The 482,947-nt window shown below is 50.2% G+C and overlaps 7 protein-coding genes across 22 annotated transcripts; 3 read left to right on the top strand and 4 right to left on the bottom strand.

The window, feature by feature from the left end:
- The first annotated feature begins 19,866 nt into the window (after window positions 1-19,866).
- CPAMD8 (C3 and PZP like alpha-2-macroglobulin domain containing 8) lies at window positions 19,867-158,113 on the top strand. Of its 6 annotated transcripts, none has more exons than XM_054539883.2 (42): window positions 19,867-20,120; window positions 24,494-24,645; window positions 26,312-26,334; window positions 34,934-35,099; window positions 35,175-35,227; window positions 37,346-37,363; window positions 38,119-38,173; window positions 42,171-42,284; window positions 44,197-44,281; window positions 46,336-46,444; window positions 49,512-49,739; window positions 53,244-53,414; window positions 57,095-57,223; window positions 68,143-68,332; window positions 71,249-71,421; window positions 72,664-72,813; window positions 73,557-73,718; window positions 77,848-77,990; window positions 90,942-91,004; window positions 97,146-97,377; window positions 102,049-102,202; window positions 103,809-103,939; window positions 110,968-111,019; window positions 120,093-120,391; window positions 121,100-121,325; window positions 124,307-124,483; window positions 127,954-128,035; window positions 136,192-136,348; window positions 136,507-136,581; window positions 143,855-144,020; window positions 146,415-146,501; window positions 146,605-146,741; window positions 147,104-147,259; window positions 147,338-147,400; window positions 148,099-148,313; window positions 149,630-149,717; window positions 151,390-151,464; window positions 152,999-153,104; window positions 153,192-153,302; window positions 154,345-154,554; window positions 154,683-154,833; window positions 156,626-158,113. In XM_054539883.2, exons 1-42 carry the CDS (start codon window positions 19,894-19,896, stop codon window positions 156,645-156,647), a joined length of 5,583 nt encoding a protein of 1,860 aa, XP_054395858.2. In that variant the 5' UTR covers window positions 19,867-19,893; the 3' UTR covers window positions 156,648-158,113. The 6 variants fall into 6 exon arrangements, with proteins under 6 accessions (XP_054395858.2, XP_054395859.2, XP_054395861.2 ...); XM_054539884.2 differs by lacking the exon at window positions 156,626-158,113 and adding an exon at window positions 155,462-156,606; XM_054539886.2 differs by lacking the exon at window positions 57,095-57,223 and having other exon boundaries at window positions 19,977-20,120.
- A 908-nt stretch (window positions 158,114-159,021) lies between these two features.
- Window positions 159,022-161,844, bottom strand: F2RL3 (F2R like thrombin or trypsin receptor 3). The gene is made up of 2 exons (XM_003779089.4): window positions 161,736-161,844; window positions 159,022-161,461 (listed from the first exon to the last, which is right to left on the bottom strand). The coding sequence occupies exons 1-2, from the start codon at window positions 161,842-161,844 to the stop codon at window positions 160,413-160,415; spliced, it is 1,158 nt and encodes a 385-aa protein (XP_003779137.3). The 3' UTR covers window positions 159,022-160,412.
- A 12,738-nt stretch (window positions 161,845-174,582) lies between these two features.
- SIN3B (SIN3 transcription regulator family member B) lies at window positions 174,583-224,938 on the bottom strand. 4 transcript variants are annotated; one of them, XM_024237229.3, is made up of 20 exons: window positions 224,788-224,938; window positions 224,424-224,530; window positions 222,670-222,823; window positions 212,380-212,580; window positions 207,238-207,381; window positions 202,824-202,946; window positions 201,208-201,297; window positions 200,180-200,298; window positions 191,988-192,195; window positions 191,568-191,663; window positions 190,751-190,867; window positions 188,887-189,125; window positions 187,966-188,149; window positions 184,162-184,777; window positions 182,838-183,007; window positions 178,715-178,888; window positions 178,365-178,457; window positions 177,304-177,398; window positions 176,549-176,756; window positions 174,583-176,442 (listed from the first exon to the last, which is right to left on the bottom strand). In XM_024237229.3, the coding sequence occupies exons 1-20, from the start codon at window positions 224,896-224,898 to the stop codon at window positions 176,212-176,214; spliced, it is 3,480 nt and encodes a 1,159-aa protein (XP_024092997.1). In that variant the 5' UTR covers window positions 224,899-224,938; the 3' UTR covers window positions 174,583-176,211. The 4 variants fall into 4 exon arrangements, with proteins under 4 accessions (XP_024092997.1, XP_024092995.1, XP_024092996.1 ...); XM_024237227.3 differs by lacking the exon at window positions 191,568-191,663; XM_024237228.3 differs by lacking the exon at window positions 191,568-191,663 and having other exon boundaries at window positions 184,162-184,570.
- An 11,663-nt stretch (window positions 224,939-236,601) lies between these two features.
- On the bottom strand, window positions 236,602-305,052 carry NWD1 (NACHT and WD repeat domain containing 1). The gene is made up of 15 exons (XM_024237410.3): window positions 303,780-305,052; window positions 294,449-294,652; window positions 291,679-291,838; window positions 289,791-289,908; window positions 288,483-288,641; window positions 280,372-280,569; window positions 274,420-274,542; window positions 265,261-265,469; window positions 262,852-263,124; window positions 259,942-260,032; window positions 256,590-256,744; window positions 254,324-254,600; window positions 246,418-246,968; window positions 241,726-241,831; window positions 236,602-239,534 (listed from the first exon to the last, which is right to left on the bottom strand). The coding sequence occupies exons 1-15, from the start codon at window positions 304,928-304,930 to the stop codon at window positions 239,233-239,235; spliced, it is 4,077 nt and encodes a 1,358-aa protein (XP_024093178.3). The 5' UTR covers window positions 304,931-305,052; the 3' UTR covers window positions 236,602-239,232.
- A 63,907-nt stretch (window positions 305,053-368,959) lies between these two features.
- Window positions 368,960-397,528, bottom strand: TMEM38A (transmembrane protein 38A). Of its 2 annotated transcripts, XM_024238416.3 has the most exons (7): window positions 397,137-397,528; window positions 383,432-383,524; window positions 378,819-378,975; window positions 378,378-378,562; window positions 376,467-376,554; window positions 372,578-372,695; window positions 368,960-370,826 (listed from the first exon to the last, which is right to left on the bottom strand). In XM_024238416.3, exons 1-7 carry the CDS (start codon window positions 397,258-397,260, stop codon window positions 370,599-370,601), a joined length of 993 nt encoding a protein of 330 aa, XP_024094184.1. In that variant the 5' UTR covers window positions 397,261-397,528; the 3' UTR covers window positions 368,960-370,598. The 2 variants fall into 2 exon arrangements, with proteins under 2 accessions (XP_024094184.1, XP_024094185.1); XM_024238417.3 differs by lacking the exon at window positions 383,432-383,524 and having other exon boundaries at window positions 397,137-397,349.
- SMIM7 (small integral membrane protein 7) lies at window positions 397,400-424,961 on the top strand. Of its 4 annotated transcripts, none has more exons than XR_008516431.2 (6): window positions 398,293-398,393; window positions 398,478-398,519; window positions 399,054-399,106; window positions 404,357-404,447; window positions 410,041-410,182; window positions 423,995-424,961. XR_008516431.2 is itself a non-coding variant. In XM_002828866.6 (5 exons), the coding sequence occupies exons 1-5, from the start codon at window positions 398,368-398,370 to the stop codon at window positions 410,054-410,056; spliced, it is 228 nt and encodes a 75-aa protein (XP_002828912.1). In that variant the 5' UTR covers window positions 397,400-398,367; the 3' UTR covers window positions 410,057-411,157. The 4 variants fall into 4 exon arrangements, 2 of the variants coding, with proteins under 2 accessions (XP_002828912.1, XP_009251205.1); XR_008516432.2 differs by lacking the exon at window positions 423,995-424,961 and adding an exon at window positions 410,503-411,157; XM_002828866.6 differs by lacking the exon at window positions 423,995-424,961 and having other exon boundaries at window positions 397,400-398,393; window positions 410,041-411,157.
- A 2,375-nt stretch (window positions 424,962-427,336) lies between these two features.
- On the top strand, window positions 427,337-482,397 carry MED26 (mediator complex subunit 26). 4 transcript variants are annotated; one of them, XM_054539880.2, is made up of 4 exons: window positions 427,337-427,852; window positions 470,499-470,604; window positions 477,336-477,410; window positions 478,070-482,397. In XM_054539880.2, exons 3-4 carry the CDS (start codon window positions 477,345-477,347, stop codon window positions 479,723-479,725), a joined length of 1,722 nt encoding a protein of 573 aa, XP_054395855.1. In that variant the 5' UTR covers window positions 427,337-427,852; window positions 470,499-470,604; window positions 477,336-477,344; the 3' UTR covers window positions 479,726-482,397. The 4 variants fall into 4 exon arrangements, with proteins under 4 accessions (XP_054395855.1, XP_024093366.1, XP_024093368.1 ...); XM_024237598.3 differs by lacking the exon at window positions 470,499-470,604; XM_024237600.3 differs by lacking the exons at window positions 427,337-427,852; window positions 470,499-470,604 and adding an exon at window positions 448,603-448,867.
- Window positions 482,398-482,947: the final 550 nt, after the last annotated feature.

Raw genomic sequence — 482,947 nt, 5'->3', positions numbered from 1 at the left:
GTCAGTGGGGTCTGTCTGTTCAGTGGGGCTTTGGGCTGTGGGATCCAGATCCAGGGACACCAGCCTTGGTGGTTAATTTGATGTTCTGCTCATAGACATGTGATTATTTAAAAGCCACATTTCAGTAAGGCAGAGGAGGACAAATATTGCTTGATTGCACTTATAGGAGCCACAGGGAATAGCCAAATTCCTAGAGACAGACAGTAGAAGCGAGACTCCCAGGGGCTGGGGTAGAGGATTGGAGACTGTTTCAAGGGCTGGAGTGATAAAAAAAAATTTGGATGTAGATAGTGGTGATGGTTGCACACGTTAGGAATGCATTTAATGTCAATGAATTGTACCTTCCAAGTGGTTAACATGATCAATATCATGTATATTTTACTACAATGGCAAGAAAAAGACTGACTAAGTTTGCAATCAGCATTTAACCATTTAAGGAAATTGGTTCATTAATGTATAGTTGGATTTATTAGTTGCATAACAATGTTTAAATATTTGGGGAAATGTACTTCCTAGATGGAAATGCTTAATAAATTGAACATTAAAAATTTTGGGGGGAGGCTGAGGTGGGAGGATTTCTTCTTTTTTTTTTCTTTTTTTTTTTTTGAAATGGAATCTCGCTCTGTCGCCCAGGCTGGAGTGCAATGGCGCGATCTCGGCTCACTGCAACTCCCGCCTCCCTGGTTCAAGCAATTCTCCTGCCTCAGCCTCCTGAGTAGCTGGGATTACAGGCACGTGCCACCACATCCAGCTAATTTTTGTATTTTTAGTAGAGACAGGGTTTCACCATGTTGGTCAGGATGGTCTCGAACTTCTGACCTCAAGTGATTCACCCGTCTCAGCCTTCCAAAGTGTTGGGATTACAGGTGTGGGCCACCATGCCCGGCCATGTGCTTACCTTTTTAAAGAATGGAGTGTTACGTCTTACACAGACTCCCAATAGTGGCAGGTAGCACCTAAAGGAGGGGCGTGTCCCCAGATCTGAGACCCTGGGTGGGGACTGCATCAACATCATCCCGGGGTGGGTGTGAGTCTGAACCCCTTGCTGGTGCCCCTTAGCTCAGCCCTCTAACCATCACCTGGCCTGGTAGGGTCAGTCCCCCTAGACGGTCCCTGTGCTAGGAATTACAGGTGTAAACCACCACGCTCTGCCCATTTTCCTGAATATTTAAACACTGACATGCAACTAATAAATCAAGCTACACATTTCATGAACCAATTTCCTTAAATGGTTAAATGCTAATTTCAAACTTAAAGTCTTTATTTGACATTGTAGTAAACTCTACATGGGCCAGGCGCAGTGGCTCATGCCTGTGTTCCCAGCACTTTGGGAGGCCGAAGCGGATGGATCACCAGAGGTCAGGAGTTCGAGACCAGCCAGGCCAACATGGTGAAACCCTGTCTCCACTGAAAATACAAAAATTAGCCGAGTGTGGTGGTGTGCACCTGTAGTCCCAGCTACTCAGGAGGCTGAGGCAGGAGAATCACTTGAACCCGGGAAGCGGAGGTTACAGCGAGCTGAGATCGTGCCACTGCACTCCAGCCTGGGGGACAGAGCGAGACTCTGCCTCAAAAAAAAAAAAAAACAAAAAAACAACTCTACATGATAATGATCGTGTTAACCACTTGCAAGGTACAATTCAGTGACATTAAATGCATTCTCAATATGTGCAACCATCACCACTATCTACACCCCAAATTTTTTATCACTCCAGGCCCTTAAACCAGTCTCCAGTCCTCTACCCCAGCCCCTGGGAATCTCGCTTCTACTGTCTGTCTCTAGGAATTTGGCTATTCCCTGTGGCTCCTATAAGTGCAATCATGCAATATTTGTCCTTCTCTGTCTGACTTACTGAAATGTGGCTTTTAAATCATCATGCGTCTATGAGCAGAACATCAAATTAACCACCAACACTGATGTCCCTGGATCCCACAGCCGAAAGACCCGCTGAACAGACAGACCCCACTGACCCGAGCCTGGGGGTTTCCTCCCTCCCTGCCCTGGACAAGGCTGGGGTCTGGGGCTTGTTTCCCACAAGTGAGACATCCCTGGGCCACCCTGGTCTCCTGCCGAGACCTCCAAGCCCTGCTGGGGTCCCAGCCCACATTCCTGCCTTTTTGGCTAATTGGACTTGATTGGGTTCCAGGGAGTTCTGGAAGCCCCCCTCAGTGATGGCAGAGACCCCTGATGTGCTCAGGAGGATTAGCTCAGCGACCTACTGACCCCAGGCAATTAGGAGCATTGGCTGGGACTATGAGCTTTCCCTAGGAGTACCTCATAATCATCCCGGGTGCCCCCGCCGCAGACCCACGTGGGATTTGGCTGTGCCTGGCGTGTCCTGGCATCCAGCTGGTTCCCAGCACCAGGGACCCGGGCCAGCACTCCTCTCTCCTCATCCTCTGTGGTTCTTTTTCCTCCTCTGTGTGCTAATGTGGAAGGTTCTGGTTCACATTTGTGTGAAAGACCCATTTAGTTTTCCTTTGGCTTTTATTTTTCCATTTTTGATTAATTTTGAGACAGGGTCTCACTCTGTTGCTCAGGCCAGAGTGCAATGATGCAATCCTAGCTTACTTCAGCCTTGAGCTCCCGGGCTGAAGTGATCCTCCTGTTTCAGCCTCCTGAGTAGCGGGGACTACAGGTGTGCACCACCACACTCAGCTAATCTTAAAAATATTTTTTAGTGATTGGGTCTCCCTCTATTGTTCACAGTGGTCTCAAACTCTTGGCCCCAAATGATCCTCCTGATTCGGCTTCCCAAAGCATTGGGATTACAGGCGTGAGCCACTGCCTGGTCTTCTTGCTTTTTTACCTGTGAGCAAAAGATTGTTCAAGCGGGCTGCTTTCTTCCCCCCAGGAATTTCCCTATAACCTTTGCAGATGCCTCTTTTTTTTTTTTTTTTTTTGAGACAGAATTTTGCTCTTGTTGCCCAGGCTGGAGTGCAATGGTGTAACCTTGGCTCACTGCAACTTCTGCCTCCCAGGTTCAAACGATTCTCCTGCCTCAGCCTCCTGAGTAGCTAGGATTACAGGCGCCCACTACCATGCCTGGCTAATTTTTTGTACTTTTAGTAGAGACAAGGTTTCACCATGTTGGCCAGGCTGGTCTAGAACTCCTGAATTCAGGTGATCCTCTTGCCTTGGCCTCCCAAAGTGTTGGATTACAGGCGTGAGCCACCACGCCTGGCCTGCAGATGCTTTCTGATAAATCTGTGCAAGGTGTGGTGGTCTGAGTTGCAGTGGGTGAGAAATAGAAACATTTAATTCACAACAGAAGCCTGGTGCCTAGCTTTCTTGTTTCCGTTCTTTCCCTCCCTCCATTTGTCTCTCTCTCTCTTTCTTGTTCGACAGGGTCTCACTCTGTCACCCAGGCTAGAGTGCAGTGGTACAATCGTAGCTTGGTGCAGCCTCAAACTCCTGGGCTCAAGCTATCCTCCCACCTTAGCCTCCCAAGTAGCTGGGACTACAGGTGCAAACCACCATGGCCAGCTAATTTTTTAATTTTTATTTTTCGTAGAGATGAGGTCTCACTATGTTGCCCAGGCTGGTCTCGAATTCCTGTCCTCAAAGTGATCCTCCCACCTCAGCCTCCCACAGTGCTGGGGTTCCAGGCGTGAGCCACTGCACCCGGCCTCTTGTGACTTTTGAAAGCATTTCATCACAGCATGGTATGGGAGTGTTCATTAAATGCATTTTGTCTCTTTTCCTCTTTTTGATTGATTAAAAATGACTCATGTGTGTTCCTGCTGAAAAGGACCCTGGAGGTGATCCAAACACCCCCCACACCCCCGCTCCATGCACACAGGCAGCTCTGGCCAAGTTGCAGCCTCCAGAACCCCCTCCACCCCTGCACTGTGTTTCCTCAACAACCAACCCTGGGAACATTCCCAAAAGGGTCCAGGAAGCAGCTCACTCAGCAGATGTTTGGTGATTTCAGAAAACAAAAGGGTTGGCAGGTCACGTCCATCAGCTCCCTGAAGAGTACTCCAGGATCGCACCTGCTGCGTGGCTTGGCACAGCCCGCATCACGACAACACGGACTTTCCATCTTTACTGTCCTTTTAATCACTTCTGCAGGGGGATAGCTCAACTTACAAACCACGTAAATATTTTCCTTTCGGCACCAAACTTTCCCCTGGGGAGCTGGAAGCCCAGCTGGGGTCTTTTTGTCTCTGGCCTCCGGGTCCAGGGCTGACCTGGGATAGGAGCATTTGTACCAGCCTCCCAGAGTTGCAGTGAGAGGTACTGGCAGGTTTCAGGGACAGGAGGCTGTTAGGACTGTCACCCTCCACATCTGGTGTGAGGGACCACAGGATAGGAGAAGGCAGATACGCGGAGTTCCGAGGCAGGTTATGTGGGCCCTTGGAGTTGCTGAACCAAAGTACACCTGCAATCATAAAGCCAATTAAGATGTTTGTTAAAGAGGCTGGGCATGGGGCCGGGCGCGGTGACTTACGCCTATAATCCCAGCACTTTAGGAGGCTGAGGTAGGTGGATCACGAGGTCAGGAGATGGAGACCATCCTGGCTAACACGGTGAAACCCCGTCTCTACTAAAAAAATACAACAAAAATTAGCCGGTCGTGGTGGCGGGCGGCTGTAGTCCCAGCTACTCAGGAGGGTGAGGCAGGAGAATGGCGTGAACCCCGGGAGGTGGAGCTTGCAGTGAGCCGAGATTGCGCCACTGACTCCGCCTCCAAAAAAAAAAAAAAAAAAAAAAAAGAAAGAGACTGGGCATGGTGGCTCACACCTGTAATCCCAGCACTTTGGGAGGCCGAGGCAGGTGGATCACTTGAGGCCAGGAGTTCAAGACCAGCCTGGCCAGCATGGTGAAGCTCTGTCTCCAGTAAAATACAAAAATTAACTGGTGTGGTGGTGCATGCCTGTGATCCCATCTACTCAGGAGGCTGAGGCATGAGAATCGCTTGGACCTGGGAGGCAGAGGTTGCAGTGAGTCAAGATTGCACCACTGCACTTCAGCCTGGGAAAGACAGTGAGATTCCGTCTCCAAGAAAGAAAAGAAAAGAAAAGAAAGAAAAAGAGCTGTGTCCAATGCTTCTTGTAAATCAAATAAAACAAGCACACAAATAGAACATTCAATTAAGGAAGTTGTCTATCATTGGTAACATTGATGAAATCAGTTTCAGGGGAGTGACAGGAGGGAGAGAAACAGCTTGATTGGAAAGAAATGAAGGGGGAACAGGAGGAGACAAATTGGAGAACTTAAGACCAATACCAGAAAAATAAAGCAGACCCATACAAAAACCAAATAAGGCTGGGTGCAGTGGCTCATGCCTGTAATCCTGGTACTTGGGGAGGCTCAGGAGGGAGGATCGCTTGAGCCCTGGAGTTTGAGGCTAGCCTGGGCAACATAGCTAGACCCTGTCTTTACAAAAAATATAAAAATTAGCTGGGTGGGCCGGGTGTGGTGGCTCACGTCTGTAATCCCAGCACTTTGGGAGGCCGAGATGGGCGGATCACAAGGTCAGGAGATCGAGACCATCCTGGCTAACATGGTGAAACCCAGTCTCTACTAAAAATACAAAAACAAAATTAGCCAGGCATGGTGGTGGGCACCTGTAGTCCCAGCTACTTGGGAGGCGGAGGCAGGAGAATGGTGTGAACCTGGGAGGCGGAGCTTGCAGTGAGCTGAGATTGTGCCACTGCACTCCAGTCTGGGCGACAGAGCAAGACTCCGTCTCAAAAAAAAAAAAAAAAAAAGTTAGCTGGGTGTGGTGGTGCTCACCTGTAGTCCCAGCTACTTGGGAGGCTGCGGCAGGAGGATTGCTTGAGCCCAGGAGATGAAGGCTGCAGTGAGCTATGATCATGCCACTGCACTCCAGCCTGGGCGACGGTGAGATCCTGTCTGAAAAACAAAACAAAACAAAACCCCCAAAATCACGATGCTGAGTGAAAGAAGCTAGTCACAAAACACCACATAGTGTGAGGTTCCATTGATATGAAATGCCCAGAACAGGCAAATCCATAGACACAGGAAGCAATGAGTGGCTGCCAGGGGCTGGGGGAGGGGAATGGGGAGTGGCTGCTAATGGGGACGGGGTCTCCTTTTGGGAGGATGAAATGTTCTAGAATGAGATAGAAGTGACGACGGTTGCACAACTGTAAGTATACTAAAATCTATTGATTAAATAGATTTTAATCAATAGTAAATCTATTGAACCAGACACTTTCACTGGGTGAACTTTGTGGTATGTAAATTATGCCCCAATTATACTCCCAAAAAAAGATGGCTGGAGGACGGGCAGTGTGGGTGCCCTCCAGAGCCAAAGCTTATTGGAGCCCTGGCAGGTGAGGGGCTGCTGGCTGGGAAGCGGGAATGAGCCAGCCGGGCTCACAGGGCAATGAGAGTCCAAGTCCCGGGGTGGGGCAGGGATGGCAGAGGCTGTGGGCTGGATGGGGGCTTGGGGAGCTGAATGGCGAGGGAGCCTCAGAAGATTTGCATGAACAAGTGATGAAACAAACGTCTCCTCTTGCAACACCTGCCCCCCTAACCCCCGCCCCGGCCCCGCCACCACGACCCAGTAGGAGCCAACTCCTCCCTCCCACTCCTGGGCTGCCTGGCCCCAGTGTCCCTAGGCTGCCGTTTATGGAACATTGACTAGGTCCAGGCTCAGGGCTGGCCTTACATTCCTGGGTTCCCGTCCTCACCGGTGCCCTGTGGGGTGAGCCCTGCTGTCAGAGTTTCTAGAATGCACCTGTTTGGAACTGATCTGCCAAAATATTGGGAGCCACTGAGGGCTGGGCCAGCCTCCAGCACCTGGTATGCTGGCCTGGGTGGGGGCGGTGTCTGTAGACACTTGGTGATGGGAGGAAAGAAGGGAAGGAAGTGGTCACCTCACCTGGGGGCTATGTCCCTGTCTACCTCACCTGGGGGATTTCTATACCTGTCCACCTCACCTCGGGGATTTCTATGCCTGTCCATCTCACCTGGGGGATTTCTACAACTGTCCACCTCACCTGGGGGATTTCTACAACTGTCCACCTCACCTGGGGGATTTCTACACATGTCTGCCTCACCTATGGGATTTCTACACCTGTCAGCCTCAGCTGGGGGATTTCTACACCTGTCAGCCTCAGCTGGGGGATTTCTACACCTGTCCACCTCAGCTGTGGGCTTTCTAAGCCTGCCCACCTCACCTATGGGCTTTCTACGTCTGTCCACCTCACCTGGGGGATTTCTATGTCCGTCCATCTCACCTGGGGGATTTCTACAGCTGTCCACCTCACCTGTGGGCTTTCTACACCTGTCCGCCTCACCTGGGGGCTTTCTATGCCTGCCCACCTCACCTGTGGGTTTTCTACGTCTGTCCATCTCACCTGGGGGATTTCTATGTCTGTCCATCTCACCTGGGGAATTTCTACACGTGTCCATCTCACCTGTGGGCTTTCTACACCTGTCCACCTCACCTGGGAGATTTCTACGCCTGTCCACCTCACCTGGGGGATTTCTACACCTGTCCACCTCACCTGGGAGATTTCTAAGTCTGTCCATCTCACCTGGAGAACTTCTACACGTGTCCACCTCACCTGTGGGCTTTCTACACCTGTCCACCTCACCCGGGAGATTTCTACGCCTGTCCACCTCACCTGGGGGATTTCTACACCTGTCCGCCTCACCAGGGGGCTTTCTACACCTGCCCGCCTCACCTGGGATCTTTCTACACCTGTCCACCTCACCTGGGAAATTTCTACGCCTGCCCGCCCCACCTGGGGGATTTCTATGCCTGCCCGCCCCACCTGGGGGTTTTCTACGCCTGCCCGCCTCACCTGGGGGTTTTCTACGCCTGCCTGCCTCACCTGGGAGATTTCTACGCCTGTCTGCCTCACCTGGGAGCTTTCTACGCCTGTCCACCTCACCTGGGGGCTTTCTACGCCTGCCCGCCTCACCTGTGAGCTTTCTACGCCTGTCCACCTCACCTGGGGGATTTCTATGCCTGTCCACTTCACCTGGGGGCTATTTATGCCTGTCCCCGTCACCTGGGGGCTGTCTACCACCTATCTCGTCTAGGGGACCATGCACCTACCCGTCTTATCTGGAGGTCCATGCCCCTGTCTACCAGGGGCTGTCTACACCTGTTCACTTCATCTTGGGGGTTGTCTACTTCATTTGGGGGTTACCTATACCTGCCTACCTCACCTCGGCAGGCCATGTACCCACTCAGCTCACCTGGGGGGCCATGTGCCTGCTTGCCTCACTCAGGGGCTGTCTACACCTGGGTTGGACAGGCCATTAGCTGGAGTGGCCATCTCCAGGCTTAGCTCCAGTAGACAGAGGCCTCCTGCGGGGCTGGACGAGGCCACCCCCAGGGAGTTAGAGGGTGGCGAGCCCCCTCCGCAGCCCCCAGCATGTGCTTGGAGCTGCTGGCAGCCTGGTGGCTCCTCAGCTTCTGCCCAGTCCAGGTTGTGTCCGGAACATTTCTGGTACTGAGCTGGCGTCTTCTCCAGGACAGATGCTGCTGGCGGAGCTGAGGCGGGCCAGGGCGTTCACTGTGGTGCTTTTATTTCCAGCCTGCTTGCCCAGAGGGCAGAGCTTGCCAGGGTGCCTACCGGGGCTGAATCGTGTCTGGGCCTCAGTTTTCTTTTCTTTTCTTTCTTTCTTTTTTTTTTTGAGACCAAGTCTCACTCTGTCTCTCAGGCTGGAGTGCAGTGGCACAATCTCGGCTCACTGCAACCTCCACCTCCTGGGTTCAAGCGATTCTCATGCCTCAGCCTCCTGAGTAGCTGGGATTACAGGCGCCCACAATCACACCCAGCTAATTTTTGTATTTTTAGTAGAGACAGGGTTTTGCCATGTTGGCCAGGCTGGTCTTGAATTCCCAACCTCAAGTGATCCTCCCTCCTCGGCCTCTCAAAGTGCTGGGATTACAGGTGTGAGCCACCGCGCCTGGCCAGGGCCTCGGTTTTCTCATCCCAGTGCTGTCCCAGGCCCCATTCCTGCTCTCATGTCACAGGAGCCTCTAAGAAGGAATGGTTGGGCAGAGATGCTACCTAAGAGACAGGAGATGGTGCCGGCCACCAGACCCTGAGGCCTGGGAGTGTCTGACGCAGAGCTGCACTGAGGGCTCAGGTGCAGGTAAAAAGGGCTGCAGGCAGCATCTCCACCCTTCTCCCCGGAGAGACGCACACACCCCTGCCCTGCTCCCTGACACCCCTGCCCCGCTCCCTGCCCTCCGCCTGTGCTCACCCTGTAGGGACACAGTGAGGTGAGCGAGTGTAGCTAGCTCCCAGGTGAGGTGGGTGGGCACATGGCCCCCAGGTGGGTGTGGGTAAATCCTAGGTGAGGTGGATGGGTGCATAGTCCTTAGTTGGGATGGGGAGGTGTACATAGCCCCCAGGCAACATGGACCAGTGTAGACAGCCTCCAAATGAGGTGGGCAGAGACATGGCCCTCCAGGTGAGGTGGGTGGGTACATGGACCTAGGTGAGGTGGGCGGGAGTAGACAGTCCCTAGGTGAGGGGGCGGGTGTAGACAGTCCCTAGGTGAGGTGGGCGGGTGTAGACAGTCCCTAGGTGAGGTGGGTGGGTGTAGACAGTCCCTAGGTGAGGTGGGCGGGTGTAGACAGTCCCTAGGTGAGGTGGGTGAGTACATGGACCCTAGGTGAGGTGGGCGGGTGTGGCCATCCCCCAGGTAAGATGGGCAGGTAGGGACCCAGTCCCCAGGTGAGATGGGTAAGTGTGGACAGCCCCCAGGTGAGATGGGCAGGTGTGGACACAGCCCTCAGGTGAGATGGGCAGGTATGAACAGCCCCCAGGTGAGGTGGGCAGGTGTGGACAGCCCCCAGGTGAGATAGGCAGGTATGGACACAGCCCCCAGGTGAGGTGGGCAGGTATGGACAGCCCCCAGGTGAGATGGACAAGTATGGACAGCTCCCAGGTGAGGTGGGCAGTTGTGGACAGCCCCCAGATGAAGTGCTCAGGTAGAGACAGCCTCCAGGTAAGGTGGACAGAGACATGGCTCCCCAGGTGATCTGGGCAGGTGCAGACTTCACAAGCATGCATTTGGAGGCACAGTCACCCAGCTGAAGGAGCACCCCAGAAGGGGCTTCACCATGGTGAAACTGCCAGAAGGAGCCAGAAAGATGGGAAGAAGCCCTCTTGGCGCAGAGGGCGGATCACTGACTGGCCTCTGAGGGCGGCCTTCAGGGGACGTCTAGGACATGCCCCAGGAACAGTGGGGCTGCGGTGGTGCCTCAAGGCTGTCTGGGGCCAGATGATCACAGGGCATTATCTTTGCTCAGACTCAGGATCCAGGCAGGACAAAGCCACTCAAGACGGTTGAAGCAAAAACTCGGCAAACTCGGGTTTTAGGAAAGTGATTCTGAAGTTGTGAGGCTGAAGTTCTTCCCGGAAGTGCAGTCAGAGCTTCAACCAGCTGTGAGTTCATCTTCTCCAAGGAGTTGCACATCCCCAAGGCCACCCTGAGGCTGACCCTAAAGCCTACACTCTGGTCCCCACCAGCCGGGGACCATCTGCCCTGTGCTGTCCCCCAACGGCCTGCGTGCACTCCCCGCCCTGAGGACACAGGGCAGGATTCACGGGGCAAGAATGGGAACCTGGCTTGATCTCTGGTACCTACACCCAGAGAGGGCCTGTGGCAGCCCGAGTCTCCTTTGCCTTCCTCCACGCTTGGTGCTACTTGGAGTGGGCACGAGCTCCTTCCTGCCACAGGGCTGTGTGGCACATTGCTTGTGCTTGGAGTGGTGTTTGGGGCAGCTGGCATCTCCAAACCCCAGAGAGGGCTGAGTCCAAGAGGTTAAGCCCAAGGGCGCTTCAGGTCGCCTTGTCCCAGACATAGACCTTTCCAAGGCCTCTTCCTCCATGGAAAGTCCCAGGCCTGCATCCTGTTATCCTGCCCCATCCCTTTTTTTTTTTTTTTTTTTTTTTTTCCTGAGACCGAGTTTTGCTCTTGTTGCCCAGGCTGGAGTGATCTTGGCGCTGGTTGCCCAGTGGCGCGATCTTGGCTCATCGCAACCTCCGCCTCCCAGGTCCAAGCGATTCTCCTGCCTCAGCCTTCCTGAGTAGCTGGGATTATAGGTATGCGTCACCACCATGCCTGGCTAATTTTGTATTTTCAGTAGAGACGGGGTTTCTCCATGTTGGTCAAGCTGGTCTCGAACTCCCGACCTCAGATGATCTGCCTGCCTCGGCCTCCCAAAGTGCTGGGATTACAGGTGTGAGCCATGGCGCCCAGCTTTTTTTTTTTTTTTTTTTTTTTCTTCAGACAGAGTCTTGCTCTGTCATCCAGGCTGGAGTGTAGTGGTGCAATCAGAGCTCACTGCAGCTTCAAACTCCTAGGCTCAAGCAATCCTCCTGCCTCAGCCTCTTGAATATCTGGGACTTGCTGGGGCAGATCCCAGATGTCCCCCTAAAAGCCACCTTTGGAGGCCACTCAGCCATCACACACAGCTAATTTTTCTTTTCTTTTTCTTTTTCTTTTTTTTTTCCGAGATGGAGTCTCTCACCCAGGCTGGAGTGCAGTGGCGCGATCTCGACTCACTGCAACCCCACCTCCTGGGTTCAAGAGATTCTCCTGCCTCAGCCTCCCAAGTAGCTGAGATTACAGGCTCCTGCCACCACACCCGGGTAATTTTTGTATTTTTGGTAGAGATGGGATTTTGCCAAGCTGGCTAGGCTGATCTCAAACTTCTGACCTCAAGTGATCTGCCTGTCTTGGCCTCCCAAAGTGCTAGGATTACAGGGGTGAGCCACCGCATCTGGCCAAATTTTTAAATTTTTTGTAGAGATGAAGTCTCACTATAATGCCCAGGCTGGTCTTGAACTCCTGACCTCAAGTGATCCTCCCACTTCGACCTCCCAAGGTGCTGAGATTATAGGTGTGAGCCACCTTGCCTGGCCCAATTTTTGTGCTTCAGTGTACATTTTTGTTTTTCTAAACAGATGTATAGTTGGCCCTGAAGAACGATGGGGTTAGGGGTGCTTCCTGGGGTTTCAACTGCCTCCTGGCAGTTGAAAATCTGTGCATAACTTTTGACTCCCCCAAAACTTAACTGTTAATAGCCTACTGTTGACCAGAAGTCAACAGATAACATAAACGATCAATTAACGCATATTTTGTATGTTCTATGTAATATATATCGTATTCTGACAATAAAACAAGGTAGAGAAAAGAATAATAAACATGTTATGAAGAAAATCATTCCTGCCTCACTCCTGGTAGGTGTCATTGCATATTTTGGCTGGGCGCAGAGGCTCATGCCTGTAATCCCAGCACTTTGGGAGGCCGAGGTGAGTGGATCACCTGAGGTCAGGAGTTCAAGACCAGCCTGGGCATTACGGTGAAACCCTCTCTCTACTAAAAATACAAAAAATTAGCTGGACATGGTGGTGCGTGCCTGTAGTCCCAGCTACTTGGGAGGCTGAGGCAGGAGAATCGCTTGAACCCGGGAGACAGAGGTTGCAGTGAGCCGAGATTGCGCCACTGGACTCCAACCTGGGCAACAGAGCAAGACTCCATTTTAAAAAAACAAACAAACAAAAAATGATGCTGAGTGAGAGAAGGCAGACACAAAAGCACACATAGTGTATGATTCCATTTATACAAAATGTCCTGGACAGGCACGGCCTGATCTCCCTCTGGCCCTAGGAACCCTGTCAGGGGCACTGCGCTAGAAGACCCAGATCACTGCAGACCATCAGGCTGTCTGTCTGTCTTCAGTCCTGACATCCAATCTCCTGGGCACCTGGCAGGCACAGGCGCATGCTGGCTAAGTGGGAGAAAAACGCCCATTGGCCAGGCGCGGTGGCTCATGCTTGTAATCCCAGCACATTGGGAGGCCGAGGTGGGCAGATCACTTGAGGTCAGTAGTTCAAGAACAGCCTGGCCAACATGGTGAAACCCCATCTCTACTAAAAAAACCAAAAAAATTAGCTGGATTAGCTGGGCATGGTGGCATGTGCCTGTAATCCCAGCTACTTGGGAGGCTGAGGCACAAGAATCACTTGAACCCGGGTGGCGGATGTTGGCAGTGAGCCGAGATCGTGCCACTGCACTCCAGCTTGGGCAACAGGGTGAGACTCCATCTCAATAAAAAAAAAAAAAAAAAGAAAAGAAAAAAAAAGAAAAACGCCCATTGACAACAGGACAGTCTTTGCGGTCTTCCTCGTCCCCCATCCAAACTGCAAAGCTGCTCATCCTAGGCATGTTTGGAGATGTTTAACAACCACTTACCATGGGGCTAAAGCAGCCGGGTCTACCCTCACACAACAGGGGCATTCCTAAAAATGATCTCACACTGCAAATTCACACAATCAAACCACAGGGCTCATGGGAAAATGGGTCAGGGCACAACCATCCAAATGTCATCAATGACACCTAAAAAAATAGGCATCTACTAAAAATGGTAGTGCCATTGTACAAATGTCAGATGGTTAAGAATTTCAAGAATATGGCCAGGCGCGATGCCTCACGCTTGTATAACCCCAGCACTTTGGGAGGCCAAGGCAGGTGGATCGCTTGAGTCCAGAAGTTGGAGACTAGCCTGGGTGAGATGGCAAAACCCTGTCTCTACTAAAAATACAAAAAAATTAGCCGGGCATGGTGGTACATGACTGTGGTCTCAGCTACTCGGGAGGCTGAGGCAGGAGGATCACTTGAGCCCAGGAGGTTGAAGCAGCAGTGAGCCCTGATGGTGCCATTACACTCCAGCTTGGACAACAGAGCGAGAACCCATCTCAAAAAAAAAAAAAAAAAAGAAAAAAGGGAAAAAAAATACACAAATACGGTATCAGCCTTGGAAAGACCAAAGGCTCGCTTGTGGACCTGGGCATGGGGAGGTGGCAGCCTGCGAGTTACCATGAAGGGGTGAGACGAGAGCATCTGAGATCAGGCGGGATATTGTAACCTCAGACAGGACAGGGTTGGCTCCTGGCACACAGCAAGGCACTGAAGGAGCACAGAGATGCTGGAGAGGGTGCAGGTGTGGCTTTGTGTATTCCCACGTGGCTGGGGTCAGCCAGGTGCAGTTTTCTGCATTCATACCCAATGTTTCTTGCAGACAAAAATCTTACATAAGTGAACACAACATTTGATTTCATGCTCAAATCATTCCTAATGCATCCATCATGTCGGAATACATTTGTGCTTTCAAAACAAGTGATAAAGTGGAATTGACTGTACTCCGCCCATGGGTAATTTCAACCTACTGGCATGAAGTGACTGAACACAGTTAGGAAGAGATGTGTGTTATTATGGAGTATTTTCACCACGCATAACCTCAAGAGTACAGAGAATTGTAAAATGTAGTAAAATGAAGAAGAAGTGATGAATTTTGAGTGCTTCCAGCGCCTTTGCTATTTATTTATTTATTTTTATTTGAGACAGTCTCACTCTGTCGCCCGGATTGGAGTGCTGTGGCGTGATCTTAGTTCACTGCAACCTCTGCCTCATGGGTTCAAGTGATTCCCTTGCCTCAATTTCCCAAGTAGTTGAGATTACAAGCATGCACCACCACCCCTGGCTAATTTTTTGTAGTTTTAGGAGAGATGGGGTTTCACCATGTTGGTCAGACTGGTCTCGAACTCCTGGTCTCAAGTGATCTGCCCTCTTTGGCCTCCCCAAGTGCCGGGATTACAGGCGTAAGCCACCTCGCCCAGCCATATTTTTAATACACGTTGAGCATCTCTAATCTGAAAATCCAAATTCCACAAATGCTCCAAAATTTAAAAATTTTCAGCACCAACATGATGCTCAAAGGAAACACTCATCAAAACATTTCAGATTTCAGATCTTCAGATTAAAGATACTCTGAGGACGATGGCTCATGCCTGTAATCCCAGCACTTTGGGAGGCTGAGGCAGGTGGATCACTTCAGCTAAGAAGTTTGAGACCAGCTGGGCAACACGGTGAAACCCTGTCTCCACAAAAATACAAAAATTAGCCTGATGTGGTGGCATGTGCCTGTAGTCCCAGCTACTCGGGAGGCTGAGGTGGGAGGATTGCTCGAACCCAGGAGGTGAAGGTTGCAGTGAGCCAAGATCGCACCACTGCACTCCAGCCCAGGCAACAGAGCCAGACTCTGTCTCACACACACACACACACACACACACACACACACACACACACACGATACTCTACCAGTAAGTATAATGCAAATATCCCCAAATCTGAAAAATTAAAAATCTGGAACATTTCTTGCACTGACCATTTTGGAAAGTGCATTTTAGATTAGGCATTTTTTTTTCTTTTTGAGACAGGGTCTGGCTCTGTTGCCCAAGCTGGAGTGCAGTGGCCCATTCTTGGCTCACTGCAACCTTCACCTTCCAGGTTCAAGTGATTCTCATGCTTCAGCCTCCCAAGCAGCTGGGATTACAGGTGCCTGCCATGACACCCAGCTAATTTTTGTATTTTGTAGAGATGGGGTTTCACCTGTTAGGCTGATCTCGAACTCCTGACCTCAAGTGATTCACCCACCTTGGCCTTCCAAAGTGCTGGGATTACAGGCGTGAGCCACTGCACCCGGCCAATAATGCATTTTGGCTACTCAACCTGTATAATGTGTTTCATTGCAAATCGGTATAATTTAGTTTTAGTCATGGCTTTGTTAACTCAGGCTTATATAATTCATGGAATAGTATCAACTGACTCTTCTAAGCAGCGAGCCTTCTCCCGTGTGCTGATGAGGCAGTAATCTGTGTGAAGAGTGCCCACTTTGAGCCAGGGGCTGGGGCCAGCAGCAAACGGGGGGCTCACATCCCAAAGAAGACAGACAGGAAGCAGATGTGTATGGAATAATAAGACCATGCTCTGTATTTTGTGTACCACGCATTCAAACTGGATGACCGGGCCATGCTAGTTAGTGTCCTCATTGGCTCCTATTCACCCATGATCTAAATCAAGGGTCCCCAACCCCTGGACCACAGACTGACACTGGTCTGGTATTGGATGAGTAAGCAAAGCTTCATCTGTATTTACAGCCTCTCCCCATCTCTCACATTATCGCCCGAGCTCCACCTCCTGTCAGATCAGCGGCAGCATTAGATTCTCAGAGAAGCCCAAACCCTATTACAAACTGCGCATGCGAGCAATCTATGTTGCACGCTCCTTTTGAGAATCTAATGCCTGATAATCTTCCACTGTCTCCCATCACTCCCAGGTAGGATCTCTGGCTGCAGGAAAACAAGAGCTCAGGGCTTCCACTGATTCTCCGCGATGGTGAGTTGTATCATTATTTCATTATATTACAATGTAACAATAATAGAAATAAAGTGCACAATAAATGTCACGCACTTGATCATCCTAAAACCATCACTGTCCCTCCCACCACCTTACCCCTTGTCCATGGAAAAAATGTCTTCAATGAAACCCGTCCCTTGTGCCAAAAAGGGTGGGGACTGCTGCTCTAAATAGTATGAGATGGGCTGGGTGCAGTGGCTCATGCCTGTGATCCCAGGACTTTGGGAGGCTGAGGCGGGTGGATCACATGAGGTCAGGAGTTTGAGACCAGCCTGGTCAACATGGTGAAACCCCGTCTCTACTAAAAATACAAAAATTAGCCGGGCGTGGTGGCAGGCGCTTGTAGTCCCAGCTACTCGGGAGGCTGAGGCAGGAGAATCGCTTGAACCCGGGAGGCAGAGGTTGCAGTGAGCTGAGATCACGCCATTGCACTCCAGCCTGTGTGACAGAGTGAGACTCCATTAAAAAGAAAAAAAATAGGCCAGGCGCGGTGGCTCACGCCTGTAATACCAGCACTTTGGGAGGCCCAGGAGGGCGGATCACAAGGTCAGGAGATCGAGACCATCCTGGCTAACATGGTGAAGCCACGTCTCTACTAAAAATACAAAAAATTATCTGGGCTTGGTGGCGGGCGCCTGTAGTCCCAGCTACTTGAGAGGCTGAGGCAGGAGAAAGGCATGAACCCAGGAGGCGGAGCTTGCAGTGAGCTGAGATCGCGCCACTGCACTCCAGCCTGGGAGACAGAGCAAGACTCCATCTCAAAAAAAAAAAAAAAAAAAAAAAGAGTATGAGATGGCTGAACATACAACATGTGACATTGGGTGGGTGAGATCTACAGTTTAGTGCTCACTTATTCTCACACAATGACGGGAGGAGGACCCTGTACACCGTGTGAGGCCACACAGGGGTTATACTCGGGAGCACAATGAACAAGCAGGGGCTGTGGGAAGCAGGCTTTGTAGTAACAAGAGGGTGAGGCAGCCCATGGTTCTCCTGGGAGGATGTGATTGGCTCGTTTCTTTATTTCTTTTCTTTTTTTTTTTTTTTGAGATGGAGTCTTGCTCTGTCACCCAGGCTGGAGTGCAGCAGTGGCACAATCTCGACTCACTGCAAACTCCACCTCCCGGGTTCAAGTGATTCTCCTGCCTCAGCCTCCTGAGTAGCTGGGATTACAGGTGTGCACCACCACACCTGGCTAGTTTTTGTATTTTTAGTAGAGATGAGGTTTCACCATGTTGGCCAGGCCGTTCTTGAACTCCTGGCCTCAGGTGATCCACCCGCCTCGGCCTCCCAAAGTGCTGGGATTACAGGCATGAGCCACCGCACCTGGGCATGGCTTGTTTCAATAACTTCTCAGCAGCTAGGGAAGTGAAGTCTGTGGCTGATGGGTGGGGAGCAGCTGGTCTGGTTGCTTGGTGAGACAGCCAGGTGGAGAGCAGCTTCTCTTGCCAGGCAGGGGGCATATTTGGCGAGAGTAGCTGAACAGTCAGTCGGTCAGGACATCGTGGTCCTGTGTGGCTCAACCATGCTAAGGCAGTACTGACATTTTAGACCTTACAACACGGGCAGGCAGGGAAGGCACCTCGGGGCTAACCCTGAAGGTGGAGGAGAGCAGCCGGTCTTGTGATGCCACGGGGAGTGCATCCCAGGCAGAGGGGACAGCTGGCACCTTGGCCTGAGATGGTGGTGGTGGCTGGGGGTCTGATGTATCTCAGAAGCCAGTGTGGCCAGAGCCCAATAGTCAAGGGGGAAGCGGAGGGGTCAAAGGCTGGCCTGGAGGCTGAGGAGTAGAGGTTGGCTTGGGTAGGAGTCAGAGTTGGCCTGGAGGGGTGGCATGGGGCAAACTCCGATGATGAGGGTGAGATCAGACGCTGCTTCTTGGTGCTACATTTTTGCACTTCCATGAGAGTTTAGCAGCCTGTTTGGGGTTGGCCTGGTCTGAGCTTGGAGGCAGGCAGCTCCTCCTCTTCTCCAGGCAGGAGAGACGGCTACTCAATCCACTCCAGCCCCTGCGCGCGTGCACGCGCGCACACATACACACACACACCCCAACACACCATCATCAGTTACGTCTCCTCTGGGTTGTGTGCTCAATGGCAGCAGGTCCTGTATGTCCCGGGGTCCTCACTGCCCAGCCCAGGGCTTGGTGCTGCCTGGGTGATCAGTGTTGGGTCCAAAGGCTGTGGACAGGGCTGAGAAGCCCCCAGAGGACCCACATCCCTAGGGGCAGGGAGGGGGCAAGAGAAGCTTCCCTTGAGTTTCCTGGAAGGATCAGGAGTTGGACTGGCGAAGGAGGCAGGTAGAGGAAGACAGAGATTAGGCAGAAGCAGGCAGTGGAGTGAGAACAGGGTGTTGGAGGAACTAGGCTGAGGTCTCTGCCATCAAAGCCAGAGTTTAGATTTGGTCTCAATAAATGGGAAGCCCTGGCTGGCTGTGGTGGCTCACACCTGTAATCCCAGCACTTTGGGAGGCTGAGGAGGAAGGATCATTTGAGCCCAGAGTTCCAAGACCAGCCTGGGCAACACAGTGCGACTCCGTTTCTAAAAAAATATATATATAAAAATTAGCTGGGTGTGGGCTTGCACCTGTAGTCCCAGCTACTCTCCAGGAGTTTGAGGCTGCAGTGAGCTGTGACTGCACCACTAAATTCCTGCCTGGGCCACAGAGCAAAACTCTGGTCTCAAAACATAAAAATAAAACGTAAAATAAACAGGGAGCCCCGAGGATTCCGGGCAGGAGGGGGTGTGGTCAGCACTGGAATTTTAGAAGGAGGGCAGCTGGTAGCTGGGGGAAGGGGGTTCCACACTGGAGGGAGGGGATCCAGGACTTGGACATGGTATAGGATGTGCCGCCTGCCAGTGGGACCTAGGACAGCAGGACCATCGCTGAGATGGCCACACGGGGAGGGGCAGGAGGGGACACCCTGCTCTTGGAGAGAAAGGGGGTGCCCATCCACCCCTGCTGTATGGGAGGGAAAGGGGGACTCTGAGGCCCAGAGAGAGAGGGGACGGGCCCAAGGGATCTGTGGACAGTGGGGGTAGGGGAGAGGGGAGAAGAGAGCACAGATAGGGGCCTGGGGCAGATGTGGGTCTGGAAGGTTCGACCCCTGGTTAGACTGTTTCCCCAAAGGGTCCTCTGCTCCTCGGGCTGTACGCACTGCACTGGGCACCAGATACAGACCAGGGCTTGGGGCACGGCGGCCCCTGTGGGATCGGGGTTGCAGGCGGCGTCCAGACCCAGCGGCCCCTGGGGAGGGGCGGGCCCGGGGAGGGGGCCATAAGGGGGTGGCTGGGGACGGAGGGAGGGAGAGGTCAGGGAAGGGGCAGGTTCCGAGTGGACGCTGGGTGGAGAGGAGAGGGAGAGTGGGGGCGGTGGGGGGTCGGGTCCGAGGCGGGGCTGGTGGGGAGGGGGGAATCCGGGGTCTAATCCGGGTAGGGGGCGAGGAGGCGGGTTCGGGAGGAATCGGGCAGGGCCCGGGTGGGTCCGGGGAGTAAGTGAGGGGACGATCCCCGGAAGGGATCGGGGCGGGTCGGGGTCCCGAGATGGGCGGAGCAGGCGTCCCGGGAGGGTGCGCCCAGGAGCGGGGCGAGCGGGGCGAGCGGGGCGGGCCCGGAGACGAGGCGGGTCCGGGGAGGGGGCTGGCCCGGGGCTGCCCCAGCTTGGCCGGGCGCGGAGCGGGGCGCATGGCGCCGGGCGCACTGCGCGGGGGCTGCGAACAAAGGGCCCCCGGCGGCGGCGCGAGGACGGCCGCGCTCGGACCCTGGCCCTGGCCCAGCCCTGGCCCGGCCCCCTCCCCAGGCGCAGCGCCCCCCAGGAGCCGAAAAATGAGCGGCGCCCTGCTCTGGCCGTTGCTCCCGCTACTGCTGCTGTCGGCGCGGGACGGCGTGCGCGCCGCGCAGCCTCAGGCCCCGTGAGTATCATCCGGCGACAGAGGAGGTCGGTCGCCTTCTGGGGTGGGGGTCGCGGGGACCGGCTCAGAGGGTTGCAGAGACCTGCCCAAGGCCACACAGCCTCCGCGCTGGGCTGGACCTGGCCTCTTGTTCCCGAATCGTCTTGAGGAGGGGGCGCCCTAAAGTTTCTGAAGTGGCTCTGTGGAGGTACAGGGACTCCCAAAAGCTAAAGGTGCTGAGGTCAGCTCCCCCCGCCCCACCTCGCCCCCTTCGTGTGACCCGGGCTGTCATCTTGGGTGGCGATTTCCAGTTGTCCAAGGCATGAAGGTAAGAGGCGCGTCTCGGCTGAGAAGTGGGAGGAGAGTGCGAAGGGGCAGTTTCCCGTGGGTGGGCGTGGTGAGGGGGGAGGAAGTGTTTGTTTTGCTTCTGCATTTTTCTAGAGGTTTGCTTGCAGGCTTCTGGTGGGTTGACAGCGGGGAGAAGGCGAATTAACTAGCTGCTGGGGAGAACTCCTAAGTTGGCTTCACAGAGAATATTTCTAAACCTGGCAAGTTCGGGTGAGCTCTGCAGGGCTGCGGGTTCAGGGGGGCTGCCCTGGTCTGCACAAGACCAGCCTTTTAGTCCAGCTGGGCGTTTAGGAGGCGGCTTGTTCAAGCAGCCCTTGTTTAGGAGTTTCCAGAAAACTGGTAAGCAGTGAGACTAGGTGGGTGTCGTTATTTGCAGTGAGTACTTGGTCCTTGCTGGTCACAGTTTTAAAAGCAAGACAGTCTACTGCGCTCTGAGCATCCAGACTTTCCTCTCCTAGGCTTCGTGAAATCGGAACCCTGCAAATTTTCATCCTGATGCTTCTTTCAAAGCTGGCATCCCTTAGAATAGTGGTTCTCAGCCCTGGGTGGGGCGGGGCGGGGGGGGATTTTTGTCTCCCTGAGGCCATTGGGAAATGTCTGGAGGTATTTTTGTTGGTCACAAATAGGGGGAGGCATTTGGTGTTGGCATTAAGTGGGTGCAGGCCAGGAATGCTGGTAAACAGCTTTCGATGCGTAGGTCAGCTTCCACTGCAAGTAATGACGCATCCCCACATGATAGACCTTGGCTCCAATGAGAGACCCTGCCTTATACAGAGGTTTTTGTTTGTTTGTTTGTTGGGTTTGTTTTTGTTTTTGTTTTGAGATGGAGTTTTACTCTTGTTGCCCAGGCTGGAGTGCAATGGCATGATCTTGGCTTACTGCAACCTCTGCCTCCCAGGTTCAAACGACTCTCCTGCCTCAGCCTCCCGAGTAGCTGGGATTACAGGCGTGTGCCACCACACCTGGCTAATTTTTTGTATTTTTAATAGAGATGGGGTTTCTCCATGTTAGTCAGGCTGTTCTGGAACTCCTGACCTCAGGTGATCCACCCACCTCAGCCTCCCAAAGTGCTGGGATTACAGGCGTGAGTCACCGTGCCTGGCCTGTTGGAGAGTTTTAAACAGTTCTCCAGGGCGTTTTCCTCTGACTAAAGTCACCCTGTGATCTTACCATCTGTTAAGTGACATGGAATCCCTGTGCTGAGAGACACACTGGGGAAGAGACGTCCCCAAATGACCGACCTGGGATTCCAGATTAGCTGGCCTCTAAGCCAGGGGCATGGTTCACCCAGCCCAAAGGATCTTGTTTTAGGAATAGCTCTGGATGCCCGCTTCTGTGACCTGAGAGATTTTTGTGTGAGGAATCTCTGATCCCAGAAAGCAGCATAGCTTTGTAGTTGTAAGAGCAGTACTGTCTACACTGACCCGGACATCACTTTCCCCAATCTGGGACCTTCTGAGACCAGCAGGATGAGAAGCCAGTGTTGGCCCAGATGCTAGGGGTGGGTCAGGTGTGATAGTGAATGGCTGGCAAGCATCCCAACAGCTGGAAACAGCTGCAACTTCTGAATGGCAGGGAAACTTAATTTGGTGATGTCAGGTTCTCTGGGCAGTTGGATGAAGGACTTGAACCCGTATTGTCAGGAGTTTCAAAGGTGACCAAGCAAAATGAACACGTATTCCTCACCCTCTCTTCTACACTCACCACGTACTATATGTGAGGCCCGTCTAAGCTCTAGGGATCAGCTGGGAGCCAGACAGAAAGAGTATGCCCCTTTTAAAGGATGCCACATTTCTGTGCTGGAGCTGGACAGGACACCTGAACAGAGTAATTACATGTCTTGGTCAGTGCTGGAGTTATGTAATACACAGCACATACCTAGGGTCTTGCAAACTCCAGTTGGTGCTAGAGTTGGACAGCACATGGGTGATCCCAGGGGACTGAACTCTGGTAATTATTCAAGGCAGATGGAGCACACTATGATTGCAGGGTCAGTGGACACTGTGGCCAGGGCTGCAGTAAACAACCCAAACCCATTGTTTATGTGCATGAAACAACACAAACCCACTGCGTCTTTTGAGATTCAAAATTTGTAATGATGTTTTCATGAAGTTTGGTTTATCAGTGAGTTATTTTATGGATCTTACTTTTGGTATCTCACTCAAGAAATCTTTGCCTAATCTAAGCACGCAATGACTTTCTCCTTTGTTTTCTTCTAGTGCTTCTACAAATTTTACTTCTTCAATTTAGATCTGTTACTAAGATTAACTTTGAGTTAATCTAATTGCATGGTGTGAGGTAATGATCTCAATTCATCTTTTTGCATGTGGATGTTGGGTTGTTCTAGAGACACTATTGAGGCCAGGTGCAGTGGGCCTGTAATCCCAGCACTTTGGGAGGCCAAGGCGGGCGGATCACTTGAGGTCAGGAGTTCAAGACCAGCCTGGCCAACATGGTGGAACCCAGTCTGTACCAAAAATGCAAAAATTAGCCGGGTGTGGTGGTGCATGCTTGTAGTCCCAGCTACTCTGGAGTCTGAGGCAGGAGAATCCCTTGAACCCAGGAGGTGGAGGGTATAGTGAGCTGAGATCACACCACTGCACTCCAGCCTGGACAACAGAGCAAGACTCAGTCTCAATTAAAAATAAATAAATAAATAAATAAATAAAAGAAAATATTGAAATGAAAATGTCTCCTAATCTCATTGCGTGGTCCAGTTTCCCCCTTTACCCTCTTTTCTTCTGATTTCCATCATTCTACATGGTTGCAACTGTGGTGCCTTTGCTATAATGCTCTTGGTGATCGTGGGGACACTGTAAGCATTTCATGAGGTTACAGGGCCTTTGTCATTTTCCATGGAAGGCTGCAGATACTGGGAGACAGGAGCTCAGGTGGGGAGGACCTGGGCCCTTAGGTCAGGTCCCCTAAGGACACCCCAGCCCCCTCTTCTGCCCGGCTGTGTGATCTGGTGCATGTTCCTATTCTTCTGAAGCATCAACTTCCCGTTGGGAAACGGGGGGTAATGCTTCCCTTCCAGAGATGACTTCATAGTCAATCAGAAGATTTTAGGAAAGAGAGGCCTGCTTCGATTCCATTGTTTTCAGAGCTCTTTTTGTTTGAGGTCCTATGGTTTGTTTTCAGTTTTTGTTCTTAAAATGAATGTTGCAAAGAAGCCCTTTGCTTCTTTTTATCGAGTTCTGGAGTCTGGCTGCCTGAGTTAGAATCCTGGTCTGTCACTGTTGGGGCTCGTGACTTGACTTCTCTGGGGTTTCCTTTCCGACTTTCTAAATGAGGCTGATGTCAGCACTTCTCACGGTGGTGGGGGAGGGGGTGCACCGTGAGGACGAAGTGGGATCCTGCCGGTTACCTGGCTTGTGGAGGAGAGTATTTCAGACAGTGGGCATGACATGTGCAAAGGTCCTGGGCCAGAAGGGCCGGGCATGGTGGATCACACCTCTAATCCCAGAACTTTGGGAGGCTGAGGAGGGTGGATCATTTGAGGTCAGGAGTTTGAGATCATCCTGGCCAACATGGCAAAACCCTGCCTCTACTAAAAAGACAAAAATTAGCCGGCCATGGTGGCAGGCACCTATAATCCCAGCTACTTGGGAGGCTGAGGCACGAGAATCCCTTGAACCCGGGAGGTGGACGTTGTAGTGAGCCGAGATCATGCCACTGCACTCCAGCCTGGGGGACAGAGCAACACTCTGTCTCCAGGGGAAAAAAAAAAAAAAGGTCCTGGGGCAGAAGGAAGTAGCTGAGTCAACAGGCTGGAGGCCGGAATAGAGAGAGTAAGGGCGTGTGCGATGCTGAAAAATCCAGTGAGGCCAGATTCTTACCCAGCATGGGGACTTCAGAGGTGAATGAGCCAATCCATGGACTCAAGAACTGATTGGGGGGCACAGACTCCTAGAGCATCAGTGCCAGCCAGGTGTGGTCAGCAAAAGGCAGGAGTCTGCTGCAGGGAGAGCCCTGACCTAGCTGTGGTGGCAGCGAGGCCAGGGGGCTGGGGGTGAGAACTTCACCTCGAATCTCCTTTCCTGCAGGGGTTACTTGATCGCAGCTCCCTCTGTTTTTCGCGCGGGCGTGGAGGAAGTCATCAGCGTGACCATCTTTAACTCCCCAAGGGAAGTCATGGTCCAGGCTCAGCTGGTGGCCCAGGGTGAGCCGGTGGTGCAGAGCCAGGGAGCCATCCTGGGTAGGTCCCTTGGGTGCCAGACCAGGACTTCCCCTTCTTTTGCAAAGTGGAGCCACTTGCTGGCCTTCAGGGCTGGGGCAGTGTGGGTGTTGCTTTGCTTCCCTTCTGCCCTAAATCCCCAGGGGCATGAGAGGGAGGGAGGGAGGACAGGTTTCATTCTCCTCATTCTACAGATGGAGAGAGTAAAGCCCAGGATGGGCAGTTCAGCTCATGGGTCCTCAGCAGCCCTGGTTCTGTGGGTGCAGATCTGGGCAAAGCGGGGGCACCCACGTGTGTCAGATTTGACCAGAGGTGGGACAGGGGACCTGGAGGAGATCACATGACCCCCCTCCGACCTTTTGTTGGGTTTCCAGCACACCTGAACCATTAGACTCAGACCTGGGCTCACAGGCCTGTTACTAAGTGCAGCTCAGGCCCTCAGCCAGTCTGTCCCCCTCACTCCTTGGTCAAATGCAGACAGCAACAGCCGCAGCTTCCCGGTCAAGATAGTGAATGCAGATCCCTGGCTCAGAAAGCTGTAATCTCCTAGGGGAGGTAGACTCATTCCTCATGCTGAGAATGATGTAGCCACAGACAAGGCCAGGGGCTCCAAGGCCCGTGAAACAGCACTTGTCTCTTAGGGAGGTGTGGCCAGAGAAGGTGGAAATGTGGAAGCTTCTAGAACCTTCTAGAAGCCCTTCTAGTCCTGGAAGAACCAGGTACTCCTGACTTGGGTGGCTAGCCAACTGAAACCCAACTCCAGTTGGCTTCTGCAACAGTTTGTGGTCTCTCATACCTAGAAAGAAAGTCCACTGGTATTGCTGGCCAGCTTCTTGCCCTACCTCCTGATGCAACCAGGTCTCTCCTTAAGATCAGGGGAAGCACCAGTTTCCCAAGATAGCTGGATAAAGTCCCAGGATTCCCTCTGATTGGCCTATCTTGGTTCGTGTGCTCAACCCTGAGCCAATCACTATGACCAGAGGGGAAGGCCTATGCTGATTGGTTCATTTTGGGTCATGTGCTCAGCCCTGAACCAATCACTGTGACCAGGGGGAAGGCCTATGCAGATTGGCTCAGAGTCCCAGGAAGGTGGATGGAGAGCTTAGGAGCCACATGGATTGTGTGCTGGGCAGATAGCTTGTCCAAGGAAATTGAAGATCTGTTAGCAGGAAATGGGATAATCGTTGCTGGGAGGCAAAAATAATAGATACCTAAGTGAGTCCTGGAGGCCAGAAACCTAGTACAGTAGCACAAATGATTTAGTGTGGGTAGCAGAGTGAGGTGATGGGAGAACAGTCAGGTCCACTGGGGACCTCAGTCCCCTGTTCTTTCTCTCCACCGTTCTCCTTGTTCCTCTCCCCTGGTGTTTTCCCATTACTCGCCTCACAGCTTACTTTGGACAGGAGGCAGGGGTGAAGTAAATCAAGTACTTAGGCAGGCCAGCTTTCCCCTGAATAGCTCAGCTTTGTCCATTCCCTCTGGTCTTCAGCTTGTGCCAGCTTGGAGGAAACCTCTGGCTTCTGCCAGTCCCAGCCTGGCCCAGGCCAGGCCAGCATGACCCAGGGTGTGTTTGTCCACATGAAACCCCTTTGGGTTAAGAAAGTTTGTGGTTTGTGAGGCTGCAGCTCAGGGAGGCAGGGCAACACAGCTCTTGATTTAACTTTTTTCATTTTATTTTCATTTTTAGATAAAGGGACAATCAAACTCAAGGTAAGCTGTTAATTTTTAAAATCATAAACCTGACCTTGGAAATAAAGAATTGAATTGGGCCGGCCGTTGTGGCTCACGCATGTAATCCCAGCACTTTGGGAGGCCGAGGTGGGTGGATCACCTGAGGTCAGGAGTTCGAGATAAGCCTGGGCAACACGGTGAAACCCCGTCTCTACTAAAAATACAAAATTAGCCGGGCGTGGTGGCACATGCCTGTAATCCCAGCTACGCGGGAGGCTGAGGCAGGAGAATCGCTTGAACCTGGGAGGCGGAGGATGCTGTGAACCGAGATTGCACCATTGCACTCCAGCCTGGGCAACAAGAGTAAATCTCCGTCTCACCAAAAAAAAAAAAAAAGAAAGAAAAGGAAATAAAAAAAAAAAAGAATTGAATTGTGATGGAATAAGAGAAATTGCATGTGTTGCAAGAAAAATCATTTTTAAAAAAGAGATGTAAAAAATGAATAATGATTCTGGGTGCCATGCTCACACCTGTAATCCCAGCACTTTGGGAGGCTGAGGTGCGTGGATCTCTGGAGCCCAGGAATTCAAGGCGCGCCTGGAAAACATGGTAAAATCCTGTCTCTACAAAAAAAAAATACGAAAATTATCCATTAGCTAGGCATGGTGGTGCACACCTGTTCTCACAGCCACTTGGGAGGCTGAGGTAGGAGGATCGCTTGAGACTGGGAGGTTGAGGCTGCAGTGAACTATGATCGCACCACTGCACCCCAGCCTGGGCAACAGAGTGAGACCTTATTTTAAAAAAAAAAAAAAAAGAAGAATGAAATTTAGAAAAGGAGAAATCCACTGATAATCCAGTTTTCATACTTTTCACTTTCTCGTGTTTTCCACACATTCTTGTTCATGCACATACATTTTCTTTTCATAGTTTCAGTTAAAGGACACACACCATTGGCCAGGCGCAGTGGCTCGTACCTGTAATCCTAGCACTCTGGGAGGCTGAGGCAGGTGGATCACCTGAGGTCAGGGGTTCGAGACCATCCTGGTCAACATGGCAAAACCCCATCTCTACTAAAAATACAAAAGTTAGCTGGGCATGGTGGTGCACACCTGTAATCCCAGCTACTCGGGGGGCTGAGGCAGGAGAGTTGCCTCAACCTGGGGGATGGAGGTTGCAGTGAGCCAAGATCTCACCACTTCACTCCAGCCTGGGCGACAGAGTGAAACTCCATCTCAAAAAACAAAACAAAACAAAAAAACACCGTGGTGTTTCCTATTCCCTCTTATCATACTGTTGTAAGCAACTTACATGTTTCCAAGTCTCTGTAATTGGAATTTCCATTTTATTGTAAGCAACATCCTATTGCACCCCTCTTAAATATCAATTTGCTAAGCCCCCAGCTTGTACAGGTTAGATTTTTTTTTTAGATTGTTTCCGTTTTTTTTTTTCTTTTTTTTTTTTTGAGATGAAGTCTCACTCTGTCATCCAGGCTGGAGTGCAATGGTACAATCTCAGCTCACTGCAACCTCTGCCCTCCGGTTTCAAGCGATTCTCATGCCTCATCCTCCCGAGTAGCTGGGACCTCAAGCACGCACCATCACGACTGGCTAATTTTTTTTTTTTTTTTTTTTTTTTGTATTTTTAGTAGAGATGGGGTTTTACCATGTTGGCCAGACTGGTCTGAAACTCCTGACCTTAAGTGATCCACCCACCTTGGCCTCCCAAAGTGCTGAGATTACAGGCATGAGCCACTCGCCTGGGCTGTTTTCAGTGTTTTGATACTGTAATCCGTAAGTCGCCAGAATGTTTTTATGTAAAGCTGTATTGGCATTCTGGATGCCTTCTTTAGGCTAAACAGCCAAATTGAAAAATTACCAGCAGGACCCAAGCCTCTCACTGGGTCTTGCTGTGTGCTGGAATACACAGCAGTACTCGTTCACGGAACCACCTGCAGTACATTAGGGATCAAATTTCTCCACTGCCTCTCAGACATTGAATATCGTTATTTTTAAATTATTATATGTACCAAACTGTGTAAATAATTTTATGACATGGGTTTTCAAACTGGAGTCCTTGGATTTCAGATATTATGTAAGCCCTGAAATTGTGGCATTTGGGGGGTTAGCTATTCCTTAACTTTTACCACATGCTCAAAGGAGTCTATGAATGAATGGGCTAAATTGAGAATTATTTTAAATTATAATGCACCCATCTCCATTGATCAGAATGGAGGCTGAGGTAGTTCCTTTTGTATGAGGTATACCACTAGTGCCTAATTGCTGCGGGGCAGTGGTCTTCCTGCCTTACTTTTTTTTTTTTAAGCAGTCTTGCTTTTTCTCCCAGGCTGGAGTGCAGTGATGCAATCTTGGCTCACTGCAACCTCTGCTTCCCGGGTTCAAGTGATTCTCCTGCCTCAGCCTCCCCAGTAGCTGGGATTACAGGTGTGCACCACCAAGCCCAGCTAATTTTTTTGTATTTTTAATAGAGATGGGGTTTCATCACGTTGGCCAGGCTGATCTCGAACTCCTGACCTCAGGTGATCTGCCCACCTCAGCCCTCCCAAAGTGTTGGGATTACAGTTGTGAGCCACAGCACCTGGCTTCTCTGTTACGTTTGATGATAGAACCCTTTCTCTAAGGCAGCAGTTCTCACTCAGGGGTGCTTTTGCCCTACAGGGAACATTTTGTAAAGTCTGGAGATATTTTTGGGTGTCACAGCTGGGGTGGGGGCTGGGCAGTGCCAGGTGCTACTAGCATCTGGTGGGTGGAGGCCACAGCTGCAACTCAACATCTTACAATGTGCAGGATCCCTTACAGCAAAGAAGGATGTGGCCCCAGAAGTCCACATTCAGGAAACCCTGAACCAAAACCCTAGAGCAGCAGTCCCCAACCTTTTTGGCACCAGAGACCAGTTTCATGGAAGACAGTTTTTTCCACGGACCAGGGAGCAGAAGAAATGGTTTCAGGATGATTCAAGGGCATTCCATTTATTGCGTGCTTTATTTCTATTATTATTACATTGTAATATGTAATGAAATAATGATATAACTCACCATAACTGAAGAATCAGTACAAGCCCTGAGCTTGTTTTCCTTCAACTAGATGGTCCCATCTGGGGGTGATGTGAGACAGTAGCAGATCATCAGGCATTAGATTGTCATAAAGAACACTCAATCTAGACCCCTCCCATGCACAGTTCACAATAGGGTTCACACTCCTATGAGAATCTAATGCTGCCGCTGATCTGATGGGAGGCAGAGCTTAGGCAGTAATGTGAGCGTTGGGGAGCGGCTGTAAATACAGATGAAGGTTCATTTGCTCACCCACTGCTCACCTCCTGCTATGTAGCCCCGTTCCTAACAGGCCACCGACTGCTACCAGTCTGTGGCCCAGGGGTTGAGTGTCCCTGCCCTAGGGCTTCAATACCTACAGAAGCATAAGGAAAAAGGAGAAAAAAAAAAGACCCTAGAGCTCCCTTTCCTGGCTTCCTGTGATTAGATATCTTTCCCTCCCTCCCTCCCTCCCTCCCTTCCTTCCTCTCTCTCTCTCCTGCCTTTCCTGACTTTGTGTGATTAGATTTCTCTCTCTCTTTCTCTCTTTTTGGAGACAGAGTCTTGCTCTGTCACCCAGGCTGGAGTGCAGTGGCACGATCTCAGCTCACTGCAACCTCTGCCTCCTGGGTTCAAGTGATTTTCCTGCCTCAGCCTCCTGAGTAGCTGGGACTACAGACGCCCCCCACCATGCCCAGCTAATTTTTGTATTTTCAGTAGAGATAGAGTTTCATCATGTTGGCTACTGTGGTCTCAAACTCCTGACCTCAAGTGATCCACCTGCCTCAGCCTCCCAAAGTGCTGGCATTACAGGTGTGAGCCACTGCACCCAGCCTAGATCTGCTTTCTTATGAGTCAGGAAGCCATTTCCCTGGAGCAGGTGTTAAGATGATGTGCAGTCCCTGGCCACCACACGTTAGAAGACACTCTTCACAGCACAGATGCTGGGAATTTGTAAGAGAGACTAACAAAGGGTTGTATAATTCTGGGAGGGGGCCAAGGGCTCTTAAGACTAGACTTGAGATTCCCAAGAAAGATGCTTAAGATCCTTAGCATTTGGCCAGGCACAGTGACTCGTGCCTATAATCCTAGCTACTTGGGAGGCTGAAACTGGAGGATTGCTTGAGGCCAGGAGTTGGAGACCAGCCTGGGCAACATAGTTGAGAGCCTGTCCCCTGTCTCTACAAACTACAAATAAAAAATTATCTGGGCATAGTGGCCCGCACCTGTAGTCCCAGCTACTCTGTAGGCCGAAGTAGGAGGATTGCTTGAGTCCAGGAGATCGAGATTGCAGTGAGACGTGATCGCACCATAGCACTCTAGTCTGGGCAACAGAGCAAGATCCTGTCTCTAAAAAGGAAAGAAGGCCGGAGGTCCTTCTTGCCTTCTCTCCCTGTGGGAGGCATCCTCTTCCCTGGGAAGGGGTGAAGCTCTAGGGGCTGCCGTCTGGGGTCGGCCCCCTTTATGTGCTCAGCACAGCCTCTTGCCCCCCAGCCTCCCTGTCCCTCCAGCATACGGTCCTCAGCCCCTCCAGTATCTCCCTCCTGCCCATCCTTGCCCTGTTCTTGGGTGGCCGGGACCTTTCCTCCCTCTTCAGCCTTTGGCCAATGCTGAGATATTTCCAGAAACAGGGCCGGGTGAGGATTTTGGGATTGGAGTAGTGGGTGAGGTTTATCGCTTTAGTTGGTCTTGACAGGGAAGCTGCAGTCAGAAGAGACCTCACGGGTCCAGAAGGCTGGTCCTGCGGGTAGCAGGTAGGAGAGGTCCCTCTGAGGCCGTTCAGAGCAGACAGGAGGTGGGTGGCTGGAGAGAGGGCTGGGACGGACCCTGTGTGGCTGCAGAGAGCGGGGGTCCTAGTGCACCCCGACCTCACCCACACAATGGTCATGACAGTGCAGAACTGTGATGATCAGTCAGATAATCTGGTAGATTGCTCCCCGTGATGGTCACCAGGGTCCATCCACCCTTTAAGGGACCACATGAGTAGATGCTGACATAGGGGTCCTCAGAAGAGGAACACCCCACAGTTGGATGGTTTTATTTTTTAATTTTTTTATTTTTTATTTTTTGAGATGGAGTCTCGCTCTGTCACCTAAGCTGGAGTGCAGCTGTACCATCTCAGCTCACTGCAACCTCTGCCTTCTGGGTTCAAGCGATTCTGCTGCCTCAGCCTCCCGAGTCGCTGGGACTATAGGCGCCCGCCATCACACCTGGCTAATTTTTGTATTTTCAGTAGAGACAGGGCTTCGCCATGTTGGCCTGGCTGGTCCTGATCTCCTGACCTCAGGTGATCTGCCCACCTCAGCCTCCCAAAGTGCTGGGATGACAGGCTTGAGCCACTGTGCCCAGCCATTTGGGTGGTTTTAGGAACAGGGGGGTGCATATAGCTCCCCAGGTAATCTGCTGGGAGGTAATGTCCACCTGCTGGGTGCCCAGGGATGGCTGAGAGGGTAGCTATCATCAAACACCGGTCATATAGAGGGAGGTAATATGGTTTGGCTGTGTCCCCACCTAAATCTCATCTTGAATTGTAGCTCCCATAATTTCCACATGTTGTGGGAGGGACCCAGAGGGAGATAATTGAATCATGGGGTGGTTTCCCCCATACTGTTCTCATGGTAGTAGTGAATAAGTCTCACAAGAGCTGATGATTTTATAAGGGGAAACCCCTTTTTGCTTGGCTCTCATTCTCTCTCACCTGCCACCATGTAAGACGTGCCTTTCACCTTTCGCCATGATTGTGAGACCTCCCCAGCCACATGAAACTGTGAGTCCGTTAAACCTTTTTCTTTATAAATTACCCAGTCTCGGGTATGTCTTTATCACCAGTGTGAAAACGGACTAATACAGGAGGCATTACTTTTGTTTGTTTTAAGCATGAAAGGAGCTTTTATGGTGCATGACTCACATGCCAGGGCGTTCTGCCCATCTGCTTAAAAAAAAATAAGAGGACAGCCAGGTGCCATGGCTCACACCTGTAATCCCAGCACTTTGGGAGGCTGAGTCGGGAGGATCACATGAGCCCAGGAGTTTGAGCCCAGCCTGGGCAACATAGTGAGACCCCATCTCTACCAAAAAATAAAATAAAATAAATTAGCTGGGCATGGTGGTGCATGCCTGCAGTCCTGGCTTCTCAGTAGGCTGAGGCAAGAGGATCGCTTGAGCCCAGGAGTTCGAGGCTGTAGTGAGCTCTGATCGCACCACTGGACTCCAGTCTGGCGACAGAGCAAGATATTGTCTCTAAAAACAAAAGCAAGAGAAAGAAGGAAAGAAGGAAGGAAGGAAGAAAGAAAGAAGGAAAGAAGGAAGGAAGGGAGGGAGGGAAGGAATGTGTAGTGTAGGAAGGATGGAAGGAAGGAAGAAAGAAAGGAAGGGAGGGAGAGAGGGAGGGAGGGAATGTGTAGTGAAGGAAGGAAGGAAGGAAGGAATTGTGTAGTGTGGGCTCCATCCTGAAGACTGAAGTGGGTTTTTTTTTCTCCCATCTGTGTGGCAAAAAAACAAACCAAACCAACAAAAAAGCCATCTAACCATTCTAAAACATATAATTCCGTGGCATTGACTACATTCACAGGGTTGTGCAATGTCCCCCCATCTAGTTCCAGAACATTTTCATCCTCCGCAAAAGAAGACCCTGTCCCCATCAGTAGTCACTCCCCACTCCCTTCTCCCAGCCCCTAGCAACCACCCATCTGATCCCTGTCTCTGTGGATTGCCTTTTCTGGACAATTCAGATCAATGGATTCATGCACTGTATATGTGTTGTGATTTTTATTTTATTTTATTTTATCTTATTTTATTTTATTTTATTTTTTGAGGCGGAGTCTCGCTCTGTCACCCAGGCTGGAGTTCAGTGGTGTGATCTAAGCTCACTGCAACCTCTGCCTCCCAGGTTCAAGTGATTTGAGTGCCTCAGCCTCCAGAGTAGCTGGAACTACAGGCGCCTGCCACACAACTGGCTAATTTTTTTTGTATTTTTTGTAGAGACGGGGTTTCACCATGTTGGCTGGGCTGGTCTTGAACTTCTGGCCTCAAGCCATCCGCCCGCCTCGGCCTCCCGAAGTGCTGGGATTACAGGTGTGAACCATCGCACCTGGCTTGTGCTGTGACTTTATTTGTATTATTTGTTTATTTATTTTTTTTGGAGACAGAGTTTCACTCTTGTTGCCCAGGCTGGAGTGCAATGTTGCGATCTGGGCTCAATGCAACCTCTGCCTCGTGGGTTCAAGCGATTCTCCTGCCTCGGCCTCCCAAGTAGATGGGATTATAGGCACATGTCACCAGGCCTGGCTAATTTTTTGTATTTTTAGTAGTGATGGGGTTTCACTATGTTGGTCAGGCTGGTCTCGAACTCCTGACCTCAGGTGATCTGCCCACCCCAACCTCCCAAAGTGCTGGGATTACAGGTGTGAGCCATTGCGCTTGGCCTGTGCTGCGATTTTAGAGTGAGGCAAACACAGACACATATACATGATAGATATATCTGGACATGTACATATGTATATCAAGGGATCCAGGTCTCCTTCTACCGCTCACAGGCTGTGAATTCACTTGGCAAGAGGGGAGACAGTTCTTGTAACTCTCCAGTGGTGATGAGAGAAAACAGCTTTGCAACTCTGTTGAGTCAGAAGAGAAGGCTCCATAGCTAGACCAGTGTTTCTCAGCCTCAGCATGGCTGAAAGCTGGGGCAGGCTTGGCACAGTGGCTCACGTCTGTGATCTGAGGCTGAGGTGGGAGGATCGCTTGAGCCCAGGAGTTTGAGACCAGCCTGGGCAATAGAGTGAGACCTTGTCTCTACCAAAAATAAACAAAATAAGCCTGGCTTGGTGGTGCATGCCTGTAGTCCCAGCTCTTTGGGAGGCTGAGATGGGACGATTGCTTGCGCCTAGGAGGCCGAGGCTGCAGTGAGCCATAATTGCACCAGTGCACTCCAGCCTGGGCGACAGAGATAAACCCTGTCTCCAAAAAAAAAAAAAAAAAAAGAAAGAAAAAAGAAAGAAAGAAAGAAAAAAGATATGGCCAGGTGCAGTGGCTCACACCTATAATCCTAGCACTTTGGGAGGCCAAGGCAGATGGATTGCTTGAGCCCAGAAGTTCAAGACCAGCCTGGCCAAGATGGTGAAACCCCGTTTCTACTAAAAACACAAAAATTAGCCGGGCATGGTGACGCACACCTGTAATCCCGTCTACTCAGGAGGCTGAGGTGGGAGAATCACTTGAGCCAGGAGACAGAGGTTGCAATGAGCTGAGATAGTGCCACTACACTCCAGCCTGGGCGACAGAGTGAGACCTTGTCTCAAAAAAAAAAAAAAGAAAAAGATATTTGGAGCAGTTTGCCAAGGGCGTGGGTGTCCTGTGCTCTGTAAGATGTTGAGCAGCCTCTCTATTCCCCTCTCAAGTGACAGTAGCAATCCCCACCCCCAAAGCTATGACACCACAAAACATCTCCAGAAACTGCCAAGTGTCCCCCTGGGGCACAGTCACTCCTGGGGTGAGTTCCCCCTGTTCTAGACCTCCAAACTCCTTTCCCGGTATCTCGGCCCATTCCAGGGTGAATTCTTGTCCCAAAGCTCCTTCCTCTGCCTGCAGGTGCCCGCTGGCCTCCGGGGCCAGGCGCTTCTGAAAGTGTGGGGCCGCTGCCGGCAGGCGGAGGAGGGGCCCGTCTTTCACAACCAGACCTCGGTGACCGTGGACGGCTGGGGCGCTTCTGTATTCATCCAGACGGACAAGCCTGTGTACAGACCACAGCACCGAGGTGAGTGGCTGGCACGGACACAGGGAGGGCCGGTCATGGTCTGGAGATGTCACACGCCTCTCTTCTTTCTTCTAGTGCTCATAAGCATCTTCACCGTCTCTCCAGATCTGAGGCCTGTCAACGAGAAGGTGAGATCAGCTTCTAAAACCGCGGGCCCAGAGCGCACCCACTTGGGACTACCTGGCCAGGGCCACCATCGGAAACGGGTCTTTCTCTCCAGACCTCTTTTCTATTTTCTTTCATGGTTCCATGCCCCCTAAAGAACCCCAGGGAGTTCTTTGTGACAGAGGAAGGCTAGTGGGCATACCTGGCCCACTGCCCCTCAACAAGGAATGCCTTTGAGGGCTTTAGGTAGCCCTGGACTGTCGCTTAATTTTTTTTTCCAAGACCGAGTCTCTCGCTGTATTGCCCAGGCTGGAGTGCAGTGGCACGATCTCGGCTCACTACAACCTCTGCCTCCTGAGTTGAAGTGATTCTCTTGCCTAAGCCTCCCTAGTAGCTGGGATTATAGGTGCCCACCACCACGCCTGGGTAATTGTTTTTTCTGTTTTTTTTTTTTTTTTTTTTTTTTTTGAGACAAAGTCTCGCTCTGTCGCCCAAGCTGGAGTGCGGTAGTGCGATCTTGGCTCACTGCAACCTCTGCCTCCCGGGTTCAAGCAATTCTCCTGCCTTAGCCTCCTGAGTAGCTGGGATTACAGGTGTGCGCCACCATGCCGGGCTGATTTTTGTATTTTTAGTAGAGATGGGGTTTCACCATGTTGGCCAGGCTGGTTTCAAACTCCTGACCTCAGGTGATCCACCCACCTTAGCCTCCTAAAGTGCTGAGATTACAGGTGTGAGCCACTGCACCTGGCCATATTTATGTGCTTTCTGTCTAGCGCTCTCTCTCTGTCTGTATATGCATATATACTTACAAAATTATTTTAATGATAAATAATTTGAGAATAACTTACAGATACTGTGCCTCTCTGGCCCTGAACACTTGTCCTGTATCCTTTAAGAGCAAGGACGTTCTCTTATACAACTCAAGGAGGATCATCACATTTAAAAATTTTGAGGCTGGGCACAGTGTCTCACATCTGTAACCCCAGCACTTTGGGAGGCTGAGGCGGGAAGATCGCCGTGGCCAGGAGTCCGAGACCGTTCTGGGCAACATAGCAAAACTGTCTTGACAAAAAATTAAAATAATAAAAATTATCTGAGCATGGTGGCATGCGCCAGTAGTCCCAGCTACTTGGGAAGCTGAGTCAGGAGGATCTCTTGAGCCCAGGAGTTCGAGGCTGCAATGAGCTGTGATTGTGCCACTTGAACTCCAGCCCGGGCAGCAAAGCACAACCCTGTCTCTACAAAAAACACAAAACCAAAAAAAAATCCATGTTGTTCCAATAGTAACCTTTATAGCATGTTTCTTTGCTGGTCCAGGATCTGATCCTGGGTCATTTGTTGCATTTGATCATCATGTCTCTTGGTCTGCTTTAATTTGAATTAGTTCCTCACTGCCTTTCTGTGTCTTCCACGACATTGACATTTTTGGCAAGTCCAGGCAGTTGTTTTGCAGAACGCCCTTTGGTAGGATGGTCTTCTGGTTCCTTGTGACCAAGTTCAGTCTGTGTATCTCAGGCAGGATCCACAGAAGCAATACTGGATCCTCCCCGGTGCCTTGTATCGGGAGGCACCCAGCATGGGTTTGTCGTGTTGCTGGGGACATTAACAGGGTCCAGTGGTTCAAGCAGTGCCTGCCTGGTTTCCCCATTTTTTTTTTTTTTTTTGAGACGGAGTCTCGCTCTGTCACCCAGGCTGGAGTGCAGTGGCACGTTCTCGGCTCACTGCAAGCTCTGCCTCCCGGGTTCACGCCATTCTCCTGCCTCAGCCTCCCAAGTAGCTGGGACTACAGGCGCCCGCCACCATGCCCGGCTAACTTTTTCTATTTTTTAGTAGAGACGGGGTTTCACGGTGTTAGCCAGGATGGTCTCAATCTCCTGACCTCGTGATCTGCCCGCCTCGGCCTCCCAAAGTGCTGGGATTATAGGCATGAGCCACCGTGCCTGGCCCTGGTTTCCCCTTTTGAGGGTCCCTTTCTAAAGACCCTACTTGGGGTTAGGATTCAACAGATGTAATTTAGGGGGACACTGTTTAACCCATAACAGCGACTGCCTGTCCCGGGGACCGAGGCCATGCATGAGCATGTTGGAAGGGTTTGGGGTTTGCTGAAAGATTTGCTCACTGCATCTGTGTCTTCATTACAGCTGGAAGCCTACATCCTGGTGAGTGGCCTCTGTCCTTCCTTGGCTTGGACTTGGGGCCCGGGTAGCCCACCTTCTGCAAGATCTGGTCTGTCTTCGCTCACTGTCTGCCTTCTGGGTTGAGCCGCTGTGCCTTACAAGGCTGGGACCTGGCCTCTTCTATCCTGGTCCCTGGGTCCACCCTGGGATGGGCCGTGTGTGTGTCTGTCCGTTTCCTTTTTTTTTTTTTTTTTTTTGAGATGGAGTCTCGCTCTGTCACCCAGGCTGGATTGCAGTGGTGCTGATCTTGGCTCAATGCAACCTCTGCCTCCCGGGTTCAAACGATTCTCCTTCCTCAGCCTCCCGAGTAGCTGGGACTACAGGCATGTGGCACCACGCCCAGCTAATTTTTTTTGTATCTTTTTTAGTAGAAATGGGGGTTTCACCATGTTGGCCAGGCTGGTCTCAAACTCCTGACTTCAGGTGATCGGCCCACCTCGGCCTCCCAAACTGCTGGGATTACAGGTGTGAGCCACCGCACCCAGCCACGTCCATTTCTAGGTTTGTACACGGCTCCCTAAATGAAGAGGTAGGCCCAGCCCGTCCCCTTCTGCTTTTCAAATCCTTCTCTATCCAGAGCTTTTTATTTTTTTGCCCTGGGGTTAATGATTAATCTTGGGACCTTCGCTGCACGGTTGACATGCCCAAGAGAGAGGACTGGGAAAATCCTTACATTGGGCACACGCTGGGCTAGCCTGAGTTCACTCCGTGTGTCTGTCCCCCTCCACCACCAACAGGACCCCCGAGGCTCTCGGATGATAGAGTGGAGACACTTGAAGCCATTCTGCTGCGGTAAGTTTCTTCCTCTGCAGCTTGGGGGCTGCAGATGTGATAAACCTTCCAGGAAAACAGAATATGCTCTGTCTGGGGCCCCCCGCTAATGTACCCCCACTGCTGCTCCAGCTGGAGGGGACCAAGGAGGAGCGGAGGGCAGATGCCCACCTGGGAGGTGACGATGCTATGGGTTTGGATCTGGGAGCCTCAGCCCGGCCCACAGCTCCTTCCCTGTGGATTTGGACCCTCTGCCCACGTTTTTCTGTGCCCAGGACTCAGGCGGGGCTCCTGCTTAGAACTCAAGACCTTTGTGGAATACTGGGGTACCTGCTCCCACCTTCTTTTTTATTTTTTGAGACAGAGTCTCTCTCTGTCACCCAGGCTGGAGTGCAGTGGCACAATCTCAGCTCACTGCAACCTCTGCCTCCCGGGTTCAAGAGCGTCTCCTGCTTCAGCCTCCCGAGTAGCTGGGATTACAGGTGCATGGCACCACGCCCGGCTTATTTTTGTACTTTTAGTAGAGACGAGGTTTCACCATGTTGGCCAGGCTGGTCTCCAACTCCTGACCTCTCAGGTGATCACCCGCCTTGTCCTCCCAAAGTGTTGGGATTACAGGCGTGAGCCACCGCGCCTGGCCTGCTCCCAGCTTCTTCCTGCTATAGGTTGCAGATTTTGTCATCCCCATTGCATGAGGTATTTCTTTTCCAGCTAGAAGTCAGAAAGGACTTTGCTTTTTTCTTTTCTTTTCCTATGACTAGGAGGACTGTGTAATTGACGTACCCCACTTTGCTTTGGCTGTGAGGGGTGCAATGCCCCAGGAGAGGGCAGGGGATAGGTAGGGTGTGGGGAGTCTGGGGACGGCCATGCACACACCCAGGCTGTCCAGAAATGGGGTAACAGTAGAGCCACAGGCAGGATCACGGGGGTCTCTTAGTGACACTTCCTCCTTCTGTCTCCTGTCTTGGGTCTCAGCCTCTTTTCTTCTTCTTCGTCTTCCTTCTTTCTTCTTCTCCTTCTCTTCTTCTTATTCTTCCTCCTCCTCCTTCTTCGTCCATCTTCCTTCTTCTTTCCTCCTCCTCCTCCCCCCTCCTCCTCCTCCTTCTTCCTTCTTTCTTCTTCTTTCTTCTTCTTCCTCCTTCTCCTTTTTCTTTTCTTTCTTCTTCTTTTTTTTTAGACAGAGTCTTGCTCTTGTCACCCAGACTGGAGTGCAGTGGCATGATCTCGGCTCACTGCAACCTCCGCCTCCCGGGTTCAAGCCATTCTCCTGCCTCAGCCTCCCAAGTAGCTGGGATTACAGGCACGTGCCACCAGGCCTGGCTAATTTTTGTATTTTTAGTAGACACAGGATTTCACCATGTTGGCCAGGCTGGTCTTGAACTCCCAAACGCAGGTGATCCGCCCACCTCAGCCTCGAAAAAGTGCTGGGATTACAGGCATGAGCCACCGTGCCTGGCCTCAGCCTCTTTTCTTCTGTTCCATGTTCACTGTCTGCCTTCTTTACTCCCTCTCATTCGCTTGATTGCTCTCTCTGTATCAGCAGCTATTTGTTGGGCACCACATAGATACTGCCATGGGGTGAGCTTTCAACCCAATGGAGGAAGCAAACATGAACTAAACAGCCTGGATAATGTCAGTTGTGATGAGTGCTAGGAAGAAGTTCAAAACTCAGAGAGGGCAAACGAGGCTCTATCCCAGCCCAGGGTGGCAGAGGCAATCCTGGAAGGCTGCCTGGAGGAGGATCCTTTTCAGCAACAAAGAAGGAACGGGGGACAGCCAGGCAAAGCAAGGGGGCCAGGAAGCATCTCCCAGGCAGGGAGTCAACTTGTGGGAAGGGCTGTGGATGTCTAGGGGAGCGAGGTTGGAGATGGGGGACAGGACAGAGGTGTCGAGTGCTGAGAGCAGGGGTGACATTGGCAAAAGCCAGGGGAAGAGAATGGACTTGATCTTTTTTAAAAACTTTTTTTTTTCTAAAGAGGCAGGTTCTCTCTCATTCTGTCACCCAGGCTGGAGTGCAGTGGCGCGATCATAGCTCACTGCAGCCTCTACCTCTTGGGTTCAAGTGATCCTCCCACCTCAGCCTCCCAAGTAGCTGGGACCACAGGCGCGTGCCACCAAGCTCAGCTAATTTTTTAAATTTTTGGTAGAGACAGGGTCTCAAGATGTTGCCTAGGCTGACTTGATCTTAAGAGCACAGAGTTGGGGAAGAGGTCAACCTCCTGTTTAAAAAAAACCCTTTGAGGCCTGGCTTGGTGGCTCACACCTGTAATGCCAGCACTTTGGGAGGCTGAGGTGGGCAGATCACCTGAGGTCAGGAGTTCAAGACCAGCCTGGCCAACATGGGGAAACCCCGTCTCTACTAAAAATACAAAATTAGCTGGGCATGGCGGCGGGCGCCTATAGTCCCAGCTACTCAGGAGGCTGAGGCACAAGAATGTCTTGAACCCAGGAGTTGAAGGTTGCATGAGCTGAGATCATGCCACTGCACTCCAGCCTGGGCAAAAGAGCAAGACTGTCTCAAAAAAATAAAAAATAAACCCTTTGGGATGTGTGTAGACCCACGATTCTCAACCAGGGTGACTGTGTCCCTCTCTCAGGGAGCATTTGGCAAAGTTGGCCACAGACCCCTTACAAAACACGTGCTCAGGACACACATCCCCGAACGTCCTGTAACCGTCAAAGGCCCACTTTGTCTGAATATGCGGGGGAAAAAACCGTTTCAGCCGTCACATCTTGCGACTCCAATGTGATTGAGAGAAGCCGTGGGCGCCGCTATGGGTTTTGGGTTCTGTCGTGAGACCCAGGGGAACCACTCTCCCTGTCCCTTCCCTGTATGGCCCTCCCCATATGATCACTGGGGACGAGTGGAGCATGTCACACTCAGGAGTGGAAGATCCCCTGGCACTGCCTAGAGTCAATGTGTCCTTTCCAACTCCTCCACAGCTCCCAGTGAAAACAGAGCTGCAGACGGGGCTCAGAGGCACAGGCACAAAGCAAATGACAGCTCCCATGTCGGCAGCTGATGGTGTTTCTGGGGGGAATGTTTGGGGAGAGAGTGCTCTGTTCTAACGTGTGTGCGTGCTCTAGTTCAGTTGAGGGGTGGTTCTCATGGATGGGTGGGGGGGTCAGGCGGGAGATTCTGCCCCCAGGGGACATTGGCAATGTCTGGGGACATTTTGGCTTGTCAGGACTTTTGTGGAGGACAAGGGGTGCAACTGGCATCTGGTGAGTGGAGGCAGGGATGATGCTCGGCACCCCTCAGTGCACAGGATGCCCCCACACCACAATGAATGATCTGGCCCTAAGTGTCAGTAGTGCTGAGGCTGAGAAACCCTATCCTGGCAGGAGACCCTGTCTGTCTTGTCTGTTTCTCTCTCTCTCTCTCTGTCTCTGTCTCTCTCTCTCACTCGCTGTCTCTCTCTCTCTCTGTCTCTCTCTGGGATTTCCACCCAGGGGTGATTTTGCCCCCTAGGGGCGATATTGGCAATGTCTGGGGGACTTTTTTAGGTCATTATATTGTGGGGGGCATTGGTACTACCGGCATCTGGTGGGTGGAGGCCAGGGATGCTGCTCAGCATCCTACAGCACACAGGACGCCTCCACCCCAGAGAGCCACGTGGCCCCAGGTGTCAGTAGTGCCCAGGCTGGAAATGACTCGGGTGGCGGGGGATGGAGTGAATGAGCCGGGCTGGCTCATTTCCCTCGTTTGTCCAGCTCACTGCCTGCCCCTGGCCCCTGGCCGTGGCTGCAAGGCTGTCCCAGGAACCCCAGGTCCAGTCTCTTCCTGCATCCCTTTGAAGCCCACCGGGGTCTCAAACCTGCTCCGCTGGCCTGATCCTGCAGGGTCCTGCTCTGCACAGAGCCCGCCACCTTCTCTGTGGTCTCCAGTTCTCCTGGGGGGCTGTCCAGGGAAGGAGAAACAGCAGGGTCCTGGCTCCCTCTTCTCGTACCTCACCATGTCTGTGGCTCTCTGAAAAAGCCCTTGCCCAGTCATGAAGGGGTGTCTCTCTTCACACAGGCATCACCAACATGAGCTTCCCCTTGTCCGACCAGCCTGTGTTGGGAGAATGGTTCATTTTTGTTGAAATGCAAGGTCACGCGTACAACAAGTCTTTTGAAGTTCAGAAGTATGGTAAGTTGGAGAATCTCAGGGTCTTGGGATTTCAGATCTGGGAGAAACCTTAGAAACTGGTGAAGAAGGCCGGGTGCAGGGGCTCTCGCCTGTAATCCCAGCACTTTCGGAGGCCCAGGTGGGTGGATCACTTGAGGTCAGGAGTTTGAGACCAGCCTGGCCAACATGGCAAAACCTCGTGTCTACTAAAAATACAAAAATTAGCCGGGCATGGTGGCGCGCGCCTGTGGTCCCAGCCACTTGGGAGGCTGAGGCAGGAGAATCACTTGAACCGGGAGGCAGAGGTTGCAGTGAGCCAAGATCGCACCACTGCGCTCCAGCCTGGGCGACAGGGCGTGACTCTGTCTCAAAAAAAAAAAAAAAAAAAAAAGAAACTGGTGAAGATGGCAGTGAAGAGGTGGAGGATGGCATGAGTCCTGTCTACTGAGGGCTCGTGATGGCTGGGTATAGTTTCAGGGGATGGTCCTACACTCTTGCTTTTTTTTTTTTTTTTTTTTTTTTTTTGAGGCAGAGTTTCTCGCCCATCACCCAGGCTGGAGTGCAGTGGTGCGATCTTGGCTCACTGAAGCCTTGACTTCCCAAGTTCAAGTTTTCCTCCCTCCTCAGCCTCCTGAGTTGCTGGGACTACAAGTGTGAGCCACCACACCCAGTTAATTGTTGTATTAGTAGAGATAGAGTTTCGCCATGTTGCCCAGGCTGGTCTCGAACTCCTGGCCTCAAGCAATCCTTCCACCTCAGCCTCCCAAAGTGCACTCTTGCCTTTTATAGAAAAAAAGTATTGTAGGCCAGGCATGGTGGTGGCTCACACCTGTAATCCCAACACTTTGGGAGGCGAGGCGGGAGGATCACTTGAGGCCAGGAGTTTGAGACCTGCCTGGACAACATAGTTCCTGTCTGTACAAAACTTTAAAACAATTATCTGGACATGGTGGCACGTGCCTGCAGTCCCCACTACTCAGGAAGCTGAGGCGGGAGGATTGCTTGAGCCCAGGAGATCAAGGCTGCAGTGAACAGTGATTGCACCACTGTTTTCCAGTTTGGGTGACAAAGTGAGACCCTGTCTCAGAAAAAAAAAAGGTGGCCAGGCATGGCAGCTAACGTCTGTAATCCCAGCACTTTGGGAGGCTGAGGTGGGTAGATCACTAGAGGTCAGGAGTTCAAGACCAGGCTGGCCAGCATGGTGAAACCCCGTCTCTACTAAAAATACAAAAATTAGCCAGGCGTGGTGGCATGTGCCTGTAGTCCCAGCTACTTGGGAGGCTGAGGCAGGAGAATTGCTTGAACCAGGAGGAGGAGGTTGCAGCCAAGATCGTGCCACTGCACACCAACCTGGGAAACACAGTGACACTCTGTCTCAAAAAAAAGAAGAGAAAAGAAAGAAAAGATTCTTAGGCTCCTAGAAGAGTTCTCTCAGGGCCCGATTCTTTCTGGTTTTCCGGCTGCTCCAGGGTGTCGCCTCCGCCCCTTGTGACAAGATGGCTTGACACTCCCAGGGCTGAGTCCAGAAGCAAATGTAGAAATCAGCTCTCCGCTGCAGTCACCCTGGGGATGCCCCTTGTTGGCTCCCAGGGCCACCTCTATCCCATGCACAGACACAGGGGCTGGGAGGAGCCTCCTGGCCTCCTGTCCACCCTGGGATAGGCTGGAATCCTCCAGACTCTAAGCATGTGGTCTAAAAGTGACAGGAGGAGGCCCCTTGAGGAAAATGGGGTCCTAGTCCCCCAAAGATGAGAAATAGATACAGCCCGCAAAATCCCCAGGGCTGCTCAGCAGAGCAGTGTGGATGGGTACAGTGTCAACCTCGGCAGTGGCCGGGTGCTGTGGTCCTGCAGACACCTTGCACCCATGTCAGGGCTCCTGAGGCCACCTTAGGGACAGAAGCCAGCCCCTCCTCTCTGCTTGCTTTCTTCAGTGTTGCCCAAGTTCGAGCTCCTGATTGACCCGCCCCCTTATATCCGAGACCTGGACACCTGTGAGACAGGCACTGTGCGGGCCAGGTGAGAAAGAGGGACCCCTGGGGCACACTGGGGGGGCCCTTCCCCTTCCCCAACCATCACGCTGCTCCCTCAAGGTCGTTCCCCTCCTCTGCTGCCTGCCTCCCTCCCACATGGGAGTGCCCCTCCCTTCCTGGTTCCCTCCTCCCCCGGGTGTACCCCTCCCCTAGAGCGTCTCCCTTTCCTGTGACTCTCCCCTGTGGGTGCCCCCTCCCCAGGATGTGCCCCTCCCCCTAGAGTATCTCCCTCCCCTCCAAGCTCCTCCCCTGTGGGTTCCCCCTCCCCAGGATGTGCCCCTCCCCCTAGAGTATCTCCCTCCCCTCCAAGCTCCTCCCCTGTGTGTGCCCACTCCCCAGGATGTGCCCCTCCCCCTAGAGTATCTCCCTTCCCTCCAAGCTCCTCCCTTGCGGGTGCCTCCTCCCCAGGATGTGCCCCTCCCCCTAGAGTATCTCCCTCCCCTCCAAGCTCCTCCCCTGTGGGTGCCCCCTCCCCAGGATGTGTCCCTCCCCCTAGAGTATCTCCCTCCCCTCCAAGCTCCTCCCTTGTGGGCGCCTCCTCCCTGGGGTGTCCCCCTCTCCCTAAAGTATCTCCCTCCCTGCTGGGCTCCTCCCCTGTGGGTGCCCCCTCCCGAGGTTGTGCCCACCCCCTAGAGCATCACCCTTTCCCGTGCTCCTCCCCTGGGGGCACCCCCTCCCTGGAGCGTACCCCTCTCCCTAGAGAATCTCCCTCCCCCCTGGACCCCTCCTCTGCCCTCCCCTTCCATCTCCCCCCACAACTGGGCTTCCTTCTCCTCCTACAGGCAGACACTCATACCATGGCCTCCCTGCTCCCCCAAGGGTGCCCTGTGCCCCGCTCCCTCCCTCCCTCGTACTCGGTGTCTCCCTGCCACATGAGTCTCTTGCACTCTACCCACTGCCTGTCTTTGTTTCCATGCTGGTGTCCCCACCCCATGAGCACAGCCCTGTCTCTCCAAAGCATGCCCCTCTCCCACTGTGTATTCCTTCCTCAAGTCCTGCCCTTCCCCTCTAAGATCTTCCCTCCTCAAGGGTCTCCCCTCCCCAAGGAATGCCCTACCCCCCAGGGTGTGCCCCTCCTGCACTAGCATCTCCCTTCCCCAGGGCGTCCCTTCCCAACCCCACCATGTTCCCCCATCCCCCAAGGCTGCTCCCCACCCTCTGCAGGCCTCCCTGGCATCAAACAGCACCCCCGCCAGTGTGCTGACCCGAGAGGGGTTGATCCTTGTTTTTAAACGGAGTCTTGCTCTGTCACTCAGGCTGGAGTGCAGTGACACAGTCTCAGCTCTCTGCAACCTTTGCCTCCTGGGCTCAATCGATTCTCCTGCCTCAGCCTCCCTAGTAGCTGGGATCACAAGCATGTACCACCACACCCAGCTAATTTTTGTATTTTTAGTAGAGACAGAGTTTCACCATGTTGGCCAGGCTGGTCTCGAACTCCTGACCTCAAGTGATCTGCCTACCTTGGCCTCCCAAAGTGCTGGGATTACAGGCGTGAGCCACCATGCCCAGCCTGCACTCTCTCATTTTGCTCCTGTTCCTCATCCACCAGCATTCCCGCTGCATCAGGATTGACAAACAGACATTTAAGTTTCACTATCACCCCTGAGAGGGTAGTCTGAGTCCCATTCTCTTGGTGAGGAAACTGAGGCTCAGAGAAGTTCGGTCCTTGGTTCAAAGTTGAGCTTAATAGGGCGTTTAGGCTCAGGCGCCTCTCAGGGGCCCACAGTCACTCATGCCTCTGCACTACTCTGCTCCAGAGGTGGCACCAACCTAGCCTTCTCAGTTCCAGAGTTCCTCTCTGACCCTCAGTCTCTTTTTCTGTCCATCTGGAGGCTTGGTGCAGAGGATCGGAGGGCCTTGGCATCTTCTGTCCCGATTCCAGGCTGCAGGGAGGGCTGTCAAGACAGGATGCAGGATGTGGAGGGAGCTGCATCCGTCACTGTGCTAGTGGCCACACTATGCCAACCTGACCTTCCTGAGGCTGGGCCCTCCCTGCCATCTTGGCTGTGAAGTTGAGCATGCTTTATCCTTTTGTTCCAGGTATACCTTTGGGAAACCTGTGGCTGGTGCCTTAACGATCAACATGACTGTTAATGGTGTGGGATACTACAGCCACGAGGTGGGACGCCCCGTCCTCAGAACAACCAAGGTGAGAAACAGGGACCCCTTCTACCCCCTGACCCAACCCCCAGGTTCACCTCCACCATCACGCATTTTATTTTGCTTTCTTTTATTGTTAGTATTTTATTTACTGCCTTAAAAATTTTTTTGAACAGAGACAGGATCTCACTATGTTGCCCAGGCTGGTCTTGAACTCCTGGGCTCAAGCGATCCTCTTGCCTTTGCCCCCAAAAGTGCTGGGATGACAGGTGTGAGCCACCGCTGTTTTACTTTTTAAAACAGTTATATGGCAGGGATTTTTCTGATGATAAAATTCCTGCAGGCTGAATATAGAGACTTTAGAAAATATAAAAAGGAAGAAAATAAAGATAACTTGTTCTCCAATAGGTGGACATGACCACTATCGATATTTTGATGTGTTTCCTCACAGGTTATTGTAAGTAAAGTTAAAAAAAACACCAATTTGGCTGGGCATGGTGGCTCACGCCTGTAATCCCAGCACTTTGGGAGGCCGAGGCAGGCGGATCACTTGAGGCCATGAATTTGAGACCAGCCTGGCCAACATGGCCTGGGCGACAGAGTGAGACTCCATCTCAAAAAACAAACAAAAAACAAAAAACAAAAAAACACTAATAAACACTAATTTTATTGCCTGGAGTCCCAGCTCTTAATATTTGGAAGGTAGAGGCAGGAAGATCTCTTGAACTCAGGAGTTCAAGGCCAACCTGGGCAACATAGTGAGATCCCATCTCTAAAATAAAATAAAAACATAAACAATTTTATTGAGATATCATTCACATAGCATACAATTCACCAATGTAGAGTGTACAACTTGATGGTTTTCTTTTTTTTTTTTTTTGAGATGGAGTCTTGCTCTGTTGCCCAGGGTGGAGTGCAATGGCGCGATCTCAGCTCCCTGCAAGCTCCGCCTCCTGAGTTCACGCTTTTCTCCTGCCTCAGCCTCCCCAGTAGCTGGGTCTACAGGTGCCCGCCACAATGCCCGGCTAATTTTTTTTTTGTATTTTTAGTAGAGACGGGGTTTCACCATGTTAGCCAGGATGGTCTCGATCTCCTAATGTCGTGATCCGCCCGCCTTGGCCTCCCAAAGTGCTGGGATTACAGGCGTGAGCCACCGCGCCCGGCCACAACTTGATGATTTTCATATAGTTGCAGAGTTGTGCAACCATGGCTGTTATCCAATTTTAGAATTGTTCCACCATCCTTCCGTACATCCTTCATGTCCTTTTGCAGAGAATCCTCATTTCCCTCCTCCAGTCCCTGGCAACTACTAATCTGTTTTCTGTCTCTGTGGATTTGCCTGTTCTGGACATTTCTGTGAATGAATCATACACTGTATGTCCTTTTGTGTCTGGCTTCTCTCACTCAGCATCATGTTTTTGATGTTCGTCTACATCGTAGCATGATCAACGCTTCTTTCCTTTTTTATGGCTGCATCATATTTCCTGGTACAGATGGACCACAATGTGTTTATCCCTTCATCCACTGGTGGACATTTGGGTTGTTTCTGCTTTTTGGCTATTATGTCTCATGCTACTATGAACATCCCTGTGCAAGTTTTTCTGTGGACCTACATTTTTGTTTCTCTTGGGTTCGTTCCTAGGAGCGGAATTGCTAGGTCAGAGGGTAATACTATGTGTAACCTTTTGAGGAACTGCCGAATGGTCAATGTGGCTGCACTATTTTACATTCCCACATGTTTAAAGTTTTGTAACCTCTTTTGGTCTTTCAGCATAATGTTACATCGTGAGTGGGCTACAGTACAACAGACACCCACCTTCCTGGAGATTCCCATCCCTCTGTAGGTGCCCTGACATTAACCCTTTCAGCACCTCCCCACCTCCCACCCAAAGCTCCTTCTCAGTCCCTTTCCCACCTGGACACATCTGCTCCAATGGGCTCCCCTCTCTTATGTCTGAGATATCTTTAATTTAATTTAATTTAATTTAATTTAATTTATTTATTGAGATGGAGTCTCTCTCTGTCTCCCAGGCTGGAGGACAGTGGCACCATCTTGGATCACTGCAGCCTCTGCTTCCTGGGTTCAGGCAATTCTCTTGCCTCAGCCTCCCAAGTAGCTGGGATTACAGGCATGTGCCACCATGTCGGGATAATTTTTGTATTTTTAATAGAGACAGGGTTTTACCATGTTGGCCAGGCTGGTCTTGAACTCCTGACCGCCTCTGGCCTCCCAAAGTGCTGGGATTACGGGTGTGCACCACCATGCCCAGCCCATCTCTCTGCTCTCTGAGGCTTCTCTCCCATGGATTGGAAACCATAACCCCCCACCTCTCCCATTCCTGACACTGGCACCTTGGAGAATCCCAGCCATTCTCCTGGGAGGCTACCCGCTGATGGTCTTTGTCTTAGTTCTCTCATTTACAGAGTAATTTACTCCACAGCTCTTTCTGAGTGAGGATTATTTGCCAAGTCCCAGGGTGGGATCCCGAGATAGGAATTGAATGAGGGAGTTCTGGTGCCCCAGAGTGGGGCTGAATAGGTTCAGCTGCCCACTCTGTTGCCTGGGCTGTGGGAGATTGTGTCAGCATGGGAATCTCTTTCCTTTTTTTTTTTTTTTTTTCTTAACCCAGGCTAGAGTGCAGTGGCACAATTCAGGCTCACCTCAACCTCTGCCTCCTGGGTTCAAGCAATTCTCATGCCTCAGCCTCCCGAGTATCTGGGATTACAGGTGCCCACCACCACGCCCAGCTAATTTTTTGTATTTTTAGTAGAGATGGGGTTTCGCCATGTTGGCTAGACTGATATTGAACTTCTGACCTCAAGTGATCCGCCCGCCACAGCCTCCCAAAGTGCTGGGATTACAGGCATGAGCCACCATACCCGGCCTCTTTCCTCTTCTGCCCAATGGAGCCAACGTCCATCTTCCCTGGGATGTTGTCCAGATCCAGTGAGGGACCCTCTGCATGGTCCCGTAGTGTAGATTGGGTATGCCACCAAGTGACCCCTGGCCTTCCAAGCAGCTGAAGAGTCTTGCACCTTAGGTGTGTGTTTCAGGGACATACCTCAAAGACACTCCAACCCCGAGCAAGCACAGGCTGCGTTTTTCCTCCCTCCAGATCCTCGGCTCCCAGGACTTCGACATCTGCGTGAGGGACATGATCCCAGCGGATGTCCCCGAGCACTTCCGGGGCAGGGTCAGCATCTGGACCATGGTGACCAGTGTGGACGGGAGCCAGCAGGTCGCGTTCGATGACTCCACCCCTGTGCAGAGGCAACTGGTGGACATCCGGTACTCCAAGGACACGAGGAAGCAGTTCAAGCCGGGCCTGGCCTATGTGGGGAAGGTAACTTGGGGGTGACTGTGCTGCATCCCACCCGAGGACCACCGTGAAACCACCACCACTAGCCACTAGCTCCGCAGTGGTGACTCAGCTGAAAACGGATCCCCTGACATAACCATTGTGGAGAGTAGAAAGGGCTGGTGTTCTAGGTGAGGGGCAGGGGACATTTTCCTCCACGGGAAAGGACAATCTACTCTATTCCACTTGGAAAGACATTTGAGTAGCCATTTATTAAAGCAACTCCTCTAAGGCAGTCTTGTTTCTTCAATGGTTTCATTTTTTTTTTTTTTTGAGAGAGAGCCACACTCCATCGCCCAGGCTGGAGTGCAGTGGCTCCATCTCGGCTCACTGCAACCTCCATCTCCCAGGTTCAAGTGATTCTCCTGCCTCAGCCTCCCGAGTAGCTGGGATTACAGGCACATATCACTAAGCCCAGTTAATTTTTGTATTTTTAGTAGAGACGGGGTTTCGCCATGTTGGCCAGGCTGGTCTCGAACTCCTGGCCTCAAGTGAACTTCCCGCCTTGGCCTCCCAAAGTGCTGGGGTTACAGGCGTGAGCCATCACTCCTGGCCCTTCACTGGGTTGATTTTATCCCTTGAGGACCTAAGTTGAGAGCCCTGCAGAGGTAGACCTCCTGTTCCTGAGACTGACAGGTGCAGACCCGTGTGACATTTTGAACAAGCCTCTGCCTCCCACCCACCACTCAAGTCTTATGCACAGTAAATTTTGAGGTGTCCAGATGTCATGATCCTTATATATGTTTTCTTCTTAGAGACAGGGTTTTATTCTGTCGCCCAGGCAGGAGTGCAGTGGTGAGATCATAGCTCACTGCAGCCTCGACATCCTAGACTCAAGCAATCCGCCTGCCTCAGCATCCTGGGTAGCTGGGACTGCAGGCGTGAGCCACCATGCCCAGCAAAATTTTATTTTTATTTATTTATTTATTTATTTATTTATTTAGAGACAGAGTCTCGCTCTGTCACCCAGGCTGGAGTGCAGTGGTGCAATCTCAGCTAATTGCAACCTCTGCCTCCTGGGTTCAAGTGATTCTCCTGGCTCAGCCTCCTGAGTAGCTGGGATTACAGGCATGCCCCACCACACCCCACTAATTTTTGTATCTTTAGTAGAGACGGGGTTCCACCATGTTGGCCAGGCTGGTCTCAAACATCTGATCTCAGGTGATCCACCTGCCTCAGCCTCTCAGAATGCTGAGATTGCAAGCATGAGCCACTGCGCCTGGCCAATTTTTTAATTTTTTGTAGAGATGGGATCTTGCTGCGTTGGCCAGACTGGTCTTGAACTCCTGGGCTCAAGCAGTTCTCCTACCTCAGACCCCCAAAGTGCTGGGATTGCGGGTGTGAGCCACTGCACCCAGTCATTATTCTTATTTTAACTGTTAAACCGGTGTAGGCTGGGTGCGGTGGCTCATGACTATAATCCCAGCACTTTGGGAGGCCCAGGTGGGCAGATGACCTGAGGTCAGGACTTCAAGACCAACCTGGCCAACATGGTGAAATACTGTCTCTACTGAAAATACAAAAACTAGCCAGACATGGTGGTGGACACCTGTATGCCAGTGACTCAGGAGGCTGAGGCATGACAATTGCTTGAACGTGGAGGCGGAGGTTGCAGTGAGCCAAGATCACACCACTGCACTCCAGCCTGGGAGACAGTGAGACTCCGTCTCAAATAAAAAATCAAAAAACAAAAAAACAAAAACAAACCTGGGGCATCTTCACCCCAATTGCAGCAGCAGGAGTGGGGCAAGGCCAACAGAGCCCAGTGTCATGCAAGGGGAAAGTGGGCCACATCCCTGGCCCTGTGTCTGCCTGCACCCAGTTCCCTTTTGCTGTCCATGAGTGATGCTGGCTGGCTGTCCTCACACTGAGTTCTGACCCTCTTGTTCTGCTTTGGAACCTCCTTTCTCTTCTCCATGCCAGTGTTAGAGCCACCGCTATCCCATGCACAGACACATCTCCTGTGTCCCTGGCTTTGAGGGCCCCAGCTTGAGTAGAAACTAAAGTACCTTGTGCGGGGTCAGAATGTGTATGAAGAAGAGGTTTAAGGCTACAAATTTGGTAAAGAGCATTTCACATATGACAGAAAATACCTACCATCTGCATTCAAGAAAGGAGTGGTTAGGCTGGGCATGGTGGCTCATGCCTGTAGTCCCAGTGCTTTGGGAGGCCGAGGCAAGAGGACCACTCGAGGCCAAGGCAAGAGGACCACTTGAGGACAAAAGTCTGAGACCAGCCTGGGCAACATAGTGAGATCCAGTCTCTACAAAAAATAAAAAGAAATAGGCCAGGCGTTGGTGGCTCACACTTTGGGAGACCAAGGTGGGAGGATTGCTTGAGACTGGGAGTTTGAGACCAGCCTGGGCAATAGAGCAAGACCGCAGCTCTACGAATTTTTTTAAAAATTAGACAGGCGTGGTATTGTACACCTGTGGTCCCAGCTATCAGGAGGATGAGGCAGGAGGATTGCCTGAGCCCAGGAGGTAGAGGCAGCAGTGAGCTATGATCGGGCCACTTCACTCCAGCCTGGGCAACAGAGCAAGACTCTGTCTCTCAAAAAAAAAAAAAAAAAAAGGGAGTGGTTAATGAGGATCATGTGGGCTGAATCCTGGTTCACTCCAACACCAGATACCTGCACAGCTGAGGGCTGTTTTAGGGTTCTTCAGAGGCTACAGTCTATGCTCCTTTTAAAACATCCATTTCTGCCTCATTCTACTGGCTCTCCAACCAGTCTGAATGGGTGAGGTTTAAGTGTCACACTGAACTGTCCATACCCTGGTATGGCATCAGACTAATGACCAGCACATGTAATTTGTACTTCATGACCTCTTTGCCAAATCCAAGGGCATGAAGGTCTACCCTTATGTTTCTTCTAAGAATGTTATAGCTTTAGCTGTTACATTTAGGTCTGTGATCCATTTGAGTTTATTTGTGTATATGATGTGAGGTAGGGATGCAACTTCATTTAAAACTTTTTTTTTCTTAAGAGACAGGGTCTCATTCAGTCACTCAGGCTGGAGTGCAGTGGCACCATCATAGCTCTCTGCAGCATTGAAGTCCCAGACTCAAGTGATCCTCCCACCTCAGCCTCCTGAATAGTTGGGGCTATAGGTGCATGCCACCACACCTGAAATTTTTAAGTTTTTTGTAGTGAGGTCTCACTATGTTACCCAGGCTGGTCTGGAACTCCTGGCCTCATGTGGGATTATAGGTGTGAGCCACTGCACCCACCTTCCATGTCTGCCTTGGAAGCCTCTTGAGTAGCTGGGACCACAGGCACACGCCACCACTCCTGGACCTGTGAGTTCCCTTTAAGGATTGTTTTTGCGATTTGGAACTCATTTCGATGTCCTGTGAATTTCAGGAGCAGTTTGTCAATTTCTACAAAGAAGCCCCCTGGGATTCCAGTGGGGATTGCGTTGATTCTGCAGATCAGTTTGGGGAGCATGGCCATCTTAACTCTCTTGTGTCTTGGGTGACCTTTTCCAGGTGGAGCTATCCTACCCTGATGGCAGCCCAGCTGAGGGGGTGACGGTCCAGATTAAGGCAGAGCTGACACCGAAGGATAACATCTACACCAGTGAAGTTGTGTCCCAGGGTGGACTGGTGGGGTTTGAAATCCCCTCCATCCCCACGTCAGCCCAGCACGTGTGGCTGGAGGTGGGTGAGTCCCGCAGACCCTTGTTATTCAGCCAGCAGGTATGGACTTGGGGCCTCCCCGAGGCTGGGTGCAGGCACCTTATCAGTGGGCCTGGAGCCCATCCCAGCCCTGCAGGAGTACACATTCCACCAGACAGTGGGATGGACAATACAGCCATCCTGGGATTGGGTGGCAGGTCAAAGAGAGATAAGGGTGCCTAGACCAGTTGTGCCAAAGGAGTCTTGTCCGAGGGGATCTCTCCAAATGGACTCCTGACCATGGGGAAGTCAGCCAGGCTGCTTCTGGGCGGGTGGAACAGCGTGGGTGGAGGTTCAGAGGCAGACCATGCTTATACTGTAATCAAAGTCTCACAAGTGCTCAACCATATTGAGCCATTTTGGAAAGAGATTGGGGAGAGAGCCAATGGTGGTTTCCGCCACCTCACAGGGGTGCTGTGGAAAGCAGTGTCAGGCGAAAGAGTGATCTGATTTTTTTTTTTTTTTTAAGAGACAGGGTCTTGCTCTGTTGCCCAGGCTGCAGTGCAGTGGCACCATCATAGCTCACTGCAGCCTCCAACTGCTGGGCTAAAGCGATCCTCCTGAGTCAGCCTCCCAAGTACCTGAGATTACAGGTGCATGCCTGTAATTAGCACCACACCCAGCTAATTTTTAAATTTTTCTGTAGAGGCTGGGTGCAGTGGCTCATGCTTGTAATCCCAGCATGTTGGGAGGCTGAAGCAGGTGGATCACCTGAGGTCAGGAGTTTGAGACCAGCCTGGCCAACGTGGCAAAACCCTGTCTCTACTAAAAATACAAAAATTAGCCAGGTGTTGTGGCAGGTGCCTGTAATCTCAGCCACTCGGGAGACTGAGGCAGGAGAATTGCTTGAACTTGGGAGGCAGAAGTTGCAGTGAGCCGAGATCACGCCACTGCACCTCAGCCTAGGCAACAGAGTGAGACTCCATCTCAAAAACAAACAAACAAGCAAATAAATAAATAATAAATTTTTCTGTAGAGATGGGGTCTTGCTATGTTGCCCTGGCTGGTCTCAAACTCCTGGCCTGAAGCCATCCTTCCACCTCAGCCTCCCAAAGCACAGGGATTATAGGCCATGAGCTGCCATGTCTGGCCTGATCTGATTTTTGATACCCAGTGATCACTCCAGAGTCTTCAGTGGGGGGTGGTTCAGGTCGGACCCAGGCAGGCAGAAAGGAGGTGAGGACAGAGAGGTCCCCAAACTGGAGCTCTTGAGGAAGTAGATCCGGAAGGCCTTAGTGTCCCGTCATCAGAGAAGGGAAGAACAGGAGGGACTGGAGAGGATGTTCCAGCCCTTGGCTTTGGGAACTGAGAGTGGACCTGGCGGCCCTTCAGAGAGTAAATACGTAGATGGGAACTGAGGACACTGTGGTCACTTTGTCCTCTGTGGGCACCATGTCCTAAAGGTTTTAACCACCAAAGCCACTGCCTTTGCCACTCGACATTCACAGCCAGATGTGTTCACACTTTCTTGTGTCGGACCTGCTGCTCAACACACAGCACAGCTGTTTGGTCACCTGGGCCACTGTTCTGTTTTTTTTTTTTTTAATTCTGATAACAGAGTCTTGCTCTGTCGCCCAAGCTGGAGTGCAGTGGTGCAATCTCGGCTCACTGCAACCTCGGCCTCCCAGGTTCAAGCGATTATCCTGCCTCAGCCTCCCGAGTAGCTGGGATTACAGGCACCCCCCACCACGCCCAGCTAATTTTTGTATTTCTAGTAGAGATGGGGTTTCACTATATTGGTCAAGCTGGTCTTGAACTCTTGACCTCAGGCAGTCCACCTGCCTTGGCCTCCCAAAGTGCTGGGATTACAAATGTGAGCCACTGTACCCAGCCCACTGTCCTGTTTTAAGAGAGTGACCATAGCCTGGCATCTCTCAGACTCCTTGAGGAACCAGAGATCTGCCCTGCCCATCCCCTACCAGGTGGGAGATTGCAGTGACTTCTGACACCAGCTACCTGGAGCTGGGCCACACTTCACAGGTGGTGGGCACGGCCCTCTCCACAAGACTACCCTAAATTCTGACACCAGCTGCAAGTCCAGGGGTCCCCTGGCCACCTGTGCTTCCCACCCACTGGCTGCAAATTCCACTACACCACCACCTTTTAATTACAGCTTTACCATAGCAAAATGACACAAATTAGAACCAACCAAAGAGAGAGATGCATAGGGCGAGGTCTGGACAATTCCCAGATTGGAAGCTTTGTGTGTTCTCTGCACAGAACCAGGATATATCATCCCCACAAGCTGAGCATTGCTAAGCAGGAAAGCTCACCTGAGCTTTGGTGTCCAGAGTTTTTTGTGGGGGCCTCATTTCATCTGCATGATTGATTAAATCATTGGCCATGGGACTGATCCCAATCTCCTGCTCTCTCCCTTTCCTGGAGATGGGCTGATATCCTGTGGCTCAAAGCCCAGCCATCTAACCACACAACTGGCCTTTCTGGTGTGGCCCATTTATACCCTATTCAGAGTCTACCTACTTCCCAGGAGCCAGAGACAGAGGCAGGCCAACTTGTTTTTTTTTTTTTTTTTTGAGACGGAGTTTTGCTCTTGTTGCCCAGGCTGGAATGCAATGGCATGATTCCGGCTCACTGCAACCTCTGCCTCCCAGGTTCAACTGATTCCCCTGCCTCAGCCTCCCAAGTAGCTGGGACTACAGTTGCCCACCACCATGCCCGGCTAATTTTTTGTATTTTAGTAGAGACAGGGTTTCACCATGTTGGCCAGGATGGTCTCGATCTCCTGATCTCGTGATCTGCCCACCTTGGCCTCCCAAAGTGCTGGGATTACAGGCATGAGCCACCACGCCCAGCCCAACTTCTTTTTAAAATTATTTCAGAGACATGGTCTAGCTCTGTTGTCCAGGCTGGAGTGCAATGGTGCGATCATAGCTAATTGCAGCTTTGAACTCCTGGACTCAAGTGATCCTCCTGCTGCAGCCTCCCCTAGTAGCTGAGTCTTCAGGCATGTGCCACCACGCCCCAGTAATTTTCAAAACATTTTTTGTAGAGACTGGATCTTGCTATGTTGCCCAGGCTGGTCTTGAACTCCTGGGCCCAAGTGATCCTCCCGCCTCTGCCTCCCAAAATGCTGAGATTATAGGTATGAACCCACTGTGCCGGGCCCCCAGTACCCTTTGACCAATCTTGGACACTCGCTTCTTTTTTTTTTTTTTTTTGAGACGGAGTCTTGCTCTGTTGCTCAGGCTGGAGTGCAGTGGTGTGATCTCGGCTCACTGCATCCTCTGCCTCCTGGGTTCAAGCAATTCTTGTGCCTCAGCCTCCTGAGTAGCTGGGATTACAGGCGTGCGCCACTACTCCTGGCTAATTTTTGTATTTTTTTTAGTAAAGATGGGGTTTCTCCATGTTAGCCAGGCTGGTCTCGAACTCCTGGCCTCAGGTGATCCACCTGCCTCGGCCTCCTGAAGTGCTGTGATTACAGATGTGAGTCACCGTGCCCAGCTGGACACTTGCTTCTTGGTGCTAGGAAGAATGGGCTGGACAACTGGCTACTACTCCCTGAGGAATGGGGACAGGGTTCCCCAAAGGGATATTGGAGCATGAGAGGGTGTTTCTTCTGGGCAGAGCAGGCAGAAGCATCCCCAAAACCCCCTTTCTGCTCTCGGCACTCGGGTGTTGACCCAAGCGTCTTCTCTTCTCAGACCAAGGTGATAGCACTGAACGGGAAGCCCGTGGGGGCTCAGTACCTGCCCAGCTACCTCTCCCTCGGCAGCTGGTACTCCCCCAGCCAGTGCTACCTGCAGCTGCAGCCACTGTCCCACCCACTGCAGGTAAGATTTTCAGGTGCTGCCCTTCCTGGGCCATGTGGGATCCAAAAGCAGCATGAGCCGGGTGCTGTGGCTCATGCCTGTAATCCCAGCACTTTGGGAGGCCGAGGCGGGCGGATCACTGGAGGTTAGGATTTCGAGACCAGCCTGGCCAGCATGGTGAAACTCCATCTCTACTAAAAATACAAAAATAGCTGAGCGTGGTAGTGTGTGCCTGTAATCCCAGCTACTTGGGAGGCTGAGGCAGGAGAATTGCTTGAACCAGGGAGGCAGAGGTTGCAGTGAGCCGAGATCACACCACTGCACTTCAGCCTGGGCGACAAAGCAAGACTCCTTCTCAAAAAAGATGCAGCATGAGTGAGCCTCTAAGGCAGCAGTAGCCAGCCTTTTTGGCACCAAGGATTGGTTTTGTGGAAGACAATTTTTCCACAGACTGGGGCACGAGTGCAGGGGAGGGTTTCAGGATGATTCAAGGACATTATGTTTATTTTGCACTTTATTTCTATTATTATGACATTGCAATATATAATGAAACAATGATACAACTCACCATCATGTAGAATCAGTGGGAGCCCTGAGCTTGTTTTCCTGCAACTAGACAGTCCCATGTGGGGGTGGTGGGAGACAGTGACAGATCATCAGGCATTAGATTCTCATTAGGGGCATGCAGCCTAGATCCCGTGCAAGCACAATTCACAATAGGGTTCACACTCCTGAGAGAATCTAATGCTGCCACTGCTGATGTGACAGGAGGTGGAGCTCACATGGTAATATGAGTGATGGCGAGCGGCTGTAAATACAGATGAAGTTTCGATTGCCGGCCTACTACTCACCTCCTGCTGTGTGACCTGGTTCCTAACAGGCCATGAATCAGTACTGGTCCATGGCCCTGGGGGTTGGGGACCCCTGCTCTAAGGGACCTAATACTACAGCTGACACAGGGATCCCTTATCTCCCCAGCAAGGGCAGAATTCTGCAGAATGCATGCATGCATTACTATTTGTTTCTTTTCTTTCTTTTTTTTTTTTGTTTTGTTTTGTTTTTGAGATGGAGTCTCACTCTGTCACCCAGGCTGGAGTGCAGTGGTGCGATCTCAGCTCACTGCAACTTCCGTCTCCAGGGTTCAGGTGATTTTCATGCCTCAGCCTCTGGAGTAGCTGGGATTACAGGTGCCCACCACAATGCCTGGCCAATCTTTGTATTCTAGAAGAGATGGGGTTTCACCATGTTGGCCAGGCTGGTCTTGAACTTCTGACCTCAAGTCATCCGCCCACCTCGGCCTCCCAAAATGCTGGGATTACAGGCGTGAGCCACCACGCCTGGCACGTTGCTATTTATTTGTTAGGGACATTTAGGCTGTGGCCCAGGGCTGACAATGATGATCACCACTCTGCCCCAGGGCACCACTGCACCCAGACCTGACATAGAGCTGCTGCTATGGGGCTGGATTCCCCACTACCGTGAGCCTTCCCTTAGTGCAGAGGCCCTGGGAGTTTCTCCACACAGACACACTGAGTGCAAAGACAAGGTAAACTTAGAGCCGTGTCTGCCATTCATTTTTCCTGGGTCTATTATTTTGCAATTCTGATTATATAAGATGTATGTGTGTGTATTTTTCTTTTAATTAATAGACTTAATTTTTTAAGAGCAGTTGTAAGTTTATAAAAACCTTGAACAAAAAGTAGAGTTCCCGACCGGGTGTGGTGGCTTACACCTCTAATCTCGGCACTTTGGGAGGCTGAGGCGGGAGGATTGCTTGAGCCCAGGAGTTTCAGACCAGCCTGGGCAACATGGTGAAATCCCATCCCTATCAAAACAAAAACAAAAACAAAAAAACCGCAGCCGGATGTGGTGGTGCATGCCTGTAGTCCCAATTACTCAAGAGGCTGAGGCAGGAGGATCACTTGAGCCCGGGAGATTGGGACTGCAGTGAACCATGATCCTGCCACTGTACTCCAGCCTGGGTGACAGGGCGAGACCCTGTCTCAAAACTAAACTTAGCTAAACTTTATCTATAGCTTACTATTGACCAGAGTCAATCAACACAGATTTTGTACTTTCTATGTATGATATACTGTATTCTTACAATAATGCAAGCTAGAGGAAGGAAAATATTATTCAGAAAATCATAAGGTAACTGGCAGGCGCAGGTAAAAAAAATCATAAAGAAGAGAAAATATCTTGATTGTTTATGAAGTGGGAATGGATCATTGTAAAGGTCTTCTTCCTTGTCGTCTTCATGTTCAGTAGGCTGAGGAGGAGGAGGAAGAGGAGGGTGGTCCTGCTGTCTTGCTTGGGCAGAGGTGGAAGAAAATCCACACATCAGTGACGTGGGCAGTTCAAACCTGTATTTCTCAAGGGTCAACTGTATATATGTGCATATATATGTATATGCTGTGTACATGTGTGTTCATCGACATCTAGATACCCACATATACATATATATATATATATATTTTTTTTTTTTTTTTTTTGACAGAGTCTCTGTCTCCCAGGCTGGAGTGCAGTGGCACAATCTCAGCTCACTGCAACCTCCATCTCCTGGGTTCAAGCACTTCTCCTGCCTCAGCCTGCTGAGTAGCTGGGATTACAGGCATCTGCCACCATGCTCGGCTAATTATTTTTGTATTTTTAGTAGAGACAGGGTTTCACCATGTTGACCAGGGTGGTCTCGAACTCCTGGCCTCAGGTGATCCACCCTCTTCGGCCTCCCAAAGTGTTGGGATTACAGGCGTGAGCCACCGCGCCTGGCCATACACATCTATATTTAAGATACATCACCCCTCTGTGAACTCTGTGGACTGGTGGCAGGCTCACTGGCTGGGCCGTTTGCATCCTAGCCGCAATCCCAGCAGAGCCTCTGGCTCAAGCTATAGCCCCAGCCTTGACAGAAATGTCACCCCTAATGGAAACCAGTTGCCATCACAGCGCCCAGGGCCCTACCAGCCCATAAACCTCTCACACTCCTTTTCTGATCACATCAAGGCCCCTGGGGTTCAGCTTGGAGGAATCGTGGCGCCAAGGCTGCCTGTTTCCTGGGATTAACAGCCCTTTGCAGAGGTTGTAAGAATGAGAAGTCAGACAGGATCATGCCCAGCTTGGCTGAACACACTGTTCTTGTTGTAATTCTATTAAACCAGTGGTGCAGGGCGGGGACGCTGGCGCTGGCCTCCTCCTCAGGGGGCAGGAAGGAACCTTGTGTTCTCAGCTGGCCAGACTGTTGTTCTGATTAGGGGGAGACCTGGCTCTGTCACTCAGATTTTGCTCCCCGGGTGACATCTCAATCTTTTTGAGGTGGCTCAGCAAACCCCAGCTCCTCCTACCCACCAAACTGCCATGAGGGGCCTGGGCACAACCTCAGGGCATGGAGGGAAGATGGGTTCATGCTGGGGCCAGGCTGGGCATGGCGCAGGGACTTCTTTCTTTTCTTTTAGCTCCAGGGCCCGGCAGGGGGGAGCTGGGGGGCTCCACTCCCCACATCTCGGCACCCACCCTTCTGAACCTGTTTTGCTTGGTGAATGGGGGCTGTCACTCCAATCTTTTAAGGTTGTTTTGATGCCATAAATTTAGTAAAGAAGAGGAGAAAGGTTTGTGCTCTCCTTTTCCCCCACAAGATCTCAAGCAGAAGGGGACTTTTGTTTGGGTGTCTTTTTATAAGGGGGACATTAATAAATTTAGAGTGAAATTGAAAAATGTTAATATAATAGACAACCATGAGACTTTCACCTAGATTTATAAATTAATGCTTTGCCTATATCCTTTCATTCATCCCTCCATCCACCCTCCATCCCTCTCTCCATCCCTCCATCTGTCCCTCTCTTCATCCCTCCATCCATCCGTCCTCTCTCCCTCCATTCATTCACCCTTCCTCCCTCTCTTTTTCTTTCCTCCCTCCCTCCACCCATCCATCCACCTACTACCCTTTATCCACTCATCTTCCCTCCATCCATCCACCCTTCATCCATCCATCCATCCTCCATCTATCTATTCATCCATCCATCCACCCTCCCTCTGCGCCTCCCTTCATCCATCCATCATCCATCCATCCATTTACTCTCCCTCCCTCCTTTCTTCCTTCCCTTCTTTCCTTTCTCCACCCATGTATCCGCCCACTACCCCTATCCATATATCATCCATCCATCCATCCATCCATCCTTCCATCTGCCCTTCATCCACCCTTCATCCATCCATCCATCCATCCATCCATCCACCCTGTCTCCCTCCTTCTTTTCCTCCTTTTCCTTCCTCCACCCATCCATCCACCCACTACACTTACCTATTTATCTACCCTCCATCCATCCATCCATCCATCCATCCATTCATCCATCCATCCTTCATCCATTCATCCACCGTTCATCCATCCATCCATACATGAACCCTTCATCCATCCATTCATCCACTCTTCCTCCATCCATTCTCCCTCTGTCCCTCCCTTCATCCATCCATCCATCTACCAATTCACCCATCCACCTATTTCTCTACACATTTTTTGGCCGCAGCATTTGAAAGCAAGTTACAGACATGATAGTGTTTCACTCTTAAATATTTGACCATAATGTATACTTAAAAAAAGGCATTATTTTACCTGACCTCAAGGCCATTTTCTTAGGTCACACCTAAGAAAATTACATTCACTGAATTATATTGTCTAATTCATAGGCAATATTCAGATTTTCAATGGGTACCCTAAAAATGTAATTCACATTTAGTGTTTGTTTGCATGCATGTGTGACTGCACGATTGTATCAGACATGTGTGACTACACATGAGTGTGCATGTGCATTTGTGTGTGTGTTCACACTCACCTGTGTGTATGTACTTGGTTTTTAGGGGTTTCACTGTGTTGCTCAGGCTGGTCTTGAACTCCTGGCCTCAAGTGATCCTCTCTGCCTCAGCCTCCCAAAGTGTTGAGATGACAGACGTAACCACCACACCCAGCCCCACTACTGTTAATAATTGGGTTGTTTATCTTTGTTGAGTCGTGAAAGTTCTTTCTAAATTCTGGATACTAGCCCTCATCAGATGTGTAATTTGCAGACATTTTCTCCTATACTATGGGTTATCTTTACTCACGTCTGTAATCCCAGTACTTTGGGAGGCCAAGGCAAGCGGATCACCTAAGGTCAGGAGTTCAACACCAGCCTCCCCAACATAGTGAAAGCCCATCTCTACAAAAATACAAAAATTAGCAAGGCACATAACCCGTTAGTTATGGATTACTAATGGACAGTGTCCATTAGTGCAACAAAAAATTTTAATTTTGGTGAAATCCAATTTCTCTTTTTCTTTTGCTGCTTGCACTTCTAATGCCACATCTCAAAGAAACCATTGCCAAATCCAAGGTCATGATTTATCTCTGTGTTTTCTTTTAAGATTTTTATAGTTTCAGCTCTTACATTTAGGTCTTTCATCTGTTTTGAGTCCATTTTTTTATATGGTGTGAGGTAGGGATCCAAATTAATTCTCTCTCTCTCTCTCTCTTTTTTTTTTTTTTTTTTTTGAGATAGGACCTTGCTCTGTCACCCAGCCTGAAGTGCAGTAGTGTGATCATAGCTCACTGCAGCTCAACCTCCTGGGCTCAAGTGATCCTCCCACCTCAGCTTCCTAAAGTGTTGAGATTGCAGGTGTGAGCCACCACCCACAGACCAACTTCATTCATTTGCATGCATCTATTCAGTTGTCTCAGCACTGTTTGTTAAAAAGACTATTCTTTCCCCATTGAATGGTCTTGGTACCCTTATTTCAAATCAGTTGCCCTTAGCTGTCTGGATTCATTTCAGGGCTCTCACTTCTATCCCATTGGTTTCTATGTCTCTCCTTATGCTGGTACTACACTGTCTTGATTACTGTAGCTTTGTAGTAAGTTTTGAAATTAGGAAGTGGGAGTCCTCCAACATTATTCTTCTTTTTCAAGATTCCTGAGTCCTTTGTGTTTTCATATAAATTTTAAGATCAGTTCCATTTCTGCAAAAAAGGCCATTGAGATTTTGATAGGCTTCCCCTAATGCTAACATCTTACAAGACTATGACCCATTTGTCATAACTAAGAATCAACACTGGACATCAGTGTTAACCAGACTTCAGATTTTATTTGGATTTCCCCAAATTTTCCCACTCATGGCCTTGTTTTCTGGTCTGGGATCACCTTTAGGGTCCCACATCACATTTAGTCATCACGTCTCCTTGGTCTCCTCCAATCTGAAAATTTTATTCTTTCCTTGTCTTTCACGACCTTGACATTCTTCTTTTTCCTTTCTTTGTTTTTAATTTATTTATTCATTTTTGAGGCAGGGTCTTGCTCTGTCACTCAGTATATTAGTCCGTTTTCATGCTGCTGATAAAGACATACCCAAGACTGGGTAATTTATAAAGAAAAATAGGTTTATTGTTATTTATTTATTTATTTATTTTGAGATGGAGTCTCGCTCTGTCACCCAGGCTGGAGTGCAATGGCACAGTCTCAGCTCACTAGAACCTCTGCCTCCTGGGTTCAAGCAATTCTCCTGCCTCAGCCTCCTGGGCTGGGATTACAGGCACCTGCCATCGTGCCTTGCTAATTTTTGTATTTTTGTAGAGATGGGCTTTCACCATGTTGGGGAGGCTGGTGTTGAACTCCTGACCTTAGGTGATCTGCTTGCCTTGGCCTCCCGAAGTACTGGGATTACAGATGTGAGCCACCATGCCCAGCCAGAAAAAGAGGTTTAATGGACTCACAGTTGCATGTGGCTGGGGAGGCCTTACAATCATGGCAGAAGGTGAAAGGTACGTCTTACATGGTGGCAGATAAGAGAGAATGGGAACCAAGTGAAAAAGGAAACCCCTTATAAAATTATCAGATCTCACGAGACTCATTCTCTACCATGAGAACTGTATTGGGGAAACTGTCCCCATGATTCAGTTATCTCCCACTGGGTTCCTCCCACAACACATGGGAATTATGGGAGCTACAATTCAAGATGAGATTTGGGTGGGGACACAGCCAAACCATAGCACCCGAGGCTGGAGGGTGGTGGCACAGTCATGGCTTACTGCAGCCTTGACTTCCTGTGCTCAAGTGATCCTCCTGCCTCAGCCCCTCTAGATAGCTGGGACTATAGGCTTTTGTCACCACACCCAGCTATTTTTTTGTTATTTTTTGTAGAGACGGAGTTTCGCCATGTTGTTCAGGCTGGTCTTGAACTCCTGAACTCAAGCAATCTGCCTGCCTCAGCCTCCCAAAGTGTTAGGATTACAGGTATGAGCCACCACACTCAGCTGACATTCTTCTTTTTGCTGCTCAAATTTTCCAAATTTGGCTGTGGGAGTCCCTTAGGCCTGGCTTCTTAAACAGGCAGATTCTTCCTTTAGGGGGAGGTAGAATGACATTTATTTTTCTTACTATTTATTTATTTTTTTAATTAAAAAATATTGATTGATTGATTGAGACAGGATCTCACTCTGTTGCCCAAGCTAGAGTGCAGTGGCATGATCGTGGCTCACCACACATCAACCTCCTTGGCTCAAGTGATCCTTCCACCGTAGCTTCCCGAGTAGCTGAGACCACAGGCACCCACCACCACATCCACCTAATTTTTGTATTTTGTAGAGATGTATATTTTGTAGAGATGTTGCTGTAGTGGGTCTTGAACTCCTAGACTCAAGCGATCCTCTCGCCTCGGCCTCTCAATGTGCTGAGATTACAAGGTGTGAGCCACTGCGCCTGGCCAGAGTTTTTTGATTTTTTGTAGAGATGGGATCTCACTCTGTTGCCCAGGCTGGTCTCAAGCTCCCGGGCTCAAGTGATCCACCCACCTCAGCCTACCAAAGTACTGGGATTACAGGTGTGAGCCACGGCCCCTGGCCAGAATGACACTTATTAGCCACCTACAGTGTGCATTGTACGATGTTGAGCATGACGCACACATCATCTCGTTGGAGCCTCAGGACCCTCTGTCCAGGAGATAACAGCCTTATTTTACAGATGGGGAAACTGAGGCTCAGAGAGGTGAAATGTTTACCCAAGCTTCCACAGCAAGAATGTCACTCTTCCTGAAGGGATGGGTTGCCCCTCCACGCCTGTGGGTGTTTCTTGTTAGGTGGAACGAGAGACTTGGAAAAGAAAAAGACACCGAGACAAAGTATAGAGAAAGAAATAAGGGGGCCCAGGGGACCAGCGTTCAGCATACGGAGGATCCCGCCAGCCTCTGAGTTCCCTTAGTATTTATTGATCATTCTTGGGTGTTTCTCGGAGAGGGGGATGTGGCAGGGTCATAGGATAATAGTGGAGAGAAGGTCAGCAGACAAACACGTGAACAAAGGTCTCTGCATCATAGACAAGGTAAAGAATTAATTAAGTGCTGTGCTTTAGATAAGCATACACATAAACATCTCAATGCCTTACAGAGCAGTATTGTTGCCCGCATGTCCCACCTCCAGCCCTAAGGCGGTTTTCCCCTATCTCAGTAGATGGAACATACAATCGGGTTTTATACCGAGACATTCCATTGCCCAGGGACAGGCAGGAGACAGATGCCTTCCTCTTGTCTCAACTGCAAAGAGGCATGCCTTCCTCTTATACTAATCCTCCTTCCGCAGTGTTTTGTGTCCCTGGGCACTTGAGATTAGGGAGTGGTGATGACTCGCTGGGCACTTGAGATTAGGGAGTGGTGATGACTCGCTGGGCACTTGAGATTAGGGAGTAGTGATGACTCTTGAGGAGCATGCTGCCTTCAAGCATCTGTTTAACAAAGCACATCTTGCACAGCCCTTAATCCATTTAACCCTGAGTTGACACAGCACATGTTTCAGAGGGCACGGGGTTGGGGGTAAGGTTATAGATTAACAGAACAAAATAGAGTCTCCTATGTCTACTTCTTTCTACACAGACACAGTAACAATCTGATCTCTCTTTTCCCCACACTTCCCCTGCTCCAGATATCCCTCTTCTGGGCTTTCAGGGTGATCCCAACGTTTGGGGACAGTCACAGATTGCAAAACATGAAACAGAGGAGGGGATTCCTAGGGCAAAGTGTTGGACATGGCCACACGTCAACCCCCTAGGGAGATCTTAGGACCTGGGAGGCCTTAGCTTTCCTCGTATCAGAATAATGGCAGCTTCAGGGTTCATTGTGGGGCCTTAGCATCAGCTCCCCTGAGTTTGAATCCTGCCCTACACTCATTGACATTGGGCGAAGAACCAAGGCCTCAGTTTCCAGTTTTCTCCTCTGGGAACTTGGGAACTATGGTAGGACCCAACTCATTGAGTTCATATCCTAAGAGAAGGCCCAGCCCATTGGTGGCATTAGCACGTTCAAAGTTAGGAAACAGTATTTTATTTTTATTTTTTTTTGGAGACAGGGTCTCACTCTGTTACCCAGGCTGGAGTGCAGTGGTGCGATCATGGCTCACTGCAGCCTTGACTTCCTAGGCTCAAGTGACCCTCCCACCTCAGCCCCCTGAGTAGCTGGAACTACAGGCATGTGCCACCACACCCTGCCAATTTTTTTTGTGTGTGCTTTTTGTAGAGATGGGGGTCTCACTATGTTTCCCAGGCTGCTCTCTAACTTCTGGACTTGAGCGATCTGTACGCCTCAGCCCCCCAAAGTGCTGGGATTACAGGCGTGAGCCACTGCGCCTGGCCATAAACAGTTCTTAAGACAACTCTTTCTTCTGACACCAGTTGCAGAGTTTGGGGGTCCTCACACTACTGCAGTTTCTTTAATTCTTTAGAAGAATTAACAGAACTCACTAAAAGCTGTTATACTTATGGTTATAATTTATTACACTAAACAATACACATGAAAATCAGCGAAGACAAGAGGCCGATGATGCGGAGTCCGGAAGAATTCTTAACATGAACTTACTTGTTCTGTCTGCATAGAGTCAGGGACAGTGTTATTTTCCCACCAGAGATGTGGGACAGCATGCATGGTGTACTGCCAACTAGAGAAGCTCCCTGGAACCTTGGTGTCCAGAGTTACGTTTCTTGCTTTCTTTTTTTTTTCTTAAATAGAGATGGGATCTTGTGATGTTGCCCAGTCTGGTCTCAAACCCCTGGCCTCAAGTGATCCTCCTGCCTCGGCCTCCCATAGCACTGGGATTACAAGCATGAGCCGCCACACCCAGCCTGGTGTCCAGAGTTTTCACTGGGGCTCAGTCACATAGACATAGATGACCACCTGCCTCCGTGACTAATCTCATTCCCCAGGTTGATCTGATGCTGCATGGCCCAAGGCCTCCTCCAGAAATCATATTTATTACTACCTGGTGTGACCCAAGACCCCAAGTAGAAAAAGATGCTCTTATCAGGCAGGACATTTGAAGAGCTTAAATCACCTCCCAGGAGCTATGGGCAAAGGCCAGCCCTCTCTTTGGCCCAGGTTCAATTCTTTACTGCATGACTGACACCTTACTGAGGGCTTTCACACCGTCATCACGTTTCATGTGTACAATTCTGCAAGGCGGTGAGCCTCAGGCCGCATACAGAACTAGGGGCCACTGGCCAGGTACAGTGGCTCACGCCTGTAATCCCAGCACTTTGGGAGGCTGAGGTGGTTGGATCACGAGGTCAGGAGTTCGAGACCAGCCTGGCCAACATGGTGAAACTCCGTTTCTACTAAAAATACAAAAATTATACAGGCATGGTGGCAGGCGCCTGTAATAGCTACCCAGGAGGCTGAGGCAGGAGAATCACTTGAACCCAGGAGGCAGAGGTTGCAGCGAGCTGAGATCTCACCATTGCATGCCAGCCTGGGTGACAAGAGTGAAACACTGTCTTAAAAAAGAAAACAAAAAACAAAAAAACTAGGGGCCAGGACTGGATGCTGGGCACTCCGCTCCCTCAGCCTTCCCAACCTCCCTCTGGCCCCAGAGTGGCCGTCTTCCTGTGGTGGGTTGCAACGTTGGTGCAAGGCAGAGCCCCCCATGCTGCGTGTCTTCCATAGGTTGGGGAAGAAGCCTATTTTTCTGTGAAGTCCACATGTCCCTGCAACTTTACCCTGTACTACGAGGTGGCTGCACGGGGCAATATTGTGCTGTCGGGCCAGCAGCCTGCCCACATCACTCTGCAGCGAAGCAAGCGGGCGGCCCCTGCCCTGGAGAAACCGATTCGTTTAACACACCTTTCTGAGACAGGTGAGCCGGGTGGCGGGGAGAAGGTTCCTGTTCTTCCTTCTGAACCATTGAGACTGAGATGGGTGTTCCTGCAAGGAGGGACAAGGCAAGACCCAGCAGAGAGGGGAGCATGCCTTGGGGCAGAGGGGACAGATCCTTAATAATACCAGACTGGGTCCAGGAAGTCAGTGATCAGCTGCTGGAAGTGGAGAGGTTCAGGCCCCAGGCTCTTCTCACTCTGTGTCTGCAGGGGACAGGGACAAGCCAGCCACAGACTAGGCTCTTGCACTGGCCCACATTGTGCTGTTGCCTCTTTGCCCAGGCGGTTCTGCCTATGAGTCCTCTTCCTCTTCTCTTTTTGACACCATGTGCTCCTCATAAGGCCTTCCTCCCAGGGGACTTCCTTAGTCCCCTCCTCTTCAAAGCTCTTCTTCCCAATACAGGGTCCCCAACTTGAGCACTGTAGACATATATAAGGGGGTGGATCACTCCAGAGTGGGGGGCGTCCTGTGCACTGTAGGGTGCTGAGCCTGGTCTCTCCCACCCAGATGCCAGTAGTACCAACTTTCCACAGTATGATGACCTAAAGAGTCTCCGAATATTGCCACTATCCCCAGGGGGCAGAGTCACTTCCAGGTGAGAATCACTGAGATAGGTAGGTAGATAGATAGAATGATGGGTGGATAGATAGATAGACAGGCAGGTTCTCTCAGGCTAAGGCAAGGTTTCTCAACCTTGGCACTATCAACATTTGGGCAAGCTCATTCTCTGTGGTGGGGGCACTGTAGGATATTGAGCAGCATCCCTGGCCTCCACCCCATAGATGCCAATAGCCCTATAGATGATGGAGGGATGGATCAATGGATGGATGGACAGATAGAAAGATGGATGGATGGATGGATGGATGGATGGATGGATGGACTGATAGAACAGTGGATGGATGGAAGGATGGATGGATGGATGGATAGGTGGATGGATGGATGAATGGACAGAGAGATGGATGGATGGATGGATGGATGGATGGATGATAGATAAATGGGTGGATTAATGGACAGATGGATGGATGGATGGACCAAAAGATGGATGGATGGATGGATGGACGGATGGATGGTCAGATGGATGGAAGGACAGATGGATGAATGGACAGATGGATGGTTGAATGAATAGATGGATGGATGAATAGACGGACGGATGGACAGAAGGATGGATGGATGGATGGATGGATAATGGGTGGGTGGATGATGATTAGATGAATAGATGGACGGATGGATGGATAGTGAGTGGGTGGATGATGACTGGATGAATAGATGAATGGATGGATGGATAGTGGGTGGATGGGTGGATGATGGATGGATGAATAGATGGATGGTTGGATGGATAGATGGATAGATGGATGGATGGGGGATGATGGAAGAATAGATAGATGGATGGATAGTGGGGTGGGTGGATGATGGATGGATGAACAGATGGATAGATGATTGGATGGTGGACAGATGGGTGGATGATGGATGGATAAACGGATGGATAGTGGGTGGGTGGGTGGATGATGGATGATGAATAGAGGGATGGTTGGATGGGTGGATGGTTGGATGGGTGGATGATGGATGGTTGATGAATAGAGGGAAGGATGGATGGTGGGTGAGTGGATGGATGGGTAGATGGTGGATGGATGAAGGGATGGATGGATGGATAGATAGAAAGATGAGTGGATAGATGGATGGATGGATAGATAGATACACGGACAGAGAAGATCCCTCTTTCTTAGGCAGGCTTTCTCACCCTCTGCACTGTCAGCATTTGGGACCATCCCATGCACTGTAGGATGCTGACTAGCATCTCTGGCTTCTACTCACCAGAAGCCAGTAGCATCCCCTCCAGCAGTGATGACCAAAAAATGTCTGCAGACATTGCCAGCATCCCCTGGGTAGCAGAATTGCCTTGGTTGAGAACTGCTGGCCAGAGTCGTGCTTTGGGAATGGTGCACCTTCATCCTCTTGGTCTTCTCTTCTCTTCTGGGTGAAATAACAGGGGCTTTATGTCTCCCTGGAATCCTTGTCCAGGGCCAGCCCTGGGCTTGGAACTCCCCACAATCTGTCCCCGTTTAACGCCTCCGCAGCCTGGGATGGTGGTGGTTCCACTGTGTCCATCTGCAGATGAATGGGCTGTGACTTGGGGGTGGGGATTTCAGGGACTTTCCCATTGCCTAGTAGGGGCCAGAGCCAGGATTTGAACCCCAAAGCCGATTGGGTACCCACTTCGTTCTGTTGGCCATGAGTTTCCTTGTGTCCCCACTTTCCCCTACCATCCCTGTCCACTGGCTGCTCTGAGCTCTGCACAGAACCAGCTGACAGGTGTCCCATTCTGGAACTGGGAGCCTTTCTACCCTCATTCTCTTGCCATAGAGTATTTGGGAGTGCCTGGACAGGCTTCTAAGATCCTCTATCTTTTAAGGATCATTTACCCACAGGGAAGGCAGTATGAACTCTGTTTAAGTCAGCAAATAATGGCTGCCCAGGTCTGCTGGCCCCAGGCCCTAGCAAGACAGAGCCAATCAGAGGGAGGGACTGGAGGTCAGGGGCATGCTGGGGAGCTGGAGTGGTGCTGCCTGGACAAGCCAAGGTGGTTTTGCTGTCCACGGAGGAAGCAGAGGGTTGGTCAGGGAGCAGGGACCATGTTCCCCGGCAGAGAGGATGATTCTAGGCAAATTCCAGCCTGCTCTGTAGGAGCCCATGGCGACCCTAGAGCTGAGTCAATAGGAAGAGTCAGCATTGACCGAGGATGTAGCCTGGGAAGGGCATTTCAAAACCAAAGATGCAGACTGTCTCAATGCGTAGACAGGCGTATAGCGCAGGGCAAATTGGGGCAGAGCCTGAATGGCTGAGGTTGCATGTCGGATGTGGAGAATTCAGCACCTTTCTCTACTTTTGCTCACCTCAGAGCCCCCACCAGCCCCAGCAGCTGAGGTCGACGTGTGTGTGACCTCTCTTCATCTGGCCGTGACCCCCAGCATGGTCCCCCTTGGTCGCCTGCTGGTCTTCTACGTCAGGGAGAATGGAGAAGGGGTCGCCGACAGCCTTCAGTTTGCAGTAGAGACCTTCTTCGAAAACCAGGTAGAGCATCGTGCACTGAACCTGGGACACAGCCAGGGGCCATTGGGGCTTCTCCAAGGTGCTGGCCAGGGGGTCTGTTCATACCTGAGACTCATGTTGTGTCGCAGAGTGATGTAAGGAATTATGGGAACATGAGTTGCATCTTTACTGAAGCATCTCCAAAAGTCACCCAAAAGGAGATTGCATTCACAACACATAGGGAAAGCCATCAATTGTTCTCTGCCTTTGTTGAATTCGGGATTTAAGGGACAGCATGTGTTTCCTTCGGCACCCTCAGCCTCCTCTCCCCCTCCCTGCAACAACTTTTATTATTATTATTATTGTTATTATTATTATTATTATTATTACTTTGAGACGGAGTCAAGCTCTGTTGCCCAGGCTGGAGTGCAGTGGCACGATCTTGGCTCACTGCAGCCTCTGCCTCCCGGGTTCAAGCAATTCTCCTGCCTCAGCCTCCTGAATAGCTGAGACTACAGGCGAGTGCCACCACGTCTGGCTAATTTTTGTATTTTTAGTAGAGATGGGGTTTCACCATGTTGGCCAGGCTGGTCTTGAACTCCTGGCTTCAAGTGATCCACCCGCTTCAGCCTCCCGAAGTGCTGGGATTACAGGTGTGAGCCACTGCGCCTGGCTCCTCCCTGCAACTTCTAAACAAACTGCCACATGCTCTCCGCCAGCACCTGCCTTCCCATCTCTCCCTGTCCCTCTGTGTTCCCGTCTTTGTGTCCGCCGCACAATGACCAGCTCCCCTTCACAGTGTGGGACCAGTTCCACCCAGGTAGCGAGGCCAGGTTCCCAGCTGAGCTGGCAAAGACCCACTCTCCTTGGTGGGCAGGGGGTGCATGGGTGGGGCAGAAGAGATGCCTCTGGACTAGACCAAACCTGGATTGAACCAAGTTTCTTTTTTTTCATTGTTTGAAATGGAGTTTCACTCTTGTTGCCCTGGCTGGGGTGCGACGACACTCTCTCAGCTCACTGCAACCTCTGTCTCTGGGCTTCAAGCGATTCTCCTGCCTCAGCCTCCTAAGTAGCTTGGATTACAGGCACCTGCCACCATGCCCAGCTAAATTTTGTATTTTTAGTAGAGACGGGAATTCACCATGTTGGCCAGGCTGGTCTCGTACTCTTGACCTCAGGTGATCTACCCGCCTCGGCCTCCCAAAGTGTTGGGATTACAGGCATGAGCCACCACTCCCAGCCAACTGAACCAAGTTTCTTATCCCTTGCTGCATTTGCGCCAAGGTTTCAGTGACGTATTCAGCAAATGAGACCCAACCTGGGGAGGTTGTCGACCTGCGGATCAGGGCTGCAAGGGGCAGCTGTGTGTGCGTCGCCGCAGTTGATAAGAGTGTCTACCTGCTCAGGTCTGGGTTCCGGCTGACTCCTGCCCAGGTGAGCAGACCCCTCGGGCTTGGGTTCTAGACCTCCACGGGGCCTTACCTTCTCTTGCTCTCCCTTTCCCATCTCTCATTCCAATAAATGAAGAGTGGCATTTGAATCCAGATTCGCTTTCTCCGTCGGGTTCATTTTTCAGGGAACCTAATGGGTGTCTGATAAATCCTTCCTGCTGCTTTAGCGCAGTTGCAAGATCAGGGAGTCAAGGTCATCAGATTTTTGCAACATGACATTGGGCCAGGTCTCATCTCTCTGGCTCCAATTTGCCCATCTTATTTTATATTCTTTTTAGGGTTGGGATCTTGCTCTGTTGCCTGGGCTGGAGTGCAGTGGCGTGATCATAGCTCACTGTAGTGAACACCTCCTGGGCTTAAGCGATCCTCCCACCTCAGTCTCCAGAGTAGCTGGGGCTACAGGCATGCACCACCACGCCTGGCTAATTTTTTCTATCTTTTGTAGGGGTGGGATCTTGCTGTGTTGCCCAGGCTGATCTCAAACTCCTTTGCTCAAGCCAGCCTCCTGTTTCAGCCTCCCCAGTGACTGGGATTAGAGGCGTGTGCCACTGTGCGTGGCTTCTGTTTGCCCATCTTCAAATGGGCTGATGCTACCAGTGCCCATCTCCTGGAGGTTGTCATGATGTGATAAAGAGGTTGGGATGGGAACATGCCACACCCACGGGAGCCAGTTTGGGTTGTAAAGAAAACTTCAGCTGACCAGTCTCTGTCCCCCTTTGCCTGCAGGTTTTCCAGGAACTGGAAGATTATGATGTTTCTGATTCCTTTGGCGTGTCCAGGGACGATGGTCCTTTTTGGTGGGCTGGGCTGACGGCCCAACGACGCCGGCGCTCCTCCGTCTTCCCGTGGCCTTGGGGCATCACCAAGGATTCTGGGTTTGCCTTCACCGTAAGGAGAGGTGGTCTCAGATCCCTCTGCCCCCTTCTAAGGTCCTCTTGCCTAGAAATAAGAGTCTTGGAGATCCAGAAATGGGTTGGAAACAGAATTGGAAGCTTTTCTTTCTTTCTTTTGAGATGGGGTCTTGCTCTGTGGCCCAGGCTGGAGTGCAGTGGTGCGATCATAGCTCACTGCAGCCTCAAACACCTGTGCTCAAGTGATCCTCCCACCTCAGTCTCCCAAGTAGCTGGAACTATAGGTGCATGCCACCACACCTGGCTAATTTTATTTTACTTTATTTCTTTGTAGAGATGGGGTCTTGCTGTGTGGCCCTGGCTAGCGTCAAACTCCTGGCCTTGAGCAATCCTCCTGCCTCAACTTCCCAAAGTGTTAGGATTACAAGCATGAGCCATTGCACCCAGCCTTCCAAACTTTTCTTTTTCATTTCTCCCCAATGAAAGCTCACAAGGAGATCCTTCCAATTTGCAAAGCCATGGAGAGCAGAATGTTATGCATGTCAATGGTCAGGTTCAAATAGGTAACTTGAACTCGTGATGGGATGTGTTATGACATTGACATGGTTTGCTGCGAGGAAAACCTTCTCATTGGGAGCTGTGGGTGCCAGTAGCTCTTAGCTCTGCCTCGGCTTTGGTTAACTTGGTTGTGTGTCTGGCAGCTTTCAAGCAGAAGGAGGTGGCTGTGTTCCCAGGTGGCAGGGGGTCTGAACTGCATAGGTGATCCTCCTGCCTCAGCCTCCCCAGTTGCTGGGATTAGAGGCATGAGCCACTGTGCCCAGCTCCAGTTTACCCATCTTAAAAAGTGCTAATGGGGCGCCTGTGGTCCCAGCTACTCGGGAGGCTGAGGCAGGAGAATGGCGTGAACCTGGGGGACGGAGCTTGCAGTGAGCCAAGATTGCGCCACTGCACTCCAGCCTGGGCGACAGAGCGAGACTCCGTCTCAAAAAAAAAAAAAAAAAGGGCTAATGGTGGCTGGGCGTGGTGGCTCACGCCTGTAATCCCAGCACTTTGGGAGGCTGAGGTGGGCGGATCACAAGGTCAAAAGATCGAGACCATCCTGGCCAACATGGTGAAACCCCCTCTCTACTAAAAACACAATAATTAGCTGGGCATTGTGGTGCATGCCTGTAGTCCCAGCTACTTGGGAGGCTGAGACAGGAGAATCACTTGAACCTGGGAGGTGGAGGTTGCAGTGAGCAGAGATCACATCACTGCACTCCAGCCTGGGGACAGAGCGAGACTCCGTCTCAAAAAAAAAAAAAAAAAAAAAGGGCTAATGTTATCAGGTGCCCATCTCTGGATGTTGTCATGATGTGATATAGATAGAAAGGGATTGGGATGGGAGCATGCTTTGCCCTTCAGGGTCACACGGGGTCACACCTTAGGGTGCTGGTGGTCTCCACTCAAATGCATGTCCTGTTGGAGGGTGCCTTTCATTTCAGTTTTAAAAAATATTTCTGGCCAGGTGTGGTGTCTCAAGCCTGTAATCCCAGCACTTTGGGAGGCCAAGACAGGTGGATCACCTGAAGTCAGGAGTTCAAGACCAGCCTGGCCAACATGGTGAAACCCCATCTCTACTAAAAATACAAAAATTAGCCGGGTGTGGTGGTGGGCGCCTGTAATCCCAGCTACTCGGGAAGCTAAAGCAGGAGAAGCTCTGGAACTGGGAGGCAGAGGTTACAGTGATCACACCACTGCACTCCAGCCTGGGTGGTAGAGCGAGACTCTGTCTCAAAAAATAAAATAAATAAATAAATAAATAAATAAATAAATAATATTTCAAAGGCATCCTTCCCTCCCTGACCTGTGTTGCTTTTATTATGAAATTTTCCAAACATGCAGAAAGGTTGAGCGAATTAGACAACAAACACCCACATGCCCGCCACCTAGTTCCCACAGTTCTATTTGCTAAAAAAAAACCCCAAAACAAAACAAAACAAAACAAAACAAAAAAACAAAAACAAAAAAAAAATTTTTCTTTTTTTGAGACAAGATCTCATTTTGTCACCCAGGCTGGTATGCAGTGGCGTGATCTCAGCTCACTGCAGTCTTGACCTGGGCTCAAGCGATCCTCCTGCCTCAGCCTCCTGAGTAGCTGGGACCATAGAACACACCATCATGCCTTGCTAATTTTTTTGTATTTATAGAGATGGGGTTTCACCATATCACCCAGGCTGGTCTTGAACTCCTGGGCTCAATGGCTCCACCCACCTTAGCCTCCCGAAGTGCTGGGATTACAGACATACACCACTGCACCTGGCAAAATAAACCTTTTTTTTTTTTTTTTTTGAAAAATAACATTTCAGTTATGAGTATGTGAACTGCCTGGCAGTTTGAACTCCAGGTCCCTTCTGGAAGTCAGAGGTGATGCCTTTGAGTCAAAGGAACTGGGTTTAAATTTCTTATTCACAGGCCGGGTGCGGTGGCTCACGCCTGTAATCCCAGCACTTTGGGAGGCTGAGACGGGAGGATCACGAGGTCAGGAGATTGAGACCATTCTGGCTAACACAGTGAAACCCCGTCTCTACTAAAAATACAAAAAATTAGCCGGGCGTGGTGGCGGGCGCCAGTAGTCCCAGCTACTCGGGAGGCTGCGGCGGGAGAGAATGGGAGGTAGAACTTACAGTGAGCCGAGATTGTGCCACTGCCCTCCAGCCTGGGCGACAGAGCGAGACTCCGTCTAAAAAAAAAAAAATTCTTGTTCACAAATCCAAGTCAGCCCAGGCTAGAGTGAGTCTTCTTTCAAATCCAGTTGCTCCCAGTAATTAGTACAATGATGAGGACATAATAAAAAGACCTAATTGCATAGCCGGGCGTGGTGGTGCACTCCTCTAGTCCCAGCTACTCAGGAGGCTGAGGTGCGAGGATCGCCTGAGCCTGGGAGTTTGAGGCTGCAGTGAGCTATGATTGCAGCACTGCACCCCAGCCTGAACCACAGAGCGAGGCCGTCTCTAATAATACTAATACTAATAAAAGAGATCGTTGCATCCCACCGTTGGTCCTTGGTTGGGGTCAGGTACTGCGCCAACTGATTTCGTCCCCTGCTCTCCCCTCACTTCCCCTCCCCTTCCCTTTCCTTCTTTTCCTTTCTTTTCTTTTTCTTTTGAGACAGAGTCTTGCTCTATTGCCCAGGCTGGAGTGCAGTGGTGTGATCTTGGCTCACTGCAACCTCCGCCTCCTGGGTTCCAGTGATTCTCCTGCCTCAGCCTCCCAAGTAACTGGGATTACAGGTGCCCACCACCACGCCTGGCTAATTCTTGTATTTTTAGTAGAGATGGGGTTTCACCATGTTGGCCAGTCTGGTCTTGAACTCCTGATCTCAAGTGATCCGCCCACCTTGGCCTCCCAAAATGCTGGGATTACAGGCATGTGCCACCACGCCTGGCCATGATTTTTCTAATTGAGATGAAATTCATATAACATAAAACTCACCATTTAAAATTCAGTGGCATTTATTATATTCACAGTGCCATGCAACCACCACCCCTACCTAATTCCAGAACATTTTCATCCACCAAAAGGAAACCCCGTCCCCAGTAGCAATCACTCCCCATTTCCCCTCCCTCAGCCCCTGGCAGTCACCAGTCGATCTGCCTTCCGTCTCTGTGGATTTTCCTGTTCTGGGCGTTTCATCTTAACGGAATCATACAACACGTGGCCTTTTGTGTTTGGACCATCTAATTTGGTTCCACAGTTCAAATGTGCTGTTCTCTCTTCTTCTCCACCCTGGATGGTCACTGGGTCCCATGTTCTCCACAGCCTGTGCCACCAAACCCAGAGTAAAAGAATGACGCCCCCATGGTGGTGGGTGCCTATGGTCCCAGCTACTCAGGAGGCTGAGGCAGGAGAATGGCGTGAACCTGGGAGGTGGAGCTTGCAGTGAGCCGAGATCGCACCACTGCACTCCAGCCTGGGCGACAGAGCGAGACTCCGTCTCAAAAAAAAAAAAAACAAAACAAAACACAACAAAACAAACCCCAAAAAGCAAAAAAAGAATGATGCCCCCAAGGTTGCCACAAACTGATATTGGGACAATAGCCACAGGGTGATTCATTCCCTTATGCTTCTGGGGGCTGTCAGCATCCACTTCCCCACCAATGGTTTGGGTGTTGTCTATTGCCTAGGAAACGGGACTGGTGGTGATGACCGACCGAGTGAGCCTGAACCACCGGCAGGACGGTGGCCTCTACACCGATGAGGCTGTCCCCGCTTTCCAGCCCCACACAGGGAGCCTGGTGGCAGCGGCTCCTTCCAGGCACCCCCCCAGGTAACAGTTTATACGTTGAGCATGGTTTTCTAACCCTGATGCTATTGACGTTTAGGGCTTGTCTTAGTCCTTCCTGGCTGCTGTAACAGAAGACCATAGACCGAGTGGCTTATAAACAACTGAAATTTATTTCACATGGTTCTTGGGACTGGGAAGTCCAAGAACAGGGTACCAGCAGATTGGGTGTCTGGTGAGGGCTCACTTCCTGCTTCATTGATGGTGCCTTCTGCCTTCTTGCTGTATCTTCATATGGCAGAAGGAGTGAGGGAGCTCTCTGTAGCCTTTTTTTTTCTTTTTTTTTTTTTTGAGATGGAGTCTCACTCACTCTGTCCCCCAGGCTGGAAATGCAGTAGTGTGATCTCAGCTCCCTGCAACCTCCACCTCCCAGGTTCAAGTGATTCTCCTGCCTCAGCCTCCTGAGTAGCTGGGATTACAGGCATGCCACCATGCCTGGCTAATTTTTGTATTTTTAGTAGAGACAGGGTTTCACCATGTTGGCCAGGCTGGTCATGAACTGGCCTCAAGTGATTCGCCTGCCACAGCTTCCCAAAGTGCTGGGATTACAGGTGTGAGCCACTGTACCTGGCCCGGAAGAAAATTTTAACTAAATAACAGGTGTTTTTCTTTCTTTCTTTCTTTTTTTGTTTTTGAGACAGAATCTTGCTCTGTCGCCCAGGCTGGAGTGCAGTGGCGCGATCTCAGCTCACTGCAAGCTCCACCTCCCAGGTTCACGCCATTCTCCTGCCTCAGCCTCCTGAGTAGCTGGGACTATAGGCGCCCGCCACCACACCCAGCTAACTTTTTTTTTTGTATTTTTAGTAGAGACGGGGTTTCACTGTGTTAGCCAGGATGGTCTCGATCTCCTGACCTTGTGATCCGCCCTCCTCGGCCTCTCAAAGTGCTGGGATTACAGGCGTGAGCCACCGCGCCCAGCAATAACAGATGTTTTTAAAGTATAGTATTAACAACTGCTATTACTAAGGTTTTGTTTTGTTTTTTTTTGAGATGGAGCCTGGCTCTGTTGCCCAGGCTGGAGTGCAGTGGTGCGAGCTTGGCTCACTGCAGCCTCCACCTCCCAGATTCAAGTGATTCTCCTGCCTCAATCTCCTGAGTAGCTGGGATTACATGCATGCCACCATGCCCAGCTAATTTTTGTATTTTTAGTAGAGACAGGATTTCACCATGTTAGGCACGCTGGTCTCAAACTCCTGGCCTCGAGTGATTTGCCTGCTGTGGCCTCCCAAAGTGCTGGGATTACAGGCGTGAGCCTCTGCACCCGGCCTAGAGTCCCTTTTGTAAGGACCCTAATCCCATTCATGAGCACTCCACTTTCATAACCTAATCATCTCTTAGAAGCTTCACCTCAACACCATCACCTTGGAGGTTAAGATTTGAACATATGAATTTTCAGGGGGATGCAAACATTGAGTCCATTGCAGGGTAGGATTATTCTCTGCACTGTGAGGGGTGTTGAGCACTGTAGAGTGTTGAGCAGCATCCCTGACCTCCACCCACTAGATGTCAGTCACACTCCTTCCCAGTTGTAACAACCAAAAATATCTCCAGACATTGCCCAGTGTTCCCTGGGGGCCATTGGCATAGCAGGCTAGGACACTGAATGCTTCATATACCTCCTCCCTACCCAATTCTTGGCCCTGCCCCAGTGCACAAGATTAGGGATATGGAAGAGAGAAGAAAATGAATCAGGAGAGCTGACCTGTCTGAGGACAGAGGGATCTGGGCAGGGTGAGAACCTGGGGCTTGATCTCCCAACTCTCAGAGACTCTGTTTAGAGAGTTCTTTATTTTGTCCTTTCTCCTTCCTCCCATCCTTCCCTCCTCTTCCTTCTACTCTGTTTCTCCTTCTTCTCCAATTCTACCTTCATGAGGTAGACACAAAGTAATTACTTTTCAGTCTTTCTCATCTTAAATATAAACACTTGGCTGGGCACAGTGGCTCATGCCTGTAACCCCAGCACTTTGGAAGGCCAAGGCAGGCAGATCACTTGAGCCTAGGAGTTTGAGACCAGCCTGGGCACATGGCAAAACCTTATCTCTATACAAATACAAAAATTAACCATGTGTGGTGGCTCATGCCTGTAGTCCCAGCTACTTGGGAGGCTGAGACTGGAGGATTGCTTGAGCCTGGGAAGGTTGAGGCTGCAGTGAGCTGTGATTGTGCTACTGCACTCCAGCCTGAGTGACACAGTGAGACTGTCTCTAATTAAAAAATAAATAAATAAATAAATAAATAAATAAAAACACTTAAGCCATTAGAGGATTATGAATTTTCCTCTGAGTACTGCTTTGGCTGCAGTCACATTGTGCTATGAAGTATTTCCAGTATTGCTCACTGTCAAATAGGTTCTAACTTTTGGAATGATTCCCTTTTTGAGGTATGACCTGTCCAGGAAACCTCTTGATTTGGTGGCCAGCCCTGGTGAGCCTGTCCATAGAAGGGTTCTCCATCTTTCAAGCCCTCTCTATATAAAACAAGAACCTTCTTGTGCCCCTCCATCCCCTCCCCAGTGGTTCCTGGATGCTTCAGTCCCCCAGGCTCTTCCTGCTGGGGCCACACGTTTAGCAGGCCTACAGGGTTCCTAGTTTCCCAACTCCTAATCAGGGAATTGGCAGATTAGGCTTCATACTGTAGTTTGGATACACATGGAAGCATTTTCAAGATGTGATTGGATGAGGAAGATTGGAATGCTGGCCCCAGGGCCTCTGTCAGCTGGCAGCCACCCCAGAGGCCCTGACCCACTCCCATGCATGACCCCTGAGAGCTTGTCCTGAAGCTGGTACAGAAGCAGCAGCTTTGTAAAACTCAAAACCATGAAGGCAATTGTAAATCACAGTGGAGAAAGGCATAAGAAATGCCTTCAAAATCAAGTGCCCATGCCTTTTTGTAATTGGAAAAAACACATCCTTATTCTGAGAGCAACATGTATATATATGTGTATATATATACACATATATATACACATATATGTGTATATATATAATATGTGTATATATATACACATATTATATATATTTTTTTGGTGAGATGGAGCCTCACTCTGTTGCCCAGGCTGGAGTGTAGTGGCGCCATCTTGGCTTACTACAAGCTCTACCTCCCAGGTTCATGCCATTCTCCTGTCTCAGCCTCCCAAGTAGCTGGGACTACAGGCGCCCACCACCATGCCTGGCTAATTTTTGTTGTATTTTTTAGTAGAGACGGGGTTTCACCATGTTAGCCAGGATGGTCTCCATCTCCTGACCTCATGATCTGCCTGCCTTGGCCTCCCAAAGTGCTGGGATTACAGGCATGAGCCACTGCACCCGGCCATATATTTTTAATTATATATGTATTTTCTTTTTTAAAAAAATTATACTTTCAGTTCTAGGGTACATGTGCACAATGTGCAAGTTTGATACATAGGTATACATGTGCCGTGTTGGTTTGCTGCACCCATTAACTCATCATTTACATTAGGTATTACTCCTAATGCTATCCCTCCCCCAGCCCCCCACCCCCCGACAGGCCCCAGAGTGTGATGTTCCCCGCCCTGTGTCCAGGTGTGCTCATTGTTCAGTTCCCACCTATGAGTGAGAACATGTGGTATTTGGTTTTCTGTCTTTGTGATAGTTTGCTGAGAATGACGGTTTCCAGCTTCATCCGCGTCCCTGCAAAGGACATGAACTCATCCTTTTTTATGGCTGCACAGTATTCCATGGTGTATATGTGCCACATTTTCTTAATCCAGTCTATCACTGATGGACATTTGGGTTGGTTCCAAGTCTTTGCTATTGTGAATAGTGCCGCAATAAACATACGTGTGCATGTGTCTTTATAGTAGCATAATTTATAATCCTTTGGGTATATATCCAGTAACGGGATTGCTGGGTGAAATGGTATTTCTAGTTCTAGATCCTTGAGGAATCGCCACACTGTCTTCCACAATGGTTGAACTAATTTACACTCCCACCAACAGCGTAAAAGCATTCTTATTTCTCCACATCCTTTCCTGCATCTGTTGTTTCCTGACTTTTTAATGATCACCATTCTAATTGGCGTGAGATGGTATCTCATTGTAGTTTTGATTTGCATTTCTCTGATGGCCAGTGATGATGAGCATTTTTTCATGTGTTGGATGCATAAATGTCTTCTTTTGAGAAGTGTCTGTTCATATCCTTTGCCCACTTTTTGATGGGGTTGTTTTTTTCTTGTAAATTTGTTTGAGTTCTTTGTAGATTTTGGATATTAGCCCTTTGTCTGATGGGTAGATTGCAAAAATTTTCTCCCATTCTGTAGGTTGCCTGTTCACTCTGATGGTAGTTTCTTTTGCCATGCGGAAGCTCTTTAGTTTAATTAGATCCCATTTGTCAATTCTGGCTTTTGTTGCCATTGCTTTTGGTGTTTTAGTAATGAAGTCCTTGCCCATGCCTATGTCCTGAATGGTATTGCCTACGTTTTCTTCTACGGTTTTTATGGTTTTAGGTCTAACATTTAAGTCTTTAATCCATCTTGAATTAATTTTTGTATAAGGTGTAAGGAAGGGATCCAGTTTCAGCTTTCTACATATGGCTAGCCAGTTTTCCCAGCACCATTTATTAAATAGCAAATCCTTTCCCCATTTCTTGTTTTTGTCAGGTTTGTCAAAGATCAGATGATTGTAGATGTGTGGTGTTATTTCTGAGGCCTCTGTTCTGTTCCATTGGTCTATATATCTGTTTTGGTACCAGTACCATGCTGTTTTGGTTACTGTAGCCTTGTAGTATAGTTTGAACTCAGCATGATGCCTCCCGCTTTGTTCTTTTTGCTTAGGATTGTCTTGGCAATGTGGGCTCTTTTTGGTTCCATATGAACTTTAAAGTAGTTTTTTCCAATTCTGTGAAGAAAGTCATTGGTAGCTTGATGGGGATGGCATTGAATCTATAAATTACCTTGGGCAGTATGGCCATTTTAACTATATTGATTCTTCCTATCCATTAGCATGGAATGTTCTTCCATTTGTTTGTGTCCTCTTTTATTTCGTTGAGCAGTGGTTTGTAGTTCTCATTCAAGAGGTCCTTCACATCCCTTGTAAGTTGGATTCCTAGGTATTCTATTCTCTTTATAGCAATTGTGAATGCGATTTCACTTATGATTTGGCTCTCTGTTTGTCTGTTAATTGGTGTATAGGATTTTTGTGATTTTTGCACATTGATTTTGTATCCCGAGACTTTGCTGAAGTTGCATATCAGCTTAAGGAGGTTTTGGGCTGAGATGATGGGGTTTTCTAAATATACAATCATGTCATCTGCAAACAGGGACAATTTGACTTCCTCTTTTCCTGATTGAATACCCTTTATTTCTTTCTCTTGCTGATTGCCCTGGCCAGAACTTCCAACACTATGTTGAATAGGAGTGGTGAGAGAGGGCATCCTTGTCTTCTGCCAGTTTTCAAAGGGAATGCTTCCAGTTTTTGCCCGTTCAGTATGATATTGGCTGTGGGTTTGTCATAAATAGCCCTTATTATTTTGAGATATATTCCATCAATACCTAGTTTATTGAGAGTTTTTAGCATGAAGGGCTGTTGAATTTTGTCAAAGACCTTTTTTTTTTTTTTTTTGAGATGGAGTGCAGTGCTGGAGTGCAGTGGTGCAATCTCGGCTCACTGCAAGCTCTGCCTCCCAGGTTCACGCCACTCTCCTGCCTCAGCCTCCCGAGTAGCTGGGACTACAGGCGCCCGCCACTACGCCCGGCTAATTTTTTGTATTTTTAGTAGAGACAGGGTTTCACTGTGTTAGCCAGGATGGTCTCGATTTCCTCACCTTGTGATCTGCCTGCCTCAGCCTCCCAAAATGCTAGGATTACAGGCGTGAGCCACCACACCCAGCCCGAAGACCTTTTTTGCATCTATTGAGATGATCATGTGCTTTTTGTCATGGTTCTGTTTATGTGATGGATTTCGTTTATTGATTTGTGTACGTTGAACCAGCCTTGCATCCCAGAGATGACGCCGACTTGATCGTGGTGGATAAGAAGCTTTTTGATGTGCTGCTGGATTTTGTTTGCCAGTACTTTATTGAGGATTTTTGCATCGATGTTCATCAAGGATATTGGTCTAAAATTCTCTTTTTTTTGTTGTGTCTCTGCCAGGCTTTGGTATCAGGATGATGCTGGCCTCATAAAATGAGTTAGGGAGGATTCTTTCTTTTTCTATTGATTAGAATAGTTTCAGAAGGAATGGTATCAGCTCCTCTTTGTACTTCTGGTGGAATTCAGCTGTGAATCCTTCTGGTCCTGGACTTTTTTTGGTTGGTAGGCTATTAATTATTGCCTCAATTTCAGAGCCTGTTATTGGTCTAGTCAGAGATTCACCTTCTTCCTGGTTTAGTCTTGGGAGGGTGTATGTGTCCAGGAATTTATTCATTTCTTCTAGATTTTCTGGTTTATTTGCATAGAGGTGTTTATAGTATTCTCTGATGGTAGTTTGTATTTCTGTGGGATCAGTGGTGATATCCTCTTTATCATTTTTTATTGCATCTATTTGATTCTTCTCTCTTTTCTTCTTTATTAGTCTTGCTAGTGGTCTATCAATTTTGTTGATCTTTTCAAAAAACCAGCTCCTGGATTCATTGATTTTTTGAAGGGTTTTTGTGTCTCTGTCTCTTTCAGTTCTGCTCTGAACTTAGTTATTTCTTGCCTTCTGCTAGCTTTTGAATTTGCTCTTGCTTCTCTAGTTCTTTTAATTGTGATGTTAGGGTGTCGATTTTAGATCTTTCCTGCTTTCTGTTGTGGGCATTTAGTGCTATAAATTTCCCTCTACACACTGCTTTAAATGTGTCCCAGAGATTCTGGTATGTTGTGTCTTTGTTCTCATTGGTTTCAAAGAACATCTTTATTTCTGCCTTCATTCCGTTATTTACCCAGTAGTCATTCAGGAGCAGGTTGTTCAGTTTCCATGTGGTTGTGCGGTTTTGAGTGAGTTTCTTAATCCCGAGTTCTAATTTGATTGTGCTGTGGTCTGACAGTTTGTTGTGATTTCTGTTCTTTTACATTTGCTGAGGAGTGCTTTACTTCCAATTATGTGGTCAATTTTAGAATAAGTGTGATGTGGTGCTGAGAAGAATGTATATTCTGTTGTTTTAGGGTGGAGAGTTCTGTAGATGTCTATTAGGTCTGCTTGGTGCAGAGCTGAGTTCAAGTCCTGGATATCCTTGTTAACCTTCTGTCTCATTGATCTGTTTAATATTGATAGTGGGGTGTTAAAGTCTCCCATTATTATTGTGTGGGAGTCTAAGTCTCTTTGTAGGTCTCTAAGGACTTGCTTTATGAATCTGGGTGCTCCTGTATTGCATGCATATATATGTAGGATACTTAGCTCTTCTTGTTGAATTGATTCCTTTACCATTATGTAATGGCCTTCTTTGTCTCTTTTGATCTTTTTTGGTTTAAAGTCTGTTTTATCAGAGACCAGGATTGCAACCCCCGCCTTTTTTTGCTTTCCATTTGCTTGGTAGATCTTCCTCCATCCTTTTATTTTGAGACTGTGTGTGTCTCTGCACATGAGATGGGTCTCCCGAATACAGCACAATGATGGGTCTTGACTCTTTATCCAATTTGCCAGTCTGTGTCTTTTAATTGGGGCATTTAGCCCATTTACATTTAAGGTTAATATTGTTATGTGTGAATTTGATCCTGTCATTATGATGTTAGCTGGTTATTTTGCCCATTAATTGATGCAGTTTCTTCATAGCATCGATGGTCTTTACAATCTGGCATATTTTTGCAGTGGCTGGTGCTGGTTGTTCCTTTCTATGTTTAGTGCTTCCTTCAGGAGCTCTTGAAAGGCAGGCCTGGTGGTGACAAAATCTCTCAGCATTTGCTTGTCTGTAAAGGATTTTATTTCTCCTTCACTTATGAAGCTTAGTTTGGCTGGATATGAAATTCTGGATTGAGAATTCTTTTCTTTAAGAATGTTGAATATTGGCCCCCACTCTCTTCTGGCTTGTAGGGTTTCTGCCAAGAGATCTGCTGTTAGTCTGCTGGGCTTCCCTTTGTGGTTAACCGGACCTTTCTCTCTGGCTGCTCTTAACATTTTTTCCTTCATTTCAACTTTGGTGAATCTGACAATTATGTGTCTTGGGGTTGCTCTTCTCGAGGAATATCTTTGTGGTATTCTCTTTATTTCCTGAATTTGAATGTTGGCCTGCCTTGCTAGGTTGGGGAAGTTGTCCTGGATAACATCCTGAAGCGTGTTTTCCAACTTGGTTCCATTCTCCCCATCACTTTCAGGTACACCTATCAAACATAGATTTGGTCTTTTCACATAGTCCCATATTTCTTGGAGGCTTTGTTCATTTCTTTTTACTCTTTTTTCTCTAACCTTGTCTTTTTGCTTTATTTCATTAATTTGATCTTCAATCACTGATACCCTTTCTTCCACTTGATCGAATCGGCTATTGAAGCTTGTGTCTGCGTCACAAAGTTCTCGTGCCATGGTTTTCAGCTCCATCAGGTCATTTAAGGTCTTCTCTATGCTGTTTATTCTAGTTAGCCATTCGTCTAACCTTTATTCAAGGTTTTTAGCTTCCTTGCGATGGGTTTGAATATGCTCCTTTAGCTCAGAGAAGTTTGTTATTACCGACCTTCTGAAGCCTACTTCTGTCAATTTGTCAAAGTCATTCTCCGTCCAGCTTTGTTCTGTTGCTGGCAAGGAGCTACTATCCTTTGGAGGAGAAGAGGCGCTCAGGTTTTTAGAATTATCTGCTTTTCTGCTCTGGTTTCTCCCCATCTTTGTGGTTTTATCTACCTTTGGTCTTTGATGTTGGTGACCTACAGATGGGGCTTTGGTGTAGATGTCCTTTTGGTTGATGTTGATGCTATTCCTTTCTGTTTGTTAGTTTTCCTTCTAACAGTCAGGTCTCTCAGCTGCAGGTCTGTTGGAGTTTGGTGGAGGTCCACTCCAGACCCTGTTTGTCTGCATATCACCAGTGGAGGCTGCAGAACAGCAAATATTGCAGAACAGCAATTATTGCTGCCTGATCCTTCCTCTGGAAGCTTCGTCCCAGAGGGGCACCCGCCTATATGAGGTGTCTGTCGTGCCCTACTGGGAGGTGTCACCCAGTTAGGCTACATGGGGGTCAGGGACCCACTTGAGGAGGCAGTCTGTCCATTCTCAGAGCTCAAACGCCGCGCTGGGAGAACCACTGCTCTCTTCAGAGCTGTCAGACACGGACGTTTAAGTATGCAGAAACTGTCTGCTGCCTTTTGTTCAGCTATGCCCTGCTCACAGAGGTGGAGTCTATAGAGGCAGTAGGCCTTGCTGAGCTGCAGTGGGCTCCGCCCAGTTCAAGCTTCCCAGCCACTTTGTTTACTTACTCAAGCCTCAGCAATGGTGGACGCCCCTCCCCCAGCCCAGCTGCCACTTCGCAGTTCCATCTCAGACTGCTGCGCTAGCAGTGAGCAAGGCTTCATGGGTGTGGGACCCGCCCAGCCAGGCACGGGAGAGAATCTCCTGGTCTGCTGGTTGCTGAGACCATGGGAAAAGCTCAGTATTTGGGCGAGAATGTCCTGTTTTTCCAGGTACAGTCTGTCCCGGCTTCCCTTGGCTAGGAAAGGGAAATCCCCTGACCCCTTGTGCTTCCCAGGTAAGGTGACACACTGCCATACCTCGCCATACTTCAGCTCATCCTTCATGGGCTGTACCCACTGTCCAACCAGTCCCAACAAGATGAACCAGGTACCTCAGTTGGAAATGCAGAAATCACCCGTCTTCTGTGTCAATCACACTGGGAGCTACAGACTGGAGCTGTTCCTATTTGGCCATCTTGGAACGGCCCCAACATATTTTTTTAACCATGTAAATGTGGTTAACATTTTTTTCAAGCAGTAGAAGAGGATATTTAATGAAATTTAAGTCTCCTTCCCACCCTCAGACCCTCCATTCCCTTCTTCAGAAGCAACCATGCTGAATAATTTTTTTTTTTGAGGAGGAGGAGTCTCACTCTGTTGCCCAGGCTGGAGTGCGGTGATGGGATCTCAGCTCACTGCCTTCCATGTTCAAGTGATACTCCTGTCTCAGCCTGCTGAGTAGCTGGGATTACAGGCCTGCACCACCAACCCCGGCTAATTTTTGTATTTTTAGTAGAGAGGGGGTTTCACCATGTTGGCCAGGCTGGTCATGAACTCCTGACTTCCAGTGATCCACCCACCTCAGTCTCCTGAAGTGCTGGGATTACAGGTGTGAGCCACTGTGCCCAGTCTGAATAATTTCTTAGATATTCTTCTGTGCATATGTAGGATTAAAAAAAAATGAATAGAAGAATACCATAATGTCATTTTGTACATTTCTTTTGAAAGTTAACAAGTCTTGGAAATCATTCCATATCAGTAAATGCATGTTTACCTCACTCTTTTTTTTTTTTTTTTTTTTACAAATATATAATAGTCCACCAATGAATATACTATCATTTGATTTGCCAGTCCTCCTAATGATGGAGATTTGGGCTATTTGCTAATTTTCATAGTGCCACGATGAACCACTCCATCTCTCTGTGTTTGCACACGTCTGTGGGTGTTTCCAGGGTCTGCTTCTAGGAGAGGTGTTGATGGTTGAAAGGATAGGAGCATTTTTATTTTTGCCAAATTTTGAGAAAGACTTTTTTTTTTTTTTTGAGAAAGGAGAAGGAGCAGCCTTTGAGGAGGGTGAACTGTGAGGCTTCTGAGGCTCAAACAAGAATGCATGAAGGCACTCCTTAGGAAACAGAGGATGGGTGAGCAGGAGGTGGAGAGTTCAGTGTGATGATGAAGATGAACGTGGTAAAACCCAGGGAGGGAAATTAGCAAAGGGAGAGGCATAGGGTGGCCCCTGCAGGCCTTTATCCCTTCTGCATCCAGGAGAGGAAGCACGACTGTTTAAAGATGGACTCTGCCAAGCCTTTGATACCTTGCTTCTACTATTCTTAAGTAGAATGATAACCCTGCCAGGTAAAAGAATTAACAAGTTACATCCTTGAACAGACACTTTTCAAAGAAGATATACATGCAGGCTGGGCGTGGTGGCTCACGCCTGTAATACCAGCACTTTGGGAGGCTGAGGTGGGTGGATCACAAGGTCAGGAGTTCGAGACCTGCCTGGCCAATAAGGTGAAATCTCGTCTCTACTAAAAATACAAAAATTAGCCGGACATGGTGGTGGATACCTGTAATCCCAGCTACTCGGGAGGCTGAGGCAGAAGAATCGCTTGAACCTGGCAGGCAGAGGCTGCAGTGAACCGAGATTGTGCCATTGCACTCCAGTCTGGGCAACAGAGAGAGACTCCCATCTCAAGAAAAAAAAGAAAATATACATGCAGCCAACAAGCATATGAAAAAAAGCTCAATGTCACTGAACTAGACAAATGCAAATCAGGCCAGGCACGGTGGCCCACGCCTGTAATCCCAGCACTTTGGGAGGCCAAGGTGGGTGGATCACCTGATGTCGCGAGTTTGACACCAGCCTGGTCAACATGACGAAACCCCATCTCTACTAAAAATACAAAAATTAGCTGGGCGTGGTGGCACACCTGCAATTCCGGGTGTAATTCAAGAGGCTGCGACACGAGAATCACTTGAACCTGGGAGGTGGAGGTTGCAGTGAGCAGAGATTGCACCACTGCACTCCAGCCTGGGTGACAGAGTGAGATGCTGTCTCAAAAAAAAAAAAAAAAAAAAAAAAGGGAAATGCAAATCAAAACCACAATGAGATGCCATCTCATGCCAGTCAGAATGGCCATTATCAAAAAGTCAACAAATAAGGTGGGCACGGTGGCTCATGCCTGTAATTCCAGAACTTTGGGAGGCCGAGACAGGTGGATCACCTGAGGTCAGGAGTTCGAGACCAGCCTGACCAACATGGTGAAACCCCCATCTCTACTAAAAATACTAAATTAGCTGGGTGTAGTGGCAGGTGCCTGTAATCCTAGCTACTCGGGAGGCTGAGGCTGGAGAATCGTTTGAACCTGGGAGGCAGATGTTGCAGTGAGCTGAGATTGTGCCATTGCACTCCAGCCTGGGCGACAAGAAGGAAACTCCATCTCAAAAAAAAAAGAAAAGAAAAAAAAAGTAAAAAAATAACAGATGTTGGTGAGGTAGTGGAGAAAAGGGGATGCTATGCACAGTTGATGGGAGTGTAAATTAGTTCAACCATTGTGGAAAGCAGTGTGGTGATTCCTCAAAGAGCTAAAAACAGAACTACCATTCGACCCAGCAATCCCATTACTGAGTATGTACTCAAAGCAATATAAATCATTCTACCATAAAGACACATGCACACAAATGTTCACTGCAGCACTATTTACAATAGCAAAGACCTGGAATCAACCTAAATGCTCATCAATGACAGATTGGATAAATAAAATGTGGTACAGAAATACCATGGAATAATATGCAGCCATAAAAAAGAACAAAATCATGTCTTTTGTGGAAACATGGATGGAGCTGGAGGCCATTATCCTTAGCAAACTAATGCAGGAACAGAAAACCAGATACTGCACATTCTCACTTATAAGTGGAAGCTAAATGATGAGAACACATGGACACAAAAGGGGGAACAGACACAGGTCTACTTGAGGGTGGGGGATGGGAAGACAGAAAGGATCAGAAATAATAACTATTGGGCACTAGGCTTAGTATCTGGGTGATGAAATAATCTGTACAACAAACCCCCATGACACACGTTTACCTATGTAACAGACCTGCACATGTACTTCTGAACCTAAAATAAAGTTTTTAAAAAACAAGTTATGTCCTAATCAAGTAGACTGTTAACCCTGCCAGGTAAGAGAGTTAACATGTTATATCCCAGTGAAGTACAATGTTAACCCTTCCAGGTAAAAGAAATTAATGCATTATATCTGATCAAATAGAATGCGAAGCTGCTAGGTTCACATAAGATTTGTTATGTTCATGAAACCTTAATCATTTCTTTTTTTCTTTTCATAGAACAGAGAAGAGAAAAAGGACTTTCTTCCCTGAAACATGGATTTGGCATTGTCTCAACATCAGGTACATTAAGATTTCTTTTCTGTGCTGACTTTGCCGGTTGACTGAAAGGCACTCATGCGGGTCCAGAGAGCCCCCGGTGGGACGGGCAAGCCTGATACCAACATCTGAGTAAGACACTGTGCATCTTTTTCTAACACATAAAACTTCAAGCCATGAAGCCATCCTTGAGTCCTGCTGCACATTTGGACGTTTGCCTGTGAAATATGAAATGCAAGGGCTTTGTGCCTCTTACAACTCCCTCTTGGGGTTACTCTATCTGCTCTGTTTTTATAACCAGCTCATTAAAATGATTACAGTTCCCTGGAACATGAACTTGACTCCACCTACCCCCAGTCCTTGCTCCTTGGGGGACTACAGCTCTTGCTCGAAAAACAGGATGCCTTTCTCCACACATTTCCTTTCTGCATTTTTTACCCCCTGTTTAGTTCTCTTTGAAGCAGGAGTGCAGGCACCCCTTTTCTGCTGAATGCAATGGACTTTTTTTCTTGCAATGCTCAGCGTTAGAGCACCAATAACACTAGTAGAAAGTGGCAGTGGCTTGCCCCGGCAAACCAGTTTGGCACGAAAACTGACTCTTGGTCCAGCCCGGGCCAGCAGGTGGGCTGACTGCTGGAGCCGTGCCCTTCTTCCAGGCACAAGGTGCTGTGGCAAGTGCTTGGCAGAGACAGGCACGCACCTGGGGGCCCCTCAGGCTGCTTTGGGGGATGTGTATGTCCTCATCGTGGGAAGGTTTGACTGCTGATCAGAACACATCCAGGTCACTGTGTTTTGCTCTGGGGGCCCACCTGTAAGACAGGCTATCTGTCCATCATCATTCAAATGTATCTAACTTTCTGGAAGTCTGGTGAGCTTTTTTTTATTGTTAAAAAGTTTTTCAATTTATTTTTATTAGGGCTGGGCACGGTGGCTCACACCTGTAATCCCAGCACTTTGGGAGGCCGAGGTGGGTGGATCACGAGATCAGGAGATTGAGACCATCCTGGCTAACACGGTGAAACCCTGTCTCTACTAAAAATGCAAAAAATAGCCGGGCATGGTGGTGGGCGCCTGTAGTCCCAGCTACTCGGGAGGCTGAAGTAAGAGAGTGGCGTGAACCCGGGGGGCGGAGGTTGCAGTGAGCCGAGATGGTGCCACTGCACTCTAGCCTGGGCGAGAGAGCAAGACTCCGTCTCAAAAAAAAAATTATTTTTATTTTATTTTACTTTATTTATTAGAGTTGGGATCTCGCTCTGTCACCCAGGCATCATAGCTCACTGCAGCCTCAGACTCCTGGGCTCAAGCGATCCTCCCACCTCAGCCTCCTGAGTTGCTGGGACTACAGGCATGCACCAACACACCTGGCTAATTTTCATTTAAAAAAATTATTTTGGCCGGGCATGGTGGCTCACGCCTGTAATCCCAGCACTTTGGGAGGCCAAGGCGGGCAGATCTTGAGGTCAGGAGATCTAGACCATTCTGGCCAACACGATGAAAGCCCGTCTCTACTAAAAATACAAAAAATTAGCCAGGCGTGGTGGCAGGTGCCTGTAGTCCCAGCTACTTGGGAGGCTGAGGCAGGAGAATGGTGTGAACTCAGGAGGCAGAGCTTGCAGTGATCCGAGATTGCACCACTGCACTCCAGCCTGGGTGACAGAGCGAGACTCTGTCTCAAAAAAAAAAAAAAATTATTTCATACAGATGGGGTCTCTGTATGTTGCCCAGGCTGGTCTGAAACTTCTGGCCTCAAGTGATCTTCCTGTCTTGGCCTCTCAACATGCTAGAATTACAGGCGTGAGCCACTGCTCCTGGCCCGGATGTTTTTGATGTTAAGGATGGTCCCTTTAATAAGGCAGACAGAGTCCCAGCACTCATAACATTTTCATTGTAGCTAGAGTAGACAGGTGCCCACAGAGCTATCATGGTGCAGTGGGGTTAGTCTTCTCCTGGAAGGCTGGGCATGGAGCTTGGGAGGCAGAGAAAGATGGTGGAATCCTTTGGAAAAGCCAGAGAGGTTCCTCAATGTAGGGCCCAAGCTGAGTCCCACCATATGAATAAGCAAGAAAGGGAAGGGTGTCCAGGAAGAAGGACCAGCATGAGCAAGTGCTGCAAAGTAGGAGAGGCTGGTGGATTTCCACGTGGTTGAAATGAGATGGAAGGAGCTGAGGAGGATGCAGGGAGTATGAGACCATGTGGGCTGTGGGGGTGGGGTTGGGGTGCAGGTGTGGAGAGCCAGGGATTTGAGATTTAGGATTTGGAATGTTCTCTCTCCTCTCTTGTTGGCTGGAGCAAGGATGAATCAGAGGGGACAGATCTGAGACCAGGGAGGAGGTTCCTGCTGGACCCGAAAGAGGACTGGTCAACTCTCTTTTAAACCACACCCATTTAAAGGCAGGGTGTGGTGGCTTATGCCTGTAATCCCAGCACTTTGGGAGGCCGAGGCAGGAGGATTGCTTGAGCCCAGGAGGTCAAGACCAGCCTGGGCAACATAGCAAGGCCTCATCTCTAAAAAAAATTTTTAAATTAGCCAGGTGTGGTGGCACATGCCTGTGGTCCCAGCTACTTGGGAAGCTGAAGTGGGAGGATCGCTTGGGCCCAGGAGGTTGAGGCTGCAGTGACACGAAATTGTACCACTGCACTCCAGCCTGGGCTACAGAGTGAGACCCTGTCTCAAAAAGGGAAAATGATTCAAAAATGAATTGGTTTAAAAAATTATGGTGAAATACTCAACATAAAATTTACGATCTTAACCATTTTTAAGTATATAGTTCAGTGGTATTAAGGACACTCATGTTATTGTGCAAACATCACCATCACCCATTTCTGTGACTCCTTTCATCTTACAAAACTGACACTCTGTCCCATTAAACACTCACTCCTCTCTCCTCCCTTCCCCCAGCGCTTGGCAACAACCCTTTTTGTCTCTGAGTTTGACTATTCTAGGGACCGCCTGTAAGTGGAATCATGTAGTATTTGTCATTTTGTGACTGGCTTATTTCAATGAGCATAATGTCCCCAAGGCTCATCTGTGTTGGAGAATCCATGTCAGAATTTTCCTTCCCTTTTTTTTTGAAACAGAGTCTCGCTCTGTCATCAGGCTGGAGTGCAGTGGCACAATCTCGGCTCACTGCAACCTCTGCCTCCAGGGTTCAAGTGATTCCCCTGCCTCAGCCTTCCAAATAGCTGGGACTATAGGCACGCACCACCATGCCCAGCTATTTTTGTGTGTGTGTGTGTGAGACGGCATCTTGCTCTGTTGCCCAGGCTGGAGTGTGGTGGTGCGATCTCAGCTCGCTGCAAGCTCTGCCTCCCGGGTTCACGCCATTCTCCTGCCTCAGCCTCCTGAGTAGCTGGGACTACAGCCCCCCACCACCACGCCCTGCTAATTTTTTGTATTTTTAGTAGAGACGGGGTTTCACCGTGTTAGCCAGGATGGTCTCGATCTCCTGACCTCGTGATCTGCCCGCCTCGGCCTCCCAAAGTGCTGGGATTACAGGCGTGAGCCACTGTGCCCAGCCAATGCCTGGCTAATTTTTTGTATTTTAGTAGAGACGGGGTTTCACCATGTTGACCAGGATGGTCTCAATCTCCTGACCTTGTGATCCACCCCCCACTCGGCCTCCCAAAGTGCTGGGATTACAGGTGTAAGCCACCATACCCGGCTTCCTTCCCTTTTAAGATTGAATAATATCCCATTGCATGGATTCTCTCATTTTGTTTATCCATTTATTTTTTGTCGATGGACACTTGAGTTGCTTCCACCTTTTGGCTATTGTGAATAATGCTGTGAACACGGGTACACAAATATCCCTTTGAGACCGTGCTTCCCATTCTTTTGGGTATATACCCAGAAGTAGAATTGCTGAATCATGTAGTAATTCTATGTTTAATTTTTTAAGGAACCTCCAGACTAATTTCCACAGCAGCTGCAGCGTTTTACATTTCTACTAACAGTGTAACAGGGTTCCAATCTTACCACATCCTCACAAACACTTACTATTTTCTCTTTCTTTCTTTCTTTTTTTTTTTTTTTCTGAAATAGAGTCTCGCTCTGTTACCCAGGCTGGAGTGCAATGGTGCAATCTCAGCTCACTGCACCCTCCGCCTCCCAGGTTCACACAATTCTCCTGCCTCAGCCTCCCAAATAGCTGGAACTACAGACACACGCCACCACACCTGGCTAATTTTCGTATTTTTAGTAGAGATGGGGTTTCACCCACTACTTCTGGGTATATACCCAAAAGAATGGGAAGCAGAGTCTCAAAGGGATATTTGTATACCCATGTTCACAGCATCATTCACAATGGCCAGACTCCTGACCTCAAGTGATCCACCCACCTCGGCCTCCCAAAGTGTTGGGATTATAGGCGTGAGCCACTGTGCCCAGCCTTTTTTCTTTCCCTTTCTTTTTTAATATCCTAATTAAATACATGAAGTGGTATCTCATTGTAGTTTTTATTTGCATTTCCCTAATGATTAGTGATGTTGAGCATCTTTCATGTATTTATCAGTCATTTGTCTATCTTCTTTGGAGAAATGTCTATATTCAAGTAATTTGCCCATTTTTGAATCGTGTTGCTGTTTTTGTTATTGAGTTTCAGGAGTTCTCTGTATATTCTGGATATTATTTCCTTATCAGATATATGACTTCCAAATATTTTCTCCCACTGAGTTGACTTTTTACTCTGTTGATAGCGTGTTTTTTTTTTTTTTTTTTTTTTGACAGGGTCTCACTCTGTCACCCAGGTGTTCAAGTGATCCTCCAATCTCAGCCTCCCAAGTAGCTGGGTCTACAGGTGCACACCACCACTCCTGGCTAAATTTTTAAATTTTTTGTAGAGATAGGGTCTTGCTGTGTTGCCCAGGCTGGTCTCAAACTCCTGGGTTCAAGTGGTCCTCCTTCCTCGGCCTCCTAAAGTGCTGGGATTACAGGGGTAAGCTACCATGCCAGCCCTTGAATAGTGTCTTTTGATGCTTAAAATTTTGCAGTATTCATTAAGTCCAACTTGTCTACTCTTTTTTTTTTTGCCTGTACCTTTGTTTTCATATCCGTGAAATCATTGTCAGACCCAACGTCATGAAGCTTTTGCCCTGTTTTCTTCTAATAGTTTTATAGTTTTGGTTTTTACTTTTAGGTCATGGATTCATTTTTGAGTTAACTTTTGTATATAGTGTTAGGTAAGGTCCAAATTCATTCTTTTGCATATGGATGTTTGCTTTTTCTAGCAGTATTTGTTGAAAAGATTGTCTTTTCCGTAAAGTATCTTGAAGCCCTTGTCGAAAATCATTTGACTATGTTGTCAAGGTTTATTCCTGGGCTCTCTGTTTGATTCCATTGGTCTGTATGTCTGTCTTTATGCCAGTAACACATTGATTTGATTATGGTAGCTTTGTGGTAAGTTTTGAAGTGTGAGCTCTCCAGCTTTATTCTTCTGGTTTCTTTCTTTGGCCACCAGAGTCCCTTGAGATCCATGCAAAATCTCAAGGTGGAGTTTTCTATTTCTGCAAAATAAAATAAAATAAAAAGTCATTGGGCTTTATGATAGAGGTTCCATTGAATCTATAGATCACTTTGGGTAGTTTTGACATTTTAACAAGTCTTCTGATCCATGAACATGGGATATGTTTTCATTTATTTATGTCTTTTTTTGTCTTTTTTAGTTTCTTTCAATAATCTTTGTGTGTGTGAGTGACAGGGATCTCACTCTGTTGCCGAGGCTGGACTGCAGTGGCAGGATCACAGCTCACTGCACCCTCGACCACCTGGGCTCAAGTGAATCCCCCACTTCAGCCTCCTGAGTGGCTGGGCCTACAGGCATGTGTCACTATACCCACCTAATTTTTAAATTTTTTGTAGCGACAAGGTCTCATTATCTTGCCCAGGGTGGTCTGGAACTCCTGGGCTCAGACAGTCTCCCACCTCGGCCTCCCAGAGTGCTGGGATTACAGGCATGAGCCACTGTGCCCAGCCCATGTTTTCTATTAGAGTCAGGGCTGAGGAACAGTTTTTTCCTTTTGCCGCTTTTGTGATGCCTTCAATGCTTGTTTCTAAGCTCCTAGGGTGCCTCTCTGAGCCATCCAGTGTGGGTCATCCATGCCCACTTGCCCCCCCGAGGCATGGCCCTGGAGAAGGGCCCCCCATTATGGCTGTCTGTCTCTCTGCAGTGACCCATCTGGTGAGGAGACACTCAGTGTGAAGGTCCCGGACTCCATCACCAGCTGGGTGGGTGAGGCCGTGGCCCTGTCCTCCTCTCAGGGCTTAGGCATCGCCGAGCCCTCCCTGCTGAAGACCTTCAAGCCCTTCTTCGTGGACTTCACGCTCCCCCCTCTCATCATCCGTGGGGAGCAGGTCAAGATCCCACTCAATGTCTACAACTACATGGGCACTTGTGCCGAGGTACTCAGCCCCCCAAATACATAGCCTTCTTCCATTCAGTGGGGAGTTGGGACTGCACTGGTGCTATAAGGGAGGCAGGGGTGGGACAGTGTCGGCTTGGGGGATTTAGGAGGGCGAGATCCTCTATGATGTTGGGGAGGAAGGGATGGGTGGGCTCAGCCTGGGGGGCTTTGGGGAGGATGCGTCATCTGTGCTATCAGGGAGGCAGGAGTGGGATGAGATCAGCCTCTGATTCACCAACCGTCAAAGCCGGGTGAGGAGGAGGTGGGGAAGCATGTGTGTGAGTGAGAGGGACTTCGTGTAAGTGGAGCCGTCGTCCCTGACTCCCTGGCCTAGCAAGGGCGTGCCTGGACTGGTATCATATATGATAGCATGGAGCTTTCTCTGTAAAGGGCCAGATAGGAAATATTTCCGTCTTTGCCGGCCGTACAATCCCTGTGGCAGCAACTCAACTCAGCCCTTATAGCATAAAAGCAACCTAGATGATCTCTTACCTGAACAGATGTGGCTGTGTTCCAATAAAACTTGATTTCTAGACACCAAAATCCAAACTCCATAGAATTTTCACCTGTCGCAAAATAATCATTCTTTTAATTTTTTTCCCCTCCTAACCATTTGAAAAAGATGAAAACCATCTTTAGCTTGTGGGCCCCACAGAGACAGGTGGTGGATCTGGTTTGGCCTGTGGGTCTTAATTCGCAGACACCCCGCAAAGTACCAGGAAATCCTGGTGGTGAACAGAGAGAGTGCTTGGAATCCCGGTTGATACTCGTAGAGCTGCTGATCTTGGGCACGTTATTCAATCTGTTGGTGTGTCGGAGCCTCGCTGGGGGTTAAAGGGTTAAATGAGTTAGTCTCAGTAGACACTGAGAACATGAAGCAGGGCTGTTTTTCGATGATATTATTGGGGTTCCAGTGTCTGCCAGAGGTGTGCAGTGAAGGCCAAAGTTCTCTCTTGGAGGCGGCAGGAAAGGCTGCTGTCTTAGTCTCCTTGGGCTAGTAAGGTAGCCCAAACCAGGTGGCTTAAAACAACAGAAATGTATTGTCCCACAGTTCACGAGAAGAAGTGTGAAGGCAAGGTATCATCAGGGCTGGTCCCTTTTGGAGGCCTTGAGGGAGAATCTGTCTATGCCTTTCTTTCTCTTTTTTTTTTTTTTTTTTTTTTTTGAGACAGGGTCTTACTCTATTACCCAGGCTGGAGTGCACTGGTACAATCACAGCTCACTGCAGCCTTGACCTCCTAGGCTCAAGCAACTCCCATCCTCAGCCTCTCAAGTAGCTGGGACTACAGGTGTGCACCACTGCACCCAGCTAATTATTTTGTTTCATTTTCGTAGAGATGGCATGTTGCTTAGGCTGGTCTCGAACTCCTGGCCTCAAGTGACCCTCCCACCTCGGCCTGCCAGAGTGCTGGGATTACAGGCATGAGTCACTGCACTCGGCCCCTCTCTACCTCTCTCTTGGCTTCTAGTGGCTTGTGCCAGTATCAGAAGACCCCGTCACCCAGGATGTGAGATCCAAGCTCAACCTTGGAGCGAAGTGGTTTGTGTTTAGATCCCACTCACTCAGTTTTGGTGGGGCATGTAATTCTGCAGCTGGTGCTGGGCTGACAATTTTACTTGCATTTTTTTTTTTTTTTTTTTTGAGACAGGGTCTCGCTCTGTTGCCCAGGCTGGAGTGCAGTGGCATGATCTTGGCTCACTGCAACCTCCGCCTCCCGGGTTCAAGCGATTCTCCTGCCTCAGCCTCCCGAGTAGCTGGGATTACAGGTGCCCGCCACCATGCCTAGCTAATTTTTATATTTTTAGTAGAGACGGGGTTTCACTATGTTGGCCAGGCTGGTCTCGAACTCCTGACCTTAAGCCATCTGCCTGCCTTGGCCTCCCAAAATGCTGGGATTACAGGCATGAGCCACCACACCCGGCCACCTTCATCATCTTATCAAGTTCCTGTGTGGGCCGAGGAAGAAGGGTCTCTGATGGAATCGTTCACCATTAGGAAGCTCAAAGGAGCATTGTCATGGGTTCAGGGGCCTCCAGGGAGTGAGTGGCGGAGCTGTGTGTTAGAATCAATGTCTACGGGTGCTGGGACAGCCCAGAAAAGGGGAAGTCCCCCTGAACCTGAGAGTCTGCAGGTGATGTTTGAGTCAGGCATCGGGGCGGGAAGGGCATTTGCAAAGAGGGAATAGCATGTACAAGCAACAGAAGCAGGAGGCAGCTTGACCTTTCCTGGGTCCTGCCTCAGACACAGTTTGGCTTGGCTTTGGGGTCTGGTCAGGGAAGATGGAAAAGCAGGTGAGGAGGAAGAGGACGAGGAGGTCAGAGGCTCCTGCCATTGTCTGGGCAAGAGGCAAGGAGGCAGGAAGCAACCAAGGCAACGGTCACAGGGTGGCTTTGGTGAGGGATAAATGGGAGGTGTTAGACTCAGAATGGCCAGGGAGTGGTGCCCAGAATCCTAGCTTCAGTCCTAACCTTTACAATCCATCCTTTACCATTCTTTTTATATGGATTATGGTTGGGAGGAATAGGATCTCGGTTTCCAAAAGAAAGAATACACACAGACTATGCCCCGACCTGTAGGGTGGCCCCTAAAGGGAGGCTTCCCTCTGAAACCTGTGAGCAGAATCCCCAGGTGTCCAGATTGGCTCTGAGCACATGCTGGTGTCTAGCTTTTCCAGTAGGAAGAAGGAAGTCCTGCTAGGCAGTGTATGTGCTTAAGGACCACCCCAGCTCGTATGACCGTCCCCAGGACAGAGAAAACAGACCCATTCAGACCCTCCAGTGGGGAGCGCTGGTCATTTCACTCAGAACCTGGAAAATGGCTCATTGACACTGTTGAGTTTCTTTCTTTCTCCTTCCTTCCTCCCTCCCTCCCTCCCTCTCTCCCTTCCTTCCTTCCTTTCTCTCCTTCCTTCCTTCCTTTCTTTCTTTCTTTCTTTCTTTCTTCTTTCTTTCTTCTTTTTCTCTCTCTCTTTCTTTCTCTTTCTTTCTTTCTCCCTTCCCTCCCCCTCCCCTCCCCCTCCCCTCCCCTCCCCTTCCCTTCCTTTCCCTTCTCCTCCCTTCCCTTCCCTTCTCTTCTCTTCTCTTCTCTTCTCTTCTCTTCCCTTCCCTTCCCTTCCCTTCCCCTCCCTTCCCCTCCTTTCCCTTCCTTTCCCTTCCTTTCCCCTTCTTTCCTTTTCTTCTTCTTTTGATGGAGTCTCGCTCTGTTGCCCAGGCTGGAGTGCAGTGGTGTGATCTCAGCTTACTGCAACCTCCACCTCCTAGGTTCAAGGATTCCTTTGCCTCAGCCTCCTGAGTAGCTGGGATTACAGGTGCCCGCCACTACGCCCAGTCTTTAGTACAGACGGGGTTTCCCCATGTTGGCCAAGCTGGTGTCAAACTCCTGACCTCAGGTGATCTGCCTGCCTCGGCCTCCCACAGTGCTGGGATTACAGGTGTGAGCCACCGCACCCGGCCTCTTTCTTTCTTCCTAGGAAAATGCTACCTCGAGGGGGATGTGGGGATTCCTGATGTGCACCCTGCAGCAGCCATTGGCTCTCAGATCTAGCTGGGCCTTTCCTTTGGCAGGATTCAGGACTCTGTCACGGGTGCCACTTCACATTTTCCCCGCATCCTTCCCTCCATGTCACACCTGCAGCCTCTGTGCCAGCCCTTGGGTGGGACAACATTCTGAGGCTCAGCAATCACTCATGTCTTGATCAGCCGTTTCTTTAGTTCCTAGTGGGGCACCCAGTAGGTGCTCCATATATGCTGGTTGAAGAAATGGATGTGGAGCAAAGATTTCCTCTTAGATGGAGGGGTTGCAAATGTGCTTGCATATGCACCCACAGTGCACACGCACACACCCCTCAAAATGCATACACATGCACACAGAGACCAGTATGTGTGAGCATGCACATGATGCACCCACACATGTTGTCATGGCATACATATGCACATGTACATGATACATGTATACACATGCCATACTTGCACATCTATACACAGACATGCACATGGAGACCCATGCATGCATCCATAGCACCTCTGTACCCATATAGGCACACACATGCATGCAGAAACCAGCATGCTCATACACACACACACAATGCATGTCCACATGCCTTCACCCGGTAGATGCACATGTGTGTACATGCATGTACGCACGTGTGTGTGCAATCTGTGCTTGCATCCATGCACACAAGTGTGCACCCAGGGACACGTGCATTCACAGCACACACATGCACATGAATACACACACATGTGCGCACACAGAGCTGTACTCTGACATCATGGAGTTGCATGGCTGGCGAGAGGGTCAGGAGAGGCACTCTGTGGACCTGCTGTGGGAGAGGTTGCATCCATCTGGAGTTCTGGAGTGGATGGACATGGAGGAGCGGCAGCCCTGGCTGGAACTGGCAGCTTCAGTCCATGGGAGATCTGGACCTGTGGGGATACGGAGGGCTGTGGGGAGGAGAGGGCTCACAGCAAGACAGATGGACATGGGAGGGCCAAGTGGGGCACCAGACAGCAGAGGGTAGTTTGTTCTGATCGGAAATAGAAAGGGGACCTTCCGGGGGGAGCATGGCTCTTTGAGAGGCTGACAAGTCTGGTACGTGCAGTGTGTTGGTCCTCGAGGCACTGGGAGGGGGCCTGGATTCCAGGCACCATGAGCCAATGCCACTCTCTGCAGGTGTACATGAAGCTCTCGGTTCCCAAGGGCATCCAGTTTGTTGGGCATCCTGGCAAACGCCATCTGACCAAGAAGATGTGTGTGGCCCCCGGGGAGGCTGAGCCCATCTGGGTTGTTCTGTCCTTCAGCGACCTGGGGCTCAACAACATCACAGGTGAGGACCCCACAGTTCTTGGGGTGTCCCCCCCTCCAGGCCACAAAAGTGTCCTGGCATTGACCCCAGTTGGGGATGAGGGGTGGATGGGGCAGCAGGTAAGGTCAGGACTGTCCCAAGGAAAATGGGACAGCAACTGGGGCAAGCAGGATAGAAGGAATATGCCCAGGAAGACTGGGGAGGCAGGCCCTGGGGTCTCACCTGTTGGGGGAGCTGGGCTCTTAAGGTGCCAACCCAGTGTGGCACACACACATGCAGACATGCATACACACACATGCATACACACAAATCCACACACACGCACGTTCACATGTGTAGACATGCATATACACACACAAATCCACCCCCCCACATGTGTAGACATGCATACACACACACAAATCCACACACACACGTCCACATGTGTAGACATGCCTACACACACAAATCCACACACATGCCCACATATGTAGACATGCATTTACACACACAAATCCTCACACGTGCCCACATGTGTAGACATGCATATACACACACACAAATCCACACACACGCCATGTGTAGACATGCCTACACACAAATCCACACACACACATCCACATGTGTAGACATGCACACACACAAATCCACACACACGCCCACATGTGTAGACATGCATATACACACACACAAATCCACACACACACACGCCCACATGTGTAGACATGCATATAAACACACAAATCCACACACCCCCCCACATGTGTAGACATGCATATACACACACACAAATCCACACACGCACATGCCTGCATGTGTAGACATGCATACACACACACAAATCCACACACACACATGCCCACATGTGTAGACATGCACACACACACAAATCCACACACACACCCACATGTGTAGACATGCATACACACACACACAAATCCACACACACATGTCCACATGTGTAGACATGCATATACACACGCACAAATCCACACACACACGCCCACATGTGTAGACATGCATACACACACACAAATCCACACACACATGCCCACATGTGTAGACATGCATATACACACACACAAATCCACACACGCACATGCCCGCATGTGTAGACATGCATCACACACACAAGTCCACACACACAGACACATGCCTGCACATGCAAACATGCATACACACACACAAATCCATACACACACACATGCCCACATGTGCAGATATGTATTGCACACGCAAACTTGTACAAACACATGCACACACATGCACACATGCATATACACATACAAACTTGTACACACAAACATGGACAAATGCACACACATGCATATACACACAAACACATGTACAGATACACACATGCATATGCACACACAAATTTGTACACACACACAAATGCACACACAAACTCGTGCACACAAACACATGTAGAAGTGCATGCATATGCGCATGAGCCTGTACATTCAAACACGTGCATATATGTGCAGACATACACACGTGCATGTGTGCACACATCTGCGTATACACACCCACATGCACACACACACATATGCATGCATGCACACACATCTGGGATAAGGATAGGGATGGGACAGCCCCCATCTTGGGTGGAGACATGTTCTGAGACCAAGACATCAAATTTCTGCAGCCAAAGCCCTTGCTTACGGAGACACAAATTGCTGCCGGGATGGGAGGTCCAGCAAACACCCTGAGGAGAATCACGGCGACAGGAGGGTCTCCATCGGGGTGGATCACGTCAGGCGCAATGTGATGGTTGAGGTAAGGCCGTGTCCTCATCTCTGGTGCTTAGCCAGGGCTTCATTCCTTCAGTCATGAAGCTGGGGCCAGCTGGAGTGTGTGGTCTGAGGCTGAGCCAGGGCCTGGGCAGCCTTCACAGGTTGTGCTTGAGAGCTCAGGGTGCTTGGATTTTGGCGTACTTCCTTGTTGGAGGATCACGGTGGTCCGGTCCCTCCCTAAAGTGCAGAGTGGGCTTTGGCAAAGCAGCCTTGGACTCTTGAGGGGCTGCAGCAAGGGCCCCCTGACCCCTGGGTGAACTATTTAGGAAGACCATGTCCCTCATCTCACGCTTGTGATAGGCATTTGTGGGGACCATGACTCAGCATTTGGGGCATTGTCATTGGATGGCCTGTGTAGGAAGGACACAGAGCTGCAGGGGGCAGGGGCAGGCACCAGGATCTCACAGACCCCCGGCTATGAATCCAGGATTGGCCACTTACCCATGGTCTCGGGAAGCATCCTGGCTTTCCAGCCCCGCTCCGTAAGACGAGGGGCTCACCTTCATAAGATGGGGTAGGAAGCGAGAGATGACACACAGATGTCTCAGGGCTGAGCGTGCAGTAGCCACCATGCCTCATCTTTTCTTGGCTGCTTGGACACATCAGAGCCCTACTGAGGCTCCATTTGGTGCTGCACCAACAGGAGCCCCTAACAGCAGCCCCAAGGGTCTCACATTCCCCAGAGGCCCAGCTGCAAACAGCTGCTCTCCCTCCCTGCTGGGATCCTGCTGGCCCTGAACACAAGTGGCTTCTGTCAGCACCAAGAGTCACGTGCCCACTGGGCAGAGTCAACTCCGGAGTGGTGACAGTGGACAGATCGCCACTGTAGTGTCATTGATGCAATGTGATGGACTTCTCGGGGACAAGAGTGCTGTCAGGTGGGGACCAAGATCTCTGTGAGCCAGCAGGATGGGATGGTCCCGATGGGGTAACGCAGAGACCCCCAGTCACCCTTTGCCCAGCCAGGGCATCCTCCCTGGGCCACAGCCTTCCCTCCTAAGGCCCAAGAAGGAGGCAGTGAGCCCCTCCGAGCTGCAGAACCTGGACGCCTGGCGTTCTTGCCTCCTCCCTTTACAGAAGGGATTTCTCAATCCACACAGAGGAACTCTTGAGGGTCTCCTTCCCCGGAGCCTTTCCTCTCATCCATGCCACAGAACTGTCTCTGCACCTGCAGTATCCACTTGTCCAGCTTCCTGCGGGCAGCTCTGGGGAAAGATATAGGCGTCAGAAGACTTGAAATGTTGATGCAAAAGATGAAGCTACAATTAGAAAAGCAATTTATGAAACAAGAGGCACCAGGATGTGCGGCTTGATAAAGCAGCAAAGTGTTCCTCCTGCCTCTTCCCACCAGAGGGCTGTAGGTGCCACCTGCTGAGCTGGACTTAGGAGCAAGAAGCTGAATAGGATGCATGGGCCAGTGGGGAAGCATCACCTGTGCATGGCCCATCATGGGCGCTGTACCAGGGTGGGGATGGCTTGGCAGGTGCAAGGAGTACGGACACCGCTCTGCCTTGCTCCCCTGCTGGTCTGCAAGGGGACTACGATCCTCTATGTCTGCTGGGAGGCTGAGAGTTTTCAATCATCTCCACGTGAATTTCACTTCAGTGAAATTCCAAGGAGCAAAGAGGAGGCAGAAATAATTCAGGCCTCACTGGAGTGATAGGAGGGCTGGCCAGCCAGGGAGTGGGCTCTGGAGTGAGAGCCCCAGATTTGGATGGAACCGCTGGATGGTTAAATGAGAGTGTCGGTGGAAAGCCTCTCATGGTGTCTGGCCTGTCTACTAAAGACCCATGTGCTGTTGTCACACAGGCATTTATAACAGTCAACTGGGGAATCCCAGACCAAAGTCAGGAATACACTTTCTATTTTAGGAAATGTCCATCAGCTGATGAATTAGAGAAATGAATGTGGGTCAATGAAATGCAGTTCCTCAATGCAATGGAATATTATTCAGCTGTGAAATGGAGTGAAGGGCCGGGTGCAGTGGCTCACACCTGTAATCCTCGTGCTTTGGGAGGCTGAGGCAGGAGGATGGCTTGAGGCCAGAAGTTGGAGGCTGCAGTGAGCTATGATTATGCCACTATACTCCAGCCTGGAAAACAGAGCCAGACCCTGTCTAAATGAATGAATAAATAAGTAAATAAAGCACTGATCCATGCTACAACGTGGATAAACCTAGAAAACGTGATACGAGTGAAAGAAGACAGACACAGGCCGGGCACGGTGGCTCACGCCTGTAGTCCCAGCACTTTGGGAGGCCAAGGTGGGCAGATCACCTGAAGTCAGGAGTTCGAGACCAGCCTGGGCAACATGGCAAAACCCTGTCCCTACTAAAAATACAAAAATTAGCTGGGCATGGTGGCACACACCTGTCGTCCCAGCTCCTCAGGAGGCTGAGGAGGGAAGCTTGCTTGAGTCCGGGGGTGGGAGTTACAGTGAGCAACAGAGGGACTCTTGTGACATTGCACTCTAGCCTGGGCGACAGAGCCAGGCCCTGTCTCAAAAAGAAAAAAAAAAAAAGTCAAACACAAAAGGCCACATGGTGTATGATTCAATTTATATGAAATGCCCAGAACAGGCAAATCCAGAGAGGCCGAAAGGAATGAAGCACAGATCTGTACTACAAGGTTGTAGAAACGCCCAGCCAGAGCTAGTATTCGTGGCATCATGCAGGCTGCATGTTCTGAGATCTGGCCCTGAGCCGGAAAGGGCACAGAGACAAAGGAGGTTGGAACCAGGATGGACAAGTGCAGCCCGAGATGGGCTAACACTCAAGGAGCAAACCCAAGCCACGGCAGAGGGGCAGAGTGGAAGAGATGGGCATCATTGAGGAAGCCGGCTGTGGGGTCCTCTGTGAGCTGAGTCAGCAGAGGTTTCTTGGGACCCAGAAACCATGAGGGGCCCCTGGATTTGTGCCCAGGGCCCCAGCCAATGGTCAGCCAGAGGCACAGTGCATCCTTGTTATGTTAGTTCATTCTTACATTGCTATAAAGAAATACCTGAGACTGGGTTATTTATTTATTAATTTATTTATATTATTACTAGTTTTCGAGATGGAGTCTCACTCTGTCGCCCAGGCTGGAGTGTAGTGGTACAATCTCAGCTCACTGCACCCTCCACCTCCCAGGTTCAAGTGATTCTTCTTTCTCAGCCTCCTGAGTAGCGGGGACTACAAGCGTGCACCACCACACCCGGCTAATTTTTGTATTTTTAGTAGAGACGGGGTTTCACCATGTTGGCCAGGTTGGTCTTGAACTCCTGACCTTAGGTGATCCGCCTGCCTCGGTCTCCCAAAGTGCTGGGATTACAAGCATGAGCAACCATGCCCAGTCATGACTGGATAATTAGTAAAGAAAAGAGGTTTAATTGGCTCACAGTTCGGTAGGCTGTACAGGAAGCATGGCTGGAGAGGCCTCAGGAAACTTACAATCATGGCAGGAGGTGAAGGAGAAGCAGGCGTGTCTTACATGGCTGGAGCAGGAGGAGGAGGGAAGGGGGAGGTGCTTCACAGTTTTGTTGTTGTTGTTGTTGTTTTCAGATGGAGTCTCGCTCTGTCACCAGGCTGGAGTGCAGTGGCGTGATCTCAGCTCATTGCAACCTCCACCCCCCTGGTTCAAGCGAGTCTCCTGCCTCAGCCTCCCGAATAGCTGGGATTACAGGCACCCGCCACCACGCCCGGATAATTTTTATATTTTTAGTAGAGATGGGGTTTCACCATGTTGGCCAGGATGGTCTCTATCTCTTGACCTCATGATTCGCTCACCTCGGCCTCCCAAAGTGCTGGGATTACAGGCGTGAGCCACCGTGCCCAGCTGCTTCACAGTTTTAAACAACCAGATCTCATGAGAACTCACTCATTATCACAAGAACAGCAAGGGGGAAATCTGCCCCCATGATCCAATCGCCTTCCGCCAGGCCCCTCTTCCAACATTGAGGGATACAATTCAACATGAGATTTGGGCGGGGACACAAATCCAAACCATATCACTCGCCACCAGCAGAATGGATCTGGTTCTGTCTCTATGGATTTGTCCACTGGACATTTTGTATCAATGGAATCATACAACATGTGGCCTTTTGAGTCTGGCTTCTCTCACTCAGCACAATATGTTCAGGGTTCATCCACGGTGCAGCATGGATCCGTGCTTGCTTCTATGGCCCAATCGTATTCCATTGGATGGATGGACCACATTTTCCTTATCCGTTCACCTATGGTGGACATTTGGGTTATGCACAATTTTTAGGATTATGCAGCTGTTAAAAAGCTACCATGAGGCCAGGCACCGTGGCTCATGCCTGTAATCCCAGCACTTTGGGAGGCCGAGGCAGGTGGATCACCTGAGGCCAGGAGTTCGAGACCAGCCTGGCCAACATGGTGAAACCCCGTCTCTACTAAACTATACAAAAAATTAGCCAGGCGTGGTGGCAGGCACTTGTAATCCCAGCTACTCAGGAGGCTGAGACAGGAGAATTGCTTGAACCTGGGAGGCAGAGGTTGCAGTGAGCCGAGACTGTGCCACTGGACTCCAGCCTGGGCGACAGAGCGAGACTCCATCTCAAAAACAAAAAACAAAAAACCACCGTGGGTTACAATGGCCTAGCCCTGCCCATTGCTCCAAATCCTTTTCCCAACAAGGTGCCAGGCTGGTAGACAGGGGGTTACTGAGGCCTAAGCAATGCTTCTGGGGCCTTCCCTGGTGCCCCCTAGCTTAGCAAATGACCCGTGGGCTCCACATCGGGCCTGGCAGGTGTGAGATGAAATCCTGGCAGGTGGACGGCTCGGTGTAGCCTGAGATGGTGTCCTCGGCCTCTCAGCACCAACCCTGGGAAGTTTACTAGGAAGTGGATGTGAGTGGGGACAAGCATCTCCTGGACTCATCAGTATAGACAAATGACAATTTCAAGGAGAGCTTTGGAATGAAAGTAGGTAAGGATGAGAAAATATAACAAGAACTGACTGTCAGTAGCACTGAGAAGACTCCAGACCCCTTCTGAAGCATGATAACCCCGTCACAAGGTGAGGTTAGTGGTCTTTATCCCCATCTTAGAGATGCTGAAATGGGGGTCCAGAGAGGTTGAGTGAGTGGCCCTAAGCCAGTCAGCAGGAATGGTTGTATTAGGATTCACAAGAGAAACAGAAATCCCCCCAACACACATACATAGAATGAGATTTGTTATATACACACACTCCCACACATACATCTGTAGGATAGGTCTATCATAAGGTGCTGGCTCATGTGCTTATAGAAGCCGAGAAGTTTACAAGCTGCCCTCTGCCAGATAGAGGAGACCCAGGAGGCCGGGCGTGGTGGCCCACTCCTGTAATCCTAGCACTTTGGGAGGCTGAGGCAGGCAGATCACCTGAGGTCAGGAGTTCGAGACTAGCCTGGCCAGCATAGTGAAACCCTGTCTCTACTAAAAATACAAAAATTAGCTGGACCTGGTGGTGGGTGCCTGTAATCCCCGCTACTCGGGAGGCTGAGGCAGGAGGATCACTTGAACTCAGGAGGCAGAGGTTGCAGTGAACTGAGATCACACCATTGCACTCCAGCCTGGGCAACAGAGTGATACTCCATCTAAAAAACAAAAAACAAAAAACAAAACAAAACAACAACAACAAAACAAGCTAGAGACCCAGGAAAGCCAGTGGTATAGCTGGAAGGCCTGAGAGCTGGAGAACCAATGGTGTAGATTCCAGCCCAGGTCTGAAGGCCTGGGAACCAGGAGCAGGAGAAGATCGATGTCCCAGCTCAAGAAGTTGGGCAGAGAGTGGAACCAATCTTCCTCTGTCTTGTTCTATCAGGAGATGTTTAACAGCTTGGATGGTGCCCACTCACATTGGAGAGGGCCGTGTGCCCTACTCAGTCCTCCAACACCAATGCTGATCTCTTGTGGAAGCACTTCCTGGACACGCCCAAATAGAGTGTTTAACCAGCTACCTGGGCATCCCGGAGCCCAGTCCAGTTGACACCTAAAATTGACCATCCTAGGCTGGGTGCGGTGGCTCATGCCTGTAATCCCAGCATTTTGGGAGGCCAAGGCAGGCGGATCGCTTGAGGTCAGGAGTTTGAGACTAGCCTGGCCAACATGGCAAAATCCCATCTCCACTAAAAATATAAAAAATTAGCCTGGCGTGGTGGCATGTGCCTGTAGTCCCAGCTACTTGGGAGGCTGAGGCGTGAGAATTGCTTAAACCCAGGAGGCAGAGGTTTCAATGAGCTGAGATCACACCACTGCACTCCAGCCTGGGCGACAGAGTGAGGCTCTGTCTCTAGATAGATAAATAGATAAATAAATAAATAAATAAAATTGACCATCTTAATGGGGAAAGGCGTTGCCAGGCCTCCTGTCTGCAGTTGCCCCATGTTAACCCTTTGAGGTCTGATCCGAGGGCCCCCACAGGGGCCATGTTGGTCAGACCAAGCTCCGCAAGGTGTAGGGGGTTAAATTCTGGGCATCCCTTTTTAAGAGACTGAGACAGCTGCCTTCCGGTATTTGGGGTCATCCATAGAAGAAGCAGAAATGAGAACCCAGATGGAAGAGACAGGAGACAAGAGATGTGGTGAACAGACAGTGGGACGGAGACCCGTCCTTGGCAGATGCAGGAGCCCCTCTCACAGTGCTGACAGATGTCAAATGAGGCCTCAGAACCTGGCTCATTTGTCCTCATGATGTCCCCTGCCCAGAGGGAGATGGGAGGAAGGGGTTGGCTGGGAGGGTAGGGTAGGGGTGTCGGCCCCATGACAAGTTTAGAAGCAGTTGGTGGGTTTCGTTTGGCCAGCAAGGGGGAGCAGCCTCAGTTTCCCCATTGGATCCTGGGAAGTGGGTGGCCCTGTCCCGCTCCATGCACCTGTGATCTTGGTGTGACCGTGCTGATACCACGTAAACCCTGGAAGCACAGTTATGTGGTCTGGACTTGAAGTCATTGCTGTGGGAGAGCCAGCTGCTCCGCTGAGCTGACCATCCCCCTCACCGCCCCAGCACTCAGTTCTCCTTGTTTCTTTGTTTCAGGCTGAAGGAGTACCCCGGGCGTACACCTACAGTGCGTTCTTCTGTCCCAGTGGTGAGTCCCCCGTGCCCATCCTGCTAAGGTGTGGCAACCTGGCTGGGTCAGGACTTTGGCCTTCCCCCTTTCCCACACTGTGGGGGCTGTCCCACTGTAAAGTGAGCACCTGACCTTCCCGGGGGAAGGGGACACTGTGGTTTAGGAAAAGCAATGTCCCAGCTGGGGACAGGCAGAGTCAGTGAGGGTGGGGCATCCACCACGCAGGGAATGAATACACAGGAATGTGCACTGCAGGCACCAAGCAAGAAGGTTAGGCTGGCCGGGCACCGTGGCTCACGCCTATAATCCCAGCACTTTGGGAGCCTGAGCAAGGTGGATCATTTGAAGTCAGGAGTTTGAGACCAGCCTGGCCAACATGGTGAAACTTATCAATACTAAAAGTACAAAGTTGGCCGGGCGTGGTGGCTCACGCCTGTAACCCCAGCACTTTGGGAGGCCAAGGCGGGTGGATCACAAGGTCAGGAGTTCGAGACCAAGCCTGACCAACATGGTGAAACCCCGTCTCTACTAAAAATACAAAAAATTAGCTGGGCCTGGTGGCGCGCACCTGTAATCCCAGCTGCTCAGGAGGCTGAGGCAGGAGAATCACTTGAACCCGGGAGGCAGAGGTTGCAGTGAGCCGAGATCACGCCATTGCCCTCCAGCCTGGGTGACAGAGCGAGACTCCAACTCAAAAAAAAAAAAAAAAAAAAGTAGTTAGCCAGGTGTGGTTGTGTGTGGCTGTAATCCCAGCTACTTGGGAGGTTGAGGCAGGAGAATCTCTTGAACCCAAGAGGTGGAGGTTGCAGTGAGCCGAGATTGCATCACAGCACTCCGGCCTGGGTGACAGAGTGAGACTCCGTCTCAAAACAACAACAACACATGAGGCTGGACCTAAAGATCACACCTTACACAAGAATGAACCCAAAATGGATCACGGACTTACATGTAAAACCATAGTGCTTTTAGAAAAAAGCGTAGGACAGCCTGGGCAACATGGTGAAATCCCATCTCTACAAAAAATTAAACAAACAAAAACTTAGCCAGACGTGGTGGTGCACGCCTGTAGTCCCAGCTACTTGGGAGGTGGAGGTGGGAGGATTGCTTGAGCCCAGGAGGTGGAGGTTGCAGTGAGCCTTTATTGTACCACTACACTCCAGCCTAGTTGACAGAGAGAAAAGCTGTCTCAAAAAAATGAAGTAAGGAAGGGAGGGAGGGACGGACGGAGGGAAGGAAGAAAGGAAGGAAGGAGGAAGGAAGGAAGGAAGGAAGGAAGGCAGGAAGGGAGAAAGGAAAGAGGAAGGGAAGGAAAGGAAGGAAAAAAAGGAAGGAAGGAGAAAGAAAAGAGGGAAAAAAAGATCTGCTACCTAGAACCAAGCATATAGTTTTTAGATTTGAAAAGTACAATCTATAAAAGGAAACATTAATAAATAAACCTCATCAAACTTTAAAAGTTTTTTTCTCCACAATAAACCCTGTTAAGGGAGGAACTGTAGTCTACAGACTGGGAGAAAACACATTTGCAAACCTTATCAAATTACTAGCTTTTAGAATATATAAAGAAGTCTCCAATTCAGTAGTGAATAAAACAAACCATCTAATTAAAAGTGGGCAAGGCCGACTGTGGTGGCTTACACCTGTAATCCCAGCACTTTGGGAGGCTGAGGCAGGTGGATCACTTGAGGTCAAGAGTTCGAGACCAGCCTGGCCAGCATGGTGAAACTCCATCTCTACAAAAAATACAAAAAAAAAAAAAAAAAAAAATTAGCCAGGCATGGTGGCAGGTGCCTGTGGTCCCAGCTACTTGGGAGGCTGAGGCATGAGAACAGCTTGAACCTGGGAGGCAGAGGTTGCAGTGAGCCGAGATTGCGCCACTGCACTCCAGCCTGGGTGACAGAATGAGACTCCATCTCAACAACAACAACAAACAAACAAAAAAGTGGGCAAAAGAAATAACCATACGTTTCACCTGAGGAGACATACAGATGGCAAATTGCACATAAAAAGATGTTCAACATCATTTATCATTAGGGAAATGCAAATTACAGCATAATGACATACCCCTACACACCACCTATAAGAATGGCTAAGATTAAAAATAGAGCTGGGCACAGTGGCTCATGCCTGTAATCCCAGCACTTTGAGAGGCCAAGGTGGGTGGAGAGCTTGAGTCCAGAAGTTCAAGACCAGCCTGGGCAACATGATGAGACCCTGTTTCTACAAAATACAAAATATTAGCTGGGCATGGTGGCTTGTGCCTGTAGTCCTAGCTACTTGGAGGCTGAGGTGGGAGGATTGCTTGACCCTGAGAGGCTGAGGTGGCAGTGAACTGTGATGGCACCACCACACTCCAGCCTAGGCGACAGAGTGAGATGCTATCTCAAAAAAAAAAAAAAAAAAAAAAAAGTGAACACTAAATGATGGCAAAGATGTGGAGAAAGTGGACCACCCAAACATTGCTGGTGGAAATGTAAAATGGTACAGCCACCTTTGGTAGTTTTTAAAAACAGTTTGGTGGTTTCTTAAAAAACTGAGCATGCAACTACCCCACCACTCAGCAGTTGTACTCCTGAGTATTGATCTCAGAGAAACAAAGACTTATGTTCACACAAAAACTTGTACACAGATGTTCATATTAGCTTTATTTGTAGTAGCCCCAAACTGGAAACAGCCCGGATGTCCTTCAGCAGGTGAATGACTTAACAAGCTGTGCATTCAAGCCTTGGAATACTACTCATTAATAAAAAGGACAAACTATTGATACATAAAACAACTTGGATGAATCTTGAATGAAGGGAATTGAGTGGGAAGAAAATCCCAAAAGATACATGAATTATTCCATTTATATTTTTGAAATAACAAAATTTTATAAATGGAGGTCATATTAGTGGTTGCCAGGGGTTAGGGAGAGGGAGGAGGAAGTAGGGGATGGATATGGTTATAAATGGGCAACGGTGAGAATCTCTGTGGTGTTGGGAATGTTTAGTACCTTGACTGTGGTGGTGGATTCGTGTACCTACGTATGTGATAAAATTACATGGCACTCACATACAAAGTACAAATAGAATTGGAGAAAGCTGAATAAGATTGATGGATTGTATCAATGTCAATATTCCTGATTGTGATTTTGCCAGATGTTACCATGGGGAGGGGGGGAAACGGGTACAGAGAGCTCTCTGAATTATTTATAACAATTGCATGTGATTATCTTAGCAAAACTTTAAGTTAAAAACATTTTTAAAAGCAATACATATGTACAAATACCATATGATTCCACTTATATGAGGCACTTAGAGTAGTCAAAATCATAGAGAAAGAAAGTAGAATGGTGTTTGCAAGAGGCTGGGGAGAGGAGGGAATAGGGAGCAAGTGTTTAATGTAATGGGTGCAAAGTTACAGTTTTACAAGATGAAAAGAGTTCTTGAAATGGGTGATGGTGGTGGTGGTTGCACAACACTGTGAGAGTACTTAATGCCATTGAACTCTACCCTGAAAAATGGTTAAGATGATAAATTTTATATTATATATATTTTACCACAATTAAAACATTGTAAAGTGAGAAGCAATACATGTGTATTGCAGAAATTTGGGAAGGTAGAAGGAAAAGCATCTCCTCTGGTTCACACCCAAAGAAGACTTCCTTTGACATTTTGTTGTATTTGCTTTCATAGGGTTGATTATTGTTGGTTTTAACATAGTTGTTACTTCATGCACTATATAATTATATATGCTGCATTTTTCACTTAACACATTCTGAGCACTTTTTCTGGTTATTAAGTCTTTATGAACAGCATTTCAAGACAGCCTCAGAATGTTTCATAATAACTGTTCCATAATTTAACCATTATGGAGCATTTTAGAACATGTTGTGGAACATTTTGGAACATATTACTGGACTTTCTTATAGTACTTCTACTTTTTAATATTGTAATTAACACTTTTATGAACATATTTATATGAATAGTAAAGCCAATAACATTTTAAATATGTTTATTGAGGCATAATTTACATACAATAAATTGCACACATTTGAATGTACAATTTGGTGAGTTTTAACATATATGTACGTCTGTGAAACCATTGTCACAACTAAGATAACAAACATTTCCTTCACCTTCACCCCTGTTTACTCCATCACTAGGGACCACTGAGCTGCTTTCTGTCTCTGTAGATTAGTTTGTACTTTCTAGAATTTTATATAAATGGAATCATGTAGTATGTATTCTTTTTGTCTGGTTTCTTTCAGGATAATAATTTTGAGATTCATCCATGGTGCATGTGTCAATAATTCAATCATTTTAAGGCTGAGTAGGATTCCATTGAATGGATATATCACAATGTATTTATCCATTCATCTGTTGATGAACTTTCAAGCTGTTTCGAGTTTGGGAGTATCTCAGATAAAGCTACTATTATCATTTGTGTCTTTTCTGGGTAACATGCTTTCCTTTCTCTTGGGTCAATAGCTAGGAATGAAAGAACAGAATCATATGGTTCGTGTATGTTCAACTTTTTAAGAAACTGCCAACCTATTTTCTAAAGTGCTCAGGCCATTTTGTATTCCCACCTGCAGTATGTGAGAGTTCCATTTCCTCCCCATCCTCACCCACACTTAGTATTGTTAGTCTTTTAAATTTTAGCCATTCTAATAGATACCCAGTGACATCTCCCTGTGGTTTCAGCTTGCATTTCCATCATGACTAATGATGTTAAGCATATTTTCATTTGCCTGTTTGCTATGAGTATGTCTTTTTTTTTTTTTTGGAAAAATGTCTGTTCCAATCTTTTAACCTGTTCAAAATTGAGTTGTACCTTTTTTATTGCATTTTGAGATTTGAAAATATATTCTGGATACAAGTTCTTTATCAGATAAATGCTTTGCAAAAATATTTCTCCCAGACCGTGGCTTATCTTTTCATTCATTCTCTTAATTATATCTTTTGAGAAGCAGAAGTTTTTTTATATTAATTAAGTGCAATTTATTATTTTTTCTTTTTATTCATTAATGCGTTTGCTATATTTAAGAAATCTTTGCTAAACCCTGTTTTTTTCCTCAAAATTTTGTAGTTTTAAGTTTTACACTTACAAAGTGGCCATGATTCATTTTGAGTTAATTTTGGATTACCATGCAAGGTATGCATCAAAGTTTATGTTTCTGCATTTGGATAGCCAACTGTTCCAGCGCCATTTATTGAAAAGATTATGTTGCCCAAGCTGGTCTTGAACTCCTGGCCTCAAGTGATCTTCCTGCCTCAGCCTCCCAAAGTGTTGGGATTACAGGTGTGAGCCACCATGCCAAGCCCTTTCTTGCTGTCTTTAAAACTATCTTTTTGTCCAACCACACTGGAAAAAAGGGAAAAGAAAAAGTAAAAGAAAAAAATGATATTTTTGTCTTTTGACAGTTTGACCATAATGTGCTGTGGAGAAGACCTTTTTGAATTATACCCATTTGGAGGTGTCTGAGCTTCCTGTATCTGGATGCCTAAATCTCTTGTTAGACTTGGGAAGTTTTCAGCTATTATTTTGTTAAATAGGTTTTCTACCCTTTTTGTTTTTTCTTCACTTTCTGGGACACCAAAATTTTGAGTATTTGGTTACTTTATAGTGTCCCATTTGTCATGTTGGCTTTGTTCTTTCTTTTGTCTTTATTTTTGTCTGATTGGGTTATTTTAAAAGATCTGTCTTCAAGTTCTGAAATTCTTTCTTCTACTTCATCTAGTTTATTATTGAAGCTTCCTATTGTATTTTGTATTTCATTTAACGAATTCATTTAATGAATTCTTCAGTTTCAGAATTTGTTTGGTTCCTTTTTGAATTGTTTTTCTGACTTCTTTGTATGGTTCTTATGTATTCTCTTTTGTCTCACTGAGCTTCTTTTATATCATTACCATTATTATTTCTTGAGACAGGATCTCACTCTGTTGCCCAGGCTGGAGTGCAGTGGCACAATCATGGCTCACTGCAGCCTTGACCTCTTGGGCCCAGGTGATCCTTCCACCTCGGCCCCCCAGGAAGCTAGGACGACAGGCACATGCCACCACGCCTGGCTAATTTTTTGCATTTTTGTTAGAGATGGGGTTTCGCCATGTTGCCCAGGCTGGTCTTGAATGCCTGGCCTCAAGCAATTCACCTGCCTTGACCCTCAAAGTATTGGAATTAGAGGTGTGAGCCACCACACTCAGCTAATGTCATTATTTTGAATTATTTTTCCAAGATTACATACTTTTTTTTTTTTTTTACTGGAATCTGTTGCTCAAGAATTATTGTGTTTCTTTGGTGATGTCACATTTCCTTGCTTTTTCATGTTTCTTGTGTTCTCACAGTGATGTCTATACGTTTGGTGTTTGGTGTAACAGTCACTTCTTCCAATCTTTTGAATTTGCTTTCATAGAGGAAGACTTTTTCCTGAAGATGTGTCTGTGGTGTTGGTTGGGTACAGCGTTTAGGTTGATTCTGAAAGTGTATAGTAGTGTAGTCTCCATATGATTTCTTTAGCTATAAACAGCATCAGTGGTGTCTGTGATTTCCTCAGTGGCTTAGGGTGCAGTTATTAGTGGAGGCTGTGATGAAGTTTTGCTGGGGATGGGGAAGCCAGATGGACCTGTCCTCAGGTCCCAGTGTTGGCAGCAGTGGGCAAAGCATGCCTTCCTTGAGCACCAGGGCATTCTACACTGGTACCAGTGTTAGTGGATCCAGGTGGGCCAACTTTTGGACTTCCAGGAAGCTTGCTTGAATGCCAGTAGTGGCAGCGGTGGGCCAGGAAGATGGATAGGTTCTTGAGCCCCTGGGCAGTGGGCATCGCACGGGCACCGGCGGTAGCAGTGGTGGGATGACCCTCCGGCTCCCAAGCGGTCTGTTCTGGTGTTGGTGGTGGCTGTGACAGGCTGGGTAGGCCAACCTCCTTGCCCACAGGTGGCATAGGGGAGGTGTGTGCCAGCTGTGGTGATAGTGGCACACATTAGGTTGGGTGAGCCTGACCTTAGGTGCCTAGGAGGAGCGCTCAGGTGCCTGCTGTGGTGAACTAGGCTGGGCAGTCTCAAGGCCCTTGGATGGCACCCTCAGGCACTTGCGGGGACAGAGCTGGGCTGGGCCAACCTATGTCAGGCTCCCTGGTGGTGTGTGCAGTTGCTGGCTATGGTAGGCAGGGGTGGGGTGATTCTCAGGGTTCTGGTGGAATGCTTGGGTTCAGCCTTGCTACTGGGGAGGGTGCAGTTGCTTCCAGTGACGGCAGCCATATGCAGGTGGCTGGGGAGCATGAGCTTTGCTCATGCTTTGGCCCCTGGCTGCAGCATCCCATAGTGGCAGTTGCTGCAGGTTGGGGAGTTAGCCCTCGGGGCACATGAAAGTGTGCGGCAGCTTCACTGCTGGGGGCAGTGAGGTCATTGCCAATGGCTTGGGCTTCAGTCCTGGTGGCAGCAGCCAGCCTTGGTGGTGGCTGTGAGCAGGGAATGTAAGTGGGGCTCCAGAGATATGAAGATGCAGGAGCTGTTTGGCCCCCAGGGAGAATGCAGCCTGGCAGTGGCTGGGATCTCGATACGGTGCCCTGCTGTAGCTGCTTAGAGCTCAGGGGTGTGTGAGACCCAGCCTTAGCCCCCTCTCTGGAACAGTATCTTTGCACAATCTCTGGGTATCTCCCTAGGCTAGTCTGCGGCCCACGAGGATCTAGGGGCTCTCCCATGGCTAGAGCTGCTAGAGTCCACAGTGGGAATGAGGACCACTGGGGTTCACTCACTTACCCTTTCCTCGCACTGGGGAGCTACTCCAGGCTCCCAGCCGATTCCCACCAAGCACCGTGCGTTATTTCCATTTCCTTCTTCACTTTAGGTGTTTCTTGTCACTTCTCTGTTGAATTCCAGTGTTCTTAGATGGATTAGTCAAAGTGTGATGATCTACTTGTTATTTTTGTTCTTTGTCAAGGAGGCAAGTACCAGATGCCTCTAAGAAGCCCCTCTCCCCACATAATAATTGATGCATTTATGTTTCCTGATACTCATATCACATTGTGGTGATTCCTGTCACTATGGTAAGTCTCAGTGTCAGAAAGTGTGAGTTTTCCAGTTGTGTTCTTTTTTTTTTTTTTTGAGATGGAGTTTCACTCTTGTCGCCGATGCCGGAGTGCAGTGGCACAATCTCAGCTCACTGCAAGCTCCACTTCCTGGTGATTCTCCTGCCTCAGCCTCCTGAGTAGCTGGGATTACAGGCACCTACCACCATGCCCGACTAATTTTTGTCTTTTTAGTAGAGACGGAGTTTCACCATGTGGGTCAAGCTGGTCTCAAACTCCTGATCTCAGGTGGTCCACCTGCCTCAGCCTCCCAAAGTGCTGGGTTCTTTACCAAAGTTGAGCTCTCCTAGGTCCTTTGCATGTCTGTATAAATTTTGGAATCCATTTAGCAATTTCTCCAAAAGAGCCTCCTGGGATTTTGATTGGGATTGCTTTGAATCTGTAGAACCATCTGGGGAAGAACTCACATGTTCATGATAGTCCATGAACATGGTCTAGCTTTTGTTGATTTGGGTTTTCTTTTGTTTCTCTCTTCAGCCTTTTGCAATTTTCAGCACCTTGCTCATCTTTGGTCAGATTTATCCCTGAGCATCTTATCTTTTTGTTTTTTTAGAAAGAGAGTCTTGCTTGTTTTTTAGAGAGAGAGTCACCCAGGCTGGAATGCAATGGTGCAATCATGGCTCGCTGCAGCCTTGAACTCCTGGGCTCAAGCGATCCTCCTGCCTTGGCCTCCCAAGTAGCTGGGGCAACAGATGCATGCCACTGTTAATTTAAAAACATTTTTATAGAGATAAGAGTCTTGCTATGTTGCCCAGGCTGGTGTTGAACTCCTGGCCTCAAGCAGTCTTCCTGCCTCAGCCTCCTAAACTGCTGGGATTACAGGTGTCAGCCACTCTGCCGAGTCCCATTTTATCTTTTGTGTGCCATTGCCAGTGCCATTGTTAGGCCAACACCGTTCCACCATGTGTGCCGAGTCACAGTGAGTCCCACTCCTTCTGGTCCTGGTGCTCACCTCCAGGTACCATCAGGGAAAGTGGGATGCCTCCAGGTGCCCTCTCAACTCCCCATCTCCTTTCCTCCATCCAGAGAGAGTCCACATCTCCACCCCCAACAAGTATGAGTTCCAGTATGTGCAGCGGCCACTGCGCCTCACCCGCTTTGATGTGGCCGTGCGAGCTCACAATGATGCCCGTGTGGCCTTGTCTTCTGGGCCCCAGGACACAGCAGGCATGATTGAGATCGTCCTGGGGGGGCATCAGAACACCAGGTCGTGGATCTCCACCAGCAAGATGGGAGAGCCCGTGGCCAGTGCACACACGGCCAAGATCCTCTCCTGGGATGAATTCAGAACATTCTGGATCAGCTGGCGTGGTGGCCTTATCCAGGTATACAGCAGAACTGCCTGGGGCTTGTGGAGAAACCTCATGTTCCTCCAATATTAGCTGCTTCCTGTTTGGTGCCAGGCTCAGATCCGGGGTCGGGAGGAGCAAGGGAAACATGGGGCACCACCTCAAGTTGTTCTTAGTCTAGAGTCGCATACCAAAAAAAAAAAAAAAAACATGTAGCAAGAGCTGTGGCAGAGGAAGCACCCAGGGATCAGGGAGCAGAGAGAGGAGGTAGGGGAGAAAAGAAGAATGGACATGAGCAAGTGAAATGGGAGTTGGGGGTGTTTTCTGGGCCAAGGAAAAGAGAATATAGAAGCTAACACAGCTTCCCAACACAGGAAACTAATACTGCTTCCTAGAGGAAGAACATAAAACCAAAGTAGGTTTTGAAGTATGAATAGGAGTTCGCTAGGCAAAATGGGAGCAGAGTATGTTCTCCAGGCAGAGCAGTAGCATGTGCAAAGGTCCAGAGGTTCCAAGGAGCCCAGTGACTTTGGAACCTGCAGGTGCCATGCCTTATGTTTCTGTCAGCTGTTTAATGGATGGGGTAACCTCGTTTCTCTCACCTCTGACTCCCCGAAGACCCTTCCTTGCGCTGTGAGCATGGCTGAGGCCTCTGACCCTGGCCACAAAGCTGGTATCACTGCCACCTGAGTGCCTACTGCCTGCTTCCTGCCAGCGTCCAGCAGCCTTGGTTTCTTTTTCCAGGTTGGCCATGGTCCAGAGCCGTCCAATGAGTCTGTCATTGTGGCCTGGACCCTCCCGAGGCCACCAGAGGTCCAGTTCATTGGCTTTTCCACCGGCTGGGGCTCCATGGGTGAATTCCGAATCTGGAGGAAGATGGAGGTGGACGAGAGCTACAGCGAGGCCTTCACCTTGGGGGTCCCACACGGCGCCATCCCTGGGTCTGAGCGGGCCACCGCCTCCATCATTGGTGCGTCTGTCCCACAGCCTGGCTTGGAGAGGTCAGGGGGCAAGAACCGAGGTTGAGACTCCAGGCTTAGTCTCAAGCTGGGCTTTGATGGGGACCTGTGTCTTGGGGTGTCCACCCATACACCCACTCACCTGACAGGCAGCTTCCAGTGCCTTCTCTATGCCCATCCATGTGCTGGGTATTGAGGCAGCCCAAGAGCTGACCCCAACCCCACCATTGAGGGACTCCTAGTCCAGGTGAGATGGCAGATCCAGAGCCCCCCAAGTCTAAGCCTTATGCAGAGGTCAGGGTGGGGTGACCCCTAAGAACCTGCAGTGAACCCTGTGAGGGCAGTGGGCCAAGGACAAGATCCAAGAAAACACAAATGCCTGAATAAGTCAGCCAGATATGCGGTGCAGGATGGAGGCCTTGGGAGTCTTGGTGATGGGGCAGGCGTCTGGAGCAGTTGCTGAGTAGGGGTGAGAGGCTCTGACTAGGGACACTGGAAGCAGCTTTAGGGGGTCTGTAGGGTTGGGATGTGTATTAGTCTGTTTTCATGCTGCTGATAAAGACATACCCAAGACTGGGTAATTTATGAAGAAAAAAGAGGTTTAATTGACTCACAGTTTCACGTGGCTGGGAAGGCCTCACGATCATGGCAGAAGGTGAAAGGCACATCTTACATGGCCAGAGTGAGGATGAGAGAATGAGCCAAGTGAAAGGGGTTTCCCCTTATAAAACCATCAGATCTCGTGAGCCTTATTCACTACCGCGAGAACAGTATGGGGAAACTGCCCCCATAATTCAATTATCTCCCACCGAGTCCTTCCCACAACATGTGGGAATTATGGGAGCTACCATTCAAGACAAGATTTGGTTGGGGACACAGCCAAACCATATCAGGATGCCTCTAGTAGCCCAGGTGCTGGAGGGGAAAGTGGGGACTGTGATTGATCCAGTGCTAGGAGTCGGGCAGAAGGGTGGTGAGAGTCTGGGATGGGCCTGAGCCTGGGAGGAGAGGGTGAGAGGCCAGAAGGAGATGGACGGACCCAAATGAAGGTGTCAAGGCTCTCTCCGACATCAGAGGGTGGAGGCCCTGGGACCCAGGCAGGTAGGTGGTTGTGGCCAGATCAGAGGAATTTCAAGTTTACAATTCCTGAGGCACGAGAGCAAGTCAGAGTGGATGTGGGGCTGAGTGACTAAGACGGAACTGAAAGAGATAGGAAAAGAAGCAAAGAGGCAGGAATGGAGAGGAGGTGACGGCTGGGATCCGTGCGCCAGTGCCTTCAGTGACAGCGGGTGGAGAAGAAGCTGGGGAGCGTAGAGCATGGTGATGAGAAAGTAGCCAGGCTATTTGTGCAACAAGAGCTGTAGGGGCAATGGCAGCCTCAGTGAGACATGCAGAGAGGCTAAAGAAGGAAAGATGGGGCCAGGTGCGGTGGCTCACGCTTGTAATCCCAGCACTTTGGGAGGCCGAGGCAGGTGGATAACGAGATCAAGAGATGAAGACCATCCTGGCCAACATGGTGAAACCCCATCTTTGCTAAAAATACAAAAATTAGCTGGGCGTGGTGGCACAAGCCTGTAATCCCAGCTACTTGGGAGGCTGAGGCAGGAGAATCACTTGAACCTGGGAGACGGAGGTTGCAGTGAGCCGAGATCACGCCACTGCAGTCCAGCCTGGTGACAGAGCGAGATTCCATCTAAAAATAAATAAAATAAAATAAAGAAGGAAAGCAGGTGTGTTCAGGGGTCATTGGGGGTCCCAGGAGGGTCCATCAGCAATCTTTGAGACAAGGAAGCCAAGAAGAGGAATATGGAATGTCAAGGGGATGGGAGAACCAGAATTTTTTTTTAAAGAGAGAAAACTTTGAAAAATGCACCTCCAACTCCATACATATAGAAACTTTTTTTTAAAAATCGAAATGCTCTTGGTTAAAGAGAAAATCTGAATATTTTAGAAAGAATATTTTAGGGCCAGGTGCAGTGGATCATACCTGTTATTCCAGCACTTTGGGAGGCAGAGGCAGGTGGATCACCTGAGGTCAGGAGTTCAAGACCAGCCTGGACAACATGATGAAACCCTGTCTCTACTAAAAAATAAGAATAAAAAATTAGTCAGGTGTGGTGGCACACGCCTGTGGTCCCAGCTACTCAGGAGGCTGAGGCAGGAGAGTTGCTTGAACCTGGGAGGCAGAGGTTGCAGTGAACTGAGATTGTGCCACTGTACTCCAGCCTGGGTGATGGAGTGAGACTCCATCTCAAAAAAAAAAAAAAAAAAAAAGGCGGGGGAGCTCAGTGGCGTGGTGGCTCATGCCTGTAATCCCAGCACTTTGGGAGGCCAAGGAGGGCGGATCAGCTGAGGTCAGGAGTTCGAGACCATCCTGGCTAACATGGTGAAATCCCGTCTCTACTAAAAATACAAAAAAATTAGCTGGGCATGGTGGTGGGTGCCTGTAGTCCCAGCTACTTGGGAGGCTGAGGCAGGAGAATGGTGTGAACCTGGGAGGCGGAGCTTGCAGTGAGCTGAGATCGCACCACTGCACTCCAGCCTGGGCGACAGAGCGAGACTCCACCTCAAAAAAAAAAAAAAAAAAAAAAAAGAAAAGAAAAAGGAATATTTTAGAAAGACTAGAATGGAATGAGAATGATTGTATAGACATACCAATATTTGTAGGATGCAACCAAAGTTGTACTTAAGAGGCCAATGTATAGCCTTCAATGCACCTATTTTAAAAGCCAGGGAGGGAAAAAGCATTGAACAGAATGAAAAGCTAGAGAAAGAAAACCTGAGTTAAAACTAAAGAACACAGAAGGAGGTGTGTAAAATTGTCACCAAAGCCAGGACACCAGCTGGTCTGAGCAGGCAGAGGGTGCCAGTCCAAAGGGCAGTTGGGTGGCTGACTGGGTGACACACAGTCTCCCATCCCTGGGTAAAGCTGTCCCTGTTCTCTACTGAACTGGGACAGCCCCCAACTCAACTCTCTTCTCCTTCCCACCAGGGGATGTCATGGGGCCAACCCTGAACCACCTCAACAACCTCCTGCGGCTGCCCTTTGGCTGTGGAGAGCAGAACATGATCCACTTTGCTCCCAACGTCTTTGTCTTGAAGTATCTTCAGAAAACCCAGCAGCTCAGCCCTGAGATGGAGAGAGAGACCACCGACTACCTAGTACAAGGTATTGGGGAAAAAGTGCCTGGGTTGAGGTGGGAGCAAGGGAGGCAGGTTCAGCCTTCAGTGGAGAAGACCACGCTGGAGGTGGCCCACACACCAGGCACAGCAAATGGGAGGAAGTGGGCAAAAGAGGCCATTCAGGGTGGCCCCGATCTGGTCACTGTCAGCAGGAGCCTGATGTCTGTGGCTGTTAGGATGAGATGGTGCTGTTCAGATACGGGGAGAGGAAAAGCATCTTTTTAAAGTGTGGGTTTTTTTTTTTTACAACAATAATAATATAACAGCATTATTAAAAATAACATTTAGAAAATAAAAGAGAAGGCCAGGCACAGTGGCTGATGCCTGTAATCCCAACACTTTGGGAGACCGAGGCAGGAGGATCACTTGAGCCCAGGAGTTTGAGACAAGCCTGGGCAACAAAGCAAGACCCCGGTCTCTACAAAAAATAAAAAAATATTAGCCAGACATGGTGGCATGCACCTGTAGTCCTGGCTGCTTGGGAGGCTGAGGCAGGAGGATCGCTTGAGCCCAGGAGTTGGAGGCTGCAGTGAACTGTGATTGTGCCACTGCACTCCAGCCAGGGTGACAGAGTGAGACCCCGACTGTAAAAAATAAAAAAGAAGAAAGAAGAAGAAACAGTCAGGGGTTGCTCTAGGCTGAAAGTCTGGCATCTTGAAGGCTGATCGTGGACAGCTAGGAAGGCCAAGTCCACTGAGGCCAGGTCCTGGAGGCTCAGATTAGCACTTGTGAGGGTCTGGGAGGTAGGTGGACACCAGCTGCCCCAGGGCCAGGCACACCGTGATGGATCCATCCAGGCTCAGGTTCTTAAACACCACCCAGAGTTGAATGAGCCCTCCTCGTGAATAACAGCCTGTACCTCCAGGGGACAGCCGGACCCTGTGTGCATCCAGCTAACTCGCAGTTCAGACTCGACAAACCCCAAATCAACCCCCGCCATCTTCCCCCCAAACCCACTTGTGTTCATTTCCTAAAACTGCCACAAGAAAATGCCACAAACTGAGTGGCTTAGAATCACAGAAATGTGTCATCTCCTTATAGTTCTGGAGACCAAAAATAAAGGTGTCCGCAGAGCTGGTTCCTTCTGGTGGCTCTGAGGGAGACTGTCCCAGGCCTCTCTCCTGGCGTCTGCTGGCTCCAGGTGTTCCTTGGCTTATAGACTGATCAGCCTGCTCTGTGCCTTCACAGTCACATGGCTGTCACCTCTGTGACTAATTCTCTTTCTTTTCTTTTCTTCTTTTTTTTTTAAGAGCCAGGGTCTCGCTCTGTCATCCAGGCTGGAGTGCAATGGTGCGATCATAGCTCACTGCAGACTTGAACTCCTGGGCTCAAGTGAGCCTCCCACCTCAGCCTCCTGAGTAGCTGGGACTACAGGTGTGCACCACCATGCCCAGCCAATTCTTTGTAAAGATGGGGTTCCGCTATATTGTCCAGGCTGGTCTTGAACTCTCGGCCTCAAGTGATCCTCTCACCTCGGCCTCCCAAAATTCTGGGATTCCAGGTGCAAGCCACGGTGCCTGGCCTCTCTTTTCTCTCACAAGGACGCCTGTCATTGGATTTAGGGCCCACCCTAAATAAATCCAAGATGCTCTCATCTGGAGATCCTAACCTTAATAACATCTGTAAAGATCTTTATTTCCAGCAAGGCCCCATTTTTGGGTTCCAAGTGGATGTGAATTTGGGAGGACCCACCCAGTACAGAATTTCTTTTGTCACCTGTCCTGTCTCTGTGGACACAGCCCTGTCCTTCCTGAGGCTCAGGCCACGCACCGTGGTGCCCTCAGATTCGTCCTTCTTTCCCTCACAGCCTGTGTCTGGCTGAGTAGCTCTGCCTTCACCCCAGGAAGGCTCCCCACCTCTGTCGCTGCCACTGGGTCCAAACTCATCATCGCACACTGGGAGGGTCCCCCGTCCCCAGCTTTCTGTCCAGACCCTACGGTCCACTGGCTCTATATGTCTCCTCACACTCTTCTCCTACTCACGTGCCACCCGTGGCTCCCTATGGCCTTGCGGGAAAACCACATTCCCAGCCCAGCCTTGGAGGCCCCTATGGCCCACCGGCCTCTCACCACACCCCCTCGTTCCCTGCTCGGTTCCCTGTCCCCGGCACCTCCAGTTCTCTGAGCTTCCCAAGCTCTCGCCCCAGCAGTTGGAGCAGCCCCCACACCTGGGGACAGAGGGCGCTGCCCCAAGATGGTGGTTTTGCTGACCTCCTGGGAGTGACTGAAGGCCAGTGTGTGACCAGTAGTCACAAAGGGGCAATGTCAGTAAACAAGATGAATGAGTTGGAGGTTACAGCCACCCTAGATGTAGTGTGGGGCAGTTTCAAGGACCTCAGATGTGGTGTGGGGTAGTTCCAGGGATCCCCAATGTGATGTGGAGCAGTTTCAGGGACCCCCAATGTGGTATAGGGTAGTTTCAAGGACCCTAGATGTGGTGTGGAGCAGTTTCAGGAACTCCAGATGCGGTGTGGGGCAGTTTCAAGAACCCCAGATGTGGTGTAGGGCAGTTTCAAGAACCCTGGATGTGGTGTGGAGCAGTTTCAGGGATCCTAGATGTGGTGTGGGGCAGTTTCAGGAACCCCAGATGTGGTGTGGAGCAGGTTCAAGCACCCCAGATGTGGTATGGGGCAGTTTCAAGAACCCCAGATGTGGTGTGGAGTAGTTTCAGGGACCCCCAGATGTGGTGTGGGGCAGTTTCAAGAACCCCAGATGTGTGGAGCAGTTTCAGAGACCCCAGATGTGGTGTGGGGCAGTTTCAGGGACCTCAGATGTAGTGTGGAGCAGTTCCACGGACTCCAGATGTGGTATGAGGCAGTTTCAAGAACCCTAGATGTGATGTGGAGCAGTTTCAGGGACCCCAGATGTGCTGTGGGTGTGGGGCAGTTTCAAGAACCCCAGATGTGGTGTGGAGCAGTTTCAGGGACCCCAGATGTAGTGTGGGGCAGTTTCAGGGACCCCAGGTGTGGTGTGGAGCAGTTCCAGGGACTCTGGATGTGGTATGAGACAGTTTCAAGAACCCTAGATGTGATGTGGGGCAGTTTCAGGGACCCCAGATGTGGTGGGCTGCAGTTCCAGGGACTCCAGATGTAGTATGAGGCAGTTTCAAGAACCCCAGATGTGGTGTGGGGCAGTTTCGGGGACCCCAGATATGACACAGGGCGGTTTCAGTGAGCCCAGATGTGGTGTGGAGCAGTTTTAGGGACTCCAAATGTGGTATAAAGCAGTTTCAAGAACCCCACATGTGGTATGGGGCAGTTTCAGGGACCCCAGATGTGGGTGTATGGCAGTTTCAAGGACTCCAGATGTGATTCAAGGCAATTCCAGGGACCCCACATGTGGTGTGGCTTTGGAGATCCGGGGTGGGGGACGGCAGAGTGGTGTAGGTCCCCCGGGGTGGGCCTGGGCCAGGGCCAGGCCACTCAACAGGACAGGGTCCTCTCTGCTTGCCCCACAGGCTACCAGCGCCAGCTGACCTACAAGCGCCAGGATGGCTCCTACAGCGCATTTGGGGAGCGGGACGCATCGGGGAGCATGTGGTGAGTCTCCACCGACCCGGGCACGGCCTCTGGGGCTCCCCGCCCGACGCCACGGCCTCACATCCAATGCAGTGTGGCCAGATCACTTGGCGCCTGATCCCCGGATGACAGGGAACACAGCTAGGAAGTAAAGACTGTGGTGGTCCCAGCTCCAGGGATGGAGGCTGGGGCTTGGGGCCAGTGCAGAGCTGGTAATCGTAACTGTTCCTCTTTTTGCTGTTGTTACCACGGTGAGCAGCACCCCATGCCCTGCTCTCTGCTCCCTTGGGAGTGAGCCCTGGATGCCCTGGGCTTCCTCAGGCTCCCAGGACCCAGGAATAGCGGTGACTGGAGCAGGAGGAGATGGCAGGGCAGAGGGGTCAGAGGCCAGACCAGCACCTCGAGGCTGGGGTGTGCTGTCTGCAGGAGCAGCCTGGGATCTTGTTTCTGTGGTAACTGCAGGGAGGTGACCAGGGCAGGGAGGGCCCCTGGGAGGCCGGGCACACCTGGGTCTTGTTTTCCTGGGATCCTCAGGCTACTGCAGTTCTTGGCATCATCATGGGGTTCACCTGAGACTGTGAGTCACTTTCCAACTTCTGTGCCCATCGCCGGACTCCTTCTTGGAGACTGCCACCCTGGTAGTGCTGACAGCAGCTGTGAGTGTGGAAACTGCCCTGTCTTTAGTCCAACAGAGTGTCCACTGCACAGTTGCAGTGCCAGGATCCCAGGGAATGGGGACATGTGGCTGAGTACTTCCTGCCATGGGCAGCATCACTTACCTAGCTCCAGAGGGGCCCAGGATTGGCGACTCACCCAGCATCCCCCAGCCCCAGGAGCTCATCCACACTGTCCCAGCTCTAGTCCCAGGGCCCTGCCTTGCTGACAGCTGATAACGCAAGGCCTTAGCTAGCAGAGGCCCCGCCCACCCCAGGGACAGCTAAAGCCACTGAGTCACTCTCCAAAAGCTGGCTGAGCCCTAGCAGCCCCTAGGAGGCCTCCACCAGCCAGGATTAGCAAGTTGTGACGGATTGGACATTCTTTTTTTTTTTTTTTTGAGATGGAGTCTAACTCTGTTCCCCAGGCTGGAGTGTGGTGGCGCAATCTTGGCTCACTGCAACCTCCGTCTCCGGGGTTCAAACAACTCTCCTGCCTCAGCCTCCTGAGTAGCTGGGATTACAGGCGCGCACCACCATGCCCAGCTAATTTTTGTATTTTTGGTAGAGACAGGGTTTCACCATGTTGCCCAGGCTGGTCTCAAACTGCTGACCTCAGGTGATCCGCCTGCCTCGGCCTCCTAAAGTGCTGGGATTACAGGTGTGAGTCACGTGCCCGGCCTAGACACTCAGTGTGCACACACCTCCTCAGCATCTTCCGGGGATTAAACTCTAAGCATGAGCAAGAAAAATCAAATTTCCTTTTTTTTTTTGAGACGGGATCTCACTCTGTCGCCCAGGCTGGAGTGCGGTGGTGCCATCTCGGCTCACTGCAAGCTCCACCCCCTGGGTTCACACCATTCTCCTGCCTCAGCCTCCCGAGTAGCTGGGACTACAGGTGCCCCGCCACCACGCCCGGCTAATTTTTTTGTATTTTTAGTAGAGACGGGATTTCACCCTGTTAGCCAGGATGGTCTCGATCTCCTGACCTTGTGATCTGCCTGCCTCGGCCTCCCAAAGTGCTGGGATTACAGGTGTGAGCCACTGCGCCCAGCTGAAAAATCAAATTTCACTGTTTGCATGGAAATAGAGTAGTCAGCAGCTTCCAGGTCCCCTCTCACCTCCTGAAACATTCCTGTTGGTCTCCAAACATGGACGTTTTCCTGGGGACCTTGTAGGACAAGGAGGCAGTAAGTACAGGGCAGTGGCAGCAGCACCCACCCTGAAGCTGGACAAACCTTGGCTCTGTCTCATGTGAGCTGTGTGGCCTTAGACCCGAAGATCAACCTCTCTGAGCCTGTTTCCTTACCACACATCCCTCTCAGAACCTGGATCCATGGGATAAGCATGTGGTACACTGAGTGCAGTGCTGTCCTGTTAACGCCTCCCCTAACTACTTACCAGAGGAGTCCAAGATCCTGCCAGGGAGCCTGAAAACTTGGGATCTGCTCTAGATGGGTTCCCTTATACTCAATGCACATTCATTCATTTATTCATTCAGTGAGGTAGGCTCTGGTCTTCATCCTGGGGGAGCAAGGAACACATGGTTCCTACCTCTAGGTCCTCGCTGCCCAGTGCAGGAGAAAGACCTTGTGAGAGATGCAATAGTTATCCACTGCTGTGTAACAAGTGACCCCAAATATAGCCATTTAAAACAACAAACATGTATTATCTCTATTTATTATGTATTAATTCTTATGGATCAGGAATTCAGGAACAGCTTAGCTGGGTGTTTCTGCCTGGGTATCTTTGCTGAGGTTGCAGTCAAGGTGTTGGCTGTTGCTGTCTTCATCTGAAGGCTCAACTGGGGCTGGAAGATTTGTTTCCAAATTGGCTCCCTCACATGGCTGTTGGCTTGAGGCCTCAGTTGCTCACCACATGGACTTCTCCATAGGGGCTACTTGAGTGTTCTTAAAACATGGCGGCTGGCTTCCTCTCACAGTGAGCAATTCAAGAGAGAAAGCAGGAAGGATGCCACAGCGCCTTTTGTTACTTGGTCTTACAAGTCAGGCTGTTACTTCTGCCTCATTCTATTCTATTCCTTTTTTTTTTTTTTCTTTTTTTGAGATGGAGTCTCACCCTATCACCGAAGCTGGAGTTCAGTGGTATAATCTCGGCTCACTGCAACCTCCACCTCCTGGGTTCAAGCAATTCTCCTGCCTCAGCCTCCTGAGTAGCTGGGACTATAGGCACCCGCCACCATGCCTGGCTAATTTTTGTATTTTTAATAGAGACAGGATTTCACCATGTTGCCCAGGCTGGTCTCAAACTCCTGACCTCAGGTGATCTGCCCACCTCAGCCTCCCAAAGTGCTGGGATTACAAGTGTGAGCCACCATGCCTGGCCCACATTCTATTCTTTAGTAGTGAGTTGCTAAGTACACCCCATCTACACATGAAGGGAATCAGGCCTCCATCTCTTGAAAGGAGGATTATTAAGGCATTTGTGGATATACATTAAAATGACTATAATAGGTGTATAATTTTGTATCTACAAAACAAAGAAGTAGTGATGGAGCAGGGTAGTTTTATGGGATGGTCAGGAAAGGTCTCCTGGAGGATATGAGGGAGGAGCCATGAAAATCCAAGGGAACAGCATTCCAGGCAGAGGGAACAGCCATTGCAAAGGCCCTGAGGCAGGACCCAGCTTGACGAGGGCCACAGAAGGGAGGCTGGTGTGGCTGGAGCAGCACAGAGCCAGGAGGTTGGTGGCCCGGCATGAGGGAAGAGGGAGGGGCAGGGCCAGGTTGATCAGAGCAGGAGTCTGGATTTAGTGCTGTGTGGAAGAGGATGCCGTTAGAGGGCCGGGAGCAGAGCAGGACCAAGATCTGTGTCTCCTGGTGGGCCGTGTGTACGCACACATGTGTTGAATCACAGGTGTGATTCAACATTTGGGACGGGTTGAACATCCCAAATCGGAAAATCCAAAATTTGAACTGCTCCAACATCGAAAACATTATTATTATTATTATTGTTATTTTCATTAGAGACAGAGTCTTGCCCTGTTGCCCAGGCTGGATTGTCGTGGCTCAATCTTGGCTCACTGCAACCTCCGCCTCCTGGGTCCAAGAAATTCTTCCACCTCAGCCTCCCGAGTAGCTGAGATTACAGGCGCCCATCACCACACCCAGCAAATTTTTGTATTTTTAGTAGAGACAAGGTTTTGCCATGTTGGCTAGGCTGTTCTTGAACTCCTGACCTCCAGTGATCTGTCCGCCTTGGCCTCCCAAAGTGCTGGGATAACAGGCGTGAGCCACCGTGCCTGGGCTCCAAGATGCTTTTAGTACCAACCTGATGCTCAAGGGAAACGTTCATTGGAGCATTTCAGATTTTTTGGATTTGGGATACCCAAGTATACAGGTAGCACTCCATATCTGTGAGTTCCACAGAATTCAATCAACTACAGATCGAAACTATTCAGAAAAAAAAAAAAAAAAAAGAGTCTGGGTGTGATGGCACGTGCCTGTCATCCCAGCACTTTGGGGAAGCTGAAGCGGGAAGATTGTTTGAGGCCAGGAGTCGGCGACCAGCCTGAGAAACATGGCAAGACCTCATCTCGGCAAAAGTGTTAAAAATAAGCTGGGCGTGGTGGTACATGCCTTAGTCCCAACTACTGGGGAGGCTGAGGTGGGAGGATCGCTTGAGCCCAGAAGTTCAAGGCTGCAGTGAGCTATGATTGTGCCACTGCACTCCAGCCTGGGTGACAGAGCAAAACTCCATCTCTTAAAAAAAAAAAAGTTTTAAAAATTCCACAAAGTTCCAAAAATGAAAAGTTGAATTTGCTGCATGCTGAGTACAGTATTGAATTCATGCAAATGAAGTGACATGTGGGCATTGTATTAGGTGTTCTAAGTAACCAAGACATGCTTTAAAGTACACAGGAGGGGCCAGGCGCTGTGGCTCACGCCTGGAATGCCAGCACTTTGGGAGGCCAAGGTAGGTGGATCACCTGAGGTCAGAAGTTCGAGACCAGCCTGGCCAACATGGCGAAACCCCGTCTCTACTCAAAATACTAAAATTAGCTGGGCATGGTGGTGGACGTCTGTAGTCCCAGCTACTCGGGAGGCTGAGGCAGGAGAATTGCTTGAACCCGGAGGCAGAGATTGCAGTGAGCCAAGATTGCGCCACTGCACTCCAGCCTGGGCGACAGGGTGAGACTACGTCTCAAAAATAAAAATAAAAAATAAAGTTCACGGGAGGATGTGTGTCGGTTATATGCAACTACTACACCCTCGTATATCAGGGACTTGAGCATCAGTGGATTTCGGTATCCTTGGGGGTCCTGGAACCAGTCCCCCACAGATACCAAGGGATTCCTGTAAATGCAAATATTCCAAAATCCAAATTCAAAATCTGAAACACTTCTGGTTCCAAGCATTTCAGATAACAGATAGCCATTAGACTTTACTTTTTATTATTTGTTTTAATTAACTAATTTTTTTTTTTTTTGAGACAAGATCTCGCTCTGTTTCCTAGGCTAGAGTGCGGTGGCACTATCAGGGCTCACAGCAGCCTTGACTTCCTGGGCTCAAGCAATCCTTCCGCCTCAGCCCCGCAAGCAGCTGGGACTACAGGCGTGCACCACCATGCCCAGCTAATTTTTCTGAATTTCAGTAGAGACCAGGTCTTGCTGTGTTGCCCAAGCTGGTCTCAAGCTCCTGGCCTCAGCCGATTCTCCACCTCTGCCTCCCAAACACTGCTGGCATGAGCCATCTCGCCTGGCCATAGATCTTACTTTTTAGAAGAGTTTTAGGTTTCCAGAAAAATTGAGTAAATGGAACAGAGTTCCCATACACCTCGACCACCCATACACAGCTTCCCCTGTGATAGGCATCTTGTATTAGTGTGCTGTATTTGTTACAATTGATGGACCAGCATTAAAACGTTATGAACGAAGGCTCATAATCTACATTAGCGTTCACTCACACACTCATTTTTTATTTATTTGTTTGTTTGTTTGTTTATGAATAACAGGGTCTCGTTATGTTGCCCAGGCTGGTTTCAAACTCCTGGCCTCAACTGATCCTCCTGCCTCAGCCTCCCAAGGTGTTAGGATTACAAGTATGAGCCACCGAATCTGGCTGAGAGCTCATTTCTTTTTATCACTTGATAATATTTATCCTGTTTGCGTTTTACAGTGGAAAAGTAGAGAGCACAGTATGCTAGACTATGGGAATTCCACAGTTCCCAGCACACAGCTGGCTTGGTTCTGTCCTTGCCTCCTTTCCCTGCCGTGCCAAAAATGCATGGAGTTTCCCCCTGGTTGCAGTGTGCATAGCTGGTGATGGGGTGGGGATGAGCCTGGGAGCCATGGGGTCTCCTGGCTGATCCAGGGAACATGGGAATAGAAAGAAGAGGATGCATTTGAGGTACCTGAGAGGGAGAGTGGCCTGGACGAGCTTTGGGTATATTTCATTTTATTTTATCTATTTATTTATTTATTCTTTTTTTGTCTGAGACAGGTCTCACTCTGACACCCAGGCTAGAGTGCAGTGGTGTGATCTCAGGTCACTGCGACCTCCGCCTCCTGAGGTCAAGCAATTCTCTTGCCTCAGCCTCCCGAGTAGCTGGGATTACAGGTGCCCGCCACCATGCCTGGCTAATTTTTTTTTAATTTTTAGTGGAGATGGGGTTTCGCCATGTCAGTCAGGCTGGTCTTGAACTCCTGAATCCCAGCACTTTGGGAAGCCAAGATGGGAGGATCACTTGAGGTCAGGAGTTTGAGATCAGTCTGGCCAGCATGGTGAAACCCCATCTCTACTAAAAATACAAAAGTATTAGCTGGGCATGGTGGCAATCCCAGCTACTCAGGAGGCTGTAATCCCAGCTACTCAGGAGGCTGTAATCCCAGCTACTCAGGAGGCTGTAATCCCAGCTACTCAGGAGGCTGTAATCCCAGCTACTCAGGAGGCTGTAATCCCAGCTACTCAGGAGGCTGTAATCCCAGCTACTCAGGAGGCTGTAATCCCAGCTACTCAGGAGGCTGAGGTACGAGAATTGCTTGAACCTGAGAGGCAGAGGCTGCAGTGAGCACGGTGGCTTATGCCTGTAATCCCACCACTTTGGGAGGCCATGGGGGGAGGATCGCTGGAGGCCAGGAGTTCAAGACCTGCCTGGGCAACATAGTAAGACCTCATCCCTATAAAAAATTTTAAAAATCGCTGGATGTTGTGGCGCATGCTTGTAGTCCCAGCTACTTGGGAGGCTGAAGTGGGAGGATCACTTGAGCTGGGAGTTGTAGGCTACAGTGAGTTAGGACTGCACCACTGCACTCCAGCCTGGGTGACAGAGCAAGACCCTGTCTTGAAAAGCAAGAAAGCAAGAGAGAGAGAGAGAGAGGAAGGGAGGGAGGGAGAGAGAGAGAAGAAAGAAAATCAAGAAAGAAAACTAGGAAAGAAAAGAAACAGAGAGAGAAAAAAAGGAAGGAGAGAGAGAAAGAGAAAGAAAAAGAAAGAAAGAAAAGAGAGAAAGAGAAAGAAGAAAGAAAGAGGGAGGGAGGAAAGGAAGGAAGGCAGGCAGGCAGGCAGGCAGGCTAATGCGTCCCATTTTTGTGATTCATATAAACAGAGCCTAGAGCCACTTGATTTTGAAGACAGCTTATTCATTGATCCTGAATTTGCGAAGTTTCCTCTCCTGCCAATTCTGGTTTTCATCCCTCGTGGCCTCCTGGCTTCCATCCTGTGCTTCTCTCCTTCATTTGTTCATGCATTCATTCCCTGGCCTTGCCAGCTCTTACTCAGGGTGGCACCTGCAAAAGCAGGGCAAGGGAGATGGGGTGGATGAGGGACAGGCCACAGAGCAGAGATGTTTTTGGCTGAAAACAACAGAAAACGGGCTGGAGAGCAATTCTGAACATCAGCTCACACTGCAGGGCTGGGGAGGTGCTATGGTTGGCTAATTCAGCAGCCCCGTAGTGCACTGGGGCTCGTTTTTTTTCCTTCCATCCCTGGGTATTCCCTCCCTCAGCACATGGCTGCGCCCCTCATGGTGGCAAAATGGCTGCAGCTGCTCCCAGCATTGCATCACATGCCCATTCCAAAGGCATTCCCAGGCCCAGTAACTGGAATGCCCATGACTGGCTGGCTGGGACCACAGAGAAGCACAGATCTCCAAGGCACATGGCTGCTGGCCCCTGAATGAGATCAGGGGCCTTTTGGCAAGGACCAAGCAAGAAATGGCTGGGAGGTTGGCAACCAGAAAGGTCTTCCTCACATGGCAGGACAGTCAGGGCTAGACCAGCTCACAGAAGGGCCTTGAGTGCCGAGCAAGGAGCAGACCTGAATGTCACTAGGGTAGAGGTCCAGGTAGGAAGGAGAGAGCTCCGTCTTCAGGCCCCACTGGGTGCTGGGCAATGTGCCCCCTCCTCCACTCTGACAGCCCTGTGGAGACAGACGGGACCCCTCCCATCTTATAGATGAGGAAATGGAGGCCAGGGGTGGTGCCAGGAGCTTGCTGCAATCCCTCAGCCAGCATGTGGGGGCTGACCATTCTGCAACCCCTCAGCTGACACCCTGTCCTCTTTCAGGCTCACGGCTTTTGTCCTGAAGTCCTTCACACAGGCTCGCAGCTTTATCTTCGTGGACCCCCGGGAGCTGGCTGCCACCAAGAGCTGGATCATCCAGCAGCAGCAGGCTGATGGCTCCTTCCCAGCCGTGGGCAGGGTCCTGAACAAGGACATCCAGGTGAGTGGCCCCTTGAGCCTCCTTCCCGGGCCCCTCACCTCCTCCTGGAGCCCCAGCCCTGACCTGCCTGTTCCTACTCCCTGGAGCTGCCTGGGGGAAGTGGGGGGAAGTGGACTGTCTCCTTTGGCTTAGGGTGAGGCCTGTGAGTCCCCTTGCAGGGTGGGATCCACGGCACTGTCCCGCTGACAGCCTATGTGGTGGCTGCTCTCCTGGAAACAGGCACAGCCTCAGAGGTGAGTACAGAAGGGGTTTGGGGAGACTCGGGGCTGGGCACTGGAGGAGCAAATGGAAGGTTCCCTCCTTTATGCCAGGGTTGATTTCTTCCTCCCTGCTCTCCTTCTGCTCATTATCGAGGCTTTTTCATGCTTTTCATCAACAATGGTCACATTACATCCAGTTTCTTGTAATCTGAGCAGAGGAGAGAGAGATTCCCATGCTACTGGGGGAAATTGGGCACATGTTGGGGGCTGGGGAGGTGCCCTGAGTACAGGGCCTCCCATGACTGTCCACAACCCCCAGACTTCCTTCAGAGAATCATTTCAGGCTAGTTCAGGTTCCTGGCCAGTGACCCAAGGGTTGGCTTCAGGGAACCCTACAAAATGTTGGGCTCATGCATGTTTTTGCAGGGAAAGAGGTTAGGATATTCAGAGACAGTTGGTACTGGATGGGGCTTAGATGGCCCAAGACGCTTGAGGGCCATAGTCTCTTCTATGAGGCTTTCCTGGGGTGGGGGATGGCACAGTCTCTGCAGAGAAGGCTTCCACGATGGATCTCAGGCTTAGATGAGAAGAATCTGCCCTCCCTAATACCTACATCAATTCTATAATCTCTGATGATAAATTATGAGTTTGGGCACTTCTCAGGATTCTTGGTCTCACAATCCAGACAACTAATGGGTCTAGGGTTTGCTGCGACCTAAGACCCCTGCCATGCACAATGTCCAGAGGACTCCTTGCCCTGTGTTGTGGGCTGAATTGGTTCTCCCATGACCAAATTCTTATGCTGAATTCCTAACCCCCTGTCTTAGCTTGGGCTGCAGAAACAAAATACTGTGGAGTAAGTGGCTTCAACAATAGGCATTTATTTTGCACAGTTCTAGAGGATGGGAAGTCCAAGACCAAGGCGCAGGCAGATTTGGTTCTTGGTGAAGGCTCTCTCCCTGATTTGTTGACTGCCACCTTCTCACTGTATGTTCACATGGTGTTTCCCTAGTGTGTGCATGTGGAGAGAGAGCTCTAGTGCTCTTCCTCTTCATATAAGGAAACTAATCCTATTATTATGGAGGCCCCATCCTCATGACCTCAGTCTAAACCTAATTATCTCTCAAAGGTCCCCAGCTCCTAATACCATCATATTAGGAGTTAGAGCTTCAACATATGAATTCTGAGGAAGATCACAGGTATTCCATGACACCCTCCCATGCCTCAGAAGTCCTCCTCCACATCTCCCATGGAAGTGGTCAAATATGTCACCTCCCAAATGCATTTTTCTGGAAACTTCCCTGCCAGAGCCCTTGGCCCCCATTCTAGTTGGAATGGACAGCACCCAGGATGCTGCACAATTGCTACCCTCCTTTACTGAGAAAGGGTTTTGGGAGGCACATTTTTTGAGACATTGCATGTCTGCAAATATTCTTATTCTGGCCCTGTATGATAGCTGGGCTGGGTATAGAATTCCAGGTTGGAAATTGTTTTCCTGTAGAATAATTGATGATGTTCTGTCATCTTCTAGTTTTCAGTGTTCCACTGAGAAGTTGGATGTCATTCTGAGTACTATCCTTTGTATCTGGTTTGTTCCCTCCTCTGGAAGCTTTCCAATCTTCTCATTGTCCATATCACTATGGACAACAAGATATGTACACTTTTATGACACATATCTTGAGGTGAGGCTTTTTTTTTTTTTTCAGCTCACTGCAACCTCTGCCTCCCGGGTTCAAGTGATTCTCTTTGGCTTGGGGTGAGGCCTGTGAGTCCCCTTGCAGGATGGGATCCATGGCATGGCAGCTTCAGACTCCCGAGTAGCTGGGACTACAGGCATGTGCCACTGCATCTGGCTAATTTTCGTATTTTTAGTAGAGAACATGTTCCACCATGTTGGCCAGGCTGGTCTCAAACTCCTGACCTCAGGTGATCCTCCTGCCTTGGCCTCCCAAAGTACTGGGATTACAGGCATAAGCCACCATGCCTGGCCCTCCCTTATGTCTTCAATGAACACTCAACAGGCCCTCCACCTCCTTCCTATCCCTTGAGGTCACTTCACTTCTCCCAAGAATCTTTTTCTGCCTTCTCCATATCCTTCCGACCTATTTCTCTTCTGAACTTGAAGGCCTGCCCCGCAGGGCAGCAGTTGATTCTCCCTGGTCTTCTGAGTTCTCATCTCTTAGATCAGCAGTATCCAACCTCTTTGGCACAAGGGACCAGTTTTGTGGAAGACAATTGTTCCATGGACTGGGGAAGAGGGGGTAGTTTTGGGAGATTCAAGAGCATTACAATTATTGTGCACTTTATTTCTATTATTATTACATTATAATATATAATGAAATAATTATACAACTCACCATAATATAGAATCAGTGGGAGCCCTGAGCTTGTTTTCCTGCAACTAGACTGTCCCTTCTGGGAGTGATGGGAGACAGTGACAGATCATCAGGCATTAGATTCTCATAAGGAGTGTGCAACCAGCTGGGTGCAGTGGTTCACACCTGTAATCTCAGCACTTTGGGAGGCCAAGGCAGGCAGATCACTTGAAGTCAGGAGTTTGAGACCAGCCTGGCCAACATGATGAAACCCTGTCTCTACCAAAAATACAAAAATTAGCCGGGTGTGGTGGCATACGCCTGAAGTCCCAGCTACTTGGGAGACTGAGGCAGGAGAATCGCTTGAAGCTGGGAGGCGGAGGTTGCAGTGAGCCAAGCTCGTGCCACTGCACTCCAGCCTGGGCAACAAAGCCAGACTCTGTCTCAAAAAAAAAAAAAAGGAGTCTGCAACCTAGATCCCTCACATGCTCAACAGTTCACAATAGGGTTCATGCTCCCACGAGAATCTAATGCTGCTGATGATCTGATGGGAGGTGGAGCTCAGGTGGTAATACAAGTGATAAGGAGTGGCTGTAAATACAGATGAAGCTTCGCTGGCTCACCTGTCACTCACCTCCTGCTGTGCAGCCCCTTCCTAACAGGCCACCAACCGGTACCAGTCTGTGACCCAGAGGTTGGGGACCTGTCTTAGATCATTCCCCAAAGGAGGCAAAACCTGCTGTCTTCATTTCCTGTGGCTGCCATAACAAATTGCCACAAACTGGGTGGCTTAAAACAACAGAAATACATTCTCATTGCTTTGGAGACCAGAAGTGCAAAATCAAGGCATTGGCAGGCCCTTGCTCCCTCTGCAGGCTCTAAGGGAAGAGCTTTCTTTGCCACCTCCAGCTTCCAGGGGCTCCAGGCATTCTTTGGCTTGTGGCTGCGTCACTCTAGCTCCTGCCTCTGTCTGCATGTGACCTTCTCCTCTGTCTTCTCCCCTTCTCGTCTCTTAAACAACACTTGTTGCCAGGTGCAGTGGGGCATTCCTGTAGTCCCAGCTACTCGGGAGGCTGAGGCAGGAGGATCGCTTGACCCAGGAGTTCTGGACTATAGCGCACTGCGCCGATCAAGTGTCTGCACTAAGTTTAGCATCAATATGGTGACCTCTTGAGAGCAGGATGACCAAGTTGCCTAAAGAGGGGTGAACTGGCCCAGGTCAGAAGTGGAGCAGGTCAAAACTCCTGTGCTGATCAGCAGTGAGATTGTGCGTATGAATAGCCACTGCACTCCAGCCTGGGCAACATAGTGAGACCTGTCTCTAATTTAAAAAAAAAAAAAAGCCGGGCCCAGTGGCTCATGCCTGTAATCCCAGCTCTTTGGGAGGCTGAGGCGGGGGTATCACCTGAGGTTGGGAGTTCGAGACCAGCCTGACCAACACGGAGAAACCCCGTCTCTACTAAAAATACAAAAATTAGCCGGCATGATGGTGCATGCCTATAATCCCAGCTACTTGGGAGGCTGAGGCAGGAGAATAGCTTGAACCTGGGAGGCGGAGATTGCGGTGAGCTGAGATCACGCCATTGCACTCCAGCTTGGGCAACAAGAGTGAAACTCCATCTCAAAAAAAAAAAAAAAAAGTTAAAGGTGCTTGTCATTGGAGGCCAAGCACAGTGGCTCACGCCTATAATCCCAGCACTTTGGGAGGCTGAGGCAGGTGGATCACATGGGTCCAGGAGTTCGAGAGCAGCCTGGCCAATATGGCAAAACCTTATCTCTACTAAAAATACAAAAATCAGCCAGGCATCATGGCACGTACCTGTAATCCCAGCTACTCGGGAGGCTGAGGCAGGAGAATCGCTTGAACTTGGAAGGTGGAGGTTGCAGTGAGTTAAGATTGCACCACTGCACTCCAGCCTGGGTGACAGTATGAGACTGTTTTAAAAACAAACAAACAAAAACTCCCGTGCTGATCAGCAGTGGGATTGTGCCTATGAATAGCCACTACACTCCAGCCTGAGTAACACAGTGAAAACTCTGTCTCTAATACAAATTTTTTTTTTTTTTTTGAGACGAAGTTTCACTCTTATCGCCTAGGCTGGAGTGCAATGGAGCGATCTCAGCTCACTGCAACCTCTGCCTCCCGGGTTCAAGGATTCTCCTGCCTCAGCCTCCCAAGTAGCTGGGATTACAGGCTTGGGCCACCATGCCTGGCTATTTTTGTGTTTTTAGTAGAGATGGGTTTTTTTTTCCTTTTTGAGACGGAGTCTCGCTCTGTTGCCCAGGCTGGAGTACAGTGGCGCGATCTCAGCTCATTGCAAGCTCCGCCTCCCAGGTTCACGCCATTCTTCCACCTCAGCCTCCTGAGTAGCTGGGACTACAGGCGCCCGCCACCACGCCCGGCTAATTTTTTGTATTTTTAGTAGAGATGGGGTTTCACCGTGTTAGCCAGGATGGTCTCGATCTCCTGACCTCATGATCCGCCTGCCTTGGCCTCACAAAGTGCTGGGATTACAGGCATGAGCCACCATGCCCAGCCAAAAAAATTTTTTAAAGATATTTGTCGGCCGGGCGTGGTGGCTCACGCCTGTAATCCCAGCACTTTGAGAGGCCAAGGAGGGTGGATCACCTGAAGTCAGGAGTTCGAGACCAGATTGACCAATATGATGAAACCCCGTCTGTACTAAAAATACAAAAATTAGCCAGGCATGGTGGCGGGCACCTGTAATCCCAGCTACTCGGGAGGCTAAGGCAGGAGAATTGCTTGAACCCGGGAGGCGGAGGTTGCAGTGAGCCGAGATCGTGTCATTGCACTCCAGCCTGGGCAACAAGAGCAAAAACTCCATCTCAAAAAAAAAAAAAAAGATATTTGTCATTGGATTTGAGGCCACCCCAATCCAAGGTAATCTCATCTCAAGACTCTTAATTACATCTGCAAAGACCCATTTCCTAAATAAGTCAGCATTTATAGGTTCCAGGGAATATATCTTTTTGGTGGGCCACCGTTCAACCTGCTACAGCTGTGCTGGAATCAGATGAGCTGGGGGGCAACCAGCAAATAACCTTGACCCCTTGGAGTTCCGTTGTATCTGCTTGTCTGTAAACGGGAGGATCTGCATAGCTGGGGCCGGGCTGGGTCCATCCCTGCTTGGTGTGGTCTCCGCAGCGTCCTTGAGACCCGTCCTGGCCCACGTGGCCTGGGGTAACTCCCATGTCACTGTTCCTGCCCCTGGGATGGGGATGTTCAGCCTTCCCCCACCCCCAGGCAATGGACTTGTGAGGACCAGTCCTAGGGTCTGGCTAGTCAGCCCGGTTCATCCTTGGCACATGCCCCCCGAAGTGCATCTCAATGTCACACCTTAGGGACAGTTCCCACGTTTGTCCTGGTCTAAGGTTGGAAAGCTTTGGAAACATTCTTTCTATGACCAGGACAGTTCTGAAAGCAGAGTTAGCTCAACTCCATACCTCTATCAGGCCACCAGAACACTTTGGCTCCATTGCTAAATTTGTTAATGCTTCTGGTCACTCACTTCTTCCACATAATATTATTGGGCAGCTTCTCTGAACCAAAACCATCAGTAGATTCTGGACTTGGTCCCTGTCTTCCAACAGATCACATTCTAGGGAGGGCATGAGCAGGGCTGGTGGGCTTCTCTAAGGAGGTGACCAGGCCTGGAGGCTGGAGAGGGCCTGGGCTGTGGAGGTCTTAGGAACCAGCTTTTTATTTCTATTATTATTATTTTTTTAGATGAGGTCTCACTCTGCTACCAGGCTGGAGTGCGGTGGTGCAATCTCGGCTCACTGCAACCTCTGCCTCTCGGGTTCAAGGGATTCTTGTGCCTGCCTCAGCCTCCTGAATAGCTGGGATTATAGGCGCCCACCACCACGCCTGGCTAATTTTTGTACTTTTAATTGAGATGGAGTTTCACCATGTTGGCCAGGCTGGTCTTGAACTCCTGACCTCAAGTGATCTGCCCACCTCAGTCTCCCGAGGGGATTACAGTGCTGGGATTACAGGCGCGAGCCACTGTTCCTGGACTTAGCTAGCTGTCTTAACAAAGACCTGGCCATGGGGCTGGATGAGACAGGGTGGCCAGGGCTGTGCCTGCTTCCCCTAGAGTATCACTGTGCTCATTTGCCATGTACTTGGGCATCCTGGCCAGACCTCATTTGGAAAAAGGAGTGCCAACTTACAAGAATGGTAATGGGAGCCAGGGACAGTGGCTCACTCCTGTAATCCCAGCGCCTTGGGAAGCCAACATGGGAGGCTCGCTTGAGCCCAAGAATTTGAGAACAACCTGGGCAACATAGTGAGACTCCATCTCTACAAAAAATAAAATGTTAGCTGGGCGTGCTGGTGTGCACCTGTAGTCCCAGTTACTGGGGAGGTCAAGGCGGGAGGATCGCTTAAGCCCAGGAGGTGAAGGTTTCACTGAGCTATGATCGTGCCACTGCACTCCAGCCTGGGCAACAGAGTAAGATGCTGTCTGTGTTTTTGTTTTCTTTTTTATGAGGTGAAGTCTCATTCTGTTGCCAGGCTGGAGTGCAGTGGCACGATATTGGCTCACTGAAACCTCCAACTCCTTGGTTCAAGCAGTTCTCCTACCTCAGCCTCCCAAGTAGCTGGGATTAAAGGCATGCGCCACCATGCCCAGCTAATTTTTGTATTTTTAGTAGAGATGGGGTTTCACCATGTTGGCCAGGGTGGTCTCAAACTCCTGACCTCAGGTGATCCACCCATCTTGGCCTCCCAAAGTGCTGGGATTACACCGCGCCCAGCCTATTAAAAAAAAAAAAAAAAAGCAAGAAAGAAAAGAAAGGAGATGGGGTTTGAAAATTGGGTCTGCAGGCAGTGAGAGCCACAGAAGGGTGCAAAGCAAGGGGCTATGAGTCACCCAGAGCTCTCCTCAGGGATGCCTCAGAAGCCAGTGGGTGGGTGGGATGGGGGCAGAGCAGCCTCCCAGGTTTCACCTTCCCACCCCACCCTGCAGGAGGAGAGAGGCTCCATTGACAAAGCGAGGCACTTCCTGGAGTCTGCTGTGCCCCTGGCCACGGACCCCTACAGCTGTGCCCTGACTACCTACGTGCTGACCCTGCTCCGCAGCCCGGCAGCCCCTGAGGCACTACGCAAGCTCCGTAGCCTGGCCATCATGCGAGGTAGGTGTCCCTGGCCCTCCCCAGAGGCCACAGCGTCGGGAAGCCCACTGTGGAGCCCGGTAAACAACTCATGAACGTATTTATCAAAACTGACGAGTCATGTAGTCCCAGCTACTCAGGAGGCTGAGGCAGGAGAATTGCTTGAACCCGGGAGGCGGAGGTTGCAGTGAGCTGAGATCGCGCCATTGCACTCCAGCCTGGGTATCAGAGCAAGACTCCGTCTCAAAAACAAAACAAAACAAAACAAAAAACTGATGAGTCGGCCAGGCGCGGTGGCTCACGCCTGTAATTCCAGCACTTTGGGCAGATCACTTGAGGCCAGGAGTTCGAGACCAGCCGGGCCAACATGGTGAAACTCCGTCTCTCCTAAAAATACAAAAATTAGCTGGGTGTGGTGTCAGGTGCCTATAACCCCAGCTACTCGGGAGGCTGAGGCACAAGAATCGCTTGAACCCAGGAGGCAGAAGTTGCAGTGAGCTGAGATAGTGCCATTAGAAAGAAAGAGAAAGAAAAGAAGGAAAGAAAGAAAGAAAAGAAAGAAAGAAAGAAAGGAAGAAAGAAAGAGAAAGAAAAGAAAGAAAGAAAGAAAGGAAGAAAGAAAGAGAAAGAAAGAAGGAAAAGAAAGAAAGAAAAGGAAAGAAGGAAGGAAGGAAGAGAAGAGAGAGGGAGGGAGGGGAAGGAAGGAAGGAAGGAGAAAGGGGAACTGACGAGACTCCTTTTGCTCCTTTGTCAATTGCTTTGTTGATTATAGTATTCATTCATTATCGCATCTGCTAGTGACTTTATTTGAGGAAGTGGCTTGTCCAAGTCACACCAGCCCCAAGCATCACTTTCCTTGCCTGTGAAATCTGGGATGCCAACCCCTTGGGAAGGGGAGTTCTCAGGGAGGGATCCCCAGCAGAGAATGCATCCCCCGCCTCCGGCCAGGCTTCCTGGGAATCATCCCAGGACAGGGGTGCTGGGAGACAGGGGAGGGTTGGGTCTGGCTTCCACCCTTCCCTCCACTTGCTGTGTGAGCCCTGGAAAACTTTTTTGAGCTGTCAGTCTCCCCACCTACAAAATCATCACCCACTGGGACTCCAATCCCTGAGCTTTGACTTTCTCAGAATGCCCCCAAACTTAGTCTCCTCCCACTTCACCCAGACCTCCCCACTCCACCCCTACCCCCAGCAGCTGCACTGGGGCCCAGACAGGTTTCTCTGCTTAAGTCATTAAGATGCCACCTGAAGAATTGTTTTCATTGCTTCAGAAAGAAAAAAGTTTAAAGAGGATCCAGGGATGGAGTGGGAGGTGGTGATGGTGGGCTGGTTTCTCTCTGGATTTGAGAGTCTTTACACCTCATGTGAGCTCAGAATCCTTGGAGCCTTTTTCTTTTCTTTTTCCTTTTTTTTTTTTTTTTTTTTTTTTTTGAGACGGAGTTTTGGTCTTGTTGCCCAGGCTGGAGTGCAATGGAGTGATCTCCTAACTCACTCTCCCAAGTAGCCAGGATTACAGGCATACACCACCATGCCTGGCTAATTTTTTGTATTTTTTAGTAGAGATGAGTTTCTCCATGTTGGTCAGGCTGGTCTTGAACTCCTGACCTCAGGTGATCTGCCTGCCTCAGCCTCCCAAAGTGCTGGGATTACAGGTGTGAGCCACCGTGCCTTGCCATTCTTTTTAAATTATTATTATTTTTTTATTTATGTATGTATTTATTTATTGAGACAGTCTCACTCTGTCACCCAGGCTGGAGTGTGGAGTGCGGTGGCTCGGTATTGGCTCACTGCAACCTCTGCCTCCTGGGTTCAAGCGATTCTCCTGCCTCAGCCTCCCGAGTAGCTAGGATTACAGGTGTGCACCACCACACACAGCTAATTTTTGCATTTTTAGTAGAGATGGTATTTCACCATGTTGGCCAGGCTGGTCTTGAACTCCTGACCTCAAGTGATCCACCCACCTTGGCCTCCCAAAGTGCTGGGATTACAGGCATGAGCCACTGAGCCTGGCCAGAATCTTTGAGCCTTTGCAAGTCGAGTGTGGCTGCTTGGGCACTAAGTGGGAACGTCAGGGGATGGATCAGTACCTGGTCAGGAGGGAGGCTATTGACTAGTGATGTCTGTGCCAGGAAGGGGAGGGGTGGCCATTGATTAGTGTGTATGCCGGGGTAGGGTTGGGTGGCCATTGATTCACGATGTCTGCCAGGGGCACAGGCAGGGCTGGGGCTGCCATAGGTTTGCAGATCTGAGATGGAGCCCCGAGGCCCTTCCTGTCCCAGCTGTCTTCCCCTGATACTCTTCTCCCCCTGGGGTCCCACAATACCTTTTCTTTAGACCCCATGCTTGGATGCGCTCCATGGGATGCCAGGCTACACACTGGGTGGGTTGTAGCTCTTGACCACTCCTTTCCTTGCAGATGGGTTCACCCACTGGAGCCTGACAAATTCCTGGGACGTGGACAAGGGCACATTCTTGAGCTTCAGTGACAGGGTCTCTCAGTCAGGTACTGGCCACCCCAGCTCCCGGGTGCCTGCCTTGGCCATACCTCCATGCACTGGGCCCATGTCCCCGTGTCAAAAGTCCCCAGTGGGCCTCTTCCATTGCAGTGGTCTCGGCTGAGGTGGAAATGACAGCCTACGCCCTTCTGACCTACACTCTGCTGGGTGACGTGGCCGCCGCCCTGCCTGTGGTGAAGTGGCTGTCCCAGCAGCGAAATGCACTTGGGGGTTTCTCCTCCACTCAGGCGAGCCGGGCAGGGCCAGAGGGAGGGGCTCAGGGCTGGATGGGTGGGGTCCCTGCAGTCCTTGTTTTGAGCTCTGAGGTGGCCAGGCAGTCTGGCCCCTTCTCACCTTATGGAGCCCCAAAGAGGGCAGGGGTTGGGGGTGAGGGACAGATGCCCCTGGATCCTCCGTGGGAGCCCAGCCTCTGCCTCTGGGGACACGCCAACCTGGCTGTCCTGAGGCCCCCAGTGCCATGGGTGTCTGCACTGGGTCCAGTCTCTATTCCAGCCCCGTTGGTGCCTGTTTCAGGCTAGGCTTCCAAGACAGGAGTCAGGGGACCACTGGCCAACTCAGGGTTGATGGCCGTCTCCTCGTCCATCCCCAGGACACCTGTGTGGCTCTGCAGGCCTTGGCTGAATATGCCATCTTGTCCTATGCTGGAGGCATCAACCTCACTCTCTCCCTGGCCTCCACTAACCTGGACTACCAGGAAACCTTCGAGCTGCACAGGACCAACCAGAAGGTTCTGCAGACGGCAGCGGTGTGTGTTCCTGGGACGAGGGTTTGGGGGTTGTTGGAGGAGGGGTCAGCAGGGCCTCACGGTGACTTCTGTCTCCAGATCCCCAGCCTCCCCACGGGGCTGTTTGTGAGTGCCAAGGGGGACGGCTGCTGCCTGATGCAGGTGAGGTTATGGGGAGCATTAGGTGATCTTGGGCTTGTCCTCCTGTGCCCCATTCCCTCCAATCACACAGTGGAACCCCGGGGACCCCCAGAGGGTTCTGAACTCAGCAGCATGCCAGACTGCAGGACAGGCTTTCAGCCTTCTAATACTGCCCAAGGCAGGTGGCCATGGGTCCTCTCAGGTGTGCCGCCCCCACCCCTGAGAGGGTCCATTTGACCCTCAGTCCAGGGATCTCTGACCCAGTGACTCAAGTAGATTTGCCTAAGGGCTCGAGGTCATTCCCCCTGCTGTAGCCTGGATTTAGCCCCAGACCAGGCTGGGGCAGGTGCATGTCACGGGTTCTGACTGGCAGTCAGAGGGCAAGTTTCCCGCGATGACTCTCGCTAGCCTCCATTTTCTGATCTCTAAAATGGGAGCCCAGATAACACCGTGGATGAGAGGGAGACCCCTAGACTCAGACATAGCTGAGCACAGCTCTGTACCCCAGATCCACAAAACTGGTCTGATGATTGTGCCTACACCCGCTTCGGTGATTTCAAGGCTAAAAGGAATAATGGTAGTCTCTGAAACTGTCATGGATGTCATTGTCCTCATAATTCTGGCTGTTCCCACCTCCCCACTGCCCTTTCTCCTCCCCTACCCTGCACCTGTTGTGGAGGGCCCAGGTCCCTAAGGCTTCATCCTCCAACACCCCCCAGATTGATGTCACCTACAATGTGCCTGACCCGGTAGCCAAGCCGGCTTTCCAGCTGCTCGTAAGCCTCCAGGAGCCCGAGGCCCAGGGACGCCCACCCCCCATGCCTGCCTCCTCAGCTGAGGGTTCCCGAGGAGACCGGCCCCCAGCTGATGATGATGACCCAGCGGCCGATCAGCATCACCAGGAATACAAGGTGATGCTGGAGGTGTGCACCAGGTAAGGCCACCTGCCCTGCTGGCGTGGGCATCCCAGGAGGGTGCAATGTGCGGAGCGGATGGCCTTCTGGGACCAGGAGGAGCTTCCGGCTCCAGGCACTCAGTGGTGGTTTTTGTTTTGTTTTGTTTTTTTGAGACAGAGTCTCGCCCTGTCGCCCAGGCTGGAGTGCAATGGTGCAATCTCGGCTCACTGCAACCTCCGCCTCCTGGGTTCAAATGGTTCTCCTATCTCAGCCTCCCGAGTAGCTGGGATTATAGGTGCCCGCCATCACGCCCAACTAACTTTTTTGTCTTTTTAGTAGATACAGGGTTTCACCATGTTGGCCAGGCTGGTCTCGAACTCCTGACCTCGTGATCTGCCCGCCTTGGCCCCCAAAGTGCTGGGATTACAGGCGTGAGCCACCTCGCCCAGCCAGTTTTTGAAATGAATGAAAGAAAAGTGAATGGACACAGAAGACTCCAGTATGGTTGGGGCGGGTGGGCCGGATGGGGACAGCGATGTGTGGCTGGGACACTGGTCCCTGCCCGATAACACCAGCACCAGGCCTGGTTTCCAAGAGTGAGCCTGGGACCCGGCCACAGTGGGTCCTCACCCTAAGAAGATGTTTGTTGCCATGGTGATGGATGCTTGTCACCATGGTGATGATTGGTGGGTGAGTGGTTGCCATGACACTTGCAGCCCATCAGAGCCGCTACCCTGGTAACGGCTGCCCTGACCTTGACTCTCAGCCCGAATGTGTCCAAGTTCCCCATCTCAGAAAGTTCTGGAAATCAGAGTCCAGCTTGGTGCACTCCCTGCAGCTGCAAGCTCCACTCTGAATGTCAGCTTCCTCTTCCTTGTCCCCAACGCCCTATAGGAAGCGCCTGGCATATTGCAGGCTCCAGAGAGAACCCAGTTACCTCCCTCCCCACCCCACCATGTTACAGAAGGAGAAACTGAGGCCAGAGCTGGGGGTTGGTTTCCCAGAGTCTCCTGCAGGGCGGCAGTGTTGAGCAGCCATGTCCAGAGTGGGGTCGCCAGCTGCTTCCCAGGCTGGGGACACAGAGTGAAGTCCAGGACAAAACACAGTGCCTAGTCAAGAGACCTGGTCAAGCCTAGAGCCCTTGGCAAGGCCCTTTCCTTCTGGCCTCAGTGTCCTTGCTGTAAAATGGGTTGACTGAGTTGACCGAGCCAAGGATGTGTGTGTCAATGGCCAGCCGGCCAGGCCCCAGGGCAGGTGGGACATCAGCTGTGTGGGCTCCAGGGGGAGAGGGAACCTTGAATTCCACCTCTGGGCTTGAGCTCTAGGGCCTCTCTCTCTCCCCTGTTGTTGGAAGGTGGCTGCATGCAGGGTCTTCCAATATGGCTGTCCTCGAGGTGCCCCTGCTGTCAGGCTTCCGGGCAGACATCGAGAGCCTGGAGCAGGTGAGGCAACGCCGGTGAGCAAAGGTGGGCAGGGATCTCTGAACAATAGGTAGGGCTTAGGCACCCAGGGTCAGGCTGGCTGGCAGTCCAGACCTTTGTAAAATGCTATGGGTATTCTTTTCTTCCCTCTCCCCCTCCCCCTCCCCCTTCCTGTCCCCCTCCTCCTCCCCTCTACCCTGTTTCTCTCTTTCTTTTTTTGACATAGTCTTGCTCTGTTGCCCAGGCTACAGTGTAATTATCCGATCTTGGCTCAGATTCCCAGTGGAGCCTTGAACTTCCAGGCTCAAGTAATCCTCCCACCTCAGCCTCCTGAGTAGCTGGGACTACAAGCATGTGCCACCATGCCCTGCTAATTTTTGTATTTGTGGCAGAGGCAGGGTTTCACCATGTTGCCCAGGCTGGTCTCAAACTCCTGGGCTCAAGCAATCCTCCCGCCTCAGCCTCACAAAGTGCTGGGGTTACAGATATGAGCCACCATGCCCGGCCCCTTTTCTCCTCCCCTTTCTGGGCAAAAATGGGCCATCTGTCTACTGAGGAGTAGGTGGGGTGGGGTGGGGGCTGCTCCAACAAGTAGATCTCCCATGGGGCCACTGTCACTATTATTATTATTGTTATTATTATTATTATTTGAGATGGAGTTTTGCTCTTGTTGCCCAGGCTGTGCAATGGCACAATCTCAGCTCACTGCAACCTCCACCTCCCCGGTTCAAGCGATTCTCCTGCCTCAGTCTCCTAAGTAGCTGGGATTACAGGCATGCACCACCACGCCCAGCTAATTTTTTGTATTTAGTAGAGATGGAGTTTCTCCATGTTGGTCAGGCTGGTCTCAAACTCCTGACCTTGGGTGATCCGCCCACCTCAGCCTTCCAAAGTGCTGGGATTACAGGTGTGAGCCACAGCACCCGGCCCACTGTCACTATTATAAATGCCACCTAGAACTTCAGCAAAGTTCCATGTGCTTTGGCCCTGGGTGGGGAGCCATGGGGTATTCTCAATCCACATTCTGCCAAGACCAGCTGTCACCCTCACAACCCTAAGAGAGACCAGTGCCACATCCCCATTTTGTACCGGAAGGAAGAGGGACATGGGGGTGGGGATTGCTGCCCAGCTCTGGCTGGGGGAGAAAGAGGACCAAGAAGCAAGAGGTCCAGGGGCCAAAGGAGGTCTGCAGTGTGGGGAGGATGGAACAGGAAAGCTGGGCCTATTGTCACCTCCCCTCCAAGGAGGCTTCACGGAGCACCAGGGGATGAGGATGTGGTCAATTCAGAGGACTTGGAGTGGGTGTGGGTTTTTTTAAAATCAAAAACTGGAAAAAAAAAAAATTCCAGGCTGGGAGGGGAACTTGAACAGTGCAGCTGAGACACCAGCAGGTGGCAGGGCTCAGCCGGGCGCCTCTTTGGCCACGGAGGAGCCTGACCTGGGCTTGGGGCTGGGTAGAGGGAATGTATAGGGAGGGGAGGCTTGTGCTCCGGGCAGGGATAGCCATCCTTGAGCGTCCTCTCCTGGGTGCTGAGAGGCTGGCAGGGCCTGGGGAGCACTGACCAGCACCCAGACACCAGCCCATGGTTAACTTGTGGGCAAGTCCAAGCATCCCACTGACCACTGCCCCCAGTGGATGGGAGAGGAAGCAAGTAGAGAGTCTGAGGACCCTGACTTCTGGCTTCCTCTGCAGCTGCTCCTTGACAAGCACATGGGGATGAAGAGGTATGAAGTGGCTGGACGCCGAGTGCTCTTCTACTTTGATGAGGTACCACCAGCCGGGGTTGGTGGAGGAGGCTTCCCTGGTGTGCATGTTGGTGTGGGTGCACCAGTCACTGCCTGGTGTGGCTCCCTGCAAGTATCTTGTACCATAAAAAAGATATTGGGGCCGGGCATGGTGGCTCATGCCTGTAATCCCAGCACTTTGGGAAGCCGAGGTGGGAGGATCACTTGAGCTCAGGGGTTTGAGACCAGCCTGGGCAACATGGCAAAACCCCATCTTTACAAAAAATATTAAAAAGTGGCCAGGCCCTTTGGCTTACGCCTGCAATCCCATCACTTTGGGAGGCTGAGGCAGGCGGATCACCTGAGATCAGGAGTTCAAGACCAGCCTGGCCAACATGGCAGAACGCTGTCTCTAGTAAAAATACAAAAATTAGCCAGGTGTGATGGCACGCTACTGTAATCCCAGCTATTTGGGAGGCTGAGGCAGGAGAGTCGCTTGAACCTGGGAGGCGGAGGTTGCGGTGAGCTGAGATTGTGCCACTGCACTCCAGCTTGGGCGACAGAGCAAGACCTGCAAGACCTTGTCTAAAAAAAAACAAAAAACGACACTGGGAGAATAAATTCCAGGCAGAGCTGGCCATGCTGACAGCTCTGTGCCCTCGGCTGATGGCAGTTGGTAGAAAAAGCAGGGAGGGGCCAAAGTGGATATTATCCATTTGTAGGAAGGAGTGAAGCATTGATCCATGCTACAGCATGGATGAACCTCAGAAACATGATGCTGAGTGAAAGAAGCCAGACACAAAAGGCCACAGAGTACATGATTCCATTGATATGAAATGCCCAGAACAGGCAAATCCGTAGAGTTGGAAAGATTTGTGGTTGCCAGGGGCTGGGGGAGTGGGGAGTGAGTGCTGATGGGGATGGGGTTTCTTTGGGGGAGAAAGAAACTGTTCTGTAACTAGACAGAGGTGATGATTACACAGTATTGTGAATGTGCTAAATCCCACCCACACATGCTCAGCCATGCGTGCACACACACAAAAAGGAGTGGTGTTTGAGAGGCCACCTGAGATGTTTTCCCAGTGGGATGGAAGGACCCAAAGAATAAAAAATGGGACCAAGGCTGGGCGCGGTGGCTCACGCCTGTAATCCCAACACTTTGGGAGGCCGAGGCAGGCGGATCACTTGAGGGCAGGAGTTGGAGACCAGCCTGGCCAACATGGTGAAACCTGGTCTTGATCAAAAATACAAAAAATTAGCAGGGTGCGGTGGTGGGCGCCTGTAATCCCAGCTACTTGGGAGGCTGAGGCAGGAGAATCATTTGAACCCAGGAGGCCGAGGTTGCAGTGAGCCGAGATCACGCCACTGCACTCCAGCCTGGGCAACAGAGCGAGACTCTGTCTCAGGAAAAAAAAAAAAGAAAGAAAGAAAAGTAAAAGAAAAAAAGAAAATGGGATCACGTTTCTTCTGTGTTTCACGCGTCCTGGGTATCCCTGAAATCAGCCAGTTCTGGGCCTGAGCTCAGCGCCCCGGGCCTCCTGGCCCGGGTCGAGCCTGCGCCCGCCGCTACCCCGCAGATCCCCAGCCGGTGCCTGACGTGTGTGCGGTTCCGTGCTCTCCGGGAGTGCGTGGTGGGCAGGACGTCGGCGCTGCCAGTCTCCGTGTACGACTACTACGAGCCCGGTAGGCCTGCGCGCCCGCACCCCCGGCCCGGCCTGGTCCCTAACGCGTCGCGCCTGCACTCGGTCACCCGCCACTCTCGTCCCGTAGCCTTCGAGGCCACTCGCTTCTACAACGTCAGCGCGCACAGCCCACTCGCCCGGGAACTGTGCGCCGGACCCGTGTGCAATGAGGTGGAGAGCGCCCCTGCCCGGGGCCCGGGTGAGTGCGCGGAGCCACTGCCGCCCCCCACCGCGGCCTGCCATACCCCGACTCCCACCCGCGGGCGCCGGGGAGGGCTCCCCTGGGGGCTTGGCAGAGGAGGGGCCAACATAAAGTCAGGAGGACGCAGCGCAGAGGTGGGCGGGCGTTCTGCCTGTACGGGGGAGGCGGGGCTGGAAGAGCGGTCAGTGGGGAGGGGCGTGGCTGGGGGAGCGGTAAGTGCGGAAGGGAAGTGGCTGGGGAATGGTCAGTATACTGGGGGCAGGGCCGAGCCAGTGAGGGTGTGGTCACTGTGGTGGGGATTGGGCCCAGTGAGTTGAGGGTGGTCAGTGTGGTGAGGGCGGGGCCGAGCGGCGAGTGGGGGGTGAGTGCGGAGCGTGCGGGGTTGAGGGCGGATGTGTTCAGTACGGGGGGCGGGGCCGAACGGGGTGGGTGTGGTCAGTGCGGAGGGGGCGGGGTTGAGGGTGGATGTGGTTAGTGCTGAGGGGATGAGGTTGCGGTGGGTGTGGTCAGTGCGGGGGGCGGGGTTGAGGGTGGGTGCGGTCAGTGCTGAGGGGCGGGATCTGTGGTGGGTGTGGTCAGTGCGGAGGGGGCGGGGTTACGAGTGGTCAGGACGGAGGGGGCGGGGTTGAGGGTAGGTGTGGTCACCGCGGAGGGGGCGGGGTTGAGGGTAGGAGCGGTCAGTGCGGAGGGGGTGGGGTTGGGGTGGGTGTGGTCAGTGCGGAGGAGGCGCGAGAGGGGCACGGGCTGTTGTTGCAGGGCGGCAGGGCGGCCCAGACAGGACGCCTTGCCTCCTTTCTCTCCTACAACCGCTTTTTAAAAATCTGTTTCTGTTTTTGTGAGTATTAGGCAAATACCTGCGTGAAATTCCATGAGGCCAGGGCTCAGGACCTCCCATTAACTGTCGCTCCCCAAGACCCACCGAGGGGGTAGTGGGCCCGGGCCCCAGGGACATCTTCCCCACCCCCAGGCTCTGTGGGGGCGCGGGCAAGGTGCAGGGTGGGGGTCCCCCGTGCCCTGTCGAGCCTGCCTCGTCCCCCAGGCTGGTTCCCCGGCGAGTCGGGCCCTGCCGTGGCCCCTGAGAAGGGGGCGGCGATAGCGCGATGTGGCTGTGACCGCGACTGCGGCGTCCAGGGGGACCCGGTGTGCGGCTCCGACGGGGTGGTCTACGCCAGCGCCTGCCGCCTGCGGGAGGCCGCCTGCCGCCGGGCCGCGCCCCTGGAGCCCGCGCCTCCCAGCTGCTGCGCCCTCGGTGAGGACCCTACCCCCCGCCTAGCCTCGGGGACCCCATCGCTGCTGCTCTGGGCCACGGATCTCCTCCCCTCGGCCCTTGGGTCCCCTCCCTCCACGCCCTCCCGACCGAGGCCCCCTTCCTTCCAGAGCAGCCGCTGCGGGCCTCGGCGTCCTCCACCTACGGGGATGACCTGGCTTCTGTGGCCCCGAGGCATTTACAGCAGGACGTGAAGCTGAATGGAGCCGGCCTTGAGGTGGTGGACTCAGACCCTGAGCCTGAAGGGGAGGCGGAGGACAGGTAGCAGCTGGGCCCAACCCAGAAAACAGAGACATAGGCTCAATATCTCCCCACCTCCCTCCCCTACCAACCTCCCCCGACGACCTGCCTCGACCCCCGACCCCCGCGCCCCGACCCCCCACAGGTAGTGGGAGTGACTCAGGGTCAGAGGCTCAGAGTTCCTGGGGACAAAGTGGGACATTCATCCTCTCACCACCCTGGCCCACGCAACGCCCACCAGCGCACGCGCGTGTGTGTGTGCGCGCGCGCGTGTGTGTGTGTGTGCGCGCGTGTGTGTATGTGTGTGCGCGTGCGTGTGTGTATGTGTGTGTGTGCGCGCGCGTGTGTGTGTATGTGTGTGTGCGCGCGCGCGCGCGCATACGGTTCAAGGATCCCTTATCGGAAATGCCTGGGACCAGCAGTGTTTCGGATTTCAGATTTTTTCAGATTTCAGAATGCTTGCATTATATAGTTAGCTAAGGTTCAGCATCCCTAATCTAAAAATCTGAAATGCCCCAATGAGCATTGCCTTTGAGCACGTCAAGTCGCTGCTCAAAAAGATTTGGATTTTGGAACATTTCAGATTTAGGATTTTTGGACTAGGGAAGTTTTGCCTGTAGTTAGCAGTGTGCGGTTTCCTCGTGGGCAGATTTGTGTAATCTCAACCATAGTCAACAAACAGCCCATCTGCACAGGATCCTTCCAGCTGCTCTTCCATAACTCATCTCTCCTCTCAACACCTGCAACCACGAAGCCATTTTTCCCCCTACCCGTCTGTAATTTTGTCATTTCGAGAATGCCAGGTAAATGGAATCAGAGTGGATAATCTTTGGAGCATGATTCCCTTGCATTCACCTGTGATGTTTCATGTATCCATAGTTTATTCTTTTTTTTAATCTGGGCTCACTGCAATCTCCGCCTCCCGGGTTCAAGCAATTCTCCTGTCTCAGCCTCCCCAGCAGCTGGGATTACAGGGGCCCGCCACCACGCCCGGCTAAATTTTTTTGTATTTTTAGTAGAGGCGGGGTTTCACCATGTTGGCCAGGCTGGTCTTGAACTCTTGACGTCAGATGATCCACCCGCGTTGGCCTCCCAAAGCGCTGGTATTGCAGGCATGAGCCACCGTGCCCTGCCTATTCTTTTATTTTTGAAACGAGATCTCACTGTATGGCCCAGGCTGGAGCGTAGCGGTGTGGTCATGGCTCACTGCAGCCTCGACCTCCTGAGCTCAAGTGATCCTCTTGCCTCAGCCTCCTGAGTAGATGGGATCACAGGCACACACTACCACCACGCCCAGCTAGTGTGTGTGTGTGTGTGTGTGTGTGTGTTAGAGATGGGGTCTCTGTATGTTACCCAAGCTGGAGTGCCATAGCTGTTCATAGACGTGATCATTGTGCACTGCAGCCTCAAACTCCTGGGCTCAAGCGATCCTCCCATCTCAGCCTCCCAAAGCTTTGGGATTACAGGCATCAGCCACTGTGCCCGGCCTGGAGTTTGTTCTTTTGTATTGCTGGGTAGTGTTCTATGGGTAGCTTTTCTATTTGGTTGGTGGTCTGACACAAGCCACTCCCCTCTTACCGCACGTGGACACCCAGAGCCCATCACTGTGGTCCACTGGAAGGGGAAAGGAGACAGAGTTGTGCAGTGCCAGGCCTGGGCCATGTGTCCCCCTCCCAGTTGGGGTTCTGCCATCTACATGAGGAGGTGGCAGCTGGCCTGAGCCCCGTGGAGGTGGGTTCAGGAAAGGGGTGTGGGGTCCCATCCCGAAGTCCTGGCAGCCCCATAGGAATCTTTCTCCTTCTCTCCTGGCCAGTCAGAGCGGCTTCTCTTCCTAACGGCTGCCCTGCTGAGAGCAGGACGACACCATCCGGCTGCATCCTGTCCCTATCAGCCTGTGACTCTGCCTGGTGCGTGGGCAGACCTCAGCCCAGGTGACACCTGCCTCTAAATGAACCCAAGGAACAGAATGGCAGAGATCTGCCCGTCCCTAGGATGAGACTCTTGGGAGCCAGGTGTGGGCTCAGCAGTCACCGGTGTGGTGCAGGGGGTCCAGCTGGAGGTCCCTTGGGAGATCCCCCACCTTCCCAGCTACAGCTGGAGCTCCAAGCACCCCAACCCCCCAGCCTTGGAGTTGGACATCATTTTCCTGGGGCCACGGCGGCTCCCACAGCCTGACATTCTGTTCCCGGGAGAAGAAACGTTCCCAGAAAGCACTCATGTGGCCAAAAGCCTCTTTCTGAGCAAACAGGATGTGGACTAAATTAGCAAAACATCCAGCCCGTGGGCAACTTCAAAACGGAACAGGCTGCCTTTCTCTGAAACACAAAGCCCTGGCCTCCCTTTGGGGCACCCAGGACCCCGAATTGCCCTAAGACTGTCCCAGCTCTCGAACCCTCTGCCTTCGCCCCCGGGGACCTCGGGCTCACATCACAAGGCCCTGCGGGGAAGCAGATGGCTCTCAGCAAATGCACTTTCAGCTTCTGGCTGCCTGGGCTGGGTGACCCCGGTGCTTCCTTACCGTGAGTTCCTGATGTCCTCGTGCCCAGAGGACCAGCCCATTCCCAGGGCCCCCAGCCCGAGAACCTGCCTGCCTTGGGGGGCCCTGCCAGCTGCCTGCCACCAGCACCAGCAGACTTTGATTCCCTTTTGTGACCCCTGGCACCTGCTTATGTCTGCATTTGCCCATCTTCTCCGGGGTGGTATTTATTTCAGCCAACACCGTTCAGCCCTGATCCCTGCCAGCACAGAGGCCCCTCGCTGCCTGTGAGGTCAAGGTCTGAGGCCACCCTGGCCGGTGGGTTCCCCACCCCTGGCCCCCATCACCCTACAAGCGACAGGCCCTGTGGCTCCTTCCTCAGCCCAAGGCCCGGTGCCCAATTGCTGTAGAGGAAGTTGTAAGATAAAACCTCATCTCCAGGGTCACGGCCGGGCCTCAGCCTCCTGCGGGCAGCGGGAACCTGGAAAGCAGCACCCAGAGTGCCAGCCCGTTCCACAGATGGGGCCAGACTCCGGCCCCTCGGAGACATAGGGGCAGGATGGTGGGGGCGCATGGGCCAGGGCTTCTGAGCCCCGTCTTCATCTACAGCCCAGCCTTTCAGAGTGGTGGGAGGAGGGTTTATGGATGTCAAACACCTGCACCCTGAGATAATCCTACAACCACATGCAGTTGTGGGACCACAGTTTGGTCCTGGGGACTATTCATACACACACCCAGCTTGTGCCTGTGGTTAACATCTCAGAAAACGCTAGTAAATGATCACTCCAGGATATTGACACAAATACATGTTACTGATCTTACTCACATGTTCTGGGTTGCACATGAACTTTGTGTGTGCGTATGTGTGTGTGCATGTGTGTGTCCCGGGCACCTGACACCCTCAGCCCAGGGCTGCCCAAAGTTGAGCTGATCAGACACATAGACCCAGTGAGGAGCCCAACAGTGGCCCCCCACCCCTCTGCCTTGCCCCCATAGTTCATGCCCCAGTGGTCTTTGAAACTGCCCTGTGCCACTCCCTGGAGTGAGCAGTGGTGTCTGTGTGTGTGTGTCTGTGTGTGTGTGTTTGTGCACCAGGTGCTGAGGCTTCTCCCCTTCCCCACACACCAGCTGTGTCCTCCGCAGACACTGGCATGGCCCCTTGTGGCCTGTCCCGTGCAAGGCTTACAACTGGCTGCCGACATCCTGGCAGAAGGAAGTTCCAGGTCTGCAGCACCTGAACCCCCCAGCACACACTGTCCACCCCCACCCCCCATTGTCCCACCTTGTCCCTGGTGACATTGACAGAAAGTGAAAAGAAGGATCAGCCTGCAGGTGAGAGGAGGGAAGGCGAGGGTCCCCAGCAGTCGGGACAGCAGGAGGCTGAGCCATGCTAGTGATGGGTTTTGGGGAGCAGAGTTGGGGGTGCTATTCTGGTTGCTCAAGAGACATCCCAAAGCCAGAAGCTGGTGGGCATGAGAATGGCCAACCAGGATCTGAGCCTGGTGGGGCCCCAGCATTGGGTACTGGGGATGGGGTGCCCTGAGCCTCCTGGGCAGGAACTTGCAGTGAGTCTCCGGGGAAGGCAGCCCCAGCCCCAGCCCCATCTCAGTGCGTCGTGGGCTGCATCCAGCCCAGAAAGCCGAGCCAGAGAGGCTGGCAGGCCCAGGAAGCAGCGTTTGATCCTGTTTCAGATTCCTGGGCTGCCCTGACAAAGTGCCACACGCCAGGCAGCCTAAAACAATGAGAGTTTATTGTCTCACAGTTCTGCAGGCCAGAAGCCCAAGGTCAAGGTGATGGCAGGGCTGGTTCCCTCTGGGGGCTATGAGGGAGAGCCCGTCCCAGGCCTCTCTCCTGGCTGCTGGTGGCTGCTGGCTGTGCTTGGCGTCTTGGCATCCCTTAGTTTGCGTCCGTCCGCATCACTCCCATCTCTGCCTCTGCCGCCACATGGCTTTCTTCTCTGTGTGTCTCTGTGTCCTCTCCTCTTATTTTTTTTTGGAGACAGAGTCACTCTTTCGCCCAGGCTAGAGTGCAGTGGCACCATCTCAGCTGACCGCAACCTCCGCCTCCCAGGTTCAAGCAATTCTCCTGACTCAGCCTCCCCAGTAGCTGGGACTACAGGTGCCCACCACCACGCCTGGCTAATTTTTGTATTTTTGGTAGAGATGGGATTTCACCATGTTGGCCAGGCTGGTCTTGAACTCCTGGCCTCAGGTGATCTGCCCACCTCGGCCTTCCAAAGTGCTGGGATTGCAGGTGTGAGCCACCGCACCCACTATCTCTCGTCGTCTTTTTTTAATTTTAGTTTGTTTATTTTTGAGACAAGGTCTTGCTCTGTTGCCCAGGCCGGAGTACAGTGGTACAATCATAGCTCACTGCAACCACAACCTCCCAGGCTCAAGTGATCCTCCCGCCTGTGCCTCTTGAGTGGCTGGGACTGTAGGCACGTGCCACAATGCCTGGTTCATTAAAAAAACTTTTTCGTGTGGAGATGGGATCCCCCTATGTTGCCCAGGCTGGTCCCAAACTCCTGGCTTCAAGCAATCCTCCCATCTTGGCCTCCCAGAGTGCTGAGATTACAGGCGTGAGCCACTGCACCTGGCCTTCACTTTTCGTCTTTTTAAAATTTAATTAAATTAATTAATTAATTAATTAATTTAGAGACAGGCGCTCACTCTGTCACGCAGGCTGGAGTCCAGCGGCGCAATCTCGGCTCACCGCAACCTCTGCCTCCCAGGTTCAAGTGATCCTTCTGCCTCACCCTCCTGAGTAGCTGGGATTACAGGCGCCCGCCACCAAACCCAGCTAATTTGTGTATTTTTGGTAGAGACGGGGTTTTACCATGTCGCTCAGGCTGGTGTTGAACTCCTGGGCTCAAGTGATCCATCTGCCTTGGCCTCTCAAAGTGCTGGGATTACAGGCGTGAGCCACCAGGCCTGGCCTCTCCTTATCTTATGAGGACACCACCCACACTGGATGTAAGGCCCGCCCTTCTCCAAAGTGACCTCCACTAGTGACAGTTGTAACAACCCTATTTCCAAATAAGGTCACATTCTGCGGTCCCGGGAAGGACGTAAAGTCGGGGAAGGGACCCTGTTCGACCCAGTACGACCTTCCCCACTTTTTGTCACTGGAGCAAAGAGGAGTGGGTGCCCATGCCCCGGCTGCCGCCTTCCGCAGAGGCCTTGGAGGCCACGGTGTCCCCCGGCGACCGTCGGAAGAGTCCTGCCCGCACCTTGTCCCTGAACTCGGCTGACACGTAGTAGTAGACGAAGGGATCCACGCAGCTGTTGAGGGTGCTCAGCGCCAGGCTAGGCACGTAGGCACCATAGAGGTTGCCCCAGGCACTGGGGCTCGGGTCCGAGTAATGCAGCAGCAGCAGCAGGTTGCTGGGCACGAAGAAGGCCACGGCGGAGGCCAGCACCACTGCGGTCAGCCTCAGCGCGTGGCCGTAGCGCCGGCCGCTGGCCGCCAGCGTGTGCAAGGTGGCCCCGTAGCACAGCAGCATGGCCAGCAGGGGCAGGAAACAGCCCAACAGCGCCAGGCAGGTGAAGGCCGGTTGCCAGTGGGAGGCCTGTGCGTCCAGGGGCAGTGCGTCATGGCAGAGCACGCGATCGGAGCGCGCCAGCCGGAAGGTCTGCCGCTGCAGTGTCAGGGGCAGTGCCAGGGTGGCCGCCATGAGCCAGGCAACCACGCAGAGTCCAAGGGCCAGGCGCCGGCCACGCAGGGCACGGGCCCGCAGCGGGTGCACCAGGGCCAGGTAGCGGTCCAGGCTGACGGCGGCCAGCAGCAGCACTGAGCCATACATGTGACCGTAGAGTGCGGCCGTGGCCAGGCGGCAGGCGGCCTCCCCGAAGGGCCAGCGCTGGCCACGCAGGTGGTAGGCGACCCGCGGGGGCAGCGCCAGGGCCAGTAGGAGGTCAGCAGCCGCCAGGTTCATCAGCAGCACGGTGGAGGGCAGCCGAGGTGCCCGCGTGGCCAGCACCCACAGCGCCAGCCCGTTGGCCGGCAGCCCCACCGCCAGGACCAGCCCATAGAGGGCAGGCACCAGCCTGGTGGGGACCCAGCCCAGAAGCAGTGCCCGTGAGCTGTCCGGGAGCTCCAGGGTGTCACTGTCATTGGCACAGACTTGGCCTGGGTAGCCGCGGGGGGCAGGCAGGATTGAGGGCGTGCTGTCTGAGAGAGAGAGGGGACATCAGTCAGCCCCTGCCTCGGCAGGTGACAAGAAGCAGCAGGGAGGGAGGTGCTCAGAGCCTGGAGTCTGCCCTGGTGGGAAACAGCTGGACATGACACTCAAGGGAATAGCCCAGCCCTATGGGGTCAGAGACGGGATGCAGAGTGGGCTGGGCTGAAGCCCACAACTTCCCAGCTTCCCCCTCCCTAGCTCCGGACTCCCAGCTCCATCTCTGATGTAACCCCATCTCTGCACCCCAAAGCCAGGACCACTCACCATCACCACCTCCGGTGCTCCCGCTCTCGTCGTAGACGCTGGGGGTCTGGGTGCCGCCAGACAGGCTGAACCCCAGCATCAGGGGCCACAGGAGCAGTCGCCCCCACATGACTGTACTCAGGCTGCTCTGGGCTGTGGCCTCAGGCTTCCTGCCTCGCCGGACCCTGAGCCCCAGCTTCTGGAGCCTGGGCGGATGAGCAGATCGAGCCGGTGGAGATAAACCAGGAAGGCTGCCCCTGCCCCCGCAGACCCACCAGGGCCGCTTGCCAGCCAGCCCGTGGGAGGACTGGAGTGTGGGTTTTGGAGACCGGGCTGCCCCACGTGGCTATATCCAGTGTGGCGCCTCCCTGGGACCCAGGTGCCAGGCCAGCAAGATGCAGGGCGGGGGGTCCCAGCTGCAGCCAGCAGCCCCAGTCCCTGGCCAGCCCAGGAAGCATCTGCGGTTCAAGTGGCCACTTCCTACCAGCCGGTCACATCTGCAGCCACTGTTCTCATGACAGCCCTGTACTCACCCCAATCCCCACGCCCATCATGGGCTCTGGGCCTTTCCTGAAGTCACCCCCCCCCCCACTTCCTATCTCTGGTGAGCAGGATAAGAAGAGCCCTGCTAGGCCGGGCACGGTGGCTCACGGCTGTAATCCCAGCATTTTGGGAGGCCAAGGCAGGCAAATCACCTGAGGTTGGGAGTTTGAGACCGGCCTGACCAACATGGAGAAACCCCATCTCTAATAAAAATACAAAAATTAGCTGGGCTTGGTGGCAGTCGCCTGTAGTCCCAGCTACTCAGGAGGCTGAGGTGGGAGAATTGCTTGAACCCAGGAGGTGGAGGTTGCAGTGAGCTGAGATTTTGCCACTGCACTCCAGCCTGGGCAACAGAGCGAGACTCGGGAAAAGAAAAAAAAAAAAAAAAAAAAAAACAACCAAGGATGGGCGCCTCCCAGAGGGCAATATCAAGAGTCCCTTCAGACCCCCAGAGCAGCATGAGCCCAGCGTCAGGGACTCTGGCTGAACCTCGAGAGCCCCTCAGCATCCTCGGCTGACCCCATACTCACAAGGCACCCCTGTATGAGTGCCTCGCTTCACTCTTGCCCAGGGGACACACGGGCAGCTGTAGGGGAGACAGCGATGCCAGGGACAGCACCTGCCGAGGACCGGGGGGACTTCGGGGTGTGTGGCTCGCCTGCTCTGACCTCTGATCCTGAGTGAGGTGGCCAGGTTGAAGGGTCCCCAAGCCAGCCTCCAGGGGGCCTCCCTCCTCTAGCCCCAGCACATCCCCACTCCTGGGCACTATCGGATGGGGGCTCATCGGGCAGATGAAGAAACTGAAGCTCGGGGGGTACCCCTTCCCTCTCCTGCACAAGGCCCCTCAGTGTTGTCCCTCCCTGCCTCAGAGAGGCCTCAACCTGTCGTGCCCTGGGGGAGTCTGGTATGGGTGGTTCTGGCCCCAGTGTGCTCAGCACTGGGCTACAGGGGATGGGGGACAGGGGTTGGGGGGGTCTGGGAGCAGGAGGGCCTAGTTGGGGGCCATGAGGATTGGGGAAGATAAAATGAACTAGGGATGGGGGAGGGAGGGGTCCAATGTGGCCGTTTCCTGCCTGGGGGAGCCCTAATCTCATCACACACTTGAGCACTCGGGGATCAGCCAGGAAGTGACTGAGCAGAGTCTTGGACAGAGTCAACGCCCAGCTCCAGGAGGAGACACTGAAGCCTGGAGAGAGTCTAGCCAGGGCAGGGTCTCAGAGGCCCTGCTCCCATTTCTGGGCAGTTTCCATGGCCACCAATGAGAAAATCAGCTTCACGTCAATGACTTGGGGAAAAAGGTGGCTGAGGACACACCCTCAGCACACGGAAAACCCACGCCTGGGCTCCCCCCTCCACCGTCTTCCCTGTGAGCAGAGTGGGAAGCTGTGCAGGGGAGGCTGGGCACACCGGCAGTCCGGTGATGCTGGGGCAGGGTGGTTTGAAGATGATGCATCAAAATAGTGATGCACGACCGGGCGTGGTGGCTCACGCCTGTAATCCCAGCACTTTGGGAGGCCAGGTGGGTGGATCACGAGGTCAAGAGATCGAGACCATCCTGGCCAACATGGTGAAAACCCGTCTCTACTAAAAATACAAAAATTAGCCAGGCATGGTGGCGCATGTCTGTAGTCCTAGCTCCTCAGGAGGCTGAGCAGGAAAATTGCTTGAACCCAGGACGCAGAGGTTGCAGTGAGCTGAGATCACACCACTGCACTCCAGCCTGGGCAACGGAGCGAGACTCCGACTCAAAAAAAAAAAAAAAAGCCAGGCACAGTGGCTCACACCTGTAATCCTAGCACTTTGGGAGGCAGAGGCGGGTGGATCACCTGAGGTCGGGAGTTTGAGACCAGCCTGACTAACATGGAGAAACCCATCTCTAGTAAAAATACAAAATTAGCCAGGTGTGGTGGCATATGCCTGTAATCCCAGCTACTCGGGAGGCTGAGGCAGGAGAATCACTTGAACATGGAAGGCAAAGGTTGCGGTGAGCCGAGATTGTGTCATTGCACTCCAGCCTCACTCCAGCCTGGGCAACAAGAGTGAAACTCTGTCTCAAAAAAAAAAAAAATAGTGACGCACATGCCCTTATACTCAAGGGTTCCATGTCTAGGAATTTCTGCCAGACACACTCACAGGAAGACGTCCTTGGGAGGATATCCACACAGCAGCACAGAGCAGGGAGGTGCCCACCAACAGCCCCTCCCCGGGAACAACACGGCAGCACGGGCTGTCAGGGGAACCCCAGCAAGCGGAGGTGACGATGACATTGCCCCTGTCAGGCACAAGCTGTACCCAGGCGAAACTGCCCAGGTACTTCCCAGAGGATGCCGGGCGCGACAGCTTTGGAGGAGAGGAAACCATGTGTCTGTCTTGTACTGTTGGAGTTTTCTGTACACTGTGTTACTTTCCATAAAAACTTTTTTTTTTTTTTTAAGACGGAGTCTCGATGTCGCCCAGGCTGGAGTGCAATGACGCAATCTCAGCTCACTGCAACCTCTGCTTCCTGGATTCAAGCAATTCTCCTGCCTCAGCCTCCCCAGCAGCAGGGATTACAGGCGCCCGCCACTATGCCCAGCTAATTTTTTGTATTTTTAGTAGAGGCGGAGTTTCGTCATGTTGGCCAGGCTGGTCTAAAACTCCTGACCTCAGGTGATCCACCTGCCTCAGCCTCCCAAAGCGCTAGGATTATAGGCATGAGCCACTGTATCTGGCCAAAATATTTATTTATTTAGAGATGGAGGTTCACTCTTGTTGCCCAGGCTGAAGGTGCAATGGTGCCATTTCGGCTCACTGCAACCTCTGCTTCCTGGATTCAAGCGATTCTCCTGCTTCAGCCTCCTGAGCAGCTGGGATTATAGGTGCCTGCCACCATGCCTGGCTAATTTTTGTATTTTTGGTAGAAACGAGGTTTCATCATGTTGGCCAGGCAGGTCTCGAACTCCTGACCTCAGGTGATCCACCCGCCTCAGCCTCCCGAAGTGCTGGGATTACAGGCGTGAGCCACCACGCCTGGCCAAAAACTTATTTTCTTAAAAAGGGCAGACAGCCGGGCCAGGCTGTTTCAGAGTGGTGGCTTGTGCCTGTAATCCCAGTGCTTTGGGAGGCCGAGGTAGAAGGATCGCTTGGGCTCAGGAGTTCAAGACCAGCCTGGGCAACATAGTGAAACCTTGGATCTACAAAAAATCAAAAAATGAGGTGGGAAGATCGCTTGAGCCCAGGCGGTCGAGGCTGCAGTGAGCTGTGATTGCGCCACTGCACTCCCACCCGGGTGACAGAGTGAAACACTGCCAAAACAAAAAACAAAAAAAAGGCAGCCTTAAAAAGTAAGGGAATTCTGACATATGCTACATTGTGGATGAACCTTGAGGACATTATGCTGAGTGAAATAAGCCGGTCACAGAAAGACAAATCCTGAGTCATTCCACTCATGGGAGGTCCCTGGAGTGATCACCTCCATAGAAACAGCAAGTAGAATGGGTTGGGGGAGTGCCAGGGGCTGGGGGAGGGGCGATTGGGGAGTGAGTGCTTAAGGCCACAGCGTTTCAGTTTTGCAAGATGAAAGAGTTCTGGGCTGGGTGAGGTGGCTCACACCTGTAATCCCTGCACTTTGGGAGGCCAAGGCAGGTGGATCACTTGAGGTCAGGGGTTCGAGACCAGCCTGGGCAACAAAGTGAGACACCCCCCACCCCCATCTCTACAAAAAAAATACAAAAATTAGCCAAGTGTGGTGGTGTACACCTGTGGTCCCTGCTACTCGAGAGGCTGAGGTGGGAGGATCACTTGAGCCTGGGAGGCAGAGGTTGCAGTGAGCAGAGATTGCGCCACTGCCCTCTAGCCTCAGTGACAGAGCGAGACTCTTGTCTCCAAAAAAAAAAGTTCTGGAGATGGATGGTGACAATATGAATGTACTTACTGCCACTGAGCTGAACACTTAAAAATCATTAAGATAAACTTGGTATTATGTGTATTTGACCACAATTCAAATAACTTTTTTTTTTTTTTTTTTTTTTTTGGAGACAGAGTCTCGCTCTGTTGCTCAGGCTGGAGTGCAGTGACACAGTCTCAGCTCACTGCAACCTCCACCTCCAGGGTTCAAGCGATTCTCCTGCCTCAGCCTCCCGAGTAGCTAGGATTACAGGTGTGTGCCACTACACCCGGCTAATTTTTGTATTTTTAGTAGAGGTGGAGTTTCACCACCTCGAACTTCCGGCCTCAGGTGAGCCGCCTGCCTCAGCCTCCCAAAGTGCTGGGATTACAGGTGTAAGCCACTGCACCTGGCCCTTTAAATAACTTTTTTTTTTTTTTTTTTTTTTTAATTTCTGAAGTATTTATTGATCATTCTTGGGTGTTTCTCGGAGAGGGGGATATGGCAGGGTCATAGGATAATAGTGGAGAGAAGGTCAGGAGATAAACACATGAACAAAGGTCTCTGGTTTTCCTAGGCAGAGGACCCTGCGGCCTTCTGCAGTGTTTGTGCCCCTGAGTACTTGAGATTAGGGAGTGGTGATGACTCTTAAAGAGCATGCTGCCTTCAAGCATCTGTTTAACAAAGCACATCTTGCACCACCCTTAATCCATTTAACCCTGAGTTGACACAGCACATGTTTCAGAGAGCAGGGGGCTGGGGGAAAGGCCATACATAGATCAACAGCATCCCAAGGCAGAAGAATTTCTCCTAGTCAGAACAAAATGGAGTCTCCTATGCCCACCCCTTTCTACACAGACACAGCAACAATCTGATCTCTCCTTCCTTTCCCCACACTTCCTCCCCTTCTCTTCAACAAAACCGCCATCGTCCTCATGGCCGGCTCCCGATGGTCGCTGTCTCTTCGGAGCTGTTGGGTACACCTCCCAGACCGGGCAGCCGGGCAGAGGCGCTCCTCACCTCCCAGACAGGGCGGCTGGGCAGAGGCGCCCCTCGCTTCCCAGACGGGGCCGCCCGGGCAGAGGCGCTCCTCTCCTCCCAGACGGGGCGGCCGGGCAGAGGCGCTCCTCACTTCCCCGACGGGGCCGCCCGGGCAGAGGCGCTCCTCGCTTCCCAGACGGGGCCACCCGGGCAGAGGCGCTCCTCAGTTCCTCCCAGACTGGGTGGCAGCCGGGCAGAGGCGCTCCTCCCTTCCCCGACGGGGCGGCCGAGCAGAGGCGCTCCTCACTTCCCAGAGGGGGCGGCCGAGCAGAGGCGCTCCTCACTTCCCAGAGGGGGCGGCCGGGCAGAGGCGCTCCTCACTTCCCAGACGGGGCGGCCGGGCAGAGACGCTCCTCACTTCCTCCCAGATGGGGTGGCGGCCAGGCAGAGGCGCTCCTCACCTCCCAGACAGGGCGGCCGGGCAGAGGCGCTCCTCACCTCCTAGACGGGGCGACCAGGCAGAGGCGCTCCTCACTTCCCAGACGGTGTGGCGGCCGGGCAGAGGTGCTCCTCCCTTCCCAGATGGGGCAGCCAGGCAGAGGCGCTCCTCACTTCCCAGACGGTGTGGCGGCCGGGCAGAGGTGCTCCTCCCTTCCCAGATGGGGCAGCCAGGCAGAGGCGCTCCTCACTTCCCAGACGGTGTGGCGGCCGGGCAGAGGTGCTCCTCCCTTCCCAGATGGGGCAGCCAGGCAGAGGCGCTCCTCACTTCCTCCCAGACGGGGTGGCGGCCAGGCAGAGGCGCTCCTCACTTCCCAGAGGGGGCGGCTGGGCAGAGGTGCTCCTCACTTCCTCCCAGACGGGGTGGCAGCCGGGCAGAGGCACTCCTCACCTCCCAGACGGGGCGGCCGGGCAGAGGTGCTCCTCATCTCCCAGACGGGGCGGCCGGGCAGAGGTGCTCCTCATCTCCCAGACGGGGCAGCCGGGCAGAGGTGCTCCTCACTTCCTCCCAGACGGGGTGACGGCCGGGCAGAGGCACTCCTCACCTCCCAGACGGGGCGGCCGGGCAGAGGCGCTCCTCACCTCCCAGACGGAGTGGTCAGGCAGAGGCGCTCCTCACTTCCCATATGGGGTGGCGGCCGGGCAGAGGCGCTCCTCACTTCCCAGATGGGGCAGCCGGGCAGAGGTGCTCCTCACTTCCTCCCAGACGGGGTGGCAGCCGGGCAGAGGCGCTCCTCACCTCCCAGACGGGGTGGCCGGGCAGAGGCGCTCCTCCCTTCCCAGACGGAGTGGCCAGGCAGAGGCGCTCCTCACCTCCCAGACGGGGCGGCCGGGCAGAGGCACTCCTCACCTCCCAGAGTGGGCGGCCGGGCAGAGGCGCTCCTCACTTCCCAGAGTGGGCGGCCGGGCAGAGGCGCTCCTCACTTCCCAGAGTGGGCGGCCGGGCAGAGGCGCTCCTCACTTCCCATAGGGGGTGGCAGCCGGGCAGAGGCGCTCCTCACTTCCCAGATGGTGCAGCTGGGCAGAGGTGCTCCTCACTTCCTCCCAGACGGGGTGGCGGCCAGGCAGAGGCGCTCCTCACTTCCTCCCAGACGGGGTGGCGGCCAGGCAGAGGCGCTCCTCACCTCCCAGACGGGGCGGCCGGGCAGAGGCACTCCTCACCTCCCAGAGTGGGCGGCCGGGCAGAGGCGCTCCTCACTTCCCAGAGTGGGCGGCCGGGCAGAGGCGCTCCTCACTTCCCAGAGTGGGCGGCCGGGCAGAGGCGCTCCTCACTTCCCATAGGGGGTGGCAGCCGGGCAGAGGCGCTCCTCACTTCCCAGATGGGGCAGCTGGGCAGAGGTGCTCCTCACTTCCTCCCAGACGGGGTGGCGGCCAGGCAGAGGCGCTCCTCACCTCCCAGACGGGGCGGCCGGGCAGAGGCACTCCTCACCTCCCAGACGGGGCGGCTGGGCAGAGGCGCTCCTCACCTCCCAGAAGGGGCGGCTGGGCAGAGGCGCTCCTCACTTCCCATATGGGGTGGCAGCCGGGCAGAGGCGCTCCTCACTTCCCAGACGGGGTGGCGGCCAGGCAGAGGCGCTCCTCACTTCCCAGATAGGGCAACAGGGCAGAGGCGCTCCTCACTTCCTCCCAGACGGGGCGGCCGGGCAGAGGTGCTCCTCATCTCCCAGACGGGGCAGCCGGGCAGAGGCGCTCCTCACTTCCTCCCAGACGGGGTGGCAGCCGGGCAGAGGCGCTCCTCACCTCCCAGATAGGGCGGCCGGGCAGAGGGGCTCCTCACATCCCAGACGATGGGCGGCCAGGCAGAGACGCTCCTCACTTCCTAGACGGGGTGGCGGTGGGGCAGAGGCTGTAATCTTAGCACTTTAAGAGGCCAAGGCAGGAGGCTGGTAGGTGGAGGTTGCAGAGAGCCGAGATCACACCACTGCACTCCAGCCTGAGCACCATTGAGCATTGAGTTAGCGAGAGTCCGTCTGCAATCCCAGCACCTCGGGAGGCCGCGGCAGGCAGATCACTCGAGGCCAGGAGCTGGAGACCAGCCCGGTCAACACGGCGAAACCCCGTCTCCACCAAAAATACAAAAACCATTCAGGCGTGGCGGCGCGCGCCTGCAATCCCAGGCACTCGGCAGGCCAAGGCAGGAGAGTCACAGGAGCCCGAGGCAGGGAGGTTGCAGCAAGCCGAGATCCCGGCAGTACAGTCCAGCTTCGGCAACAGAGGGAGACCGAAAAAAGAAGGAGAGGGAGACCGAAAAAAGGGAGAGGGAGAGGGAGAGGGAGAGGGAGAGGGAGAGGGAGAGGGAGAGGGAGAGGGAGAGGGAGAGGGAGAGGGAGAGGGAGAGGGAGAGGGAGAGGGAGAGGGAGAGGGAGAGGGAGAGGGAGAGGGAGAGGGAGAGGGAGAGGGAGAGGGAGAGGGAGAGGGAGAGGGAGAGGGAGAGGGAGAGGGAGAGGGAGAGGGAGAGGGAGAGGGAGAGGGAGAGGGAGAGGGAGAGGGAGAGGGAGAGGGAGAGGGAGAGGGAGAGGGAGAGGGAGAGGGAGAGGGAGAGGGAGAGGGAGAGGGAGAGGGAGAGGGAGAGGGAGAGGGAGAGGGAGAGGGAGAGGGAGAGGGAGAGGGAGAGGGAGAGGGAGAGGGAGAGGGAGAGGGAGAGGGAGAGGGAGAGGGAGAGGGAGAGGGAGAGGGAGAGGGAGAGGGAGAGGGAGAGGGAGAGGGAGAGGGAGAGGGAGAGGGAGAGGGAGAGGGAGAGGGAGAGGGAGAGGGAGAGGGAGAGAACTTTTTTAAATGGGGAAAAATTGGCAGACAGGCGCAAGTCAGTGGCGTGTCCTGGATTTCACTGTCCTCCAACCCCTCAAGTCCCTGGAAGCTCCTGGATGTGGTCTCCACTCTCTCCTGCCTTCACTGCCTCCAGCTAAAGGTCAGGGTCAGGGAACAAGTTAGAAGCCACATGGGCAGGCTGGGTGCGGTGGCTCATGCCTGTAATCCCAGCACTTTGGGAGGCCGAGGCAGGCAGATCGCCTGTGGTCGGGAGTTCAAGACCAGCTTGACCAATTTGATGAAACCCCGTCTCTACTAAAAATACAAAAATTAGCTGGGCGTGGTGGTGCGTGCCAGTAAGAGACACTGGAGAGGCTGAGACAGGAGAATCGCTTGAACCCGGGAGGTGGAGGTTGCAGTGAGCCGAGATCCCGCCATTACACTCCAGCCTGGGAAACAAGAGCAAAACTCTGTCTCAAAAAAAAAAAAAAAAAAAAAAGCCACATGGGCACCAGCAAACATGGCACCACCTCCTCTCATTCCCTGGCTGGGCAGGGACATTAACCCAGTTGAATGGCCATGAGAGGCAGGTGCCATGACCCTGTCTCACCAGGACTGACAGTCACTCCCAGGGTCGCACGGACAGCCATGGTGGAAGCAGGGCTTGGGGTCCAGCCTGTCCAACCCCTGGATTCCCAGCGCTTCCTCTCTGGGGCCCCAAATCAGAGTTTGTTTGCTCCACTGTACCAAGGGCTGAGGCTCCACTCCCAGAACCACAGAGAGAAGGGACTGGCCAACCTCAGGGTGGGACAGAGTCTGAAACCTAGGCGGGACCCAGAAGCCAGCCCAGATTGCAAAGGTCTCCAGAAGGGAAGAAAAGAAGGGAAACCACAGAGGTGCAGACACATTCCTGATACCTCAGGCTGCCTGCACCCGTCCCTGCAAGTTCCTGCCCTGGCCTGTTCTGTCCCCCACCCCCTGGCCTCCTGAGACTGACTTTGGGTCAAATTGCTTTTTTTAAAAAAACTATTTTTTAGAGCAGTTTTAGGTTCACAGTGAAATTCAGCGGAAGGTACAGAGTCCCCACATAACCCCACCCCACACATGCAAGCCTCCGCCGCTATCTATGTCCTTTACCAAAAGCGGTGCCTTTGTTGCAATGGACAAAGCTGCGTGGACACGGCTCTGTCTTCTGGAACCCCGCGTTTCCATGGGGGTTCACTTTTGGCACTGTACCTTCCATGGGTTTGGACATATGTGTCATATGTCCACCATTGACCATAGTGTCGCACAGTCGTGTCACTGCCCTAAAAATCCTCCCACCTCCACCTATGGATTCCTTCCTCCCATCTGCCCCCTGGCAACCACTGATCTTTTCACTGCCTCTATACTTTTGCCTTTTCCAGAGTGTTCTATAGTTGGAATCATGCAGTGTGCAGCCTTTCCAGGCTGGCTTCTTTCACTTAGTTAGATGCATCTGAGGCCCCTTTATGTCTTTTATTTTTTGAGACAGACTCTCGCTCTGTCACCCAGGCCGGAGTGCAGTAGCGTGATCTCAGCTCACTGCAACCTCTGCCTCCCAGATTCAAGCAATTCTCCTGCCTCAGCCTCTGGAATAGCTGGGATTACAGGTGTGTGCCACCACGCCTGGCTAATTTTTGTACTTTCAGTACAGACAGGGTTTCACCATGTTGGCCAGCTGGTCTCGAACTCCTGACCTCAGGTGATCCTCCTGCCTCAGCCTCCCAAGGTGCTGGAATTATAGGTGTGAGCCACCATGCCTGGCCCCTTGTCTTCACAGCTTCATGGCTCATTTCCTCTTATATCCTTTTGTCTGGAGGTGACATGGTTTATCCATTTGCCCACTGAAGGACGTCTTGGTTGTGTCTGAGATTGGGCACTGGTGAACAAGGCTGCATATATCTGCGTGCAGGTTTTTGTGTGGACCCAAGTTTTCAGTTCCCTTGGGCAAATACAAAGGAACGTGATTGCTGGATGGTATTCAGTTTGCTGTTTGGAGTAGTTAGCCTCATTCTCAGCAAGTGAGGACATCAGGTGGGAAGCACTGGTTATATGTTGTAAAAGCCAGTGAGACAAACACCTCAGTAGCAGCAGAATAAATGTTCGTGGGGCCTCACTGGAAGCCCCTGTCCCAGCACCCTCTGTCAGCATCACATGTATTGTTGCAGAAACAGGAGGAAAAGAGAGACCTTGGGGTATATATAGGAGGATCTTTATTGAGTGCACTCAGACCCACCGGACTCAACATCTAAAAACTGGGCCTAGAATAAAGACAGCACTTGACTTTTAAACACACTTTAAAAAAGGGGTGGGTTGGCTTGAAGCAGGCTTACAGTGGCGTGAAAGCAGGGATACAGAGGCAGGACAAAGACAGTTAATCAAATTATAACAGGCTCATAACTCAGGATTAGACATGACCGTTGCTATGCAACTCAGATGGTCATTATCTAGGTTTGCCCTAGTGCCTAGCATGGCTTATTTCACAGCCATCACTATAGCACCCAGGTGGCTCTATCTCAGGCCTGCTCAGACGGTTTATGACCTTCACTCCACTGCTTAGATAAAACAGAATACTTGAAGTCACTAGGTGCAGAGAACAGAAATCTATAAACTCATACCATAAAACAAAGGAAAATTTGTTTTTCTTCTCCCTATGTTGAGGGAGTGCTGGGAAGAGGCTCCAGAGCACATTCCTTTGTGTCTTGGCTTCTTAGTATTACTAAGACTTTTCCTGGGTCTGGGCTGTACCCGTTGCTGCCTCTGAGACAAGTCAGCCTAATCCAGAAAAGCTTAATTCTCTTTTTTTCTTTCTTTCATTTCCCCCCTCAGTAGGGGTTCCTGAGACCCTCAGCCACCTCCCTGTACTTGACGGAGGTGGAAGGGGAGGTGCTGGACATGCAGCGGCTTTATTAACGCTGCTGTATCTATCTCTGGATAATGAATGTGACAGCCACATGCCTCTATGACCTCGCGTTTCTGTGGGTCAGGGGTCCGGCCTGGCAGGCTGGGTCTTTAGTTCAGGGTCAAATGAGGCTGAGATCAAGGTGTCAGCTGGGCTGTGTCCTTATCTGCTGCTCGGGGGCCTTTTCTGGGCTCAGGTGGACTTGGGCAGAATTTGGTTCCCGGTGGTAGTGGTGGCTCTGAGGTCCCACTTGGCTCTTGGAGGCCACTCTCTGTCCCTTGCCACAGGGTCCCCTCCCCAGCACAGCGGAGACATCTTCAGGGCCAGTGAGGAACCTCTCTCATCTCATGTCATACCACCTCATCAAGGCCATGGGCCCTGCCTACTTGAGGGCAGGGGACTCCTGAGGGCGGGGCCACCTCGGGGATCTGCTCTTTGCTTTCCCGGGACCAGCATGGCCTTTCCCAGCCCCTGCAGCACTTCTGACCAAGGAAAGCCAGTCTGGGGACCCACAGAGGACCCTGGGCATCCCCAGCTATGGGATCAAGGCAGAAGGAAACAGGGCAGCCTCTGGTCTGGCTTGCCACACTCCCTGGGAGCCCTGACCCTTTGGTGGGGGTGCGGTCAGAACTGCCAGGGAAGCTCGGGTGTGCAGGGAGCACATGGGTCATTGGGAGGAAGCTATGGCCCCTCGGGGAGGTTGGGGACAGCCGCTACAGAGGATGGAGGAGCCCATACTGAGGGGGAGGGGCTGGCCACTTCTGCCTCGGAACCCTCTAGGCATGTCAGCCACGGGACACAGCGGAGCTGGGGCTTCTGCTACCAGGAAGCAGGTGTGGGGCTTGGGACATGGACAGGGGTCAGGAGATGAGGAGAAAATGATGGTGAAAGCCAGGAGGTGGCGGGGGGGGGGCCCGGGGAGTACAGAGGGTGGTCGCGTGGGGCGGCTGAGCAGGCGCGGGCCTGGACGGATAGGTTGGGCATGGGAAGCTTAGAGCAAACACCTTAGAGCAAACACCATGATCTTTTAAGTTGGCTTCTGCATGAGAGATACTTGGGCGAAGGAGACGCTTCTAATTCCCACTAAATGTGCAAATGGAGTGGGGAAAGAATATTCTAGAAGACACTCCCATGTCGTGGCATGGCAGGTGCAGGGTGTGAGATGATCTTGGTTCGACAGGGGGCTTCGACTCCCCTGCTCCCAGGTGGGCACACCCGGCCACCCCTTGCTCCCATGGGTCCAGCCCACTGACCTGGTGGCAGGAAGTCGGCAAGGCTCTCGCAGGAAGAGACCGACACACCCTCATGGCTTGATGTCAATATTCAATTATTAACTTTAATGTGCAAATAAATAGAAAAGGAAAACTACATTCAAAACAGCTGCAAAGGAAGGACAAGCCCCAGAACAGAAATTCCTTAAGAACGGAAAAGAGGCGCTCTCTAGAAGCATGCGGGGATGGGAATACCGGGAGGAGGGGCTCGGCGGGGTCTCCGGCTGCACCCGGGGCCCACGTGGCTCTGCCTGAGACGGCCGTGAGCCTGGTGCAGGAATCCTGATAGCAAGTTCCCTTCTTAGAAAACCGGGATGCGTACAAAGTGCCTGCGTGACACTTGGGGAGCGGAGGTGGGGATCCCAGGAGGACAGGTTAGCATCGGAATCACCCAGCCTGGAGTCAAAGGCGTCAGGAGCCTCCAGGTTCCACAGGAAACTTCTAGAAACGCATCTCCACTTCCTGGAAACTTGAGTCCAGCTATTGCAGGACGGCAAGGGTGGCGGTTATTCTGGGCACACTGGTGTGCAGGGGCCAGGACCAGGGGCTCTCACGGTGCGGGAGAGAGGCCTGGTGAACTGGTCCCCAGCCCCAGTCACTTGGGATTCTTGGCACAGAAAGCCTTGGATGCCTCCATGGGACAGTAGCCTCAGCCCCTCACAAAAGGACAACAATGATCCCTGGAGTGGCCGCGTGGGTCCCAGGGTGGGCGGGTGGATGGGGCTCCTTGGGTGGCGGCTGGGACTGTCAGGGCGGCTCTCGGAGTTCCACAAAGGGAGATCTCAGCCCCAGGGAGCCACAGGATTTGGCTGCTGCAGAAATAACAACCACTAAGAGCGAAAGGAATAAATATCTGTGCGTGTATACACATACGCCTAGGGTGCCCACTGCAGGAACACGACTGGGCCCGCCGCCCCACAGCGGGGTCGTGCCAGCTCTGAGGGAACACTGGCTGGGGTCCCTCCCCTTGTGGGCCCAGAGTCCAGCTGCTGGAGTTGGGGTTGGGTGTCTTTTATCCAGAGCGGGGTCTCCCAGGCACTGCCCGCTTGCTCCAGCTCCTGACTTCAAAGTGGGATCCCAAAGGTTTGGCTGAAGGGTTCTTCTCACTTCCAAAGTGACTGAGGGCCTGAACACCAGCCAGGCAGAGCTGATGCCCAAACTCTCAGATGACGTTTCTGGCAGCTCTGAGAATATTCTGGAAGGACTCACTTTTCAAGCAAGCCTCCCCAGGGCTCAACTCCTTCCTTGTCAGGGTCTCTTGGACATGGACCCCCTCCAAAGTGTGGGCCTCAGGAGGGCTGTCACCTGTGACTTTTCCAAGACACGGTAAGAATATGGGGCAGGAGCCATCTGCCTGCCAGGGATTTGGCACATGTGACGGATGGGGACGCAAACATGATTGCTTGTTCCTCAGCCAGAACGTCCACCCACCCCTGTGGTGGGGCTGAGCCCCAGGGCTCGGGTGCAGGTAGCTCAGGTTTGGCACGCAGCAGGCCCACAGGAGGCCGGGAGCCACGGGGGCAGCGTCCTGCCCTGGAGTGCGCTGTCCGGCAGCAGAGGGGCTGGGAGATGCCTCTCAGGTCGTTCAAGAAAACGGCCCCGACACGACCAAGGCCAAGGGCACGTCTGTGCTCTGTGAGGCGCCTGCCCGGTGCCCATGAGGGCGGGTCACGGCGAGGCCGGGCGGCGGCTGTACTGCACGCGGTAGCGGGTCACGGGCAGGCCATGCACGTGCACCGTCTCACACAGCGTCTTGCAGGGTACCATGTCCTCGTCCTCCTCACCCATCAGCCAGTCCTGCACCAGGCTGGCCGCCTCCACCGTCACATTGTCCTCCAGCCAGCGGCTATGCCACTCCTCAAAGTGCTGGTGGTGGCGGAGCAGGACCAGGGGCTGCACCTGTTGAAGAGGCTGGGTGTCAGGGCGGCTGAGGGCTGGATCCCCAGGGCCCCAGGACTTGGGGTGAGGAGGGGGATGTCGGGGCAGCCCAGGCCTCCCCTGGCACCTGCTTGGCCCGGCAGAGGGTCCCGCGACGGTACATGTAGTCCTCGGAGTTCACAATGAACACCATCTTGTGAGTGCTGAGCTTGAAGCGGCAGTCCACGTCGCAGGCGCTCTCCACGCCCACCAGCCGCTTCCAGGAGCTCCTGGCCTCACCGCGCAGGGCCCGCGCCTGCTCGCTCTGCCACCGGCGGCGGAACTTCTTGAGGTTCCTGGGGGGGAAAGGAGGTGGAATGGACTCTGGCTCTCGCCATTGTGGAAGGAGGATTTGCAGGCTGGGAAGCCCCCAGGCCTGGGACCATCAGAAGATGTGCTACCTCCCAGGGGTCCACAGAAAACAAATGGAAGCAACAAGAAATGCCCTCAGATCTGAACACCCACCAGCGGCCCCCACTGGTCCCACAGGCACCATCCTAGCCCGACCTGAGGTGGTCCAGGGTCCTGCCACAGCCACCCGCCTCTGGCCTGGCCCCACCAGCTCTGGCAGCATCTCCCTCCAGGCCGGGCATTCACTCTTCACCCACTGACGCATCGTGGGGTTGGCCCCACCCCTCGTACCCCTCACCGTCCTGGGGTTACTAATCCCTCCACTGCAAACCACAAGCCTCAAAAGGGCAGGGCCCACCTCAGCACACAGCAGGCATCTACTAAGTGCTCCCAGACAGAGAGTGTGCCATGGTTCAGCCCCCGTCATGACAAAGGGGACACTCCCTGGGCCCAGGAAGGAAGGAACGGAGCACGCATCTCAGGGCCTCTCACCTCTGCAGGAACACAGGTTTCAGGAGGAAGCCCTCGGTGGGCGAGCTGGACGCGCCCTCGGTCCCCACATATTGCTCCACATACCGAGCCAGGTGCTGGGGACAGGGAGAGACACAGCCCATGATGCCTCTACAGCAGGGCCATGGCCACTCTCACTCTGGACCCTGAGTTCAGGAGCTCACAGGGGTTCTGTGCCCCCCACTCCCAGAGCATGAGGAGAGCCGCTGCAGAGGACTCCGATCCCTTACGGAGACCCCCCAAACTATAGCTCTCGACAGAGGACCCAGCGACAGTGGGACTCACACAAACCAGGCCACAGCTGAGGAGCGCCAGAAGCCCCCAGAAGCTGGAAGAGCAGGAAGGATCCGCCCCAGAGCCTTTGGCAGGAGCACGGCCCGGCCCACACTGTGGTTGTGGCCTGCTGACCCCCAGGACGTTGAGGGAATAGACTTCTGTTGTTTGAAGCCACGTGGTTTGTGGTCATTGTGGTGGTAGGCCCAGGAGATGAATGGAGTTGGCCTAGCTGAGTCATGTGCACACACACTGGACCTGCTGGCAGGTGCCAGGAGCTGCAGGCCCCAGTGACCACCCTGGGGACACACACAGGTCAATGCCTCACTGTCACTAGGATGCGGGAGGTGAGCAGGAAACATCTGTCCCTGCAAAAATTTTGACTGGGAGCTGGGGCCAGGTGGTCCTCTGCTGGGGATTAGGAACAGGATGCAGCCCTGACACGAGAGGTGCAGAGGTCACAGCCACGGGGATGCCCTGAGTGGCAGTCGGGGGCCAGGGAGAGGCGGCTTGGTTCCCCTCCTGCCCTGGGACACAACCACTGGCTCAGGAGGAGTGGTCTGCTCTTTGGAGAGGGGGCCCAGAAGAGAGCCTGGTGGGGGAGCAGGGAGGGAGGCAACCCCACCCACCGGGCCTCAAGGAGAGCCTGCGGCCTGCAGAGGGAGGGTCTCTGGATGCTGCGTGTCCTGCACTTGGCTGCTGGGAGCCCCATGCTGCTGCCCTCAGGCACTCCCTGGTGTGCGTGGCACGAACTGGGGCCAGGGCCTCACCTGGACCTCCACAGGGTCCTCCGTCTGGGCCTCCTCAGTGTCCAGGAGCTCGATGGTCATGATCACCTGCCCTTTGCGCTGCAGGAACATCACCTGCGGAGCAAGGACGCCAACAGCCTCAACTGCCGGGACAGCCCAGCCGGCACAGCGCAGGCTCGCAAGGCCACCCGCCACCCGCCTTTGCCACCCTCCCAAAGCCCTGATGCTTCCTGCAGGTCAAAGGTACCTCACGGGCTCTGTAGCAGGGCCGGTGTCCCAGCCGCCGAACCAGGGTCCACCCAGGACTGAGTCCAGAGCGGAGTGAGCGGCCGGGCCTCCCGGCTTGTTCCCAGCCCCAGGCCTCCTCTCACCTTGAAGCAGTTCTCGTCGGCCATGCAGCGCTCGGCCTTCCACTGGTAGCTGGTCTCCCTGGCAGCGCGGACGCAGCGGGAGGACAGGTTCCCACCAGCGGCGCCCCGCTTCTTCTCGTTCAGGTAGAGCTCCACCACCTTCAGGCAGACGTCGTCGCTCACGAGGTGGTGCAGCTGGCGGGAGGAAAGCAGGTGGTGCGGCCACCCCGCCTCCTGTGGGAGCCCCCGCCTCACCCACAGAGGAATTCGGCAAAGGCCAGAAACACATCAGGATGGAGACTGCATGACACAGGGATGAAGACCAGGATCCTGACAGGCTGTGGGCAGACCAGACCAAACAGACCAGACCAAACCAGACCCAAATCAGACCAAAACCAGACCAGACCAAGCCAGACCAGACCAAACCAAAACCAAACCAAACCAAACCAGACCAGATCAGATCAGACCAAACCAAACCAGACCAAATCAAAAACCAAACCAAACCAGACCAAAACCAGACCACACCAGACCAAACCAGATCAAACCAAAACCTAACCAAACCAAACCAAGCCAGACCAAATCAAATCAGACCAGATCAAAAACCAGACCAGATCAGATCAGATCAGACCAAACCACACCAAATCAGACCAAACTAAAACCAACCAAACCAGACCAGATTAGACCAGACCAAAACCAGACCAGACCAGACCAAAACCAGACCAGACCAGACCAAAACCAGATTAGACCAGACTAAAACCAAACCAAACCAGACCAAACAGACCAGATCAGACCAAACCAAAACCAAACCAAACCAGGCCAGATCAGACCAGACCAGACCAAAACCAGACCAGATCAGACCAAACCAAAACCAAACCAAACCAGACCAGATCAAATCAGACGAAATCAAAACCAGACCAGACCAGACCAGACCAGATCAGACCAGACCAAATCAGACCAAATCAAAACCAAACCAGACCAGATGAGACCAGACCAAAACCAGACCAGACCAAATCAGACCAAACCAAAACCAAACCAAATCAGACCAAAGCCAGACCAGACCAGACCAAACCAGACCAAACCAAAACCAAACCAAATCAGACCAAAGCCAGACCAGACCAGACCAAACCAGACCAAACCAAAACCAAACCAGACCAGACCACAACAGATCAGAGCAGACCAGACCAGACCAGGCCAGACCAAAACTAGACCAGACCAGACCAGACCAGGCCAGACCAGACCAAAACTAGACCAGACCAGACCTGAACAAAACAGACCAGGCCAGACCAGCAAACCCTGCCTGGGTGTGAGAAACACATAGAAAAGACACGGAAAAAAATGTTCCAAAGCAAACCCAGGAATGAGCTGAAGGTGGCGTGAGTGCAGGCTGTTCCTTTCCCCTAAATGCTTGGCTGTAAATACACTGCTACTCCTTTTACCTTTGCACTGAAGAAGGAAGGAATGGAAACAGCAGGTGTCGTGGGGCAGACAGGGCTGTGTGAATCACCCACCTGCACAGCCCAGGCCCTGGTCAGGGGACCACACTCCCTGGGGGTTCCATGTGCAGCTTTGTTGAATGGATACAATAACACCTGGACACGCACAGGTTTCAGACAGTACCTGGCACACAGCAAGTGCCCACTGAATGCCGACTGCTACTGCTAAAAAACAGCAACGCTAATTTTTAAGAAAAAGGGAGGCAGAGTCCAGACATGGCCTGGAGGCAGTTTACAAACAGCATGGAGGGGCCTGCAGTGAGCACCTGGCCCAGGGAGATGCAGCTGGGGTGTGGTGCGGCCACAGCCAGGACAGCAGGGCAGCACGAGGCTCTCACTACAGCTCCAACCAGACAGCCCCATTTTCATTGCTTTAACAGGTTCTAGAGAAGTTGTTTATGGAAGGGGGGTTTTTTTTAAAGCATTAATCAATGCTTTCCATAAACCATCTGGTCCAATCTCCTGGTGTCACAAGCAAGGCTGCTGTCCCCAAAGCCATGGCCCATGAGGGGTGCCCAGCCTGGGGGGGGCAGACTGCCAGCCTCCTGGCGTCCCCTGCGTCACTGCCCCAACACCGTGTGCTGGGCCCTGGGTGTCCTCTCTCCAGGCTGCCCCGTGTGTGTCTCCCTCCCCCGGAGAGTGGCCACTGCTGTGGATGGTGATGGGCAGGGACCCATTTCGGGCACACAGAGGAAAGTGGAGGGGGCTGAAGTGAAGGTGTCAGAACGCAGCTATGGGTTTCACTAAGTCCTTGTGGCCAGACACAGACATCCTCCCAGTCACCAACAAGGCAGACGCGATGGAAACAGGCGCAAACACCGTGGATAGCTTTCCATGAGAAAAGATGTCCCAACGGCCATGAAAGGACAAGGCCCCAACCACATGAGCCATCAGGGAAATGCAACGTGAGCCCATCGAGATTCGAACTACTCCCAGCTGATGGAGAGACGCCCCTGAGCCCCAGGGAGGACAGAGAATGCGGCCTCGCACAGCACTGGTACGAGTGACCCCGGAAACAGAAAGTTGCCATCAGCGGGACACACCTCTCTTTGCCTTACCCCAAGGGCAGCAGCAGAAATGTACATGGACGGCCACCACAGACACACCCACAGGGTACCGCCCATGCCTGTCCTCAGGAGACAGGTGGACGGAGTGGGGGTCGTTCCTGGGAATCCTTGGCCGGTTCATCTCAACACAGGAATCTCACAGAATGACACTCCCAGGATGCAGCTGGGCACTGTGTGCTTCTGTTAACACACGGCAAGACCAGGGATCTACCTCTCTGTAGAAATCAGGGTTGTGATGCCGGGCACGGTGGCTCACGCCTGTAATCCCAGCACTTTAGGAGGCCGAGGCAGGCGGATCACCTGAGGTCAGGAGTTCGAGATCAGCCTGCCCAACATGGCGAAACCCCCTCTCTACTAAAAATACAAAAATTAGCCAGGCGTGGTGGTGTGCACCTGTAATCCCAGCTACTTAGGAGGCTGAGGCAGGAGAATTGCTTGAAACCAGGAGGCAGAGGTTGCTGTGAGCAGAGACTGTGCCGTTGTACTCCAGCCCCGGGAGACAAGAGCAAGACTCTGTCTCAAAAAAAAAAAGAAGAAGAAGAAGAAAAAGAAATCAGGGTTGTGGGTGTCCATGGGTGGCAGGTGGCTGGGTGGGAACACAGGGGCAGGGGTTCTGTTGATGAAAAGCCCATCCATCTGCCCCTTTCAAATTTGGGGACTTTTCTGCTTGTGTATTTTAGTTCCATTAAGCAGTCTTTAAAACCTGGAAGGAAACATCCTGTCTGAAATGCTTCTCGTGACTGTGTCTGGGTGGGAGAGTAATGGCCTTATTTTTTTTCCAGCCTTTTTTCCACTTTATGATGAACAGCCTTACTTGGTGACCAGGAAATGGAGGTCACCACGAACAATGATTCTGGCAGAAACCAAGCAGGACCCATGTCCTGGAACCACACCCAGCTCGTCTGGGACGTCTGCTGTTTATATTTATGTGACCAGTTTCCTTGTGTTGACATTCAGTGGGGGCTGGGTTTTTGCTACTACTAAAACCAACGCAGATGAACATCACTATTCCCACCCTCCCTCAGGATAAGTGGGTTAAGGTTTTTTCCATGTTGTCAATTTAACCTCAAGAAAGGTTTGTCAACAGGGACACGGAACAAAAACTTGTACACAAATGTTCAGAGCAGCATTGCTCACGATCTCTGTAAGGCAGCCACAGCCCAGATGTCCACCAAGAGATAGAAACAAAACGTAGCTACCCACGCAACGGAGTATTACAGAGCCATAAAAAGGAATGAAGCACGAGGGAAATCCAGAGGCAGAAAGCAGTTGACTGGATGTCAGGGGCCCGGAGTGGGGGAATGGGGAGTGGCTGCTGATGGTGATGGGGTCTCCTTTTGGAAAGATGAAATGTTCTGGAACTAGACAGAGGTGGTGGTTGCACAATATTGTGAATGTACTAAATGTTACCAAACTGTACACTTCAAAATGGTTAATTTTATGTTATGCGAATTTTGTCTCAATTAAGAAAAAACAGGATAGGTTTGCTGTGCTGACCACGGGCCCCCTCCCGAGGGGGGAGTGAAATGACGGTAGAGCCATTTCCGCTGTCCTCACGGCTGGCCCTGCCCCGGCCCGGCTCACCTGCCGCGCAATGTTCTGCACCAGCTTGTCCATGGTGAAGCCCACGTAGGCATGGATGGTGAACATCTCGCGTAGGGTGTCCTCGTACTGCGTGGGGTCGATGCTGCCCTCCAGCAGGCTCCGCACCATGTCCAGGAAGGCCGGGTAGTACTCCTCCAGCTCCACTTCACCTGTGGAGACACACGGCTTCATCCATATGCCTCCTGGAGGGCGCAAAGTCATGCAGGCCAAGCTCTGGCACGACAGAGCCCCAACAAATGCTCCCATGGGACCCAACAGCCCTCACCTGCCAACCCTGGGGCAAATGTGGGAATCACCAGGAAACCCGAGTAGCTGGTATTCACTGCCACCCTCCCTGAGGCTGTCTAATCTGGCCAGCAACCCAGGGATGGCAGCGAGAATGCTGTGGAGGCCGGGCATGGTGGCCCATGCCTGTAATCCCAGCACTTTGGGAGGCTGAGGCAGGCGGATCACCTGAGTTCAGGAGTTTGAGACCAGGTTGGCCAACATGGTGAAATCCTGTCTCTATTAAAAATACAAAAAATTGGGCTGGGCACGGTGGCTCACGCCTGTAATCCCATCACTTTGGAAGCCCGAGGCAGGTGGATCACAAGGTCAGGAGTTTAAGACCAGCCTGGTCAAGATGGTGAAACCTCGCCTCCACTAAAAATACAAAAAAAAATTAGCTGGACATGGTGGTGGGTGCCTGTAATCCCAGCTACTCAGAGGCTGAGGCAGAGAATTGCTTGAACCTGGGAGGCGGAGGTTGCAGTGAGCCGAGATCATGCCACTGCACTCCAGCCTGGGCAACAGAGCAAGACTCCATTTCAAAAAAGAAATACAAAAAATTAGCCAGGCATGGTGGCGAGCGCCTGTAATCCCAGCTACTTGGGAGGCTAAGGCAGGAGAATCACTTGAACCTGGGAAGTGGAGGTTGCAGTGGGCCGAGATCCTGCCACTATACTCCAGCCTGTGCAACAGCGCCAAGACCCCATCTCAAAAAAAAAAAAAAGAAATAAAAAGGGCACGGTGGAGCTGGTCCATGATGGCTCCACGAGAAAGCCCATGAGAAACAAATGTTCCCCAGTCAGGAGAGGGTGCTACACCCAGGACAGGTGCCACGGCCAGGGGAGCCTGGGCGAGGGGTACGTGAGACCTCTGTCTTATGCTGGCAACTTCCTGTTTGCAATTTCCCATTTGAAATCACAGAATTCTTTTAAAATGAAAAGCCAGAAAGAAAAGTAACAGGACGTGTCAGATCATGAGCTGCGACCCCTAATCCCAGGCACCTCCCGGGGCCTCCCGTCAGGCTTCGGAGCCTTACTGGGCTGCTTCAGCCGCAGCTCCATGGCGGGGTCGCTGCCCTTCTCCCTGCGGCCCTCACACAGCAGCTTCTCCCGCTCCTTCTCGGTCCGATACTCCAGAAGCTGCTTCTGCGCCTGGCGGTAGATCTTCAGCAGCCTGGAGCACAGGGTCTGGTGCAGGCGCAGGAAGAAGTACCAGTTGTTGTTGGCAAAAAATAGGCTGTAGACATCGTCCAGGGGCTTGTGCGGGGGTGGGGGTGGCGGGGGTGGCTGCTCGGTGGCCGGGGCATCCCCGAAGGCCCCCTTCTCCTCTGGGGGGCTACTGTGGGGTCCTGGCGCCAGCTTCTTCCGCTCACTGGGGTCTGTGCTCTGCCCCTGGGGGCTGTCCCGGTCCTCGTCAGCTGACTCCTCGGAGGCGCCCAGGTCCAGCTGCTGAGAGAAGAAGAGGCTGGGCACGAACTGGTGCAGCAGCTGGTGGATGGTGCCCTGGTCCTCCTTCTGGATGGCCGGCTGCCGCTTCACGTAGTAGCTGATGAGCGCTGCTGCGTCCTCCAGGATCTGCCGGTCCTCATACACAAAGATGAGGTGCGGCTCGCTAGAGGGGGCACTGCGGCCCTCCGAGTGCTGCTCCTGGTGCTGTGGGGGGAAGGGCGGCCATTAGGCGGAAAGCCACCCAGCACCCAGAGGACCCCCAATGCCCGTTCACGAGTCGCTGTTAACTGGGACCACCAAGGTGGATGAGCGCTGCCCAGAGCAGGATGGGTGGCGAACATCGATGCGGCAGCAGGGCCTGGGGGGCAGGTCGCTTGCCTCAACCTCTTGTGCAGCCCCATGTGCTCCTGGTCCCCTATCCGAAAGCGAGGCAGACCCAAGTCATCCCGGGACCCCAGACGAAGGAGCCAAGAGGATTCTGAGATGTGGGGCGGGGTTCACAGGGGGTCTGACAGCGTCAAGCCTGGGTCTGTCGCTCAGCCCAGCTCCAGGACAGAACGGGGCCCCATGGCTCAGCATGGAGAAGCCTCTGAGGCTGACCTCCTCCTACTGACAGCAACGGTGGCGCCTGATTCTAGCTCGACCGGGGCTGCCCACACCACGCTATCGATGAAGTCAAGGAGGCAAAGGATGAGCCACGACCTCTCTGCCTCTGCCATCTACTACCTGGGAGGCCTGCAACTGCTCACATCTGAAGCCCTGCACGCCCATCGTCACTAAGCCCCCGCCTCCGCTGCTGTCACTCGCCAGCCCCTGCATGTGCTTGCTACCACCATCATGTCACCAGCTCTCCCACCAGCTCCCACCAGCTCCCACCAGCTCCCACCAGCCCTCCCACTAGCTCCCACCAGCTCCCACCAGCTCCCACCAGCCGGCTCCAACCGTTCTCTTCACTGGGTCCAGGGCGACTTGGCCCACAGGAGCATGGTCACTCCAACTAATGCCCTTCAGGCTTTCCCAGGCTGCTCAGAAGACGCCGGCCCCTGGCGTGCCCCTCCACAGCTCCTCCAGCCTCACCGCACCGAGCTGCCTCCTGCGTGTGCAGGGCCTTTGCACATGCCCATCTGCTCTCACTCCCTGGAAAACCCTGTCCCAGGCTCACCCCTCCCCTTGGTCTTTATCTAGATCACGACTTTCATTCCCTCACACCGTTAGACAATCACCCCTTCCTCCAGCCTCCCACACCACTGTCCTGGCACCCAGGGCCTCTGCTGGGCAGCCCCAAGCCCTCAGCCCAAGGCAGGGAGGCAGACGCAGCAGGGCTCTTGGGGAAAGTGAGCGTGGACGCCATCTCTGCAGGCTCCCGAGGGAAGGACCGGGTCTCCCAGCAGCCTGAGGTCTCCCTTCCTCCTCCCCTGTAGGGCGGCTTAGAGGCTGGCAGGGCCAAGCACACTGACCTGGCTCCTAGGAGTCTGCGTGCTCAGCCCCGCTCCGGGCTCTTCAGTGTGACCATCGCCCTCTGACTGCTTCCTAAGTCCCCCAGGTCTCATTTATGCCATAAACACTCTGAAAATTCCTTTACAGTCCCCTCTGAAGCAGGGTCCCCATGTCCATGATCCGTAACCATGCTTTGTAAATCATGTGATGGAATGGGGTTCTGACTTTGGAATTCATCAGGGACCGCGTGTGCAGAGATCTGCATATGAACCTCGGTGCTCCTCCCTTCGTCAGCCCCAGCCCCAGGGAGGGATCCAGGAACTCGGGGTCGCATTGGTGGATTTCCAGGGCTACTTCATCATCTGCACTTTGCAGACACCACAGACCCACAGAACCTATGCGGGGTCTTGGGCTTGAGGATAGCCGAGGACTAGAGTGAGGAAGCCAGAGTGGCTGTGGGTGGGCCTGGGGCGAGGGTGGCTCACGGGGAGGGAGGTGGGAGGGAAGGGGGTCCCCACAGTCCCACAGGCTCTGGGAGAGGCCTTGGGCCAGCAGCCCGGCTCCTGTGGATTCTGTTTCTGTGTTGTAAAAGAAGGAGCGACCGCTCACTGTGCAATGACAGGAGCAAGAAACCAAATCAGGTGAGGCAACGCCCCCTGCCCAGGTGGGCACCAGGCTGATAATGCAGCCCGTGCCGTGATCTGGGCACTGCCTGGGGAGCAGTGTGCCCCCCCCAGCCACCTTCTCAGAGTGTCCAAGGACCTTCCCAACAGCTGGCTATCACCATGCCCGGCACCCTGCCAAGCTTCCCACCTCAGGATCCTGCAAGCAGGCACTCCCTACGCACAGCTACTAACAGGCCCAGCTCCTGGCAACCTGAGGGCCCCGCTGACCTTGGTTCTATGACTCAGACCTTGTGAGCCTGCAGCGAGGACATGCAGCCGAAAGCCTCGAACCCAACGACTCAGAGCCCTAGCCCCCTGCGACTAGCCCAGGCAAATGCAACCTCTTGTGCCTCAGTTTCCCCACTGGTAAAATCAGAATAATGCCGCAGCAGAGTCAGGTTCAGGAGTGAGGTCAGATGATGTATTACTCTTTCTGTGTTGCTAACACCGGTGCCCGGCACAGTCGGCAAGAAAGAAATGAAGGCTGCTGCCACCCGCTACCTAAGCCAAAGTCCATCACTGCCCCACGGGAGGGACGGAGACTTCTCTAGACAATGGCAGAGTCGGCCAGGAGCGGTGGCTTACGCATGTAATCCCAGCACTTTGGGAGGCTGAGGTGGGTGGATCACGAGGTCAGGAGTTCAAGACCAGCCTGGCCAACATGGTGAAAACCAGTCTCTACTAAAAATACAAAAATTAGCTGGGCGTGGCGGTGTGTGCCTGTAGTCCCAGCTACTCAGGAGGCTGAGGCAGGAGAATCACTTGAACCCAGGAGGCGGAGGTTACACTGAGCTGAGATCACACCACTGCATTCCAGCCTGTGTAACAGAGCGAGACTCTGTCTCCAAACAAACAGATAGACAATGGCAGAGTTGCTGGTTCTCTTAGGGCAGGCCACAGGCTGGGGATAGACAATGGCAGAGTTGCTGGTTCTCTTAGGGCAGGCCACAGGCTGGGGATAGACAATGGCAGAGTTGCTGGTTCTCTTAGGGCAGGCCACAGGCTGGGGATAGACAATGGCAGAGTTGCTGGTTCTCTTAGGGCAGGCCACAGGCTGGGGATAGACAATGGCAGAGTTGCTGGTTCTCTTAGGGCAGGCCACAGGCTGGGGATAGACAATGGCAGAGTTGCTGGTTCTCTTAGGGCAGGCCACAGGCTGGGCATCACAAAGACATGAATCTTCGCCTCGACACAGCCCTGAAAGGGCAATGCCACTACCCTGCCTAACCACCAGGGAAACAGAGGCACAGACCCAGCGGTCGGGAGAGCCAGGGCTAGGGAAGGCTTTACCTCGTCGTAGACGCTCTCGATCTCGTTGAGCAAGCTCTTGGAACGCAGGGCCTTGGTGTCATTCTGCTTGAAGTTCACAGCCTGGTGGTCAAGGGACTTGAGGTACGCCTTCTCATACTGCTCCCGCCAGATCTTGTTGAAGCCCTGCTGGGCCTCCCGCCACTCCTCTTCCTTGGCCTTCAGCCTGCGGGGGGAAGAGAGGTCAGCACCAGGGACAAGCCAGCATCCTCTCTGAGGCATCCCAGGGCTGGCCTGTCTTCCTCTGGGACTTGACTGGGGGTCCAGGACCCAGGCCCAGCCAGCTCCCAGCCTAGTCTGTGCAGTGGGCTCTGTGCAGGTCAGAGGGAGGGCGTGATGGCCTTACAGAGCCAATGTAGCCGGCTTCCCGGTTCCTCCACCTCCTCCCTGGCACCCAGCACTCTCCGTGTGGCTGTTGGCTCAACCACTCAGGTCCCTTGCTCAGTTGTGAGTCCCAAGAGAGGGACTGGGTCTGCCTCGCTCAGCTGCATAATCCCAGGGCCAAGCATTGCACCTGCCTTAAAGTGGCCACTTGATAAATACCTGTTAACTAGCACCGGATGGTATCCGAAATGCAGCATTAAATAAAATGCAAGCCACAGTGTAGTGGTCGCATCTGACTCTTAAAGCAGTTATTTAGATGTCTAGATGTGATTATGTGCAAGGTGGAAAGTCCTAGAAGGTCACAGTGCTCTCCTCTCAGGAGTGGGAGACTGGGAAATACAGGAAGGCACCCTTAGGCCTCAGAGACCACCCCTGGAGATGACACCTGTTGACAAACAGCACTAATGAGCTCTCCAGGGGCTCCCTGCGGCGGGGAGGGGAGGGGAGAGGAGGGGAGAGGAGAGGAGGGGAGGGGAGGGGAAGGGGAAGGGGAAGGGAAGGCGGGACGCCACAGGGCACCTTTTCAGGACAACGGGGACAGCGGTGACAGGGTTCTTCTTGAGGCTCTCGATGATCTCCGGGGCCTTGTCGCCATAGATGCGATAAATGGCACGGCGCTGGATCACCTCCGACGTGCCTCCCAGGGAGTCGTCCAGCCGGAACTTCTCCTGGTCTTCCGGCGCCATCCGAGACAGCTTCTTCTGCACGCTTTCCAATACGCGGATTGTGGCCAGGTTCGTCTCCAGGACAACGTCTAACTATGGAAAGGAAGGCAGGAAGGGGTCAGCCACTGGGGAACTCAAGAGGCCTCAGGGAGGGGCCTGGGACCTCAAAGACCAGAGGATTTTTGGGGTGTGTGTGTGTGTGCATTTAAGAGATAGCGTCTTGCTCTGTCACCCAGACTGGAGTGCTGTGGCACAATCAAAGCTCACTGCAGCCTCAACCTCCTGGGCTCAAACAATCCTCCCACCTTAGCCTCCCACGTAGCTAGGAATACAGGTGTGCACCACCATGCCTGGCTAATTAAAAAAATTTATGGCCGGGCATGGTGGCTCACGCCTGTAATCCCGGCACTTTGGGAGGCTGAGATGGGCGGATCACAAGGTCAGGAGTTCGAGACCAGCCCGACCAACATGGTGAAACCCCGTCTCTACTAAAAATAAAAAAATTAGCCAGGAATGGTGGTGTGCCTTTAATCCCAGCTACTCAGGAGGCTGAGGCAGGAGAATCGCTTGAACTCAGGAGGCGGAGGTTGCAGTGAGCCAAGATCATGCCACTGGACTCCAGCCTGGGTGACAGAGTGAAACTCTGTCTCAAAAAAAAAAAAAAAATTTTTTTTTTTGTATAGATGGGCTCTTGCTTTGTTGCCCAGGTTGGTCTTGAACTCCTGGCCTCAAGCAGTCCTCCCACCTCAGCCTCCCAAAGTGCAGGGATTACAGGCGTGGGCCATCGTGCCCAGCCAATAAACATTTTAATTACAAAAATTAATTTAGCCTGGGCAATACAGACCCTGTCTCTAAAAAAAGGAAAACAAATTAGCCAGGTGTGGTGGCTCATTCCTTTAATCTCAGCACTTTGGGAGGCCAAGGTGGGAGGATTGCTTGAGGCCAGGAGTGCGAGAACAGCCTCGGGAACATAGTGAGGCCTCATCTCTACAAAAAAAGTAAAAAAAAAAGCAACAACTTGGGCATGGTAGTATGCACTTGTGGTTCCAGTTACTCAGGAGGCTGAGATGGGAGGATCATTTGAGCCTAGGAGGTCAAGGCTGCAGTGATCCATGATCGCGCCACTGCACTTCCAGCCTGGGAAACAGAGCAAGCAAAATAAATAAATAAATAAAATAAAAATAAATCTAATTTTTACATTAAGGAAACTTTTTTTTTTAGGAGACAGGGTCTCATTCTGTAGCCCAGGGTGGAGTGCAGTGGTGTGATCTCGGCTCACTGCAGCCTCGGCCTCTCTGGCTCAAGCAATTCTCCTGCCTCTGCCTCTCGAGTAGCTGGGATTACAGGCGCCCGCCACCACGCCCGGCTAATTCTTGTATTTTTGGTAGAGATGGGGTTTCACCATGTTGCCCAGGCTGGTCTCAAACTCCTGAGCTTAAATGATCCACCTGCCTTGGCCTCCCAAAGTGTTGGGATTACAGGTATGTGCCACTACGCCCAGCCCAAACAAAATTTTTAAACAGAAAGAAAAGTGCCATCTGGTAGCCAGCCCAAAGGCCAGCAAGACCCGGCAGGAAGCTTCCAGGAGCTGTTGGAATATGCTGCAATCCCTGCTCCTCCAAACGAGACTGGGGCAGTGGAGGAGGATCAGGACGCATGTCCCGTGGAGAAGGGGGACAGGCACGTGCCGGGGGACCCGGCCACAGCAGCACACACACCTCGAAGCGCTCGTCCTCACAGCGGTGAAGCTGCTCCTCGTATGGTGTCTTCTTGGAGCTGACGAAGGTGGAGTCCTCAGACCAGGAGGGGAAGGAGACCCAGGTGTCGTTCAGTACCTGCACCAAGAGGAAACGCCGTGAATGGTGCTGCATACCCCAGGAGCCAAGATTTATTGTTAGCCAGTGTAGAAAGTACCAAGACACATAATACCATCCTGATACATAATACCAACTGCCTTACACAAATGGGAAGGTGCACAAAGTTTTTAAGGAAAAACATGACTTTGGTCAAGTGGACACTCCCTTGGTATCCTGGGAGACTGGTTCCAGAACCACCCCTGAAGACCCAAATCCACAGATACTCAAGTCCCTGATGTCCAGTGGAATCCTATTGGCATATATCCTATGCAAAATCATCTCTAGAATACTTATACCTAATGCAATGTAAATGCTGTGTAGATCATTGTTACACCGCGTTCTTAAAATGTGGATTACGCTTTATTGCTGTATTGTCACTTTTTGGTTTCTCTTTCCCCACATATTTTCAATCCATGGTTAGTTGAAACCACAGACGAGGAACTTGCAGATACAGAGGGCTGATTTCATTTCAGACATTGGTAAATTCTCTCTGCAAAGGGTCAGACAGCAACTATCTCAGATTTTGCAGGCCATCCCAGATGAATACTCAACTCTGCCTTTGTGGTGAGAAAAGCAGCCACAGGCAATATGTAAATGAATGGTTGTGTCTGTGTGCCAGTAAAACTTTATTTACAAACACAGGCAGCGGGCCAGGGCCCGTGGGCCAGAGTTTGCTGACCCCTGCACTATATCCTGGAATCCAGCAGGTATTCTTGAACTTGGACATGCAGTAATCGTCTGTCCACGAACCCTGGAGAAGTGTCCAATGGTCAAGCTAAACAGAAACACACTGAGGTCAGAGAGCCCGGGACAGAGCAGAATCATGGCAGCAATAAACCTAAGTCAAATAACAGATGAATAAGCCGAACTCCACGTTATCCCTGGCACTCTGTGTTTTGCCAAAACTACCAGCAGGGTACAACACCGTTGTCTCTGCTCAGGTGGTTTTGCCGGGCCACATCCCAGCACCATCCATAACCCAACATTCAGGAGGGCTGAGCACACAGCATTTCATTCATAACGGGGGTATCGGGTGTTTGGTGGGGAGGGGTGGGGGATACACCATGTCAACGAACATTTGAGCCCCAGGGAGCGCTACCTCCTTGCAGATGGCTGTCCTGCCGCTGCACTTGGGCTGCTGGTAGGTTTTGGGGAGTGCCCGGTAGCTGGATCCTATGCGCTTGCAGGACGCATAGTCGATTTCCCGGCTTATCCCGTCCCCGGATCTGTCGCTCATGGGTGGTGCGAAGGACAGCTCTTTCACCCCCAGGAAGGACTTGAACTGTGCAAAGAGTTCTGGAAATTTCCTTCAAAGATAAAGACACGTGGTAACTGGTCATCCCCAGGGCCTTCTGAGAGGGATCTGGAGATTTTAGAATGGCTTTATGTGGACATTACAAGTTAAACAGAGTCAGAATTCAACATCATGGATGCGAATGAGAGGCGGAAGAATCCAATACACAGGAAGTCACTGCAAGTCCTGGGGTGTGTTCCCTGACTGGAAGAGGCCAGGCTTCAGGCCAGGGAGCGGCAAGCCACAGCCAGTCTGCCCACTGCCTGTGTTCTGTTTGGTTTGGTATTTTTTTTTTTTTTTAGAGACAGTGTCTTACTCTGTTGCCCAGACTCAAGGGCAGTGGCATGATCTCAGCTCACTGCAACCTCAAACTCGTGGGCTCAACAGATCCTCCCACGGCAGCCTCCTCAGTAGCTGGGACCACAGGCATGTGCCACCACGCCCGGCTAATTTAATTTTTTTTTTTTTTTTTTTGAGACAGAGTTTCACTCTTGTCGCCCAGGCTGGGGTGCAATGGCACAATCTCGGCTCACTTCAACCTCCACCTCCTGGGTTCAAGCGATTCTCCTGTCTCAGCCTTCTGAGTAGCTGGGACTACAGGCATGCGCCACCACGCCCGGCTAATTTTTGTATGTTTAGTAGAGACGGGGTTTCCGCGTGTTGGCCAGGCTGGTCTCAAACTCCTGACCTCCAGTGATTCACCCGCCTCGGCCTCCCAAAGTGCTGGGATTACAAGTGTGAGCCACCATGCAGGGCCAATTTAAAAAATTTTTTGTAGAGATGGGGTCTTGCTATGTTGCCCAAGCTGGTCTTGAACTCCTGGCCTCAAGCGATCCTTTCACCTCAACCTCCCAAAGTACTGGGGTGACAGGCGTGAGCCACCATGCCTAGCCATCCCATTGTAAATAAAGTTTCACTGGCCCACAGTCACATCCACTTGTGTACGCACTGCCTGTGGCTGCCTGCACAAGAGGGGTTTGAGTCATTTCCACGAAGCCCATCTGGCCCCTCGGAGATCAAGTTTGTCTATCTCTGATCCACAGTCTTCCTCCCTCATGAGGGAGACTTCTCTCTGTGAATCCCTCTCTGGACATAAGCTGGAAAGTCATAACATCATGGCTGTGGTCGACAACAGGAAGGCTTTAATGCAAATGACCCTACAATGCCACCTGGATTTCTGTTTAAAATAGTATCAGACCTGGTGGTGTGTACCTGGAATCCCAGCTACTCAGGAGGCCAAGGCGGGAAGATCACTTCAGCTCAAAAGTTTGACACCAGCCTGGGCAACAGAGCAGGACCCCGTCTCTAAGCAGTAACATTAGATCCCACCAAAAAAGTTGCAGTTATGGCCAGGCACGGTGGCTCATGCTTGTAATCCCAGAACTTTGGGAGGCCGAGGCGGGCGGATCACGAGGTCAGGAGATCGAGACCACAGTGATCTCCTGTCTCTACTAAAAATACAAAAAAAAAATTAGCCGGGCATGGCGGCGGGTGCCTGTAGTCCCAGCTACTGGGAGAGGCTGAGGCAGGAGAATGGCGTGAACCCAGGAGGCAGAGGTTGCAGTGAGCCGAGATCGCACCACTGCACTCCAGCCTGGGCGACAGAGCGAGACTCCGTCTCAAAAAAAAAAAAAAAGTTGCAGTTACTTTGACTGCTGGTGCCACAATCCTGCTGTGACCTAGCCACCCAGCCCACCCTCGCGTAACGATGTCCCCCTCATTGATGTGGGCTCTGTCGTTCCCCATATTTAAGAACCCTATGCCAACTCTGCTCACAAGGAAAACCCACAAGCCGATGGAAACGTAGGAAGGAGAGAGACCAACAAAAAAGCTGCAGAGATGCCTGAGGCTACTGCTGGGATAAACGCAAATCGTGACTGCTCTGAAGGGAATGCTTAACCCGATCCACCCTGGCTGCCATGCGGCCGCCAGCTGCGAGGGGCAGTTCCCTGGGCCGTGTTCAGCTGCCCAGCCCAGCTGAGCACTTGACCACAGGTTGAACACGCAGAGGAACGCCACGTGGTGGTGAATGCTCCTAACCCAACCAGGCCTCATGTCAAGCACATGCAGAGGCCCACTTCAATTCTGGACCTTGCTCCATACAGACCCTTCCCCAAGCGCCCTTCCCCATACAGACCCTTCCCCAAACGCCCTTCCCCATATGAGTCTCTACCGCCGAAACATGGAAACAAGAACGTCTGACTGTGCTCCAGCACTGCCCATCTGTTCAGCACCTTGTATTTCAGATTCTCGCCTTTCAGGTTCCTTTTATCTTCCCCCTCTAACCTCCTGACAAACACAGGAGGGAGGTATGGCCATTTTACAAAGATGCTGAGGCTTGCTTGGCTAGTAGGAAGCAGAGTCCCAACTCCAACCCAGAGTGGTCACTTGCCTGCTGGGCCCAGGTGCCAACACCAGCTCCACACACAGCCCCCTGGGGGCCCCTTGTCCCAGGTGGGACCCAGGTTCAGAGAGTGCTGGATTCTGAGCCCAGTGGAGGCAACTCAAGGTGAATGTGCATTCCACGCCCACACAAAAAGCCCACCACCACATCACAGACAGACCCCAGGAGTCCCTGTTTTGGCTGAGACTAGAGTAACACCATCCTGCTCTGGGCTGTTCTTCAGGGCGTTTACAGACCTTCAGCAGCCCGAGAAAGAAAACCCACTGAAAAGATCACCCCAACACATGCATGCCTGAGACCACCAGGGAAAGGCCTTCTGATGGGCTCAGCTTGACCCGCGAGGGTCGCAGCCTCAGGAGCATTTGATGTCAACACCTCTTACAGGGAGGACTAGAGACAAACGTCCATCGTTAGAGACCCTGGTAAGGGAAGGCAAAGCCGTGCAGTTGCTTAAAAATGAGGACATGGGTTCACATCTGATGCTGAAACACTCCCAAGAAATGCTGAGTTAAAAAAAAAAAACAACACACACCGAAGCCCAGCAGCCACTGTGCCCAGAAGGCAGAGAACATGCAAAGGGCTGGCTTTGGGGCTGGAGCACCCTGGCTGCCACCTAACAGCACGCTAAGCTCACCCATGAGTGCTTGTCCTAGGGTAAGTCAGAGGGGTTCGATCTAAGCCTCAGCTTCCTTATGTTTTTTTGAGACAGGTTCTCACTCTGTTACCCAGGCTGAGTGCAGTGGTGAGATCAGGGCTCACTGCAACCTCTGCCTCCAAAACTTAAGCGATCCAGCCACCTCAACCTCCTAAGTAGCTACAGGTACACGCCACCACTTCCGGCTAGTTTCTGACGAGGTCTCACTATGTTGCCCAGGCTGGTCGTTTTTTTTGTTTTTGTTCTTTTGAGACAGCTTGCTCTGTTGCCCAGGCTAGAGTGCAGTGGTACAATCTTGGCTCATTGCAACCTCTGCTTCCTGGGTTCAATCAGTTCTCCTGTCTCAGCCTCCCGAGTAGCTGGGACTACAGGCACAGGCCACCACGTCTGGCTAATTTTTTTATTTTTAGTAGAGATGGCGTTTCACCATATTGGTTATGCTGGTCTTGAACTCCTGACCTCAGGTGATCCACCCGCCTCGGCCTCCCACAGTGCTAGGATTACAGGCCGTGAGCCACCACGCCCAGCCTTGGTCTTAAACTCCTGGATGCAAGTGATCCTTCCCCCTCGGCCTCCCAAAGTACTGGGATTATAGGCATGAGCCACCACGCCTGGCCCCTCACCTTTAAAAGGACTAGAAACTGTATTGAAACGCATCAAATATGTTTTAAGTCCATGAATTCATTAAGATGCTAAAAAAAACAAAAGGAAATGACCTAACTGGTCCCCTTGGGAAGATGATATGAAAGCAGTTCATCGCTCTGGGGCCATGACTAGGGAGGAATCAAGGCTGTAATCAAGCAACTATCCTGGGCCACTTTTTATAAAAGGTGAGAAATGCTGTGGTGATCCTCCTGTGTAATCCCAAAGCAATGAGCAAACCTGGGAGGCTAATATCACAGAAATAACAGGCACAGGGACGGGCAGAGGGGCATCAGGACAGAAATAGTAAGGACTAGAATCGGAGGGAATCAGAGGTGAAAGGAAACTTACGAGTTGTATTAGAAAACAAAACCCAGGGCCTGGGCACCATGGCTCACACTTGCAATTCCAGCATTTTGAGAGGCTGAGGCAGTCGGAACACTTGAGGCCAGGAGTTTGAGACCAGACTGACCAACATGGCTAAACTCCGTCTCTACTCAAAATACAAAAATTAGCTGGGTGTAGTCACAGGCACCTGTAGTCCCACCTACTCAAGAGGCTGAGGCAGGAGAATCACTTGAACCCAGGAGGCAGAGGTTGCAGTGAGCTGAGATCGCACCATTGCACTCCAGCCTGGGCGACAGAGTTAGACTCCGTCTCAAAAAAAGAAAAGAAAAGAGAAAAGAAGCAAAGCAAAGCAAACCCAACCCAGATGGGGGTGAGACTGAGTCATGCATTTGGCGATGCCCACCTGGGTGGCTGTGCCATCATTAGTGCAGGTGGCGGTCACTCCTGAAGTCAGGACACTCTCACAGTGAGGGGCAGGGACTGGAATGGTATGCGGGGGGCTCCTGGAGTCTATTTTTGATGTGGGTGGTGGGCACACGGGTGACTGCTCAATAAAGATTCAAGCCATTTGCTGGCCATGTGGTTTCTTGGATCTGTGCTTTATCTTACATTAGAAAAATGTTTATGTATATATATATATCTACACATACACACACACACATATTTTTTTTAAGTTAATGCAAAAGGGCTCACACAGCACCTGTCCCCAGGGTTGATTTAACTTTTTCCCACTTAGAAAAAAAAAAAAGTCCAACTTGCTGCCAGCGCTCATTTAATTTTACATAAACACACTCTTTGAAGCTGAAGCAAATCTGACTGATTTTCAATGTGAAAGTAAAATATAAAAACTGTTCTGGGAGTTATTTCTAAACAGAACATCAGAATCGTCTGAATCACCAGAATCGCCTATTTTGGAATAGTCAGACTCATCAAATGAATCTTTGGCCAACAACTGTTTGAGAACAATGTTAACATCAAGCGTAGGAATGCTACATTTTTCAAGATTTGACATTTTCAGTGATCAAGAATTACTATATTTTGTAACTGGAAATATCACTACTAAAAACAGGATGCTATACATAAAATGATGTCTTTTATTTCCAAAGTTGATATATGACAGCAATGCAAAAATAATAATAAAAATGAGATGCTTCATGGCAAAGTTATCTTGGGGTAAACGCTACAGCCACAAGTGCTGTCAACTACTATCCCTGGGGCAAATGGGAAAAGGGTTAAGGACTGAATGGACTGATCATATAACATGTGCACCCACCATATGTGAGAACCATTAAAAAAAAGAATCATGGCCAGGCATGGTGGCTCACACCCATAATCTCAGCACTTTGGGAGACTGAGGCAGGCAGACTGCTTGAGGTCAGGAGTTCGAGACCAGCCTGGCCAACATGGCAAAACCCCATCTCTACTAAAAATACAAAAATTAGCCAAGTATGGTGGCACACATCTGTAATCCCAGCTACTCGGGAGGATAAGGCAGGAGAGTCACTTGAACCTGGGAGGTGGAGGTTGCAGTGAGCCGAGATCACGCCACTGCACTCCAGCCTGGGCAACAGAGCAAGACTCTGTCTTGAAAAAAAAAATCTTCACGTGTATTTTTCTCCATGCTCTTCAATTCTTTAGGAAAGATCCAAGTTTGTGACTTACATCATTTCCTTCTGTAGAAAAAAATCCTCTTTTCCTTTTATTTGTGAGATTCTATTGCATTTGAAGGGCCCTGCAGGTAGCACCCACCTGCAGCTCTCGGGAACCCCACACAGGTTGGTACATTTACTATCCCCATTTTACAGCATGGAAACAGAGGCTCAGACTGCCCAAGTGACTCACCCTAGTCACAGGGCTGATGTGCAGGAAGCACCACTGGCCCCAGCTGGCTCCCAGGTCTCAGCACTCACAGGCCCGCCTACTCCTACTGTGCACACTCCTGTGAGCCCGAGAATGGACACGAGTGTGCACAGTTGTTTCCAGGCCCCTCCACCCAGTCCCAGCCCCTTCCTGAGGCTAACCTGGCCACCAGAGGTTAGAAGCTACTCTTAGACCTGACCTGCTAATGAGGCTTCTCTTTGTGCAGCAGAGGTATAATATATATACATATATTTTTTGGATACAGGGTCTCACTCTGTCACCCAGGCTAGAGGACAATGGCGTGATCACAGCTCACTGCAGCCTTGACCTCCCTGGCTCAAGCTATCCTTCCAGCTCAGCCTCCTAAGTAGCTGGGACAACAGGCGTGTGCCACCACCCCAGGCGAATTTTTATATTTTTTGGTAGAGACAGGGATTGGCCATGTTGCCCAGACTGGTCTCTAATTCCTGACATCAAGTAATCCACCCACCTCAAGCCTCCCAAAGTGTTGGGATTACAGGTGTGAGCCACTGCACCTAACCCAAGCCAGACCCAAGTGTTAGAATTATTTTTTTGTTTTGTTTTGTTTTTGAGACGAAGTCTTGCTCTTGTCGTCACCCAGGCTGGAGTACAATGGCGTGATCTCAGCTCACTGCAACCTCCACCTCCCGGGTTCAAGTGATTCTCCTGCCTCAGCCTCCCAAGTAGCTGGGATTACAGGCGCCTGCCACCACGCCCGTATTTGTAAAAATACAAATTTGTATTTGTAAAAATACAAACTAATTTTTGTATTTTTAGTAGAGATGGAGTTCCACCATGTTGGCCAGGCTTGTCTCGAACTCCTGACCTCAGGCGATCTGCCCACCTCGGCCTCCCTAAGTGCTGGGATTACACACGAGCCACCGTGCCCGGCCCAAGTGTTAAAAGTATTTATCAGGTGAATCTCCAGGGAATTATGCCGGGGGGGGGGGGGGGGGAAGGTTTCTCCCAGAGGGTTCCTCCTGTACAGTTCCATTACTGTAACATTGTCTAGAGAACAGATAAGTAGTTGCCAGGGGTTTGAAACAGACTCCGGCTGAGGCAGGGTTTTGGGATGGAGATAAAAGGTCAAGGCCAGAACCTGACAGTCCTGGAGCTGTTCAGTATCTTCACTGTGGCGGATGCATGACCCTCCACAGTGAGAAAGTTGTATAAAAACACACACACCAGACGTGTATGAGTAACACGGAGAGTCTGGAAAGAAGGGGGGGGGTTGTGTGAGAATCAACACAGTAAGTCCTCACTCAACATCATCAACAGGTGTTAGAAAGCTGCGACTTTAAGTGAAAAGATGTGTAACAAAACCAATTTTGCCACAAGCTAATTGACACATAAACAAGAATGACGTTCCTACAGCATATTTCTGGTCACAAAACCATCACCAAATTTCTAAAGAGAGACCAAAACACTTCTAATATTAAACACTGAAATAAACGCAAGCCACACATACAGATAAGAAAGATGAGTAAAAACAAGTAAAATAACAATTTACCCAATTATTCCAGTTCAGGGTCTTGGGTGGCCGGACCCTATTCCAGAAGCTCAGAGCACCAGGGGGGCACCCACCCTGGACAGGACGCCACCCCACTGCAGGGCGCTCACCCCCCCACACTCACTCAGGCTGGGACCACGGAGACTCACCACTTAACCTACACTTAACCTAACATGCATATCTTTGGGATGCGGGAGAAAATCCACGCAGACATGGGGAGAACGTGCAAACTCCACTCAGACCAGAAATGAATGTTTTTTTTTCTCATCGGTGTTAAAACAGTGTTAAATGAAAAGGCATTATTCGAGGACCCACTGTATTCTGGTGAGGATACTGACTACAGATGTTACTGGTAAGGGAACCAGCTGGAGGGTACCCAGGTGGTGTATTGCTCGTTACAAATGCATGGGAATCAATAATTATCTCAATCACGTCAATTAATAAACAGGATTTTAGAAAAGCACAATCATTGCTTAAAAACAGTAACTAAAAACCAAGTAGATGGAGTTGACAGGAACAGAACCCCCCTTGGGAGCCCTGGGAAGTCAGCTGCTCACCCCAGAAATGGGCTGACGAGCTGCAGGAGCTCAGAGCCAGACACGAGCTCCTGGTTGAAGAGTGCGATGCAGCGGAGGAAGTTTTCATACACCTCCTGGCTCTTCAGCACCCGGCGGACCTGCAGAGAGAGCAGTCAGGGACCACTGTGAACCCCTGCTCCTCAGCCTCTGGGCCTGGCTCACTTGTAGGTCAGCCACATGGGTGTGCAATATGGGAACCAGCTGGGTCTATAAGTAAATGAGATCTGTGCTGCAATTCACACAGCCCATGCACGCAATCCATGCACCAATTCACGGCCTGTGCACGTGATCCATGCGGCAATTCACAGCCCGTGAACATAATCTGTGTAGCAATTCACACAGCATGGGCACACGATCCATGCAGCAATTCACAGCCCATGCACGCCATCTGTGCGGCAATTCACACAGTCCCTGCACGCATCCATGCAGCAGTTCACACAGTTTGTGCATGCGATCCGTGCAGCAATTCACAGCCCATGCACGCCATCTGTGCAGCAATTCACACAGTCCATGCACACGTCCATTCAGTAATTCACACAGTCCATGCACATGTCCATGCAGCAATTCACACAGCCCATGCACGCGATCCGTGCAGCAATTCACAGTCTGTGCATGCAATCCATGCAGCAATTCACAGCCCATGCACACGGCCACCTTGTCTGCTCTGCCCACAGACCCTGGGCAGGAATCCTACAATTATCCCTGATATAAGAAAAAGCCACACAGCTGCAGGGTGGCAGACGTGTATGTCTTCATACTCTGCTTGGACTCTCAGCACCCACTGGGACTCCCACCCACACTACATGCCTGGGCTCTAAGGTGGCCCACACTCCCTTCTGCAGTGAAAGCTGGGGGCCAGCCCCATCCTCCCAGCCTTGCCTGCTCCATCCTCAGACTGCACCCACCCTACCTGCACCCCTCCCCTAATCCTGGGGCAGGCCCAGGGAGCATCGGCCCAGCCAGCTGGACATGGCATCCCCAAGATGGAAGCCAGGGCCCACCCTCACCTTGTCAAAGAAAGAAAATTCCTGCAGAGTCCCATACTTCCCCACCGCAGCGATGGACAGGTCTTTGGTACCACGAAGTTTCATTTTTTTCTGTGGGGAGAGATTCCGTGCAGTTAACACTGTGCCTCCCACCGGTGGCCTCTGTCCATCGCTGTCACAGAGTCACAAGAAGGCTAAGACCATGCTCTCCTTTGGGAACTGCCGTGAGGTGCTCAGTGAGGGACAGGCAGGAGCCGCTTGGTTACCCAGGACCCCTGAGATGACACCTCTGGGGCTACCTGCCATTGCCAAATCTGGGCTCTCCATCTCAGCAGGGTAGGGCTTTGGGTAACAGGCAAGAGTGCCACAGCGTCGGAAAGGCAAGGGGGATGTGCCCCTGGCTACAACAACCTCAGAATCCTCTCCCTGTTTTGTCCTGAGAGCCAAGACAGCAACAAGAAGCAGACAGGAAGAGGGTGGCACTGGGAAGTCCCTGGAGAAGCCAAATGTTGAGTCTCTGCAGGCTTTTGTCTCTAAGCTGGACTTGGACCCGAACTTGGACGCACGATCATGGCAAGGAGGACAACACTTTCCATCCAGAACTACCTCCAAAGTGCCTGAAGAATGAGGATGAGCTGGGTGCAGGGGCTCACGCCTGTAATCCCAACACTTTGGGAGGCTGAGGCAGGAGGATTGTTTGAGCCCAGGAGTTAGAGACCAGCCTGGACAACATGATGAAACCTCATCTCTACAAAAAGGTGTGGTGGTGCACACCTGTGGTCCCAGGTACTTGGAAGGCTGAGGTGAGAGGACAGCTAGAGCCCAGAGGTCAAGGCTGACTGTGCCACTGCACTCTAGCCTGGGTGGCAGAGTGAAACCCCATTCCCCCACAGAAGATGAGGACATGCCAAAAGGACACAGGAAGGCTGCGGCAGGAGAATGGCGTGAACCCGGGAGGCGGAGCTTGCAGTGAGCCAAGATCACGCCACTGCACTCCAGCCTGGGTGACAGAGCAAGACTCTGTCTCAAAGAAAAAAAAAAAAGGACACAAGAGCCAAAGGAACCCCGCTGGCCCAATCTGAAACAGTATGGACATCAACACTAGAACGGATTATAACCCACAGTCCATATCTAATATACATAACTAAATAAATGGGAGGACGACAAAGTTCCCACCAATAGTAGAAAGCCAAGTAGTAACTGCACAAGGAATAATGGAATCGGAAAACCACCATTGCAGGTGAAAGGCGTGACAGGAGCTGGATCCCAGCCCCTCTCTGCCCTCAGCTGTGCAGTGACCAACCCGAACAAATGTACACGGCGGCCTTGCCTGTGAGAGAGTCCTGAGGGTGAAAAGGAGACTGGGTGGTACACCCTGTTTCTTGGGACCTAGGGCAGGGTTAACACTCCTTCCTCCTCCTCCTTTTCACAACAATCTCACAGGACAGGGAGAACGGATGAACAGCCACCTTAGAGGAGAGGTGACTTCCAAAGGTCCCACCGCTGGTGAACCTCACACAGCCCCAGGTCCAGCCCCGAACCCCTGCTGGGGCCTCTGTTCCCTGGTCACATGCTGGGAAGGCCCGATTTGCTGGGGCCCCCGCGTGCAGGCATGGCTGTGCGAGGCTGACAGGTACCTTGGCGGGTGCAGACACGGGGCGGAGGAGCGAGGGCCGGGAGCGCTTCCTGCTGTGCTCCGGGGTCTTGTCGTGCTCGTTCTTCTGCACACTGTGCATCTCGCACGGCCCGTTTCCTGTGAACTGAGGACACACGTGGGAGGTGGTCAGCACCGAAGACATGGCTGGACCCATGCACCTGAGCATGCAGAGCTGCTTCCAGCTCAGCCCACAGCCCGGTGGGCAACGGTGGCCACAGGCTCCAGGCCAGATGCTCCGTCCATGCGTGAGGTGACTCCAGCAAGATGCTCACATTCCAAGGTAACCGAATCATCACAGACTAACACTGCCAGGCTGGAAGAAGGCTCCTGTGAGGCCTTTATGGATGAGGGAGGGAGAAGAGCTGGGGGTTTCAGGAGGGAGACAGCTGAGTTGGGTCTTCCCATGCAGGGGCTCATGTGGCGGCCCACTGGTGTGGCATCTCGCCGTGTGCATGCCAGCACCACAGAAACACAAGGTGCAGTGGACAGAGAAACAGGCAGCAAGGGGAAGTGGCTGATGTTCGCCAGGGCACTGGTGGGGGCCTTGGGGCCAAGTTTTGAAGTCTTTTCTATGAATGACAAAACGTTTCTGGGGGATGATGCCGTCACTTGCTGGGAGCAGAGTGGGGCTCGTGGCTGGTTTGGGGCCTGCCTCCCAGGCTCCAGCCATTGGCTAACAGGTCGAGGATGCTTGTCCCGAGCAGGGTGCCTACAGGGTGCCAATGACATTTACAAAGAACTGTTCTGCAACAGTCTATTATGAACATACTGGAAGGCTGGACGGGCAGGGGACGATGGACAGACCGCAGCTTTTCTGCAGGACATGGGCAGAACTGGAGAGGCCCTACAAGGTTCTGTGCCACTGCAGTCACCTTCATCATACTCCCCTTTCCCCTGCCACCACAGGACCTGGACGCAAAGACCTAAAGTGTGGGTGAGGTGGACAAGTCATGGTGCATCTGAACAAATCAGCCCACAGCGATCAGACACTATGAGCTGGCTCTGGGCTGCTGTTAGGGACAGGCATACCTGAAATAAAACAAACAAACAAAAAAAACAAGGAAAAAACCCAAAAACCCAAGGGGCAGAACAAACAGGATGCCGTGTGTCACTTTGTAAAAAGTATTTGTTACACATGCAGAGGAAATTTCTGGAAAGATATACAAGACACTTAGAAGTGCTAACCTCTGAGCAGAATGACTAAGAACTGAGTCGAGAGAGGAAGTCTGCATTTAAAATTTGATACTCTTGCTAATACTTTTTTTATTAGTGTATACCATTTTTACCATAATAATAATAAAGACATTATTTAGCCACAATACTACTACTACTAATAAAGACTTATTATTTAGCCACAGCCAAGACTTAGAAGAATAATTTGGGGGGAATAATTACCCAAAACTCAAGGCTATTTGAGTTTTGGGGGGAATTATTTGGGGGGAATAATTACCCAAAACTCAAGGTTATTTCAAGAGCTGTAAGTGGAGAAATTGGCATCTACACAACAATTCTCCACTGATACATCTTTTTTTTTTTTTTTTTTTTTTTTTTTTGAGACAGAGTCTCGCTCTGTCACCCAGGCTGGAGCACAATGGCGCGATCTCAGCTCACTGCAACCTCCGTCTCCTGGGTTCAAGTGATTCTCTTGCCTCAGCCTTCCATGTAGCTGGGATTACAGGCATGAGCCACCACGCTTGGCTATTTTTTGTATGTGCTGGAACAGGTGCAAACTGATTCCCAAAAGATGCAGCTGGGCGACCATATGACAAATGCTGAACAAGAACAGAGGACCTGGAGGGGAAACCCGCCATACGTCCAGCCAAGCTCACCAAGCAGGTATAGCAGATCTTCCCCAACGGTTCACATGGTTCTTGCTTTTCAGTTAATCTCCCAATTATGTGAACATCTGAGCTAGATGGACCCCCAAAGACCACCTAGGCTAGGGAATGGCAAATTAACACAGGGCCCGTTGTTTTCATAAATAAAATTTTATCAGCACCTAGCCACACCCATTCCTTTTGTAAAGAGTTATTGGTACCCACTCATGCCCATTCATTTTGTAAATAAAGTTTTGTTGGTACCCGGCCACACCCATTCATTTTGCAAATAAAGTTTTATTGGCACACAGCCCTGCCCAGTCATTGACATATATATTCCATGACTGCTTTCAAGCCACTATTGCAGAGGTGAGTCTTTACACAGAGATCAACTGGCCTGCAAAGCCTGTGATATTTACTATCTGGCCCTTTGTAGAAAAGCTTTGCCAACCTCTGATGCAGGCCAGTCAAATTTAATTAGGGCAATGCCAAATTTCATCTTGGTTTCTTTTTCCTACAGTTGTAATATATGTCCAAAAGTTAACATAAAGATTATACTTCACACAACAGATGCTGCAGTGCTTTTAATAATTTTAAACAGTTGATCCAATCTTTCTAAATATACAAGATGGCTCTAATAAACCAATACACACTAAAAATCTTAGCTAAATTGGTAACAAATGTTATTTGAGAGTCTCATGCTCTACTGACTGAGCTAGCCAGGTACCCTGCATAAATGCCACTTAAAGAAACCATGGACTGGGCACAATGGCACATGCCTGTAATCCTAACACTTTGGGAGGCCAAGGTGGGAGGATCGCTTGAGGCCAGGAGTCTGAGACCAACCTGGACAACACTGTGAGACCCTGTCTCTACAATTAAAAAATAAAAGCAGGCCGGGCGCAGTGGCTCACGCCTGTAATCCCAGCACTTTGGGAGACTGAGGCAGGTGGATCGCTTGAGGCCAGGAGCTCAAGACCAGCCTGGGCAACATGGCAAAGCCCTGTCTCTACAAAAAATACAAAAATTGGCCTGGCATCATGATGGTGCCTGTAGTCCCAGCTACTCAGGAGGCTGAGGTGGGAGGATCACCTGAGCCTGGGAGATGGAGGTTGCAGTGAACAGGGATCAATTATGCCACTGCACTCCAGCCTAGGTTACAGAGAGAGAGCTTGTCTCAAAAAATAAAAACAAACAAACCTTAATGCAATAAAACTTCACACACCGATGGCTACTAAAAACAAAAGGCAAAAAAAAAAACCTGGAAAAGAACAAATGTTGGCCAAGATGTGGAGACACAGAAACTGCAGTCCATTGCTGAAGAGAATGTAAAATGGTGCGGTCACTATAGAAAACAGTTTAGAGGCTCTTCAAAAAGTCAAACACAGAATTACCACGTGACCCAGCAATTCCACTCCTAGGTGTCTACCCAAAAGAACTGAAAACAGGTGTTCAAACAAATCCTTGTAATGAATGTTGACGGTGGCACTGTTCACAACAGCGAAAAGGCAGAAACAACCCAAATGTTCATCAACAGAATATGGATAAACAGAATGTGGCTCATCCATCTAACAGAATATGATTCAGCCAGGAAAAGGAATGAGCACTGATCCACGGTACTACATGGATGAACCTTGAAAACATGATGCTGAGTGAGAGAAGCCAGACACAAAGGCCACATATGGTGACATTCCACCCATCTGAAACGTCCAGAATGGGCAAATCAAATCCACAGAGACAGGAAGCACATGGGCAGTTGCCAGGAGCTGGGGTTGGGGAATGGGGTGGCTGCTGATGGGGACCGGGTCTCCTTTCAGAGGGATGAAAATGTTCTGGAACTAGGTAGTGGTGAAGGTTGTACAACGCTGAGGATGTACCACATGCCACGGAATTGTTCACTTTCAATGGTGAATTCGATGTTACATAAATTCCACTTCAATTTTTTAAAAAGTCTTATGTTCTTAGTGGGGAAAAAAGGAGGAACTGGAACAGGCGGCCCTGGCAGTTTCAGGCCACAGGCAGGGGAGAAAGGCTGACTGTGCAGGGTGAGCCCTGAGCCTCCCTGTCTAAGGCCCCTCCTCGCCCATCTCTGCTCTCTACCACCATGGTCAGGGCCAGACCACAGGCCAACCCCGCTACTGGCTCCTCCAGATCCAACCTGCTGGAGCCCCAGATCAGTCTCATCTAACAGGGGAAACGATGGTGGTGGACCCAGCCCTCCTGCACCTTCCCACAGGGCTGGGGTCCCAGGCAGGGTGGGGCTCTGCAGAGCAGGCACAGGAGGTGGAACCCCTGGGCCCATCGTCTCCACTGGAAGATGCTCTCTGCTTCCCAAACCACCCCAAGATCCAGGTACTGTCTGTACAGAGAAGCACCTTGGCGAATCGTTTATGAGCTTGCTGTGCAGGTGGAGCCTACAGTGAGGAACCCCTGGGTATCTGCAACCTGCGTAGCTTCTGGGGGACCCTAGTGTGGCCTGGAGGGTAAATGGGCCTGGCCTGGCCCTGGGTCAAGCTGTCTGGGGCCCTCCCTCCTTGCTGAGGCCCCCAAGGCTGGGCAGGGGCTCTCTGCACTCACCAGAGACCGCTTGGCTTCGGGCAGGAACTGTCCAAACTCCGAGAGCAGGTCTTCCTGGCCCCGGAAGAGGTTGGCCACCTCGGTGAACACCTCCTCTTCGGACATGCCTCGGAATGGCCGGCCCCTCGTGTTCAGCTGCTCCTTCTGCCAGTTTTCAGGAAAGGGAAAATAAGTTGTTAGCCAAGGAGTGCTGTGCCCTGGGCCAGGACACTCAGGCAGCCCTCCGTGAAGGGGACGGGATGACTCTCAGGAAGGAGCACCTGCCGGCAGGGTCCTGTCTGCTCACGTGTGGATCTTGCTGCCCAGCATGGCCTGAACCCCGGCCACAGGCAGGTCCCATCCAGGAGTATGGTGGGGACTCGAGGAGGGACACCCAGCAGTGTCCACGAACAGAGGGGGCAGGGAGGTGACAGGCTGGCTGTAATCAGGGGTGGGCCGGGGAAGTACAAGGTCAGGGGCAAACCCCAGCCCTTCCCAAGGGAAATGGGGAGTGTAGCACTGGGGAGTGTAGCACTGGGGAGTGCTGAGCCACGAAGGGAAGGGACTTCCAGGCCGAGGCACCTATTGGCCCGGAGTCACTGAGACCCAAGGAAAATGGCCTGATCCAGGCCTTAAAGCAACAAGAGGACCAAAGGGAACCCAGGTTGGAAGGCAGGAACGGGCCAGCAAAACCACGGTGGCTGTTAGAAATACGTCCTTATCAATTTTACACCCAAGAGTGTCACAGAACAAGAGGCAATGGCGCCGGAGCCTCCCGGATAATATGGCGTGGCTTCCAGAGTCCCACTGCACGGCTGCAAAGCAGGAGGAGTCCCTGTGCTGGCGCCTCCCGCCCCTCTGCGCCCGCTGCAGCCTGTGGGAAGGGAAGCAAGTTTTAAATCTTGGCACCGGTGGCACCTACACCGCAGGGGAAAAAAACACCACCCTTCCAAAAAGTCATCAAAAGACACTAAAAAGCAAAACTTAAAAACAAGCAAAGGCCACTCAGTTCAGATAATAAACAGAAATGATCTATCTGCATACGGACAGAACAACGACCACACTGAGTGAAGTTTAAAGAAACAATTTAGGCTGGGCATGATGGCTCATGCCTGTAATCCCAGCACTTTGGGAGGCTGAGGCAGGAGACTGGCTTCAGTCCAAGAGTTCAAGACCAGCCTGGGCAATACAGTGAGACCCTATCTCCACAAAAAATTTTACACTTGATCTTAGCCAAAACGCTGAGAAATCATAAAAACAAAAAATTTAAACATTATGCAGGCATGGTGACACACTCCTGTGGTCCTAGTTACTTGGAAGGCTGAGGCAAGAGGATTGCTTGAGCCCAGGAGCTCAAGGTTGCAGTGAGCTACGATCATGATAGTGCATACTCCAGCCCAGGCAACAGAGCAAGATCCTATCTAAAATAAATAAAGAAGAAAAGAAACAATGACCAAACTGACTGATGTTTAAAGAAACAATTTAAAACAGTGCCACAGCCATCTCTGCTCATCTGACTACGCAGACAGAAGAGGCTGGGATTTCCGATGAGGGTGCGGGGAGCAGGTGCTCTCAAACACAGAAGGCAAGGCCAGGCGCGGTAGCTCACGCCTGTAATCCCAGCACTTTGGGAGGCCGAGGTAGGCGGATCACCTGAGGTCAGGAGTTCAAGACCAGCCTGGCCAACATGGTGAAACCCTATCTCTACTAAAAACACACCGGGTGTGGGGGCGCGTGCCTGTAGTCCCAGCCACTCGGGAGGCTGAAGCAGGAGAATCACTTGAGCCCGGGAAGTGGAGGCTGCAGTGAGCCGAGACTGCGCCACTGCACTCCAGCCTGGGTGAAAGAGACTCCGTCTCAAAAAACAAACAAACAATCAAACACGGAAGGCAGAAAGACAAATGGGTACCACCTTTTAGAAGGAAACTGAGTGATCTCTATGAATGCATAGTACGCCTCAACTTAGGGAAGCTGCTTCTGGAAATTCATGCTGCAGACAGTTCTGCTAGAATGCTTATTTTGAACAAGATGTCTGTCTAAATGAGATACAGGTACTGGGAATAATTTGAGCATGAGATGAATTTTGTGTTTGTTTCTCTTCTATTTTGTGCAGGAGAAACACCAGGTGAATGCAGAAACTGCTCCCGGCTGACCAGAACCCCGTGGGAGTATGCAAAAGCACGCCAGCACCCCCTCCCATGTCCATGCACTCTCTCAGTGTTCCCCTGTGCTAGGGGCCAGCCCTGTCCCCATCTGAGGCCACAATGACCTGTCTGATTTCAGATGACGTCCTCCCAGCCTTCACATAATTCACAGGCTGCCACCAGATCCACAAACCAACCTCAGGTCTCTTCCAAGGTCAGTACATTACTTGCTGTAGTATTCATGTAATTCTCAGCCACTTAATATGCATGTAACGGCACTGCTGTTTAGAGTCGGTGCCTATCTTTTTTTTAGGTGTCCCTGAGGAAGTTTTTGAATGTCATACCCTGAGTCTGTTTTCCCATGAACCTGCAGTTCCCATGACACTTTGCAACTCTGCAGAGTGAGCTCATTTTTAGGGACCCACTTATGTTAGGGTAGGACTAACTATTCATCCCAGCACATGCAGGACATGCATACGTGGCTGTATAATGGGTGACAGTTACCCAGGGGTGACCTGAGGCAGGCTTGTGCCTGAACTGGTTGCTCAGTTAACCTCACTGAACCCAGGCTCGTTGGCACCACCAGTTTTGTGGCCATTTCATGGATAAGAATCCCGAGGGAGAAGGTGGCAGAGAGAAAGTCTGAAGGAATGCCTCACGAAGATGGAGAAACAGTAACACATGGCCAGATGGACCCTGGAGCTGCCTGGTTTGGCTCTAACAGTATCCCTGAAATATCTGAACCAACATTCTAAAACCAGGATAATCTACACAACAGTTCAAACTTACATTTGAAAAAACTAAACAACCTGAGGCTGGAGTCACCAGGGGCCTTGTTTAAAATGCAGATGCCATCCAGCTGGGTACGGTGGCCCACGCCTGTAATCCCAGGACTTTGGGGGGCTGAGGTGGGTGGATCACTTGAGGCCACGGGTTCAAGACCCACCTGGGCAACATGGTGAAACCCCGTCTCCTCAGAAAATACAAAAATTAGCTGGGCGTCAGGGTGAGCGCCTGTAGTCCCAGTCATTCAGGAGGCTGAGGTGGGAGGACTGCTTGAACCCAGAGAAGTAAAGGCTGCAGTGAGCTGTGATGATGCCGCTGCACTCCAGCCTGGGCAACAGTGAGACCCAGTCTCAAAAAATAAAAACAGCAAAGAAACCGTGCCGATGCCAGGCGGGCCCTGATGGATGGGAATCCTGCATGGTGGCCCAGGTGTCTGCATTCTCAACCAACTCTCAGCAGCCTGGTTTGGGTTGGGCGATACTGCGTTGTCCCTTCCCATGGCACTCTCTCTGAAGGAGTCTGTGGCAACCCCTCACTGTGACCTTGTCTAAATTCATCTCTAGTGTCTCTAACCTGCCCCTTCCCGTGCCACAGAACAGAGCCACTGCACAGACTGCTCTGATGCGCCTTCCTAAATGTGATGACCCCATGAAGCCTGGGAGGGGCCCATAGATTCTACGATCACAAGCACATCCCTCCACACAGACCAGATGCTCACAGCAGCCACTGGCAACCACTCATCCATGACAAGCAAGCGTTCTTAGGGCTGTACCAGCCTCTCACAGATGCTAAGGCCCAAGATGACGCCAGCATGGTGGACAACAAATGCCATGGAGTTCCCAGGGCACAAATTCTATCCATCCGATCTGAAACGCTTATGCTGAAAAGAATCCCACTTCTTGACTCGACATGTCAAGGCTGCAGGGATTTCATTTTAACAAATGGGTTCTGCTAATTAGCCGGGCGTGGTGGCCCATGCCTGTAGTCCCAGCTGCTCAGGAGGATTGTTTGAAGCCGGGAGGCCGAGGCTGCAGTGAGCTGAGATGGAGCCACGGCACTCCAGCCTGGGTGACAGAGCAAGATTCTGTTTCAAAAAAAGAAAAAAAATGGGTTCTGCTGCTAAAAAAAATTATAAGTGTTAGAGACTCCACGTCTGGGTGAAGAGGACGTCTAAACCCCACTCACGACACAGATGTCCCTCACCACCAGCGCACCTGCATTGCCCGAGTCCCCTGCAGACGCCCTGATGCCGCTGTCTGCTCTGGTCTCTGGACCTTTGCACGGGCCATTCCTGGCACCAAGAACGTCCACCCTTCCTCCAGGCTAACCTGCCTACTGGTTCCGACTGATATGTCAAGATTCAACCTGACCGTCCCCTCCCTGGCCCCGGACGGGTTGGGAACTGGGCTGGGAACCATGTTAACCCTGACTCACCTCTCCTGCCCACATCCTTTCTTTTCCACCCCAATCCACCTCTGAGTTTCTTCCCACCACTGCAATGAACAGCTAAGCAGGAGCAGCCATTTGTCTCTGTAGCCCCAGCTCCTGGTGCTGGGCCCAGTTGTAATCAGCAAAGTAAAGGATGGCTGTATTGCCTGAGCAATAACAAAGTCATCTGATAAAAAGACTGTCTTGGCCAGGTGTGGTGACACACACCCGTACTCCCAGCTACTTGGAGGGCTAAGGCAGGAGGATTGCTTGAGCCCAGGAGGTCAAGGCTGCAGTGAGCTATTATCACACCACTGCACTCCAGCCTAGGTGACAGAGCAAGACCCTGTCTCAAAAAAAAAAAAAAAGGTGGCTGGGCACGGTGGCTCACACCTGTAATCCCAGAACTTTGGGAGGCTGAGGTGGATGGGTAGTTTGAACTCAGGAGTTCAAGACCAGCCTGGGCAACACGGCAAAACCCTGTCTGTACAAAAATTACAAAAATTAGCTAGGTGTGGTGATGTGTGCCCATGTTCTAGCCCCACGTAGCCTCCGCTACTTGGGAGGCTGAAGTTGGAGGATGGCTTGAGCCCAGGAGGTGGAGGTTGCAATGAGCCAAGTCCGTGCCACCGCACTCCAGCCTGGGCAACAGAGCCAGACTCTAAGAAAAAACAAACAAAAAACCCCACAACTAATTAGAATTTTACAGGATTTTATGAATTCCGACAAGAAAATCCGAATATCTGCAGGGCCCCAAACTGGATGAAATCCAAAACCCACAAGGAATTGTAATCTGAGTTCTTACCTGGTACGTGTGCAGGATCTCCAGGAATGACCTGTAGATTTCTGGGTGGTCTAGGAAGCGGGTCTTAATCTTATTCACATAGCTGATGGCGTTGTTGAATTCCACGGAATCGGACTCCAGGGGCACCTGGGGTTTGTCCTCTTTATACGGCACCTGCTGCTTGAAGTCCTCCGCACCATCCCCGTGGTTGTGCGAATTCTCCTGACAAGGCGACAATGAGTTACTGCCAGGCCCGACACCGGAAACAGATTGTGAAAAACGCCAGGCCCAGCCACTGTCTGCACAGGAACAGAAAAAACTCAGCACAGAGCCAAGTTGTATTAGAGACAGGGAAAGGTTACTTCTGAGAGCCTGGAGGCAAGCAGGGCGGGGTGCACAGGTGAGTCTTCCCAGCTCACCTCCACCCGATCCTTACCAATCTACTCAAGGAACACAAGTTCAACGAGCACCTTCCATTTGGAAAACTTCACATTCAGGAGAAATGTATAAAGTGGATGTTTAAGCCTCTGTGGCACCAAGTGCTGGGCTGTGTATAACAGAGAAGTCTCCCACGCCTTCTGCAATCTGTTTCAGCAAGATTGCTTTCACGTGGAAAGGCAACTGCTGCCAGCAGTGATGCCAAGGTAGGATATATAAGATGGGGACCCCGGAGGTTAGAGGCGACCCACTGTCCAAGTTGTTGGGGACTTCAAGGGACATGACATTTTTGGTGGTAAGCCCCAGGCCAATTGCAACAAGGTGCATCGGTAGCTTGGGAGAAAAGACAGGCCCTGAACACCCACCAAGAATGCCCTCTACGCGTGTACTTTTCAGCCGATATGAGCAAAAATAGAAACAAGCTTGCCTCCCTCCCATGTTGTGGTGGGACAGGACCACTCCCCCGAAGGAGGAGCTGTTGTTTCTAAACCAGAATTATGCTGCACCATCCCCAGCACACAAGGGCTGGGTCTCCAGCCAGTCAGGATTCCTCCAGCCTGGCTGAGGTTTTTGCTTGGATAACCCCTGCTTGGTGAGTCCTAGAGAACGTTCTTTCACCGAAGTAAAATGATGTCACCTCCCAGCACTCCTGCATTTTTCTCCGCGGCCCGTCACCACCTTATGGATCATGTATTTTACTCATTGCACTGTCTGCCAGTCCCTGACTAGATGGCGAACTCCACGAGGGTGGGGGTTTTGATCAGGGCTGTATCCCCAGTGCCTGGAACAGTGTGAGAAACAGAGTGGGCTTCACCCACTGTTGGGGATGATCAGGTGAACGGATGAAGGGACACACAGACTTCACTGTTTCTGCTGCCCTGCAGTGCCCAACACTGCAGGTGACCCAAACCCTGACCCTGAAAATCTACTGCGACAGGCAAGGCTAGGCACACCACTGCCGTCTTGTACTGAAACAGGTACCTCTGCTGGGCACAGGCACCACCAGTGGGTTGAGTGCATCCATCAGCTCAGGCTGCCACAACGAGGTACCCCAGACTGGCTGAAACAACAGAAGTTAGTAGTTCTCAGTTCTGGAGGCGAGGAGGCCGAGGTCAAGGTGCCAGGAGGTTTGGTTTTCTCTGAGGCCTCTCTCCTTGGCTTGTGGATGGCCACTGTCTGTGTCCTCATGTGGTCTTCTCTCTGTGCACTCATGTCCCTGATGTGTGTCCCAATCTCCTCTTCTTATAACGACACCAATCAGACTGGATTAGGGCCCACCCTAATGGCCTCATTTAAATAACCTCTTCAAAGGCTCCATCTCCAAATACAGTCACGTTCTGAGGCACTGGGGCTAGGGCTAAAATACATGAATTTGGGGTGGAATGTGGGGTGGGGGGATGACACAATTCTGTCCATAACAATGGGTACACAGACAATTCTAGAAAGCCTCAGCTGAGAAAAGTGGAAATACAAGACACAGAGCAGCCACCATTCTAAAACAATTTCTCCTCGGTGGCGGGATTTGTTCTTTTTGTTTTGAGATGGAGTCTTGCCCTGTCTCCCAGGCTGGAGTGCAGTGGTACGATCCCGGCTCACTGCAACCTTTGCCTCCCGGGTTCAAGTGATTCTCCTGAGTAGCTGGGATCACAGGTGCCGTGCAACCACGCCGGCTAATTTTTGTATTTTTAGTAGAGATGGAGTTTCACCATATTGGCCAGGCTGGTCTTGCCTGACCTCAAGTGATCTGCCCACCTTGGCCTCCCAAAGTGCTGAGATTACAGGCATAAACCACTGCGCCCGGTCAGTGACAGGGTTTGTTGTAAGATTCTCTGGGGATGTCCGGGATGTTCCTCTGCTCAGGCTCACAGGGGGCTGCGTCTGTTTCTCCATAGTGCACAGGTTTGATGGCAGAAGGGGTTGGAACGAGCAGGGTGTGGGTATGTAGGGAAGCAGCATGGAGCCAAGGTCTGTTTCAGAGGCAGCTGTAGGCTCACTGCAAGCCCCCCACCACTCCAAGGAGGCATTTCCAAGCTCCGCATACATCCTCTGATCCCCTAAAGTGAGCCACTGTGACAAAATGGGGAACCACGCTCTAGACCAGGGCTTGGCAAAAAGAGCCAGATGGGATGGTACAGCCACTGCGAGGGACAGTGTGGCAGTTACCTCAACAGGTTGGCCACGGAATTATTACTACCATATGACCTGGTAATCCCACTCCCAGGTCTATACCCAAGAGAACTGAAAACAGGTGCTCAGGCCAGGCACAGTGGCTCAGGCCAGGCGCAGTGGCTCACACCTGTAATTCTAGCACTTTGGGAGGTTGAGGTGGACAGATCACTTGAAGTCAGGAGTTTGAGACCAGCCTGGCCAACATTGCAAAATCCCGTCTCCACTAAAAATACAAAAATTAGCCAGGTGTGGTGGTGTGCACCTGTAGTCCCAGCTACTTGGGAGGCTGAGGAGGAAGGATTGCTTGAACCCAGGAGGCGGGGGTTGCAGTGAGCCGAGAATGCACCACTGCACTCCAGCCTGGGAAACAAGAGCAAAACCACATCTCAAAAAAAAAAAAAAAAAAAAAAGCCAGGCGCGGTGGCTCACGCCTGTAATCCCAGCACTTTGGGAGGCCAAGGCTGGCGGATCACAAGGCCAGGAGTTCAAGACTAGCCTGGCCAACATGGTGAAACCCTATCTCTCCTAAAAATACAAAAAAATTAGTGGTGGGAGATTGTAATCCCGGCTACTTGGGAGGCTGAAGCAGGAGAATTGCTTGAACCTGGGAAGCAGAGGTTTTAGTGAGCTGAGACCCCGCCACTGCGCTCCAGCCTGGGCGACAGAGCGAGACTCTGCCTCGAAAATAAAAAAAAAAAAAAAAAAAGAAAACAGGTGTTCCAACACATCCTCTCACATGAATGTTCGTTGCAGCACTATGCACAACAGCCAAAAGGTGGAAACAGGCCAAACATCCATCAACAGAAGAGTGGGCACACGAAATGTGGTCCCGCCATACAGTGGAGAATGATTCAGTCTTGAGGAAGGAAGCACTGATACCGGCTCCGATGTGAATGACCCCGGAAAACACGATGCTGAGTGAGAAGCCAGACACCAACAGCCACACGGGGTATGACCCCACTGATATGAAATGTCCATACGGGCAAATCCATAAAGACAGGAAGCAGACTCATGGTTGCCAGGCGCTTGGGGAGAGGAGAATTAGGAGGTTCAGGGTTTGATCTTGGGGTGATATTAATGTTCTGGAATTAGTGGTGATGGTTGTACAGTATTGTGAATATACTAACACTTTAAAATGATGATGATTTTATGTTATGTGAACAGTATCACAATATGAAACATTTTTAAAAATTTAATCCTTTGAAAATGTAAAAATCACAACCAATCACACCGAGCCAGGCTGGCTTTGGCCTCCAAGCTGCCATTTGCTGACTGTGCTGCTCTAAACCACCTAGCACAAGCCCAGTTTTCTCTTTCTCTTTTGGCACCTCCTCTCTCCCCGTGCCCTGGGTGGCCTCGTCAGGCAGAGTTCGAACTGCCTCCCACACCATGACAACCATCCTGCATGGCCAACACGTCCATCTGAGCATCCACACACAGCCCCGCCTGGGTACTGATTAAGAGCCTCAAATGGCAGGCACCTCACAGACACAGAGCAGCCCCTCAACTGCCCTGGCCTTATGCACCTCAGCAGGGGCCCACACTTTTACCCAGAGAATCAGGCATCCTGAGATCAGCCCAGACTTCTCACTCTCACTGACACCCCCGCTCCTGATCTACATCATCATCCACTCTGCCCCCATCACATGGGAACCCCCTCTGGTCCTTGCCACCAGTCACTCTGTCCCCATCACTCAGGGCACTTCTCTGGTCCTTATCACTGTCCACTCCGTCCCCACCACTCAGGGGATCCCTCTCCAGTCCTTGTTACCATCCACTCTGTCCTCATCACTGTCTACTCAGTCCCCATCACTTGGGGACTGTCTCTGGTCCTTGTCACCATCCACTCTGTCCCCATTGCTGTCCACCTCTGTCCCCATCACTCAGAGGCCTTCTCTACTCCTTGTTACCATCCATTCTGTCCTCATCACTTGGGGATTGTCTCTGGTCCCTGTCACCATCCTCTCTGTCCCCATCACTTGGGACCCTGTCTGGTCCTTGTCACTATCCACTCTGTTTCCATCACTGTCTACCCCACCTCCATCACTTGGGGCCCCTCCCTGGTCTCCCAGGGGCCTCCTGACCCCTCATTCTCAGCACAGCAGCAGAACCGCCTCCCAGAACCATCCAGTGGTTCTCACGCTCCTGGCTCCCTCTCCCCCTTCTCTCCTTCAGCTCCTGACCCTGCCGTTCTCCTTGGCTGCTCCTCAAGCACACCCACTCACTCTCACCTCAGGCCATCACTCCCCACCAGGAACAGTCCCTCATGAAACAGGTCCTGCCCACAGCACCTCCTCCCACCCTTCCCTCGCCTGCTCCATCCTCTTTCTGCCCCTCCCGTGCACCGCCCGCATCTGCCCATCTGTTTCTCATCGGACCCCCCACCTTGACCGTGCGAGAACCCTGAGAGCAGGGCCTCTGAATAAACCCCAGGGCCTGGCTCGGAGAAGGGGCCACCGCCTGCTCCATGAGCCAAGAAGATACAAACACAAGAACTGACTTGTTGTCAACTAGCGGGACTTCCCCCAGAGAGTAGCCAGGGGGCTCCCTTTGAATGTCAAGGGGCTGCTTATGTTAGGAGCTGTACATTAAGGGGTTATCTCTGTCTCTGTCCAAGCCTGTTGTCATCTTCCATGAGGCAGGGTCTGCCTTGAAGAGGACCCGCTAGCTGAGAGTGACCACGTTCCCACCAGCGTCCAGTTTCTCATTCCTGCACCATGCACTGCTCCCTGGCAATGTTCCAGAAGGTGGATACGGTCATGAACAAGACAGTGGAGGGCCCACCTCATCTTAAGGACTCACCGTCAACCAAGGAAGGAAAACCAACAAGAAACAATGCATTCTGAACTTCTCTTCCTAGCCATTTTGAAATATATAACCCAGGGTGGCGTAAGAATGACACAGGGTAGGGACTGGGGGGGCTCTCTGTGGAGGTGACATTACAACCAAGGCCTGAATTACAAGACAGGAAATGATGCTGACTCAGGAGGCTGAGGCGAGGCTCCAGTAAGAAGCTGTTCCTTCCTCCAAGTTCCCCAGGTCGTCACTGGCCACACACCACGGCCTGTGTCTGTCTTCCCCTTTAGACTCGTGTTCTCAACCTGAGCAACTCTGCCACCCAGGGGACACTCGGCAACACGGGAGACACTTTAGGTTATCACATCTAGAAGCATCTGGTGGGTGGAGGCCAGGGAGGCTGCTCAAACACCCTTCAGTGTGCAGGACAGCACCTCGCCATAAAGAACAGTCTGGCCCCCAAAGCTGAAGACACCCTGCGCTAAAGGCTGCCCGAGGCTGGGACTCTCTTATTCACCTTCCTTAGCACCTATGGGCCACTCCCTACTTGTCAGTAGCTGGCAGGCTTTGTGATAAAATTGAGGGGGAAAAAAGATACTTCAAAACAGTCAAACTAGTAAAACTAAGAGACAGAGAATACTGGCCAGGTGTGGTGGGTCACACCTGTAATCCCAAAACTTTGGGAGGCCAAGGCAGGAGGATCACTTGAGTCCAGCCTGGACAACATGGTGAAACCCTGTCTCTATTTTAAAAATGTAAAAAAGGCCAGGCACAGTGGCTAACGCCTGTAATCCCAACACTTTGGGAGGTTAAGGTGGGGGATCACTTGAGGTACTTGAGGTCAGGCGTTTGAGACCAGCCTGGCCAACATGGTGAAAACCTGTCTCTATTAAAAATACAAAAATTAGCTGGGTGTGGTGGCGCATGCCTGTAATTGCAGCTACTTGGGAGGCTGAGGCAGGAGAATGACTTAAACCTCAGAGGCGGAGGTTGCAGTGAGCTGAGATCGCACCATTGTACTCTAGCCTGGGTGACACTGAAACGGTGTCTCAAAAAAAAAAAAAAAAAAAAGAACTTTGGGAGGCCAAGGTGGGTGGATGACAAGGTCAGGGGATTTCAAAACCAGCCTGACCAACATGGTGAAATCCCATCTCTACTAAAAATACAAAAATTAGCTGATAGTGGTAGCAGGCACCTGTAATCCCAGCTACTCAGGAGGCTGAGGCAGGAGAATCACTTGAACCCGGCAGGCAGAGGATGCAGTGAGCCAAGATCGTGCCATTGCACTCCAGCCTGGGTAACACAATGAGACTCCGTCTCCAAAAAAAAAAAAAAAAAAAAAAAGATGGCCAGGTGCAGTGGCTCATGCCTGTAATCCCAGCACTTTGGTAGGCCAAGGCGGGCAGATCACGTGAGGTCGGGAGTTCAAGACCAGCCTGACCAACGTGGAGAAACCCCGTCTCTACTAAAAATACAAAATTAGTCAGGTGCAGTGGCGCATGCCTGTAATCCCAGTTACTCAGGAGGCTGAGGCAGGAGAATCGCTTGAACTGGGGAGGCAGAGGATGCGGTGAGTCGAGATTGTGTCATTGCAATCCGGCGTGGGTAAAGAGCAAAACTCTGTCACAAAAAAAAAAAAAGAAAGAAAAAAGAATATCACCAGGGCCTCTGTGTGTGGGAAATCCTGTGAGGCTTTCAGACGATGGCCTCTCAAAGGACTCCAGGGAGCCGAAAGCTCAAAGGACTCCTGAAGCCACGCGAGTCATGGCCTGGACCTGGGACATCTCTCATGTGTCTGTCCTGAAGCCACGCAAACAACAGCCCAGACTGCTGGGAAGTAGGGCTGGAAACCTGACAGCACCTGTATCAATATCAACTGGAAGCCAGTGGGCTCCCAGGGGCCCCGAAGAGAACAAACCTCTATACCTAAGCCTGGAAATGACTATTCCCAGGCTGCAGCAAGATGACCAAGGCCCTGCTGAGTAGCTACTAAGTGAAAGTTCTTTTCAAGCCTTTCCCCAAGTCGATGGGTCTGCACCGTCATCACTGTCACCTAGGCCACCTACAGGGAGCCAAGACTGCCAGCCCTCCACTGTTGGAGACCCACGGCTACTTAAAGGAAGAGCCAACTCCAAATACAACCACAGTGTGGCGCCTGTCAAGATCTAGCCCTGAAAGCTGAGTTACTCCACGGACAGGGACTCTGCTGAAAGGCAATTTCCACATGCAGGATGCACAGTTCACATCTTTTCACTCTGGCTCTTTCTGAGTGAGTGACAGGAATGAGACCCAGAGTTTCCACAGCGTTCAGGCTCTGCAAAGTGCTCTGGTGGACCCTGCTATTGCAAATGAGCTTGGCTTTCTCCCGCAGTCATGACTGTTCTGGAGATCAATCTTGCTAAGGCTTTCATGGTCTGAGACACAAGCATCTGGATCCTGGTGCTTCATTTGCAAACAGGAAATGGAAGGCTCTTCGGAGTTCAGTGGCCACACGCTTCCAAGTTCCCCTTTAAAGCTGAGACTCAGCCGGGTGTGGTGGCTCACACCTGTAATCCCAGCACTTTGGGAGGCAGAGGCGGGCGAATCACGGGGTCAGGAGTTCGAGACCGGCCTGACCAACATGGTGAAACCTCCGTCTCCACTAAAAATACAAAAAAATTAGCCAGGCATGATGAAGCGCACCTGTAATCCCAGCTACTCAGGATGCTGAGGCAGGAGAATCTCTTGAACCCAGGAGGTGGAGGTTGCAGGAAGCCGAGATTGTGCCACTGAACTCCAGCCTGGGTGACAGAGCGAGACTCTATCTCAAAAAAGGAAAAAAAAAACCTGAGACTCACTCCTTGGCTTTCAGGAGACAACAGGCTGATGGCAGAGAGGGTCTTGCACAGAGAAGCAGAATTTTTTTTTTTTTTTTTGAGACGGAGTCTTGCTCTGTCACCCAGGCTACAGTGCAGTGGCACAATCTCTGCTCACTGCAACCTCCGCCTCCCAGGTTCAAGCAATTCTCATGCCTCACCCTCCCAAGTAGCTGGGATTACAGGCATGCTCCACTGCGCCTGGCTAATTTTTGTACTTTTAGTAGAGACAGGGTTTCACCATGATGGCCAGGCTGGTCTCGAACTCCTGACCTTGTAATCTACCCATCTCGGCCCCCTAAAGTGCTGGGATTACAGGCGTGAGCCACTGCGCCTGGCCAAGAAGCAGCAGAATTGACATACACCTTGCACACGGAATTAATACAAAAGCACTGCCACATTACCCTTCGCTGTTCTCTTTCCAACTGACTGCAGAGTGTCAGATCCCTAATTGACTGGATGCTCTACCATCTCTTCCATCAAAGAAGACCTACCAAGTGCTTCCAGCAGTAGATTCTGACACTCCCTGCTAAAACTCTTGGGGCGAGGACTGGAGGAGGTTGGGAGAGCTGGTCTACTTACACTGGTGGTTCTCAACAGGGGCACTTTTGCCCCCCAGGGAGACACCTGGCAATGTCTGGAGACATTTCTGGCTGTCAGAACTCAGTGAAGGTCTGGTGGGTGCACGCTATGGATCCTGCTAAACATCCCACAATGCACTGGGAAGCCCCCAACAGCAAAGAATTATGCCTTAAACGGCAATAGTGTTGAGGTGGAAAAAATGACAATGGTCATCTTATAAAAGGAAATCTTAAGTAGGCTTTCTTTTTCTCAGAGGTGCTGGTAAGCTCAAGCATGAAGAGACTGCAGAGATAGAAGGGGCAGTGAGCCAGGCACAGTGGCTCACTCCTGTAATCCCAGCACTGTGGGAGGCCAAGGTGGGCACATCGCTTGAGGCCAGGAGATCGAGACCAGCCTAGGCAACATAGTGAGACCGTCACTACAAAAAAATAAATAATAAATTAGCTGGCCATGGTGGTGCATGCCTGTAGTCCTAGCTACTTAGGAGGCTGAGACGGGAGGATCACTTGAGCCCAGGAGGTTGAGGCTGCAGTGAGCTATGATGGCACCACTGCACTCCAGCCTAGGCAACAGAGTGAGACCCTGTCTTAAAAAAAAAAAAAAAAAGGAGGCTGGGCATGGTGGCTCACGCCTGTAATCCTAGCACTTTGGGAGGCTGAAGCAGGCAGATCACTTGAGGTCAGGAGTTCAAGAACAGCATGGCCAACATGAAGAAACCCCATCTCTACTAAAAATACAAAAATTAGCTGAGCATGGTGGTGCACATCCGTAATCCCAGCTACTCGGGAGGCTGAGGCAGGAGAATCGCTTGAACCTGGGAGGCGGAGGTTGCACTGAGCTGAGATTGCGCCACTGCACTCCAGCCTGGGTGACAGAGCCAGACTCCGTTTCAAACAAAAAAAAAAAAAAAAAAAGAAGGAGGGGCAGCACCTATCACCCAAGAAACCCAAGAAAAAAGGGACCAAAGCAAAGCCAGGAGTCCCAACTGAGCTAATGATCCTATCAACAATTAAATGAAACACAGCCAACATAAACGTGGCTACTCACACACCATCTCGACCACTTTATTTTGTAAGTGGTACTGAGAGTGATCAGAGGCAGACGAGGACATGCTCAAATACAAGGGCAAGCCTGCCTGGTACGCTCGCTGGGAAAGCCTCAAGCCAAGACCTCAGCAACTGCTGAGGTGGTTATTTAGACTTCACACAAAATTCTGCGTTAGGAGGATACCTCCCTGACATCCACTCTTGATTTAAATCTTCCAAACAGATCAATTTGGGAGGCAGAGGCTGCTTGTGTAGGTGTTTCCATATCTATTTTGATTTGTGCTAGAAGCAATGAGCACGTCTAGAAAAAGAACAGATCTTAAGTGGCTTTCTAGCAATGATACAGGAGAGACACGTGGCCCAACCTGAGTAGCAAGACATACTCAGTGAAGGCTGAGATCACCCGAACCACTGTAGTGGCATACCTGGCTTGTCAGAGGCGACTGTATGTTTAACTTGCCGTTCTTGGGAATGTCTATTCTATATCCGAGGGGAAGAAAAGCGTTGAATCCAACAATGAGGTCAGGGTGCTCGTGGAAGAGCTGCGAGACACGTCTGATGACTCCAGGAGTATCGATGCTAGAAGAAACAATGGAAGTGGGCAAAAGGGTCTTGGAAAGTAAATGAAAAATGTAATCTATTCCCCACTCCCTTGATACTACCACATAAAAACCTTCTCAACAGACAACAAAGGAACCTAAAATGTGACCCACCAGGCACAGTGGCTCATGCCTGTCTGTAATCCCAGCACTTTAGGAGGCCGAGGCAGGCAGATCACCTGAGGTCAGGAGTTCGAGACCAGCCTGGTCAACATGGTAAAACCCTGTCTGTACTAAAAATACAAAAATGAGCTTGGCGTGGTGGTGCGTGCCTGCAGTCCCAGCTACTCAGGAGGCAGAGGCACAAGAATCACTTGCACCCAGGAGGCAGAGGCTACAGTGAGCCCAGATCACACCACTGCACTCCAGCCTGGGCGACAGCGCGAGAATCCATCTCAAAAAAAAAAAAAAAGTACCCCCATGTGATAGCATCTGTACACCATGATCTATCTCCTGACTGGCTAGGCCTGAGCTCCCTGTTCCCTCCTGGTGAGAACCAGAGAATACTGACATCGCTCAGCTCCCCAAAAACACTCCAAGAATGGGTACTCAGTTCTGAAAATGTCAGGAGAGCCAACCGCAAGGCCTGGACTCCAAGAAATGGCAGGAGGCCAAAGTCCTCTAAGCAATGTGAAAAATTCCCTCATTTTGTATCAGATAGAGATGACTATGACACAGGTTTCCATCTGAGCAAACAATTGCAATGCATAAATACCAATGGTACTGCCAAGAATGGGAAACGTGTAAGAAAAATAGGAGGGGAGAGATGGGGTCTCCCTTCTGGCTGCATCGCAGCCCAGCCCTTAGCACTGGGCTCCTGGAAGGAAACCAGGCCAGCCCCACCATGTTTCCTAAGCGGGGGCAGCAGTATGGTAAGGATGTGACCTCCAAGAATCTGAGTCAGAAGGTCTGAGTTCTAGTGACACCTCTGCCACTTAGGTAGGTCCCTTACCCACTCCAAACCTCAGTGAGCCTCCTATGAAAACAAGGGCATGATCCCAGGGTTTCCCATCTATCTGTAATCCTCCTTGATTCTGGGCCTGCAAAATCAGCTCATGTGTTTTAAACGTTTTCTGTGTGCCAGCTCCCTTACTAAGCATTTTATGTGTCTTACTTCCAAGCAGGCCTGGGACCACAGTCAGCCCAGAGAAGCATCTTGAGGACAAGATTAAAGGGGAAGAGGGTGCCAAAAATTTCAATCATCAAGACAAATAACATTTTACAGTGCTTGAAAATAAAAATCAAAATGGGTCCCACCAAATCTTCCATGAACAAAACTAATTTAGAAATCAACATATTAAATCAAGGCAGGATTTCACTCTATGAGTGTGCACGGCCTCGCCCTCCCTGCCTCCCCCCAGATCCCTGTCCTGCTTCCAGGAATCCCCACAAAGCTCCACAAGGTGGGTACTACCCATTTCCATTTTTGTTACGAGAAGGAGCTAGGGCTCTGAGAGATTCGACAACCTGCGCAAGGTCACCCGGCTAAGGGGGCAGCCGGGAGAGGGGAGGTCTCACCCCGCTAGGCCCGATTCCGGCCCAGGGGGGTCCCCCGAGGTGGAGAGGGGCCCCACTGGTACCTCTGGCTTTTGAACTCCTTCATGATCTCCAGGAAGCCGTTGTAGGTGGCAGGGTCGCTGCCAAAGCGGATCTTCACCTGGTCCAGATAAGTGAGGGCGTCTTCTACCTGCAGAGAGGGGGAGGGTCCCGGTGGGCCCGGGCCGCGGGAGGAGGGGACGAGGGGCCGGGGTCCCTGAGGGGAAGGGGATGGGCTGGGCCTTCGGAGGGCCGAGGTGAGAGGTGAGGGGTGAGGGGTGAGGGGTCCGGGGCAGTGCAGAGGGGAGGCCGAGGCGGGGCTGGGGCCGGGCGGGGCCTGGGTGAGGGGCGCCCGCCCGCGGGGTCCAGAGGATGGGCTCCCCGAGGGAGGGCGGGGACGCCACTCACGTGCACCGGCAGCTTCTCGTGGCCCGCGGAGCCCGAGCGACCCCAGCGGGCGCCGCTCAGCCCCCGGCCCGCGGGGCCGCCGCCACCGCTGCCACCGCCAGCGTGCGCCATGTCCGAAGTCGGAGCTGCGCCCCGCCCCGCCCCCGCCCGAGGGCCTGCCGCGCATGCGCAGCCTCCGCCTTTGGAGGCGGGGTTTGATGACGTTGAGGGGCGGTGCTCTTTGAGGGACTCTTCTGAAGATCTTCTCGTTAAGATTGGTATCATAATTAATGATTTATATAGCAGGGGTAGGCGAGCCAAGACCCGCCGCCTACTTTGTCCGGCCCCGCAAGCTCAGAATTATTTTTACATGTTTACATAGCTGGGGGAAAAATCCAAAGGAGAAGAATAGTCTATGACCTGTGAAAACTTTGCGAAATTCACATTTGAGGGTTCCTGAATAAAGTTTTATTGGCACACAGACACGCCCACGCGTTAACCTAGCTTCTCTGCCTGCTTTTGCCTTACAACAGAATAGGTAAGTGCTAAAGATCCTACAGATCTGCAGAACCTGAAGTATTTACGATCTGGCCTTTTATGGAAAAAGTTTGTTGGTCCCTGCTTTATAGAGTTGACGGGACAATGAGGTATGAGCACCCAGCGCCCTAATATAGGGCCCTGCGTGGTGAATTTTTGCTAAATGGCCTTTAAGTTAGTCCTACTCCTCCCATCTTCACTTCCCTATCCTTGGCCCCGTCACTTCCCGTCTGGACCAGTTTAGGAGCCTCCTAACTCTGGTACTTTCTTTTTTTTTTTTTTTTTTTTTTTTTTTTGAGACAGAGTCTCGCGCTGTCGCCCAGGCTGGAGTGCAGTGGCGCAATCTCCGCTCACTGCAAGCTCCGCCTCCCGAGTTCACGCCATTCTCCTGCCTCAGCCTCCTGAGTAGCTGGGACTACAGGCGCCCGCCACCATGCCCGGCTAATTTTTTGTACTTTTAGTGCCGCCGCACCCGGCCCTAACTCTGGTACTTTCTCAGCCCTGATACTATCAAGAACTCTAGGCTGGGGATGGTGGCTCACGCTTGTAATCCCAGCACTTTGGGAGGCCGAGGCGGACGGATCACGAGGTCACGAGAGAGAGACCATCCTGGCTAACACGGTGCAAGCCCGTCTCTACTAAAAATACAAAAAATTAGCCGGGCCTTGAAAAAAAGAAAAAGAAAATGAAAAAATTGGCTGGGCGCGGTGGCTCACGCCTGTAATCCCAGCACTTTGGGACGCCGAGGCGGGCAGATCACCTGAGGTCTGGAGTTGGAGACTAGCCTAACCAACATGGCGAAGCCCCGTCTCTACTAAAAATACAAAATTAGCCGGGCTTTGTGGAGCATGCTTGTAATCCCAGCTACTCGGGAGGCTGAGGCAAGAGAATTGCTTGAACCCGGGAGGCGGGAGGTTGCAGTGAGCTGAGATGGCGCCGTTGCACTCCAGCCTGGGCAACAAGAGCAAAAACTCTGTCTCAAAAAATTAATTAATTAATTAATTAATTAAATGAAAAACTAGCTGGGCGTGGTGGTGCACACGTTTAGTCCCAGCTACTCGGGAGGCTGAGGCAGGAGGATTGCTTATGCCCAAGAGTTCAAGGCTACAGTGAGCCATGATCTTGCCACTGCACTCCAGCCTGGGAAGCATAGCAGTGCTTTTTTTTTTTTTTTTTAAAGAGCATCTCGTCTCTTAAAAAAAAACAGAAAAACAAAAAACTCCACTCTTTCCACCACTGCTTCCAAACCTCCAAGGTCTTCCTATTTCTAATGAGATGAAATCTAAGCACCTACATTGCAAGCTGTCAGAATTGGTCCTTAGGAACCTTTTCCTGCAGGATTTTCCAAGCAAACTGCCTGCCTCTGTGCAGAACTTCACACCATTGCCTGACCAACCTGGCAGCTTCCTGGCCCCAAGCATTGGCACTCACCATTTCCTTTGCCAGAAGTACTGTCATGCCTCTTTGTTATTCAGAAAACACCTATACATCCTTCTAAACGCAGCCCAAATATCCCTTTCCCTCAGGAAGCTTTCCCAGTCCCCTTCTATGTCTCCCCTCGGTCCCTTGTATTTCATATTTGTTTTGTGTCCATCTCTAATACAAATCCCTGACACAGTCTCTCAGTCAGCATTCATCAAATAAATGAACGTTCAATTAATGACCAAGTGCTTTCTCTTTTTATAAGTGAAGGGGCGCAGGAAAGTTGAGAGTAAATTGGCATCGAGTGCATCATTTACCAGGCACCTTGCTAAGTGTCAGGAATAAAATGGTAAAAAGGAACGCAAATTTGTCCGTTAAGAGCTTTTAGTCTTTCAGGATAGACAGGAATCTAGTAATCACACAAATGTAAAGTTTCACATGTAACAAATACTTTAAAGAGAAGGTATACATGTAACAGTTCCTAAATTTCTGTTGCTGTGGCTGTGTAACAAATGAGCCCTTGACAATCCCAGCACTTTGGGAGGCCAAGGTGGGGGAATGCATTGAGGCCAGGAGTTTGAGACCAGCCCAGGCAACATAGCAAGATCCCATCTCTACAAAAACATTAAAAAGAAAGAAAAATGGAGGGAAAAAATAAAAACATTGTAAGGTCTGGGCTTTCTGTAAAAGAAAATAAAAAGCAGCTTAAGACTTAGAAGCTTCAAATGACAACAACATTCACGGGGCAAGTGGCTCACGGCTATAATCCCAGCACTTTGGGAGGCAGAGGTGGGTGGATCACATGAGGCCAGGAGTTCAAGACCAGCCTGGACAAGATGGTGAAACCCCATCTCTACTAAAAATACAATAATTAGCCAGGTGTGGTGGCACACACCTGTAATCCCAGCTACTTGGGAGGTTGAGGCATGAGTATCGCTTGAACCCAGAAGGCTGAGGTTGCAATGAGCTGAGATTGCGCCACTGCACTCCAGCCTGGGGAACAGAGCAAGACCCTGTCTTGAAAAAAAAAAAAAAAGAAGACATTCATTTTACTCTTCAATCTGCAATTTGGGCAGGCTTGGGAGGAATAACTCAACCTTGGCATCAGCTGGGTGGCTCAAAGTCTGGGGGCTGGAATCACCTGAATGTTTGCTCACACATATATGTGTCAGTTGCTACAGGCTACAGGCTGAGACCCTCGCTGGGGCCGTTGCTTGGAACACCTACATGTGGTCTCCTTGCAGCCTGAGCTTCTCCACAACTATCGTTCTAAGAACAAGTGAGCGTGTGAGCCAGGTGGGAATCATATCATCTTTTCTTTTTCTTCTTCCTCTTCCTCTTCTTCTTCCTCTTCTCCTTCTCCTTCTCCTTCTTCTTCTTCCGGAGATGGCAGGGGTTGGGGTGGGACTCAGGGTCTCAGGCTGGCCCAGGCTGGCCTCAAACTCCTGGACTCAAAGGATCCTCCCACGTCAATCTGTTGAGTAGCTGGGACTACAGGCATGCATCACTGCAGCCAGCTCCCATATTACCTTTTCTCACCCAGACTCAGAAGTCACGCAGAATCATTTCCATTGCATTCTTTCCACAGAGGCTGTTACAAAGTTTTTCCTAAATTCAAGAGGAGGGCAAATGGCCAAGAGTATCATGTGGGACAGGAAATATGCTGTGGCTATTTTTGGAAAATACCACCTGTTACCTAGGGAAACTTAACCCAGTCTTGCAGGGGATGAGGGAGGCTTCCCAGAGGAGGTGGCATTCTAGCTGAGATCTGAAGAATGCGTAGGCATTCATCATGAGAAAAATCACGAACAGCTGTGATTTTTGAGGTGGGAGACAGCATGGTACATTTCAAGAGTTCTTTTTTTTTTTTCTTAAAGACGAGTTTCCCAGGCTGCAGAGAGGGAGGGGAAGAAAGAGAGTACAAGATAATCCCGGAGCAGCCAGAGGAGCGGAACACACAGCACCTTATGCACTGAGTTCAGGCTTTAGCATTCATGCTGGTGGAAACCATCCAAGGGCTTTGAGCAGAGGAGCTGCAAGTTCAGGTTTGCATTTGAAAGTGATCACTCTGGCTGCTCTGCAGGAAAGTGATTGGAGCGGAGCCAGGGAGGGTGGAGGGAGGCTGTTTCATCATTTAGGCAAAGGACGATGGTGGCTTAGACCAGGATGGGAGCAGTGGAAGTAGAGAGCAGTGGGTGGAAGGGAGTGGTATTTAGAAAGTAAAGCATGGAAGATTCGTGGGTCCCAGCCAGGGAGAGCAGCGAAGGCAGACTGAACACTTTGTGGCCACCAGATGTCTGGACAGTCCGTTTCTTACCAAAGCCTCCCAGTGTTACAGGAAATGGGTCCTGATCCAGACCCCCCAGAGAGGGTTTTTGGATTTCAGAAGCAAGAAAGAATTCAGGGCGAGTCTGTAAAGTGAAAGCAAGTTTATAAGGAAAATAAAGGAATAAAGAATGGCTACTCTGTAGACAGAGCAGCCCCGAGGGCCGCTTATTCCCCATTTTTATGATTTATTTCTTGATGATATGCTAAACAAGGGGTGGATTATTCATGCCTCCTCTTTTTAGACCATAGAGGGTAACTTCCTGACGTTGCCATGGCATTTCTAAACTGTCATGGTGCTGGTGGGAGTGTAGCAGTGAGGACCACCAGAGGTCACTCTCCTGGCCATTTTGATTTTGGTAGATTTTGGCTGGCTTCTCTACTGCAACCTGTTTTATCAGCAAGGTCTTTATGACCCGTATCTTGTGCTGACCTCCTATCTCATGCTGTGACTAAGAATGCTTTAACCATCTGGGAATGCAGCGCAGTAGGTCTTAGCCTTGTTTTACCCAGCCCCTATTCAAGTCGGGGTTCCTCTGGTTCAAACACCTCCGACACTGTTACGGGAAAGGGGTCCCGATCCAGACCCCAAGAGAGGGTTCTTGGATCTCACACAAGAAAGAATTCAGGGCCAGTCCATAGAGTAAACTGAAAGCAAGTTTATTAGGAAAGTAAAGGACTAAAGAATGGCTACTCCATAGACAGAGCACCCCCGAGGGCTGCTGGTTGCCCTTTTTTTTTAGACAGAGTCTCGCTCTGTCGCCCAGGCTGGAGTGCAATGGCGTCATCTTGGCTCACTGCAAGCTCTGCCTCCCAGGTTCACGCCATTCTCCTGCCTCAGCCTCCTGAGTAGCTGGGACTACAGGTGCCTGCCACCACGCCCGGCTAATTTTTTTGTATGTTTAGTAGAGACGGGGTTTCACCATGTTAGCCAGGATGGTCTCGATCTCCTGACCTCGTGATCCACCCACCTTGGCCTCCCAAAGTGCTGGGATTACAGGTGTGAGCCACGGTGCCTGGCCGCCCATTTTAATGGTTATTTCCTTTTGAGACGAAGTCTTACTCTGTCGCCCAGGCTGGAGTGCAGTGGTACGATTGCAGCTCACTGCAACCTCCACCTTCCAGGTTCAAGCAATTCTCCTACCTCAGCCTCCCAAGTAGCTGGGATTACAGGTGTGTGCCACCACGCCTGGCTAATTTTTGTATTTTTAGTAGTAGAGACGGGGGTCTCATCATGTTGGCCAGGCTGGTCTCAAACTCCTGACCTCAAATGATCTATCCACCAAAGCCTCCCAAAGTCTTGGGATTACAGGCATGAGCCACCGCACCTGGCCAGTTATTTCTTGATGATATGCTAATCAAGGGGTGGATTATTTATGCCTCCCCTCTTTAGACCATATAGGGTAACTTCCAGATGTTGCCACGGCATTTGTAAACTGTCATGGCGCCGATTGGAGTACAGCAATGAGGACAACCAAAGGCCACTCTCATCTCCATCTTGGTTTTGGCTGGCTTCTTTACTGCAGGCTATTTTATCAGCAAGGTTTTTTTTGTTTGTTTGTTTGTTTTAGACGAAGTTTCACTCTTGTTACTCAGGCTGGAGTGCAATGGTGCGATCTCAGCTCGCTGCAACCTCCACCTCCCAGTTCAAGCTATTCTCCTGCCTCAGCCTCCTGAATAGCTGGGATTACAGGTGTGCACCACCACGCCCGGCTAATTTTGCATTTTTAGTAGAGACGGGGTTTCTCCATGTTGGTCAGGCTGGTTTCAAACTCCCGACCTCAGGTGATCCACCCACCTCAGCCTCCCAAAGTGCTGGGATTACAGGCGTGAGCCACTGTGCCAGGCCAGCAAGGTCTTTATGACCCATATCTTGTGCTGACCTCCTAACTCATCCTGTGATTTAGAATGACCTAACCATCTGGGAATGCAGCCCAGTAGGTCTCAGCCTTATTTCACCCAGCCCCTATTCAAGATGTTGTTGCTCTGGTTCAAATGCCTCTGACACCAGCAACCTATTAGTCATCGTCCTTGAGGGCCAACAGAGTTGTCCCACAGTGCGCCCCTCCCCCCAAGGAGTGTGGCTTCTACTCAAATTTGTTTTCTCTCAAATGATCAGCAAAGGCCCTCTTTCATTTGGGGAAGAGGAAACTGTAACCGAAAAGGGGTCCTCATCCAGACCCCAAGAGAGAGTTCTTGGATCTCGTGCAAGAAGGAATTCTGGACAGGTACATAAAGTGAAAGCAAGTTTAAGAAAGTAAAGGCGGCCAGGTGGCTCACGCCTGTAATCCCAGCACTTTGGGAGACGAAGGCAGACGGATCGCTTTTTCTCTACAAAAAACGAAGAAACAAAACAAAACAAAACAAAAATTAGCCTGGCGTGGTGATGCACGTCTGCAGTCCCAGCTACTTGGGAGGCTGAGGCAGGAGAATTGCTTGAGTCCAGGAAGTCGAGGCTGCAGTGAGCCATGGTCGTGTCACTGTACTCCAGCCTGGGAAACAGAGCAAGATCCTGTCTCAAAAAAAAGAAAAAAGGCTAGGCGCAGTGGCTCATGCCTGTAATCCCAACACTTTGGGAGACCGAGGCAGGCAGATCACCTGAGTTCAGGAGTTCGAGACCAGTCTGGTCAAGATGGTGAAACCCTGTCTCAACTAAAAATACAAAAATTAGCTGGGCGTGGTGGCAGACACCTGTAATCCCAGCTACTCGGGAGGCTGAGGCAGGAGAATCACTTGAACCTGGGAGGCAGAGGTTGCAGTGAGCCGAGATCGCACCATTGCACTCTAGCCTGGGTGACCAGAGCAAAACTGCATCTCAAAAAATAAAAATAAATTTTAAAAATGAAGAAAAAGAAAGTAAAGGAATAAAAGAATGGCTACTTCACAGGCAGAGCAGTGATATGGGCTGCTCGATTGCATATATTACAGTTATTTCTTGATTATAGGTTAAACAAGGGATGGATTATTCATGAGTTTTCTGAGAAAAGGGGCGAAGATTTCCCAGAACTGAGGGGTCCCTACCCTTTTAGACCCTATAGGGTAACTTCTGGAAGTTGCCATGGCATTTGTAATTGTCATGGCGCTGGTGGGAGTGTCTCTTAGCATGCTAATGTGTTATAATTAGTGTATAATGAGCAGTGAGGACAACCAGAGGTCACTTTCACGCCATGCTGATAAAACCCTGCATCCTGGCCGGGCACGGTGGCTCACGCCTGTAATCCCAGCACTTTAGGAGGCCAAGGCGGGCAGATCACCTGAGGTCAGGAGTTCGAGACCAGCCTGGCCAACATGGCAAAACCCCTGTCTTTACTCAAAAAAAAAAAAAAAAAAAAGAAAAGAAAATTAGCCAGGGGTGGTGGCGGGTGCCTGTAATCCCAGCTGCTCAGGAGGCTGAGGCAGGAGAATCGCTTGAACCCAGCAGGTGGAGGTTTCAGTGAGCCAAGACCATGCCACTGCACTCCAGCCTGGGTGACAGAGCAAGACTCTGTCTCAAAAAAAAAAAAAAAAAAAGCACAACAAAAACCCTGCATAGGCCGGGCGCAGTGGCTCACGCCTGTAATCCCAGCACTTTGGGAGGCCGAGGTGGGCGGATGGATCACCCGAGGTCAGGAGTTTGAGACCAGCCTGATAAATATGATGAAACCCCGTCTCTACTAAAAATACAAAAATTAGCCAGACGTGGTAGCATGCACCTATAATACCAGCTACTCGGGAGGCTGAGACAGGGGAATCTCTTGAACCCAGGAGGCAGAGTTTGCAGTGAGCCAAGATTGCGCCATTCATTGCACTCTAGCCTGGGCAACAAGAGCGACACTCTGTCTCAAACAAAAACAAAAACAAACAAACAAACAATGTCCCCCTCCCCCGCCCCAGCATCCTGTTTTATCAGCAGGGTCTTTGTGACCTGGGTCTTGTGTCCACCTCCTACCTCACCCTTTGGCTTAGAATGCCTAACCTCCTGGGAATGCAGCCCTGCAGGTCTCAGCCTCATTTTACCCAGCCCCTATTCGAGATGGAGTAAGCTTGTTTCAAACGCCTCTGACAAAACCACAAGCCAATTCCATCTGGGGCATGTGTGTACATGTATGTGTGTGCACACGTGTATATTTATCATGAGGACAATAGTACAAAGACATCTTTTAATTTTATTTCTATTTATTTATTTTCTGAAACAGGAACTCGCTCTGTCGCCCAGGCTGGAGTGCAGTGGTGCGATCACAGCTCACTGCAGCCTTCACCTCCTGAGTAGCCACGACTACAGGCACGTGCCACCATGCCTGGCTAATTTTTTATTTTTATTTTTTTTACAGACAGGGTCTCACTAAGTTGCCTAGGCTGGATATTCTTATTTTTATCAAACATAAAAAGGCGCTACTGGGCCAGGTGCAGTGGCTCAAACCTGTAATCCCAGCACTTTGGGAGGCAGGCGGATCACCTGAGGCCAGGAGTTTGAGACCAGCCTGGGCAACACGGCAAGACCTCCTCTAAAAAAAAATTTTTTTTTTTTGAAACAGAGTCTTGCTCTGTCACCAGGCTAGAGTGCAGTGGAGTGATGTTGGCTCACAGTAACCTCCACCTCCTGGGTTCAACTGATTCTCCTGCTTCAGCCTCCCGAGTAGCTGAGACTATAGGTGTGCACCACCATGCCCAGCTAATTTTTTGTATCTTTAGTAGAGACAGGGTTTCACCATGTTGGCCAGGATGGTCTCTATCTCTTGACCTCATGATCTGCCAGCCTGGGCCTCCCAAAGTGCTGGGATTACAGGTGTGAACCACTGTGCCTGGCCAAAAAAAAATTGTTTTTAAAGACAGTCTGAGTCTGAGTCTGAGTCTGAGGTCAGAGATGAAGCATCAGAGAAATACAATGCTGCTGGCCTTGAAGAAGGAAGCAGCTGTTTTGCAAACTGCCTATGGAGAGGGGCAGCTGAGGTCTCCACTCCTATGGCTTTGAAGGGCTTAATTCTGCCAAGAATCTGAAGGAGCTTGGATGAAGACCCTGAGGCCCTCAGTGAGAACCCAGTCCGGCTAACACCTTGTGAGATCCTGAACAAAGAATCCAGTCATGCCATGCCCAGACTCCTGACTTGCAGAAATTATAAGATAAGAAGTGGATGTTATTTTAAGCTTCTAACTTTGCAATAATTTACTAAGTAGTGATAGAGAATGAACACACCTATGAAGTATACTTGTCAAAAATGTCTATCCTGGGCCAGGTGCAGTGGCTTACGCCTGTCATCCCAGTACTTTGGGAGGCCGAGGCGGGCAGATCACTTGAGGCCAGGAGTTTCAGACCAGCCTGGCCAATATGGCGAAACCCTGTCTCTACTGAAAATACAAAAATTAGCCGAGTGCCTGTAATCCCAGCTGCTCGGGAGGCAGAGGCAGGAGAATTGCTTGAACCCAGGAGGCGGAGGGTGCAGTGAGCTGAGATTGTGCCACTGCACTCCAGCCTGGGCGACAGAGTGAGATTCTGTCTCAAAAATAAATAAATAAATAAAAATAAAAATAAAATTAAAAATTAGGCTGGGTGCGGTGGCTCACAGCCTGGAAGGCTGAGGCAAGTGGATCACCTGAGGTCAGGAATTCAGGACCAGCCTGGCCAACACGGTGAAACCCCGGCTCTTCTAAAAATACCAAAAATTAGCTGGGTGTAGTGGTTGGTACCTGTAGTCTGTGGTCTGTAGTCCCAGCTACTCAGGAGGCTGAGACAGGAGAATCGCTTGAACCCGGGAGGCAGAGTTTGCAGTGAGCCGAGGTCGCACCATTGCACTCCAGCCTGGGCAACAAGAGCAAAACTCCGTCTCAAAAAAAAAAAAAAGAAAGAAAAATTGTCTCTCCTGTGATACGGATGTGTCAATGCGAGTTCATCCATTGTAACAAATGCACCGCTCTGCGTTTGTTAGAGTGAGGGATGTTGATGGAGGAGGCGGTGCATGAGGGGGGCATGGGGTAGATGGGAAATCTCTGCACCTTCCACTTAATTTTGCTGTGAACCTAAAACTACTCTAAAAAAAGAAAGCCTGTATAAAAAATGTTTACCCTAAATTTAATCAAGCTTTAAGACCAAGGGTAGGCATATATACATAAGTATATATGTCGTGTATATATATATACACACATATACATATGTGTGCGTATATGTATGTATATATGTGTATATATATACACGTGTGTGTGTATGTGTATATATATGTGTGTGTATATATGTGTGTGTATATATATACACACACATATATATGTATATATACACACGTATATATTTGGTAAATATATATATTTTTTGGTAAAGGGCCAGATTAGAAATATTTCTGATGGCCAGGGGCCATGTAATCCCAGCACACTGCGGGGATCGCTTGAGCCCAAGAGCTGGAGACCAGCCTGGGCAATATAGTGAGACCCCCTCTCTACAATAAATTTAAAAATTAACCAGGTGTGGTGGTGCACACCTGTAGTTTCAGCTACTTGGGAGGCTGAGGCAGGAGGATCACTTGAGCTCATAAGTTCAAGGCTGCAGTGACCCGTGATCATACCACTGCACTCCAGCCTGGGCGACAGAGATCCTGTCTGAAAAATAAAAAAGATATTGACTAACAATTAGTAATTATCATAGGTGTGTGTGCTTATATAGGAATATGACCTTCCTAAGACACTTGTCTGATGTATGTAGGGGTGAGGTGTCTTGATGTCCCCAGGGCCAGGAAGAGGGTGAGGTCAGTTCCTGCAAATGCAGGGTCAGATCCCAATTTTATATAAAATGTTGATGTTTTGTTCATTATTCATTTTTAAATTCATTTTGATTTTTAAAAATACGATAATAGGCCAGGCGCGGTGGCTCATGCCTGTAATCCCAGCACTTTGGGAGGCCAAGGGAGCGCAGATCACTTGAGGTCAGGAGCTCAAGACCAGCCTGGCCAACATGGCAAAACCTCGTTTCTACAAAAAATACAAAAATTAGCTGGGCATGGTGACCTGTAGTCCCAGCTACTCAGGAGGCGGAGTCAGGAGAATCGCTTGAACCTGGGAGTCAGAGATTGCAATGAGCTGAGATCGCACCATTGCACTCTAGTCCGGCAACAGAGCAAGACCTTGACAAAAAAAAAAAAAAAGATAACAAAATACTATTTGTCTTCCAAAAGAAAAGAACAAGAAAAAAAAAGAGAGAAAACATTATTCATCGTGATTGCTGAGCTTTTTGGCATCTCTTAATTTTTTTTTTTTTTTTTTGAGACACAGTCTCACTCTCTTGCCCAGGCTAGAGTGCAGTGGTGCAATCATAGCTCACTACAGCCTTGATCTCCTGGGCTCAAGTGATCCTCCCACCTTGGCCTCCTGAGTAGCTAGGACTGCAGGTGTGCACCACCATGCCCAGCTAATTTAAAAAATTTTCTTTTTTTTTGGGAGAGACGGGGTCTCAAACTCTTGGGCTCAAGTGATCCTCCTGCCTTGGCCTTTCGAAGTGCTGGGATTACAAGCATTGACCAGCCAACTGTCAAACTTTCTTAGCAACCAAACTCTTTTTCGAATGAATAAACACTGCAAAAACTCCCAATATAAGCAATAATTTGTTGTAGCATTTTATTAGTAAAAAGGTATTTCCAATGTTTAAATTGGGATTTATCTACAAAACAATCAATTTTCACTGAGGCTGTTGAGATGGACACAGGCATTTAAAATCAGAATTTGTAGATGAAATCTTAATTGGTCTCAACATCTACTTTATTTCTGCACTGGGTAAGCGCTTGATTCACAGAGAAGCAGTGGCAAAGAGTAGCTAATTTTTTCAGGGGCTCCCTTCACAATTTAAGTGGGCTCTTCAGTTAAATCAGTTAAATGAAAATGGCAGAAGAATCCTAAATTATTAGGTTGATGCAAAATTAATTGTGGTTTTCGCCATTACTTTTTTTTTTTTTGGTGGGGGAGACAGAGTCTCTGTCACTCATGCTGGAGTGCAGTGGTGCAATCTCAGCTCACTGTAACCTTCGCCTCCCGGGTTCAAGCCGTTCTCCTGCCTCAGCCTCCCAAGTAGCTGGAATTACAGGTGTAGGCCACCACATCAGGCTAATTTTTGTATTTTTACTAGAGACAGGGTTTCACCATGTTGACCAGGCTGCTCTTGAACACCTGGCCTCAAGTGATCCGCCCGCCTCAGCCTCCCAAAGTGCTGGGATTGCAGGTGTGAGCCACTGAGGCTTTTGCCATTATTATTATTATTATGAGATGGAGTCTTGCTCTGTCACCCAGGCTGGAGTGCAGTGGCACAATCTCAGCTCACTGCAATCTCCACTTCCCGGGTTCAAGTGATTCTCCTGACTCAGCCTCCTGAGTAACTGAGATTACAGGCACTCACCACCATGCCTGGCTAATTTTTGCATTTTTAGTAGAGAAGGGTTTCACCATGTTGTCCAGGCTGGTCTCAAACTCCTGACCTCAGGTGATCCGCCTGCCTCAGCCTTCCAAAGTGCTAGGACCACAGGTGTGAGCCACTGTGCCCGGCCGGTTTTTGCCATTATTTTTATTATTTTTAATGGCAAAAACCACAGTTACTTTTTGCACCAACCTTAGTAATCTTCAACACCTTAAAAGCTGCTGCCCAATACATCCAAGCATACATCTTAAAATTACAGTTTAAAGTATTTTTAAATGAAATTTGACACTAACATTTGCAGAACTGCCAAAACCTGCCTTGGAAAACTGGTTTGGAAAATGGATGAATAAGACAGCAGTAGGGTCTTGTTCAGCTCAAAAGCCTCTGTTTCTAAAGTTGCTTTTATTGAGACTCTGTCAGGAATTCCACAGAGGGGAGAAGGGATAGCCACCTTGAAGATTTAGACTCTCCTAGCATTAAAGTAAAAGCCTGAGAAAACTGAGAAGGGCTTTTAGAAGGCTGTGGGCAAAGAAGAAAGATCCACTTAAGTGGAATGAAAACAGTTTGACTGTTGAACTTGCACAAGGCAGGTGGTTCAAAAGCAAAGCAGGGAGAGATCAGCAGCTCTTTCTACTTCCAAGAGCCTCCAATTTTTAAGATTAAAAACCCACATCTTTATCCCAAAAGTTTGGGAGCCAGGGAATAGAGAAGGATGAACTATAACATGTTGATTGTTTTACTGCCAGCGTGAGTCCTGAAGTCAGCTCATTAACCAAAGACGCACATGCCAAATGTGCTATAGATACAAATTCAACCAATCGCCAACTTTAAAAGTCAGAACATTTTTGCATAAAAGTCTGGATTTCTGGCTTTGCTTATTACAACTGGAAGCACTGACAGCAGTGGGCTGGTTTGGCCATGGTGATTCTGGGCTAGAGTCAGGCTGCTCATACCCACCCTAGACACAATCTTTGCCTTCCACATGTCTAGTCTCCGTCTCTCCCTGCTGCTCACCCAGGTGCATGGAAGTATCTAGATTAGTCACTAGCTCCTGTAAGCATTTGAGTGTGGTGCCTGTGGAAGAGATGGTTGTGCTCTGGAGACCGAAATTGGAGTGAGGTCTAACAGGAATGGGACAGAAGGCTCACTCTCAGAGCCCTTGCATCTTGGACTTGTGACCTAAATCAAATCATAACTACTTCCGCAAGGCTCAGTTTCCTTATCTGTAAAATAGATGCAGAAACTCCCGCCCTCCCTAAAGTATGAGTTGTGATGAGGATCAGATGACAGCATCTACAGGTTTATAAACTGTGAAGTTCTGTGGTCCACATCAGTGATTTGCTGTATCTCACATTCATCCATTCCCCCTTCATCTGGTACCAGAACTCCAGTTTGCATCTCAGGAATAATCTCTTCTATTCTCAGTCCCAGTGGTGGGCATTGGGTCAGTCTAGCCGATTAGAGCTCTGCATTCTCCCAGATATAATAATTGGTTTAGGGCTAGGCATATGAGCCAATTGGGACCAACAGAGTTGAGGCTAGGACTGTTCGGAAAGAGAAGCTCTCTTTTCTATTGAAATTGGAGACAGCAGCATATTGGCCACCATGTTGCTAACCTGGGGGTGGCAAGTCTGAGAATGAAAATGAAAAAGAGGAAAGAATAATGGAAAGATGAGAAGAGACAAGGTCTGGGTCACATAATCTGAAGCCATGGGTCCAGGTATACACCAGCAAACATATTCTTTTTGCTTTAACCAGATTAAATGGGGCTAACTCATTGGAGCCCCATACCCCCACAGGGTTGTTTTTTTTTTTTTTTACACTATCAGGCAGACTTGTGAGCATTTGTTTGATTTGGATTCATTTCCCTGGGCACTCTCTGACTCCAAGTCCTGGGAAGCTCCTGCAGCTGCAACTAGCTCCTCTCTCTGCCTGGATTTGACCATCCACACTGCCTTCTTGAAGTTCTTAAGAGGGTCCTGCGGTGAGGCTCTTGCTGAAAGGCACTGGAAACGCTCTCGGATCAGATAACCATGCCTGGTGGGGGCAATGAAGCCACTGGTGGTTGGGATGATTCTGTTTACCACAGCATGGACAAACTGGACTGTTAGCAGGGTGCCTGTAAAGGTGAAGAGAAGGACACAAATGAGAAAAATGGGGTGTAGAGGTCCAATCCTACACATTCTAGAGTTGGCTGCTTGGAATAAAATTCTGCTATGCCCTCTACTAACTTTGGCATGACATTTATTATGCCAAAGAGTCCCTCTTCCTTTATTGCACAATGGGAAAGATAACAGAACCTACACCTGCTCAGGGCGATTTTTAAGATTGAAAGGCAACATGCAGGTCATGTGCTTAGTGTAGGTTTTTGGCCCAGAGTGAGCTCAGTAAATATTATTGTTGAAGGAGGAGAAGGAAGAGAGGTTGTGAACTGGCCCAGGATGGGCTTTTAAGGCCACAATCCTCAATCTTCATCTTCTGAGCCATCTGTAACTTTACACCAGTTATATATATCTTTGCTACAGCATATTATACTACAATGTATTATAGTGTTATAGTTTACTATGTATCAGATTACAGTGTATTCAACTACAATGTAGTAGGCTCCACCTGATATTTATTCAGCCACTTACTTGTATTGTGACCTTGGGCAAGTCTCCTAACCTCTCTGATCCTCAGCTTCTTCATTGTCAAACAAGGATAGCAATGATACTTATCTCCTACCAGTGTCATAAGGGTTCAAAGAGATAATACACAATGAGCGCCTTTTCTACAGGAGACAGTGTAAGAAAGTGACAAAGGCGTACTGAAATCAGGAAGGTCAGCTTCAAACCTAAGCCCACTAGTTACTCACTGTGTGACTTAGGCAAGTCTGCCAGCCTCTCAGAGCCTCAGTTTTTGCTCTGTAAATGGGAGTAAGTGTTGGGAGAGTTACATGACTTAAGGACAGTACCCAGTATACAATAAATGTTAACTCATTTTTTTTGACACGGTCTCACTCTGTTGCCCAGGCTGGAGTTGCTCACTCTGGTGCTATCATGGCTCACTGCAGCCTCAATCTCCCACACCTCGACCTCCCATGATCACTTTATCCTCCTGAGTAGCTGGGACTACAAGCATGTACCACCATGCCTGGATAATTTTTATTATTTTTTTTTTTTTTGTAGAGACAGAGTCTCACTATGTTGTCCAGACTAGTCTTGAACTCCTGGCCTCAAGCAATCCTCCTACATCAGCCTCCCAAAGTGCTGGGATTGCAGGCTTGAGCCACTGCACCCAGCCAATGTTAACTCTTGCTAAGACCTTAGATAATACTGAACAGACTAAGAGACATGGTGTTTTCAAAGTGGTTGGCTGCTTCTGGCCAGGCATGGTGGCTCACACCTCTAATCCCAGCACTTTGGAAGGCCAAGGTGGGTGGATCACCCAAGGTCAGGAGTTCAAGACCAGCCTGGCCAACATGGTGAAACCCCCACCTCTACTCAAAATACAAAAATTAGCTGGGTGTGGTGGTGGGCGCCTGTAATCCCAGCTACTCAGGAGGCTGAGGCAGGAGAATCACTTGAACCTGGGAGGCAGAGACTGCAGTGAGCTGAGATTGCACCATTGCACTCCAGCCTGGGTGACAGAGCTAGACTCCATCTCAAAAAAAAAAAAAAAAAAAAAAAAACAGAAACAGGCTGCTTCTAACATCTATAAGGCCTGGGGGCAAAGAATGAAATAAGACCCACATCCGAGAAGACACAATATATAAACATTGCAATTCTAGGGAATAAACTATTAAATACAATATGCTGTGTCCTCTTATATTGATGAAGGAACCTTCACAAACACCTGGAAGGCTGGGAACAGATTGAGAATTCTTGGGCTCCTCAGGGTTCTATGCTGGAATATAGTGATGTAACCAGTCCCCCACTACTAGTGACTTGACCCTCTTCTCTTCTCACTCTTCTCAGTTCCATCTCACAACCAGCTCGGACACTCAAACTCCATCCATACCACCCCATGGCTACTCCTGAGCCCAGAAGTGCACACACCAGGAGCACAGTCTATCCTCGGAAGGATGGCTGTATGCAGGAAGCCTGTACATGCCCTAATGAAAACACAAGGGAGGGAGTTCTTGAACTCCAGAGCATGGGTCTAGAAGAGGGATTGTGGGCCCTTTGCCTTTGCCTGCAGATACCTTCCTAAAAGCTAAGGGATGCAGCTAGAGGTGGCCAGAGCAGGGCCCTCTAATACCCAGGACCCAGGTCAGAGCCTTTTCTCTCCAGATCGAAGCTCAATCCTGCCCTAAAAGCAAAATGACTCACCATCCAGAACACTCCAAACAAGTATAGAGCGATCCTTTAAGCCCACGTACACATACTTGTCATCCTTGGAGAAGCAAGCACATTGGACCCCTCTGCAGTAAGAACTCTGTTGAAAACAGACAATATGATCTCTCTTTTTCTTGGGTTTTTTTGTTTGTTTGTTTGTTTCTTTGTTTGTTTTTGAGATGGAGTTTCACTCTTGTTGCCCAGGCTGGAGTGCAGTGGTGTGATCTCAGCTCACTGCAACCTCTGCCTCCCAGGTTCAAGCAATTCTCCTGCCTCAGCCTCCCGAGTAGCTAGGATTACAGGCATGAGCCACCATACCTGGCTAATTTTTGTATTTTGAGTAGAGATGGGGTTTCACCATGTTGGCCAGGCTGGTCTTCAACTCCTCCCCTCAGGTGATCCACTAGCCTTGGTCTCGCAAAGTGCTAGGATTACAGATGTGAGCCAACGTTCCCGACCCAGACAATATGATCTTGATTCCAAACTGAAAGACACCCAGGAAACCAGCCCCAAGGAACCAGGACTTTTTTTTTTTGTTTTTTTAACAGGTCTGACCCAGGCTGGAGTGCAGCGATGCCATCTCGGCTTGACTGCAACCTCCACCTCCTGGGTTCAAGCTATCCTCCTGCCTCAACCTCTCGAGTAGCAGGGATTACAAGTGTGTGCCACCATACCCAGCTAATTTTTCTATTTTTAGTAGAGACAGGGTTTCACCATGTTGCCCAGGCTGGTCTTGAACTGACGTCAAGTGATCTGCCCACCTCGGCTTCCCAAAGTGCTGAGATTATAGGCATGAGCCACTATGCCTGTTTTTTGTTTTTGTTTTTGATGGAATCTCACTCTGTTCCTGAGGCTGAGGTGCAGTAGCCTAATCTTGGCTCACTGCAACCTCCGTCTCCTGGGTTTAAACGATTCCTCTGCCTCAGCCTCCCAAGTAGCTGGGACTACAGGCTCCTGCCAGTATGCCCAGCTAATTTTTGTATTTTTAGTAGAGATGGGGTTTCATCATGTTGGCCAGGCTGGTCCCAAACTCCTGACCTCAGAACCAGGCTTTGAAGCACCCCACAGGGGGATGGATCCAATGAAAACCTGGAGAGATGAGCAGCACAGATGTTACCCCAACCCAGGCACACCTCCATAGAGATTGGATAGAAAGGTTTAGAGACATTTTGCATTGAAAGGAACAATTGTAGGACTCAATTTCTTTTTTCTTTCCTTTTCTTTTTTTTTTTTTTCTTTTTCTGAGACAGAGTCTCACTCTTGTTGCCCTGGCTGGAATGCAATATCACAATCTTGGCTCACTGCAACCTCCAGCTCCTGGGTTCAAGCGATTCTCTTGCTTCAACCTCCCAAGTAGCTGGGATTACAGGCATGTGCCACCATGCCTGGCTAATTTTCGTATTTTTATGATAGATGAGGTTTCACCATGTTGGTCAGGCTGGTCTCGAACTCCTGACCTCAAGTGATCCACCCACCTCAGCCTCCCAAAGTGCTGGGATTACAGGCATGAGCCACTGTGCCTGGCCATAGGATTCAATTTCTTTTTTTTGATGGGGATTCAATTTCTTAAATTACTTTGGTTATACGGATGTTAGCTATGATTGTATTTAATTAAAAGCTATGTGCTAATCTCACATGGAATCCTGGATTGGATTCTAGAATGGAAAAAAGGAATGAATTGAAAAGCTCGTAAGATTCCAATAAAGGCTGGACGTGATAGCTCACACCTGTAATCCCAGCACTTTGGGAAGACAAGGTGGATGGGTGAAACCCTGTCTCTACAAAAAATTAAAAAATTAGCCAGGTACAGTGGCGCATGCCTGTAGTCCCAGCTACTTAGGAGGCTGAGGTGGAAGAATCACCTGAACCCAGGAGGCGGAGGCTGCAGTGAACTATGATTGCACCACTGCATTACAGCCTGGGTGACAGAGTAAGACCCTGCCTCAAAAATAAATAAATAAATAAAAATAAAAAATTCCATAAGGTCAACAGTTTAATTAATAGTACTGTTCACACGTTAATTTCTTCGTTTTTGTTTATTAGTTAGTTTTGCTTGAGAGGCAGAATCTTGTATTGTCATCCAGGCTGGAGTGCAGTGGCGAGATCATAGCTCACTACAGCCTCGAACTCCAGGACTCAATCGATCCTCCTGCCTCAGCCTCCTAACTAGCTGGGACTCCAGGCACACACCTCCACACCTGGCTAATTTTTTTTTCTAGAGATGGGATCTTGCTGTGTTGCTGAGGCTGGTCTTGAAATCCTGATCTCAAGCAATCCCCCTGCCTCGGCCTCCCAAAGTGCTGGGATTACAGGCGTGAGTTGCTGTGCCTAATCTAGACTTACAAGGCCTTCTTTTTCTTTCTTTTTTTTTGAGATGGAGTCTCACTCTGTCGCCCAGGCTGGAGTGCAGTGGTGTGTTCTCGGCTCACTGCAGCCTCTGCCTTCCAGGTTCCAGTGATTCTCCTGCCTCGGCCTCCCGGGTAGCCGGGATTACAGGCACATGCCACCATGCAGGGCTAATTTTTGTATTTTTAGTAGAGACAGGGTTTCACCATGTTGGCTAGGCTGGTCTCGAACCCCTAACCTCAGGTGATCTACCCGCCTCAGCCTCCCAAAGTGCTGGGATTACAGGTGTGAGCCATGGTGCCCAGCCTTACATGGCTTTCTTAAGCAGCAGCCCTTGCCATTTATTGAGCATCAAGGAAATGTCAGGAGCTCTCCTAGGAACAAGGGAAACTTCAGTGAGCAAAACACACACACAAAAAATCCTTTTGCCCAGACAGAGCTCACTGTGTCTTCCCAACTAGAAAGTGGCTCCAAGACATGGGATAGTGTCTCCCTGTGACCAGGGAGATAGAAAGGGGTGATAGAAAAGCAACCCTTGGTGATAGAAAGGGGGCCTGGCAGAGGTTTTTCAATAAGTGTCAGTTGGATAAAGAAATAGCACGGAGCAGCCAGGCACGGTGGCTCACGCCTGTAATCCCAGCACTTTGTGAGGCCGAGGTGGGCAGATCACGAGGTCAGGAGATTGAGACCGTCCTGGCTAACATGGTGAAACCCCATCTCTACCAAAAAAATACAAACAAATTAGCCAGGCATGGTGGCGGGCGCCTGTAGTCCCAGCTACTCGGGAGGCTGAGGCAGGAGAATGGCATAAACCCGGGAGGCAGAGCTTGTAGTGAGCCGAGATCGCACCACTGCACTCCAGCCTGGGCGACAGAGCGAGACTCCGTCTCAAAAAAAAAAAAAAGAAATAGCACAGAGCCAGGATTAGGGTGAAGAGAGTGAAGCAGCACTAAGCCAGTGCAGGATTTGATCCAGTTTTTACCTATAATGTTGAGATTTTGTTCTTCATGGAACTTTAGTATTCATTTTAGATTTTTTTAAATATTGCATTAAAATATTACTTCTTGGCCAGGTGCAGTGGCTCAAACCTGTAATCCCAGCACTTTGGGAGGCCAAGGCGGGTCACTTGAGGCCAGGAGTTCAGCCTGGACAACATGGCAAAACCCCTTCTCTACTAAAAACACCAAAATTAGCTGGGCATGGTGGTGCTTATCTGTAATCCCAGCTACTTGGGAGGCTGAGGCAGGAGAGTCGCTTGAACCCGGGAGGCTGCAGTGAGCTGAGATTGCGCCACTGCATTCCAGCCTGGGTGACAGAGCAAGGCTCCATCTCAAAAAAAAAATTATTTATCTTCATTGCTGAGTTTTTGTTTTTTGTTTTCTTGAGACAGGCCTTGCTCTATCACCCAGGCTACAGAGCAGTGGCATTCGGGCTCAATCAATCCTTCCGCCTCAGCCCTCCAAGTAGCTGTATCACAGGTGCGCACCACCATGCCCAGCTAATTTTTGTATTTGTTTGTAGAGATAAGGTCTCCCTGTGTTGCCCAGGCTGGTCTCCAGCTCCTGGCCTCAAGTGATCCTCCTGCCTGGGCCTCCCAAAGTCCTCCTTCCTGGGCCTCCCAAAGTGCTGGGTGAGCCACTGCACCTGGCCTACCATTGCTGAGCTTTTTGGTACTCCTTTGAACTTTGTAGCCAGGTCCGGTGGGTCATGCCTGAAATCCCAGTGCTTTGGGAGGCCGAGGCAGGAGGATCACTTGAGCCCAGGAGATTGAGTGAGGCTGCAATGAGCTATGATTGTGCCACTGTACTACAGCCTCGTGACAGTGGGGTCCCTCTCTCTTTAAAAAAAACAACGAAAACAAAAAAAACTTTGCTTCTGAGACAAATGCCTCACTTTTCTTTTCTTTTCTTTTCTTTTCTTTTCTTTTTTTTTTAGACGGAGTGTCTGTAGTCAGGCTGGAGTGCAGTGGCATGATCTTGGCTCACTGCAACCTCTGCCTCCCAATTTCAAGCAATTCTTCTGCCCCAGCCCCCCAAGTAGCTGGGATTACAAGCATGCAACACCACGCCTGGCTAATTTTTGTATTTTTAGTAGAGACGGGGTTTCACCATGTTGGCCAGGCTGGTCTCGAACTCCCGATCTCAGGTGATCCGCCCACCTCAGCCTCCGAAAGTACTGGGATTACAGGCGTGAGCCACTGCGCCTGACCAAGTGCTTCATTTTCTTCACCCTAGTCCCATCCTTTTCGATGGCCCATGGTGTGTGCTTAGTAAATGATGGCTATCTATTGGTTTTCTAATGCCTGGGTCTAGCATGAACATGGGGAGGCAGGCCACGCACCGTGTAGCTCATCTCGAATTTCCACTTGCGTGTCTGCAGGTCCCAGAGACACAGCAGGGCATCCTCAGACCCACTGACCACCAGCTGCTCCTTGTGGCTGACCTCTACACAGGCAACTCGGCTCCTGTGGGCCTCTAAGGGAAACGCTTTGGAATTTGCACACTCGTAAAGAAAGAGGTCCCCGTTTGTCACGCTGTAGACCATGCGGTAGTCCGTCAGAATGGCCACGCTGGAGAGGGTCTCGGGCAGCTGAGTATAAAAGGTGTATCTTGGCCCATCGATGACTGGGCAGGGGTCCCCAGGGGTGATGTCCAGCACCAGGACGATGTTGTCATAGGCGATGGCCAGGCGGTCCTCGCACTTGCTCAGGGACATGCAGTTGATTGCTTTCCGGGCCTCGGGAGGGGGAATGCATATCACGTCCTGCCTGGAATTCAGGGGGAACACAAGGACGACCCCTGACACGAGGCCTGTAAATAGGAGCTTGTGCTGCTCAGCAACCTCCAGACACCTGACCTCACTGGAGGTGTCCAGGGAATCTTGTTCCTCGCCTGCCAAGGAAGAAAAATGAGAATGACTTACAGTGAGAGTGAATCACAGCAGCCCTGCTTCCCTGGTGGTTTTTTTTTTGTTTTGTTTTTGAGATGGAGTCTCACTCTGTTGCCCAGGCTGTAGTGCAATAGCACCATCTCGGGTCACTGTAACCTCCGCCTCCTGGATTCAAGCAATCCTCCTGCCTCAGCCTCCCGAGTAGCTGGGATTACAAGTATGTGCCACCACGCCCAGCAAATTTTGTATTTTTAGTAGAGATGGGGTTTCTCCATATTGGCCAGGCTGGTCGTGAACCCCCAACCTCAGGTGATCCACCCACCTTGGCCTCCCAAAGTGCTGGGATTACAGGCATGAGCCACCACACCCGGCCTTGTGTTCATATTTTTTTTCTTTCTTTTTTTTGAGTCAGTATTCTGGAGTGCAGTGGCGAGACTGAAGCTCACTGCAGCCTCCAACTCCTGGACTCAAGCGATTCTCCTGCCTCAGCCTCCTGAGTAGCTGGGACTACAGGCGCCTGCCACTGTGCCCTACTAATTTTTTTATTTTTTTGTTTTTTTTAGATGGAGTCTGGCTTTGTTGTCCAGGCTGGAGTGCAGTGGCACAATCTCGGCTCACTGTAACCTCTGCCTCCCAGATTCCAGCAATTCTCTCACCTCAGCCTCCCGGGTAGCTGGGACTAGAGGTGCGCACCAATTTTTTTGTATTTTTAGTAGAGACGGGGTTTCGCTATATTGGCCAGGCTGGTCTTGAACTCCTGACCTCAAGTGATCCACTCGCCTCGGCCTCCCAAAGTGCTGGGATTACAGGCATGAGCCATTTATATATTTATTTATTAAGAGACGGAGTCTCGCTCTATTGCCCGGGCTGGAGTGCAGTGGCGCGATCATGGCTCACTGCAGCCTCAATCTCCTGGGCTCAAGTGATTTTCCCAACTCAGGCCCCCGAGTAACTGGGACTACAGGCTCGGGGCACCACGCCCAGCTAATTTTTGTAGAGACGGGATTTCACCATGTTGCCCAGGCTATTCTTGAACTCCAGGGCTCAAGTGATCCTCGCACCTCGGCTTCCCAAAGTACTGGGATTACAGGCATGAGCCACCATGAATTGTCCCATCTTGAAGCAAGAGGGCCAGACTTTTGTATTCCCACATCAGGCAGTCATTGACTGGGGCCATTTCAGGGGAGGTGGCCACATCCCCCTGCCATTTCCAGATGAGAGGCTTCTTTCATCAGTGGGCAATTCCCAGGAGTAAAATGAAGGTGGGGGCACCCATGGGTCTGCGAGAATTGGACAGTGAGGGATTTCTGAGTTTCTCACCAACAGTACTTGGCACAGTCCTGCTGGGAGGATAGAGGTATAGAAACTCCTATTAATGGCGGGGCATGGTGACTCACATCTGTAATCCAAGCACTTTGGGAGGCCGAGGTGGATGGATCACCTGAGGTCAGGAGTTTGAGACCAGCCTGGCCAACATGGCAAAACCCTGTCTCTACCAAAAATACAAAAAGTAACCAGGCGTGGTGGCAGGCACCTGTAATCCCAGCTACTTGGAAGGGAGGCTGAGGCAGGAGAATTGCTTGAACCCAGGAGGTGGAGGTTGCAGTGTGTCAAGATTACGCCACTGCACTCCAGCCTGGGCAACAGATGGAGACTCCCTCTCAAAAAAAAAAAGAGAAAAAGAAAAAGAAAAAAGAAACTCCTTGTTAATGATGAAATAACAGGAGAAAGGAGACCTGATTTTCAAGCTGATTCTCAACTTCATTCAGTGGTTAATTTGGCAAACATTTTTAGAGTAACAGCCCACTAGGCAAAGCTCTGGGGGTAGGCAAGGAGTAAGTCAAGTGAGGTTACAATTATCGAGGTGCTTGTTTGCTAGTTGCAGGGTGAACCAGGGCCCAAGGAAATAGAGAGATGCCAGGTGCAGTGGCTCATGCCTGTAATCCCATCTATTCAGGAGGCTGAAGTGAGAGGATGGCTTGAGACCAAGAGTTCAAGACCATTCTGGGCAAAAGAGTGAGACCCCTGCCTCTGCAAAAACATTAAAAAATTAACCAGGTGTGGTGGTGTGCGCCTCTAATCCCAGCACTTTGGGAGGCTGAAGCAGGCAGATTGCTTGAGCCCAGGAGGTCAAGACCACCCTGGGCGACATAGAGAGTCCCTATCTCTATAAAACACACAAAATTTGGCTGGGCGCAGTGGCTCACGCCTGTAGTCTCAGTACTTTGGGAGGCCAAGGCGGGCGGATCACTTGAGGTCAGGAGCTCGAGACCAGCCTGACCAACATGGTGAAACCCCATCTCTACTAAAAATACAAAAATTAGCCAGGCGTGGTGTTGTGCACCTGTAATCTCAGCTACTCGGAAGGCTGAGGCAGGAGAATTGCTTGAACCGGGAGGCGGAGATTGCAGTGAACTGAGATCACGCCACTGCACTCCAGCCTGGGTGACAGAGCGAGACTCCATCTCAAACAAAACAACAACAACAACAAAAACAAAAATAAAAATAAATAGATAAATATTTTTAAAAATTTAAAAGTCTCCAGGAGACAGTCATGGTGGTGCGCCTGTGGTTCCAGCTACTCAGGAGGCTGAGGCGGGAAGATCACTTGAGCCCAGGAGTTCCAGGCTGCACTGAGCCGTCATTGCACCTCTTCACTCCAGCCTAGACAGTAGAGTGAGCCCTGCCTCTTAAATAAGACAGAACAACAAAAAAAGAGGCCCCAGGGAGCTTCTTTGCCCCTTTCTACCATGTAAGGACAAAGAAAATCTGGCCATCCATGACCCAGAAAAAGGACACTCACCAGATACCAAATTAAAAAAAAAAATTAATTTAACCCAAGACACCAAAGTTGCTGGCACCTTGATCTTGGACTCCCCAGCCTCCTCCAGAAATATGATAAATTTATATTTTTTCTTTAAATTAAAAAAAAAAAAAAACAGAGAGACAGGGTCTCTGTTGCCCAGGCTGGAGTGCAGTAGCATTATCATAGCTCACTGCAGCCTGGAACTCCACGGCTCAAGCAATCCTCCTGCCTCAGACTCTGGAGTAACTAGGACTACAGGCATGTACCACCAAGCCTGATACCTTTTAAATTTTTTTGTAGAGGTGGGGTCTCACTATGTTGCCCAGGCTGGTCTCAAACTGCTGGTCTCGAACTTCTGGCCTCAAGTGATCCTCTCACCTCAGCCTCCCAAAGTGCTGGGATTAAAGCCATGTGCCACCACGCCTGGCCCCATTTGCTGTTCTTTCTAAGCCACCCAATCCATGGCATTCTGTTATAGCGGCCAGAATTGACTAAGATTGGTGCTGTGCCTCTTCCAGGGCTCCCCATGGAATGAGGCTGAGGGGGACTTTAGCTGAGCCTGCATTCTTGCCCAACCCTTTCCCCTGCCAGCCCCGTTTTCTCATCCCCCTCTGGGGTTCTCCTGGAAACACCCCTCAATACATCACTTGTGCAAATATTCGATCACAGACCCAGCTTCTAGGTAACCTGAATTAAAACAGGCCAAACGGAAACGACCAGATTGCCAACTACCTCATGCAGAAAATGTATAAAATGAAATCCTGTTTTTGACCAGCTACTTTCTTTCTTTTTTTTTTTCAGGGGGTGGAGTCTCACTCTGTTGCCAAGGCTGGAGTGCAGTGGCATGGTCTTGGCTCACTGCAGCCTCCACCTCCCAGGTTCAAGCAATTATCCTGCCTCAGCCTCCCCAGTAGCTGGGATTACAGGCAAGCACCACCAGCCCAGATAATTTTTTTTTTTTTTTTTTTAGTAGAGATGGGGTTTCGCCATGTTGGCCAGGCTGGTCTCCAACTCCTGACCTCAAATGATCCCCCCACCTCAGCCTCCCAAAGTGCTTGGGATTACAGGTGTGAGCCACCACGCCCAGCCATGACTAGCTAGTTTCCACCTAATTGAAGTTATAGCCATGTTATGGACTGAAGATTTGTGTCTCCCACAAATTCCTATGTTAAAATCATCACCCTCCATGGGATGGTATTAGGAGCTGGGGCCTGTCTTAGTTCACTGGTGTTGCTAATGAAAGCCTGTTTTTGACTAGCTACTTTCTACCTGATTGAAGTTATAGGAATGTTATGGCTGAAGATTTGTGTTTCCCCCCCCGCCACCAAATTCCTATGTCAAAATCCTCACTCCCCATAGGATGGTATTAGGAGCTGGGGCCTGTCTAAGTCTGTTGGTGTTGCTATGAAGGACTATCTGGGGCTGCGTAACTGACACGGTTTGGCTGTGTCCCCACCCAAATCTCATTTTGAGTCGTAATAATTCCCACAGGTCAAGGCCGAGGCCAGGTGGAGATAATTGAATCATGGAGGCAGTCTCCCCCATACTGTTCTTGTGGTAGCGAATAACTCTCATGAGATCTGATGGTTTTGTAAAGGGCAATTCCCCTGCACACACTCTCTTGCCCACTGCCATGTAAGACGTGACTTTGCTCCTCATTTGCCTTCTGCCATGATTGTGAGGCCTTCCCAGCCATGTGCAACTGTGAGTCCATTAAACCTCTTTCCTTTACAAATTACCCAGTCTCAGGTATGTCTTTTTTTTTGAGACAGAGTCTGACTCTTGCCCATGCTGGAGTGCAGTAGCAAGATCTTGCTCACTGCAATTGCCACCTCCTGGGTTCAAGCGATTTCCGGCTAAGTTTTGGAATTTTAGTAGAGACAGGGTTTCACCATGTTGGCCAGGCTAGTCTCGAACTCCTGACCTCAAATGATCCGCCTGCCTTGGCCTCCCAAAATGCTGGGATTACAGGCGTGAGCCACCATGCCCGGCCTCACGTATGTCTTTATTAGCAGTGTGAGAACAGAATAATACAGTAATGCACAATTATGAATAAGAGGTTTATGTGGCTCATTGTTCTGCAGGCTGTACAGAAAGCATGGTACCAGCCTCTGCTTCTGGTGAGGGCCCCAGGCTGCTGCTTCTTAATACAAAAGGTGAAGGGTATTGGGGTGTGCAGAGGTCATACGGCCAGAGGAAGCAAGAGAGAGGGAAGTGCCAGCTTCCTTTTTTTAAAAAATTGAGATAGGGTCTTGCTCTGTCACCTAGGCTGGAGTGCAGTGGTGCAATCACAGTTCACTGCAGCCTCAAATTCCTGGGCTCAAGCGATCCTCCTGCCTCCGTCTCTCAAGTAGCTGAGACTACAGGTGAATATCACCACGCCCAGCTAATTATTTTTATTTTTTTTTATTTATTTATTTTTGAGACAGAGTCTTGCTCTGTCGCCCAGGCTGGAGTGCAATGGTGCTCACTGCAACCTCTGCCTGCTGGGCTCAAGCGATTCTCCTGCCTCAGCCTCCTGAACAGCTGGGATTACAGGTGCCCGGCTAATTTTTGTATTTTTAGTAGAGATGGGGTTTCACCATGTTGGCCAGGCTAGTCTTGAACTCCTGACCTCGTGATCCACCCACCTCAGCCTCCCAAAGTGCTGGGACTACAGGCGTGAGCCACCACGGCCGGCCATTATTTTTATTTTTATTGTGAAAGGGTCCATGTTGCCCAGGCTGTTCTCCAACTTCCTGCCTCAAGCAATCTTCCTGTTTCTGCCTCCTGAGTAGCTGGGGTCAGGTTCTTTTTAACAACCTCACAAGAACTAACAGAGTAGAGAGAAGAACTTACTCACCACCACCACTGCCTCGCCAGGAGAGGGCATTAATCTATCCACGAGGGATGTATCCTTATGACTCAAACACCTCCCATGAGGCCGCCCTCTAACACTGCGGATTAAATTTCTTTTTTTGTTGTTGTTTTGTTTTGAAACAGGGTCTTGTTCTGTCGTCCAGGCTGGAGTGCAGTGGCACAATCTCAGCTCACTGCAACTTCTGCCTCCTGGGCTCAAGTGATCCTACCACCACAGCCTCCCGAGTAGCTTGGACTACAGACATGAGCCACTACACTGAGTTAATTTTTGTCTTTTATGTAGAAATGTCTGGTCTCAAACTCCTGAGCTCAAGTGACCTGCCCACCTTAGCCACCCAAAGTGCTGGGATCACAGGTGTGAGCCAACACGCCTGGCTTTTTTGTTTTTGTTTTTAGAGACAGGGTCTCGCTCTGTCACCCAGGCTGGAGTGCAGTAGTGCGATCATGACTCACTGTAGCCTCAACTTCCCAGGCTCAAGCGATCCTCTCACCTCCGCCCCCCAAATAGCTAGAACAACAAGCACACGCCACCACATCCAGCTAATTTTTTTTTTTTTTTTTTTTTTTGAGACAGAGTTTTGCTCTTGTTGCCCAGGCTTGAGTGCAATGGCACGATCTTGGCTCATTGCAACCTCCACCTCCCGGGTTCAAGCGATTCTCCTGCCTCAGCCTCCCGAGTAACTGGGATTACAGGCATGCACCACCACGCCCAGCTAATTTTGTATTGTTTTAGTGGAGGCGGGGTTTTTCCATGTTGGTCAGGCTGGTCTCGAACTCCCGACCTCAAATGATCTGCCTGCCTTGGCCTCCCAAAGTGCTAGTATTAGAGGCGTGAACCACCATGACTGGCCACATCCAGCTATTTTTTAAATTTTTAGTAGAAATGGCATCCTCTCATCTTGCCCAGGTGTTCTTGAACCCCGAGCTCAAACAATCCTACTGCCTCGGCCTCCCAAAGTGCTGTGATTATAGGTTTAAGCCACCATGGTCAGCCGGATATTAAATGCCAACATCTGGTTTGTAGGGCCAAACCTCCAAACTGTAGCAGAGTGACAGGGAAGTGATTAGATCATGAATGTGGGGTGTTCATGAATAGGATTAGTGCTCTTATAGGAAGAGACACGAGAGATTTCTCTCTCTCTCTGGGGACACATCAAGAAGATAGCCATCTGTGAACCAGGAAACGGGTCCTCACCAGACACGAGATCTGCTCGCACTTTGATCTGGAACTTCCCAGCCTCCAGAATGTTGAGGAATAATGTTTCTTGCTTATGCCGCCCAGTCTATGGGGATAATTTATTTTATTTTATTTTTCTGGGACAAAGTCTCACTCTGTCGCCCAGGCCGGAGTGCAGAGGCAGGATCCTGGCTCACTGCAGTTCTTCGCCTCCCAGGTTCAAACAATTCTTCTGCCTCAGCCTCGCAAGTAGCTGGGGATACAGGCATGTGCCACCATGCCCGGCTAACTTTTGTATTTTTAGCAGAGACAGGGTTTTGCCATGTTGGCCAGGCTGGTCTCGAACTCCTGACCTCAGGTGATCCACCCGCCTAGGCCTCCCAAAGTCCTGGGATTACAGGCATGAGCCATGGGGCCCAGGCTGTGGGGATGATTTGTTACAGCAGCCTAAACTAAGTAAGACAGATGGCTCCAAGCCTTACCCACAAAAATGACCATACTTATACCTTACCAACCTTCTGCCAAGTCCCAAATAGTGACTTTGTTTTTGTCCCCAGTTTTGGGGAAGTAGACGTAGCTTCCATTGTGGGACACTGCAGTGAGGCCAGTGCGGTCCAGAAATGGTGCAGGCGCCCGGGACCTATGAGCATCGCTGAGATCCCAGACCTTGAAAGATGAGGACTGCGGGGAAGCAGATGCCACCAAAGTCCCGCCGCAGGCCAGCAGGCTCACGGGGGCCCCGACGCCTTCCAGGATGTCCAGCAGGGTCCCCTGTTTTGACAGACTCCACACCTGAGGAAGCAGAACAGGAGGGTAGATCTGACATCTTCTGTGGACAACCGTAGTTCAGAAATATGCTTCAGCCCATTGGGCCGGGCGAGGTGGCTCACGCCTGTAATCCCAACACTTTGGGAGGCTGAGGCGGGTGGATCACCTGAGATCAGGAGTTCGAGACCAGCCTGACCATCATGGAGAAACCCTCTCTCTACTAAAAATACAAAAAATTAGCCAGGCATGGTGGTGCATGCCTGTAATCCCAGCTACTCAGGAGGCTGAGGCAGGAAAATCGCTTGAATCCGGGAGGTGGAGGTTGCAATGAACCAAGATCGTGCCATTGTACGCAAGCCTGGGCAACAAGAGCAAAACTCCATCTGAAAAAATAAATAAATAAAAATAAAAATAAAAATAAATAAATAGGCCAGGTGCGGTGGCTCACTCCTGTAATCCCAGCACTTTGGGAGGCCAAGGGGGGCGGATCGCAAGGTCAGGAGATTGAGACCATCCTGGCCAACATGGTGAAACCCCATCTCTACTAAAAATACAAAAATCAGCCAAGCATGGTGGTGCACACCTGTAATCCCAGCTACTTGGGAGGCTGAGGCAGAAGACTCGCTTGAATCTGGGAGGCAGAGATTGCAGTGAGCTGAGATTGCACCACTGCACTTCAGCCTGGCGACAGAGTGAGACTCCGTCAAAATAAAAATAAAAATAAATAAATAAGAAAATAAGAAATACACTTCAGCTCATTCATATACCTAAGGTGAATTTTCAGCCTGTAAGTTCAAGGGCCTTCACGTCTTCCCATTCCTTTGACTTCGTCAGGCTTGAACCCATCAGCTTCTAGAGTAGTTCCCAAAGTGTGTTCCAGGGAACCCCTGGAGGGTGCCCTGTAAACCTTTTTTAGAGGGTCTGGAAGCTCAAAACTTTTAATGTTTTCTTTTTTTTTTAATTATTTTATTCTAGCCAGACATGGTGGTTCACGCCTGTAATCCCAGCACTTTCAGAGGCCAAGGCGGCTGATCACCTGAGGTCAGGAGTTTGAGACCAGCCTGGCCAACATGGTGAAACCCTGTCTCTACTAAAAATACAAAAATTAACCAGGCATGGTGGTGGGTGCCTGAAATCCCAGCTACTCGCGAGGCTGAGGCAGGAGAACTGCTTGAACCCAGGAGGTGGAGGTTGCAGTGAGCTGAGATCGTGCCACACTGCCCTCCAGCCTGGGCAACTGAGTAAGACTTGGTCTCAAAAAATAAAAAGAAAATTATTCTTATTTTTTTGGAGATAGGTTCTTGTTTTGTCACCCAGGCTGAAGTGCAGTGGCGTAATCACAGCTCACTGCAGCCTCTACCTCCCAGGCTCATGTGATCCTCCCACCTCAGCCTCCTGAGTAGCTAGGACTACAGGCACGTGCCACCACGCCTGGCTAATTTTTGTGTTTTTTTGTAGACACGGGGTCTCACTATGTTGCCTAGGCTGGTCTCGAACTCCTGGGCCCAAGTGTTCCACCTGCCTCAGCCTTCCAAAGTGCTGGGATTACAGGCATGAGCGACTGTGCACAGTCTATTTATCAATTTCTTTAAAACTGGAAAAAATAGCTCATAAGGAGGGGAAAAACAAAAGAACTTCAAGGGGCCCGAGACTAAAACACTGAAGATCTGTTATTTCACCATCTACTTTTCTCTCCAGCTTGGACAACTTTGAACTTAAATTGAGAATTTTCCTCCCCCACAACCCTGCTCCACTCGGAAGGCACAAATCTGCCCCCAAGGTTTGAGGATCAGTTTGGGAATTCTACCTCCTTTGTTGAACATTTCAGTAATTCTCACCCAGGTCTGCCACTGGGGCGGAGGATACGCCCCCATATCCTCCCAATGAACTCACCTATTTTGCCTGTGCTCATTTTTGTGGGTGTCTGTATTTTGCAGCCAAAAATCCCCAAAGAATCACAGTGTCTGTTCCCGAGGCGGAGGTGAGGATGAAGGGTCCCAGATCTCCCCTCACCTGAATGAGCGCATCAAGAGACCCCGTGATGATCAGGTTGTTCTCAGTACCAAAAACAGCCGTCTCCACCATGTCTTCATGTTCCAGATCCGTGGCCATGAATCGGCGAAAGCCCCTTGAGTCTGCCAAGAATATCCGCACCGATCTTCCGAAGCCTGAAACGGCAGGAACTGGGGTTACACCTCTCATGCCCAGAGGGGGTTGAGGGTCATTCCTTCCATCAACAGAGGTGTTTTGGAGGCCGGATATGGTGGTTCATGCCTGTAATCCCAGCACTCTGGGACGCCAAGGCAGGCAGATCACTTGGGGTCAGGAGTTCGAGATCAGCCTGGCCAACATGGTGAACCCCAATGTTTCATGTATTTTATTCTCTACTAAAAATACAAAAATTAGCCAGGTGTGGTGGCACATGCCTGTAATCCCAGCTACTCAGGAGGCCGAGGCAGGAGAATTGCTTGAGCCCAGGAGGCAGAGGCTGCAGTGAACTGAGATTGCACCACTGCACCACTGCCCTCCAGCCTGGGCAACAGAGCTAGACTCTGTCTCAAAAAAAAAAAAGATGTTTTGGAGCTCCTGCTAGGTGCCAGGAGAAGGGGTCCAGGATGGGGAAGGTGGATTCAGTCCTGTCCCCATCTGCACATAGCCCAGAGCTGGTTGGGGGTGGGCCTGACTTCTGTAATCACTCATCTTTTTTTTTTTTTTTTTTTTTTGAGATGGAGTCTCGCTCTGTCACTGAGGCTGGAGTGCAGTGGCGTGATCTTGGCTCACTGCAACCTCTGCCTCCTGGGTTCAAGTGATTCTCCTGCCTCAGTTTCCTCAGTAGGTGGGATTATAGGTGCTGACCACCATGCCTGGCTAAATTTTGTAATTTTTAGTAGATACCGGATTTTACCATGTTGGCCAAGCTGGTCTCAAACTCCTGACCTCAAGTGATCTGCCCACCTCGGACTCCCAATGTGCTGGGATTACAGGCGTGAGCCACCGTACCCAGCCAGTAATCACTCATCTTAAGGAAACTTGTAAGGTTATTATAATGAAACTGTAAGTTCCTGGAGGGCAGGGACTGCCTGTTTGGCTCATCATGGTATCTCAGAAACTAGCACAAAGCTGGGCACACAGCAGGCCTTTGATAACTATGATGGAAGGAAGGGAGGAAGGAGAGAGGAGAGTCAGGGAGGTAGAGAGGAAGAAAAAAAGTAAAGTGGAAGGGAGGAAGGAAAGAAATGAGAAGGGGAAGAAGGAAGGAAGAAGAGGAAAGAAAGTAAGAAGGGAGAAAGGAAGGGATAGTGACAGGAGGCAGGCAAATGCCTAGGCAGATAGGAATGGGTCCCTGGTGAAACTGTACCTTTGAACCAAAAACAGCCTGGGTTGCTGGTTCCAAATGAAATTCACAACCCAGAGTGAGAACTCCTGTTCCTGTTTGCCCACGCTTTCCTGATAGATTCTTTCTGAATAAGACTTTTGTGGCAGTGGCATGATCTTGGCTCACCGCAATCTTCACCTCCTGGGTTTAAGCAATTCTCCTGCCTCATCCTCCTGAGTAGCTGGGATTACAGGCACCTGCCACCATGCCCAGCTAATTTTTGTATTTTTAGTAGTGACAGGGTTTCACCATGTTGGCCAGACTGGTCTGAACTTCTGATCTCAGGTGATGGCCCACCTTGGCTTCCCAAAGTGCTGGAATTACAGGCGTGAGCCACTGCACCTGGCCTGAATAATGCTTTTTAACCAATTGAATGTTACCTTTTCCAGTACTACCTACCGCCTGCCCCTCCCCCATCCTGTGCCTATAAAAACCCCCAGACTCAGCCACACTGAGAGAGATGACCTGACCTTCACATCCCCTCTCCCCTGAGAGCTGTTTTGTTGCTCAATAAAATTCTCTGTCCTTATCACTTTTCAATTGTCAGCACGACCTCATTCTTCTTGGACATGGGACAAGAGCTTAGGATTCACTGGATGCGGGTACCCAGGAAGGCTGTAACACTGTGGCCCTCTGTCCTTGCTGGCAGAGGGCAGCTGCTCCATGCAATAGAAGCAGTGGTGGGGCCAAGCCAGTCCCAGAGCTGCAGGCCAGGATGGGGAAAGGGGCTGACTGAGCTGCTAACATGCCACCATCCACCGGGATGCAGATGGTGGAACTAAAAGAGCAAATTAGGCTGGGTGTGGTGGCTCATATATGTAATTCCTGCAATTTGGGAGGCTGAGGCAGGCAGATAACCTGAAGTCAGGAGTTCAAGAACAGCCTGGCCAACATGATGAAACCCCATCTCTACTAAAAATACAAAAATCTCAGCGGGATGTGGTAGCAGGTGCCTGTAATCCCAGATACTTGGGAGAATGAGGCAGGAGAATCACTTGAACCCGGGAGGTGAAGGTTGCAGTGAGCTGAGATCATACCACTGCACTCCAGCCTGGGCAACAGCGCGAGACTTGGTCTCAAAAAAAAAAAAAATGCTAATTAGCACACTGTAACACCCCCTCTGGGGCTTCAGGGTCATGGACCCCTTGTGTTTCCTTTGGGGTGACACATGGCCCGGTTTGGCCATGGGCCCTGCATGGAGCCTGGCCCTGTGTCAGTGCTTGGAGCAGCTGGCTGGACCCTACATTCACTTGCTAACATGCTCCCTCCTGCTAGGGGCTGAGTGCTCAGTCGTGGCAGTGGCCATGGGAGCCGTAGGCTGGGCCACAAGCCAGATGTGGCCCCGTAGGCTGAGTAAATGGGGCGCCCCCTGCTCCCAGCTTGGCAAAGGGGCCAAGAAAAATCCTGCATCAAAAGGAAGGAAAGGGCTGGGCGCAATGGCTCAGGCCCGTGTAATCCCAGCACTTTGGGAGGCTAAGGTGGGTGAATCACCTGAGGTCAGGAATTCGAGACCAGCCTGGCCAACATGGTGAAACTCCATCTCTACTAAAAATACAACAATTAGCTGAGTGTGGTGGTGCGTGCCTGTAATCCCAGCCATTCAGGAAGCTGAGGTGGGAGGATTGTTTGAGCCCAGAAATTCAAGGCTGCAATGAATTATGATTGAGCCACTCCACTCCAGCCTGGGTGACACAGCAAGACCCTATCTCAAAAAAAAAAAAAAAAAAAGAAAAGAAAAGAAAAAAGAAAAAGGAAAATAATAGAAAAATAGTGTCTATGCTAGTTTTTGTGCCACAACTGCAGAGTTGAGTCTTTGCAACTGAGGATGTCTCATCTGGACTGCAAAAAATGTTTACTATGAGGCCATTTGGCAGAAAAAGTTTGCTAACCTCTGGCCCTAGGACTTCTCTCTGTTCCCAAGCCCCACCCCCTTCTCCAACCTGATCCTGATTAGCTTCCTCACTACTCCAAATGAGAGCTAAACACTACCTGCGGCGAGGAGGGACTCATCTTCAGAGACCACCAGGAACCTCACAGCATCTGGAAGCTTCTCCAGCAATCTGTCCCCTTTGGAGGAAACCTGTGCAGAACCAAGGATGCCTGTCAGGCACTTCCACGGGTTAAGGGTTGCAAGTTTGGAATTTTTTTCTTTTTTTATTTTATTTTATTTTATTTTTTTGAGATGGAGTCTTGTTCTCTCTCCCAGGCAGGAGTGCAGTGGTGTGATCTTGGCTCACTGCAAACTCTGCCTCCCGTGTTCAAGCAATTCTCCTGTCTCAGCTTCCCAAGTAGCTGGGATTACAGGCACCTGCCACCATGCCTGGCTAATTTTTGTATTTTTAGTAGAGATGGGGTTTCACCATGTGGGCCAAGCTGGTCTCTAACTCTTCATCTCATGTGATCCGCCCACCTTGGCCTCCCAAAGTGCTGGGATTACAGGCATGAGCCACCATGCCTGGCTGACCCCATCTCTTAATAAAAATTTTAGCTGGGCATGGTGGTACACCCCTGTGGTCCCAGCTACTCAGGAGGCTAAAGCAGGAGGATCACTTGCACCCCTAGGAGTTTGAGGCTGCAGTGAGCTATGACCGTGCCACTGCATTGCAGCCAGGGTGACAGACTGAGACTCTGTCTCTAAAAAATTTTTTAAATTAAAAACATAAAAGTTGGCCAGGTATGGTGGCTCACGCTTGTAATCCCAGCACTTTGGGAGACCGAAGTGGGTGGATCACTGGAGGTCAGGAGTTTGAGACCATCCTGGCCAACATGGTGAAACCCCATCTCTACTAAAAATACAAAAAATTAGCTGGGCGTGGTGGCGCATGCCTGTAGTCCCAGCTACTGGGGAGGTGGAGGTTTCAGTGAGCCGAGATTGCACCATTGCATTCCAGTCTGGGCGACAGAGCAAGACTCAGTCTCAAAAACAAAAAACAAAAAACAAAAAACAAAAAAAACAGTTAAAAAAAAAAAGGTAAAAAACAAATTCTGGCCAGGCACAGTGGGTCACACCTGTAATCCCAGCACTTTGGAAGGCTGAATGAGCCCATAAATTTGAAACCAGCCTGGGCAACATAGTGAGACCCCCACCTCTACAAAATAATAATAATAATAATTAACCAGGCATGGGGGCATGCGCCTGTAGTCCCAGCTACTCAGGAGGCTGAGGCAAGAGGACGTCTTGAGCCTGGGAGGTCGAGGCTGCAGGGAGCCATGATCATGCCACCGCACTCCCGCCTGAGAGATAAAGTAAGACCCTGTCTCAAAAAACAAAACAAAATATCTGCAAAGAGGCTTGAGAAAAAGAAAAACAACCCCAAGAATTTGGGAGTATCTTTTGTTGTTGTATTTGGTAACTTGAGAACTCATGAAGACCACAAGGTCATGAGGTTCAGAAACGTGGAGCTTTGGGAGTTGGGATGATTCTTCTTCTTTTCTTTTTTTTTTTTTTCTTTTTAAATTTTTTTGAGACAGGGCCTGGCTCTGTCACTCAGGCTGGAGTGCAGTGGTGCAATCTTGGCTCACTGCAGCCTCCACTTCCTAAGCTCAAGTGATCCTCCCACATCAGCCTCTCAAGTAGCTGGGAGTACAGGTATGCACCACCATGATTCCTTTTCTTTTTTTTTTGAGATGCAGTCTTGATCTGTCACCCAGGCTGGAGGGCAATGGCATGATCTTGGCTCACTGCAACCTCCACCTCCCGGGTTCAAGTGATTCTCCTGCCTCAGCCTCCCTAGTAGCTGGGATCACAGGCACATGCCACCATACCTGGCTAATTTTTGGGTTTTTGTTTTTGTTGCCTTTGTTTTTTGTTTTGTTTTGTTTTGTTTTTTTGAGATGGAGTTTTGCTCTTATTGCCCAGGCTGGAGTACAGTGGTGCAATCTTGGCTCACTGCATCCTCCACCTCCTAGGTTCAAACAATTCTCCTGCCTCAGCCTCCCAAGTAGTTGGGATTACAGGCGCTCACCACCACGCCCAGCTAATTTTTTGTATTTTTTTTAGTAGAGACGAGGTTTCTTCCTGTTGGCCAGGCTGGTCTCGAACTCCCGACCTCAGGTGATCCACCTGCCCTGGCCTCCCAAAGTGCTGGCATTACAGGTGTGAGCCACTGTGCCTGGTCAATTTTTGTACTTTTAGTAAAGACGGGGTTTTGCCATGTTGGCCAGGCTGGTCTCGAACTCCTGACCTCAAATGATCCACCCACCTCAGCCTCCCAAAGTGCTGGGATTACAGGAGTGAGACACAGCGCCCAGCCAGTCTATATGTTAATGTCCATGAAAGCAGCCGTCCATCAACCACCAATAGGGCAAGTGGATAGAGCCCAACTCCTAGTCCCTCTGTGGCGCAACTCTCAACCTTGTTCCATATCATGTCTTAGAGCTCCCCTGAAGGACTGAGCTTCAACAATTGCCTAGATTGGTCAGTTCCCAAGAGACGCCAACAGATGTTTCCTGAACTGTGCTGAACTGCAAATCCCTACGATTAAGAAGCCAAGCGTGCGGCCGGGCGCGGTGGCTCGTGCCTGTAATCCCAGCACTCTGGGAGGCTGAGGTGGGCACATCATCTGAGATTGGGAGTTCGAGACCAGCCTGACCAACATGGAGAAACCCCGTCTCTACTAAAAATACAAAATTAGCCAGGCGTGGTGGCACTTGCCTGTAATCCCAGCTACTCGGGAGGCTGAGGCAGTGAGAATCACTTGAACCCGAGAGGTGGAGGTTGCAGTGAGCTGAGATTATGCCATTGCACTCCAGCCTGGGCAACAAAAGTGAAACTTCATCTCAAAAACAAAACAAAACAAAACAAAGATACAAGGCAAGATTATTTTTCCCAATTTCTAGCACATCTGAGCACTTTCAAGCTGAGTTAATGCTCACATCATAGTCAGTAAAGGTGCTTACCAAAGAGATGGAGCCATTGCTAAACCCGGTAACAAGCTTTCCTTGCTTCTGGACTGAGACGGCACAGGTAGGTGTTTCTTCTTTGATGCTGGACATATGTTGCTTCCCCTGAAGTTTTCCCATAGCGGAGCTCCACAGACTGACCACACCATCCCTGGACACTGTCAGCAGCATGGCCTGGGAGGCCAGCACGGCCATGCACATCCAAGGATCAGAGGCATCTCCCAGGATATGGAAAACTGGCTCTGCAGTTTCCAGATTCCAAGCATTGATCTAATAGAATAATGAAGAGGAAGCAGCATCTTGGCAGGAGACCTAGACTGTAAGTTTCCCGGAGTCAAATGCAAGATGCCTTCTCTTGTATACTTTATGCATTTTCTTTTCTTTTGGAGACAGAGCCTCTGTTTTTCACCCAGGCTGGAGTGCAGTGGTGCAATCATGGCTCACTGCAGCATCGACCTCCTGGGCTCAAGCAATCCTCCTGCCTCAGCCTCCCAAGTAGCTGGGACCACAGACACGCACCACCATGCCTGGCTATTTTTAAATTTGTTTTTGTAGAGACAAGGTCTGACTATGTTGTGCAGGCTGCTCCTGAGCTCCTGGGCTCAAACTATCCTCCCTGCTCGGCCTCTCAAAGTGCTGGCATTATGAGTGTGAGTCACTGCACCCGGCCTATGCATTTTATTTTTAACACTCCCAATTCAGAGAAAAAAAGGAGAGGTGGGCCAGGCCTCACGTGTGATTTTAAATTCATTAGCTACCTTACAAAAGGTACAAAGAAACAAGTGAAATCAATTTTAGTATTATATTTTATTTAACCTAATATGTCCAAGTGGTATCACTTCAACATGTAATCAATACAAAAATTATTATAGAGATAGTTTATATTATTTTTACTATACTAGGTCTTTGAATTTCAGCATGTTGGAACAGTCACATTTCAAGTGTTTTTATTTATTTATTTTTTAATGTTACTTTCAGTTTTGGGATACATGTGCAGAACGTGCAGGTTTGTTATACAGGTATACATGTGCCATGGTGGTTTGTTGCAACTGTCAACCCATCATCTAGGTTTTAAGCCCCGCATGCATTAGGTATTTGTCCTAATGCTCTCCCTCCCCTTACCCCCTACCCTCCGAATTTCAAGTGTTTAATAGGTACATCTGGTTGGTGACTCCTATTTTGGGCAGCATGATTTATATGCACCGATATTACTGTCAACAACCACCAATTACTCATGTAACATAATAATAAATAGATATCAATTATTTGGTGCTTACAGTATGCTAAGCGCTATGCCAGGATATGTCTCATGATCTTATGAGGAAGAGGCAGCAATGAGACTCAGAATGGTGAATGACACGACCAAGGTCACTCAGTTCCCAAGAAACTCAACTGGTAGTTAAATAAAGATTTTTTTCCTCCTGGCATCAATTACTAGGCTATTACCCACGATGTTATTGTGTGTCTCCATTTATAAAACTATGAAATCACAGGGTTATGATTGATGCAATGGAATAACACAGTGGAATAGACATTGTTTTCAGAAGCCTACGGATCATTTAGAGAGACTATAAAACAGGCTGGGCATGATGGCTCAGGTCTGTAATCCCAGCACTTTGGGAGGCCGAGGCAGGTGGATCACCTGAGGTCAAGAGTTTGAGACCAGCCTGGCCAACATGGCGAAACCCTGTCTCTACTAAAAATACAAAAATTAGCTGGGCGTGGTGGCGTGCGCCTGTAGTCCCAGCTATTCAGGAGCCTGAGGCAGGAGAATCACTTCAACCTGGGAGATGGAAGTTGCAGTGAGCTGAGATTTTACCACTGTACTCCAGCCTGGGCGACACAGCAGGACTCCACCTCAAAAAAAAAAAAAAAAAAAGAGAGAGAGAGGAGAGAGAGAGACTATGAAAGAAGTCTCAGTGAATTTGAAAGGTTTTACATCATCAAAATGGAATTTAATTAGAAAAAAATAAAGAACAGGACCCTATCCAGAAATCCCTCAGATATCTGGAAACTAATAGCATACTTTTAAATAGCCCATGGATCAAAGAAGAAATAAAAAGTGAAATCTGAAAGTATTTTAAACTGAATATAAATGAAAACACATGTCAAAATTTACAGGATGTAGGTAAAGCAGTACTTTGAGGGAAATTTATAGCCCTAAAATGCTGATATTCAAAAAACATGAAAGGTTTCAAATCTTGGGGTCAGAAAGAATTATCAGGATTGTCTAATCCAACTATGAAGTCTGAAACCTCTTATAGCACCCTCTCAAGTGGTTGTGTACTCCATTTACACCCCCACCCCATCAATGTATCAAGGAGCCCTCCTTATTGAAATGGCCTATTCTGTCTTTGAATGCTCTGGTCTCAGCTTTCCTTTACAAACAGGGCATGTGTTTGTTACCTTTGAGCCAGATGCTGAATACACAACTTTGTGTGCCTCATCCACATGAAGGTTCCAGATCTGAGGTTCAGTGGGATTTTTTGAGCCTCCATCCCAAATGGTAAATTTCTCCTGGCCAGAGAGTAAGTTCCACAAGCGCAGTGTGTAATCCTTTGAAGCAGAGATGGCGAGGGTCCCTTTGGCAAATATTTTCACGCACCTCACCTCTCCTGCAGCAAGCCAGGGTAGGGGAGAGTATATTAGCTGGGAACATTTTGACCTTGCAACTATCAAAATGCTTGTCAGCTTGGAAATACCCTCGTTTACCAAAGAAAAGATGGATGGAATTGAATTGTGAAAGTCATCAGAATAAAAATGGAGTCAATAACATTAAGAAAACCCTGGCAAACAGGCTATAAAGGAAGGCTATGAAGAAAGAGTTCTCACACTTGTATGCCTAATAACAGAAAAAACTACAAAAATCACAACCTTGCACAAACGCTATTGCAACCTTACAGAAAAAATACATCTGCAAGGCAATCTGCCCAGCAACTTCCCGTCCAGCCACACCCTTATTATTGATTTTTGTAACCAAAGATAATTATTTCAAAACAATTATGTAACCCTCCTTTTTTTTTTTTGACGGAATCTCTCTGTCACCCAGGCTGGAATGCAGTGGCTCAATCTTGGTTCACTGCAACCTCTGCCTCCTGGGTTCAAGCGATTCTCATGCCTCAGCCTCCCAAGTAGCTGGGATTACAGGCACCTGCTGCCATGCCTGGCTAATTTTTTGTATTTTTAGTGGAGACGGGTTTGACTATGTTGGTGAGGCTGGCCTTGAACTCCTGGCCTCAAGTGATCCACCCACCTGAGCCTCCCAAGTGCTGGGATTACAGGCATGAGCCGCCATGCCTGGCCTTTTGTTGTTGTTGTTATTATTATTATTATTATTATTATTATTTTGAGATGAAGTTTTGCTCTTGTTGCCCAGGCTGGAGTGCAGTGGCGTGACCCTGGCTTACTGCAACCTCCACTTCCCGGGTTCAAGCAATTCTCTTGCTTCAGCCTCTCGAGTAGCTGGGATTACAGGTGCCCACCACCACACTTGGCAAATTTTTTGTATTTTTAGTAGAGACAGGGTTTCATCATGTTGGCCAGGCTGGTCTCGAACTCCTGACCTCAGGTGATCTACCCACCTCAGCCTCCCAAAGTGCTGGGATTACAGGAGTGAGCCGCCGCGCCTGGCCTATGATGATGATGATGATGATTATTATTATTATTATTTTGAGATGGAGTCTTGCTCTGTCACCCAGGCTGGAGTTCAGTGGCAAAATCTTGGCTCACTGCAACCTCTGTCTCATCGGTTCAAGCAATTCTCATTCCTCAGCCTCCTGAGTAGCTGGGATTACAGGCATGTGCCACAGCGCCTGGCTAATTTTTGTATTTTTAGTAGAGATGGGGTTTCACCACATTGGCCAGGCTGGTCTCGAACTCCTGACCTCAGGTGATCCACCTGCCTCAGCCTTCCAAAGTGCTGGGATTACAAGCGTGAGCCACTGTGCCCAGCCTCTTTTTTGTTTTGTTTTGTTTTGTTTTGAGCGTCTCTCTCTGTTGGTTAAATTGATAGAACCTGTCCAAATGGAAAATAATGAAATGTGGCAAAGCAGAATTCAGAGGGCCACAACTGGTTGGGAGTCAATCAGTTGCCCCAGGTGTTGAATACTAAACAGATAATTGAGTTTTATAAAGATTCAGCATCTAGGAGTGTCTAAAATTAATAACCACGTAATAAAGGTGAAACTTCTAGAAAAATTATAGGATTTCTCTCATCATTTTTATAATCTTGTAAAAAAATAATTAGCCAGGTGGGGTGGCATGCACCTGTGGTCCCAGCTACTCGGGAGGCTGAGGTGGGAGGAACATTTGAGTGCAGGAGGTTGAGACTGGAGTGAGCTATGATCACTCCTCTGCACTCCAGCCTCAGCAACACAGCAAGACCTTGTCTCAAAATAAATAAATAAATAAATATAATAATCTTAGAGAGCTATTTGCTAAGCAAAACATACAATTTGGAAGGCATAAAGGGGAAAAATTGACCAACTGGATTATGTAGAAATGTAAAACTTCAGGAGGATAAACTGCAGTTGAAAGGCACATAATGAGAGATGTGGAGGAAATATTTGCAACATATAACAGACAAATGGAGATTCTGCTTAATAAACAAAAAGTTCATCAGGCTGTGATTAGGTTATGAGGATGGCGCCCTGGGGAATGGGATTACTGTCCTTATAAAAGTAGTCCCAGGCTGGGCAGGGTGGCTCATGCCTGTAATCCCAGCACGTTGGGAGGCTGAGGTGGGCAGATCGCCTGAGCTCAGGAGTTCAAATCAAGACCAGCCTGGCCAACAAGGCAAAACCCCATCTCTACTAAAAATACAAAAATTAGCTGGGTGCGGTGGTGTGCGCCTGTAATCCCAACTCCTCGGGAAGCTGAGGCAGGAAACTCGCTTGAACCTGGGAGGCAGAGGTTGCAGTGAGCCAAGACTGGACCACTACACTCCAGCCTGGGCAACAGATTGAGACTCTGTCTCAAAAAAAAAAAAAAAGTGTCCCCAACATATGGGACAACAGATGGGAACAACAGATACTGGGGACTACTGGAATGGGGAAGGAGGAAGACGGTCAAGGGCTAAAAAAATTCCTCTTGGGTACCATGCTCACTACCTGGGTGATGGGGTCATTCGTGCCCCAAACCTCAGCATCACTCAATATACCCATGCAGCAGACATGCACATGTACCCTGTGAAATTAATGGTGGAAATTATAAATGAAATAAAATACAATAACAGAACAAGGATATGACTGGGCCAGGTGGCTCACACCTGTAATCCCAGCACTTTGGGAGGCTGAAGTGGGAAGGTCACTTAAGCCCAGGAGTCCGAGACCAGCCGGGCAACATAGCGAGACCCTGTCTCTAAAAAACAGTAAAAATAATAAAAATAGACTGGCATGGTGGCTCACGCCTGTAATCCCAACACCTTTGGAAGGCCAAGGTGGGTGAATCAGTTGAGGTCAGGGGTTCGAGACTAGCCTGGCCAACATGGCAAAACCTTGTCTCTACTAAAAATACAAAAATTAGCCAGGCCTGGTGGCAGGTGCCTGTAATCTCAGCCACTTGGGAGGCTGAGGCAGGAAGATTGCTTGAACCTGGGAGGCAGAGATTGCAGGGAGCCAAGATCATGCCATTGCACTCCAGCCTGGACAACAGAGTGAGACTCTATCTCAAAAAAAAAAATTTAAAAAAAAGAGTCAATGGACACAAAAGAATGTTTATGGCAAAACATTGATAAAAAAAATATATAGTACATATTTATATATTTATGTATATATTTGTTTTTGTGTATATGTATATATCTATACTTTTATTTATGTATATATTTATGTTTTATACACACATATATTATGTTTTACATACATAAAGCATAAATATACACATACACAAAAATTTAGATAAACATATGTGTATATATGTGTGTGTGTGTGTATATATATATAAAAACATGGTACATACTTCAATTGAAATGATAAAATATCCTTAACATCTTTATGGACAGACAATTTACAACCACAAAATGTGCCCATTCAATCTAGAATTATACAATTCAGTGGTTTTTAGTGTGTTCACAGAGCTGTGTAACCATTGCCCCAGACTAAGGTCAGAACATTTTCATAATCTCAAAAAACAGTCATCCCCTTTTTTTCTTTATCACATTAATTTTTTTAAATTTTGTTTGTTTGTTTGTTTGTTTATTGAGACAGAGTCTCACTCTGTCTCCCAGGCTGGAGTGCAGTGACGCAATCTCAGCTCACTGCAAGCTCCCACTTCAGGGTTCAAGCGATTCTCCTGCCTCAGCCTCCTGAGTAGCTGGGATTACAGACATGCGCCACCGTGCCCAATTAATTTTGTATGTTTAGTAGAGATGGGGTTTCACCACGTTGTCCAGGCTGGTCTCGAACTTCTGACCTCAAATGATGCGCCCACCTCAACCTCCCAAACTGCTGGGATTACATGCGTGAGCCACCGTGCCTGGCCTATCACATTAATAATTTTAAAGCAAACAATCCAGTGGCATTTAGCACATTCACAGTGTTGTGCAAACATCACTCTATCTAGTTCCAGAACATTCGCAACCCCCCAGAAGGAGACCCTGTCCCCATCAGCAGTCACTCCCCACTCCCCTCCCCTAACCCCTGGCCACCGCTAATCTGCCTCTTTTCTCTCCTGTTTCTGTGGATTAGTCTGTTCTGGACATTTCATATCCATCAGAGTCACACGCCATGTGGCCCCTGGTGACTGCTGTTTTTGTTGTTGTGTTTTTTTTTTTTTTTTTTTTTTGGAGACGGAGTCTCACTCTGTCGTCGCCCAGGCTGGAGTGCAGTGGCGCAATCTCAGCTCACTGCAACCTCCACCCTCCGGGTTCAAGCGATTCTCTTGCCTCAGCCTCCTGAGTAGCTGGGACTACAGGTGCATGCCATCACACCTGGCTAATTTTTGTATTTTTAGTAGAGACAGGGTTTCACCATGTTGGCCAGGATGGTCTCGATCTCTTGACCTCGTGATCTGCCCACCTTGGCCTCCCAAAGTGTTGGGATTACAGGCGTGAGCCACCGCGCCCAGCCGACTGCTCCTTTTTATTTGACACAGTCTCTGGAGCTCCAGCCTCATGATTTCCTTGCTGTTCTGTAGACCCGCCGACCTCATTCCCCTCTCAGGGCCTTTGCACTTGCTGCTCGCTGTACCTGGGAGGCTCTTTCCTCTCCACTGCCCTTCCTTCACCCCTGCGGATACCAAAATCCACAGATGCTCCAGTGCCTTATATGAAATAGTGTAGTATTTGCATATAGCCTATACATATCCTCCTGTATACTTTATTATTATTGTTACCATTATTATTATTTTTAGAGATAGGGGGCTGGCTGTGTTACCCTGGCTGGAGCATAGTAATGCAATCACAGCCCACTGTCGCCTCGATCTCCCAGGCTCAAGCGATCCTCCTGCCTCAGCCTCAGCCTGGGACTACGGGTGCTCCCATATACTTTTTCTTTTTTTTCTTTTTCTTTTTGAGACAGAGTCTCACTGTCACCAAGGCTGCAGTGCAGTGGCGTGATCTTGGCTCACAGCAACCTCCGCCTCCCAGGTTCAAGCAATCTTCCTGCCTCAGTCTCCAGAGTAGCTAGGACTACAGGTGCGCACCACCATGCCCAGCTAATTTTTGTACTTTTAGTAGAGACGGGGTTTCGCCATGTTGGCCAGGCTGGTCTCGAACTCCTGACCTCAGGTGATCCGCCCACCTCGGCCTCCCAAAGTATTGGGATTACAGGCATGACCCACCATGCTGGGCCACTCCTGTATATTTTAAATCATCTCTAGGTTACTTACAATACTTAATATGTCATACATGCTATATAAATAGTTGTCATACTGCATTGTTTGGGGGACAATGACAATAAAGGTCTGTGCATCTTTCGTCCAGATGCAGTTAACTATTTTTTTCCCAAATATTTTCCTTTGTAAAAATGTTATTTATTTGTTTATATATTTTAAGAGACAGGCTCTTAAAATTTATTTTTATTTATTTTTTATTTTATTATTTTATTTTTATTTTATTTATTGTTTTATTATTTTTTATTTTTTGAGATGGAGTTTTGCTCTTTTTGCCCAGGCTGGAGTGCAGTGGCATGATCTCGGCTCACTGCAACCTCCACCTCCTGGGTTCAAGTGATTCTCCTGCCTCAGCCTCCTGAGTAGCTGGGATTACAGGTGTATATCACCACGCCCAGCTAATTTTGTATTTTTAGTAGAGACAGGGTTTCACCATGTTAGCCAGGCTGGTCTCAAACTCCTGATCTCAGGTGATCCGCCCACCTCGGCCTCCCAAAGTGCTAGGATTACAGGCATGAGCCACCGTGCCCAGCCTTAAAATTTATTTTTAAGGGACAGGTACAGTGATTTATGCCTGTAATCCCAGCACTTCAGGAGGCTTAGGCGGGAGGATGGCTTGATGCCAGGAATTCAAGACCAGCCTGAGAAACATGGTGAGACCCAGTCTCTACAAAAAATGTTTTAAAAATTAGTTGGGCGTGGTGGCATGCACCTGTAATCCCAGCTACTCAGGAGGCTGAGGTGGGAGGATTGCTTGAGCCTGGGATGTCAAGACTGTAGTGAACCATCCTGGCTCAGCCTCTCATGTAGCTGGGACTTCAGGTGCACACCACCACGCCTGGCTAATTCAAAGCACTTTTTTTTTTTTTTTTTTAGAGATGAAGTCTTGCTATGTTGCACAGGCTGGTCTTGAATTCTGGGCCTCAAGTGATCTTCCCATCTTCCAAAGTGCTGGGATTACAGGTGTGAGTCTTGCTTTCTTAATTAAATAAAATGCCCAACCTGTTTTCTTAAGTAGGTAAAAGGGTTAGATTCGATTTTTTTTGTCTTTTTTTTTTTTTTTTTTTTTTGAAAGGGAGTCTCGCTCTGTCGCCCAGGCTGGAGTGCAGTGGCGCGATCTCGGCTCACTGCAAGCTCCTCCTCCCGGGTTCATGCCATTCTCCTGCCTCAGCCTCCCACGTAGCTGGGACTACAGGTGCCCACCACCAGGCCCAGCTAAATTTTTTTGTATTTTTAGTAGAGATGGGGTTTCACCATGTTAGCCAGGAATGGTCTCAATCTCCTGACCTTGTGATCCACCTGCCTAGGCCTCCCAAAGTGTTGAGATTACAGGCGTGAGCCACCGCACCCAGCCTAGATTAGATTCTTTCTAAAGCTAATTTTCTATGGCTTGATTCTGTTAAATGTAGTTTTTAAACATATGGGATATTTTAACTTATGTATTCAACAAATAAGCATGGAGTATGTTGAATAAAACATAACCCTTGCCCTCAAACAACAGTAATAAGATCTCAGGTCAGCAAATAAATGTAGTCTTCCTTTTTTTTTTTTTTTTTTTTTTGAGATAGGGTCTCACTGTGTTGCACAGGCCGGAGTACAGTGGTGTAATCACAGCTCACTGTAGCCCCAACCTCCTGGGCTCAAGCGATTCTCATGCCCCAGCCTCCTAAGTAGCTGGGACTACTGGTATGCACCACCATGCCTGGCTAATTTTTGCATTTTTTGTAGAGATGTGGGTTCACCATGTTGCCCAAGCTGGTCTCAAAATCCTGAGCTTAAATGATCTGCCTGCCTCAGCCTCCTAAAGTGCTGGGATAAGCCACCACACTTAGCCAATGTGGTCTTATGTATATCAAGCTGCAGGAAAGCACGAAGGAGCTAGTTATGAACTCTACTGTGGGAATCATCTCTCCCAAAGGGAGGACCCTCGAGATTAATCTTCAAGAATGAATAGTTTTCCATCCTAGTCCTGATCCTCGTCTATCTCTCTTCAGCATCTAGAACACGGCCTGGTACACAGCAGGTACTCAACAATTGATTATAGAAATAAGCCATATCTGTTAAGAGACTATGTAGAAATAAACAACTTTACTTAGGATCTGAGGTCGACAAATGCAGAAAGGACCACAATTCTTTACCCTTACTGATCCATATCCTTGGCAATGTGACTTTGCAGCTCCTCCCATCAAAAAATGAAGCCTAGGCTGGGTGTGGTGGCTCACACCTGTAATCTCAGCACTTTGGGAGGACAAGGCGAGAGGATTGCTTGAGCTCAGGAGCTTGAGACCAGCCTGAGCAACATAGTGAGACCCTGTCTCTACCAAAAATACAAAAATTAGCCAGGTATGGTGGTGTGTGTCTGTAGTCCTGACTACTCAAGAGGCTGAGGTGGGAGGATTGCTTGAGTCCAGGAGGCTGAGGGTGCAGTGAGCTGAGATTGTGCCACTGCACTCCAGCTTGGGCAACAGAGCAAGACCTTGTCAGAAAAAAGAAAGAAAAAAAGAAAAGGAAAAGAAAAAAGAAAAGAGAAGAGAAGAGAAAAGAAGAGGAAAGGAAAGGAAAGGAAAGGAAAGAAAAGAGAAAAGAAAAGAAAAGAAGGCAGAAAGCCTATTTAGCCTATTTCTCTACTGGACTGCTCTTGTGAATTCCTTTGGTCAAAAGAATGTGAATGTGACCAGGTGCCAACTCCAAGTCCAGGCTTAAGAGATTCTGTGAGTGCCTGCTTGTTTTCTTGAAACCCTGCCTTTGGCTGGGCATGGTGGCTCACGCCTGTAATCCCAGCACTTTGGGAGGACGAGGTGGGTGGATCACAAGGTCAGGAGATCGAGATCATCCTGGCTAACACAGTGAAACCCCGTCTCTACTAAAAAATACAAAAAATTAGCCAGGTGTGGTGGTGGGCGCCTGTAGTCCCAGCTACTCGGGAGGCTGAGGCAGGAGAATGGCGTGAACCTGGGAGGTGGAGCTTGCAGTGAGCCGAGATCGCACCACTGCACTCTAGCCTGGGCGACAGAGCGAGACTCCAACTCAAAAAAAAAAAAAAAGAAACCCTGCCTTTGCTGGGGATGAGAGACGTGAAGGATGCTGAATGATGAGAGACCACATGGAGCAAAGTTGAGTTGCCTGATTTGAAAACATTCAGATTCAGCCAGCTCCTAGATGATCCACTGACTGACTGCAGATACATGAGCAAGCCTAGCTGAGAGCAGAAAACCACCCAGCTGAGTCCAGCCTGCATTGCCAATGCACAGGAAGTGAGCTAAAGAAATAGTTTGTTTGTGGCTCAAATTTGTAATCCCAGCTACTTGGCAGGCTAAGGAGGGAGGATCACTTGAGCCCAAGAGTTTCAGACCAGGCTGGGCAACATAGCAAGACCCCATTTCTAAAAACATTAAAAAATTAGCTGGGTATAGTGGTATGTGCTTGTAGTCCCAGCTACTCAGGAGGCTGAGGCAGGAGGATCACTTGGGCCCAGGAGTTTGAGGCTGCAGTGAGTTATAAACACACCACTGCACTCCAGCCTGGGCAATACAGTGAGATCCCATATTTAAAAAGAAAAAGAAATGGCTTGTTTGAAACTACTGTGTTTGGGGATGGTTCATTATGCAACTATAGCTAAGTGGTGCAGGAACAAAGGCCAGGGTTTCAATACAGAGAAGTGAATCTGTGGGGAAGGGGCTCTGAGAACTGACTGTTCACTACGGAAGCTGACCACAAACCCCACTTCCCAAGTCTCACCTGTGTGTCCAGTTAGCATGTGGATCACATGCTGCTCTTCCATGTCCCACACAGCCATGATGCCATCTTGGGTGCCAATCACCAGCAGCTTCTCCTCCACACCCCATGCCATGGCGGTGATGCCTGCAGCCACACAGAGGCAACAGCAATGATCTCAGTTCCTGTGTCCAAGTATTCAGCTATGGGGTCCTCTAATGAGCCCCCCACTTCACAGATAAGACACTGAGGCACAGAGAGATTTGGTCCCTTGCCCAAAGCTACACAGCAAGGATTAGATTCACAGACTCAAATGCACAGATTCACACTCTGGCCTGTGACATTCACTTCGCTCTTAGGTAGGGAAGGGGACTGCATCACAGTGTGGTCATAAGTGTCTGTCTAGTCCAGCAGTGCTCACCCAGCGGACACATATCGGTTTCTGGAGACATCTTGAGGTGCCACAATGGGGACAAGGATGCTCAAGGACACTACTGCCATCTGGTGGGTGCAGGCCAGGGATGCTGCTCAACACCCAACAATGCATAACAACCCCATCCCAGAGAAAGATTCAGCCCCAGAAGTCAACAATGCCATGGCTGAGAAACCCTGCCTTAGTTGAAGAAAACTCAGAAACAAAATTACATTGGCCATGACCGGGCATGGCGGCTCATGCCTATAATCCCAACAGTTTGGGAGGTTGAGGTGGGCAGATCACTTGAGGTCAGGAGTTCAAGACCAGCCTGTCCAACATGGAGAAACCCAGTCTCTACTAAAAATATAAAAATTAGCCAGGCATAGTGAAGCACACCTGTAATCCCAGCTACTCGGGTGGCTGAGGCAAGAGAATGACTTGAACCCAGGAGGTGGAGGTTGCAGTGAGCTGAGATCACACCATTGCACTCCAACCTGGGTGAGAGAGGGAGATTCTGTCTCAACAACAACAACAACAAAAAAAAAAAAAAAGAAGAAGAAGAAGAAAGAAAAGAAAAGAAAGAAAGAAATTATATTGGCTGAGAATGAGGATTATGTTTTTGACATCTCTGAGTTCAACCTAAGGGCTGATGTCCTAAAGAAAAAAAATATATATTTGCCAATGAATTGGGCAAACACACCCCAAGGCTCTCTGCCTGGTGGAGTTTGATTAAAATATCACTGCAGAGAGAGAAGGGCCAAGATATATTGGAGAAAACGTGGGCCTAGACATTAAGAAACTGAACTTTCTGAATGTCCTGGAGTAAAGAAAGGAAGTCCTTTTCCTTCTCTGTGCCTCTCCCACATGTGTAAAATGGGTGGTGCTGAAACAGAGTCAGTCAAGCTCTGAGAATACAGAATTTTGTTTCCACCTCATTGGGACAGAGAGTGAGGAGATGGGATTTGTTTTCTTTTCCTTTCTTCTCCTCCCCTTCCCTCCCTTTCCCTTCCCTCCCCTTCCTTCCCTTTCCCTTCCCTCCCCCTTCCTCCCCTTCCTTCCCTTTCCCTTCCCTCCCCTTCCCTTCCTTCCCCTCCCCTTTTTCTTTCCTTCCCCTTTCCTCTCCCCTCCCTTCCCCCCCTTCTCTTCCCTTTCCCCTCCCCTTCCTTCCCCTCCCCTTCTCTCCCTCTTCCTCCCCTCCCCTTCCCTTCCCTTTCCTCCCCTTTCCCTTTCCCTCCCCTCCCCTCCACTTCCCTTCCCTCCCCTTTCCCTTCCCCTTCCCTCCTCTTCCCTCCCTTCTCCTTCCCTTCCCTCCCCTCTCCTTCCTTTCCCTCCCATCCCCTTCCCTTCCCTTCTCTTCCCTTCCCTTCCCTTCCCTTCCCTCCCCTTTCTCCTTCCCTCCTCTTTCCCCTGCTCTCCCCTTTCCCTTCCCCTTCCCTCCCCTTTCCCCTCCACTCCCCTCCCCTTTCCCCTCCCCTCCCCTTTCCCCTCCCCTCCTTCCCCTCCCCTTCTCTCCGTCTTCACTCCCGTCCCTTTCTCACCCCTCCCCTCCCCTTCCCTTTCCTCCCCTTTCCCTTCCCCTTCCCTCCTCTTCCCTCCCCTCCCATTCCCTCCCCTTTCCTTCCCTTCCTTCCCCTTTCCCTTCCCCTTCCCTCCCTTTCCCTCTCCTTCCCTCCCCTCCCCTTCTCTCCTCTTTCCCCTCCCCTTCTCTTCCCTCCTCTTTCCCCTCCCCTTTCCTCCTCTTCTCTTCCCTCCCTTTCCCTCCCCTCCCCTTCCCTCCCTTTTCCCTTCCCCTTCCCTCCCCTTCCCTTCCCTTTCCCCTCCCCTTCCCTGTCCTTTCCCCTCCCCTTCCCTCCCCTTCCCTTCCCTCTTCCCTCCCCTTTTCCTTCCCTCCTGTTCCTTCCCTCTTCTCTCTCCTTTCCCTCCCTTCCCCTCCCCACTCTCCTTCCCTTCCTTTTCTTCTTTTTTTTTTTTTTTTTCAGATAGGGTCTCACTCTATCACCCAGGCTGGAGTGCAGTGCCACAATCACAGCTCACTGCAGCCTCGAACTCTTGGGCTCAAGCTATTCTCCCATCTTAGCCTCCTGAGTAGCTGAGACTATAGGCACATGCCACCATGACCAGCTTTTTTTTTTTTTTTTCTTTTTTTTTTTTAACTTTTTGTAGAGACAGGGTCTTCTTATGTTGCCCAGGCTGGTCTTGAACATCTGAGCCCAAGAGATCCTCTTGCCTTGGCCTCCCAAAGAGCTGGGATTATAGGCATAAATCACTGTGCTCAGCCCCTTTTACTTTTTTTCTTATGCACTCATTGTGTGACCTTGGAAATATTAACTCATACTTTTCTTTTTTTATTTTTTTTGAGACAGAGTTTTACTCTTTCGCCCAGGCTGGAGTGCAGTGGCATGATCTCCGCTCACTGCAACCTCCACCTTCCAGTTTCAAGCAATTCCCCTGCCTCAGCCTCCAGAGTAGCTGGGATTACAGGTGCCCGCTACAACGCCCAGCTAATTTTTGTATTTTTAGTACAGACAGGGTTTCACCGTGTAGGCCAGGCTGGTCTTGAACTCCTGACCTCATGATCCACCTGCCTCAACCTCCCAAAGCGCTGGCATTACAGGCGTGAGACACCATGCCTGGCCATACTTTTCATTTTAAAAATGAACAAACTGAAGCCCACATGGGTAAGAACTTTCTCAACTTTAACAGAACTAGAGGATGTACAATGGGGCACAGTGGACCTGAAACACAGAACATTTCCCTGCCAGAGATGACAAAAATGTCACGCTAAGCTGTAACTTCCTATGCCTGTGCCATGACAGACCTCGTTAATCAATCACAGCACTATGTGCGATTTGTGCCCCCATAGTCATTCTATCATCTCACCTTTAGTAATAAAACCCAAAAGCCCATAGGTTTTAGCTGATTACATGGTTATCCGCACAAAGACCATATTTCCCTGGCTGAGCACAGTGGCTCACCCCTGTAATCCTAGCACTTTGGGAGGCTAAGGTAGGCGATCACCTGAGGTCAGGAGTTTGAGACCAGCCTGGCCAACATGGTGAAACCCCGTCTCTACCAAAAATACAAAAATTAGCCAGGCATGGTGGCATGTGCCTGTAATCCCAGCTACTTGGGAGGCTGAGGCAGGAAAATGGCTTGAACCCGGGAAGCAGAGGTGCAGTGAGCCGAGATTGCACCACTGCACTCCAGCCTGGGCGACAAGAGCAAAACTCCATATAAAAAGTAAAAATAAAAATAAAAATATAAAAACATATTTCCCAGGCTTCCTTACAGTTGGAGATATCCAAGTTCTTGTCAATGAGACAGGAGTGAAAATATTTAGTTCTGCTTCTAGGTCGTGCCCTTAAAATGAAGAGGCCTACCATCTGCTTCTCCTATTCCCCACTGGCTGGAATGTCATCTTGATGGTAGGAGTTGGAGCAGCTATGTTGGGCCAATGAGGACAGCCCTACACTGAAAATGGCAGAGCAGCCAGATTGAAAGAGTATGGGTCCCAGATACCCTAAAGACTCCCTTTTGCCTCTGCTTTTGCTAGAACTATTTCATAAGAGAGAATTAAACTCCTGTCTTATTTAAGCCACTGATATTTTGGCTATTTTTTTTTTTTACAACATCTGAGCTTGTATCCTAACAAATACACACTCTTTCCCACTAAGCTAGCTTCAGTCTCAGAATCCTCAACACAGCATTCTAGTGGCTGCCCCTAAATCAACTCCTCCATGCATTGTACTTAGTGTCTCTTAGCATTTCTATTTTGAAAGTAATGTGCCTGGGGAGTGCAGCTCTCACTGCCAGGTCATGTGGCACAGTGAGGAGCTCTGACATTTGAACCACAGGTGAACTCAGTGGTCTCACAATCAATGTGAGAGATTGTGGGTGGGCAGATAAATAGATGGGTGAATGGAAGTAAATGTGTGGGTAGACAGGTGGCTAGTTGGATGAGTGAGTGGGTGAGTGGATGGGCAGGTAGATGGGTAGATGGAGGAATCAGTTTCTAGGTGAAATTGAAGTGAGAAAGTTGACGAATGGCTAAGTGTGTGGATGGGTGGAGGGGTAAGTGAATGAATGGAAGATTATCAGATGAAGAAAATGGAAGGATCAGTGGGTAGAGGGGTGAATGATTGATGGGTGGATAGATGAGAGGAAGGAAGAAAGAAAGAAAGGGTTGAAGGATGAATGAATGGATGAATGGATGGGTGAGTGGATGGATGGAAGGAAAGGTGTGTAGGTGGGTGGATGGATGGATGAAAGGATGGGAAGGTGGTTTGATGAATGGATGGATGGATAGATTAATGAAAGGGTGAGTAAATGATTGGATGAATGGATGAATAACGGATGGGTGGATGGATGAATGGGGCTAGATAAATGAAACAGTGGTAGGGTAGATGGATAGATGGATGGGTGGGTGGACGGGTGGATGGATGGAACAGTGGAACAGTAGATGAATGAAAGAGTGGGAGGGTAGATGGATTTATAGATGGGGGACAGATGGATGGAAAGGTAGCAGGGTGGGTAGATGGATGGGTGGATGGGTGGGAGGATGGATGGATGGATGGATGGAGAGGAAAGTGGTTTGATAAATGAATTGATGGATAAATGGAAGGGTGGGTATATGATTGGATGAATGGACAAGTGATGTATGAATGGGTGGGTGGATGAGTGAATGGATGGATAGATGGACGGAAGGATGGGAGGATAGATGGATGGGAGAGTGGGAAGGTGGATGAATGGGTGGATGGATGGGGCAGTAGATGGATGGAAGGGTGGCAGAGAAGATGGGTGGATGAATGGATGGGTGGGTGGGAGGATGGTGGATGGATGGATGGATAGATGAATGGAAGGGTGGGAGTGTAGATGGATGAATAGATGGGAGGGTAATTGGATGGAAGAGTAGGAAGGTGAATTAATGGATGGATGGATGGATGGTAGATGGATGGATGAATGGATGGGTGGGTGGGATGGTGGTGGATGGATGGATAGATGAATGGAAGGGTGGGAGGTAGACAGATAGATGAATGAATGGATGGGACGGTAATTGGATGGAAGAGTAGGAAGGTGAATGAAAGGATGGATGCATAGATGGATGGATGAATGGAAGGAAGAAAAAAATGAATGACAAATGGATGGCAAAACCTAAATCCTCTCCTCTCCCTTACATTCTGGGATTCCAAGGGCTGCTTACAGTTCCTTCAGCTTCTCAGGGCCCTGTCAGGCATCAGTTCCTAGCTTTCAGAATTACTAGCATGAACTTGTAAACAGCTGAAACTGTCAGATGGGCACCAATCCCTTGGAGATGGGAAGCTTGGAGGCATCCCCTAGCATTGGGCTCATTAGAAGAATTTATATGAGACATCTACAGTCTCTTGAGGTGGGGCAGAGAGAGCTGATTCAGCATGAGACAGCAGAGGCAGGCTCTGATGGCAAGCTTGGGGCCTCCCAACTAGCACAGGGGAGTCCCAGAGGACAACCTCAAACACCTGGCCTTCACTGCCCGCAGGCAAGCAGGTGCCTGCTGGGATTTTTGCTATGCTGGGGAGACTCACCTTTGTGACAACCGCTGAGGGTTGCCCGGAGGGGTCCTCCCGGGGGCTGGAGGAATCCTCTGAGGGGCACCAGCACAGGGTGTGTGCACAACCGGAACCAGCTCTGGGCCTGTTGACATAGCTGTCCCACCAGTGCTGGATGTGAGGTGGCGAAGAAATGGAGTCTGGCCAGCAGTTCTGTGTACAGGAGGCTCCTCTCTGCAACAAAGGGATGTAGACTAAGTTGCCTGGATTGAGCCCCCTGTACCCTCCCTGCCAATTGAGTCTCTGCTCACTGCAGGGGCTCCAGGACAAAAGAAGACACAATACCTCAGCTACTGGCCTCTGCTGTCCGCTCCTGTCTCCTTCTCTGCTCTCCAGACACACTTACCCTTGCTTCAGATGCACCCAGCTGTTTCCAGTCTCCAGCCTTTGCCCATGTTGCCTAGAATGCTTCCCTTTCCTTCCTCCCTCCCTTCTTCTCTCCCTTGCTCCCTTCCTTTCTTCCTTCCTCTTTTATCACACTCTGTTGTCCTGGCTGGAGTGCAGTGGCATGATCAAAGCTAACTGCAGCCTCAAACTTCTGGGCTCAAGCAATCCTCCCATCTCAGCCTCCCAAATACTAGGGACTACAGGCATGTGCCACCACGCTCAGCTAATTTATTTGTTTGTTTTATTTTATTTTATTTATTTATTTTTGAGATGGAGTTTCAGCCTGTCACCTAGGTTGGAGTGCAATGGCGCGATCTTGGCTCACTGCAACCTGCACTTCCCAGGTTCAAGCAATTCTCCTGCCCCAGCCTCCCTAATAGCTGGGACTACAGGTGCCCGCCACCACGCCCAACTAATTTTTGTGTGTCTAGTGGAAACGGGGTTTCACCGTGTTGGCTGGGCTGACCTCAAGTGATCCACCTGCCTCGGCCTCCTAAAGTGCTGGGATTACAGGTGTGAGCCACCGTGCCTGGCTATTTATTTTTTTAGAGACAGGGTCTCACTCTGTCACCCAGGCTGGAGTGCAATGGCACGATCGCAACTCACTGCAGCCTCGAACTCCTGGGCTCAAGCGATCTTCCGGCCACAGCCTCTATAGTAGCTGGGACTGCAGACGCACGTCACCACGCCTCATTAGTTTTTTATTTTTTGTAGAGACGGGGTCTCGTTATGTTGCCCAGGCTGGTCTCAAACTCCTGGGCTCAAGATATCCTCCTTCTTCAACCCCTCAAAGCTCTGGAATTATAGGCGTGAGCCACTGTGCTCAGACTCAACCTTTTCAATAAAAGTAGGATCAGAGGAGGGATATATTGGAAATCTTTGTACCTTTCACTCAATTTTGCTGTGAACCTAAAACCGTTCTATAAAAAATAGGCTGTTAAGAAAAATTAGCCGAGCATGGTGGCGCGCGGGCCTGTAATCCCAGCTACTCGGGAGGCTGAGACAGGAGAATCGCTGGAACCCGGGAGGCAGAAGTTGGGTGACAGAGCGAGACTCCTTCTCAAAAAAAAAAAAAAAAAAAAAGGACTTGTGATCGCGTTGGATCATTTAGGATGTTATGTTAAATAGTCCCCATTTGCCAGCTTGCTTGGATGTACGGAGAGCACATGGTTGTCCAGCAGCGCCCTCTGGTGATAACATTTGTTCCTACACCTCCTCCTTGTGCTGGGGGTGCCACAGGTTGTCAATCAAGGGGCTTTGCAGGGAACGTGCCGAGAGATCCGGGCTTTTAAATCTTCCTTAAACTGGGAAGTCATGCCCAAGGCTGTTTTCCTGGGAAGTTGCTCCATCAAGGTTTACAACTCCTGGCGAGCGCCTCTCGCGTTATTTTTCTTTCCAGTTGCCTTAAATTCCAGTTGTTTGGTATGCTGTTCCATCTCCTTCTCTTTATTTATTTGTGTATTTTGAGACAGAGTCTTGCTCTGTCGTGCAAGTTGGAGTGCAGTCGGCTCACCGCAACATCTGCCTCCCGGGTTCAAGCAATTCTTGTGCCTCAGCCTCCCAAGAAGCTGGGATTACAGGCATGCACCACCACACCCGGCTAATTTTTGTATTTTTAGTAGAGATGGGGTTTCACTGTCACCGAGGCTGGTCTCAAACTGGCCTCAAGCAATCTGCCTGCCTCGGCTTCTCAAAGTATTGGGGTTACAGGCGTGAGCCACTGTGCCCAGCCATCTATCTATTTTTAACTAATTAATTTTTTTATAGAGATAGAGTCTCGCTATGTTGCCCAGGATGGTCTTGAACTCCTGCCCTCTAGCAATCCTTCTGTCTGGGCCTCCCAAAGTGCTGGGATTAGAAGCGTGAACCCCCACAGTCGGCCCCATCTCCCTCTCTTAAAGGCTGAGACAAACATTAACTATATTTAGGTCCCCATGGGAGCTGGGGCTATGGCAGGTAATCAGTAGGGGTTGTGTGAATGCATAAAAAAGGCATAAATGATTGCAGGCACCAGCATCTTCACATTGGGTGGAGTTCTGGACACATTTTAGTTCAATTGCACATTTTGCAGATGACAAAAATAGGGTTTCAGGGCAGAAATAGCTTATCCTAGGCTGTTCATGTCAACGATGCTATCATATGACAGTAACAGGACCCTCGATGGCAACACGGGTGGAGGTTCTGTGTGAATTGATGCACATACTCTTCCCAGCAGCCTTAGGTGGGATGGTCACTCAGCATCCCTATTTTGCAGATAGGAAAACTGAGGGCTGTGGGGCAGGGGGAGGGATGGTAAAGGGTTTGCAAGGTCACACTGCCAAGAAGTGGCAGCGCCAAGATTTCAATCGACACAGTGGGGCTCAAAATTTGTGGTCTGTGTGTGTATTAGTCCGTTCTCATGCTGCTAATAAAGACATACCTGAAACTGGGTAATTTATAAAGGAAAGAGGTTTAATTGACCTACAGTTCCACAGGGCTGAGGAGGCCTCAGGAAACTTACAACCACGGTGGAAGGGGAAGCAAACACGCCCTTCTTCACAAGGCGGGAGGAGAGAGAAGAATGAGAGGCAAGCAAAGGGGGAAGCCCCTTATTTAAAAAAGCCCCATCAGATCTCTTGAGAGCTTACTCACTATCAGGAGAACAGCATGGAGGAAAACACCTCCATGATTCGATTATCTCCACCTGGTCCCTCCCTCAATGCGTGGGGATTATGGGAAATACAATTCAAGATGATATTTGGGTGGGGACACAGCTGAACCATATCAATGTGTTAAAGGTAAAAATTTGGCAGGGAGAAAACAGATGATGCCATTGGCCTTATGGAGCTCAGAGTCTGATGTGGCAGATAGATGATGCGAAAGAAAACCAAGAGAAATCATAATTAAAGGCAAAGACAAGCCAGGGGTGGTGGTATGCACCTGTGTTCCCAGCAACTTGGGAGGCTGAGGTGAGAGGACTGCTGGAGCCCAGGAGTTTGGAGCTGCTGTGAGCTATGATCATGCCATTGCACTCCAGCCTGGACAACAGGGCAAGACCTTGTCTCTAAAAAAAGAAAAAAGAAAAAAAAAAGAGCCAAGACAGATGGAAAACAGGGTGCAGTGATAGAAAATTCAGAGGCAAGGATTGGGGAGACAGAGAGAAGTTAAGCTTCAGTGGTGGCCAGACAAGGCTTCTCTGAGGAACAGCATTTAGCTGAGCTCCAAAGGTGCCACAGAAGGGCTGGGGGAGGCGAGTCCCAGCCCAGGGCCCCCGGCACACAAGCTTGGATGTTTCCATCACTGTCTGGGGCAGTAAGGATGGAGACAAGCATCTCCCAGGAGAGTGAGTCATACACAGCCATGTAGGCTACAGTACTGGAAAGGTCATTATCCCAAGGACAATGGGAGAATCATCTAGAAGATTCAACAGAGAGATACTTAGTGAGATTTGGGCTTTTTTTTTTTTAATGGAATTTTGCTCTGTCGCCAAGGCTGGAGTGCAGTGGTGTGATCCCGGCTCACTGCAACCTCTGCCTGCTGGGTTTAAGCAATTCTCCTGCCTCAGCCTCCCGAGTAACTGGGATTACAGGTGCGTGCTACCGTGCCTGGCTAATTTTTGCATTTTTAGTAGAGATGGGGTTTCACCCTGTTGGCCAGGCTGGTCTCAAACTCCTGACCTCAAGTGATCCACCTGCCTCAGCCTCCTGAAGTGCTGGGATTATAGGCATGAGCCACCACACCTGGCCATCTGATGGTTTTATAAGGCAATTTTCCCTGCTTTTGTTCCCTCTCTCTTGAACTTCTGGCATCAAGTGATCCACCTGCCTCAGCCTCCCTAAGTGCTGAGATTACAGGCTTGAGCCACCCCAGCCGATTTGGGCTTTCAAGATTCTTCTGGGTGCTGTATGGAAAATAAACCAAAGGGTAAGAATTAATCCAAAGTAGGCAGACCTCTGAGGATGCTGTCTGGAGGAGAAACAGCAGGACTGGCCCTGGGCTGATGGCCAGGAGAATAAAGAGAAGCAGACAATTCAAGGATGCTTTGCAGAGCCAGGATTAGAAGCTCTGCATGGGAATCACAGGCCACTGGTCATCCTTTTTAACATGCTATTCACATCCATGGGGAAGCACTTTGGATACAGAGACTTAAGCATCTTGAATATTCCCCCTTCCTTTGTGAACTCACCTCACAATTTATTGCTCTTTGTTAACATGGTATTTAAGGCCCCAGGTCTAAACATTCCTTTGAGTTTTCACTTTTCTGTGAAACTTCTGTGCATATAAAATTAAAATGTGTGAGCCCTTTCTTCTGTTAAGCTGTCTTTTGTTAGTTTAATTCACAGGCCCCTAGCACTGAACATAAAAGGGTAGAGAAAAAGATTTTATTTACTGTCTCCCATAGTTTGATTGTAAAATGGTGTAGCTTTTGTGGAAAATGAAGTGGTGGTTCCTCAAAAAGTTAAACACAAAATTGCCATGTGATCTAGTGATTCCTTTTCACAATAGCCTAAAGGTGGAAACACACAAATGTCCACAGACAGATGAATGGATAAACAAAATGTGGCATATTCATGAAATGCAATATTATTAAGCCTTAAAAAGGAAGGAAATTTTTAGCCTTAAAAAGGAAGGAAATTCTTAGCTGGGCATGGTAGCTCATGCCTGTAATCCCAGCACTTTGGGAGGCCAAGGTGGGCAGATCACGTGAGGTCAGGAGTTCGAGACCAGCCTGGCTAACATAGCAAAACCCCATCTCTACTAAAAAATACAAAAATTAGCTGCGTGTGCTGGCACATGCCTGTAATCCCAGCTACTCTGGAGGCTGAGGCAGGACAATTGCTTGAACAACCCAGGAGGTGGAGGTTGCAGTGAGCTGAGATCGTGCCACTGCACTCCAGCCTGGGTGACAGAGCGAGACTCTGTCATGCAAAAAAAAAAAAAAAAAGGAAGGAAATTCTGACATATGCTAGAATGTGGATGAAACTTGAGGATGTTCTGCTCAGTAAGAGAAGTCAGAGAATAAAAGACAAATACTGTAAAATACCACTTATATGAGATACCTAAAGCAGTCAAATTTATAGAGATAGAAAATAGAATGGTGGTTGCCAGGGACTGGGGTGAAGGGAGAATGGGGAGTGATATGGGTTGGCTCTGTGTCCCTACCCAAATCTCATCTTGAATTGTAATCCCCATAATCCCCACGTGTTGAGGGAGGGATCAGGAGGGAGGTGATTGGATCATGGGGGTGGTTCCCCCATGCTGTTCTCATGACAGTGCGTTTTCACGAGATCTGATGGTTTTTTGGGTTTCATTGGAGACAGAGTCTCACTCTGTCACCCAGGCTGGAGTGCAGTGGTGGGATCTCCACTCACTGCAACCTCTGCCTCCCGTGTTCAAGCAATTTTCCCACCTCAGCCTCTCAAGTAGCTGAAACTACAGGCATGTGCCACCACACCTAACAAATTTTTGTATTTTTAGTAGAGCTGGGGTTTCACCATGTTGGTCAGGCTGGTCTCAAACTCCTGACCTCAAGTGATCTGCCTGCCTCAGCCTCCCAAAGTGCTGGGATTACAGGCATGAGCCATCACACCTGGCCATCCAATGGTTTTATAAGGAAGTTGCTCCCTCTCTCTCGCCTGCTGCCATGTGTGAACCCAGGAGGCGGAGCTTGCAGTGAGCCGAGATCACGCCACTGCACTCCAGCCTGGGCGACAGAGCAAGACTCCATCTCACAAAAAAAAAAAAAAAAAGACACACCTCTTTCCCTTCTGCCATGATTGTAAGTTTCCTGAGGCCTTCCCAGCCATGCGGAACTATAAGTCAATTAAACCTCTTTCCTTTGTAAATTACCCAGTCTTGGGTGTTTCTTTACAGCAGTGTGAAAACAGACTAGTACAGGGAGTGAATGTTTAATGAAGTTAGAGTTTCACTTTAGGAAGATTAACAAGTTCTGGAGATGAATGGTGGTGATAGCTGCACATTATTAATATATTTAATCACTGAACTGCACACATAAAAATGGTTAAGATGGGGGTCAGGCACAGTGATTCATGCCTGTCATCCCAGCACTTTGGGAGGCTGAGGCAGGAGGATTGCTTGAGTCCAGGAGTTCAAGACCTACCTGTGAAACATGGCAAAATCACGTCTCTACAAAATATACAAAAATTAGCTGGGCATGATGGTGCATGTCAGTAGTCCCAGCTACTCGGGAGGCTGAGGTAGGAGGATCGCTTGAGCCTGATAGGCGGAGGTTGCAGTGAGCTGAGATCATGCCACTGTACTCTAGCCTGGGCAACAAAGTGAGATCCTGTCTCAAAAAAAAAAATGGTTAAGACATGTATTTTGCTATAATTAAAACAAAACCAAACAGAATATCCTCATGGCCAGAGCGTCTGAAGACTTGGAGAGATTCTTCAAGCTCTACGGCAGGGAGTAGCAAATTGCAGTCTGAGGGCCAGACCCAGCCCAAGTCATCTGGGAGCTAGAAATAGGTTTTTTTTGTTTGTTTGTTTGTTTTGAGACAGGGTCTCGCTCTGTCACCCAGGCTGGAATGCAGCAGAGCAATCAGAGTTTACTGCAGCCTCGACCTCCCAGGCCCAATTGATCTTCCCACCTCACCTTCCCAAGTAGCTGGGACTACAGGTGTAAGCCATCGTGCTCAGCCTGAGAATAATTTTTACAGCCTTGTGTTTGCAATGGACCAGATAATAGTGAAAACCAACTTTGAACCCTAAGTTTTGTACTCAGTTATTATTATATTTTGAATTTCATCAATAAAAAATATGTGGGAACTTTGTTTTCTCTCTTATCATATATGTACCTACATAATTTCCTTGAGTTTTCTCGAAATAGTTCCTATCTGGTGCTTTCTTTTCTTTCTTTTTCTTTTTTTTTTTTTTTGAGACGGAGTCTCACTCTGTCGCCCAGGCTGGAGTGCAGTGGCGCAATCTCACCTCACTGCAAGCTCTGCCTCCCAGGTTCCAGCAATTCTGCCTCAGCCTCCCGAGTAGCTGGGACTACAGGTGCCCACCACCACACCCTGCTAATTTTTGTATTTTTAGTAGAGACAGGGTTTCACCATATTGAGCAGGCTGGTCTCAAACTCCTGACCTTGTGATCTGCCTGCCTCGGCTTCCCAAAGTGCTGGGATTACAGGTGTGAGCCACTGCGCCCAGCCCTACCTGGCACTTTCTAAAGAAAAGTCCAGGGTGACAGGATGGGCCCTGCTTTGGTAGTATTCAGTCCAAAGCTCTCCCAGGCTCAATTTAAAATTCTAGGCCAGGCTCCATAGCTCATGTCTATCTATAATCCTAGCACTCTGGGAGGCTGAGGCAAGAAGATCACTTGAGCCCAGGAGTTTGAGACTAGCCTGGGCAACACGGTGAGACCCTGTCTCTACAAAAAATAGAAAAATTAGCAAGGCACAGTGGTGCATACCTGTGGTCCTAGCTACTCAGGAGGCTGAGGTGGGAGGAGCATTTGAACCCAGGAGTTTGAGGCTACAGTGAGCTACGATTGCACCACTGAACTCCAGCCTGGGTGACACAGCGATACCACATGTCAAAAAAAATTCTAGAAGCAGTGCTGGGGAAAAATTCACATGTTTAGACAAGAAAGGTATGAGAGTTGATGAAAATCCAGCTCATGACTCAATGAGGAGAGCATGTTTCTAGAAGTCAATGCCCGTCCTGGTCACTCCTGTCCAGGCCATCTGGACTCACCCATGCCTCGGAGCTCCACAGCAGGGCGGCAGAGCTGGAGGGCTTCACGGACCAGGCCAACCTCAGGAGAGTCCAGGTGAGGGGCACACAGGTCAAAGTCATCCAGCAGGTCTTCAATGCCCCCAGAGATGCCCCGGCAGGAAATCCAGCTCATGCTGCCTGAGGGAGAGAAGGGGGGAGGATGTGGGAAGTGCCTACCTCCCATAAGTTCATCCTGGGAGGTGGAGAATCATCTCTCTATTTCCTCCAGGGCATCTCAGGCTCAGCAGTAGTGACATTGGGGCAGGATCATTCTCTGTGGTAAGGGGCTGAACTATGTATTGTGGGATGTAAAGCAGCATCCCTGGCCTCCACCCACCAGATACCAGTAGCACTCCCACCCCAAGTGTGACAATCAAACATGTCTGCAGACATTGTCAAGTGTCCCCTGGGAGGGCAGAATCTCTTCTGGTTAAGAATCACAGGGATGGGTGAATGGATGGATGGATAGATAGATAGATAGATAGAGAGAGAGAGAGAGAGAGATAAATAGATAGATAGAATGTTGGGTGGATTGGTGCATGGATGGACAAACAGAAAGATAGGTGGGTGGATTGATAGAATAATGGGTGGATGGATGGATGGATGACCAGAAAGGTAGATGAATGAATAGATAATGGACATATAATGGGTGGATGGATAGATAGATAGGATGATGGATGGATGGAAGGACAGACAGAAGGATGAGTGGATGGATGGATGGATGGATGGATGGATGGATGGATGGATGGTTAGAACCAGCTCATGGCTCAATAAGGAGATCATAGATGGATGGGTGGATAAATGGATAGTTAGATGGATAGATGGATGGATGAGTGCATGGATGGATGGATGGATGGATGGACAGACAGAAGACGGGTGGATGGATGGATGGATGGATAGGTGGATGAGCAGACTGACAAATAGACAGACAGACAGACAGATAGGGTCTCTCATGATATGGCAGGGGTTTTAACCCTATGCGCTAACATTTGGAGCTAGATTATTCTCTGTGGTGGGGGTGTCCTGTGCACTGTAGGGTATTGAGCAGCATCCCTGGCCTTCACCCACCAGATTCAAGTAGTGCCTTCTCCCCTAGCTGTGACAACCAAAACTGTCTGCGGACACTGTGAGGCATCCCCTGGGTGCAGAATTGCCCCTTGTGAGAACCTCTGCCTTAGGAGGAACGAAGGATTTCCATGTTTGCCCTTCACCCTCCCCAGGCTCCAGAAGGCTGGAGTGCGGTGCAGTCACCAGGCTCAGTCCCCTGAGATGGGGGGCAGCCCTTACCCAGAACCTCCTGTTTCAGCTCCTCCAGGCGGCCCGAGTGAAGCAGGTGGTAGGGCAACTCCTTCAGCTTCCGCAGGTTTGCAACTGTGTCTGAGAACCACAGAGGCTGAGGGGCCACCTGGCAGAGGAGAAGGGAGACTGCAGCTTGGACACAAGCCCGTTCATTCACTCCACACACAAGCCCATTCATTCACCTCATGTTCCAGACAGTGCTGGAGTGGAAGAGGATGCAATGGGAGAGAGACATACCCCCATGTGCCCATTGGTCAGGGCTGGGGCAGAGGACGACATCAGGGACACAGAGAATCGAAGCCAGAGGTCATGGGACTTTCTGGGAGGAATAGGGGATGTTTCCTGAAGGCAGAGGCATTGGAACTGAGCCTCAGAATTAAGTGGGCATCTATGTGGCAAAATGTGTCAGAAAACAATGGCATTCCAGGGCAAGGGAACAGCATGGGCAAAGGCCTGGAGGTGTGAAAGAGCAGGCTGAGTTTGGGAGGACTGAATTATACAAGGCAGGTTAGGGGATGCTGGTGGGGAATGAGAGTAGGGAGCTTGTAAGCAGCAGATCACGAAGGCACTGAATATCAGGCTGGGTAGGTCAGGCTCAAGACTGAGGGCACTGGGGAGCTATGGAAGGTTTTAGACAAGAGGCATAATCAGATTGGATGGTCAGAAGCATCCTTGGGAGGATGCACTAGGGCAAGAGACTGAGAGGCTACGTGAATGAAAGGGGCTCAGACCATGTCCTGGAGAGGCAGGATGAGGCTGAGCCTGCAGGGGCTCTGGGCACACAGGAAAGGATTTGTGAATGGGTCTCTGGGGGAGAAGAGAAGGGTCAGCACCAGGCTAGGTGTGGTAATCCCACCTGTAATTACACGCCTGTAATCTCAGTGCTTTGGGAGGGCAAGGCAGATCACTTGAGATCAGGAGTTTGAGACCAGCCTGGCCAACATGGCAAAACCCTGTCTCTAATAAAAATACAAAAATTAGCCAGGTGCAGTGGCACACACCTGTAGTCCCAGCTACTAGGGAGGCTGAGGCGGGAGAATCGCTTGAACCTGGGAGGCAGAGGCTGTAGTGACCTGAGATCATGCCAGCGCACTCCAGCCTGGGTGACAGAGCAAGACTCTGTCAGAAAGGAAGGAAGGAAGTAGGGAAGGAAGGAAGGAAGGAAGGAAGGGAGGGAGGGAGGGAGGGAGGGAGGGAGGGAGGGAAAAAGAAAAGTCAGCACCAAAAAAAGAATAGAGCCTGGTCCTGCCTCCAGCCTCCCCAGTCCAGCAGGGGAGACAGAGAAAAAGAAGCATCAAGCTATAACCAAAGAATTAAAAGTGTAATTTCCTAGTCGTAATCATTATACAACAGTTATATAAGATTTTAACATCAGGGACAAGAGTACACAATAACTCTGTACTTTTTCTGTTTGTTTGTTTTTGAGACAGAGTTTCTTTCTGTTGCCCAGGCAGGAGTTTGAGACCAGTCTGGCCAACGTGGTGCAACCCCGTCTCTACTAAAAATACAAAAATTAGCCAGGCGTGGTGGCAGGCGCCTATAATCCCAGCTACTCGGGAGGCTGAGACAGGAAAATTGCTTGAACCTGAGAGGCAGAAGTTGCAGTGAGCTGAGATCACACCATTGCACTCCAGCCTGGGCGACAGAGCAAGACTCTGCCTCAAAAATAAATAAATAAATAAATAAATAAATAAATAAATAAATAAATAAATAAGAAGGAGAGGTCGGGGAGCGTAGAAGGGACATCTTGCCCTCTGTGGGAAAGGAGAAGTAGGTCGGGAGGACATTTTGAGTGCAAAAAGGGGAACGAAGGAGGTGAGCAACGCCGGGCAGGGTGGAGGTTGCAGGTGGGGAATGTGGGTCCCAGGTACCTCACCTTTCGGTCCAAGTTCAGTGGTTTCCCCACAAGTGGCAGAGTGATGAGCTTCTTGGTACTCTGGCTCCAGGTCCCTGAGAAGAAGTCGGCCAGGATGCCATGCCTCTTGGCTCTCTCGGATCCTGACAGGTAGCGCTCACGGACTACCTCGACCAGCTGTCTACAGAGAGGGTATACAGACTGATAGACCTGGGCGACCCATCAAGCTCAAAGGTGGCTGCCTGTCTTCCTGGAGGCAGTTCCCAAATCCCAAGCCATCCTAAACCACTCTGTTGACCCCTGTGCTATTTGATACATCACATCTATCTCTAAATTGGTCCATGTTTTCTTTTTCCTTACATAAATTTACTTTCCTTACATAAATTTCAAAGAGCAACCTTTGGGCTCCTCCAAAATTTACACATAAAATAACTTACCACCTGACCCAGCAAATCCACTCCTGGGTATATACCCAGAAGAATTAAGAAGCAGGTGTTCAGGCTGGGCGCAGTGGCTCATGCCTGTGATCCCAGCACTTTGGGAGGCCAAGGCGGGCGGATCACCTGAGGTCAAGAGTTCAAGACCAGCCTGGCCAACATGGTGAAACCCTGTCTGTACTAAAAAAAAAGAATACAAAAATTAGCCAGGCGTGGTGGTGCGCTCTTGGGAGGCTGAGGCAGGAGAATCACTCCTCCCAGGCGGAGGTTGCAGTGAGCTGAGATGGTGCCACTGCACTCCAGCCTGGGCAACAGAGAGAGACTCCAAAAAGAAAAAAGGAAAAAAAGAAAGAAAGAAAAAGAGACAGAGAGAGAGAGACAAAGAAAGAAAGGGAACAGGTGTTCAAACAAAACCTTACACATGCATGTTCACAACAGCAAAAACATGGAAACAATGCAAGTGTCCATCCATAGATGAAGATAAACAAAACGTGGTCCATCCATACAAAGAAATATTATGTAGCTATGAAAAGGAAGGAAGCACTGATCCCTGCTACAATGTGGATGAGCCCTGAAAACATGATGCTGAGTGAAAGAAGCCAGACACAAAAGGCCACATAGTGTGAGATTTCATTGATCTGAAATGCCCAGAACAGGCAAATCCATAGAGACAGGAAGCAGGTGAGTGGCTGCGAGGGGCTGGGGGAGGGGAATGAGGAGTGACGGCTGACGGGGACGGGGTCTCCTTTTGGGGGGATGAAAACGTTCTGGAACTAGACAGAGGTGAGGGGTGCAACATTATGAGTGTACTAAAATACCACTTAATTGTCCACTTTAAAATGGTGAATTCTGACCGGGCACAGTGGCTCACGCCTGTAATCCCAGCACTTTGGGAGGCCAAGGCGGGCAGATCACCTGAGGTCAGGAGTTTAAGACCAGCCTGGCCAACATGGTGAAACCCGTCTCTACTAAAAATACAAAAATTAGCCGGGTGTGGTGGCTCATGCTTGTAAACCTAGCTACTCAGGAGGATGAGGCAGGAGAACCACTGAAACCTGGGAGGCAGAGGTTGCAGTGAGCCAAGATTGTGCCGCTGCACTCTAGCCTGGGCAACAGAGCAAGACTCTGTCTCAAAAAATAATAAAATAATAAAATACAATTAAATAAATAAAATAAAATGTGGTGAATTGGCCAGGCATGGTGGCTCACACCTGTAATCCCAGCACTTTGGGAGGCTGAGGTGGGTGTGTCTCTTGAGCCCAGGAGTTCGAGACCAGCCTGGGCAATGTGGTGAGACCCCGTCTCTACAAAAAAAATTTAAAAATTAGCCAGGCATGGTGGTGCATGCCTGTAGTTCCATCTGCTCCGGAGGCTGAGGTGGGAGGGTTGCTTGAGTCCAGAACTTTGAGGCTGCAGTGAGCCGTGATGACAACCACTGTACTCCAGCCTGGGCGAGACCCTGTCTCAAAATACATAAAGTAAAATAAAATAAAATAAAATGGTGAATTTTATGTTACATGAACTTCACCTAGCTTAGTTTAGTTTAGTTTAGATTAGGTTAGTTCAGTTTAGTTTAGTTTAGTTTAGTTTAGTTTAGTTTAGTTTAGTTTGAAACAGGATCTCACTCTGTCACCCAGACTGGAGTGCAGTGGTGCAGTCACGGCTCAGTGTAGCCTCAAACTCCTGGGCTCAGGTGATCCTCCCACCTCAGCCTCCCAAATAGCTGGGACCACAAGTGTGTACCATCACACCTAGCTAATTTTCTTTTTCTTTTTCTTTTTCTTTTTTTGAGATGGCGTCTCGTTCTGTTGCCAGGCTGGAGTACAGTGGCGCGATCTTGGCTCACGGCCACCTCTGCCTCCCAGGTTCAAGTGATTCTCCAGCCTTAGCCTCCAGAGTAACTGGGATTACAGGCACGTGCCACCACGTCGGCTAATTTTTGTATTTTTCATAGAGACAGGGTTTCACCATGTTGGCCAGACTGGTCTCGAACTCCTGACCTCAGGTGATCTGCCCGCCTCAGCCTTCCAAAGTGCTGACACACCTAGCTAATTTTCTTATATTTTTTTGTAGAGATGGGGCCTCGCTACATTGCCCAGGCTGATCTCCAACTCCTGGCCTCCAGCAATCCTCCCGCCCTGGCCCCACAAAGTGCTGGGATTATATGCATGAGCCACTGCGTCCAGCCTCAACTCAATTTTTAAAATAAGTGAATTGTGTCAGAGTTCTAACTGGACTTGATTCCCTGGCAATGGGGAGTGAAGGATCTGGTACTGAGAAGACCCCCAGCCAGTGAGTCCTCATTCTTGGGGTCCCACCAAGACAGTGTCGTTGCCACTGCTGCCTGGACCTACCTGTGGGCAATGGCCAGGAGGGTGAAGCCGTCCACGGGCCGCCGGGCCAAGTAGTATCCCAGATCCCGACGAAGCCGCACCCACAGCAGGGGCGGGAAGCGCAGCAGCTCCTTGCTAGGTGGGGTCCAGTCCCGGTACACATCCTGCAGGACCTCGTCATCCAAGGACAAAACATCCTTCAGCTCTGCCTCCGAGAGACCGTGTCTGAAGGGAGGACCAGTGAGGCTTTGAGGCACATCTCATGTCTTCTGCATTTGGAGGATGCAGAATCCAAGAGAGGGAGAGATACAACCACCCGAGTTGTGTCCAGCACATCACCTGGGATCAGCATTTGGACAGCGCCCACAAGGTACCAAGCATGGTTAGGGCAATACCCACAAAGGAGGACCTTTTCCGATTTTTTTTTTTTTTTTTTTTTGAGGCAGAGTCTCACTCTGTCGCCCAGGTTGGAGTGCAGTGGTGCAATCTCGGCTCACTGCAACCTCCGCCTCCCGGGTTCAAGCGATTCTCCTGCCTCAGTCTCCTGAGTAGCTGGGACTACAGGTGCCACCACGCCTGGCTAATTTTTGTATTTTTAGTAGAGATGGGGTTTCACCATGTTGGTCAAACTGGTCTCCAACTCCTGACCTCGTGATCCACCTGCCTCGGTCTCCCAAAGTGCCAATCTTTTCCTCTACATGCACACCTACAGAACCATAAATGGCCCGCTCCTCAACCTCAAAGGGGTCTGAGACAGACACTATAGGGAGGGAAGGACATGGTAACTCAAGGAAAATAATGCAGAAACCAACTGCACCCACCCCACTCCACCCTGGCCCACCAAGGCGTGTCTTTAAATTAGGATAATTGGGCTGGGTGTGGTGGCTCACGCCTGCAATCCCTGCACTTTGGGAGGCTGAGGCAGGAGGACTGCTTGAGGCCAGAGCTCAAGACCAGCCTAGGCAACACAGGGAGACCCCACCTCTACAAAAAAATTTAAAAATTAGCTGGGCATGGGGGCGCACACCTGTAGTCCCTGCTACTCTAGAGGCTGAGGTGGGAGGATCACCTGAGCCCAGGAGGTTGAGGTTGCAGTGAGCTGTGATTACATCACTGCACTCCAGCCTGGGCAAAAGAGTGAGACCCTGTCTCTAAAATAAATACATTAAAAAATGAACAAATAAATACAAATAAAGTTAAACTGGTTAAAAATTAATAAAATTCAAAATTCAGTTTCTTGGTTGCATGAATCATCTTTCAAAGTTTTAAATTCAGTTTCTGAGTTGTGTGAAGCGCCTTTCAAGTGTTCCATAGTTTTTGTGGCTTGTAGTTACCATATTGGTAATAATGTCATACCCAACACTGTCCTCTTTGCAAACTTTTTTTTTTTTTTGAGACGGAGTCTCACTCTGTTGCCTAGGTTGAAGTTCAGTGGCACCATCTCAGCTCACTGCAATCTCTGCCTCCTGGCTTCAAGCGATTCTCCTGCCTCAGCCTCCCATGTAGCTGGGACTACAGGTGTGCACCACCACGCCCGGCTAATTTTTGTATTTTTAGTAGAGACAGGGTTTCACTATGTTGGCCAGGCTGCTCTTCAACTCCTGATCTCAGGTGATCTGCCTGCCTCAGCCTCCCAAAGTGTTGGGATTAGGCGTGAGCCACTGCAACTGGCCTACAAAAGTTCTATGATATGGTATCAGAGAGAGCCTAGGAGATGTGCCCATGGTCATGGGTGAACCACTAGGTTGACAGCTCATCTTCATCCCTGAAGACATCCCCTAAGCAATGCGAACCCCAGAGCAGGCACCTCACTTGGCACTCCCAGAGGACCCACCTAGCCTGAATTGCAAAACAGGGCTGTGCATGGTCACCAGGTTTGCGTTTGATCCTAGCTGAGAGACCTTGGCGAGGAATGTACCTTATCTTTGCCTCAGTTTCCTCATCTGCCAAAAGCAAAACTGTTGAGGGCTAAGAAGAAAATGCACTAGTTCCCCTTATTCTGAACTCTTATTCTGGCGAGTATGATCTCATTGGTCCTTCCAGTAGCCTTGGAGGATGGATGCTCTCCCAACCAGCCCCTCTATGCAGAGGAGGAAGTGAGGCTCCCAGAGGGCACAGGGCATGCTGAGTGCAGCGTTTCTTGGGCTCGCACGGTTGATGTTTGGGGTCAGATCATTTTTCAGGGTAGGGACCGTCCTGTGTGTTGTAAGGCAGCAGTCCCCAGTCTTTTTGGCACCAGGGACCGGTTTCTTGGAAGACAATTTTTTTTCCACGGACCAGGGTGGGGGTGATGGTTTTGGGATGATCAAGTGCATTACGTTTGTACACTTTATTTCTATTATTATTACATTGCAATATATAACGAAATAATTCTACAACTCCCCATAATGTAGAATCAGTGGGAGCCCTGAGCTTGTTTTCCTGAAACTAGACAGTCCCATCTGGGGGTAATGGGAGACAGTGACAGGTCATCAGGCATTAGATTCTCATAAGGTTCAAGCAACCTAGATCCCTTGTATGTGCAGTTCCCAACAGGGTTTGTGTTTTTATGAGAATCTAATGATGCTGCTGACCTGACAAGAGGGGGAGCTCAGGTGGTAATGGGAGTGACGAGGAGCAGCAAGAAGTGGCTGTAGATACAGATGAAGCTTCACTTGTTCGCCCACTGCTCACCTCCTCCTGTGCAGCTGGTTCCTAACAGGCCACGGAGCAGTACCGGTACTGGGAGATGGGGACCCCTGTTGTAGGATGTGTAGCAGCCTCCACCCAAGCCTCCACCCACTAGATGCTGGTAGCATGATAGATAGACAGACAGATGTATAGATAGGCATATAGATTATAGATAGACAGATTATAGAGAGATATAAATAAGAGATAGAGCAATAGATACAGAGATCGATAAACATAAAGATAAATAGATGATAGATAAATAGATATAGATAGGCAGATAGACATATAGTTGACCCTTGAAGAACACAGGTTTGAACTGCATGAGTCCGCTTATATGTGGATTTTCTTCCGCCTGTGCTGTCTCTGAGACAGCAAGACCAAGTCCCCTTCTCCTCCTCTCCTCCTCCTCCTCTTCCTCTGCCTACTCAATGTGAAGATGACAAGGATGAAGACCTTTGTGATGATCCACTTCCACTTCATGAATAGTACATGTATTTTTCTTCCTTATTATTTTCTCTTTTTTTAAGACAGAGTCTTGCTCTGTCACCCAGGCTCAAGTGCAATGGTGCAATCTAGGCTCACTGCAACCTCCGCCTCCCAGGTTCAAGCAATTCTCGTACTCAGCCTCCCAAGTAGCTGGAATTATAAGCATGCGCCACCATGCCCAGCCCCCCTTATGATTTTCTTACTATCATTTTCTTTTCTCTACCTTGTTTTGTTGTAGGAATACAGTCTGTAATACATAGAACATGTGAAATACATGTTCGTCGACCATTTATATTACTGGTAAGGCTTCTGGTCAACAGTAGTCTATTAGTATTTAAGTTTTAGGGGAGTCAAAAGTTATACATTAATTTTGAGGTACGTTGGGAGACAGTTGGTTCCCCTAACTCCCAGGTTGTTCAAGAGCCAACTGTATATACAGAGATAGATTATAGGCCAGGTACGGTGGCTCACGCCTGTAATCCTAGCACTTTGGGAGGCCAAGGTGGGAGGATTGCTTGAGCCCAGGAGTTTGAAAGCAGCCTGGGCAACATAGTAAGACCCTGTCTCTACTAAATAAATAAATATATATATATATATATATAAGGCTGGATGTGGTGGCTCATTCCTGTAATCCTAGCACTTTGGGAGGCCAAGGTGGCAGATTATTAGAGGCCAGGAGTTTGAGACCAGCCTGGCCAATATGGCAAAATCCTGCCTCTATTAAAGATACAAAAATTAGCCAGGCATGGTGATGCATGCCTGTAATCCCAGCTACTTGAGAGGCTGAGACATGAGAATCATTTGAACCTAGGAGGCAGAGGTTGCAGTGAGCCGAGATTGCACCACTGCATTCCAGCCTAAGCAACAGAGTGAGACTCTGTCTCAAAGAAAAAAAAAAGAAGAAATAAATAACTGGGTGTGGTGGCGTGCACCTGTAGTCTCAGCTACTCAGAGGAGGCTGAGATGGGAGGACCGCTTGAGCCCAAGAAGTCAAGACTGCAGTGAGCTGTGATCGCTTCACTGCACTCCAGCCTGGGTCACAGAGAGTGAGACCCTGTCCCCCACAAAAAAAGAGAGAGAGATATATTAATGATAGGATCGATATAGATGAGCAATAGAGAGATAGATATAGAGATTTATTGATTGACTATAAATGAATTGATGGATAGAAATAGAGATGATAGATAAATAGATCATTTAAATAGGTGGATAGATTAAAATGATGTATTTGTAGATGTGGGATAGTATAGAGTTAGATAGGTATAGACAGATGGTAGAGAGATACAAGGATAGATTACTAGAAGTGATAGAGATAGATGGAAACTACATATTTATCGATGGGACATAGAGAAATATATAGATATATAGAGAGAGACATAGATAGATATGATGGACGGGTGGATGAATGGATGGATGGATGGAAGATAGAGATGATGGATGCAGGGATGGTAGAGATGATGGGTGGATGGATGGATGGATGAATGGATGGATGATAGAGATGACAGGTGGGTGGGTGGATGGATGGATGGATGCTAGAGATGATGAGTGGGTGGATGGATGGATAGATGGGTGGATGGATGGATGGATGGATGGATGATAGAGATGATGGGTGGGTGGATGGATGGATGGATGGATATAGAGATGATGGATGGAAGGAAGATAGAGATGATGGATGGATGGGTGGATGGATGGCTATAGAGTTGATGGATGGATGGAAGATAGAGATGATGGGTGGAAGGAAGAATAGAGTGGATGAATGGATGGATGGATGGAAGATAGAGATGATGGATAAAAGGAAGACAGAGATGATGGATGGAAGGATAGATGGAATTTAAAGAGAATGGGTGGAAGGATGGAAGATCGAGATGATGGATAGATGAATGGAAGATAGAGATGATGGATGGATGGATGGATGGATGGATGGATGGATGGATGGATGGATAGATGATAGAGATGATGGAAGGAAGATCGAGATGATGGGTGGATACATGGATGGATAGATGGATGAAAGATAGAGATGATGGGTGGATGGATGACAGAGATGATGGATGGAAGGAAGATCGAGATAATGGGTGGATGGATGGATGGATGGAAGATAGAGATGATGGGTGGATGGATGGATGGAAGATAGAGATGATGGATAGATGGATGAAAGATGGAGATGATGGATGGATGGATAGATGGATTTAGAGAGAATGGATGGAAGGATGGAAGATCGAGATGATGGACAGATGGATGGAAGATAGAGATGATGGATGGATGGATGAAAGGTCGAGATGATGGATAGATAGATGAATAGATGGATGGATGATAGAGGCGATGGATGGAAGGAAGATCGAGATGATGGGTGGATGGATGGATGGATGGATGGATGGATGATAGAGATGATGGATAAAAGGAAGATAGAGATGATGGATGGAAGGATAGATGGAATTTAGAAAGAATGGATGGAAGGATGGAGGATTGAGATGATGGATAGATGGATGGAAGATAGAGACGATGGATGGATGGATGAAAGGTCGAGATGATGAATGGATGGATGGGTGGATGGATGATAGAGATGATGGAAGGAGGGAGGGAGGGAGGGATGGATTGATGGATGGATGAATGGATAGGGTCTCTCAGGCTAAGGCAAGGTTTCTTACCCTCTGCACTATCAACATCTGGGGCTGGATCATTCTCTAAAGTAGGACCATCCTTTGCACTGTAGGGTGTTAAACAGCATCCCTGGACTCCACTCAGTAAAGACACCAGGAGCACCACCCTGCTCAGTCATGACAACCAAAAATGCCTCCAGACACACTGTCTAGTATCCCCTTTTGGGGGGTGGGGGGGGGCGTGGAGAACTATCCTGAGGCGATGGCCTCTGGCCTAGAAGGATCTCAGATCTGCTCCAAGAGCGAAGCTCTCACCATCCCGCCACATGGATCTGATGTGTAACCATAACACATTTTCATGGACCTGGAGCAACCAAAATCATCCACCTTATCATCATGCTTCATAAACCACCTCCCCCGCCACCCCTGTGAGAGATCTGGCTTTACTAATTGGATCAGATATGGGACCAAGTAGGCCAATTGATTTCTGTCTCCCTGTACTTTGGAATTGGGACCCAAAGAAAAAGTCAGTAAGACGGCACCTGGTCACAGCAATATGAGCTCCTGATGCCAGCTGTGGCTCAAGGCAAGCTGAAGTTCCAGAGAGGCCGAAGGAAGAGTCTACAAGAGGAGTTGATGTGCAGAGAGGACCCCAGAGGGAGAAGGAGGGAGAAGCTGCTCTGATTTTTATGACAGTTTCCATGACAACTCACTTCCTCCAAGTCAACTTCAACAGAATGGCCCAATGGGCCACCCCTCTATTCTGGAACATGCCCCACTTGTTATGTGCACTTTTTTTGGAGACAGGGTCTTGCTCTGTTGCCCAGGCTGGAGTGCAGTGGCATGATCACAGATCACTGCAGCCATGACCTCCTGCCTCAACGAATCCTCCTGCCTCAGCCTCCCAAGTAGCTGGGACTACAGGTGTGAGCCACCACGCCCAGCTAATAGTTTTACTTTTCACTGAGGCAGGGGCTCTCACTTTGTTGCCCACGCTGGTCTTGAACTCCTGGGCTCAAGTAATTCTCCCACTTTGGCCTCCCAAAGTGCTGGGATTACGGGTGTGACAGAGTGTAGGCCAGTCGGGAAATCTGGGATACGTCTCCTGGAGTCAGCTATAAGACAGACCTGAATTTCCCTAACTCCTCATTGGAAGGAAGCCCAGTGGCACAATTATGGCTTACTGCAGCCTTCAACTCCTGTGCTCAAGTAATCCTCCCATCTCAGCCTCCTGAGTAGCTAGGTCTATAGGCATGCATCACCATGCTCGGCTAATTAAAAAAAAATGGTTGTACAGACAGGGGCCTCACTCTGTTGTCTAGGCTGGTCTCAAACTCCTGGATTCAAGTGATCCTCCCACCTCAGCCTCCCAAAACGCTGGCATTACAGGAGTGAGCTACTGCACCCAGCATATTCTCTTATTTCCTACACTAGCATGAATGCGTTTCTATTTCTGGCAAAGAAAGAAGCAGAAAGACCTCCTCGCTGGGGTGACCACCACCCTCTAGATGAATTTGTGGTAACTGACAAAGGTCTGAAATGGCACAGGCTGAGAAAAAAAAAAAAATCCCCCTAAAACTGAGAAGAGGCAAAACTATGTCGTCCAGCATTTTGGATGATGGTTTTGAGTGTTTGCAGTTGGCCAGTTGCAGTAAAGGCAAAGTTTTGTTCCTTGGTGTCTCTGCCAATTGGCAGAGGACAAACTCAGAGGAGGGAGTGTGGCTGCTTGGGTGCTTCTGATTAACCCCTTCCTCTCTGCTGCTTGTTATTTTTGCTTTTGCTTCCTTCCTTCCTTCCTTCCTTCCCTCCTTCCTTCCTTTCACGTTTTCTTCTTCCCTTCTTTTCTTTCCTTCTTTTCTTCTTTCCTCTTTCCTTCTTTCTCTTTTTCTCTTTCTTTATTTCTCTTTCTTCCCTTTATCTCTTCTTTCCTTCTTCTTTTTTTCTTTCTTACTATCTTCCTTCCTTCCTTCTCTTTCTCTTTCTTTTTGAGATGGAGCCTTCCTTTGTCACCCAGGCTGGAGCACAGTGGCACTATCTCGGCTCACTGCAACGTCCGCCTCCCGGGTTCAAGTGATTCTCCTGCCTCAGCCTCCCAAGCAGCTGGGATTACAGGTGCCCGCCACCATGCCGGGCTAATTTTTGTATTCTTAGTTGAGACGAGGTTTCACCATGTTGACCAGACTGGTCTCAAACTCCTGACTTCAAGTGATCCACCTGCTTTGGCCTCCCAAAGTGCTGCGATTAAAAGCGTAAGCCACCATGCCAGGCCTCTTTCCTTCCTTCCTTCCTTCCTTCCATTCTCTTTCTTTCTCTCTTCCTTTCTTTCTCTCTCCTTCCTTCCTTCCTTTCTCTTTCTCTCTTCCTTTCTTTCTCTCTCCTTCCTTCCTTTCTTTCTTTCACTCTTCCTTTCTTTCTGTCTCCTTCCTTCCTGCCTGCCTTTCTTCCCTCTTTCTCTCTCTCTTTCTTTCTTTCTTTTTCTTGCTATATCCAAAAAGCAATATATACCTGTTACTTTTGACTCCTCGTCCATACCTGGCATCTCTGAGCAATGGCTCCAGACTATCATGACCCAAGTTTGTTGCAATTTTTTTTTTTTTTTTGAAATCGAGTTTTGCTCTTGTTGCCCAGGCTGGAGTGCAATGGTGTAATCTCGGCTCATGGCAACCTCCACCTCCCGGATTCAAGTGATTCTCCTACCTCAGCCTCCCAAGTAGCCGGGATTACAGGCATGCACCACCACGCCTGGCTAATTTTTTGTATTTTTAGTGGAGACAGAGTTTCTCCATGTTTTGTCAGGCTGGTCTCCAACTCCCAACCTTGGGTGATCGGCCCACCTCGGCTTCCCAAAGTGCTGGAATTACAGGTGTGAGCCACTGTGCCTGGCCTAGTTTATTGCAATTTATAGCCCCGAGACTTTTACTGGGCTAAGCAACCATGTAGGCAGTCCTTTCTTTCTTTTACATGTGTGTATTTATTTTCCCAGCTTTTGAGGTATAGTTGACAAACAAAAATTGTATTTAGCTGGGCACAGTGGTGCACGCCTGTAGTCCCAGCTACCCTACTCGGCAGGCTGAGATGGGAGGATCACTTTAGCCTGGGAGTTGGAGACTGCAGTGAGCTATGATCATGTCACTGCACGCCAGCCTGGGTGACAGAGCCAGACCCCTATCTCTAAAAATAAAAATAAAAATAAAAAAATTATATTTTGCTGGGCACGGTGGTGCACGCCTGTAGTTCCAGCTACTCAGCAGGTGAGGCGTGAGGATCACTTGAGCCTGGGAGTTGGAGACTGCAGTGAGCTATGATCATGTCACTGCACGCCAGCCTGGGTGACAGAGCCAGACCCCTATCTCTAAAAATAAAAATAAAAATAAAAAAATTATATTTTGCTGGGCACGGTGGTGCACGCCTGTAGTTCCAGCTACTCAGCAGGTGAGGCGTGAGGATCACTTGAGCCTGGGAGTTGGAGACTGCAGTGAGCTATGATCACGCCACTGCACTCCAGCCTGGGTGACATAGCCATCTATGTCCTCCATCTCTAAAATAACAAAAATTAAACATAGATAAATAAATAAGAGTTTCAAAACACAGAGACTTACCGGGAAGACACAATGTAGCCCAGCACGTGGGCCACGAGGAGCCGCCCATGTGTCTGCTCCAGGCGGGTGCAGAGCTGGTGCGTGGCTTCCTCTGTGGTGGTGGCCAGTGGGACAGGCACAGTGAAGGAGGCCCATTTCCGGGCCTCCTCAAAGGCCAGCCTCAGCCGCCCCGGGTTCCCACACTCTGGGAGGCTGGCCCAGAGCAAATCTGTGTGCACTGGGCTCAGCGTCCTCCTTGCAGCCGCCAGCAGGAGTTGGATCATCTCCTGGCCTTGGTTTCCGGAGAAGGGCTTCACCTCCCAGTAGGCCTCCGGGTCCAGGAGCACCCGCTGCAAGGTGTCCAAAACCCCCAGTGCCCCCGAGCAAGCTGAGAGGATGAGGTGCACCCTCGGGGGGCAGTTGAGAGGCAACCAGGGAACCCTCCGAGCATGGCGGACAGAGTCCAGGTCATCCATAGCATCCAGCAGGAGCACGAGAGACTCGAAGTTTCTGCAAGAGACAGTGTGGAGGAGGGTATGGAAAAACTGGACCACCCTGGTGTGGGCGTCCAGAACCTGGGCAGGAGGCAAGGGCAGACCATAGGCCAGGCACACCTGGAAGCAGATGCTCTTCAGCAGGCCGCGGGCATCTGAGCTCATTTGTGAAGTCCCCAGCAGCCGCAGGATGGTCACTGTCTTGTGCCCGAGCAGCCTTGGCATCTGATCAGCCAGCTTGCACATCAGGGCTGTCTTTCCGATGCCCGGGGGCCCAAAGAGTACCAGGGGGGTGTGCTGCTTGCTGTCATCGTGCCTGAGCTGCTGCCCGAGCCGGGCCAGGAGTTCCTGGCGTCCACAGAAGGTCTGAGTGACCTCCGAGCTCTGCCAAATGTGGTGGCGGATCTCTTGGTAGAGCCACGCCAACTCCTGTCCGGCCATATCCAGCTCACGGAGGCGTGTGAGGACCTGGTGATTGGCCCTCACCACAAACTGCTCACCCAGCTCCTTCAGGTAGCGGGCGTGAGTCTTGTTCTTGGGGTTCACCAAGTCGTGGCTCCACAGCAGGCGGTGGGCCTTGAGGACACCTGGGTGCATGTCAGTGATGTGACCCTTGAGGCTGCTGAGAAGGTTCTGGGCATCAGTGTCCAGGCAGCCATCCGCGAGCTGGTCCACCATCCTCAGGGCGCAGTCTTCAAGGATGTGTTTGTGGAGGTCTTGGATCTCTCAAAGGAAGACGGTGGCTCCCTGGTCCCGGTCCTCTGAGCTCAGCAGGCCCTGTTCTATCTCCCATTCAATGACTGCCAAAGTGGGGAAGGTGGGAAGGAAGTGTGGTCATTATTGGGTCAGCAGCTGACCTAAATGGGGTTGCTGGGAGACCTGTTGTTGGGGGACGTGCATTGGTTCTCAAGATTAACGTGCACCAGAGTCCGACCTGGCGGGCTCGAAAAGACCCTCAAGGCTGGACCCCATCTCCAGAAGTGATTCAGCAGACCTGAGTGGGGCCCTGGAGTTTGCATTTGCAACAAGCCAAGGCTTGCTGGTCCAGGGACTGCACCCAGCGTTACACTAATTAAACCATTACTCTTCTTCTTATTATTATTATTATTGAGACAGGGTCTCACTCTGTCACCCAGGCTGGAGTGGAGTGGCGCGATCTCAGCTCACTGCAACCTCCGCCTCCCAGGCTCAAGCGATCCTTCCACCTCAGCCTCCCAAGTAGCTGGGATTACAGGCATGCACTAGCATGCCTGGCTAATTTTCGTATTTTTTGTAGAGACAGGGTCTTGCTATGTTGCCCAGGCTGGTCTCCAACTCCTGAGCTCAAGCAATTCTCCAACCTTGGCCTCCCAAAGTGCCGGGATTACAGGTGTGAGCCACTGCGCCCAGCCTGATTTAGCCATTATTAATCAAAGACCCCTCAGGGTAGGCAACACAGAGGCTACATGTGAAGAGTAGCCACACTATAAAACAATGCTGTCATCCTCAAAAAGTGAACCACAGAGTTACTATCGCGCCCAGCAATTCCACTCCCAGGTATCTGCTGAAAAGACCTGAAAACAGAGACTCCAACAAATATTAATACACCCTTGCTTGTAACAGCACCATTCACAACAGCCAAAAGACAGAAACAATCCAAACATCCATCAACAGGCTGGGTGCGGGGTCTCACGCCTGTAATCCCAGCACTTTGGGAGGTCAAGGTGGGCAGATCACCTGAGGTCAGGAGTTCGAGACCAGCCTGGCCAACGTGGTGAAACCTCATCACTACTAAAAATACAAAAATTAGCCTGGCATGATGCCGCACGCCTGTAATCCCAACTACTCAAGAGGCTAAGACAAGAGAATCGCTTGAACCCGGGAGGCGGAGGTTGCAGTGAGCCAAGATCATGTCACTGCACTTCAGCCTGTGCAATAAAGCGAGACTCCGTCTCAAAAACAAAACAAATCAAAACAAACATCCATCAACAGATGAATGGATAAACAAAATATGGTCCTTCCACACAATGGGATACTATTCGGCCATTAAAATGGATGAAGTACTCACAGGTGTTAAAATGTGGATGAACCTCAAAAATATGATGCCAAGTGAGAGAAGCCAGACACAAAAGGCCATGTAGTGTGAGATTCCATTGACATGAAATGTCCAGAACAGGCAAATTAATAGAGACAGAAAGCAGATTGATGGTTGCCTGTGCTGGGAGAGGGGAGATGGGGAGTGTTTAATAGGTAGAGCTTCTTTTGATGTGATGAAAATGTCTTGAAGGGCCAGGTGTAGTTCATGCCTGTAATCTCAGCACTTTGGGAGGCAGAGGCTGGATGATCGCTTGAGCTCAGGAGTTCGAGACCAGCCTGGGCAACACGGCAAAACCCCGTCTCCACAAAAAATAAGTTAGCCACCTGTGATGGCATGTGACTGTGGTCCCAGCTACTGGGGAGACTGAGGTGGGAGGATTGCTTGAGCCCAGGAGCTGGAGGCCACACTGAGCCGTGATCATGCCACTGCACTCCAGCCTGGGCAACAGAGTAAGACCTTGCCTCAAAAAAAATTAAATAAATAAATAAATAAATAGAAAATGTCAGCCGGGCGCGAGTGCTCATACCTGTAATCTCAGCACTTTGGGAGACCAAGGTGGGCCGATCAAGAGGTCAGGAGTTCGAGATCAGCCTGAGCAACATGGGGAAACCCCGTCTCTACTAAAAATACAAAAATTAGCCAGGCGAGGTGGTGCATGCCTGTAACCCCAGCTATTTTGGAGGCTGAGGCAGGAGAATTACTTGAACCTGGGAAGCAGAGGTTGCAGTGAGCCAAGATTGCACCACTACACTCCAGCCTGGGCAATAGAGCAAGACTCCATCTCAAAAAAAAAAAAAAAGAAAAAGAAAAAGAAAGAAAAAGAAAATATCTTGGAACTAGACAGAGGTGGAAGTTGCATGACACAGTGAATGTACTTATTGGCCATTGAAGAACATGGGCTTGAACTACACAGGTCAAGTTTCTTCTGCCTCTGCCACCCCTGAGACAGCAAGACCAACCCCTCCTCTTCCTACTCAAGGTGAAGATGATGAGGATGAAGACTTTTGTGACTGATGATCCACTTATGCTTAATCAACAGCAAACATATTTTATCTTCCTTGTGATTTTTGTAATAACATTTTCTTTTCTCTAGCTTACTTGATTGTAAGAAAACAGGATATGATAGATAGAACATGCAAAATATGTGTTCATCGACTGTTTTGTTTTTTTTTTTCTTTTAGACAGAGTCTCGCTCTGCTGCCAGGCTGGAGTGCAGTGGTACGATCTCAGCTCACCACAACTGCCGCCTCCCGGGTTCAAGTGATTCTCCTGCCTCAGCCTCTCGAGTAGCTGGGACTACAGGTGCGCACCACCATGCCCAGCTAATTTTTGTATTTTTAGTAGAGACGGAGTTTCACTATTTTGGCCAGGCTGGTCTTGAACTCCTGACCTTGTGATCTATCCGCCTTAGCCTTCCAAAGTGCTGGGATTACATGCATGAGCCACTGCGCCCGGCCAACTGTTTATGTTGTTTGTTTGTTTGTTTGTTTGATATGGGGTCTCACTCTGTCACCCAGACTGAAGTACAGTGGTACAATCTTGGTTCACTGCAACCTCCGCCTCCTAGGCTGACGCAATCCTCCCACCTCACCCTCCTGAGTAGCTGGGACTACAGGTGTGCACCACCACACCCAACTAATTTTAATTTTTTTTTTAAATAAAGGTGAGGTTTTGCCATGTTGCCCAGACTGGTCTCCAACTCGGGGCTCAAGTAATCCACCCACCTCAGACTCCCAAAGTGCTGGGATTACAGGCATGAGCCACCCCACCTGGTCAACAATTTATGTTATTGGTAGGCTATTAGTAGTTACGTTTTGGGGGAGTCAAAAGTTATACACAGATTTTCGACTGTGCAAGGAGTTAGCATCCCTAAACACTATGTTGTTCAAGGGTAGACTGTATTTTATTTAATTAATTAATTTATTTATTTAGAGACAGGGTCTCACTCTGTCACCCTTGCTGGAGTACAGTGGCAAGATCATAGCTCAATGCAGCCTCCAACTCCCGGGCTCAAGCGATCCTCTCATCTCAGCCTCCTGAGTAGCTGGGGCTACAGGCATGCACCACTATACCTAGCTAAATTTGTTTTTGTTTTTGTTTTTTGAGACAGTTCTCTCTCTGTAACCCCGGCTGGAGTGCAGTGGCATGATCTCGGCTCACCACAGCCTCTGCCTCCTGGGCTCAAGCAATCCTCCTGCCTCAGCCTCCTGAGTAGCTGGGACTACAGGCATGCACTACCACGTTTGGCAAAGTTTTTTAAGTTTTTTTTTTTTTTTTTTTTGTAGAGATGAGGTGTCACTATATTGCCCAGGCTGGTCTCGAATTCCTGAACTCAAGTGATTCTCCTGTCTCGGCCTTCCAAAATGCTGGGATTACAGGTAGGCACTACTGTGCTCAGCCTGCCAGATTTTAGTAATAAAAATCCTGCATTCTAGGAACCCCTCCATCCCAGGCAAACTGGGATGGTAGTCACCCTGGATTGCTCCCCTGATATGGTTTAGCTGTGTCCCCACCCAAATCTCATCTTGAATTGTAGCTCCCATAATTCACACGTGTTGTGGGAGGGACCTGGTAGGAGATCATTGAATCATGGGGAGTGGTTTCCCCCATACTGTTCTCATGGTAGTGAATAAGTCTCACGAGATCTGATGGTTTTATAAGGAATTTCCCCTTTCGCTTGGCTTTCACTCTGTCTTACCCACCACCATGTAAGACGTGACTTTGCTTCTCCTTCGCCTTCAGCCATGATTGTGAGGCCTCCCCAGCCATGTGAAATTGTGAGTCCATTAAACCTCTTCCCTTTGTAAATTATCCAGCCTCAAGTATGCCTTTATTAGTGGCATGAGAACAGACTAATACGCCCCCTGTGCCAGGAACCTCCCTGGGAGACAAGAAGAAAGAGCCAGCGAGGAGAGGAAGATCCTGAGACCAAGACTGATCAGGAACGTGACTGAACTATCTTGGATCAGTAAAACAGCCTTTCTTAGAGCCGAGGGACCAGAGGTTGACTGGTTTGGCATTTACAAGAAATGCGGACTGTTGCATTTTTGCCAACAGGGGATGGATATTCTGAACACGTGGTCAGTTTCATGTGGATCTCCAGAGGGGAGTCCCTGCGGCCTCACCTGACCAGTGGTAGCGCTGCCACTGCTCCTGGGTGATGAGCCCCAGCCTCCGGGCCTCCTGGGCTCCAGAGCGTAGGACAGAGGTTAGGATGGCCTCCTCTGGTTCACAGGCCTCCCTAGTACCTGGTGCCTGCAGGACATAGGTGGGAGGAACCGCATTCTCATCCCTCCGGAAGTGTCGTGCCACCAGTTCCAGGTCACTTGGCCCGGCAGTCAGATGGGCCCTCAATACCTCCCACTCCTTCTCATCGATCCACAAGGGAACCACACAGGGGCCGTACTGATCACCGATGAGGGCCTGGCAGAGAGGAAGTCACAGATTCAAATCTCACTTTTTTTCTTCAGACAGGGTCCTGCTATGTCGCCCAGGCTGGAGTGCGGTGGTGCAACCATGGCTCACTGCAGCCTCGACCTCTTGGGTTTAAGTGATCCTCCCACTTGGACCACAATCACATGCCACCACACCCAGCTAATTTTTAAGTTTTTATTTTTGGTACAGACAGGGTCTCACTACATTACCCAGGCTGGTATTAAACTCCTGGACTCAAGTGATCCTCTCATCTCAGCCTCACAAAGTGCTGGGATTACAGTCGTGAGCCATTGTCCCCAGCCGCAATTTACTATTCTTTGTCCAATTAAATATATAAGTAAATGACTCTAGCTGCTTTTGTGGGTCCTTATTTCCTTATAAGGGTTCTTGTGCCATGTAAAAAACTTGTATTAATAAATGTATATCTGCCGGGCTTGGTGGCTCACACCTGTAATCCCAGCACTTTGGGAGGCCAAGGCGGGTGGATCACCTGAGGTCAGGAGTTCAAGACCAGCCTGGCCAACATGGCGAAACCCCATCTCTACTAAAAATACAAAAATTAGCTGGGTGTGGTGGCGGGAGCCTGTTGTGCCAGCTACCTGGGAGGCTGAGGCAGGAGAATCACTAGAACCCAGGAGGCAGAGGTTGCAGTGAGCCAAGATTGAGCCACTGCACTCCAGCCTGGACGACAGAGTGAGACTCTGTCTCAAAATAAATAAATAAATATTTATGTTATTTTTCCTGTTAATCAATTTTATGTCAGTTTAATTCTTTAGTCCAACCAGCACTCTAAGAAGATAGAGGTGAAGTTGACCGCCCTTATAGCCTGGAGCCACCAGAACTCACAAGGTCAATAAAGAATTGTCCCCTGGGCTAGGCATGGTGGCTCACGCCTGTAATCTCAACACGTTGGGAGGCCAAGGCAGAAGGATCTCTTGAGCCCAGGAGTTACAGACTAGCTGGGCAACATAGTGAGACCCCATATCTACAAAAATTAAAAATTATCAGGGTGTGGGGGTGTGCATCTGTAGTCTCAGGTACTCAGGAGGCTGAGGCTGGAAGATCGCTTGAGCTCAGGAGTTCGAGGCTGCAGTGAGCTGTGATAGCACCACTGCACTCCAGCCTGGGGGACAGAGTGAGACCCCATCTCTAAAAAAACAAATAATGGGGCCGGGCAAGATGGCTCACGCCTGTAATCTCAACACTTTGGGAGGCTGAGGTGGGCAGATCATTTGAGGTCAGGAGGAGTTTGAGGCCAGTCTGGCCAACATGGTGAAACCCCTACTAAAAATACAAAAATTAGCCAGGCATGGTGGCATGCAGGTATAATCCCAGCTACTAGGGAGGCTGAGGCAGGAGACTCACTTGAAGCCGGGAGGCAAAGATTGCAGTGAGCCAAGATCTCACCACTACACTCCAGCCTGGGCGACAGAGCAAGACTCTGTCTCAAATAAAATAATAATAATAACAGGCAACAAAGTGAGACCCTGTCTCTATAAAAAATTTTTTTAAAAACAGCCAGGCATGGTGGCACATGCCTGTAGTCCCAGCTGCTCAGGAGCCTGAGGCAGGAGAATCGCTTGAACCCTGGAGGCGGAGGTTGTGGTGAGCCGAGATCGCGCCATTGCACTCCAGCCTGGGCAACAAGAGCGAAATTCTGTCTCAAAATATATATATACGATTTATCTTGATAACTAAGATTTAAATTAAATATTGTGGTGGTTCTCCATTCTAGTTCTGGTCCTTCCAGTGAGAATCAGAGGTGAAGCAGGGCTGAGAGAACTGTAAGTCCAGCTCTCCCCTTTTATTATCATGGAAACAGGGGCCTGGGGATGGAACAGAATTAGTCCAAGGCCAAATGATGGCTTAAGGGCTGACCAGGCAGAAAGGGAGAGATCAGAACTCAGTATGAAAGCGCCACATTCTGAGCACAGTCAGCCCACAGATATTTATTTATTTATTTTTTATTTTTTTTTTTTTGAGATGGACTCTCCCTCTGTTGCCCAGGCTGGAGTGCAGTGGCACAATCTCGGATCACTGCAACCTCTGCCTCCCGAGTTCAAGTGATTCTCCGGCCTCAGCCTCCTGAGTAGCTGGGATTACAGGCGTGAGCCACCACGCCTGGCTAATTTTTATATTTTTAGTAGAGACAGGGTTTCTCCATGTTGGCCAGGCTGGTCTCGAATTCTTGATCTCAGGTGATCCGTCTGCTTCAGCCTCCCAAAGTGTTGGGATTACAGGCATGAGCCACCGCGCCTGGCCTATTTACTTTTTTTGAGACACAGTTTCACTCTGTCACCCAGGCTGGAGTGCAGTGGTACAATCTCAGCTCACTACAACCTCCACCTCCCTAGTAGCTGGGACTATAGGCGCCCACTACCACACCCGGCTAATTTTTGTATTTTTAGTAGAGACAGGGTTTCACCATGTTGGCCAGACTGGTCTCAAACTCCTGACCTCAAATAATCTGCCCACCTCAGCCTCCCAACATGCTGGGATTACAGGCGGGAGCCACCGGGCCCAGCCAACCTTGGAGTCTTAGCCAAAGAGGCAGGCATCAATCTGAGAATCAGACCAAGGTCAAATGGCAGCTGTTAGAGCGCTAGGAAGAAAGGGTAAAACATGGGTCGGACGTAGCCTGGGGAGTCAGGGAAATTCACCTGAGCTGCAGAATAAGACATGAAAAGAGCTGGGCATGGTGGCTCACGCCTGTAATCCCAGCACTTTGGGAGGCCAAGGCAGGTGGATCACCTGAGGTCAGGAGTTTGAGACCAGCCTGGCCAATATAGTGAAACCCCATATCTACTAAAAATATTTAAAAAAATTAACCGGGCTTGCCTGTAATCCCAGCTACCTGGGAGGCTGAGGCAGGAGAATTGCTTGAACCCAGGAGAGGGAGGTTTCAGTGAACCGACATGGTGCCACTGCACTCCAGCCTGGGCGACAGAGTAAGACTCCGTCTCAAACAAAACAAAACAAAAAAACCAAAAACATGAAAAGGAGTTTATTAGGCAGAGTACCTTACAGGCAGGGGGAGCAGCATGTGCAAAGGCCCTGTGGCATGAAGAAGCATGGCTGCTGCAGGAAAGGCAGAGCGGCTAAGGCACTGGCAAGAAGAGGGACAGTGAAGGGGGATAAGGCTGTCCCCTCCCCCTTTTCTGTTTTTTGAGTTGGAGTTTCAATCTTGTTACCCAGGCTGGAGTGCAATAGTGCAGTCTTGGCTCACTGCAACCTCTTACTCCCAGATTCAAGTGATTCTCCTGCCTCAGCCTCCCAGGTAGCTGGGATTACAGGCACTCACGACCACACCTGGCTAATTTTTTGTATTTTTAGTAGAGACAGGGTTTCGCCATGTTGGCCAGGCTGGTCTCGAACTCCTGACCTCAAGTGATCCGCCTGCCTCGGCCTCTCAAAGTGCCTGGATTACAGGTGTGAGCCACTGCACCCGGCCCCCCTGCACAAGTTTCTGTAGGGCATGGGAAGCCGTAAAATTTTGGTCTTAATGCCAGGACCACACTCGGAGTAGGTGCAAACCGGAATCCCAAAGAGTTAACCTGGGCCAGTGCGGCGGCTCACACCTGTAATCCCAGCACTTTGGGAGAATAGGGTGGGCAGATCACTTGAGCTTAGGAGTTAGCCTGGGCAATGGAGCAACTCCATCTCAAAAAAAAAAAAAAAAAAAAATAGAAGTCCGGGCGCGGTGGCTCACGCCTGTAATCCCAGCACTTTGGGAGGCCGAGGAGGGTGGATCACCTGAGGTCAGGAGTTCAAGACCAGCCTGGCCAATATGGTGAAACCCTGTCTCTACTAAAAATATTAAAAAATTAGCCAGGCGTGGTAGTGGGCACCTGTAATCCCAGCTACTCAGGAGGCCGAGGCAGGAGAATTGCTTGAACCCAGGAGATGGAGGTTGCAGTGAGCCAACATGGTCCCACTGCACCCCAGCCTGGGTGACAGAGTGAGACTCCATCTGAAAATAATAATAATAATAATAATAATAATTTCTTTTCTATTCTTTTTCTTCTTTTTTTCTTAAGAGACAGACTTTTCCTCTGGCACCCAGGCCAGAGTGCCACGGTAGCATCATAGTTCACTGCCACCTCAGACTTCTGGGCTCAAGGGACTTTCCCATCTCAGCCTCCCAAGCAGCTAGGACTACAAGCATGAGCCACCACCCCAGCTGTTTTTTTTTTTTTTTTTTTGAGATGGGGTCTTGCTGTGTTGCCCAGGCTGGTCTTGAACTCCTGGGATCACACGATCCTCCAGCTTTAGCCTCCCAAAGCGCTAGGATTACAGGTGTGATCCACGGTGGCCAGCCTCATCTCTTTATAGCTAGTCAGTTTCAGGGATTCTGTTATAAGTAACAGAAAATAGACCAAGACACAAGCCAACCACAGACCAGAGGTTATACGAAGGAAACAGGTGGTAAAAAACAAAACAAAACAAACTGCTCCAATCTGTGGGATCAGAGCAAGGGAAATAGGAACAGTTCCCACCAGGAACAACTCTCAGAGCTCTGGAGACACCGAGGCTGCTGATGGCCCAAGAGACAGGAGCCTCTCTAAAAGGAAGCGCCATGGGGAGCTGTCCCCCAGCCTCGGTGCTGCCTAATGACTTATTTACCAGAGAGACACCTCTCCAAGGGCCTGCAGCACATCTCTGATTTTTGTGGAAGGCCCCCCCACAAATCAGAGTCATGGAGCAGAATGATGCTGTGGCTCTTGGGCAGTAGAGGGGTGATGCCTGGTTCGAGATGGAAGCAGGAAGGAAGTCCAGGTCAGCTGGCCATAGGGCCTTTCTGGAAGGTCCCAGGGCCGGTTGGTCAGGCCCCAGAGAAGCTCAGAGATCACCCCTAGGTTTCCTGCGCAATCAGAAAGCTGCACTGTGCTTTTGGCTGCCTGCAATTTGGGTTGCAAAATCAAATTCCTCCTGGAGTTCTTTGTCTCCCTTCTTTTCCCTTTCTTCCTTAAAAAAACAATTTTTTTTTTTCTGGTAGAGATAGGGTCTCATTATGTTACTCAAGCTGGTCTTGAACTCCTGGGCTCACGTGATCCTCTCGCCTCAGCCTCCTGAAGTGCTGGGATTACAGGCATGAGCCACCATGGTCAGCCTCTTTCTCCTTTTTTTTTTTCTTGTAAACTCATTAAAATGATCCTTGGGCTCCTTTGAAAAATTAAACTTAGGAGACTGGAAATTTAGGAGATTTACAACAGAATGTAGAGTTTTCCAAACATTAGGATATATTTTAAAGCAGTAATAAATAAAACAGAGTGGCACCAAATTACAATAGAAGTGTAGATCAAAAGAATAACTGTAATCCCAGCTACCCAGGAGGCTAAGGCTGGAGGATTGCTTCAGTCCGGGAGATCAAAACCATCCTGGGCAACATAGCAGAACTTGTCTCAAAAAAAAAGGAGTGAAATATATTTTTTATACATATATATTTTATATATGTTTTATATATATAGTATATATTATATATATATTTTATATACAGTATATATTTATATATATTTTATATATATTTTTATATATAGTATATATTTCATATATTATATATTTGTATATATTTTATATATAGTATATATATTTTATATATAGTATATATATTTGATATATATTTTATATTATATATTATATATTATATGTTATATATTATATATTATATATTATATTATATATATTTATTATATATTATATTATATATTTATTATATAGATTATATTATATATATTTATTATATATAATATTATATATATTTATTATATATATTATATTATATATATTTATTATATATATTATATTATATATATAATATTATATATTATATATTATATATAATATATTATATATTATATATTATATATTATATATTATATATTATAATATATATATTTTATGTAATATATATTTTATATATCATATATATTTATATATATTATATATTTTATATACATTATATATTTTATATATATTATATATTTTATATATTATATGTATTTTATATATTATATGTATTTTATATATATTTTTTATATATTTTTTATATATATATATAAAAAAAATATGTTTTGCCCATTATTCCTGGCTCATAATTCCCAAAGCCCTTGTTACAGTCTTTCGTTATAATGTTGGGACACTTTAGGTCTCAGAAGCAGATTTCAGAAAATAGAATATCTCTCTGGCCCTCATCTTCTCCTTTTTTTTTTTTTTTTTTTGACAGAGTCTCCGTCTGTTGCCCAGTCTGGAATGCAGTGGCACAATCTTGGCTCACTCCAACCTCTGCCTCCCAGTTTCAAATGATTATCCTGCCTCAGCTTCCCGAGTAGCTGGGATTACAGGCATGCGCCACCACGTCTGGCTAATTTGTGTATTTTTAGTAGAGATGGGGTTTCACCATGTTGCCCAGGCTGCTCTCAAACTCCTGACCTCAAATTATCCGCCTGCCTCAGCCTCCCAAAATGCAGAGATTACAGGAGTCAGCCACCACACCTGGCCATGGTACTTTTGTTTACTTTTACCTTCTTTACTGTCGAGGACAGGGATCAGCACATTTTTCCTGGAAAAAGTCAGATAGTCAATATTTTTGGCTTTACAGGCCAGATGGTCTCTGTCAGAATGACTAAACTCTGCCATTGTAGCTTGAAAGCAGGGCTAAACAATGTGTAAACAAGTGGACATGGCTGTGTGCCAATAAAGCTTTACTTACAAAGACAGGCAGCAGGCCACACTTGCCTTTTAGGCTATAGCTTGTTGGCCTCTGCTCTGGAATTTCTTTTTTTTTTTCGAGATAGAGTCTTGCTCTGTCGCCCAGGCTGGAGTACAGTGGCATGATCTCGGCTCTCTGCAACCTCTGCCTCCCAGGTTCAAGCAATTCTCCTGCCTCAGCCTCCCAAGTAGCTGGGATTACAGGCACGTGCCACCATGCCCAGCTAATTTTTTTACTAGATATGGGGTTTCACTATGTTGGCCAGGCTGGTCTCAAACTCCTGACCTCATGATCCACCCACCTTGGCCTCCCAAAGTGCTGGGATTACAGGTGTGAGCCACCATGCCCGGCCCCCTGCTCTAGAATTTCTAAGGAAAATGTGATCGTTTTTGGATGTATCTGGAACTCGATGTAATAAATTAAGACTCAGGCCAGCCTGGGCAACATAGCAAGACCCATCTCCAAAAAACAAACAAACAAACAAAAAAACCTTAAAACTAGACCAGATGCATTGGCTTATGCCTATAATCCCAGAACTTTGGGAGGCCAAGGTGGGAGGATTGCTTGTGCCCGGGAGTTCGAGACCAGCCTGGGCAACATAGTGAGACCCCATCTTTCCAAAAAAATACTAGCCAACTGTGGTGGCACACACCTTTAGTCCCAGCTACTCAGGAGAACAAGGCAGGAAGATCACAAGCCCAGGAGTTCAAGGCTGTAGTGAGCCATGATCTCGCCACTGCACTCTAGCCTGGGCTTTTTTGAGACCCTGTCTCAAAAAAGAAAAAGAAAAAAGACTCAGGAATATCATTCAATTTTAATAGCCCAAACCATTAATTGTGGACTGGAGATTGATTTTTTGATAGAAGGGGTGCAATTGGAAGAGAGAGGGGAGAAGTCCCCATGACCTGAAACCAGTGGGCACATGGAGGAAAAAAAATATCCCAAGACCCTGTGGGTTTCCACCTTTTCCATGGTTTTCCAGGATCCCAAAGTTCTATAGACATAAAGTGGAGGGGGTGGGGAAGGTGGGAAAAAGTCCAGATCAAATTCCAAGATTCCTTCTGGCTTCAACATTCTACTCTCCAAGCCACCTGCTGCTTCCATTTGACTGCTAATGTCTGGATCCCATTCGGCTCTGCAGAGAGTTCTGTGATTGATTAGTAATGTCTGCCACAGGCAGGCCATAGGGATAAGGTACAAAAGCAGAAACAGTACCTACTTCCCTCCACTAATCAGTTTGTCTAGAAAGCAGGAGGCATATCCTGGAGGAGTAAGAGCTAACCCATTCCTCCCGAGACACTCACAACAAAAGCTGGCCCTATGGATGTTTTCCAACACCGGTCAACCTCCTCCAAGCAGAGTTCTGTGGTCAGGTGGTCAGTGGTTTCAATGTTCCGAATACCCTACCTCAGATCAAGGACCTGGAAAATAGAAACACAAGTTTGTCAGAGAGGTGGCATGACAGGTGATTTGTTTTTTCAATCCCTTTTGACAAAAGCAGAAAGTTTCTTTCAAAAATTTTTGACAGCCTCTTCCTGTAGGGGGATGTCTGGATTAAAAGAACTTGAGCCAAATTCATAACCTCAGTATAATCATGAGAAAAATAACAGACAGACACAGACTGGAGGGAAGGGCATTCTTCAAGATGCCCTGCCAGTCAAAGCCAAGCATGGTGGTGGGCACCTGTAGTCCCAGCTACTCAGGAGGCTGAGGTAGGAGGATCAATTGAGCCCACAAGGCAGAGGTTGCAGTGAGCTCTTATTGTACTACTGCACGCCAGCCTGGACAACAGAGCCAGGCTCTGTCGAAAGAAAGAGAGAGAGAGAGGAAGGAAGGGAGGAAGGAAGGAAGGGAGGAAGGAAGGAAGGAAGGAAGGAAGGAAGGAAGGAAGGAAGGAAGGAAGGAAAGAAGGAAAGAAGGAAAGAAAAAGACTGCCAAGGTCATGAGAAATAAGGTGACTGAGAAAGTGACACAGACCAAAGGAGACTAGGGCAATAAGACAACAAAATGCAATGAGGTACCCTGGATGGGATTCTTCACCAGAAAAGACTTAGATAGAAGAGCTGGCAACATTTGAATAAAGTCAGGAGGTTAACAGTCATGTACCAATGTTGATTTATCTTTTTTTTTTTTTTTGAGATGGAGTCTTGCTATGTTGCCCAGGCTGGAGTGCAGTGGCGCGATCTTGTCTCACTGGAAAATCCTTCCTCCCTTCCTTCCTTCCTTCTTTCCTTCCTTCCCTCCTTCCTTCCAGTGGCATGATCTTGGCCCATTGTAACTTTTGCCTACTGGGTTCAAGCAATTCTTATGCCTCAGTCTCCTGAGTAGCTGGAACTACAGGCACACACCACCATGCCCAGCTAATTTTTTGTATTTTTAGTAGAGATAAGGTTTCACCATATTGGCCAGGCTGGTCTCGAACTCTTGACCTCAGGTGATCCACCCACCTCAGCTTCCCAAAATGCTGGGATTACAGGCGTGAGCCACTGCCCCCAGCCTGATTTCTTTCTTTCTTTCTTTCTTTTTTTTTTTTTTTTTTTTTTTTTTTTTGGTCGGGGGGACAGAGTCTTGCTCTGTCGCCCAGGCTGGAGCTTAGTGGTGCACTCTCAGCTCACTGCAACCTCTGCCTCTTGAGTTCAAGCAATTATCCTGCCTCAGCCTCCCGAGTAGCTGGGATTACAGGCGTGCACCACCACGTCTGGCTAATTTTTTTGTATTTTTATTAGAGATAAAGTTTCTCTATGTTGGCCAGGCTGGTCTCAAACTCCTGATCTCAAGTGATCTGTCTGCCTCAGCCTCCCAAAATGTTAGGATTACAGGCGCGAGCTACTGCACCTGGTCTCAAAGTTCATTTCATAGTTGTAACAACATAGTTGGTTGTGCTGTGGTTAGGTAAAACATTAGGAGACACAGAGTGTGGGGTGTATGGGAACTCTGTACTGTCCATGCGTTTCCTGTAAGCCTAAATTCCAAATTCAGAAGTTTATTTATAAACATTTAGTTGGGTACGGTGGCATTTGCCTATAATCCCAGCTACTCTGGAGGCTGAAGCATGTAGATTGCTTGAGCCCAGGAGTTCAAGACCAGGTTGGGCAATGTAGCAAGACCTCATCTCTAAAAAAATAAAAATTAACAAATAAAAAAGTAAGTTAATTAAAATCAAAAAAATTAGAACAGAGGCAGGGCGAAGTGGCTCACCCCTATAATCCCAGCACTATGGGAGGCCAAGGGAGGAGGATCTCTTGAGGCCGGGAGTTTGAGACCAGCCTGGACAATATAGGGAGATATCGTGTCTACAATAAATAAATAAATAAATAAATAGCCAGGTGTAGTGGTGTGTGCCTGTAGTCTCAGATACTTGAGAGGCTGAGACAGGAGGATCACCTGAGCCCAGAAAGCTGCAGTGAGCTGTGATTGCACCCCTGCACTCCAGCCTGGGTGACAGAGCGACACCCTGTTGCAAGAAAAACAGAAAAAGAAAAAAGAAAAAAAAAAAGATTTTCTTTTTTTTTTTTTGAGACGAAGTCTTGCTCTGTCACCCAGGCTGGAGTGCAGTGGCACAATCCTGGCTCACTGCAAGCTCCGCCTCCCAGGTTCATGCCATTCTCCTGCCTCAGCCTCCCGGGTAGCTGGGACTACAGGTGCCTGCCACCACTTCCGGCTAATTTTTTGCATTTTTTAGTAGAGACGGGGTTTCACCGTGTTAGCCAGGATGGTCTCAATCTCCTGACCTCGTGATCTGCCCGCCTTGGCCTCCCAGAGTGCTGGGATTACAGGCGTGAGCCACCGCGCCCTGCCAGAAAAGCTTTTTTAAAAAAAGAACTTGGCCATTTTCAAACTGTTGCTTTGAAAGTAAGGACGTGTCCACACTTGTTCACAAAGCTTTCCTTGCAAAGGAGGGTGTTTAGTTTGGCCAGCACTGGATGTAGCAAGGTCTCCTTGGCAACCGCACGCTTGCGGTTCATTTGTGCCTGCTCGCCATGGGGAGGCTGGGCAGAACAGCTCAGTTCAAGTAGGCAAAGCTGACCCTGTGGAAGGCTGGGGTGACAGGGAGACAAAGACAACTCGGAACAGTCCCTGCCTCCCTGAATTCTTTAGCACCGAGAGAAAGACACATAGATTCCTAAGACAAGCGGTGAGAGGCCAGCAGTACTCAATGTGACTGGAGGAAGAAAGGGGGAGGAACAAGGAGTTAGAGGAACAGGAAAGGAAAAGGGGTCAGCAGCCAGCCTCCGGAAGGAGCTTGTGCCTCTGGAGGGACCGCCGTCTCCCGATATGCGTGTGGAGGATGTTGACAGCATCCGTGCCAGAGCACCGGCGTGGGCATTAAACAGAAAAGCTTGACCATTTCATCAGCTCTCAGTGCTGATGCTCCCATAGTGCCCTTGACATTGAACTATGTCTCATGATCAATGGTGGGCAGAGTGGAATTTCCAGCACTGCTTCTTTCTTAGTAATAAATATACAAACTATAACGATCATGCATCTTTTTCCTTTTCTTTTTTATCCAAAGATCTACTTGATTTTTTTTTTTTTTTTTTTTTTTTGAGACAGAGTCTCACTCTGTTGCCTAGGCTGGAGTGCGGTGGCATGATCTCGGCTCACTGCAACCACCATCTCCCAGGTTCAAGCAATTCTCCTGCCCCAGCCTCCCGAGTAGCTGGGATTACAAGTGCGCATCACCACACCTGGCTAATTTTTGTATTTTTAGTAGAGAGGGGGTTTCACCATGTTGGCCAGGCTGGTCCCGAACTCCTGGCCTCAGGTGATCCACCCGCCTTGGCCTCCCAAAGTGCTGGGATTACAGGCATGAGCCACTTCGTCCCGCCCAGATTTTTTTTTTTTTTTTTAAGACAGCATCCCAATCTGGCACCCAGGCTAGAGTGCAGTGTGGCTCCATCACAGCTCACTGCAGCCTCAAACTCCTGGGTTCAAGTGATCCTCCCACCTCAGCCTCCCCAGTAGCTGGGACTACAGGTGGGCGTCACCACACCCAGCTCATTTTTTTAAAATTTTATAGAGATGGGATCTTGTTATATTACCCAGGCTGGTACCAACTCCTGGCGTCCAACAATCCTTCTGCCTTGGCCTCCCAAAGCACTGGGAATACAGGTGTTAGCCACTGTGCCTGGCCTCATCTTTTAACCAAATGGGACTTTGGTGCAATGAATCATTCTCATAAGTAGCAAGGAGGCAGCCTCAAGTTAAGCTGAGACTCCAAAGATGTTCATCAGTTTCCACAGGGAAATGTGCGGGCAGAAACATCCCCGGTTAGCCATAGTGCTGCATGCCTGAAGTTTCAGCTCCTCAGGAAGCTGAGACAGGAGGATTCCTTGAGCCCAGAAGGTCAAGGTTGCAGTGAGCTGTGAGATCACACGACTGCACTTTTTCTTTTTTTTTTTTTTGAGATGAAATCTTGCTCTGTCATCCACTGGACCTCATCTGAAAAAAAAAAATAATTTCCCTAGCCAGGTTGGTACAAGGAGACACCATTAGGGGCTTCTACTGTTTTGAGACTGTGCCAAACAGGTACACCATCAGCGTTCTAGAAAAAGGCATGTCCAACCTCCATGCCCATCCCCCAAATTGCAAAGCCCTCTTATACTCCTCCTGAAGCCCAGTACAAAGAGGGCCAGGAAGCCCTGAAGGCAAGACAAAAACAGCAGCAACAACAGCAGACAGTTAAATGACATGCCCAAGGTCACACTGCAAGGGAGGCAGCGATGAATCTGTGTTCCAAAGCATTCACTCACTTTTCTATACCACCTGCCATGCTAACCAAGCACGGTGCACATAGCTGTAACCTCTCCACCTGCCTTTTTTTTTTTGAGACGGAGTCTCACTCTCTCCCCCAGGCTGGAGTACACTGGCTTGATCTCAGCTCACTGCAATCTCTGCTTCCCAAGTTCAGGCTATTCTCCTGCCTCAGCCTCCTGAGTAGCTGGGACCACAGGCATGAGCCACCACGCCCGGCTAATTTTTATATTTTTAGTAGAGACAGAGTTTCAACATGTTGCCTGGTCTAGTCTCGAGTTTCTGACCTCAAGCGATCTGCCCGCCTTGGCCTCCCAAAGTGCTGGGATTACAGGCGTCAGCCACCACACCCAGTCCCACCTGCCTTTTTATAGTCCCTAGGATTTTTATCTCCAGGGCCAGATCTCCAGGACCAACTACAGAATCTACGGGGCTCAGTGCAAAAAGAACATGTGGGACCTTTGTTTGAAAATCATTGTGAATTTTAAAACTCAACAGTAAAGCACTAAAAGAGCATGGATAGAGGGGTGTGGTGGGCACCTGTAATCCCAGCTACTCAGGAGGCTGAGGCAGGAGAATCACTTGAACCCTGAAGGCCGAGGTTACAGTGAGCTGAGATCGAACCATTACACTCCAGCCTGAGTGGCAGAGCGAGACTCCGTCTCAAAAAAAAAAAAAAAAAAGCATGGGGCCGGGCTCAGTGGCTCATGCCTGTAATCCCAGCATTTTGGGAGGCCAAGGCGGGCAGATCACAAGGTCAAGAGATCAAGACCATCCTGGCCAACATGGTGAAACCCTGTCTCTACTAAAAATACAAAAATTAGCTGGGCGTGGTGGTGCACGCCTGTAGTCCCAGCTACTCAGGAGGCTGAGGCAGGAGAATTGCTTGAACCCGGGAGGCGGAGGTTGCAGTGAGGTGAGATCGCGCCACTGCACTCCATCCTGGCGACAGAGCAAGGACTATGTGTCAAACAAAAAAAAAAGCATGGAGCCCAGAGTGACTTCTGGTTACCTCAAATATCAAGCCGTGCTTCTGGCAGAAGGTCTGCACTTGAGGGTAGGCAGTGCTCTGCAGGGCTTCCCTCTCTGCGTCCATATCTGCAAGGAACGGCATGGAGCATATTAGTGGAAAGGACTCAGAACTCTTCCCAGCCTCATAGCTCTGCTTGTATTTTATTGATTTACTTTTGTCTTTTTTTCCCTTTTTTGTGGAGAATGGGATCTCGCTATGTTGCCCAGGCTGGTCTCGAGTTCCTGGCCTCAAGAGATCCTCTCTCCTCTGCCTCCCAAAGTGTTGGGATTACAGGCATGAGCCACCGCACCTGGCCTATGGATAAAGCCTCATCTGCCGCCACCATCTCAAAAAAAAAAAAAAAAGAAAGAAAAAGAAAAAAAAATCGCAATAGGCAGTTATTTTATTTATTTTGTGGAGTCTCCCTATGTTTCCTAGGCTGGTCTTGAACTCCTGGACTCAAGCCATCTTCCCGCCTCAGCCTCCCAAAGTGCTGGGATTACAGACATGACCCACTGTACCCAGCCCTATATATATTAAAAAAAAAAAAATTTAGGGGGCAGGTCTCACTCCATCACCCAGGCTGGAGTGCAGTGGTGCAATCATAGCTCACTGTAACCTCAAACTCCTAGCATCGTCGATCGTTCCACCTCAGCCTCCCGAGTAGCTGGGATTATAGGGGGGTACCACCACAGCCATATACATTTTTAAAAATTTTTTGTAGAGAAGGAGTCTCACTATGTTTTCTAGGCTGGTCTCAGACTCCTAGGCTCAAGCAATCCTCTTGCTTTGGCCTCTCAAAGCACTGGGATTATGGGAGTGAGCCATCACGCCCAGCAAATTATATCTTGTTTGTCATTGTACCCCTTATGCTTAACCAAGGGGCACAATAAATAATTAAATAGTTTTTTGGAGTTTGTTGTTGTTATTTGTTTGTTTGTTTGTTTTGAGACAGAGTCTTGCTCTGTTGCCAGGCTGGAGTGCAGTGGCGTGATCTCAGCTCACTGCAGCCTCCGCCTCCTGGGTTCAAGCGATTCCCCTGCCTCAGCCTCCCAGGTAGCTGGGATGACAGGCGTGTGCCACCACACCTAGCTAATTTTTTGTATTTTAGTAGTTACGGGGTTTCATCATGTTGGCCAGGATGGTTTCAATCTCCTGGCCTTGTGATCTGCCTGCCTCAGCCTCCCAAAGTGCTGGGATTACAGGCGTGAGCCACCACGCCCGGCCCATAAATAAATAGTTTTAAAAAGTAATTGGAGTTTGTAAAGAGTGCTGTTGAAAACACATGGGTGGGCTGGGCTAGAGAATAACAGGGACAAATCTTTCTTTCTTTTCTTTTCCTTCCTTCCTTCCTTCCTTCCTTCTTTCTCTCTCTCTTTCTTTCCTTTTCTCTTTTTTTTTTTTTTTTGAGACAGAGTCTCGCTCTGTTGCCCAGGCTGGAATGCACTGGCACAATCTTGGCTAACTGTAACCTCCGCCTACCAGATTCAAGCAATTCTCCTGCCTCAGCCTCCTGAGTAGCTGGGATTATAGGTACACACCACCATACTGGGCTAATTTTTGTATTTTTAGTAGAGATGGGGTTTCACCATGTTGGCCACGCTGGTCTCGAACTTCTGACCTCAGGTGCCTCGGCCCCCTAAAGTGCTGGGATTACAGGCGTGAGCCACTGCACCCAGCCTTTTTTTTTTTTTTTTTTTTTTTTTTTTTTTTACTTTTTGTAAAGATGGGGCCTCGCCATGTTGCTCAGGCTGGTCTTGCACTCCTGAGCTCAAGCAATCTGCCCACCTCAGAGGGACAAATCTACTTTACATTGAGGGGCAGAGAAGGGCTCCCTGAAGAGGAGGTGTTTGCACTGAGACCCAAAGGATCAGAATAAGAAGGGGAAGAGGGAACCGTGAGAGTGATGGTCCTGATATGGGCCCCAGGGCCTTGTAGGTTCCCAGATCTATGGGTTCTGGTGTGGATACGACAGGTAGACAAGGGGGTGACCACATGAGATAAGGTTGGGGAGGTGAGCAGGGTCCGGTCACACAGGGCCACGCAGCTGTGGCAAGGTTCTGGCAGTTTTTAAACCTGACACACAGTACATTGGTCATAAATATTAGTTGTAACATCATATGCCACTCACAGCAACTCTATCAAGTTGGATTCTCAGTCTGGCTTCTCGAGGAGGAAACAGAGGGTCCAGGAGGCTCCCACATGAGTCACTACCTGAGCTGCATTCACATCATAGAGGTTTCCCAATTGTCCCACCTCGGCATCCCAATGTGCTGGGATTGCAGGTGTGAACCACCGCACCCGGCCCACAAGCTGCAATTACTTCATTTTTTTTTTTTTTTCGAGATGGAGTCATGCTCTGTTGCCCAGGCTGGAGTGCAGTGGCACGATCTCGGCTCGCTGCAAGCTCCGCTTCCTGGGTTCACGCCATTCTCTTGCCTCAGCCTCCCCAGCAGCTGGGACTACAGTCACCTGCCACCAAGCCCGGCTAATTTTTTGTATTTTTAGTAGAGACGGGGTTTCACCGTGTTAGCCAGGATGGTCTCAATCTCCTGACCTCGTGATTCGCCCACCTCGGCCTCCCAAAGTGCTGGGATTACAGGTGTGAGCCACCGTGCCCAGCCTGCAATTACTTAATTTATGTGTCCATTCCCCCAACCAGGATGTAATTTCTATGAGAGCACATATACATAGAGAGGTGTGGCCAGGCATGGTGGCTCACATCTGTAATCCCAGCACTTTGGGAGATCGAGTGGGGCGGATGACCTGAGGTGAGGAGTTTGACACCAGCCTGGTCAGCATGGTGAAACCCCATCTCTACTAAAAATACAAAAATTAGTCGGACACGGTGACAGGTGGCTGTAATCTCAGCTGCTCGGGAGGCTGAGGCAGGAGAATCCCTTGAACCTGGGAGACAGAGGTAATAGTGAGCCCAGATCACACCACTGCACTTCAGCCTGGGCGACAGAGTGAGACTCCATCTCAGGAAAAAAAAAAAAAAAAAAGAGCAGTGACCCAGCAAATGTTCCATAATACTCTCTTCTCCAAAACAAATTTTTTTAAATTCGATTTGTATTTTCTGCCAATTTCCGTGGTTTAAATACTCCACCCTGGTTAATATCAAGTTGCCAACTGACTTCACTGAATGTGGAGTTGGGCAGTGCTGTGTAGCAGCATGCTATTTTCTAATATCTCCTTTTTGAGTTTTTGGTTTATTTTGTTTTTTGAGACAGAGTCTTGCTCTGTTGCCCAGGCTGGAGTGCTGTGGCACGATCTTGGCTCACTGCAACCTCTGCCTCCCAGGTTCAAAGGATTCTCCTGCCTCAGCCTCCTCCCGAGTAGCTGGGATTACAGGCACCTGCCACCACACTCAGCTAATTTTTTGTAGTTTTAGTAGAGACGGGGTTTCGCCATGTTGCCAAGGTTGGTCTTCAACTCTTGACCTCAAGTGATCCACCCGCCTCAGCCTCCCAAAGTGATGGGATTACAGGCGTGAAACAAGGTACTTGGTTCACGTCTAGGTCTCTTAAAGGACTCCATGAGCCGTGCCCATTGCCCTGACACTGCCTGAGCGTGCCCACCTGCCTCTGAGCTCCCATCCATACCCTGCACCTTACCTGAGACTGTGGAACTGATGAAGATGGTCACACCGCTGGGTGGAGGTGCTGGGAGGGGGCCGGCTTCACCCTGCAGAAGCCGCCGGCGGGTACTCGGGCTGAGGGGGCCCACGCTCATTGCTGCCCACCCACCAAGATGACCTTTCTCCTGGAAAGGGCGTGGGGCTCAGAGACCTCACGCCAGCAGCCAGGCAGCCTTCCTGGTAGGCCAGCCGGGCAGGGCCATCAGGAACAGGGAGACAGTTTCACCTTCCGAGGCTCCCCCAGTGACCTGTAGCCCCTACCACCTCCAGCGCCTCTGGGGAGCTGAACCAGTTCCTCTCCACTGCTTTCCTTGGGTCTGCAAGCACTCATGGAGGGATATTAGACAGTGGCCTCTCCGCCAAGACGTCTGGATGTTGGCTCCTCTAGGCACGGGAGTCCTCTTCCCAGCTCCTTGTCCTCAGAGCGCAATGGTCACCATAGCAACTATGGTTTCCCAGTGCTGGGCATTGGGGCCGGGGGACCAGCCAACCTCTCGAACACCTGGGTCCCCTGGGGCCTACCCATGTAAGTTGAGCCTGAGCCCAGGTGTGCAGAGGAGAGGCTGGGAGCCATGCCCAGCCCCACAGCCCAGACAAGAAAGACAAACGCTTGACGAAAGTCCCACCCCACCCTGCCCTTACCACCCCCTCCCACGAGGCAAAGTCCTTCCACGACCAGGCACCGCGCATACTATTTCAACCAGGGGTTCTCACTTGGGGACCATTCAGCCCCCAGGGGACACTTGCAATGTCTGTAGACCTTTCCAGTTGCCACGACTGGAGGATGCTACTGGCATCACGTGGGTGGAGACCAGAGATGCTGCTCAACATCTAACAATGCCCAGGAAGCCCCCACAAAGAATGATCCGTACCCAGTTGTCAGCAGTGTTGAAAAACTGAGAAACCAGTTTTAGGGCAGGTGCAGTGGCTCATGCCTATAATCCCAGCACTTTGGGAGGCCGAGGTGGGTGGATCACTTGAGGTTAGGAGTTCAAACCAGCCTGGCCAACATGGTGAAACCCCGTCTCTAAGAAAAATACAAAAATTAGCCGGGCATGGTGGCGCAGGCCTGTAATCCCAGCTACTTGGGAGGCTGAGGCAGGAGAATCGCTTGAACTCAGGAGGTGGAGGTTGCAGTGAACTGAGATCACACCACTGCACTCCAGCCTGGTGACAGAGCAAGACACCATCTCAAAAGAAAAAAGAAAAAAGAAAGAAAACAGTTTTAAATCAACTCTAGTAGCTGCGCACGGTGGCTTGTTCCAGTAATCCCAGCTATTCAAGAGGCCAGGGCAGGAGGATCTCTTGAGCCAGGAGTTAAAGACCAGCCGGGGCAACACTGTGAGACCTCATCTCTGCAAAAAAAAGTTTTTTAAAAATAGAGCCATGGGCCAGGAGCTGTGGCTCACGCCTATAATCCCAGCACTTTGGGAGGCCGAGGTGGGCAGATCACTTGAGGTCAAGAGTTCGAGACCAGCCTGACCAACATGGAGAAACCCTGTCTCTTCTAAAAATACAAAATTAGCCGGGTTTGGTGGTGCATGCCTGTAATCCTAGCTACTCTGGAGGCGGAGGCAGGAGAATCACTTGAACCCAGGAGGCAGAGGTTGCAGTGAGCCAAGATCGTGCCACTGCACTCCAGCCTGGGCTACAAGAATGAAACTCTGTCTAAAAACAAACAAATAAACAAAACAATGTAGCTATGGCATGGTAGTGCCTGCCTGTTGCCCCAGCTACTTGGGAGGCTGAGATGGGAGGATTGCATGAGCCCAAGAGTTCAAGGCTGCTGTGAGCTACAGTCACGTGCCTGTAATCCCACCACTTTGGGAGGCCAAGGTAGATGGATCACTTGAGGTCATGAGTTCAAGACCAGCCTGGCCAACATGGTGAAACCCCATCTCTACTAAAAATACAGAAACAAGCCAGGCGTGGTCATGTGCCCCTGTAGTCCCAGCTACTTGGGAGGCTGAGGCGAGAGCACCGCTTGAACCTGGGAGGTGGAGGTTGAAGTGAACCAAAATCATGCCACTGCATTCCAGCCTGAGTGACAGAGGGAGCCTCCATCTCAAAAATAAATAAATAAATAAATGAACAATAAAATTAAATAAATAAATAAACTCTAGCTAGTTATCTTTGCCTGCAGGAGGTTTGTTGTTACGTGATACAGAGTCTTGCTCTGCCACCCAGGCTGGAGTGCAGTAGTGTGATCATAGCTCACTGTAGCCTCGATCTCCTGGGCTCAAAGTGATCCTCCCATCTCAGCCTCCCAAGTAGCTGGGACTACAGGTGTACACCATCATATCTGGTTAATTTAAAAAAAAAAATTTTTTGCATAGAGTCTGGGCACAGTGGATCATGCCTATAATCCCAGCACTTTGGGAGTCCAAGACGGGCGAATCATTTGAGCCTAGGAGTCTCGGATCAGCCTGGCCAACCTTGTCTCTACTAAAAATACAAAAATTAGCTGGCCATGGTGGTGCACACCTGTAGTCCCAGCTATTTGAGAGGCTGAGGCTGGGAATTGCTTGAACCTGGGAGGCAGAGAGGTTGCAGTGAGCCAAGATCATACCACTGCACTCCAGCCTGGGTGACAGAGTGAGACTCTGTCTCAAAAAATAAAAAAATAAATAAAATAAAAATTTTTGGCCAGGCACAGTGGCTCATGCCTGTAATCCCAGCACTTTGGGAGGCCGAGGTGGGTGGATAACCTGAGGTCAGGAGTTCCAGACCAGCCTGGCCAACATGGTGAAACCCCATCTCTACTAAAAATACAAAAAATAAGCCGGGCATGGTGGCACATGCCTGTAGTCCCAGCTACTTGGGAGGCTGAGGCAGGAGAATTACTCGAACCTGGGAGGCGGAGGTTGCAGTGAGCCGAGATCGCACCATTACACTCCAGCCTGGGCAACAGGAGCAAAACTTCATCTCAAAAAAAAATTTTTTTTTTGTAGAGATGGGGTCTCACTGGGTTGAGTTCAAGGCTGGAACTTGGCAGGCTCCTGCCAACAAGCGATCCTCCCACCTGAGCCTCCCAAAGTGCTGATATTACAGGCTTGAGCCCCCACGCCCAGCCATGATCTGACATTATTGAAAATGCCCTGGCGACCTGAATCCTGTCCAACCTCTTCACAACAGTAGCAAACCACCCCTGGAGGCAGAGAGAACACGCGTATACCTTGGCATCCATGAGCCTGGTTTGAATGCCGGCTCCTCCGTTGCCCTCCTGGAGGACTTAAGCAAGTGGCCTCCCTCCCAGGGCATCAGCCGCATGGTCTGTGAAATGAAAATAAGAGCCATTCAGGGTGCTCGTCTCTGCAGCAATATATGAGGTAGCGCAATGTGTTAGCAGATCAAAATTAATGCTGAAAATATCCACCTTGAACAAAACATCAACAAGGCAGTTGGGAGATAGGTCTGTAAAATGCCCAGCATTAGTGAGCACTCAACAAAACAGTGATATTGATTCTACTGGGTCAACTGTATTTTCAAACCTTTGTGTCTTTGCTCTTACTATCCTATCTGCCTTGACTTCCCTTCCCTGCCTTGTCCACCCAGGACAGACTCTGCCATTGAGGGATCCCCAAGAGCACCCTCAAGCTCCATGATTCATTAGGATTCAGAGAATTTAAAAATGGTGTTATAGCCCAGGCGAGATGGCTTACGCCTGTAATCCCAGGACTTTGGGAGGCCAAGGCGGACAGATCAGTTGAGGTTAGGAGTCGGAGACCAGCCCGGCCAACATGGTGAAACCCCGTCTCTACTAAAAATACAAAAATTAGCCGGGCATGATGGTGCACGTCTGTAATCCCAGCTACCTGGGGGGCTGAGACATGAGAATCGCTTGAACCAGGAAGGTGGAGGTTGCAGTGAGCTGAGATCACACCACACCCAGCCTTGGCAACAGAGGGACAGTCCATCTCAAAACCAAACAAAACAAAACAGAAAAAGCTGTAAAATAGGTACTCATAGGTTATGATGAATGGATATAAATTAAAATCAGCCAAGGGGCCAGGCGCAGTGGCTCATGCCTGTAATCTCGGCAGTTTGAGAGGCTGAGGTGGGGATTGCTTGAGCCCAGGAGTTCAAGACCAGCCTGGGCAACACAGGGAGACAGTGTCTCTACAAAATAAAAAAATTATCCAGGGCCAGACATGGTGGCTCACGCCTGTAATCCCAGCACTTTGGGAGTCCAAGGGTTCAAGACCAGCCTGGGCAACATGGTGAAACCCCATCTCTACAAAAAATTTAAAAATTAGCCAGATGTGGTGGTGCACACCTGTAGTCCCAGCTATTCACAAGGCTGAGGTGAGAGGATCACTTGAGCCTGGGAGGCAGAGGTTGCAGTGAGCCAAGATTGCAACACGGCACTCCAGCCTGGGCAACAGAGTGAGACCCTATCTCAACAACAGCAACAAAATCAGCTGGGCATGGTGATTCGTGTCTGTGGTCCTAGCTACTTGGGAGGCTGAGATGGGAGAATCACTTGAGCACAGGAGGTTGAGGCTGCAGTGAGCCACCACTGGGCAACAGAGAGAGACTCTGCCACAAAAAATAAAATAAGATCAGGCACAGGAAGAGGCATCCAGGGCAGGGTCCAGAAGAGACCAGGTGTGAGATTTCAGTCGTCCCCTCCCAGTGAAGTTGTATGGCCAGCACTTAAATCTCCCAGCAGTGATGTGTGACAACATGAATAGTTTGCCACCAACTAGGAAAGCTCTCCTGAGCCTTGGTGTCCGGGGTTTTTATTGGGGGTTGGTCGTGTAGACCTGATTGACCACCTGCATAGCTGACCTTAATCCCCAGCCCCTCCAGAGGTCAACCAATATTGCATGACTTAAAGCTCCCGCTCTAAGTCATGTTGTTAGTTAGTGTGAGCCAAGGCTCTCCAGGTAAACAAAGACACCCTTATCCCATTCCAAGGTCACTTCCCAGGAGCAGGTCAAGAACTACAGCTTTAATGTGTGGGGTATGGACAACTTAGGCCTGCTGAATTAATTCTTCTTTGAGAGTCAGGGTCTGCCAGGCACAATGGCTCACATCTGTAATCCCAGCACTTTGGGAGGCCAAGGCGGGCGGATCGCCTGAGGTCAGGAGTTTGAGACCAGCCTGGCTAACATGGAGAAACCCCGCCTCTACTAAAAATACAAAATTAGCCGGGCATGATGGTGCATGCCTGTAATCCCAGCTACTCGGGGAGGCTGAGGCAGGAGAATTGTTTGAACCCAGGAAGCGGACATTGCAGTGAGCTGAGATCGCACCATTGCACTCCAGCCTGGGTGACAGAGCAAGACCGTTTCAAAAAAAAAAGAGTCAAGTCTTGCTCTGTCACCCAGGCTGGAGTGCAGTGGTACTATTGTGGCTCACTGCAGCCTCCATCTCCTGTCCTCAAATGATCCTCCCACCTCAGCCTCCTGAGTAGCTGGGACTAACAGGCACACACCACCATGCCTAGCTAGTTTTTTAGTTTTTTGTTTTTTAGTTTTTTTTAAGAGACAGGGGCTCACTCCATTGCCCAGATTAGAGTGCAGTGACATGATCATAGCTCACTGCAGGCTTGAACTCCTGGACTCAAACCATCCTCCTGCCTCAGCCTCTCAAGTAGCTGGAACTATAGGCATGTGCCACCATGCTAGGCTTAAGTTTTTTTATTTTTTGTAGAGATGGGAGTCTCACTATGTTGCTCAGTCTGGTCTTGAACTCTTGTCCTCAAGCCATCCTCCTGCCTCAGCCTCCCAAAGTGCTGGGATTAGAGGCACGAGCTACCACATGCAGCCAGAGTTAATTATTTTCTCAGCAGTAAAGGCCTAGTAAATAGAGTTGAGTGTCACCATTCGACAGATGAGAAAACTGCAGCTTAGAGTGAGAACTTTCTCACCAGTTAGAAGGGCAGAGTCAGGGAGCAAGTGCTGGTCAGACTCCCTGTCCTCCGGGGATCCCGCCCCCATAAACCCAGCCCGGCCCCCCAGCCATCTTCCCACAACTCACCCGGATACCACAGTTTAGCTGCAGCCTGCTGATCTCACTGAGGCCCCAGTTCTGGGTCCCAGCATCTCTCCAGACCTCTCTTAGCACCTCCTCCCCAATCTTCTGACCTTGAATTTGCCTCCACCACGATTTCTGTTCCTTCTCTCGTTTTCCTGGGTCCCAGCAGGCTCCTTGGACCGGAATTCACTTCAGCGCCTGGCCATGCTCCCTCGGTTACTGCCTCCTAATGATCGTAGGAGGGTCAGAGGCTTTGACCTTGACTTTCACCTCTAGGCTTTTTCCTAGTCTCTCTCCCAGACTTCCTCCATCTCAGTACGACAGACGTTTGAGGCCAGATCATCCTGTGTGGTGGCGATTGTCCCATGCATTTTAGGATGTTGCAAAGCATTTCTGGCCCCCACCCACTAGATTTCAACAACACACCCCCACTACCACCACCAAAGTCGTCACAATTACAAAGTATCCCTAGGCTGGGTGCGGTGGCTCACGCCTCTAATCCCAGCACTTTGAGGGGCCAAAACAGGCAGATTGCTTGAGGCCAGGAGTTCGAGACCAGCCTGGCCAACATGGCGAAACCCCATCTCTACTAAAAATACAAAAATTAGCTGGCATGGTGGCATGTACCTATAATCCCAGCTACTCAGAAGCCTGAGGCAGGAGAATTGCTTGAACCCAGGAAGCAGATGTTGCAGTGAGCCGAGATCGTGCCACTGCGCTCCAGCCCGGGCAACAGAGCAAGACTCCGTCTCAAAAACAAGAAGTCTCGGCCAGGCGCGGTGGCTCACGCCTGTAATCCCAGCACTTTGGGAGGCCAAGGAGGGCGGATCACGAGGTCAGGAGATTGAGACCATTCTGGCTAACACGGTGAAACCCCGTCTCTACTAAAAATACAAAAAAATTAGCCAGGCGTGTGGCGGACACCTGTAGTCCCAGCTACTCAGGAGGCTGAGGCAGGAGAATGGTGTGAACCCAGGAGGCAGAGCTTGCAGTGACTGAGATCGCGCCAGTGCACTCCAGCCTAGCGACAGAGCGAGACTCTGTCTCAAAAAAAAAGTCTCCGTAGACATTGCAATGTCTCCTAGGGGGCAGAATTCCCCTTACTTGAGAACCCCTAGTCTAATGCATTTAGGTTATTTCAACTTCAGGGCCTTTGCACATCCTATACTTTAATGCTCTATGCTGCATCTGTTCATGTTGTTCACATTTTAGCTTCAATGCTACCTCCTCCTGAGAGGCTGTCTCTGACCATCCCATTGCGTAGTGACCCCTTAAGTCACTCCCAATGCTATCGCCCTACTTTAATTTTCTGCACAGTACTCACCACCAGCTGATATGTTTCTACGTGTTATTGTTTGTCTCTCCCATGAGAAAGTGAATTCCATGAGCCCAAGGATATTGTCTGGTAAGGTTGGCATGCCTGGCACATAGTAGGTGCTCAGTAAATTATCGTCACAATAGCTTCCTCCACAACTGTTTCTCTTTCTTGACTTCTGTTTGTTGCTGAAGAAGACAGCTGAGCAAGACTGGGCTTCCCCAGTAAGGACAGAGGCCCTTTGCAGTGTCAGCGTTCTGGCTGTCCTGGGGGCTCCAGTCTCTCTTTAGCTCTTGCTGGTAGTTGAATGACCAATTTAGACTCCTCTGGGGAAATAGGTTAGAGAGGACAGTTTCCTGGCCTCGGCGCCACCCGGAAGACAAGCCCCTGGCTATCCTAGTAACTTTTGTCTTAGGTATTTGATGGGTCTCTCCTTGCCCAATTCTCCCAGCAACTGGGATAATGAAAGAAATTGTTTGCACTAGGGCATCAGCTTAGCCGGGCATTCAGCCCAGACTTGATGGTTAACCATTGTGTGCCAGGTTGATATGGCTCCTAGTAAAAGATGCCACTTGCTGACGGTCTAGGAGGTGCCAGTTGGTTGGCATTTGGCATTAGCAGTCCAGATTATTACCCCAAGAGACGGACATTATGATCCTGTTTCACAGATGAAGAAAACAAGATGCAGAAAGGTGACGTCCCTTGCCTGTGACGCTTCACTACTCTGCACTTGAATTTTCTCACTAACCTCCTGGGTTGGTGAGACAATGAAAAGCATTTATATAGAGAGTGAGACTAACACTACGCCTTCATCACAGGAAGGGCCCATGAAATGTTAGCCATGATTAATTACCATTAAAACTCCAAGACCGGGCACGGTGGCTCATGCCTGTAATTCCAGCACTTTGGGATGCCAAGGCAGGTGGATCACCTGAGGTCAGGCATTCAAGACCAGACTGGCCAATATGGTGAGACCCCTATCTCTATTAAAAATACAAAAATTAGCTGGGCATGGTGACGCACACCTGTAATCCCAGCTACTTGGGAGGCTGAGGCACGAGAATTGTTTGAACCTGGGAGTCGGAGATTGCAATGAGCCGAGATCCTGCCACTGCACTCCAGCCTGGGCGACAGAGCAAGACTGTCTCAAAAACCCACAAATCACCCGGGCATGGTGGCTCCTGCCAGTAATCCCAGCACTTTGGGAGGCCAAGGCGGGCAGATCACGAGGTCAGGAGATCAAGACCATCCTGGCTAACACGGTGAAACCCCGTCTCTACAAAAAAAAAAAAAAAAAAAATACCAACAATTAGCCGGGCGTGGTGGTTTGCACCTGTAGTACCAGCTACTCAGGAAGCTGAGGCAGGAGAATGGCGTGAACCCGGGAGGTGGAGCTTGCAGTGAGCTGAGATCGCGCCACTGCACTCCAGCCTGGGTGACAGAGGGAGCCTCCATCTCAAAGAAAAATAATAATAATGGTGTTACTATATTTTCAGGGATAGAAGTTTCAGATACTTGGTCAGGCGCTGTGGCTCATGCCTGTAATCCCAGCACTTGGGGAGGCCGAGGTGGGCAAATCACCTGAGGTCAGGAATTTGAGACCAGCCTGGCCAATATGGTGAGACCCCATCTCTACTAAAAACAAAAATTAGCTGGGCATGGTGGCAGGTGCCTGTAATCCCAGCTACTTGGGAGGCTGAGGCAGGAGGATCACTTAAACCTGGGAGGCAGAGGTTGCAGTGAGCAGAGATTACGCCACTGCACTCCAGCCTGGACGACAGAGCCACACTACACTCCATCTCAAAAAAAAAAAAAAAAGAAGTTTCAGGTGCTGCCAGGCACAGTGGCATGCTCCTATAGTCCTAGCTACTGGGGAGGCCAAGATGGGAGGACCACTCAAGGCCAGGAGTTCAAGACCAGCCTGGGCAACATAGTAAGACCCCCATCTCTACAACAACAACAGTAACAAAAAATTAGCTGGGCGTGGTGGTGTGTGCCTGTAGTCCCAACTACTCAGCAGGTTGATGTGGGAGGATTACCTGAGCCCAGAAAGTCAAGGCTGCAGTGAGATATGATTGCCTCACTGCACTCTAGCCTGGGCAACAGAGCAAAACCCTGTCTCTTTAAAAAAAAAAAAAGAAAAAGAAAAGAAGTTTTAGAGGCTGAAATTTTAGGAAACATACTGTTTCCAATACTCCAAGCAATCTGGGGGCTTCAATTTACTATCCCAGTTCATCGATGATGAAAACAGGCTTCCAGACCAACATGATGAAACCCCGTCTCTACTAAAAATACAAAAATTAGCTGGGCGTGGTGGCGAGCACCTGTAATCCCAGCTACTCGGGAGGCTGAGGCAGGAGAATCGCATGAACCTGGAAGGCGGAGGTTGCAGTGAGCCGAGATCATGCCATTGCACTCCAGCCTGGGTGACAAAGTAAGACTGCGTTTAAAAAAAAAAAAAAAGAAGAAGAAGAAAGAAAATAGGCTTCAAAGAAGTTAAACAATTTCTCAAGTTTCCTTGGCAAGGAAGTGAGCTAACAGTCAAACTCGGATATGATTCCAAAACTCCACAGTTATTGGCTAAACTGGAATCTATAGATATTAAAAAATTATTGGCAAAGCTTTTGGAGTGTGACAATGGTATTGCGGTGAGGTGTTTTTTTTTTGTTTTTTTTTTAAAGTTTGACAGAACTATGTTTAAAACTCCTGTTGGCAAAAGACACCAAACAAAGTTAAAACATTAGAAACAATATAAGAAACAATTTAAGATCCATATATACAAAGAGCTCTTATAGATCTGGAAGGAAATAACAATCCAGTTGGACTATTTACAAAATCCAACTGGACAATCCAATTAAACCATTTACAAAAGACATTTTAAAAGTTTACAAAAATATATATATAAAGAGCCAATCAATATTTGAAAACATGTAGGGGCTTTAAAAACCTAGGTGAGGAATAACCCCGTTTGAAATGAAATGATAATGAAACTCTAGCCAGCTTCGGCTGTTATTATTATATTCGGGGCAGTGATTGTTTTCCAGTTCTCTCAAGCAAAAAGAACTCCACTGGACTATAATTAAAGGGTGCTCCCATGACCTGAACAGAAAGGGAAGTGAACTAATCTGATGATCGTGGGTTAGAATTAAACCAGTTTAAACATGGTCCCTGAAACTAGACAAGAGTCTTTCTGGTGCCACTCTCCATGAATGTCAGTAGGGAAGTTCATGGAACTTTTTGAGGAAGCATGGAATATTTGAGGAAGCACCATCTCAAAAGGGTCAGACCTGGGCATATCCTACTGAACCCCTCCTTGAGCATATTTCTCTAGACAGACCACCAGGCTTCTGGGTATGTATTTGCCATAGTTTCCCCAAATTCCAATAATTATATACTTTGCCCAATTCCAATAATTATATACTTTGGAAACCATGGATTTTAAAATAAGGGCTGAACAGTGTGAGATGGCAGCAAATTGTTCTGGCAAATCAAAAGTGCTGTTTGTGTAATGGATTTAAGGCCCTGAAGGGAATTAACTCTCAAATTCTCCCAGGTTAAATGGATTAAAGTTCTATTTGGACTAAAGAATCCTATGGAAGGATCTAAGGAGGCCAGTGTAGGAACAGCTGCAGGAGTCAGGGAGAGAAGAGGAAGAAAGTCTTTCTCTTTCTGCCTCTATTTATAATATGGACTTTATCCACTCTTCACACTTCCTTGAATTTACTTCCTGCCAGCTATTATAAAGACAAGTAATAGAGAAAAAATACGGGCTCAGGTAGAAGAAGGGAAAAAACTAGGCTCAACATAAATTTTATTTATTATTTTTAGATGGAGTCCCACTCTTGTCACCCAGGCTGGACTATAGTGGCACAGTCTCAGCTCACCGCAACCTCCAACTCCCAGGCTACAGCGATTCTCCTGACTCAGCCTCCCAAGCAGCTGGGATTACAGGCACCTGCCCCACCACACCCAGCTAATTTTTTTTGTATTTTTAGTAAAGACAGGGTTTCGCCATGTTGGCCAGGCTGGTCTCGAACTCCCGACCTCAGGTGATCCTCCCGCCTCGGCCTCCCAACGTGCTGAGACCACAGGCGTGAGCCACCACACCCAGCAACATAAATTTTTAAAAGACTAAAACAGGCTGGGCACGGTGGCCCAGGCCTGCAATCCCAGCACTCCGGGAGGCCAAGATGGGCGGATCACTGAAGGGCAGGAGCTCAAGACCAGCGTGATCAACATGGCGAAAGCCCGTCACTAGTTCAAATACAAAAATTAGCTGGCGTGTTAGCCTAGCATGGTGGCAGGCACCTGTAATCTCAGCTACCCGGGAGCCTGAGGCAGGAGAACCACTTGAACCCGGGAGGCAGAGATTGCAGTGAGCAGAGATCGCGCCATTGTACTCCAGCCTGGGCAACAGAACAAAACTCCATCCCAAAAAACAAATAAATAAAAATAAAAAATAAAGGACTAAAACAGACCTAAAACTAGGAATTGAAATAACATCTTTTTAAAAGATTAAAATGTTTGTAGAAAACGAGATGAGAGAGAGATGTGAGAGTTAGAATTGTGAAAAAGAGCAAGTAGAGGGAAAAAAAAGATTTAGGGTTAAACTTTCATAAAAGCCAGAACATGAAACGGATTTCAGTATAATGTATACATAAGAAAAATTTTCGATAAATATTTAAAAATGAATGGCATTAACATTAAAAGACGTATTGATTTAAAACTTGTAAATCTATAATATAAAAAATAATAAAGCAGTAACAAGTTCTGAATTAGTTAAAAAGAAAGAGAACTGCTAGAGGTCGTTCAGTTCCTAAGTGGGTCTGATCTGCCCTGGAAAGAGGATCCTGCAGCACCAGGAGCCTCCTGGGTAGAGAATTAATGAAACAGAAGGCCACTCTGAAACTGCTCTGAGACCCTGAAGCTCATGGCTCCCAAGTGTCCTTCTAAGCTACCTGTGCAAGCAAGCATCTGACGCCTGAGAGCCCAAGCTTCTACAGCTGATCCAAGCAACACAGCTCAGCCTCTGTAAACTTCTCCCAAGCCTTCCTCCATTCCCTCCTCCTCTTCAATACATTCCTATCAGAATAATAAATTAGGATGCTGGTTAATAGATAACCTGCCTGTACAAGACTATGTAGCTAGGAAGTTGGAGAGCTGGAATCTGAACCCAGCAACCTGAAAGACCAGAGCATAAATGCCAACCATAAACTATATGTAAACCTGTAACTACTTTTAATGCCTGCAACAGGAGATTTCCCACACCATGTATAAGCCAACATTTTCACTTTTAATCATTCGGTTTTGTTTTGTTTTTTTCAAATCCACAATCTTCTGTCAAATAAAAACAAAAAGTTTTAATTTCAACTTGAAATACTTCCTGTTTTTTCATCTTCCTCTTCTTCTGCTCCTTTCAAACAAAAGCTGATCCCTTTCTTTTATTTTTTCCTCTCCATAAGGGCAATATGTATGTTATAGAAAATAAAGGATTTACAAAGTATACAAAGGAGGACAGATAATTCCACTGAACACCAACAGCTAAAAATAAGACCCTGATTATGTTGTTATTCAAGTGCCTGAGTATAACTATATAGACTAGGTGATTTCAAGGCCCTTGCTCCAGAACATAATACTTTTGGGTTAGCAGCAATACGTGATTATGCTAGATCCATAACTAGAGTCACATCTTTTTTTGTGAGATTGAGTGAAAAACGAGCCACTCTAGTTTGGTTCTGCAGTAGCTTACCTTGCGGTAAAAACATGTTTTTTTCCTAACTTTATTTATAATCATACCATCTTATTTTACCAAAAAACAATTGTATTGGGATCTTGCTGGTAACCATTCCTTATACGTATGTAATGGAATATAACAAAAACAGAGTGAACATGGTTCACTCAGTGATGATTTTCTTTTTTTTATTTTATTTTTTTATGAAGTATTTATTGATCATTCTTGGGTGTTTCTTGGAGAGGGGGATATGGCAGGGTCATAGGATAATAGTGGAGAGAAGGTCAGAAGATAAACACATGAACAAAGGTCTCTGGTTTTCCTAGGCAGAGGTCCCTGCGGCCTTCTGCAGTGTTTGTGTCCCTGGGTACTTGAGATTAGGGAGTAGTGATGACTCTTAAAGAGCATGCTGCCTTCAAGCATCTGTTTAACAAAGCACATCTTGCACCGCCCTTAATCCATTTAACCCTGAGTTGACACAGCACATGTTTCAGAGAGCACGGGGCTGGGGGAAAGGCCATAGATCAACAGCATCCCAAGGCAGAAGAATTTCTCCTAGTCAGAACAAAATGGAGTCTCCTATGCCCACCTCTTTCTACACAGACACAGCAACAATCTGATCTCTCCTTCCTTTCCCCACACTTCCCCCCCTTCTTTTCAACAAAACCGCCATCGTCCTCATGGCCCGCTCCCGATGGTCGCTGTCTCTTCGGAGCTGTTGGGTACATCTCCCAGACAGGGCAGCCGGGCAGAGGCGCTCCTCACCTCCCAGACGGGGCGGCCCGGCAGAGGCGCTCCTCACATCCCAGACAGGGCTGCCGGGCAGAGGCGCTCCTCACTTCCCAGATGGGGTGGCCGGGTAGATGCGCTCCTCACATCCCAGACGGGGCAGCCGGGCAGAGGCGCTCCTCACTTCCCAGACTGGGCAGCCGGGCAGAGACGCTCCTCACTTTCCAGATGGGGCGGCCGGGCAGAGGGGCTCCTCACATCCCAGACGATGGGCGGCCAGGCAGAGACGCTCCTCACTTCCTAGACGGGGTGGCGGCGGGGCAGAAGCTGTAATCTTAGCACTTTAGGAGGCCAAGGCAGGCAGCTGGGAGGTGGAGGTTGTATGGAGCCGAGATCATACCACTGCACTCCAGCCTGAGCAACATTGAGCATTGAGTGAGCAAGACTCCGTCTGCAATCCCAGCACCTCCGGAGGCCGAGGAGGGCAGATCACTCGAGGCCAAGAGCTGGAGACCAGCCTGGTCAACACGGCGAAACCCCGTCTCCACCAAAAATACAAAAACCAGTCAGGCGTGGCGGCGCGCGCCTGCAATCCCAGGCACTCGGCAGGCCGAGGCAGGAGAATCACAGGAGCCCGAAGCAGGGAGGTTGCAGCGAGCCGAGATCACGGCAGTACAGTCCAGCTTCGGCAACAGAGGGAGACCGAAAAAAGGAGAGGGAGACCGAAGAAAGGGGAGGGGGAGGGGGAGGGGGAGGGGAGGGGGAGGGGAGGGGGAGGGGAGGGGGAGGGGAGGGGGAGGGGGAGGGGAGGGGGAGGGGAGGGGGAGGGGAGGGGGAGGGGAGGGGGAGGGGAGGGGGAGGGGAAGGGGAGGGGGGAGGGGGAGGGGCGGGGGAGGGGGGAGGGGAGGGGAGGGGGAGGGGAGGGGAGGGGGAGGGGGAGGGGGAGGGGGAGGGGGGGGAGGGGGAGGGGAGGGGAGGGGGAGGGGAGGGGGAGGGGAGGGGAGGGGGAGGGGGAGGGGGAGAGGGACTTGTTTTTGTTTTTGTTTTCGAGACAGAGTTTTGCTCTTGTCGTCCAGGCTGGAGTGCAATGGCGTGATCTTGGCTTACTGCAACCTCTGCCTCCCACGTTCAAGCAATTCTCCTGTCTCACCCTCCCGAGTAGCTGGGATTACAGGCACCTGCCACCACACCTGGCTAATATTTTGTATTTTTAGTAGAGACGGGGTTTCACCATGTTGTCCAGGCTGGTCTGGAATTCCTGACCTCAGGTGATGCACCCGCCTCGGCCTCCCAAAGTGCTGGGATTACAGGCATGAGCCACCATGCCTGGCCTGTTTAGGCTTTTATAGAATCTGGGCCAGGTGCAGTGCCTCATGCCTGTTATCCCAGCAGTTTGGGAGGCCAAGGCAGGAGGATCACTTAAGTTCAGGAGTTCAAGACCAGACTGGCCAACATATTAAGACTCCATTTTTACAAAAAATTAAAAAATTAACTAGACATGGTGGCATGTGCCTGTGGTCCCTGCTACTCTGAGGTGGAAGGATTACTTGAACCCGGGAAGTTGAGGCTGCAATGAGTCGTGATCATGCCACTGTGCTCCAGCTTGGGCAACAGAGTGAGACCCTGTCTCAAAAAAAAAAAAAAAAAGAGTGTGTATGTTTTAGAGACATATAACAAAATATTTATGGAATGATAAGATAACTGAGATTTGAGATTTGCTTCAAAATAATACCTGACAGGAAGGCAAATGGGATGGGGCGGGGTTGGCGAGGTTGAATAGGGGGTGATGGTGGTTAGGGTGGGCTGCGGTTCATTATACTATTCTGCCTACTTTAGTGAGTGTTTTAAATTCCCTATGAGAATATGCTTCAATTTTGTACTCTTAAAAAATAGTGGCTTGGGCCGGACACACTGATTCATGCCTGTAATCCCATCACTTTGGGAGGCCGAGGCAGGACGATCACTTGACGCCCGGAGTTTGAGACCAGCCTGGCCAACATGGTGAAATCCCATCTCTACTAAAAATACAAAAAAAAAAAAAAAATTAGCCAGGCATGGTGGTGCATGCCTGTAATCCCAGCTGCTTGGGAGGCAGAGGCATGAGAATTGCTCGAACCCAGGAGGCGGAGGTTGCAGTGAGCTGAGATTACAACACTGCGCTCCAGCCTGAGGGACAGAGTGAGACTGTCTCAAAAAAAAAAAAAAAAAAAAAAAAAATGGCTGGGAATGTTGGCTCATGCCTGTAATCCCAGCATTTTGGGAGGCTGAGGCAGGCGGATTGCTTGAGCCCAGGAGTTCGAGACCATCCTGGGCAACATAGTGAGATCCCATCTCTACAAAAAATAAAAATTCACCAGACTTGGTGGTGCATGCCTGTAGTCCCAGCTACTGGGCAGGCTGAGGTGGGAGGATCACTTGAGCCCAAGAGGTTGAGGCTGCAGTGAGCTGTGACTGCACCACTGCACTCCTGCCTAGGTGACAGAGCAAGACCCTGTTTTTAAAAAAAAAAAAATCGTGATTATCCTTATGCATTGAGTAACCACGAGCCCAGGGCTAGGGGATTTCTGTGTAGTCAACCTTAGAACCAACACAGGGGTTAGGAGTGCCAAGCTCACCCCTACAGTCAAAAATCTGCATGTAACTTTTGACTACCAACAGCCTACTATTGACCAAAAGCCTTACTGATGACATAAGTGGTCGATGAACACTGATTTTCTACATTCTATGTATTATATACTGTATTCTTGCAATAAGTAAGCTAGAGAAAAGCAAATGTCACTAAAAAAATTCTGGTGCTTTGTTTTTGTTTTGTTTGTTGTTTGTTTCATTATTTGAGATGGAGTCTCACTCTGTCGCCCAGGCTGGAGTGCAGTGGCATGACCTCAACTCACTGCAACCTCTGCCTCCTGGGTTCAAGCGATTCTCCTGCCTCAGCCTCTGAGTAGCTGGGATTACAGGTGCCCACCACCACGCCTGGCTAATTTTTGTATTTTTAGTAGAGGCAGGGTTTTGCCATGTTGGCTAGGCTGGTCTTGAACTCCTGGCCTCAGGTAATCCACCCGTCTTGGCCTCTAAAGTGCTGGGATTACAGGAGTGAGCCACTGTGCCCGTCCAAACTTCAAAGGAAGAGAAAACATATTTACTATGGATTAAGTGGAAGTGGATCATCACAAAAGTGTTCATCCTTGTCGTCTTCACCTTGAGCAGGCTAAGGAGAAGGAGGAGGAGGAAGAAGAACAGAAGGAGGGCTTGGTCTTGCTGTCTCAGGGGTGGCAGAGGTGGAAAAAAATCCACGCCTAAGTACATCCGTACAGTTCAAACTTGTGTTGTTCAAGGGTCAACTGCACTTCCTTCGTCATCCCTGCGTGGCTAACATTATAATACCCACTTTGCAGAAGTGGAATCTAAGCTGGGGGATGTTAACAAACCCAATTAAACTGACGAAGGAGTCCTCGCTGCGCATGAGTGGGGAAGCAGCGCCCCCTCGAGGCCATCACGCGAATGACCAGAAGCAGCTTGAACCCAGGGCAGAGTCAGAGACGCTGCGGAGAGGCGCTGGACAGGGAGCAACATCGGGGGAGAGCGGTAAAAAGAGAAAAAAGCAACAAAGATAAAGAATATTTTTTTCCAATTTTTTTATTGTGTCCAAATAATACATAATATTTAAATACTTTTTTTTTTCTTTGAGATGGAGTTTTGCTCTTGTTGGAGTGCAATGGAGTTTTGCACTTGCTGGAGTGCAATGCAGTTTTGGAGTGCTGGAGTTTTGCTCAAGCTGGAGTGCAATGGCGTAATCTGGGCTCACTGCAAACTCCGCCTCCCGGGTTCAAGCGATGCTCCTGCCTCAGCTTCCCGAGTAGCTGGTATTACGGGCACCCGCCACCACGCCTGGCTAATTTTGTTTTTTGTTGTTGTTTGTTTGTTTGTTGTTTTTTTAATAGTAGAGACGGGGTTTCACCATGTTGCTCAGGCTGGTCTCGAACTCCTGACCTGAAGTGATCCACCCGCCTCGGCCTCCCAAAGTGCTGGGATTACAGACATGAGTCACCACGCCCGGCCTTAAATACACTTTTTAAAATTATTACTATTTTTAGAGACAGGGTCTCACTCTGTCAACCAGGCTGGAGTGCGGTAGCATAGCCTTGTTCACTGCAACCTTGAACTCCTGGGCTCAAGCAACCTTCCCACCTCAGCCTCCAGAGTAGTTAGGACTACAGGTGCACGCCACCATGCCTGGCTAATTTTTTTTTTTTTTTTTTTTTGGTAGAGATGGGGATCTCGATATGTTGTCCAGGCTGGTCTTGAACTCCTGGCCTTAAGCAATCTTCTTACCCCGGCCTCCCAAAGTGCTGGGACTACAGGCGTGAGCCACTGCATCTAGTAATTATTTTAAAGAATTAAAATTACTGGGCTGGGCGCAGTGGCTCACACCTGTAATCCCAGCACTTTGGGAGGCCAAGGTGGGCAGATCACGAGGCCAGCAGATTGAGACCATCCTGGCTAACAAGGTGAAACCCCATCAGTACTAAAAATACAAAAAAAAAAAAAAATTAGCCGGGTGTGGTGGAGGGCGCCTGTAGTTCCAGCTACTCAGGAGGCTGAGGCAGGAGAATGGTGTGGAGGCGGAGCTTGCAGTGAGCCGAGATCATGTCACTGGACTCCAGCCTGGGTGACAGAGCGAGACTGCGTCTCAAAGAAAAAAAAAATTAAAATGAATGCAGAAACTACGCAACGAATAAAATATCAAGATTGATTTGTTGATTTTAATTTTTTTGACACAGGCTCTCCTTCTATCACCCATGCTTGACTGCAGCAGCGTGAACACAGCTCACTGCTTCCTGGGGTCAAGTGATCCTCCTGCCTCAGCCTCCATACTAGCTGGTACTACAGGTGCACACAACCACACCTGACTAATTTTTAAATTTTTTGTGGAGGTGGGGTCTCACTATGTTGTCCAGGCTGGTCTGGAACTCCTGGCCTGAAGGGGTCCTCCCACCTCAGCTTCCCAAAGTTCTGGGATTACGGGCATGAGCCACTCAGCCTGGTCTGTTTGTTAATTTACTTATTTAGAGACCAGGTCTCCCTCCATCACCACGCTGTAGTTTAATGGCACAATTACAATTCACTGCAGCCTCGAACTTGTTGGCTCAAGTGATCCTCCTACCTCAGCCTCTCAAGTAGCCAGGACTATAGGCACGAGCCACTACACTCAGCCCTAAGACAGGTATTTTTTTAATAATTGATTATTGTGGGTTTTTGCAATATGGCAAAACATTACAGCTTAAAGCAGACATCATCTCCTTATAGAGGAGGAAAAAGTTTTGCCATCAAATCAAATTGTAATTAAGAAGTCATTGCTATACCATTCTATTCAGTTTAATAAAAATGATATTATAACTTCACGAACTCCAGAGATAATAGGTTAATAACAGGCAAACAACCAGTGGATACACTGGTTGAATAATAAAGGATACGGTAAGGAATTTAGGTCCATCTATGCCTATGACAATAAACATAAAAGACTGCAGAACAATTTAAGAACTTAGAATAATCACAGATCTATTCATAAAAGTTCAAAATGTGCCTGATTACCAGAAAAGGAATTATTAAGGTATGCAGTGAAGGGAATGGAGCAGGGCTGGGCGCGGTGGCTCATGCCTGTAATCCCAGTACTTTGGGAAGCAGAGGTGGGTGGATCATCTGAGGTCAGGAGTTCGAGAACAGCCTGACCAACATAGTGAAACCCTGTCTCTACTAAAACTACAAAAATTAGCCAGGTGTATTGGCATGCACCTGTAATCTCAGCTACTCAGGAGGCTGAGGCATGAGAATCGCTTGAGCCTGGGAGGCAGAGGTTTCAGTGAGTCGAGATCACACCACTACACTGCAGCCTGGGTGACAGACCGAGACTCCAGCTCAAAAAAAAAAGGAAATGAAAATGAAGCAGAATAAAATATAAAATGTCTTTTTATTTCTCTCTGATTTCAACTTCCTTTTTATCTGTATGTCGTATAGGGAGAAGATGTGCCTCGGTATTGAAGATCCAATGCTCCAGTGGAAGAGGATTGTCATCAGAAAATATTAGGTACAGGCCGAGTGTGGTGGCTCACGCCTGTAATCCCAGCACTTTGGGAGGCTGAGGCGAGTGGATCACGAGGTCAGGAGTTCAAGACCAGCTTGGCCAACATAGTGAAACCACGTCTCTACTAAAAATACAAAAAATTAGCCAGGCTCAGTGGCGGGCGCCTATAATCCTAGCTACTCAGGAGGCTGAGACAGGAGAATTGCTTGAACCTGGGAGGTGGAGGTTGCAGCGAGCCGAGATCGCGCCACTGCACACCTGCCTGGGCGACAGTGCGAGACTTCATCTCAAAAAAAAAAAAAAGAAAAAGAAAAAGAAAAAAGAAAGAAAGAAAACACTAGGAACAAATACAACCGGAGGTCTCACTTTTGCACAGTGAGCCATATTCTTCTTGGGATCACAGACTACATGAGACCCTCAATAAAAGCTTTGGCCCTCCTCCTACCAAATAACACGTGCACACAATTTTGCCTACAGTCTTACAGGATGCACGGAACCTCTAATTCCGGTCCTTGGATCTTCTAGCAGCCAATGATGCCCAAGCTAAGAGGCCTCAAGTCAGCCAAATACTCTGAGATTCAACCATGTAAGAAACTAAGTACCAGCTGGGTGCAGTGGCTCACGTCTGTAATCCCAGCACTTTGGGAGGCTGCTGCAGGCGGATCACCTGAGGTCAGCAGTTCGAGACCAGCCTGGCCAATGTGATGAAACCCTGTCTCTACTAAAAATACAAAAAAACTGGCCGGGTGCAGTGGCTCATGCCTGTAATCCCAGCACTTTGGGAGGCCGAGGCAGGCAGATCACGAGGTCAAGAGATCGAGACCATCCTGGCCAACATGGTGAAACCTTGTCTCTACTAAAAATACAAAAATTAGCTGGGCGTGGTGGTGCACACCTGTAGTCCCAGCTACTCAGGAGGCTGAGGCAGGGGAATTGCTTGAACCTGTGAGGCAGAGGTTGCAGTGAGCCAAGATTTGCCTGTAATCATAGATACTTGGGAGGCTGAGGCAGGAGAATCATTTGAAACCTGGAGGCAGAGGTTGCAGTGAGCCAAGATCACGCCACTGCACTCCAGCCTGGGCAACAGAGCAAGATTCTGTCTCAAAAAAAGGAAAGGAAGGGAAGAGAAGGGGAGGGGTAGGGAGGGGAGGGAAAGGGAGAAAGAGAAGGAAGGAAGGAAAAAGAAAAAGAGAGAAAGAAAGAAAGAAAGAGAAAGAAAAAAAGAAAGAAAAGAGAGAGAGAAAGAAAAAGAAGAAAGAAAGGAAGGAAGGAAAGAAGGAAGGAAGAAAGGAAGGAAGGAAGGAAGGAAGGAAGGAAGGAAGAAAGAAAGAAAGAAAGAAAGAAAGAAAGAAAGAAAGAAAGAAAGAAAGAAAGAAAGAAAGAAAGAAAGAAAGAAAAGAAAAGAAAAAGAAAGAAAGAAAGAGAATAACACCTAATTGGCTTCTCCTTGACTCTGGGCTGGACTTAGTGACTTGAATAAAGCAATGTGATGGTGTTTGACTCAGACTAGGTCAGAAATGGTACTAGGTCTTCTTTGCTTTCTTGGATTGCTTGCTCTGGGGAGGTTAGGTGTCATGTCATGATAAAATTCAAGCAGCTTGTGTGAAAGCCCATGTGGTAAGGAACTGAGACCTCCAGCTAACAGCCAGCTAAGGGTGACATTTTGGAAGTGGATCCTCCAGCCCCAGTCAAGCCTTCAGATAGCTGCAGCCCTGGCTGACTTTTTTTTTTTTTTTTTTTTTTGAGAGAGTTTCTCTGTATCGCCCAGGCTGGAGTGCAATGGTGCGATCTCGGCTCACTGCAATCTCCGCCTCCCAGGTTCAAGTGATTCTCCAGCCTCAGCCTCCCAAGTACCTGGGATTATAGATGCACACCACCACACCTGGCTAATTTATATATTTTTAGTAGAGATGAGGTTTCACCATGTTGGCCAGGCTACTCTTGAACTCCTAACTTCAGGTGACCTGCCTGCCTTAGCCTCCCAAAGTGCTGGGATTACAGGCATGAGCCACTGCACCTGGCTCTGGCTGACATCTGATGGTAACCTCAGGAGAGATCCCGAGCCTAAACCACCCAGCTAAGCTCCTGAATTTCTGCCTCACGAAAACCATGAGATAATAAATATTTGTTGTTTTAAGTGGCTAAGTTTTGGTGAACACCTGTTACACAGTAATAGATAACTTGTAAATGGCTGAGGTGTGATTTGGACTCAGGTAGTCTGGTTCCAGAACCCAACATCCCAGCATCAATCATAATATCAAAAATTAGAAATTTGGGGGCTGGGCATGGTGGCTACGCCCGTAATCCCAGCACTTTGGGAGGCTGAGGCAGGCGGATCATCTAAGGCCAGGAGTTCGAGACCAGCCTGGCCAACATGGTGAAACCCCATCTCTACTAAAAAAATACAAAAAATTAGCTGGGCGTGGTGGCACGTGCCTGTAATCCCAGCTACTCAGGAGGCTGAGGCAGAATTGCTTGAACCTGGGAGGCGGAGGTTGCAGTGAGCCGAGATCGCGCCACTGCACTCCAGCCTGGGCAACAAGAGTGAAACTCTGTCTCAAAAAACGAAAGAAAGAAAGTTTGTAAATGTCACTGGGCACAGTAGCTCACACCTGTAATCCCAGCACTTTGGGAGGCCAAGGTGGGTGGATCACCTGAGGTCAGGAGTTCCAGACCAGCCTGGCCAACATGGTGCAACCCCATCTCTACTAAAAATACAAAAAATTTAGGCGTGGTGGTGGGCACCTGTGATCTCAGCTACTTAGAACGCTGAGGCAGGAGAATCGCTTAAGCCTGGGAGGTGGAGGTTGCAGTGAACCGAGATCACACCACTGCACTTCAGCCTGGGTGACAGAGCAAGACTCCATCTCAAAAAAAAAAAAAAGAAAAGAAATTTTGTAAACGTCTGAAATGTAAATTTCAGAAATTTAGTAATAATATAAATAAATGACATCAATAGGAGATTGGATAAATAAATTATGCTCCATCAATAGAATTACCTGCAGGCATTGAAATAAATGAATTAGATCTTCAGAGCATTGCCACAAAAAATGTTTATGTCCCATCAATGTGTTATAAGAGCAAAGTGCCAAAGGAAGCATGTTGTCCAAACAAACGAACTCTTTCCATCACATCCAGCTAATTTTTGTATTTTTAGTAGAGACAGAGTTTCACCATGTTGGTCAGGTTGGTCTCAAACTCCTGACCTCAAGTGATCCGCCTGCCTCGGCCTCCAAAAGTGCTGGGATTACAGGCATGAGCCACCGCGCCCGGCCTCTGTATATGTGTTTATATGTGCATAACAAAAAGGACTGTTCATAGTTTACTTCTGGAGGGTTGTGGGTGAGAGGAGGGCCCACCCTAAACCAATATAACCTTATCTTCATTACATCTTTACATCTGCAAAAATCCTATTTCCCTTTTTTTTTTTTGAGACGGAGTTTTCCTCTTGTCACCCAGGCTGGAGTGCAGTGGTGCGATCTCGGCTCACTGCAACCTCCACCTCCCGGGTTCAAGCAATTCTCCTGCCTCAGCCTCCCAAGGAGCTGGGATTACAGGCATATGCTACCACGCCCGGCTACTGTTGTATTTTTAGTAGAGACAAGGTTTCTCCCTGTTGCTCAGGCTGGTCTCGAACCCCCAACCTCAGGTGATCCGCCTGCCTCGGCCTCCCAAAGTGCTGAGATTACACCACCGTGCCTGGCCCTTTTTTTTTTTTTTTTTTGAGACATAGTCTTGCTCTCTCAAAATTCCACATTTTCATTGGATTTAGGGCCCACCTAGACAATCTATAATGATCTCATATCAAATTCTTTAATTTAGTTAAATCTGAAAAGATCTTATCTCTAAATAAGGGCATATTCACGTGCAGTGGCGTGATCATGGCTCACTGCAGCCTTGACATCCTGGGCTCAAGCAATCCTCCCGCTGCAGCCTCCTGAGTAATTGGGACTACAGGTGTGTGCCACCACACTCGGCTAATTTTTGTATTTTTTAAAAAAGAGATGGGGTCTTGGCTGGGTAGGGTGGTTCGTGCCTGTAATCCCAGCACTTTGGGAGGCCGAGGTGGGCGGATCACCTGAGGTCAGGAGTTTGAGACCAACCTGGCCAACAGGGTAAAACCCCTCCTCTATTAAAGATACAAAAATTAGCAAGGCAGTAGGGGCCTACGCCTGTAATCCCAGCTACTCAGGAGGCTGAGGCAGGAGAATCACTTGAACCCGGGAGGTGGAGGTTGCAGTGAGCCAAGATAGCGCCACTGCACTCCAGCCTGGGTGACAGAGCGAGACTCTGTATCAAAAAACAAACGAAAAAAAGAATCGGCCGGGCGCAGTGGCTCACACCTGTAATCCCAGCACTTTGGGAGGCCGAGGCGGGCAGATCACGAGGTCAGGAGATCGAGACCATCCTGGCTAACACGGTGAAACCCCGTCTCTACTAAAAATACAAAAAATTAGCCGGGCGTGGTAGCGGGCGCCTGTAGTCTCAGCTACTCGGGAGGCTGAGGCAGGAGAATGGCGTGAACCTGGGAGGCGAAGCTTGCAGTGAGCCGAGATCGCGCCACTGTACTCCAGCCTGGGCGATAGAACGAGACTCCATCTCAAAAAAAAGAAAAAAAGAATCTTCCCCTAGATCCTTCAGAGGTACCACTGTGGTACTAATAAGGAAAAATTTCCAAAATAGATAGTGAAAAGAAGAAAGAAAGAAAAGAAAAAAGGCCGGGCACAATGGCTTACACCTGTAATCCCAGGACTTTTGGAGGCTGAGCCAAAAGGATTGCTTGAACCCAGGAGTTCAAGGCTGCAGTAAACTGTGATCACACCACTGCATTCCAGTCTATCACCAAAAAAAAAAAAAAAAAAAAGAAGAAGAAGCAGAAGAAAAAGAAAGGCAGGCACGGTGGCTCATGCCTGTAATCCCAGCACTTTGGGAGGCCGAGGCGGGCGGATCACAAGGTCAAGAGTTCGAGACCAGCCTAGCCAATATGGTGAAACCTGCCTCTACTAAAAATGCAAAAATTAGCCAGGCATGGTGGCGGGTGCCTGTAGTCCCAACTCGGGAAGCTGAGGCAGGAGAAATTGCTTGAATCTGGGAGGCGGAGCTTGCAGTGGGCCAAGATCCTGATATTGCACTTCAGCCTGGGTGACAGAATGAGACTCCATCTCAAAAAAAAAAAAGAAGAAGAAGAAGAAGGAGAAGAAGAAGAAGAAAGAAAAAACAAGATGCAAAAGAGGTGCATGGTTACATATGAAAATAATGTTTCTTTTTTTTTTTTTTTTTTTTTGAGACAGGGTCTCATTCTGTTGCCCATGCTGGAGTGCAGTGACATGATCACAGCTCAATCCCAGGCTGGTTTCTAATTCCTAGGCTCAATCAATCCTCCTGCCTCGGCCTCCCAAAGTGCTGGGATTACAGGCATGAGCCACCGTGCCCGCCAACTGGAAAGAATATTTCTAAAAGGATATTTGAGTAAGGGGAAAAAGGGATGTCTGGGGAGGGGTACTGGGGGCCAACTTGCCTTTCACTCCTCCCGCTTTCATAACTCCGAATTTTTTCCCACATGAATGTATTATAGGGACCTTTTTTTTATTTTTTTTTTGAGATGGGGGTCTCACTCTGTTACCCAGGCTGAATGGAGTACAGTGGCACAATCTTGGCTCACTGTAACCTCCTCTTCCTGGGTTCAAGTGATCCTTCCACCTCAGCCTCCCGAGCAGCTGGGATTACAGACGCCTACCACCACGCCTAGCTAATTTTTGTATTTTTACTAGAGAGGGGTTTTCGCCATGTTGACAATGCTGGTCTCAAACTCCTGACCTCAAGTGACCTGCCTGCCTCAGCCTCCCAAAGTGCTAGGATTACAGGCGTGAGCCACGGCGCCTTGCCTGTGACCTCATTTTTATTTTTAGGTGTTGATTAGGAATTTTCTAGGGAGGCGCTGTCTGACAGAACTTTCTGTGATGATGGGAATATTCCCTATGGGCGCTGTCCAGCAGCCGCCAGCCACGTGTGGTGACCAAGTACTTGAAATTAGGCTAATTCCACCGAGAAAGAGGGTTTTCCATTTTATGTAATTGTCATTTGTGTAAATGTAAATGGGCACATGTGGCTGGCCACTACCTATCAAATTGTTCACAGACACCGTGTAACACTGCAGAAAATATCTTAGGATAACACATCAGGTGAAAATAGACAGGTTCAGGCCGGGCACGGTGGCTCATGCCTGTAATCCCAGCACTTTGGGAGGCCAAAGTGGAAGTATCACTTGAGCCCAGGAGGTCAAGACCAACCTGGGCAACATAGCAGAACCCTGTCTTTACCAAAAAACACAAAAATTAGCTGGGCGAGGTGGTGCGGTGCCTTTAGTCCCAGCTACTTGGGAGGCTGAAGTGGGAGGATCACTTGAGCCCAGGAAGTCAAGGCTTCAGTGAGTTATAATCTCACTCATGCACTCCAGCCTAGGGGACAGAGTGAGACTCTCTCAAAAACAACAACAAACAAGAGAGAGTGTCCCAGAGAGCTGCTTTCTCTCGTTCCGACATGTGAGGACACAGACAGTAAGCACCATTTCTTTCTTCCTTTAAATTTCCATTTTTATTTTATTTATTTATTTATTTTCGAGACAGAGTTTTGCTTTTGTCGCCTAGGCTGGAGTGCAATGCCATGATCTTGGCTCACTGCAACCTCCGCCTCCCAGATTCAAGCGATAATCCTGTCTCAGCCTCCCTTCCAAGTAGCTGGGACTACAGGCGCACGCCACCATGCCTAGCTAGTTTTTGTATTTTTAGTAGAGACGGGGTTTCACCATGTTGGCCAGGCTGGTCTCGAACTCCTGACCTCAGGTGATTCACCTGCCTCAGCCTCCCAAAGTGCTGGGATTACAGGCGTGAGTCACCACACCCGGCCTCCATTTTTATTTTAGATTCAGGGGGTACATGTGCAGGTTTGTCATAAGAATATATTGCATGATGCTGAGGTTTAGGCTTCCATTGATCTCGTCATCCAGATAGTGAACACAGTACCCAATAGGAAGTTGTTTTTTGTTTTTGTTTTGTTTTGTTTTGTTTTTGTTTTTGTTTTTGTTTTTGTTTTTGTGACAGAGTCTTACTCTGTCACCCAGGTTGGAGTGTAGTGGGGCGATCTCGGTTCATTGCAACTTCCGCCTCCCAGGTTCAAGCAATTCTCCTGCCTCAGCCTCCCGAGTAGCTGAATAACAGGCGCCTGCCACCACGCCTGGCTAAGTTTTGTATTTTTTTAGTAGAGACGAGGTTTTGTCATGTTGGCCAGTATGGTCTCGAACTCCTGACCTTGTGATCCACCCCCACCCCACCCCGCCCCGCCAGCCTCCCAAAGTTCTGGGATTACAGGCGTGAGCCACTGTGCCCAGGCTGGCTTCAATATATCTTTTGGGGGGACACAATTTGCCCCATAACAGGAGAGGGCATGTCTTTTTCATATTCTGACTAGCAATACGGGAGGTCCACATAAAATTCCCCTGCTGAGGATTCAGTCCTTGGTCATCTCTAGAAAACGTGATTGAATGATGGTTTGCTGCCTCCACAGCCAAGCTAGTGGCCTTTCTCGGGTAACACCATTTTTACTGGAAATGTCTGACAAAATGTGATTCAGATGTGGCTGCTTGGCAGACATTTTCTCAGAAATGAACAAAATGAGGCTGTCACTTCAAGGAAAACAATTTCAGGTTTTGTTACCCACAATAAAATTCAAGCTTTTAAGGGGAAATCAGAATTTTGGAAAATGTGTAGCCACCACTGTGAGTTTGGCAGCTTCTTGACATTTAAAGACTTTTCTAAGCCTGTAATCCCAGCTACTCGGGAGGCTGAGGCGAGAAGATCACTTGAGGTCAGGAGTTTGAGACAAGCCTGGGCCACGAAGTGAAACCCTGTCTCTACAAAAAGTTTTTTAAAAAAATTATCCCAGCGTGCTGGCATGTGCGCCTATAGTCCCAGCTACCAAGGAGGCTGAGGCGGGAGGATCATTTGATCCCAGGAGGTCAAGGCTGCAGTGAGCTATGATTGCACGGCTGCACACTTTTCTGATGAGATGAATAGTGATATTAATGAATAGGACTTTTTTGATACAAAATAATGTAATGGGACAACATCTGCATCACTCATTGAACTAACATTTTCCAAATGATCAATGCATGTTATAGGCATGAATGAGTAGAACCATTCCCAGTGTAAGACAGACCAATGACTTTTTTTTTCTTTTGAAACAAGGTCTCACGTTGACACCAAAGCTGGAGTGCAGTGGCATAATCTCAGGTCACTGCAACCTCTGCCTCCCAGGCTCAAGAGACCCTCCCACCTCAGCCTCCCGAGTTAGCTGGGACCACAGACACACGCTACCATGCCAGACTAATTTTTGTTTATATTTGTAAAGATGGGGTCTTGCTACATTGCCCAGGTTGGTCTCAAAAACTCCAGGGCTCAAGCAATCCACCTACCTTATCCTCCCTAAATGTTGGGATTATAGGCATGAGCCACCATGCCTGGCCTCAGACCAATGTTGTTGTTGTTTTTGTTTGTTTTGAGACAGTCTCCCTGTCTCACTCAGGCTGGAGTGCAGTGGCACGATCTCAGCTCATTGCAACTTCTGCCTCCCGGGTTCAAGCAATTCTTGTACCTCTGCCTCTCAAGTAGCTGGGATTACAGGCGCCTGCCACCATGCCTGGCGAATTTTTGTATTTTTAATAGAGATGGGGTTTCGCCATGTTGGCCAGGCTGGTCGGAACTCCTGGCCTCAAGTGATCCTCCTTCCTCTGCCTCACAAAGTGCTGGGATTACAGGCGTGAGCCACCACACCCAGCCCCATGGTCAGTTTCTATTAAGGAAACATGGACATTTGAGGGATGATGCGATACCCGTTTGTGCAGCTCAGCGTTTGATAAATTTCTCTTGGTTTTTGCCTAGTTAATTGCAATGTTCATTTCTTCTATGAATTATGAGATATTTAGAGTTAGAAGGGATCTTCAGCATCATCCAGTCCAGGGGTTGGCCAACATTTTCTGCAAAGGGCCAGAGAGTTAATATTTTCAGCTGTGCAGGTAAGGTGGTCTGTTGAAATCACTCAAATCTGCTGTTGTAGCACAAGAACCACTATAGGTACCAGGCACAGTGGCTCAGGCCTGTAATCCCAGCACTTTGGGATGCCGAGGTGGGCAGATCACCTGAGGTCAGGAGTTCGAAACCAGCCTGGTCAATATGGTGAAACCCCGTCTCTACTGAAAATACAAAAATTAGCCAGGCGTGGTGGCAGGTGCCTGTAATCCCAGCTACTCGGGAGGCGGACGCAAAAGAACCACTTGAACCTGGGAGGCGGAGGTTACAGTGAGCCGAGATCATACCACTGTACTCCAGCCTGGGCAATAAGAGCGAAACTCCGTCTCAAAAAAGAAAATAATAATAATAATAATAAATCTCTATAGGCAATAAGTAAACAAATGAGCATGGCTGCGTGCCAAGAAAACTTTATTTACAAACACAAGTAGGGGCCAGATTTGGCCCTTGGGCCATGGTTTACACACTCTTGACCTACCTAGTTCAATATTTTTCTTTTCTTTCTTTCTTTTTTTTTTTTTTTCAATTGAGGCAGAGTCTCGCTCTGTCGCCCAGGCTGAAGTGCAGTGGTGTGATCTCGGCTCACTGCAACCTCCACCTCCTGGGTTCAAGCAATTCTCCTGCCTTAGCCTCCCGAGTAGCTGGGATTACAGGTGCCCACCACCACATCTGGCTAATTTTTGTACTTAGTAGAGATGGGGTTTTGCCATGTTGGCCAGGCTGGTCTTGAACTCCTGACCTCAAGTGATCTGCCCGCCTCGGCCTCCCAAAGTGCTGGAATTACAGGCGTGAGCCACCGGGCCGGCCTGTTTCAACATTTTCAATCAGCCAGGAAGGGTTCACCAAAGGTCACACGCAAGTTAGTTGCAAAACCAGAGCTCACACTCAGGCCTGCCAACATCTGTCTTTGTGCAGTCACTTTCACCTCTCAGCTGGCTTCAATGGCCTCAATTTCCTCCACTAATTGAGCTGGGAGTTTTCCTACATGCCTTCAGGCAGGCGCTAACAAGAAAGCACAATGTAAACGCAGTAATAACCACCCACGTCTGTGGTCACCAGGGATGGTGATCTGGGAACCAGGAGAACAGGATGAGAACTTGCCTTTGCTAATGCCTGCTCTGGGTATTATTTGCTGTTGCCTGCTCAGTGTCAAGGGTAATGCTGAATTGTTCCATGCATGTATCTTACACATTCCTAAAGAGAATCAGAGAAGTGAAATGTACAAGAAGAAGCATAGCTTTAGAATGAGATGGGCCTGGATTTCAATTCTTTTTTTTTTTTTTTTTTTTTTGAGATGGAGTTTCACTCATTCTGTCACCCAAGCTGGAGTGCTGTGGTGTGATCTCGGCTCATTGCAACCTCTGCCTCCCAGGCTCAAGCAACTCTCCTGCTTTAGCCTCCCAAGGAGCTGGGATTACAGGCATGTGCCACCTTGCCTGGGTGATTTTTTGTATTTTAGCAGAGACGGGGTTTCGCCATGTTGGCCAGGCTGGTCTTGAACTCCTGACCTTAGGTGATCTGCCTGCCTTGGCCTCCCAAAGTGCTGGGATTACAGGCATGAGCCACTGCACCAGGACTGGATTTCAATTCTGACCCACCGTCAGTAAGAGGTGACTGACCTCAACTCACCTTAGCACCCAGCCTCATTTATTTTCCACAAAATGAGGGTAACACACCACCTTGACGATCTATTATATGTAAAATACCTGCTTATGGCTGGGCATGGTGGCTCACACCTGTAATCCCAGCACTTTAGGAGGCCAAAGTGGGAGCATCACTTGAGGCCAGGAGTTCAAGACCAGCCTGGGCAACATAGCAAGACCTCATCTCTACAAAACATTTAAAAATTAGCCAGGTGTGGTGGTGTACACCTGTAGTCCCAGCTACTCGGAAGGCTGAGGCAGGAGGATCAATTGAACTTAGGAGTTTGCAACTGTAGTGTGGGATAATTGCACCACAGTGGCTCACACCTGTAATCCCAACAGTTTGGGAGGCCGAGGCAGGAGGATCACTTGAGCCCAGAAATTCGAGGTCAGCCTGGGCAACATGATGAAACCCCATCTCTATTAAAAATACAAAAAATTAGCCAGCATGGTGGTGCTCACCTATAATCCCAGCTACTCAGGAGTCTGAGTGGAAGGATCACCTGAGCCCAGGAGACAGAGGTTGCAGTGATCCAAGATTGCACCACTGTACCACTCCAGCATGGGTGACAGAGCAATAACCTGCCTCCAAAAAAAAAAAAAAAAAAAGGCATTTCCATACACCTAACCTACTGAACATCATAGCTTCACCTAGTTGTCCTTAAATGTGGTCAGAAAACTTACATTAACCTACACTTGGGCAAAATCAACTAATGCAAAGCCATTTTGTAATAAAGTGTTGAACATGTCATGTAATTTATTAAATACTGTCCTGAAAGTAAAAAATAGAATGGTGGTATGGGTACTTGAAGCATGGTTTCTACTGAATGTGGATCTCTTTCGAAACATTTATTTTTTGTTTATTTTTATTTTTATTTTATTTATTTATTTTGAGACAGAGTCTCAGAGTCTTGCTCTGTCGTCCAGGCTAGAGTGCAATGGCACAGTCTCGGTTCACTGCAACCTCCACTTCCGCAGTTCAAGTGATTCTCCTGCCTCAGCCTTCCAAGTAGATGGGATTACAGGTGCCCACCACGTCTGGCAAATTTTTTTGTATTTTTAGTAGAGACCAGGTTTCACCATGTTGGCCAGGCTGGTCTCAAACTCCTGGCCTCAGGTGATCCACCCACCTTGGCCTCCCAAAGTCCTGGGATTACAGGCGCCTGCCACCATGCCTGGCTAATTTTTTTGTATTTTTAGTAGAGACAGGGTTTCGCCATGTTGGCCAGGCTGGTCTCAAACTCCTGACCTCAGGTGATCCACCCGCCTCGGCCTCCCGAAGTGCTGGGATTACAGGCGTGAGCCACTGTGCCTGGCCTCTTTTGAAACATTGTAAAGTCAAGAAAATTGTAATTTGTAAATTGGAGAGCACCTGTATTATAAGATTGTACCTATATGAGGTCCCTAGAATCATCAAATTCAGAGAGACAAAGTACAATGGTGCTGCCAGGGGCTGGAAGAGGGAAGTGGGGAGTGAGTGTTTAATGAGTACCTCTGCAGGATGAAAAGATTTCTGGAGCTGGGTAATAGTGGTGGTTGCACAACAATGTGAATATACTTTTTTTTTTTTTAGATGGAGTCTCGCTCTGTTGCCCAGGCTGGAGTACAATGGCACGATCTGGGCTTACTGCAACCTCTGCCTCCTGGGTTTAAGTGATTCTCCTGCCTCAGCCTTCTGAGTAGCTGAGATTACAAGTGCGTGCCACTGCACCCAGCTAATTTTTGTATTTTTAGTAGAGATGGGGTTTCACCATATTAGCCAGGCTGGTCTTGAACTCCTGACCTCAAGTGATCCACCCGCCTTGGGCTCCCAAAGTGCTGGGATTACAGGCATGGGCCACCACGCCTAGCCAATGTGAATATACTTAATGCCCCTGAAGTATACACTTAAATGTGGCTCATAAATTTAGGACATGTGTGGTGGCTCATGCCTGTAATCCCAGCACTTTGAGAAGCCAAGGTGGGTGGATCGCTTGAGCTCAGGAGCTTGAGACCAGCCTGGGCAACATGGCAAAACCCTGTCTCTACTAAAAATACAAAAAAATTAGCCAGGCATGGTGGTGCATGCCTGTAGTCCCAGCTACTTGGGAGGCTGAGGTGGGAGGATGGATTGAGCTCAGGAGGTCAAGACTGCAGTGAGCTGTGATTGTGCCACTGCACTTCAGCCTGGGCAATAGAGCAAGACCCTGTCTCAAACAAACAAAAAAAAAGATGATAAGTTTTATGTTGTGTATTTTACCACAATTTTTTTTTAAAAAGGATAAAAAGAAACTTTCTCTCAATCCAAGACCAAGGAAGTTACTGAGTGTAACTTGCAGCTAAAATTAGCCTGGACTTTGAGAGCCGATCCTCTAAGTTCTCACACCCACACTGGGACAACAGCCCCAGCCTGCCCCGCCAATCATTCCCCGCCTGGCCAGTGGCTTGCACGCCCCCTTCGCAGACTAGGCTGGGAGGCTATTTTGGTACAATCTGTTCTCTTGGAAAATGAGATCTCAGAACATTAGTGCCGGAAGGCAGGGAGCCGACTTATCTCCAACACCCACCAGGTGCTAAATGAACCCGACCAGGGGTTCTGTGAGCACTTTGACAGAGGCAGCTTTTGTCCCAACTCCAGACCTCACTTTGCACCAAGGACTTTCCAGTCACTCCTCCTAGCCATCCTAAGAGGAAACTGAGGTTCAGAGAAGGGGAGTTACTTGCCCAAGCTACATATCTCGGAGATTAAAAGCCAGGGTTTGGCCAGGCACGGTGGCTAACACCTGTAATCCCAGCACTTTGGGAGACCGAGGCGGGTGGATCACTTGAAGTCAGAAGTTCAAGACCACCCTGGCCAACATGGTGAAACCCTGACTCTACTAAAAATACAAAAATTAGCCAGGCATGGTGGCTCTTGCCTGTAATCCCAGCTACACGGGATGCTGTGGCAGGAGAATCGCTTGAACCCGAGAGGCGGAGGTTGCAGTGAGCCGAGATGGCGCCACTGCACTCCAGCTTGGGCAACAGAGCGAGACTCTGTCAAAAAAAAAAAAAAAAAAGACAGGCTTTGAACAGATTTGGGAAACCCCAAAGGCTGCTCTCTTTTTCCTTTTCTTTTTAGATTAAGGTAGAATTTAGCCACAAAATTCTGCAAGGTTTTTTTGTAGTGTTTCTTTGTGGGTTTTTTGTTTTGTTTGTTTTTTTGTTTGTTGTTTTGAGACAGGGTCTGGCTCTGTTGCCCAGGCTGGAGTGCAGTGGTGCAATTTCGGCTCACTGCAACATCTGCCTCCCAGGCTCAAGTGATTCTCCCACATCAGCCTCCTGAGTAGCTGGGACTACAGGCAAATGCCACCATGCCCGGCTAATTTTTGTATTTTTTGCAGAAACGGGGTTTCACCATGATACCCAGGCTAATCTCAAAGTCCTGGCTTCAGGTGATCCTCCCACCTCAGCCTCCCAAAAGGGCCATGCTGCCAGGCGAATTCTGCAAGCTTATACAAACATATACAGTTGTGTAACTACTGCCACAATAAAAATGCAGAACAGTCCCTTCCCTCCCAAAATTCCTCTGTCCCTCTTGTGGATAATCTCTCCTTCCACCTCAACTCCTGGAAGCCACTGATCTGTTTTCCATACTTAAAATTTTGTCTTTCCTTTTCTTTTCTTTCTTTTTTTTGGCACGGAGTCTCGCTCTGTCACCCAGGCTGGAGTGCAGTGGTGCATGATCTCAGCTCACTGCAACCTCTGCCTCCCGGGTTCAAGCGATTCTCCTGCCTCAGCCTCCTGAGTAGCTGGGACTACAGGCACCTGCCACCCCCAGCTAATTTTTGTATTTTTAGTAGAGGCGGGGTTTCAGGCTGGTCTCAAACTCCTGACCTCAAATGATCCACCCACCTCGGCCTCCCAAAGTGCTGGGATTACAGGTGTGAGTCACTGAGCCTGGCCCAAAATTTTGTATTTCTAAAATGACCTACAGTCAAGTATGTGGCACACACCTGCAATCCCTGCCACTCAGGACGGTGAGGCGGGAGGATTCCTTGAGCCTGGGAATTTGAGGCTGTAATGATCCATGTTCCTGCCACTGCACTCCAGCCTGGGTGAAAAAGCAATACCCCATCTCTAAAGATAAAATGTCCCGCCAATGGGAGCACACAGTACGTAGCCTCTTGGATCTGGATTCTTTCATTTAGCAAATGCATTTGAGATTCAACCACACTGCTGTAGAAGGTCACTCCTTTTCATTGCTGTGTAATGTTCCATCATATGCATAAACCAGGTGGTTCATCCACTTACCAACTGATGGACATTTGGGATGTTCCCAGTTTTTGGTGATTACCAAAAAAAAAAAGCTGATATAAACTTGTTTTTCATGTGTGAAGGTGAATTTTTGTTTAACCACAGTGGGATTGTTGTGTTATAGGGTAAGTGATGTTTAATTTAATAAGAAACTGCCAGGCTGGGCAGGGTGGCTCATACCTGTAATCTCAGCACTTTGGGAGGCTGAGGCAGGAGGATCACTTGAGACCAGGAGTTTCAGACCAGCCTGGGCAATAGGGCGAGACACCATCTATACAACAAATACAAAAATTATCTGGATGTGGTGATGTGTGCCTGTAGTCCCAGCTACTCAAGCAGCTGAGGTGAGAGGATCACATGAGCCCAGGAGGTCGAGGCTGCAGTGAGCTATGATTGCACCACTGGACTCTAGCCTGGATGACAGAGTGATACCCTATCTCAAATAAATATATAAATATATAAATTTAAAAGAAACTGTCCAATTGTCTCCCACCAGCAGTGTGTGAGCTCCAGCCGCCCCCAAATCTTTACCTGCACCAGGCATTGTCAGTTATTTTAATTTAATCCATCCTTAAAGGAGGATGGACACAGTGGCTCACATCCCTTTGTTTTGGGAGACCAAGGTAGGAAGATCACCTGAGCCCAAAATTAGCCCCAAGGTGATGGTATTAGGAGGTGGGGCCCTTGGGAGGTGATTAGGTCTTGAGGATGCGGCCCTCATAATGGGATTAGTTCCCTTCCACAAGAGGCCCCCAAGAAACTCCTTGATCTTTCTGCCATGTGGTGACACCAAGAGAAGACGCCATCTGTGAACCAGATAGCCAGCTCTTACCAGACAGTGAATCTGCCAGCATTTTGATCTTGAACTTCCCAGCCTCCAGAACCATGAAAAATAAATTTCTGTTGTTTACAATCCACCAGTTTATAGTATTTTGTTGTAGCACACTGAAAGGATTAAAACAGGAGATAAGGTCTTTTTTTTTTTTTTAATTTTTTTAGCACAAAACTGATTGAGATAAGGTCTTTAAAGAGATAATTAAGTTAAAATAGTCAGCCAAGCAGAGTGGCTCACGTGCCTGTAATCCCAGCAGTTTGGGAGGCTGAGGTGGGTGGATCACTTGAGATCAAGAGTTTAAGACCAGCCTGGCCAATGTGGTGAAACTCCATCTCTACTAAAAATACAAAAATTAGCCAGGCATGGTGGCACGTGCCTGTAATCCCAGCTACTCGGGGGGCTAAGGCATGAGAATCACTTGAACCCAGGAAGTGGAGGTTGCAGTGAGCCGAGATGGCACCACTGCACCCCAGCCTAGGCCACAAAGCCAGACTCCATCTCAAAAAAAAAAAAAGATAATTAAGTTTTTAAAAAAGTCTATAGATGGGCCCTGATCTAATTCACTGGTGTCCTCATAGGCAGAGGAGACTAGGATACAGACATACGAAAAGGGAAGACCATACAGGGACAGAGAAGGTGGCCGTCTGCCACCCAAGCAGAGAGGCCTCCAGAAACAAAACCAACTGACACCTTGATGTCAAACTTCCACCCTCAAGAATTAGGGAAAAATAAATGTCTGTGGCTTAAGCGACTGTGTCTGGAGTATGTTACTGCAGTATTCATTTATTTATGAGACAGGGTCTCACTCTGTCATCCGTGCTGGAGTGCAGTGGTACAATCTCAGCTCACTGCAGCCTCGAACTCCTGGGCTCAAGCAATCCTCCCACCTCAGCCTCCTGAGTAGCTGGGATTACAGGCTCACATCACCACACCTGGCTAATTTTTAATTTTTTTTTTTTTTGCAGAGACGGGGTCTCACTATGTTGGCCAGGCTGGTCATGAACTCCTGAGCTCAAGTGATCCTTTGGCCTCGGCCTCCCAAAGTGCGGGGATTACAGGCATGAGCCACCATGCCCAGACTTTTTTCCCTTATAATTGAAAGCTTCTTTTTTTATAGCTTTACTGAGGCATAACTGACAGATGAACTATGCATATATAAAACGTAAACTTTTAAGTACTTAGGTTGAATGAGTGGAAAAAAAAGAAGTAAAAAAAAATTAATCAAAAATAAATAAAAAAGAGGCCGGCGTGGTGGCTCAAGCCTGTAATCCCAGCACTTTGGGAGGCTGAGGCAGGTGGGTCATTTGAGGCAAGGAGTTCGAGACCAGCCAGGCCAATATGGCAAAACCCTGTCTCTGCTAAAAATACAAAAATTAGCCAGGCATGGTGGTGGGCACCTGTAATCCCAGCTACTCCGGAGGCTGAGGCAGGAGAATCACTTGAACCCAGGAGGCAGAGGTTACAGTGAACCAAGATTGCACCACTGCCCTCCAGCCTGGGCGACAGAGCGAGACACTCTCTCTCTAAATAAATAAATAAGAAAAAAGTTAATTTTTTTTTTAATTTTAAGTAATCAAAGCAAAATTTAGGCCAGGCACAGGCACGGTGGCTCACGCCTGTAATCCCAGCACTTTGGGAAGCCGAGGTGGGCAGATCACCTGAGGTTAGGAGTTTGAGACCAGCTCGGCCAACATGGTGAAACCCTGTCTCTGCTAAAAACACAAAAATTAGCCAGGTATGTTGGTGGGCACCTGTAATCCCAGCTACTCAGGAGGCTGAGGCAGGAGAATTACTTGAACCCAGGAGGCAGAGGTTGCAGTGAGCCGAGATCGTGCCACTGCACTCCAGCCTGGGTGACAGAGCAAGACTCCATCTCAAAAAACAAAACAAAACAAAAACCCAAAAAGTAAAATTTAATAGATTCAGACATGGGTATAGACCCGAGAAACCAGCACAATCAAAACCATCAGCAGATCCATCACCCAAGTTTCCTGGTGCCTCCGCAAAATTCCTCTCACCTGCCACCTGCCCTACCTTGCCCTTCTTTCCCCAAGCACATGCTGATCAGCTTTCTGTTACAATAGTTTGCTTTTTCTAGGATTTCAGATAAATGGATGCCTATAGTACACATTCTTTTTTTGTATGGCTTTTTCCCACCGATCTGGATATATTAGAGGCTCATTCATGTTGTTGCATGTTCACCACCCCCACCGCCTTTTTTTTTTTGGCTGAACATTAGGCAATAGTATGGACGGAGCACAGCTGTTCATTTATTCACATTTTTGTTTTTTTAAAGATGGGGTCTTGCTCTGTCACCCATGCTTCAGTACAGTGGCACCATCACAGCGCACTGCAGCCTCAACCTCCTGGGCTCAAACAGTCCTCCGTCCTGCACCTCCCAAAGCACTGGGATTATAGGTGTGAGTCACCATGACCAGCCTGTGTTTAACTTATGGTGTTTTCGTTTTGTTGTTTTTTTTTTTTTTTGAGATAGAGTCTTGCTCTGTCACCCAGGCTGCAGTGCAGTGGTGCAATCTCAGCTCACTGCAACCTCTGCCTCCTGGGTTCAAGTGATTCTCCTGCCTTAACCTCCTGAGTAGCTGGGATTACAGGCAGGTGCCACCATGCCCAGCTAATTTTTGTATTTTTACAAAATTACACCATGTTGGGGTTTCACCATGTTGGTCAGGCTGGTCTTGAACTCCGGATCTCAAGTGATCTGACACCTCGGCCTTCCAAAGTGCTGGGATTACAGGGGTGAACCACTGTGCCCAGCTAACGTTTTGTTTTGGTTTTTTTTTTTTTTTTTTTTTTTGGAGACAGAATCTTGCTCTGTCGCCCAGGCTGGAGTGCAGTGGCGCGATCTCAGCTCACTGCAATCTCCCCCTCCCAGGTTCAAGGGATCCTCCTGCCTCAGCCTTTCAGTAGCTGGGATTACAGGTGCACACCACCATGCCTGGCTAATTTTTTGTATTTGTAGTAGAGACAGGGTTTCGCAACGTTGACCAGGCTGGTCTCGAACTCCTGAACTCAAGTGATCTGCCCACCTCAGCCTCCCAAAGTGCTGGGATTACAGATGTGAGCGATTGTACCTGGCCCCTATGTTTAACTTATTAAAAAAAAAACCTGCCAAATTGTCTTCCAAAGTGGTTGCACCTTTTTACCTTCCTACCAAAGCATATGAGAGTTCCTATTGCTCCACATCCTCACCAGCACTAAAATGACCATACTGTCATTTTAATTTTAGCCATTTTGTTGGATGTGAAGTGACAACTCATTGTGGTTTTGATTTGCATTCTTCTCATGGCTGAAGATGTGTATCTGACTGGGCATGGTGGCTCACACCTGTAATCCCAGCATTTTGGGAGGCTGAGGCAGGAGGATTGCTTGAGCCCAAGAATTCAAGGCCAGTCTGGGCAACAGAGCACGACTCCGACTCTACAAAAAATACAAAACTTTGCCAGGCATGGTGGCACGCACCTGTAGTCCCAGCTACTCAGGGGCTGATGTGGAAGGATTGCTTGAGCCCAGGAGGTGGAGGTTACAGTGAGCCAAGATTGAGCCACTGCATTCCAGCTTGGGTGACAAAGCAATACCCTGTCTCAAAAAAATGTAAAAAATTAAAAATTTTAAAAACGTAAAAAATTTTAAAAGAAACTGTCCAATTGTCTCCCACCAGCAGTGTGTGAGTTCCAGCTGCCCCCAAATCCTTACCTACACTGGATATTGTCAGTTATTTTTATTTTATCCATTCTAAAAGGTGGCGGGGAGCAGTGGCTCATGCTTGTAATCCCAGCACTTTGGGAGACCAAGGCAAGAAGATCACTTGAGCCAGAAGTTGGAGACCAGCCTGGGCAACCTAGGGAGATCCCATCTCTACAAAAAAATTAGGCTGGGTGCGGTGGCTTACCCCTGTGATCCCAGCACTTTGGGAGGCCTAGGCAGGTTGATCACCTGAGGTCAGGAGTTCCAGACCAGCCTGGCCAACATGGTGAAACCCTGTGTCTCTACTAAAAATACAAAAAATCAGCTGGGTGTGGTGGCACATGCCTGTAATCCCAGCTACTCAGGAGGCTGAGGCAGGAGAATTGATAGAACCTGGGAGGCAGGGGTTGCAGTGAGTTGAGATCGTGCCACTGCACTCCAGCCTGGGCAACAAGAGTGAAACTCCATCTCCAAAAGAAAAAAAAAAAAGGCCTTATCTCCTGTCTTAGTCCATTTAGGGTGCTACAAGAAAATACTAGAAAACGGTGGCTTATAAACAACGGAAATTTATTTCTCACAGTTCTGGAGGCTGGGAAGTTCAAGATCAAGATACTGGCAGATTCACTGTGTGGTAAGGGCCGGCTTCCTGGTTCATACGTGTCTTCTCTCTGTGTCCTCACATGGTAGGAGGAGCAAAGTGTTTCTTTGGGGCCTCTCCTGTAAGGGCACTAATCCCATTATGAGAGCCCCACCCTCATGACCTAATTACCTCCCAAGGGTCCCACCTCCTAATACCTTAGGGGTTAAGACTTCAACGAAAGAATTTGAGAGGAACCCAATTCAATTCATAACAGGTATGCAGTGGCATATGCTTGTGGTTTTAATGTGCAATTTACATGATATCTGCCAACCATATAATTTCTTTGGTGGTGTCTATTCAAATCTTTTGCCCATTTTTTTTTTGAGACAGGGTCTTGCTATGTTGCCAGGTTGGACACAAACTGACGGGCTCAAGTGATCCTCCTGCCTTGGTCTCCAGAGTAGCTAGGACTACAGGCGTGAGTCACCATGCCCAGCTTCTTTTGCCCAATTTGGTGTGGAGTTTTTTTCTCCTTTATTCTTATTTTATTTATTTATTTGAGACAGGGTCTCACTGTTCCACCTAGGCTGAAGTGCAGTGGCCCAATCTCAGCTCACTGCAGCCTCAACCTCCTGGGCTGAAGTGATTTTCCCCACTCAACCTCCCGAGTGCCTGGGTCTACAGGCACGAGTCACCACACCCGGCTAATTTTTAAATTTTTTTTGTAGAGACAGAGTCTCACTATGTTGTGCAGGCTGATCACCAACTCCTGGGCTCCAGTGATCCTCCTGCCTCAGCCTCCCAAAGTGCCGGGATTACAGGCGCGAGCTACCAAGCTCGGGCTTTTTCCCCTTATAATTGAAGGGTTCTTTTTTACAGCTTTACTGAGACATCACTGACAAATGATGTACTGTGTATATTTTGCAATGTACAATGTAATAGGTTCTGACATGTGTATAGATCCAAGAAACTAGCACAATCAAAGCAGTTAACAGACTCATCACCCATGTCCCCTTGCCCCTTCAAAATCCCTCCTGCTCACCCCACCCTACCCGCCTTTCCCCAAGTACCCACTGATCAGCTTCCTGTTATTATACATTAGTTTGCTTTTTCCAGGATTTCATATAATGGATGTGTACAGTATACATTTTTTTTTTTGAGATGGAGTCTCACTCTGTCGCCCAGGCTGGAGTGCAGTGGCGTGATCTCGGCTCACTGCAAGCTCTGCCTCCTGGGTTCACACCATTCTCCTGCCTCAGCCTCCCAAGTAGCTGGGACTACAGGCACCCGCCACCACATCCGGCTGATTTTTTTGTATTTTTAGTAGAGATGGGATTTCACCGTGTTAGCCAGGATGGTCTCGATCTACTGACCTCGTGATCTGCCTGCCTCGGCCTCCCAAAGTGCTGGGATTACAGGCGTGAGCCACCATGCCTGGCCTTTTTTTTTTTTTTTTTTTTTTTTAAAGAATGAGTTTTGCTCTTGTTGTCCAGGCTGGAGTGCAATGGCGCCATCTCAGCTCACTGCAACCTCTACCTCCCAGGTTCAAGCGATTCTCCTGCCTCAGCCTCCTGGGTAGCTAGGATTACAGGCACCCGCCACCACTCCTGGCTAATTTTTGTAGTTTTAGTAGAGGCAGGGTTTCACCATGTTGGCCAGGCTGGTCTTGAACTCCTGACCTCGGTGATCTACCCGCTTCGGCCCTCCAAAGTGCTGAAATTATAGGGGTGAGCCACCGTGCCCAGCCATCCCCACATCTTGAGGCCAAAATCCCAGGCATGTGGCTGGGCTCGGTGGCTCACGCCTGTAATCCCAGCATTTTGGGAGGCCAAGGTGGGTGGATCATTTGAGGTCAGGAGTTCAAGACCAGCATGGCAACATGGTGAAACCCCGCCTTTACTAAAAATACAAGAACTAGCCAGGCGTGGTGGCAGGCACCTGTTATCCCAGCTACTAGGGAGGCTGAGGCAGGAGAATTGCTTGAACCCGGGAGGCCAAGGTTGCAGTGAGCCGAGATCGCACCACTGCACTCCAACCCGGGCAACAGAGTGAGACTCTGTCTCAAACAAAAACAAAAACAAAAAACAAAATCCCAGGCATAAATCAGACAAGCCATGAGGGTTCATTCACAATGATTTATTGGCTGCCCCTCCACGCCGAGCTGCGGTGGACAAGCAAGAGGATGAAGCCTCCCCAGGACCCACCTAACTCCCAGGCATCACAGGAACAAGGCACTTTTCCAACAGCCTGGCAATATCTGGGACTCCAGCGAGGTGTGGGCCCAAACCTCACCTGAGACTGGCCATGCCCGTCCCATGTACCCACCCTTCTCAGACATCCTGGTGACCTAGGCTGAGATGAGGGTGACCAGGAGGGACCCTTCAGCTGTAATATCATCCACCTCGCTCACACTGAAGCAGGTTCCTGGCCCGCCCAGCAGCAGCACAAGGCTGAGCACAGAGCAGGTAAGCATCCGTATGTTTGTTCAATGGCTGAATGAGTGACAATGGACTCCAGCCTGAGGGAGACCTGATACATCCAGGTCCCAACTGTGCACACTCAGAGCCCTTTGATAGAGCTGGATCACGTAACCCCACCCAGCTGGCTCCATTTCTTTGGTTTAGGGGGAGCCTGAGACGAACAGATCACAAGCCTTTCACACAATCTGATCTCTCAAGCCTGCCCTAGACGTGTCTACTGAGGGCTTCCTTTGTGCCAGGGAACTTGTGCATTTCTCTGATCCACACACATGAATGATCTAAAATGCAAAGCCATTTGCAATCATAATTTCCAACTGTCCTGGTCTCCCCTCCTGGCTTCATGAGGCTTAGGAGCATGTGAGCCTTTTTTAACTGCAGCTTCACATCAGCCCTTCCGTACAGAGGGGGGCCAAGGGTCTCCACTATACAGATGGGGAGCGCCAAGCTCAGAGGAGGGGACTTGTCCAGGGACACCCAGCAAGAGTCGGGACTTTCTGGGCACAGGAAAATGTCTAGCCACTGAGGATCGTGGTAAGAAGAGACTTTGAAATGGCAGCACCTGGCTCACAGGTACTTAGAAAATGTCCATCAGATGAATGGATCTCAACATGGCTTGAAGTTCTTCAGGAGTCAATATGCAATTTTTTTTTTTTTTTTTTTGAGACAGGGTCTCGCTCTATTGGCCAGGCTGGAGTGCAGTGGGAAGATGGCTCACTGCAACCTCCACCTCCCGGATTCATGCGATTCTCCTGCCTCAGCCTCCCGAGTAGCTGGGATTAAAGGCATGCACCACCACATCTGGCTAATTTTTGTATTTTTAGTAGAGATGGGGTTTCACCATGTTGGCCAGGCTGGTCTTGAACTCCTGACCTCAGGTGATCCGCCCACCTTGGCCTCCCAAAGTGCTAGGATTACAGGCATGAGCCACTGCATCCGGTCAAGATGCAATTTTAAAGAAGGAAAAACAGAACTAAGAATATCAGTGCCAACCAGTGACATTCTTGACTGGAGCTGCTGCCAGGATTCTGTGAACCCCTCCAAGAGCTGTGACTCTATGGGGTCCTGGCAGAGAGAAAGAGGGAACCCCGATTTCTATAAGAGTTTTTCATCCTCATCCCCATATCTCAACCCCCACGTCAGCCCTGGAGGGTGAGCCAATGACCCTGATTTGCAGATGGGGAAGTCAAGGCCAGGAAAGAATAGATCTGAGCGCAGGAAGCCTCCCAGCTCAGAGGGTCCTGGGTCTGGGTCCTCTCCCCGGTGCCCCTTGGGCCACCCCCTAATCCGCCTTCTTGGTCTTCTTCTTCCTGGAGCCCTCGCTCAACTCCTCCTTGGACTTGGCGGGCATGGCCGAATGCTGAGCTCCTGGCCCACCACCGCCGTGGGACCCACCATGGTTGTCGTGGTGATGGTCACCCCCGCAGGCCGAACCAAACAGCACGGGGCAGATGTAGCCCTCCAGGGCATCAAAGGGGGAGCTGTGTGAGTGGGTGGCTGTCAGAAACACCTGAGGTGGGGTGGCCAGGGGGACGGCAACAGACACAGAGGGACACCAAGGTAGAAAGCAAAGGAGGGCAGGGCAGGGTGGGGAGAAGAGGGGAGAGAATGTCATCAAAGTCAAGGTTGGAGGTAGCCCAGACCCAGCCCTCTGGCTGCATGCACCCCCAGGACGATGGGCGACCATCCCAGGTTTCCCAGGATGCCAGATTTCGAGTGTTGACCCCCGGAAAGTTCCAAGCACACTGGGACTGCTGGTCACCCATCCCCCAGAATTCCCCACGACACCTGGGCTCAGAGAAAAGCTGTGCTAAGTGCAGGTCTGAAGGTCTGTGTCCTCCCAAATTCATATGTTGAAACCTATGGTATTAGGTGATGGTATTAGGAGGTGAGGCCTTTGGAGGGGTGATTAGATCATGAGGGTGGAGCCTTCAGGAAAGACATTAGTGCCCTTATAAAGAGGCCCAGGAGAGCTAACCAGTCCCTTCCACCATGCGAGGACACAGTGAGATGTTGCCTGTCCGCAACCAGTAAAGAGGGCCCTCACCAGAACCCGACCAGGCTAGTACCCTGATCTTGGACTTCCCAGCCTCCAGAATTATAAGAAATACACTTCTTCCTTTTCCTTTTTTTGGAGACAGGGTCTCACTCTGTTGCCCAAACTGGAGTGCAATGGCATGATCTCAGGTCACTGCAGCCTCCACCTCCTGGGTTCAAGCAATTCTCATGCCTCAGCCATCCAAGTAGCTGGGATTACAGGCATGCGCCACCATGCCTGGTTAATTTTTGTATTTGTATTTTGTTTGCCTGTTTGTTTGTTTTTGAGACAGAGTCTTGCTCTGTCGCCCAGGCTGGGGCGCAATGGTGCGATCTCGGCTCACTGCAACCTCCACTTCCCAGGTTCAAGCGATTCTCCTGCCTCAGCCTCCCGAGTAGCTGGGATTACAGGCATGCGACACCATGCCTGGCTAATTTTTGTATTTTTAGGAGAGACGGGGTTTCGCCATGTTGCCCAGGCTGGTCTTGAACTCCTGGCCTCAAGTGATCTGTCTGCCTCGGCCTGCCGAAGTGCTGAGATTGCAGGCATGAGCCCCCATGCCCAGCCAAGGAATAAATTTCTGTTGTTTCTAAGCCACCCAGTCTATGGCACTGCATTCTGTTATACAGCAGCCTGAATGGACTAAGACATTTGGCCTGGGGTAGAGCTACAAACATGGCAGAACAGGATCCCAGCCATCTGCTTGCCTCTCTCTTCTCCCCTAATGCAGGGAGACTCATGCTCACTGCCTTTTGACAGCCCTGGGGTCCTTGCCCAGGGAACACACAGCCCTGAGCTGAGATCTTCATGCAGAGGGAGAGCGCCCAGCCCCTGAGGAGCCCTCCTGGGTGGGGTGATGTCAACTCAAGGCATGACTGTCAGACTAGAACTATTCCTGGTCCAACTGAGTTCCCAGCTCCCTGATGCTGCCATTTCAGCTTCTTGTCCCTCTGGTCTCTTTACCCAAGGGACTGGGCCCATCTTGACCTTGGCTTAAGCTGGGCCCTTTGCACAGAAGGCCTGTTCCCCTCACCTGTGTCCTGGCTGCTGGACACTGCCTTTTAAACTCTCTTCCCAGTGACCTACTGGCAAGCATCTCCCCTCTCTGGGCTGCCTGTCCCAGCCACATAAGGCTGGGAGTGTCCAATTTCCCCATTCCCAGCCTGGAGGTGGCAGGGTGGCACTGGTCAAGGCAAGAATGCTGCAGGAAGAGAAAGGCTTACCTTACAAGACACCATGAACATGGTGAAGATGAAGATGAGGCTGGCTTTGGACACTGGGAGCCAGCGGGTCTGCTGGAGGGTGAAGAGGATGGCTCCATACAGGCTGGCCTTGGTGGGGCTGGAGGGAGCAGCTGTCATTACCGGGAGGTGCCTGCACGGCTCAAGTCTTCGAAACTCTGGCCCAGACACCCCCCTGCCCTGGCACCAGCTCCCATCCCAGCTTCTCTCTTTTCTTTTCCTTTTGAGATGGAGTCTCGCTCTGTTGCCCAGGCTGGAGTGCAGTGGCGCAACCTCGGCTCACTGCAACCTCCACCTCCTGGTTTCAAGTGTTTCTCCCACCTCAGCCTCCCAAGTAGCTGGGATTACAGACATATGCCACCATGCCTGGCTAATTTTTGTATTTTTAGTAGAGACAGGGTTTCACCATGTTGGCCAGGTTGGTCTCAAACTCCTGGCCTCAAGTGATCTGCTCAGCCTCCCAAAGCGCTGGGATTATAGGTATGAGCCATTGCGCCCAGCCACAGCTTCTCCTGATTGTAAGGTGGGAGGTTGAGATGGTGTCATCCTATGCATGACGGGTTAACCTGGTCCAAGGAAAGGTCTGGCCTTTGTCCAGCTCCTGGATGGAATATGCCCTCTAAGCCCTCGGAGTGTCCTGCCTTGATAAGACTGTCTTTGTTTGCCTGAGGAGGGCCTTGGGCCACACCAGGTAGTAACAACATAATTTATGGTGGGGGTCTTGGGCCATGCAGCATCAGGTGGATCTCTAGAGGGGCTGAAGACTGAGGTCAGCCACACAGGTGGTTAGCTAGTTCTGAGCCACAATAAAAACCCTGGATACCCAGGCTCAGAAGAGCTTCCCTGGTTGGCAGTATGCCATGCATGTTGTCACACATTGTTGCTGGGAGAATGAAGCCCTGTCCACATGATTCCACTGGGAGAGGAAAACTGGACGTTTGCACCTTTTCACTCCTGTACTCTGCCTCATGCACGTTTTGCCCCTGCTGACTTCTTGCTTGTGTATGAGTCAGAGCCTCACTCTGTCACCCAGGCTGGAATGCAGTGGCACGATCTCAGCTCCCTGCAACCTCCACCTCCTGAGTTCAAGTGATTCTCCTGCCTCAGCCTCCCGAGTAGCTGGGATTACAGGTGCCCGCCACCACGCCAGCTGATTTTTGTATTTTTACTAGAGATGGGGTTTTGCCATGTTGGCCAGGCTGGTTTTGAACTCCTGACCTCAAGTGATCCACCCACCTCAGCCTCCCAAAGTGCTGGGATTACAGGCGTGAGCCACTGCACCCAGCCAACCCCTGCTGATTTCATTTTATTTATTTATTTATTTATTTTTAGAGACAGGGTCTCTCTCTGTCATGCAGGCTGGAGTGCAGTAACTTCAAACTCCGAGGCTCAAGTGATTCTCCCACCTCAGCCCCACAAGTAGCTAGGGCTAGAGTGATGTGCCACTGTGCCTGCTTAATTTTTAAGTTTTTTTTTGTTTGTTTGTTTGTTTTTTTGTAGAGATGGAGTCTTGTTCTATTGCATAGGCTGGTCTTGAACTCCTGGCTTTGAGCAATCCTATCTCAGCCTCCCACAGTGCTGGGATTACAGGCGTGAGCTGCCTCTGCTGATTTTATTCTATATCTTGTCACTGTAATAAATCATAACCCTGAATATAATGGCTTTGCTAAGTTCTCTGAGTCCTTCCAGCAAATCATGGAACATCAGGATGATCTTGGGGATCCCCCATCAGCTCATTCCCCCAGAAAATGTGATTACAACATGCAGAGTTTTCCTTAACTTTTATTTTTTTCCTTGCAAAATAGGTTTAAGATATTTTTATTTGTTGCAAAAGACAGACCTGTGACTTCTATTCCTGATGTCTGTCTCTCATTGCTTTTTTTTTTTTTGAGACAAGGTCTCGCTCTGTTGCCCAGGCTGGAGTACACTTGTGTGATCACAGCTCACTCCAGCTTCAACCTTCTGAGATCAAGCAATCTTCCTGCCTCAGCGTCCTGAGTAGCTGGGACTACAGGCACGCACCACCACACCTGGCTAATTTTTTTTTTTTTTTTTTTTTTTTTTTTTAGAGATGGGATGTTGTAATGTTGCCCAGGCTGGTCTTGAATTCCTGGTTTCAAGCAATCCTCCTACCTCAGCTTCCTGAATAGCTGGGATTACAGGGGTGAGCCACCATGCCCAGCTTCACTGCATGTATTTAATAATCCTTCCTCTCCCCCAACCCCCGTTTCTTTCTTTCCTTGAGACAGAGTCTTGCTCTATTGCCCAGGCTGAAGTGCAGCGGCACTATCTCGGATCACAGCAACCTCTACCTCCCGGGTTCAAGCGGTTCTCCTGCCTCAGCCTCCCATGTAGCTGGGACTATAGGCATGCCACCACCCCTAGCTAATTTTTTTTTTTTTTTTAGATGGAATTTTGCTCTTGCTGCCCAGGCTGGAGTGTAATAGCGCGATCTCGGCTCACTGCAACCTCCGCCTCCCAGATTCAAGCGATTCTCCTGCCTCAGCCTCCCAAGTAGCTGGGATTACAGGCATGCACCACCACACCCGGCTAATTTTGTATTTTTAGTAGAAATGGGGTTTCTCTATGTTGGTCAGGCTGGTCTCAAACTGCTGACCTCAGCTGATCTGCCCACCTCAGCCTCCCAAAGTGCTGGGACTACAGGCGTGAGCCACCGTGCCCAGCCTAATGATGATAATTCTACCTAATATTTCCAAAGCACTCACCAGGTTCCAGGGCCAGGTGATTTATATGCGTGATCTTTTTTTTTCTTTTTTTTTTTTTTTTTTGAGACAAGGTCTTGCTCTGCCACCCAAGCTGGAGTACAGTGGCATGATCCTAGCTTAATGAAGCCTCGAATTCCTGGGCTCAAGTAATCCTCTTGCCTCAGCCTCCTGAGTAGCTGGGACCACAAGTGCATCCCACCAGGCCTAGCTAATTTAACTTTTTTTTCTTTTTTTATAGAAGAGGTCTCACTATGTTGCCCAGGCTTGTCTTGAACTCCTGGACTCAAGCAATCCTCCAGCCTTGGCCTCCCGAAGTGCAGAGATTACAGGTGTGAGCCACCATGCCCAGTCCCCAACAAGGTCTTTTAAAAATGCACTAAACTGTCCAGGGCAGGGGGGCTCATGCCTGTAAACCCAGCACTTTGGGAGGCCAAGGTGGGCAGATCACTTGAGGTCAGGAGTTCCAGACCAGCCTGACCAACATGGTGAAACCCCATTTCTACTCAAAATATAAAAATTAGCCGGGCATGGTGGCGCATGCCTGTAATCCCAGGTACTCGGAAGGCTGAGGCACGAGAATCTCTTGAACCTGGGAGGTGGAGGTTGCAGTGAGCCGAGATCATGCCAGTATACTCAAGCCTGGGCGACAGAGCAAGATTCTGTCTCCAAAAAAAAAAAAAAAAAGCATTCAGCTAAATGCAATGTGGGATCCTGCATTGGGTCTCGGATGCTGCCACCTGGCCTTGTCCACTTAGCTCCAGATACGCTCCCAATGCACACTCCATATCCCATGCATACCCTGTACCCTGACCCCGCACACCCAGCAGCATTGCTGCTCTTCTGTGATTTGACAGTTGGCAGAGATGCTGGCCTCTGTTGGGAGGCTCCTTCTTGGCCAGTGAACTCCTGCTCACCCTTCAAAACCCCAATCAGGTATTGCCTCCTTCCTGCAGCTCTGCCCTCCTCAACCTCCACATTGAGCAGAGCTATGGCTCTGCTTTGAGCTTCCCCAGTCATAGCCTCTGAAAGTTCCTGAAAGGCAGTCAAGGGTTGAGGCCTCTCTAAGTTATCAGCAGCATCCAACTCAGGGTCAGGCACCCGGACATACAGGAGGCATGGAGGGAGAGGTGGAGTGGGATACTCACAAAGACATGTGCAGGATCTCGTTGGTCTCTGGCTTCCAGACCCCTCGGAGCAGCTGCTCAAAGTTGGACATGAGGGCCACACCAGAACCTACAGGACAGGGTGCTTCTGAACAAGCCCACCACCCCCAGGTCTCCTTTCCTCTTGTTTGAATTCCCAAGGAAGCAGTCTCTCCACTCCCAGAGTCTTCTCTAGAAGGACACTGAGCCTGGGGGTATATGATCATCAGCTGCAGGTGGGAAAACTGAGGCTCAGAGAGGACAGAGCCTTGCTGAGGATCATATGGCAAATTCAGAGCAAAAGCCACCTAAAGGAATCAGTCATGTCCCCACCTGCAAGGCAGGTCTTCAACCTGGCGTTGTCTGTCCTGATGCCCCTAATCCAGCACCCCAAGCTGTGCATGAGGCTTCCAAGGCAGCCCCCACCCGCAGTCTCTCTCCTCCTCAAGGCTCCAAGTTCTCAATCTTTCTCAAGCCACCCATCCTCTGGGGGAGATGCTATACCCTTGGGGAATCTGCTCAGTACTAAAAGCTTCCTGGAGAGACAACAGGAAGACTCAAATGGAGATAGAATGATTAAATTTCTGGAAGAATCTTCCCATTTACCCTAAATGTATTGGTTAAATAGACTGGGACATCCACTCCAGGAACTGCTGCACCAACTGGGTGCCTGAGATATACTACTGGACCAGGGAATCGCATCTGGGGCCATTTTGCCCCAAAGGAAGCATCTGGCAATGTTGCGAAACACTTTGAGTTGTCACAGTTGGGGAGGGAGCGCTACTGGTATTTAGTGAGTCAAGGCCAGGGAGGTGGCTCACCATTGTATAATGCACAGGTTGGCTCCCCATAGCAAGGAATAACTGAGGACACCATGGCTCAATGGAGGGTGATTCTAGGTCTTGGCACTTTGTGGGTACCCATATCTGGTGGGCAGGAAGTGAGGATAAAGTGCCCAGTGGTTTTTGGCACTTGCTCAGGCCTTCTTTCCCTGCTTTCCTGTTACTCCTTGGCCCACTTCTCCAACTTTTAATGTTGAATTATCTCTTTCTCCCCTAACTTCCATCCATTTTTGCTTTATGCATTTTGGTGCTCTGTTTCTAGGTGCATATATGTTTATAGTTGTTATATCTTCCTGGTGGATTGACCCTTTTATCATTATAAAACGTTCTTTATTTCTAATAACATTTTCATTATTACTTTATTTTTTAATTTTAATTTTTTAGAGACAGACTCTTGCTCTGTTGCCCAGCTGGAGTGCAGTGGCACAATCATAGCTCACTGTAATGTTGAACTCCTAGGCTGAAGTGATCCTCCCACCTCAGCCTCCTGAGTAGCTAGAACTACAGGCATGAGCCACCATGTCTAGCTGTATTTTCTGCACACAAAAGGGTCTGTAGGCTTCACTGGCAAAAGGGCCATGGTCCACAAAATTTAAGAACTCCTATAGCTAGAGCTCTAGAGAAGAAGGGGTTCTCACCTGCAGCAATTTTGCCCTCTAGGAGGCGTTTAGCAATGTCTGGAGACAATTTCTTTTGTCACAGCTGGGGACAAGTGTGCTACTGGCATCTGGTGGGTGGAGGCCAGGGGTGCTGTTCAACATCCTACAGTGCACAAAGAATGATCCAGCCCCACATGTCAGTAGTGCTGCAAGTGAGAAACCCTGCTCTGGCAATGCTGGCTTTTGTTGTCATAATCACTGTCTTAGGTACCCCTGACAGTAACATTTCTAGAAGAATCTTCCCACTTACCCTAAAGGTATCGGCTGATACCTGTAGGGAGGTTTGAACACCTACTGCAGTCTTTATGCCCCTTTGCCTGGAGCAATGGCTTTCCCAGCTGGGGTGCCTGGTAGTACCACTGGACCAAAAGTTCTCCACTGGGATGATTTTTCACTGTCATCATCCTATTTACCTTTGACCCACCCAGTTGCAATCATGACGAACCACCCGTGGTGGTAGTGGTGATGGGCGTGATGGATGCCCACTGCGATCTTGCGGACTCGCACCACCTCCTTCATGGCCACGAAGATGAGTTTCACAGGCAGGAAGCAGACACACTTATAGAAGAGGTCCAGGGGGCAGAAGAAAATCAAGTACCTTTTGGGGAGAGAACAGTGAGTGCCAGGGGACGGGCAGACTGTGAAGGATGGGGGTAGGGAGCTGTGGTTGTGTTAGACCCCCCTCCCCAACGTGCTGTGCCTAGACCAGAGATGGGCATGGAGGGCAGCGTATTCAGGGCCATCATGAGGGCTGTTGCTGGCGCATTCTAATTCCTCCAACCTCTCTCCTCCCTGGTGCCCAGGTTGTTCCTTCCCCTGCCCGGCTCTGCTCTCCCATGCCCAGCATGGCTTACCAGACAGCTGAGGCCAGCAGGATGCTGGAGTTGTTGCTGAAGTAATCAATCAGTGGCTCCCCAAGGAGCAGATCAGCCAGGATGTAGCTCCCAAAGCAATGCAGCATGGCGCACAGCCAGGACGCGATGGGGTGGCGCCGGGACAGCTCGACTGCTCCTGAGAGGCACAGGAGTGTCCCCCATCATCACCAGCATGCTAAGGGCAGGCTTCACTCCCATATGCTCTGGTCAGCCTATCCTAATCCAGAGTGCCCACCCAACACTGTGCAGTTCATGTTTCAGAGGAGGAACCAAGGTTCAGAGAGGCTGTACGCATGCCTGAGGTTGCACAGAGAAAATAGAGAGCCGAGTGGGAGTCCTTTCCTCCATGCCCAGAGAGGTGGCGATGATGATGACACTAGCTCACATTTAGGACTTAATAAATCCTCATCAGTGCCCCAGCCAAGTGATGGCTTTTATTATCACAGGAGTCTCATTGTCATGAGGAGACTGAGGCTTGGAGAGACGGGCCAGCTTGCACCTGGGAGTACTTTGAAATTGCTACTCTGGGCCAGGCGTGGTGGCTCACGCCTGTAATCCCACCACTTTGGGAGTCCAAGGTAGGCGAATCACTTGAGGTCAGGAGTTCAAGACCAGCCTGGCTAACATGGTGAAACCCCGTCCCTAAAAATACAAAAATTAGCCAGGAACGGTAGTGCATGCCTGTAATCCCAGCTACTCAGGAGGCTGAGACAAGAGAATCGCTTGAACCCAGGAGGTGGAGGCTTCAGTGAGCCGAGATTGCACCACTGTACTGCACTCCAGCCTGGGCAACAGAGCAAGACTCCATCTAAAACACACACACACACACATACACACACACACATGAAACAAAAGAAATTGCTATTCTGACCTCAGCTGATCCCAAGATCCCTATGAGCTTATGCTGGTATTTTTTTTTTTTTAACTTTTTTTGTTTGTTTCAAACAGAGTCTCACTCTGTCACCCAGGCTGGAGTGCAGTGGTGCAATCTCAGCTCATTGCAAACTCTGCCTCCCTGGTTCAAGCGATTCTCCTGCCTCAGACTCCTGAGTAGCTGGGATCACAGGCAGCCACCACCATGCCTGGCTAATTTTTGTATTTTCAGTAGAGAAGGGGTTTCACCATGTTGGCCAAGCTGGTCTTCAACTCTTGGACTCAAGTGAACCTCCCACCTCAGCCTCCCGAAGTGCTGGGATTACAGGCATGAGTCACCGTGCCCAGCCTTATGCTGGTATTCTTACACCTGCTGTCTTAAAAAGAAGTTTTTTTTTTTTTTTTTTTTTGGTAAAATATACATTAAATTTACCATTTTACTTTTTTTTTTTTTTTTTTTTTTTGACACAGGGTTTCACTCCTATCACCCAGCCTGGAGTGCAGTGGTGCAATCACGACTCACTGCAGCCTTGACTTCCTGGGCTCAAACACTCCTCCCACCTCAGCCTCAAAAGTATTTGGGACTACAGGCACGCACGCCACTATGCCAGGCTAATTTTTTGTATATTTAAAGTAGGCACGGGGTTTCGCCATGTTGCCCAGGCTGGTCTCAAACTCCTGGGCTCAAGCCATCCACTTGGCTCAGCTTCCCAAAGAGTTGGGATTATAGATGTGAGACACCATGCCCAGCCCATTTTAAACATTTTTAAGTGTATAGGTCTTTTTTTTTTTTTTTTTTGAGACAGAGTCTCACTCTGTCACCAGGCTGGAGCGCGGTGGCGCGATCTCAGCTCACTGCAACCTCCTCCTCCCGGGTTCAAGTGATTATCCTGCCTCAGCCTTCCGAGTAGCTGGGATTACAGGCATGCGCCACCACACCCAGCTAATTTTTGTATTTTTAGTGGAGATGGCATTTCACCACGTTGGCCAGGATAGTCTCGATCTCTTGACCTTGTGATCTGCCCACCTTGGCCTCCCAAAGTGCTGGGATTACAGGCATGAGCCACTGCGCCTGGCCAAGTGTGTGGTTCTGTGGCATTATATTCACATTGTTTTGCCATCATCACCACCAACCATCTCCAAAACTCTTTCATCTTCCCAAACTGAAACCTATTAAACACTCACTCCTCATCCCCTGTCGCTTAGCCCCTGGCACCATTCTACTTTCTGTCTCTATGAAATTGATGACTTTAGGCATCTCATGTAAGCTAAATCATACAAACTTTGTTGTTTTGTGTGGCTTATTGAGCATAATGTCCTCAAGCTTCATCCCCATTGTAGCATGTATTAAGATTTTATTTCCGGGCTGGGCACGGTGGCTCACACTTGTAATCCCAACACTCTGGGAGGCTGAGCCAGGTGGATCACTTGAGCCTGGGTGTTCAAGACCAACATGGGCAACATAGTGAGACCCCATCTCTGCAAAAAAATTTTAAAAATTAGCTGGGCGTGGTGGCATGCTCCTGTAGTCCCAGCTACTCGGGAAGCTGAGGCAGGAAGATCACCTGAGCTGGTGAGGTGGAGGCTGCAGTGAGTCATGAGCATGCCACTGCGCTCCAGAGCAAGACCCTGTTGAGAGGGGAGGGGAGAGGAGGGGAAGGGAGGCCAGCGTGGGCAACACAGTGAGACCCCATCTCCACAAAAAATTTTTTTAATTAGCTGGGCATGGTGGCGTGCACCTGTAGTTCCAGCTACTCAAGAGGTTGAGGTGGGAGGATCACTTGAATCCAAGAGTTCAAACTCTTGGCTGCAGTAGGCCATGATCGCACCACTGCACTCCAGCCTGGGTGACAGAGCGAGACTCTGTCTCAAAAATAATAAATAAATAAAGTCTGTAGTTGAGTTAATGACAGTGTACTAATGCCAATTTCCTGGTTTTAATAATGCACTATCATTACATAAGATGTCACTGGAGGAAGCTGGGTAAAGTGTATTTGCAAATTCTCTGTACCATTTTTGCAACTTCTTGTGAGTCATAAACTCTTCCAAGACAAAAAGTATTTTAAAATTCCATATTAAAAAGAAGGGGGCTTGAAAACCCCACTGCTGAGTCCTTAGGTCCTATGGCTGGGCTTTTTTTTTTTTAAAAAAAAAAAAAGGGCTGAGCACGGTGGCTCATGCCTGTAATCCCAGCACTTGGGGAGGGCTAGGTGGGTGGATCACCTGACGTCAGGAGTTCAAGACCAGCCTGGCCAACACGGTGAAACCTCATTTCTACTAAAAATACAAAAATTAGCCAGGCGTGGTGGTGGGCGCCTTTAATCTCAGCTACTCGGGAGGCTGAGTCAAGAGAATTGCTGGAACCCAGGAGGCAGAGGTTGCAGTGAGCTGAGATCGTGCCATTGCCCTCCAGCCCAGGCCAACAGCAAGACTCTCTCAAAAAAAAAAAAAAAAAAAAAAAGTTCATGAAAATGCAACACTCGGGGTACAGTATTAATGTCTATTCACCGAATCCTTGCATCTTGTATTACTCATATAAAGCCTTTATAATCTTTATAAATAGTTCTATCTTTATGTTGTATCTTCATAATCTTCTAAGGCCACACCTTGGAGTTAGAACTTGGGTGTCTCCTGGTGTGACCATTTCTTTCATCATATTGATTCTGTCTTTCCCAACTAGTTTCGTTCTGCAGAGAACAACACTATGATCAAGTTGTAAGGTACAGCTAGCTACTCTGTACATTACACGACCAGAGCTAAAACCAACGATTCCCCTAATACAACTTATTCTAATAAAATGAAAACTCCAGTCAGTGTTGACATGAGATAACAAGGTTACAAAATGTAATCTCTCTCTTTTTCTGTTTGTTTGAGACGGAGTCTTGTTCTGTCTCCCCAGGCTGGAGTGCAGTGGCGCAATCTCAGCTCACACTGCAGGCTCCGCCTCCCGGGTTCACGCCATTCTCCTGCCTCAGCCTCCCTAGTAGTTGGGACTACAGGCACCCGCCACCATGCCCAATTTTTTGTAATTTTAGTAGAGATGGGGTTTCACTGTGTTAGCCAAGATGGTCTCGATCTCCTGACCTCGTGATCCGCCTGCCTCGGCCTCACAAAGTGCTGGGATTACAGGTATGAGCCACCGTGCCCGGCCAAAATGTGATCTCTTATTAGTCAACTCAAAAGACTAAGCAAAAGAAATAATCAGTTTTGTCTATTTTTGGCAGGGAAGAGAAAGAGTGTCTGTTGTGGACAGAATGTTCCTGTCTCTCCAAAATTCGTATGTTGAAATCCTACGCCTCCCCGCTTGTGATAGCATTAGGAGGTCAGGCCTTTGGGAGGTGATTATGTCACCAGGGTAGACCCCTCACAAATGGGGTTAGAGCCTTTATAAATGGTGGCTCACGCCTGTCATCCCAGCACTTTGGGAGGCTGAGGCGGGCAGATGACAAGGTCAGGAGTTCGAGATCAGCCTGGCCGATATGGTGAAACCCTGTCTCTACTAAAAATACAAGAATTAGCTGGGCGTTGCGGCAGGCGCCTGTAGTCCCAGCTAATAGGGAGGCTGAGGTAGGAGAATCGCTTCAACCCAGGAGGCAGAGGTTGCAGTGAGCTGAGATTGCACCATTGCACTCCAGCCTGGGTGACAGAGTGAGACTCTGTCTCTAAAAAAAAAAAAAAAAAGAAAAGAGTCAAGACAGGCCAGGTGTGGTGACTCATACCTGTAATCCCAGCACTTTGGGAGGCTGAGGCCAGAGGATCTCTTGAGCCTAGGAGCTCCAGACCAGCCCTGGGAACATAGTGAAGTCTCATCTCTAAAACAACAACGACAACAAAAATTAGCTGACCGTGATGGCAGGCGTCTGTATTCCCAGCTACTTCTGAGGTGGGAGGACCACCTGAGCCTGGAAGGTTGAGGCTGCAGTGAGCCGTGATCCAGCCACTGCACTCCAGCCTGGGTGACAGAGCAAGACTCTATCTCAATAAATAAACAAATAAGAGTCATGAGAAAGCCTGCTGCTTTCTGCTGTCTACCATATGAGGACACAAGGAGAGACTGATCATCTGCAAGCCAGAAGAGGGCCCTCATTAGAACTTGACCATGTTAGTGCCCTGATCTCAGACTTCCAGCCTCCAGAACTCTGAGAAATAAATTTGTTGTTTATAAGCCACCTGGTCTACTGGTTTATTGCCACTGCAACAGATTATAGCATCTGCAACAGATTAAGAAATCTGTATATACTAATGATACATTCAACAGGTGGATTTGATCTTCATCCCTCCGTGAGTTCAGCAGCCACGGAGGCCTTCTCTGCCACCGAACAGGGGCTGTGTTGGACACATCGTACAGGTTCAAGAAATAACTGTGAATCAATTTATGGGAAACGTGCATCCCTCTGGGTCCTGTTTTTTGTTGTTGTTGTTTGTTTGTTTGAGATGGTGTTTCGCTCTTGTTATGCAGGCTGGAGTGCAATGGCGCCATCTTGGCTCACCGCAACCTCTGCCTCCTGGGTTTAAGCAATCCTCCTGCCTCAGCCTCCCGACTAGCTGGGATTACAGGCATGGACCACCACGCCTGGCTAATTTTGTATTTTTAGTAGAGACAAGTTTTCTCCATGTTGGCCAAACTGGTCTCGAACTCCTGACCTCAGGTGATCTACCCACCGTGGCCTCCCAAAGTGCTGGGATTACAGGCATGAACCACAGCGCCTGGCCCTGGACACTTTTTTTAAGAGACAGCATCTTGCTCTGTCACCCAGCCTGGAGTGCAGTGATGCAATCATAGCTCACTGCAGCCTCAAACTCCTGGGTTTGAGCCTTCCAAGTAGCTAGGAGTAAAGACATGTGCCACCATGCCTGGCCAATTTTTATACTTTTTTTTTTCTTTTTTTGTAAAGATAGGATCTCACTGTGTGGCCCAGGCTGCTCTTGAACTCCTGGCTTCAAATGATCCTCCTGCCTTGGCCTCCCAAAGTGCTGGGATTTCAGGTGTGAGCCACCAGCAGGCCTGGCCATTTCTGGTGACACTGTAACAACAATGACCTTCTCTGTTCAATTTATTAATTGAGAAATGTGTAGTGCACTCTACTCTGTAGAAGGAATTACCTTCTTCTTAGCTTGGTCAACCTCAGGGGGGGAAATAATCATCAATGCCAGAGTTTCTCCTACAAATCCAGGTGAGTGCATCAGTGGGCATTACCATGTTAGAGGCAACTTGGCAATACCAGGGAAATATGAAGCTGTGCATCCCCTGGACCCCAGCAATTCCACTCCTTGCTATTAACCCCAAAGAAACAAGCACCATAAACAAAGACATAGAGAAGGAAGATGTTTCACTGATACAATGTTGCAACAGGAGAAAAAGTGAAATCAACAGTCTCTTAGTAAAGCTGTGGGAAGCCACAAAATGTGGAGTGCCATATAGTAGCTATTTAAAAGTGAACCAGGCTGGGTGCAGTGGCTCACCCAGCGCTTTGGGAGGCCAAGGCAGGCGGATCACTCGAGGTCAGGAGTTCGAGACCAGCCTGGCCAACATGGTGAAACCCTGTCTTTACTAAAAATACAAAAATTAGCCAGGCATGGTGGCGGGTGCCTGTAATCCCAGCTACTTAGTGGGCTGGGGCAGGAGAATCGCTTGAACCCGGGAGGTGGAGGTTGCAGTGAGCCAAGATTGCGCTACTACACTCCAGCCTGGGTGACAGAGGGAGGCTCCATCTCAGAAAAAAACAAACAAACAAAAAAGAAAAATGAAAAAGAAAAGTGAACTAGACCTTGATCAGGGTTTTTCAACCTCAGCTCTGTTGACATTTGGGATCAGATCATTGTTTGCTATGGGGGCAGTCTGTGCATTATAGCATGTTAAGCAGCACCCCTGGCTTCCACCCACTAGATGACAGTGGCACCACACAGCTGTGACAACCAAGAATGTCTCCAGATATTGCCAAATTTATCCTTTGGGAACAGAATCCCTTCTGGTTAGAGAATCTCTGTTTTCGATGTATCAACAAAGACAAGTCCCATAAGCTTACACTGCTGAGTGAAAAGGCTGGGCTGCAAAATGATACACTTATGGCCGGGCTCAGTGGCTCATGCCTGTAATCCCAACACTTTGGGAGGCCAAGGCAGGCAGATCACTTGAGGTCAGGAGTTCGAGACAGCCTAGCCAACATGGTGAAACCCCCATCTCTACTAAAAATACAAAAAGTAGCCGGACGTGGTGGCGTGCACCTGTAATCTCAGCTACTTGGGAAGCTGAGGTATGAGAATCACTTGAACTCAAGAGGTGGAGGTTGCAGTGAGCCAAGGTCATACCACTGCACTCCAGCCTGGGCCACAGAGCAAGACTCCGCCTCAAAAAAAAAAAAAAAAAAAAAAAAAATTATGAGGTTTTTTTTGTGACTTTTTTTTTTTTAAGCTAATCAGCTATCGTTAGTGTGAGTGTATTTTATGTGAGGCCCAAGATAATTCTTCTTCGAAGATGGCCCAGGGAAGCCAAAAGATTGGACATCCCTGTTTAGAGTAAGTAATCAACACACTTGCCTCTCTCCTTGCTATCCCCACCAACTAACCATGTGATCTTGAACAAGCCACTTTTTTCTCTCCACATCTCTTTTTTTAAAAACAAAGTAGAACATCGCTTGTTTAACTCCTGATGAGGACTGGAATGAGCTTTTCCCTCCTCTAATCTCACCCTGGAGTTATGAGCCCAAAATGCACCTTCTCCCTGCTCTCAAGGTTGTCCTACGTCTTAACATTGACCAAGGTCCCAGGGTATGAGGTAAAATGCTTCAGCTCCTCTCCTAAGGTCTATTTAAAACACAACTGGCTGAGAGTTAATCCCTCAGAGCAGCTGGTGGCCTGTGCAGAGGCCAGGTCAGGTGAGGCACCCATGTTTTGCAGAAATGGATACCTCTGCATCTAAAAATAACTCCCAGGGACTGAATTCTTTCCAGGATCTTTCTTGTGCCCTCTGGGATCATCCCAGGGACCGAGGTTGGGGAGTGGGGGTAGGGACCTAGGGTTTGCATGAGTTACGCTCTGATGGGCAGATGCCCATGTTTGCAGTATGTGTGTGCCCTGCTATAAAAGTCACATGCCGGCTGGGCGCGGTGGCTCACACCTGTATCCAGCACTTTCGGAGGCCGAGGCAGGCAGATCACTTGAGCTCAGGGGTTCGAGACCAGCCTGGGCAACATGGCAAAACCTCATCACATGCCTAGCTTCTGGCTCTGCCACTCACTCCAGCATGGCCTTGGGCAAGTGACTGCCTGCCCCCCCAAGCCTCAGTTTGCTTCACTGTCAAAAGACCCAGATGACGGTCGGGCGCAGTGGCTCACGCCTGTAATCCCAGCACTCTGGGAGGCCGAGGCAAGTGATCACCTGAGGTCAGGAGTTTGAGTTTGAGACCAGCCTGGCCAACATGGTGAAACCTCGTCTCCACTAAAAATACAAAAATTAGCCGGGTATGGTGGCGGATGGCTATAATCCCAGCTACTCAGGAAGCTGAGGCAGGAGAATTGCTTGAACCCAGGAGGCAGAAATTGCAGTGAGCCAAGATCGTGCCATTGCACTCCAGCCTGAGTGACAGAGTGAGACTCTACCTCAAAAAAAAAAAAAAAAAAAAAAAAAAAAAAAAAAAAAAAAAAAAAGCCCAGGTCCTTTCTCCTTTCCAAACTCCTTGGTTTCTCTTGATAGGTTTGCGGCAGCCCCATGAAGCCAATAGGTTTTCAACTGCTGCATGCCACGAACATATTCCCCTCTCACTGGGTGAGCTTAGGCTAATCCCTCCCTTCCCTGGGCCTCAGTTTGCCCATATGTAGGATGGGGAGGCTGTCTAGGGTGACCAACTATCCCCCTTTGCCTGAGTCTCAGGGGTTTCCTGGGACATGGGACTTTTATTCTTTTTCAAGATGGGGTCTTGCTCTGTCGCTCAGGCTGGAGTGTAGTGGTGCGATCTTGGCTCGCTGCAACCTCCACCTCCCGGGTTCAAGTGATTCTCCTGCCTCAGCCTCCCAAGTAGCTGGGATTATAGGCACCCGCCACCAGGCCTGGCTAACTTTTGTATTTTTAGTAGAGACAGGATTTCTCCATGTTGGCCAGGCTGGTCTCGAACTCCTCACCTCAGGTGATCCACCTGCCTCGGCCTCCCAGAGTGCTGGGATTACAGGCGTGAGCCCCCGCACCCGGCTGGACATGGGACTCTCGATGCTCATCTTGGGAAAGCCTGGGTAAGGTGACCACACCAAATCTATATCAGTCATTTCCAAAGATGCCTGTGAGGGTGAAAAAGAGATTGCTTAGCGCCTAGCAACGACGCAAGAGGTATTTCTGGAACTGTGCGGAAATGGAAAGTACCTGTGGGTGGAAATTTCAGTAGATGGATTTTTTAAAAATCAGCTCTGCCTCAGCCAGGCGCGGTGGCTCATGCCTGTAATCCCAGCTACTCCGGCAGCTGAGGCAGGAGAATCGCTTGAACCTGGGAGGCGGAGGTTGCAGTGAGTCGAGATCATGCCACTGCACTCCAACCTGGACAATAGGAGCAAAAAACTGTCTCAAAAAAAAAAAAAAAAAAAAAAAAAAAAAAACAGGCCGGGCGCAGTGGCTGATGCCTGTAATCCCAGCACTTTGGGAGACCGAGGCGGGTGGATCACGAGGTCAGGAGTTCGAGACCAGCCTGGCCAATAGAGTGAAACCCCATCTCTATTAAAAATACAAAAATTAGCTGGGCGTGGTGGCAGGCGCCTGTAGTCCCAGCTACTCAGGAGGCTGAGGCAGGAGAATCGCTTGAACCCACGAGGCGGAGGTTGCAGTGAGCCGAGATCACACCACTGCACTCCAACCTGGGCAATAGCAGCGAAACTCCATCTCAAAATAAATAAATAAATAAATACATAAATAAACAAACAAACAAACAGAAAAAAATCAGCTCTGCCTCGGAAGAGAGGAAGAAGCTTTCGGTCCCTAAGTCGTGGTCTGTAATGGACTCTGTGACTTTCCTTTTTCAGGGGTCAGTGCCTCATTTGCAGATGGCTGGGTGGTGCTAGAAGGGTCCCCAGGGCACTCTAGCAATGTGCTATTCAGTCAGAGGTGTATGAAGCATGGGGTACTACCGAGTCTCTCAGTGACTCTAGGACCAGTCTTTTCCTCCTGAGCTTTTGAGCGCAGCATTCTGCCTCAGTTTCCTCCCCTGTAAAATGAAGACAGCAGCCTCTGCCTCACAAGGTGGAGCAGGAGTCAACAGCCTCCTGCCCTCAAAAAGCTTGTAGTTCAAACCAGAGATCTCAAATCAGGGATCAAAGAATGGTTTTCTTTGGTCCTAACAGCATATGAAAAATGTTAAAACTTGTCTGGGTGTGGTGGCTCACACCTGTAATCCCAGCACTTTGGGAGGCTGAGACAGGTGGATCACTTGAGGTCAGGAGTTCAAGACTAGCCTGGCCAACATGGTGAAACCCTGTCTCTACTAAAAACACAAAAATTAGCTGGGCATGGTGGCGGGCATCTGTAATCCTAGCTACTCAGGAGGCTGAGGCAGGAGAATTGCTTGAACCAGTGAGCCGGAGGTTGCAGTGAGCCGAGATCACACCACTGCACTCCAGCCTGGCAACAGAGCGAGACTCCGTCTCAAAAAAAAAAAAAAAAAAAGTTAAAACTGCAACCAAGATGTCCTGCAGGAAGTGAGTGGATAAACAAACCATGGAACATCCTTACTATGAAATATTATTTGGCCGGGTGCAGTGGCTCACACCTGTAATCCCAACACTTTGGGAGGCCAAGGCGGGCAGATCAACTGAGGTCGGGAGTTCGAGACCAGCCTGGCCAACATGGAGAAACCCCGTCTCTACTAAAAATACAAAAAATTAGCCAGGCATGGTGACACATGCCTGTAATCCTAGCTACTCGGGAGGCTGAGGCAGGAGAATCACTTGAACCTGGGAGGCAGAGGTTGCAGTGAGCCAAGATCGCACCATTATTCAGTGAGCTATCAAGACATGAAAAGACATGGAGGAACCTTAAATGCATACTCCTAAGTGAAAGAAGCCAGTCTGAAAGGGGTACATACTGCATGATTCCAACCACAGGACATTCTGGAAAAGGCAAAACTCTGGAGGTAGTAGAAAGATCAGTGGTTGGCCGGGGGCAGTGGCTCATGCCTGTAATCCCAACACTTGGGGAAGCCAAGGCAGGTGGATCTCCTGAGCCCAGGAGTTCAAGACCACTCTGGGCAACACAGCAGAACCCCCATCTCTTTTTTTTTTTTTTGAGACAGAGTCACTGCAACCTCCGCCTCCCAGGTTCAAGCGATTCTCGTGCCTCAGCCTCCAGAGTGGCTGGGATTACAGGCTTGCGCCACCATGCCTGGCTAATTTTTAAATTTTTAGTAGAGACAGGGTTTCACTGTGTTGGCCAGGCTGGTCTCCAACGCCTGGCTTCAAGCGATCTGCCTGCCTTGGTGTCCCAACGTGCTGGGATTACAGACGTGAGCCACCTCCTTCAGCCCTATGAGTCTGAGTTACTTATTTAATTAATTTATTATTTATTAATTTATTTATTTTTCTGAGACAGAGTCTCGCTCCGTCGCCCAGGCTGGAGTGCAATGGCATGATCTCTGCTCACTGCAACCTCCGCCTCCCAGGTTCAAGCGATTCTCCCACCTCAGCCTACCAAGTAGCCAGGACTACAGGCGCCCGCCATCACGCCTGGCTAATTTTTGTATTTTTAGTAGACAGGGTTTCACCATGTTGGTCAGGCTGCTCTCAAATTCCTGACCTCAGGTGATCCACCAGCCTCAGCCTCCCAAAGTGCTGGGATTACAGGCGTGAGCCACCACGCCTGACCCACAATTCTGATTTAAATGAAAGAGGGGTGACGATCAGGACAACAGGATTTTTTTTTTTTTTGAGATGGAGTCTCGCTGTGTCACCCAGACTGGAGTGCAGTGGCAAATCTCGGCTCAATGCAAACCTCCGCCTCCCATGTTCAAGCAATACTTGTGCCTCAGCCTCCCAAGTAGCTGGGATTACAGGTGCACACCACCATGCGTGGCTAATTTTTGAATTTTTAGTAGAGATGGGCTTTCACCATATTGGCCGGGCTGGTCTCGAACTCCTGACCTCAAGTGATCCACCTGCCTCGGCCTCCCAAAGTGCTGGGATTACAGGCATGAGCCACCGCGTCTGGCCCAAAAGGATTTTTAAAATCTCCCTAGGTAAGTCTGGTGTGTAGGTGAGTTTGAGAAGTACTGGTCTGAGAGATTCTTTGGATGGGTCAAGGCTCAAGGCATCCAGGATTGTCATTGATTCACTCATTTCTTCAGTTTTGCAGCCAGCACTCAACTGCTTCCTTCTCTTTCCTCACATGGAGCTTGGGGACCCCAGAAATGAGCGAAATCACCCACAGATTTTGCTCAAATGCAGACTCTCATTGGGCAGAGCTGGGTGGGGCCTGGGGTTCTGCATTTCTTTCTCTCTTTTTTTTTTTTTCTGAAATGGAGTTTCGCTCTTGGATCTTGTTGCCCAGGCCGGAGTGCAATGGCGCAATCTCGGCTCACTGCAACCTCCACCTCCCTGGTTCAAGCGACTCTCCTGCCTCAGCCTCCTGAGCAGCTGGGATTACAGGTGTGTGCCACCATGACTGGCTAATTTTTGTATTTTTAGAAGAGAGAGGATTTCGCCATGTTGGCCAGGCCAGTCTTGAACTCCTGACCTCGAGTGAACTGCCTGCCTCAGCCTCCCAAAGTGTTGGGATTACAGGCGTGAGCCACTGAGCTTGGCCAGAACTCTGCATTTCATTTTTTTTTTTTTTTGAGATGGAGTTTCGCTCTTTTGCCCAGGCTGGAGTGCAGTGGTGCGATCTCGGCTCACTGCAACTTCCATCTTCTGGTTTCAAGCGATTCTCCTTCCTCAGCCACCCAAGTAGCTGGGATTACAGGAGCCCGCCACCATGCCTGGCTAGTTTTTGTATTTTTAGTAGAGACGGGGTTTCACCATGTTGGCCTGGCTGGTCTCAAACTCCTGACCTTGTGATCCAGCTACCTTGGCTTCCCAAAGTGCTGGGATTATAGGCATGAGCCACCGCAGGGGCTTTGCATTTCTAACCAGCTCCCAGGTGACATTGACACTGCTCAGTTGAGGACCACACTCTGAGCTTCATCCTTTCTCAGGATTCTCAAGAAAGCCTGACACAGCCAGGCACAGTTGCTCATGGGAAGCTGAGGTGGGATGACTGCTTGAGCCCAGGAGTTGGGGGCCACAGTGAGCTATGAGTGCACTACTGCACTCCAGCCTGGGAGACAGAGCAAGACCCTGCCTCAAAAAAAAAATTTTTTTTAAGTTAAATTGGCCGAGAGCAGTGGCTCACACCTGTAATCTCAGCACTTTGGGAGGCTGAGGCGGGTGGATCACTTGAGTTCAGGAATTTGAGACCACCCTGACCAACATGGTGAAAACTCATCTCTACTAAAAATACAAAAAAAAAAGGCCGGTTGCAGTGGCTAACGCCTGTAATCCCAGCACTTTGGGAGGCCAAGGTGGGCGGATCACAAGGTCGAGATTGAGACCATCCTGGTCAATGTGGTGAAACCCCGTTTCTACTAAAAATACAAAAATTAGCTGGGCATGGTGGCGCGTGTCTGTAATCCCAGCTTCTCAGGAGGCTGAGGCAGGAGAATCGCTTGAACCCGGGAGTGGAGGTTGCAGTGAGCCGAGATCGCGCCACTGCACTCCAGCCTAGAGACACGGCGAGACTCTGTCTCCAAAAACAAAACAAAACAAAAAATTAGCTGGGTGTGGTGGTGGGTACTTGTAATCCCAGGTACTTGGGAGGCTAAGGCAGGAGAATCACTTGAATCTGGGAGGTGGAGGTTGCAGTGAGGTGAGATTGTGCCACTGCACTCCAACAAAACAAGACTCCATCTCAAAAAAGAAAAGAAAAAGAAAAGTAAGCAAGCCTGACCCAGAAAATGCCAGTATCCCAAGTAATATATTCCTCCATAGACTTCCAAATAAACATCACCATCCCTCACAAATGCCTTAGACCTTATCCCTGACAAAATTCTCAATAGATCTTTACAATCGCTAGGAAAGGGAGTCTGGGGTTCTCTTACCAATGATCCCATTTCACAGACAAATAAACTGAAGCTCATGGTGGTGAAATAACCAGTGTGGTGTTTACTCAGTGCTAGTGGTAGAACTGACTCCCATGATTCGGAGACATTTAGTTTCTTTTTTCTTTTTTTTTTTTTTCGAGACAGGGTCTCACTCTGTTGCCCAGGCTGGAGTGCAGTGGCACGATCATGGCTCACTGCAACCTCCACCTTGTAGGGTTCAGGTAATCCTCTGACCTCAGCTTCCCTAGTAGTTAGGACTACAGGCACATGCCACCACACCTGGCTAATATTTTTGTATTTTGTATTTTTGTAATTTTTATTTATTTGTTTATTGAGACGGAGTTTCATTCTTGTTGCCCAGGCTGGAGTGCAATGGCACAATCTCGGCTCACCGCAACCTCTGTCTCCCAGGTTCAAGTGATTCTCCTGCCTCAGCCTCCCTAGTAGCTGGGATTACAGGCATGTGCCACCACGCCCCACTAATTTTGTATTTTTGGTAGAGACAGGGTTTCTCCATGTAGGTCAGCCTGGTCTCGAACTCCTGACCTTAGGTGATCTGCCCACGTCGGCCTCCCAAAGTGCTGGGATTACAGGTATGAGCCACCACGCCTGGCCATTTTTGTATTTTTTTATAGAGAAGGGGTTTCACAATATTGCCCAGGCTGGCCATGAACTCCTGGCCTCAAGCAATCTTCCAACCTCAGCCTCCCCAAATGCTGAGATTATCTGACCTATGCTGACATTCTCTTTTTTATTATTATTTTTTTTTAGGAGACACGGTCTTGCTCTGTTGTCCAGGCTGGAGGGCGGTGGGGTGATCATAGCTCACTGTAGCTCCCAGGTGACATTGATGCTGCTCTGTTGAGGACCACACTCTGAGCTTCATCCATTCTCAGGATTCTCAAGAAAGCCTGACCCAGCCAGGCACAGTTGAGCTCCAACTCCTGGGCTCAAGCGATCCTCCAGCCTCAGCTTCCCAAGTAGCTGGGACCACAGACACACACCACCATGCCTGGCTATGAAATTCTTAATTTCTGAACAAGAGGCCCCACACTGATACTTTGTATTGGCCTGGCAAATTCTGTAGCTGGTCCAGCACACAAATTCTGAGAAGAAAATTTACAGATACCCAGCATGCATACCAAACGGGGACGAACAGTTCAATCCAACACCTTACTTTTCTTTTCTTTCTTTTCTTTTCGTTTTCCAAGACAGAGTCTCAGCCAGGCTCTGTCACCCAGGCTGGAGTGCAGCAGCGAGATTTCGGCTCACTGCAACCTCCATCTCCTGGATTCAAGCGATTCTCATGTCTCAGCCTCCCAAGTACCTGGGATTACAGGCGTGTGCCACCACACCTGGCTATTTTTTGCATTTGTAGTAGAGACGGGGTTTTGTCATGTTGCCCAGGCTGGTTTCAAAATCCTGGGCTCAAGTGATCCACCCGCCTCACCTCCCAAAGTGCTAGGACTACAGGCATGAGCCATCACATCTGGCCTCCAACACCTTACTTTTCTAAGGAAACCAATCTCACATCAATTGTACTGATTCTTAGAGTCAAGCAGACCTGGGCTGAGTCCCAAGGCTGCAACTGACCAGCCATGGGATCACAGGCTCATTGTGTATTTAAGATAGCTTAGCCACTATTTCCTGTTTCCCCAGTTATGAAAGGAGGAGGTTGAACTGGGTGGGGTATCCTCAGCCCTGATAACAGACATCAGTCACTGAGGGAGGGGAGATTAATATTCTGATTCAATTGGTGGGGGGTGGAGATAGGGTGTTTAAAAGCTCCCAGGAGGCCAGGCGCGGTGGCTCACACCCATAATCCCAGCACTTTGGGAGGCCGAGGCAGGCGGATCACGAGGTCAGGAGATCGAGACCATCCTGGCTAACACGGTGAAACCCTGTCTCTACTAAAAATACAAAAAAAAAAAAAAAAATTAGCAGGGTGTGGTGGCATGCACCTGTAGTCCCAGCTACTTGGGAGGCTGAGGCAGGAGAATGGCGTGAACCCGGGAGGCGGAGCTTGCAGTGAGCTGAGACCGCGCCACTGCACTCCAGCACCCCAGCCTGGGCGACAGAGCGAGATTCCGTCTCAAAAAAAAAAAAAAAAAAGAAAAGAAAAGAAAAGAAAAAAAGCTCCCAGGAGCGTCTCATCAATTCATGAATAGCCAGGGTTTGGAACCACTTCTCAGCCTTCAGGAAACTTCAGGCTCTGGCACTTAGAGCCTGGATGGCTTATTCTAGGACTTCTGCAGAAATATCTTGAACCTTCCTGCAAGTTCCCAGGCAGCTTAGAGACCTCTTTTCTCAAGACATTTGTGTCCTACATCCCCACAGGGCTCCAACCCTCCTCATTTCAGATTTTATTTTTTTCGAGACAGAGTCTTGCTCTGTCGCCCAGGCTGGAGTACAATGGCGTGATCTCAGCTCACTGGCAACCTCCGCCTCCCAGGTTCAAGTGATTCTCCTGCCTCAGCCTCCCAAGTAGCTAGGACTACAGGTGCATGCCACCACGCTCGGCTAATTTTTGTAGTTTTAATAGAGATGGGGTTTCACTATGTTGGCCAGGCTGGTTTTGAACTCCTGACCTCAGGTGATCTGCCAGTCTTGGCCTCCCAAAGTGCTGGGATTATAGGCGTGAGCCACTGTGCCCAGCCAGTTTCAGATTTTCTAAGGTTCTGCAACTGCCCAAGGAACTGGCCTGAACCACCAAGAATTCTTCCCCAGAAAGGAAAGATAGCCCCATGTTCATGCTAGGACAACACAAAAGCCTATTTTGTTTTGCAAAGTAATGTTCTCCAGGATAGCTTTTAAGAAAATAGGCTCTGGCATGTGGATAGGCAAAAATAGAATAAAAATTCCTAGCAAGTAGAGTGTAATCCTGTTAGCATAAGAGCATGCATTGGCTGGGTGCAGTGGCTCAGCCTGTAATCCCAGCACTTTGGGAGGCCTAGGTGGGTGGATCACAAGGTCAGGAGATCCAGACTATCCTGGCCAACATGGTGAAGCCCTGTCTCTACTAAAAATGCAAAAATTAGCCAAGTGTGGTGGCGGGTGCCTGTAGTCCCAGCTACTCAGAAGGCTGAGGCAGGAGAATCGCTTGAACCCGGAAGGTGGAGGTTGCAGTGAGCCGAGATCACGCCACTGTACTCCAGCCTGGGCGACAGAGCGAAACTCCGTCTAAAAAGAAACGAAAAAAAAAAAGAGCGTGCATTTACGTCTATAACTACATAGGCGTAAATGAATAGAAGAGACATCAAGAAGGGTGGCTGCCCACCACTATGTTAACAGTAATTCTCTTTTTTTCCTTTGCCCTTTTCAGTTTGAGTTTTTAGTAAACAGGAGCGCTTATTTTTATCATCTGAGAATAAAGCTATTTCCTTTCTGAGCTATAGTGGTAATTTACATCTAAGTGGGAGGAAGGCTCATGAAGTTTGGGGTTCTTTTATTTTTCTAAGCCTAAAATCTATTATCTAGTAAGTTGCTGGTGTGCTAGAATAACGATGAACAAGAAACATTTACACATTTGTTCACGGTGAACCTTTTATAAAAATAGAACACGTTCTAAGGAAGCCATTCATCCTCATTTTAAAAACTAAGAAGCAGGGTGTACCCTCCTGTGACCTCCCCAGCGTGGGGTCTGGAGCTGAGAGGGAGGACACCGACCCCAAGTCACCCAGCCCTGGGACCGGTTCTGCTCCGTAAGTGGAAAGGATCTGGAGCCAGGGCTGGAAGAATTCCCGTGGGGGCTCGGAGATTCAGCACCGTGGGGGAAGGGAGGGGAGTGGAGGGTGCTGGGCAGTTGCAGCGGGGAGGAGAACCGGTGTCACTTTCGCTGAACCTGACCGCAGCCCCCGGCGCAGCGGCCCTTATATAGACACTCCGCTGGCGCTCCCAATCCGCGTGCCAAGGTCAAGGAGGGAGGTCACACCTGCGCGCGGCCAGAACAGATGCACCGACCCCCACCTGCACCCTCGCCACAGCCGGCGCCCCTTGCCCAAGTTCCTGCAGCTCTGACCCAACCAGGAGCCCCGACCTTCTCTCCACCCCTCCCCCAAGCACCTGTTCCCCCTCCTCTAAACGCGCGCACGCCTCTCCTTCCCCTCCCCCAGCTTCATCGTCCTGGGGGCTTCTCGCCGGGCTCACCCCGGCGTGGGAGAACCCCACGATTCTCGCGCCTGCCTACTCCCACGATGCAGTCCTTGAACCTGTCCCCCGCTCCCTCCACCACGCACGGGCTTCCCCTCTCCGCGACCCCCGAGCTGCCCCGGCCCGCGCCACCCGCTGCCGGTCCGCTCCAGCCCCACGCCCCGGCTCACCTGGCTCATACTTGAGGTAGAGGATGGAGACGATGAAGTAACTGAGGTCGAAGACGGGGAAGAGCGGCACCCGCGAGAAGCTGAGTGCCAGCTCGCCCAGGCTCAGCGCCGAGAGTAGCTCCATGGCGCCCGCCTGCCCGCCTGCCGGGTGCCACCCGGGGCCCCGGCCTCGTCCGTCCCGCCGCCCGCGGCCCGGCGACTGCGCCCCCGCAGCTGGGCCCGCCCCCGACCGCCAGGCACCACCCCAGGCCCGGCCCCCGCGGGAGAGGAGGGGCGACGGCCCACCCCGGGACAGGTGGTGGGGACGCCCAGCACCACGGACGGAGCTGGACGGTCGGGCGTCCCAGGCGTTGACCCTCCTGCCATCGCTACCCCGTTCCGCCCAGCGAGGCGGGGTGCGGGGCACCCGTGCAAGGCGAGGGAGGCTGGGGAGCTGCCCGTTCTGGGGGCCTGTCCCTCACGGAGCCCACCCACGCGGGACGCCCGTTCCCAGGGGGCCGGATCAGCCAGGACTTTGTCCCCGTGGGCTTAATTAGGACCCTGATCTTCGGTGGAGCCCAGTGAGGACCCCTACGCCATGGTGGGACCCCATGAATCAGAACCCCCGTTCTCCGTGGAGATCGGTTAGGACCTCGGTCCTCTGTGGAGCCCCGTCAAGACTTTCCTGCCCCATAGGGTCCGTTCCATCAGGAACCCCGTCTTCGGTGGGGCTCTGCAAGTCAGGACGTCTTGTGGGGGGCAGCTCAGTGGGAACCCCCGTTCCCCATGGGGCCCAGGAGGATCTCACTTTAGAGCCCAGTTGCTTGGGGCACCCGTTTCTAGGTACCCCACTGCATCAGGACCACGCACCCTGTGCAGCTCAGGAGTCAAAGGATTCCTTTTCTCCAGAAGCCCAATTTGGGACCCCAGAAAGTGAGTAGGAACTGCTGCCCAGCTAACCCTACAGCATCGAGACCCCACGCATGCGCGGCACGCTTCGAACGCGTGACCCAATCCCGCCCCCAGGAGACCCCGCCCCTTCCATTCTGGCTCTCGGGGCCTCCCCAGCGAGGTGGGGCGCTCGCGCTCCCCTAAGGGGGTCTGGCCTGCAGAGGGCGGGACCCTCTCTGCCTTGACCTTCGATTGGCCCAGACCTCGCCATTGTTGCTTTACGATTGGTCGGCTTGTGCTCCCCTCCCCTCCCTCCCTGGGGCTTCCGCTTCCGGTTCTGACGGACGCTTCGGCCGTAACGATGATCGGAGACATCCTGCTGTTCGGGTAATTAGGGGGACCAGAGGCTGGGAAGAGAGAGCCAGGCAGGACGCGGGAGCGCCCCTAGTAACTGTAATTCTCCCTCTGCAGGACGTTGCTGATGAATGCCGGGGCGGTGCTGAACTTTAAGCTGTGAGTAGGCTGCCGCCGGACTGCGGTTCTATCCGGGGAACCCGTAGCTCCGCCCTCATAAGCGTGATCTCGGCGCACTTCTCAGGCCCCGCCCTCAAGCCGCAGGCCCCGCCCTATCCGCCCTCTGGCCACGCCTCCAGCCTGGTTTATCTTCCTCGCCCTCCAGCCCCCGAGAGACCTTAAACCCATACTCTCCGTTCCTTGGTTGTCCCTCTGTTCATCTTCCTGGAGAGCTTAAGACCCATCCCCCAAGAAATAGCCCCACCCCGGACCCTCAGCCCTGCACCCGCACTATCGGGCCACTTTGTAAACTGTCGGTGGCTGCTGAGCTGGCTGTGATTGTCCGGGCAATGGTGGCCCAGAGAGGGACATTGAACGTCAGAGGTCACACAGCAAGTTTGCGGCAGGGCCAGGGCTGAAACTTAGTGTTTGTGGCCTTCTGAGCTTAGTGTTTGTGGCCTTCTGAGCTGGGGGTCAGGGGACTGAGGACTCTATGTCCCATTGAAAGTGGACACTGTCTGCTCCTCTTTGTAGGAAAAAGAAGGACACGCAGGGCTTTGGGGAGGAGTCGAGGGAGCCCAGCACAGGTAAGGTCTTCTTGGATCCTGGAATTTCATGGTCCACTTCAGAGGACAGTTCTGTTTCGCCAAGCCCTACCTTCGTTTTCTTTCTCTCTCTCTCTTTTTTTTTTTTTGACACAACGTCTTGCTCTGTTGTCCAGGTTGGAGTGCAGTGGTGCGATCATGGCTCACTGCAGCCTCCACCTCTTGAGCTAAAGTGTTCCTTCCACCTCAGCCCCCTTAGTAGCTGGGATTACAGGCGTGTGCCACCATGCCAGGCTAAATTTTGTGTTTTTTGTAGAGATGGGGTTTCTCCACGTTGCCCAGGCCGGTCTCGAACCCCTGGGTTCAAGTGATCCCCCCGCCTTGGCCTCCCGAAGGGCTGGGATTACAGGCATGAGCCACAAGTTTTCTCTTTAATTGAGCGTGTGTGTGAGTGGGAGATGACTGAGAATGTGCTATCCTTTCTGCCTACTTCTGTCATCTATTTCTTTCTCCCACCAGACCTCCCTGATGTGAGCACTCACATCACTTCCTACCGTTAAAATGTTCTGTTACGTTTGCTATCATCTGGCTAATGTCTGCCCCTCACATTTGACTGTAAACTTCAGAGAAGAGGCCCTAGCTTGGCTTGTCCCATCCTTTGTCCTTGCTGTACCAGTCGTCCGATGCCTGTGAATGAATGAATGAACAACCTCACACATAGCTGTTGCTTTCAGAGTGCTGCAGACCTGCCACTTTTAAAATTAGATGCCAACATTAGATTTTTAATCAGGAGATTTTATATAAAAATTAAGATGTCTGATTTTTCTTGAAAAATTGCAACATTCTGCAACTCAGGATTCAGGAGAGCTGTTTGCATTTATTGAGTGTAGTTGAGAAGGACTCTGAGGAGGTGGGGCCTGTAGACTCTGCCTCATCCCAGCCCTAACCCCTTCATATGTCTGTCATCTGCCTGGGCCCTGGAGGCCCCAGAATTTACACTTTCTGCTGAATTTAATTGTGTAACTATTTGGAGTCTTAAGGGGATCTGCACATGACATTTGTATCCATTCATTAATTCTTTCATTCACCAGATATTTGAGCACCTAAGGCATGCTGGCTACTGTGCTAGGTGCTGGGATACAGCAGGGGTAAGACAGATAGAGTGGAACTTACCATGGGGTGGGACACATGGTTTCTAAGCAGGGAATAGATGGTGACAGAGGTGATGTTAGGTGACAGGGACAGGGAGTCACAGGATGGTGATGGGGTTGCCCTCCTGCTGGGGTGTGGAAGGGAAGGCCATTTGAGGAGGTGGCGTCACAGTGAAGGTGGTGGATGCCATGATGGAGCACTGCCCAAGGATGGGGGAACGCTGAGGAACAGAGGTTTTCTTCTTTTAGAGACAGGGTCTTGCTCTGTCGCCCAGGCTGGAGTGCAGCGGCACAGTCATAGCTCACTGCAGCCTTGAACTCCTGGGTTCAAGAGATCCTCTTGCCTCAGGCTCCCAAGTAGCTGGGACTACAGGCACTTACTACCACACCTGGCTAATTTTCTAAATTTTTTTGTAGACATAGGTATCTCACTATGTTAACAAGGCTGGTGTCCAACTCTTGGTCTCAAACGATCCTCCCACCTCAGCCTCCCAAAGTGCTGGGATCACAGGCATGAGCCACCATGCCTGGCCGAACTGAGATTTTGAAGACACTCCAGCAGCTCCCCTTTTTGGGGGCCTGCCCCTGGGTGCTGACCCAGTTAGGTGCTTCCTGTTAGTGTTGCATTCTCCCTCCGTTCCTAAAACATAATGGTCACTTTCCCATTTTACACATCAGGAAACTGAGGGTCAGAGATGTGGCTCAACTTTTTTGTGGCCACATAGCGAATCAGTGAGAATCAGGATTAGAACCTGGGTTTTTCTGACTCTAGCGGGTTGTGCACTCAATCACTAGACCATCTGTCCATCTATCCATTTATCCATCTGTTCATACATTGACTCAGCAGCCACGTGTTACTTAACCACCATGTGGAAGGCACTACCAGGCCCTAGAGTTGCACTGTACAGATCCGAATCAGCTCCGGTGGGCGGGAGATTTGGCACAAAGTGGCGGGAGCATCAGTGACAGGGATGCCAGGCAGGGCACCAGTGCTCTATCAGGAGCTTCCTGCTTTGCTGTCTCCAGTCTCCTTCCAGCCCAGGTGCTGCACCTACTGCTTCCCCTGTGGGAGCTGCTCTTTGCCCTCCATCCTCTTTGCCTGGCTTAACTGTAATACCATAGTGGCTGCATTTGTTGAGAGCGTCATGTGTGCCAGGCAGTGTGCTAAGGTCTTCCTAGCTGCCTAACACCCCTATTGACACAAGAGGGAATGCACATAGATAGTGCAGGGATGGGCCCAGGTCACCAGGTCACCTGTGCAGAAGGACAAAGGCAGGATTTGAGCTCACATTTGTTAAACTGCCCATGTTTGAGGTCAGAACTTAGAGCTCTGGCACTTCCTCAGAAAGCCTGTTTTTTTGTTTTTTTGTTGTTTTTTTTTTTGAGATGGAGTCTCACTCTGTTGCCCAGGCTGGAGTGCAGTGGCACCATCTCAGCCCCCTGCAATCTCCGCCTCCCAGGTTCAAGCAATTCTCCTCCCTCAGCTTCCCTATTAGCTGGGATTACAGGCACCCACCACCATGCCCAGCTAATTTTTATATTTTTAGTAGAGATGGGGTTTCGCCATGTCGGCCAGGCTGGTCTCAAACTCCTGACATCAGGTGATCTGCCCGCCTTGGCCTCCCAAAGTGCTGGGATTACAGACTTGAGCGACGGCACCCGGCTGGAAAGGCTTTTTCTTACCTCCCACCCTTCCCTATACACATGCCATGTTGGGTCTCCGCAGTGTGTGTTCCCGGGACACTCAAACTTTCCCACCAGAGCAGTCACATGTGAATATTTGTTTAGTATTTCTCCTCCCCATATGCTTGTTAGGGCAGAGCCACCGGTCTTTGTTTCTTTCTGTATCCCCTGTATACCGCTGTTGCCTGGAATGAGTAACCTTTTTTTATTTTTTGAGACAGAGTCTCGCTCTGTTGCCCAGGCGTGCAGTGGCGTGATCTCAGCTCACTGCAACCTCCACCTCCTGGGTTCAAGTGATTTTCGTGCCTCAGCCTCCCGAGGAGGTGGGATTACAGGCATGCACCACCAGGCCCTGCTAATTGTTTTGTAGTTTTAATAGAGACGTGGTTTCACGATGTTGGCCAGGCTGATCTCAAACTCCCGACCTCAGGTAATCCACCTGCCTCGGCCTCCGAAAGTGCTGGGATTACAGGCGTGAGCCACTGCATCCGGCCTGGAATGAGTAACGTTTGATTGGCATCTGTTGATGGTGGGAGGTCCTGTTTTCACGATCCTTTGCTAGGGGAAGGGTCTTGCTGAGCAGCGCCTCTCAAAACTTCCTGGAAACAGACCAAGCACTTAATGTTTCTAGTCTGTGCTGGATCAGCCCTGTAAACAGGTTGTGCTGCACGTGACTAACCCCGTCGGCTAGATAATACCAGGCTCGTCTAAACCGTGTCCAGCAAGATGGTGTGTTCAGCACAAGCTCGGATGGAGCAGGGATGTCAGGTTGTCATCCCTGAAAAAGTAGAAATTTCTGGGCTTGTCTTCTGTGTGCTGTACTTACCATGTAGCCCCAGTCTGCAGATACTTCGGGTAGCACCCTTGTAGAGCACCTAATCTGGACCCATTCCTTTTTTTTTTTGAGACAGAGTCTTGCTCTGTCACCCAGGCCGGAGTGCAGTGACACCATCTCAGCTCACTGCAACCTCTGCCTCCCAGGTTCAAGTGATTCTCCTGCCTCAGCCTCCTGAGTAGCTGGGATTACAGGCATGCACCACCACACCCGGCTAATTTTTTTATTTTTAGTAGGGACGTGGTTTCACCATGTTGGCCAGGCTGGTCTCGAACTTCCGACCTCAGGTGATCCGCCTGCCTCGGCCTCCCGAAGTGCTGGGATTACAAGCGTGAGCCACCGTGCCTGCCCTAATCTGGACCCATTCTTTTCATTCTGGAGGTCTAGAGAGGGAGAGTGATTGACTGGAAACCCTGGAGGAATGGTCCAGAACCCAGGTCTCTGGAGTCTTCACGTACTAAACTGCCTTCCCTCGGAGGGGTTTCTGTTCCCTGACATTCAAGGGGACCAGAGTAAGTCATCACCAAGACACACCTTCCCTTTCATTAGCCTGAATTAGGATGCTTTTAGTTACAAACACTGCAAACCCAGCTCAAAGTGGTTAAAGCAAATTGAAACGTTCAGTGGTAGAATTGTCTTCAGGCACCCTGGCTTTAGGTGTCAAACCAGTCCTCCAAGATGAGGGTTGGGGTTGGAGTTGGGGTTAGGGTTAGAGTCAGTATCTGACTCTCTGCAGCTCTCAATTCCCCTTTCTTTTGTGTTGGTTTTACTGTGAGACTGGTTAGGGTTGGCAAAGATGACCCCAGAGCAGGGGTTGGCATGTTTTTCTGTAAAGGGCCACATAGTAAATATTTGAGGCTTTGCTGGCCATATGGTGTCTGTCTGGCACAACAGTGTGACTCAGCTCTGCTGTTGTAGTACAAAAGCAGCAGGACTTGATATGTAAATGAATGGGTATGGCTGTGTGCCATAAAACTTTATTCATTGACACTGAGATTTGAATTTCTTGTAATTTTAGTGTCTCACAAAATATTCTTCTTCTTTTTTTTTAATGTATAAACCAGCTGAGTATGGAGACTCATGCCTGTAATCTCAACACTTTGAGAGGCTTAGGCGGGAGGATCACTTGAAGCCAGGAGTTCAAGAGCCGCCTGGGGAACATAGCAAAACCCCATCTTTATATTTAAAAAAAAAAGTAAGAACTGTTAGCTCATAGGCCATCCAAAAACAGATGGAAGAGGTTGCTGGATTTGGCCTGTGGGCACTGAGCTTACTGAGCTTACATCTTCCCAGCTCAGTAAGCCTGGCGGAAAGTATCTGTTTCCCAGTAGTTGGGGGAAAAGTCCCAGGGAAGACTCTCATTGGACAGACTTGGGTCACATGCCCCTTCTTGAGCCAATCAGAGGCAGAGGGGCTTGATGCTTTCAGGGGATTGGTCAGTGGTAGACACATCCTGAGTGCTGAGGATGGGGAAGAGGGAGAAACCTAAAGGAAAAGCCACACTGTTGCCGAAGTTGCAGGCAGTGAGCGCCGGGTGGGTGGAAATCACAAAAACCCACTGCAGAGGTGGCAGTAGGGATGGGATGTTAGCTGTGCCGTAAAAGTGCTTTCTGATTCTTCCAGGTGACAACATCCGGGAATTCTTGCTGAGCCTCAGATACTTTCGAATCTTCATCGCCCTGTGGAACATCTTCATGATGTTCTGCATGATCGTGTGAGTCTGGCCTGCCCTTTCCTTTCAGTGTCGTCTCTTAGTCTCCTCCAGGATGACCCAACTGATGGTCATTCTCTGTCTTTTCAGTCATCACTCTTGTATCCTGCTTTCTGTTTTCTTTGTTTATTTTTTGTTCTGTTTGAGATGGAATCTTGCTCTGTCGCCCAGACTGGAGTGCAGTGGTGCGATCTGGGCTCACTGCAACCTCCGCCTCCTAAGTTCAAGCTATTCTCCTGCCTCAGCCTCCTGAGTAACTGGGACTACAGGTGCGTGCCACCACGACCGGCTGATTTTTTGTATTTTTAGTAGAGACGGGGTTTTATCGTGTTAGCCAGGATGGTCTTGATCTCCTGACCTAGTGATTCTCCTGCCTTGGGCTCCCAAAGTGCCGGGATTACAGGAGTGAGCCACTGTGCGCGGCCCTGTTTTGTTTGTTTGTTTTTGTTTTTGAGACCGAGTCTTGCTCTATTGCCCAGGCTGGAGTGCAGTGGCGTGATCTCGGCTCACTGCAACCTCTGCCTCCCTGCTTCAAGCAATTCTCCTGCCTCAGCCTCCCGAGTAGCTGGGATTACAGGTGCCTGCCACCACACCTGGCCAATTTTTGTATTTTTACAAGAGACAGGGTTTCACCATGTTGGTCAGGCTGGTCTTGAACTCCTGACCTCACGTGATCCACCCGCCTCGGCCTCCCAAGGGCTGAGATTACAGGTGTGAGCCACCACGCCTGGCCCTGCTTTCTGTTTTCAAAATAAGTAAGTGAGGGAACCAGTATCTGAAGGGGTTAAACTCTGTCCCTGTGTCCCCAGCGAACCAGGCTGGAACTTTTATTAGAATATGGAGTTCTCCAGCCCCCGGCTATGCCCGGCACCTCTGCAGGGGCTGCCAGGAGATGCCTTCCCTGAGCCCATGGCCCTGTCGCCTCTCACCAGCTCTGCTGCATCTGCCGAGGTGGAAAATGTGGTTTAAATGTCCAGCATGCTGCCAGATCCTGCTCCAGCTGGGCTGGAAGCCAGCAGAAATGTATTCAGACTTTATTGTTTTAAATTCTGGCTTTTCATTTTCTCATTAGGCTGAGAAAACTCAAGCAGATTGCCTTTCCATCTAGCACTGGGGCCATAACTCTGATACTACTGTTAACGAATTGTGAGACTTGCTGTAAATGGATTTAGGAAAAGACATGACGGGAGAATCTGGTGTTCTTGGCCTCCGTGGGTCCATCCCTGTATGCTTCCCCCAGAAAGAGAGAGGACAAAAAGTTGTCTGTCCTGAGTGATTGAGACTCCGAATGTGGGGTTGTTGTGCAGTCTGCTTGCCACCCCAGTGGCTGTTTGCGAAGATGCTTCCAGGACATAGGAGATCTGGGGAGGATGGCATTTCACCCTCATCACAAGGACTGTGATGTATTCCCAGGAAGGCTCTTGCCAAGATATCCTATCTGGCAGAGAGGATCTGAGAGCATGTATGAGGCTTGCCTAGGAACAAAGAAGGCTTGTGAAGAGATCAAGGAACTTACATGAAATTGTAGGAAGGGCCAGGGGCAGTGGCTCAGGCCTGGAATCCCAGTACTTTGGGAGGCCAAGGTGGGAGAATTGCTTGAGCCCAGGAGTTCGAGACCAGTCTGGGCAGCGTGGTGAAACCCTGTCTTTAACAAAAATAAAAAAATTAGCCGAGTGTAGTGGTGCCTGCCTATAGTTCCAGCTCCTCGGGAGGCTGAGGTGGGAGAATCACTTGAGCCCTGGAGGCAGAGGTTGCAGTGAGCTGAGATCCTGCCACTGCACTCCAGCCTGGGCAACAGAAGACCCTGTCTCCAAACAAATAATAATAAATAAAGACCTAAAGGACAAGAAGACGTTTGCCATTTGCAGAGCTGGGGAAAAGCATGGTGGCACAGGAAGTGGCATGTGCAAAGGTCCTGGGGCAGGGAAGAAGTCAGTATTCTTCCCTCATTCTCGTCTTTGCAAAGGTCCTGGGGCAGGGAAGAAGTCAGCATGCTTCCCTCATTCTTGTCTTTGCAAAGGTCCTGGGGTGGGGAAGAAGTCACTATGCTTCTTTCATTCTCGTCTTTGCAAAGGTCCTGGTGCAGGGAAGAAGTCAGCATGCTTCTTTCATTCTTGTCTTTGCAAAGGTCCTGGGGCAGGGAAAAAGTCAGCATGCTTCTCTCATTCTCGTCTTTGCAAAGGCCCTGGGGCAGGGAAGAAGTCAGCATGGTTCTCAATTCTTGTCTTTGCAAAGGTCCTGGGGCAGGGAAGAAGTCAGTGTGCTTCTCTCATTCTCGTCTTTCCTGTGCACCTTCTTCATCATCCTCTCCTGTTTGACCAGCATCTTCACTCCCTCATCTGCTAGCCTGTGACCAGAACAGCAGCCTCGGGCATCCTGCCAGCTCAACTTTCGAAGACCTGCATAGTCAGTAGCCCAGGGTCCTGATTTTGTTTCCTGGGGCAGAGTCTAGAGTCTGATTGACCCCCCTTGGTGTCACTTGGGTCCATTTGGGGTGGGGGTTCTTGATTCTGCCATAACCACTTAGGTCAAGGGTTATCAGACCACAGGCCAAATCTCCCCACTGCCTGTTTTTGTGAGTGAACTTCGCAAAAGTTCGTGCGTGTGGCTGCTTCTGTGTCACAGCGGTGGAGTTGAGTTGTATGACAGAGACCACATGGCTCGCAGAGCCAGAAGTGTTAGTAAACAGTCGCCCGTTACAGAGAAAATTTGCCAACCCCTGACCCAGGCCAACTCTTTCACTGGGGGCCATGGGTGAGAGAAGATTCTCAAGAAAGGGCTCTCTCAGGGAGGCAGTGACTGGCTTTCCCAGGATATTTAAAAACTGGAAATCACCTAAGTGTCCAAGAACAGGGGAAGGATCAGGTAACTTGAAGGATGTCCATGTGACTGGCTGTCACGATACCATCAGCGATGATGTGCCAGAAGGTGCTATCTGCATGGGGAAATGAAACGTTCTGAAAGTGAAGAAGCCTGGAGGGTACTTGTCTGTGCAGCCTGACTTCAGCTGTGTGATGTGCATGCAGTAACCATGGATAAACCTTAAATGAGTGCCTTAAGTATGGGAGTGAAACACTATTTAGTGAGGGACTTGGAAGGATCCACTCCAGATGGGGTAGAGAGGTGACCCTGCGGCAGTTGCTGAGGAAATTGGCAGAGCCTGGGCATGGTTCAATATTCTGTGTTCCTATTTCTTTTTTTTTTGAGGTGGAGTCTTACTCTGTCACCCAGACTGGAGTGCAGTGTCACAGTCTCAGCTCACTGCATCCTCCATCTCCCAGGTTCAAGTGATTCTCCTGCCTCAGCCTCCCAAGGAGCTGAGACTACAGGCACGCACCACCACACTTGGCTAATTTTTCTGTTTTTGGTAGAGATGAGATTTCATCCTGTTGACCAGGCTGGTCTCGAACTCCTGACCTCAAATGATTCACCTGCCTTGGCCTCCCAAAGTGCTGGGATTATAGGTGTGAACCACCGCGCCTGGCTGAAACAGGGTTTTACCATGTTGGCCAGGCTGGTCTCGAACTCCTGACCTCAAGTGATCCACCCACCTCAGCCTCCCAAAGTGCTGAGATTAAAGCTGGCCTGTGTTTATCCTTTTGAGAAAACACCAGAGTGTTTTCCAAAGTAGCTACAACATTTTACATTCCTACCTGCAGCCTACGAGGGTTACACTTTATCCATATCCTTGCCAACTCTGTTACTGTTAATCTTTTGACTATAGTCATCCTAGTAGGTATGAAAGTTTTTTGTTTGTTTTTGAAACAGTCACTCTGTTGTGCAGGCTGGAGCTGGAGTGCAGTGGCAAAATCTCAGCTCACTGCAACCTTTGCCTCCTCTGATCCTCTGGCCCCAGCTCAAGTGATCCTCTGGCCTCAGCCTCCTAAGTAGTGGGACTATGGGTGTGCACTACCACACCTGGCTAATTTTTGTATTTTTTGTAGAGACTGGGTTTCGCCATGTTGCCCAGGCTGGTCCAGAACTCCTGGGCTCAAGTGATCCACCCACCTCAGCCTCCTAAAGTGCTGGGATGAGCCACTGTGCACAGCCGGTTTGAAGGTTTTGATTCACATTTCCCTGATGGTTAATGATACTGAACATATTTTCATGTACCTATTGGCCATTTGTCCACCTCCTTTGAAGAAATGTCTTCTTACGATTCTCTGCCCTTTTTAAAAATTGGGTTATTGCAGATCCATAAGGGTTCTTTGTGTATTCTCGTTATCAGTCCATTATCACATGCATATTTTGCAGGCATTTTCTCTCATTTTGTATGTTGTCTTTTCACTTTCTTGATGGTGTCATTTTAAGCACAAAAGTTTTTTATTGTGAATGGCCAGGCACGGTGGCTCATGCCTGTAATCCCAGCACTTTGGAAGGCTGAGGCGGTTGGATCACTTGAGGTCAGGAGTTTGAGACCAGCCTGACCAACATGGTGAAACCCCGTCTCTACTAGAAGTACAAAAATTAGCCAGGCATGGTGGCGGGTGCCTGTAATCCCAGCTACTCGGGAGGCTGAGGCAGGAGAATCGCTTGAACCCAGGAGTCAGAGGTTGTAGTGAGCTGAGATCGCCCCACGGCACTCCACCCTGGGCAACAGATTAAGAGTCCATCTCAAAAAAAAAAAAAAAAAGTTTTTAACTGTGATGAAGTTGAGTTTATGTTTTTTTCTTTTTTCACTTGTGCTTTGGGTATTATAGTAAGAAATCATTGCGTAACCCAAGGTTAGAAGGTCTCCCTGTGTTGCTCAAACTGCTCTCAATCTCCTGGGCTCAATAAACCTCCCACCTTGGCCTCCAGAACTTCTGGGATTATAGAACTGTACACGTAAGTTTTCTTCCAAGGGTTTTGTAGTTTGGATTCTGGAGGGTAGTTAGGTCTGTGATCTATTTTGAGTGAATTTTTTTATATGGCATAAAGCAGGGGTCCAACTTTATTCTTTTGCATGTAGAAATCCAGCTGTTTCTGCAATCTTATTTTTTTCAGATAACCTTTTTATTTTGGAATGAGTTTAGATTTCTGGAAATGTTGCAAAGATAATACCGAAAGTTCCTCTATATATCTTTTGTTTAACAGCTGTACCACTTTCCCTTATAGGGTGGTGGTGTTGGCTGTGCAGAGTGGCTCACACCTGTAATCCCAGCACTTTGGGAGGCTGAGGCGGGTGGATCACTTGAGGTCAGGAGTTCGAAACCAGCCCAGCCAACATGGTGAAACCCCATTTCTACTAAAAATACAAAAATTAACCTCGCTTGGTGGCAGGTGCCTGTAATTGCAGCTACTCAGCAGGTTGAGGCAGGAGAATCGTTTGAACCTCGGATGCAGAGGTTGCAGGAAACTGAGATTGTACCACTGTACTCCAGCCTGGGCGGCAGAGCAAGACTGTCTAAAAAGAGGAGTATATTCTTCTTTTAACTGTGTAGTTCAGTATTGTTAATTATATTCACAGGTGGATCACAGGTTACTTTAAAAAATCAGACAATCATGTAAAATCATCTAAGTAATAGGTAATAGTCATGTAAAATAATCTCTGACAATATTTTTAGAACAGTCACCTCCTATCCTCACAGACATTTCTGCCCTCTGACTTCTCCAGGCTGTTCGGCTCTTGAATCCCAGCGATGAAACCAGGAACTCACTTTCCCGGGATGCTGAGTCTCCATTCCTCCATTCCTGATGACTTCAAGAATGTTTTTGACCAGAAAACCGACAACCTTCCCAGAAAGCCCAAGCTCGTGGTGGGTGGAAAAGTGTTCGCCGAGGTGTGCATGGTTTCCCAGCCACGTCCCTGTTTTCAAAGATAGTTTCATTTTGGTCTCTGAATTGGAATGCTGTCTACTGAAGGGGTTTCAGGAGGGTTTATGTAAAGGGGCTGTGATGAAATTGCATTCCCCATAGATAAAAGAAAAATCATTTCTATCCAGAGATCTGAGCAGAAGGATTGGCTTGTAAGTTTAACACAGCCGTGTTTTTGGACATTCAGTGTTACTTGCTGAGTCTGACAGCCTCTGGGCCCAGCCAGGGGCCCTGTTAACAAACTCCTTTCACATCCCAACAGGGTCTGCTTGGCCACTCAGTGCAGCTGCGATTAACCCTAAAGGCTTTAAGGAATGGGCCACCTGTAACAGGGACACCAGCCTTCCTGTATAGACACTAAATTGTTAGCAAGAGTGTTGAGCTAGTTCCTGGTGAAGTGTTTCCACAGAAGACATGTGGAGCAGTTGTGGGGATATTAAGGGAAATTTTCCTCTACCTTGACCCCTTTGTTAAATAAAATGACTTTGGGAGCCATTCATTGTACAGTTGCAGGAACGAGAGTGATTTTATGATGTGGTGACATTGGGACCATGTTCTAAAACCTTGGGTTTCTGAGTCTGCTTTTTGAGTAGGTGATTTTGAGGTTGAAAAACCAGGGGCCTCCATCTAGGAAATAACAGCATTTTCCAGAAGCTTCTTTGAAAGGGAATCCTGGTTTCATTGCCAAAATGAAACGCCCGGGGTTGGCGCTGAATCCCACAACTGTGTGATTTGCTTGTTGAGTTTTTTGTTGTCTGGTTTTTTTGTTTGTTTGTTTATACCAATAAGAATGAGCCTGAATGTTGGTGGTTTTTGAAATCCTGACTTGGAGGTAAACCTGGAGGAAGGAAAAAAAGTAAATATGCAGGCTTTTAGGACTGAGCAGCCTTGAAAATAAACCTCATTTCTAAAAAGGACCTTTTGTTTATACTTTTTTTTTTTTTTTTTTTAACCAAGAAGTCAATTTCCAACCTGAGTCCTTTTGAATTACCCTGCTGGAAAAACCTAGGATTCAATTTGGAGGCCGTGAAAAAGAAAAGAGTCAGTGGTAGAGTTTCCTTTTTGGATTTAGCTCAATAAATGATGGTCAAGAATTGGGCAAGTGGGGCTGGGCGCAGTGGCTCATACCTGTAATCCCAGTACTTTGGGAGGCCGAGGTAGGCGGATCACTTGAGGTCAGGAGTTCGAAACTAGCCTGGCCAACATGGTGAAACCGCATCTCTACTAAAAATAGAAAAATTAGCCAGATATGGTGGCACGCGCCTATAATCCCAGCTACTTGGGAGGCTGAGGCACGAGAATTGCTTGAACCTGGGAGGCGGAGGTTGCAGTGAGCTGAGATTGAGCCACTGCACTTTAGCCTGGGTGACACAATGAGATTCTGTCTTAAAAAAAAAAAAAAAAAAAGAAGAATTGAGCAAGTGGAATTTTGACTGGAGCTGCTCCTGAAAGTATTGAAAGAGTCATTGCTAATAGTGGGCTGTTGCTAGACCAGGGTCTAGTCCACTTTTGCTGCCTCTCAGGTTGTGGAATTCTCCTTGATCACTTCTGTAATTCATTTCCTTGCCAAATCTCAGCCAAGCATCACCCCCATGGTCTGTAAGTGGCAGAGGTCGGAGCTGCTGGGTCTGGCTTTGCTGAGGCCGGTGTCCTTGTCAGAACAGGCACGCCAAGATCTTGGCTGGGTCCCTCACAAGCCAGATGAATGGTGTGAAGAAACCTTCCTGCCTTATTCAGACTGGCGCAGAGGTCTCAATGAGGCCAGGCATTTGTCCATTATGGGGATGAATCGTGCTCTCAGAAGAGAATCCTGTCATTGAGGTTTTGTTTCAATAGTCCTCTTTTTCTTCAGAGAACTGTTAACTCATTGTTAATAATAGCAGCATGGCTTTTTCTGATGCTGGTTGGTGGCTGCTGTACATTTTAAAAATGGAATCTCATGGTTGTGTCTCTTAAGGAAGCTTTTCAAGAACTTCACTGGCACCAGAGGTTATCTGAGTTTGAAGTTTGGGTGCCTAGTGTCTCAGTGTTTAAGCACTAATGTTCTGGGTCAGTTAGGTGTGAGTTCAAATCCCATCTCAGCTCATTCTGAGTGGGACTTTGGCTAATTGCTTTCCCCTCTCCAAGCCTCAGTTTCTACATCTCTAAAATGGGCCTGCAAGTTGCGTGTGCCTAAGGTTGTAAGTTTCAGTGATCTCGAATGTGGCTGAGTGCCTGAGAGCACCTGTTGCTGTGGGTATCATCACCCTGTGTGTTTTCTGTCTTCTCATCCACTTTTCTTTGTGCAGTCTGCACACGCACCATTAAAGGCTGATGACAGCATTTTTAAAAATTGCAAACAGAGGCCAGCGTGGTGGCTCCCAGCACTTTGGGAGGCCGAGGCAGGTGGATCATGAAGTCAGGAGTTCAAGTCCAGCCTGGCCAAGATGGTGAAACCCCTGTCTCTACTAAAAATGCAAAAATTAGCCGGGTGTGGTGGCATGCCCCCTGTAATCCCAGTTACTCAGAAGTCTGAGGCAGAGAATTGCTTAAAAACCCAGGAGGTGGAGGTTGCAGTGAGTTGAGATCGCGCCACTGCACTCTAGCCTGGGTGACAGAGCAAGATCCTCTGTCTCAAAAAAAAAAAAAAAAAAAAAAGTTACAAACAGACTGGGTGCAGTGGGTGGCTCACACCCTGTAATCCCAGCATTTTGGGAGGCCAAGGTGGTCAGGTCACCTGAGGTCAGGAGTTCGAGACCAACCTGGCCAACATGACAAAACCCCATCTCTACTAAAAAATACAAAAATTAGCCAGGCGTGGTGGCACGTGCCTATAATCCTAGCTACTCAGGAGGCTGAGGCAGGATAATCACTTGAACCCGGGAGGCGGAGGTTGCAGTGAGCTAATGCCATTGCACTCCAGCCTAGGTGACAAGAGCAAAACTCCATCTCAAAAAAAAAAAAAAAAGCGCAAACAATTTCCAGCCTGGTAAACCTTTTCCTGTCTTCACCATCCCCATGCAGCATTTTCCATATTCCTGTATGTATGTTTTGAGAGTGGATAAGGAAGGATGAGTTCTGCTGTGTTCATTTCAGCATCATTTTCTTTACACTTGCTGTGTTGCTAGGAGGTGTTACAGTTCTCATTTTTACCTACGGTGCAGTGTCAGTAAATCGGTCCTTAGCCACCTTCTTGCTGGACTTGGATTATATTTTGTCCACTGTGATCAGGACTGCCCCTGGCACCAGTGTTGTGATCTTCATTGGCTTCTATTGTGGCATTAGCTTCCTTGGGGCAGATAACCATGGAGGGGTCCATAATATCCTTAAATACCATTGGTGTGGCTTTAAGTGGCTTTTGTTTGTTTTACTTTGCTTGAAAAAATTTTTTAGGCCTGGTACGGTGGCTCATGCCTGTAATCCCAGCACTTTAGGAAGCTGAGGTGGGTGGATCACTTGAGGCCAGGAGTTCAATACCAGCCTGGCCAATATGGTGAAACCCTATCTCTACTAAACATACATATATTAGCTGGGCATAGTGGCACGTGCCTGTAGTCCCAGCTACTCAGGAGACTGAGGTAGAGGAATCACTTGAACTCAGGAGGTAGAGGTTACAGTGAGCCGAGTGGCGGACTTCAGCCTGAGTGACACAGTGAGACCCCTATCTCAAAAAAGAAAAATGTTTTTTAGACTACTAATGGATATTCATTGAAGAAAACTTATCAAATGCATATTTGCTAGAAGAGGAAAAATAAATCACCCATAATCACATTCTCCGGAGACCATCACCCTAGGTACATATCCTTCCAACCTTTCCTCTGTGCATAATCATCTAGGTGTGGTGCTTACATTTTCTTTTGGCAGTGTTATCTTAGTATCTTCCAGTGTGGTTTTCTCACCTAATACTGTAACCATACTTCCATATCCTCAAATATGTTGTTTTCTAAAATAACTTTTTTTTTTTCTTTTTTTAAAGACAGAGTCTTACTTGGCCAGGTGCGGTGGCTCACGCCTGTAATCCCAGCACTTTGGGAGGCCGAGGCGGGTGGATCACAAGGTCAGGAGTTTGATGAAACCCTGTCTCTACTAAAAATACAAAAATTAGCAGGGTGTGGTGGCGCACGCCTGTAATCCCAGCTACTCAGGAGGCTGAGGCAGGAAAATCTCTTGAACCTGGGAGGTGGAAGTTGCAGTGAGCCATGATCGCGCCACTGCACTGCAGCCTGGGTGACAGGGTGAGACTCCGTCTCAAAAAAAAAAAAAAAAAAAGATAGGGTCTCACTCTGTTGCCAAGGCTGGAGTGCGGTGGCGTGATGAGAGCTCACTGTAGCCACAGTCCTCCCACCTCAGTCTCCCAAGTACCTGGGACCACAGGCATGTACCACAGGCTAATTATTTTTTTTTTTTTTTTTTGGTAAAGACAGGGTCTCCCTGTGTTGCTCAAACTGCTCTCAAACTCCTGGGCTCAACGAACCTCCACCTTGGCCTCCAGAATTTCTGGGATTACAGGCATGAACCACAATATCATTCTTTTTTTTGTTTGTTTGTTTGAGACAGTCTCACTCTCGCCCAGGCTGGAGTGCGGTGGTGTGATCTTGGTTCACTGCAACCTCCATCTCCCAGGTTCAAGCAATTCTCATGCCTCAGCCTCCTGAATAGCTGGGATTACAGGTGCCTGCCCAGCTAATTTTTGTATTTTTGGTGGAGACAGGGTTTCACCATGTTGGCCAGGCTGGTCTCAAACTTCTGTCCTCAAGTGACCCACCCGCCTCAGCTTCCCAAAGTGCTGGGATTACAGGCATGAGCCACCGTGCTCAATCACAATTTGATTCTTAATAACTGCAAATTCGTCATTGTAAAGACATACCATGATTAATTTAACCAGTCCCCAGTTGATGGGCACTTGGTTTGTGTTCAGATTTTGTGTATTAGAAAACAAGGCTACAGGCTGGGAGTCACTGCCGAAGTGATAAGCTGTGGGTGGTGAATGCAGAGAAGGCCACAGTGTACAGCACCTACCCTGGGAGTGTTCACTTGGGGTTCATGTTGGAACCCATTTTGCTTCCTCCACCATTGCACATTGAAGGAGAACGTATTTTTGCACGGGCTTCTCATTGCCCTTCATGTACATCTGCTCTAGGGCAGGAGTCAGCAAACTACAGCCCAGAGGGCATGTCTGGCCCACGGCTTATTTTTGTAAATAAAGTTTTATTGGAGCCCGGCGCGGCGGCTCACAACTATAATCCCCACACTTTGGGAAGCTGAGCCAGGCGGATCCCTTGAGGTCAGGAGTTCAAGATTAGCCTGACCACTGTGGCAAAATCCTTTCTCTCCTAAAAATACAAAAATTAGCTGGGTGTGGTGCTGCACACTTGTAGTCCAAGCTACTCAGGAGGCTGAGGCAGGAGAATTGCTTGAACCCAGGAGGTGGAGGCTGCAGTGAGCCGAGATTTTTCCACAGCACTCCAGCCTGGGTGACAGAGCTAGACTGTCTCCAAAAGAAAAAGTTGTATCGGGACCGGGCGCAGTGGCTTACGCCTATAATCCCAGCACTTTGGGAGGCCAAGGTGGGTGGATCACCTGAGGTTGGGAGTTCGAGAACAGCCTGACCAACATGGAGAAATCCTGTTGCTACTAAAAATGCAAAATTAGCCGAGTGTGGTGGCACAGGCCTGAAATCCTAGCTACTAGGGAGGCTGAGGCAGGAGAATCACTTGAACCTGGGAAGCAGAGGTTGCGGTGAACCGAGATCGCACCATTGCACTCCAGCCTGGGCCACAAGAGTGAAACTCCATCTCAAAAAAAAAAAAAAAAAAAAAGTTAGAATCTGGCCACACCCCTTTGTGTGTGTATTACCTACAATTGCTTTAGCACCCTGCATACTACAACTGCAAAGTGGAGTAGTGGCACAGAGACCATATGGCCTGCAGAACGGAAAATGTCACCTGTTTGACCCCTTACCAGAAAAATTTGCCAACCGCTGAGCTAGGGTATGATGGAGAATCCCAAGGTGTCCATTCCCTCCCAAAGCCACTCAGGGAATCATCTGTACCTTTGTGGCCTGCATTTTAACAAAGATATACACAAACACATTTTTTAAATTTGCTAGAAATCTTCCCTCCCATTTTCAGGTGTGGTGGTTAATCAATTGACCAAAACCCAGTTTTCTTTCTTTCTTTCTTTCTTTTTTTTGAGACTCTGTCACCCAGGCTAGAGTGCAGTGGCGTGATCTCAGCTCACTGCAGCCTCCGCCTCCTGGGTTCAAGCGATTTTCTTGCCTTAGCCTCCCAAGTTGCTGGGATTACAGGCACCCACCACCACGCCTGGATAATGTTGGTATTTTTAGTAGAAATGGGGTTTCTCCGTGTTGGCCAGGCTGGTCTCGAACGCCTGACCTCAGGTGATCTCTCCACCTCAGCCTCCTGAAGTTCTGGGATTACGGGGGTGAGCTGCTGCAACTGGCCTCTTTCTCTCGATAGAGGAAAGACCCCTCTCAGGCTCCCTGAGACTCCTCAGAACAGCAGCAGTGCGATGCTGGATAATGAGATCCGCTGTCTTCTGAAGTGGTTAGATTTGAAAAGCCAGTGAAGCTGTCATTAGCAAGGCATTTTCTTTTCATTTCAACCATTTCATTATCTCCTTCTTTACCAAATTTGAGTTTATGAAATATTTGACAAGCCTCCTGATGTTTTCCTGTGTTGATGAAAGACGGATGCTGTTTGTGTAAAAGGAAAAGGCATGCTGTAAAAAGAAAAAGAAGGATGAAAAGGGCCGGGCAGGGAGGCTCACGCTTGTAATCCCAGAAGTACGAGACCAGCCTGGCCAACAGGGTGAAACCCCATCTCTACTAAAAATACAAAAATTAGCCAGGCGTAGTGGCACGCACCTGTATATCCCAGCTACTTGGAAGGCTGAGACAGGAGAATTGCTTGAACCTGGGAGGCAGAGGTTGCAGTGAGCAGAGATCGTGCTGCGCTAAAAAAACACAAAAATTAGCTGGGTGTGGTGATGGGTGCCTGTAATCCCGGATACTCAGGAGGCTGAGGCAGGAGAATCACTTGAACCCGGAAGGCGGAGGTTGCATTGAGCCGAGATCGAGCCATTGCACTCCAGCCTGGGCGATAAGAGTGAAACTCCATCTCAAACAAAACAAAACAAAACAAAAAAAACACGAAAGATTGCCTGAGACTGGGTAATTTATAAGCAAAAGAGGTTTAATTGACTCACAGTTATGCATGGCTGGGGAGACCCCAGGAAACTTACAATCATGGCGGATGGGGAAACAAACATGTCCTTCTGCCCATGGCGGCAGGAAGGAGAAGAATGAGAGCTGAGTGAAGTGAATGCCCCTTATAAAAACATCAGATCTCGTGAGAACTTACTATCACTAGAATAGCATGGGGGAACCACCCCAGGATTCAGTTACCTCCCCCCAGGTCTCTGCCACCACACATGGGGATTATGGGAACTACAACTCAAGATGAGATTTGGGTGGGGACACAGGCAAACTATATCAGCTGTTGTGCTCATTAGTTTGTATATCATCCGTGGCTCCTTTAGCACTATAAGGGCAGGATTGAGTCCTTGTAACAGAAACCATTCAGCCTGCAAAGCTGAACCTATTTACTTTCTGACCCTTTATGGAAGAGTTTACTGATCTCTGGACTAGACAGTTTTTTAAAAATGACATCTTATGGCCGGGCGCAGTAGCTCATGCCTGTAATCCCAGCACTTTGGGAGGCGGAGGCGGCTGGAACGCGAGGTCAGGAGATCGAGACCATTCTGGCTAACACAGTGAAACCCCATCTCTACTAAAAATACAAAAAATTAGCCGGGCGAGGTGGTGGGTGCCTGTAATCCCAGCTACTTGGGAGGCTGAGGCAGGAGAATGGCGTGAACCTAGGGGGCGGAGCTTGCAGTGAGCCGAGATCACGCCACTGCACTCCAGCCTGGGCGACAGAGCAAGACTCCATCTCAAAAAAAAAAAAAAAATGACATCTTACTAGTGGATCCTGTTTCCTGTTCATTGGTGTCTAGTTTACATGATTATCTTGGCAGTTGGTGGTAAACCTAGGCAAAAGAGTGTGGACTGTGCCAAGGGAACTGTGGAAATTTTAGGGGAAATAAAGCTTTACATCTAATCAGAGTACATTGTGTGCATGAGAAAGAAGGTGGAAAAGATGGTTGTAGCAGAAAGCAAGTTGGAGGTGTGGCTCAGACCTGGGTTCTGTGTCTTGGCCCTTCTGCACCTCCACATCCTCATCTGTGACATGGGTACAGTGAAAGAGAGAGCCTCGATGTGGGCCTATAACCTGCCTGATGCTGGGCAGGCACTCAGTAGTCGTCACTGTTTTTAGTAATATTGTTGCTTTTATTAAAAGACTTTCTCAGCTGGGTTTTGCAAGCCTTCAGTGAGATGGTATATTAGTCAGCTAGAGCTGTGTATTAGGCCATCTTGCATTGCTATAAAGAAATGGGTAATTTATTAGAAAAGAGGTTAATGGCCAGGCACGGTGGCTCACGCCTGTAATCCCAACACTTTGGGAGGCTGAGGTGGGTGGATCACCTGAGGTCAGGAGTTCAAGGCCAGCCTGGCCAATGTGGTGAAACCCTGTCTCTACTAAAAAAAAATTACAAAAATTAGCCGGGCATGGTGGCAGGCACCTGTAAATCCAGCTACTCAGGAGTCTGAGGCAGGAGAATCACCTGAACCCAGGAGGCGGGGGTTGCAGTGAGCCGAGATCGCGCCATTGCACTCCAGCCTGTGCAGCAAGAGTGAAGCTCCGTCTCAAAAAAAAAAAAAAAAAAGAAAAGAGGTTTAATTGCCTCACGGTTCTTTTGAGACAGAATCTCTGTCATCCAGGTGGATGTGCAGTGGCGTCATCTCAGCTCACTGCAACCTCTGCCTCCTGGGTTTAAGTGATTCTTCCTGCCTCAGCCTCCTGAGTAGCTGAGATTACTGGTGCGTACCACCACACCTGGCTAATTTTTGTATTTTTTTTAGTAGAGGCAGGGTTTCACCACATTGGCCAGATTGGTCTTGAACTCCTAACCTCAAGTGATCCACCCACCTCGGCCTCCCAAAGTGCTGGGATTACAGGCGTGAGCCACCGCAACCAGCCTCCCTTTTGTCAGCTTATCGCCTCACCCTTATGACCTCATTTAACCTTAATTACCTCCAAAAGGCCCTGTCTCCAAATACAGTCCCCGTTGGAGGTCAGAGCTTCAGTATATGAATTTAGTCATGGGTAGGTGACACAATTCAGTCCATAACAGATGGTCAAAGTCTGACCCATAGTGTTCAACAGCTGCTGTTACTCTCCTTGGCTAGTAGTATGCCTTGAGGCATTAAAGAACAAACACACAAAGCTAGTGTGGTGTAGGAGGCACCCTGAGAAGTTCTATGATGGGCTTTGTCTCCTGGTGCTGCAGAGGAAGGCATTTGTGTGTAAGTGAATGGTGGCCTCAACCATGGGGGGTGGGTCTCAGATTTTAACATCCCCCTAAATCCCCTGGGTGTGTCTTTGTGGAATTCAGATTCTGCCTAACAGGCTGGGGAGGTGCAGGCTAAGGGCCTACGTTTCTTTTCTTTCTTTTTTTTTTTTTTTTTTTTTGAGACAGTCTCACTTTGTCACCTAGGTGAGGCGATCATGGCTCACTGTAGCCTCGACCTCCCCCAGGCTCAAGCGATCCTCCGACCTCAGCCTCCTGGGACTACAGGCACATACCACCACAGCCGGCTAATGTACTTTTTTGTAGAGATGAGGTTTCACTATGTTGCCCAGGCTGGTCTTGAACTCCTGGGCTCAAGTGATCTTCCTGCCTTGGCCTCCCAAAGTGCTGGGATTACTGGCATGAGCTACTGCGCCCAGCTACTCTCTTGATGTTGCCTTCTGTGTTGGGGTACAGCTCTGCACCTTTGTTTCTGGTAAGCTCCATTGGCTAGGGTGAGTTTGTTGTTGTTGTTTCCGTCAGGTCTACCCTCCTAGTTGGTTTTGGACATCATCACCTTGGTCCTTCTCTCCTGTCTGCTCTTTGGGGAAATGGCTTATATTTAGTTCAGAGTCTGGGAACCCTGAGCTCTGGGCTGGACTTTTTTTTTTTTTTTGAGACTGTGTCTCACTCTGTCACCCAGGCTGGAGTGCCATACTGTCTTGTCAGCTCATTGCAACCTCCACCTCCCAGGTTCGAGTGATTCTCCTGCCTCAGCCTCCTGAGTAGCTGGGATTACAAGCACATACCACCATGCCTATTTTTTTTTTTTTTTTTTTTTTTTAGTAGGGATGGGGTTTTGCCATCTTGGCCAGGCTGGTCTCGAACTCCTGGCCTCAAGTGATCCACCTGCCTCAGCCTCCCAAAGTGCTAGGATTACAGGCATGAGCCACCGTGCCCGGCCACGGGCTGGACTCTTTAGCCAGCCCCAAATCCAGCCACATGACTTTGGCTGGGTCACTCCTTTGAGGCACGAAGACCACGTCACTTGGTTGCATGCTCGGGTGCCCAGTGGGACAGGTATGAGAAGACCCACTGAAGAGTGATGAGAAAGAAGGCTGGCTAGGAACCCAGGTGGGGCAGGTTGTCTGCACTTCGTGGCTATTATGAGCAATGCTGCTATAGACATTTACATGCTATAGACATTACATGTACATTTACATGTACACGTCTTTCTGTGAGTGTATGTTTTCCGTTTTCTTGCTTTTTTTTTTTTTTTTTTTTTTAAGACGGAGTCTCACTCTGTTGCCCAGGCTGGAGTGCAGTGGCACGATCTCGGCTTACTGCAACCTCCACCTCCCGGGTTCAAGAGGTTCTCCTACCTCAGCCTCCCAAATAGCTGAGACTACAGGCGCCCACCACCACACCTCCCTAATTTTTTGTATTTTTAGTATAGACAGGGTTTTGCCACGTTGGCTACGCTGGTCTCAAACTCCTGAGCTCAAGTGATCCGCCCACCTCAGCCTTTCAAAGTGCTGGGATTACAGGTGTGAGCCACTGCACGCAGCCATGTTTTCAGTTTTTTTGGGGGAGATTCCTAGGAGTAGAATTGCTGGGCTGTGTGGTAACTTCCAGGCCTCCTTAAAGCTTTAGCCTGGACTGGGTAGAGCGTGGTTTCCACTGCATTCTCTTAGCCACAGTGAGTTGCAGGTTCACCCCAGCGTCAGTGGCGGGCGGGAAGTGGGGATGACACGAGGACCTGAGTGGGTCCTCATGTGAAGTCCCCAGCATGGACCCTGACACATCGTAGGTCCTCAAATGTCACTCCCCATTGTCACTCTGTTTAGTACTAAGACTAATGATATAAAACTGGGACAGTAAGGAAAACACAAACTGTTGGGACCTATATATGAATCTATTAGTCTGCCTAATAGAAAAGCCACCATCAGGATTTTGGAGATTACAAGCTCACTTTAGATTAGCCGTACTGGAGTCAGCCCTGGAGGCTCCCAGAGATCAGAACAATCCCAGCGCTTGACAGGATGGTTGGGAAACAATACATGTGAATGCCGGAAAATGCAGAACTAATCTAGGAAAAAGTGTAAGAAGAAAATAAACATCATCTGTCATTCTATCTATCAGAAATAACTGCTGTCAATATTTTGGTTTCCTTCCAATATTTTTTCTATGCACTCTGTGCATAAGTATGTATATTTTAATAAAAGTATAATTAAGCTCACAATGTATATAGTTTATATGCTGCATTTTATTATTTATTGGGAGTGTTTCTCCATCAATAGTGGGTTTATTTTTGTTGTAAGAGACGGCATCTTGCTCTGTCACCCAGGCCAGAGTGTAGAAGCGCAGTTGTAGCTCACTGCAGCCTCAAACTCCCGGGTTCAACTGTCTCAGCCTCCAACTAGTTAGGACTGCAGGCGTGAGCCACTGTGCCCAGCTCAATACAGGTTTTCTTAGTGACAACATCACACACACACACACACACATGCACACAATTTACTTTGGAAGTTTAATTTACAGCAGTGTACAGCTTGGTGAATTTCTTCCTTTTTTTTTTTTTTTTTTTTTTTTTGAGACAGAGTCTCACTCTGTTGTCTAGACTGGAGTGTAATGGCACCATCTCAGCTCACTGCAACCTCTGTCTCCTGGGTTCAAGTGATTCTTCTGCCTCAGCCTCCTGAGCAGCTGGGATTACAGGTGCGCACCACCTGCCTAGCTAATTTTTGTATTTTTAGTAGAGACAGGGTTTCATCATGTTGGCCAGGCTGGTCTCGAACTCCTGACCTTAGGTGATCCACCTGCTTCTGCCTCCCAAAGTGCTGGGATTACAGGCGTGAGCCACCGCGCCTGGCCAGCTTGGTGAATTTCTACATCTACATACACCGGTGAGGTCACTGCTCACATTGAGGCTTAGATTATTGTAGCACCCACAAGGCTCCCTGTGGTGCCTTCTAATTCATAACCTTCCCATTGTGGGGAATTGATCACAGTTTATTTACATACTCCCCTATTGCTAGGCACTTACATTGCTTCCAGTCTTTCACTCTTACAAATAGTGCTTCAGTGAACTTCCTTGTACGTACACATTTGTCTACATCTGATTGCCTCTTTCAGATAAATTTCTAGATGTTGTGAATTTCATTATGCTCATACCCAAAGGGTCAGAGGGTGTGAGCTTATTGAAATGCTCCCAGTTGGCTGGGTGTGGTGGCTCATGCCTGTAATCCCACCACTTTGGGAGGCTGAGGCAGGTGGATCACCTGAAGTCAGGAGTTCCAGACCAGCCTGACCAACGTGACAAAACTGCATCTACTAAAAATACAAAAATTAGCTGGGCATGCTGGCATGCACCTGTAATTCCAGCTACTCAGGAGGCTGAGGCACGAGAATCACTTGAACCCAAGAGGTAGAGGTGAGCCCAGATGGCACCACTTCACTCCAGCCTGGGCAACAAAGCGAGACTCTGCCGCAAAAAAAAAAAAAAAAATGCTCACAGTTAATGACTTTTTGTTCATTGGTGTCCCAGCTGTGTTGTGTTTGTACAGTGCAATTGAAGTATTGTATTCATGAATCCACACCCCCCCAACCAGGTTCCAGGGCTTGGCTTCAGAACTGGATTCTCAGGAGCAGGTATCCTTTGTGTGTCCCCATCCCTACTTGAAGATGTGATTAAAAAATTGAGTTCTTCTACCTATCTTTGACATGTCAAGGTTAGTCAAAACCAATTTAAATTGGTTTCACTTTTAGAGTAAACAAGACTTAGTGCAAAGCCAAGCAGAACTATGAAACTCATCTCTAGGTACTTCTGAAATAACTGATATGGTTGAATGAGTTCATATATGAGAAAGGGTTTTAAAAATTTCCACCAGCGGCTGGGCGCGGTGGCTCATGCCTGTAATCCCAGCACTTTGGAAGGCCAAGGCGGGCTGATCACGAGGTCAGGAGTTCGAGACCATCCTGGCCAACATGGTGAAACCCCGTCTCTACTAAAAATACAAAAATTAGCTGGGTGTGGTGGCACCCGCCTATAGTCGCAGCTACTCAGGAGGCTGAGGCAGGAGAATCACTTGAACCCGAAAGGTGGAGATTGCAGTGAGCCAAGATCACACCACTGCACTCCAGCCTGGCAAGAGAGTGAGACTCTGTCTCGAGAAAAAAAAAAAAAAAAAAAAAATCCGCCAGCCTGTTAAACCCAAAGCAAACATAGGGGTCAAAGCAGGGTGGTTGTTTTGTCACACTGGCTTTTTCTGTTAATCCCTGGAGCCCTCACATCCTTTATTAGGGTAAGTTTAGTAACCCTGTGCTTTAAACGGCCTGTCTCTCAGGGGCTTGCTTCTGACATGTCTGATGAGCGCATTCCTGCTGTTGCTCCTGGCTATTACAAGGTGTCGCTGTGGAAGACTGTTCCTGTACAGCTGTGTGAACCTGCCTCGTCACGGCTTCCTCTGCAGTGCTCTTGAATATCCCGGTTCCTGCTTAGGCCACAGCAGTGAGTCCAGGGAAAAGCATCCTTCTACTCCCTCACTGTCCAGGTTGGCTGAAGATGCTCTGCACTTGACCTCCTGACACTAACTTCCTTGCCTTTTCCCATGGCAAGAGCAAGTCATGGACTCTGAGCTACTTCCTCTCCCTTTCTTCTATTTATTTTATTTTATTTTTGTGATGGAGTCTCGCTCTGTCACCCAGGCTGGAGTATGGTGGTGTGATCTTGGCTCACTGCAACCTCTGCCTTCCAGGTTCATGCAGTTCTCCTGCCTCTGCCTCCAAAGTAGCTGGGAATACAGGTGCCCACCACCATGCCCGGCTAATTTTTGTATTCTTAGTAGAGGTGGGGTTTCACCATGTTGGCCAGGCTGGTCTCTTAACTCCTTACCTCAAATGATCCACCCACCTCGGCCTCCCAAAGTGCTGGGATTATAGGTATGAGCCACCACACTCAGCCTTTCCTCTCCCTTTCTCTTTGGGGTTCCCCTCAGTAACAGGTGAGGCAGCTTTTTCAAGGGCATTCCAAGCACAAAAGACCTTGTTGTACCTAAATACTATAAGGGACCTGTCATTGAGGACAAACCATCACAGCAAGAGGAATTACCTCGTGCCACATCTTTGCATAACTGACAGGATCCCTGGCAAGGATGTCTCAATGCAGAAAGTTGGCTAAGTGAACTGCAGTCTCTACCCTGGACCTAAAAGAACTTGCTAATGTTTTCAAGACTACTATTCAGTGGCTGTCTGATTTAATCTTTGCATTTACAAAAGCACCCTTTTACGTATATTAAATGTGGAATAAAACTATCCGTGTGTGTTTTGTGTATCCTGGTGTATATAGTATTATATTTTATGAAGTATTTCATTCATTCCAGAAATAGCTCTCAAGACCCATGGTGTACCAGATCTGTAGAAACTGAAATGCATTCATATGTCTGGGGGTGTGTGTAACACTACCGTGTATTTGATGAAACTTTTATTGACTTACTCCACAAATATTATTTTTCTATCTACTGGGGATACCAAAAAGAGCCAGTGCCCTTGAGGAACTAAGTCATGTCAATGCTTCTTAGTTTTCTAAAAATGGGTAAGTTGAGTACTTTCCAGATGTTTATTTATTTTTCAAGACAGTCTTGCTCTGTCACCCAGGTTGGAGTACAGTGGCGTGATCTCAGCTCACTGCAGCCTCTGCCTTCTGGGTTCAAACAATTCTCGTGCCTCAGCCCTCTGAGTAGCTGGGATTACAGGTGTGCGCCACCATGCCCGGCTAATTTTTGTTTTTTCAGTAGAGAAGAGGTTTCACCATTTTGGCCACGCAGGGCTCGAACTCCTGACTGCAAGTGATCTGCCCACCTCGGCTTCCCAAAGTGCTGGGATTACAGGCATGAGCTACCAGGCATGAGCCACCGTGGCTGGCCCCACATTTTGTTTGAGACAAGAGTCTGTTGCCCGGGCTGGAGTGCAGTGGTGCAATCTTGGCTCACTGCAACCTCCGCCTCCCGGATTCAAGCAATTCTTCTGCCTCAGCCCCCTCTAGTAGCCAGGATTACAGGTGCGCGCCACCACGCCCGGCTAATTTTTGTATTTTTAGTAGAGATGGGGTTTCACCATGTTGGCCAGGCTAGTCTTGAACTCCTGAGCTCAAGTGATCGCCCACCTCCGCCTGCTGAAGTGCTGGGATTACAGGCTTGAGCCACCACCTCCAGCCCAAATGTTTCTTAAAATAACCTGACCCATGCAAAATAAATTGCCTCCTATGTAATACTTTATTTAAAAAAAAAAAAAAAGATACTGTACATCCGAGTTAGAAATTAAGAGAGAGGCAAGACCAGAATATGCCTGAGGAAGGCTTTGTTTATTTTGCTTATCAGAAATGAGAAAGAATTATCTCCGAATGGGCCAGTTTCCAACTTGGACCATGTACACCACGTACACAATGCACCGCATTCTGGGAGGAGCGAGGTTGGGAGCAGTAAATGACAAGTGTTTTGCCCGTGTTTCTTTTCTCCTCCAAGTGTGATGTAAAACTTTTCACATGTGCAGAAGCACGCAACCATAGCCACGTGCAGAAGCAGCCGTTTTTGCAAATGAAAATATTTCCCAGAAGCACAACAAATACAAGACTAACAGGTGTCGGGCAGCTCCAAGGCACACATGTGGTTTTCTCATCAGCCGTCTTCCTCCTGTTTTAAATCTAGGTCTTCCTGTAACAGTGGGAAAAAAATTTCTCCCGAGGCCGCCGAGCTTGCCTTTCCACCCCGTCTCACAAGAGCATTTCTAACAGAGCTCCCAGAGAGAGGGGAGCAATTACCAAGGCAATAAACAGGGTGGAGGGAGGAGGGGCGCCCTTAAACTTGACATCTGCGGTTCTGGGCTTAACCCCGAAGTCTAGGTGACCTTGGTCCTCCGTTTCCTCCTTTGTGACGTGTTTGGTTAAGAGAATGAGCATCTCAGTTTTACAGAATCTCCAGGCAGAGGCGGGTAGAAGGGTCTTTCAATCACGGGGTTCTCTGCCGGTAGGGGGGGCGGGGGGACTGTGCCCTCACAAGGGACGGCGGCAATGACTGCAGATTGGGGGAGGGGGCGCTTCAGAGGCCAGAGATGCCGCTTAACTTCCGACAGATCGGGGGACCCGCCCCGACGACAGAGCGATCCCGCCCAAATGCCAGTGATGCCGAGGTGGAGAAGCCGCGGCGTAGATGCAGATTCGCAACCTCCGGCTTTCCGGCGTTCCCAGCTACGGCGGGCGGCTTCTGCCAGAGGCGCTTTGCCGCCTCACGTTTTCGCGATCGAGGTCGCGAGTGGCGGTGCAGACCCCTACCCTGCCACCACACCCATTCCCACACCCTCTGAGGGGCGGGGGGGAGCCGCGGCGACACCCCCGGACTCCGATGACCCTTCGCGCAGAATCACAACGTGGACGTCTGGTTCCCTCGCCCTCACAAAAACTCGGCAGCTGCTCAGCCTGCGACTCCCGTCCCCGAGTCACGCGCCGTGAAGGCTCTCCCAGAGGAAGGATTTTCCCGCCGCCCTCCCCGCCCCGAGGTAGCCGCCGCGAGCGTCCGGGTTCAAGGACTCTCTGCGCGCGCGCTTCCGTCAGAAAGCCCCGCCCCGTGACCCGGGCGGGGGCCGTTGCCCCGCCCAACCTCCTCCCAACGGCTGCCTAGGCCGGGCGGCGGGGCGGGGCGTCACGGGCGGACGAGTGCGCCTGCGCGCGCGTGCGCGGAGGCGCGGGGCGTGGCTCACGGGCAGTCCCGCCCAGGCCTGGCGTCTCCGCCCGCCCCATCTCCCAACCTCCTCAGCGTGGCGCCGACGCTGCGTGCGGCGCGGACTACCCAGAGTACTCCGCGCGGGGGCAGCTCACTGGAGTTTGGTTCTCGAGGCGGCGGCAGCGAGCGGCGGCGGCTCCGGCGGCTCCTCCTCCTCCTCCTTCGGTGGCGGCGGCGGCCCGGGACCGAGACCCGGCCCCGGCTCCCCTCTCCGCCACCCCGCGCGCCCCCAACCCCCCGGCGCCGCGGGGAACATGCGGCTCCGGCTCCCGGAGGCCGGCGAGTGAGTGACCCCCGTCCCCCGCCTCAGCCCGCCCGCCCGCTGGCCCGGCCGCAACCCCCCGCCTCGCCCAGGCAATGACAGCGGCTCCGGCGTCTCCGCAGCAGATCAGGGACCGGCTGCTGCAGGCCATCGACCCCCAGAGCAACGTAAGTACCCGCCGCGCGAGCTGGGACGGAGGCCGCATGGGCCCGGGACCCTCCCCCTCTCCTGTACCCCTCGCCCACCGGGCTTCGGGGGACCCGTCAGGCGTCCACCTCCCCTCGAGGGCCGCTGCCATCCCTGCCTCTCACTTCTCCGGCCCGGGCCGGGGGCAGGTCGGGCAGCCCGGCAGCGCTCGGTACGTGAGGCCGAGGCTTCCGTGCGGCCTGGGCGGAGGAAGCAGACGGGGGGCTGAGGCTAGAGTTTTTCCTCCCTTTCTGCTCCAGCTCTACGACCCTCACTGCTCTGGACGAAGCTTCCCTGCCTCGCCCTGCCTCCGGGGCCCGAGACCCCCGGGAAGCCCTCCCGGAGCGGGAAGGGGAGGGAGAAGGGCTGTGAAGCAACTGGTGTTCGGGGTATGACTCGGGGAACCTATGTCTCCCATGTCTTGGCCTTCTGGGTGATGAGGGAAGTCCTTCTTCCCCCTCCTCTCGGCTGGCAGCACCTTCCTGGCTTCGGAGAGAACCCCCAGTCTGTTTTGCCCCTGGCCGGGTACCCAGGGTACGTGGAGAGTCTATCTCCCTTCTGTGACTAGACACGCCTTTGCCAAAACCCTCTTGGGGTCGCTGCCGACGACAGATGATCTCGGGGAGGGTAGGATCCTTCCTGTTGCCTTTCTGGGCCTCAGTACCCATTGCGTCTCTGACCAAGCCAGAGCTCCATTTTTTAGGTAGTGAATTAAAGAGGACTTTTCTTTCTCGTTTATCCAAGAGCTCCGTTTCAGTAGGCTCTTTCCCTCACCTGGGGGTCTCAGCCTGGTGGTTTTTGACCCAGACTGTCAGGGTTAACTCCAGAGTGTCGCTTCCTCGGGTGCCCCTTTGCTGAGGCTACTGTTTGCGGAGGGACCGCCCCCTCCCCTTCCGTGTGTGTGTGTGTGTGTGTGTGTGTGTGTGTGTGTTGTTGCGGGGGTGGGGGGGTGGGTGGGAAGACTGATCTATTCTCATATTTTCTCCAAGAGTTTCTTGGCAGTAGGGGTCATTCTTCCCGCGGCAGGAGCAGGGCGGTAGGAAGATGCAGTAGCATCCAGGTATGAGGAGAGGCCCTGCTTCCCAGGAAGTAGCCATTGAGATCACTTTTTAATATGCTGTGAATGGAAGAAAAATACCATCTTTGGCTTGGTCAGGTAACTCAGGTTTCTCTCACCGTAGGGGTTTTTGCTTTCATTTTTACAGGAGCTTGGCTGATTACTCTTAGCAATATGCTTCACTCTGATGATGTTTTGGGAATAATTCACATTGGCTTATACAATTTTTAGTTAAGATTGAAGGGTTATGAGTTTTTTCGAAGGCTCTGGTTGCTGTGATATAAGTACTTCTCTTATCCCTGGTATGCAGGTCCCATTAACATTGACTTGATGATAATTGTCTTTAACAAATGTTATATTGTACATTTTTGTTATGACTTTGGGGGTGGAGTGGGCACAAGCTATATAAAACCTTCTAGAATGTCCTTTTTGCAGTAACTGGTGCCATTGCAATTTTAAGACTGAAATATTAGAGGATAAAACTAGTGACATGAAAAAAATAGCCTTGGTGACTTGTGCATCTTTTGTGGAGCCGGAAGGTAATTTTTTTAATTTCACGCACTCGCTTTCCTTCTGGAGAGTCTGAGAGGTTGCTGAGATATTAGCACTGATCCTTAATGCCACCTCAGAGAGCTTTGGGATCAGGCGGCACTTTGACAGGCGATCACAGTGTTGTAGATTAGGTCACTCCAGTGACCTCACAGTTTCCAGTATTGTGTAAGGCTCTAATCTAAAGGGTTCCTTGAGGCAGAAGAAAGGAGGACAGAACAAATCTTAGTTTTGTGTGTCTTAGCACATGCAGAAATGCTATATAGGTCCCTGGTTATGTTACCTGGCGTGGAATTTGCATTTCATACCGCTTATTTTCGGGGACTTTAGTGATGATCTTGGGCAGAGTCCTACTAACATGGGGTGGATGGATTTGGGAAGTTATCTTCTTGACTATGAGCAATGAGGAAAGTGCTTCCTTTGTGATTGACCCTCTGAGCGCTGTTATGGGCCATTTGACAGGACCGTTCGCTTTGAGCAAACACCATGCAGAAACACAGAGCCGCGGTGGACAGGGTTGCTGGAGGAGGTGGTGGTGAGAGCCGGGCATGTCAGTGCGTCTGCAGTTTCTCTCGGATCAATGTGGGCTCAGGTGAGAGCAGGTGGCTCCAGCACAGGTGTTGCCGGCGTGCCGCTCTCTCCTTTCTGCCCTGCCCAATGATGAACTCCACTACTGGATATTTAGTTGACACATATTTAAGATGCTCATGAAAAAAAAAAAACGGGGACAGTGTTGAAGAGCCAACACTAAAATTAAACCTCTTCTGAGAGAAGCGGCAGAGAATTGTGTCATGTAATGCTTACCTTTATGGGCATGCAATTATGGTTAACAAACGTAGCTATTGCTTGCAAAATCAGTGTCAGGAACTGACCTAATATCCACAAGTATCTGGAAAGTTAGGGAAGTGAGGAAGTCGTGTTTACCAACCATCTCCTTGACAAAGGAATTCTTAGGAGGAAAGTGGTTTCTGTGCTCTCACTTTTAGCCCCTGGAGTATGCATTTGAATTCCTATAGCAGCAGGCTCAGAGTTAATAATTTCTGCCAATTCAGTAATAAAGTAAATCCTCTACTCTCCTTTTGAAAAGGCTACTAACAGTTTTTCAGAGCAGTCGGAGCTTTTCTTTTCGTCGTGCACCCTTTCAGCCCAGGGTGTTGAAAATCTCTCCGAAGCGCAGTGTGTGCATGATTGTTCCAGCTTACTCTTGCTGCATTGTGGGTAAAGTGAAGGACTGTGTCTTACTCTTGCACAGCAGTCGTAGTGAGCAGTCTCCTCAGCAGATGATTCGGTTCCCATCTGCCTGGGACACTCGTTTTGTGGAGGTATGAGCTTTATCTTCCTGTGCAGCACGCAAGCTTCTTGGGGATGTTTCATGTCTTGTCTTCTCCCTCTAGAGCAGAAGCCTTAGGCACACTTTCTACCTGCTGCTTAAACTGACTGAACCCTAGCATCTATCTTGGACCTGTGCCTGAGGAGCTACATTTGAGCCCCATTTTACCAAGAAGCCTTTGTGACCGCTTTATGCCCAAGAGTTCAGTCGTGGAATATTCTAATGCAGAACTTTGGAGAGCGAAAGAATCACAGGTGGCTTGAGACGCTACTCAGTAGAACTGTGAGGAACACAGATGTTAAGTGATGATTAACAAACTTAGCTTTTAGAGGAAAAGTCCGACGGATAGTAAACGGTGTACTGCATCCTCATGGCAAGTAAAATAACAGCACAGGGCAGGGCTTGCTAGCTGCAAGTGAATGCCCTGTGTTCAGACCAGGGAGAGGCCTGAGAAGGTCCTGCAGCAAAGAGGGACTTGAACTAGCCCTGGCCGCGTGTGTCAGTGCCTCCAGCTGCCAGGCTCTGAGCGGGAAACGTCCTTGGGAGCTGCTTTCTTTCTCACAGCTCTTTAGGCAACAGAGACCAAGGGAGAGGTGACCGAGGCACTCTGCGGAGAGACACAGCAAGAAAGATCATTTTCCCACCTAAGAATTGGAAGGTTGGATGTTGCTTACCTTGGCTTGCCTGCGGATTTCTTGTCCACAGGGTGGGATTGGGAACTGGTGTATGCACCCCATAAAGCTCCTTCCAGATCTAAGTTCAGATCCTAGAAGGGACAGCAGAGGCTAATGTCAATTGTTCTAGAAGGGTTTTTTTTTTTTTTTTTTTAATATATCTTTGCAAGGTACGTTGTGTGAAGTTTCTCAACTAACAAAATTCTAAACCAAGGTGTATGCTTTGTTAGTTTGTGTGGCACCCTGTCAGAGAGTTCTGCTTCTTCCCTACAGCCTTGTGAGTGGGGGAGCCAGTCTCCCCTTTTGCAGGTGCAGAAGCCAGCAGCATCAGGTAATAGGTGCTGCTCATTGGGTGTCTCCAGGGGCAAGCAGAGGACAAAATGCTTTTGTTTCTTACTGACTTAATGGGAGGTGGTGGAACCAAAGTTAGGGACTTACCCAGAGTCATTAAGTGACAGTCCTTAGAGTCCTTCCAACTCTGAACACCACCACACTGCCTTGAAAGTTGGAGAGATGGCTCCACAAGAGGCACGAGGGGGCAGCATTTTTGAGCTGGTAAGAAAACGTGTGAGGACGTGTCTGTAACGTCCCCTACAAGTGTATGTGAGATTACAGCTTGGGGCTGGATTTACCTGTGTTAGATCTAACAGGGTGGTGATATGAGATAGCCTGTCCCGTGAACATCTTAAGGTCTCTGTCACAGACAGAAACCTGGGCCAGACCACGGTGTGGCAACTAGCAACCGATGTGCAACTTTTCATGAATCTGTGTGACCAGTTTGCTCTCTACTTCAACATTACAGCACTTTTGATATTAACTTAAAATGCCATTTATTCTGCAGAAAAGCAGAATGGTGTAAATTGCAAAATGAAGGACTCTTGATTCTGACCCTATCCAAAATAGTAGAGGACCCTAAACCCAAACATGTAAATGCCACCTGATCCACAATTGCCCAGATTCAGGGACTCTCCTGTCTTTACTCTGTGTATTGTGGCCAGGACACAGGAGAGGAGCAGCGTGGTGTTCTCTGACTTCGGGAAATAGAAAGGTAGCAAGTGTCACCTGTGACACAGGTGTATGTCCTTGTCTTTGACTCATTCTGTCCGTCAGGAGAAAGTGGACTTTACACTCTCCTCACTGAGGTTTCTGGGTGGTCCTCAGAATATGTTGTCCTGGTTGGAGGTCCCAGAGCCCTGGAGGACTGTTCAAGACCAGCGTGTGGTCAGGGGCTTTGTTCTGGATACAGATGTAAAAAGGCACCATGGTCACATCAGCCCCTGGGCAGCTGTGTAAGATAGGACATGTACCTTAAGGGCGCCAAGCTCTCTTAGGTGAAGGAGGACACCTGGCTTGCCTTTTCTTGATTTTGGGGTCTGTGAGCATCTTCTCAGATGGAGCTCCAGTTTAACCAGACTGACTCCAGGTGACTCCAGTCCAGTGGGAGGGGTCCCCTGGCCACTCCCTCACTATCATCTCCTTCTGGAAACTGGGTGCTTTGTCACTGCACGTTGTGCTTTTCCTTTGTGTTCCTAGTGGTAGGCTGTCCCACGTCTGCCTGGTTCCTTTGGGGACCAGGAGCTGATTGTCAGAATGGGTGGCCGAGTTTGTGGCCCAGTGAGTAAAGAAGAAGCAGCACATTTCATTCCAGTGTGGTCTCGCTAGCACCCATGCTTGGAGCACCTTCCAAAACAGCTGCTTTTCACTCTCAGAGCAGGGTGTGGATTTGCCATAGGGATTCCCTGAACCGGGAAGCATTTCCTGAGTAAGAAAGACATACCGATAATTCTGCATGCTGTATTTAAAGGTCTTCTCTGAATACATTCCATGCCTTGGGAGGCACTGCAGTTACATTTCAGTCACTAACTGATTAGCAAGTGCTGGGTGTAGAGGGTACACACCTGAAGATGCCCAGGCCCTGTGCCCAAGGGGCCTGGCGCCTCATAGGGAGGAAGGCAGATAGAGAGAGCATGGTCATGAACGAGCTGGGGTGGGGTGCCGTGGCATGTGGGCTCGGCAGTCAGGGATGGCCTGATGGTGCCGCAGGTCTCAAGTCCAAATGGAACAGTTCTCCCCGTGCCTTATTTGAAAACAGTTGAGAATTCTTAAGAATATGAGATGGCTTTCTTAAGTATATTCTGTCATCCAGGTTTTCAGAATAAGTTCTGTAGTCAGGCAGGCAGGCTTTTCTTGCGTTGTCTCTGGCATGAGGGGAACAGAGCTGGAAGGAATAGCCGGCAAATTATTGCACAGTTTTCCCTCTCTGCCGTGGGATGGGGCACAGGCAGATGTCGAGCTGTGTCTGTGGGTATGGTCGGGGAGTCTGGGCTTGAGAAAATGGGAAGGGCCTTGGGGTAGCATTACATGGCACTGGTTTTCAGTATTTGGGGTGTTGTTGTACCCTCTGGATTAGATTTGCTCTGTGTGGCTTTTGGAGGCAAGCCTAGGGTGGGGAAGGTGAGAGTTCTGTGATGTGCTTAGGGAAGTGGTGGATTATTGTCAGAGCTGGCTTCACACAGTCTGGGGGCACTGTGAGGTGGCTATGTGGACATACCCAGGCCCTTGGATTCTGTGTATAGGCCTTTGGATTCTGTGGCCATCCAAGTACCAGGAGGTTCTGCGATTCTCTATGGAGCCTATTCAAAAGGAGAGGGGTCATGCCAGGTGAAGTACCAGCAGCCCTCTGGGAACTCACATCCCAAGGATTGTCAGGCAATTGGGGTTAAAGGCCTTTGGATGTTGCTGGGACTGCAGCAAAGTTTCCTGGGTTCATCCACCGCAGGAAAATGAATCTTGGAAAGCCTCAGGGGGCTCATCAGGTTTCCCCTGCATGCAGAGTTAGGCTTGGTCTCCTGTGTACCAGCAGCAGTCTCCGTTGGGCAGCAGAGGCTGCAAGACGAACAGCCGCTGTTTACTGAGCACTTACACAGTGCCAGACACTACTGTGTGGAGCGTCTCGTTGCTTCTTTGAATTACTTCTAGGGTAGGTGCTTCATCTTCATTTTAGGGGCTAGGAGAGATTCACCGATTTGTCTGGTATTGCAGACAAGGGAACCAGAATCTGCCTTGGGTCTGAATCCATCACTGGGTGGTTCTGATGTCAGAGGGCTTAACTACGACAGTCTTCCGCTTCCCACATCAGTGGTGCCCAGCATGGAAGCTGAACTCCATTGCGTCTTCTAAGGTGTACCCTTGCAAACATGAAGTGTTTTCACGTTACATTTTGAATTCCATTCCTTCCCAGTTCCTACAACTTTTCCGCCTTTAAATTCCTCTAGCCTAGTGGCTCCAAACCTTTTTGAGTATGAGAGTTCATTTTTATCATCAGAAACCTTCTGGAAGCTTCACGTAACAACAGGTGTGCTTTGAGTAACTGTTTTAAAGAAAATTCGAGGACAGAACCTACTCCTAATCCAGTCATGCTTCGAAATGAAGTTCTGTCTTGTCATCAAAACAGCATTAGTGTAACTGTGAGAGCACGTCTTACCTGTATGTGTGTGACACCTGGAATTTGACCTTTGTGCTGCCTCCAGTTGGGAGCCTCCTGTCATCCCTACTGCCTCCCTTTTCTGAAACCTTACCTGGCTTAATCCAAGACCGTCTCCCTCAGGAACCATTCATCATTTTAACACCATATATTCCTGCTGATAACAGGTCTTGTTGGTTATATTTTCGATGTGATTGTGAAGTGCCCAAGTAGGAGAGCAGGAGTTGCTCCCTTAGTATCTAGAACTGCCACAGCATGTGGGTGCCCAAATGCTTGGTGCTCTCACTGTAAACAGGGCCAGTTTTGGGAATGGCTGTCAGCATTACTGAGCAGGTCCTAGGTGCCAGCAGTTTTCAGCACTTCACCTGCATTCAAAACACATTTAATCTTCATAGCAGGTGTAGATTAAACAGGAGGCAGGTACTAGTGAGGAAACTGAGGCTCAGCAGACACAGCTGGAAGGAGGCTAGGTGGGATGAGGCTGGGGTTGGAACACACCCACCTGCTGGCTACCTCCCTTGTCATGTGAGAGGCCAGTGGGCACGTGCTGCGCAGGCACTCCCCTTTCTTGCCTGGGTCCAGCTGTTTATGCTGGATTCATCTGTGCGCTGCTCTTATGCCAGACTGGGAGGACAGTGGTCCCTGAAATGTTCTGTGCTTTCTCTGGAACTGGCTGAGGAAGGGGTGTGAGGTGTGTTTTCCTCCTTCTTTCTCATCTGGTATTTTTCACCCTAATAGAGAAGGCGGTGCTTGATCTTAGATTTCTGCCTGTCTGTGGTCCCTAGACACTGTTCAAATGTCACTTCATCTGTGAAGCCTGGGTCCCCAGTGATCCTTCGGCCTTTTTTGGTCATGTGACAAAACATGGCATTCCTGGACACACATCCCCCCAGATTTTCATTTGCTATGGTGAGAAAGTAGGGTGCTGCTTTGTCCAGGCCACACCCTGTGGTGGGTCAGCCTCGTAGCTGCTGTGGAGACTCGGGTATTCGTGTGCTGGGTGCACAGCATGGTTTTGTAGGGCGTTGGCTGTGGCTGGCCTTGACTCTGGTGGGGGTTCTGTGGTGCAGGCGTCAGCAGTGGCTGAGTTACTGGGAGGACTCAGGTGCGTGTGACCCGTGGCCCGCACCGAGAGCCCAGTGGGCTGGCAGCACTCCCAGGCCCTGGCGGCCCCACTGCCTGCTTGTGCCTTCAGCACGGTAGTGCACTCATCTGTTTCCCACCCACACTCCTGGTCACATTGGCTCTCTGGGCAGCCCCCTGCACGCACTGGGTTTAAGTTCTTCTTATCCCCTTGATGACTTGTTTTGATGTCCCCCCTTCTAGTCATCAGGTTCCTGGCCCAGCTTGAATTAGGCATGGAGAGGTGGCCACATCCTCTTTCCCCCCAGGGTGATGTGGTAGTTACCATGGTAGCTAACAGCCCTCCTGTTCTGCAGGCCAGCCCTCCAGAACCCTTTATAGATGCTGCCCAACTCCATTCGCTTCCCAGGTGCATCTTGCGTGGTGCCTAGGCAAGCAGTCAGCAAGCTGGCTTTTCAGCGCTGTCAGTGGGAGACCCGTGATACTGATGTGAAGGGATATAAAATAAGAACAGTTTTATCCTTTTGGGTGGTCATTGGTTCACATTGTTTCCTTCCGTGTTAATTGGTTGCCTGCACAGCACCTGTCTTTACTTCCTATACTAATTCTGTGGCCCGTCCAGCCCTAGAGGGAGGTTAGCACTGTGCTGGTGGCAGGAGCTTAGACACAAAGGGGCTGATGGTCACGCAGGCCCAAAGGCAAGTCTGCGGTCAGGTGAGGACCTGGTTTTTCTGTCTCCCTCTTTTGCAGCGTTGCCTTCACATAGTAGGGTGTCTTCCTCTCCTTCCCAGCAGTTTCAGGATTTTCCCTCACCAAACTCCCGACTCTTTGCCAGAAGCCCCACCAAACGTTTCCTTATGCCTTGTCTGAGCTTTGATTGAATTAGCAGTTTGATTGAATTAGTTGATTGGTTTACCCCTGAATCTGGTGTGGGTTCCACCCAAACAGTCCCACAATAGAGGGGATTTTCCCAGGAGACATCAAGGTCCTGTTAACGGGAGAAGAGTAGTGGATCCAGTGTCCGTGGGTGTGCACTGATGGCATCACCTCTCCTGATGTGACCGTCAAATAGTTGGGCCTTGGCTCCAGAAGGCAAAATGGGAGTTTTTGGGGAAAAAAATGGGAAATGTAAGGTCCAGAGTAGCAACAGGGTGGTTTGGCTGGTGTGAGATCACCATGTGGAGTTGTGAGTACCTTCTTGTTCTGGTTGAACTGCAGACTCTGCATTTGCCTGTAGTCACCCTTGGGGACCTCGCTGTCACACTGTCCTAGTGCAGGTGCTGGCCAGCTGCAGCTTCAGATCCCATCCTGGGCTGGAGAGAGTCTTGAATGGTGCTGTTTTTTCCTCCCTGTCTTGACAGTCTCTCCTGGTGCTTCAGTCACTGCCTGGAATGGAGCCCATGCTGGGGGCGGTGGTGCGGTCCAGGTGGCCTGAACCCCGCCGGGCCTCCTGCGGTCATGAGGAGACTGTGCTGTGACCCAGGCAAGAGCTGTGGCCCCTCCTGTAGCTTCTCTGAATTTGTGGACCCTGGGCAGAGGCTGGGAGATCTGTTGGGTCTGATTGTCCTGCCTGTTTCCTCTCATCTGTGCCTCCCCCCTGGGTAACCGGAAACTCATACCTGTGTTTCCTGGCCTGGCTTCTTCCCCTTCGGTTAATGGAGGGGGGTAGAGTCAAGTGATCTTTCTTTTGCAGCCTCCATTTCCCCAACCCCACCTTGTGTTTCTGGGGGGCCTCTCAGTAAGCACCTGATGTTGGTGTCTGCTCCCCCTTTTGCCTGGCAGTGACGGAAATGGGCTACATGTTAAGTCTCAGCTCGTCTGTGAGGGAAAGGTTTGTGAATGGGTATTCCACCTTCACTTCTGCCTTAAGGGAGCTTCTCAAGCATTTCATTTCTCACCTTGATAGTTGGTGGGCAAGCAAGTGCCTGAACTCGTGGGCCCCTGAATGAGGAGCCTGTCTTCTCCCAGGAAAGCTTCAGCACTGCTCTCCTGTGAGCTCCTCCTGCATTTGCTCCCCAGCTTTTTCCCTCCTCTAAACACTGAGCTGAGCTTAAATAAGTGCTATTTGGGATTGAAATTGGGGTGGAGAGAAAGGAGAGGGAATCTTTTCTGTTTCTGGTCCTCGGCACTGTGTGTGTGTGTATATGTGTCTGTCTCTGTGTGTGTGTCTGTGTGTCCACCTGTCTTGTGGATGGGCTGCTTCATGTGTTGGGAAAGGCAGCAGCTCCTGAGTTTGACCTGTTATAGACAGGAGTTACTTTCTAGTTTCCAGTTCCGGAAACTTCAGGAGACACACTCTGGCTTGGTTTGGGGTGCCATGGGAGGGCCTTGTAAGAAAGTGGCAGTGCCCACAGGAAGTCAGGGAGGTGTTTCCAGAAGGAGCAGGGCCTTTTATGCAGACAGAAACAGCATGTGCCCCCAGGCTGCTGCAGCCCTGTGTACCTGAAGGAAAATGGTGAAAACCCTGGCCTGGAATGTGGAGGGGGCATGTTAGGTGTTCTGGTGTAGTTGGCAGGTGGTGTTTGTGCTGGATGGTATGTGGAAGACTTGTGCATTGCCTCTCTGGACACGCTGTCAGCCCAACGAGGAGTTAGGGGTGTGACCAAGTGGGCACCTCCTCATCACCCTGATGATGATTCTTCTGTGTTGAGAGCACTGCGAACACGGTTTCCTATCTGTTAGGGTGGTGGGCTCCCTCAAGTTGGGAAGTAGGAAGTGGCATCATCTGTTTAGGAAGATGAGCTGTCCTTGGGCACAAGGATGCCTGTTGTGTTTGTCACGCCAGGTTGTCTTCTCCTTAGGGCGCTGTTCTCTGTGCTCACCATGGGCACTTGGAATGAATGACAAGGCCTAACGGGGGGGTGTCTGCCCACCTGGTTCCCTTGCCCCTTGCTGCATTGGTCTCTTTTTTCTCTACACAACCCCTTCCAGTGGTGCCTGCTCCCCCTAAGCGTTTTGGCTTTGTGTAGCGCTGCTCACGGTCTTCGGCCCTTAAGACTTTCCCCGGGTAGTCTCAGAGCCACGGCTTCCTTGGCACCTGGACACTTGCTCTCTCCTGTGCCTGGATGTCTAGACAGCCCACTCCAAAGTGGATGCACCTTCTTCATCTCTGCCTTTGTCATGCTGTGCTGTGTCTGTTGGTGGTGCCATGATCTACTGCTCTGTAGACCACCTTAGGGCCATCTTGGAGTCCTTCTTCCTGCAAGCTGGACCTCTAGGGGGTCTAGTGCAGCAGTGTCCTAGTCAGTCTCCTGCCTCTGTGTGTCTGAAAACAGATTGGGGTGTTTGACTTTTCTGGTGGTGTCGTGTTGCTGGCTGGATAGAGTCTCAGCTCTTTAGGTGGCATATAGTGGAGAAGACAGTCTTTCTCCTGGGTGGACTTCAGCAGAATGGAGTTGGAACCATTGACTCTGCCATTCACCTTGCAACCTTCGACAAGGTTAGGTTTGCAGCCTTTGTTTTTCCAGAAAGATGTAAAAAATGCTGCATAGGAAGGCTTTTAAGAATGGAACATGGCCCTGTGCCTGAAGCATCCTGGGTGCTCACATGCATGCTACCTAATAATACACAGGCTTGGTGGTAGAGAGCCCATCTAGCTCCCATTGCCTTCCTCCTGGTCTCTGCATCCTCGTTTTCCTGAGAGCTGCCCCTTCCTCTCTCCAGTCCATGCCCATTGGATGGTTAGTAACGTAGGTAGGACTGGCCAGTCATGGGGGCTGCATCTTCCTGGGCAGTGATTGGTTCAGAGACAGACCTGTGACCCAATCAGAGCCTGTGAAAGTTGTAGCACTTTGCTGGAGTAGGTTGGGGAGACTTGAATGGAAGAGGATGTGAGCTGTTTTCTGCTGGGGTTTGCTGCCTGGAGGCAGCCTGTCCAGGATTAAGACCTGGTCAGAGGAGTGGAGAGGACTAAGACCTTGTGGCTTGGCTGGTCTGAGGTGAAGCCTGTCCTAAACTTTTCTTTTTTTTCTTTCCCAGAGATGGAGTCTTGCTCTGTCTCTCAGGCTGGAGTGCAATGGCGCAATCTCAGTTCATTGCAACCTCTGCCTCCTGGTTTCAAGCAGTTCTCCTGCCTCAGCCTCCCAAGTTGCTGGGATTACAGGCGCCTGCCACCACACCCAGCTAATTTTGTATTTTTAGTAGAAACGGGGTTTTGTCATGTTGGCCAGGCTGGTCTCGAACTCCTGACCTCAGGTGATCCACCCACCTTGGCCTCCCAAAGTGCTGGGATGAATGACAGGCGTGAGTCCCCATGCCTGGCTGCCCCAAACTTTTAAGCTAAGTGAGCCTATGGTTTCCTTTCTTGATTAAACCCATTTGAGCTGACTTTTCCCTCACTTGCAACTGAGAGAGTCAGTAAAGAATCATCTGAGCACATTGTGTCCCAGGCTCTGGGTCAGGTAGCCCTTCTTATTCCTCTCCTGCTCCAGCCATGCTCAGCTGCTCATCAGTCAGCTCCTGACCTTTTTGTGCACCCCACCTGATCACCTGCCCTCTCTCCCTCCTTGCCTCTCTGGTCTCAGGGTCCAGAGCGTCCATAAGCAGCCCTGTCTTCTGACTGTTCCAGGCATCCTGGTCTGATCTTTCCCGCAGTGCCTCCTGTAACCGGTCTGACGTGCCTGTCATTTCCCCCACCCCCATTCCCCTTGAAGCAAAGACTGGTTGGTTGTTTTCTTGCTGGTATTTAGAGAGCCATTCATTCTGTTAGGGCCAGTGATCAGTTTACAAATGGATGTGGGTCCATTTCTGACTTCAGATTACAGAAGTAGCATTGCCTAACCTGGGAGGACCCAGTTGGGCTTGGGAGTAAGAATTCAGGCTTAGTGGGGCTTAGTCATTTAGCTGATGAGTGTTGGGGTTGAGGTGGCTGCGGCTGGACTTGGCCAGACCCCTGGAGGAAGCCCCCTTCCTGTAATGGTTACTTGGCTCTCTCCAACCTTCAGCCCTTTGGATTCCTCCCATGGTTCAAGGGGTCTGTTGGAGCCATACTGGCATGGTCTGCACCCAGGCACTGAGCCTGTCCTGTGTGTATCACTCAGTTCCGCTAGGTTTGGCGATTCCAGAAGCCGTCGACAGGACCCAGTGGCCTGGTGAACCCCTCAGGCCCACATGAGCCTGCACGTGCCTCCTCCCTCCAGGCCTGGGCAGACACTCCCCACCCACTCCCCCACCTTTTTATTTTATTTTATTTTATTTTATTTTATTTTATTTTGAAATGGGGTCTTACTCTATCACCCAGGCTGGAGTGCAGTGGCACAATCGGCTCACTGCAACCTCCACGTCCCCGGCTCAAGTGATCCTCCTACCTCAACCTTCTGAGTAGCTGAGACTACAGGCACATGCTACCACACCCAGCTAATTTTTTGCAATTTTTCTAGAGATGGGGTTTCACCATGTTGCCCAGGCTGGTCTCAAATTCCTGAGCTCAAGCGATGTGCCTGCTTCGGCCTTCCAGAGTGCTGGAATTACAGGTGTGAGACCCTGCGCCGGGCCAGACACTACCCTTAGCACAGCTTCTGGACCTTAGCTGAAAGGCTTCGGGTCCTTCTCAGCTGCTTCTACCTCGGTGACCTTGGAGCAGATCACTTAATGTCTCCAAGCCTCAGTCTTTTTACTTGTGACATGGAGCTGGCGTTGCCATCACCTGGTGATACTGTCCTGTGGGGCTTGAGGTATGTTGAGAGCCTGGCACAATGCCTAGCCTCCATTTAGTCACCCTGATCATGAAGATGCTGGTACTGTCTTCCTGTGACAGATGAGTTTGGGATGTTGTCTTCCTGAGGCCATGCAGTTGGAAGGGGGGAAGTGAAGATTTTAACTCCATCATTGATTCTGTCACCAAGCCCAGGGCATGGATCTCATTGAATCTAGTTACCAGTCCCACTTCACAAACCAAGGGCTCGACATCCTTTGGTGTAAATCTTTATAAGGGACTGTAAGGACTTTATCCTGGAGCCATAACAGAAATGGTTGCAAGGACAGCAGCATCAACTCTTACTGTGTGCTCACTCTGTGCTAAGAATTATCCCATTTTATAGATGGGCTAATTCAGGAAACTGAAGCATAGTGAGGTTAGGTCGCTGGCACTGCACAGTTGTGAGCCCGACTCCTTCTGCCCTCAGAGCCTTTGCTTTCATCTGGAGGTAACACTGCTGCCCACTGTAGAGGGAAGGGGGATGCATGTGAAGCCAGTGCCACCTAGACAGTGCCCGTCAAGCATCTTGGGTAGAGAGCTGGGGACTCTGCTGTCTTTTTCCACCTCGGAAGTGGGGGAGTTTGTGCCTGAGCTGTTGTGGAGTGCAGAGGATCCCGTGCCCCTTCCCCAGCCAGACACGGCCTCCGACATCTCTAGAGCCTTTAAGCCATGTCAGCTCCAGTTGATGAGGTCTTTTCTTGTGGAGAAGGGAGCCTTTTCATTTCTTATGGGTAGGTTGATGAATAGGTTTAACAATCAGCTAGAAATCCTCTAAGCCTCCTCTCCCCTCCTCCCAAAGAAAGAAAGATGGAAAGAAAGAAAAGTATTTAATATGTAAGAGTTTAGGAATTAGACCTGAATTCGAATCTCTACAGCTCTGTCTCCAAGTTGTATGTCCTTGGACAAATCACATCAAATATTTATCAGTGCTATTAATACTCTCTATAAAGTGAGGACATCCCTATCCTACTAAAGGTAAACAGTGCCTGAAAGGATATTTAGTACCTAGTAACATGTATAAGCCCCTTCTTGACTTTTCAGGAGCTAGGGGGTATTACTCCCCTAGATGAGTTTGTAGATACCGAACTTTGATTTTCACAAATGCTGTTCTTTTTCAAGGGTAGTCTTTCCTTTAGTGTCAGCAACGAGCAGTTACAAGACAACATTGCATAATTTACACATTTCTAAATGCTCCCTCGGGGGAAAACAGGAAGAAATTGGTTGTAGAACAAAATCCCAGATGTCAGGGTCCAGAGCCTCTTCCTTGGAAGAGGTGCTTAGGCTGAAATTCACAAGCAGGTTTAAAAGCTGCCTATACTTTTCCAAATCTCTCTGTGCTGCAGTCGCAGGTGGGGATGATCAAAATACAACTTTGTGCACATGAAGCTGCCTTTCAGAAGCAATAGCCAGTATTCTTCCTGTGTAGAGACATACTTTAGAATCAACAGTTGTGGCTAGGCACGGTGGCTCCAGCCTGTAATCCCAGCACTTTGGGAGACCGAGGTGGGAGGATCGCTTGAGGCAAGGAGTTTGAGACCAACCTTGGCAACATAGTGAGACCTTGTCTGTACTAGAAATCACAAACATTAGGTGGGGCTGGTGGCATGTGCCTGTAGTCCCAGCTACTCGGGAGGCTGAGGTGGGAGGATCGCTTGAGCTGTGTAGGCTGAGGCTAGGGTGAGCCAAGATCATGCTACTGCACTCCAGCTCGGGCGACAGAGCGAGACCCTGTCTCAAGAAAAAAACCAAACACACAAAAAGTAATCATAATCATAAGATCTCCGAGATTTTATTGGACAGAAAAATGTTGACGTAATTGATACCTGGAACATATACCTTGCACAAAAACATGTGGGCAGAATGGCCTTGGCGGGTAATCAAGACTGTATGTTAAGCCAGCCTGTTGCTGTTTTATCTCTCCTGGCCTATCTCCTACCCCACCCCCAACAACCTGCATCACCCTGCTGGCAGGAGCTCAGAGCCACTGTCACCCTCTTGGAAACTATTTATGTAGCAAGAGGCATAGACATGCTCATGTCCTGTGACCCAGTAATTTTACTCTTGGAAGTTTATTTACAGGCTGAGCTTGGTGGCTCACGCCTGTAATCCCAATACTTTGGGAGGCCAAGGTGGGAGGATCACTTGAGGCAAGGAGTTCAAGACCAGACTGACCAACATAGCAAGACCTTGTCTCCATTTAATTCTTTTTTTTTTTTTAATGAAGTTTATTTTTAAATGGCATGGGAGAAGCTTCAGAATCATGGTGCATCCACAGAGTCAAATAGCCTATAGCCGAAAGCGTGATTCTGAAGGCTCTATAGAAAAATGGGCCGGCCTTACCATGAGGGGGAAAGGAGTGGTTTTGTGACTCAGGCATCTGGATAGGCTGGATGCCTAAAGAACTAGAACTTGGGGTAAAATGGAAGCACTTGTGTTGGTTGGGGCAGGGGGAATGGGTTGGTTTGTTTTCCCCTATGCTCCATTGTCTTTTCAATTAAACTGTAAAAAAATGAAAAGTAGACTGCTCTAGCCTGAAGAGCACTTGAGCACTATTGAGAGCAATCGGCTGTGGAGTGGATTGCGGGCCTCTGTGTACTGCAATCAGTGGAGAGGATTATTTCCCCTCTCATGCATTTCCGGAAGGTTCAGAACACTAGTGTGCAACATGACACTCCAGTCAAGGCCACCAGTCATGTTCTTCATGTTCCCAGAGGTCCATCCCACCAGGAATGACTGGACAACACCTGGTTTTCTCCACACAGTCAGTGAAGCCACACCCCATGGCTCTGCTAAACACCCTGGAGTGGTCCATGCCTCTGCCTTCCTCTCACCTTAGTCACCTACTCCACCTGTGAGGCCCGGGGGCTACTGCCGGGGTGCATGTTCTCCAGCCCTCCTCTGCCCTCCATCTTGAGTCCAACCCTGGCCATTTCCCTCTTGGTTCTGCCCCTTCCACACCGATAAGCAGATGACACCACTGTCACTTCACATCCTTCAGTGGTTTTCCATCACCCTTAGAATAGACGCCCACATTCCTTATTGTCATGATCTACACATGCTATAGGCCTTAGGCCCTTCTTTCCTTTCTCAGCTCAGCTTGAACCCTTGCCCTCATTCTTGTGGGAGAACCTTCTCCCTCATCCAGTTCTTGTGACAGTCAGACTTCTTCAGGCCTCTCTTGGCCACCCATTATATAGAGCCCATGCCCTCCTGCTGTCACACTGCTTTCAGCCTTCCATGTCATGGCACACATAGGAAACAGTGGCATCCACAGGGTGCAGTGGGTAATTTGGAGGCGAGACTAGGGGAAAGTGCATGTACTGTTTCTACCATAGAAATTATAAGGATGGTGGCTTACACCTGTAACCTGTAATCCCAGCACTTTGGGAGGCTGAGGCAGGCGGATCACCTGTGTTCGGGAATTTGAGACCAGCCTGACCAACATGGAGAAACCCCATCTCTACTAAAAATACAAAATTAGTTGGGCGTGGTGGCGCATGCTTGTAATTCCAGCTACCGGGAGGCTGAGGCAGGAGAATCGCTTGAACCTGGGAGGCGGAGGTTGTGGTGAGCCGAGATCACACCATTGCACTCCAGCCTGGGCAACAAGAGCAAAACTCAGTCTCGAAGAAATTATAAGGAAAATAAAATACAGGGTGTTAGGGAACATAGTTAATACCGAACTTGTGTTGAATAACATTATGTTTATTATTATTTTTAGAGGCAAGGTCTTGCTTATTATTATTATTTTTTAGAGACAGAGTCTTGCTCTAAAAACTTTAGTTGTCCAGGCTGGAGTGCAATAGAGTAATCATAGCTCACTACAGCCTTGAGCTACTGGGCTCAAGGGATCCTCCTGCCTCAGCCTCCCAAGTAGCTGGAACTACAAGTGCTAGCCACCACACCTCACTAATTTTTGTATTTTTTATAGAGACGGTCTCACTGTGTTGCCCAGGCTGGTCTTGAACTCCTGGCCGCCTTGGCCTCCCAAAGGGTTGGGATTACATGTGTGAGCGACCGCATCCGGCTTGAATAACATTACTGAAATAACATTGCCTTTTTTTTTTTTTTTTTAAGAGTGCTTGTGTCCAAGAACATAACTTTTATATGTTAGAGTGTGGGTTTTGTTTTTGTTTCTGTTTTGTTTGACTTTGATAATTGTTGTGAAGAAATTTTGTTTGCACAAGAAGGTGATAAAACTTGGAAGCATTTTTTTTTTAGTAAACATTGAAAAATCTATGAGTTGGCATTTCTAAAAAATCCAGATTCTTTAATCTTTTCATTTATATGTAATGTTAAAATACAGTAATGCAAATGGACTTTAGTTTCATTCAGACTCTATTTCAAGCACTTCAAAATAATGAAGCTCTAATTTACATAAGGCATATACTAAGGTATAGACGGTGGTGTGCTGGTGAAAATTTGACAACCAGCTTTCAGGAAAAAGAAAAAAAATCCATATATATACATATGTAAATATGCATGTAAGTTTATGAGTTTTACTAGTATAAAGGATGGGTGGCACATAATTTGCAAATAATAATGAAATATACAACACTATTGTCAGTTCCATATAGCCAATTGCTTCTCACCAGCTGCTTGTGTTGATTTTTGCTGAGCTTTTGTATCAGCTTCTGATTGGTTTTGACATGACTTTGGTTGATATCTTTATTCTTTTTTTTTTTTTTTTTTTTTTTTAAATTTGAGACAGAATCTCGCTCTGTCACCCAGACTGGAGTGTGGTGGTGCAATCTCCGCTTGCTGCAACCTCCACCTCCTGGATTCAAGTGATTCTCATGCCGCCCCCTAAGCAGCTGCAACTACAGGTGTGCACCACCATACCCAGCTAATTTTCGTATTTTTAGTAGAGATGGGGTTTCTGCATTTTGGCCAGTCTGGTCTTGAACTCCTGGCCTCAAGTGACCCACCCGCCTCAGCTTCCCAAAGTGCTGGGATCACAGGCGTGAGCCACTGCACCAGCCTGGTCGATATCTTTGTGTTAATGAGTCAAGTGATGTCTTTGCTGAATTAGTTAATAGTTTTCAAATACTTGTACTATAAGAATATTTTCTCAATTGTCCTGTTCCCAATGTAATGACTTCAGGCATGACACGCTTTTTAAGTTTAATTGCATTATTAACATTTTCTCCATCAGTTTCTTAAGTCTAAACCCCAGGAGTTGGCTAACTTTTTGTAAAGGGCCAGATAGTAAATATTTTCATCTTTGCAGGCCATATGGCTGTAGAGTCTCTGTTGTACTGCTATCTTTGTAGCACAAAAGCAGCCAGAGACAGTATGTGAGTGAATGAGCGTGACTGTGTTCCAGTAAAACTTGATGTGGTTAATTTATGTCAACGTGAATTTTACCTCAATAAACAACATGTAAAATGAAAAAAGTAAAACCTTTATTTACAAAAACAGACAGTGTTACGGAATGGCCCAGGAGATTGCATATTTCTAGTTTGGAGCCCATGAAATCAAGCCCTGATTTATAGTGTTTACTGATTTCCGTGGTGGAAATACTCTCACCATGGCTGGCTTCAAGCCACTAACATGAGGTCACTGAATGTGAGGTTGGGAAAGAGACTCAGTAGCACACCATGTCCTCCATGCCCATACAGTAGTCATGAATAACCTCAGAAACCTAGATAGTACTAAGTTTGGTAAAATAAGTAGGAAGTGATGAGTTTTGAGTACACAGTACTGAAAACTTCCTCCTTTGTTCTTATCACAACTTATTGTAAGCTTATATAATGTAATTGTTAGTAATGGCTCCTTTGATTCCTGAAAGTGTCACCACGGGCCTGCTCTCTCAGTAAGGCTGGCGTGAGCAGGCTCCAGCACACACCTGGGTAGAGTCCCTGCCCCTTAGCTGGCTTGGATGCCAAAGGCTCGCGGCCCCAGAAGAGGAGATGTATTGGAATGTGTGCAGACGGAGATCTGGCCTGGGCCTGGAGCCTTGCCCACCAGGGCCCTGGTGCCCCCTTGGCCTGCTTGCCAGGCTTCAGGCCACAGACAGGTTCCTTGTCCAGATGGTGTCTGCGCCTTTGCAGCTGGCTGCTGGGACAGTTCTCATGATCGTAGTTTCCCATTGGCCCTGTCTAGCACTCCTCATTGGCTCACGAGGAGCCAGCTGCCCTGAAGGGGAGGCGGGGTCATCATGCAACTTGCTCTAGATCGGGGTGTCCAATCTTTTGGCTTCTCTGAGCCACATTGGAAGAAGAATTGTCTTGGGCTGCACACAAAATACACTAACACTGACGATAGCCGATGAGCTTAAAAAAAAATCTCATAATGTTTTAAGAAAGTTTACGAATTTGTGTTGGGCTGCATGTGGCCCGAGGGCCATGGGTTGGACAAGCTTGCACTGCTTCTTGCTCCAGATTTATCACCTCCCCCGGGTTCTCTGAGGGCTCCGGGGCTGAAGTGACCACCTCATCTGGCCCAGTGGTTGTGAGGGAAGCCTTCGACTCACATCAATCACACTGTTTATTTTCTTAATGGCTTTTAGTGTGGCTATGGTCTTGTCTGTTGCCTGCCTTCCCCAACATGAATGTGAGCCCTCTGTCTGCTCGCTGAGTTCCTCTTCAGAAGACACAAGGCGCACAATATGGACGTGCTCCTTTTTTTTTTTTTTTTTTTTTTTTTTAAACAAAAGGCGACAGTCTCTGTCACCCAGGCATGAGTGCAATGGCATGGCCATAGATCATTGTAGCCTCGGATTTCTGGGCTCAAGTGATCCTCCCACTTCAGCATCCTGAGTAGCTGGGACTACAGGTATATGCCACCACACCCGGCTAACTTTTTAATTTTTAAATTTTTATTTTTATTTATCTATTTATTTTTTAGAAACAGGGTCTCACTATGTTGCCCATGCTGGTCTTAAACTCCTGGCTTCAAGCGATCCTCCCACCTCAGTTGCCTGATTAGCTGGGATTACAGGTGTATGCCATCGTGCCTGGCCAACGTTCTTATTTTTCCAGGAGATAAATAGCAGCTGAGACCAGATACAGTGGTTCACACTTGTAATCCTGACACTTTGGGAGTCTGAGACAAGAGGATCATTTCAGCCCAGAAGTTTGAGACCAGACTGACCAACACAGGGAGAGTCTGTCTGTGAAAAGGTGACTGAATGAATTCTCGTGTCTGCAGCAGTTCCATTGTGCATCCCAGGTGGGTTTGGGTTCCCACCAAACCTACAAAGGTGCTCCTGATGCCAGACACCAACATTGCTTCTTGGTGTGTGCCAGGCACCCCTCCCCTGGGAAATGAGCAGCCCTGTCTCAGCCTGCTCCCCTCCCAGATGGTGGCAGTCACTGTTGCTGACTTCATCACTGGGCCATCAAAAATCTCTCTAGGTTTCAGCATGGCTAATGCCACATTTGCTTCTTATCCCCCGCTCCCCTCCAAAAAATGGAAACCCTCCCTCATTGTGTCTTTTGTTTTTGTTTTTATTTTTATTTTATTTTTATTTTTTTTGAGACAGTCTCGCTCTGTCACCCAGGCTGGAGTGCATTGGCATGATCTTGGCTCACTGCAACCTCTGCCTCCCGGGTTCAAGCAATTCTGCCTCATCCTCTTGAGTAGCTGGGATTACAGGCATGCGCCACCACACCCAGCTTATTTTTGTATTTTTAGTAGAGATGGGGGTTTCACCATGTTGGCCAGGCTGGTCTCGAACTCCCGACCTCAGGTGATCCGCCCACCTCAGCCTCCCAAAGTGTTGGGATTACAGGCATGAGTCACCACACCAGGCCCCATTGTGTCTTCAGGCTGCTTTGTGCTGACTGTGCTGGCCTCATTTATGGGGCCATACAGTCTCCTGAGATTCAAGAGTCACGGCAGCCTCTCCTGCTGGCCACAGGGCCTGTCTCCTGACCTCACCTGCTGCGGTGGGCCCAGGCATGTGGATTCCAGATGACCCGCTAAGGGCGGGGTGGAGCTACAGGTTGGCTCTGTCTGGCTGTCTGGTGTGGTAGTGATCGGATGCTCTATCCCTTGCCAGGCCTGAGTTTTGAGTGAAGGAGGAAGGGGAAAACTGGCCTGTCTGGATGACAGATTTGCCATGCACGAATATCCGCACACATTGATGTAGAGCTTTGGCTCTTTGTAACCAGAAGTTCGATAGGAAGACAACTTTGAAAAAGTACTTTGTGACTGGCAGGGTGCCATGCAGCCTCAGCTATTCATTTCCAAGGGTCATCCATTTACAGGATGAATGCTCAAGCCTCTTCCTCCCAGTGCCATGGAGTCTGCTTGACAGTCCCCTCCTTGCCCAGCATCTCCCGCCTGCCTCCTTGTTCCCCTATGCCTTCACCAAGCCATGTCTCCCACCCTGTTCACCCGAGCCTCTCCTCTCCTTTCCTCTAGTGCCGCCTGGCTGGGACAATGCAGAAACACTGCTCCTGGCAGGGCGTCCTGTGCCTGTCCCCTTTCTTGCTGCTCTCTCTGACTGTGTGTGTACAGTGAGTGGGGCAGCCTGGCCAACCCTACCTGCCTCAGGTGGATGGTGGCCCCAGGTGCTGCTGCCACTGTCTCTGTGTTCTATCCATTTCCCCTTTCCATGGGTGGTGTTCATTCACCTGGTCACTCATGGCCTTCAGTTCTCATCTCAGTCTGAGGACCCCCTTTGGCCTCATCAGTGTCCTGCCCACACTGGTGTCTCAAACTCCAGGCATTAAAAACCATACTTAGGGACTTTCCTCTCAGCTGTCTTTCTGATTCTACCTCCAACAATTTAAAAACTGCCTTTAGTGAGGTCTAATTTACATACAGTACAATGTGCCTATTTCAGGTGTACATTTGGCAGTGGAAGTCCCTCATTAAACAGTTATGTCTGTCTTGCTTTCACATTTGTCTTTTTATTTAGCTCTATGCTACGTTTTGATGCATTTTTGACAAATTCGTATACCCGTGTAACTACTCCAGTTGAGGTGTAGAATATTTCCGTAACTTAAAAAGTTCTCCCTCCCCCGACTGAGGGGCTACTACCAATCCCCAGTTCACCCCGCTATCGGCACCACATTGGCACTGCTGGTGGGTGCCATTGAGTACTGCAGGTAGGTACTGATTTTCTTACCCGTGGTGGGAAAATGGAGTAACAGCACCCGTATGAACAGATGAGGCTCACAGAGGCTTGGGACAGACACATATTTTTGTGGTCCCCAACCTAGCTGTGTGGGCATGTGTCACCTTGGGCCGACTCCCAGGGGTAGGGGTGGCACAATCGCTGTGAGCCACTCCCTGCCCCCTGTAGCTAGGGTGACTGTGCATCTTATCCAGACCAGGACACTTTTCAGATGAATGAGGTGCTATTAAGAATGACAGTGAGTAACAGGTGTCACCCAGCAAACCTGGCGTAAGGTGGCCTTCTGCAACCCGTTGTCTCTGATATCCTTGTGTACAGTCCTTAGAACCAGCCTTCCCCGTGCAGAATGGAATCTAGGTGGGTCATGGTCTTTGAAGCGTCCTGGGACCCAGCCTCAGCCTGCACATCCAGGCATGGCCCTGCACTCCTGGGCGTTCCTGAGCTTAATCGTTCTCCTTAGTATGTTTCTTTTCCCTTTTTTCTCACTGACTTTTCAGTACACAAGCAATAAATACATCTTCCTTTAAAAAAGTAAAATGTTTGAGTTAGAGCTAAAGGCCCCCTTTGACCCCTGTCCCTGATGCAGTTGTTCTTTCCCTCTGGAGAGGACCCATGTCACTAGTGTAGAGTCCATTTTCCTGCGCTGTGCAGGCACAGCCCAGAGCACTGGGCCATACTGCGCATGTGGCTTTTCAGTCAGTTCTGGCACACAGGGCAGTCACTCCACACCTAGCTCACCTCCCTCCACAGTGTGTCCCAGCTTTCTGAGCTTGGTTACACGTGGGTCTAGCTCACTCCTTTAACTGCAGCATAGCATTCCCTGCTAGAAGCCGCTTCATGGTCATGGAACTGGCTTCCAGAGTTTGCTAATGAAACGGTATTTTGCAGATATTCATGTGAATGTCTCCCTGTGCACCCAGGGGAGCCTCTACTTGTGCTTAGGTCTGCCAGGCAGTGAAAGTAGTTTTCACAGTGGCAGATAATGGAGGGGAATCTTCTGTGGGTGCACCTTGCAAGCAGAGGCACCTTTCCATGGGTACCTCTTCCGTGGCTCTGCCCAGAGCCTGTACTCACAGGATGTGCATTCCAACCTCGGGGTCCTCTCACCACGGCCTGGAGCCTTACGGAGCCAGAGACCCTTCCCTGATGCCCTAGCTCCCCTGGTCCCCCATTGCTTTACTTGAACAGCTGAGGTTGGGTGTGTGGGCTCCAAGAGGCCTGCCAGACTGAGCCTAGGGGAGAGTACCTGTTTACATCTGTCCCCCACATACCAAGATAGGCAGTGTTGGGGCCCTGCTATTGACTGATGGGGAGACTGCGGCTCGGGGGCTGAGGTCCGTTCCCCAGGATCTTCCCATAGCTCCTGCAGATGTGGTATTAGCATTCAGAAAGGCCCTTGATATATCAGCATAGTGTGGGAAGTTAAGAGGAAAAGAAGGGAAGAATTTTTTTTAGAAAAGCCCTCAAGCACTCATGAGCACTCATGATTTAACAGTGGCCCTAGAGGTGATGGTTTCCATGCTCCCCATTGCACAGATCGAGACCCACCTCCAGCTGGCTGGCACTTGACTATGTGCCTTGCAAGTTCTCCCACATGGCCATCTGATCCCTCCCACAGTCCACAAGGGAGCGATGTTCATGCTTATCTTGGAAATACAACTTGCTCCACAGCCTCAGGAGGTTTTCCTGGTCTCAGTTCCAAGCCCAGCTCCTCTCTTCTTTGGCTGCCCTGTCCATTTATTTACACATGAGACTCCCGTTAGCCTCAGTGGCCTGTGCAGGAGGAGCAGAGGGCCCAGGAACCACCTAAAAGATGCCTGAGGGAGAGTGGTCCTGGCAGGAGGACCTCTTAGGAACTTAGGCAGCAGGGGCTCTGCCAGGGTCCCGCCGGTGTTTTTGTTTTTGTTTTTAATTGTAAAATATACATCCCATAAAACTTAACCATCTTAGCTGTTTTTACCTGAACGGTTCAGTGGTCTTACACACTCACATGGTTGTGTGGTCATGATCACCATCTGTCTCCAGGACTCTTCATCTTGCAAAACCCAGCTCTGTTCCCATTCAACACTCACGTCCCTTCCCTTCCGGAGCCCTGGGCGCACGTACTGTTCAACTTTCCACCTCTCTGATTTTGACTACTGAGTATGAGTGGAATTGTGCAGAGTTTGTGCGACTGGCTTCTTTCCCTCAGCATAATGTCTTCAGTCCTCATCTGTGTTGTTGGCATGTGTCAGGATTCCCTTCCTTTTTAAGGCTGAAATACTGTCCTGTTGTTTAGATATATCACACTTGGCTTATTCATTCATCTGTTCCTGGACACTTGAGTTGTATCCACCATGTTGTAGCCATGGGAAATAATGCTGCTGTGGACATGGGTTTGTAAATGTCTGTCCACGTCCCTGCTTTCGGTTCTTTTGGGTACATACCCAGAAGTGGAATTGCCCGTAGCGGTTGTTTCTGAGTTAAGTTTAGAAAGGTGGTAGGGGTGTGGCATTCAGGGTCCCATTCATGACGGTTGAGGGGAGAGGGTAGTGGGGATGGCTTATGGTTCCAGGCTGTGTGCAGGGTGTGAGGAAGACCTTCTGCCTGGACCTACCTCCAAGTGCTCAGGGTTGCTGTGAGAAGGAACGACATGCCCATTTCAGTCGCATTTCTGTGTCTTTGAGGAGAAGCTGTGTCTTCCAGTCGGCACCATTTTTTCCCTCATGGTCAGTGATGTACTGGTGTCCCAGAATGGGTACAGCGTGATCTGCCGGAAGTCTGTGTTCAGAACTTTCCATAGGGAATGAATGAACCAGCAGGTGCACGTCAGTAGGACAGGCTGACGGCGGCTCCCTGGTGTCTGGCTACAGGTATCCCCCCATCCATCCCCTGACACCCCTGCAGGCACACAGCCGAGTGGTGGGCTTCCCGGCCTGCCTTGAGTCCTCCGTCTCTCAGCCCCGCTCCTTCCCACAGCCACGTCCCTTCCTGCCCCTTACCATGTCGCTCCCTGAGGCTGGCCAGCACCCACAGAACTGTCTTCCTGCTTCAGCTGTGTGTTTGCTTCTGCATAGCAGAATGAGCTATTTAAAACGACAGTCTGACCCTGTCACTCCCTGAGCTGAGCATGGCCCAGGATGGCCTGCCGGGAGGTGTCACCACCTTGTCTGGCACTCTGCATATGCTGCGCTGCTCTGTGCCCAGCCCTTTACTTGTGCTGCTCCTGGATCCTTGCCTCCCCAGCTTGCCCAGAGGACTCCTGCTTACTCTCCAGGTGTCCTCACAGACTCCCTCTGTCACCCTCCTAGGGGCCCCAGAGCATCCTGAGTGTCACAGCCCTGCCTGCTACACACTTTGAAGCTCTCTCATCACATGTCTGCTTGCCCAGCCAGGCCAGGAGCACCTTCAAGGCCACAGGCGTGCTTTATCTGTGTGTTGCTGTGAGTGGCAGCTGAGAGTGCCAGTACTTAGGCCGGGAGCGGTGGCACACACCTGTAATCCCAACACTTTGGGAGGCCAAGGTGGACAGATAACGTGAGGTTGGGAGTTTGAGACCAGCCTGACCAACATGGAGAAACCCTGTCTCTACTAAAAATACAAAATCAGCTGGGCATGGTGGCGCATGCCTGTAATCCCAGCTACTCGGGAGGCTGAGGCAGGAGAATCGCTTGAATCCGGGAAGCAGAGGTTGTGGTGAGCCAAGTTCATGCCATTGCACTCCAGCCTGGGAAACGAGTGAAACTCCACCTCAAAAAAAATAAATAAATAATAAGTCAGTGCTTGTAACCAGGCTGCCTGGGCCCCAAACCCAGTTGTGTGACCTCAGGTAGATTAGCTGACCTCTCTGTGCCTTAGCTGCTTATAAAAGGGCTGGAGTGCAGTAGCACAGTCTCAGCTCACTACTGGCCTTAACCTCCTGGGTTCAATTTTTGTGCCTCAGCCTCCCCAGTAGCTGTGTCTACGGGCGTGCGCCACCACACCTGGCTAATTTTTGTGTTTTTAATAGAGGCAGGGTTTTGCCATGTTGGCCTGGCTGGCCTTGAACTCCTGGCCTCAAGTGATCCACCCGCCTGGCCTCCCAAAGTGTTGGGATTACAGGTGTCAGCCACTGCTCCCGGCCACGAATTTCTTAATAAATAAAATAGTGCCTGATCGGCCTCACTGAGGCTGTGAAGAACCAGCTCTTCCTAGTCCATCTTCAGCAGCGCTCCTACAGCAAGCAGGAGGGCCTGTGGGATTCCTCTTTGGGAGGAACAGGTTGGGGAGGAGAATCCCAGAGGCCTCATCTTACGCTTGGGGTCAGTGGGGGAGGTGCAGTTCAAGGCAGTCTTGGAGGCCACCGGCAGGAGGCTGAGAACCCAGGGAGCTGATAGGGGCTTAGAAAGTGAGGCTGAGGCTTTCTCACAGGGCCTCTGGGGTCTGTGGGGAGAGGCAGGGTTGTCAAATTCTGGCAGTATTAGCAGATGTGCAGTTGGATAGGGGGATTGCTGGGCATACCTGAAAAGGAGAGGGCAGGCCCCCTGCAGCCCAACGATCAGTGAAGCTCCAAGTAAAAGTGGATTTTGAGGCCAGATCCAGCTTCGGGGCCAGGGGACCCAGTCATTGATCAGTGTTGATGCATCACTAGAGGGGGTGGTATCTGCTCTCCTTTCCTCAGCCTGGCGCAATTCCAGGGCTGTGCCAAGGGGAAGTGGAAGTAGAGCCCATGCAAGGCTGTGCAGAGCAGGAGGGGGCTGCTGCAGGGACCTGTGGCAGGAGGGCCCAGGGGGAGGAGGGGGGGACCTAGGGAGGGTGCACCACAGCCAGGGAGGTGCTCCTGGGCTCCTGGTGGGCCTGGGCCTGGGCCTGGGCTGGCAGCCTGTTGACTGCCTGTCCCCCTTCTCACAGGTGGGTGCTTGGAGAGTGTGTCCTCACCCCATCTCAGGCGCCAAGAGGGGCAGAGGGTAGAATTTGCATCCATCTGGGTCTAACTTTTGAGGCTTCTGTGGCAAGTGGTTAGTGCCCTTTGGTGGTGAGACCTCTACGTCAGGCCCCAGGGCAGATGCTTTGCACATAGCCTGTCTCCTGTCCTCAGAGCACCTGTGGGCTCAATGGCACAGTCCCCTGTACAGGTGTGTCCTGTGGTGCAGAGAAGTGCCTTGCCCAGCTGCGCTGCAGGGTGCTACAGAGGAACCCCAGTTCCAGCCTGAGGCCAGCAGGGTAGGGGAGCAGTTTGGCAGGGGCTGGAATTGGGGTTCCTGAGGGAATCTGCTAAGCCTGGGCTGCTCCTGGGGGGAGGGGGCGCAGCAGTGAGGGTGATCAGGAGTCAGAGGGCCGGAATGCATCAGAGCCTTAGGGCTTCTTTCCTGGCCTCTCTCACCAAATATCACCCCCTTTTAATATGGGATTCTGGGTGACAAAAGCTAGTATTTAAGGGAGCTTGGATGGGCTCTTCCCTGCAGCTGTTCCTGGGTCCTGCACATCTGCTACCTGCAGGTCCAGAGACACCACACATCACATTTACTCTGTGTTTGTGAGAGGCGTGGCATTTGTTTAGGATGGCCAGAGTCTGCAGCTTATCTGTGATTTGAAGGGGCTGCTGATAAAGCAAAGCATATGGGTTAGAGGATCCATGTTTCCTGCCGTGGAAAAGGACTTTATGGGCTTGTAGGTGAGCATGTTCTATTTTGATAGCTATGCATTTATTTTCATGGGTACTAGGGAAAAGTATAACCCATGAAATATCGCCCAAGTCCAGGTATTAATTGCTTAAGACAAGAGTGAAGTAGAAAAAAAATGGAAAGGGCAATCAAAACGATTTGATGGCATCTGGAGCCCTGCCTGACAGCAGTCTCTTCCCCAGGCTTCCTACTGCACCAGTGCCAGGACACATTAGGCCCTCCAGGAGCTGTCCAGTGGAGGACATGTGTCCCCAAGCGGGGAGGGGCAGGGAAGCTCAAGAAGTTTGACTGGTGGGACTTGGTACTTGATTTCAGTTGTTTCCCCAGTACATGTACTGTGTTTTTTATTACTTTTGTTTTATTTATTGTAGCCGTTAAATTTTTCAGCAACATTCTCCCGGTTTTCAGCAGCCGGTGAACTCATATTTGATGTCATCATAGCACATTTTCTTCCTTACAGTTTGTCCTAAAGCTTATTACAGATGATGGGTATGGCACAGTAGGCCTGATGCGCCAGTGTCAGAAGTGAGGTCTTCAGTGGCCCGGGGTCTGTGGACCTGTGGGGTGGCAGGACTGGAACTGTCAGTGCTGGTGGTGGGACTTGTCAGAGGGTGTGCAGGGGAACAGCAGTTGTTGACGCGACTTCTCGACTGTAGCAAAAGCAGTGGATTTTTTTGCTGTGTTGCTGGGAGGGAACAGTACTGGATGCCAAGTAGGGCAGTTCATGCCACCAGCAAGTGCTGCTGGGTTAAGGAGAATGATGGGGTGCATCTGGGAGGCAGGCCAGGGCATCACCATCATGTCACCAGAACCCAAGTGGGAACTGAGTCAAGGAGCAGTCTTGTGTTCCGACCTTCTGGGGGTGGGGTGAGCCTGGGCTCTGGAAGCTCCAGGGAGGTAATTTTTTTTTTTTTTTCCGAGATGGAATCTTACTCTGTCGCCCCGGCTGGAGTGCAATGGCGTGATCTCAGCTCACTGCAGCCTGCGCCTCCCGGGTGCAAGTCATTCTCCTGCGTCAGCTTCCCGAGTAGCTGGGATTACAGATGTGCACCACCTCGCCCGGCTAATTTTTTTTTTTTATTTTTAGTAGACACAGGGTTTCACCATCTTGGCCAGGCTGCTCTTGAATTCCTGACCTCAGGTGATCCACCTGCCTTGGCCTCCCAGAGTGCTGGGATTACAGGCGTGAGCCACTGCACCTAGCCAGGGAGGTAATTTGAAAACAGCTTTAGAGGCTGGGCACAATGGCTTGCGCCTGTAATCCCAGCACTTTGGGAGGGCAAGTTGAGCGAATCACCTGAGGTCAGGAGTTCAAGGCCAGCCTGGCCCACATGGTGAAACCCTGTCTCTACTAAAAATACAAAAAAATTAGCTGGGCAAGGTGGCGCATGCCTGTAATCCCAGCTGCTTGTGAGGCTGAGGTGGGAAAATGGCTTGAGCCTGGGACGCGGAGGTTGCAGTGAGCTGAGATCACATGCCACTGCGCCCCATACTGGGTGACAGAGTAAGACCCTGTCTCAAAAACAAACAAACAAAAAACCAGCCTTAGAAAGTGGCTGGCTCTGATATGGTGAGAACAAAGGGTAAACGAAGGCTGCACCAAGCAGCCCACAGAGCCGGATGCACCTCTGTGTGCTGCTGGGAACCAGGAGAGAGAGGGTGAACTCAGGACCGTGTTTGTGTGTGCCTCCTTTCATATTTTCCGATGGCAAACTTTGCAAACAAGCTTAACCTGATGCTCACCCAGGCATGATTGTCTTGGTGTGTTGTTTTTGTTGTCTAACCTTAAATGTTACCTGTTTAGGAAGTGCGGTGTGAAACAACAGTGGTAAGTTGACTTCTTGCCTTAAGAGGTGCTGCTGAAATAAACTAGGAAAGTGGGAATGTCGGAGAATGTGTCATACTGGGATCTGGTATATAACAGTAGCAGGAGAGCCCTGAATGGGTCCTGCACTGCCTGTGAAGCGGAGGAAACTTAACTTGCTTTTGAGGCTGTTCTGAATTGAGATTGTTGTCAGCTGGCAGTGCTGGTGGGCACAGGGACATGGGATTGATAGCTGAGGTTGTCATCTCAGGCTACAGCTTTTGTACTGTACCTGTGTCCTAGAAGAACCCAGAGTTCCTAGAGAAGGATCTAGGCTCTGCCACCATCTTGGCCCTGTCTGGTAGACATGCTCGGGCTCAGGCTTGGTGTTCTCATGAACCTGGGGGCACTGTTACCATCTGGCATCTGTCACCCTCTGACCATGTGGGCGTGGTCTGTGAGATATAGGACTTCGTGATGGAGTGGTGGTCTTGTGAGGTTGGAATATGAACTGCTGCAAGTTGGCCCACCTCATTCCTGGCCATTTGTTTGCAACTTTGGGGCTGTGGCACAGTGTGCCGTGCAAGGGCCACAGGCTGGGAAGCCAGCAGATGGGAAGCGGCTAGGCTGTGGAACCCCGTCCAGGGCCTCACTTTGCCCAGGACACCTGGAGGAGTCTTGGAAGACCTTACCCCAGGTCCTGTCACCCTGTTCCTTTGTGAAGGGGGGAAGGGAGCAGCGTGGAAGAGGGGCTATATCTGCTCTTGCCTCTTCCACTTCAACCCTGCATCCTGCCCAGCATCCCAGGAACATCACCACCCTGTGCCAGCATGTTCCTGAAGGAATGTAACCTGCTCCAGGCAGAGCAGCAATGGCATTGACACATGCCTGTCTGAGTTAGAGCTGGGTGTGGCAGCGTGCAGCAGAGTTGTCTGCATCTCTCCACGCGAGGAGGTGGCCCACGTGTGCACTCGATGGCTGAGGCTGTGGTCGGCAGTTGTGGGCAGTATGGCTTCAGTGCCAGTCCTAGGAAATGATTTATGAATATCTGCACCAGATCCTCTCTCTCGCCTGACTGGCCTTCACGTTTGGAGACGCACTGCCATACCTGTGCAGAGTCAAGGGAAACAAACACAAGGAGGGCAGGATAACAGCTCTGACGCAGCGTGGGGTTGCTTTTTGGGATCCTTGGCAGGGCACAGCAGATTTAACTGCTTTCTCCCTCCCTTTTGTGATGGGGTCATTGCACTGTGGAAGCCAAGAGCTAAAAACAGTTGAAGCATCGCTGGGCACAGTGGCTTGCCTGTAATCTTAGCACTTGGGGAGGCTGAGGCAGGAGGATCACTTGAGCCCAGGAGGTCGAAGCTGCAGTGAGCCGCGATGGTGCCACTGCACTCCAATCTGGGCAACAGGGCGAGACCCTGTCTCAAGAAAAACAGAAAAAAGTTGAGGCAGTACCAGTTGCCATGACAGTATTTGAACTCTCTTGGAGTAAAGTTTAACACCTGGGAATTGATTCCTAAGGAAAAAATGAGAGAAGGAAGCATGTTTGAAGATGTTCATTCCAGTACTGGTTGCAGTAGGAGAACCTAGAAAGAAATGAACTGCCCAGCAATCGGAGAAGGTTAAGGGAATTAGGATACATTAATAGAACATTTAGCTGTTAGACATGATCTTGAAGATTATGTAGCAACAAGAAGTGTTAAATGAAAAAAGAATGCAGTATCTGCGATGCAGTTATATAATTGTTACTGGCACTGGACTAGGACAGGAAAGTCACCCAGGAAAGCATTGCTATTGGGGGAGTGAAGGGTGTGAGTTGGCTCCACACTTTGTTCTGTGCAGAGCTTGGCCTCTGAGGTCAGAGCTGAGCACTGGTCTCCATTCTTGGGTCTGCTGGGCACACTCAGCCTGAAGCCACCACAGGATGTCATCCCTTCCTGAGTCTCCAGGTGTCCATTTGTGCAATGACAATGTTCATCTCACCTCCTGAGGCTGCTGGGGTTCAAGACAGCGCACATCTGACAACAGCAGTGGCTCAGTAGATGCTCTCAGAGGAGAGGAAGACCACAGGGGCAGGGCGAGACCTCCGATATGGAGGGCAAGAGCACGGGCACAATCAAGTCACCAGGTCCCTTCTGGCTTTCCTCGGTGTGCTTGGTCAGCACAGCATTAGGCCCAATGTGGTCAGAGTGTCTAGACAGTCACAGAGCTGGAAAGAGGTGCGCACGTGTCACAAGTTGGGTTTGAGGAGGGCTGGGGTCAACCATCTCAGGGCTTTGAAACTGGGGTTCAACGTAGAGGCACCTACCGGAGGTGACTCCTGGACTGCAGGCTTTCCTACATGGGGGGTGCTGCCACTGCTCCTGGAGCGTGAATCCTCAGTGAGGGAGGAAGGATCTGGGGTTGGGGCCTGAGGAGCCCCAAGTGGAGGAAGTTGAGACTGTAGAGGGGCCACCGGCAGGAGCAGAGTTCAGGAGGAAGGAGCAGCCCTGGATTCGAGGAACTGCTCTGAGAGGTGAGGCTGAGGCAGGCTGATGGGTCCCTGGCTTTGGTGACAGGTTCCCTGGGCAGAGCCGTTTTGGTGTGGTGACAGGTAGGGTCCAGAGCCAGCACTTTTTAATGCTGCCGTAGGGTGTAGTAAAAACATGCGTTCCTGCCCTTAATTGCACTGTTGCATTTTCTGTGGCTGTGGTTGACTGTCAGCACTTGTGTGGTGAAGATGAAGGTGGGGGAAACCAGATTTTTTTTTTTTAAGTTAAAAAAGGTTTAAAATATTGAAGAGGTGCTATTAGCAAATGAAGAAAGCTCTGGTTTTTCCCCTCTCTTCATCTTCACCATGGTGAAAAATGAACCTTCTCCATGTCCAGTGGTCTGCCACCTCTCCAGTCCACTTCAGTGCCTCTCCTAGAATCCAGCTCAGACCCCACCTTGCCTTGGACATGTCATGACAAGGGAGCACGAGTCTCGCTGCAGGGTGTCCTCTGGCATTTAGCCCAGGCCAAATCATGGCCTCTCAGGTTGGTTTCGCTGCTCCTTCCCCACTTGTGAGATGTGCGTGGTTCAGGTCCACAGCAGGAAGTACTGGTGAGATCCGCTCCACCCCACTTGGGGCTTGACTAGGGCCACTGCTTTGTGGCTGGGCTTTCCCCAGAGCCACCAGGGGCTGCCTAGCCCTTAGTGGGAAAGGAAGGAAGTGGTTGATTTGGCTCTCGGCGGCAAGTGGCTTCAGGAGCCCTGGTGGCCCTTGAGTGTGCCCTCACTGTAACCAGCAGATAACACAGGCTTCTACCAGCAAGCTTCCACTCTCCCTGCCTTGCCACACTGTGCCGCCACTGTATGGATAATCCTGTCACTGAGTTACCACAGTGGATTGTTATGTTTAATTTCCACATTGCTTTCATTCGTGGCTTTGCAAAAATCTCACGTGGCTTCCCTTCTCCCTCCTTATATAACAATTTGGAATAGCTTTAGGATTGCCAAGAAGGTAAACTGGAGAAAATTTTTGTGGTCATAGTAACTTCCAGGACCTCTGCATTGAAAACGAAGGCTCTCTCAAAACACGTTGAGCCTTGCTGAGCAAACATGTTTGCCTGAGAGAGAGTAGCAGAGCCAGTGCCACCATTGACCACAGCTTTGGAGGGACAAGAGAGGTGGCCTTCTGTCTAGCAGCATCTCCAGGACCCACTCAGAGATGGCACCCTTGACCTGGACTTTGATGAAGCTTTGTGAGGACCACCAAGAGTCACTGTGTTCTCATGATCCTCTGGGATGGCCAGTGCAGGTGACAGCTGACAACGGGACGAAGCGTGTTTGCTCTCTAGGTGTTGACTTGCCACAGAGGGAGACCCCTGAGATGTTTGTGATATTGGAGTAAACATGGTGGCCAGCAACTGTGGATGAGGGACTTCATCCACCCATCATTTGGCATGTATCAAGTCCCTGCTAGTTGCCAGGCACTGTTCTAGGCACTTAGGAGGCAACAGTGAACAAAACCAAGGTCCCTGCACCTGAGGAGCAGACCTGCAGGTGGAGGCTGGACCAGATGTGAGAAAGCGGGTGTGTTGCAGGCAGTGAGGGCTAAAGAAAGTCTGAGCAGATGTGTGGGCAGGTGGGAGGAAGAGCTCTGTGAGCCAGATGACCAGGGGAGGAGCTCCCTCATCCCTCCCTGCTTCTCCCTTGCTGGAAAGGGCTTGCTTTCCAGACCTAGTGAATGGTGAGGTGGTGATTTGGCCCTGTCCCCTGCACAGCCTAGGGCAGAGGATGCCGATGAAATATGCAGTGACTTTGGATAGGCACCTCAGCATCAGGTTGTTGGGTCTATGAGATGTCACTGAGGGCCGTAGGAGGATTTCTTCTTTTCTTCTTGCAGGCCGTGGGCCGGTGGCCCTCCTGGGGACCAGGTGCTGGTGTCTGGATTGGTGGGCATCAGTTGCCTGCATGGCCCACCTACAGAGTCAGCGCCAGCCAAGCAAGGCAGAATTCGGCCAGTCCTGTGGGAGGTTCGGCTGTGAGTTGGGGGTGGTGGTGCAACTTGTTATTTTCGTTGACTGGTGTTTTTAAAACAGAGGGTTGAGTGATGCCACCTTTGGAACAGTTGCATTCCAGGGCAGTGGTTTGTAAGGCAGTTGATTGGAACCAAGACAGCCATCATCTGCCCTTAGAAAATGTCCCCAGTTGCAATAACTGGTCATCGGTCGAGCCCGCAGAAGCTACTCAGGTCCTTATTGGAGCTGAAGTGGAATTATCTTAGAAACACAGGCTTTGGGGTTTAGAAGAAGGGGGTGTCGTTTTGGCCAGGAGCTCTGGGAGCCAAGTGGATGAAGGTGGGGACACGACACTGGTTATGAAGTTGGTGACAGGCTCCACATGTCATGCCTAGGCGAGCGGGTGAGACCTGCTGCTGCTGAACTTCTATTTGGAAGGGACATGTGTGGCCTGATTTGCTAACATCCTCTGGGAGCTCCCCAGCCTCTGCCAGATGCTATTGTCCCTGACAGTGGCCATTGCTGGTTGGTGGCGGTACATCCCCCACCAGCCTGGATATTTCCTGTCCTTTCATCCTGTTGTGGTTTGTCTGGACCCTGTCACACCACCATCGGGAGAGGCTTTGTCTGAGATTGGCATGGGACAGGACAGGGCCCCACAGCTGTGCCTGGTGGGCTCTGTGGGGTCGTGGTATGGACTCTGCAGTCCCCTCCTGCAGATGGAACTTGGGCACATCACACCCCCTCAGGGTTTACAGTCGTCAGAGGGATTGGATGAGGTCACACCTAGGAGGGGCTCTGGAAAGCAGGGTGCAGGTGGTGCCAGGAGTGTTACCAGGGAGCCTCTGATTGGCTGGCCACAGAAGGTAGGGGTCAGGGCTGCAGCTGGGCACGTGGTGCCAAGCAGAGCCCACAGCCTTGGGTGCCTCTGCCCATCATCCCTGTGGGGCTGGGCCTCCTTGAGGGCTTGTTGGAATGCAACTTCTGATGCAGGAGGTCTAGGGGGGATGGGGATGGGGATTGTGCGTTTTGAAGCAGCTCCCCAGTGATGCCCGTGCTGTTGACCCCTAGGCCACACTTGAATAGGAAGGATCTAGATCAGCTCTCTAGTGGGGAAAGTCAGGATTTCAGACAGATTCCTCACTCTAGGAGCTTAATTCCCATAGGAGAAAACCACGCGGAGTTAGGAGGGAAAAGACTCTGTCAGACACACTGTGGCTGCTTTCAGGTCAAGAGGATGGATCCAGCATCATTGCTTGCACCGTGTTTTGGGGAGAGCAGACTGTCGTTTGCCCAAGACTTTGCAGATGTCTGCAGCCGCTGGCCTTTTCTCGAGTGTAGGAAGTTGGTTCCTTCACCTGGGTCTCCAGTGAAGTATGACCAAACCCTATAGGTAGGCATACAAGGGTGTGTGTGTTTAAGTTCAGCCTTGGGAAGTGGCTTGGTGGCTGTTTGGCATTTTATTTCACAGCTCCTAGGACACTGTGACCCAGCTTCAGCTACAGCTTTTTTCCATAGCTACAATTAGGATGCCTAATCAGTGCAGTGCACAAGTGTTTGTGGGTGCATACGGAGTGTCCCAGAAGGAAAAAGCAGGTGCCTACTGATGCCTGCAGGAGTCTGGTCTGAGATGGGGAGTGCATTGTGTGCATTCTCAAGTGTATCTTTCAGTCCTTACAGTCCCTCTGAGATCCTAGGCGTGACAGTCATTGTCCTACTGAGGAGAGAAGGAGCCTCCCCAAAGGGCCCACTCTCCATCCCCAGGGAGGACAAACCCAGGTGGCGTCTGGTTCCCCTCTCTCTAACAAAGAAGCAGTCCTTCTCTCTGCCTGCCATCCCTCCTACTTTTCCTAGGACCTGTTGCATCTGTCTGCCTCCATGGGTGGTTTTTTTTAATAGCTTTATTTATGTATTTATTTATTATTTATTTATTTATTTTATTTTATTTTGAGAAAGTCTCGCTCTGTGGCCCAGGCTGGAGTGCAGTGGTGCAATCTCAGCTCACTGCAACCTCCACGTCCCGGGTTCAAGTGATTCTTATGCGTCAGCCTCCCAAGTAGCTGGGATTACAGGTGCCTGCCACCACGCCTGGCTAATTTTTTTGTGTTTTTAGTAGAGACAGGGTTTCGCCATGTTGCCCAGGCTGGTCTCAAACTCCTGGCCTCAGGTGACCCACCTGCCTCCGCCTCCCAAAGTGCTGGGATTATAGGCGTGAGCCGCTGCGCCTGACATTAATAGTTTTATTGAGGTATAATTGACATACAATAAACTGTACATATCAGAAGTATACAATTTGATAAATTTTAACTTGTAAGTACATCAGTAACACTATCACCACAATCAAGGTAGCAAAGAAAAGGAGTTGAAATTAAAGCAAGGGAGGCAGATAACATTTGAAAATGTGTGTAATTGACCATATTACAAGGCCAGAAGTGAAAAGCCTTATAATCATCCCAGTACATGCAGGAAAAGCATGTGACAAAATCGGACGTCTATTCCTGATAAAACCTTTCAGCAAACTAGGAGTAGAAGAGGAATTTCTTCACTGTCCTTTTCCGCTGTATAGATGTGCAGATTTGCCTCATCCTAAAGTGTCCTGTGTCACAGTGGAGCAGGGAGGCAGGTGTGTGCTGGCTGCATGGGGTAGCAGGTTAGGTTAGTAACGAATCTGTGGCCAGCTGGCACCCTGGCTTCTTGGATGGGAAAGTGGCTTAATACCTGTTGGTGGTGGGGGGGGGGCGTATCTGTGCTCTCAGGGGAGACCATCGTGTGGCAAGACCCCAGTGCCCTGCAGGGTGCTGGCACCATGCCCAGTGGGTGCTGCCTGCCTGCCTCTTTCCAGTAGCGTTAGTGCTCGCTTCTTCCTGGGGACATTCATCTGCTGAGTACTCCTGCCGGGGAAGCTTCAGAGTGCCCTTGTCCTCCCCAGCCCCGTCCAGGGCAGAAGAGTGCAGACACGTTTCTCAGTGAGCAGTGAAGTGCAGTGCACATTGCATCACTGTGTGTTGTAGAGGTGGCCAGGGCTTGTGTTGAAGCTGTTTTCAGACCTTGTTCTGTGGGGCTCTCAGAGGGTCTGGGCCGTGGGGAACGAGGGGCTGCTTTGCCAACACCTCCCCCTCCTCCACAACCCTGACAGCTTCACCATCTGTTTCTGTAGGATGAGGTGGCCTCTAAGATCATGGAATTCACACACAGTAGGTTATTTTTAACAACCTTTATAAATATAGTCTAGAAAATATACGTCTGGAAAAGTGTACAAGTCCCAAGTTTTACAGCTGAATGAACGTTTATGAACACCCCTGAGAACCCAGTCCACCCAGATCAAGGAACAGAGCCTTTCCCCTGAAGCCATCTTCAATGTCCTCTCCTAGTCACTCTCTGCCTGCCACTACCCTGACTGCTGTCACCATCTAGAAGTCTTGCCTGCTTTTGACCTTTTAATCCAGGACAAAAAAAAAAAAAAATGTGTTTTTTTGTGTTTGGCTCTTTGACTCGACATTGTTTTGAGATTTGTCTTTGAGGTTATGTGTAGCAGCAGTTTGTTCATCCGACATTGAATGGACAGACCGTGATTTATTTATTTGGTGTTCTGTTGGTGGCCGCGTGGGCTGTTTTCAGTTGGGGTTGTTCTGAATACAGCTGCTCTGAGTGCATTTCTGTTGGTGCTGCCTGGAGTGGAATTGCTGGATCATAGCGTTAGTGTCCATCCTTAAATGGTGGTTACCATGGGATCCACAGAATCACCAGACTCTTCTTTGGGTGACAGTGTCCTTGGTTCTCTCCACGGTGGCCCTTGTTGCAAGAATGCCCAATGAGAAGGCCCCTGTGCCCACTCCTGTCCCTCCAGCTCCACACAGAGCCCAGGAGCTGTGGGGGAAGGGGTGGCCCTGGACCTGAGCCAAGTGTAGTCCTCCCCTGGGGTTTCCTGGCAGCCTGGGTGAGAGCCTCAGTGGTGGCATTTTATCTGTTGCTTCTGTTCTTGACCTTGGCTGTCTCTTGTCTACTCCTCCAGGTCAGTACGCAGGGATCCTAATGCCCCCTCCCAGCATCCAGCGGGCCCGGAGTTTGGTAGAGCACCTGTATGCAGTCGGTGCTCAGAGAGCATTTGATGACTTGTCTCGGGGAACTCTAGAAGGTCGCTAGTTCTCAGGATCTTACAGCAGCCCAATAGGACAGGCAGGCGGGGGGCTGCTCTCCTTCGGCTTCCTCTCTCAATGGGCCTCTGAGGCTGCCTCCAGGCACTGTGCTGGGCACTGCCCTGCCTGAATGGATCTTACAGACCACAGAGCAACCCAGCAGAAAGTGCAGTGTGCGGGTACTCATGGCGTGGCCCCTGGGGGCGTGGTCTCCAGCACACCATTCGTGCTCTACAGACACCATCTTGTGGTTTTCTCATGCTCTCAGAGGAGGAACTGGGCTCCAGTCAGTGATAGGTCTTGCTTGCGTCAGCGCTGGAGGCCAGGTGCAGTCCCCTGCTACAGCTATGCACGGCTCCACCATCAGGTCCTTGTCTGCCCAGCCTCAGCTAGGATCTTCCAGGCAGCGGCACAGGGTGTGCTGTTGTGTGCATCTCTGTGCTTGGCAGTCTCTTGAAGGTTGTTCCCTGTTGATTCCTGAAAAGCTGCCTCGTTCTTATTTGGGCTCTGTCTTTGGCTGAGCATATATGGGCCGAGCACTGTGTGTGTGCTTCCCCCGAGGATGTTGGGTCATTTCCAGTCTTCTGCAGCTGGCATTCTTATCGGCTGCTCCTAGAAGAGAGAGGCTGGGAGAAGCCCCCACCCAGCGTGCTATCACCAGGACTCCGCTTGGCTTCCCACTGCTCCAGTTCTATCCGCGTAGCAATGAGTCAATTTACAGATGGGCTTTGAGAGCTCTTGTGCCTTCACAAAGGGCCAAATGGCAGTAAGAATTGTAAGTTCTGCAGACCTGAAGCAGAGGTCAGGAGAGTCTAGGTTGGTAGTTTGGTTGGGAAGAGCTGCTGAAACAGAAAGTGGGAGGGAAGGACGCTGTGGGGGCAGTGGCTGTGAAGAGCAGCGCTGCCTGCCTCTTGGCTTCATCTGCAAGTTTCTCTCGCTGCAGAGGTTAGGCATGCCTACTGATGGAGCTCCTACTTCTGCCCCAAGCCCGGGGCTTCCTCTTTCTGAGTTGCTCATGGGGTTCAGTCAGGGCTCCGTGTGCTGCCTGTGCTCAGGTGGCATTTCCCATCCCGTGGGCCGAGTTGTAGCGTGCAATTGCATACTTGCCCAAGCATTACAGGAGCTGTGGCTGCAGGACAGGGAGGGCCACATGGACATGACAGGCCACTCAGGTGGCCGGCTGCTCCTGGGAGTAGCAGGAGGGCCCCAGCAGGAAGTGCTTTTCAAGTGGTAAGCTTGGTGGCTGTGGCTGAGACACGCACCCTCCCGTCATTGTTCCTCCCAGTGTCATTCTTCTTCTGAGAAGCTGTGAACTTGAGGCATTGCCCCTGGGGTTTGAGGCTCCCATGAGGTCCCCTCAGAGGAAGGTGCCTTCACTGGGCAGAGCCTGGTGGACCTGCACCAGCCCCATGAGGCTGAGCGGAGAGTGCAGGGTGGCGCCCGCCCGAGGGTGAGCACAGCAGCACCCCTCAGGGCTGCGCTTTCCAGAGCTGAGAGGGAGGGCAGAGCTGAGAGGGAGGGCAGAGCTGAGAGGGAGGGCAGAGCTGGGGTCTTGGGGTGGAGGTGGGGTGGGGATGCAGGTGCCGCCTCTTGTACTGACTTGCACCAGAGGCAGTTTGGCTCCCACCTGCCTGGGAACACGTGCGGAGTTTGTCAGAAGCAGGAAGACTTGGTGTGGCAGGAACCAAATCACAGACACACACTCTCCCAGCAAAGCCCTGTTTGATTCACCCGTGTGTCCTCAGCAGACACGACTGTGTGTTGGGGGTTGGGGGGTGGGCGAGGTGACTCAGCCGTGGACGGCATTAGAATGCTTAGCACATTGAAGGCAGACTGTCTGTTTCTGGGTGCCATCTGTGGCGTGTTTGGGTTTGGAAGGACAGCTTGCTTGCTGATGAACACTTCCACAGTCTTTTGAGCTAAGTAGTTTTTGTAAATTACTGTCTAGACCATTCTGCATTTAAAAAAAAAAAAAACCCGACAACTTCCCCATTGTTGGTTTTTAAAGTGAACCGGTTTTTACAGGTGCTTTGCCACTGAGGCCTCAGCAGGGGCTGTTTTGAGCCCAAGGAGCAGGTTATGTGGGCTGTGGGGCACGGGTACGGGCCCACAGGCTGCCAGGGCAGTGCCGCCCACCGTCCAGGGTGGTCAGGAAGGCTGGCCGGACACTGAGGTGGGGGAGTGCAGAACTGCAGTCTGTGCTCCATGTGCACTGTTTCCAGGGCCAGCCCTGTGGGGAGTGGGCTCCAGTGCCATCTGAAGCCCTGCTGTGGTGGCCCGTGCATGCCTGGGTCACCCTGGTCCTGCCTCTCAGGCATCCTGGGGACAAGGCATAGACAGCACGGAGACCGTGGAGGTGGCCTTGTGTGGGTTCAAGGAACTGTTTGTAACCTGTGCATTTCACTGCAGGAGCATGTCAGGAGAGTCTTTACAGAGTGCCAACATCACCACAGGCTGGTGGTACCTGGTACCCTTCACCCCACCTACTCAAAGCACCAGATGGGCCCTGTGTGTTTGGTAGCCATGTCAGGCTAGTGGAAGGCCAGGCCTCACCATCTTCTAGCTGTGTGGTCTACCGGGGACCTCCATTACCTTCCTGGCCCTCAGTTACCTTATCTGTAGAGTGCGCTCGTGAGGATGATGTGAAAGAACTTGGCCCAAGGGCAACCCACCAGTGATGGTCCTGTGCGAGTTGTGCCCCGTTGGGCTTGCCCAGGCTTGGCACCCTTGGGTCTATTGGTTGGTCCCCTTTGCCACCACAGCTGCATTCCCAAGAGGCTGGGGATCTCAGGTGGGGTGGGAACAGTCCAGATGTGGAGAAAATGGAGAGGCAAGCCAAGGGGCTGCTGGGACTCAAAACTCAGTCTCAGTTCCTTATTTCAGACCAGGGCTGGAAATCCCCAGCAGTTACTCAGGGCCTGGGGGTTTTACCTACACACCCCTGTAATAAAGCGAGGAAGAGGCTGGCCAGTAGTGGGTCCACTCCACTGAGCAGGCCCCAGCTTTGCACTCAGACCCAGTGATCCTCTTCACAGAAGAAAAACTTGGACACATGCCGTGGCCCAATTAAAATATTTGCCGACAGGAGTTTGGTTTGAAAGGTGATTCCACGCACCCTGTCGTAGGTAGGTTTTCAGAAGAGTCTAGTCTTCTGGACTCTGGAGGGGTCAGAGGTGTCACTGGGTTTCACAGGGCCACAGAGGAGTGCTGCTGGCTGGCCTTTGGGGGAAACCTGGAAAGAAAGTTCTGAGTGGCTATGTCCTGTGGCTCAACTGTGCCCAGAGCCATAGGATGTGGATCGCAGATGGGAGGGAGGCGGTGCTGACTGGGGCTGGGCAGGTCCTGGAGTGATGGCTGTCCCTTCCCTGGGTTACTGCTGGCTCATTGTTATGTTTCTCCCCTTCTGGGAGAGAGTGACCTAGCCCCCGCCCCTTCTTGCCAAGTCGTCCCTCCTGGTCTGGGCCACTTGAGGGCCTGTCCTCTCTGTGTTGGTGGCTGTCCTGGGCTCCTTCCTGGTACAGGTCAGGCCTCTCCCTGCAGGAAGGAACTGTTGACCTAGCGTGTGACCCTGGTTCGGGCTCTCTGTGGTTTCCTTTAGGAGAGAGGCGTGAGGACACCTGAGATACGGACCGAGATGGACAGCTGGCACGGGTACTCAGAGCTCCCCTCTCCAGCCCCAGGGGTGTCTGCTGTTTCTGCACCAGGTCTGTTAAGCAGCAGCCCAGTCCCAGGGTAGGGGAGCTTGGTGAGGGGCTCCTGGGGTCTCACCAGATAGATGGTGTTGTGCAGTTCGAATCAGTTAGGAGGCTTGAGACTTGAGACAGGCTCGCGTGGAGGGAGGTGGCATCCTACCCAGCCCTCGGCCCTTGCTGCCCCACTCAGGGGCCAGATGGTGGACAGTAAAGCCACTATGAGGAGTTGGAAACAGCTATTTGCTCACTTCCCCTTTAGATGGCTGCCAGTCCTTCTAGATCAGTGAACTCTCAACAAATGCTAGGAAATAGATGTATTTTCTCATCTTTATTTGTGACAAATTTCAAGCATAAAAGTAGAGAAAGGTAGCCTTCCTGCTTCAGTAGATAGCTGCTTACAGCCATGTGACTTTGTTTCACCCGTCCCCCTCCTGTCACTCACCCTAGGGGATGATTCTGTAGCAAATTCCAGATTGTATTATTTCTTCAGGAAAAGTGTCACTGAAAGACGAGGATGCGTGGTGGGTCTTTAATAGCTCACACGGAGTGTGGTGTGCTGTGAAGTTGCACACAGGGTTCCCCACTGCTCCCAGGGTGTGGGAGAATGAGGTGTCTCACGCAGCTCCAGGCGCCTGACCCAGGCTGCTTCTGAGGGGTGCCGGCCCCTCCCTCAGGCTGTCTCTGTGCGTGTCCAGCCCCGCCTCCTTCCTCACATTTCCTGTGAGCTGAACAGCACATGTCACCAGTTAGGCTGGCTGGAATTGTGGCTTAGCACAGGCTATGGGGCTCTCCGGGGACAAAGGTGCCAGCCTTTCCGGAAGCCTTTCTTTTTTTTGGTTTTTTGTGTTTTTTTGGGGGGGGGGGGTGTTTGGGTTTTGGTTTTTGTTTGTTTGTTTGTTTTTGTTTTTTTGAGACGGAGTCTTGCTCTGTCGCCGAGGCTGGAGTGCAGTGGCGTGATCTCAGCTCATTGCAACCTCCGCCTCCCAGGTTTCAGCGATTCTGCTGCCTCAGCCTCCCGAGTAGCTGGGATTACAGGCGCACACCACCATACCCGTGGAAGCCTTTCTAAGTTCTCATGTGGAAGGATGACCACAAAAGAGCCCTGGGACAGCCAGACCTCCTGTGGTCTTGGGTGAGAAGGTGTCCCCTCCATGCCCCCATGCGTGTGTTCCTGGGGCATCCGTGAAGTGTGGGGCACCTGTGTGCTGAGGGTTGTGCTGGTGGCCCCGGTTCAGCCTCTGCCTGGATGCAAACTGTTCTTCCTCAATATCTATGCTAGCTCTGATGCCTATGACCTGAGACCAGGCCTCCCCGTTTGGTTTTTCTGAGATTCCAGAAGGACGAGATTAACGTTCACATTCCTGTTGGCCCATGTGTACCTGATCATGCCTCATGGATTTCCGTTCTAAGACCTGAAAGTGTTCGGTGTGACAATGGAGTCAGTTCCATCAACATTCATGTCCCAGGCAGCTGGGCTGGACCTGCATGTATACCTGTGCCACACCTGGTCCCACCTGCTAACTTCCTGCCCTGCCTGCCTTTGGAGCAGGCACCTCAGGGAGGTCCCACCTGCTTCCAGAGTGCTCCTTGCTGCATTTCCCCCTGCCCTTCTCCTAGTAGCTGCATGGAGGTTCTGCTGTCGACACCCCCCACCCCCACCCAACACCCTTGCCCTTCACAGGCACTTCCCGCAGCAATGAAGAGGCCAAACTGAAGCAAATTAAGTGGGCAGGGGCAGTCAGTGTTGGTAGAAAGGGGAGGCAACGCCTGTCTTCGTTGATGGTTAAGGAAGTTCAGACCCATCTGCATCTATTGAGGGGTCCCTAGTGGAGAAGTGAGAGGCTGCAGTTCCTGATGGGATTCCTGCCCCTTTGGGAAAGCCATTTGGCAGGTGTTTTGAGAGGTTTTTTGGACTGGGAACAAATCCCAAGGGAGAATCCAAAGGAGGAGGGGGCCTCAGATGTGCCAGGCTATTCCTGACAGCAAGAGGCTGCAATTGGCCATCGGGCCACAGACGTGGCCCTGGCAAGCCCCAAGAGCTGCCCTAAAGCCATCCTTTGAGGCCATCGCCTGGAGCGGCTCCCCATGTGGAGTCAAACTGTGTCTGTGCTGAGATTAGGATCTAGTGTACTTCCCCAGATAGACGGACAGGTGCCCAAGGGCATCCCAGAAACAGGGCAAGGGCAGGTGGTCTGTGGGGGCAGTGGCTAAGGGGGACAGAAGACAGGTTGTGAAGGAGCCACCTTGGGTCTTTTTCCTCCCGGTGTCCTTACCCCTGGCCCCTCCCCTGCCGCAGGGCTTTGGTGCTGTCTGGCCAGCTCCCTGCCCATCCTTCTCCAGCTCTTTTCTGCTTTCCAGTGTGGAAGTCAGTCTCCAGCTCAGGTGGACACAGCTCCTTCTGCCACATCCTTTTTTGACCTCCCTGGGAGGCCACCTTAGGTGCTGCCCTCCCCCTGTGGCCTGCCTCCCTGCCCTGAGGGTTCATGCTGGACTTTGCAGGCCTGGAGTCAGATCGGGAGCCTCCCCTCGGGCACATACGAGTCCTGGCGTCTCTGTCACTCACAGAGGGCCACCTCCGTGAGAGTGGGAGACCTGCCGCTCCTGGGTGGGGGGTGAGTTGGTTGTTAAGGCAGGGTCCCCAGGGCCAGGGTCAGAAGCCAGCTGCTATTTTGCTCCTATGGGACCAGCACCAATTGGGTGCTAAGTGTTCTTTGGGACAGACTGTGGCAATCTATAAAGAGGCTCTGTGGAGCCTTCTGGCTCAGTGTGCCTGGGGTCGGGGCCAAGCCCTTTGCAGGGATTCCTCACTGCATTGCTCAGTGTCTGCCTCCTGGGCCTGGGAGGCCTGTGTCTGGAATGTCCAGGTGGTGCTCCCCACACAGTGCTCAGACTGCTTGACATCAAGGCCCCAGAGGTCGCAGGCAGGGCAGTCTCACCTTGCCCCCATCCTTAGCTCTGCTGACATCACTGACTGCCTTCTGCTGGCTCCAGGGAGTGGCCGCACTGGACACTCACCCTCTCTCTGTGTCTTACACAACACACATTTATCATCTCAGGCTCTAGGGCTCAGAAGTCAGCTCCAGTCTCACCGGGCTGGGATCCAGGAAGCAGCGAGCTGCGCTCCTCTCTGGAGGATCTGTTTTCTGCCCCTTCAGGTGTTGGCAGAGTTCATCTGTTTACGGCGTAGGACTGTGGGTTTCTAGCACCTTACAGGTACAGCAGACGGGCTCCTCTACTCCTCGGGTGAGCAGCTTACACGGTGGGGACAGAAAGGGGACTGCCAAGGCTGTAGCATTTCCCTTGGGGCTCCTAGAGGCTGAAGGCCTCTCTGCACACGCTTAAGCGTGGCTCATAAGGCAGGGGAGGGGCCAAAGGTAAGGATACCCAGTCGCAGGGCCCTCACACCTTCGCCTGGTGTCCCCAGCTCCCACACAGCTTCCAGGAGACTCTTGGGACTGGCTGTTAGTTCAGCGGTGATTTCTGGGGCACCAGCTCAGTGCCAGACCCTGGGGTTGCCCAGGTGTTCTGTGTCCTCCCTCCTGTCTGGCAGCAGGATGGTGTCTACCCAAGGACAAGGACACTTTGTGCCACCAGGCTAGCTGGACCTGGGCAGTGTTCTGCTCTGCAAGGACTGCTGCTTCAGGAGTATGTGGGGAACCAGGGCTCCAAATATACCAGGGTGAGGTCAGCAGGGTGGAGGTGAAGCCATGTGGCAAGCCCAGGGACTGAGTCGGTGCTGGAGTGCCTGGGGCAGGGAATGGTTGGCCTTGCTGTCTGTCTGGGACTGGCCTCCTCATGGCACAGTCTTCCCCTGCACTGATCCCTGCCCATTGCACGAGGAGTGCGGACAGGACTGCATCTCCCCTCATATCACCCATCCACCCCCACCATGACACAGCTCGAAGCAGGGTTTTCAGGGTCATTTGGAGCCCTGAATGAGAATATTGCAAGGCAAGGCCGTTGTTGCCAAGAAGCAAATGGGCCCATTGGCAGGGCAGCTTTGTGGGAGTTCTGCGGGGACTGCTGTCATGGCTCTGCAACTTTACACCCAGAGGAGACAACACGGGAAGGGAGGGAGTGGCAATGGCTGCCTCCCGCTGGAAGTGGGGCAGAAGAGTAGAAAAGCCAATCCATGAGGCCAGCAGAATTAACAGCCCTCAAGGACGTCCACATTCTAGTCCTGGAGCCTGGGCACATGGTACCGTACATGACAGATGTGACTAAGGGAACAGCCTGGAGATGGGGAGGTGATCCAAGATCATCTGGGCGGGCCCTGCCTAGTCAGGGAGTCCTTAGAGATGGCACCTATCCTGGCTGGGTCAGAGAGATGCCGGGTGAGGACTCAGCCTGTAGCTGGCTTTGAGCATAAGGGGAGGGGGTGTGAGCTGGATGCGGTGCCCTCCAGAAGCTGGGAATGGCTTCGGATGACAACCATGGGCCTCATTCCTGCGGTGTAAAGAGCTGAACTCTGGGCCGGGTGCAGTGGTTCACGCTTGTAATCCCAGCACTTTGGGAGGCCGAGGAGGGTGGATCACCTGAGGTCAGGAGTTCAAGACCAGCCTTCAACATGGTGAAACCCCATCCCTACTAAAAAAAATACAAAAATTAGCTGGGCGTGGTGGCGGGCACCTATAATCTCAGCTACTCGGGAGGCTGAGGCAGGAGAATTACTTGAACCCGGGAGACGGAGGTTGCAGTGAGTTGAGATCACGCCATTGCACTCCAGCCTGGGCGACAAGAGTGAAACTTCATCTCAAAAAAAAAAAAAAACAAAAAACAAAATAAGAGCTGAACTCTGCTAACACCTGAAGGAGCAGGAAATGGATCCTCTAGAGAGGATCCCAGCCCAGTGAGACTCAGACCTGATTTCTGAGCCCTAGAGCCTAAGATGATAAATGTGTGCTGTGTAAGATGCTAAGTTTACAATCATGTGTTACGGAAACTCATGCCACGCAGTCTTGGCAAGGATGTGGCCTGGTGGGAATGGAATGGAGCAGCCTCCCTGGGGGTGAGGTGACCACACTGCATGGATGTGGAGCCCCGGCTCCTCCGTGGCTGTCTGTGCACTAGTCCAAAGTCAGGTCTGCCACCGCCGTCGGTTGCAGCCTTATTTTGTAATGGCGAATGGAAAGTGCCTAAGTGTCCCACAACATTCAAGTCGGGCCTTCCCCACTCCGGAAGGGATGGTGAGCCAAATGAGGGGCTCTGTTTGAGGCTGGACATTGCTGATGTTAAGTCAGAAAAGGCAAAAACCACCATCAGTTTGGTTTTGAAATATGTGATAAGTGTAGATGTATACGCCTATATACACAAGGGATATTTTTGGAAAAAATGCAAGGAAATGCTACAGTGGCTGGGTCAGAGATGCCCATTTCCTTGTGTGCCCTTTTATGCTGTTTTAATTTGTATCATGTGACCGCTTAACTCCTTTATCATGTTGGGGTTGGGGGGGAGTTGTGTAATCTACTCACTGTGGTTTCCTCAGGGCCCCTGGGCTCCCACCCGCCAGCCAGCCCACCAGAAACCTGTAGCTGCTGGAGGTGGCGGTTGAGCGGTAGGAATTCTTGTTGTAACAATTAAGGGAGTTAGTAATGTGTGGGAAGTGCTTAGATCAAGGTGTGGCTCCTAGCAAGATCCTAAAAGGGAGGGATTACTTGGTCATGGGATGTGTTCATGCTTCACTCTGCCAGACAAAGCCCAGCAGTCCACAAAGTCAGCTGTATCCCCAGAAGTACCTAGTGTTGTCAGTGGGGCCACATGTATCATGTATCCGTTAGTGGGTTCAGTTTGAGTCTTCCTGGTTATTGATAAAGCTGAGAAGCTGAGCATCAGCACTGACATTTCATTGCCCTGTGCCTGTTCCTGTCTTGTGGCCAGTCTGTGCCGGGCTCCTGGTCAGCTGTACTGCTGTACAGGCATTCTCTGTGTGTTCCAGATACAGCTCCTTGGGGCCTGTGGCCTATGCCTTCTCCCACTTTGTGACTTTCTGCTCTCTTTATGGTGTCTTTGGATTCAGATTGACTGGTTTATTATTATTATTATTATTTTTACATGGAGTCTTGCTCTGTCACCCAGGCTGGAGTGCAGTGGTGTGGTCTCAGCTCACTACAACCTCCGCCTCCCAGGTTCAAGTGGTTCTCGTGCCTCAGCCTCCCGAGTAGCTGGAACTACAGGCGCGTGCCAGCACACCGAACTAATTTTTGTATTTTTAATAGAGATGGGGTTTCACTATGTTGGCCAGGCTGGTCTCAAACTCCTGACCTTGTGATGCGCCCTCGTTGGCCTCCTAAAGTGCTGGGATTACAGGCGTCAGCCACCTCACCCAGCCTGTGTATTGATCTTTTAAGCTTTGTGGATTTTATTCGATGAATTCTTCAGTGCCTCTTCTCCTGCTCCCATGAGAAGGCAGAGTAGAGGTCATCTTAAGTATCAGGAGCAGCTCTTGTTTCACAGGCATCCTGGGTTTCAGCAGGTGGGTGGGTATGTACCACATACACTGGAGGGCTTGGGGCAGCCCGCACACCACACACTGGAGGAGGTCAGATGGCGGGTGAGGATGAGCACTGAGTGCCAGGGTGGCCCAGGGAGCAGGTAGGAGACCACATGGAGTGGGGGCTTCAGTGCTGCCAGCTCCTCTTGCTCTGGGGTTGGGGAGAGACTGGAGCAGCCTGGGGCAGGGTGTTGTAGCCTCCCAGTGGAGAAGGACAGGGACCTGACAAATGGCTTTTTCTTTATTTCCACAGATCCGGAACATGGTGGCGGTGCTGGAAGTCATCTCCAGCCTGGAGAAATACCCCATTACCAAAGAGGCACTTGAGGTGAGTATCCCAGACCCCAGCATTTGGGAGGGCAGAACGGGGGGCAGGGGATGCTACCAGCCAGGTCCTTCCCCAGCTTCTGGGAGCGTCAGTGTCTTTGCTTCGGAGGACCAGGAGAGGCGGTGTGCCCTCACAGCTTGTGCCTCGCGATCTTGCTCTCCCATGGGCACTGCAGAGACCAAGTGGTGTTAATCCCATCCTACATGCCCAGCACAATTCGTGGGCACGTGGGGACATGGGGACATCAGGAGAGGTGTGCTTGGGGGAGGCTCCAGTGAGAGGCACCATCCCCAACCCTCCACTTGAAGCCGACCCTCTGTGCTGTCGCCTTGGCCATGGCACCCTCTCACCCAGGAAGCCTCTCTGGCAGTGTCCTTACAGTGGCCTTGATGGTCCATAGCCCCCTGGCACCAGGAGCCTGGTGACAGCACTGCTGAGAAGCCACCTGGGACCCTGCAGGTCTGGGAACTAGGTTTGAGAATTTATATTGTCACAAAGGACCGGAAATCCCCAGAAGTTTTGTGTCAGGGAAGCTGGCAGTTTAGGGCTCCTTGGGAACCGGGTCATTTCATTGTCAGGGCCACTTCCCACCATTTCTGGCTCAGCTCATGGAGAAGTCCCTGTCCCGAAAGTTTGTCATCATCTCTCTCTGGTTGTAGGAAACACGACTTGGGAAGCTTATCAACGACGTCCGCAAGAAAACCAAGAACGAGGAGCTCGCCAAGCGGGCCAAGAAGCTGCTGCGGAGCTGGCAGAAGCTTATCGAGCCGGCACACCAGCATGAGGCGGCGCTGCGGGGGCTGGCGGGGGCCACCGGCTCTGCCAACGGGGGCGCACACAACTGCCGGCCGGAGGTGGGGGCGGCTGGCCCGCCCAGGAGCATCCATGACCTGAAGAGCCGCAATGACCTCCAGAGGCTGCCCGGGCAACGGCTGGACAGGCTGGGCAGCCGCAAGCGCCGGGGTGACCAGCGTGACCTCGGCCACCCAGGGCCACCACCCAAGGTCTCCAAAGCTAGCCACGACCCCCTGGTCCCCAACTCATCCCCCCTCCCCACCAACGGGATCAGTGGGAGTCCAGAGAGCTTCACCGGCTCCCTGGATGGCAGTGGGCCTGCAGGCCCAGAGGGCGGCCGCCTGGAGCGTGGCGAGAATGACAAGCACAGTGGCAAGATCCCCGTCAATGCCGTGCGGCCGCACACCAGCTCCCCGGGCCTGGGCAAGCCCCCTGGACCCTGCTTGCAGCCAAAGGCTTCGGTGCTGCAGCAGCTGGACAGGGTGGACGAGACTCCGGGGCCTCCCCATCCCAAGGGACCCCCTCGCTGCTCTTTCAGTCCTCGGAACTCACGGCATGAGGGCTCCTTTGCCCGGCAGCAGAGCTTGTATGCACCCAAGGGCTCTGTGCCCAGCCCCTCACCGCGGCCCCAGGCACTCGATGCCACACAGGTGCCATCACCGCTTCCACTGGCACAGCCATCCACACCCCCTGTGCGGCGGCTCGAGCTGCTGCCCAGTGCGGAAAGCCCAGTACGCTGGCTTGAGCAGCCTGAGAGCCACCAGCGGTTGGCGGGGCCGGGCTGCAAGGTAGGGCTGTCCCCCACCGAGCCCCTCCTGTCCCGGGCAGGCTTTTCCCCAGACTCCTCCAAGGCGGACAGTGACGCTGCCTCCTCAGGGGGCTCGGACAGTAAAAAGAAGAAGAGGTACCGGCCTCGAGACTACACAGTTAACTTGGACGGGCAGGTGGCCGAGGCAGGCGTCAAGCCTGTCCGGTTAAAAGAGCGGAAGCTCACCTTTGACCCCATGACGAGACAGATCAAACCTCTGACCCAGAAAGAGCCAGTGCGGGCAGACAGCCCTGTGCACATGGAGCAGCAGTCCAGGACAGAGCTGGACAAGCAGGAGGCCAAGGCCAGCCTCCAGAGCCCCTTCGAACAGACGAACTGGAAGGAGCTGTCACGCAACGAGATCATCCAGTCCTACCTGAGCCGGCAGAGTAGCCTGCTCTCATCATCGGGCGCGCAGACCCCGGGTGCTCACCACTTCATGTCTGAGTACCTGAAGCAGGAGGAGAGCACCCGGCAAGGGGCCAGGCAGCTGCACGTGCTGGTGCCTCAAAGCCCGCCCACGGACCTCCCCGGTCTGACCCGGGAGGTCACACAGGACGATCTCGACAGAATCCAGGCCAGCCAGTGGCCGGGGGTGAACGGGTGTCAGGACACACAGGGTAACTGGTATGACTGGACGCAGTGCATATCGCTCGATCCGCACGGCGACGACGGGCGCCTGAACATTCTGCCTTATGTCTGCTTGGACTGACCGGCCTGTCAGCCACCAAGTGCATTCCCATCTTGCAGAAGCCGGGTGGGCGGGCAGGCAGGTGGGCAGGTGGCCGGGGCCCAGCTGCCTCCTGCGCTGGGAACTCGGGGAGTCCGGCCCGGGCGGGAGGGAGGGGGCGGGAGTCACGCGGTCTCTCTGCGCTCTTCCCTCAAAACTCCTTTTGTGAAATGCTGCTACCAGTTTACTAACAAAATTGCGAAGGAAGGACCGCGTGGAAGGAAGGACGGCAAAGTGAGTTCAGAACTCTATAGCAAACCAGCTATAAAAAGCGTTGGTCCCTCACCCCCGAAGGGTACTGGAAAGTATCCGCACCCTGAAAGCTGGGGCCTCAGTTGCAGGCAGGCACAGAAAACCTGTGGGAGAGGTTACCTTTAACACAGCAACAGAAGCACGCATCTCATCTCTCTTGCATTTTCTGTTCTTTAATTTGGCCCTGAGTGTCTGAGACAGTGGGCCATGCCACTGCCTCTGTTTGCTCCCTACCCAGCCACTGTCAGGCCAGTGTTGTCCATCACGTGCCAGAAGCTTCTCAGCTGTGGTGAGCCACTGGCATTGGGCAGGCGGGCCAGCTGGCCAGCCAGTGTGACCCACACTCCATGGACAGCCACCCGTTTATATCTGGTTTCAGTTATAACTCAGTTTTTAAAGAAATGCTACAAAAATTTAAGTTTTCTCATGTTTATTTTAACAATTCCTCTTCCATCAGACCACCAGACAAAAAAACCTTTCCTTTCTTCCTCCCTTTCCTTTTTTCCCTTCCTGTACACATCTAGAAAACTTCACCTTTCTAGAGTCCCCCAAAAACAACACAAAAGTTACTGTGGGTGCTACTGGTTTTACGCTGTACTGTGGGGCGAGGGGGAAGACCTGTCTGTACGCTGGAAACACTCATAACCATTCCTTTAGATTCGTTTGCCTTATGGTTATTTGTCATAAACGCGATTTGCAAAAACAAGGAGCCTTAGTGAATGTACAGTACCTAGACTTCTGTGTTCTCAGGACGCAGAAGGGAGCAACTTTGCTATTTGGTCCAGTAAGTGGACACCTTGTGATATAAATGTGGAAATAAAAAAAAAAAAAAAAAACATTTGCACAAACCAGTTTGAGAATCTTTTCTCATTTGGACCTTCACAACCAAATCAGCCCTTTCCTGGATTGTGGATGAGCCAGGAAGACCCAGACCCCAACAGCTGCAATGCAGGGAGACAGGGCAGGGCACAGCCTTGAAGTCCACCTGTTAGCCTGTTGCTGCATTTGGGAGGACCTCCACATTTTATTCATTCAGGGCCACGTTAAGGAATGTTATCTTGTCTCACCCAGACTTTACCTGGCCTAGAGAGCAGCCCTCTGTAGGAGGCTCCATAGCACAGGTCTCAGTGACTACCCCCACCTCAACAAAATACCTAGTTCTTACAAGGTATGGCCCAGAGGCTTAGAGCTGTGTGTGTGTCTGAAAGGCCACCCCATGGCCCTGGCCCCCGGCTGACTTACTAGCTGGTTGGTGCTGACTCCAAAAAAATTTTTCTCCCTTGACTATAAAGTGATCATCTTTTAGTTCCCCCTCGTCCCTGAAACTGTAGACTAAGACTTTGGTTTTCTAGTTTTTCACTTTGGAATAGGTCATCTTATCCATATCTGCTTAATTTCACACATGAAGAAACAGCTATACCTTAAGACATGCAGTCTCACAGGGCAAACCAAGGGTTCCTTCCAGCCTGTAAGGCTACAGTCAGTCCAGAGCCAGTTTCAGAGCTAGCAGGGATTCCTGGCAAAAGCTTGGTGCAGAACACACTCCCCTCCCCAACAAAAGGCCATGGGCAAAGTGGCTCTGAGGGCAGGATGAGGTTGAACCCAGGCCTGCCACCCACCAGCTGTGTGGCTCTGAGCTCATCTCTTCATTCCTGGTCACATGTCCCAATTTTGGGGGGTGAAAATACCCCAGAGTTGTGAGAACTAAAACACAAAGCATGTCAGTGTGTCAGTGGAAGTATCTGACACTCAGCTGTGCTGTAGGGTGCCTATAGTTATGCTTTCTTAAGTTCACTGTGCCTGTGTTTAACAGCTCTGCTGATACGTGGTGTCCCAAGGATGTGACTTTACTCTGATACACAGAGGGTACAGCTGGAGGATATTAGGGTGCAGAGCTTGGCCTCCTATCAGCATCTCTAGAGTTTTGGAACAGGCTGCAGCTCCCCCCTACCCCTGCCTGTGTCCATGTATCCAGGAGGGCCTAGGGCCTTTTAGAATGCAAGGATAAGCTAAGATACCTTCCAATATTTGGGGAGCCAAGTTGGGTTGCTGCTTTCTACTTTTCTTTGAGACTGGGTCTCGCTCTGTCACCCAGGCTGGAGTGCAGTGGTGCCATCATAGCTCACTGGAACCTTGACCTGGGCTCAAGCCGATCCTCCCACCTCAGCCTCCCTAGTAGTGGGGACCACAGGCGTGCGCCACCATGCCTGGCTAATTTTTGTATTTTTTGCAAAGATGAGGTTTTGCCATGTTGTCCATGCCATGATCTCCAACTCCTGAGCTCAAGCAATCCGCCCACCTTGGCCTCCCAAAGTGCTGGGATTCCAAGTTTGACTCACTGCAGCCAGCCGGTTGCTGCTTTCTAATTTGACAAGTAAAAACACTGTAACGGAATTTTAACACCCTTTCCCCGAAAAAGTTGGACGCACACAATTTGGAGAACAAATTATAGTCCTTGAATTAGTATAAGATCATCTTACTGAAAACCTCGTCTTGTTTTCCTCCACTGGGGCCCCCTGGGGCTGGTCCATCCCGGCTGGTTCTTGGACATCAGCCGTCAGGGCCCGGCACCTCCCCCTCCTGCAGAGCCTTGAAGACAGGTGTCCAAGGACGCTGCCATGACCACGGTCCCCAGAGTGGCCAGGAAGCCTAAGACAAGTCGCTTCCCCATTCTGGACTTCGGTCTGTGAAATGGGGACAGTGATACCTACCGCACCGCGTTCCTAGGATTCAGTGGGATGATACCAGGGCCAGGCCCGAGAACTGCGCACGTCGCGGTGGTTTCCAGAACATGATTCCAGGGATCGGGTGCTCCGGGATAGTCCCACTGCCAGAGTTTGGCCACGAGCGTGCGCCCCCAGTTTGCAGAGCGAGTTTAGCCCAAGAGCTTTTCACTAGTTTCTTTCCCCAAAAGGTCTTTTACCTTCGGTGTCAGCCGCCGCCAGCCATCAG

This window comes from Pongo abelii, chromosome 20 (assembly GCF_028885655.2).
Source record: "Pongo abelii isolate AG06213 chromosome 20, NHGRI_mPonAbe1-v2.0_pri, whole genome shotgun sequence".
NCBI classification, from domain to species: domain Eukaryota; kingdom Metazoa; phylum Chordata; class Mammalia; order Primates; family Hominidae; genus Pongo; species Pongo abelii.
The sequence above is the reverse complement of the archived record's forward strand: the minus strand, read 5'-3'. Positions and strand labels throughout refer to the sequence as shown.

Excerpts from the sequence above, each read along its gene's own strand:
- CPAMD8 (XM_054539883.2), top strand. The coding sequence starts at position 19,894 with ATGGCGCCGGGCGCACTGCGCGGGGGCTGCGAACAAAGGGCCCCCGGC. Across the intron at positions 91,005-97,145 it reads TGGCATTGTCTCAACATCAG|TGACCCATCTGGTGAGGAGA; the intron begins GTACATTAAGAT and ends GTCTCTCTGCAG. Across the intron at positions 103,940-110,967 it reads GGCGCAATGTGATGGTTGAG|GCTGAAGGAGTACCCCGGGC; the intron begins GTAAGGCCGTGT and ends TCTTTGTTTCAG.
- F2RL3 (XM_003779089.4), bottom strand. The coding sequence starts at position 161,844 with ATGTGGGGGCGACTGCTCCTGTGGCCCCTGATGCTGGGGTTCAGCCTG. Across the intron at positions 161,462-161,735 it reads GAGCACCGGAGGTGGTGATG|ACAGCACGCCCTCAATCCTG; the intron begins GTGAGTGGTCCT and ends TCTCTCTCTCAG.
- SIN3B (XM_024237229.3), bottom strand. The coding sequence starts at position 224,898 with ATGGCGCACGCTGGCGGTGGCAGCGGTGGCGGCGGCCCCGCGGGCCGG. Across the intron at positions 222,824-224,423 it reads AAGGAGTTCAAAAGCCAGAG|CATCGATACTCCTGGAGTCA; the intron begins GTACCAGTGGGG and ends TGTTTCTTCTAG. Across the intron at positions 184,778-187,965 it reads TCGAGAGCGTCTACGACGAG|CACCAGGAGCAGCACTCGGA; the intron begins GTAAAGCCTTCC and ends TTCCCCCCACAG.
- NWD1 (XM_024237410.3), bottom strand. The coding sequence starts at position 304,930 with ATGGTGGACCAGCTCGCGGATGGCTGCCTGGACACTGATGCCCAGAAC. Across the intron at positions 289,909-291,678 it reads CACTGAACTTGGACCGAAAG|GTGGCCCCTCAGCCTCTGTG; the intron begins GTGAGGTACCTG and ends CTCCTCTGCCAG. Across the intron at positions 288,642-289,790 it reads GCTGAAACAGGAGGTTCTGG|GCAGCATGAGCTGGATTTCC; the intron begins GTAAGGGCTGCC and ends TCTCTCCCTCAG.
- TMEM38A (XM_024238416.3), bottom strand. The coding sequence starts at position 397,260 with ATGGAGCTACTCTCGGCGCTGAGCCTGGGCGAGCTGGCACTCAGCTTC. Across the intron at positions 383,525-397,136 it reads CTACCTCAAGTATGAGCCAG|AGATGAGACTTCACTATGTT; the intron begins GTGAGCCGGGGC and ends TTGTTGTTTTAG. Across the intron at positions 370,827-372,577 it reads TGTTCATGGTGTCTTGTAAG|GTGTTTCTGACAGCCACCCA; the intron begins GTAAGCCTTTCT and ends ACCCCACCTCAG.
- SMIM7 (XM_009252930.4), top strand. The coding sequence starts at position 398,368 with ATGATCGGAGACATCCTGCTGTTCGG. Across the intron at positions 398,394-398,477 it reads GGAGACATCCTGCTGTTCGG|GACGTTGCTGATGAATGCCG; the intron begins GTAATTAGGGGG and ends CTCCCTCTGCAG. Across the intron at positions 399,107-404,356 it reads GTCGAGGGAGCCCAGCACAG|GTGACAACATCCGGGAATTC; the intron begins GTAAGGTCTTCT and ends TGATTCTTCCAG.
- MED26 (XM_024237598.3), top strand. The coding sequence starts at position 427,781 with ATGACAGCGGCTCCGGCGTCTCCGCAGCAGATCAGGGACCGGCTGCTG. Across the intron at positions 427,853-477,335 it reads CCATCGACCCCCAGAGCAAC|ATCCGGAACATGGTGGCGGT; the intron begins GTAAGTACCCGC and ends TTATTTCCACAG. Across the intron at positions 477,411-478,069 it reads TTACCAAAGAGGCACTTGAG|GAAACACGACTTGGGAAGCT; the intron begins GTGAGTATCCCA and ends CTCTGGTTGTAG.